The 452143-nt window shown below is 43.1% G+C and overlaps 4 protein-coding genes across 14 annotated transcripts; 3 read left to right on the forward strand and 1 right to left on the reverse strand.

The window, feature by feature from the left end:
• Positions 1-1237: 1237 nt before the first annotated feature.
• LOC132399969 (RNA-binding protein 39-like) lies at positions 1238-40583 on the forward strand. 7 transcript variants are annotated; one of them, XM_059980963.1, is made up of 19 exons: positions 1238-1569; positions 4770-4836; positions 8214-8283; positions 10946-10995; positions 13466-13660; positions 16786-16857; positions 18018-18071; positions 18543-18660; positions 22449-22601; positions 23708-23845; positions 24140-24205; positions 24860-25064; positions 27176-27262; positions 29111-29179; positions 32340-32372; positions 33321-33402; positions 36297-36402; positions 37299-37377; positions 38419-40583. In XM_059980963.1, exons 3-19 carry the CDS (start codon positions 8230-8232, stop codon positions 38517-38519), a joined length of 1662 nt encoding a protein of 553 aa, XP_059836946.1. In that variant the 5' UTR covers positions 1238-1569; positions 4770-4836; positions 8214-8229; the 3' UTR covers positions 38520-40583. The 7 variants fall into 7 exon arrangements, 5 of the variants coding, with proteins under 5 accessions (XP_059836946.1, XP_059836947.1, XP_059836945.1 ...); XM_059980964.1 differs by lacking the exon at positions 4770-4836 and adding an exon at positions 8553-8626 and having other exon boundaries at positions 10534-10995; XM_059980962.1 differs by lacking the exon at positions 4770-4836.
• Positions 40584-48302: 7719 nt separating this feature from the next.
• nfs1 (NFS1 cysteine desulfurase) lies at positions 48303-98590 on the forward strand. 2 transcript variants are annotated; one of them, XM_059980967.1, is made up of 14 exons: positions 48303-48314; positions 50797-50984; positions 53360-53433; positions 55504-55620; positions 73415-73498; positions 74702-74854; positions 76321-76414; positions 77607-77741; positions 85665-85822; positions 87165-87270; positions 89848-89929; positions 92582-92665; positions 95702-95791; positions 96960-98590. In XM_059980967.1, the coding sequence occupies exons 2-14, from the start codon at positions 50885-50887 to the stop codon at positions 97021-97023; spliced, it is 1341 nt and encodes a 446-aa protein (XP_059836950.1). In that variant the 5' UTR covers positions 48303-48314; positions 50797-50884; the 3' UTR covers positions 97024-98590. The 2 variants fall into 2 exon arrangements, with proteins under 2 accessions (XP_059836950.1, XP_059836949.1); XM_059980966.1 differs by lacking the exon at positions 48303-48314 and adding an exon at positions 50431-50502.
• A 6268-nt stretch (positions 98591-104858) lies between these two features.
• On the forward strand, positions 104859-436334 carry LOC132399972 (serine/threonine-protein kinase 3/4). 3 transcript variants are annotated; one of them, XM_059980968.1, is made up of 12 exons: positions 104859-105004; positions 154437-154517; positions 167486-167614; positions 169965-170079; positions 175807-175971; positions 180740-180907; positions 185637-185774; positions 193172-193300; positions 201512-201701; positions 255324-255478; positions 435782-435859; positions 435952-436334. In XM_059980968.1, exons 1-12 carry the CDS (start codon positions 104874-104876, stop codon positions 436060-436062), a joined length of 1590 nt encoding a protein of 529 aa, XP_059836951.1. In that variant the 5' UTR covers positions 104859-104873; the 3' UTR covers positions 436063-436334. The 3 variants fall into 3 exon arrangements, with proteins under 3 accessions (XP_059836951.1, XP_059836953.1, XP_059836952.1); XM_059980970.1 differs by lacking the exon at positions 435952-436334 and having other exon boundaries at positions 435782-435919; XM_059980969.1 differs by lacking the exons at positions 435782-435859; positions 435952-436334 and adding an exon at positions 321074-330453.
• Positions 353442-390972, reverse strand: si:dkey-43k4.5 (potassium voltage-gated channel subfamily S member 1). Of its 2 annotated transcripts, none has more exons than XM_059978792.1 (4): positions 390475-390972; positions 389606-390024; positions 362205-363199; positions 353442-354340 (listed from the first exon to the last, which is right to left on the reverse strand). In XM_059978792.1, exons 3-4 carry the CDS (start codon positions 363168-363170, stop codon positions 353897-353899), a joined length of 1410 nt encoding a protein of 469 aa, XP_059834775.1. In that variant the 5' UTR covers positions 363171-363199; positions 389606-390024; positions 390475-390972; the 3' UTR covers positions 353442-353896. The 2 variants fall into 2 exon arrangements, with proteins under 2 accessions (XP_059834775.1, XP_059834776.1); XM_059978793.1 differs by having other exon boundaries at positions 390321-390972.
• Positions 436335-452143: the final 15809 nt, after the last annotated feature.

Here is a 452143-nt window from a genome sequence, read left to right on the forward strand (position 1 = left end):
AACAATAAAAACATAATAAATATAGATAAGATAGCTTATATACAGAGATTGATTGCACGTAAGGCGACTGACGGGAAATAATAGTGTGTGTTGCTTGAATTTCTAGCATCTGCAGATTTCCTCGTGTTTGTGAGTCATGGAATTAGCGGGTGGAGGTGTTGATCAGTCTTCTCCTTGGGAAAAGTAGCTGATTTTAATCTGGTGGTCCTGGCATGGATGCTGTATGCTTCCTCCCTGATGAAAACTACCTCATTTTTTGCTCTCATTTTGCAACCCTTAATTACTTTCTAATTTCTTTTTGTAACTGATGGATTTTTATGCACTGCACCATACTGCTGCCACAAAACAACACATCCCATGACATGTGTCAGTGATAATAAACTTGATTCTGATTCTGATTGAGACTTTATACCACTGGCAGAGCACCAGGATTGAGAACTAGTAACTAACCAAAACTCTCAAGATATCTTTGCCACAACTCCATGTCTGGCTACTCCTGTGACTTCTGACTCCGTGTTGCCCATGTCCCAATAACTTCAGTTCACTGACTGGTTCTTAGTTTGGCTTTTCCCCCTCAGAAATTGCTTGGCCCGTTACTTCTCCCTGTCCGTCTGAAATCTGAACACAGCATGAACATCACTTCACTTTTTGCATAGCTTATTTTTTTTAAAAATGGTTTTTTTTGTATCTGTCCTTTTTGTAATTTAAAGTAATATTTTGGCTTGCACTGTACTGCTTGCCCTAAAACAATAAGTTTCGTGATATATGTCAGTGATAATAAAGCTGATTCTGAACTTTTCACACACACAGGGAAGCCGGTAACTGAATTCAGCCAGAGGCAGGACTAGTAACAACATTGAAAAGGTACCTGTACAGGTGTTTGAATGACATAGAGAGATAGGGGATTGAGATAGGCAAATGGACCCAATATAGATAGTTATGATGCTTGGCATAGACGTCTAAGAGCCTGTTTTTTGGGTTTTTTTTTTGTTATTTTTGAGTCTATAATTTGTATTGTTTCCAGTTGGAAGTGTAGAACTTGAGGGTCAACCCCAGTGTATCCTCTGGGTTCTGCTTGGGTACGTCACTGACGTTGCCAACGCAATCTCGTTGCCATGGAGGTGGCGCGTTGGTCCCGTCTGGCGCTGATACGGCGCCACGCCCCGCCCCGCCCCTGCATGGTGACGGTGGGAAACCCGTTTACTGCTGCCGCTGGCGGACTGGACGGAACCGGCGCCATTTTGTTGTCGCTTCTTGGTTGTCGAGGCCGCTTCATGTGTCTGTGACAGGGAGGGAAAAATCTATTTACACTCGCGCGCACAGCACAACATTTGTCTCATTTAAACAAGAAATATTTTCTCCGTCCTGTTAAACAGCTTCTTTGCCTCGCAGATTCGTTTTTATTACAAAATAATACATTTAAAAGTCGCGAGCGGGGCCTAAGGGCGGAAGACGATCCGGAGTAGCAAGGCCTGAAGTCGACATATTGAGTAAAGAATCGCAGTGAGGCCAAGGAGAGAGAGAAAGGACTTCTGGATTCGCCGTAGTCAATAACTTTTAAATTTTAAGGTAAATATCGTTCCTTTTCCTGCTCCCGCACGCATCTTTTTAAAATCGTTGACCTTCGCCTGAGGCCGCGTGTTGTGGTAACGGCGCTGAACAGGCCCAGCCTCGAGGAAATGACATGTTAATTATTTTTATTCTTTTAAAAGAAGAGGGCGTTAAATCTCCATCCTCTAGATTTAAACCACAAGCCCATGGAGTCTCACAGCGACGATTTTTCTTTTTAGCGAGTTTTTTTAAATTCTCTTTGCTACCGTCGAAGTTAAGCCCGGGGTGGGAGTTCGCTACGTTTCGCAATAAGCTGTTTATTACCCTTAAATGAGTTAAATCTTCAGTTTTCGGTTTCCCCAAGTTTAAAATCCCATGAGGTGTTCAACTCATTTTCCTAGCAGATTTAAGTACTGTGTTAATTCATACTCTTTTTAAAACTTATTGGCTAAATCCATTTTGGATGCCACATAAATACTTTAATGCACGAAATTATTGGGTTGTGTAACCTTGTTCGAAATAGAGGTGGAGTTGTAATTATTGTAAAATAAGGAAGTCGAACTTATTAAGAAGGGAAGTAGGCTCTATGCAGTGATAGGTTTATTTGTGTGATGGCACATGATTTGAAGATCTGATTATCAGTTTTGAGTGGAGAATTTTTAGCTTCCCCTTTCTTGAACAGGGTTCTTGGGGACATGGGTTGCAGTGGTGTAAAGGTTATTACTAAATAATGTTAAGGAAAATATGTAAGTTTTAAAAGATAATTTAAACAACTTCAAGTCTTCATGCGTGATAGTTGGTTGGAAAAGTTCTCACCTAATTTAAGTGTAGAGTTTAAAATAGTAAGTTCAGGTCTTCCTAACTATCCAACTATTGAAGATTGACTGCTGTTTGGTATGAGTTACTGATTTGAGGTTGCACATACTTTCATTATTCTATGTGGAGAGCAACAAGCAATTTCATATATCATTTGTATGTTCTCAAGTTACACATCAGTTCCAAGGTGCCTTAAAATAGACACGGTTCTACGTGTCTGCGTTCATGTTGTCACAATATTCAGTTAATTGTAGGTGTACACTGTAAGTTCTGAGCTTTTTTGGTTCCCTTAAATTTTAGCTGCCTTGTGTGAATGGTTTATTTTGACCATTGAAAGTATTTAAATGGGTATTGATTAACCATTCAAACCCTATTTGCTCTTAAACAGTAAAAATACTGGTTGAGGCATGAATATTTTGAAAACAGTTTACTATTTTTAGGTGATTAAATTTGAATAGCTTGTTTACTTTCAAACCTTCTGTAGGCTAAAGTAATATGAGAGAAGACAGTTCTATTTTGCTAACATCAACTTGTTATTAGTATTTTTCCCATCTCATGCCCTTTGACTCAGATGACTGTAGATGGGCCATTCCCACCTCTGAAGATCAGGTGTAGAAGCCATCCAAATCTGTCTTTCAACAGTTTATTTCAAGAGAACATAGATTCCCCACAAGAACAAAGCTGGAGCTTGTTTCTAATAAAGTTTCTTTCATGCACTTTTTGTCAAAGATACTGCATCAAGGGATAGTTCCTCAAGCCTGTTCTATCTTGCCCTCAGGTGAAGGAATTTAGCTCAGCTTTTGCCTCATTTCTCCTGACATGACTACTCAGTGTTTAATGGTGTTGAATCCTCATCACCATTCATATCAGTGCCCTTAAATCTGCATCTAGATTTAATCCTGATGTAACTAATTATGCCCTCTTGTTGCACATCCTTCCTCTGGGCATATTTTTCAAAAATCTTCACTATTAAATGCTTTTAAAAATCTAGGAAAATTCATTTATTTAAGTCAACAGGTTGCAATAAATGATAGAAGTATTTGATATTTACCATTTTAATTATGCTATTATTCTGATACTTCAGCAGTTTAGTTTCTTTTCAAAGGTTTGCTGCTGGTTAGATTCCTGGGGCTGGGTCTCACTATGAATCCACACCGATGCAGTCTGTCAACCCTTTTGAAAAGACACTGCATTCTTTTAAATTATTTTTCATTGAAAACTTGCTTTATCCTTCACTATGACACTTGCTATTATAAAATATAATTTGATCTTTTCTCCAATCCTTGTCTTTTCTGCATGTTATGCTTATTCACTTGCAGTGCTTACATTTCATTGCAGTTTTGCTGGTATCTCAGTTTATACAAAACTCAATTTCTGCATTGTACATTGATTCTAGACAACTGAAAGTTTTGCATGTTGCATTCCCATTATCTTACTCCTCCATCTCTTCCCTCTCAACCTGTTAAAAATGATTAGTGTTGCTCTCAATTCCATACCCTTCAATTTTGTCCTGTACTACTTTAAATACATACTAGAAGCTAATGAGAACACCTCCAGATCTAATATACATATCTTGGAAATAATTCCACTTTATACTGAATTCAAAGTTCTAAAAACTATTTGGATTCTCTTCAAGTCCCTTCTTAAAAAAATTAATGACACTTCTGAATTACTTTTATAAGCTTTAATAGATCATGACGACACACTTTACAATTTTGCTCCATTTTGGTACTACAGGATGAAAGCCATCAGATTTTGTAGTTTTTACTTGTCTTTTAATTTTTTCTTGTACCATGTGTGCTTTAACTTTTTTCTGTAATTAGATGATTATGTTTGCTCTTTCCTTTGGCTTGACTTTAAGACGGCTTTAATTTTGCTCTCTCTACCATGAAATATGTTGCATATGTCAGCTATTTCTATATTGTTGATTGCTAATGTTCATGTATCTCTCTTTAATGGCCCCATGTTCCTCTTTTCTATCAACACACACAAAATGCTGGTGGAACACAGCAGGCCAGAAGATGACAGAGGATGCTGCCTGGCCTGCTGTGTTCCACCAGCATTTTGTGTGTTGTTTGAATTTCCAGCATCTGCAGATTTCCTTGTGTTCCTCTTTTGTATACTCGACTAACAGTTTTTCTTTGAGATCATTTGCTAGTTTGGTTAAAAATTCCTCTTGGGCAACCCTCTACCCTAAAAATCCTCCCTGCTGGATTTTTGCTTTTTCTTAAATTGGAAATTAATTGAATACAGCTTCTAATCTCACTAGTTAACCCATTACTACACAATTGTCACCATAATCTTATGGGGATGTACTGGTTTTGAATCGTACCAAGAACAATGTTACCGTTGTTGCTCCTGCTAAATATGTGCTCATGCTAATAGGCTTTTCTTTTTGATAGATTTTGGGTAAATTAACAAACTTGTCAGATGGAAAAGCTAACCAAATAGATCCATTAAATTGGTCAGGTAAAATTTACTTTTATTTCTGTTTGTAATTTTTGACTGGATTGAGGCTGACTAATTCTGGACACAATTTTGAGAAACAGACCCAAAAAATCATTGTGTTTGAGGAAAATAATTTGTGAACTATAACTTTCCATTTTTCTGTCTTCAGAAATTAGTTGTCTCATCCGTGATGCGAACAGTCTGATGTCTTTGAAGAATATTTAACAAGGCACAAGTGCTTTATCAGCATATTTGGACAAATTCTAATAGTAGGATTGTCTCATTTCATATTGAAGTTTGAATGCTTGTAAGGTGTAGTTTATTTGTACAGTGCAACATGACGTTGAAGTTCCCTGGTGTCACTTTTTATCCATGATGTCTTAAATGAGTTGATTGTGCTAATTGGAACTTTTGTGGTGGGGATGAGGGAGGGAGTGGTTTTATTGCTGCATTCAGTATTTGAACTTTTCCAGAACAAGGAAGTTGTTGTGAGTTAGATCCATCACTCTTTGGGTTTAATGATCCAGTATTAATGACCAATGAGAGTGAAATGTCAGTATAATTTACTCTGAATGTCAGCACATGCATTGAAAGAAACACAATTGTATGATTTGGATTTTAAAAGACTGACAATGAACATTACATTGGGCAATATAAGCATATAAAAGTATAAATCACATAAATTAAATAGTCTAGGATGGAATTCAACTGCTGTCTCTAGGGAATGCACATAATAGATGATTGCTCCCAAAGTTGTGGAATTAGAATTTGAATAGATGGTACCTGCCTTGTTCAAAAGTCCTATGCAGTTTATAATGGAATTTAATTTAATGGAGAGTGGGTTTTCCAGTACCACTTGCCAAAGAAAGCTTAATTCGAAGAGTAGACTCTTAATACCATGAGTTACATTGGAAAATGTGATGGTATATATTTTGTTAAAATTTCATTAAGGATTGTTCATTATGCATGTAGACCCATCATTTATCTCAGGATATCATTATGAAACAGTTCCTTTTGTTTGAAAAGATCGGTGCTGTAAAGGTACCTGGTCCAGCATTGGTGATTTTGTTTTCCTGTTTTAGAAGGCAGAATTTTCAGTATTTAAATTTCACAGAGGACTATGTTTCCTTACTATTGTACATTGATCTCTTTTTGTGTTTTTTTTGGGAAAGTATCAAATGGCAAAGTAGAACAAGCATTCTACACATTAATCATTAAATGAAAGAATTGGAGGTTGAATAACCATTTAAAGGATTTCATGTTAATAAGATTGCGATTATTTTTATTTCAGGTTAAAGTCGGCCTGAGACAAATTACATGAAATGGGCATTTTCTCATTTAATTTTAATAATAAAAAGTAGCCACTAAAATTTCAGTGCAAATACAACTTTTGCCACAGTCCTTTAAACAGTGCTTGTTACCATCAGTGAAACATGAGTATACAACCAGGGTAAGTGGCCAATTCAACATCACATAACAAATGTAACATCTAACTTCATAACCTGAAGAAAGCTTGCGTATTAAATTTTCACTATGATTTATAGCTTCAATACATTTTTTCACGCTTGGTGAGGATATAATGCTGTTGGTCCTGACTTTACAGCAAAGCCTAAGCTTGCCTGAATGCATCACAATGCATTATGAAAAGAAATTTAAACAAAAAATAGTTAGATTTTTGCAGAAATTTTAGTCGCATTTAGTGTGGTGTTGAATGTGCTCTGGGAAACTTTGTTTTAGCGGATTTAAAATACTACTGTCCCTCAACTTAGAATTTAAAGCAAAACCAGCAGATGTCATAGAGGCATAGAAAAGTTACAGCACAGAAACGGCCCCTTCTAGTCCATGCCAAAAGCATTTAAACTGCCTACTCCTGTTGATCTGCCCTCCATACCCTTACCATCCATGTGTTCTGTCTAACCTTCTCTTAAACATTGAAGTCAAGCTTGCATGCACCACTTGCGCTGGCAGTTCAATTTGCACTCTCACGATCCTCTTGAGTGACGAAGTTTCCTCTCATGTTTGCCTTTACAAGGCTGTAAAAATAGATTTTTAAAAATTCTTTAGTAATCCACTGTTCTCAGTGAAAAGATCATTGTATCCATCTTAGGTTAATACAGTTCAATAAAAGTAGCTGCCATTGATATAATGCTTTACATGTCATTGTAGCAGCTAATTTCCACAGAGCAAGTTCCCACAAATGATAATTCCTACTAATAACTGGAGATATTTAGCAGCACACAGCATTTATTGCGAGAGGAAGTTTTAAAATTTTGGATGACTGGCACTTTGCCTTTTATTGGTAAAGTGTTTTAGTGATCATTGTATTATAAATGTTACCAGCATGGAGGGTTAGTTTCTTCAGATTTTAAAATTGTAGCATGGAATCCTACACTGTACTTCAGGGAGATGATGGAACCCTGTACAAAACTTGGTATCATTAACACAATATCACTCGTATCAATGTTCCATTGGAGTGTCAGCATAGATCTTTGTGTGCAAGTCCCTGGAGTGGTATTTGAGCCCCACACCTTCAACTCAGGTGAGGATGCTACCCACTGGGCCGCAGCTTACACGATGTAAATTCAATTATATTTACTTAAACTTTTCCTGACATTGTTTAAAAAGTAATTTAACTTAAAACTATATATGGCTTAGAATGTTCTCATATCACTGAACGTGCCTGCATTCTTGTGCCATGTGTGATGTTTTTATTTGTGACTTTTACAGTTATTATCTGAAAGCTGCTTCTCCTGAGATCCTAAGGACACCATTGGAATCATCTGTGTAGACTGGATACTTATTAAACCATTCATCTAAAGTTTTAATTACAATCTGTATTGAATTTGCATTTTATAAATAACTGTGGTGTTTTCAGTCTTTTTCCCCAAATTTAATTATCTCAGTTTACCATTTTGGGGGTGGGAGTGTGGGGAGGCATGTGGTGGAGGTAGTGTGCAGTATGTATTTGCAGAATCTTCAGATCAGTAAGTGCTGCTGCTAAGTTTGAAGTTCAGCCAATTGCTCATTTAATCATGTTCCAAGTTCAAAATAAATTTATTATCAAAAGTATAGCAAAACTTGAGATTCGTTTTATTAACAAAAAGTAAATTTGCTATTTATTCTGAGACAGATATATCCTCTTTTTTTAATACAATTGAATGGGAAAAGGGTTTGTAATTCATGCATCCCTTTTATCTCTTACCAACAATTATTCATAATTTTAGGGAAAAATTATGAGCAGTTAACAAAAATTGGTTAGAATTTGGAAATGAAGCAAAATGCACAAGTATTGTTTAGTAATTTCTACTATAGCCTTCCAGTGGTTGCCGTGATTTTATTTGGTTCAAAATTGCTTCCAAATTCTTAATTGTTTCTGCTTTTCTTTGTATGTTTTTCAGGTGGCAGTCAGGAAACATGGCAGATGACTTGGATATTGAAGCAATGTTGGAGGCACCATACAGAAAGGAGGTGAGGAACATTGGCACCCACACAGGTCATAACTACACAGCAACATAGCACCATTTATGAAACTACTGCTGTGCTATACTCATTGAATATCACAGTTCCATAACCCTTTCATTTTAATATTTACTGCATATAGAATACAGATGTTTCACTACATTTAAGTAAAGTTTTTCTTTACTGTTGAGCTGGTTCTGCAACTAGAAATGAGATCTTTTTTTTGCAGTAGTTTCGATTAGAGTGATGAATAAATGCCCATCTATCTCTTTTTGTAGACTTGCCTAGTGATATCACATCTCTACTACCATGAATACAGCTTTGATTCCAGTCTGAACTATCAAACAATAAGGTAGTAATTGCGTGAAGTATCGCTGTTCTGTGGTACCCTGGGTAAAAACCCAAAGCCCAAGAAAAGATGGCCTATTCTTTGGTATAGCAACAAGGTGAAAGTATGGTTTTAAACAGTAAACGTATTGCATTGTAGTATCAAAGAGTAGATGAATTGTAAACAACAACAAAAAATCCATTATTTAGAGCTTTTAGAAGACAAACTAATATTCTGCATGCAAAAGTTTCACAGAGCCTAAACGTAAACTATATTGATCTGTTAAATTTTACTTTCACTGTATGTAATGCATTTATACTATTGATAGAATAAAGTTCTACAAAGAAACAAGGCCCTGTTTACACAGAGAAATCAAGATTCATGATTGAAAGCTACAAGTGACTGGTTTTGCAGTCTCATGCAGGCTGGGCTTAGGATGTTCAAGTGGTGGGCCTCTGAGTAACTGCAGTTACTTGTTATTTGAAGTAGTTGATCTAGTATGTGAATTCAGTTAATTGTCCAGAAGACATACGCTTATGTGTTTGTTCCAAATTATTTTGGCGTTCCCGACATCTAATCACTCCATTTCTACATTGAAACTCTCTGGAGATCAGCTGTTGAGTTTTGAATAACATGCAGAGACATGGAGGATTTATCCCTAACGCAAACAAAGCAGAATGTAGTTAAACTACAATTTTACATCATTAATTTTAATTAAACCTTTAATAAATCAGTAAATTAATCGAATTGTTATGCAGTCTCTGCTCTGGTTATTAGGGCAGGGAACATAATGACAAAAATACACATTATGGCAGCCAGGCTCTTTGTTGCCTGTTCATTTTGTAGATTTTAAATTACAGCCTGTGAAAGTCTACAAAAATTAGCTCTAACTTGAGACTTGAAGGTAAATTTTAGGCATTCTTTGTGAGAAGGTAGTGCGTTTGTATCAACCGATTGGTATTTTGTTGAATGAAACAGGATAAATGTAGATGCACATGAGAAGTGTATCTGGAACAGACTCTACAAACTGCAGAACAATTCAAAACGTCTTTCATCTGTTCTAACACAACATTTTGTTTTGACTAGCTCAAGGCTTGACGGTCCTTCTGCAAATTGATAACTTTGCTATGTAGTATACTTTTTATGTTGCACGACACAGGCACAGTGGTGAGGGAGGAACCTTTCTAAATCTAAAATTAAAATGTTCTGCCCATTTACTTTGTTTTGCTGTAAGCATCTGAGTAAATTTTTTTTTAGTACAGTCATTAAAATACATGCTTCCAGTGGAGCATGTATTATTTTAGTGAACTATTCAATTTTGTGAATGTTTTTCAGGGGCTGGGGAGGTTGGCTTCTGAAAGTATATTTTGCATATGATCACACTATGCCAAATATTAATGTTACCTTTAAAAAAAGTGGCAGATTATATCGTAAGCATTCAATTAAAATTACTACAAAATTTACAGTTTTTACCTGGAGCAACTGATGCCTGAGGAACATGTATTGGGACTGCAGATAATTTAAAAAAAACACTTTCATATTGGTATTTATTGGGGAAAATTTGCTTTGTATTTATTAGTAAATCTTTATTGTGCACATGACTAAAAACATACATTTATACACCTCAAAGAGTTATGTTTCTGTTAATGCATGTGAACTTCGTGCTTTTATAGGAGCTTTTATATTTTAAAAAGCGCTAGTATTGGGGGGGGGGGGGAATAATGTGATACGTCAAGCTTTGCCGCTGCAAAATAGTTGGATTGTGTTTGAATAGTGTTTCTTTCACTTTACCTGGTTTAATATGAATAATATTCCCTGTGTAAACAGGACCACATTTAGGGAATGATTAGGCTGAACTGCTGGATTATTGAAGACTTCAGATTTCTTGGGAATCGACATTACTAAGAGGTGTGATTCCCTGTTTGCTTCAGGGCGAGATGTGTGAGAGAGGTGACTTCAAGCTCTTACAGTCGCACCCTTCCAGCACAAATGGGCGAAGACGTGAGGAACAGGATTGATCGCAGGAACTCAACTGTGGCTCTCTGCTAACACAGCCACACATGTCTTAGGCATACTTGTAGCACTGGTACTGATCGATGTGTCAGTAGCAGCAAGATTTTCTTGTCTTCCTACCTTCCTAAATTCCTAATTTGTAAATTATGTAATTAATAAAATCTAATGTCGATAGAAGGGTCCATTTCAAAGAAACTTTAGAGTTTCTTGGAAGTAATAATTTTTTAAATGATTATGTTCTATATTTTCTTATTCCCTCTTCCCATCCCCTCACGACTTGCAAAATGTTTCCCCTTCGTCATTCTGATGTTCTTCTGTCGACCTGCCTAGGACGAGAACAAATCGAGCAAAGCCAATGGACAAGAGGAACGTAGTAAAAAGTAAGTGAAGGAGTGCTATCAAAACATTTTAAAATATCAACTATGAAAGTTAGTGCTGTTGTTTTGAAATAGTGGATTTGGTTTAATTGGGCCATCGGTTAATCAGGGTAGCTGCTCATTTGGAACAGCTCTTAAAGAACAAAAACAAATTGAGAAAATAGCTAGGGTTCCATTTGTTTATTTGGGACACGATGCTACTTAATTGGGGCAGGAGATTTTGCCAAACAATTTTTAACCAGTGTCAGTTGCGTGTTTGTGTTTTTTAAAAAAGAAAGTGATTTTTGTCACTAATCGCTTGGGTGAAGTAAATAGTAAGACCATTCAGAACTGTTTTCAAACTGCAGTTTCAAGTATTCAGGCTTGGAGATGCCAGAGTTGATTGAGAGTGAAAGTAAAACTATTTCACTTCTTCCAGTTAGAAACTACGAAGCATTTGAAGGTATTGACAATCATATTGATGAAAATGAAGCTTTTGAGGATGCATCTCAAAAGCAGTGAAGGCAGTCCACTTTCTGTACTGACTTTGTTCGTTTACCGTCAATTAAAAGAACACAGCAACGTACACTGAGTGAATTCCTCTGTAGATAACTATTAAAGAACTAATACATTTTTATAGTACTGTGGTAGTACTCATATTTTCATTTTGATTTGTATTTGATTTAAATATATAATTTATTCAGTTAAGCAGTAGTTTCTTTTTATACATTTTTAACTATTTCCATGAAATTTCAGCTAATTGCGGAAGCTGCTTTAATTAAGCCAAAAAGAACTGTGACCCAATTAACTGGAATCCATTGTACTTTATTAGAGCGGGTGCTGATCAATTTGTATAATTCTGATCTTGTGCTTTAAAGAATTGATGATGTTTGTATTAGTTCCATCAGACCCTTGTAAAACCCTAAGCAAAGATAATGACTTCACCTTGCTGATCACGTAGTAGCAGAGAAATTCATTGATCAGTTTCCCAAGATCATCACTGATCAAATATATCTGGCTGAATGGCTACATAATTATATGTGTGATGAGCAAGTGTAAGGGAAAGACTGTTTACCAGTAGTTCATAAATTCAGAGTTGGTAATGACGGTGATCCATTTCATTATGTATTCCAGCCACAAGCATTTTGGATAATAGGTACTCAACCTGTATTTTGTGCCTGCATATCTGCCTTCCACTTCCTTAAAGCAAAAATCACAAATATTATGTGGAACCCAGTGACTCATTATCAGCACAGATCAGTAATGGGCACAAAAAACAATGTTAGAAATGATGAGCAGGTCAGGTAGCATGTGTAGAGAGAAAAGTGAGAGAATTTCTTCTTTAGGACTGAATTTATGTTGGGTAGATAGAAAAGAAGGGAATGTCTGCAATAGGGTGGGGTCCGTGATATGGTGAGGAGTGTCACTGGTCACGTTGGGGAGTTCTACATAGGTGTGAATGAAATCGGAAAGATCTGAAAGGGGGAAGAATATACCCCTGAATGATGGAATTGGAAGGTGCAAGATTAATGGCTAATTATTTCTGCAGCTATTCAGTTTCTAATATAGCGAGTCAGTTGATGACTCTTCCATGAGTTTTGTAGGAGACCAAAGGCAGAGGGCCAGATGGAATGAAAAGTAAAGGGTCAGTCAACAGTTTGATTAAGGTCAACTTTGCACAATGAATGTGGATATTTTGCAGAACTGCTTGCTTTCCCTGGACAATTCTTGAATGGAGGATTCCTGCTTCCACACCAGTAGCTAATGAGGCTGATGTGGGAAATGCTGACCTATCCACATTGCAAGGAGTGGCTGGATGGTATGGGTGATTGTCTTGTGGAAAAACCCTTCCCATTATAGGATTTCATATTCCCAGGAACTATGGGTTTGAGGTTTGTTAGATCACCCTGCTCTTCCCAGGAGTTTGGCATTTCAGGGAAGCTTTTCAGTATAGCTGAGTCTTTTACTTTGCTTGTCTGGTTATTTTCCATTACTGCTCATTAGAGGACTTGTTTCTGGACCCTACAGCATGTAAATGATGTAGCTGGCCCAGCGTAGTCAAATGATAACTTCTGGGAGGGCCCAGGCCATGGTTCACTTATCCTTTCTGTGAATTTGGACTATATTGTGGAAATTGGTCATTAAGTTTTTCCTTCACTTGACCAAGTGTACTGATCAGTTTCACTGCCTTCACTTCCTAGTTTAAAGAAGAGCATGTTGTGAGTTAGTGAATGCGGTACCGTGTGATGTTCTGTAGTACGTAATTTGTCATCGGTGAAAATTGACTTCCATGTGATATGCTATCTGAATTTGCTGTCTTATTCAGTTGTAGGAATATGGTATGCAGAAGTAAAAATTTGCTTTTCGTGTACACTTGTTTGGCTATGAAAACGCTTGATTAAACTTGCTGTCGACTTGTTTTTTATGGGGTTTTAAAAAACCTCCAAAGCATTCAAGACAACAGGTGCCAATTTTGATTGCAATTTAATTTCAGGAAAAAGAAGAGCAGAAGTCGCAGTCACAGCCGTGAAAGGAAGAGAAGTAGAAGCAGAGAGCGTAGACGCAGCAAAGATCGAGAAAGGAGGCGAAGCAGGAGCAGAGAGAGAAAAAGCAGCAAGAGCAGAGACCATCGTCGCAGCCGAAGCAAGGACCGCCGGAGGGTAGAAAGAGGCCGTTACAGGAGTCCTTTGTATGTTCACTTTTTATAATAACCTTGTTCTAAGTAAATGATTTGAAGTCTTGATACTGCATTTCAATCACTTTTCAATTACCAAGCAGAAAGTACTGCAACTTAATTACTAAATGATTTAATTTTAATAGAAATATGAATTTATATTTAGTATTTGATGTGGAAATTCTCCAGTACTTTAAAATAGTGGATTCTTATCCAACAATAGGGTGGGTGGAATTTTATAGATAATTTAGCATTTTGTATCATGGAAATTGCTATTTTAAATAATGAAAGCAAAACAAGAAGTTCATTCTACCTATACCCATATTCTTACAATGTACATTTAAAGTGTAATTTAACATATAATGGGGACTTGGATTTGTCCTACCATTGGCTCTCAAAATAATATTTCATACTATGGCATTATGTTTCGAGAAAATCAGATTTTTGTGCTATATTTTAATTGCTTTGGTCATTAACCACAAAGGAAGCAATGTTGTTAGCTTATTTAAAGAGGTTGTATTGCAATATACATAGAGGGATCCATTACTGGTGTGCTGTGTACCTGAAGCAAACTCTGCAAAAGTGGTTGGGTACTGCAGCAATGAAATGTTAGTGATCTCATTGCTACGTGGTTTGGAGGGATTGTGCAGTGCTGTCTATGGAGTCTGGGCTGAACAATGTAGCACCTCAATATAAAGATGTGTGACTCGGTCTAGCAGTGGTTGCTCTGTGCCTTGACAGAATTCCAGATGTAGTCTCTATCATCACTTCACTTTTAGCATTGTCTTCTTATTTGGCTACATTCCCCACAATAGCAAGTTCTACTGCCAGCAACCATTGTTAAGTTTTAGTTGGTACTATTACAGCATCTGAGATTGTGAGAGCTATGGGGACAAACAAACAGGAATAGGCCGCTTTTGATTTATCAGCCTATCACAAATGGAGCAGCTGTTGCACTCCATTTGCTGGTCAAATTGTCCCTTTGAACCATTAATGTCACTCAAAACCAGTTCTTCCAGATTGTCTTTATACCTCACTTCATTCTGAGGCTGTGCAGCATTAAGACTCATGAGTGCTAGTAGTGAGCAGAGATTCAGGCAGGTTCCTGATACAGAATGGTATGTAGCTGTTGGAGGTTGGAATCCAGTACCAAATGTGCTATAATGTGTTGGTGCTCAAAGGACTATCAGTTTAATTGCACTGGATTTTAACGAACGGGAACAATTTTGGAATCAAGGGTTCATTCCTAAGATTTCTAAACTAGCCTGCAAAACAGCACAGAAGGGATAGCTAATTGGGAACTTAGGACAAGTCAGATGGAGGTATGCATTTTAATCTTTCCCTGCCCTTCGTCCCAACTATTTTTAATATGGTACCAATAAGGGATACATTTTCAGTTTTGAGTAATTTTCTTAAAACTAAGATTATCTTGATTGTTTTTGGAACTGATTTCAGAGATGCCTTCCCTATTGAATTTACAAACAACTCTCCTCCATTCTGATTGATCTGCCCACCTAAAGTTCTGCTCAAGAGTTGACAGCACGTTCCTGTGTTAGCTGCAAGATTGGTATTATAGATAATGCTTGCACAAATAGTAATAGTTTAATCTGACCTCCGTCAAAACAGTAGAATTGCTGATGCTTTAGAAGTGTGTACTTATGTAAATTCTTTCTACCATCTTTACCTGCTTAGTTGGGAGAAGCGACTTATGTAAGTATGTGTAGTGTTTTTTTTCCAAAACCTAAGATTATACTCTGTTTAGACCTTTGGCTCTTTTAATCTTCAGTTTTTGAGAATGGGAAACATGGGATAGCAGCAGCATATTAACTTTGTAAACAGTTAACACATCTAACAAACCTTTCATGCAATAACTTCTATTGAAATCAATATGAAACTCCAAGAATAATATAGCTATAAACCTATAAAGTTCAAATATTAGGGTGCACACTGCATCCCATACTCACATTTTGATAGTAATTAAGGTTCTGTAATTTGTATTTTGCTGTTGTCCAAGAAAGTTTCAAGGATTAGACCCTAAAATGGTGAGGTGCATTTAGATTTTTTTTAAATTCTTCCCTTCCCAGACCAAACAATGGCATTTTGAAATCAACTTGATTCCTAGAAATAGCCCTTAGTTATTTAATCAGTTTCTGGAATGAAACTTATTTTGACATTTTTGCTTTTATTTAATGCCAAATATTTTTTACAAAAGTAGTTCATTTGGATAAATACTTCCAATGCTTGGTGCAGTGTAGATGTGAAGAATTTTAGGTTCATCGGGTAAAAATGAAATTGTTTATAATGTGATTTAAGATTTAATGCAATGGAGGTTATTATCCCAAAATTGCTTTCCCTTGAAGGAGTTTATAGCAATTTGCTATCTTCAAACTTTTAATAACTTCACTGCAAATAATCTCTAGGATACACAGTGATAGAAATAAAGTGAATTTTCATCAGGTTTTGCATCATTTATTTCAACAAACCTGTATCTATCCCATCATTAATTTCTTTTGAGAATGAGTAGGCTGTGGGCATCTTTACCTTTTACTAAATGCTTATCAGTGTTAAATCCCATTTTCAGACATTCAAAAATCTATTTCATAAATTTTTTTTTTGAATCAAGCTTTTTCAGTAAATTTCCTTTGCTCCATTGATTTTCATGCTTCCTTCCTCAAAATATTTGGATTGCATATCATACTTTGCATTTGCATTTCTATTGGTGGCCTTTGCATGTGTGTATGTATCTTACTGAAACGTAACTGCTTTTTGAATGATTTTCACTAGCATCTTTTTGAGTTTTTGTGGAGTTAATCCCAATAACCTATGTTGCTTTATTATTTAAATAAAACAGTTAATTGTATTAGTAATGATAACTATGGTTCTTAAAAACCAGGACTGAGATAGGATTGGGTGATCAGTCCTTGGTGCAAACAGTAGAAGGAAATAAAATCTTTCCACTGATAGCTAAAGTTAGAATTGCTGCATCCATTACAAAGATGATATAACTGTAATCAAACAAGCATTCAAGCTTGTCATTGGTAAACATGCAAGGCTTACTGATGCATCCCAGCCCTATTGAAAGCATTTTGGCTGATATATCTTGTAGCTATAATTGGCTTTGTCTCATTTTTTAATTCTAGTTCTGGTCCAAAATTCAGCAGTGGTAGCAGCAGCAGAGGGAAGATTGGCATGCAACCTGGTATCAAAATAAGGTGTGTTATTGAAGTAACTTGCATTTAACAGGAGCCCTACTTAAAATGAACAAAATGGTCCATTATTGTCTGTAATATAACACACAAAGATGCCCACCAATTTTTTATTTAAAAAAAAACTCCCATTGATGTCTTTAATCAGGCTTTAATGTATTGTCCAGTCAAATGAGTGCTAAAAGTCTTTTTGGGGTTTTTACCACAAAATGTCACAGAATTTGTAGCCACTCATGCTCACCACTGGGCCGCATGAAGAAATCAGTTTACTGATAAGAATTCAATTTAAAAATGAGATTAAATATGACTGAAACCTGACCTGACCACAGCTGCACTCCTGGTTTGAGTGCAAGAATTGTTTCCATACTGAAACCAAAGTGAAGAACTGTGCTGGGTCCAACATGGTGTAAGTTATTAAACAGGGTTCCCAAAGTAAGTGTGGGAAATCTGCGTCTTAGTACACCATCGTTGTCTGCATAAAGCATCCATTATTTGTATATACTCCGTTGAAAAAAAAAGCCGCTAACAGCATATTTTGGAATTCTATTTTTTTTGCGTAGGAATAGACCATGCTGAAAGTCTGTTGTCAACTAAAATAGCATACATACAATTAGAGGAATAACTACTGATTTTTTTAGGCTAAATGCGGACCAGTCATTAGGTAGTTTGTTAACCAAATGAACAATGGAATATATAGCAATGGCAGACGCTATTATTACCCAGCTTGTCCCATTGTCTGTAAAAAAAATAAGTGTTGAATTATCTTTGCACCTTTATCTTTTATCAATTAAATGCCAGTTTTATGTGTACAAATATTTTAATATAGAATTGAAATGCTGAAGCCTCTTACATAAGTGTAGTGTGTTACCTATAAAATTGACAATGAAAATTATTTCACATTGTGTAGCATGTAGCCCCAAGAAAATTTAATTTCAATGATCTAGTGATAAATTTTACATATACAAATGTGAATGTTAGTTGTACTATGTGATAGTGTAAAGTACACTGCAGTAATGTACCTGTGCTGAAATTGTCATTGTGTGTTTAAATCTAGTGGGCATTTCAATAGTTTTGTTTCCCAAAGCAATTAAACCAGTTTTTAAAGGATGGATCTGTTGCTTTCCAAAGATGCATATTAATTCTTGTATTCCTTTCCAATTTTGAAGTCGAAGGCGCTCTCGAAGCAGAAGCCCTCATAAGAAGGATAAAAGTCCAGTAAGGTAATGCTTCATTAATATAATTTGGATCAGTTGCAGTGTAAAAATAGAGAAGCGGGAATCTAGCAGACATTTCAACTTTTTTGTTTATCAAAGCAATTAAACCACATGCTCAGAATGCTCTGCATTCAGTGCTATCACAGTTGATCCACTGTTTCAAAAATTCTTTGCTCTAGTTAGGACATCTAACGTCCAATATAGGGATAATTAATAATGTGTAGTTTCTCCATTCTGATTTTCTTTTAAAAGAACAGTTATACGTCCCACAACTAAGCATCTGGAAGACTTGTAGATGTTGGTTTTCATTTGAGTTTTGTTCAGCTTGTCTTTGTTAGCAACAGATATGCCAACAGATAATTATTAAACAGTTGCTGTGAAAGTTAAGGTGCAAGATCTTGTATTTGATTAATTTTGCTTTTGTAGTGTTTATTAAGTATAAATTTAGTTTGTAATATTGTTAACTATTAATCACAGAGAGCCAATTGATAACATTTCACCTGAAGAACGAGATGCCCGCACAGTCTTTTGTATGCAGCTAGCAGCACGAATTCGACCCAGAGACTTGGAGGAATTCTTTTCTTCTGTAGGAAAGGTAGGAATGATTTCTTTTAATAGTTTTTCAGTTGATTTTTTTAATGTAATCTTACTAAAACCACATAGGCCTATGTCAGACATCAGTTTTCTTTTTAACTACAGCTGCTTTTTATTTGCAGTATATGGAATTTCGTTATTTGTGAAAATTATACATATGTATAGTTCTGTTACTCTGATTTATCTAAAAATGGGTTTTAAAAGTGTAAAATTAAAAATGATACATGAGTGCAGAACATAAAGGCAGAGGTGGATCATTATGTATTGCAATGCACTGCCTCAGCAAAACAACAAATTCCACGGCAAATGACAGTGATAGTAAACCTGATTCAGATTCTGGCTACAAAATAAGGATGTAGTTATTTAAAACTGAGATGTGCAGAAACCTGTTCAATGGACTGCATATCTTTGGAATTCTCAATTGCAAAGCCTGGTAGAAACTAACTCATTCTTCGAGTTTAGTTATTATTCAACCATACATGGATATAGCCAAATGAAACTGTTCCTTGGGGGCACATTAGCAACAGTGCATATGGCTATGGTTTCTGAAAAAACAGTCTCAAGAGAAAAGCAATAGCCCAAGTGTAAGTTCTCCTGGCACAGCTTGTTCTCCTACCAAGCAAATAACGGAGGGCAGCAGTGACGGGAGGGTCCAGCCCCCAACCCCACAGCCTCCTCCGGTGACGGTAACAGATGGGTCAGAGGCACAATAACTGAGGCAGTGGTCTTGCAAATGACCGGTATTCTAGGTTAATAACTTCTGATAGGGTCTTGCAATCAAAATAAAGATGTCATAGCCAGTCACTTGCACCTTTTTTTTTCTTGGACTGCACATCATCATTACACAAATCCAGGCAACAGCACAACAGTATGCATTATGTCCACTGTTATTGAGCATTTGGGTAAACCTGTAATGCTTGATGTTCTTAGTATCCAGCATTGTTGTATGATTGTAAAGAAAAGCAACAAAGGCACCTTTGATTGGACCTGGAATGGCTGCTACCTCCAAGCATGCAGCCATCTTAACAGAGGCTAACGTGGCAATAGGTGAATATGTGAAAGATTGAATAATTGAGACCCATGGGTAAAGTGCACAGAGCAGGAGTTAAAGCCAGTATAGATCAGTCAAGATCATATTGAATGGTTGAACTGACTTGATGGGCTTGGTTGCCTGCTCCTTTCTTGTGTTTTGAGAGAACCTGAACTGAGAGCTGGGCTCTTCTGCTTATTTACCTGACTTATTGACCTTCCTCAGATTGGTCAAGGATATCTTGAGGACTTAATAGAATGCATCTGTGATGGCTTTCTTGAGCAGCATGTTAGTGAACCTACAAGGGAAAATACTATCTTAGATCTAGACCTGTGCAATGAGACAGGTAAGATTAATAATCTTGTAGGCAGGGATCCTCTTGGAAGTCGCCAAGAGTAGTGGGAGACTGGAGGATTGGGAAAACTTTGAAAAGCAGCAGAGTACAACTAAACAAGAAATAAGGAAAGAGAAGATAAGAGTGTGGAAGTAAATTAGTGCAAAATATAAAAACAGATAGCAGAAGTTTTCATAAATACATAAAGCGGAAGAGGGTGGCTAAAGTCATCATGGGTCCCTTGGAAGATGAGAAGGGGAAATTGATAAGGAAATGGCTGAGGCATTGAACGACTATTTTGTGTTGGTCTTCATGGTGGAGGATGTGTCTAATGTGCCAAAGAAGGATGCTATGGACGAAATGGGAGGTGAGGACCTCGATAAAATCACTGTCACTAAAGATAGTGATGAGCAAACTAGAAGGCCTGAAGGTAAATAAGTCCCCTGGTTCTGATGGGATGCATCCCAGGGTGCTGAAGGAATCGGTGGAGGCTATAGTAGACGCATTGGTAATCATTTATCAAAACTCTCTAGACTCTGGGCAGGTTGGGGCAGATTTGAAGACAGCAAGTGTCACACCACTTTTTAAAAAAGGATGTAGGCAAAAGATAGGCAACTATAGGCTAGTTAGCTTAACATCTGCATTCGAGAAACTGTCATTAAAGAAGATATACCGAAACATTCAGAAAGGAGTGGTTCCATTAGACAGACGTAGCATGGATTCAGAATGGGCAGGTCCTGTTTGACAAACTTACTGGAGTTCTTTGAGGGCATAATGAGTGCAGTGGATAGAGGGGAATGTGGATTGAGGGCAGTGACAGGTGGAAGTCCTATACTTAAATTTTCCAGAAGGCGTTCGATATGCTGCCGCACGAGAGACTTATAAAAATACGATGCATGGATAGTGGATTGGTTAACTGATAGAAGGCAGGTATAATTTCTCCAGTTGGCAGTCAGTGGTGAGTGGGGTGCTGCAGGGGTCGGTGCTGGGCCTGCAGCTGTTTACCATTTACATTGATGATTTGGAAGAGGGACTGAGTGTGGTGTAGCAAAGTTTGCTGATGATGCTAAACTGAGTGGAAAAGCAAATTGTACAGAGGATATGGAGGGTCTGCAGAGGGATATAGATAGGTTAAGTGAGTGGGCAGAGGTCTGACAGATGGAACACAATGTTGGTAATTGCAAGATCATCCACTTTGGAAGGAATAATAGAAGAGCAGATTGTTATTTAAATGGTGAAAGATTGCTGCATGCTGTTGTGCAGAGGGACTTGGGAGTGCTTGTGCATGTATCACAAAAAGTTGGCTTGCGGGTACAACAGGTTATTAAGGAAAACAGAATGTTGGCCTTCATTGCTAGCGGGATTGAATTCAAGAGCAGGAAGGTCATGCTGCAACTATACAGTGTACTGCTGAGGCCGCATCTGGAATACTGTGTGCAGTTCTGGTCTATATTGGCTTTGGAGGTAGTGCAGAGGAGGTTCACTAGTTTGATTCCGGGGATGAAGGGGTTAACCTATGAGGCGAGATTGGGTTGCCTGGGACTATACTCTCTAGTATTCAGAAGAATGAGAGGGGACCTTATAGAAACATACAACATTTTGAAAGGGAAAGATAAGATAGAAGTAGGAAAGTTGTTTCCATTGGTAGGTGAGATTAGAACTAGGGGACATTGCCTCAAGATTCAGGGGAGAAGATTTAGGACGGAGATGAGGAGAAACTGTTCTTCCCAGAGAGTGTTGAATCTGTGGAATTCTCTGCCCAGGGAAGCAGTTGAGGCTTCTTCACTAAATAATATATGAAACATTTATGTAGGTTTTTACATAGTAAGGGAATTAGGTTTATGGGGGAAAGGCAGGTAGATGGAACTGAGTTTACAGACAGATCAGCCTTGATCTTATTGAATGGCAGGGCAGGCTCGATGGGCCGGATGGCCTACTCCTGCTCCTATTTCTTTTGTTTTTATTTTACGTAATGACAACTGCAACTGATAGATGAAAAGACCTTTTTTTATATTGAGTTTCTATTAGAAATCACACCTTCGATTTTTCAAGATGGCACAGAACAGACCTTTCAGCCCACTGAGTCTATACCAACTATCAACCCACCCAGCTACACTATCTGTATACAAAATGGCAGTTTACACTGGCCAATTAACCCAAAGAAACATTGGCTTGCAGAGGAAACCTGCGGAGTTACAGGGACAATGTGCAAACTCCACTTGAACACTACCTAGGACCAGGATTGAAACTGCTACTGTTTCACTCTGTAGTCATTGCACCTTAATCCTTGAGGATGAAATATGTTTGAGCCGTTGAGCTAAAGACCAGCTACCTGTTGTAGATGAAGATATTTTTAAAAGTTTTGTTGCTAGTTTAACACATGCCTTGGAATGTTGGCACTGATAAATTGAATTTTTTCCTGTAGGTTCGAGATGTAAGAATGATATCAGATAGGAACTCAAGGCGCTCAAAAGGAATTGCTTACGTGGAGTTTGTCGATGTGAGTTCTGTTCCATTGGCAATAGGTTTGACAGGACAGAAACTGCTTGGTGTGCCAATTATTGTGCAGGCTTCACAGGTGAGAGAAAATTATAGATATAATAAAATGCTCGATCAATATAATACATGCTGTAAGTTCCACTACATTAATTAAATGTGTCTGCACTAATAATTTAATGTCATCCTCTGTCCCAAAGCAATATCCTTAACTATTATACTTTAATCGCAAGCCTGCTGAAATCTACTTAATTGGATAAAATAAGCATGATTTAGTGGCATTCCAATTTGCAAATTGAGTTGAAACTGAAGAATTGGAGGAGTTAAAATGTGAGATCAGTCTTGAGATGTGGATCAAAAGATAATCCTGCGTCGATGTTGCATTCTGCAACCTCAATTAGTCATATTTACTGATCAGTGGTACTTTTGAGCTCTTAAGCTTTTGAGCTCTTAAGATTAGTGCTTAAAACATGAAAAGATCTTTACTCAATTTGTTCAACATCCTCAGCTTCCCCAAACCCTTTCAAAGTACATAAATCTCCTTTGCAGTTAAGGAATCAAAGAAGTAGATAGTACTGAAGAGTCAACCAGGCCTATTTTGTCCTTGCCGGTTACTTTCCTGAATAGCTGAATTGGTGTGCTTTTTATCAGAACCCCTGATACCTGATAATTTCATTATCCACAAAGGTCACATCATTTATGGTAACGTTCCAGTTGTCTCGGTGATTTTTTTATTAATAGAAGTACAATTCTGCAAATAAATGATTTTTATACATTCCTAGCAACACCCAACAAAATGTTGGAGGAACTTGGGTCAGGCTGCATCTATGGAAAAGAGCACAGTCGACATTTCGCTGTACTGTTTTTCCATAGATGCAGCCTGGTCTGAGTTCCTCCAGCATTTTGCGTGCTCCTTGAATTTCCAGCATCTGCAGTTTTTCTCTTGTTTATGCATTCCTATTTTGAGGCCAATTTTTCATTTTTGACAAATTGGATAAATGCAACAAAACAAATGCAAACTGGAAAAAGTGCCTGAACAAAAGCTTGCAGATCAGAAATGAGATTGGTACCTTGAATTTTGTTTCAAACTTCTATCATCTGTAGTGTTTTATTTCCATTTACCATTGGACAGTTTGAAGTCTCATTTCCTCAATTTGAGAGTTAATTCAGATCATTTATGCTTAACAGGCTGAGAAGAACCGAGCTGCAGCCCTTGCTAACAACCTCCAGAAAGGTACTGCAGGACCAATGAGGCTCTATGTAGGATCTTTGCACTTCAATATCACTGAAGAAATGTTGAGAGGAATTTTTGAACCCTTTGGTAGAGTAAGTTTTGCAAAATATTGAATGACTTTATTAAGATTTCAGTGAAATGTAGCTTCATGCTCATTGCTTTTTTTAAAAAAAAACTTGAGTTTCAGTGTTTTGATAATACTTCGTCATATATTCATGACTAAACATCAATTAGGGAAGGGAGAAATCCGGAAAGTATTCATGCAGAGCATAGGATAGGATAAAGGTGATTGAAACTTCCTTTATTCTGGCCTTATAGGAAACTAGATATTTCGAGTTAATTTGATTTATCCGTGGATCATGACTTCTTACTGTTTGAATCTTTAGATTGAAAATATACAACTGATGATGGATAGTGAAACTGGCCGGTCAAAAGGCTATGGATTCATTACGGTAGGTTGATATTTTGGGTGCAAACGTTTATGTTAAGGTTGCATGTAATTCAGCTTTTCTGATTGAGATGTCTCCTGGGTTGGGGGATTTCAGTCCTGGAGAGAGGTTGTATAGCCTGGGTTTGCATTTCCTGGCATGATAGAGGCGGAGAGATGATGTAACGTTTAGAGGTGAGTATAGGATAGTCTTAAGTACTTAAAGTTGTATTATCAAGTGTTTGTCATCAGTGGATTCTGAACCATTTACATAACTGAAAAATAAATTACAACCTTTATATAATGAGTTAAAGGCAATGGAATGAAAATAACCTACTCTGCACCCCTGTAGAAAGAAGTTTGAATTTTTTCCATCGTAGGAATATAAGAACAAAAAACAGGTTTAATGTAAGAGGAACGAGCTTTAAGTAGGTATTTAGAGGCAAATTTTCTTGAAAAAAGTTTTTAAATATTGGCAATATAGCCAGAGCAGGTGATAGCATTTGATAAGGTTGGCCAGTTTGAGACATTTAGACAGGCATTTGACTAGGTGAGGCATTGAAGAATATAGGCAAATAAGATTGGTATAGATAGGTGGAAGTGTTGACATTGGCATACAGTAATGCAAGGCACTTTGTTTTTACAATGATATGCTAACTGGTGTTTGTTTTCTGTCTAGTTTTCTGATGCTGAGTGTGCAAAGAAGGCTCTGGAACAATTGAATGGTTTTGAGCTTGCTGGTAGGCCAATGAAGGTCGGCCATGTTACAGAACGATCTGATTCTTCTAATGCCAGCTCATTTCTAGACAGTGATGAATTGGAAAGGACTGGTATTGACCTTGGAACGACAGGACGTCTACAGCTGATGGCTAGACTGGCAGAAGGTATTTCAGTGAGAACGAGTGGGAAAGACTTAAAGCTCATTCATAGTTTTCATATTGATACTTTATATTTAACTAAACAGGAATACAGTACTACTTATGGACTCAAGTTTGAAATCTCCAGCTTAATAGCATGGCTTTTGTGTTGTTTACTTCTTGCTATTCATTGGATAGTCATTTCTCAACTCAGTGTGTAGAATGGGCACCAGGCCGTGGTTGTAATGCCTAATCTCTTAGTAATCAATTAGTATGCAGCATTGAAAGCATTTTAGAATTTTGCCATGGTGTGGCATAGACCGTTAAGTGTAGTACTGTAAAACTCAGATGTTTCTTGCACACTGTCCCGCTGCTCTCCAGAGATTTCATGGGTTGACAGATATTTTTATTCCTGTATAGCACCTTATTTTGAAAAAGCTAATTAAGGAAGAACATATGGAAAATCTGAGAGACTTCAACCCTAATAGCCCTTTTACTGCAGTTTTATGTGAAACGTAATACAGGTTTACCCTGCTATCCGAAGGTAGAACGTTCCTATGAAACTCTTTGTAAGCCGAAATGTCGTAAAGCAAAGAAACAATTACCATTAATTTAAATGGGAAAATCAGCATTCCCAGACCCAAAAAATAACAAAGTTATACCAAGTAACACATAAAACTTAAAATAACACGAACATATAGTAAAAGCAGGAATGATATGATAAATATACAGCCTATATAAAGTAGAAATATTGTACTATGGTGTAGTTTCACTTATCAGAGTCGGGAGACAGCGAGCCAAAATCAATTTGGAGGGGAAAAAATCGACACATACATGCATGCACACGCAATTGCCCGCACAGGGTTTCACAGTCATGGTAGTGTTTCTCAGGGGTATATGAGGTGGCCGTCTTTTTTTCGTAAAAGCGAAAATCCTCTGGTTAGCGAAAACAGGTACTAATGTAGGTCTTTTGTAACAGCAAATTGTCGTAAAGCGAACGTTCGAAAAACAGGGGCGTCCTGTAGTTTGATTGTGATCTATGAGAAGATAATGGTATCAGAAGTGTTTTCAGCCTTTTGCGCCTGCGACGTCTCTCAGTAAGATCTTTAATTTTCACTGCAATTGCGATTGACCTCCTTAACTTTATTCAAGTGGTTCTGCCAATCTCAATGTTAATTTTTTTTTAAAAACTTCTCAGAGGTCATAACCCTCTGAGGCTGAGAATTCTAATGTTGATAATCAGGAAAAGAATTTATCCTTTGCTGCCACTTTAAATAGCTGTACTTGATAATTCTTGATCATTGTCAAGAAAATTTTTTGAAGTACCTGCCCAGTAAAGCTCCTCCAGAATCATGTGCCTCAGTGCCAATCTACAAAGGATGTAGGCCCATTTAGCACAGAGAACAGCTCATTGCAGGAATCAATATTGTAAAATTTTGAACGAATTGTCTCCTTGGATAAGGAGAGGAAATTGCACATTAGTCTGAATAGTAAGGTTGCAACAAGGCTTCCATCTTCCTTACATTGAAAGCCTTGCAATAATTGTTCCTTTGGTTGCTCTCAGAGCTTGCTGTATCCTCATTGATAATATTTTTTGTACAACTATACACTGATCTTCCCAAATTTCATTTTTGTTTACAGTTCTATCATTCCTACCAACCAGGAATTTTGTTTCCTCTCATATTCTCATCTGTTCCTTGTCATAATCAGCTGTGGCAACTTCAAGCTTGTCCATCTCTTAGGTTGCAAATTCGTAACTGTTTTTGTAGTAATATTTCACTTTAGTGATTGTGTTCTTGTTTTTGTTCTGTTACTGTTAAGAGACCCTAGCAAAGTTGTAGAGTAGCAGATCTTTAAGTAAGACCAAACCATCAATTTTAACCTGAATTGACCAACCTGAAACTGACCATTTTGGCTCTTGTCAATGCTGATGTTTAAACTCCATTCAGGTATCCTCCCTTTCAACGATTTTTGGTGGCTGGAGAATGGCCCGGCTTTTTTTTTTAACCTTAATGCCTGTGACTGTCTTCTCTTTGATCAGTATCTTGTTCTTGCTGAAGTTTCCATCTTTTTAGTATTGCATTGTTTATCTTCTCTCACCCATTGAGTCCAATATTTTGTTTATATGTTTGGTTCAGGTACAGGACTGCAAATTCCCCCAGCTGCACAGCAGGCTTTGCAGATGAGTGGCAACATTTCACTGGGCACAATGGCAGCAGTAACAGGTAACAATGCCATTCTTGTGTTACAAACAGGATTTGCATGATATTGTTTGAAAGTGCAGATACTGTATAAGATTAATTGCATAAAAATGGTGGTGAGGTGCCTCCTTCAGGACTTCTGTCATAAGAGGATTCCTATGCTGCTTTTGAATAAGGAAGTTCTAACTTTTTGGTTTGGTAGCAATTAAGGACCATTGTTAGATTTCCAAGTAAAGATATTTGACTTGAGATCAATTTCATGTATTAGTCATTCTAGGGACTAGAAATTACATATTTAGGGTGTTTTTTGTTGAAGAATCCTTGGTAAGACTGTAGTGGATCATGCAACTCCAGCCTCATTTTTTTGAAAGGAATATTAGTGGCAATAACGAGTGGGTACAGACTGCCTATGCTACCTACAACATTGCACTGTTTGAATGGCACTTTGCCTGACAAAAGAATATTATATAATGTTTCTGTCTTGTGCTGATTAGGCATGGGTGGTGTTTGGGTGAATCCCAACCTTTGACCTGCATTTTTAGGCATGGTATTTGTATGACTTAAACTGTTTAGGTTTTAGTCAAAGGTTGGTCTATGCCTTTGCACATCCTCTTTCCTTCTTCCAGGATAAATATCCTGGCAGTGGTCATTGTAGTGTAGTTATTACATACTGCTTATCTGCCCAAGTCTGAATTAATATCCGTCTTCCTGCTTGTAGAGATAAGAGATTTCATTTTCTGAAAAACTGCAGGTGGAACTAATACTGTACAGTTAACACCAAATGCAACTGCGCTGCTGTGCAAAAGTCTTAGGCACATGTATAGCTAGGGTGCATAAGGCATTTGCACAGTACTGTATTTGTCTATGTGGAGTGGGGAATAAGTTTGTAAATCTGGTGGGAGCAAAGGATTTTGGTAATAGGGTGGACCTCTGTGGGAGGAGCATGGCAGAGTGCCAGCGACAATGGGTGGCAAGGGTGCTTACCCGCCTAGCCATGAGACTACCAGGCAAGATTATTTGATTACAAGCAATTGCTTTAGTGATCATTACAGACCGTCTCTGGTGCATCCTCTCCTTCCCCAACCATGATTTCCCTCTCTGCCTCCTTCCCAAACTCAGTCTACAATGGAGACCCATATCAGAATCAGATTTATTGTCACTCACATGTGTCAAGAAATTTGTTTTTTTGTTTTCAGCAGTACAGTACTTAAAATTACTAAAGTACTGTGCTAAAGTAGGCACATGTGCTGAAGACTTTTGCATAATACTGTACTTATTGATAAGCTACTGGAGTTGGTTGATCTTAAAGAGCAAACACGAGGAAATCTGCAGATGCTGGAAATTCAAACAACACACAAAATGCTGGTGGAACACAGCAGGCCAGGCAGCATCTATAGGGAGAAGCGCTGTCGACGTTTTGGGTCGAGACCCTTCGTCAGGACTAACTGAAAGGAAAGATAGTAAGAGGACGTCCAGCATCATGTGCTCAGTTCTCTTACTAAATTTCCGTTCGGTTAGTCCTGACGAAGGGTCTCGGCCGGAAACGTCGACAGCGCTTCTCCCTATAGATGCTGCCTGGCCTGCTGTGTTCCACCAGCATTTTGTGTGTGGAGTTGGTTGATTGTTGTCTTGAGAAATACCTTCAATGAAGAACGATATCCTTGTGATTGAACTTAAGTAATTACAATCTTTTCTGCTAGGTGTAACTCAAACCAAAAGGTGGTGGTGTGGGGAGATTCCCCTGAGATTTCTGTTGACTTAAATTCTGCTCAAATTCTTTGATGCTATATTCTGATATATGCTGCCTTGAGGGGAAGGGCATTCATACAGCTCACCTCCACAATTCAGGTCTTTTTTTTTGTTCATGTTTAGAGCAAGGCGATGTCTGGAGCCGAGTAGTTCTGGGAGAACCCAAACTGAACATCAATGAACAAGTTATCGGTAAGTTAGAACAACCAAGTATTGCAACTATGACGACAGGGTCAGTGTATCTAGTTTGTGTGGCTTTTTATTGATATCATATGAAATGAGTCCAAATGCAAAATGTTTGTTTTGGTGATTATGGGGCCTTTGGAAAAGATCACCTACTTGACATTATTGGTTTTGTGTTTTACTGTTAGCACTGTCTTCATTAAGGACAGAGATTATTTTTTGCTATGAGTTTGACCATTTGCTGCAATTTTATGATCGGACCTCAGAGTTTTGTTCAGATTCCTTGTGGAGTCTCAACATCAGGTTATTGTTCTGCTGGATAGTGTAAATAGGCATTTAGAGGTTATGGGAGTAGGGTGGGAAAGTGGACCAAAGGTTGTATCAGACAAGATCATGTAGCATAGTGAAACACTTTCAAGACTATGTATGGCCTAGAGCTGTCCCAAATTCTTATGGTCTCAAGGTACAAATGTTGGATATCCATTAAATTGTTGATTCCAGCTAATCACACTGACTATCCACTCGACTTTGGATCACCTGGACAAGTACCCTCATTGGCTGCTGTTTATTGACTACATCTCAGTGTTCTACACAATCATATCCTCAGTTCTAATAACCAAGCTTCAAAATCTGGGACTCTACCTCCCTTAGCAACTAGATCATTGACTTCCTCACCTGGAGACCACAGTCTTGGTGGATCAGAAATGACTTCTCACTGATCGTCAACACTGGTGCACCTGAAGGATGTTTGCTTGTCCCATTGCTCTACTGTCTCTACATCCACAATTGTGTGGCTAGGCACAGCTCAAAAGCCAACTATAAATTTGCTTATGACACAACTATTGGCAAAATTTAAGATGGTAATGAGGGGGCATACAGGAGTGAGATAAATCAGCTGATTAAGTGGTGTCACAACAACAGCCTTGCACTCAAGGTCAGTAAGTCCAAGGAATTGATTGTGGACTTCAGGAAAGGGAAGTTGAGGCAACACACATCAGTCCTCGTCAAGGGATCAGAAGTGGAAAGTGTGAGCAGTGTCAAATTCCTGAGTGTCAATATCTTTGAAGATCTATCGTGGGCCCAACATATGCAATCAAAGGTATTCACAAATTTCTATAGATGTATAGTGAAGAACTGGCTGCATCACCAACTGGTAGGAAGGGACAGTTGCACAGGATCTGAAAAAAAAAATGCAGAAAGTTGCAAGCTCTGCCAGTTCCATCATGGAAACTAGCTTTTCCCAATTTTCAGGACATCTTCAAAAGGGGATGCTTCAAAAAGCAGCATACATCCAGGAGATGCCCGCTTCTCATTGATACCATCAGAGAAGACGGTACAAGAGCCTGAAGAATACATATTAGAATTTATAGTTTTCATTATGTGTTGCGTTTTACTGCTGCCGTAATACACACTTAACAGCATATGTTAATGATATTAATTATCAGTACTACTTTGAAATGATAGTCAAAGTGGATGAGTATTATTTTTTGTGCTGAAGAAAGGACAGTTGATGGAAATCAGCAAAAGGCTTCCTTGCCCAAGTTTAACCTTGTGCTATGAATCCTCAGAAGGTTCAGAGTCACTTGGGTACTCTGGTTCATTCCTTTGCATTTGTGTACCATTCCGCCACCCTCTCTGGGTTGTTCTCCTACTGTTGGGGCAGGACATAGACAAAAACATGATGTAAAAATCTTGAAGACAGCCTTTGATGGACGCTACCATCTTGTACATTGTACATCTGTAGAAATTTACACGAGTTTAGTGACATATCAAATCTCCTTGTTCCTAGTTATGGGTGGCACAGTAGGTAGTGGTTAGCACAGGCATGGGCAAACTACGGCCCGGGGGCCAAATGCGGCCCGTTAAGCTTTTCAATCCGGCCCACAGAACTTGATGAAATTATATTAATAAACCTTGTTAACGTTTTCTCCCCGCAATTCTGGCGTTTTCCCAATAGATGACGCACTCTATATACATTGACCTTTGCTGAGGTGCAGCGTATTACTCCACATTTGCGCTTTACTCTTTGTTCGGCTCAACCTATTTGTGTGAACAGGCGTTCAGCGTCATGAACATCAACAGAGCCAGCCACAGATCCAAGTTAACTGACCAACACCTCAGATCCATCCTGAGAATCGCCACAACAAAACTAAATCCAGACTTTGATGCGCTGGCTAAAAAGGGAGACCAACAACACTGTTCCCACTGAAATTAAAAATAAGTTTCTTCGTTGTGTTATGTAAAAAATGCATTTGAAAATATTTTTTTCAATAAGCCTTACATGTTACATGTCATTTCTGTTAAGTGATGGACATGAGTAGTGCGCAGGTGCACGTACGTTCTCAAAATAATAAATGCGCTCCAGATCAAATAACGTGTTCCGCATACTGGCGCACTGTCACTGTTCTGTCCTTGTGCTGGTTGTTGTTGAGTTTTGGCACAGGGGACAATTGAATAAGAAGGAGCAGGACAAGTAGACCTGCATCTCCTACCGTTTTTGAAATAAAGACAGTCAGGAGGAGAGTGATGATGATAATATCTTGAAGGATAACAGAATTTTCAGTGCTTTAAAATAATAACTGTTACTATTAAAAAAAGCTGTATTTTCATTTAATTTTCAGTGTTTTAAAAGTCATTTCAATAAGTAGCTAAATACCATGGGACTTCAAAGACAGATATTTTGTTGTAATGCATTTGTTCATTTTCAATTGAAATTAAAGCACATGTTTTCTACATATCCCATGATATTTTAGTTTCTCTTATGAGGTGCATTACCAAAACACTCCGTCCATCTGCTCCTGGTCCGACCCCCCTGTCAAATTTTAGAACCCTTTGTGGCCCACAAGTCAAAAAGTTTGCCCACCCCTGGGTTAGCATGACACTATTAAAGCGCCACCAACCCAGGTTAAATTCTGTTGTTCTCCCCGTGACTGAGAGTTGCCTCTGGATGGTCTTAGTTTCTTTCAAAGATGTAATTGTTAGTAGTTTAATTGGTCACATGGTTGTAATTGGATGGCGCAGGCTTGCTGGGCCAAGAAGGCCTGTTACTGTGTTGTATCTAAATAAATTTTGTACTGTGACAAATTTTATAGTTGGAAGGCTAATTAAGCAATGGTTTTTACGTTGTTTGAGAGAGAATTTAATAATTGTCTCTTCTGCTTTTTCATAGATTTGCAGACCAGAATTATCCAACAGACTGAAGGTAAGGGGGGTGGTTTTATCTGGTAATTTGGTGTCATCTCATTTGTTAAACAGAAGAATTACAATTTGGGTATAATTCCTCAGGATATCCCTAAGGACTGTCTAGATACTGAATTACATTTTTGGTGCTTGAAACATTGTTGGATAGGGCACGAGAGAAAAGCATAAAGCAACAAACTTTTTGGATTTTTTCCAAGCAACTGGGATCTCTTAAATCCATTTCTCAGCCTGTAAGTTAACTCTTTTTAATTTGTATTAAGATAGAACCCTAAATATCTGTACCATGTGACATGGTATGAACACTTGAAAGTGTTTAATATTTATAACAGATTTATTTGAATGCCATTCGGGACTTCACTGTATGTAGCGGGTGCTGTATTAACTGCAACACAGTAATGACCAACCTTCAGAAGGATGTGGCTGAGTCTCAGATTGGAGATGTCTGATGTAGTAATGGGCACTTAGTAAATTTGAAATTTTTCTTGTGTAATTTATTATTCTGGAACTTTTCTTGACCATTTGGAATGTGAGTTATTTCAGAAACTTTGTTCAAATTAAGCTGCAAGATTTTGCATGTGGGAGAAATAGGGTAGTTACTTTTAACTGTTACAATTTGATTATACACTAGAACTTGAGTTCTAAGGCTCTCAGTGGCAAAATATGATAGAGTTGTTACAGCTTTCTGTTGAACATGGTTTGGGAATATTGAGCTTTCAAGGAGGCTAAAGATTTAGTAATCATATCAATATTCGAGGTTCAGAGGACTGTGGGCATATCAAATGTTATGAAATATGTAACATTTTGTCACATCTCAAAATATATATCTCAGTACAAACATGCATTGTTGTGTCAGGGTTCATAATTTCAATGTGAAGTGATGCAAGCTGCATGTTATGGAATAAACATGCTTTACGATACATTTTTAAGGATTTTAATATTATTATTTCAGCGCTGAATCCTCCTGTGACGGTGAATGCCCCACCAATAGCAACACAGTGTTTCCAGCTGTCCAACATGTTTAACCCACAGTCGTAAGTTGCTGGTTTACTTTCCTGAAAATTTTCTCAAAAGATAAGACCAATATATATTACCAAGAGAGGTTCATGAAAATCATTCCAAAATGAAAGGCTTATTATGAGCAGCAGATTTTGCAGTGAGTGAGGGTTTCACTGAACTGCTATTGAAGGGAAGAGATAGGCATCCCTGGAAGAGACTTCACAGCAGTGTTCGAATCACAAACAAGAGGAAATCTGCAAATGCTGGAAATCTGTCCTGATGAATGGTCTCAACCTGCAACGTTGACAATTTTCTCTCCTCCATAGTTGCAGCCTGGTCCACTAAGTTCCTCCAGCATTTTGTGTGTATTACTTTGGTTTCCAGCATCTAAAGATTTTCTGTTATTTGTCATATTACATCATCAATGCCTATTGGATATTGAAATGCCTCAGTAGAGTGGATGTGGGGATTATGCTTCCTATGGTGGGGAAAGTCTAAGACTGGAGAGCATAGCCTCAGAATAGAAGGACATCCATTTAGAACGGAGATGAGGAATTTCTTTAGCTAGATTGGTGAATCTGTGGAATTCATTGCCACAGGCAGTTGTGGAGGCCAAGTTATTGAACATATTTAAGGCAGAGGTTGATAGATTTTTGATTAGTCAGGGCATGAAAGGATACAGGAAGAAGCCGGGAGATTGGAACAGGGAAATAGATCAGTCATGAAGGTCTTAGCATTGACATGCCTTCTACTTTTCAAGGGAGTTTTTTTTTTCTGTACTCACCATTGGAATGAAGTGTCAACTTGTACAGCCTGTAGGAAGAAAATGATTCCTAGTTCATGGTTGCATAGATCTATGTAATTAGATAAATTGTAATTACAGTATAGAAGTTTACAGCACATTACAGGCCCTTCGGCCTACAGTGCTTTGCCTACCATGTAACCTACTCTAGAGACTGCTTAGAATTTCCCTAGTTCATAGCCCTCTATTTTTCTAAGCTCTATGTACCTATCTAAGATGCTCTTAAAAGACCCCCCCCCCCCCCCCCCCCGGACATCCCCTTGGTACCCATTTCCAGGCACCTTAAAACTGCCCCCTAGTGTTAGCCATTTCAACCCTGGGAACAAGCTTCTGGCTATCCATGCAATCAATGACTTTCATCATCTTATGCATCTCTAGCAGGTCATCTCTCATCCTCTGTTGCTCCAAGGAGAAAAGGCAGAGTACAGTCTTTCTATAGTATCCACATCCTTCTTGTAATGAGGTGACTACTGAACACAGTACTCGCGAGTGGGGTCTGACCAAGGTCTTGTATAGCTATAACATTACCTCATACCTCATCCGACGGTTGATGAATGCCAACACACCATACGCTGCCTTAACACTATCAACTTGCACAGCAGCTTTGAGTATCCTATCAACACAGACCCCAAGATTTCTCATCCTCCAGATGGCCTTACTGCATATATAATAAAGATCTGAAGTAACACATTTACACCGGCTGATGAGGTTGAAATCCAGCTGTGAGGGTCTTTGCAGAAACCAGTTTATGTTAAATGCCTCGGAATTTAAAAAATATGACATGCGTATTTTAGTTAGAATGATGCCTCTCCTAAACACTGAATGTTTGAAATTATCCCCTCAACAGGATGCATTTGAAGCAAGCCAATTTCTAGATTGCTGACTGAATATTTACTTCACAGATAAAAATCAAAGCAGAGGTTGATAATTGGTGTGTTAATGGAATGGGTTAGTGATGCTGAAGTAAATGATCAGTGATGTTTTTGTTGAATGATGGAAAAGGCTTGCCTCTATGCATATTTTGATTTTCAGAAAGTAACAGATGTAGTGTCATAGAAACATAGAAATCTACAGCACATTACAGGCCCATTGTCCCACAATGTTGGGTTGACCATATAACTTACTCTTAAAAACTGCCTAGAATTTCCCTGCTGCACAGTTCTATTTTTCTAAGCTCCAGATATCTAAGTCTCAAAAGACCCGCCTCTACTACTGTCCCTGGCAGTGCACTCCACACACCCACCACCTGAAAAACTTACCTCTGACATCCCTCTTGTACCTACTTCCAAGCACCTTAAAACTGTCCAATAAGGTTGTTAAGTATAATTAGGTCTCTTGGAATTGGGAGATTGAATAAGAATTCAATCAAACCAGAAAATAAAAGTGGGGGGGAATAGAGATGGTCAAATTGTCTACTTTGTCTTGATTTGCTTGTGGGAGTGTTTGCAGTCTTTGTGAGGCTGAAATTGTATAGATCTATGGATGCAATCAGTATGGTTTCCTGGGTGATTTTTATTTCGTTGTATTGATAGACACCACTCTTTCTTCCATTCACCCAATGTTGGCAGTTCTAGCTAGTGGTCTTTAAAATTAATGGTCCTTTTCTAATGTGAGGGACAAGGAAGCAGAATCCTGTCACTTTTTTGTCTATCCCGTTACTGAATGCATAGTCATTAAACAGTATTGTTCTGCATACACCAGGCAACCTTTTGTTTGGCAAAGCTTTTAATTATGAAACTGCATGAGAAAACAGTCTAATACTACAACATAAGTGGAAATGATTGCTATCATAATCCTTAACTTTATTTTCCTTAACGTGTGGGTGTTGAGCTTAGTTCTGTTGACAACCACTTGATTAACTTCACTGTCAAAGACCCAAAGAAGCAGTTTTTCCTGACAACTGCTTGTGGTTTTATTTGCCAGTAGAGGCAAATAAAAGACAATTGAATTCCTGTATGTGTGATCTATACACCTATTCCAGTTGCAGTATTGTGACATGATTATGGAAATGTAAGACCAGAAACAACTGAGAATGTATTCTTTTAAATACAAAGATATTTGTAGGCTTTAATGCAGCTATTCATTGTGGAATTGCACAATTTAATAGGAATAATTTCTTTTATAAAGGGAAGATGATCCAGCTTGGGACCAAGAAATCAGAGATGATGTAATTGAAGAATGCAACAAGCATGGAGGAGTAATTCACATATTTGTGGATAAAAATTCACCCCAGGTAAGCAGTCTTTCCTTGTTGGGTTTCCTGTTGCAAAAACTTTCTGTATTTTGTTCTTTTGTGAAATTCCTGTAGGTGGTACCACTGAAGGACCAGGGGCTAACTGCAAGAAATGAAATGGGGATATTAGAAATCCATTGTGAAAGGAACATGCCACACCTTTTCTGCCAACACTTGACTGAGCAGATCCTTTTACACTACAGTGAACTAGAAGACCTTTTTCAGTTTGAAATTCCAGGATTTCATAGTGTACATCTAATCCCAATTTTGTACCTCCTACCTTCCAAAGTTGTTTTTTTTTTTGATACACAAGTCCTCTCCAGGTTATAACATGATTCCAGTTCTGAAAACTGGTCATAACCTGGATGATTTGCAGGTCAGAAATGTGGCCAGCTGGCAATATATTTAAATGAAAACTTCGGCTCCAGGGGCAATGTGTAGTTAAACCAAGGTACTCAGTTACAGCATAACAACTGGCTAATCCATCCCCCTAACTCCCATTCATTTGTGTGTATTGACTGTACTTACGTCAGACCTTCATAACCTTGGGTGCACTTGTAATATACCTAATCAAACCTGACTGCACATTCTGTCTGTGTGCGGTTTGTATTTTCCCGTTGTGTCTTTGGGGTTCCTCTGGGTACTCCAGTTTCCTCCACAATACAAAGATGTGAATTGCAGGGTAAATTAGTCAAAGTAGAATGCTCAGTGTGTAGGTGAATGGTCAAATCTGCAGTGAATTAGCATAATAAAGTGCTTGACAGCACAGATTTGGTGAGACAAAAGTCTTGTTTCTTTGCTGTATTACTGACCTAAAGCATATGCTTGTTAATGATTTAATTCAAATGTAGTTTGTCAAGGCTTTCAAACAGATTTTTTCCCCTTTCCATTTTTAGGGAAATGTCTACGTGAAATGTCCTACTATTGCTGCTGCTGCAGCAGCCGTTGGCGCCTTACACGGAAGGTGGTTTGCTGGTAGGTATTATTTAAATTATGCTAAAATTGAACATGTGTGCCTGTTTTTTTTTCAAGCAATTTTAGATCTTCACTAATTTTCAGGCATACGCTGAAATTCCACCAAATAGTTGAGAAATTTTAAATTTATTAAAGGCTAAAATTAGCAATGATGGTGGAATTGTTGTGAACTTTCATTTAGTTCACTGTTACCCTTTTGGGTGGGAGGTGGAGATGGGCCTCTACAAAAGGAGATGCAAGGTGCTCCTACCCTCCACTAGCTTACAGGTAATTCTTGGGCAAGGTGTACTACCTGCTTAGACCCCATTCAGGATCCGGTGAAGCCATGGGAACAGGTCATGGATGGTCGTATGAGCAGCTAGTGCATATCACAAGTTCTGGTTATGTGACCTTAGATGCCAGGCAGACAATCACTGAAGAGTATTGATAGTTTCTGAGGTCACCTGTCTGGTAAAGAAGTAGGTAATGGCAAATCACTTCTGTTGAAAAATGTGCCAAGAGCAATCATGGTTGTGGAAAGACTACAATTGTCCTTTGGTTGCTCTGACTTGTAACATGACTCTTGACCCATTGAAAGGTCATTGTTGGTTCAGTGCCATTTAAAATGAATGTTCAGCTGTGTAATTAAGGCTTTAAATAGCAAAGGTTGGTCTTGTTGGTAAGTCCGTGTGTGTGTGTTTGTTTTTGGGTGGGGGGGGAATCAGCCCTTCCATTTAATAATTTGGGTATTTTCACTGTTTCTGAAATAATTCAATGTTAATAGAAGGGGGCTGTTTGGCTTTGTAAGGAAATATTTGAGTTCCAGTAAGATAGCTGCTTATTATTTCTCTGCATATTGTGAAATGCTGACTTTTGGGAGCAGCCCTTTTCAATATGTCAGAGCTAAATTGAAACTTGAGTACAGAGGCCATTAGTGAAGTCAACCTAGTTTTTACCTTGAGGTGAAATTTGTTCCAGCTAGTATTTAAATCTGCATCTTCCTGATTTGATTTCTCTTAGTGGCTGCCAATCTAAGTCTGGAATGTAACTTTTCTTTCATAGGGAAAATGATCACTGCAGCGTATGTGCCACTTCCAACCTATCACAACCTCTTCCCAGACTCGATGACAACCACCCAGCTGCTGACTCCAGCAAGACGATAGGAGCTAGAAGGGAACTGAAATTCCAAGCAACTTGGAGAATGTGGACAATTACATAGTGGTTGCCTGTACAAACGACGCAAGTGGAAAGTATTGTGGGAAAACTCTTACAACTCCCAATGGACTTCAGACAAATGTTTTTTTTTTCAATCTTGCCAAGCCCTAGTGGAAGGAAAATAAAATGGCAGAAGTAGATTTACACAAATGCCCTAAGGCTGTTTTATTTTGATTTTGGTGCAGTGTACCACATTTTGACTACACCATAACAGTGATAATCGGATCAGGAGAAAAAAAGAAGAAAGCCTGCAATATTGAAAGATGGTGTGCATCTTTCCTGGGGTTTTGAACTTCTGTTGTTCCTGTGATAAGACTACTACAGTCAAGTAGACTATAGAGGTAGCACTGCACTCTTGTTACCCATTTTAAGTTACATATTTTGTTGGTTTTGGTGCTCTTCTGATGGAACTTCACAGATGAGCTTTTTTAAAATATCAGTTTATAAATTTTGTGAAGATACTTATTGCAGAAAAGTGAGTTATTGGAAAAGGTAATCTTTCAATAGGTAGGTTGCAGCTATTGTTGAATTAAAGACCACACAGTAAATACTCAGCCAACTGATCGTTCACCGCATTTGTTCTGATGTGTAGAATTCCAGTCAATTTCAATAAGGGTGAATGACCATGAAACCATCTGAAGGCAAGTTATGTGGAGTGTTATGACATGAGTTTACATACATTGGAGACTGGGGATCTAGAGAACGAGGGAGCGAAAGCCAGTTAGGCTTAAGAATAACTGGAAAAGTGGCCATATCAGATTTTTTCTTCAGTTGTTGCTGGTGATCTTATTACCAATGATTTTTAATTGAGGAATCCATAGCTGATGTTAAAAACAAAAGGGTTCATGCTAATGTGCAGAAAATTAAATTTGTAGCAATTGTGGATTTGGCTACTTACCATTCCAAAAGTTAATTGGAGTGGTGGTCTATATCAGTATCGGTCTAGGGCTAAAGATCACCGTGCCTAGTTCTGGAAAGTGTTAATACTAGGTTTGGCTAGTATTATGACCAAAGTTTGGATATTCATTAAATGGCAAACTGCAAAGGGTATGGAGTTCTAAATAATCTTTCTGTACAGTTGGCCTCAAGGTGACATTTTCAGATTAAAGCTTATTGTATATACAGTTTGCCTTATTTGGTCCATTCTCAATGCTAATCTTCACTTTCACCCACCCCACCCAGAATGAACGTTCCTTATGTAAATATAGTGATGTGCTATCCTTGTGCTTCCATAGGATCTAGGCCAGACAAACTTAATTTTACCATTTGAATAAAAGTCTGAACATTTGGCTGAATAAAGATGGGTGTAAGAGCAAAATATATTAAAGTGCACAATTATGCTGAGGAATGAAATATTCCTAACATCAAGCAAGTTGAAAGGAATCTGCTAACAGTTTCAAGCCTGAGTTTCGCCTCCTGGACTTAATTGAGATATTATGACCCAATGTTTTCTAATTGAAGGAATTGGGAGGTTCTTGTCACTTCATTAGTTGACTACATAATCTGTCTTAAATTTGAGGGTTTCTGAATAAATTGCATTTTCATTCTTATTTTTTTTTAAACAGTTGTCAAATAAGATGAAAGCCAATTATATTCACTTTCAGTGCATCTTCTATTGGATATTAATTACACGTAAGCAGAGTCTTTAATTATATGCGTTTAGAGCCCTAGGCCAGTTTAATAGTTGTTTCTTAATTGCCTTTGATATAGAAAGTGTTCTATCAGGAAGGAAAAACAACTCATTGGAAAGTTAATTAATAACTGTCTTTATAAATGCACACTAAAAAAATTGCATCAAGGGTAACAGTAATTTTGTCTGGCCGTGCGTGGTGTTTCTTGCTGTTTCTTTAAGCTCTGTGAGCTCCAGAGTGTAAACATTACCTAATTTTTTTCCCCTTCTGTAGTGTGATTCAACAGCAGCCTGGTATTTCTATTCAAAAGTAAGGATTTTGTAATTGGTACAAATTTTGTATAAAAAATGCAAAATCGTTCAATAAATAAAAGAAAAATCACTTGGGGAAATCTGAATTTTGTTTCTGATATTAGTGGGTATATTCAGGTTCCCTTGGGCATCTTAATTTTTTCATTTGCATGGGCATTCATACCTTTCAGGCTTTCGGCAATGTGATCAAGCTCAGCAGATCCAAGAGATAACAAAAATTGGATTCTATAGCAAAAAAAAAGTGCTGGTGGAACTTGGAGGATTAGGCAGCATCTGTGAAGGCAAAATGCTATCATCATAGGTGTAAGCAAGGCTGCATCCATTACAAAAGTAGTGGATTTGGCCCAGTGTATCATCGGTAAAGCCCCCTCCACCATTGAGCACATCCACATGGAACGCTGTCGCAAGAAAGCAGCATCCTTTATGAAGGACCTGCACCACCAGGTTCAGAACCAGTTATTACCCCTCAATCATTTGGCTCTTGAACCAGAGAGGATAATTTCACTGAACTTCTCTTGCCCCGTCACTGAACTGTTCCCACAACCTATGGATTCACTTTCAAGGATTCTTCACCTCATTCTTTATTGGTTATCATTTTTTTTTTTGCACATTGATTGTGATCTTGTATTCATTCTTTTATTTCTTGTATTGACTGATTGCCTGCAAGAAAATGAATCTCGGGGGTTTGATTATGGTGATGTAGGTGTGCTTTGATAACTTAATTTGAACTTGAACTCTGGCCTTTGAACAGAAATACTATCCATAGATGTTGCCTTACCTGCTGAGTGCCTCCAGCATTTTGAGTACGTTGCTCTGGATTTCTAGCATCTGCAGAATCTTCTTTGTGATCTTCTTCCAGTGGATTTTTTTTTGTTTGAGATCCAGGCTCTTGTATCTTGTGTTGGGATTACAAATAGAATTAATGCTTTTCGGAGTTTTGAGATTATGGGTGTCCTTGTTTTATCTCAAAATTTCTAAAGTAAGTAGGTTAATGCTTAACAAAAGCTGCTTTATATGATTAATCTTCGGATGCACAATAGTCAAAAGATGAAATACTGAATGCACACTCGTTAAAATTTGAATTGACCCATATTACCAGTCAGTTTTACAGCATTGAAAAATGAAATGCTCAATGGCTCAATTGTAAAGAGCTGTCATATTTGAAGGTTATAAAAATGGGAAGAAATGGCCGAAAGGCTTGTAACTTCTTAAATAGTCTCTGAGCTTCCAATGAACTACAAACCCCATTTCCAGAAAAATTGGGATATTTTCCAAAATGCAATAAAAACAAAAATCTGTGATGTTAATTCACGTGAACCTTTATTTAAGAGAAAAAAGTACAAAGAAAAGATTTTCAATAGTTTTACTGACCAACTTAATTGTATTTTGTAAATATACACAAATTTAGAATTTGATGGCTGCAACACACTCAACAAAAGTTGGGACAGAGGCATGTTTACCATTGTTTTACATCACCTTTCCTTTTAATAACACTTCTTAATCGTTTTGGAACTGAGTATACTAATTGTAGTAGACTTGCAATTGGAAATTTTGTCCATTCTTGCTTGATATAAGACTTCAGCTGCTCAACAGTCTGTGGTCTCCGTTGTCTGATTCTCCTCTTCGTGATGCGCCATACATTTTCAATAGGAGATAGATCTGGACTGGCAGCAGGCCAGTCAAGCACGCCATGCTGTTGTATCCCGTGCAGAATGTGGTCTGGCATTGTCCTGCTGAAATACGCATGGACGTCCCAGGAAGAGACGGTGCCTTGATGGCAACATATGTGTCTCTAAAATCCTAATATACACCTCAGAGTCAATGGTACCTTCACATACATGCAACTCACCCATGCTGTGGGCACTGATGCCACCCCCATACCATCACAGATGCTGGCTTTTGCACCTTTCGCTGTTAACAATCAGGGTGGTTGTTTTCATCTTTGGCACGGAGAACTCGACGCTCGTTTTTTCAGAAAACTAGCTGAAATGTGGACTCATTTGACCACAGCACATGGTTCCACAGTCTTTCAGTCCATCTGAGATGAGCTCGGGCCCAGAGAACTCGCCGGCGTTTCTGCATAGAGTTGATGTATGGCTTCCTCCTTGTGTAATACAGTTTCAAGTTGCATTTCTGGATGCAGTGACGGACTGTGTTAAGTGACAATGGTTTTCCAAAGTACTCCCAAGCCCAGGTGGCTATAATTGTCACAGTAGCATGACGGTTTCTTAGGCAGTGCCGCCAGGGCTCGAAGATCACGTGCATTCAACAGTGGTTTCTGACCTTGCCCTTTATGCACTGAGGTTTCTCTGAATCTTTTCACAATATTATGTACTGTAGATGTTGAAAGATCTAAATTCTCTGAATCTTGCGTTGGGAAATGTTCCTTTTGAACTAACAATTCTCTCACAAATCTTGGCACAAAGGGGTGAGCCATGACCCATCCTTGCTTTCAAAGACTGAACCTTTGATGGACGCTACTTTTATACCCAGTCATGATACCTCATCTGCTACCAATTAGCCTCTTAATGTGGAGTCTTCCAAACCAGTATTACTTGAATATTCTGTGCACTTTTCAATCTTATTTTAACTCTGTCCCAACTTTTGTTGAGTGTGTTGCAGCCACTAAATTCTAAATTTGTGTATATTTACAAAATACAATTAAGTTGGTCAGTAAAACTATTGAAAATCTTTTCTTTGTACTTTAGTCAGTTAAATAAAGGTTCACATGAATTAACATATCACAGATTTTTGTTTTTATTGCATTTTGGAAAATATCCCAACTTTTCTGGAAATGGGGTTTGTATAATTAATCTCTCTGCCATTCTGCCATATCAGTTCTCCCCATATCGGGTTCCCAATTTGGGGCCCATGGACCTCTTAATGGTCCATTGCATTAAAGAAGGGTTGGGAACACTTGTCCTATATGATCTTAATTTGCTAGCACCCACTCTTTAAACTTGACATTTTTTAGATTGTATTTCTATTTCAAGAATGCCAGAAAATCAGTAATATAAAATCTTTGATTCACAGCATTCCTTTCACAATCCATTGGTTGATTTGGATTCTTCTGCAATTAGAATATCCCTTAGTGTTCTGATACATGGTGTTAAGTGTTAAACAATTAGTGACTTTGAATGTTCAGGTGTCAGAGATTGGCTTGCTGTTTAATTGCCCATCACTAATTGCCTTTCAGGTAGTGGTGAAGTACCATCTTGAGTTACCTGCAGTCCCCTGTACTGGTATACCCGTGTAATGGTGAAAGAATGAACTTGAGATTCTGTAAATGCTGGAAATACAGTGTAGCTCAAATTCTGGGAGAACTCAGCAGGTGAGGCGGCATCTATGGAAAAGAACAGAGTCAACGTTTCAGTCCCAGGCCCTTACTTTCCAGTCCTGATAAAAGTTCTCCAACTAAAATGTCGACCCTTTATTCCTTTTCATAGATGCTACCTGACTGCTGAGTTCCTCGAGCATTTTGGTGAAAGAATGATTTACAAATTTGCATGGTGTATGGCTGGATGATATGCAGTCTGTTGATTCTTCATAGAATTAAACAGCATGGACACCATTTTCATGTCAAATTTAACACACATCTATACTGAATCAAATGTTCCTTAAGTAGAGTTATTGTTCTCTGTTATATTCCTGATAGAAATACCAGGTGGATAAAGTTTACCTTTCCTTTAAAGTTCTCCCTCCCATCTTGAACTGATGCCCTCTAGTTTAGACACCTCTACCATAGAAAGTAGATTGGCTCTCTACCTAACTGAATTTTATATAAAGTAGAAAAGACGTAGCACTGAGCAGTTGCACTCTCTTGACCTTGGAAGTCCAGCTCCAGTAGTATGAGTAGTCTTCAGTGAATGACCATGACTTCCTCTGCCCTGTCATCCCCTTTGCTCTCCATAACAGTTCCTGGCTGTTGGACCTCTCTGAGGGTTTCATCCACTGAGTCTGCTGGAGCTGACTCTGCATGCTAGGGCATGTATGTACCTTTATCACCAAGCTACCCATACCTGGCTTTGCCTGTCGAAGTGGTGTTCTGGGGTGAAGTCACTAGTAAAATTGTTTCATTTTCACTCCAGGCCATTTCTGGCATCTCCAAGCCTGAATACTTGAAACTGCAGTGAGCAAAAACAGTTCTAAATTTTCATACTGCCCTTCAACTATCAGTGACAAGAATCACCGCTGTGTGAATGCAAAAATATGCAACATGTTATTAAAAATTATGCTACAATGTAGTGTTAATGGCTTTGCAAGTGCATGTGACTAACACTAGTTCAGCATCAGTCTCCTGTCCCAATTAAGTGGCATAGTGGCCCAAATAAACAAAGGGTATTCCTGCTATTTTCTCAATAGTTTTTGTTCTTGGGTAAGAGTTGTCCCAAATAAGCAGCTGTCCCAAGTAACTGATGGCCCAATTAACTGGAATCCACTGTACCTGTTGTAGTCACCTCTAATCCTCCTGAGGGAAAGAGCCCCAAGTCTCTCCTTACAATTCATCATCCAGGGAATGTCCTTGCAAATCTTTGTGCTTTTAGCTTGATCATGCCTATCCACAATTGGGAAGTAGTGAATGTAAAACCCCTACTTAAAGAGTGAGAAAGTGGTGAACTAGTGACAAGTTTGCCTTGTATCAGTAGTGGCTTCTTGAGAGATACACCTCCCCACACTAGCAAATTGAGTATTCCATCCCACTCCTTGTAAATGGTAGACATCAGCATGTTAGGTGATGTGTGACACATGCAGGACACCCAGTTTCTTTCCTGTTCTATCTGCAGTACTTGTGGATGGTACAGTGAAATTTCAGGCCAGTTGTGACCCTCAGATTATTGATAGAAGGAGAGTGGGGGAAGCAGATATGATAGCAACATTGAAGAGCTATTTAGTCTGGCACACAAACAGGCAGGCAATGGAAGGATATGGACCTTGTGCATTTTAAGAAGACACCCTGGTTTACAGGTATCAAGGGCAGGTGTAGGGCTTCTAGAATCAAAATAAGATTCTGGTGTAGGTTATGAATTTATTGATGCAGAGTTACAGTGCAATACATGAAAAACATTAATACAATAAGATAAAATAGGTAGTGCAAAAAAGGAAAATTCATGGGCATTGCAGAGAAGTTGTTCCTCCTAAAATGTTAGTGTGTGTCTTCATACTGTGTCTCCTTCATGATGGTAGTAAGGAGAAGAGGCTGTATCCTGGATAGTGAGGATCTTTAATGTTGAATGCTGCCTTCTTGAAGCACCTCCTTTTGAAGGTGTCCATTAAGGAGCTGATGATGGATAGAGGTGTAAGTTCCACTTACCATTTCATATCTGTGTGAAGGCTAGGTTTTGCTGCATTCAGGCAAGGGAAGAATTCAATATTGTTACAGATGCTCACAATGGAAGGGAAGTAATTTTAGCAGCTGAACATAATCAGACCTAGGTCTCCAAAGACTGGAGGTTTTTTTCTTAATGTCTACTCACCAGGGAGTGTTAACATCAAGGAAATCACCTCACCTCACTCCTGGAATTCTGCTTGTTGACCTATGTTTGGACCAAGGTTGTGATTAGGTCTGGAGCAAATAGGCTGGGCAATACCCAAACTTGATATTGGTGAGTGGATCATCAATTAAGAAGCATTGCTTGGCTGCTCTGTTGCAGTCTGCCTCCATCATACATGCCCTATTAACAATACTTTCTGCACAACACCTATTTCCATTTTAAAATCTTTTATTAATTATTGAAGATTAACAAAAAAGGATACATTAAGTCAATATGTCCTTATGTACAATAAGGAATTAAATTAGCCAATAACTGATTAACAAAGCTAAGTAATATATCAATAATAAGAAAAAATTGTATTCAGAATATTTTTTGAAAAAGGAAAAAAAGAACCCCTACTAACTCTTATTCGATTTGTGCCAATCACTCTTTAATTCAATTTAAAATTGTATATCATTACTATTTGACAAAGGAGAGACTATCTAAAATGTTTCCGAATGTTGATAGTGACAGATGTAAAACCGAGACAGACACATTGACACATATGTTTTGGTTATGTTCTGTACTGAAACATTTTTGGAAGTCTATTTTCTTTACAATTTCTCAAGTTTTAAAAATTAATTTACAATCTAATAAATTGACAGTTTTATTTGGTATAATCCCTCAATATATTCATGGTATTTCTCCATCAGACCAACATGTAATTGCATTTGTTACATTATTGGCCAGAAGGGCTATTTTGTTGAAATGAAAAAATGTTTCTGCTCCTACTTTGATACAATGGTTTTCTCAGGTGATGTTATGGCTTAGTTTGGAGAAAATCAGAAAACAAACTTTTGATCCTCAATTTGATTTTGAGAAAAGGTGGGGTTCATTTGCCCACTATCATCTGATTTGAGTTAATTAATATGGTTTCCTTCCAATTTATCTTTAAGTGGATTTGAGTTGGCAGATTGACGTTTTTTTTTTATGGAAGCTTGTATGATGTGTAGCTCCGGGGTTGTGCTTCCAATGGTTTTTTTTTTTGTTTTTTTTTCACCTATTTCCCATACTGTACTTCTACCCCTCAGCCACTCTCCTATTGGATAGAGATCTGATCATCACCTTTCACTCACCAGACTCTGCATTCGTGGAATGGAACAGGACAGGAAAAGAACTTTGAGCCCATGATACCTGTAAACGAGGGTGTCTTCTTAAGATGCATAAGGTCCATATCCTTCCATTGCCTGCCTGTTTGTGTGCCAGACTAAATAGCTCTTCAATGTTGCTATCATATCTGCTTCCCCCACTCTCCACTCTCTTCTGACAGAGTATTTCAGGCACCTCCTGCACTCCAACCATGTTTTTTAAAAAAGTTACCTCAAATATCTCTTAAAATTTCCTCTCACACTAAAGCTATGTCCTTTTTCTTTAGCATGCCCACCCAGGGATAAGACTACCCTATCTGTATGAATCTCATAATTTAAGATGGCGGGGCATTGGATCGTATCAGCTTTTGTGGGAGCAACAAGTGCTACTATCCTATTTCAACCTATTTTAATGATCACGATCTTGCTATACATTAAGAACTTAAAGTCCTGCAGGTTTGCACCATTGGTGAGTTGTCCGCTGGCAGAGAAAGCAGCTGAGCAGCGTGCTGCGGCCTGAGTCGATGGAGGGTTACAGTCAAAGAGTGAGTGGCCATTGTGGTCGCTTTACTTGTGATCACAAGGCCCTTTCAGACATTGTTAATCTGGTATGCTGCAAGTTCTATTCACTGATTCATTGGCTGAGAGTGGGGGCATATGATGGGAGATCTGCATGGCCGCGGTTGTAGTGAGGAATGGGTCTCAAGCCATGGCGTTGTAACTGCCGGGACAGACGAGTCGAAGCTAGTGCACTCCACCGTGGGCAGATTCAGTGCTGCCCTCCCTGTGCTTTGCTCAGCAGACGACAAGGTCTGTTGTGGGCAACGGCAGTTTTTGCTGTCACTCAGTGGACTCGGGGCCTCGAGCCACGGGATCGCCTGTTTTACAATCGCCAATACAAAGTCTTCTGAGATGTTGTGCTCCACCATGGGCGGCATGGTGTAGCATCCAGGCTGGAGTCGGTGTACAAGCTCTATTGTGGTCAATTGGAGAGTTCAATGGACTAAAGTGTCTGGACTATATATCAGTCTTGTCACATGTACATACAACATACAGTGAAATGCATTGGTGTCAATGGCCAACAGCCTGGGTTTGTGCTGGGAGCAGTCCGCAAGTGTCGCCCCATTTCTGAATGTAGGTCTTTTGTACTGCGGGAGGAAATCAGAAGAACCACATACAGTGGTGAGAATTGAACCCCCAAATAGGACTGCAGAGTTCCACTAACTGTTGCTCTACTGTGTTGCCTTTTGTTATGCTAATAATTATTAATCAATGCAACATCCTGGTGAACCTCTTCTGCATCTTCTCAAAGACTCCACACATTCTGTAATATTGAGACCAGAAGTAGAAGACCATAAGATTCTGTACCCTCAAAATTTCTCTTTTAAACGACCTCCATTTCTCTATTACGTCCTTCCCATAAAATAAATTGTCCCAATCTACTCCTTCCAAATCCTTTTGCATCTCCTCAAAGTTAGCCTTTCTCCAAAATCAAAAATCTCAACCCTGGGTCCAGTCCTATCCTTCTCCATAATTATATTGAAACTAATGGCATTGTGATCACTGGACCCAAAGTGCTCCCCAACACATACCTCTGTCACCTGACCTATTTCATTCCCTAACAGACCATCCAACACTGCCCCTTCTCTAGTTGGTACCTCCATGTATTGCTGCAAAAAACTATCCTGCACACATTTTACAAACTCCAAGCCATCCAGCCCTTTTACAGTATGGGCTTCCCAGTCTATGTGTGGAAAATTAAAATCTCCCACAGTCACAACCTTGTGCTTATTACAAATATTTGCTATCTCCTTGCAAATTTGCTCCTCCAATTCTTGCTCCCCATTAGGTGGTCTATAATACACCCCTATAAGTGTTTCCCATTCCCAACGCCTTTCCCATTCCTCAATTCCACCCAAATAGTCTCCCTAGATGAGCCCTCTAATCTATCCTGCCAGAGCACCGCTGTAATATTTTCTCTGACAAGCAACACAACCCCTCCCCCTCTTGTCCCTCCAATTCTATCACACCTGAAGCAACAAAATCCGGGAATACTTAGTTGCCAATCACACCCCTCCTGCAACCATGTTTCACTAATAGCTACATCATCATATTTCCAGGTATAAATCCATGTTTTAAGCTCATCCACCTTTCTTACAATGCCCCTAGCATTAAAATAAATGCATTTAAGAAATTCTCCACCTCTTGCTCTCTGTTTATCTTTAACAGCACAAAGAACTTTACTGTCTTCTTTTTCTTCCTTCTTGCATACATCTGTTCCTATACTCTGGTTCCCCTCCCCCCTTGTATCTAGTTTAAATCCACTGGAGCCTCTCTAGCAAACCTACCTACAAGAATACTTGTCCCCCTCCAGTTCAGATGTAAACCGTCCCACCGGAACAGGTCCCACCTTCCCTGGAAAACTGCCCAATAATCTATAAATCTGAAGCCCTCCCTCCTGCTCCATGTCTTCAGCCATGTGTTGATCTGCACTATCTTACTATTTCTAAACCCACCTGCATGTGGCACTGGTAGAAATCCTGAGATTGCTATCCTGGAGGTCCTGTCCTTTAACTTGGCACCTAGCTCCCTAAACTCACCTTTCAGGACCTCCTCACTCTTCCTACCCATGTCATTGGTCCCTACATGGACCACGACATCCGGCTGCTCACCCTCCCTCTTGAGAATACTGAGAACTCGATCTGAGATATCTCGGACCGTGGCACCAGGGAGGCAACAGACCATTCGGGATTCTCAATTTCTTCCACAGAACCTCCTATCTGTCCCCCTAACTATTGAATCCCCTATCACTACTGCTCTCCTCTTTTTCCTCCTTCCCTTCTGAGCTGAGGGTCCAGTCTCAGTGCCAGAGACGCAACCACTGCAATTTGTCCCTGGTAGGTCGTCCCCACCAACAGTATCCAAAACGGTAGACTTATTGTTGATGGGAACTGCCACAGGGGTGCTCTGCTTTTCCTGTCTACTCTCCTTCCTTCTCGTGACAGTCACCCAGCTACCTGTCTCCTGACTCCTAGGGGTGGACTATCTCCCTGAAATTCCTGTTTGCAAACTTATTTATCAGACCACTTACATTTTTGTCATTGAGATTGTCACACGTCACAATAGTAGAACCAATTCCAATGTTAGCCAATACTTTCCCCCTCCACTGGAGCAGCGAGAGCGATTTAGCACTTTCCACTACACCTGTTAGCACCTCTAACACCCCAATTACCCACCCAGTCAACAATTTAATCCCCACACTACCTTGAGCTCACCCTTCCCGTGCTCTCATCTTCATCCTGGCCGTAGTTCCCCTCACCCGTAGAGTTGAAATGTCAGTTATCTATCTCTCTCCTGGAAATATTGATTGGTCAGTTTATCTCATGTTGCTAAATATTTATTGATTATTTATTTATTCTTAATTTATTGGTGTTTTTGTATTTGTATTTTGTCTTTTGGACATTGGTTGTCCGTCTTATGCGTGGATTTCATTGATGTTTCTTTGTATTTATTGTGAATAGCAAGCTCAGTGATGTATATGGTGAGATATATATGGACTATGATATGTTTACTTTAACGCCGAGTTTAAGACTTTCGTTTTCTCCCACAACAATCCGCCCCACGTGATCGTCGCCGCCCGTGGTGATGTCATTTCCGTTGTCAGGGTGAAGGGTCGTGGAGAGTTTCCGTTCGGGGCTGCGTGGTGGACGACCGAGTGTTTTGGGCTGCGGTTGTGTGGCGATCGGTCGGCGATGTTGTGTGGGCGCTCCGTTCGGGTGTGGTCCGCCGTCCGGGCCGCCGGGTGTCGGCGGTTCGGTGTAGCTGTCGGCCGCAGGGCGGCTGCTGAACAAGGTGCGCTGGGGTGGGGAAAGGGAGAGGGTTTGTGAAGAAGGGATGAGGGAAGGCTGTAGTGGTAGGGGTGAGGGTGGGAGCAGGTAGGGAAGGGAGGAGAAACATTTTTAAAACGCATCGGTTGTGCGTGCGTTCAAAAAGCAGTCTTTTTGTCACTGATAGTTGGTGAGAAATAAGTTACACAATTCAGAACTGCTTTGCTCACCGCGGTAGATGCCAGAAATTGAAAATGAAACAATTTCACTACTTTAACAAGTTAGGAACTGCGAAGAATTTGAAGATATCGACAATCATCTTGAATGTTAAAAGAAGATTTGGAGGCAAATAATTGTATGAAGGCAGTCCATCATCTGCACTAAGTTTCTGCACTGATTTTGTTCCTTTACAGTTGAGCAAGAGAGCACAGCAGCATATGTTGGATGAATTCCTCCACTGATAACTATTAGGAACTAATCAGTTTTATAGTACTGTTGTAGTACTGATAGTGTTATAATTTGTTCTGTATTTCATTTAGATGCATGATTTGTCACTCATTTAAACAGCAATTAGTCTTTTTATACAGTTTTAATTATTTTATGAAACTGCAGCTAATAGCATTTGCCAGGAATGTTTTCATTAATCAAAAACAAAAATTGAAAGTTTGAAGATGATCAGATACCATCATAGTTCAAAGTAATTTTTATATCAGAGTACATGCATGTCACCACATACAACCCTGAGATTTCTTTTCTCCAGGCATACTTAGCAAGTCTGTAGAACAGTAGCTGTAAACACGATCTGTAAACTGTAAACATAAGAAACTGTAAACAACCTGCAAATGCAGATAATAAATAGCAATATATAATGAGCATGAAATAACAAGATGAGAATCCTTAAATGAGTGTAGTTCTAGAGCCTGATGGCTGAGGGGTAGTAACTGTTCTTGAACCTGGTGGTGTGTGTCCTGAGCAGAAAAGAGCACAGCCTAGGTGGTGAGAATCTTCGATGCTGGATGTTGTTTTTCTCTGGCAACCGTAAATGATGCCGACCAACGATCTGGTGGTGTTATTCCCATGACTTGTCAGGGAGCTAGGCAGCCACTTAATTGGGTCAAATTGTACTGGTCCCGATGTGTCCTAATTAACCAGAATCCACTGCAATCCCATTTCCTTGCACTTAGCCCATAAACTCATGTCATCCATATACCTATCCATGTAGTACTTAAATGTAATAGCTGTCTCTAATAGCTCATCAGGCAGATGGGTCCACTTATCTGCAACCCACTGTAAAAAAAAAGTTGCTCTCAGATTCGTTTAAACCTTTCAGCTCTAACCTTAAAATGACATCCTTTATTTTTCAATTCCCAACCCTGGCAAAAAGCCTGCTCACCCTTCATGATTTTGTATATCTCTAACATCACGCCTCAGTCTCCTGGAAGTAAAGGCACGTTGTATTTAACCTTGCTTTACAACTCGGCCTTGGTGACTCTGAACCAGAGTAACTCAAAAGTACAGACAAATACCTGATTTACTTTCCAAACCTTGAACAGTGGAGAATAAAAATGGTTCACGTGCAGGAGGGAGATTTGGCTTGTTCTCTACATTTAATCGGTATATTATTATTACTGAAATTGCATTTGAGGCAATGCTGAAAATGAAAATGCAAGGTGTTTAAAGGATGTAAAAATAGAGATTAGCTTTATTTGCCACGTGTACTGCACATCAAAGCATACAGTGTAATGCAAATATGTGCTGGGGGCAGCTCACAGCTATCACCAAGCTTCTGGCAGCCACACAGCATGCCCACAGCTTACTAATGTGTACTAACCTGTACATATGTGGAGTGTTTGTAGACAGCCCAAACGACCCACAAGCTCATTAGACACTTACTGCCTGTTTCGTCACTGATGTTAGGGGGAGCAATGAAGGTCCTTTGTCTCCATCTGTATAGAAGAATTTGTCAAAAGTTCTTTTTGACCAATCAAGGTTGTTGGCCCTGAGCTGAGCCTGAAGGACCAGTCAACCACTCTTAGTCTGACCTCTTCGGCATGGCTGACCCTATCAAGAGCCGAAGTACAAAGCCCTGACTCCAGCCAACATCGCTGCCGAGGTGATTGAAGCAAACAAACCTCCAAGCATTCAAATCCTATGGCAAGGTCATGGTCCTCTTGGAGGTTAGAGACAGCCATGGGAATTGAACCCCAATGGCTGTCGCTGTAAACTGTTCAGCTAACTGCAATGCTACTGTGCTGCTGTTATGCTCCTGTGCCTGATTTTATGCTATTATGCTGCCCTTGTGTACAAAGATCTGTGCAAGCCCGAATAACCAGCTGTACTTCACTATTACCCCTGTGTCCTGAACTCTGTGTAATTATCAAACTCTTATTGCTTTTCCAGATGACAAGATTTCAAAATTTCAAGAAAATGCACTCCGCCCTCTGTACTTGGATTTCCAGGCAACAACACCAATGGTACAAGTTTTTAATTTGCTTTTTCATTTTTGAGATATGGGTGTCATTAACAATATTAATTCCCCATCCTTGATCCTATGGGAAGGGACGGTGAGCTGCTACTTGGATCTGTTAAATTCCTTCTCACGAAAGCATTGCCAAAGTGCTGTTAGCAGGGTGCTCCAGGGAAGTGATATATTTTTAACTCAGGATAGTGCGAATGGAAGGAAGGCAGGCTTGTTTTGCTGTTGTTATTGTTCTGATGAACATTGTGGATATGCTGTGTTGGCATCCGAATGTGTGGCAACACTTGCGGACTGCCCCCAGCACATCCTTGGTTTTTCACACAGGCAATACATTTCACTGCCCGTTTTAATAATGCGATAAATATATCTAAATGTGGGTGGTGTTCCATTATATTCCTAACTTGTGCCTCGTTTGTGGTGGAAAGTCTTTGTTGGTCTCAACAGGTGAGACAGTCACTGCAGGATACCTTGCCTCTGACTTGTAGCTGTGGCATTTGTGTTGTTCTGCACTGTGGTACCCTGAAAGTATTGAAAGGAGACTCAGTGAAGGGAGGGCAAATGAATGTCAAGCATTACAGTTGGAATCCTGTTGGGAGCTGCTCATTGTATCACATGTACATCCAAACATATTGAGAACTGTTGTTTGCAACCAACACAACCTTAGTATGTGCTGGGGGCAGTCTACTGTCACCACACATTCCAGTGCCAACATACGCCACAACAGCAACAATAAAACAATACAGCAAAACAAGCCCCTTCCCTACCCACTCGCATACATAGACAGGTCCCTTCCAGGACTCCAACCTCCAGACTTGCAGATATCGGTGTTCCAACCTCCAGTCTCCACCACTTAGATCTTGTATATGGAAATGGGGGAGGGACTGACCGGTCAGAAAGCCTAGATTTTGATATCGTGAAAGGAAAGTCACTGGTGAAACAGTTGCAGTTGGTTGGACCTAGTATACTGCCCTGAACTCTTGCCCTATCGCAGGGTTGGGATATTTAACCTCCATAAAGCACAGCCACCTTCCTTTATGTGAGGTATAATTTTGCTCATTGGAATGGTTTTCCTTGTATCTTGATAGACTTCAGTTTTACTAGGGCTACTTAGTGGTAAATTTGGTCTCTGGCTGATCTAAAGGGCAAAGTGGATGAGAGGTGACTTGATGGAGGTGTACAAGATGATACGAGACACAGATCGAATGGACACTCGGGAACATTTTCCCAGAAGAAATGGCTAATACAAGGAGGCATAATTTGAAAATAAATGGAGGATAGTGTTGGACAGGGTGTCAGTGGTAATTTGTTAATATATAGAAAGTGGTGGATGCATGGAACACTGTGCCGGGGTGTTGTTATAGGGGCAGATACAATAGGAATATTAAAAAGATTTTTGGATAGCGACATGGATGTTAGAAAAACGGAGGGCTATGTAGGAGCAAAGGGTTTGATTGGTCTTAGAATAGGTTAAAAGGTTGGCACAACATTGTGGGTCGAACTGTAACATTTTATATTCTAGCTTAATTAGGGGGTGCCACTTACGACAGCCAAGTTGTTACAGTTGCCCTTAAACCCAAAATTCATTTTCCTCCTCACGAGCTTTTCAGTCTGGATCCTAAACTCTTCCCGACCCTTTTGTCTAACATTTTTAAATTTAAGGTTATCCTTTACCTTTATTAACCACAGATCTTGCCTCTTTTTGATTGAATCCTTTTATTGTGATAACTCTTGTTGAGTGTTACAGTCCAATTGTTTTAAAGTCTACTGCAGTTCCTCTCCTGTCTCTTAGCTTGTTTCCCCTGCACATCATAGAGAACTCCTTTCTCTCAGACTGTTGTAATTCTTATTTTTGACAGCCTTTTTTATGAGTTCTTTTGAGGTTTCTTTGTTTTGTGGGTGCCTGTAAGGAAACAAATCTTAAATTTGTATAATATATACATACTTTGATAATGTACTTTGAACTTAGTACTATTTAAATTCAAGCTGGTTTTGGACCGATGATCTCAACCTGAAGTTATGGAAATGCAAAGTATTATTTGTATTATTACTTTTAATTAACCCTTAGGATCCAAGGGTGTTGGATGCAATGCTCCCTTATCAGGTCAACTACTACGGTAACCCTCATTCAAGAACACATGCATATGGCTGGGAGAGTGAAGCAGCCATGGAGAAAGCAAGAAAGGTAAGCTTTGGAGGTGAAGTCAATATGTAAATTTAACATAGAAATATAAAAAACCTACAGCACAATACAGGCCCTTCAGGGTTACCCATAGCCCTCTATTTTTCTAAGCTGCATGTACCTTTCCAGGAATCTCTTAAAAGACCCAATTGTATCTGCCTCCACCACTGTCGCCGACGGCCCATTCCATGTACTCACCACTCTGCATAAAAAAAGCTTACCCCTGACATCCCCTCTGTACCTATTTCCAAACACCTTAAAACTGTGCTTTAAGATGGAGTTTGATAGGCTCTTAATCAGTCAGGATGTCAAAGGTTCCAACGAGAGGGCAAGAGAATGGGGTTGAGAAGGATAATAAATCAGCCATGATGGAATGACGGAGCAGACTCGGTGGGTCAAATGACCTAATTCTGCTGCTATGTCTTATGGTATTGTGTTCCTCTCAACTCAGCGATGTCCATTCACCTGACAGTTGCTAATTCCACCAATTCAGTTTGTAATTGGAGCTGCTTCATACACCCAAGCTGAGCACATCAATTTCATCAACTTTGCATCCAGCTTCCAGCTCTTAACTCCACTTGGTCCATTTCTGGCACTTCTTTCCTTTGATTTCTGTCTCTACATAATTTATATATATTTCGTATAGTAATTTATAGTTTGTTATTATGTATTCCATTGTAATATTGTCACAAACCACAAAACAACAAAATTCACCACATTTGTTTGTGAAAATAAACTTGATTCTGAATGTTCATTTGACAGAAATGTTATCTGGGGGTGGGGGTATTGGCAGAGATAAGCAGAAGATTTGTAGGTATGAGAAAGGATAAAGGGACAAGAGGATAGATCTGCTGGAATTCTTCACCAGAATCATTGGAAACTCCATCATACACTCATCTTCCCCATACACACCCTGACTGTTCTCTGCCATTCCAATTACGTTTACGTTTCACGGAAGACAGTCCAATGTTCTCCAACACTGGGTCTCCTCTGTCAGTTCTGTCTGATCCCTTGCCTTTGCATTTCCTCTCCTATCGGATTCCTGCTTCTCCAGCCCTTTACCAATCCTAGCCAGCTGGCTTCACCTATCACCTTCCAGCAATCCTCCTTCCCCTCCCCCCACCTTTTTATTCTGGCATCTTCCTCCTTCCTTTGCAGTCCTGAAGAAGGCTCTCAACAGAAATGTCGACTGCTTGTTTATTTCCATAGATACTGCCTGACCTGCTGAGTTCCTCCCGCATGTTGTGTGCATTGCTCTCTAACTGTGATCTTGTTAAATGTTTGGCTGAAAGTCATTTACGTTTGGTACTTGGGCTTTGATTTGACTCTGTGAATAGTTTCTAAATCATTGGCCTGTAGAAGATTTTAAAAGGCTGGTGCAATTTGAGAAAAAAGACTAACTCCACCTAATACTAGCTGCTTTGTGTTTTCCCCAAACCACTTATGACTTCCTGACTTCCTTTGACCTTTTATTGTATGTGTTGTTAAACTCATCATTAAACTCAGTTGTTTTGGCCTGCTGAACACCCGCTTTGCCTTTCTTCACACTGACCTATTTGAGCGTCCATTTTCTATGTTTTGGGAGGATTTGTTAGTGCGTATCTTAAATTCTGGGCTTTTTTGTATATATTCATTTTCCTCCCCTAACACTATTTCCTGTTTTGCTGTGACCAGAACATGTTGCATTCTGTCACAGTTTCAAGTAAATTTCCTTTTCTAGCAACACAAACAATGTGCTGGAAAAACTCGGGCAGCACTTACAGAGGGGAATAACCAGTCGATGTTTTGGACAGAGATCGTAATGAAGGGCTTTGTACAGAAACGTTGATTGTTTATTCCCCTTCATTGACACTGCCATGCTTACTGAGTTCCTTCAGCACTTTGTATTGCTCAAGATTTGCAACATCTGCAGAATCTCCTATGTTTATAACTTCCTTCTCTATAAGTTAGCGCTGTTTAACTTAAATCCCATCTCTTAATAACTGGAATGGTTATTTTTTTTACTTGAGTTATTGTCAGTTTTTTTTAAGGCACAGACATTAGCGTTACTCTATTATTTTGTACTAATTTGCCTGCAAATGTTTGACCTTTTCATCACTTTGGTGTGAATCTCAGTATTCTGCCTTTATTCTCAAATTAAATCCAAGGCTATTTCAATAACTTTCAAAAGAAAATCATATACAAAGGGGAAATATTTGCAGGGTCCTAGCAAAGTAACAGGGGAGTGGAATAATTTGGCAGGTTGATCCAAGGATTACTTGGGATGGACGTTGGACCATCTCAAAGGGTCTTGTCTGAAGGAACTCAGCAGGTCAGGCAGAATCTGTGGAAATGAATAAATGTTTGATGTTTCAGGCTGAGACCCCTTTTCAGGTGACTGTAAGCACCCTGAGCCCTCCTCCACAGCTCCTTTTGCCCATTATTCCCCCCCCCATCCCCACCATCCTACAACCTTACCTATTTCCACATGTCACTTACCAGCCCCACTACTACCCATAGTGCTTTCCCCTTACATTCCTTCACCTCTCCGGCCTATCCCCTCCCCCACCCTCATCCCATCTTTCCTCTGATTGTTTTTTCACCTGCACCTTTCCCCTCCCCCCACCTTCTTTATAAGGCCCCTGCCCCCTCCTCCTTCAGTCCTGACGAAGAGTCTCAGCCCAAAACATTGATTGCTCCTTTCAACAGATGCTGCCCAACCTGCTGAGTTCATCCATCTTGTTTGTACGTGTTGATTTGACCACAGCATCTGCATTGTACTTCGTGTTTACTTACCAGCCCTTACCTCATTCCACCCTTTTCTATTTATACTGATGATCTTTTGTGGTGTTTTGTCTCAATACACCAACAACCAATCATCATTTGGGATTGATTAGTGAGAGCAAATTAAAGGAAGACGGGCAAACTCAGCAGCCATTGTCTGAGTGGGCAGTCAGAGCGGTGATCTTGAGGCTTTAGCTTTTGGAGGCTTCAAAAAAGAGGGGTTTCATTCAGAGAAAAAGAAAAGCTCAAGTTTATTTCCCCTTCCCTTTATATCTGCTCAGCTAAGACAGTGGAGATGTTAGGCAGGGTAGTGAAATTTTCCTCTTGCGGGGTTTGGGAAGACAGGGAGATCTCCTGTGTCCCAGATGACTATAACCGCAAGAAGTGCATCCAGCTGTAGCTTCTAACAATCCACTTTAAGGAGGAATGCTGATGGGTCTCGGCCCGAAATGTCAACTGTACTCTTTTTCATAGATGCTGTCTGGCCTGCTGAGTTCCTCCACCATTTTGTGTGTGTTGCTTGGATTTCCAGCATCTGCAGATGTTCTCTTGTTTGTGATTAGATTACAAACAGAGTCAATGTGTATTGAGGAGAGGCTGTTGATAGGGCAAAATTGCAGTATGCAGGATGAGTTACAGTATAAAAGGTGGACAGAATTGAAAAGGGTGAACACAGCATTGAAGGTGTTGGATCTGAATGCATACAGTATATGGAATAAGGGAAATGAACTTGCAGTACAGTTGCAGATTGGCAAATATGATGTTGTAGGCATCACTGAATCATGGCTGAAAGATTATAGCTGGGAGCTTAATATCCAAGGATATATATTGTATTGAAAGGAGAGGCAGGGAACAGAGAGGGAGGTGTTGCTCTGTTGGTAAAAATGCAATCAAGTTATTTGAAAGAGATGACATGGGGCCGGAAGGTATCTAATTGTTGTTGATGGAGATGAAGAACTGCAAGGGCAAAAAGATCCTGATGGTAGTTGTGTATGGACCCCCAAACAATACTAATGTTCTGGCCTATAAATTACAACAGGAGTTAGAAAATGCATGCCAAAAGGGCGATGTTTAGATAGTCAACGGGGACTTCAATATGCAGGTAGATTGGGAAAATCAGGTTGGTGTTGGATTATAGGAGATTCTGGAGTGCCTACGAGATAGCTTCTTAAAGCAGTTTGTGGTTGAGCCTCTAGATGATCAGCTATTCGGGATTGGTGCTGTGCAATGAATCAGAATTGATCAGAGAGCTTAAGATCAATGAATCCTTAGGGGCAAGTGATCATAATATGATTGAATTCACCCTGAAATTTGAGAATGAGAAGCTAAAGTCAGATGTATCAGTATTACAGTGGAGTAAAGTGGAGAGACAGGAGAGAGGAGTTGGCCAGAATTGATTGGAAAAGAACACTGGCAGGGATGATGGTAGAGCAGCAATGACTGGAATTTCTGGAAGCAACTCAGAAAGCACAGGATGTTTACATCCCAAAGAGGAAGAAGTATTCTAAAGGAAAGACGGCACAACTGTAGCTAACAAGAGAAGTCAAAGCCAACATAAAAGCCAAAGAGAGGGCATATAATAGAGCGAAAAAAATAATGGGAAGTTATAGAGGATTGGGAAGCTTTTAAAAACCAACAGAAGGTAACTAAAAAGCCATTAAGGTAAAGATGGAATACAAAAGTAAGCTAGCCAATAATATTAAAGGCAGTACCAAAAGTTTCTTCTGTTACGAACCCCATAACTGGGTCATTTACCAGCAAAGATAGAAAGGTCCGTTGAAGTCTGATACAATTTTTAACAGTATTTATTGGTAAAAAATACACAAAAATAATATCAATGCAAATATCCAGATAATATACGTCGTCAATACTAAATCTAAAAGTGCGGGTATAATAATAATCAATAAGAAATAAGCTGTATCGTTGTCTAGGGGATAATGTATTGTCCAATGGAAATATAAAGTTCACTCAGTTCATGCAGGCTGCAGCCTTTGGGGACCGCTTTGTTGCAATGGTTGGAGAGAGAGAGAGATTTGGAGAAAAACTTGCCGGCTTTCCTTCTATGATTTCGATCCGTTGGAGTCTCGTTGGTGTGGCTGTTCACTTGTGGCCTCTCCTTTAGCTAAACTGTTCTTCCGTGATGAGCCCGCCACCCTGGCAAGGGAGGATGCACACAAGCTCCCCACCGGCTGTCGCTATTAAACGCTGTCACGGGATCTCTAGCGTTTCTCCTGGTGCATCTAAAGGGGTTGTTCCCCAGACCCACTTTTATCCTTACTCACGGGGTCTCAGATGTCAATCAGGTTGGGATGATGCAGTCCCTCAACCAGCCCACTCTGGTTGTCCCCTGAGGGATTTCAATGAATAGTACAGTACTCAATACACAATTCTGTCTCTAAGAGACAATAGCCGTTATCAGTGGATTCGTTTCGCTGAGGCCAGGACACATTCCAAACCTTGTGGATTCTGCGTGTCTCTCTCTCTCATTTCCTGGGTCCCAGACCCAAATTAATAGCGATCTTGCGATTCTCAAAAAGGAGGCGACTTTGTACCCTTCGGCCCCTCAGATTTGCGTCACATTCATAACACCCCCTTCCTTCTAAGATTTTTACCACAGGTAAAAATTAATTAATACAGAGTCTTACAGGATTTCAGAATCTAACACAATACAAAAGAGTTTTTTTTTCATTACAGAGTAATACAGTTATACATTCAATTCGGCATCTAAACAGCGATTATATTGTCACTTCCTTTAATATCTTAACATCTTGTACCTTAATAAAATTCTTGTAGCATCAGACTCCAATTTAATAACCACCTATTTTTATTCCTTTTCTTCAGCAAACAAAAATTAAAGAGTTGTGATCTTAGCTTACGTGTATATTACAAAAGTTCATGCAAATACTAATCTTTATTTTACTTTCAAACTTAGCAGTCAATCTTCCATGGGGGTTATCGTTATTATTCATATGCTTTGTCAAAATCCCTTAAAACCGGATCCTGTTATTTAAAGTCGCATCCCGTCAACCCTCGCCCCTTTTCCTGTTAACTCCCATGTGGTTAGCTTGTGCACCAGTGTGGAATAGGCTTTTGCATGTTCTTTTCATAGGAGTTATTTTATCAACGAATGTTTTCCAAACGTACCCCATTGGCTGAATCTCCACACAATTCTTTATTTTTATGCAAGTCGTTAGTTTTATCTTCAGGACCCTTCATTTTATTAGTTTTCAGTTTAAAATCTGCAAGCGATTCCTCTTTGTTCAAACAGCATTTCAAATTCTGCCTCTTCACAGCACACTCTTGAATAACATTAGAGTGTGGGGCACCTTTACATTCCAAATCAGCCTGTAATTGATTCGCAGGCACAGTGTTACCAAGCCATTGTCCCTGTAGCCAGGTTGCTGCTTGTGACATCAATCCAGACTTTAAATTTTCTTCATTCAATTTAGGAACTACACTTTTCCCTTTCCCTTCAATAATAATATTCACCTCACCACCTTGTATCTCCTCACTAACTTTTAACACACCTTCGAACACAAACTACTGGGAATTCTCACTTCCCACTAGTACCACGGTTAACCCTTTCTTCACTGAACCAAGTCCATCTGACCCACAAGGACTGCATTCCTTTTCAACTGAATCAAATACCTCAGACTTTTTCTGAGTTCCATTACTAGGTTCAGTACCACGTGCATCCACATCTTGGACACACTCATACGGGACATCTGCCTCTTCCAGGCTTTCAATACCCATACCAAGTCCAAATTCTAATTTCCCCTGATTCTCCCAGCTACTCTCTGGACAACTCCCTTCCGGAGTAAACTCAACCCCGCGGGCTGAAACAACCTCCTCTGCCAACCCAGCAGATTTCTTCAAGGTAAGGGCACCCTTTTCATCTAGGACTGCCCTCATTTCATTATCGGGAACACCTCTAGCATTTTCAACTTCTTCAAACAGTTCTGCCAACCCAGACAGATCATCCATGTCTAATCCTGGACCTTTTAACAGCTCTATCTGTTTCTCATCTTTATCTTCTGCCTCTAGAACTTTTCTCCTCGCTAAGGGCAGGTCTACCTCCTCTCCCTTACCCTCTTTCACTTTACTACTCTTTGTTTTACCACCCTCTAGACCCTCGTGGTACAGGGTCGGTAAAAATGTCTCGGCCAAATTGAAACTGGCCGGATTTAAACTGTTCCCTTTCTCAGCTGCCTCTCTGGACATGCTGCGAGTGATCGCGCATGCGGGATAGATCTTGGAATCTAGGGGCGGGGCCGCAATACTCACCGGCTGGCTTGTCAGCGTCATTGCTGACCAAACCTTACCACCTGCTAAATCGTTACAAAGAAGGACGTCCGCGTCAGTTCTCGGGAATTCTGACCGCACCCCTATTTCAACTGGTCCCGACACCAGCTCACAATCCATAATGACCCTATATAAGGGCACCATTTCCGTCCCTTTGCTTATTCCTTTCACAGCTACCATTCCCGTTTTGCGACCAAAATCTAGTACCTTACTGCTGATCAACGATAGCTCAGCCCCCGTATCTCTCCAGATCCGTACTGGAACTGGTGTGTCTCCCTCCCTCTCAGACATGGTTCCGTTTGACAGACAAGTCTCAGACCCTTCTCGTACTCTGTCTACCCGGGGCTCTCTTGTCGATTTACTGATTACCACGGCACATCCGATAGGGACTGCTGCTTTCCCTTTTCCTGTCTCTTTCCTCGGAGCAAAGCACCTAGATGCAATATGCCCCCCCTTTCCACAATTAAAACAGGTCAAGCCCGGAAATCTCTGGCTGTCTGGCCTTTCCCCCTCAACCTTACCACTAGCTCCCGGCGGGACCTCTGCCTCAGCCGGCGGACTTTCTCGATCGTTCCCACGGTCTCTCTGGGAATTTTTATTCGAGGAAAACTGTCTTGTGGTTTAGGGCATATTCATCTGCGAACCTAGCAAATTCTGAGATGGACTTATTCAGCTTCTCATTCAAATACATCCGGATATCCTCCGAAACACAACCTTTAAATTCCTCAATCAGAATTAACTCCCTGAGACACCAATAATCCTCCTTCACTATCTCTGCTGTGCACCAACGGTCCAGGAACACACCCTTCTCATAGGCAAACTCGGTATACGTCTGATTCCACACTTTCTTTAAAGTTCTGAACTTTTGTCTATACACTTCAGGTACTAGCTCATAACTCTGGAGAATGGCCGCCTTTACTTTGTCATATCTCTCCTCCTCTTCCTCCTCCATGGCCAACGCCGTATATGCCCGCTGTGCCTTCCCTTTTAACACACTTTGTATCAGCGCCACCCACTGATCTCTGGGCCACTTCTGATTCACTGCCACCTTTTCAAAAAGCAAGAAATAACTATCAACATCCGTCTCCTCGAACGGAGGTACTAACCTCAACTCTCGACTAACATTAAACTGCTCCTCTCAGTCTGACCCTTGATCTCTTCGCCCTTGCCTTAACTTCTCCATCTCCAAGACATGTTTCCGTTGTTTCTCTGCCTCCCCATACTCTCTCTCCTTCTCAGCTCTCTCTTTCTCTTTCTCAGCTGCTTCCAGCTGTTTTAACTGAATTTCGTGCTCCCTTTGTTTCTCAGCTCTTTCCTGCTCCCGTTTCACCTCTAACTCCTTTAGCTGGAGCGCATGCTCCCTTTCTCTCTTGGCTCTTTCATTCTCCTTCTCAGCTGCTTCCAGCTGCTTTACCTTAATTGCATGTTCCAACCTTAATTTCTCCAACTCTAACTGAGCCGCCCCACTAGCTGGTACCTTTTCAGGGATATTTTCCAACACCTCAGCTGCAAACACATTCTTCCCAATATAATACTGAGTTATTGCCCTTCGCACCTCCCGCTTTTTCATTGACAACCTCACCTCTGTGAGGTTTAACCCCTTCGCCAAATTTATCAAGTCTGATTTGGTGGCCGCCTCTAGCGTCTCCAGAGTCGGGTTTTCTATAAATTCACGCACGTCCATCTTTGCTGGTTTCCCGTCTGGGAACCAGATCCAAGTTTGGACTTACAAGCCCGATTCACTGGCCCTCCAATTTGGTATCAAATCCCGAGACGAGAATCCCAAGTTGTTACGAACCCTGTAACTGGGTCACTTGAACTGGGTCACAAAGATAGAGAGGTCCGTTGAAGTCTGATGGTACTATTTTTAACAGTATTTATTGATAAAGATACACAAAAATAATATCAATGCAAACATACAGATAATATACATCGTCAATACTAAATCTAAAAGCGCGCGTATAATAATAATAAGAAATAGCTCTATCGTTGTCTAGGGGATAATGTATTGTCCGATGGAAATATAAAAGTCACTGTTAGTTCGTTCAAGCTGCAGAGTTTTGGTTTGAGAGAAAGACGGGTTAAAACTTGCCCATTCCTTTTATGATGTTAATCCTTTGAGAGTCGTTGGGAGTTGGTTTCCCCGTTGTTAGCTAAAAGCCAGTTTCCCGTGATAAAAGCCACCAGTTCCAGGGCAAATGGAACCGAGCGCACGTGGCCTCCTCCCACCGGCTTCCGCTATTATGGGATCGCTAGCGTTTCTTCTGGTGCGTCTGAGGGGCTGTTCCCCCAGACCCTCTTTTATCCTGACTCACAGGGTCTCAGATGTCAATCAGGTTGGGGTGATGCAATCCCTCCCTCAACCAGCCCACTTTGCCTGAGGGCTCCACGTAGCACAGTATTGTAATACACAAGTCCGTCTCCAAGAGACAATGGCCGTTTCCTGTAGCTTTATATCGCCGGGGGGAGGGGTCAAGACATTCCGCACGTCTCTCTCTCTCATTTCCTGGGTCTCCTGATCCAAATCAATAGCGATCCTGTGATTCTCAAAAAGGAGGGGGCTGCAGGCATAACACCATAAACTATAGAGAAGATTCTTGGGAAACTGAAAGGTCTGAAGATAGATAAGTCACCTGGACCAGATGGTGTACACCCCAGAGTTCTGAAAGTGTTAGCAGAAGAGATCGTGAAGCATTAGTAATGATCTTTCAAGAATGACTAGACTCTGGAATGATTCCAGAAAACTGAAAAATTGCAAATGTCACTGTACTCTTCAAGAAGGGAAAGAGGCAGAATAAAGAAAACTATAATCCAATTAGTCTGACAGAAATTGGGAAGATGTTGGAGTTGATTATTAAGAATGAGGTGTCAGGGTACTTGGAGGCACATGATAAAATAAGTTGTAGTCAGTATAGTTTCCTCACGGGAAAATCTTGCCTGACAAATCTGTTGGAATTCTTTGAAGAAATATCAAGCAGAATAGACAAAGGAGAATCAGTTGATATTGTGTACTTGGATTTTCAGAAGGCTTTTTCTTTCTTTTTCAATCTTTTTATTAGTTTTTTTTTACAAAACATAACATAATATTATATTAAATAGGTTATGAATACAATAGATTTGAAATTAAATTAGTAACAAGATAACAATATCTTATTAAACTATCAGTGAAAAAGGATCATACAATAATCAATCTAATCTATATTGATTATACATGAAAAGATTAAAAATAATCATCAAAAGAAAAAAAAGTATAAAATATAAGAAAAAATGTATATTTAAGGAAATAATAAAAAAAAACCTAAACTAACATGGGCAGTAATAATAGTTTATAGGTATATGATAGTGTCAAAAACTCCGGAACTCCATACCAGAACAAGAATAATAAGAGTAAAGGTCTGGAAGAAGTCAAATTAATTCATATGAAAGTGTCGAATGAACGGTCCCCAAGTTTCTTCAAATTTAATTGATGAATCAAAAATAGTACTTCTAATTTTTTCTAAACTTAAACAAGAAATAGTTTGGTAGGAGGGTTTACTTCTTTCCAATTTTGTAATATAGATCTCCTGGCCATCAATGTTACAAAGGCAATCATTCGTCTAATTGAAGGGGAGAATCGACTATCATCTTCATTTAGTATACCAAAAATTGCAGTGATACAATGAGGTTGTAAATCAATATTCCAAATTGAGGAAATAGTAGCAAATATGTCCTTCCAATAATTATGTAAAGTAGGACATGACCAAAACATGTGGGTCAATGAAGCCACATCTAAATGACATCTGTCACATTGAGGATTAACATGAGAATAAAACCGAGCAAGCTTATCTTTAGACATATGAGCTCTATGTACAACCTTAAATTGTATTAAAGCATGTTTAGCACATATAGAAGAAGAATTAACCATTTGTAAAATTTTTTCCCATTTTTCCATTGAAATATTGTATTGAAGTTCTTTTTCCCATTCCTGTTTAATTCTACCTGATATCTCTGGTTGTATCTTCATAATCATATTATAAATAAGAGCCACTAATCTCTTCTGACAGGGATTTAAAGTAAAAATCATATCTGAAAAATCTATCAAAGTTGAATTAGGAAAGGATGGTAAAACTTTATACAAAAAGTTTCTAATTTGTAAATATCTAAAAAAATTAGATTTAGGTAATTTAAATTTGTTAGAAAGTTGATCAAAAGACATCAAACTACCTTCAGAAAAAAGATCGCGAAAACATATTATACCTTTCCTTTTCCATATACTAAAAGCTTGATCTGTTAAAGAGGGTTTAAAGAAAAAATTAAGTAAGATAGGGCTATCAAGAGCGAAGTTTTTTAGAGTAAAAAATTTACGAAATTGAAACCAAATTCGTAGTGTATGTTTGACAATAGGGTTAGATATCTGTTTATTAAGTTTAACTAAATCAACAGGGAGAGAAGAACCAAGAACAGAAAATAGAGAATATCCTTGTGTATCATTACATTCTAAATTTACCCACTGTGGGCACAATGGTAAATCTAAATCTAATTTCCAGTATAATAAATTCCGAATATTATTCGCCCAATAGTAAAATCTAAAATTGGGTAAAGCTAAACCACCATCTTTTTTAGATTTCTGTAACTGTCTTTTACTTAATCTGGGGTTTTTATTTTGCCACACAAATGAGAAAATTTTTGAATCAATGCTATCAAAAAAAGACTTAGGAATAAAAGTTGGTAAGGCTTGAAATAAATATAAAAATTTCGGTAAAATCATCATTTTAACAGCATTGATCCGACCAACCAATGATAAGGATAAAGGAGACCATCTAGTAGTAAGTTGTTGAATTTGATGAAGCATAGGTAAGAAATTCAATCTGAATAAATCTTTATATTTCTTGGTAATTTTTATACCTAAATAAATAAAATTATCAGTAACAATTTTAAATGGTGTCCTGTCATTCAGTAAAGTTTGTGCATTTAAAGGGAAGAGTTCACTCTTATCCAAATTTAATTTGTAACCAGAAAAACTACCAAATTGAACCAACAAGGATAGAATAGCGGGAATAGAATTATCAGGATCAGAAATATATAACAACAAGTCATCAGCATAGAGCGATAACTTGTATAATTTCTCATTACAGGTAATACCAAAAATATTAGGGGATTCACGAATAGCAATGGCTAAAGGTTCTAATGCAATATTAAATAATAAAGGACTTAAGGGACAACCTTGTCTCGTACCACGAGATAATTGAAAAAAAGAGGATCTATAATTATTTGTAAGAACAGAAGCAACAGGTTTATAATATATTAATTTAATCCATGATATAAAATTAGAACTAAAATTAAAATTCTTCAAGGCATTAAATAAGTATGTCCATTCAACTCTTATCAAAAGCTTTTTCAGCATCTAATGAAATAACACATTCTGGGGTTGTGGGTGAGGAAGTGTAAATTATATTAATCAATTTTCTAACATTAAAAAAGGAGTATCGGTTCCTAATGAAACCAGTTTGATCTCCTGAAATAATCTGTGATAATACCTTTTCTAACCTAATAGCTAAAATTTTTGTAAGAATCTTAGAGTCTACATTTAGTAACGATATAGGGCGATAAGATGCACATAAAGTAGGATCTTTATCTTTTTTAAGAATTAAAGAAATAGTAGCTTCATAAAAAGACTGGGGTAGTCTCTTCTTAATAAATGCATCATTAAAGATTTCTCATAGCCAAGGGGAAAGCAAAGAAGAAAAAGTTTTTAAAAATTCTATAATATAACCATCAGGGTCAGGAGCTTTCCCTGAATTAATCGATGAAATAGCCTCTCCTATCTCAGCCATAGAAATAGGAGCATCAAATAAACTTCGATCTTCATCTGTCAGTTTGGGAATATTCAAATTGTTAAAAAAATTATCCATCATAGACAGATCACCATCAAATTCTGATTGATATAAAGATTTATAAAAATCTTGGAAAGTATTATTAATTTCTTTATGATCAGTAGTCAGATTACCGTCTTGTTTACGAATTTTAATAATTTGTCGCTTAGTCGAAATAGCTTTTAATTGATTAGCTAACAATTTACCAGTTCGATCACTATGAATATAAAATTGAGCCCTGGTCTTAATTAATTGATTCTCAATTGAAGAAGATAACAGTAAGCTATGTTCCATTTGCAGTTCAACTCTCTTCTTATAAAGTTCCTTGGTAGGAGTAACGGAATAAATCTTATCAATTTCTTTAATTTTATCCACCAATAAAGCTATATCTAAATATCTTTGTTTTCTTTTACTAGCAGAATATGAGATAATTTGTCCACGAATAAAAGCCTTAAAAGAGTCCCAAAGTATTCCTCTGTCAATCTCTTCGGTATAGTTTGTTGAAAAAAATAAGTCAATTTGCTGTTTTATGAAGGTAATAAATTCTGGATCTTGAAGCAAAGTAGCGTTGAGTCTCCAAGATCTAGTATTAATGAAAGAGTCCGAAATCTTGATAGATAACTTCAAAGGTGCATGATCCGAAATAGCAATAGAATCATATTTACAATCAATAACATCTGCTAATAAACGATGATCGATAAGAAAATAATCAATTCTAGAATAACTATGATATACATGTGAAAAAATGAAAATTCTTTATCTTTAGGGTTCAAAAACCGCCATAGTTCAGTAATTCCCGAATCAACCATAAAAGAGTTAATAAGTAAAGCTGATCTATTCGGAAGAGTTCGAATAGGTTTCGATCTATCCATCAAAGGATTCAAACTACAATTGAAATCTCCACCCATTATCAACATATATTCATTTAGATTAGGAAGGGCAGTAAATAAACGTTTAAAAAAGTCAGGGCAGTCAAAATTTGGAGCGTAAATATTAACTAAAGCCACTTTTCAGTTAAAAAGTGAACCAGTAATCAACAAAAATCTGCCCTGTGGATCAGATATAATTTCATGATGTATAAACGAAATTGAGGTGTCTATAAAAATAGACACACCCCTAATTTTAGCAGTACAATTCGAATGAAATTGTTGACCCTTCCAGAACCTAAAAAAGCGTTGATTATCCTCCCTTCAAATATGGGTCTCCTGTACAAAGATAATATTAGCATTTAGTCTATGGAATACTTTAAATATTTTTTTACGTTTAATCGGATGATTTAAACCATTAGTATTCCAAGAAATAAAATTAATAGACTTATCCATCATGCTAATATTAATTGTATATATCATGAAAGGTTAAAAAAAAACACATAACCCATAATTCAGGAAGAAGGAAAAATGATACAGGAGCAACCGGAGAACATGACACCTCACCAATATTAATAATTTGAAGTCGGCCCATGAACTAAACGCAAAAAAATAAAAAGCAAGAGCGTGAAAAAAGATCCCTACCCCCTCCCCCCCCACCCCTCGAAAGAAAGCCAAGCGGCAGGCGCATAAACTAACACTAATATTACCCCCATTTCAAGATGGCAGCTCCATAAAAAGATTAAAAAAAATCTATATAACACCCAGATTTAAATATAGGGTTGCAAAGAGAGAATATATATCAATCAGAATGAAAAAAATAATATAATAAAACAAACGATCATTAATAAAAAAAGTATAAACATTAAAATTTGAAAGTGTAATATACCTTTAAAAAAAATTCCATGTTCAAATACAAGAAAAATGACGTTTCAAAAGCAAAGACTTATGGGAAGAAAAAACAACATTTTGAAAAAGCCATATTACAAAATATAAATGTAAGTTCAGCAATCTATTAAAAAATTTAATAAAAAAAGTTATCAAAATAGGATTAAAAAAAGATTTAATAGACACTACAATATATAAAAAAAAGACCAAAAAATCCAAAACATTCATCCCATTTCCAAGTGCAGGCAAACAAATAAATGCTTACAGAAAGCAAAGTCTTATGGGAAGAAGAAACGACATCTTAAAAAAAGTAAATCCTTATACAAAATATAAACGTGTATATCCGAAACAGAAAAAAGAATAAAAAAAAGATATTATAAAAAATTAAAAGAGCATCTATAAACGATGATGATAGTAAAAAAAAGAAACCAGACCCGTAGATCAGGGTAAGAAGTTATAACCCAGTTTCATAGGTTAAAACTTAAAATGAAATGGCATCTTCTCTCCAAAAAATCTTCAGCATAACACATAGTTCAACTTGCACTAGAAGATCGATATTCTTCAACGAATTTCTTCGCTTCTTCCGGAGTGTTAAAAAATTGCTGACTGTTGTCGTTCAACGTAATTCTAAGATTCGCTGGATATCTTAAAGCTTGTTTAAGTCCAATCGAATGAATCTCTGCCATCACTGGTTTAAAAGCGATTCTCGCTCTCATTATTTCGAATGAATAATTTTCAACAATTCGAAATGTGTTGCTATTGTGAGAAATCATACCTTTTTTACGAGCTAATTCTCCCGAGGATAATGAAGGCGAACAATCACAGCTCGTGGTTTGCCACTCGCAGCCGAAAACCTCGCAACCCTGTGAGCGCAGTTGATAACAGGTTTAGTATGCAAACCTTCACCACCGAAAATTTCCCACAATAATTTAGAGAAAAATTCAGTTAAATCACCGGACTCAACTTTTTCGGGGAACCCGATGATTCGCAAATTCTGTCTGCGAGATCGGTTTTCGAGATAAGTAATTTTAAACTTATACTGATCTATTGTTTTAGCAGTCGAATGTACCTTCTTCTCCAGCGCTTCAATTGTACGTACTTTTTCACAAATTAATTTTTCAAGAGTCGTGATCTTATCTTCATGCTGCTGAATATCTGATGCCTGCGATTGAAGCTTAGTATCAAGCGATCTAACAACTCCTTCAAGTTCAGATATTTTCGTGGTAAGCTTATTTTCCAAACTTGCCAGTTTACTTTCCAATTTACTTTCTAGCCCACTTTCCAAACTTACAAGTTTAGCATCCAGAAGATGAGAAATTGCGTCGATGGATAAAGGATCCTTAGACGATTTCTTGCTTGTAGCCATTTTAAGTTTGACAAGATTAAATCAAGTATTGTTTTAGGAAAAAAAAAGTTAATCAAAAGTATCAACTCATATGACTAAGTTCGAAAAGATTTGATTAAAGGGTGATTATAGTTGAAAAAATGAAGAGCGCCTAAAAGGCAGATGTTTACGTCGCCATCTTGAAACTCCACCCCCAGAAGGCTTTTGACAAGGTGTCACACAAGGCTGCTTAACAGGCTATGAGCCCATGGTATTACAGAAAATATTCTAGCATAGATAAAGCAGTGGCTGATAGGTAGGAGGCAAAGAGTGGGAATAAAATGAGCCTTTTGTGGCTGGCTGCTGGTGACTAGTGATGTTCCATAGGGATCTGTGTTGGAACTGATTCTTTTATGTTATATGTAAGTGATTTGGATGATGGAATTGGTGGCTTTGTTGCGAAGTTTGCAGACTATATAAGTGGAGGGGCAGGTAGTTTTGAGGAAGTAGAGAGGCTACAGAAGGACTTAGTTTAAGAGAATGGGCAAAGAAATGGCAGATGGAATACTATTTTGGAAGACGTATGGTTATGCATTTTGGTACAAGAAATGAAAGGGTTGGCTATTTTCTAAATAGAGAGAAAATACAAAAAACTGAGGTTCAAAGGGACTTGGGAGTTCTTATGCAGGATTGCCTAAAGGATAATTTGCCGGTTGAGTCTGTGGTGAGGAAGGCAATGTTAGCATTCATTTGAAGAGGACTAGAATATAAAAGCAAGGATGTAATGTTGAAACTTTGTAAAGCTCTGGTGAGGTGAGGCCTCACTTGGAGTATTGTGAGCAGGTTTGGGCCCTTATTGTAGAAAGGACGTGCTGAAACTGGAGAGGGTTCAAAGTAAGTGTACGAAAATGATTCCATGACTGATTGACTTGTCAGATGAAGAAGGTTTGACGGCTGTGGGCCTGTATTTACTAGAATTCAGAAGATTGAGGGGTGACCTCATTAAAACTTACTGAATGGTGAAAAGCTTGATGGAGGTGATGTGGAGAAGATGTTTCCTATGGTGAGAGAGTCTAAGACCAGAGGACTCAGCCTCAGACTAGAGGAGTGTCCTATTAAAACGAAGATGAGGAATTTCTTTCACTAGAGAGTGGTGAATCTGTGGAATTTGTAGCCACAGACAGCTGTGGAGGCCAAGTCTTTCTATTTTGGGCAGAGGTTAATGGATTCTTGATTAGTCAGCATGAAGGAAGAGAAGGCAAGAGATTGGAGCTGAGAGGAAAATTGAATCAGCCTTGATGAAATGGTGAAGCAGACTTGATGGACCAAATGGCCTAATTCTGCTCCTATATCTTATGATCTGATGGTGTCAATGCTCCCTTTGTCCCCACTGAGTGCATCCTGCTGTGTTTTATTTTGCTTTTTTTGCTCTTATTGAATTTGCAGTTTCAAAGTCCTGACTAAGTTTCTTTTACTTAGTGGTGTTTAACTAACCTGAAACTCAGCTATGATCTACCAGTTAGTGTGATGCTGCCACATTGCTTATATACTGAGTAGGTCAGCTGGGGGCTGTTGATATTAACCATTTACTGATGTGTGTTGTCCACTTTCCCATCCACCCACTACCACACATTTCAGTTACTGAGATACCTTCCAGGATACAAGGATACTCTCCACCTACAAATTGTTTGGAGAAAGTGGATATAATTTTAGGCTGGTTTTCCATTTCAAAACCAGGGAAGTGCATGGGTTTTATCCTACATTAATTTTTTTTTTGTAAATTAAATCATTTGTTACTCCAGCAAACAGCTGCTGTGATAGGAGCAGATGAGCGAGAAATTATCTTCACCAGTGGTGCTACAGAGTCGAACAACATCGCCATCAAGGTAAGGTTTCGTTGACTTGATATTGTGCAAGTGCATGTGCCAGTGTGTCTTTTGTTAATTGTTAATCATTAATCTGCTTCATTAGTGTTCATTGATTGCAGGAGTTAACCTGTGTCTTTGGGACAGATGAGAGTCCATTCCTCACAGCGGAACGGTAGTAAATTTGCTACCGATGTGCATGTGTGTCACCATTTGCTACCCTGTGCTTCATTTTCTTCTGGGCATTCACAGTAGAGTCAAAGAAACACAGTAGAATCAATTTAAAACAAAAACTATGTACAAAGCCAGGCAAACAACCATTGTGCAAATACAAAAATAAAAAAAAATAAATATAAATAAATATAAATAATATTACAAAAATGAGTTGTAGTGTCCTTGAAAGTGAGTGCATAGGTTGTGGAATCAATTCAGTGTTGAGGTGGGTGAAGTTTTTCATGTTGGTTCAAGAGCCTGAAGGTTGAAGGGAAATAGCTGTTCCTGAGCCTGATGGTGTGGGATCTAAGGTTCGTGTTGGGAACATTAGAGACGTACCCAAGAAGAACTCAAAGAATATATTGGAATTACCACTCACACTCAATACCCATGGTGGTATCTGGAAACAATCTCAATTATAGAATTACACAGCATAAAAACAGGCACTGCTAAGCATCATAACTAACTGTACCGATCCCGCTTGCCCGTATTAATCCCCAAATAAGCCCTGTTCATTAGTACAACATTTTACAGAATCAACTATCACTGATTGGGGGTTCATTTCTGCTGCTGTCAGTAAGGAGTTTGTATGTTCTCCCTGTGGCCACACGGGTTTCCTCCAGGTACTCCAGTTTCCTGCTACATTCAAAAGACATACAGGTTAGGGTTTGTAAGTTGTGGGCATGCTATGATATCACCAGAAACATGGCAACACTTGCAGGCTGCCCCCAGCACATCCTTACATTGTTGGTCATTGATGCAAATAATACATTTCACTGTATGTTTCAATGTATATGTGACAAAGTTAAGTCATTTAAATCTTTAATATTAAAACTTTTCATCTGTAATATAATTCTGTAAAAACGGCAATTGCATTTGATATAAAGTTTTTTTCAAGAGAAACACCAACAAATTCCAGAGATTAAAACTAAGTTCGTCTCTTCACTTTTGATTTATTTTATAGTTAATAATTCAGTGCTCTAGATCGGTCTTGTTTGCTATTATTTCCAGGGTGTTGCAAGGTTTTACAAAGCTAAAAAGAAGCACCTCATCACAACTCAGACAGAGCACAAATGTGTACTCGACTCTTGTCGCACGCTCGAGACTGAGGGATTTGAAGTTACCTATCTGCCAGTGAAAACAAATGGACTGATTGACTTGGAGGTAAATTCTTAATTTTGTTATTTCCTCCCAAAGATTGTTTTTGGCTTTTTTTCCACTAGGCTTTAACTCTCTTTGTTTTGGGGATTTCTTCCGTCAAAGTCCCTGCATGCTTTGCTGTTTGTGAGCATTGCTGTTCTTTCTGTGGTGGGAGTGTGGTTAAGCATCCCAGACAGGGATAATTGACTATGCCTAGTTAACACTTAATATTTCACATAACTTGGAGAAGACTTATAATATCCCTATTTCCATTCCTGATCCAGAAGTTACAGCTATTCTTTTTAGAGGGGTTAACTGAGGAAAACATAGACCAATATTACGCTGGTCTGCAATCTGTATATATTAATTGATACACTTTGATTGTAAAGTTTGAAACTGGAGGTAAAGCCAAAAGCTGAGCTAAAACTTCTCTAGGCTTACAGCTCTCCTCAGTCATGTTATGGTGGATTTTTGACATTTTGGAACTTGTTGAACAACATTTAGAACATAGAACACTACAGCACAATCAAGGCCCTTTGGCCCATAATGTCATGTTGACCTTTTAACGTACTCCAAGAACAATATAGTTCTTCCCTCCCACATAGCCCTCCATTTTTCTTTCATTCGTATGCTATCTAAGGTCTCTTAAATGCCCCAAATATACTGTATCTGCCTCTGCCACCAACCCTTGGCAATGCATTCCACGCATCCATCACTGTTTGTGTTAAAACTTACCTCTTACATCGCCAGTTTATATTTCCTTTCAGTTACCTTAAAATTATGCCTTCTCGTATTAGCCATTTCTGCCCTGTTATAAAGGGCACTGGCTGTCCACTCAATCTATGCCTCTTTATCATCTTGTACACCTCTTTTTAGTCACGTTTCATCCTCCTTTGCTCCAAAGGAAAAACCCTAGTGCTCTCAGCCTATCCTCATAAGACATGCTCTCTAATCCAGGCAGCATCCTGGTCAATTTCCTCTGCACCCTCTCTGAAGCTTCCATATCCTTCCTATAATGGGGTGACCAGAACTGAATACAATATTCCAAGTGTGGTCTAACTAGACCTTTTAAGAGTTGCAACATTAGCATGTGGCTCTTGAACTCAATTCCTTGACTATGGGATATTTTTCAGCAACTGGAGGTAAGTCCACATTTCTTCAAAATGAAAGTAATTTTATTAATGTACATTTGAGTACAAAAATGATTTCTCCCATGCTGCAACATTGCTTGGTGCTGTATTGGTGTATCAATCTAGTTTTAACCAGTATCGATGAAAGGTCTCAACCCAAAAAGTTGACTGCCGCTGAATGCTTTCCACCTTCAGCATCTGCAGTCTCTGGTGTCTCTAGTTTCTGCACTGTTAATGTTCTGACTGTGTTAACAATGGGGACCTTGGGGATCACAGCCAACTGGGCCAGTCCCACTGTTTGCTAAACAGTTGGTTTTGAAAGTTAGCATGTTTTCTAACCATTCTATCTGTACTTCCTAGGAATTGGAGAAAGCAATTCGACCAGATACCAGTCTGGTGTCAGTAATGACAGTGAACAATGAAATTGGGGTAAAACAACCAATTGAAGATATAGGTACGTTAGCATTCACTCTCTGCTAGGATTTCTCCTGCTAGAGCTGCTATGGTGTCAGCATGCTGAGTGTAGTCTGATATGTAACTGGGTGTTCTTGTAGAAGAGGACATTAAATAGCAATGGAAACCACGAAGCAGTTTCATTAGCTGGGTCACTGGGATGGCTATTGTACTAAATCTAGATTGTGTGGTTCAAGGAGTCAAAGCCTTTAGTGGAGGGTGAGAGGTGTTGGATCCTGATGTTTTTGCAATCCAAAGGTTCTTCAGAAGTCAATAATGAGGGTTAAAAATTATTGCTAACAGTTTTATTAAGCATTGCATGAACCAAGAAAGACAAAGAAAATGAAGTCATGTTTGTCTTATATTCAGACTAGAAGGAACAAAACTTCAGTAAAAACAATTAATAAAATAGTCAGATGCAAGTGGTGTAACACCTAACAAAAAAAAAAACTAAGAAGTTGCTAGAAAAGTACAGAAGCAACTGAACTGTAAGTGCTGGAAAATTTACTGAACATTCACATGTAATGTAGGTGATGCACCATCAATAACTCTTTGAGATGTGAGGCGAGATATCAGCTTTTATTGACTAGAAGAAAGAACAAGCAGCAATTGACCACCATGCTACATCCTGGACACTGAGGGCTGGGCTCAGGCCTCAATCGCCTTTATACCGGGGTCTGTGGGAGGAGCCACAGGAGCAGTCAGCGGGGGGCGGGGGGGGGAGTGTCCAGACAGGTATATATAGTTCACCACAATAGGTGATTACATAAAAATACAAGGAAAATAATGAACAGTAGCAAAGTGGTTGACTGAATGCTATTACAGCTCAGGCATTCCAGAGTTTGGAGTTCAGTTTCAGTGCTGTTCTGTAAGGAGTCTCTGTACGTTCTCCCTTTGGAATGCATGAGGTTTCTCTGGGTGCTCCAGTTGTTTCCCACAGTCCAAAGATGTATTGGGTAGGATAATTGGTCATTGTAAATTCCCATGGATAGGTTAGTGTTAATCAGGTTTGTTGAGGGTTGCTGGGACAGTGTGGCACAAAGGACCAGAAGGGCCTGCAGTGTGCTGTATCATAAAATACATAAACTAATTAAATAATTCTACACAATGATGCAACAGAGTTTATTGCTGAGGGTAGATCCAGTTTGAGGTAATTGTATCCTTCCACCAGTTAATTATTTTTGTATCTGCAGGACACATTTGCAAATCCCACAAGGTGTTTTTCCACACGGATGCTGCTCAAGCTGTTGGGAAAATTCCCATTGATGTGAACAAAATGAAAATTGATCTGTTGTCTGTCAGTGGTCACAAGATCTACGGGCCAAAAGGTAAAACTATTTGAATCTGCTGCCTAAGTTACCTACAACTCATCGGTAGAAATTGTGTACAAAATAACTTCAAATTAATGTCACCTGAAGGATAGCATTTCTATAAATTAAAGTTAAAAGTAACTTTATTATCAAAGTGTATATATACTGTATTTATTAATTTGAGATTAATTTTCTTACAGGCATTTACAAGAATTTTTTTTAGTAGAATTTACAAAAATCTACATATAAGCAAACAACCATTGTGCAACAGTAGAGAAAATGTGTAAATTTAAAAAAAAGAAATACTGAGAACATGAGTTGAAACAAGTCCTTGAACATGAATCTGTAGTTTGTAGAATCAGTGAATGAAGTTCTCCACACTGGTCTGGACCCTGATGGTTGTTGTGTAATAACTGTACCTGAACTTGCTAGGCTTCTGTCTGATGATAGTAGTGAGAAGAGGGCATGGCCTGCATGGTGGAAGTCTTTGCTGATGGATGGTGCATTTTTGTGGCATCGCTCCCTTTAAATGTGCACAGCAGCAGGGAGGGCTTTGCCTGTGATGGACTGGACTGTATACACAACTTCCTGTAGTTGTCCATTCCTAGGCATTATTGTTTCCATACAGGACCATGATGCAACCAGTCAAAATACACTCCACTGTGCATTTATAAAAGCTGTCAGAATTTTTGGTGACAAGCCAAATTGATGCAAATCTCAAAGAAAGTGGAGGCACCGCCATGCCTTAGAACCATAGAACATTACAGCACAGAAACGGGCCTTCTGGGCCTTCTTGCCTGTGCCAAACCATTTTTCTGCCTAGTCCCACTGACCTTCACCTGGCCCATATCCATACACCTCTCATCCATGTACCTGTCCAAGTTTTTCTTAAATGTTAAAAGTGAGTCTGCATTTACCACTTCATCTGGCAGCTCATTCTACACTCCCACCACTCTCTCTGTGAAGAAGTTTCCCCCCCCCCCCCCCCCATCTTTTCTGTGAATACACTTGTGTGCTGGACCCAAAACATCTTCTGATATGACAAGCAGGCACAGCTTTTACTCTAGACCAGAGTTCCTAGCTTGGGGGTCCAGTGACCCCTTGGTTAATAGTAGATGTCCATGGCATAAAAAAGGTTGGAACACCTTCTCTCGACATAATTTCATCTGTCTGGAGGTAAAAGTAACAGGCTTATCACATTTGTTCAGTTGAATGTGGACAGTTCAGTTTTTAAACAAAATGCTGTTATCTGAATATTCTGCACCATAGGTGGCAGGTGGTGGAGGGTGGGGGGAGTTCACTGGTGCTACTCCCTGAGGTGCTTTTAGATTTGATGTATAGATCAAGGTATATCAAAACAAATTTGGATTCTTGAACTGTTGGAGCCTGTGATTTATAGTTTGGAGATCAGTTGGGAATTCCAGTGCTCTGCAGTCTTTGAGGGAGTTCTGGAAGATGGGTAGTGTGGTGAGAAGGCTGCGAGCTGGTGTTCGACTCCATTTTGCTGATTAAGGCTTCCATTGTTCGCCGATTAAAATAACGGAGATTGAAGCGCTGGCTGCCTGCCTTTTTACCACTGTTGAGATCACTCTGCTATGGAGAGGGGAGACTGCTTTTTTATCACTGGAGGATCACTCTGCACAGAGAGGGGAGACTGCTCTGCACGGAGCGGAGACACTGCCTTTTTATTGCTACTGAGATCACTCTGCTATGGAGAAGACGAATGTTGCCCAAGTTTTTGCACATTTTGAATGTGGACTTGGACTGTGGACTTTCTTCCCCCAGTCTTAAGGTTTTTTTTGCCCAATCTTTCTTGGGTTTTTTTGTGTGTGTGTGGGAGGGGAAATTTTGGAGTTGATGTGCCAGTTCTGTGTTTGTTCATTTTCTTTGTTTGGGGAGGAGGGATTTAGGGGTTAGTGTTCATGCTGCCTTTCTTTTCTTGGTTTCATGGCTATCTGGAGAAGAATTTCAGAGTTCTATACTTTAATAAATGAATCTTTTGGAACCTTTGAAACTGCAATAAATACTGTATACCGTTGTACTTTCAGGCTGTTCAAACAATTGACAATTGCTTGGTTGCAAGCATTCTTACTTCGAGATATAAATTTTTTGAATATAATTGAGAGTAATTCAGCTTCACTTGCTGTGCTTGTAGCTAGCTACTTTTATACCTTCGAGAATCTTACTGTAAATTGATTTTGTGTAATCCATATTCATATTTCCTGTCTTAAAAATCCCATTTGGCCCAGCTCACATAGCAATCCCATTCCCCATTGATATTCCTTGCAATTTATACTTCCCATCTTCCCACCAGCATTAGATTGTGCAGCCCATTTACACAAGCCATGAGCAACCTGCACATCTTTAGCACATGGGAGGAAACCAGCCTGTGGTTTTGTCCAGGTGCTTTTGCGAGTAAAAGATGCAAACTGCAACCATGTATAGCACCAGAGGTCAGGGTGAACTCTGGTCATTGGTGAAATGTGATGGCAGCTCTACTAGTCAGGAATAGTTTGCCTGGGTTATATTGTGAATGGCTACTTTGAGAGACTAGCAATGTGTGGTATGATTCCTTTTTCTGGAGGTTATGTTTGAGGCAAACAATCACTGTGAGGTATTCCCTGAGTTTATCAATGCAAGATAAATCAGAATCAGGTTTAATATCACTGGCATATATCATTAAGTTTGTTGTTTTGTGGCAGCAGTACATTGCAATCCACAATAATATTAAAAGTGAAGTACAATTTAAAATATATATAAATTAAGTAGTTCAAAAACAGAGCAACGAAAAAAATGAGGTAATGTACATTGGCTCATTGTCCATTCAGAAATCTAATGATGGAGGGGAAGAAGCTGTTCCTGAAACACTGAGTGTCTATCTTCAGGCTCCAGTACCACCTCCTTGATGGTAGCAATGAGAAGTGGGCATGTTCTGGGTAATTGGGCTCCTGAATACTGTGGCAGTACCTAGAATTTGCAATGGTCCATTATTTATTACCTTCCATTTGAGTGATAGACTGAATCTCAGGCTTCCTCTGTTATTAGATCTCTTGATTTTGTTTTAGACTGTAAGACCGTAAGACATAAAAGCAGAATTAGGCCATTCAGCCCATCAAGACTGCTGTGCCATTCCATCACAGCTGATCCCACATCCCACTCAAGGCCACACACCTGCCTCTTGCCATGTCCTTTGATGTCCTGTCTGATCAGGTAACTGTCAACTTCCACCTTAAATATACCCACGGCTTTTGGAGGCTGGCCTCCACCACAGTCTGTGGCAAAGCATTCCACAGATTCACTACTCTCTGGCTAAAAAAACTCCTTTTCTTTGTTCTAAAAGATCCTCTAGTTCTGGATGCCTCCACCATAGGAAACATCCACCCTGTTAGTCCTTTCAGCATTCGGTAGGTTTCAATGAGATCCCCTGCCCCCACATTTTTCTAGATTCTATTGAGTACAGGCCCAAAGCTGCCAAATGCTCCTCATATGTTAACCCCTTCATTTCTGGAATCATCCTGGAACCACCTCTGGACTCTCCAATGACAACACATCCTTTCTGAGATGTGGGGCCAAATCTGTTGAGGATACCCCAAATGCGGCCTGACTAGAGTCTTATAAAGGCTGAGCATTATCTCCTTGCTTTTATATTCTGTTGTCCTTGAAATAAATGCCAACATTGTATTTGCCTTCTTTACTACAGACTCAACCTGTAAATTCTGGGAGTCTTGCACTAGAACTCCTAAGTCCCTCTGCGCCTCTGATGTTTGAACCTTCTCCCCATTTAGACAATAGTCCGCACTATTGTTCCTTCTACCAAAATGCATTATCGTACATTTCCCAACACTGAATTCCATCTGCCACTTTTTTGCCCATTCTTTTAATTTGCTGCAATTGCATTGCTTCCTCACCACTACCTACCCCTTCACCTATCTTCGTATCAGCTACAAAGTTTGCCACAAAGCCATCTATTCCATTATCCAAATCATTGACAAACAGTGTGTAAAGTACTAGTCCAATACTGTCCCCTAAGGAACACCATTAGTCACTGGCAGCCAACCAGAAAAGACCCCCTTTATGCTCACTCAGTGCCTCCTGGCTGTCAGCCATTCCTCAATCTATGCCTGTAACACCATAGGATTTTATCTTGTTAAGCAGCCTCATGCGCCTGCTGCTCATCAAATGCCTTACACATTTTCTTTTGTAATAGCAATGGCACACACCCCTGCTCCCTGACACACATGGATCTCTGGCAAACTTCTAGTTCCACAGTGAAGATCGATGCAAAGTACTCATTTAAGATCATCTCCCACTTCTTTGTCCCCCCTTACCACCAATCAGCATCATTTTCCAGTGGTCCAAGATCAACTTTCATCTCCCTTATACTCTTCATATAACTGAAAAGACGTAGTATCCTGCTTTATATTATCAGTTAGTTTGCCCTCATTTCATCTTTTTCCTTCTTATAGCTTTTTTAGTTGCCTTTTGTTGGATTTTAAAAGCTTCCCAATCATCCAACTTCCCACTCACTTTGCTACCTTTTATACCCTTTCCTTGGCTTTTATACAGTCCTTAACTTCCCTTAACAGCCACAGTTGCCTACCCCTGTCATTTGAAAACAACTTCTGTGGAACTTAACTATCCTGCGTCTTGTGAACTAATCCCAGAAACTTCAGCCATCTCTTCTCTGTTGTCCTCTCCCCCAGTATCCTCCTCCAATCATCAGAGCAAGTTCCTCTCTCATGCCTCTGTAATTCCCTTTATTCCATTACAATACTGATACGTGTGACTTATGCTTCTCCCTCTCAAATTGCAGTATGAATACAATCATATTATGATCACTGCCTCCTAAGGGCTCATTTACATTAAGTTCCCTAATAAGATCTGGGTTATTACACAACACCCAATCTAAGATAACCTTTCCCTGAATAGGCTCAAGCACAAGCTGCACTAAAAAGCCATCTCGTAGGCATTCAACAAATTCCCTCTTGCAATTTGACATCAACCTGATTTTCCTTAAACCATTATGCTTTGTAAACTTTAGAAGTACAACTGCTAAAGGTGCAAATATTGTGTTACAAAATTTACAATATATACTAAGAAACAAAATCAGAACTGTATCAGAGCACATCTGTGGAGGGCAGCAATGGTTGATGCTTTCAGGTGTAGTTAGAGAACGTTGAAAAGTAATTCTAAGTAAGGGGATGAACATGAGATGCTGTCTGCAATAGGGTGAAAGCAGGCATTAAATAGCAAGACATGGAGCAAATCAAAATGAAGTGGAAGTGCTTTGGGGAGAACAATATGGCAACATCTGATATTAGCAAACTGGAGAATGTAGTATTTGTACATTGGCAAGGAACCTGACTGCAAGACTGTACAAAGGTTTGTGAAGACTGTTGAGAGGATCATTGGGGTATTTCTTCCACCCATCCAAGATATTTATCAGGAGCACTGTTGGGAAAGTTGTTGGAAAAGATTCTTAGAGATAGGATCTATGGGCATTTAGAGAATCATGGTCTGATCAGGGACAGTCAGCATGGCTTTGTGAAGGGCAGATCGTGCCTAACAAGCCTGATAAGAGTTCTTTGAGGAGGTGACCAGGCATATAGATGAGGGTAGTGCAGTGGATGTGATCTACATGGATTTTAGTAAGGCATTTGACAAAGTTCCACACGGTAGGCTTATTCAGAAAATCAGAAGGCATGGGATCCAGGGAAGTTTGGCCAGGTGGATTCAGAATTGGCTTGCTTGCAGAAGGCAGAGGGTTGTGGTGGAGGGAGTACATTCAGATTGGACGGTTGTGACTAGTGGTGTCCCACAAGGATCTGTTTTGTGACCTCTACCTTTTGTAATTTTTATTAACTACCTGGATGTGGGGGTAGAAGGGTAGGTTGGCAAGTTTGCAGACGACACAAAGGTTGGTGGTGTTGTAGATAGTGTAGAGGATTGTTGAAGATTGCAGAGAGACATTGATAGGATGCAGAAGTGGGCTGAGAAGTGGCAGATGGAGTTCAACCCAGAGAAGTGTGAGGTGGTACACTTTGGAAGGACAAACTCCAAAATGGAATACAAAGTAAATGGCAGGATACTTGGTAGTGTAAAGGAGCAGAGGGATCTGGGGGTACATGTCCACAGATCCCTGAAAGTTGCCTCACAGGTAGATAGGGTAGTTAAGAAAGCTTATGGGGTGTTAACTTTCATAAATTGAGGGGTAGAGTTTAAGAGTCGTGATGTAATGATGCAGCTCTGTAAAACTCTAGTTAGGCCACACTTGGAATACTGTGTCCAGTTCTGATCGCCTCAATATAGGAAGGATGTGGAAGCACTGGAAAGGGTACAGAGGAGATTTACCAGGATGCTGCCTGGTTTAGAGAGTATGGATTATGCTCAGAGATTAAGGGCTGTACTCTTTGGAGAGAAGGACGATGAGGGGAGGCATGATAGAGGTGTACAAGATATTAAGAGGAATAGACAGAGTGGACAACCAGCACCTCTTCCCCAGGGCACCACTGCTCAGTACATGAGGACGTGGCTTTAAGGTAAGGGGTGGAAAGTTCAAAGGGGATATTAGAGGAAGGTTTTTCACTCAGAGTGGTTGGTGCGTGGAATGCACTGCCTGAGTCAGTGGTGGAGGCAGATACACTAGTGAAGTTTAAGAGACTACTAAACGGGTATATGGAGGATTTTAAGGTGGGGGATTATATGGGAGGCAGGGTTTGAGGGTCGGCACAACATTGTGGGCCGAAGGGCCTGTAATGTGTTGTACTATTCTATGTTCTATGTTCTAGCACTGCGAATGCAAGGCCCTTATCATTGTCAAGGATCCCTCCCATCCATCTCACAATCAATTTGAACCCCTTCCAGCAAGTTGAAGGTACCATAGCATTAGGACAAGGACTGTTCGAATTGGAAACAGCTTCTTCCACCAGGTCGTGACAGTGCTGAACTCCCTGCCACCACTCATGTCTCATCAATTATGAAGTGCCAATAGTGTTGTACTGTTTACTTTTGAATTTGTGTAGTAAATGCACTGTATGCTAAATGTCAGTCTTCTGGAATATATTTTATTGTTTATTTGTGGTAATATTACTTTGTGTTGCGTGTGAGTTATATGTACTGTGTTGTGCTCCTTGGTCCAGAGGAACATTTGGCAGTATACATGTGTACGGTTGAATGATAAACTTGAACTTGTCACTGGTAAAGTCCTTTCCGTCATTGAGTGCATTTACAAGGAGCACTGCCACAAAAATGCAGGACCCACACCATCAAGGCCATGCTCTCCTTTTGCTACTACCATGGGGCAGGAGGTACAGAAGCCTCTGGTCCCACATCACTGGGTTCAGGAACAATTATCATCCTACAACCATGTGGATAATTTCACTCAGTACAGCTTTGAACTGATTCCACAATCGACAGGCTGACTTTCCAGGACTCTGCAACTCATGTTCTCAGTATTATTTATCTTTATTTGCAAGATTTTCATATCTTCTTTTGCACGTTTAGTCTAACTTATGTGTAGTTTTACATAAATTCTATGTCTTTATTTTCCTGTAAATGCTGGCATGAAAATGAATCTACAGGTAGTGTTTGGTGATGTGTCATAGGAGCAGAACTAGCTTTGTTGATGAATTTACTTTGACTTTGAATGTCATGGCAGCAAAGATTTGATGAGACTTGCAATTTTGGAAGTGCTAAATAACAAACTATGAAACCTCAAATTATTATAACTAGAGTTTCCCTAAAATGTTGCAACAAAACTTATTGGAGGTGAACAGGTATAAATGGAGGACATTGCTGAATTAATGGAGAATAGTTTTGGTCAAGGACTTCTAAGTCATTTCAAAGATTCAATATGTAGTAAGAATGTATTTTGGCATTGACTGTTAATAATGTTTAAATTGGTATATGATCCTTTTGACTTCTCTGTCCCCCACCTTTTAGGCGTTGGTGCACTGTATGTCCGGCGACGTCCACGGGTCCGATTAGAAGCCTTGCAAAGTGGTGGTGGGCAGGAGCGAGGCCTGCGTTCGGGTACAGTTCCCACCCCTCTGGTGGTTGGGCTTGGGGCAGCCTGTGAAATAGGACTGCAGGAGATGGAGGTGCGTGAACTGCCGGAGCTTCCTACTGTGATAGATAGTTTTAAAAAAAATTCTTCCCAACTTCCATGTCATCCAATAATTACAGTACCAATAATTACAGTACCTTGGTATCATATTAAGCAATCCTTATCCAAAAATATGGGGCAATATCAGATTTAAGGATATCTAAAATGAATCCTTGGAACTTGTAGCAATGCACACTAAGTGCTGGAGGTACTCAGCAAGTCAGGCAAAGGCCTTTCATCAGAACGGGGCAGAAGCTAGAGTAAGAAGGTACAGGGTGGGGGGGTGGGGGGGAGGGAGAAATGACAAGCTGCCAGGTGTTGGGTGTGGCTGGGGAGGGGAAATGATGTAAGATGCTTGGAGGGGATAGGTGGAAGAGTTAAAGGACTGGAGGAGGAGGAATTGGATCAGAGAGCGGACTATGGGAGAAGGGGGGATAAGGAGAAGAGAGAGTGAGAGGAGAGCTAGAAAGAGGAATAGATAAAGGGAGAAGGGAGAGATCGAAGGGTCTTGGCCGGAAACGTTGACTGCTTATTTCAACGGATGCTGCCCGACCTGCTGAGTTCATCCAGTTTGTTTCTGTGTGTTGAGGGGAGAGATTATTGGATGTTAGAGAAATTGATTTTCATACCATCAGTTTGGAGGCTACCCAGACAAAATTTGAATGGTTGAACCTCCAACCTGAGAACGGTATCATCATGTCAGTAGAGGAGGCCATGGATCGACATGTCAGAATGGTAAGTTGTATGTATTTACTCAGAACTTTTATACATTTTGAGATGCACCTTAAAATGGAATTGGTTTGGCATTTGACCAATGATAGAATGGAGACTACATTATAATCCTCATTGGACTCAACAGTGTTTTGCTTTAATGTAAAATAAATTATACATCACTACTGTTTTTCTTTCCTGCCTCTTTATCTAAAACCCAGCCTATTTTAATCTCTTCCTCTAATGCTAGAGCATTTCACTAATGGGCACTGTTTTACCTGGCGTAGTCTCAAATTTCTATCTAATCATGCGTAGCTTCAACAGAACTTGCCCAGCTTAGAAGATCGGACGAAGAGTATAATCAGTTGTTGTCAATTTGATTGCATGATGTCTGTACCTGAGTGGTCACTGGCTCTGTATTTATTTAAAATCTAGATTTTCCTGTGTAACTCATTCGTCCTCAGGCATCTGTGGTATTGTTCCTGACTGCTGGCTGGCATTAAATAAAGCAGAGCAACAGTTATCTCTACTCATGGCTGTAGCCTTTTACCATAGCGTGGATGTTATATTTTTTTAATCAGTCTGCACTTCTGTATTTTTTAACTTGACCACTTACATTTCTGCAGCTTGATCACAAGCACGTGTCCAAGATGGCCAAACGTTTGGTGACCAAGATAATGAATGCGATCCCGGATGTTACTCTAAATGGAGACCCTGAGAAGAGGTATCCAGGTACAGTGAGTGATCCTCTCATTGTGATTTGTGGAACTTGAGAGTTGCATTTCCCCTCACTACATCACTGGCTACATTTCAAAAAGATTGTATATGCTTTGGGCATTCATTGGTCAAGGATGGTTTAATTGTAAGTGTAACTTTCTGGATACTCTGGTATAGATAAAAAGGTTTATCATTGTAACATATAATGAGGAAGAGTTTAAAAACTTGCATGCTGTTCATACAGATCAATTCATTACAATACACTGAGGTAGTACAGTGAAAAACAGTAAAAGATATGAAATACTGTTCCAGTTACAGAGAAAGTACAGCGCAGGCAGACAATAATGAAGTACAGTGGTGCTAGAAAGTTTGTGAACCCTGTAGAATTTTCTTTATTTCTGCATAACTATGACCTAAAATGTGATCAGATCTTCACTGAAGTCCTAAAACTAGATAAAGAGAGCTCAATTATATAAATAACACAAACATTAAACTTCATTTATTTATTGAGAAATATGATCCAATATTATATGTATTTGTTGGAAAAACAATGTGAACCTTTGCTTTCAGTAACTGGTGTCACCTACACAATAAATTTAACCAAATGTTTCCGGTAACTGTTGATCAAACTTGCACATCGGCTTGGAGGAGTTTTAGGCTATCTCTCCTTACAAAACTACTTCAACTCTGTGATGTTGGTGGGCTTCCTTGCTTGCTTCAAGTCCTTCCACAACATTTCTATAGGATTACGGTCAGGACTTTAACTCGGTCATTCCAAAACACAAATTTTCTTCTTTTTAAGCCATTTTGTTTTTGATTTACTCTTGTCTCATTATCTAACTTCTAATAAGCTACAGGTGACAGACTGCTACCCTGACATTCTCTTGTAAAATGTCTTGATACAATTTTGAGTTAATTGTTTCCTCCACAATTGCAAGTTGTCCAGGCCCTGAGGCAGCAAAGCAGTCCCAAATCATGATGCTTCTTCCACCATGCTTCACAGTTAGGATTAGGTTTTTGGTGTGAGGTGCAGTGCCCTTTTGTCTTCAAAGATAGCAATGTGCATTTCTGCCAGAAAGTTCAACTTTGTCTAGTGTCCACAGAACATTGTCCCAGAAATGTTGTAGAGCATCCAGGTGGTCTTTTGCAAACTTCGGTAGCAATGTTTGTTTTTTTTTGGAGAGCAGTGTCCTTCCACGAATGCCATTCTTGTCAGTGTCTTTCTTAAAGCAGACACATGAAGTTCCAGAGATTTCTGCAGGTCTTTTGCTGTTACCTTTGGGATCTTTTTCTCCCCCTTCAGCATTGAATGTTGTGTTTTTGGTGTGATCTTTGCAGGAAGCCTACTCCTAGTGAGAGTCACAACAGTACTGAGTTTCCTCCATTTGTAGACAATTTCTCTTACTATGGACTGATGAAAACTCAGGTCTTTAGATATGCTTTTTTAGCCTTTTCCAGCTTCACGCATCTCTACAGTTCTTCTAAGGTCCCCTGAAAGTTGTTTTAATCAAGGCATGATGCATATAAGCAGTTCTTTCTCGAGAAGAGCAGGCTCTGTCAGTAACCTGACTTTGTGTCTCTTTTAGAGGGCAGGGCACCTCTGCAATTCACACCTCCAATCTCATCTTATTGATTGGAACACCTGACTCCCAGTTGCTTTAATAGAAGGCATTACCTCAGAGGTTCACATACTTTTTCCAACAAGTAAATGTAATATTGGATCATTTTTCTCAATAAATAATTAAATGTGCAAGTATAATTTTTTGTGCTATTTATTTAATTGGGTTCTCCTTATCTAGTTTTAGGACTTGCGTGAAGATCTGATCACATTTTAGGTCATACTTATGCAGAAATAGAGAAAATTCTACAGGGTTCACAATCTTTCTGGCACCACTGTGAGGTCAAGAATCCATCTTACTGTTCTACAGAGTCATTAACAGTGGGATAGAAGCTGTTCTTGAAATCATGAACCAGTATTTCAGGCTTCTTGTATCTTCTTCATGATGAGAGAGGGGAGAAGAGGGAATGGATGTTTGATTATGCTGGTTGCTTTACTGGGGCATCAAGAAGTATAGACAGAGTCCGTGGAGGGCAGGCTAGTTTCTATGATATGCTGAGTTGTGTCCATAACATGGTAGTTTTTTTTGCGTTCACGGACAGAGCAGTTACCTTACCCATTCCATGAAGCATTGGATAGGATCCTTTTTATGGTGTATTGATTAAATGAGCACGTTTCAAAGGGTACATGCCAAGCTTCTTTAGTTTTCTGAGGAAGTAGAGATGTTGATGAGTATTCTTAGCCATGGCATCTGTATGGTTGGACCAGGACATTATGTTGAAGCTATCAGCCCTCTCAACCTCAGCATTGTTCACAAAAACAGGAACATGTGCACTGCCTCACTTTCTGAAGGCAGTGACTAGTTGCATCTGATCCTACATCTGAAGGGCTAAAGGTTGCGGAGATCCTCCCCTTCTGTTTTGATTTGGATATTCATTATCTCCATCTTAGAGCAAATTGAAGGGTTTTTTGTTACCATCTGATTGATTTGCATTGGCAAGAATGACTATATGCATTTTACCGGATCCCTGCAGGTTGTATTAACCTCTCGTTTGCATACGTGGAAGGAGAGAGTCTTCTGATGGCTTTGAAGGACGTAGCTCTCTCATCTGGAAGGTAAGAGTATTACTTGACTATCGTGTTACTGAAAATTATGTGTGCATGTGCAAAGCTATTACACAAATGCTGTGTATTACACTAAGCTACATCCTATAAGTTAGTGTAACACACACAAAATGCTGGAGGAACTCAGCAGGCCAAGTAGCATCTAGGAAATGAGTACGTTTGGTATTTCAGGCTGAAACCGTTCAGCAGGACTATAACTTAGTAATTGGCTTGATAAAGTGTATATTTAAAATGGTTGCCTTGTAAAAATATACAATAAAAATCATTGTTCCACATTATTGTCCTTTCCCCTTGGAAGCTGACAGTTTTGCCAATGACACTATTCTCATTTGCCTGCATTAAGACCTTACCCATCTACGCCTTGCCTGCTTAAGTATCTGTCTAAGTGTCTCTTATCTGACTACACACTCCAGATTTCAATCGCACTCTGCTTTAAAACAAATTTGATTCTCAGAACACTTTCTTCTCACTTTAATACCCATGCCCTCTTGCATTTGATACCCTGGGGAAAAGGATTTTGATTATCCTTGCTTCTGATAAACTTTAATACTTCCATGCCATCCCTCCCCCACCCAAACCAGGCTCCTCATGGGAAAAGAAGTTCATCCAATCTCTCTGTATAAAGCATTGTTGCAGGAAGGCTGCATCCATCATCAGGGACCCCACCACCCATGTCATGCTTTCTTCTTGCTGCTGGCATTGGGGAGAATGTACAGGCGCCTCTGGACTCTGACCACCAGTTTCAGGAACAGTTATTGCCCCTCAACCATCAGTCTCTTGAACCAAAGGGGATAACTTCACTTGCCCCATCATTGAAATCTTCCCACAACCTAGGGACTCATTTTTGAGCATTCTTCATCTCATGTTCTCAATATTTATTGTTTATTTATTTATTATTATAATTTTTTCTTTCTTCTTATATTTTCACAGTTTGTTGTCTTTTGCCCATTGGTCTTTCATTGTCTTTCACCAAGTTGGGTGGTCTTTCATTGATTTTATTATGGTTATTATTCTATTATGGATTTATTGAGCATACCTGAAAGATAATGAATCTCAGAGCTGTATATGGTGACATGTTTGTACTTTGATAATAAATTTACTTTGAACTTTTGACTTTGAACCAACTAAATCCTGCAATCCAGGCAATATCCCGATGAATTCCCGTGAACTCTCTGGAGAAGTCTAATTGCAATCAGATCCAGACTGATCTAATTGCAATCTGAACTGTCTACCCCTAATGACTCACTAAAAATTCTGGCATGTCTGAGTAAAGAGGTTTCTCCTGAATTTTATTGTGTATTTGTGAACATAGATTTAGACTTTTCCAGAACTGAAATGCCTTAACTCACATTTAGCTTGTAAAGCATCTTCATCTTATGAAATCAGAACAGGATTCCTGAGTTATCTTCATTAAAGGATTGATGTTTTCATCATCAGAGGAAAGCTCTATGAAGTAGTTAAAATAGTACAGATAGAAAGAGACTTTACATTTGTTATCTTCTAATTTCCAACCATGAAAAAAGTGGACTTTTGACTGACAAGCATCATGAGACACTGATACCCAGATAATTAAATATAAGTTTTATGATGAGGGGCTTTTCACTTGACTGAATGGAATCTAATCTGAATGCAAGTAGGCTCTCTCTGGTGTTCCTGCTCCTCCCCTTTCTCCCATGCTCCTCTGTCTCCTATCAGATTACTCTTCATCCATTAACCTTTTCTACCTATCTCCTCCCAGCTTCTCAACTCTTCTCCCCATCTCACCTTTCGTATCTTCCCTCTCACCTGCTCTTGCCAGTCTTCTGCTAGTTTGTACCCTTACCTCACCCTCCATTTGTGGGATGCCTTACTTCCTTTCTTTCCAGTCCTGAAGAATCTTGACCCAAGCGTCAACTGTTTATTTTCCTCCATTGATGCTGCCTGACCTGAGTTCCTCCAGCATTTTGTGTGTGTGTTACTCTGTATTTCTAGCATCTGCAGAATCTCTTGTGTTTCAAATGTAAAGCTGACTAATGGTTAAAAGTGTGTTAAGGATGGTGCTGAAGCAACAAGGAATAAGAGCTCCCATGGCAGACTTGCATACACGTACTTTAATTAGAATGTTGGAATTACGTTAGTTGGAATTAAATCATTTTGACCCAGAGACTGAAACACTGACCTTCTTATGTCATCAGTGTTTTCCCAGTCAAGTTCAGTTTGCTATCTGAACTGAATTTTGTAAGCTGAGCAGAACATGCTGCTGTGATATTGAGCACTAGAATAAGCAATGGAAGACTTGCATCTTCTGCTCTTTCTCCCTGAGTGACCTTCTCACTAAATGTGTCAACATGAGATTCTGCAGATGCTGGAAACCTTGAGCAACACACCCAAAATGTTGGAGGAACTCAAAAGGGTTAGGCAGCATCCATGGAGTGAATAAACAATCAATGTTTCAGGCTGAGGCCCTTCATCAGGATTTAATGTGTGAAAGTCCATGGAAGTCGTCAAAGTTCTGTGCTGCTGTTTATTCCTGATTATTTGCACTACTAATGTTTGTTTACATCTGTATAACAATCATTTCAATGTATTATTCAAAAGTGAACATTTTATTGTAACTTGGTTGAGACTCTTTTTGACGCTGTGCATTGTGATGTATATTTTCAGTGCATGTACGTCAGCTTCTCTGGAGCCTTCCTATGTCTTGAGAGCTATTGGAGCTGATGAAGACCTGGCACACTCTTCAATCAGGTAGGAGGGTGGTCTCCGTCCTTCTGAGCTGTTGACTCAGTACAGTTAGAGTAGCAAAGACCCCAAGCAACGCAGAGAAACACACCCTCCCTCCACTGCCTTTTCTCAGCTCAACTTACAGTGTTCCTTTTAAGCACCTACGACTCCTCTGCTAGATCACTTAATCAGACCTGTAGGCTTTTTTTTTTCAAACTTTTACATAGTCTCATTATTTTTATCTCTTTTTGCACTCATTTAATTTATTTTTTATGAAGTTTTATTATTATAATTTGTAGTATTTTTGCCTTGCACTATACTGCTGCCACAAAACAACAAATTTCATGACATGCACTCAGTGTCCACTTTAGGTACACCTTGTTAATGCAGATATCTAATCAACCAATCACATGGCAGCAACTCAATGCCAAAATTCATGCAACATTGTCAAGATTCAGTTGTTTTTCTGACCAAACATGAGAACGGGGAAGAAAATTTATTTAAGTGACTTTGACTGTGGGTTAATTAATTGTTGGTGCCAGACAGGGTGGTTTGAGTATCTCAGAAACTGCTGATCTCTGGGAATTTTCATACACAACAGTCTCTAGAGTTTACAGAGAATGATGTAAAAAACAGAAAAAAAGTCCAGTGAGTGGCAGTTCTGTGGGTGAAAATGCCTTGTTAATGAGAGAGCTCAGAGAATGGCCAGACTGGTTCTAGCTGACAGGGCTCAAATAACCACATGTTACAACAGTGGTGTGCAAAAGAGCATCTCTGAACAGACAACATGTTGAACCTTGAAGTGGTTGAGCTGCAGCAGCAAAAGACCACACTGGTTTCCACTCCTGTGCCTAATATAGTGGCCACTCAGTGTGTATTTCTTATTGTAGTTAATAGTATATGTGCTTGCCCCAGCCCTGTTCAGCATCTTCTTCGCAGTCATGCTGAAGTACGCCTTTGGAACATCAACTGATGGAGTCTACCTCCACATCAGATTGGATGGGTGGCTGTTCAGTCTGTCCCGGCTGAGAATGAAAACTAAGCTTCTTGAAGTACTCATCAGGGACATGTTGTTTGCAGACGATGTGGCACTGGCAACACACTCTTAAGAGCAACTGCAACGGCTCATGGACAGCTTCTCACGAGCCTGTCAGGACTTCAGCTTGACCATCAGCCTGAAGAAGACCAACACGTTGGGCCAAGGCGTTGAGCATCCCCACTGACCATTACCATCAACAACTACAAGCTGGAGGTAGTTCACGAGTTTACATACCTTGGCTCCACTATCATGGACAGTCTCTCCCTAGACCCTGAGATCAACAGACAGATCGGACGAGAAGCCTCAGTGTTCACCAGGCTCACAAAGAGAGTCTGGGAGAACAGAAAGCTGATGATGCACACCAAGATTGCAGTCTACAGGGCCTGTGTCCTCAGCAGACTGCTTTACGGCAGCAAGACCTGGAGCCTCTACTTCAGACAAGAGTGGCGTCTCAACGTCTTCCACCTTCACAGCCTGAGACACATCCTGGACAAGTGGACTGGCCGAGTCACCAACAATGAGGTCCTGGCCTGCTCCAACAACGCCATCTTCGCTGGCTGAGCCACATGCACCGCATGTCAGACGGGAGGATCCCGAAAGACCTGCTGTATGGGGAACTGGCCTCTGGCAAGAGAGCACAAGGGCGGCCAAAGATGTCTGCAAGAGAGTCATGAAGTCACTGAAGATGAACATCGAGAGGTGGGGGGACATTGCAAGCGATCGCTCTCGCTGGAGGCTGGAACTACGCAGAGGTCTAAAAAGAGAAGAGAAGCTGAGGCTTGCTGCTGAAGAAAAGCGCACTTGCCAAGAAAACCGCACCAAGACAACACCGGAGGACAGCGCCTTCAAGTGTAGTCGCTGCAGCCCAGACTGTCACTCCCGTGTGGGCCTCTACAGCCACATCAGACGTTGCTGTACCAACACAGACTGAAGCAAGGCTTTCCAGGCGCAGATCCATGGTCTCACGAGACTAATGGATACCATCATTCATCACTGTTCTGTCAAAACCAACAAGTTTCATGACATATGACAATGATAATATGCCTGATTCTGATTGTTGCCCTCTTATTTTTAAATAAAAATGCAATTTCCGGTCCAACCTGTACCCTATCCATCCATTTCCTGAAGACAATAATCAACAAGGGGTGTTTTCTTGCTTCACAAACCTGGCAAGTGTGGAAGTTCAAATGTGTGAGTGTTGAATTAAACTATTATTAAGCATTCTGGGAGGAGGGGAGAGTACTTCCCATATAGCCACGTCTAATCTGGTCTTTGTGTTCATGTTGGGGTGACTTGGAAGCATTGAGCAATGGTTTACTCTGTTAAGGGTCACATAAAAAAAACAACCGTTTATTCTTTCTCTTCCGTTGGTCAATGGAAATGCCAAAGCCCTTGAAAAACATACAAAATGTGGTAGATGCAGCCCCGTCTTTTACAGGAAAAGCTCTGCCCACCTTTGAACTTAACTACCATGAGCACTGCCAGAAGAAAGCAGCATCTATCATTAGGAACCCCCCGAATCCAGGCCATACTCTCTTACTGCTGTCATCAGGCAGCAGGTCCAGGAACCCTGAGTCCCACACCACCAGGTTCGGGAATAGTTATTACCCAACAAACATCAGGCTCCTGAGCCAGTGTGGATAACTTCATTACCATCAACACTGAACTGGTTCCAAAATTTATGGACTTGCTTTCAAAGACTTTATAACTCATGTTCTCAATATCATTTATTTACTTAGTGATTTATTATTTGTTTATTTTTGTTATTCGCACAGTTTGTCTTATTTTGCAAGTAGGTTGTTTTTCAGTTTGTAGTTTTTCATAAATTCTATTGTATTTTTTTCTATAAATTCCTACGAGAAAATTTAATTTCAAGGTGGTGCATGGTGACATATACATAGTTTGATTATAAACTTACCTTGATTTACTTGGAGCCTCACTTCTGGACGTCCAGCAATTGTGCTTTTGGTCCTGGTGCTGCCTACATTGGCTACTGTCTGACTCACTTTTTATTCCTGCAGGTTTGGTATTGGACGTTTCACTACAGAGGAGGAAGTGGACTACACGGCAGAGAGATGCATCCAGCAAGTGCAGAAATTGAGGGAGATGAGGTGCGTATGGTATTGAGGGAGGTGAGGTGTGTATGGTGCAATGGGGGTGGTGCAGCACACGTGGCACTGAGGGAGAGTAACCTCTTTTGATAAATTTAAAACTATATTTGTCAAATATTAGACCCAATTGGCCACAGATTCTTAATGAGATTTTGAACTTTGGAATTGATGATCGAGGGCTTGGTCAATGCACCAGTTCTAATTAACTGTCTATTGGGAAGAGATCCAAGAACTTCCCAGAGTACACTGTAAATTTCTTGCACACAATCCTGAAATACAAAGCTAGAAGCACGAAATAGGAAATCTGAAGTAATTTCTTCAAATATTAAGTCTGATTTAGGATCAGACCAAACCAAAATGAATTAACATTCAAGGAAATGATGGGGGAAGAGTTTTAGTCATATATAGAACAGTGTTCAAATGGCGAAGCAGATTTATAGGCTGAATTACCTAATCCTGCTCCATTGTCTCATGACCTTACAGTACAGGAACAGGCCCTGCGGTCCATGATATGTGTGCTGAACACAGTGCTAACTTTAACTAATCCCTTATGCCTGCATGTGATTCATATCTCTGTATTTTCTGCAAATTCATGTGTCTCAAATGCCATTAATGTATCTGCTTCCCTCATCACCACTGACAGTCAATTGCAAAGCATTGACCAGTCTTTGTGTGTGTGGACTGGTGAAGTGCCTGGAATGGACTTGGCCTTGTCAGTAAGTCCAACAAAACACTTACTCTGCACATCTCGTTTAAACTTTGCCCCATGTATCTTAAAACTTGTGTCCTTTAGTATTTGACACTTCTACCCTGAGGATGAAGATTCTGATTATCCTATCTACGCCAAACATCATTTTATAAACCCGTCAGGTTCCCCCTCAGCTGCTGACGCTCCATAGTAAACAATCCAGGCTTGTCCACCCACTCCCCATACCTAACACTCTCTTATCTAGGCAGCTTCAAGGTGAACCTCTACAGTACCCTCTACAAAGCCTCCATATCCTGCTTAAACAGAGATGAGATGGGAACTGGGGAGAGGATGACAGCCCCCAATCTGAACCGTTAACCTTGATTTATTATCATGTCTGGAAAGAAAGTTGGCCTGTGATTTGCATCTTATTCCAGTTTTTTTTTTCTCTCTCTCCTTCCCCTTCCCTTTGATTTGTAGCCCTCTCTGGGAAATGGTGCAGGAGGGCATGGACCTGAAGAGCATTAAATGGTCTCAGCATTAGAACTTACTGGAAGAAACTGCTGCAAATCACTTTTATCATGGTCAGTGACTTGTAAGATGACCACCAGTGGGACTCGCTTGCTGTCATCTGTGGAATGGGTAGATTAAACCAAGTGCATTGGTACACCCCATGCTGAGTCATTGTTTTAACATAAATGTGAATTCTATCCTCTTGTCTCACTTATTGGTAAATTCAAACTTTTAAGCTATTGGCAAACTTGGTAAGTTCTGGCTATTGAAAGAATACAATCAGAAATGACTGATGTTTTAAGTGTTCATCAATACAGAATGAAAAACTTCTGCATGCTTGCTTCTGGTACCTTAATCTGGTGGCTATCAATTAGACTTAGAGACAGACCTGTACTATTTAATGCAGCACCTAGTGTGATATCAGATAAAAGAATCCTGTGATCTTGTAATCTTCATAGCTCCCTGGGAGAGCAGTTTCACATGATCGATGGTCTTGCATCAGCTTCACTATCCACCGGATGAGTGAGTTTAGTTGGTGCTCCAGTGCCACAGATGTGTATGGTTTCTATTGGATTCTTTCCTTTCCATTAAAAGTGATGGTTGGTCACACTTGTAGAGTGATCTGCTCAAACTTTGTCTAGCTGGACTCCCGAGCTGGGCTTGTTGGTGTGGCCTTAGAGGAATGCTGTGACACACTGTAAACTTACAACTGGAATCGGAGCGTGAGAGAGAAGAGAAACCACAAGGGAATGTCTCACAGTTTATGCAAATAAACTAACCAAGTACTCGGAATCTCCTGTAAGCAATGGTACATGCATGCAAGTAATTTCAGATTACAGTTGAAAGTTTTGAACTTTATTGACTTGAATGAATAGTTCTTGCGGTAGAACATGGTGACATATTCTACCTCAAGGTAGTATAATCCCTAGGTAGCATATGGTGACATATGCTAAAGGTAGTAAAATCCCAAAGCAATATATGGTGATATATACATATGTAAATTACTTAGAACTTGACTGCATTTACATCAAATTAGCATCAATTTTTTCCCAGTTCCAAACTGATTCAGGTGCTCGGTTTATGGTAAATCCTTCACTGAAGTTGGGGGTAGCGGGGGGAGGGGAACGATCACCAAACTCAGGAAACCTACAAAGGAAAAGTGACGACGTGTTGGGTCATGCTGCAGACTCACTGACAATCAGGAGGGAATGGGAATAGAATTAATCAAGCCAAGATGTTTCCTGTCTTCAGGTGGTAACTGTAAAGGATGTCAGGAAGTTGCACTGAAGTGTCTACTTTCTATGTAATGTATCATTAGTCCTAAATAATACGCACAATTTATGCTTTCTTTTGTGTCTAAACGTATTTTGTGTTCTCAAGGACCTTTCAATCTGCTGCTTTGTGCTTGTTAACATAATGTACGAGACCTCATATATTAGAGGATCATGTAGCCTTGTGCTATAGCCGTTGTTTCAAGCAGATGTTTATTAATACTGTTACTCCAATGTATGTGTTTGGTAAATAACAGTCATTGTTTCCTCTGTAAGTTCAGTGGTGTAGTTTTGTAATTACACAGAATAAAACCATTCTTATCACGACTCATAAGCCATTCACAGATTTTGTCGGTTAAGTCTTAAACTCTTCTGTCATTTTATTGTACCTCTCCAGTTGTTGATTTCTAATGAATCCTAAACACACAAAATTCTACAGATGCTAGAAATCCAGAGCAACACACTCAATATGCTGGAGGAACTCAGCAAGTCAGGCAGTATTGATTGAGGGGAGCAAACAGTTGACATCTTGGCCCAAAACGTTGACTGCTTATTCCTCTCCATGGTTGCTGCCTGGCCTGCAGTATTTTGCGTGTTTCCAATGGATCTTATTTGTTTATTGCATATAGCCCTGATTATTTTGTACAGGTTGGATGAATCTACTTTCTCAGGAGGAGTTACACAGCTACAGCCCAGAAACATGCCCTTTGGCCTATTTTGTCTGTGCCAAACTTACTCTGCCAAGTCTGGTTGACCAGCACTTGGTCCATAGCCTGCCATCCACGTACCTATCCAAACTTCCCATCCATCACTTCTGCTGGCAGCTCATTGCACACTTTCACCACTCTGTGAGTAAATATTTCACCCTTAACCTATGACTCTATTTCTAGTCTCACCCAACCTCAGTGGAAAATGCCTGCTTGTATTTACCCTATCCATACCTCTCATTTTGAATACCACTGCCACAGCTCCCTTCATTCTACATTCCAGAGAATAAACTTCTTGCCTATTCAACCTTTACATATGACTCAATTCCTGGCCACCTCCTTACAGACTGTATGTTCTTGGGCACAGGCTGTATGGTACAGCATCCTGAGTACAGGAAAAAACCAAGTCACAACAGGGTTGTGTTCCTGAGAACCATCCCTAAACCAAACAGAAAGGGTCACAGAAATAGCCGTGATGGAAAGCCAGCAGGTGTGGGAGGAGTGGCTACTAGCCGGCCACACTGACTTAGTGCGTGGGCTGGTGAATCTGCTCAGTGCACCTGGGTCTGCTCACCTCCACCTAACCCCTGGTTTTTGTGGCAGGGTGGGGAAGAGGGAGAAAACACATGGAACTGCACCATTGCCACCCAGCAGAAAACGACTCAATTTACTCCACGTAATAAAAAGAAGTAGAAGTAGGTGTTGGATACATTAACACTGAGCCCTGATATTCTAACAATGGTTTGGAAGCCTTGTGCTGCAGTCCTGTCACATTCATTTGAGAGCTGGTACAGTATATACGAGTTTGGTGTAATGCTGCTATTACAATGCCAGCCAAAGGGGGCTCATAACGCCACTACCTGTAAAGAGTTTGTACTGTGAGGGATTCCCTCCTACATTCCAGAGGCATAGACTAATTGATAGAATGGCTGTAAGTGGGCAGTGTGGGTTCATTGAGCCAGCAAGGGCTGTTATCATGTTGTATCTCTAAATAAAATTCAAAAAATTAAATATGCTGATAGTTGGCAAGTAACATTAACACCATGAGCGCTAGATCATGATAGCTGACTGGAGAAAATCCGGCCATCATCTCCTGCACCTCACCATACTCGTGCATTTGATAATAAACAAGATTTATAACGTTACATACTAGGGGCAATTTACAGCAGCAAATCACAGATATGAGAGGAAAGCCTGTGTCATCATGGAGGACATACAACCTCCATGCAGATTGCATGGTCGGGATTGAGCCCACATCACTGGCACTGAGAGTCTGAGGCTCCTTGAGTTGTGCCACAGTGAAAGTTTTGCACTTCCTGAATCTGAGGCCCTAACTTATCAACTGTGTGCCGATCTCATGTCAACTTTCTAAAGGAGTTATCCTCCAGTACCTTGACCTCCCTCACTCCTCGTTACCACTTGGAGGGAAGAGTTGGAGGAGCAACCTGTAGAAGGACACGGGGCCAGGGCAGAAAGCTAGGTGACATTAGTGAAATAAACACTCGATTCTGCAGATGCTGAAAGCACACACTAAATGCTGGAGGAACTTAGCAGGTCAGGCAGCATCTCTGACAGGTGGTAAGTGAGACTAGGTGGGGGATGGGGATGGGGGTTGAAGTAAGAAGCTGGATACAGCCCAGTCCATCACAGGTAAAGCAGTCCCAACCATTGAGTATATCTACATGAAATGCTGCCGGAAAGCAGGATCCATCATCCACCCAGGACATGCTGTCTTGGGGGGATGGAGCAGAGGTGCTCAACGAAGCGGTCCTCCAATCTACATTGGGTCTCACCGATGTAGAGGAGGCCATACTGGATGCAATAGATGACCCCAACAGACTCACAACTGAAGTGTTGCCTCACGAGGGTTGAGGAGAGGTTCCCTCCCCCCACCTTCTTTATAGGGCCCCTGCCCCCTCCCTCTTCAGTCCTGACCAAGGGTCTTGGCCCGAAACGTTGACTGCTCGTTTCCACAGATGCTGCCCGACCTGCTAAGTTCATCCAGCGTGTTGTACGTGTTGCACATGCTCTCTTCTCACTGCTGCCATCAGGAAGAAGATGCTAGAGCCTCAGGATTTACAGTTATTACTCCTCAACCATCAGGCTTTTGAACCAGCGGCGATAACTTCACATGCCTCATCATTAAAATGTTCCCACAACCAATGGACTGACATTCAAGGGAGGTAAAGATATGTTTAGTGGTAGGATCCATTCGGAGATGGTGGAAGTTGCGGAGAATAATCTGTTGGATGTGGAGGGTGATAGGTGAGGACAAGAAGGACTCACCCCTGTCACGGCGGTGAGACGACGTGAGTGTGGATGTCTGGGGGCTGGAGATGCTGAGGGCAGCATTAACAGTGGAGGAGGGGGGGAACAGCACGCTTTAAAGAAGGAGGACATCTCTGATGTCCTGGAATGGAAAGCCAAGCCCTGGGATCAGATGAGGTGGGGCAGAAAATCTGAGAAAAAGGAATAGCATTTTTTACAGGAGATAGTGTGGGAAGAGGTGCAGTCGAGATAACCATGGGAATCAGTAGATCTGTATAAGATGTTGGTAAACAGGCTGTCTCCAGAGATGAAGACAGATCAAGAAAGGAGGGAGGCGTTAGAGATGGACCAAGTGAATCTAAGGGCAGGATGGAAGTTAGAGGCTGGGGAATTGAAAGTTACCGAGAACATGGGATGGGTCTCAGATGTTGGTGGGAAGGAAATGAACCAAGGAGGATAGAATGGATTCAAGATATGAGGTACTTTGATAATAAAATTTACTTTGAACTTTACTTTGGAATGGGATAGGTGGATGAGGTAAGAGATAAAGTTCTCACCCGCCATCTTGTACTCCTTCCCCTTCCCCTTCCCCCAACTTCTTATTCAGGCTTCTGCCCCCTTCCTTTCCAGTCCTGTTGAGGGGTCTTGGCTCAGAAGAGTGACTTTTTATTCCCCTCCACAACTGGTGCCTGACCTGTTAAGTTTTGGAATATAAACTCACTTTTGTCCTCTACAGATGCTGCTAGATGTGCCGAGTAACTCCAGTGTTTTCTGTTGTGGGACATGGAATCAGACCCTTTGGCCCAACTGAATCAAGTCAACCAAGCTGTCTACCCAAAATAGTTCCATTTGCCTGCTTTTGGCCCATATCCCTCTCAACCTTTCCCAACCATGTACCCTTTAACTTTTGTCATTGTTCCTCCCTTTGCTTTTCTTTGTCTCATAAAAGCTGCAGGGATTGAAAAGTTATAAATGATGTGAAGCGTAAGTGTCCTTGCATAGCCAACATCCAGATTGAACAGGAAATTTGAAGGGCTAGTGGTAGATAGAACTTTACAGCACTGTACAGGCCCTTTTGCCCCTGACATTGTGCCGACCTTTTAACATACTTTAAAATCAAGCTAACTCTTCCCATCCTTACAGCCCTCCATTTTTCCAGCACTCATTCATGTGTCTATCCTAGAGTTGCTTGAATTCCTCTAATGTATCTGCCTCTACCATGACCCCTGGCATCACATTGCACGTACTCACCACTCTGTGTAAAAAACAAAACTACCTCTGACACTCCCCCCCCCCCCCATACTTTCCTCCAATCACCTGTAAAATTATACATGCCAAATGTTGGAGGAAATACTGGCTGAGATCCAAACGTCAACTTTTTATTCATTTCCACCAGTGTTGCCTGACCTGCTGAGTTTGTCCACAGTTTGTGAATGTTGCTTTGCATTTCCATCATCTGCAGACCTTCTCATGTTTAAAATGTCACTATTAGTAATTACCACTACCAGGACATCAATATGAAGTGGAATGTCACTTCAGTCACAGTTTACCTTGCCTTAAAATGATGCCCCCTTGGTATTAGCCATTTCACTCTGGGAAAAAGTTTCTGGTTATCCACTAGGTATATGCCTCTTATTGTCTTATACATCACTCCTTTATCAAGTCACCTCTCATCCTTCTTCACTTGAAAGAGAAAAGCCCTAGCTTGCTCAATCTGACATGCACTCATTCTCATCTTCTGCATCCTCTATAAAGCTTCCACATTCTTGTTATAATGAGGCAATCAGAACTGAACACACCATGCTCCATGTGTGGTCTAACCAGAATTTTATGGAGCTGCAACATTACCCATAGCTTTTGAACTCAGTCTCCAACTAATGAAGCCCAACATGATATGCGTTTGTAACACCCTCCATTAGCATTTAATGTTTCACTGCAATTGTTTTTGAAAGACAAGAGACAGCAGAACCTACCCGTTTTCTTGCACTATTTATTGTTGGAATTTCTTGATTTTATATTTGCACTGTGCTGCTGCTGCTGCAAAACAACGAGCTTCATGTCATGCATCAGTGATAATAAACCTGAATTCGGACCAACAGTCGAGACAAAGGGTCATGAACGTTGACTGACCATTCCCCTCCACTGGTGCTGCCTCACTGCTTACACTGAAGGGATTGGCAGAGTTGTTAATCAAGTTGTGCTCAGTTGCTCTAGTGTACGTGGGATGACAGAAGGTACAATAAGCTCAATATACTAATCTGAATGACTGCAAGTGGATGGAGTGAAAATCAAATACTGCCCGATGCTGGAAATTTGAAATAATATCAGTGAGTGCTGGCAACACTCAGCAGGCCAGGCAGCATTCGTGGCGAGAGAAACACAGTTAATGTTTCAGATTGAAGGACTCATCAGAACTGGAAGTACTGTTTGGTACCCCAGATGGCTGGAAGGCTACATATCTTGCTAACATTATCCCTGATCCAATTTTGTTAAAAGTTTATCATTTGTCTGGGTTATCATAATATCAAACCAGTCTCTGCCCCATGAACACAGTCTCCACTTCTCTCTGCCTTGGGAAAGCATCAGGATTATCAAAAGACCCTACCCACCCTGGACATTTTCTGCATTAGGCAGAAAATACTAAGGCTTGACAAGGAGACTATTGAATAGTCTCTTAGTATAATAAAATGGACTCTTGGCCTCACTAATTAATTTGAACCTTATTGTTTGCTTGCACTGTACTTTCTCTGTAGCTATAACACATTTGCAGGGTGGTGATACGTCTCTTCGAAAGGAAGTGCAAGGCACTCCTTCCCTCCAATAATCTGTAAGTCACTCTTGGGCAAGGAGGGACATCTATTTAGCCCCCAATCAGGGTCATGTGAAACTATGGGAGCAGCTGGTGCAAATCACAAGTCCTGGTTATGTGACCACTGACGCCAGGCAGACAATCTCTGAAGAGTATTGATAATGGCTGGAGTCACCCATCTTGTAAAGACACTGCCCAGAAGAAGGCAATAGCAAACCACCTGCCAAGAACTGTGACTATGTTTTAAAAGTCATCATTTGCTATGTTGCACTAGGGCTACACAAATGAAATCCTTTAAAGGCTTGTGGGGACTATTGAGTAGATCATCGGTGTCACTCTTACGCCCAATTGAAATATTGATCAGGAGCGCTGTGTATGCAGGGCCTTTAGCAAGTGACCCCTTCCATCCGTCCAACAACCTATTTGGCCCCCTACCATCAGGGAGAAGATACTGAAGGACTGTCGGGATGAGAAAACTTCCACCAGGCCGGGAGACTACTGAACTATCTGTCAACATCCAGATCTCATTACTTACAAAGAGCTACATTGTTTATTTTTTAGTTTGTGTTGCAAACGTTAATTTATTTGTAGTAAAATTATTTTGTCTTATGTGAACGTTGTTTCGTTCGACGACATACATATATACATCTGAAATGACAATAGACAACTCCACACTTCCACTATGCCCGACTAACCGACCAACTTCTTCCGCCCCGCAGGCTTCGGGCGTACACTTCCGTCAATGGGGTGATAACTTCCGTGAAAGGTACGTCATCCACGCTTGCTTCCGCCCCGACCAGCCAGAGTCCTTACTTCCGCCCCTTTAATGACGGCTGTCGGCGACGGACCCTCCAAAGGGCGTTTCCGGTGCGAGGCGGATGTGGCCGAGAGGAGCCGAAGGTTGAGAGCGGGAGTTACGCGAGCCATGGAGGAGGTTCAGCGGCGGCATCCGCGACGGTAGGAAGAGGGTCGGGGATGGCAGGGGAAGGGAGGAGGGACGCCCGTGGCAGAGGGGAGGGAAGGGAACAGAGTGAGAGACAAGGAACACAGAGGGTGAAGGGGATGGGAAGCGAGGGGGAGAGGGGGCAGGAGAGGGGAGGTTGGCAGGGGCTGGGTGGGTGTTCATGGCGGAAGAGATGAGCCATATCCTGGGGAGCGGGGTGCTGTGATCTCGAGAGAAGAGGGTGGATCCTGGGGAGCTGTGTGTATGCCGGTTGGGAAGGGACTGGGGGAAGTCCCGAGTACGGGGCCCAAGTAGTGTCACCTTCCCCAGGATCCACCCTCCTCTCCTGAGATCACAGCACCCTGATATCCCCCACCCCCATGATCACATCCATCTGTACTCAGATTGCCCTCCCCTCTCGGGTAATAACGTTCCCCCTCTTTCGCTCCTGTCATCACTCCCTTGCTGTCCCAGGATCGCTTCTCCTCCTCCCCAGGAATTTTCCCTGAATCCTCTCTTCCTGTGTTGTTTAATTCTTTGGTTTTGCATCTCTAATGTTTCTCAGTATCATTTTTTCCCAAATCGTTCCATTTTTTAATATTGCTGTATGCGCTTCAATCCAACCAGAAGTCGAGTCTTTCTCTATGATATTGAAAGTCCCCGGCTTTCCTGGTGGTTAGAACAACCTGGCTTAAAGCTCGATGACAGCCAGGAAAGTGAGAACACATTAGGCCGTAGGTTAGGAGCAACGTCGATGGAGCTACTTTTCGTTTTTATACTGTGCATAAAAAAGAAGTGTTTCCACTCTGCAACTTGAATTGAAACTTCCATGTTTAAATAGTCATGATAAGTGTTCTTAACTTCCTTCCTTGAAAAAGAGGAACTACCGTAGCTGTTGCTTCAGTGCCCATGTTTTAGGCTGCTGGTTCGGACACAGTTCAAAATCTTCATACTAAATTTATAATCAAACCACACACAAAGTGCTGGAGGAACTCAGGCAGCATCTGTGCAAATGGATAGACAGTTGACTTTTGGGCTGAGAACCTTCTTCAGGACTGGAAAGAAGAGGGGAGATGCCAGAATATAAAGGTGGAGGGAGGGGAGGGAGGATAGCTAGGTGAGGCCAGGTGCACGGGAAACGAAAAGGGCTGGAGAGAAAGGAAACTGACTGGAAGGGAAGGAATGGTCGGAGTGGAGTTGGAGGGGAAGCGAAGGAATCGAACAGAGGAGAGTGGGGTCAGAGGGGCAGGAATCGGACAGAGGATGGTGGGGTCGGAGGGGAAGGAATCGGACAGGAGAGGAGAATGGGGATGGAGGGGAAGGAATCGGAGAGGAGAGTGGAGTCAGAGGGGAAGGAATCGGAGAGGAGAGTGGAGTTGGAGAGGAAGGAATCGTAGGGGAAGGAATTGGACATAGGAGAGTAGGGCTGGAGGGGAAGGAATCGGACGGAGGAGAGTGGGGTCGGACTGGAAGGAATCGGATAGAGGAGAGTGGGGTAGTGGGGAAGGAATCGGACGGAGGAGAGAGGGGTAGTGGGGGGAGGAATCGAACAGAGGAGAGTGGGGTCAGAGGGGAAGGAATCGGAGAGGAGAGTGGGGTTGGAAGGGAAGGGATCGGATAGAGGAGAAGGAATCGGACAGAGGAGAGTGAGGTCGGAGGAGAAGGAATCGGACAGAGGAGAGTGGAATCGGAGGGGAAGGAATCGGAGAGGAGAGTGGGGTCTGAGGGGAAGGGATCGGACAGAGGAGAGTGGGGACAGAGGAGAGTGAGGACAGAGGAGAGTGGGGACAGAGGAGAGTGAGGTCGGAGGAGAAGGAACCGGACAGAGGAGAGTGGAGTAGGAGGGGAAGGAATCGGGGAGGAGAGTGGAGTCGGAGGGGAAGGAATCAGAGAGGAGAGTGGGGTCGGAGGAGAAGGAATCGGACAGAGGAGAGTGGGGTCGGAGGGGAAGGAATCGGACAGAGGAGAGTGGGGTCAGAGGGGAAGGAATCGGAGAAGAGAGTGGGATCAGAGGAGAAGGAATCGGACAGAGGAGAGTGGAGTCAGAGGGGAAGGAATCGGAGAGGAGAGTGGGGACGGAGGGGAAGGAATCAGAGAGGAGAGTGGGGTCGGAGGAGAAGGAATCGGACAGAGGAGAGTGGAGTCGGAGGGGAAGGAATCGAACAGAGGAGAGTGGGGTCAGAGGGGAAGGAATCGGAGAGGAGAGTGGGATCAGAGGAGAAGGAATCGGACAGAGGAGAGTGGAGTCGGAGGGGAAGGAATCGGAGAGGAGAGTGGGGACGGAGGGGAAGGAATCAGAGAGGAGAGTGGGGTCGGAGGAGAAGGAATCGGACAGAGGAGAGTGGAGTCGGAGGGGAAGGAATCGAACAGAGGAGAGTGGGGTCAGAGGGGAAGGAATCGGAGAGGAGAGTGGGGTCAGAGGAGAGTGGAGTTGGAGGGGAAGGAATCGGAGAGGAGAGTGGGGACGGAGGGGAAGGAATCAGAGAGGAGAGTGAGGTCGGAGGAGAAGGAATCGGACAGAGGAGAGTGGAGTCGGAGGGGAAGGAATCGGAGAGGAGAGTGGAGTCGGAGGGGAAGGAATCGGAGAGGAGAGTGGGGTCGGAGGGGAAGGAATCGGACAGAGGAGAGTGGGGTCGGAGAGGAAGGAATCGGAGAGGAGAGTGGAGTCGGAGGGGAAGGAATCAGAGAGGAGAGTGGGGTCGGAGGGGAAGGAATCGGACAGAGGAGAGTGGGGTCAGAGGGGAAGGAATCGGAGAGGAGAGTGGGGTCAGAGGAGAAGGAATCGGACAGAGGAGAGTGGGGTCGGAGGGGAAGGAATCGGACAGAGGAGAGTGGGGTCAGAGGGGAAGGAATCGGACAGAGGAGAGTGGGGTCAGAGGGGAAGGAATCGGAGAGGAGAGTGGGGTCAGAGGAGAAGGAATCGGACAGAGGAGAGTGGAGTCGGAGGGGAAGGAATCGGAGAGGAGAGTGGGGTCAGAGGAGAAGGAATCGGACAGAGGAGAGTGGGGTCGGAGGGGAAGGAATCGGACAGAGGAGAGTGGGGTCAGAGGGGAAGGAATCGGAGAGGAGAGTGGGGTCAGAGGAGAAGGAATCGGACAGAGGAGAGTGGAGTCGGAGGGGAAGGAATCGGAGAGGAGAGTGGGGACGGAGGGGAAGGAATCAGAGAGGAGAGTGGGGTCGGAGGAGAAGGAATCGGACAGAGGAGAGTGGAGTCGGAGGGGAAGGAATCGAACAGAGGAGAGTGGGGTCAGAGGGGAAGGAATCAGAGAGGAGAGTGGGCTCGAAGGGGAAGTAATCGGAGAGGAGAGTGGGGTTGTAAGAGGAAGGAATCGGACAGGAGAGGAGAGTGAGGCTGGAGGGGAAGGAATCGGACAGAGGAGAGTGGGATCGGAGAGGAGAGTGGGGTCGGAGGGGAAGTAATCAGACAGAGGAGAGTGGGGTCAGAGGGGAGGGAATCGGAAAGGAGAGTGGGGTCAGAGGGGAAGGAATCGGAGAGGAGAGTGGGGTTGAAGGGGAAGTAATCGGAGAGGAGAGTGGGGTTGTAAGAGGAAGGAATCGGACAGGAGAGGAGAGTGAGGTTGGAGGGGAAGGAATCGGAGAGGAGAGTGGGGTCGGAGGGAAAGGAATTGGACAGAGGAGAGTGAGCTCGGAGGGAGGGAATCGGAGAGGAGAGTGGGGTTGTAAGAGGAAAGAATTGGACGGGAGAGGAGAGTGGGGTTGGAGGGGAAGGAATCGGAGAGGAGAGTGGGGTCGGAGGGGAAGGAATTGGAAAGGAGAGTGGGGTCGGAGGGGAAGGAATTGGAGAGGAGAGTGGGGTCGGAGGGGAAGGAATTGGAAAGGAGAGTGGGGTCGGAGGGGAAGGAATTGGAAAGGAGAGTGGGGTCGGAGGGGAAGGAATTGGAGAGGAGAGTGGGGTCGGAGGGGAAGGAATTGGAAAGGAGAGTGGGGTCGGAGGGGAAGGAATTGGAAAGGAGAGTGGGGTTGGAGGGGAAGGAATTGGAGAGGAGAGTGGGGTCGGAGGGGAAGGAATCGAACAGAGGCGAGTGGGCCATAGGAAAATGGGAAGGAAGAGAGATTCCAGGATTAGGTGATAGGCAGGTGAGCAGAAGTAAGAGGCATAGTAGAAGAGGTGAGGGGGAGTTAAAAAATGTTGTTACCGGAAGGAGAATCCGAGTTTGATGCTGTCAGTTTGGAGACTACCCAGACGTATTGTAAGATGTGAATCTACCCTGAGATTCCTTTTCTCGCAGTCATTCACAGCAGTTATTATAAATGAAACACAACAGAATCAATGTAAAACTGCATACAACAAAGGCGGTCATAAAACTGATGTGTAAATAGAAAAAAACACAACATAGTAATTAATAAGCAATGAATATCAAAAACATGAGTTGTGGAGACGTTGAAAGTGAATCCGGAGGTGGTGAAATCAGTTCACTGTTGGGGTAAGTGAAGTTGTGCACTTTGGTTCTGGAGCTGATGATGGTTGAGGGGAAGTAACTGTTCCTAATCCTGCTGGTGTTGGGACCTGAGGCTCCTGAGAGCAGCATGAAGAGAGCATGTCCTGGCTGGTGGGGGATAGGAAAGTGAAGTGAGTGGACGAGGCACGTGCAGATGTAGCAGCTGTATAAAGTAGGTAGGGTGTAGTATCCCGCCAACATGTTAAATCTGAACCTCACTTTTCTGTTCTTTCTGACCATTGGAAGGCTCAAAGTGACTATGAGTACAACGACAGTAACAGCGTTTAAGAAGCAACCAGAGGGTTCTTTCATGAGCAAGACAGGGATATAGAATTAAGAGGCAAGTGGGATAGTATAGATTGCCACACATTGACTCTATAAAGGAATGGATGGGGCTTCTGTTTATTATCCTGACCCAATGAACTGTTGCTCTAACAATTTGGCGCGATTTTGCTCTTTAGTCGGTGTTTCAGCCAAGGTTTTCTGCTCAGATCTTTATTCTAGGACTCAAAGCTACAGCTTGTGATTTGGGTAAGACTGACGTAGTTTTAGTTATTTGTTTAGTTATTGAGATACAGCACAGAATAGGGCCTTCTGACCCTTTGCGATGCCCAGCAATCTCTAATTTAACCCTAGCCTAATCACAGGACAATGACCAGCTAACCTACCAACCAGTACATCTTTGGTGTGAGGAAGCTAGGCACCCGGAGGAAGCCCATACGGTCCAGGGAACGGTGGGAACTGAACCCAGATTGCTGGCGCTGTAAAGCGTTGTGCTTACCATTACATTACTGTGCTGGCCATAACCTTGCTTTGGAGGGTTTACTGTGTGCCTCCGGAGGGAAGTAAAAGAATATTGTCACATATACATCAAAACATGAATGCGTCTTTTACATCAAATCAAATCAAAATGTGCTGGGGGCAGCTAGTAAATGCCCCCACGCTTCCAACATAGCTCTGTTGTGCAGTGGCTCAACTTGTCATTTGTACAAATGTTGAATAACTACAAATGTGTAAATTTAGCACACTTATCAATTCCAGAATCTGTCTTCGACATAACACTTTGTAGACCGATAATTATAAATTGTTTATTGAAAATTCCCTTGCTGTTACCCATTGTTTGTTGATAATTATGGACGATTTATGCATCTGAGGGAGAAACTGCAGACACTCTCACAACAGAAACGAAGGACTGATAAAGATTTGATGAAGAGTCTCAGCTCGAAATACTGATTCTTTACTCCCCTCTGTAGATGCTGCCTGAACTGTTGAGTTCCTCTCATATTTTGTGTGTGTTACTCTGGATTTCCCACAGCTGCAGAATCTCCTGTTTAGAACAGACGGACGGGATGTTCTTTTAGAGCAAAGATGAGGAGGAATTTCTTCAGCCAAAGGATGGTGAATTTGTGGAATTCATTGTCGCAGGCGGCTTTGAAGGCCAAATCAATGGATGTATTTACAGTGGAAGTTTTTGATTCCTAAGGGCATCAAGGGTTATGGGGATAAGGCAAGAGTATGAGGTTAAGAAGGGTAGTAAATCAGCTGTGCTCGAATGGGGGGAGCCGACTCAATGGGCTGAATGGCCTAATTCTGCTCCTATGTCTGATGGTTGGTGTGGGAAATCTGTCACAGCAATTTACAGTAGTGACTATGAATATAAAAAAGGACAGATTGTGCCATTGGGTAGTGAAGATTGTGAGTAAGAAGTGCTGCTCAGTTTTCCTAGACTTTACAATATTAGATTATCATGGTTACCAGGAGCACTGCCTACGCAGAGCCCTTAGCATTGTCAGTGATCCCTCCCATACGTCCAACAATCTCTTTGACAGGCAAGAGATACCATCGTATTGGGAAGGACTGTCAGGATGGAAGAAGCTTCTTCCCCCGGACTGTGAGACGACTGAACTCCCTGCCACCATCTCGGTCTCACTACACATGAAGCTTCCCTGGTGTTATATGTTTGCTTTTTAACCTCTGATGTGAATGCTCATTATTTGTTAATTTGCTTGTGCTAATATTACTTTATGTGATGTGTGTGTGTGTGTGTGTTCTATGTGTGGTGTAGTTTGGGCTGGAGGAACTTTGTTTTGTTTGGCTGTATACATGTGATAAATGTGAACTATTGTACAATGACAATCTGCTGGAAATGACCAGAGCATTTACTGAAGGTAATACAGAGTATGGATTTGTAAATAAAGAGGAAGGGTTTCCAGTGATAGAGGCTCCACAATCAAATCCCATAGATTTAAGGTAATCGGTGAAAGAATCTTACCACTGCTTGTTATGCCTGCTGGTGTTTAGGGCAGCAATGAACATCATGGATTCTTCATTATTGTTTCTTTAACAGTTTGTTGGACCAGTTGGGGTTGTTATCCCTGAGTTGAACCCCTGAACCTGGAGGACCAGTGGGCCATTCTTAGTCTGGCCTCTACTCTTGGACCTGTTTGACATGGGTGACCCTACCCAGAGCCAAAGCACAAGACCCTGACTCCAGCCAAAGTAGTTCTCCGGGTCATTGAGGCACAAAGGCCTCCAAACCAGGTTGTGGTCCTCTTGGAGGGAAGAACCGTAGAGTGAAAATAAGTCCCATCAAAACATTGCACTCTGGTGTTCCCAGTATTAACAGGTTCTATTGGGGCAGTTAGCACAGCATTGGCGATCGGGCAGCAGGGTTCAATTGCCACTGCTGTCTGTAAGGAGTTTGTATGTTCTCCCCGGCTTCCTCCCACATTCCAAAGACGTGTGGCTTAGTAAGTGGTGGGCATACTTTGTTAGCACCGGAAGCATGGCAACACTGCGACTGCCCCGGACGTATCGGCCATCGAAACAAGTGATGTTCCTCCATGGACATAGGAGCAGAACTGTGCCATTCAGTGCATTGAGGCCGATCCACTTTCCCTCTCAACCTCATTCCTCTGGCTTCTCCTTTTAACCTTTCACACCTATCCAATTCCTCCTTAAGTACACCAAGTGACTTACTTCCACAGCCACCTGTGGCAAAGAATTCTGATTCACCAGCCTCTGGCTAAAGAAATTCCTCCTCATTGCTGTTCTAAATGAATGTCCCTCTAATCTGAGGCTGTGCCCTCTGGTCTTGGACTCTCCCACTGTAGGAAACATCCTTTCCACATCCATTCTATTGAGGCCTTTCAGCATTTGATAGGTTTCAGTAGGAGCCATCTCCCCCCTGGCCTCATGTTTCTAAGTTCCAGTGAGAACGAGTTCGGAGCCATCATACAATAAACCTTTCATTCCTGGAATCATTGTGTGAGCCTCGTCTGAATCCTCTCCAAATTTGCACGTCCCTTTTTTAGATCATCGACCCAGTACTCCAAGTGAGACCTCACCAGTGTGTTATAAAGCCTCAGCATTATATCCTTTGTCTGTATGTTTCGTAGTACCTATAGATGCCGAATAAAGCTGAACTTAGCTTTATAAATTTTAAAAAAAATTGAAGTTGGCAATTCTGTAGATCTGTGGGGAAGGATAGTGAGGTTAGTTAGATTAGATTTACAGAAGAGATTCTGCCGATGCTGCAAATCCAGAACACCACCACGCAAAGTTCAGGAGGACCTCAGCAGGTCAGGCAGCATCTGTGGAGAGGAACAAACATTTGATGTTTCGGGCTGCGACTCTTCATCAGGGCTGTTCTTGTGACAGATTCTCTGCCTGAAACACCAACTGTGTATGCCTCTCCAGAAATGCTGCCCGACCTGCTGAGTTCCTCCAGCATTTTGTGTGTGAGATTAACTAGATAACCTTTTCCAAAGCTCTCGCCATTATGGTGGATTCAAGTGCCCACTTATGATATTTTTTGATTGTTTACTGTTTGTCTTCTATAAAACCTGTGCACATTCTGTGCACTTGGTTTTGGTGGGGGTTATACTTGTACAAGGTAGATAGAATTTGAGGAGTTGCTCCTCCATCCTGAGTTTGGCCATCATCATGGCAGTAGAGGAGGCCACGGACTAACACGTCGATGGGAAGTTGAATTGAAATGGTAGCCTTCTGCGGCAGATGGGGAGAAGCGCCCCCCGTAATTTATGTCGGATCTCACTGGAGTCGAGGAGCCTGCTCAGGAGCACCAAATGCAATTGATGACCTCGACAGACCCAGGTGAAATGCTGCCTGACATAAAATTCTCAGACAGATTATTCTGAAGTTTCTCAAAGTTTTCCGAAAGAATTAGACAAACAAATTCCTGTGGTCTTACCCACCCCCCCCCCCCCACTCTTCCCACTCCACTCCTTTCCTCGGTTTGATTGATAGTGAGGAATTATAGTCTTCCATGTAGGAGACAAGCAACAGGTGGCACAGCCTGAAGATTAACAGTGCATTCCATGCGCCATCAGTCTTCAGTCCATGCGCTCAGGGATTTGTGCTAACATTATGATGTGTATGACAATGTACTCTGTTTTGCAACGTGGCCCAGAGGAATGCTGTTTCGTTTTGTAGTATACATGCATATGGTTGAATGACAATAAACTTGAATGAGTGAACTTGTACAGTTGTTGGCACAGCTTTGTTAGCAAAGTGGGGATTCCATCCAGTGATAAAAGAATGAACGGCAGGGAACATCTCAGCCATGATGGTAATGTTGCTTGGACTGAAGTCTGAAATAGTTTGCATTTCTTGATGGAGAGAGGGCCTGTCTGAGATACTAAAGTGCTGGGTTATGGACTGTAGAGTTCTGGATCAAAGTCTCTTTGGGGAGTTTTTGCTGTTACTTGCATGGTGGTGGGGGGGGGTGAGGCATTGGTGCTTCTGGCACAAGTGGGGGGTGGGGACTGATGCTTTTGTTGCTGCATATGTGGAGGAGGGGGACTCAAGGCTTTGACGTTCTATCATTCATTCAGTGGGGTCTTGTTTCAGGGATGTCTTTGAAGAGCACAAATTTCTGGTTGTATGTTGTATACATTCTCTGATATTAAAGGAACTGAAGTGTTGCATCATGGCAGCCTAGTGGTTAGTGTTAATGGAGATGAGAAGTGCTATTGTTGGTGATATGATAAATTGCTGCTGTACACTTCATGCTCGATGAGTTCTGTAGCCACTGTACTAATCAGTAATTGCTTTTTGTTACATGTACTGAGATGCGATATAAAGCTTTTGTGTGAGTACCATCAAACAGCATTCCGTTCATTTGAGGGAATGCAGAGTATAAATTGGCAGTAGAGGAATTGCAGTGACTCCACAGTGGATGGTCCGAGGAGGAGGTTTGGGCATGAGGCTAGCAACCCCACCTTATAAAAACCAGTGCAACAGAAACTCCAAAGGGAGGAAGAGGAAGGATACACCAAGAATGTGGGCTACATCTGGACAACCCCAGGGTACTGGACCAGGACAGGCAGCCAATGCCTCATTCGGGGTGATAGGCTTAAGGAGAATAAGAGAATGCAGTGCAGGTAGACAAAATGCATGGCCCACGACGAGATTCAAGAGTGCTGTCACAGTGGAGTAGAAGCTATCCTTGAGCCTGCTGGTATATGTACAGGCAAGTGAATGTTGAGGGTTGGGTATTGGGTGTCAGATAAGGACGAAACACTGCCTGGACGTTGTTTATCTTTGTGAGACCTGTAGAACTGACTTTCGTCCAGGACCAGTTCCTTGTAGACAGTATGAAGACTTTGGAGAAACAAATATAGAAGCAAGGATGTAACACTGAGGCTTTATGAGGCCTTGGCCAGACCGTACTTGGAGTATTGTGAGCAGTTTTGGGCCCCTTATCTAAGAAAGGATGTGCTGGAATTGGAAGCACAGGAGAATGATCCCGGGAACTGAAACAGTTAACTTATGCGAAGCGTTTGATGGCTCTGGGCCTATCCTTGCTGGAGTTTCAAAGAATGTGTCTTCAATCTCATTGAAACCTATCAAATATTGAAAGGTCTGGGTGGAGAGGATGTGGAGAGGATATTTTCTATTGTGGGGGAGTCCAGGACCTAACGGCGCCGCCTTAGAGTGTAGGGGTGCCTTTTCAGAATAGGGGTGAGGAGGAATTTCTGTAACCAGAGACTGCTGAATCTGGAACTTCTTTGTGCCACAGGTGGCTGTGGAGGCCAGGTCAGTGAGTATATTTAAAGCAGAGGTTGACAGGTTCTTGATTAGTCAGGACAACAAAGGTTATGGGGAGAGTGCAGGAGAATGGGATAAAAAAAAGCCATGATGGAATTACAGAGAAGACCCAATAGGGTGAATGGCCGAATCCCTCTCCTACATTTTGTAGACCAAGAGGTTGGTTAGTCATTGCTGAGTCAGTCTGGCACAATTTTATATTGTCGAATGATAGGATGGTTTTAACAGAAAAGGAGGCTACCTGACTTGTGTCAATAGCTTAGTACCAGAACCACTCATAGATATTTTCCCACACGGATGAAAATTGATTTCTGGGGTGCCACGGTAGCACAGTGGTAAGCCTGATGCTGGTACATTTCAGGATGTCGGAGTTCACTGTCCGTGAGGAGTTTTCCTGTCACTCCCTGTCGGAGTTCACTGTCCGTGAGGAGTTTTCCTGTCACTCCCTGTCGGAGTTCACTGTCCGTGAGGAGTTTTCCTGTCACTCCCTGTCGGAGTTCACTGTCCGTGAGGAGTTTTCCTGTCACTCCCTGTCGGAGTTCACTGTCCGTGAGGAGTTTTCCTGTCACTCCCTGTCGGAGTTCACTGTCCGTGAGGAGTTTTCCTGTCACTCCCTGTCGGAGTTCACTGTCCGTGAGGAGTTTTCCTGTCACTCCCTGTCGGAGTTCACTGTCCGTGAGGAGTTTTCCTGTCACTCCCTGTCGGAGTTCACTGTCCGTGAGGAGTTTTCCTGTCACTCCCTGTGAACACCTGGGATTCCTTTGGTGCTCTAGTTTCCTTCTACAGTCCAAAGATGCTCCGGTCAGCAGGTGAATTGGGTAATTGTAAATTGTCCTGTGATTAGGATAGGTTAAAGAAGTAGGTTGTTGGGTGTACTGGCTCGATGGGCTGGAAGTCCCAGTTCTGTGCTGTATCTCTGTATAAATAAATTGACTATTTTCCATGGGTACATCGAAAGATACAGTGAAATACATCATTTGCGTCAAATCATCAACAAGTATATTGCTGGGCAGTCCACAAGAATTGCTTCTGGAGCCAACGTCATATGGCCACAGCTCAGAAACCATGTCCCAAGGTCACATGACCAGAACATAGTAACCCTGTCCCAATGTCACAGGGCCACAGCTCAGTAACCGTGTCCCAATGTCGCATGACCAGAGCTCAGTAACCGTGTCCCAATGTCGCATGACCACAGCTCAGTAACCGTGTCCCAATGTCACATGACCACAGCTCAGTAACCATGTCCCAGAGTCACATGACCACAGCTCAGTAACCCTGTCCCAAGGTCACATGACCACAGCTCAGTAACCGTGTCCCAAGGTCACATGACCAGAACATAGTAACTCTGTCCCAATGTCACATGGCCACAGCTCAGTAACCCTGTCCCAATGTCACAGGGCCACAGCTCAGTAACCGTGTCCCAATGTCGCATGACCACAGCTCAGTAACCCAGTCCCAATGTCACATGACCACAGCTCAGTAACCATGTCCCAGTGTCACATGACCACAGCTCAGTAACCCTGTCCCAAGGTCACATGACCACAGCTCAGTAACCGTGTCCCAAGGTCACATGACCAGAACATAGTAACCCTGTCCCAATGTCACATGGCCACGGCTCAGTAACCCTGTCCCAAGGTCACATGACCACAGCTCAGTAACCCTGTCCCAATGTCACATGGCCACAGCTCAGTAACCCTGTCCCAAGGTCACATGACCAGAACATAGTAACCCTGACCCAATGTCACATGGCCACAGCTCAGTAACCCTGTCCAAATGTCACAGGGCCACAGCTCAGTAACCGTGTCCCAATGTCGCATGACCACAGCTCAGTAACCGTGTCCCAATGTCACATGACCACAGCTCAGTAACCCTGTCCCAAGGTCACATGGCCACAGCTCAGTAACCCTGTCCCAAGGTCACATGACCACAGCTCAGTAACCGTGTCCCAAGGTCACATGACCAGAACATAGTAACCCTGTCCCAATGTCACATGGCCACGGCTCAGTAACCCTGTCCCAAGGTCACATGACCACAGCTCAGTAACCGTGTCCCAAGGTCACATGACCAGAACATAGTAACCCTGTCCCAATGTCACATGGCCACGGCTCAGTAACCCTGTCCCAAGGTCACATGACCACAGCTCAGTAACCCAGTCCCAATGTCACATGGCCACAGCTCAGTAACCCTGTCCCAAGGTCACATGACCAGAACATAGTAACCCTGACCCAATGTCACATGGCCACAGCTCAGTAACCCTGTCCAAATGTCACAGGGCCACAGCTCAGTAACCGTGTCCCAATGTCGCATGACCACAGCTCAGTAACCGTGTCCCAATGTCACATGACCACAGCTCAGTAACCCTGTCCCAAGGTCACATGGCCACAGCTCAGTAACCCTGTCTCAATGTCACATGACCACAGCTCAGTAACCGTGTCCCAAGGTCACATGGCCACAGCTCAGTAACCCTGTCCCAAGGTCACATGACCACAGCTCAGTAACCCTGTCCCAAGGTCACATGGCCGCAGCTCAGTAACCCTGTCCCAAGGTCACATGGCCACTGCTCAGTAACCCTGTCCCAAGGTCACATGACCACAGCTCAGTAAACCTGTCCCAATCTCACATGGCCACAGCTGACCACAGCTCAGTAACCCTGTCCCAATCTCACATGGCCACAGCTCAGTAACCCTGTCCCAATCTCACATGGCCACAGCTCAGTAACCCTGTCCCAATGTCACATGGCCACAGCTCAGTAACCCTGTCTCAATGTCACATGGCCACAGCTCAGTAACCCTGTCCCAAGGTCACATGGCCACAGCTCAGTAACCCTATCCCAAGGTCACATGACCACAGCTCAGTTACCCTGTCCCAATGTCACATGGCCACAGCTCAGATACCCTGTCCCAAGGTCACATGGCCACAGCTCAGTAACCCTGTCCCAAGGTCACATGGCCACTGCTCAGTAACCCTGTCCCAAGGTCACATGACCACAGCTCAGTAACCCTGTCCCAATGTCACATGACCACTGCTCAGTAACCCTGTCCCATTGTCACATGGCCACAGCTCAGTAACCCTGTCCCAATGTCACATGGCCACAGCTCAGTAACCCTGTCTCAATGTCACATGACCACAGCTCAGTAACCCTGTCCCAAGGTCACATGGCCACAGCTCAGTAACCCTGTCCCAATGTCACATGGCCACAGCTCAGTAACCCTGTCCCAATGTCACATGACCACAGCTCAGTAACCCTGTCCCAATGTCACAGGGCCACAGCTCAGTAACCGTGTCCCAAAGTCACATGACCACAGCTCAGTAACCCTGTCCCAATGTCACATGGCCACGGCTCAGTAACCATGTCCCAACGTCACATGACCACAGCTCAGTAACCGTGTCCCAATGTCACATGGCCACAGCTCAGTAACCCTGTCCCAAGGTCACATGACAACAGCTCAGTAACCCAGTCTCAATGTCACATGACCACAGCTCAGTAACCCTGTCCCAAGGTCACATGACCACAGCTCAGTAACCCAGTCCCAATGTCACATGGCCACAGCTCAATAACCCTGTCCCAAGGGCACATGGCCACAGCTCAGTAACCGTGTCCCAATGTCACATGACCACAGCTCAGTAACCCAGTCCCAATGTCACATGACCACAGCTCAGTAACCATGTCCCAGTGTCACATGACCACAGCTCAGTAACCCTGTCCCAAGGTCACATGACCACAGCTCAGTAACCGTGTCCCAAGGTCACATGACCAGAACATAGTAACCCTGTCCCAATGTCACATGGCCACGGCTCAGTAACCCTGTCCCAAGGTCACATGACCACAGCTCAGTAACCCTGTCCCAATCTCACATGGCCACAGCTCAGTAACCCTGTCCCAATCTCACATGGCCACAGCTCAGTAACCCTGTCCCAATGTCACATGGCCACAGCTCAGTAACCCTGTCTCAATGTCACATGGCCACAGCTCAGTAACCCTGTCCCAAGGTCACATGGCCACAGCTCAGTAACCCTATCCCAAGGTCACATGACCACAGCTCAGTTACCCTGTCCCAATGTCACATGGCCACAGCTCAGATACCCTGTCCCAAGGTCACATGGCCACAGCTCAGTAACCCTGTCCCAAGGTCACATGGCCACTGCTCAGTAACCCTGTCCCAAGGTCACATGACCACAGCTCAGTAACCCTGTCCCAATGTCACATGACCACTGCTCAGTAACCCTGTCCCATTGTCACATGGCCACAGCTCAGTAACCCTGTCCCAATGTCACATGGCCACAGCTCAGTAACCCTGTCTCAATGTCACATGACCACAGCTCAGTAACCCTGTCCCAAGGTCACATGGCCACAGCTCAGTAACCCTGTCCCAATGTCACATGGCCACAGCTCAGTAACCCTGTCCCAATGTCACATGACCACAGCTCAGTAACCCTGTCCCAATGTCACAGGGCCACAGCTCAGTAACCGTGTCCCAAAGTCACATGACCACAGCTCAGTAACCCTGTCCCAATGTCACATGGCCACGGCTCAGTAACCATGTCCCAACGTCACATGACCACAGCTCAGTAACCGTGTCCCAATGTCACATGGCCACAGCTCAGTAACCCTGTCCCAAGGTCACATGACAACAGCTCAGTAACCCAGTCTCAATGTCACATGACCACAGCTCAGTAACCCTGTCCCAAGGTCACATGACCACAGCTCAGTAACCCAGTCCCAATGTCACATGGCCACAGCTCAATAACCCTGTCCCAAGGGCACATGGCCACAGCTCAGTAACCGTGTCCCAATGTCACATGACCACAGCTCAGTAACCCAGTCCCAATGTCACATGACCACAGCTCAGTAACCATGTCCCAGTGTCACATGACCACAGCTCAGTAACCCTGTCCCAAGGTCACATGACCACAGCTCAGTAACCGTGTCCCAAGGTCACATGACCAGAACATAGTAACCCTGTCCCAATGTCACATGGCCACGGCTCAGTAACCCTGTCCCAAGGTCACATGACCACAGCTCAGTAACCCTGTCCCAATGTCACATGGCCACAGCTCAGTAACCCTGTCCCAAGGTCACATGACCAGAACATAGTAACCCTGACCCAATGTCACATGGCCACAGCTCAGTAACCCTGTCCAAATGTCACAGGGCCACAGCTCAGTAACCGTGTCCCAATGTCGCATGACCACAGCTCAGTAACCGTGTCCCAATGTCACATGACCACAGCTCAGTAACCCTGTCCCAAGGTCACATGGCCACAGCTCAGTAACCCTGTCCCAAGGTCACATGACCACAGCTCAGTAACCGTGTCCCAAGGTCACATGACCAGAACATAGTAACCCTGTCCCAATGTCACATGGCCACGGCTCAGTAACCCTGTCCCAAGGTCACATGACCACAGCTCAGTAACCGTGTCCCAAGGTCACATGACCAGAACATAGTAACCCTGTCCCAATGTCACATGGCCACGGCTCAGTAACCCTGTCCCAAGGTCACATGACCACAGCTCAGTAACCCAGTCCCAATGTCACATGGCCACAGCTCAGTAACCCTGTCCCAAGGTCACATGACCAGAACATAGTAACCCTGACCCAATGTCACATGGCCACAGCTCAGTAACCCTGTCCAAATGTCACAGGGCCACAGCTCAGTAACCGTGTCCCAATGTCGCATGACCACAGCTCAGTAACCGTGTCCCAATGTCACATGACCACAGCTCAGTAACCCTGTCCCAAGGTCACATGGCCACAGCTCAGTAACCCTGTCTCAATGTCACATGACCACAGCTCAGTAACCGTGTCCCAAGGTCACATGGCCACAGCTCAGTAACCCTGTCCCAAGGTCACATGACCACAGCTCAGTAACCCTGTCCCAAGGTCACATGGCCGCAGCTCAGTAACCCTGTCCCAAGGTCACATGGCCACTGCTCAGTAACCCTGTCCCAAGGTCACATGACCACAGCTCAGTAAACCTGTCCCAATCTCACATGGCCACAGCTGACCACAGCTCAGTAACCCTGTCCCAATCTCACATGGCCACAGCTCAGTAACCCTGTCCCAATCTCACATGGCCACAGCTCAGTAACCCTGTCCCAATGTCACATGGCCACAGCTCAGTAACCCTGTCTCAATGTCACATGGCCACAGCTCAGTAACCCTGTCCCAAGGTCACATGGCCACAGCTCAGTAACCCTATCCCAAGGTCACATGACCACAGCTCAGTTACCCTGTCCCAATGTCACATGGCCACAGCTCAGATACCCTGTCCCAAGGTCACATGGCCACAGCTCAGTAACCCTGTCCCAAGGTCACATGGCCACTGCTCAGTAACCCTGTCCCAAGGTCACATGACCACAGCTCAGTAACCCTGTCCCAATGTCACATGACCACTGCTCAGTAACCCTGTCCCATTGTCACATGGCCACAGCTCAGTAACCCTGTCCCAATGTCACATGGCCACAGCTCAGTAACCCTGTCTCAATGTCACATGACCACAGCTCAGTAACCCTGTCCCAAGGTCACATGGCCACAGCTCAGTAACCCTGTCCCAATGTCACATGGCCACAGCTCAGTAACCCTGTCCCAATGTCACATGACCACAGCTCAGTAACCCTGTCCCAATGTCACAGGGCCACAGCTCAGTAACCGTGTCCCAAAGTCACATGACCACAGCTCAGTAACCCTGTCCCAATGTCACATGGCCACGGCTCAGTAACCATGTCCCAACGTCACATGACCACAGCTCAGTAACCGTGTCCCAATGTCACATGGCCACAGCTCAGTAACCCTGTCCCAAGGTCACATGACAACAGCTCAGTAACCCAGTCTCAATGTCACATGACCACAGCTCAGTAACCCTGTCCCAAGGTCACATGACCACAGCTCAGTAACCCAGTCCCAATGTCACATGGCCACAGCTCAATAACCCTGTCCCAAGGGCACATGGCCACAGCTCAGTAACCGTGTCCCAATGTCACATGACCACAGCTCAGTAACCCAGTCCCAATGTCACATGACCACAGCTCAGTAACCATGTCCCAGTGTCACATGACCACAGCTCAGTAACCCTGTCCCAAGGTCACATGACCACAGCTCAGTAACCGTGTCCCAAGGTCACATGACCAGAACATAGTAACCCTGTCCCAATGTCACATGGCCACGGCTCAGTAACCCTGTCCCAAGGTCACATGACCACAGCTCAGTAACCCTGTCCCAATGTCACATGGCCACAGCTCAGTAACCCTGTCCCAAGGTCACATGACCAGAACATAGTAACCCTGACCCAATGTCACATGGCCACAGCTCAGTAACCCTGTCCAAATGTCACAGGGCCACAGCTCAGTAACCGTGTCCCAATGTCGCATGACCACAGCTCAGTAACCGTGTCCCAATGTCACATGACCACAGCTCAGTAACCCTGTCCCAAGGTCACATGGCCACAGCTCAGTAACCCTGTCCCAAGGTCACATGACCACAGCTCAGTAACCGTGTCCCAAGGTCACATGACCAGAACATAGTAACCCTGTCCCAATGTCACATGGCCACGGCTCAGTAACCCTGTCCCAAGGTCACATGACCACAGCTCAGTAACCGTGTCCCAAGGTCACATGACCAGAACATAGTAACCCTGTCCCAATGTCACATGGCCACGGCTCAGTAACCCTGTCCCAAGGTCACATGACCACAGCTCAGTAACCCAGTCCCAATGTCACATGGCCACAGCTCAGTAACCCTGTCCCAAGGTCACATGACCAGAACATAGTAACCCTGACCCAATGTCACATGGCCACAGCTCAGTAACCCTGTCCAAATGTCACAGGGCCACAGCTCAGTAACCGTGTCCCAATGTCGCATGACCACAGCTCAGTAACCGTGTCCCAATGTCACATGACCACAGCTCAGTAACCCTGTCCCAAGGTCACATGGCCACAGCTCAGTAACCCTGTCTCAATGTCACATGACCACAGCTCAGTAACCGTGTCCCAAGGTCACATGGCCACAGCTCAGTAACCCTGTCCCAAGGTCACATGACCACAGCTCAGTAACCCTGTCCCAAGGTCACATGGCCGCAGCTCAGTAACCCTGTCCCAAGGTCACATGGCCACTGCTCAGTAACCCTGTCCCAAGGTCACATGACCACAGCTCAGTAAACCTGTCCCAATCTCACATGGCCACAGCTGACCACAGCTCAGTAACCCTGTCCCAATCTCACATGGCCACAGCTCAGTAACCCTGTCCCAATCTCACATGGCCACAGCTCAGTAACCCTGTCCCAATGTCACATGGCCACAGCTCAGTAACCCTGTCTCAATGTCACATGGCCACAGCTCAGTAACCCTGTCCCAAGGTCACATGGCCACAGCTCAGTAACCCTATCCCAAGGTCACATGACCACAGCTCAGTTACCCTGTCCCAATGTCACATGGCCACAGCTCAGATACCCTGTCCCAAGGTCACATGGCCACAGCTCAGTAACCCTGTCCCAAGGTCACATGGCCACTGCTCAGTAACCCTGTCCCAAGGTCACATGACCACAGCTCAGTAACCCTGTCCCAATGTCACATGACCACTGCTCAGTAACCCTGTCCCATTGTCACATGGCCACAGCTCAGTAACCCTGTCCCAATGTCACATGGCCACAGCTCAGTAACCCTGTCTCAATGTCACATGACCACAGCTCAGTAACCCTGTCCCAAGGTCACATGGCCACAGCTCAGTAACCCTGTCCCAATGTCACATGGCCACAGCTCAGTAACCCTGTCCCAATGTCACATGACCACAGCTCAGTAACCCTGTCCCAATGTCACAGGGCCACAGCTCAGTAACCGTGTCCCAAAGTCACATGACCACAGCTCAGTAACCCTGTCCCAATGTCACATGGCCACGGCTCAGTAACCATGTCCCAACGTCACATGACCACAGCTCAGTAACCGTGTCCCAATGTCACATGGCCACAGCTCAGTAACCCTGTCCCAAGGTCACATGACAACAGCTCAGTAACCCAGTCTCAATGTCACATGACCACAGCTCAGTAACCCTGTCCCAAGGTCACATGACCACAGCTCAGTAACCCAGTCCCAATGTCACATGGCCACAGCTCAATAACCCTGTCCCAAGGGCACATGGCCACAGCTCAGTAACCGTGTCCCAATGTCACATGACCACAGCTCAGTAACCCAGTCCCAATGTCACATGACCACAGCTCAGTAACCATGTCCCAGTGTCACATGACCACAGCTCAGTAACCCTGTCCCAAGGTCACATGACCACAGCTCAGTAACCGTGTCCCAAGGTCACATGACCAGAACATAGTAACCCTGTCCCAATGTCACATGGCCACGGCTCAGTAACCCTGTCCCAAGGTCACATGACCACAGCTCAGTAACCCTGTCCCAATGTCACATGGCCACAGCTCAGTAACCCTGTCCCAAGGTCACATGACCAGAACATAGTAACCCTGACCCAATGTCACATGGCCACAGCTCAGTAACCCTGTCCAAATGTCACAGGGCCACAGCTCAGTAACCGTGTCCCAATGTCGCATGACCACAGCTCAGTAACCGTGTCCCAATGTCACATGACCACAGCTCAGTAACCCTGTCCCAAGGTCACATGGCCACAGCTCAGTAACCCTGTCCCAAGGTCACATGACCACAGCTCAGTAACCGTGTCCCAAGGTCACATGACCAGAACATAGTAACCCTGTCCCAATGTCACATGGCCACGGCTCAGTAACCCTGTCCCAAGGTCACATGACCACAGCTCAGTAACCGTGTCCCAAGGTCACATGACCAGAACATAGTAACCCTGTCCCAATGTCACATGGCCACGGCTCAGTAACCCTGTCCCAAGGTCACATGACCACAGCTCAGTAACCCAGTCCCAATGTCACATGGCCACAGCTCAGTAACCCTGTCCCAAGGTCACATGACCAGAACATAGTAACCCTGACCCAATGTCACATGGCCACAGCTCAGTAACCCTGTCCAAATGTCACAGGGCCACAGCTCAGTAACCGTGTCCCAATGTCGCATGACCACAGCTCAGTAACCGTGTCCCAATGTCACATGACCACAGCTCAGTAACCCTGTCCCAAGGTCACATGGCCACAGCTCAGTAACCCTGTCTCAATGTCACATGACCACAGCTCAGTAACCGTGTCCCAAGGTCACATGGCCACAGCTCAGTAACCCTGTCCCAAGGTCACATGACCACAGCTCAGTAACCCTGTCCCAAGGTCACATGGCCGCAGCTCAGTAACCCTGTCCCAAGGTCACATGGCCACTGCTCAGTAACCCTGTCCCAAGGTCACATGACCACAGCTCAGTAAACCTGTCCCAATCTCACATGGCCACAGCTGACCACAGCTCAGTAACCCTGTCCCAATCTCACATGGCCACAGCTCAGTAACCCTGTCCCAATCTCACATGGCCACAGCTCAGTAACCCTGTCCCAATGTCACATGGCCACAGCTCAGTAACCCTGTCTCAATGTCACATGGCCACAGCTCAGTAACCCTGTCCCAAGGTCACATGGCCACAGCTCAGTAACCCTATCCCAAGGTCACATGACCACAGCTCAGTTACCCTGTCCCAATGTCACATGGCCACAGCTCAGATACCCTGTCCCAAGGTCACATGGCCACAGCTCAGTAACCCTGTCCCAAGGTCACATGGCCACTGCTCAGTAACCCTGTCCCAAGGTCACATGACCACAGCTCAGTAACCCTGTCCCAATGTCACATGACCACTGCTCAGTAACCCTGTCCCATTGTCACATGGCCACAGCTCAGTAACCCTGTCCCAATGTCACATGGCCACAGCTCAGTAACCCTGTCTCAATGTCACATGACCACAGCTCAGTAACCCTGTCCCAAGGTCACATGGCCACAGCTCAGTAACCCTGTCCCAATGTCACATGGCCACAGCTCAGTAACCCTGTCCCAATGTCACATGACCACAGCTCAGTAACCCTGTCCCAATGTCACAGGGCCACAGCTCAGTAACCGTGTCCCAAAGTCACATGACCACAGCTCAGTAACCCTGTCCCAATGTCACATGGCCACGGCTCAGTAACCATGTCCCAACGTCACATGACCACAGCTCAGTAACCGTGTCCCAATGTCACATGGCCACAGCTCAGTAACCCTGTCCCAAGGTCACATGACAACAGCTCAGTAACCCAGTCTCAATGTCACATGACCACAGCTCAGTAACCCTGTCCCAAGGTCACATGACCACAGCTCAGTAACCCAGTCCCAATGTCACATGGCCACAGCTCAATAACCCTGTCCCAAGGGCACATGGCCACAGCTCAGTAACCCAGTCCCAATGTCACATGACCACAGCTCAGTAACCCAGTCTCAATGTCACATGACCACAGCTCAGTAACCCTGTCCCAATGTCACATGGCCACAGCTCAGTAACCCTGTCCCAATGTCACATGGCCACAGCTCAGTAACCCTGTCCCAATGTCACATGGCCACAGCTCAGTAACCCTGTCCCAAGGTCACATGGCTGCAGCTCAGTAACCCTGGTGGGCTGAAGGACCTGTTTCCATACTGTATGACTCTATGATATAATGGGATTCCTGATTCCAATTATGCATTTTGTACAAAAGATTTCTCTTTGTTTAATGTGATATCTTGTCGTCTAGCTTCCACCAATGGAAACCACCTCCAACTATCCAGACCCGTCATTGATATACTTTATATACTTTATTGTCACCAAACAATTGATACTAGAGTGTACAATCATCACAGCGATATTTGATTCTGTGCTTCGTGCTCCCTGAGGTACAAATCAAAGTAAACATAATAAAAATTTAAATTATAAATCATAATTAGAAAATTGAAAAGGGAAAGTAAGGTAGTGCAAGTCAGGTCTGGATATTTGGAAGGTACGGCCCAGATCCGGGTCAGAATCTCTTCAGCAGTTTTATCACAGTTGGAAAGAAGCTGTTCCCAAATCTGGCCGTATGAATCTTCATGCTCCTGAACCTTCTCCCAGAGGGAAGAGGGACAAAAAGTGTGTTGGCTGGGTGGATCTTGTCCTTGATTATCCTGGCAGCACTGCTCCAACAGCGTGCGGTGTAAAGTGAGTCCAAGGATGGAAGATTGGTTTGTGTGAAGTGCTGGGCTAGGTTCACGATCTTCTGTAGTTTCTTCTGGTCTTGGACAGGACAACTTCCGTACCAGGTTGTGATGCGCCCTAGAAGGATGCTTTCTACGGTGCACCTATAAAAATTAGTGAGGGTTTTAGGGGACAGGCCAAATTTCTTCAGCTTTCTCAGGAAGTAAAGGCGCTGGTGGGCCTTCTTGACAGTGGACTTCTGTGGATCTTCTCTAAAGAAAACAGACCCAAACTCTCCCATCTACCGCTTGTTACTGCAGTCCTTCATTCCAGATGTCTTGGTCATAAATCTTTTCAGGGCCCACTCTAATGCCTTCACATCTTTCCGATAATGAGGCAAGCAGGTATATAGACAATAGCATGTTCTGAGGCCAGACCAGTCTGTTATAAAGGTGCAGCATGACATTTTGCTTTCAGAATACTGCATCTTTCAAAAAAAGAAAAAAAGACCTGAATGTTGATTTGTGGAGATCATTATTTACCTTTCTTCATTCGGACCACACTCTGCTGGTGTCTCATCCAACTTGTATCCCGCTTGAATTAGAAAGCGCTAGCTTTAAGACGACGTTGGACAAACTTGGATTGTACTCTCTGGACTAGAGACTGAGTGGAATTTGATCGAAGTTCATAAAATGTTGTGAGACATGTGTAGATAGAATAAATATGTCAAGTGCTAGAGGGCATAGCTTTAGGGTGAATGGAGATGAGGGTGGCTTGGCCTGGGAGTGTAGTGTTTAACGTAACACTGTTATAGCATCGATGATCAGGGTTTGATTCCCTCTGCTGACTGTAAGGAGTTTGTATGTTCTCCCCGTGGCCACATGGGAATTCCTCCAGGTGCTCCGGTTTCCTTCCACATTCCAAAAACCTACGGATTAAGGTTAGTAAATTGTGGGAAAGCTGTGTTGCTGCCAGAAGTGTGGCAATACTTGCAGGTCGCCCCTGGCATGTATTCACACTGTGTTGATTGTTGACACAACTGGCGCATTTCACGGTTACAGTGTTTCAATATACACGTGACACAAGTAAAGCTGATCTTTATCTGGTTTAGCTTTGAAGTTTATGTTTGATGTACATGGCCAGCTTTTTTATACACAGACTGGCAGGAATCTGGAAACCACTGCTGTGGGGGTGGTAGAAACAGACATGACTTAAACAGGCACATGAAAATGAAGAGAATGGAGGGATATGGATCACTTCCAGGCAGATGGGATTAGTTTTATTGTGCACTGTGGTTGGTCAGACATCAAAGTTTGAAGTAAATTTATTAACTGCGTGCAGTACTGTGCAAAAGTCTTTGGCACAAATAGCTAAGTTGCCCAAGACTTTTACACAGTACTGTATTTGTCAACTTGGAGCGGAGAGCAAATTTGTAAATCTGGCAGAAGCAAAGGATGTTGGGAATGGCAAGGGTGGAGTGTCGTGGGAGGGGTGGGGGACAGATGGCAGAGAAGGAGTGCTTCCACCCCTCTCCCTTCCTCTTTTTCTAACCATGATTTCGCCTCTCCCTGCTGCCTTCCCACTCTCAGTCCAAAATAGAGACCCATATCAGAATCAGATTTATCTCTCTCTTTCTCTCTCACACACACACACGCGCGTGCGCGTGCCCCCAAGACTTTAACACAGTACTGAATGTCTACCATATATGACCTTGAGATTGCAGGCAGCCATGATACAAAGAAAAACAATACAGTCCATGGAAAAACCCTATACAACAAAAACTGACTAACATCAATAGTGCACAAAAGGAACAAGTTTTGCAAACAATAAAAATCTATGCAACTAATACACAGAAGATTAACTGCAGAGTCCCTGAAATTGAGTCCGTGGTCACGGAGTCAGTTCAGTGCTGAGGTGAGTGAAGCCCGTCCCGTAGACCAACAATACAGCGCCAAGTAGGCCTTTCTGGCTGTGACGCTCCAGCTACCCTTGATTAACCCGTCTAATTGGGGCAATTTACAAAGACCTTTTAACCTACTCAGAATGTCTTTGGTCTGCGGGAGGAAACTGGAACACCTCGGGAAACCGCGCACATTCCACGTGGAGACTCTTGGCAGAACAATGCTGGAATTGAACTCCAAACTCTCCAACGCCCCATGCTGTAATAGCATTGTGCTAACCGTGGCACACACGGACTGTCTGTGTTCAATGTTTCTGAAAGCTTTCTCACCACCACGGTTACGTTGACGGACCCTTTGATTTAGGGTTTTGCTTGCTCCTTTGAAGTGGATCAAGGACTAACATTTGCCATTCTTAGTCCCGTGGGACCACCTCCTTGTCCAAAAAGCATCCAAAGATTATGATCATCACTCCCATCATTTCTTCCCACACTTCCCTCAGAATCTGAGGACCCATCCCTCATCCGATTCGTCCGTCCTGGTGAATTATCTTTGGTAAATTCAGTCAACCTTTCTAATCACTCCATGCTTTCAGTTTTTAACAATTGATGGGCTGTTTCATTGTTTACGCTGCTTTAAAAGCACCCTTTCTTCTTGTAAAGACTGAGGCAAGGTGCTTGTTAGTACTTGTTACTGGTGATGTGGTGGAGTAGAGATACGTCTCCGCCAAAGGAGGTGTAAGACACTCCTTCCTTCTGATAACCTGCTGCTGCTGGTCTGGTCACCCTTGGACAAGATGTAGCACCTGCTTGCCCCCCCCACCCCCCCGATCAGGGATCAGGGTCACGTGAAGCCATGGGAGCAGGTGGTGGATAGTCATAGGAGCAGCTGGTGCAGATCACAAGCCCTGGTTATGTGACCACTGACCCCAGGTAGACAACTGGGGGTCACCTGTCTTGTAAAGACACTGCCCAGGAGAAGGCAATGGCAAACCACTTTTTTTGAAAAATTTGCCCAGACAGTCACGGTGGTGTAATACGACAGCACATAATGATGATGATGAATACCACAGACGCCATACATGTCCATGTGCCTATTTTTTTGTCATTCATAGGTCCCTTCCTCCATGTTCTACACTTTCACCTTTGCTGATAAAACACATGTGCTTCAGGCCAGTGTTTCCCAACCTGGGGTCCACAGACTCCTTGGTTAATGATTGGGGTCTATGGCATAATAAAGATTGGGAAGCCCTGCTCTCAGCTGATCTTTGCTCAAATGTTCACTTTGCCTCTTATTTCAGTTTCACTTCCCCTCTGTTTGTTTTGTAACCAGCCTGGTTCTTTCTCATTGCTATTCACAAACCAGCTCTTGTTATGAACAATTGCTTTTCTCCCCATCTTATCTTCCTCTATCTCGTGGATGGTCTAAGGAGCTGTGAATTTGTGTGTTCTTCCCTTGTTCCTGAACCATCTCTTCCGTTAAGGTAGGGGTTCGCAGCCTGCTTTAAGGCTGCCCATTGGTATTGAAGCTTAGCTTTATTTGTCATGAGTACATTAAGTGTGATGACTCATTTGCATCCATGACCAACACAGTCTGAGGATATGCTGGGGGCAGCCTGCTAGTGTTGCCATGCTCCTGGCCCAGATACAGCATGCCCACAGCTCACTAACCCAAACCCGCCTCTGGGATTTGGGAGGAAACCCACATGATCACGGGGCGAATGTACAAACTTCTGTGGGATTGAACCCTGATCTTCCGATCGCTGACGTTGTGAAGCGTTACACTAACTGTGACACTACTGTGCTGCTCACATTGCCATTTTAAACTAAAAAGTTTTCCAGTCTGGAACAACTGACAGCAGCATCTGTTTTCCATATCGTAAGAGTGCAGAGGCTGATTGTCATCCCAACCATGTTCCTTGTTGAATAAGTTACGCATACCACAGCCTTCAGCTCATGGCTCTCAGATGGATCATTTTGAAAAAATAACGACAACTACACTTGTGGGGCATTAGGCATGACCAGATATTTCAAGGTTGTTTAATATCATTTCCAGTACACAAGTGTAAAGGAGAATTAAATAATTGTTACTCTGGACCTGATGTCGCACAACGAAAACACAATAAGATAAAGTAGTCAATAAATATACATTGATTGTGTGCCTATAAAGTGATGTTAGGCACAGGAGTATCTGTACATAAGGTGACTTTCACAGGAAGTAAGTAGTGGCGGTTGGAGATGTGGGGCGATCGGTTAGTGGGTGGAGGTGTTGATCAGCCTTACAGCTTGGGGAAAGTAACTTTCTGAGTCTGGTGGTTCTGACGTGGATGTTTCGTTGCCTCCTCTCTTTTGGGAGTGGGACGGACAGTCCATGAACAGGGTGGGTGGGATCCTTCAAGATGCTATTGGCCCCTTTCCAGCATCCGTCTGTATCTATGTCCGTGATGGTAGGTAGGCTGGCGATGTGTTGGGCACCTTTATGGAGTAGCCTATTACTTGTGTTAGACGTGACATTAGGCCTAGTCATTATCCTTGTGGTCAACACATTAGTGTGGCAGTTAGTGTAACATTTTGCAGTGATCAGGGTTCAATTCCTCCTGCTGTCTATTGTGACGTGACTGGTTTACTCCAGGTGCTCCAGCTTCCTCCCACAATCCAAGGATGTTAGAGTTGGGGTTATGTTGGTTGTTGATGCAAATGCTGCATTTTGCTGTATGTTGCAATGTACATATGGCAAATAAAGCTCATCTCTTTATCTTTAAGCTCGCATCCAGGTTTTTGAAACATTCGTGATGTTCTCCCAGAAATACCATTCCTCTGTTTCATCCTGACCTCTGTGGCTGATTCTGGGGAGTTTGCACACTGTGTGCGTTTCGTCTGTGTGCTCCTCTTTCCTTGCCACATCCCAGAGACGAGCAGGTTGATTGGTAAACTTGCTACCAAATTGCATGGCAACTGCTAGAATATTAGAACGAAGGGAATGTCTGATTGTGTGTTTGATGGTAGATGTGAACTTGGTGGGCCAGTGGACCTGTTCCCATATTGTACAGTTCTACAACTGTTCAATTTATCTAGTTCAGGTTCTGTTGTTATCTGACTGTACATGTATACACCCAAATGAAACAGCATTCCTCCAGATGTTGTGGTGCACCCACAAACGTGCATCACACACGGCACAAAAAAAATGAAATATTACCACGAGTAAGTTAATAGCATATAATTCAAAACGCACGCACAGGTTAACAGTGTTATGTCAGGTCTGGTGCCTGTTTCCTACAATGCAGCAATTCACATTTTCTTTTCTCTCAAAATTCTGCTTTTGGGTTGTAAATTAAATGGCTCATTGAATGTAGTAGAGGATCCCAAATTTAATATTCAAGATCCAAGTTATTTATCACGTGTACATCGAAACACTGAAATGTGTCGTTAGCATTAACGATCAGTGCGGTCCAGGGGTGCGTTGGCAAGTGTTGCCATACATTCTGGTGCTGACGTAGCATGCCCACAATGCTGGCGAGAAACGGCACGGAACAGGAACAGCAAAACAACAGCAGCTCCCACCCATGCACGGCATAGTCCATTAACCGCAGGAGAGGCCTCCAGCCTTGTGTGGACTCAGACCAGAACAACGATTGCTGGAAGTTTCGTATTAAAGCACAATATGACGGCATTGCTCAGCAGGTCAGGCAGCGTGTGTGGAGAGAACAGAATCGCACTCAGTGACCACATCTGCTCTTTAATGCGAATATCTTATCAACCAACCATGCGGCATCTCAACACATAAGCAGTTCTGGTAAGATGGTGGTGTGATCGGTCGCAGTGGCTTCTCTGGGTCAGTAATTGTTCCTCCTTTACATCTTTTTTTTACAATCGCTAGATGCAGCTGGATATCAAGTACTGCAGTTCTACCCCTCTAATGAGTTGCTCGATAGCTGTGGAGGCAAACATACGATGCAAATAGTTATTTTAGATGTTTTTTCTTGTGATCACAAGACCCTGTTGGACATCAGTAATTTAAAATAATGCAAGTCCGGTTCATTGGTGAGGCAGATGGCGGGGGTGCTGCATGGACCAGGACCTCATGCCGTCTGGTCACCTGTTGCAGCCGCCCAGGGGCGGGGCAAATGCTAGAGGCAGTGTGTGAGAGGGCAGAGGCGCGGTTGATGTGCCAGAGACCTTGAGGGTGAGTTGAGGGCTGGGCCCTCCATCGGTGCTGCCCTCCAGTGTTCGCTCAGAAGGCAAGCCTGATTGCACTTGTCTGCAGCTGCTCTAGCACATGATCAGGAAGTTCTGTGTGCTTTCCCTTCCAGAAATGTGGTTCCTGGAGAACATCCCATGCACCATCAATCAGGGACATTTTTTTTTGTGGCAGTTTTTTTTTTGCTATTGTAATTACAGTTAGCCCTCCTTATCCGTGAGTTCCGTATGTGCGAATTCAACCAACCGTGAACTGAGAAAACCCTGAAGTGCTCTTCCTGCACTTGTTGTTCGAACGTGTATAGACTTTTTTTCCTTATCATTATTCCCTAAACAATGCAGTATAACAACTATTTACATAGCATTTACATTGTATTAGGTATTATAAGTAATCTAGAGATGATTTAAAGTATACGGGGAGGATGTGCATAGGTTATCATGGATCAGGATCGAAAAAAAATGGAAGTTCTCTTACTAAGTAAGTCGGGACAGGTACATCCGGTAGTATTTAGCGTCAGTTAGTCAAACGTTTGTCTTAGTATATAGTATATATTTTACCTTTCTATGCATATAAATCACTTAAGAAATGCCTGTATTTAAATAATTAAACCACTGCGTTGCTTAGTAATAATTGTAGCTTTTATCGGAGCAGGGTCTTTCTCGCTTTATACTTTAAAATTGTTCCAATCGTTGACCGATTGTAGCCTAACGCTTTTCCAGTGACCGATGGCGTTTCACCTCTTTCCAATAGCTTTATTATTTCCACTTTATTTTCAATCATGATGATGATGATTTTCGTGAACAGAAACACTGGACTCAGAGCTCCCGCACTGAGACAGGTTAAATAAGGGGCTTGAGCATCTGGTTTTTTTTGTATCGCGAGGGGTCCCGGAACCAATCCCTCGTGCATAAGGAGGGCTGAATATGTATATGTTATATGTGCTTTGTGCTGTGTGTGAGTGTCGGTGATGTGTTTTGCACCTTGGCCTGGAGGAACACTGTTTTGTTTGGCTCTATTCATGTGTATGGCTGGATGACAATTAAGATGGAATGTGAAAAGCATGCAGACATGGTCAGGAGGTTCAGTTGTTGTTCAGACTGAACATCAGAATGGGGAAGAAATGTGATCTGAGTGACTTTGACCATGGAACGATTGTTGGTGCCAGATGGGGTGGTTTGAGTATCTCAGAAACTGCTGATCTCCTGGGATTTTCACAAACAATTGTCTCTAGAGTTTACAGAGAATGGTGTGAAAACAAAAACATCCAGTGGGCAGCAGTTCTGTGGGTGAAAATGCCTTGTTAATGAGAGAGATCAGAGGAGAGTGGCCAGACTGGTTCAAGCCAACAGAAAGGCACCACGCATTACAACAGTGGTGTGCTGAAGAACATCTCTGAATATACAACACGTCGATCCCGGAAGTGGATGGACCACAGCAGCAGAAGACCATGAACATAGACTGAGTGGCCACTTTATTAGGTACAGGAGGTATCTAACAAAGTGGTCAATGACTGTATGTTCCAGAACAATATCCTTTGACCAAAACTAGGATAAACTGTTTCTGCCTCCACTAATGCTGCCCTAGTATGTCCAGTATTTTCTGTCTTTATTTCGTTTTGTGTCTGGTTACTAAGTTCAAGTTCCAGTTTAATCATCCTTCAGCCGTGCACAAGTAGCCATGAATACAGGCAAAAGAAAAAGTGTTCCTGTTCTACGCTGTGGAAAAGGCTTAAAGGGGTGAAATGAGTTTTGTAATTTTTGGACACAGTTGCTTCCTCCTTCTGCAGGTTAAGTTCAGCTGGAGTACAAAAGTCCAGATTGGTGGGCACATTTTGTTCCTCTTTTCTCTTGACCACCATTTCCTGAAAATGCAAAATGAAAAGGGATTTACAGATCTCTTTAAAAAAAGATTTTTTTTGTGTGTATCAGTATCAAAGTTCTGTGTGGTCAGCTATCCCTTTAGTGAAAATGAATGTATGCATTTCTCCTTTTCAATTAAGGCAGGAGAATGGGGTTGGGGGGGGGGGGGAAATTAAAAGTCAGCCATGATGGAATGGCAGAGCAAACTCGATGGGCCAAATGACCTAATCTGCTACGGTCTTTTATAGTCTTTGGCATATAGTAAGATATAAATTATCTTTTGTTTACAAATGTGTACATGCTTTCTACATTGAGAACATTTTTTTTACTTTTGAGTAATTCTTGTAGGATAAATTTTATATGAATTGCCTATCTAGACCTTCATATCCAACAAGATCTCTCCCCTCTCTCTACTGCAGTTTCTTTAGAACCTACCAGTCTTTGGGATAACATTTATCTATTTATTTAGTGATACAACGTGGAACAGGCCCTTTCAGCCCAACAAGCTACGTTGCCCAGCAACCCACCTATTTAACTCGAGCCTAATCACAGGACAATTTACAATGACCAATTAGCCTACTAACCAATGCATCTTTGGAATGAGGGAGGAAAATGGCGCATCCGGAGGAAACCCACACATTTCACGGGTACAAACTTCTTACAGATTTGAACTCCGCCCTGAGCTACAATGCTAACTGCTGCACTACCCCGATGCCCAAATACTTGAATGTTTTGTTTAGTTGTGTTTTTAAATGAATTGTACTTTCAATGTACTTCCTTCCCTTTGGTGTTATCCAGAAGTCCTGTTTTTACCTGATCTTATTCCTGAAATATCTTAATTATAACCGTATAATCATATAACCGTATAACAATTACAGCACGGAAACAGGCCATCTCGGCCCTTCTAGTCCGTGCCGAACGCTTACTCTCACCTAGTCCCACCTACCCACACTCTTTTCTTTTTCAATCTTTTTATTGAGTTTCATATATATATATAAAAAAACATAACATAATAATGAATAGGTTATGAATACAATAGACTTGAAATTACATTAGTAATAAGATAACAATATCCTATTAAACATCAACAAAAAAAAGTACATTAATCAATCAAGTCTATATAATTATATATGAAAAAAAACAAAAATAATCATCAAAAGAAAAAAAAATAGAAAATATGTCAAAAAAATATATATTGAGAGAAAAAAACACTAAACTAAACTAACATGGGCAATAATAACAGTTTATAAGTATATGATAGTGTCAAAAAACTCCGGAACTCCAGACCTGAACAAGAATAAGCAGAAAGAAGGTCTGGAAAAGGCCAAATTAATTCATATGAAAATGTCGAATGAACGGTCCCCAAGTTTCTTCAAATTTAATTGATGAGTCAAAAATAGTGCTTCTAATTTTTTTCCAAGCTCAGATAAGAAATAGTTTGAGAAAACCACTAAAACGTGGTAGGAGGATTTACTTCTTTCCAGTTTTGTAATATAGACCTTCTGGCCATTAATGTTACAAAAGCAATCATTCGTCTGATTGAAGGGGAAAACTGATTACCATCCTCATTTGGTATACCAAAGAGCAAAGAGACCTAGGAGTCCTAGTTCACCAGTCAATGAAGGTGAATGAGCAAGTGCAACAGGCAGTGAAGAGGGCAAATGGAATGTTGGCCTTTGTTACAAGGGGAATAGAATACAAGAGCAAGGATGTCCTTTTGCATTTGTACATGGCCCTGGTGAGACCACACCTGGAATATTGTGTACAGTTTTGGTCTCCAGGTTTAAGGAAGGACATTCTGGCAGTTGAGGAACTGCAGCGTAGATTCACTAGGTTGATTCCTGGGATGGCAGGGCTGTCTTACGCAGAGAGATTAGAGAGATTGGGCTTGTACACGCTGGAATTGAGGAGATTGAGAGGGGATCTGATTGAAACGTTTAAGATAATTAAAGGATTTTATAGGATTGAGGCAGGAAATATGTTCCAGATGTTGGGAGAGTCCAGTACCAGAGGGCATGGATTAAGAATAAGAGGTCAGTTATTTAAAACAGAGTTGAGGAAGAGCTTCTTCTCCCAGAGAGTTGTGGAGGTGTGGAATGCACTACCTCGGAAGATGGTGGAGGCCAATTCTCTGGATGCTTTCAAGAAGGAGCTAGATAGATATCTGATGGATAGGGGAATCAAGGGATATGGGGACAAGGCAGGGACTGGGTATTGATAGTGAATGATCAGCCATGATCTCAGAATGGCGGTGCAGACTCGAGGGGCCGAATGGTCAACTTCTGCACCTATTGTCTATTGTCTATACCAAAAATTGCAGTAATAAAATGTTGTAAATCGATATTCCAAATTGAGGAAATGGTAGCAAATATGTCCTTCCAATAGTTATGTAAAGTGGGACATGACCAAAACATATGGGTCAATGAAGCCACTTCTGAATGACATCTGTCACATTGAGGGTTAATATGAGAATAGAATCGAGCAAGCTTATCTTTAGACATATGAGCTCTATGTACAATTTTAAATTGTATTAAAGCATGTTTAGCACATATAGAAGAGGAATTAACCATTTGTAAAATTTTTTCCCATTTATCTGTTGATATATTATATCGAAGTTCTTTTTCCCATTCTTGTTTAATTCTATCTGATATTTCTGGTTGTATCTTCATAATCATATTATAAATAAAAGCTACTAATCCCTTCTGACAAGGATTTAAGGTAAAAATCAAATCTGAGAAATCCATTGAAGTTGAATTGGGAAAAGATGGTAGAACTTTATATAAAAAAATTTCTGATTTGTAGATATCTGAAAAAATTAGATTTAGGTAATTTAAATTTGTTGGAGAGTTGGTTGAAAGACATCAAAGTACCTTCAAAAAAAAGATCACGAAAACATTTTATACCTTTCCTTTTCCATATGCTAAAAGCTTGATCTGTCAAGGAAGGTTTGGAAAAAAAATTAAGTAAAATAGGGCTATCAAGAACAAAGTTTTTCAGAGTAAAAAACTTACGAAATTGAAACCAAATTCGTAATGTATGTTTGATAACAGGATTAGATATCTGTTTATTGAATTTAACTAAATCAGCAGGAAGAAAAGAACCAAGAACGGAGAATAGAGAATATCCCTTTACCTCATCGCATTCCAAATTTACCCACTGTGGGCACAATGGTGAATCCAAATCTAATTTCCAATACATTAGGTTACGAATATTATTCGCCCAATAGTAAAATCTAAAGTTAGGTAAAGCTAAACCACCATCTTTTTTAGATTTTTGTAATTGCCTTTTACTTAACCTGGGGTTTTTATTTTGCCACACAAATGAGGAAATTTTTGAATCAATGCTGTCAAAAAAAGATTTAGGAATAAAAATTGGTAAGGCTTGAAATGAATATAAAAATTTCGGTAAAATCATCATTTTAACAGCATTAATCCGACCAAATAATGATAAGGATAAGGGAGACCATCTTGGAGTAAGTTGTTGAATTTGATGAAGCGTAGGTAAAAAATTCAGTCTAAATAAATCTTTATATTTCTTGGTAATTTTTATACCTAAATAGATAAAGTTATCAGTAACAACTTTAAATGGTATCCTGTCATTCAATAAAGTTTGCGCGTTTAAGGGGAATAATTCGCTCTTATCCAAGTTTAATTTATAACCAGAAAAACTACCAAATTGAGCCAACAAGGATAAAATAGCGAGAATAGACCTGTCAGGATCAGAAATATATAACAGCAAGTCATCAGCATAAAGTGATTAACTTGTATAACTTCTCATTACGGGTAATACCAAAAATATTAGGAGATTCACGAATAGCAATGGTTAAAGGTTCTAATGCGATATTAAATAATAAAGGACTTAAGGGACAACCTTGTCTCGTACCACGAGATAATTGAAAAAAAGAGGATCTATAATTATTTGTAAGAACAGAAGCAACAGGTTTATAATATATTAATTTAATCCATGATATAAAATTAGGGCTAAAATTAAAATTTCTCAATGCATTAAATAAGTATGTCCATTCAACTCTATCAAAAGCTTTTTCAGCATCTAATGAAATAACACATTCTGGGGTTGTGGGAGATGAAGTATAAATTATATTAATCAATTTTCTAACATTAAAAAAGGAATACTGATTCCTAATGAAACCAGTTTGGTCTTCTGAAATAAACCCACACTCAGCCCATAACCCTCCATTCCTTTCCTGTCCATATACCTATCCAATTTTACTTTAAATGACAATACCGAACCTGCCTCTGCCACTTCTACTGGAAGCTCATTCCACAAGAGATTCAACAGATGCTAGAAATCCAAATAGCACATACAAAATGCTGGATCTGGAATCCCGACAAAGATTCTCAGCCCAAAAAGTTGACTGTTTATTCCTCTCCATTGACGCTTCCTGACCCGCTGAGTTCCTCCAGCATTTTGTGTGTGTGACTTCAAGTGTCTTGGATGGCATTATATCTAATTTGCTGAGGTTGATATAGTTGTCAGTAAGTTACGGGAATAGGTTGGGGTCTCTGTGATATGAAGTGGTATAGAAAGAGGATCTCTCACAGATGTATTCATCATGGTGGATGTTTTAGACTTGTGAAGTGTGCACTGATTCTGAATTAGCTGTATAAGACTATAGGATATAGGAACAGAATGAGGCCATGTGGCCCATCGAGTCTGCTCCACCATTTCATCATGGCTGATCCAATTTTCCTCTCAGCCTCAATCCCCTGCTTTCTCCCTGTATCTGCTCATGCACCTGACCAATCAAGAATCTATCAATCATCCGCTTTAAGTATACAGCACTGCTAGAAAGTTTGTGAACCCTGTAAAATTTTCTCTATTTTTACGTAAAGTGTGATTAGATCTTTATTTAAGTCTTAAAACTAGATAAAGAGAACCCAATCAAATAACACAAAAACATACCTAGCTATTTTATTTATTGAGAAAAATAATCCAATATTACATGTATTTGCACCTCTGGGGTAATGCCTTGGACCTTTAGGGAATCCAGCACAAGGACTCACAACTCCCTTTGCTCCTCAGTTTTTTGTATTTTCTCTCCATTTAGAAAAGTTAGCCCTTTCATTTCTTCTGCCAAAGTGCATGACCGTACACTTCCCAACACTCTATCATCTGCCATTTATTTGCCCATTCTCCTAACCTGTCAAGCTACCTGCCTGCCCATCCATCTGTCTTCATATCATCTGCAAACTTTACAACAAAACCATCAATTAATTGCATCATCCAAATCATTGACGTAAAGCTTTGGTTAGGCCACATTTGGAATATTGTGTGCTTTTGGTCGCCGCAGTACAAGCACGTATGTGGAAGCTTAGGAGAGGCATCATGTTGCCTGGATTAGCGAAAGCTAGCTTAACAAGTGGTTGGTGAAACTTGGATTGTTTTCCCTGGAATGTTGGAGATGGATAGAAATCTATCACATATATCAAAGAGTTGATAATCTTTTTCCTTTTTTGTGGACATATTGGGCGAGGATTTGAGGTGCGAGGGAGAAAGTTTAAGGGAGATTTATGAGGCAAGCTTTTTTACATAGCAGAAGGTGCCTGGAACGTTCCATACTCCAGTCTTCCTCCAAAGCTCTCTAAATGTTCCTCTTCATAAACTAATATACAGTAAATATCAAATTACAGTGGTATTTCATGTGGCCATTCAACTCAGATTCTTTGAGCTTGTAATAGGGAAATAGTTCCAGTCACTTTCCCCCATTGCTTCTTCGTATCCCTGCAAGTTATTCTTTTATTCTTTTTCCACCACTCTTCAAGGCCAATCTTTATCTCAGATCTTGTAGCTTTTGTCGCAAAGTTTAATATTTTAACACCTGGTCCTGGAAAAAGCTGCTTGTGGGGAAGTTTCTCTCTATTTACCCTACCCAAAGCAGTCATGATATTGTATACCTCTACCAAACATCCTGTTAGTCTTTGCTCCACAGTAAATGTTTTCCAAATTGGCATTCACTACGTGCATTTCTGTAAATCTTTTCTGCACCCTCCAGAGCAGGTGTTCCCAACCCGAGGTCCATGGACCCCTCGTTAATGGTAAGGCTCCACGGCATAACAAAATGTTGGGAACAACCTTGCACTCAATATCAGTAAGACAGAAGAGCTGACTTCAGGAAGGGTAAGACGAGGGAACACGAACCAATGCTCATAGAGGGATCAGAAGTGGAGTGAGTGAGCAGTTTCAAGTTCCTGTGTGTCAGGATCTCTGAGGATCAAACCTGGTCCCAACATTTCAATGCAGATATAAAGAAAGTAAGACAGAGGCTGTATTTCATTAGGAGTTTGAAGAGATTTGGTTTGTCACCTAAGTTACCTGAAAACTTCTATAGATGTACCATGGAGAGCATTCTGACGGGCTGCATCACTGTCTGGTATGGAGGGCTAGTGCACAGGACCGAAAGAAGCTACAGAAAATTGTAAAATTAGCCAGTTCCATCTTGGGTTTTAGCCTCCTGAAGGCACGCACTAAGTGATTCAGGAACAGCCTCTTCCCCTTTGCCATATGATTCCTAAATGAACATTGAACCCATGAACACTCCCTCACTTTTTAGAAATACATATTATTTATGTTTTTGCACTATTTTAAATTTATTTAATATACACATTTATACTTATTGTGATTGATTTTTCTTTCTATGTTATCATTTATTGCATTGTACTGCTGCTGCCAAGTTATCAAATTTCATGACACATGCCAGTGATAATAAACCTGATTCTGATTCTCTACAGCTTCTTTATTTCTTCTAAAGTTAGCTGAACAGAATTGGAAGCAGATTGAGCATTACTTCTCTGCTTTCGTGTTTTGTTGAAATTGAAACTGCTACCATCATGAGAAATGATAGCTTGCTGGGTAAAATTAAAATCCCCCTATCATCTTCTCTAGTTCTTTGCTTATTAACATTTGGAAGCATTTCCTCACCTCCCACCCTTCCACCCCACATGGTGTCATAAAAATGCTTGGATATTGATGCGTTTGGTTCCCTCATCTAAATCCTTGAAATAAATTTGAACAGGTGGTGGGGGGGGGGGGGGGGAAGCATTTTTCCCTGTGTCACTTCTCTCTTTCAACCCCAAATTGACATGGTTCCTACATGTCATTCTGTTTTCTATTAATCTATCTTCTGCCATTGCCAGTATGTTATCCCTATCCCCTTGAGCTCCAGTTTAATAGCACCTTATTAAGTGCCTTTTGGAAGTGCAAATTTACTGCATCCAGATGTCTATTCAGTTAGTTCCAACCCTAAAAAATTCATAAATTTTCAAAATATGTATCACCTTGCATGAATCTGCATAGATTCCACTCAGTCTTATTATTATGTTTACCATATAATTATAAAATGATTTTCTAGATTGATTGTTGCCACTTTCTAGATGCTAGTGTTATCCTTGTGACTGAAATCAAGCTAACAGGTCTATAGTTCTTTTTAGTCTCACCCCTTTTCTTAATTAGTAGGGGCACATTGGCACCATACTGGTGCCAAGCTGTATCAGCCCTTGGACAACATCAGTGTTGTGGAGAGGGGAGACTTGCTGCATGGGCAACTGCTGGTCTTCCATACAACCATGCCCAGGCCTGCGCCCTGGAGAAGACTTTAAAGGTTTAGATCCATGGTCTCACAAGACTAACTGATGCCACCAATATTGGCTACCGTCCAATCTGTGAGAACCATACTGGCACCCAGGGAGATTTGGAAAATGCAGTCAAATTAAATCTATAATCAAAGTACACTATATGTCCCCATAAACTACCTTGGGATTCACTTTCTTACAGGAATTTACAAGAAAATAAAGAAATACGATAGAATTTATGAAAATGATATAGTAAGATAGCCAATATGTAAAGGAAGACAAATTGTGCAAATAAAAATGAAAAGTGCATTGGTTGTTGGGGCATCTACGTAATCACTATCGGCATAGCCACCTCTTGCTGAGAGTCCGCTGTGCCATCTTCCATGTAGCTAGGCAGAACATATGTTTAATTTATTTTCCATTTCCTTATTTCCCAATAATTTCTATAACAGACCCCCCCCCCCCCACCCCACCTGGAGCATGTTGTCCAAGTGGCACGGTAACGTAGTGATTAACACAGTGCTTTATAGTACCAGTGACTGGTTCAATTCCTGCTGTTGCCTGTAAGGAGCTTGTATACTCTCCCCGTGACCATGTGGGTTTCCTCCCACAGTCCAGGGACATATCGGTCGGTAGGTTAATTGGCCATTGAAACGGTCTCGAGATTGGGCTCGTGTTAAATCGGGGGATTTCTGGGCGGCGTGGCTCAAAGGGCTGGAAAGACAACAGCAAAGATCAAAGAGAGACAAAAACTAACTGTTCATATCCCGTAGTCTTGGTCTCTAACAAGGGAGAGACAGATATCCCTCTCCACAGCGAGAGAGGAGACAGTCGCTGTATATAGACATCTTTACAATTTGTACATGTACATTTTTGCTAAATTCTGCTTTCCTGTACTGAGCACTTTCTTTGTAGGAATCTGAAATGTTTCTAATTCTATCACAAACAAGAGAACATCTGCAGATGCTGGGAATCCAGAACAATGTACACAAAATGCTGGAGGAACTCAGCAGGCCAGGCAGCGCCTATGGAAAAGAGAACAGTTGACGTTTTGGGCTGAGATGCTGCTTGCCCTGCTGAGTTCCTCCAGCATTTTGTGTGTGTTGTTTCTAATTCTTAGGCTTTCTACAATTTTTGCTTATGGATCCATATCGCTGTGAGTGGAAAACACAGTTTAGATACAATTTAATTGTGACTTAATTATTAATCTAAAAATGAATTTGATTTGCACTCGTTACAATGTGTTGTGCTCCAGTTAAGGTAAAGACAAGTAAAACACTCTGCTTACGGTAACCTGTAATTGGGTCTCATTTGAAGTTCCTTGGGGATTGGGAGGGTTAAGGCAATATATTTGTGACCTTGCTGTGGCTTTGTGTCTGTGCTTTCGCCATGCAAGAGTGAGAAGGCACAGGAAGCACTCTGATGTCCATCCACTTGTACAGTATGCAGAATGGCTCATTTGGGAGTGTTTAATGTTGATAATGTTCTGCAAGTGCCAATTTCAGCTAGATTACAGGCGAGGATCCTAATTTATTGCTGTTAGAGGCTGGTTAATTCTAGTAGGTGGAGTGATAAGCAGTTGATTACATTTCCTTAACGTCTTTCCTGTGTCTCCAGAGGAGGCTGTGGTCATCACACTTGCCAGCTGCTTCTTCGGGTGGTTGATAAGATAAGCAGCACTACAGTGAAATTTACTCTCCCAGAGACTTGCTAAGCTCTGTCATGTCATTCTGCCGTTCTCAACAAGCACTTAGTGGTTTCTACATTGTGAGGCAAAGCCCTGAAACTAATCACAATGATTATTTCCCTTGAGATAGAAGGGAAAAGGTGTCTGGAGAGGACAGAGGAATTGCAAAGACTGCTTGAATCATTGCAATGCACACAAAGTGCTGGAAAAACTCAGCAGGTTGAGCAGCGTCTATGGAGAAGAATAAACAGTTTCCTTTCCTGACCAAGACCCTTCACCAGGCCGAAACATTGACTGTCTTTTTCTCTGCACCTGCTGAGTTCCTCCAATGTTTTGTGTGTGCTGCTCTGGATTTCCAGCATCTACAGGATCTCTGGTTTATATACCTGAGATCCACTTTATTGTTTACAGGAGTGAAATCAGTGGGGGTTTCCGCTACTGTAGCTCATCCACTTCAAGGTTCAACGTGTTGTGCATTCAGAGATGTTTTTCTGCCCACCACTGTTGTAACACATGATTATTTAAGTTACTGTAACCTCCCTGTCAGCTTGAAACACTGACCATTCTCTGCAATGTGCACAAAGTGCTGGAGGAACTCAGCGGGCCAGGCAGCATCTATGGAAAAGAGTACAGTTGATGTTTCGGGCCGAGCTGGCCATTCTGACCTCTCTCATTAATAAGGCATTTTTGCCCATAAAACTGCCTCTGAGTGGATGTTATTTTACACCATTCTCTGTAAACTCTAGAGACTGTTGTGTGTGAAAATCCCAGGAGCTCAACAGATTTTGAGATACTCAAGCCATCTTTGCTGGCACCGACAATCATTCCATAGTCAAAGTCACTTAGATCGTGTTTCTTCCCCATTCTGATGTTTGGTCTGAACAACTCCTGCATCTCTTGACCATGTCTGCATGCTTTTATGCATTGAGTTGCTGCCACATGATTGGCTGATTTAGATATTTGCGTTAACGAGCAGGTGTGCTGGTGTACCTAATGAAGTGGCCGTGAGCTGCTGCAGGTCACATTTGGGCAAGGTGTAGCACCTGCTTAGCCCCCCCCCCCCCCCACTATACCAGGCTCACCTGAAGCCATGGGATTAGGTGGTGGATGGTCGTATGAGCAGCTGGTACATACTGTAAGTTTCAAAGGTACATTTAATATCGGAGAAATGTATACAATATACATCCTGAAATTCTTCTTCTTCATAACCATCCACAAAATCAGAGAAGTGATCCAAAGAATGAGTGACAACCCCAAAGAACCACTCCAGCTGCTACCTCCCACACTTAAGCAGCAGCAAAGCAGTCATTCCCCTGTCAACAAAATAAGCATCGGCACCCCCCCCCCCCACCCCCAACGAGCACTCAAGCGTGCAGCAAAGCATCAATAGAGACATAGACCTGCAGTAGCCCAAATACCACTCTTTCAGCTGGTAATTTGACATACCGCAGGCTCCTCCCTCTCTCTCTCTCTCTCTCTTTCTCTCTCTCTCTCTCTCTCTCCCCCTCTCCCTCTCCCCTCTCCCTCTCCCCCTCTCCCTCTCCCCCTCTCCCTCTCCCCCTCTCCCTCTCCCCCTCTCCCTCTCCCCCCTCCCTCTCCCCCCTCCCTCTCCCCCCTCCCTCTCCCCCCTCCCTCTCCCTCTCCCCCTCCCTCTCTCCCTCTCTCCCCCTCTCCCCCTCTCCCCCTCTCCCCTCTCCCCCTCCCCCTCTCCCCTCCTCTCCCCCCTCTCCCCCTCTCTCCCTCCCCCCTCCTCTCTCTCTCTCTCTCTCTCTCTCTCCCCCCCCCAATAAGGGAAAAAGAGGTATCTTTGTTTTACAGCGAGAGGGGAGACATAACAAACAACTCGCTGATTTACAATGTTAAAGGGCCATTGCATCGCTTTTTCCAAGTTCTGTGTCCAAAGAACTCGGGTCTCTGAGCACACAGCCAGCAGCCAGCTTGCTGCTTACGATCTTCCGTCTCCCACGACACACTGATTTCCTGCAGAGGCACCGACCTAGATCCGGCCGCCTCCAGAGCCACGAAGTTCCGAAACTCCAAAGGCACTCTGATCTTCCAGGCCGCATCCTTGATGTATCAAATAGTGGTCAGTCTTGAGACCCCGAGAGCGGCTCCCATTCCTGTAAAGAACTGAAGTCAGCGTGTAACTCCAGGTCAGGGTCTTCAAAAGAGCCCCGAAAGTGTAAAATAGAGATATTAGAGAAAGGAATACAGTAGAGCTGTTTCCAAAGATGCAAACAAAGGAGTCGCTGTTAGCCACCATCGTCTCCTAAACTACACCCCCCAAGTCCTGGTTATTTGATAATCTCTCTCAAGTTTTGATAATAGCTGCGATCACCTGTCTTGTAAAAGCAGTAGCACACTACTTCTGTAGAAAAATTTGCCAAGAACAGTCATGGTCATGAAACCACGATCGCCCACATCATTCAACACGGCACATAGTGGTGATAATCAGACAGTGGCTGCACCTAGTTACAAAATGCAGTGTGAAAAGGGATTTCCTTTTTGCCTCCCCGATGTCTTTGGTAATCATCTTAAATCTGTGTCCTCTGTGTATTGAAAACTGAAAGTCATTGAAAATTGTTTCCCTTGTATTTACTTATTTCAAACCCGTAGCAATTTTAAACACCTCTATCCAATCTCAATTTGATTTTCTTTATTCTGAAGAGAACACATCAACTTCAGTCTGTCACCAAGACTGCATTCCCACCTCCCTCAAATCTCTGGAATCAATTCCTGAGGTTTCTTCCAAGTTTTCAATCTTTTGAAGATTTTTTGGATTTCTGAGGTCAACAATTAACTAATTAAAATATTTAAAAACGGAAAATAGTTTCAGTTGGTGTGAAGTATTACGAAGCATCTTAGAGGCACTTTCTAAGGATTAAAGATTAGCTTTAAAGTTCAAAGTAAATTTATTATCAAAGTACATATATGTCACCATATTACAACACCAAGATTCATTTTCTTGTGGGCATACTCGATATGAGTAAGGTGTCGGGGCGGCATGGTAGTGTAGTAGTTAGCACAGTGCTTTACTGTACTAACAACCGGGTTCAATTCCCATCACTGCCTGTGAGGAGTATGTACATTCTCCCTGTGACTGTCTGAGTTTCCTCTGAGTGCTCCGGCTTCCTCCCAAAAACATTGTCGTGGCTATCCCTTGAGGCCGAGGATGATGGTCTTTGTTCCGTTCCCACAGAGCGAAGACACTTGTGCGTGTATTTGTTTAACGTGTACTTGATGTTGCACTCCAAGAAGCACAGGATACTTCACAAATCAACCAACTGATTGCAGTGGCATGGAAACCATGACGATTGGAGCTGATGGATTTGTTGCAGCCTTCGTCTGCCTTCACAGCCATTGAGTTCAAAGTAACTTCGTCTGCCTGTTCCGCCGTTGAGGTCGTGGTTGGATTGTTCTTTGTCAGGGACCTCACCCTCAACCTTACCACCATGGATGACCCTATCAGGAGCATAGCTCCAGACAGCATCACTCTCGGGATCTCAGGACCACACAAGCCTCTCCACCACGACAAGGTGACAATCCACGGAGAAGCCAAAAAACATACTGCCTAGTAGGTTAATTGGTCATTGTAAAGTGTACAGTGATTAGGCTAGGGTTAAATTAGAGGCTGCTGGGCGGTGCGGTTTGAAGGGCCGGAAGGGCCTACTCCCAGCTGTATCTCAATAAACAAAAATAACTCAATCTGTCATAGAATCAGTGAAAGATTACACCAATTTTGGCGTTTAACCAGTGTCCAAAAGACAACTTCAAATACAAAAGGAAGGAAATAATAATAAAGGTCAAGAACATGAGATGAAGAGTCCTTGAAAGTGAACCTTTAGGTTGGGGAAACATTTCGGTGAGTGAAGTTATCCCCACTGATTCAAAAGCCTGATGGTTGAGGGATAATAACTGTTCCTAAACTTGGTGGTGTGAGGCTCCTCTATCACCTTCCTGATGGTAGCAGCAAGAAGAAAGCATAGCCTGGGTGGTGAGGGTCCCTGATGTTGCTTCCCTGTGACGGCTGAGTGGTTGGGAAGGCTTTACCTGTGATGTACTGGGCTTGATCCACTACTTGTTACATAGAAACATAGAAAACCTACAGCACAATATAGCTCCTTCGGCCAAAAGCTGTGCCGAACATGCCCGTACCTTAGAAATTACCTAAGGTTACCCATAGCCCTCTATTCTTCTGAGTACCATGTACCTGTCTAGGAATCTCTTAAAAGACCCTATCGTATCCGCCTCCACCACTGTTGCCGGCAGCCCATTTCACACACTCACCACTCTCTATATTTAAAAAAAACCTTACCCCTGACATGTCCTCTGTACCTACTCCCCAGCACCTTAAAACTGTGCCCTCTTCTGCTAGTCATTTCAGCCCTGGGAAAATGCTTCTGACTGTCCACACGATCAATGCTTCTCATCATCTTATACACCTCTATCAAGTCCCCTCTCATCTTCTGTTGCTCCAAGGAAAAAAAACCTATTCTCATAAGGCATGCTCCCAAATCCAGGCAACATCCTTGTAAATCTCCTCTGCACCCTTTCTATGGCTTCCACATCCTTCCTGTAGTGAGGCGACCAGAACTGAGCACAGTACTCCAAGTGGGGTCTGACCAAAGTCCTATATAGCTGCAGTATTACCTCTCGGCTCCTAAACTCAATCCTACAACTGATGAAGGTCAATGCATTGTATGCTTTTTTAACCACAGAGTCAGCAGCTTTGAGTGTCCTATGGACTCGGATCCCAAGATCTCTCTGATCTTCCACACTGCCAAGAATCTTACCATTAATGCGATATTCTGTTGTAGGATTTTGCACTCAAGGGCACTGATGTTTCCATATCAGGCTGAGATACTGCCAGTTAGTATACTCTCCAGACTTGTATAGATGTGTAGTGGAGAGCGTGTTTGTCACATGTACAATACAGTGAAATGCGTCAAATCATATCAGCCTGCACACTTCTGATGCCAGCACCGAATGCCCACAACTCAGTAACCATAACTCTGCGTATTTGGAACGTGAGAGGAGCTTGGAGCACCTGGAGAAAACTTGTGAGTCTTGGGGAGAACGTATAAACTCTTTACCGGAATTGAACACTGATGCTGAGCTATCTACTATACTACCATGACTGTTCTTGTGTTTCTAAACATGAAATATTGTTGCCGTCAAAGGCAGAATACATGGTGGGATTGTTAATTTAACGCTGTTGGTGAAGGGATGGATATAGTTCAGGACACCTCTGTCCCCTGCTGTTCTTTGAAAAGTACTGGATGCTTGTCTAAATGGGAGATCTCTACAATATTACTAAGTTCAAGGTCATTGTCATCTGACCGTACATATATACAACCAAATGAAAAAACGGACCACAGATTACTCACAATACCTGTATCACACACAGCACATGAATCAAAATATTGATTCTAGATAAGTTAATAAAATGTAATTCAAAATGTATATAAAAGCACAGCACAGGTAAACAGCTGACTGTCCTAGTAACAAGACCTCAGTGGTGGCAGGGTACACTGGTCTCACAGCCTGGGAGAAGAAGCCGTATCCCAGTCTGGCAGTCCTACTCCTGATGCTCCTGTACCTCCTTCCTGAGGCTAGTGGGTCAAAGAGGTGGTTGGATGGGTGGCTGGGATCCTCAACAATGCTTTGAGCCCTTTGTCTACAAAGCTTATGGTAAATGTCACATGGGAAGAGGGAGACCCTGGTGATCCTCTAGGCAGTTTGATATTATCCTCTGTCGAGTCTTGCGGTCTGATCCCTTGCAGCTTCTGTACCACACAACGATGCAGACAGACGGGACACTCAATGGCGCTCCTGTAGAAAGTGGTTAGAATCGAGGTGGGGTATTTCACACATTGAAATCCTTAGAAAGTGTAGATGTTGCTGTGCTTGCTTGACTTGTGAGGAGGTGTAACTTCTCTAAATTACTTTTAATAGCAATACTGTTTCCAGCTGTGTTGCTTCCCAAGCAGATAAACATTTTTCTTCTTGCCTGTATTTTTGTGTAAAATAACGTTAAACCCTTGGCGAGTATTTGTATTGCTGGAGATGGTTAGCGCACAGCGGATTCCCATAGATAGCAGTCACAGCTACTGGTTGTTTATTTACTTTGGAGGGGGATTAACCTGCATGGGTGTGGGAGTGGGAAGAAGGGACAGAAAACAGTTGGTCACAGGCAGTGCTGTTGCACGGTGGTGTAACACCGTTGTAGTGTCAGCAACCCGGTTTCAATTTCCACTGCTGCCTTTAGAGTTTTTGTGTTCCTCCCATGACCTCTTGGATTTCCTCCGTGTGCCCAGGTTTCCTCCCACGTTCCAAAGGCGTATGGGCTAGTAGGGTGTAATTGAGTTCAATGGGCTGGAAGGGCCTGTTACCGTGCTATATTGCTAAATAAATAAGCAATAAAATAAACGGGGTACGGCAGTGGAGTGAGTGGGGTGCCTGTGAGAAGGTGAGGAGATGAATGTGCATGTGAGAACCAGTGTTTGGGAAGCTAAAGTGGATAATCTGTCATCTATGAGAGTTGCCCATCATTTGGTGTGTACAGGGCCTCTCTCCGCTCTGCAAAACAGCTCCAGTTTTGGTTACAGAAACACGTCAGATGGCATCTCTATTCACACTCTCAATTTCTCAAGAGATGCCAGATGGTCCAGCGCCTGCTCATTGTGGATGATCAAAATAGAAGCCAGCCAGAAGCAGCCCAGTAGGCATATGGTCCATAACTCCGAAATGTGTTTGGTTCCTTTAGAGAAACCAGGGTGAAGGATGGGTCTATAAAAAATTAACACAAAATGGAACTGGTACCAGAAGGAAGCCAAGTATCAAACGGTCTAAAAACAGGGCTTCCAGTATAAGAGATCTGCACCAAACTTATAAACCAGAATCAAGTTTGATATAACTGGCATATACCATGAAATTTATTGTTTTGTGGCAGCAGTGCAGTGCATACATAAGGAAACAATAAATAATAAGAATAAGAAGAATAAATAATAATAATAAGAAGAAATGTAGATAAATAATTAAGGTTTACAGTTTTTATGTGTGTATCTATCTCTCTTATATATGTGTGTGTGTGTGTGTGTGTATATATATATATAAATAATATTATATATCATATATTTAGGCTGCCAAATACTTTTGCACAGTATTGTATTTGTCAATAGAGAGCGGAGAGTGAGTTTGCAAAAGGATGGCGAGGGTGGAGTACTACAGGAGGGGTGTGGGGTGTGGGACAGATGGCAGAGAAGGAGTGTAGTGTAGTAAAAAAAATCCCAAGTTAGTATTTGGAGATTTGTATATTCCACACAAATATTCCTTTGTGTCCTCCTTCCTCATCATATACTTTGTCCCTAGTTTAGCAGAATTCCTGGAGAAATGTATTCCTTTTGTTCACCTCATTTACTCTTCTGGTAGCTGCCTCAATTAGCCAAAGTTTCATGGAAAAAGTTAGAAAGATATAAAGAACACAAATTACCCATTTACCTGACTAACAAATAATGTATTTAAATAAAGTACAGAACAAATTAGCACACTGTGAATGCTACCTCAGTACTATAAAACTGTATTACTAAATAATTATTGACAGAAAAATTTGTGTTCTTTTGATTGACTGTAAATGAACAAAATTGCCGTGGACACCTAGGGTAGATAATAGATTGCCTACAACGCTGTCAATGATTACATCCTCTAACTCTGCATTTTCATTGGAACATTCAAGTTGATGATGTTGATTTCTTTAAGATTTTCCATAGCTCCTAACTTGTTGAGGTATCAGAATTGTTTCACTTTCACTCCTCGCCTTTTCTGGCATCTCAAAGCTTGAATGCTTGAAACTGCAGTGAGTAAAACAGTTCTGAATTGTCTTGCTTTTTGAACACAAGCACTCACAACTGAAACCACTCTAGCAGGGTTCAGTGTCTAACGGCCACACAAGTGCACGCAGCTGATGCTGGTTAGAAACTCTTGGGCGACAGTATCGTGCCCCAAGTAAGTGGCAGAGTGTCCCAAATAAACGAAGGAAATCCTGACTATTTTCTCAGGATTAGTTTTTTGTTCTTAAGAGTTGTCCCAAATAAGTGATTGCCCTGATTAACCAATGGCCCAATTAAATGGAATTCACAGTACTGACAAGCAACCAATGTGCAAAGGAAGATTAATCATGTGAATATTAAAGTAAATAAATAATACTGAGAATCCTTGAAAGTGAATCTAGGATGTGGAGTCTGGATCAGTTAACCATCATTCCATATAACCATATAACAATCACTGCACGGAAACAGGCCATCTCGGCCCTCCTAGTCCGTGCCGAACTCTTAATCTCACCTAGTCCCACCTACCTGCACTCAGCCCATAACCCTCCACTCCTTTCCTGTCCATATACCTATCCAATTTTACCTTAAATGACACAACTGAACTGGCCTCTACTACTTCTACAGGAAGCTCATTCCACACAGCTATCACTCTCTGAGTAAAGAAATACCCCCTCGTGTTTCCCTTAAACTTCTGCCCCCTAACTCTCAAATCATGTCCTCTCGTTTGAATCTCCCCTACTCTCAATGGAAACAGCCTATTCACGTCAACTCTATCTATCCCTCTCAAAATTTTAAATACCTCGATCAAATCCCCCCTCAACCTTCTACGCTCTAATGAATAGAGACCTAACTTGTTCAACCTTTCTCTGTAACTTAAGTGCTGAAACCCAGGTAACATCCTAGTAAATCGTCTCTGCACTCTCTCTAATTTATTGATATCTTTCCTATAATTTGGTGACCAGAACTGTATACAATATTCCAAATTTAGCCTTACCAATGCCTTGTACAATTTTAACATTACATCCCAACTTCTGTACTCAATGCTCTGATTTATAAAGGCCAGCATTCCAAAAGCCTTCTTCACCACCCTATCTACATGAGACTCCACCTTCAGGGAACTATGCACTGTTATTCCTAAATCTCTCTGTTCCACTGAATTCCTCAATGCCCTACCATTTACCCTGTATGTTCTATTTGGATTATTCCTGCCAAAATGTAGAACCTCACACTTCTCAGCATTAGACTCCATCTGCCAACGTTCAGCCCATTCTTCTAACCGGCATAAGTCTCCCTGCAAGCTTTGAAAACCCACCTCATTATCCACAACACCTCCAATCTTAGTATCATCGGCATACTTACTAATTCAATTTACCACCCCGTCATCCAGATCATTTATGTATATTACAAACAACATTGGGCCCAAAACAGATCCCTGAGGCACCCCGCTAGTCATTGGCCTCCATCCCGATAAACAATTATCCACCACTACTCTCTGGCATCTCCCATCTAGCCACTGTTGAATCCATTTTATTACTCCAGCATTAATCCTTCAAAGCTACATTAGAGATTGGGTTTAGAGTTTTAAATCAAGCTCTCTTGTACATATTGATTCAGAAACCTTCACCATAAATACTTTGATAGTGGGGGAGTTCAATGATGAACAGGCTGAACAGTTGTGGGAAATTTTGACTTTTATATCCTTTTAACTTTTATAAATTTAAACTTGTGCAATATTGTGACACATTTCTGATGCATTGTGTTTTTCCTTCACCCAATAACAGATCTCTGAAGAAACTAAGCGAGGACAGCCTGACCAAGCAGCCAGAGGAAGTCTTTGATGTGCTGGAGAAACTTGGTGAAGGGTGAGTGCTGAATGTCGCAAAAGAAACCAGTTGTGGGTTTGTTTGAAGTTTAAGCAATTAATATGATGCCTACATGCCTTGGCCTTTTCAGTTTCACTCACGCAAAACCCCGAATTCTGGCATCTTGGTCATCTCCAAATTAAAATTTCCTCTATTGGTTGTCATGTCTTATAATTTCCCCAATTCCCCTTCACCCTCCCAAAAATAAACTGGAACTTTACCAGCCTTTCCTCCTTTAAGGCACTTCATTAAAATCTTTGTGTCTTACGGTCATCCGATGGCTTGTGACTGAGGGAATTTTTGTTTAGTAACAATCTTGAGGTACGTTTGCTCTGGCACTATGATATCAATGATGTTGCAGGCAGCGAAGAGTTAATTCCATTCTGGTGACCTTGACCTTACTATACTGTTTCCACAGCTGTTTTTAAAACTTTTTAGTCATTGCATTCCTTGCTCTGGTATTTTTAGCATGTCTGAAGCACCTTCCTACCCTGTCCTTAATTAAAACATCTGGTCTCAGTAATGGGGCCAGTGAAACTGAGAGGCTGGTGGTTGGCTGTCAATTACATCATTCACAAGAAAGGATGACATGGACATCCAAATGTACTGGATACTTGACAAAATGCAAAAAATTAAAGTTCAAAATACATCTATTATCAAAGTATGCATATAGTGTACAACCTTGAGATTCATCTTTTAGCAGGCAGCTGCAAAACAAAGAAACACAATAGAATCCATTAAAAAAACCCCACACAACAGACACTGTCAGACACCCAATGTGTGATAAAACAAACCGTGCAGACAATAAGAAAGTAATCAAGCAGCACACAGAACGCAGAGTCCCTGGAATTGACTCTCCAGCCACTGAGTGCTGAGGTGGGTGAAGCCAGTCCAGTAGCCCGATGGCTGCAGGCCACAGCCACTGAACCAGTTCAGCGGCGAGTTGAGTAAACCTCGTGGAGTAGTGAGCTGAACACCGGTTTGTCCTTCGCCCTTGGCCTTGATGTTTTTAAACCGGCTCAGTGCTTAAGCTGGCCAAACACCAGTTCATTTTTCACTTTAGGCCTGGGCCGGGGTCCCACCACTTCAAACCGGCCGCAAGTCTATTTCAGCAATGGCCACCTCGCTGTACCTGCATTCATGATAGTGTGGTGACCCACTTCCTAGCACACTCACAAATAGCCAGCGCGCCGGCACAAAGGCAAGGTCCACAACAAAGGGAGAAAAGCCTAAGGGGGTTTGTGAGTACGTGTCTCTTGGAGCATCCGCGCCTGGGGAGGGCGGGATGAGGGAGGCTTTAAAGCAAGGCTGTGAAGTTCGAATAAAATTATCTTTGACTGCAGTTTACCGACTCCGTGTCGTTATTTTAGCGCTGCGTGTAGCACACCGCTACAATTGGTGACCCCGACGGTCCAAACGATTTTGGACTGGAGATGACCGACGCTGCATCTGTTCATGCAGTTTCATTGAAACTGCCAAGCTTCTGGACGCTACGACCTCACCTATGGTTCCAGCAAGCAGAAGCCCAATTCCATGTTCGGCAGGTAACCTCAGAGGACACTCGTTACTACTACGCGGTGAGCTCCCTCGACCAGGACACAGCGGCCCAGGTTGCGGAGTTCGTACAGTCTCCTCCGGCGGACGGCAAGTACACTGAATTCAAAGCCCTGTTCCTAAGGACTGTCGGACTCTCACGGCGTGAGCGGGCTGCCCGTTTACTGCACCTGGATGGCTTGGGAGATGGACCTCCATCGGCTTTAATGAATGAGATGTTGTCTCTGGCCGACGGACACACACCCTGCCTCATGTTTGAGCAGGCATTCCTAGAGCAGCTGCCCAAGGACATACGCCTGCTGCTGTCCGACGCGGATTTCAGCAACCCCCGGAAGGTGGCAGCCTGGGCAGACTTGCTGTGGAACGCCAAGAAGGTGAGTGGGGCGTCCATCGCACAGATCACCTGGCCACGCTCCCAGCAGCAAACCAGTCCAGGCCCGGCCGCAGAGCCCGCTAACCCCAGAGGCAGGGGTGGGGAGCCCAACGAACAATGGTGTTTCTACCACCAGCGGTGGGGCGCAGAAGCCCGCCGTTGTCGCCCACCCTGCCAGTTCCCGGGAAATGCCAGGGCCAGCTGCCGCTGATGGCTACGGCTGCTGGCCTTCGGGATAGCCTCCTGTATGTGTGGGACCAGCGGTCGGGACGCTGTTTTTTGGTCGACACCAGTGCCGAGATCAGCGTCTTACCTCCGACAAGTTACGACACCTGGAACAGGGCACCGGGTCCCCCCGAGGGCCGTGAACGGCAGCACAGTAAGGACCTATGGCACCCGTCAGGTGCAGCTACAGTTCGGCTCCAGCCAGTTCACGTGGGACTTCACACTGGCCGCCGTAGCCCAACCGCTTCTGGGTGCAGATTTTTTGCAGTCTCACAGCCTACTGGTCGACCTGCCCAGGAAGAGACTGGTACACGCCGAGACCTTTCAGACGTTCTCCCTGGGTGCAGCCCAGTTGCCACCCCCTTACCTCAACTCCATCACGCTGTCCGACAATGACTTCACCAGGGTTCTGGCTGATTTCCCATCGGTTCTGGTACCGCAGTTCATGGCAGCCATGCCCCGACACGGCGTACTGCACCACATCCCGACCCAGGGACCACCCCTCCACGCCCGCACTCGGCGGCTTCCCCCGGACAAGCTCCGACTGGCAAAGGAGGAGTTCAAGAGAATGGAGGAATTGGGGATCATCCGGCGGTCCGACAGCCCATGGGCCTCCTCCCTGCACATGGTGCCCAAAGCGACAGGGGGCTGGAGACCGTGCGGCGACTACCGCAGGCTGAACGAGGCTACCACGTCGGACCGCTACCCTGTGCCGCACATTCAGGACTTTGCCGCAAACCTGCACGGCGCACGGATCTCCTCCAAGGTAGACCTCGTCCGAGGGTACCATCAAATCCCGATGCATCCTGAGGACGTCCCCAAAACGGCTCTCATCACCCCATTTGGCCTTTTCGAGTTCCTCCGCATGCCGTTCGGCCTGAAGAATGCTGCACAGACGTTCCAGCGGTTAATGGACGCGGTGGGACGCGACCTGGACTTCGCATTCATCTATTTGGACGACATCCTCATAGCCAGCAGCAGTCGTCAGGAGCATCTGTCCCACCTCCGCCAACTCTATGCCCGACTGAGTGAATACGGTCTAACAATCAACCCGGCCAAATGCCAGTTTGGGCTCGACACCATCGACTTCCTGGGCCACAGGATTACTAAAGACGGGGCAACCCCTCTGCCCGCTAAGGTAGATGCAGTCCGCCATTTCCCCCGACCCACCACGATCAAAGGCCTTCAGGAATTCGTAGGTATGGTGAATTTCTACCACCGCTTCCTCCCTTCAGCTGCCTGGATCATGCGCCCCCTGTTCGCCCTGCTGTCGGGTCCGGGCAAGGACATTACCTGGGACGAGGAGTCCGCCGCCACTTTCATTCAAACGAAGGAAGCCTTGGCGAACGCTGCGATGCTAGTGCACCCCAGAATGGACATCCCTACCGCCCTCACAGTGGACGCATCTAACACGGCAGTCGGGAGTGCTGGAGCAACTCATTGCGGGTCGCTGGTAACTCCTGGCGTTTTTCAGCAAACACCTGCGGCCACCCGAGCTCAAATACAGTGCTTTCAACCAGGAACTGTTGGCGCTGTACCTGGCAATCGGGCATTTCAGGTACTTCTTAGAAGGTCGGCCCTTCACCGCGTTCACGGACCACAAACCGCTTACCTTTGCGTTCATGAAGGTGTCAGACCCCTGGTCGTCCCGCCAGCAGCGCCATCTGTCCTCCATCTCTGAATACACGATGGACGTCCGGCACGTCTCGGGTAAGGACAATGTCGTGGCGGATGCGCTCTCTCGCCCTAACATTCATGCCCTTTCCCAAGGGGTAGACTGTGAGGCGCTGGCAGAGGCACAGCAGGCAGATGAGGAGATCCCATGTTACAGAACCGTAGTCTCCGGTTTGCAGCTCCAGGACCTCCCCGTAGGCCCAGGTGAGAGGACCCTACTCTGTGACGTCGCCACCGGCTAGCCCCGTCCCGTCGTCCCGGCACCTTGGCGGCGACGTGTTTTCGACTCCATTCATAACTTGGCGCACCCCTCCATCCGGACGGTTGTCCGGATGGTCTTAGCAGGTTTGTTTGGCACGGACTCCGCAAGCAGGTCAGTGAATGGGCCAGAACGTGCATGCACTGCCAGACGGCCAAGGTGCAGCGACACACCAAAGCTCTGCCGCAGCAGTTCCACCCCACCCACCGGCGTTTCAACCACATTCATGTGGATGTCGTGGGCCCCCTGTCAGTGTCGCGCGGAGCGCGGATCCTCCTGACTATCGTGGACCGGTTCACAAGATGGCCAGAGGCGATCCCGCTCACAGACACCACCTCTGAATCTTGTGCCGGGCACTGATCGCCACCTGGGTGTCCCGCTTTGGTGTACCAACCCACATTACCTCCGACAGAGGCGCCCAGTTTACCTCCAGCCTGCGGTCAGCTATGACCAGCCTTTTGGGGACTCAGCTGCACCACACAACTGCCTACCACCCACAGACGAACGGACTAGTGGAGCGTTTCCACCGTCACCTAAGGTCAGCTCTTATGGCCTGCCTGCGAGGAGCTAACTGGGCGGACGAGCTTCCCTGGGTCCTACTCTGCATCCGCACGGCGCCCAAAGATGATTTGCTTGCCTCGTCGGCCGAGTTGGTGTACGGCGCACCCCTGGTCGTCCCCGCGGAGTTCATACCAGCCCCAAGAGGGCAAGAGGAAGAACCCGCAGCAGTCCTGGGCAGACTACGCGAGAGGCTCGGTGACCTGGCCCCCATACCCACTTCGCAGCATGGGCAGAACCTGACCTGCGTACCCAAAGACCTGCAGAACTGTAAGTTTGTGTTTGTACGAAGGGGCGGGCATCGGCCACCGCTGCAATGGCCCTACGAGAGGCCGCTTACGGTGCTCCGGAACAACGGGTCCACGTTTGTGCTGGACGTTGGGGGGGGGAGAGAGAAGGTTTTCATGGTGGACCGATTCAAACTGGCCCACGTGGACCTGGCGCAACCGGTTGAGTTTCCGGCGCCTCGGCGCAGAGGCCGACCTCCCAAACAGGGTCCGGCCCAGACTGTGGACATTGGGGGGGGGGTTTATGTGGCGACCCACTTCCTAGCGCACTCGAACCGGCTCACAAATAGCCAGCGCGCCGGCACAAAGGCCAGGTCCGCAACAAAGGGAGAAAAGCCTGCGGGGGTTTGTGAGTACGTGTCTCTTGGAGCATCCGCGCCTGGGGAGGGCGGGATGAGGGAGGCTTTAAAACAAGGCTGTGAAGTTTGAATAAAATTATCGTTGATTGCAGTTTACCGACTCCGTGTCGTTATTTTAGCGCTGCGTGTAGCACACCGCTACAGTAGTCCCGTTTGCTGATTCCTTCAGGAGACCACATAAACGCCAGGTCATGCAGATGGTTCAGAAGCACAGCTCCCAAAGGGAAATTGCAGGCTGTGGATTGCAGTGATCATAATCCACTAAAAGTGTTATTACTAGTAGTTTTGTTGCTGCCTGTAAAGCATTGCCGCGTCTCGCCAGCACTATTTTTGCACAGGTCTGTAGTCAAAAAATGCTGGAAATACTCATATGTCTGGACAGAGAAATTATTAATGTTTCAGATCTGTGGTTTGGGTCAGAAGTTATGAACGATTAGGAAGCCAAAATGTTGATTGTTCTTTCCTTCAGCGGAAGGTGCAGAAGTCTTGAGTCTCGGGCAAGGTTTGCTCAGCACATTTTGTGGATTGCACTCAGTTTAGAGGATTCTGCAGTTCATATTATGTGTGTTTTTGGTTACTACTTTGTTTTATTGCTGTTTTGTGCGATTTTGATCAGGGCAGACTGACAGCCTACAGTCAATGAATGACAGAGTGCGAACTGAACATTCCTAGACTGTTTCAAAGACTCCGCAGTTTAATGTTTAGTATTTTGGGTGTTACTTGCTTGATTTGTTATTTTGCACACTGGGTGTTCCTTTGTTTCATGGCTGTCTGCGAGAAGCCACGTCTGGGTTATATACTGCATACGTATATAAGATAATAAATCTACTTTGAATCTCTGAATCTTTTGAATTGTGAGAGATCCCATCCAATCTTTTGAGTGTTTCCAGCTTTTCTGTTAAAGTACACAGCCAACGTGCTTTCTCAGTTTCTTTTGGTTATTCAAGCTGATGCAGAGAGGACAACACAGCAAACTCGGTCTCTGGGCCTCACTCCTTAGTCCTCTTTCATTTCTCCAAAACAAAACGTCTTTCAACCAAGTTTAACGGAATTTCACGATGTATGTCAGTGACACTAAACCTCCTCCTGAAGGCACTGAGGCTTTACAAGACATTAGTCAATGCACACTTGGAGTATTGTGAGCAGTTTTGGGCTCGTTCTTTTGGAAAAGATGCGCTCATAATGGTGAGGATCCAGAGGAGGTTGACAGGAATGATCCTGGCAGTGAAAGGGTTATTGTATGAGGAGCGTTTTATGGCACTGGAGTTTAAAAGAATGAAGGGGGATCTCATTGGAACCTTTTGAATATTGAAAGGCCAAGATAGAGTGGACGTGGGGAGGATGTTTCCTATAGTGGGATGGTGTATGTCTAGGTGGTTTCTTAATGTCGTTATAGCTGGGGTGGTAGTGGGGAAAAGTTTCAACTATGTATTAAATGCTCCTGATTGTGTGTGTCTCAAATAGCCTTTGACAACTAAGTCCATTTTCTGGCTATCATGTGTGGCTTAGCCTGGTGGAGCCATTTCTTCTGGCAGGAGAAGGGGTAAAAGCAGCTTTAAAACCAGTTGCTTTGGGCAGATGGGGCTTGTTAGTGTGGTTGGCAGCTCATCATGGAGATGAAAAACTGATCTTAAACCTCTGCTGCTTTGTGGCTGTACTCACTCATGGGGAGGCTTTGGGAGTAAACCCTGAGGGGAGAAATCCAGAGCTGGACTCCCTAAGACCTTGATCGAGTTCAACACTGACTAGCCGCAGATGCCAAACTCTGCCGTTCCTTTGGGTTCATCAGCTGCATGGAGAGAGGGAGCCTGCTGCATGGTCAACAGCTTGCTCCTCATATCATACTTCCTTGACCAGTGGAGGGCCGTAAGGAAGTCTAGGACCAGAGGGCACAGCCTCGGAATAGAAGAACATCCCTTTAGAACAGAGATGAGCAAATTTTTTTTTAGCCGGAGGGTTGAGAGTCTGTTTATTAATTTCTGGGATGTTGTTATCACAGGGAAGGCTGCAATTTTGAGGCCCACCCCAATTGCTCTGAGATAGTTTAAGCATAAGACCATAAGATATAGGAGCAGACTAAGCCTATTTGGCCCGTCAAGCCTGCTCTGCCATTTCACCTTGGCTGATTCATTTTTCCTCTCAATCCCAATCTTCTGCCTTCTCTCCACAACCCTTCATGCCCTGACTAATCAAGAATCTATCAACCTCCGCCTTAAATATACGTAAAGACTTGGCTGCCACAGCTGCCTCTGGCAATGAATTCCACGGATTCACCACTCTCTGGCTAAAGAAATTCCTCCTCATCTTCATTCTACAAGGATGCCCCTCTATTCTGAGACTGTGTCCTCTAGTCTTAGACTCCCCACCATAGGAAACATCCTCTCCACCTCTGATCTATTGAGGCCTTTTACCATTCAATAGGCTTCAGTGAGGTCACCCTTTCTAGTACTCTGACTTGTGTGAGGCATAACACTCTGTGATGTAGTCACAGCACATACTGTACATACATTTCTGTTGTAGGTTTACTTGTAGACAAGTTGGGGCAGATCATGGAACATATTGTTTCTATTTTTGATGTACTGGAAACCCACAATAAATACAAACAGGAAGCCAGATGAACAATTTTCTGTATCACTGAGCCTTATTGAGCTCACTGACCCGATGGTATATGTGGCAATCCGTGTGACTGGAAACATTTTCTTCTAAACAGACAGGCCTCCTTATTTGCATAGAGAGAGGAGACAAACAGTATCTTTTTCCTGAGGTTGCAATCTCTGATGCCAAAGGACGTGTGTTTAAGGTGCGATGGCACCATCTCAAACGAGATGTGAGGGGCAAGATTTTTACACAGCGATAGGTGCCTGGAATGCACTGCCTTGGGTGGCAGTATAGGCAGGCATATTAGAGACTTCTAACAAATGTTTAGGTGAGCACGTGAGTGTGAGGAAAATGAAAGGATGTGGATGGACTTCATGTAGGTAGAAGAGATTAGTTTAGTTGGCCGTTCTATTTGTCTAGCACAAGATTGTGGACTGAAGGGTCTGCTCCTGTTCTTTTCTTGTTGAACTGTACTCTGCACTGATGAGATAAATCTTCTTCCTAATATTGTTGTGGGATCTCTTTGCAGCATACCAGGGGCCAGGCGGAGCCTCGGTTTAATGAGTTGTCTGGAAGGTGGTCAGTTAACGTGGCACTGCACTGGAATTGGCAGCCTGCATTTTATACTCAAGTCTTTGGAATCATTTTTAAAACCATAACTTTCTGACTCATAGCTGACCAACTAAAACTATAATAGAGAAGGAGACTGCCAATCTTTGTGCATGATTGAAGTAAAATGGGTTGGACGACCTTCCTCTTCCATGATTATCTTGCTTGGACATTACTCTAGCAACTGATTAGGCGGTCACTGAAAAGGGTGGGTGCCTCGTTAGTGCTTCTGAGATAAAGGGCGACGGGTGACCACAGCCGGTAGGTCAGAAGCTGGCAAGAATACCCACAAGAATTCTGTGTCTCTGCCCCATGAATTAACCTCTCACTGAAATCTCATATTTTGAAGTAAATTTATTATCAAAGTACATGGATGTTATCTTCTGATTCATCTTCTTGCAGGCATGTACAGAAAAAAACCTACAAAACACCAACGTGCAAAAGAAGATAAAATGTGTAAATAAAAATAATAAAATAATACAGAGAACATTAGGCCATTTGGCCTATCAAGTCTTCACCATTCCATCAAGGCTGATTCATTATCTCTCTCAGCCACGTTCTCCTGCCTTCTCCCTGTATTCTTTGACCTCCTTACCAATGACTTGGCCTCAACAGCCACCTGCGGCAACGACTTCCACAGATTTACCACCCTCTGGCTAAAGAAATCCCTCTGCATCTCTGTTCTTTACAACATCCTTCTGTTCTGAGGCTGAGCCTTTAGAGCTTTAATTCAGTAATCCTCTAGAGCTTTTGTTCTGAAAGGACTCAAGCTAGCCACTTCACTTAATTGAAACTCCAGAATTTAATATTGACGAGCACGTAATGAAATAGACCATGCTTATTGAACTTGTAGCCTTGGAGGCATTTTCCACAAATTTTAGAGGTTGTCTGTGCAGTGGGATGTTGAGATATCATGAAAGATGGGCATGTTCTTGTTTCTTTTCTGATGTGCGCTCACAGAAGGTGCAAGGTGCAGGCAGACTGCTTCCCCACAGCTAGTATCTGCTTGTGGGTTTCCTGTTATAAAGGAAACACTAGAGGCTGTGCAAGGACGCCTGTGCGCACATATCGGCAATGGACACCCGCACTTCTCAACGAGCACGTTTTGTAGCCGTCTTCTGACTTCAGCTTTTACGTTTGCATTGTGATCACCGCCCACAATTTCACAGTTTATTGCCGGAAAGATGTCTCCTCAAGTTTCAAATGCAATTTATTGTTACTCAACCATACACATCTATACAGCTAAACAAAACACTGTTCCTCTGGGGCCAAAGTGCAAAACGCAGTGCATATATCGCACATGAAGAGGAATTTCCTTAGCCAGAGAATGGTGAATCTGTGGGATGTGCTGCCACAGGCAGCTGTGGTGACCAAGCCTTTACATATGTTTAAAGCAAAGGTTGATTGATTCTTGATTAGTCAGGGCATGAAGGGAGATGGGGGGAAGGCTGAGAGGGACTGAGGGCTGAGAGGGAAATGGATCAGCCATGGTGAAGTGGCAAAGCAGACTCGATGGGCCAAATGGCCTAATTCTGCTCCTGGATCTAAAGGTCTTGTATACCTGTAGTTACGATCCAGCACATACAGTCACAAAATAATAAACTGAGCTTAATTAACATAAATTATGCAAAACTGCACAACAAAATAAAACAGCATCAGTGCAATCAAGAGAGGAAGGAATACAGACTGAGGTAGGGTTTTTCAGCTGGCTGCAAGATACTTGGGAAGAAGCTGTTGTTGAATCTTGACATGTTGTTCTTTAGGCTCCTGTACCTCCTGCTTGACTTGATTTGCCTCATCCAAATTGAGACTGTCAACATCCTTACCTCACTAACGCTAGGTGGTGAGCACTGTCCTTTATTGTAGACGGTGTACATTCCTCTGTTACCTCAGTGGTAAATACATCATGGCCACTTTCCTCCCCACCATTGGTAGTATCTGCAGGAGGCGCTGCAGATAGGCAGCTTCTGTCATCAAAGATCCCCCTCCATACAAGCCATGCCATTCTTTTCATAGCTACTATTGGACTGGTAAAGGAGGTCTGGCTTGTTATTGAACAGTCTAACAAACCTCTTCAAGTGACAATAAACAATAGGTGCAGGAGTAGGCCATTTGGCCCTTTGAGCCAGCACCGCCATTCAATGTGATCATGGCTGATCATCCACAATCATTACCCCGTTCCTGCCTTCTCCCCATAACCCTTGACTCCACTATCTTTAAGAATTCTATCTAACTCTTTCTTGAAAGCATCCAGAGAATTGGCCTCCACTGCCTTCTGAGGCAGAGCATTTCATAGATCCACAACTCTCTGGGTGAAAAAGTTTTTCCTCAACTCTGTTCTAAATGGCCTACCCCTTATTCTTAAACTGTGGTCTTTGGTTTTGGACTTGCCCAACATCGGGAACATGTTTCCTGCCTCTAGCATGTCCAATCCCTTAATAATCTTATATGTTTCAAGTGTACTGTTGAAAGAATGTGACTGGTTGCATCTGTCAGACTGCTGCCTCAAGAAGGCCGCATCCATCATCAAAGGTGCGACCATGGGCCATCCTGGCTTCTCACAGCTACCATCAGGCTGCAGATTCAGAAGCCTGAAGTCCTACAATGCCAGGTTCAAGAATAGCTTTCACCCTGCTCTCAAGTTTACCTGGTCTATTTCTGACACCTCCCTCCCCTTTCTTGATCTTTCTGCCTCCATCTCTGGAGACGGCCTATCTACTGATATCTACTATAAGCCTACAGACTCTCACAGCTACCTGGACTATTCCTCTTCCCATCCCGTCTCTTGCAAAAGGGCTATCCCCTTCTCACAATTCCTCTGTCTCTCAGGATGAGGCTTTTTGTTTCAGGACGAAGGAGATGTCTTCCTTTTTTTAAACAAAGGGGATTCCCTTCTTCCACGATCAACTCTGCTCTCAAACGCATCTCTTCTATTTCCCGCACATCTGCCCTCACCCCATCCGCCCACCACCTCACTCGGGATAGGGTTCCCCTTGTCCTCACCTACCACCCCACCAGCCTCCGGATCCAATGTATAATTCTCCGTAACTTCTGCCACCTCTAGCGGGATCCACCTCCAACTACCAAGCACATCTTTCCCTCCCCCCACTGTCTGCTTTCTGCAGGGATCGCTCCCTACGCGACTCCCTTGTCCATTCATCCCCCCCCCCCCCCCCCATCCTTTCCCACCGATCTCCCTCCTGGCACTTATCCTTGTAAGAAGAACAAGTGCTACACCTGCCCTTACACTTCCTCCCTCACCACCATTCAGGGCCCCAGACAGTCCTTCCAGGTGAGGCGACACTTCACCTGTGAGTCGGCTGGTGTGGTATACTGTGTCCGGTGCTCCCGGTGTGGCCTTTTATATATTGGTGAGACCCAACGCAGACTGGGAGACTGTTTCGCGGAACACCTACGCTCGGTCCGCCAGAGAAAGCAGGATCTCCCAGTGGCCACACGTTTTAATTCCACGTCCCATTCCCATTCTGATATGTCTATCCATGGCCTCCTCTACTTCAAGATGAAGCCACATTCGGGTTGGAGGAACAACACCTTATATACCGGCGGGTAGCCTCTAACCTGATGGCATGAACATTGACTTCTCTAACTTCTGTTAATGTCCCCCCCTCCCCTTCTTACCCCATCCCTGACATATTTAGTTGTTTGTTTTTTTTCTCTCTCTCTGCCCATCACTCTGCCTGTTTATTCTCCATCTCCCTCTGGTGCTCCCCTCCCTCTTTCTTTCTCCCTAGGCCTCCTGTCCCATGATCCTTTCCCTTTTCCAGCTCTGTATCACTTTCCAGCTCTTAGCTTCATCCCTCCCCCTCCTGTCTTCTCCTATCATTTCGCATTTCCCCCTCCCCCCACTACTTTCAAATCTTTTAGTATCTCTCTCCTTTCAGTTAGTCCTGACGAAGGGTCTCGGCCTGAAACGTCAACAGAGCTTCTCCTTATAGATGCTGCCTGGCCTGCTGTGTTCCACCAACATTTTGTGTGTGTTTTTTCAAGAATAGCTCCTTCTCTTCAACCATTTGATTCTTAATCACTACAGTTTAGCACCACTTTACACTAAAATGCACTTTATTAAAATTGTGTATAACTTGCACTTAAGTTATATTTTTCTCGTGAATACTGCTTTACTGATGCTCTGTGCCTGTGATGCTGTTGCAAGCCAGTTTTCATTGGACCTGTGCACAATAAATTTCACTGTGACTGAAGTGGTGTTTAGGACACTGTAAGGGGAAGGAAATGGAATGAACATTGCCTACGATATTGATCGAGATCTGTTATTAGTGTGTGTGCTCTGCTGGCAGAGAGGAAAAGGGGAAAGTGAGGGGGAGGAATAAGTAAAGATCAAGGTATGTTGTGTGATTCCCTCTCGAAGGGAAAATCTCTAATTTTGTTCTCCCCTCTGTAGCAGATTGCTTTAGTGTGTAATGTTTACTGAATTCTAATGATCTGTTTCCTCTTAGGTCCTATGGCAGTGTGTTCAAAGCAATCCACAAGGAGTCAGGCCAAGTGGTGGCAATCAAACAGGTCCCGGTAGAATCAGACTTGCAGGAGATTATCAAAGAGATCTCCATTATGCAGCAGTGTGATAGGTGAGGCAAAATGATTTTTTCTTAGTGGATACTTATTAGTTGTTTTTTTAAACAAATGAATATTGATGTTATTGTAGTATGGTGGAACTGTGGGGGTATAGAGGCCAGAGTTCCTGTTTGTCTGTGGTGACGTGGTAACTCAATGGTTTAAAAAAAACTTCAGACTCAGCTGTGAAAAGAAATATGATTCATCCCCACTCATGCTGTGAAACCTGCTGTTAGGCATGGCGCGTGAAGGAACCCATGGCAGGTGTCACAGTAGCGTAGTGGTGAGCTGATCACTGTTACACCAACATTCCAGATTCGATTCCCACCATTGTGAAGAGTTTTTGTGCACTCTCCCCTCCGCAGGAGCACGTGGGCTTCCACCAGGTGCTCTGGTGTCCTCTCGCATTCCAAAGAGGCATGGTTAGTAGGTTAATTGGGTAAAGAGTGCCTGTTACTGTGCTGTATCCCTAAATAAAAGGGGCTCTCCAGTAGTGTAGCAGTTAGTGTGACATGATTGCAGCTCGGGGCATTCGGCGTAGTTCTGTAACCTGTCTCTGTATCCTCCCCATGGAACGTGTGGGTTTTCCCTGGGTGCCTCGGCTTCCTCCCACACTCCAAAGGCATACCGGGTGGGTTAATTTGTCACTGTAAGTTCTCCTGTGATTAGGTTGTGGTTATTCGGGGTTCTGGAGTTGCTGGGGTAGCACTGCTCGAAGGGCCATAGAGGCCTAACCCACACTGTATCGCTTTACAAATAAACACTTTGAACTTGGATGTACATGGATGGGAGGGGTACTGAGGGTGATAGTCCAGATGCCCATCAATGCGACCAGGTAGAATAATAGTTCTACATAGACTAGACAAACAAAAGAGCGTGTTTCTGTCCTGTAGTGGTCTATGACTCTGCCTCCCCATTTATAAGAGTCACCAACTCCCTTTCTAAGAAATGCAAGCCTCTTTGTGTTCGTGCAGAGACGTTTGACTGGGCCTCGGACTTGATTCTTATTTTGATCATCTGATCTGTGCCATCAGAGTGAGGTTAATTAAGCTGGGGAAAATGGGAGTATGGGTGTATATCGACACAAATGTGTTAAACATCTGGATAAATTATCAGGGAAGGGACACAAAGCACAAACAAAACCGTTAATGAAAATAAATTTTAAATACCTGAGATGGCTCATGTGCAGTGATTCATTCTGTTGTTAAATATCCTGTGGCTTTCTTTAAAGAAGAACAGCTAACCTTGGGTTGAACCAGTTCTTCCGACGCCAGGTCATCTGCTCATTCACCTTGACTTCTCTTTTGTGCCAGGTCCCCATAGCTTTCTATTCCTTGATCTCTCAAGTTATTGTTCCCCGTGGCCCTCAGTTCCCCAATTTTTCAAATATTTAGCCATTCCCACATTGAATATATCTAATGATCTGTCTTATGACACTCTCTGGGCAGAGAATTCGAAAGGCTCACAATTCACCTTGTTTGTCCGCTAAGCCTGTACAATGAGCTTGGTCGTTAATTGTCCTGAACCTCATTGTTAATGGACTGAAGCCCTGGCCCTGACCAGGTTGTGTGGTAGCTGATGAACATTTACAATTTTCACCCGCAGGCGTCTTCACTCCTCAGAAGAATGGATGCTAGCCATCCTCGATCCTGGAGACCTGGTTCCTTACTGCCTTTCTTGTTTTCTTCCTGTGGTGCACACAAGAGTACATACACAGGACCAAACTTGCTCAATGACAAGTACATAATCTTGTCCAAACATTTCAGTCTCCTCCCTTTTGAGTGCCCTCTCCCTTTACCCAATGTCTTCCTTCAGTCCTTTGAGTCCTGAGGTCAGGGCCTGATGGTCGAAGCCCTGGAGTCCAGTAAGTCTGGAAGTGGAAGGCCCAATGTCCGCGGGTCCAATCCAGGGACTAGTGGTTGGAGATAAAGGGGCAGCCTAACCTCGGTGTTGGAGGCCTGTGTGTATGTGGCTTTACAGTTGTTGTTGCTGCTTGTGTTGTTCTTCTGAATGCTTTGTTGGCGCATGAATGTGTTGGCGACACCAATGGGCTGCCCCCTCACATCCTTAGGTTGTGTTGCTTGTTAATAGAAGTGATACTTTTCACTATATGTTTCAATGTACGTGTGATAAATTAATGAATCTGAAGCCTTTATAGCCCCCTTCTGCTCCAGTCTCCTGCTAAGAAGATGTAACCAGTACTTCAAATCTAACTGATAACACTAAATTATTTGTAATGCAACAGCATTGGGTAAATTGAGACCATTTCTAAGATTGTTTTAGTGGATGGGATAATGAACTTTGTTTTCAATCATTATTTTATTTCGAGAAAAACGTTTTAATTATCTTCCCCTTTCTCCACAGTCCTCATGTGGTAAAGTACTATGGAAGCTATTTCAAGAATACAGATCTGTGGATCGTCATGGAATACTGTGGAGCCGGTTCAGTGTCAGATCTTATTCGGATAAGGAATAAAACGGTAATTCAGTGCATTATCTAACCCAAGTATGTGAGTGCAGGTTCTTTTAAACCAGACCCTTAACTCAGCATTTCAAAAATGACTTTATATTTGGACTTCAGCTCTTTCTATTTTCAAATTAAATCTATTATCACAGTATGTGTATGTCACCATACATTACCGTGAGATTCAGAATTTCCTGCCCAGTCGGAATGGATATTGAGTAATTTTGGCTTTTGAACTGCTGTTGGACCTTAGTGAAGGAATGTGACTAATCGTGAAGTATAAGAGGTTAATGAACAGCACTTAGTGTCAGAGATACCATTCAGCTAGATAGTATCTAAGAAGCTAGATGTAGAGTGTCGAGTGGGTGGAGATCATAGGTCTGCAAATGGGGATTGCCCACTGATGAAGTTTACCAGTTTAATCCCTTCCTTCCAAGACTTTGTTATCACTTTGATTATGATCTAAGCCACTCCCGTTTGTAATTGTAAATTACTTATTATCAGTTCGAAAGCTGAACAAAGAACTATTCACTCCATTAATGTAATGAAAGACTGTCTCAACTCCGCGAGCAATGCCATAGTGTAAGAGTGGTGGCACATTTTTGTTCTGTGAATTCTTGGCTCCTAGCAAGGCAAGGTTATTTTGGTTATAACCTATAAGGTTATAAGCAACCCAGATTATTTTGCCATTGAATTAAAAAGAAAAAGGGCGTCTTGGTAGCTTAGAGGTTAGCACAATCGCTGTAAAGCACCAGGTTCCATTCTCACTGCTGTCTATAAGGAGTTCTTATGTTCTCCCCTTGACTGTGTGAGTTTCCTCTGATCTCTGATTTCCTCCCCACAGTCTGAAGATGTATGATTAGTGAGTTGTGGGCATACTATGTCCTGGCAATACCTATGGACTGCCCCAGCACATCACAAAAAATAATGGAAATGACACATTTCACCGTGTGTTTCAATGTACATGTGACAAATAAATGTAATCTTTATTCTTTAATCTATATGATTAATCCTGAATCCTGGGGGGACCAATATCCTAGCGGGGAGGTTTGCTAGGGCTACAGGGCAGACTTTAAACTAGTAAGATGGTGGGGGGGGGGGGCAGGAATCAATTTGAGGAAACTATGGGAGAGGAGGATAGTTCACCAGTAGAGCAAGTAAGTAGACTGTGTGTGAGGGAGGAAAGGCAGGTGATGGAGAAGGGATGCGCTCAGCCCGAAGATATAGGGGAGAAGAAAGAAAAGGATAATAAATTTGAATGCATTGTTAGGGATGAAAAGAGAGGAGGAGGTGGAGAGTATCTTAAATGTATCTGTTTTAATGCTAGGAGCATTGTAAGAAAGGTGGATGAGCTTAAAGCGTGGATTGCTACCTGGAATTATGATGTTATGATATTAGTGAAACATGGTTGCAGGAAGGGTGTGATTGGCAACTAAATATTCCTGGATTTAGTTGCTTCAGGTGTGATAGAGTAGGAGGGGCCAGAGGAGGAGGTGTTGCATTGCTTGTCCGAGAAAATCTTATGGCGGTGCTTTGGAAGGATAGATTAGAGATCTCCTCTAGGGAGGCTATTTGGGTGGAATTGAGGAATGGGAAAGGTGTAGTAACACTGATAGGAGTGTTTTATAGGCCATCTAATGGGGAACGTGAGTTGGAAGAGCAAATGGGTAAGGAGATAGCAGATATTTGTAGTAAACACAAGCTGGTGATTGTGGGAGATTTTAATTTTCCACACGTAGATTGGGAAGCTCATTCTGTAAAAGGGCTGGATGGTTTAGAGTTTGTGAAATGTGTGCAGGATAGTTTTTTGCAACAATACATAGAAGTACCGACTAGAGATGGGGCAGTGTTGGATCTCCTGTTAGGGAATGCGATAGGTCAGCTGACAGATGTATGTGTTGGGGAACACTTCGGGTCCAGTGATCACAATAGCATTAGCTTCAATATAATTATGGAGAAGGACAGGACTGGACCTAGAGTTGAGATTTTTGATTGGAGAAAGGCTAACTTTGAGGAGATGCGAAGGGATTTGGAGAGAGTGGATTGGGTCAAGTTGTTTTATGGGAAGGATGTAATAGAGAAATGGAGGTCATTTAAGGGTGAAATTATGAGGGTACAGAATCTTTATGTTAGGTTGAAAGGAAAGGTTAAAGGTTTGAAAGCACCATGGTTTTCAAAGGATATTAGAAACTTGGTTCAGAAAAAGAGGGATGTCTACAATAGATATAGGCAGCATGGAGTAAAGGAATTGCTCGAGGAGTATAAAGAATGTAAAAGGAATCTTAAGAAAGAGATTAGAAAAGCTAAAAGAAGATACGAGGTTGGTTTGGCAAATAAGGTGAAAGTAAATCCAAAAGATTTCTACAGTTATATTAAAAGCAAGAGGATAGTGAGGGATAAAATTGGTCCCTTAGAGAATCAGGGTGGTTAGCTATGTGTGGAGCCGAGGGAGATGGGAGATTTTGAACCATTTCTTCTCTTCGGTATTCACTAAGGAGAAGGATATTGAATTGTGTAAGGTGTGGGAAACAAGTTAGGAAGTTATGGAACCTATGACAATTAAAGAGGTGGAAGTACTGGCGCTTTTAAGAAATTTAAAAGTGGATAAATCTCCGGGTCCTGACAGGATATTCCCCAGGACCTTGAGAGAAGCTTGTGTAGAGATAGCAGGAGCTCTGACGGAGATCTTTCAGATGTCATTAGAAACGGGGATTGTGCCAGAGGATTGGCGTATTGCTCATATGGTTCCATTGTTTAAAAAGGGTTCTAGAAGTAAGCCTAGCAATTATAGACCTGTCAGTTTGACATCAGTGGTGGGTAAATTAATGGAAAGTATTCTTAGAGATAATATTTATAATTATCTGGATAGACGGGATCTGATTAGGAGTAGCCAGCATGGATTTGTGCATGGAAGGTCATGTTTGACAAACCTTATTGAATTTTTTGAAGAAGTTACGAGGAATGTTCACGAGGGTAAGGCAGTGGATGTAGTCTATATGGACTTCTGCAAGGCCTTTGACAAAGTTCCACATGGAAGGTTAGTTAAGAAGGTTCAGTCGTTAGGTATTAATGCTGGAGTAATAAAATGGATTCAACAGTGGCTAGATGGGAGATGCCAGAGAGTAGTGGTGGATAATTGTTTATCGGGTTGGAGGCCGGTGACTAACAGGGTGCCTCAGGGATCTGTTTTGGGCCCAATGTTGTTTGTAATATACATAAATGATCTGGATGATGGGGTGGTAAATTGGATTAGTAAGTATGCCGATGATACTAAGATAGGAGGTGTTGTGGATAGTGAGGTGGGTTTTCTAAGCTTGCAGGGAGATTTATGCCAGTTAGAAGAATGGGCTGAACGTTGGCAGATGGAGTTTAATGCTGAGAAGTGTGAGGTTCTACATTTTGGCAGGAATAATCCAAATAGAACATACAGGGTAAATGGTAGGGCATTGAGGAATGCAGAGGAACAGAGAGATCTAGGAATAACAGTACATAGTTCCCTGAAGGTGGAGTCTCATGTAGATAGGGTGGTGAAGAGGGCTTTTGGAACGCTGGCCTTTGTAAATCAGAGCATTGAGTACAGAAGTTGGGATGTAATGTTAAAATTGTACAAGGCATTGGTAAGGCCAAATTTGGAATATTGTGTACAGTTCTGGTCACCGAATTATAGGAAAGATATCAATAAATTAGAGAGAGTGCAGAGACGATTTACTAGGATGTTACCTGGGTTTCAGCACTTAAGTTACAGAGCAAGGTTGAACAAGTTAGATCTCTATTCATTGGAGCGTAGAAGGTTGAGGGGGGATTTGATCGAGGTATTTAAAATTTTGAGAGGGATAGATAGAGTTGACGTGAATAGGCTGTTTCCATTGAGAGTAGGGGAGATTCAAACGAGAGGACATGATTTGAGAGTTAGGGGGCAGAAGTTTAAGGGAAACACGAGGGGGTATTTCTTTACTTAGAGAGTGATAGCTGTGTGGAATGAGCTTCCTGTAGAAGTAGTAGAGGCCAGTTCAGTTGTGTCATTTAAGGTAAAATTGGATAAGTATATGGACAGGAAAGGAGTGGAGGGTTATGGGCTGAGGTGGGACTAGGTGAGATTAAGAGTTCGGCACGGACTAGGAGGGCCGCGATGGCCTGTTTCCGTGCTGTGATTGTTATATGGTTATATGGTTATGAAGTATTAGCCGGAATATCATGTATATTTTCCAGAGTGCCAGGAATCTTGGTGCATTATTGAAAAGTAAAGAACTATAGATGCAGGAAATCTGAGAAGCAGAAACTGCTGGAAGTGCTTTTCAGTCAAACAGATTCTGTGGAAAATAAATTATGGTTAACATTTGGATCGATGATTCTTCCCTAGAGCTCTTGTTCTCTTCCCGTAGCTTGTGATTGATTCTGCGTGTTTGTGACAATTAATGTTTTTATTTTGGTGCATTGTTGTAGCTGCCGTGTCGTATGACATCATGGTCTTTCCATGACTATGATTGTTCTTGGCAAATTTTTCTATAGAAGTGGTTTGCCATTGCCTTCTTCTGGGCAGTGACTTTACAAGACAGGTGACTGCAGCCATTATCAATACTCTTCAGTGGTCACAGAACCAGAACTTGTGAAATGCACCGGCTGCTCATACGACCATCCACCTCCTGCTGATTGGGGGGTGGGGGGGAAGCGCCAAACAGTTGCTACACCTCCTTTTGGTGGAGACATATCTCCACCCTACCACCCCCATAATTAATACCCTGACTGATAAAGTTCCTATTAGCAGTGGGTTTTAGAAGATTATATTGTAGGAAAAGGAAATGGAATAATTTTAGGTGGTTGCTGTTAGCTAAATTGAAGCATGATGAAACCTTTTTGACGGCATTAAACACACTTGCCTTTGGTTGTTCTAATTGAGGCAAAGCAAATTGCAAGATAATGTTTTGGCTGTTTTGTGCAGAAAACTGGTGTTTGTAAGCATTAACATTGCAAGTTCTGAAAGGAATTTATACAAACTGATTAGAACTAGCGCAAAGTGGCAGCTGTGCTTTTCCTTAACGATAACGATGGTGTTCCACAGAATGACAGTGAAATGCTCCAGCATGTCCAATGGTCATAATAGATGCTATTAAAATGCAAGATCTTTCCAGATTTGAGTACCAATTAGATATGAATGGAGAACACATCTTGAGAGAGCATGTAGTCATTTGGGTACATAGTTAATTCATCTCAAGTTTTTTTCATCATTCAACCAAATGCATGTATACAGCTAAATGAAACAACTTTCCTTAAGGACCAAGGTGCAACATACAGTACATACATCACGTATGGCACATAAAGTAATATTAACAGATAGACGCGTTCTGTAGATGTATAGTTAAATATACACAGTATTACTATTTCTGACTGAAAGTAGGAGGTCAAAGTGATTGTGGATGGATGGTGGAGGTGTTGCTGGGCTTACTTTTCTAAAGGTGCTGATGGAACCGGGTGAGAGCATCTGCAAGCCAGAAACCTGGTGCTCCTGACTATCCACAGAGGAGCCATTGATGTGTAGTAGGCAGTAGTCAGCCTGCTTCATCCTTAAATCCACAATCATCTATTAGACTCCAATTAATTGAGTTGGGGAATCTCGGTGAGGAAAAGTGGCTACCATTATATCAGACAGTGTGATATTTTCCCAGTGGCAGTTATTTAGAAATGCACTCTTCAAAATGTTTTTAAGAGACTACATTTTAACTCAGATTTGTTTCCTTTTCTTCAGCTAACAGAGGATGAGATTGCCACAATCTTACAATCCACGTTAAAAGGGTTGGAATATCTACACTTCATGAGAAAGATCCACAGGGACATCAAAGCTGGAAACATCTTGCTGAACAACGAGGGGCATGCTAAACTGGCGGATTTTGGAGTTGCGGGTCAGCTTACTGTAAGTTATCGCCAAAGACCAGTGGTCCCCCAGAAGCTGAATGACTCTTATAATGGATTACACTCAGTGGTCACTTTATTAGGTACACTTGTACACCTCTTTAATGCAGATATCTAATCAGCCAATCATGTGGCAGCAACTCAATGCAGAAAAGCATGCAGACATGGTCCAGAGGTTCAGTTGTTGTTCAGATCAAACATCAGAATTGGGAAGAAATGTGATCTGAGTGACTCTGACTGTGGAAGGATTGTTGGTGCCAGATGGGGGGGGGGTTTGAGTATCTCAGAAACTGCTGACCTCCTGGGATTTTCATGGACAGCAGTCTCTGGAATTTACAGAGGGTGGTGTGATAAACAAGAAATTTCCAGTGAGCAACATTTCTGTGGGCAAAAATGCCTAGTTAGTGAGAGAGGTCAGAGGAGAATGGCCAGCCTGGTTCAAGGTGACAAGAAGGTGACAGTAACTCAAATAACCACGTGTTACAATAGTGATGTAGTGTGGCACGTGGCCAAGTGGTTAAGGCGTTGGACTAGCTCAGTCCACTTCTGTTCGCTCTGCTGACCCACAACTGTGCTGCAACACACAGCTCGAACCATATCATCAAGTTCGCCGATGACACGACCGTGGTGGGTCTCATCAGCAAGAACGACGAGTCAGCTTACAGAGAGGAGGTTCAGCGGCTAACGGACTGGTGCAGAGCCAACAACCTGTCTCTTAATGTGAACAAAAGAGATGGTTGTTGACTTCAGGAGGGCACGGAGCGACCACTTCCTGCTGAACATCGACGGCTCCTCGGTAAAGATCGTAAAGAGCACCAAGTGCTCACCTGACGGAGAATCTCAACTGGTCCCTCAACACCAGCTCCATAGCAAAGAAAGCCCAGCAGCGTCTCTACTTTTTGCGAAGGCTGAGGAAAGTCCATCTCCCACCCCCCATCCTCATCACATTCTACAGGGGTTGTATTGAGAGCATCCTGAGCAGCTGCATCACTGCCTGGTTCGGAAATTGCACCATCTCGGATTGCAAGACCCTGCAGCGGATAGTGAGATCAGCTGAGAAGATCATCAGGGTCTCTCTTCCCGCCATCTTGGGCACTTAGACTACATGCTGCATCTGCAAAGGAAACAGCATTATGAATGACCCCATGCACCCCTCATACAAACTCTTCTCCCTCCTGCCGTCTGGGAAAAGGCTCCGAAGCATTCGGGCTCTCACGACCAGACTATGTAACAGTTTCTTCCCCCAAGCTATCAGACTCCTCAATACCCAGAGCCTGGACTGACACCTTACTGCCATATTGTCCTGTTTATTATTTATTGTAATGCCTGCACTGTTTTTGTGCACTTTATGCAGTCCAGTGTAGGTCTGTAGTCTAGTATAGCTTTCTCGGTGTTGTTTTTTTACATAGTTCAGTCTAGTTTTTGTACTGTTGCATGTAAACCATGGTCCTGAAAAACATTGTCTCATTTTTACTATGCACTGTACTAGCAGTTATGGTCGAAATGACAATAAAAGTTGACTTGACTTGACTTGAAGGTTGTGAGTTCGAGTCCCAGCCGAGGCAGCGTGTTGTTTCCTTGAGCAAGGCACTTAACCACACATTGTTCCAGGCCACCCAGCTGAAAATGGGTACCGGCAAAATGCTGGGGGTTAACCTCGTGATAGACTGGCGTCCTATCTGGGGGGGGGGGGGGTCTCGTCTCGCTTTACGCCACGGAAACGGGGATAAGCACTTGCCTGATGAGCCTATAAGGCTCGGGACAGACTTTACCAACAGTGATGTACAGAAGACGATCTCTGAACGCACAACATGTCGAATCTTGAAGTGAATGGGCTATAGCAGCAGAAGACCGTGGATATACACTCAGTGGGCACTTTATTAGCTACAGAAAGTAGCTTCTAAGTGAATATCTTCAGTTTTAGAGAATATCTTAACAAAAATCTATTGGCAAAATATAAAAGGAATATTTTAATATACTAAAATAAACTTTAAGTCTGAGATATAGTAGTAGAAACCATTTTTAGATGTATTGAGTGAGATGTTCAAGCAAGGAGACTGTCATTTTGAGCTAACCACACCATTCATTAAGCTGTTGTTCCATATTTAAATTCCACAGCTTTGTCCTGGAATAATTTACAGAAATCAATAATATTACCCCGAAGCTCACAATTGTCATTTGATTTAGCAGCGATTGCTGTTTGTGGAATCTATTTCCAGCACTTCATGAAGCTCAGCATGTGAAGTGCTTTCTAACTTCATGCCTGAAAGACATGGCTTTTTGCTTTTTTTAAGAATATACCCCCACCCCCCCATCTGAAAAAGTAGGATGTAACTGGAAGAGCCAGAGCAAGCACAGAATAAGTAATCTTTCTGTGTCCCTTTATCTAAGAAAGAATGTGCTGGCGTTGGAGAGGGTCCAGATGAAATTCGCGAGAATGATTCTGGGAATGAAAGGGTTAATGTTTGAGGAGTGGTTAAGAGCTCTGGGCCTGCGTGCAGTTGAGTTTAGACTAATGGGGGGAATCTCATTGAAACTTACTGAATATTGAAAGACTAAGAGTGGATGTGGAGAGGATGTTGCAATTCATTGGAGAGTCTAGGATCTGAGGGCACAGCCTCAAAATAAAAGGACATCTCTTTAGAACTGAGGTGAGGAGGAATTTCTTCTGCCAGAGGGAGGTGAATATCTGGAATTCATTGCCAGAGGCAACAGTGTAGGCAAAGACTTTGGGTAAATTTAAAACGGAGTGGATACGTTCTTGATTAGGCAGAGTGTCAAAGGTTATGGGGAGAAGGTAGAAGAATGGGGTTGAGCAGGAATAATAAATAATCCATGTTGAAATGGTGGAGCAGATTTGCTGGGCCGAATGGCCTGATTCTGTTCCTGTGTCTTTTGGGACACCATAACACCATGTTATCAGGACAGCGTATCTGGGGCTGATACCTCTGTTGAGTAATGGACAGTGAGCCCTGTGAGAAAACATTTGAGAGTATATTGTGCTTGAAGGAATAAATGTGGGTTTCCCAAAGCTTCCACAGTTACAATTTCCATGCTTCACACTGGGGACAAATGGAGAATAATAATTATTAGCCACAGTTTCTTCTGTCTTAATCATAGAGCACTGCCATTGAAGGCAAAGGTCCGATGTGTTTCCTTTACCTAGCTGTTGGCTCATAGTGTCGTGATGTAGGGAATAGAAGGTGACCTGTTGGAGCCATGGTCTTCGCTGACACATTTCATAGTAAAATGATATAGCCTGTGAATATTGTAAATCCACTAGCCTTCTGTTCTCTTTTTGGACATTTAGTTCTTTACCAGTTTACTCCATTTGGCCTTTATTAGAGTGTTGCTGAACTAGATTCTTTAAGTTAGCTGCATTCAATACCATCATAGAAAAGTACAGCACAGAAACAGGCCCTTTGGCCCACCTAGCCTGTGCTAAATCATGTAAACTGCCTTCTGTCGACCTGCACCTGGACCATAGTTCTCCATACCCCTCCCATCCATGTACCTGTCAAAACCTCCCTTAAATGTTGAAATCGAGTTCACATGCACTGTTGTGCTGGCAGCTCATTGCACACTCTCATGACCCTCTGAGTGAAGAAGTTTCCCGTCATGGTCACTTTAAAATTCTCACCTTTCACCCTTAACCCATGACCTCTAGTTGTAATCCCACTCAAGCTCAGTGGAAAAACCCTGTTCGCATTAGCCCCATCTATACCCCTCATAATTTTGTATACCTCTGTCAAATCTCCTCTCAGTCTTCTACGTTCCAAGGAATAAAGTCCCATCTATTCACTCCAGGTCCTGCAGTCCCAGCAACATCCTTCTAATTTTTTCTGTACTCTTACAACCTTATTTACATCATTAGAGAAGGGTTATTGACAGTATTGCCAACGTCAGTGTGTTGGAGGTGGGGCATTGGATGGAGAAAGCTGAAATAATACCCCACTATAAATAGCGATGAGCGTTTAAATGTGTTTAACGTGTGGTTGAAGATCTTAAGATAATTTGCACCTTGACCGCAATTCACCTTGCACCTTATTGCCTGCGCTTTCTCTGTAATTGTAACACTTTATTCTCCATTCTGTTTTTACTTTCCCTTGTTGTGCCTCAGTGCACTGCTGTAATGAATAGATATGTAGGAACAGTACGCAGGAGGAGCTTTTCACTGTACCTCAGTACGTGTAACAACGACAAACCAATTTACCATATTCCTCGTTGGTTCTAATTTTGAATTAGAATGTTGGTTATTTTTCCCAAATCACGATGTTGCTATGTCGCAGTTGTGTGTAATGCAGAGGTGTTGTGTACTGGCCTCTGGCTCCTGCTTAAACACTGCAATCTGAATGCAGTGCTTGGGGGATGGCGGTGGGATTGGAGTGAGAGGATTCAGTGGTATATTTCAAAAAGGAAATGGATTGAAAAGAACAGAGCAACACACACAAAATGCTGGAGAAACTCAGCAGGTCAGGCAGCATCTGTGGAAGGAACAAATGGAGAGGTCCTGATGAAGGGTTTTGGCTCGAAATCCTGGCTCTTTATTTCCCTCTGTAGGCACTGCCTGACTTGCTGAGTTCCTCCAGCATTATGTGTATGGTGAGTTGAAAAGAACAGGGAAAAGTATGATCTCAAATTGGATTTAAAGAAAAAATACACATCTCAGGGGCCTGCTGCATACTGATCTCAAATTTATGCATTGGACTGGTAAAGCACTGACAGCCCACTTGGAGGCTCCTTTGAATAACTTGTGTGTATGCTTTTAGGATACAATGGCCAAGAGGAACACAGTGATTGGGACTCCATTCTGGATGGCACCCGAAGTGATCCAGGAAATCGGTTACAATTGCGTGGCGGACATCTGGTCATTGGGGATTTCAGCGATAGAGATGGCTGAAGGGAAGCCCCCGTACGCGGACATTCATCCAATGAGGGTAAGGAGAAGAAAAGCTAGACATTTCAAAGGCATTCATGCCTCATTCTATGCACGAGTTCACATTACCACCTTAGCTTTTGGAAAGGATCATAGTATGTGTTTCTACATTTGGAAGAAAAATAACTGGTGGCTTTAGCGCTGAGAATGTTTAAAATGGGAAGGGAACACTCAGCATAAACACAGTAGATTCTGCTGATGTTTGGAAATCCAGAATAACACACACAAAATGCTGAAGGAACTCAGACCAGGCAGCACCTATGGAGAATAATAAACAGACGATGTTTCAGGCCAAGACCCTGCTTAAGGCCAGTTAAGCCGATTCTGCTGTTTAATTTAGCTCCAGTTGAACTTGGGACTTTGCACCTGACCTTGATTGTAACAGTTGGAAAGAACCAGCGAAGTTACAACTCCCATCCTGTACCAGTAAACAAATAGCTCTTCAAGAGGGCATCCACTTGCATATTACATTAAATAATCTAAAATGTAACTAATAAAATGAGGGATGTGTCTGTTGGAGAACTCTTTCAAAGCAAAAAGGGAAACTACAATGTAAGAATTCTGAGGTAGACACAGCACTGTCTACAAGTCCTGAAGAATGGTCTTGGCCTGAAATGTCGACTGCTCGTTCTTTTCCATAGACGCTGCCTGACCTGCTGAGTTCTTTCAGCATTTTGTGTGTTGTTTTAGACACAGCACCAGCTGGTGTTTGTCAGTTATTAGGGCATCACAGTAGTGTAGTGGTTAGTGCAGTGCTAACGTAGCTCAGGGTGGCAATGCCAGAGCTGGTCGATAAAGAGTCTCTGTATGTTCTCCCCGTGGAATGTGCGGGTTTACCCCAAGTGCTGCAGTTTTCTCCTACAGTCCAAAGATGTACTGGGTAAGTTAATTCATCATTTTGTGCCGTGTTGTGTATGACATGGGTGATCATGGTCTATGACCATGACGGTTCTTGGAAAATATTTCTTCAGAAGTGGTTTGCCATTGCCTTCTTCTGGGCAGTGTCTCTAAAATGACCCCAGCCATTATCAATACTCTTCAGGGATTCATATCTCCACCTCACCACCCAAGTAGGTTAATTGGTCATTTTAAATTGTCCCATGGTTAGGTTAGGGTTAATTGGGTTTGTCTAAGGTTGATGGGGTGGCAGGGTACAAAGGGCCAGAAGGGCCTACTCTGCAGTATATTGCTAAACATCTTGGCTGGAGGCCTGCCCTGCCTTTAACAGACTCAGTGTGCAAGGGTGAGAGGGAGGAATGGGCTTGCTTTCTGCTGTTGTTTTATGCTTATTGTTGTTCTGCCAAGCATTGTGGGCATGTTGTGTTAGCACTGGAGCGTGTGGCAATATCTGCAGGCTGTCCACAGCACATCCTCGGGTGTGGGTTGTTTACGCAAATGACACATTTCACTGTAATGGAATCTTGAATCTTGAGCTACAAGTTTGTGCCCTGGTTCTGTGCAGCATTTTAAATGTTGAATTATCAAATTTGCTGTCTTTTTGAAGAGAGTTTAAAGAGAAAACCAGTCTCTGCTCTCGGGGGCATATGATGAGATGGATCAGCTTATTCAAAGATGAGCCAAGGAGTTCTCCTGGTGATCTCCCATGACTTGGCTGTGTGCAAATTAACTACCAACTTCATTATATTACATTACTATACAGTAAATTTGGATGTTAATATTGCTTAGAAATAACAATTATTTGAGTTTTTCCTGTGTGCAGCACAAGCTTTTTCCTCTTAATAGTCTTAGCATTTCTTATTCTTCTTAAGCCCACAATATCCCAACTGGGGCTGTGTGAAACCTACCCTATATGGTCCTGCACTTGTCTGCATTAAATTCCATCTGGCATTTTTAGCCCATTTTTCCAGCTGGTTGAGATCCCACTGCAAGCTCGGATTGTCTTCCTTGCTGTCCACTACACCCCCAATCTTGGTGTCATCTGCAAATTTGCTGATCAGTTAACCACATTATCATCCTGATCGTTGATATCGATGACAACGGACCTAGTGCCAATCCCTGCTGCACACCGCTAGTCACAGGCCTCCAGTCAGAGAGGCAACTATCTACTACCACTCACTGGCTTCTCCCACAAAACTAACGTCTAATCCAATTAACCACCTTGTATTAAATGATGAGTGACTGAACCTTCTTGACCAACCTCTCATGTGGGACCTTGTCAAATGCCTTGCTAAAAGCCATCTAGCCAACATCCTCTACTTTGCCATTATCTAATTTCCTGGTAACCTCTTCGAAAAAGACCTACCATTCACAAAGCCATGCCGACTATCCCTAATCAGTGCGTGTCTATCCATATATTCATATATCTGATCCCTTAGTATACACTCCAATAATTTCTCACTACTGATGTCAGTCTCACTGGCCTATAATTTCCTGGTTTATTTTTAGAGCCTCTCTTAAATAGTGCAACAACATTGGCTATCCTCCAATCCTCTGGTACCTCAGAATCCTTTGCCTGGGCCGTTCTCATGGTGTCTTCAGATTGAATTGAATTGAATTTTGGTTGATTGTCATTTAGAAACCACAACTGCAATGTAGTTAAAAAAAAATGAAACAGCGTTCCTCCAGAATGGTATCACAGACTACACCAGAAAATCCACATAACGTGTGGCAATCCCCAAATCCAGAGTCCGGACAGGCTGCTGCGTATTAATATCGTGCTACCATCTTAGCGCGTTCCCCGGAAAGACGACTACCCAGACACACCATGTCAGGAGACCAACTCTACCACCCAACAAACCAAAAACTAAAGCTACAAGACCTACACAAAACCACATAGTTACAACAGTGCAAACAATAGCATAATTGATTAAAAAAAACAGACCATGGGCACATTAAAAATATAGGTAGTCCCCGAGTTATGAACATCCGACTTACGGACATCTCATACTTACGAACTGAGGAAGGAGGATGCCGTCCACCATTTTAAGTTGTTGCCGTTGATACTGTGTTGAGTGTTTAACTTTGTATTTGGCTTAAATTTTTCTTAGTAAGATTCACCCTGACCCCCCCTCACTGTTCCTGTTGGCTGGTGGCGCAGTGAGATCAATGCTGGGCTGGAGAATGGAGTTTCCCGAGTTTGATCCAGTGATAGACCTCTCCAGTGCCAGGTTGATGTTGATCCAGTGACTCCCGTACCATCCATGCTGCGTTGATGTCGAGCTTGCAACTCGATCTCGTTAAAAAAAAACACTGCCACCTCCAGTTTAAATTCCCACGCAGAATATTGTGGATGATCAAATACCCAAACCACCATTATAGACCACCTAATGGGGAGCAAGATTTGGAGGAGCAAATTTGTAAGGAGATAGCAGATATTTGTAGTAAGCACAAGGCTGTGATTGTGGGAGATTTTAATTTTCTACACATAGAGTGGGAAGCCCATTCTGTAAAAGGGCTGGATGGTTTGGAGTTTGTAAAATGTGTGCAGGGTAGTTTTTTTGCAGCAATACGTAGAGGTACCAACTAGATCTCCTGTTAGGGAATGAGATAGGTCAGGTGACGGACGTATGTGTTGGGGAGCATTTTGGGTCCAGTGATCACAATGCCATTAGTTTCTATATAATTATGGAGAAGGATAGGACTGGACCCAGGGTTGAGATTTTTGATTGGAAGTAGAAGTGGTGGAGGCAGGTTCGTTATTGTCATTTAAAAAAAAAGTTGGATAGGTATATGGACAGGAAAGGAATGGAGGGTTATGGGCTGAGTGCAGGTCAGTGGGACTAATGTCCCAGGTGAGAGTAAGTGTTTGGCATGGACTAGATGGGTCGAGGTGGCCTGTTTCCGTGCTGTAATTGTTATATGGTAATGGTATTGGTCCTTAACATAAAAAAGGTTGGGAACCTCTGTTTTCTGAAAATTCAGAAGCAACTGTATCATAATTACTGTAAAATTCACCAAATAATTACACATATATAGGTAATTATATAAAAATACAAACAAGCATAAGAAAGTTAAACTACTAGAAAAATAACACTTCGACAGCCCAATCTAACATTTTCCATCAAGTTGGAGTTTACTTCATATGGTGCCTAGCCTCAGTGTTCATTGGCTTTGAGTTTTCCTGCAGTTATGGTGCTATTAAGTGTACAGGAGGTTTTATTTTCTGGAATTAAGTTGCTATCTAGCAAACAGGGATCCTGTGCTGTAGAAAACTGCACCATGAATTCCCATAGTACCCAGAGCTTCAATTGACTTCATTAAATTGATTTTTCAATGTGTTAGTAATTGTAGAAGTGAAATTGATTACAAAATGGAAAGCTGATGCTTAGGTCTTCTGTAAGGCCTGAATAGAGTGGACATGGAGGGGATGTTTCCATTAGTAGGAAAGTCTAGGATCTGAGGGCACAGCCTCAAAATAAAGAGACATCTCTTTAAAATGGAGATGAGGAGGAAATTCTATAGTCAGCAGGAGGTGAAACTGTGGAATTCATTGCCACACAACAATGGAGGCCAAGTTATTGGGTATATTTAAAGTGGAAGTTGATGGGTTCTTGATTAACAAGGGCATCAGAGGTCATTGGGGGAGGGGAAGGAAGGAGAATATTTGAGGGGGAAATAACTTGGCTATGGTTGAACGGTGGAGCAGATTCCATGGGTCAAATAATCTAATTAAGCTTTGATGCCATATGATGGTGTTTATTTTTTATTCAAGGAAGATTTAACGATTTATCTAAAAGCGAGCTGAAACAATGTATTTCCCTTTTCTGCAGGCTATTTTCATGATTCCAACAAACCCACCACCAACATTCCGGAAACCAGAACTCTGGTCAGATGAATTTACAGATTTCGTGAAGCAGTGTTTAGTTAAAAACCCAGAGCAAAGAGCTGCTGCTACACAGCTCCTACAGGTACGTGCAAACTGAATGTGACCACGGCCACTAGAAAAGTTTAATCTGGGCAATGCATGTTCCACAAGCCAGTCAGTACCTGAGGGTTAATTTAACCAGTACTGCAAACATCACAGTCTGAAGCATGATATTCAGCCAAATCCTGGTGTTGTGCTAATGGAATATGATAATGCTAACAGGAATTATAATATTTATTGGATACTGTTGATGTTACAGCAGGAAATATGATACAGTAAACCTCAGATGACTCCAGTACACTGGTGACATTGGTGGTGATGGATGGCAGAGTTTAAAGACTATTGATTCTTGTTCTGTTAGTACTCAGCGCTTTTAATTCTCTTTTTAGTAGTATAATTTTCTTTTTCCCAGTTAACTCTGAAAAATCAAATCAAGTGAGATTCAAGAGTCCATGAAATGTATGCAAAAATCGTAAAGAACAATGACTAAACATGGAATGAGGGAGGGAGGGGAAACTGTGCTGTTCATAGGAACGAGGGCACAGTATTACACTTATGAATATAATAATATTATGGAGGCTTGTTGGTATGGAGGGATATCTGTAGGTCAGGCGCTTGTAACCCAGGGACGGGAGTGTCCCAGAGGTTTTTGCTAAAGGATCGCTGGGTGTAAGCAGGAGCTGCAGGAAGACATTAAAGTGAAGTTGTATAGGAATATGACTGAAGTACACTGGGTGACAGTAGAGGTAAGGGGTGATCTTAGACAGGACTGGACCGAATAAGGACATGTACGTTATGATCGATTATTATACTAGCTATATATTTTGTTCAGATAGTTTGTCATTTATCTTGGGATATGTTGGAGAGATACGTACCAGCTTACCCCTGCAAAGCTGCGTTTGAATTGTATACAAGTCCTTTCGGGAGCAATCTGTTACACTTCCTCAAGGTTTTTGTAGAAAAGGAATTCTTTGTTGTGTCTGCTGGATCCAAGAAGAAGAAAACATGGTGTGACTGGTGTGATTAGATGTTTCAGCATGGAGATTATACTCACTGTGGTTCTTAACGTAAGAAGCTTGGAATGCCACAGTATCTCCGCAACAGATTATTCACCTCACGTAGTGGTGACTGAAGTTTTATTTTGGAGAGGACAGGACCTGAGTTGAAGTGGAATATGAGGGAGTCATAGGTTGAAAACTCCTGGGTTGAAAAGGATCAATAGTGACATGACACTGGAAGAGGGGGGAGAGAGGGAGATGGTTGCCCTCGAGTTGGGGAAGGAGACAGATGGCATTCCCCATGAGGTGGGAGCTGATGTCCTGTCAGTTGGGAGAGGAGAGAGATAGCATTCTCTCTCCCATGGGAGAGCTGGAGGAGGATAGAGCCAAGATTCTCTGTGTGTCAGGAGAGGAGGGAGAGAGAGCGAGAGAGACAGTGGTCTCTCCTACAATCCCCACCGCCACCTGAGTTGGAGAAGGAAAGATTTAACAGTTTTTGTGCGTCAGGAGAAGAGAGAGGCAGTGATCTCTCCCACACCTTCCCCTCCTCCCACCAACCAGGGTGTAGGAGAAGGGAGATGACGGCCCTCTGAATTGGGAGGAAGAGAGTCTGTGGGTGTAACGTCTCTTTATACACTAGGTGCTGTGTGAGAGACTTGCACTACCCACAGGACGGGTCTGTCTCCATCAGACGGGAAATCAATCCATCCTAGTGCTCCAAAGATTTCCTGAGGGTCTCTGGAAGAATTCTGGGGTTCTGGGCGCACGTTTTGAGTTGGGGGTGGGATAGAGCTGCCAGGATTGGAAGTAGGGAGAGAGCAGCAAAAGGGTCTCATAGGAAGACCCTTTGAAGAGGGTGAATTGGAAGAGCAGAGGTGGGTGGGTGGGTTGCTTCGCTTGGGAGGAGAAGACAAGCACCTGCAGGCATGGAGGGTGGAGTTGGTGGGAGGTGGGGGGATGGAGAGATGCAGGAGAAGAGTGCACATGAATGGAGAGAGAAGCCACAAAGGGGTGGGAAGAAGGAGCTGAGAGGGAGGGGGAATCAAGGAAGAGCGGAAAAAGGATAGCTGGCACTCGATCTGTACGCAGTTTTATGTGGTAAATCAAATGACTAGAGGTTCTGCAGGTGCCGGAAATCCAGAGGAACACACGCAAAACGCGGGAGGAACAGCAGGTGAGGCAGCACCTGAGGAGAGGAATAAACAATCAACGTTTTGGCCCGAATTCCTTCATCAGGACTTTGGGGGGGGTGGGGGAGAGAAGCCAGAATAAGAAGGTGATAGGTGAGACCATGTGAGGGAAAGGTTTGTGGGGCAAGGGGGATGAAGTGAGATGGTGGAAGAAGTAAAGGGGTGAAGGAGGAGGAATTTAATAGGCAAGGACAGTGGACTGAAGAAAGGGAAGGAGAGAAAACAAAGGGAGGTGAGGAGAAGAGAAGGGTAACCAGAATGGGGAATGGAAGAGTAGAGGAGGGGGGAGAAATTACTGGAAATTAGAGAAATCGATATTCATGCAACCTAGACTGATTATGAGGTGTTGCTTCTCCAACCTGGGTTTATCCTCATCATGGGAGTAGAGGAGGACCATGGGCAAACGTTAGAATGGTAACAGGAAAGGAAGGGTGACTGAGAGCAAATTGAATGACACTGGGTGCCAAGGGTTAAGAATGTGGACAAAATTTAGTGCCTGTGTCCATGATCAGAATACACAAGTAAGGATTCTGTCCCGTTCTCTTGGATCTTCTTGCCTTTTCTGACCAGACTTTGAGGTCAGTTGAGAACTGCTGCTCCCTCTTTGCACTTGCATTGAAGAGAGGTGGAGTGAAAACAAGTCATCTTTGGCACCCCAGGGACTACCTGAGGAGGAGGAAGGAATGAAAATCACACTCCAAATCTCCGGCTCTTGCTGGAAACAATTTCCAGTGGTTAATTGCTTGACCCTTTTGGGATACATGGCATCCCCCGCTTTACGGATGTTTGCTTTATGCCACTTCGCTTTTACAAAAGACCTACATTAGTAGCCTGTTTTCACATTAGAAAGAGGATTTTCGCTTTAAGAAAATTTTTCCCATATAAATTGGAATAGTGGTTCTTCGCTTCACGCCATTTAGGCTTAAGAAAGGTTCATAGGAACGCTCTGTCTTTGAAAAGGGTGGGGGACACACTTGTATTGCAAACCAGTGTATGTGCCTTGCCAGACGTATTGTCTCGTCTTGCTGTTGAAAGTTTGCTCTGGTTACGTTATGTAACCAGTGGCTTGAATTCTAATCAAGTACTTGAGGAATCTGATATTACTGAGCAACATTTTGACCTCTAGAAGTGAATCATCTGGAATGAAATGGATAACAATGGATTAGACAAGCTTAACTGCGTTGTTATTGAACAACTTGCAGAAATGGCCACACCAGTATCGATCCAAAACAGAATGAAAGCAAATCTAACTTTGATCTGATCTAACACCCTGTACACCGTCAGAAATAATCAATCTGAATCGGAGAAAATAGGTTTTCTGATGGTATAAGGTGGTTTTCTTAGTTCTTCAGAAGCAGTTTCTTTAAATGAGTCCCTCTGTATACTTACTGCTGTGGGCTGAACTGCAAAATAAAATAAAAATCATAGTCATAAGGAGATAGTAGTGGTGTGATCACTTGAGTTGAGTATGATCTCCCACTGCCGAATGCACCTGAACTGGATGGAGAATGTGAGAGGCTTGCCGTGAACCTTCAAATATTACCACATTCTGCTGTCTGGCCACTGGCATCACTGCTAACAGAATCTCAGTTCAAGATGGTTGGTGTATCCTTGTGTCAAGATTTCAAATATACTTACCAGTAAAAATAGTTTAGGATACCCCAAGATCAGGAAAGGCTTCATATCTACTCAAATATAAAGGCTTCATTTAAAGTGGTTTGCAGACTAAAAGATTTTACTGTCACAGTACATGTGATGATAATAAACCAATTACCAGTTTTAAGATCTCTATCAAATCACCCTGGCTTCTCCAGCAAAAGGACCAACAAGCTGTTCAAAGATTCAAAGTACATTTATTTTCAAAGTATGTATAGAGAATACATCTCTGAGATTCGTCTTCCCACAGGCAGCCACAAAACAAAGAAACAACATGAAACCCGTTCAAGAAAACAACGAGCACCCAATGTATGAAAAAAGAACAAATTGCGCAAACAACGCACAGAATATCAAACATCAGAGTGGGAGTCCAGCAGTATTCAGTTTAGTTCAGTTTAAAGCCGCACTGCTAGCCGACTGCAGGCTGCACACAGAGCAATTCTTCACTGAAGTGCCCCAGTCTGTATTAATCGCCCTGATCAGACTGTTCAAAACTAGCAAAAAGTAACTAGAATCAAGAAATACCTGCACCATGAACCACAAAATACCCCACAGCTTCGCCGATCAATCCTTGCAGCATGGAACCCAAGGCTCCTGCACTTTCCTCTGACAGCAGCTAGAGAGAAGAAGAGGAAAGTTGGCCAAACGCGGGGAGATGATGCTTAAAAACCCGTACGTTCTTCACTCTCGTCCTCCTCAACTTCAACATTGCTCAACATCTCAGTCAGAAAAAAAACAATTGTCTAAACTAGAGTTTGTCATTGGCATAGGTGCAATAAAACCCAAGTTTGTCATTGGCATAGGTGCAATAAAAAACTTGCTTACAGCAGTATTATCAACATATACATAGCATTCACAAAAACACGTTAATGATGAACACCCTGATTTTTTATAAGAAAACAGTTAGATAGAAAAAATAAAGTCTGTTTTAATCCATAGTGGTCACGTTGCTGCTAAAGTGCTGTGATCAGGGTTTTACTGGTTGGTTCAAGGAATGAATGGTTGAAGGGAAGTAATAGGTCCTGAAGCTGATGTGGGACTTCGGGTTTCATACTGAATGGTATTTGAGAGAAGATGACGAAGCCTGGGTGGCGGGGAGCTTTGATAATAGATGTTGCCTTTTCAAGGCAACACCTTTAAATACGACCGATGATGGAGAGGGTTATATTGGGTTGAGAACACTACTCTCTTCAGCTTCTTGCTTTCCTGTGCATTCAAATTGCTCTACCAGATCACAATGTAACCAGTCAACTATATACCTGTAGAAATTTATTACTGTGTTCAGTGATAATCTTAACCTCTTAAGAAAGTAAAGACGTTGTCGTGCAATCCTTACGTTGCATCCACGTGCTGGGCCCAGGACATTGGTAGAAGAGGAGGTTGTGCGTTTACCAGTTCTTTAGTTACATAAGTCTAGTATTCATTTTGGATTGAAATGTCGGGCTGCAGTACAGGACATGGAGTCTCTGAACAGTTCAAGAAAGAGCACTGCTTAATTGAAGTAAGAAATACCAGAAATGGTCAAATAGTATTGTTCCACCCTCCAGTAATGAAACACTTTGCAGAAATTGATGTTCCGAATAATTTACCAATCAAGGACTGGGGGCTGGGTATGAAGGGAAATGGTTTTCGTTTCTGGGAGAAATTATTGAGAAAGAGGGGTAAGGCTGAGGAAGCAATGATACAGCACTTTACATTTGAAACCTTCTGTCGCTGGGAGCTGAAGTGTGTCAGTTCTCCGTCATCAGATTTCTGATTGTTTCAGGAACATTATCTCAGTAATTTTGCTCTCTTTTTGCCTTACTTATTTATGTACATACATATATGTATGCTTATACTCAGCATATGTATGTGCCAATCACACACAAGGCCAAGCTGACTATCCCTAATTAGTCCATGTCTATCCAAATACAGATAACTGGTCCCTTAGAATACTGTCCAATAACAGGCTCACCAGCCTGTAATTTCCTGGTTTAGTTTCAGAGCCTTAAACAGCGGAGCCACATTAGCTATCCTCCAATCCTCTGGTATGTAGGCCTCCGTTAGTCTTGCTAGACCATGGATTTGCGCCTTGGAAAGTTTCCAGGGCGCAAGCCTGGGCAAGGTTTTGTTTTATATGGAAGACCCGCAGTTGCCCAAGCTGCAAGTCTCCCCTCTCCACACCACCAATGTTGTCCAAGGGAAGGGCAATAGGACCCATATGGCTTGGCACCGGTGTCATTGCAGAGCAATGTGTGGTTAAGTGCCTTGCTGAAGGACACACACGCAGCCTCAGCCAATGCTCGAACTAGCGACCTTCAGATCACTAGACGAGCCCCTTAACCACTTGGCCATGTGCCAACACTAATACTTCTGGTACCTCACCTGTCGCTAAGGATGATTTAATTATCTCTGCTAGGGCCCCTGTGGTTTCTGCACTTGCCTCCCACAAGGTCCAGAGAACACTTTGTCAGACCCTGGGCATTTATTCACCCCAATTTGCCTCAAGACATACCATTATCAAAGTATGTATTTTATATGCAACCTTGAGATTCATCTCCTTCTAGGCAGCCACAAAACAAAGAACCTCAATTATACCCATTTAAAAAAAGACTGTCAAATACCCAGTGTGCTGAAAAAAATCAAATTATGCAAACAATAAAAGTAAGCAAGTAACACTCAGAACTGCAGCCAATCCAGGAGCTCATTAGCTGCAGGCCACAGCCTCAATTCAGCACCGAGATGATTAAACCTTGCAGAGCAGCGAACTGAACACTAGCCCGTGCCTCACCTTCAGGCCGACACCCTGACCTTTTGAATCTAATCCAGCGCTTAAATCAGCCAAACCTCAGGTCACTCCTTTTTTTTTTGGACCTGGGTCCCGCTCGCTCGATTCGGCCGGTATCTGACTTTTCCAATCTGGCCTGGTGCGTAAATTGGCTAAACAGCTGGTCATTCCTTCCCCTCAGGCCCAGGCCCCGCCACCTCGACCCTGTGGCATCTCTCGGGATTGTTGGCAAACAGAAGTTGGCACCAGGGCCCGAGTGTTGTTGAAGATGAGCTAAATGATACTTGGATAATATTTAATGGTATGGTAGTGTAGTGGCTTGTCTAATGTTTTACAGCACCACTGATCTGGGGTTCAAATCCCGCTGCTGTCTGCAAGGAGTTTATATGTTCTCCCCATGACTGCATGGATTCCTCTAAGTCAGAGGTCCCTAACCTTTTTTATGCCGTGGACCCCAAACATTAACCGAGAGGTCTGTGGTTGGGAACTCCTGCTCTAAGTGCTCTGGCTTCCTCCCATATCCCCAAAAAACCATGGGGTTAGTGTTTATAAGTTGTGGGCACTGGAATTGTGGTGATATTTGCAGGCATCACTCAGCATATCCTTTGGACTTCATTGGTTGATGTTGAAAAAAATGTTTTGATGTATAGGTGACGTTGTACGTTGGTGGGTAGGTAGTATCGAAGTGTGCTTGCTCTCCAACAATAGTCTGGTTTTGCATTGGAACAAAAGCAACCTGAGCCTCATCAACCAATCACACAGCAGATTGGTGGATATTATTTAGAGGTATTTCTTTTAAACATTTTTCATTTTCCTTATCATTTTTCAGCATCCATTCATTAAAAGTGCCAAACCTGTGTCAATCTTGCGGGACCTGATCAACGACATGATGGAAATTAAACTGAAGCACAAAGAGGCACAGCAGCGGGACATAGACCAGGATGATGACGAGAACTCGGTGAGTCTCTGCTTACATGTTTTGGTTCATCTTGGAGGCCGCTTTGACTCGGTACAGCATACTTGCCTCTGGGTTAGAAGAATTAGAGCTTTGGTTGTGTGGCCGGTCTTCAGACTGTCACTCTGAGGCTTGAGTTAGTTGGGGTTGCACCCACAATTAAAGAGACAATCTAAGCAGATGTGAATCCTTTAATTGATACTGATTTAATTTGAATTTGGATGAGTTGGAGTTTTGTCGTACAGATTAATGTAATTAATGTAATAATGTATTGCAATTTATTTGAAACAAAACATTACAACACAATACAGGCCTATGATCTGTCAAATTTTTAACCTACTCTTAAATTCAGTTCAACCCTTCCCTCCTACATAGCCCTCCATTTTTCTATCATCCATGTGCTTATCTAAGAGTCTCTGAAATGTCTTAAGTATCTGACTCTACCAGCAGCCCTGACACCACGTTCCATGAACCCACTACTCTTTGCGTTTTTAAAAAAGAAAACCCTGATATCACTCCTACTTTTTCCTTCAATCACCTTAAATTATGCTCCTCATGTTAGCCATTTCCACCTTGGAATAAAAGTCAGGCTGTTCACTCAGTCTATGCCTCTTATCACCTTGTTACATATCTATCACTTCACTTCTCATCCTCGTCCAGCCCGAGCTGGCTCAACCTACCATCTATCACGATAATTCTGGGAGCTCAAACCTTAGTGTTAGACTTGTACAGTGAGTGGTAGGGCTTGGGGAGTGTTAGGGATCAGAGGGAGCTCGGAATGCAAGTGTATAGTTCACAGAAAGTGGTATTACAGGTAGATAGGGCTTCATCAACCCTGGCACTAAACACCTACCACTCCACCACTTCCATGTCCAGCACATAATTCTCCAGAACTTCCACCTTCTCCAACGGGATCCCACCAGCAACCACATCTTTCCCTCCCCTCACTTTTCTGCAGGGATTGGTCCTTGCGTGACTCCCTTAGCCATTCATCCCTCCCCACTGATCTCCCTCCTGGCACTTATCCTTGCAAGTAGAAAAAGTGCTACACCTGCCCCTACACCTCCTCCCTCAACACCATTCAGGGCCCCAAACAGTCCTTCCAGGTGAGGTGACACTTTGTCTGTGAGTCTGGTGCTCCTGGTGTGGCCCGCCTTATATTGGTGAAACCGGATGTAGTTTGGGAGACCACTTCACTGAGTCCCTACGCTCTGTCCACCAGAAAAAGCAGGACCTACCAGTGGCCACCTATTTTAATTCCACCTCCTATTCCCAGATGTCGGTCCGTGGCCTCCTCCACTGTTGCAATGAGGCCACACACAGGTTGGAGAAACAGCATCTTACATTCTGTCTGGGGAGCCTCCAACCTGATGGCACGAACATCAACTTCTCAAACTTCCAGTAATGGCCCTCCCCCTCTCCTTCACCATTCCCCACCCCCTTTTCCCTCTCTCACCTTATCTCCTTACCTGCCCATCATCACCCTCTGGTGCTCCTCGCTCCTTTTCTTTCTTTCATGGCCTTCTGTTCTCTCCTCTCCTATCAAACTCCCCCTTCTCCAGCCCTGTATTTCTTTTACCAATTAACTTCCCGGCTCTTTACTTCAACCCTCACCCTCCCGGTTTCACCTATCACCTTGTGCTTCTCTCTTCTCTCCCTCCATCATTAAAATCTGCAGCTCATCTTTTTTTCTCCGGTTCTGCCAAAGGGTCTCGGCCTGAAATATCAACTGTACTTTTTTCCTCCAGCATTTTGTGCACATTTATAGGAGTTAGAATATGTTGCAGATATATAGGACGTTGGTGAGGCTGTACTTGGGAGTATTGTTTGGTTTTCATCACCCTGTTATTGGGAAGATATTATTAAACTAGGAAGGGTGCATAAAAGATTACCAAGATTTGCCTGGACCTGGGTTACTCAGTCCAAGACTTCATTCTGTGGAACAGGAAATAGAAGGGTGACTTGATGGAAGTAGATAAAATCATGAGGGGCATAGACAGGTGAAAGCACATCATCTTTTCCCAAGAGGGCATGGGTTTAAAATCAGAGGCAAGAGATTTAAGAGTGACATCAGGGGTTACTTCTTCATACAAAGGATGGTGTGTATTTGGAATGAGCTGTCAAAGATTGTGGTTGAGACATTTTAAGTTGACAAATTAACATTTTTAAAGTCACTTAGACAAGTACATTGATGGGAGGGGTTTAGAGGACTTTGGGCCAGTTGTGGGCAGATGGGACTGGGCTACATAGTCAGTGAGGACAAGGGCTGAGAGTCTGTTTCCAAATTCACTAATTTGATATTCTTTGTCTATCTTCCAAAAGCATACAATGGTTATAGTCTTGTTGCACAATTTACATGGAGAGAGTGAGTAACTACAATTTAATTTGGCAAACAGTCTGGGAGCTGAATGTCCTCTTCCTGTTCCAACATAATTATCGCTGATGTACTGTGAAACTTACAATCATCTACCATTGGCTCTGTTTCAGTTCGATATGGGTAACTGAATCTTCTCATACTCAATCTGCTGATGCGTTTCCAGTTTTGTCGAAGACTTTTTATTATGAATCTCAGTATGTTAAAATCATAGCCATTTATTTCAACTCTAAGGGATTTTCTTGGGGAGGCAAAGAGAGTGGGAAATAGAATTTCATCTTTGCAGTCCCTTTTATGACAGCAGGGTTTCTCAAAATGCTTTACAGATGGTGGTATATCTGTTATTATGTAATAAGCCTGGGGGCAGCATGGTGGTGTAGTGGTTAGCATAATGGTGTTATAGCAGCAGTTCAATTCCGGCACAATCTGTAGGAAGCTTGTGCGTTCTCCTTGTGACTGCATGGGTTTCCTCTGGGTGCTCTGGTTTCCTCCCATAGTCCAAAGGCATACCGGGTGGTAGGTTAATTGGTCGTTGTCAGTTGTCCTGTGATTAGGCTAGGGTTAGATTGTTGGATTGGTGGGTTGCTGGGCAGTGCGGGTCATTGGCCAGCAGGGCCTGTTCCATTGCTGTATCTCTAAATATAAAATAATCATATAACTTGTTTCAGTGATACTGATTTGGGGGAAAATTCAGGACAGGGTTCTAGGGAGAACTCGCTGATTTCTTCAAAGCTGTGATATCATAAACCTTTTCTATCCTACATAGTCTGACAGGGAATTTTTAGTTTTGTCTCAATCCGCAGTTAACTGCCAAGCTACAGAAATTTTTCTAAATAAATGTCATTACAAGAGCAAGTATATATGCACATTTTGTTCTGCACTGCTTTGTTTTGGCTTGGTAAATGAAACTGATCAGAAAGATATCCGGAACTTGTAGAAATGGTCTCCTGGTTTAGCTATCAGGAGGCTCAGATCTTTATTCCCTTCTGTTTCTTCCCCCACTTTTTTAAGCCGTGGCATCAAATGTCCTTCAGATGCCCTGTGGTAGTTCCAGTCGAACGTGGTCATATTGACCCTGGGTCCAGAATGAAGTACAGTCTTCTGCTGAAAAGCAAAGTGACTCCTGGGGTCTAGCTAACCTGTGAGCCCTGGACTTGGGAAATTTGGAGGGCTGTAGGGAGAGGAGGGTTTAAGATGTTGGTACTTCATGGAGGTTGGGGAAACAGAAATAAAAAACACAAGACTTTTTGCACATGCTGGAAATCCAGAGCAACGTGTGAAATGCTGGAGGAACTCAGCAAGTTAATCAGCGTCTATGGAGACGAATGAGCACTTGACATATCGGGACTAGAACCTTCATCAGAACTCATCGTGACCTGAAATGTCGACTGTTTATTTCCCTCCCTAGATGCTGCCTGACCTGCTGAGTTCCTCCAGTGTTTTGTGTGTGTTTCTCCAGAAATAAAAAATGCCAGAGATTAGAAACTAAAAGATAACTTTGAATACCAGGTTTAGGAGGGGTTATTCGAGTTGGGAGGAAAACAGTAACTGCAGAATAAAGTGATACAGTTACAGAGAGTGCGTTGCAGGCAGACAATAGGTGCAAAGTCAAAATGAGGTAGATTGTGAGGTTGAGTCCATTATCGTACTAGTGAACCATTTAATAGTTTTACAACTGCGGGATAGAAGCTGTCCTTGGGCCTAGTGGTATTTGCTTTCAGGTTTTTGTACCTTCTGTAGTTGGGAAGGGAGGGAGGAAAGAATGTCCAGAGTTATACCTGTACCTCCACTAGAGGAAATAGTTCATTTCCGTTAAGCTGTTGAATTAGATCACCTTTACCTCTGCTCTTTTCAAGGTAATGCAGACCCTCTGTGCAAACTGTTCTCACTTTAATTCTTCAGCATCTGGGGTTGTTCTGCTGCTTGTGTGCTGTATCCCTCCCAAGGCCAACGTGGGCTAACGTGGTGCTAAGTGTTCTCAGAACTGAAGCCATTTTCCTTTTCTTTCTTTTCTTTCTAAATCTTTTTATTAATATTAATAATATGGACAGAATACAGATGATATATTGATAAAGAAATTACCAACATACACATTCCATTACATATAAAAAAAACATACATAATAGTTACAATATAAATGAGTTTACCAAGACATAAGCCATAAGATATATGTATGGACATAGTAAATCTAAATATTTCATAATGTATAATATAAAAAAAACAGAAAAAAGAAAGAAAAAAAAACAAAAAAAAATTTATATAATGCAGAACTAACTAATCTGCCATTTTCCTGATATGGTCCTACCAAACCTTTATAGATTACCCCGGTTGTTTCTCTTGAACATCTGTCACTTTTGACTCTTCTGGTTTGCAGCTTCTTACTGGGTTGTAATCCTTTTTTTCATTTAGAAACCAATGTATAGAAAATTTGTGTTACTGAATAGAAATAGACATAAGATGGAGGTGAGGTGTGTGTGTGTGTGTGTGTGTGTGTGCTTGAAGTGTCCTTTTTGGGGTTTTGCAAAGAGCTTTGTTTTTAATAGAAAAATTGCATGCTTGTTTCTTTTTTTGAAGACAGGAAACTGCTTAAATCTTTGAATTTTTATAGTAATTTCTAATCAAAACATGGAACATTCCTAAAGTTAATTTCTTTTTACAGTAAAGGAACTGATACAGAGCTGAACACAGCTATTCAGCTGTCTGTTTTGGGCATAGTTGTCTGGTTTGCTTTGGCTATGTGTGTGTGACGTGTGTGCATGCATTCTCAGATGTGTATGCGGCATGTTTTTACTCATATTCACACGTGATGACTTAATTATGTGTAGATTTGTTTACTGCTGACATGCGTATGTGTGTTTTTACATGTGTGCACTCGCGTGCATGTGTGTGCCACATCGGCGCAAACAGTCTGAGTGTTTTCATGCACTTGTATGTCGGATTTTCTCAGTGATGTAGTATTGCTGAGGAGCAAGTGTCATTGTTGGGAAAGTAGCACAACCAAGCTGAACATTCAGTATTCCCTTACTGGTTATGGACGGTAAATAAAATCTCCAATCTACTCTGCCTCAGGCTCACTATATTTACCCCATCATCCTGATTCCGGTCTCGGCCTGAAATATCGACCAGCCCTTCACCTCCACAGATGCTGCCTGACCCGCTGAGTTTCTCCAGCAGTTTGTTTTCTCTCCATCTTCCAAAATTATAGCTATTTATCTGAGGACATGCACATTTTAGGAACAACTTCTTCCCCTCTACCGTCAAATTTCTGAGCAGACAATGAACTCACGAACAATACTTAACTTTTTTCACAATTTGTTGTACTTTATAGTAAACACTCAGTGGCCACTTTATTAGGTACACCTGTACGTTAATGTAAATATCTAATCAGCCAATCATGTGGCAGCAACTCAATGCATAGAAACATGCAGACATGGTCAACAGGTTCGGTCCAAACATCAGAATAGTGTAGGAATGTGATCTAAGTAACTTTGACAATGGAATGATAGTTGGTGCCAGATGGGGTGGTTTGAGTATCTCAGAACCTGCTGATCTCCTGGGATTTTCATGCACAACAGTCTCTAGAGCCGAGGCTCTGAACTTTCTTCATGCCATCGACCAGTGCAAGGGATCTGTGGACCCCAGTTAGGAACCTCAGCTCTGGGGTTTACAGAGAATGGTGTGGGAGAAAAAGTTTCCAGTGAGTGCCAGTTCTGTGAATGAGAATGCATTGTAAATGAGAGCGATCAGAGGAGACTGGGCAGACTGGTTGAGGCTGGTAAAATGAGATTAGCTGCATCAAAACATCCAGTGAAATTTCATCTGGAGGCATTATCTGAACAGACATGATTACTGGATTTAGTGTACTTACTGTAAATTTTTTCAGGTGTGGATGTTATTTATCTACTTTGACACTGCATAATGTCCTCATCCCTGTTATTGTTTTATACTATTAATAGCTCTCGTGCTATTATTGGTATTCACTACCTGCTGCCCGTCACACCACTGGGATTTAGGGCAGTGATAAATGTCAGCCATTACTATTTATTTAGAAGGGATTCTTCATTGTTGTTTCGGTGACAATCATTTGTCTTGACCAGTCAGGGTTGTTAGCCCTGAGCTGAACCCCAGAACGTGGATGAACGGTGGACCACTCTTAATCTGACCTCTACCCTTTGACCTCTTTGGCATGGGTGACCCTACCAAGAGCCAAAGCACAAGACCCTCACTCCAGCTAACATAGCTCTCTGGGTCACTGAGACATGAAGTCTCCAAATTCTAGAACAAGGTTGTGGTCCTCTTGGAGGATTGGTATTAACTGTTACATGATAAAAGGTGCTTTGGCATTGAATGTTCATGCTCAGTCAGAAACCCTTCAGCCATTGACTCCACACTGACTCTTTGAATAGAATGGATTGCCAGCCTCTTCTCCTTTTGCTTTAAATCGCTTGTTTAATTCCCTTTTCAAATTTCATTTAATATACTCCGTCTGCCCTTTCAGTCATTGTGTTCTAGATCAGGGCAACTCTCTGTTAAATCAATTCCTCTCATTCTGAGTTATTCACCACTGCTGCACCCTCTGGCTACCAAACTCCTGCCAGGAAGAACAGTTTATCTACCTACCTTCACCTGTTAAATCTTGCGCTAACAATATCTTCTGTAGATCTATCTACTCAGACTCTGCATCTCCTCACATCAAGGATCAGCTTTATTGTCCATATATATTTACACATATTAGGAACTTGCTGTGATGTATCGGTCTGCCTTACAGGCATGTTGCTCTGCCTCTGCACTCTGAGATTATATTCTGAGATTTTGATGGGAATGGGACTTCATTTGTATTCTACCACCTCTGTGCCCTAGTGGGAAACTTCAAATTTGTTTTTCATTGCCAGGAGCCCGTCTGTTCAACTATTTATATAGCACACACAAAATACTGGAGGAACTCAGCAGGTCAGGCAGCATCTATGGAAAGGAATAAAGAGTCAATGTTTCAGTCCAAGACCCTTCATCAGGACAGCTTGACCTGCTGAGTTCCTCCAGCATTTTGTGTGTGTCACACACACATTGTGATTTCCGGTACCTGCAGAATTTCCAAGTTCAAGGGTATTGTTATCAGACTGTACCATGGTCCACCCACAATACATTTAGCACACACAGCACATAAAACAAAATATTAACTCAGATAAGCTAGTAATATATAATTCAAAATGCACATGGAGTGTGTCACACAGGTAAACAGTAAACAGCTCGCTGTCCTAGTGACGAGACCTTGGTGGTGGCAGGGTATTCACTAGTCTCACAGACTGAGGAAAAAAGCTGATACCCAGTCTGGCAGACCTGGTCCTGATGCGGCATTTGTCATTAAAGACCCCCATCACCCAGGACAAACCCTCTTCTCTTTGCTGCCATCAGGGAGGAGCTACAGGAGCCTGAAGGCACACTTCACAATTCAGAAATGGCTTCTTCCCTCTGCCATATTTCTGAATGGACATTGAACCAATAAATACTACATGACCATTTTTTTCATAAACTCTACATCACACTCATGAACTTTAAATTAGATTTAAAAATTTTTTAAATTATGTATTGCAATGTATGGCTGCCACATAACAACAAATTTCATGACACATGCTGGTGATATTAAAGCTGATTTGGATTCCTTCCTGACGGTGCTGAGTCTGAGAGAATGTGGGATGGGTGGTAGGGATCCTCAACGATGGTTCTGGCCCTTCGTCTACAGTGAAGGTGACAAACAGCGGGGAGGGAGACTGTGATTAAATTCGAAGGTCAGAAGGTTGCTATCCTTCCACTGTTTAATTGTTAGTGAATAATTTTTGCAGGAAGAAGAAGACAGTGATTCGGGCACCATGGTGAGAGCAAGTGCCGACGACACAGGGACCATGAGAGCTGCCAGCACGATGAGTGACGGTGCCCGGACAATGATCGAGCACGAGAGCGACACTCTGGACTCTCAGATGGGGACCATGGTGATCAACAGTGAAGACAGTGAAGTAGACGGAACAATGAAACGTGAGACACCAAAATGTTTCTAATTGCGTTTATAGTCTGAATGCTGCTAATTTAAAACCTTATGAATCTTCTGCATCACCGGAGCACTTGCATGCTCTTTTAATGTCAAAGCAAAATACAGCCTACCTGGGTAGTGGCAAGCTACCGTAACAGTTAGTGTAACACTATTGCCTCTACTGTCTGTAAAGAGTTTGTATGTTCTCCTTGTAATCACGTAGCTATACTCCGGGCGCTCCTGTTTCCTTCCACGTTCCTAAGACGTACCGGATAATAGGTTAGTTGGTCACGTGGGTGTAATCAGACAGCACGGGCCCATTGGGCCATCAGGGCCTGCTATCATGTTGTATCTCCAAATACATAAAATACAAAGCATGGAAACGAGTCCTTTGCTGAACTGGACCATGACAACCAAACTGCCTATCTAAGCTAGTTTTCCTGTGTCTGGTCCATATTCCTCTAAACCTTATGTATCCATGTAGCTGACAAAGAACCTTTTAACTGTTGTCAGTGTACCCGCCCCAACAACTTCCTCTGGCAGCTCATTCTAAAAGACCACTCTCTAAGTGCCCCTCATATCCCTTTTAAATCAATCCCTGCTCGCCTCTGGTTTTTGACCCCACGACCCTGGGAAAACGTCACTGCAAATTCATCATTTTTTATACCTGTGTAAGGTCAGCCCTTATTCTCTTATGGCCTATGGAAAAAAAAGTTTCGATATTTCTCTGTACGTAATTCAGAACCTTGAATCCTGGCAACATCCTCGTAAATCTCTTCTGGACTCTTTCCGGCTCAGTGGCATCTTTCCCATTGCAGAGTGACCAAAACTGAATACAGTAGTTCAAAAGTGGCCTGACCATCATCTTGTCCAACTACTTTTGGACCATAATCTTTTCTTTTAAATTGTATTCTGCAATCATGAAACGGTATCAGTTGTGGCATGTTGACTGAACTTGAATTCTGGCTTCCTCTTTGGAAACTTGATCATGAAACCTCAACCGACGCGTAGAATTTTAGGACAGTGAGCTTCAAAGGACTTGGCTCCATTTGTTAAGTGCCCCTCTCCCTCAAACGTACTGTTGTGGCCCTGTACTCTGTAGTGCGGCTGGTGTTCCTTTAATGCCTTGATGCGGTTAACTTCCTAACATACTACACAAACTGGTTATGTCTTAAGGCAGGTGAATGTGGATCTATTGTCACATGCAACTCAAGGCCTGCCATCCAGACAGATCATTCCATACATAAGTTCATCAAAGTTCAAAGCAAATTTTATTATCAAAGTGCATATATATCACTATGTCCAACCCTGAGATTCATTTTCTTGTGGGCATACAGAATAAATCTATAGAATAATAACCTTAACAGAATCAATGAGTGACCAACTGGGGCGTTCAACCAGAGTATAGAAGATGTATAAATAAAAAAAAGAAATAATAATTATATTATAGATATTAAATTATATTATATTAAGAAATAATATTGAGAACATGAGATGCAGTGTCCTTGAAAGTGAGTCCATAGGTTGTGGGAAGATTTCAATGATGGGGCAAGTGAAGTTGAGTGAAGTTATCCTCTTTGCTTCAAGAGCCTGATGGTTGAGGGGTAATAACTGTGCCTGAACCTGGTGGTGTGAGACCTGAGGCTCCTGTACCACCTTTCTGATGGCAGCAGCGAGAAGAGGGGATGTCCTGAGGTGGTGGGGGTCCCAGATGATGGATGCAGCTTTCCTGCGATAGTGTTCCATGCATATGTGCTCAGTGGTGGGGAGGGCTCTACCCGTGATGATCAACTGGGCCACATCCACTACTTTTTGTAGGATTTTCTGTTGAAGGGCATTGGTGTTTCCATACCAGGCTGTGATGCAGCCAGACACTCTCCACTACGCGGAGTATGAGGAGATACAAAAGGAAACAGAATAATAGAATACAGATGATTGAGTTAGTGTTAGAGGAAGTGCAGTGCAGGCAGACAGTAATACACACGGCCGCAATGGGCTAGATTCATAAATCGAGTTCACCTTTATTGTACAAGATGTTCATTTAAAAGTGAGATTTGAAGCTGTCCTTCAGCCTGGTGGTACATGTTCTCCAGCTTTTATTTCTTCTGCCTGTTGGGAGAGGGGAGAAGTGAGAATGTGTGGGGTGGAAGGGCTCCTTTATTTTGCTTTCCTCTTTCCTGAGGTACCGAGAAGTGTAGACAGCGTCCCTGAAGAGAAGGCTGCATTCACAACTCTGTAATTACTTGTGCCCTACCAGCTGTGCTGCATTAGGATAGGATGCTATCTATAGTGCATCTGAAAAGATTGCCAAGGGTCATTGAAGACCTGATGAATTTCCTTAACCCCCTGAGCAGCTAGGGGCAATGTTATGCTTTCTTTGCCATAGCGTCTACATGGCTGCACTAGGTCGACTTTCTGGTGATATATACACCTGGGGCTTGTAGTTTTCAGCCATCTCCCCCTCAGCACCATTGATAAAGATGGGGTGGTGGTGGGAGGTGGAGTATACTCCTCCCTGTTTCAGTGATCAGCTCTTTTGTCTTGCTGACATTGAGAGTTTGTTCTCTTGACACCATGCAACCAAGCTCCCCCTTCCCCACCTACCTCTCACCTCGCCCTCCTCAAGAATTCCTTACTTGAAAGATCAATTGCCAATTGAAAGATTCAGAAAACAGGTGTGAAAAGTCGATAGGTGTGTGGAGGGGTGGGTTTGTGGCTGGAGGTGTTGATCAGCCTTGCTGCTTAGGGAACATAACTGCTTTTGTGTCTGGTGGTCCTGGTGTGGACACTGCGTAGCCTCTTCCCTGATGGGAGTGGAACAGACAGTCCATGAGCAGGGCGGGTGGGATCCTTCATGCTATCAGTGGCCTCTTTCTGGCAACTTGTAGCCTTGCCACAACTTGTACAGTATGTGAGCAATGCCAATCTTTGGACCTGTAACAATATAAGCCAGCAGTACAAAAGGGACAATTAGAGTGCTCGGCTTTCAAGATGAGAAAAAGAATTCATTCCTAAATGTCTTTTGCAGCCTCTGGGCATCCCAGAGCACTTTGCAGTCAAATCTCTGAAGAAAAGATGCTTTGTAGACAATACAGCAGAAAAGTTCCTACAATGACCACTTGCTTTCTTTAGGTCACATTAACTAAGTTATACTCACCAGCGTTCTGTGGCTAGTGCTTCAGTCAATCTGTTCATGTGCCGTGAAATTTTATATTCCTATCCAAAAAAGCAGATGAGAAGTAGCTTTCGTATTTACCAGCACCTCCGACAATGCAGCACTCTTTCAGTGCTGTAGTGGTATTTTTTTAATATAGGAACATGTGATGGGATCTCAACCCCATCTCTTTGGCTCACAACTGAAAATGTTGCCTTTGGATTGTGGCTGACGAGAATGAGTTAACGTATGAAATGTGGTTTGGGGGTGTGGCCAATCATTTTGTCATCCTAATCTAAAACTAATGAAATTCCACGGTGTCTGATTGGCAACCAATGTTCCCTCCAATTTGTAACGACTAGCAAGCACAAAACTCTTGCGCTGTGCAATTTTTTGCCCCTTTGACAACACTTTATATATAAGAGATATTCATTTTAACAGCTAGCAAAACACTGCCAGCAAGAACTTTGATCTCCTCTGGGTTTGATCATTTTCACTCGTTCATCTACACTCTCACAAAACATACTCAGCAGGCCTGTAGTGGGAAATGAGGGATTTTTTTCTCCAGAGCTTTTGCACATCATCTATATGTGATTTGCTTGCTAAATAACACTTTAAAAAGTCAATTTATTAAGTATCACTTCGTTTGCAAATTCTTCAGCAACTTTTGCATGACAATACATGCAGATAACACCAGTTTCTGTATTGTAGTCAATATTTCTTGTAGCTGCATGTTCCTGATCTCATGAGCTTTCAGTGTAGCAGTTTCTACTGTTTCATTAAGACATTCCACTTTAAATGAACCAGCAATTCTTCTGTGCTTCATGCCTTTAGAATTTGACATAGTGAATAAATAATTTCTTCAATAAAAACAGTGTAAGTAAGATATTTCAAAAATCTGCAGACAAATCATCGCAAACTCCACTTTGTCAACACCGTCCACATTAGAAACCAGAAAAGGAAATGTGATCGTGTATGATTGTGAAGTATACGTAACATGCCCACGAGGTAGAGGGTGACGACATTTGTGTGCAGTTTAAGTACCTTTGTGTGCTACCTTCAAAAGATGTGTGTGCATGCACTTGCGCACACCTTAGAGGGAACATTGCTGGCTACTGAAGATTGATCTTGACAACCAATTAAGGTTCTTTGATTTCATCGCATTATCTTCACTGGGGCCTGACATTATGTAGCATGAGTCATTACATTTTTGTCAGAAACTTTGAAGCAGGTGGTCAGGGTGGAACTGACAGTTGCTTGGGAAAACTGGATTGATGAGGCATTTGAGCATAAGAAAGCCAAGTACCAGGAGCTGGTAGAGCAGGGGTGGAGGGCACAGTGAGCGCCCCATTGATATGGGGTATAGTGTTGCTGGGTACTCGTTGTGCCTGACCTAGACTGGTCTTGGCTGCAAAGAAAAGAGCTATCGGGGCCATCCCAGAGGCCGTTGATTGAGCTTCCAGATGGTTATGGATCTGGAGGCGTGACCCATGGACCAATGCTGCTGGGACAGAAGCCAGGGGCTGATCAACCTTGGCTGGGTTGCTTCGGCGAGGGTGTCTGATGTTGAAACACCTGATGACCCAGGTTACATCACTGATGATGTGTCCCTGTGCATCCTAGGATGTATCTCAGCACCGTAGAGCATTACAGTACAGCACAGGCCCTTTGGCCCACAAAGTCATACATACAAGTCAAAAAGGCACTGGCTGTGTATCTGATATATTTATCTGATATTAGTGTAGACAGATCTATAAAGTCATACATCTATACTTTTTAGCATTCTCAGAGACCAATCTAACCCTTCCTTTTGACATAGCCCTCCATTTTTCTATCGTCCATGAGCCTATTTTATCTGTTAGTGTGGCATGGTAGTCTAGTCCTTAGCACAACGCCTTACAGTGCAGGTGACCTGGGTTCAATTCCCGTCACTGTCTGTAAGGAGTTTGCACGTTCTCCCCGTGACCACGTGGGTTTCCTCACACGGTCCAAAGACATGCTGGGCTTTGGTAGGTTAGTTGGTCATTGTCCCATGATTAGGCAAAGATTAAACTGGGTCAAACTTGGATCAAAGGGCCAGAAGGGCCTATTCCTACTCTGTCTTTCAATAAATAAATCTTCAGGAGTCCTGAAGAAGGATCTTGGCCTGAAATGTCGACCATCTCCATAGGTGTTGCATGATCTGCTGAGTTCCTCCACCATTTTGTCTTTGGATTTCCAGCATCTTTGGACTTTCTCGTGTTTATTAATAAAACAAAGGGTTTCTTTAATGTTCCCAATTTATCTGCCTCTGCCACCCCCCATACTTGCCACCAATCACCTTAAAATTATGTCCTTGCATATTATCCGATGCCTCCCTGGGAAAAAGGCACTGGCTGTGCACTGTATCTGATATATTTATCTGATATTAGCGTAAACAGATCTATAGAGGATTATTTATGTTCCTTTGTTATCAGATAAATATTTAATGAGTCTCCAATGTTGTATTCATCTAATAGGCTCTCTTTCACCTTGTTAAGTATCTATTTTATGTTGGAAGTTAGAACTTTTGTATGTGAAATTTGATATTGCTTTCATATTTCTTTAATATGAAGATGAACTGGGAAATGAAATTAATAAAACCTTTTAATCAAATAAAATCTCACAAGGCATTTTACCAGAGTAATTATCAATCGAGTTTTAAGTTAACTGAGTGATATTTAGTGTTTTCCTATTCCCACAGAATATAAATGTAGTGACTCATGCCACATAATAATGATTGATAACAGCATTTGGTGCTGCTGCTTATCACAAGGCAACAGCAAGGTTGGTGGTAGAAAGTTTTGTTAAGTTTGTAGGTTAAAAGGTCAGCACAACATCAGAGATGTTCGTTATAAGACTAACACACATAAAGTACTGGAGGAACTCAGCAGGTGAGGCAGTGTCTATGGAAAGGGATAAACAGTCAACATTTCAGGTTATAAGACCATAAGACATAGTAACAGAATTTGGCCATTCAGCCCATCAAATCTGCTGCACCATTCCATCATGGCCGATCTATAATCCCCCTCAACCTCTTTCCCCTGCCTTCTCGTAACTTTTGACACCCTGACTAATCAAGAACCATTCGCGTGGATATTCTGTGAAATTTGTTCTGTATCATCAGTAAGGTGTAAGACATAAAAACGTGGCAGTTACAATAAATAGTGCAGGAGAGGGACAGTGAGATAGTGTTTATGGGTTTATTGAGCATTCAGGAATCTGATGACTGAGGGAAAGAAGCTGTTCTTAAAATATCGTGTGAGTTTTCAGGTTCCTGTACCTACTCCCTGATGGCAGTAATGAGAAGAGGGTACATCCCATTGATGAGGTTCTTTAATGGTGCCACCTTGAGACAATGCCTTTTGAAGATGTCCTCGATGGTTCTGAGGGTTTTGCCCATGATGGAGGTAGCTCACAGCCCTCTGAGCCTTTTTTAATCCTGTGCCTTGGAACCTCCATATCAGACAGTGATGCAACCGGTTATTGTAAACTGTCCTGTGGTTAGGTGAGGGTTAAGTCGGGAGTTGCTGGGCAGTGCTGCTCGAAGGGCCAGAAGGACTCCATGAGGTCTCATTAAATAAATAAATAACCAGGTAACACTCAGAGCACAGGGTAGGCAAAGGAATATAAAGAGGAAGTAGAGTTCTGACTTCAGTGGAACTAGGGAAAGTTAAAGAATCTATCAGGTTTATTATCACTGACGTATGTTATGAAATTTGTTTTGTGTCAGCAGGACAGTGCAATAATGAATCTACTGAATTACAATCATAAATATGTATATAAAAATTAAATAAGTAGTGCAGAATACCGCAAAACTGGTGAAGTAGTGTTCATGGGTTCAGAAATCTGTTGGCGGAGTGAAAGAAGCTACTCCTAAAACGTTGCAAGCAAAAAATAAAACCAGAGAAAATGGGTAAAATAGTTTAATATTGTCAGCTGTACCAAGGTGTAGTGGAAAATATTGTCTTGCATGCTGTTCATGCAGATAATAAGGTAAAACGTTCAGAATAAGGCATTACGACAGAGAAAGTGCAGAGCAGGCAGTTTATAAGGTGTAAGGTCATACCAGAATCCATCGTGTCGTAGTAGAGAACCACTCCATAGTCTTAAAGCATTGGTATAGAAGTTGTCCTTTTGCCTGCTTTCAGGAAACAGGATCAGAGGGGCTGAATGTGATGATCCCAGACAGGAAAAAATGCTGGTGTGAGATGGATCCAGAATCTTTTTCAATAATGCTCTTACTTTGGAATTAAGCAAACAACTTTAAATAACTTCCTTCTCTGGTTTTCTTTCTTTAATTTTAACTTAAGCAAATTTCTTTGTCATTTCATGTGAATTGTGCCCTGATGAGGAGAAAGAAGCCTTTTTAGACCACAAGATGGCAGCAGATATCATTGCTAAATTTAAAAGATTTCAACGATCAGTTTTAAGTGTGGTACATTGAACCATACGGCTAAATGTGCTGTTTGTTTCAACAACCAACACAATCCAAGATGTCGGGAAAGCCTGCATATACTGTATAATTAATTTTATTTACCTCCTGATGCTGACTTTCGAACCTGTTGTATGTCAATGCTTCTCCGTTTCCCTCTTTTCATGATCACCTGTTTCATTTGTTGCTTCATTGTCCAAAGTGATGATCTTCACATGCCTTGCATCCAACTTCAGTATATTTCCTTCCCAGCCCCATCTTGTACAGTTCATCCAGATACAGCCGGAATCCTGCCCACTTCTCCAGTATATTTCCTCACTGGCCTGTCATGTACAGTTCATCCAGATCCTGCCCAGTAATAGAGCGCAGGTACATAGGGTCTTCTGCCGAAACAGCCCATGCTGACCATGGCGTCCACCCAGCTAATAGTCCCAGCTTCCGGTGAGATGACCACAAAAAAGCTCATCTTCAGTAAATTTTGTCTTTTGCACGTTGGTTGTTTGTCAGTCTTTGTGTATGGTGTTTCATCATTTTTACTGTTTTTCTTTATTTTTCTTGTAAGATCCTGCAAGAACATGAATCTCAGGATAGTGCTTTCCCACCAGCACGACAGTTGTATAATATTATATTACCTATCCTTGTGCCGATTTGCAAATATATGTTTCCAACATAATAGCTTGGCACAGATTAGAAGGGCCAAAGGGCCTGTTTCTGTGCTATACTGTTTCTATGACTCTCTTTGTATATTATGTGCTGTGATTTAGTTGAATTCCATCAGGAGGGCCTTCTCTATTATCAATGTAATTTTTTTTTGTTGTGGTCTAGTTTCTCTCTGTTCCTATTCAAATTCTTCAGCCTCCAAAGCACCCAAAGGCAACTTGTCCTTTGATATTCTGGAAAGCATCTGTGGAGGATGATCCCTGTATCCTAATCACAGAGTTCCCTGTTGCTACCTTTCCATAATCCTTGCACATGGCTTGGAGAAGTTTTTTTTTCAGCCATGGTATCTCAGTGTCTGATTAAATTGGGCATCATTTGCAAACTCCACCAGCTCCACCATAACCTCTAGCCTCCCCAACTTTGAGGGTATCTTTGAAAGTCTAAAATGCTGCATCCATCATCAAAGACCCCCATCAGGATGTGCTCTTCTCTCACTACTACTATCAGGGAAGAGTTACAGGGGCCTGTAGACATACTTAACATTTTAGGAATTGCTGCTTCCCCTCTACCATCAGATTTCTCAACACAGTGAGCTATTTTTTCTCTCCTTTGCACTTGTATTCAGTTTTTTTATATATGTGTGTGTGTGTGTGTGTGTGTGTGTGTGTGTGTGTGTGTGTGTGTATATATATATACGTATGTATATATTTGTGTGTGAATATACAGTATATATAATGTAATTTAATGTTATGTATTGCATTGTACTGCTGCCTCAAAACAGCACATTTCACAACATAAGCTGATGATATTAAACCTGATTCTGATTCCTAAGTGGCAGTTGGGTGGAGCTCCCTCTTCTGTCTGATATTAAATCCCAAGTATGTGTGTATATATTATCCCATAAAAAGTATTCACCCTCCCCTGGAAGTTTTCATGTTTTATTAAATCACAGTGGATTTAGTTTGGCTTTTTTTTGACACTGTTCAATGGAAAAAGACTTGTTGGAAAAAGAGAGAGAGAGAGATACCGCTTCTCCCTCTTCAACGATTCTGAGTGAGGCACAGAGAGATCTGGGTTTACTGACAATTACCTTTATTGTTCAAACTAACAAATATGTGAATTCATACACTAAATCCCTTGTGCGCACACCCGCTAATTATCCCTGACCCTCCTGAATAGTCAAAGAATAGCAAAAGTATTACCCGGGTGGAGGAATCTACGCTGGCCAGTTGTTCCTTGTTCCTCGTGGTCCCGATTCACTCTCCACGTGCTTCACGCAGAGTTCTTCTCCCTTGTATCTGCGATGGTTATTCTTCGAAGTTACCGCCCCCGGCACACACAAAGCAGCCACTTTTATATCCATTGCTTATCAATGCAAATGTCGTATTCCCGTGTCATTGGCCGCAGGTCATGTGTCTGGTCTTTAACACCTGGTCATTGGCTCTGGTCCAAAGCAGCATCCATCTATTATCCTCTTCCCATCAAGAGACAGTTGCTGACTCATGGCTGTTTGTTCTCAGTCAGCAACGAGCTTGAATCACCTCAGGCATTCACAATCATGCTTATTATAGCCAATCAAAGAACACCTCACAAATAACTCCTTATTTGGAAATGACCTCCAGTCCAGCAGATTACCCGAAGAGTCTTTGTGCCTTCTTTAAAACAGTCCAGCATGTCAAGCTCACAAAATGGAGAATCGAGTGTCTTCACAAAATGGCAGTCTCCATCCCCCAAGCACACAGCAAGAACAAAGACTGCTTCCACTGTTCTTGATTCATTTGAATTCACTGATTTGAAGACTGTCATTCTTTCTGGCCAACAGACTCTGTGAAATCAGATCTCTACAAAGTGAACATGAAGCAATTGATTGCATAGGTATTCACTTCCTTCGGGAGTATTTAATAGATGCATCTTTGGCAGCCAATTGCAGCCTTGACTCTGTGTGGATAGGTCTCTATCAGCTTTGCACATCTGGACACTGCAATTTTCCCCATTCTTCTTTACAAAACTGCTCAAGTTCTGTCAGATTGTATGGGGATTGTGAGTGAACAGCTCTTTTCAAGTCCTGTCACAAATTCTTAATTGGACTGAGGTCTGGACTCTGACTTGGTCACTCCAGGATATTAATTTTATTTTTAAGCTATTCCTGTGTAGCTTTGACTTTATACTGAGGTGATTGCTTTGCTCGAAAGCAGATTTTCTCCCAAATCATAGTTCTCTGCATAGGTTTTCCTATATCTTGCTGCATTCATTTTACCATCTATCTTCACAAGCTTTCCAGGGCCTGCTGCAGTGAAGCATCCCCACAGCGTGATGCCGCCACCATCATGGTAGGGATTGTTTTTGAGGGTGTGCAGTGTTTGGCTCCGCTAAATGTAGCGTTTAGTTGATGGCCAAAAAGCTCAATTTTGGTTTCATCAGAACCTTCTTCCAGCTTTCCTACATGCCTTCAGGCAGCTCTAGCCAAGATTTCTTGTGAGTTTTTTTTCAATAATGGCTTTCTCTTTACCACTCTCCCATAAAGCTCCGACTGGTGAAGCACCCGGGTAACAGTTGTACGTGCAGTCTCTCCCACCTCAACCACTGAAGCTTGTAACTCTTCCAGAGTTGTTACAGATCTCTTGACAGCCTCCTTCACTAGGCAGACTTACAGTTGTGCCATATTCTTTCCATTTCTTGATGATTGACTTAACTGTACTCCAAGAGATGGTCAGTGACTTGGAAATTCTCTTGTATCCATCTCCTGACTTGTTTTTTTCAAAAACCTTTTTCACGAAGTTTCTTGGAGTGTTCTTTTGTCTTCATGGTGTAGTTTTTGCCAGGATACTGACTCACCAGCAGTTGGACCTTCCTGATAAAGGTGTATTTTTACTACAATCAATTGAAACACCTTGACTGCACACAGGTCACCAAAAACAGATCTCCATTTAACTAATTATGTGACTTGTAAAACAAGTGATGATTTGGTGTGTCATATTAAATGGGATGATACTTGTGCAATCAATTATTTTGTGTATTTGTAAATAATTTAGATCACTTTGTAGAGATCTGTTTTCACTTTGACACAAAAGTCTTTTTCTGTCAATCAATGTAAAAAAAAAGCCAAATTAAATCCACTGTGATTCAATGTTGTAAAACAATTAAAACATGAACATTTCCATGGGGGTGTGGGGGAGGTGAATGCTTTTTATAGGCGGTGTGTATACACCCCCCCCCCCCCCCCCCCGCATCCACGGGTTCTGCATCCGTGGATTCAACCAACCGCAGATTGAAAATATTTGGAAAATAATATTCCACGAAGCTCCAAAAAACAAAACTTGAATTTGCCGCGCACCAAGCACTATGCTTAATCCATGCGAATGAAGTGATGTGTAGGTATACCCCGCTGTAGCCTCCGCCATTCCTGGAACCAATCCCCTGCGGATACCGAGGGATGACTGTATACACACACACTCACAGTTACGCTCACACTCATACACAAACACTCACACTCAAACAATCATATGCTTGAGTGGCGTGGCAGTGTAATGGTTTACTTTTGCCCTACTGTATTTGTCAAAGTGGAGCAGAGAACAGGTTTGTAAGTCTGATGGGAGCAAAGGACATTGGGAATGGCAAGGGTGGAGTGCTGCCGAGGCGTCTGGGACAGGTGTCAGAAAAGGAGTGCCGGGGACTGGAGGTGTTGTGGGTGCAGGCACACCCAGCCCTGAGACACGAGGCAAGGCCATTTGATTCCAAACAATTGATTTAGAGATCATTACACAATATCTCTCTGGTGCTTCCTGCTCTCTCCTCTCTCTCTTCCCCTTTTCCCAATCATGATTATCCTTCTCCTGTCCCTTCCCACAATAGAGACCCCTTGTTAGAACTGGGTTTATCATCACTCACATATGTCATGAAATTTGAATTTTCTTTTGCAGCAGCAGTACAGTGCAATACTTAAAATTACTACAGTACTGTGCAAAAGTCTTAGGCATTCTAGCCATAGGTATATATATTTAAGATTTTTGCATAGTATTGTAAATGCCACCATACCATTCTGATACTCGTTTTCTTGCAGGCACTCAGAGTAGAACAAGTACATACAATAGAATCAATGAAAAACTACTCAGTATACTGCCGTCTACCCTCCCACTCTGGATTTTCTTTTATACTGTTGCATACAAACTCTGTAGATCTGAAGGTTGTAATCCTGATGCATTAACTCTGTACCCCTCTCTGCAACTACAGTCTGTTCTGAGCTAATCCATTATCCCACTGACTGAAGGCTAAGATATTGGGCAAAGATGTCCACTCAGTGGCCAATTTATTCTGCACAGGAGTAGAACCTGGTGTGATCTTCTGCTGCAGCTTATCTACTTCAGGCTTCAACGTGTTGTGTGTTCAGAGATGCTCTTCTGCACACCACTGACGTTATTTGAGTTACTGTCGGCTTGAACCAATCTGACCATTCTCCTTTGACTTTTCTCACCAACAAGGCGTTTTCACCCACAGACCTGCCAAAGAAAAACCAGGTTTTTTTTTTGTTTTTCACACTATTCTCTGTAAACTCTAGAGACTTGTGTGTGACAGTCCCAGGAGATCAGCAGTTTCTGAGATTATCAAGCCACCCCATCTGGCACCAACAAAAACACATGGTCAAATATCACATTTTTTACCTATTCTTGATCTGAACAGCAGCTGAACCTCTTGACCATGTCTGCATGCTTCTACACATTGAGTTGCTGAGACATGATTGGCTGATTAGAAGTAGCATTAATGAGCAGGTGCACAGCTGTACCTAATGAAGTTGCCACTGAGTGTCTGCTGGCTACCACTGGAATAGCAGTGCACTCCCCTCCTCACTCCTTCTCCATTAAAGCTATCGGAATTGGCTGTCGGTAACCATCAAGGCAGAGCACGAGGATCAGCAAGTCTTAAACAGCACACAAAATGCTGGAGGAACTCAGCAGGTCAGGCAGCATCTACGGAGAGGAATAAATAGTTGACATTTCGGGCCAAGTCCCTTTATCAGTGCTGCAGTCCTGATTAAGGGTCTCGGTCCAAAACGTCATCTATTTATTCATTTCCATAGAAGCTGACTTTGTGCTTGTTTAATATTATTGGATTTATTCCCATGTATTCCCTTGACTGAAAGCTTAATTTCTTCAACTGATGGAGAGAATAAGTTTCTCACACTTTGCCTCAGGGAACTACATTTTTTTAATTGCAAACTGTTATTCAAGTACTACCTATCCTGGTGTATCTTGTTAATGGAACAAAACTTAGAGCAAATACTTTCAGAAATTATTGATTCACTCTGAGAGTTCCAGTTGCTTTCCAATACACTCTGGCTGATGGAAACTCAAACAGTCTAAATGTCAGAGAGCAGTTGATTATCACGGTTTTTGACTTCAAAACAAAACTTAAAAAAATCTATATGTGAAGGAACATATGGTGTTTTCCACCGTGTGACCCAGAGCAGGGATTCAGGCCTTAGGAGAAGCGACTGAAAGGTGTAGGTTTTACTGAGTTTTTATAAGAATCTGAAACATGGAGGGGTTTAAATAGGTAATTCCATAAATGGGTACATGAGAGATTAAGAGTGATAGGATATGAAAAAGGAGATTCAGAATAGGACATTTGCAAAAGTAGTGGGGGGTGCGTAGGGTCAGGATTGGAGATATGCAGAAGGGAGAGGGGACAGGTCTGGAGATTTGCAAAGGAGGGATAGGCTCAGAATTGGAGATTTGCAAAGGGGAGTGGGGTCCGAATGGATATTTGCAAAGGGGAGTGGGGTTGGAATGGATATTTGCAAAGGGGAGTGTGGTCGGAATGGATATTTGCAAAGGGGAGTGGATATTTGCAAAGGGGAGCGGGGTCGAAATGGATATTTGCAAAGGGGAGTGGGGTTGGAATGGATATTTGCAAAGGGGAGTGGGGTCGGAATGGATATTTGCAAAGGGGAGTGGGGTCGGAATGGATATTTGCAAAGGGGAGTGGGGTCGGAATGGATATTTGCAAAGGGGAGTGGATATTTGCAAAGGGGAGCGGGGTCGAAATGGATATTTGCAAAGGGGAGTGGGGTCGGAATGGATATTTGCAAAGGGGAGTGGGGTCGGAATGGATATTTGCAAAGGGGAGTGGGGTTGGAATGGATATTTGCAAAGGGGAGTGTGGTCGGAATGGATATTTGCAAAGGGGAGTGGATATTTGCAAAGGGGAGCGGGGTCGAAATGGATATTTGCAAAGGGGAGTGGGGTCGGAATGGATATTTGCAAAGGGGAGTGGGGTCGGAATGGATATTTGCAAAGGGGAGTGGGGTCGGAATGGATATTTGCAAAGGGGGTTGGGGTCAGAATTGGAGATTTGTAAAGGTGGTGGGGTCAATGTTGGAGATTTGCAAACCAGGGTGTTGGGTCAGTATTAGAGATTTGCGAAAGGAGGGGAGTGGGGTCAGATTTGGAGACTTGCACACTGGGAGGGTGGGGTCAGAATTAGAGATTTGCAAAACAGGAGGGGTCAGAATTAGAGATTTGCAAAACAGGAGGGGTCAGGATTGGAGATTTGCAGAAGGGGTCTCAGGATCGGAGATTGCAGCAAACTCAGAGGTTAGTTGCACTGGAGGAGATGAGAGATGGACAACAGCAGAGGAGGATTTGAAAACAAGCTGAATCTTTAAATCTTACCAGTCTGCTAGACAGATTCAGTCCTCATTTCCAGGGTATTTCATCCATGTTCCATCTATAATCTTTGGATTGTGTTCCCTTTTTTGAAAAACTAATTCTGGTGCAGTGTGCAATCTTTTACTTTGATCCTAATCCCATCTTTCAATTTGTTAAACTTGGCTGGGATTTGACTTCAAATTCAAGTTTATTGCCATTTGTCTGTACCACAAAAGGTTAATAAACTGTAATTCAAAATGCATGTGAATTGTGGAGCATACTGAAGCTTGAGTGCCAGCAGCACTCTAAGTGGGCTGTCCTACCATGGAATGGCTTCGCCAAGTCTGACCGTGTTCTTTGATAGAATATATTTGGTAGAGGGTTTAAGTGATGTGAAGAGTTGATCTTTCTTCCTCCATCCCTAATTTCCCCTCAACCCTGTTATCTAGTGCTGCCACGACCAAAGCACAGTATTCATTGATCTGGTGTTTACTGGAGGCTTCATTACCCAAGTCTGTCTACATAAAAACATTCACATTAATGACCAAAAGACATAGCAGCAGAATTAGGCCATTTGGCCCACTGAGTCTGCTCCGTCATTCCATCATGGCTGATTTATTATCCTTCTTAACCACATTCTCTTGCCTTGTCTCCACAACATTTGACAGCCTTACTAATCAAGAACCTATCAACCTCTGCTTTAAATATTTCCCAAATGACTTGGTCCCCACAGCTGTCTGCAACAATGAAGTCCACAGATTCATCACACTCTGGCTAGAGAAATGGACTTTTTTCGATTCTGAATCTGTGCCATCAGGTCCTAAACATCCCTACTATAGAAGACATCCTCCCCACATCCACTCTATCGAGGCCTTTCAATATTCAATAGGTTTCAATGAGATCCCCTGTCATGCTTCTAAACCCCAGCAAGAACAGGCCTAGAAACATCAAACGCACTTCATAGTTAACCCTTTCATTCTTGTGAACTTTCTCTGAACCCCCTCCAATGCCAGCACATTTCCTTCGGCAAGGAGCCCCAAGACTGCTCATAATATTCCAAATGCTGTCTGACCACTGTCTTATAAAGCCTCGGCATTGCTGAGTATTCATATGTAGTCCTGCTCCACTGAAAGTTCAGAAGTTTTGCCATCAATAATGCAGCAGGTTGAGACTGTAGTATCCTTTACAGAAGCAGTGGATTTCCTTTCCCGCTCACAGCCATTTTGGCAAAGAATGCAGTGAGAATCTGAAGCTGATGCCTAACGCACACTTGGATTCTTTTCTAGCTGTCACTAGCAGACTGTCTTGTATTCTTCTGATACCAGTAATTCCAGCATTTTTCTTTGACTTTGATACCTGTTGTGACTATTTTAACCACATCCCTCATCATCTGAATATCCTTCCTTTGTAAAGCTCATCCCACACGTTCATCTCCCTACCACTGCTCTTCAATTTCTTATGGCTTGAAAGCTTCAAGTGCTTTTGGCCTTCACTCGTCCTTCCTCTGGTATTCTAGATTTTCTAAAAGCAAATTTAGAACACAACGATCTGGAACGGTAGCGTACGGGATTAGACTCTTTGACCGTAACCTGCACATCAGCTTGCGTGTGGTCTCTCTCCCTCCATTTCCTGCATTCATGTGTCTGTCTGTTACTGAGATACATTGTGGAATAGACCCTACTGGCCCTTCAAGCATGCTGTTGCCCAGCAATCCCCCGATTCAACCACATGGTAATATCCAGTGACCAATTAACCTACCAACCTGTACCTCTTTGGACAGTGCAGAGGAAACCAGAATACCTGGGGGAAACACGCGTGGTCAGGGGGAGGACATATAGACTCCAATGCATGGATGGAGTCGGGATGCACATTAGCCCGTACCAAAGAATGGCAGAACTGGCTTGAGGGGTGAATGCTTGCATTGTGTTGATCGTTGATATGTTTCGATGTACATGTGACAAATAAAGCTAATCTTAATTCTAGAGTGATAGTAAGCCAGGGCACAAGAGGTATGAAAGTTGTGAGCTGTCCTGGCCAATATTTCTCACCATCGTGTTGTTGCTTCTCAGGGTCATGACTGTGCTTATGAGAATTATTCCATGCAGTACTGATGCTTCGATTGATGATGATTTAAAGTTTTGACAGGAATTAGTAGAAGGGCAGCACAATAGCTTAGAGGTTAGCGTAACACTTACAGTGCCGGCGATCCAGGTTCAATTCCACTGTTGTCTGTCAGGAGTTTGTACTTTCTCCTTGTAGACTGCATAGGTTTCCTCCTGGTGCTCCAATCTCCCCCCACAGTCCAAAGACAAGCGGGTTAGCAGGTTAATTGGTCACATGAGTGTAATTGAGTGGCGCAGGCTCGTTGAGCTGGAAGAGGCTTGTTATCATGCTGCATTTCTAAAAATAAATAGATAAAACTGTCTTTCCAGTGGTCAGCAAGTTTTAGCCGAGGATCAGAGGTGCAGAGGGACTTGGGAGTCCTCATGCAAGACTCCCTGAAGGTTAATTTACAGGTTGAGTCTGTGGTAAAGGCAAATGCAATGTTGGCATTTATTTCAAGGAGAATAGAATATAAAAGCAAGGAGATAATGCTGAGCCTTTGTAAGACACGAGTCAGGCCGCACTCGGTGTATTGTCAACAGTTTTAGGCTCCATATCTCAGAAAGGATGTGTTGGCATTGGAGAAAGTGGTGGTGTATGAGGATGATTCTGCGAATGAAGGGGTTAACGTAAGAGGAGCGTTTGGCAGCTTTGGGCCTGTACTCACTAGAATTCAGAAGAGTGCAGTGGGATCTGATTGAAACCTACCAAATGCTGAAAGGACTAGATAGGGTGGATGTGGAGAGGGTGTTTCCTATGGTGGGGGGTATCCAGAACCAGAGGGCACAGCCTCAAAATTGAGAGGTGGCCTTTTAGAACAGAAGTATGTGGAATTTTTTTTAGCCAGAGAGTAGTAAATGTGTGGAATGCTCTGCCACGGACTGTGGTGGAGCTCAAGTCTGTGGGTATATTTAAAGTGGAAGTTCATAGTTTCCTGTTTGGTCAGGGCACTGAAAGATATGGTGAGAAGGCAGGTGTGTGAGGTTGAGTGAGATCTGGGATCAGCCATGATGGAATGGCAGAGCAGAGTCAATGGGCTGAATGGCCTAATTCTGACCCTATGTCTTATGGTTTTATGGAACCATGTCATTACAATAGGGAACATTGGGAAGCATTTTTTTTAAATGTAAAAGTAGGTGTGGGGCTCACTCCCACTAATGGTACCGATTAGCAGGATGCTATTACAGCATGGGGTGTTGGAGGTCGGAGTTCAGTTCTGGTGTTCCCTGTCAGAAAGTTTTTACATTGTCCTCCAGGTGCTCCAGTTTCCTCCCATTGTCCAAAGACATAACAGTTAGTAAGGGTAACGGTCTTTGTAAGCTACCCTGTGGCTAGGCTGGGGTGGCAGGCTGGAAGGGTCTTTTCCATGTTGTATTTTTTAAACAAAATAAATATAATTAACTAGTGATGATAGCTCATCTGAAGAATTTACCGCTGAGGTCTATAGATTTTTGCTGACTCAAGGTAATTGAATAAAACATGGTGGGTGGGTAGAGCTGGGATGAAGATTTGCCCATGTCATTGAATGGCAGAACAGGCTGGGGAACTCCCACGTTCATCTTTGTTTTTATTAATTTTTAAAAATTAGTTCAGTTCAATGACAAATTTATGAGCCATTGAAGTGTGGTTAAGGTAAAGAACTGTATCCATTCATACCTTGCACCCCAATTTTCTTAGACCTTTGCGTGCATTGATGAAGCTGTAATAAAGATCCATTTTTTTTTGAAAATTAGCCAGTTCAGTGATTTGCTAATTTGTAGAAATGCAGAAATGCTACTTTTGTCTGTGCAAACTGTGATTCTTAATGAGCCTGTAATTAGTATTTCCAGATGTAGCAAGCACCAAGCACTTCACTTAATGAAGGTCATTAATGAGCCAGATGATCTTTCTGTCACAGTATTGTTACTATATAGATATTTGTGTTATTCCAGAGGCAGCCAGCTGGGACCAATTTTCAGCTTCACAAACTCCACACAAATTATTTATTGTCTAGCTTCTTAGAAAGAGCTGTTTATAGACCAATTATATTCTGCTTTGCCTGTACATTTCAGTGTAGCCACAACCTGAACTCATTCATCGGAAAGAAATCTAAGCCTGGTTAACGTGTGCAACTTTCTCGAGGAAATCCTGAGTGTTTAATATGAAGCTGCCTCCTTGCCCAAAGCAGCACTTTTGTCTTTCAGAGTGAATTATCCACATTGGAGAAGTGTAAACCTTTTCTAGTGTTAGCTACGTTGTGCCGGTATAATTGAGCTTAATGCAATGTACATTTCTTATCCATACAACACGGAGTCAGTGCGTTGTACAGCATAGAAATGGGAGCTCTGGCCCATCTCATCATTCTGACCCTCTTGTCCATTTACACTAGTTCTATTGGGCCACATTAAAATGAGTCCTTCCATGCCTTCAACACACACAAAATTCTTCAAAGGGCCTCTGGCCAAAATGTCGACTGTTCTTTTTTCCATAGATGCTGCTCGGCCTGCTGAGTTCCTCCAGCATTTTGTGTGTGTTGTTTGGATTTCCAGCATCTGCAGATTTTCTCCTGTTTGTGATTTTCCTTCTGTGCTTTTCCTATTTAATTGTCTGCTATATTTCTGTCTTGATTTTTCTGAGAAGGTCTATAATAGGGGTTCGCAACCTATTTTTCTGCCATGGACCAATCCCATTAAGCAAGGGGTCTGTGGGAACCCCTGGAAGGCTGCATCCTGAACGCCATCCTCAACAACAGCAGCTTGGCAGTTAACGTAACGCTAGTACAGCATCAACGACCCGGGTTCAGTTCCACCGCTAGCCCTAAGGAGTTATTATGCTCTCTCCATAATCACACGTGTTTCCTTTGGGTGTTCCAGTTTACTCTCACATACCCTCAGGGCTAGTAGGGTAATTGGTCACATGGGTGTAATTGGGCAGCGTGGGCTTGTTGGGCTGGAAGGGCTTGTTACTGCGCTATGTCTATGAAAGGAAATAAAAAGATATCTATATATAGTCTATAGACCATTCATTGATGCTCACCCCCAGCTCTTAACCAAAAGCTAATCAGATTGTGACTTAATATCCCGGATAAGGGGATTTGTTCACATCCCTAATTTCAGGCTCTTAACTTCTGTCATTCAGAAATATAGGTAATCTGAAACTGTGCTGGCCAGTTGAAACCCACGCCTCCATACCCCTCCCATACATGTACTTATCCAAACCTCTCAGTGAGCTTCCTGGCAGCTCTTTCCACACCTGCACCACCCTTTGAGTGAAGAAATTCTCCCTCAGGTTTTCCTTAAATATTTCACTTTTCACCCTTAACCTATGACCTTTAGTTCTAGTCTCACCCAACCTAAGGAAAATACCTGCTTGCATTTACCTTTTCTGTACCCCTCATAGTTTTGTATACCGCTATGAAATGATCCTGCATTCCTGCAAGTGAAGTCCTAACTTATTCAGCCTTTCCCATAACTACTGATGTCTTCCCACATTGGAAGGCCAACATGGCTTGCTAGGATCGGAGGCATTTTTCATGGTTAATTTCACAGCAGCATGTGAACTTTGGTGAATGTCCTACATTCTGTACCGAGCTATTGTTGAGGTTGCCATCTTTCTAAACCTTTGCTGGAAAACCCATATTCCAAAAGTACAGTGTAGCATACAGTTAAATAGACACAGCAGAGAAGGGTAGTTTCCTAAATTAATCAAAAGTTCAGCAGGGACATGGTGGGCCAGAAGTCGTGCTTCTATGCTGTGTTTGTGTATATGTGGTGCAGTATGTAAAGGGATTGAGCCTCTGGCTACACATGAGGATCTGACAGGGAGAGCTTTTCAGCCAACCAAGAGTTCAAAGCTTTGGTGATAAAGGAATCTAATAAGTAGCCTTAACGGTCTGCTCAGGAAGCCACCCAGCAGGATCCGCCATCTTCACTTCCTGCAGGGCTTGAGGGTCCTTCTGTGTCTGATTGACTTTCGCAAGGATTTTCTTCTGCTCAAACTTTTCAGTGAGAGGCAAATGGTCTGACATGGTCCTGCTGAAAGGTAGGTGAAAGGTCAAAGCTAACGATTGCAAAATGGAAGGAGAGGGAACGTCAGCACCTGGACATGTGTTCCCTGCCCAGAATTTATGCAAAGCCTGGTGCATGGAGAGATCACCAACTGAAGGAGAGCCACATTCAGTACATTTCCCTCTTTCTGGAGCTTTGTACATATCTCTGCAGGTGTTCTAGTGCTTTTATCCCCAGGTAAATTTGGAAATAGGAGCTCTTGCACCCTAGAATAATAGATCATAGAAAACTATGACACAGTGCAGGCCCATCAGCCTGACTTTTTAACCTATACTTGAATCAATCTAGACCTTCCCTCCTGCCTAACCCTCCATCTTTCCTTGCTTTTTATTTATTCTGCTGTCTCCTCCTCACTCTTCTCCTCTGAGGCTTGGTAAAATCTCTCTCCATAACCAAAACCCTAATATCTTGCTGTGGCTTTCTATCTATTTTAGTTTTCTGTCTCTTCTCCTCCCAAGCGCTTTGGGCTCTTTTATTCCTTTCGTTTTTTATTAGCATAGAGCAAGAGTTCCCAACCTTTTTTTATGCTATGGAGCCATTAACCGAAGGGTTTGTGGATCCCATGTTGGGGACCCTTGACATAGAGGCTGATTGTTTATGCAGAATCTGAATTTCTGTCTTATTTCCTCCAGTGCTGAAGTGAAATCCTGCAGTCCTTGCACAGAAAAAGAAATTTAATTAGTTGGTGATGCATCATAAAGGGAAAAAAAGTCAAAGGAGAATTCTATATCAAGCTTAATAACTCTAGTATGCAATGGCTTCTGTTAAGATTCTCACTATGTGACTGAATGAAAAGCCCATTTTGTCTCGACCATCGTAGTCACTTAAATTCGAATGGCATTTCTCCCAGAGTACTGTATCTCTGAAAACCTATCATCTTCAAAGCATTTTTCAATAGTGCTTTGTTGCCATTTATATTATAAAAGAGAAGCATGTTGTGATTCATTTCCAACATATTTTCTATGCAGAAGTTAATAGCTGGTCGCAGAAACAGAATCTGGTTTATTATCACTGACGCACGTTATGAAATTTGTTCTTTTGTGTCAGCAGTCCAGAAATATATATAAAGAAACAATGGTGCCACAATAGTTTAATGGTTAGTGTGACACTGTTACGGCCTGGGGCATTCCGGAGTTCAGAGTTCAATTCCAGTGCTGTCAGTAAGGAGTTTGTACGTTCTCCATGGGGGTTTCCTCCTGGTGTTCCGGTATCTTCCCACAGTCCAAAGATGTACCGGTTAATTGGTCACTCTAAATCATCCTGTGATTAGGCTGGGGTTAAATAGATGGGCTGCTGGGTTGGGTGGCTCGTTGGACTGGAAGGGCCAGTTCTGCACTGTATCTCTAAATGAAAACAAATTTGATATGCAGTACAGAAATGGTGAGGTCATTGTCTGTTCAGAAATCTGATACCAGATATTGAAGGGATAAAATCGAAATCCAAATTGAATAAATATCAGAAAGAATTCATAAAAATTGCATTGGCAGTTACTTGGAAATCGGATTCATACTTAAGTATAGATTGTTGGAAGAATGAAATTTTTAGTTGCATTCCACTTGAAAAAAAACCTTACAATTTAAGAGATAAATATGAAATATTTCTGAAAATTTGGCACCCTTATTTACAAAAAATAGGATTAAATATATAGGTGCTCCGAAGATAAAATTATTGGTTATCTGTGGAAAGAAATAAATATACATATTAAAGCTATTGTGAACTCCGTGGAGCATGTGGGGATCTTCCGATATCCAGGCGCTCTTTCTTTCTTTTTTCTTCTTTTTTTTCTATAGGGATATGTTAGGAGGGGAGGGGGGGAAGGGTTGATAATTTTTTTCTTTCTGTAACCTATTTGAAAATTCAATAAAAAAAATTTAAAAAAAGAAATCTGATACCAGAGGGGAAGAAGCCATTGCTAAAACACTGAGTGTGTACTTCAGGCTCCTGTACCACCACCTTAATGGTAGCACGTCCTGGGTGATGGGGTCATTGATTCTGTGTGCCCACTTTTGCAGGGCTATAGTGAAAATATCTTTGGAGCTTCTTAGCCCTTGGTGTTATTGTGTTCTGATGTTATCTGGAAGATGCATCATCTTTGGATTCCCGATGTTCACAGTGCGGATATAAAGGAGTCCTATAGGATCTCTTCTCCTGCTGCATTATAAATGAAACAGATGACGCAAGACCTAGTAATAAATCCTTTTCGAAGTACAAACCGTTCCCTCTGGACTTGCAAAAGTTTTACTTTAGAAGATACTGCGCGTCATAACAGCCGTCCACCAGTGCTTGCGCAGTACCAAGCAGAAGAAACAATCTCCAAGACTTAATTGTTCATAAAGATTTTAATTTTACGATAACCAAAGTAATATAGTTCATGTGAACTTCCTTTTTGATTTATTTTTCCTGCATAAAAAGCATTTGATATCTATACTGTGGTCATATTAAAAGGCAGGGCAGGCTTAAAGGGCCAAACGACTCATCTTCCTATTTCTTTGTTTAAACCTGGAGGACTGCATTGCACTAGAGTTATCACACAACTCGAGTAAAATGTTCTCTTAAGGGGTTGTCTATTGGTGGGTCATCGGGTGGCTCGAGAGACCGGTCCAGGATCTGCATTTTCTAGTGCAGTGTGGGCACAAGTCAGTGGTGGCTGTGGTCAGTGGTTGGCTGTCCAGTCTCCTTTCACAGCTGCCACTTGTTCTCTGTGGCACAGCGGAGGTCACTCTCATGTAGCGCAGCTCCCTCTTGAACAGATTGAGTGCAGTGTCTTCCCACATTGAATTTCTTCAGGCTGATTTGATAACTTTGAAGCATTTCCTTTTGCTCACCGAGGCTCACTGACCATCAGCTGGGAGCAAAGGATCTGATTGGGGAGACGCGAGTTAGATATCTGAATGACATGACCTATCCATCGGATAGGACAGCACAGTACAGGCCCTTCGGTCCATGATGTTGTGCTGACATTCTCTCTTATGTAGCCCTCAATAGTTCTATCATCCATGTGCCTGTCTTAAGATGTCTTAACTGCCGCTAATGTATCTGCCTCTAGCAGAACTCTTGCAGGTTGTTCCACACGCCCACTACTCTCAGTGTTTTAAAAAAAACCTGCCACAGACATGCCTCCATACTTTTCACCTGCTTTCTCCCCATAATCTTTCAAGCACTGACTAATGAAGAACCTGTGAGCCTCCAATGACGTGGCCTCCACAGCCATCTGTGTCAATGAATTCCACAGATTCACCTCCCTCTGAATAAAGAAATCTTTCCTCATTTCTGTTTTAAAGGGACGTCCTTCTACTCTGAGTCTATGCCCTCTGGTCCTGTACTCCTCCACTACAGGTAATATGCTCCTTCCACCCACTCTATACAGGCCTTTCAATAGTCAATAGGTTTCAGTGAGATCCACCCCCCACCCCCATTCTTCTGAGTAGAGGCCCAGGGAGGAAAGAATTGAGGTTTACTCTTTGCTCCCCCCCATGTCTGCATGCTTCATTTTCTACACTCTTCGCCTGCTGTGTCTCTGAGGAAGTCCGGCGTGATGCACACCAGTTGATAAGCTTGGCTGGTTAGTCTGAGTAAGCAAAGGGCCTGTTCACACTGGTCACACCGGTCTAGGTTCCATTGGTAAATGGTTAAACTAGATATACCAATCAAAAATGGCTGAACAGGCTTGCACAATTACCTCTGGGAACAAGGCAGCCAAAGTGCATTGTGAAAGAGTTTGAAGTCTTACACAGCAGCACGGTAATGTGACAGTTACCAATTCCCACTGCTGTCTGAAAGGAGTTTGTACGTTCTCCCTGTGACCACATGGATTTCCTCCCACTTTCCAAAGACAGGCGTACGGGTTAGGGTTAAGGGAGTCGGGGGCTTGCTATGTTGGTGCCGGAAGCGTGGTGACACTTGCGGGCTGCCCCCAGCGCATCCTTGGACTGTGTTGCTCATTGACACAAATGATACATTTTCGATGTACACGTGACAAATCAAATCACTGATTTTTTAAATCTTTTAGGTCATCTATTGACAAAATGCTTCCACTTATGGAGGTCCCAAAACTAAATATCACGGATCAAATAGAGTCACTGCTAAATATAAGGGTTTAATAAAAATTCCCTTTGTTTGCAGAATAAGCAAAGTGTTTATCATCAGCACTGCTTACTCATATCAGTGTCTTTGTGATCTTGCTGTGCGAGGAATAGGGAAGGAGAGTGTGGGAAACTGAAGAAAGTAGGGCTCTTTAAGGGACCAGAATCAGAGGAGTGCATGTTTTTCAGAGTTGGAGCCTGCGAGGAGGTTGCAGCACAGAAACTGGCCCTTTGGCCCAACCAGACCATGCTGACCAAGGTGCACATCCAGGCCCGTCCCATTTGCCAGTATTATAGGTCAGTGAATACTCAGTGTCCACTTTGCTAGGTACACCTGTGTCGTGTGGAGCATGCCTTATTCTGGTTGTCAAAAATCGCTTCTGTTGTGGTTGGTTAGTTTAGAAACTGCAGCTGCTTTTCCCATTGGAGAACTGCCTGGTGTCCAGTTTCAAATATCCGGGGTATATTAAATAGCACATGGAAGGGGGGGTGGGCTTTCTCTTCTTTCTTTGTTTAAGGCAAGGATGTACATGCTAATTGAAAAGGTATTCTCTATCTGCACTTTTAACTAAGTATGTTTGTTGAATATTAAAATTTGTAGTGTCTGTAACTTGGGGAGCATAAATGTTTGGCTAAATTTTTACTGTTTGTAAATAATTAATATGCCTATTCACAGAGAGTGCTTTCAAAACCCATGGACCTGATTCAACATTACAACCTGTACACTTGCTTGGTAATGCAAATATTTAATCAGCCATTTATGTGGCAGCAACTCAATGCTAAAAGTATGCAGACATGGTTAAGAGCTTCAGATGTTGTTCAGACCAATGTTCAGAATGAGGAAGAAATGTGATCTAAGAGACTTTGTGGAATGAATGTTGGTGCCAGATGGGGTGGTTTGAGTATCTCAGAAGCTGCTGATCTCTTGTAATTTTCATGCATAACAGTTTCTACAGTTTACAGAGAATGGTGTGAAAACAAAAAAAAATCTCGTGAGTGGCAGTTCTGTGGGTGAGAACACCTTGGTCAGAGAAGAATGACCAGGCTTGGTCAAGCTGGCAGGAAGGTGACAGTAACACAAGTAACCACATGTTACAACAGTGGTGTGCAGAAGAGCATCTCCGAACGTACAACACTTTGAACCTTGAGTTGGATGGGCTTCAACAGCAGAATACCATCAACATACGCTCAGTGGCCACTCTGTTAGGTACCTCTGGTACCTAATAAGTTAGCCACTGAATGCATAAGAAAGTGCAGATCAGGATATAGGGATATGTGCTTATGGACGCTAGAAGATAGGAGGTCCATCAGAATTCCATATACATTATCTAGTGTAACCCTCTCACTGGGGCTTGAGTACAAACTTGACTTGGTAGCTAACTCTGCTAACAGTCACGTGACTCAGCAGTGGGAAGGTCACCTTTCATAAACAATATATGTCTAGGGTTGCTTCAACCAAACAGGAAAGTTCCAAGTAAGGAACATAAATTGTAGTAAATGCCGTGTGAGTACTGCCCATACACAATTATCGGTGGCCGAGAAATGACAGATTGTACACCAGCATAAAATTACAAAGAAAGTGTATTTCCAAATTTCAATTTTAAGAGTTACAGAAAAAGAAAAGAAAAATAAAGGGGCCTATTTCAGCTAAACCAGTCCAATGTGCACATAAATGTTGGAGCTCGTTTCTGGAGTAGCCAGTGTACCACTTCACTCGCGCACTGGACTCACGGACTGCGTGAAAGCACCTGCCACATTCCAAACTTCCCTCGACAACCACCTCAAAAGAGCAGGCTCTGTCAGGAGTATTGCCCCTTCTTCCTCGGAGCCATTCATCTGTACAAAGCACTTCTTACAATGGGAACTTTAGTTCCAGTGGCATTCTGAGGCATCTTCCCTTGTGCCCACTCCACAGCTCCCACCAAAAAGGCAACAAATCACACTGCTGTCCTTCAGAAATCTGATCCCACCCATCTGTCTTAAATCTTCCACTGGGTAGAAAGTTACAATTGGCTGACACAACCCTCCTAAGTTGGACAACATGGCTCCTTATCTTTAGCTAAAGCCTAAACACACTTAACAGTACCATAACACCATAAAATATAGGAGCAGAAGTAGGCCATTCAGCCCCTCGAGTCTGCTCCACCATTCAATCATAGGTTGATCCAATTCTTCCAGTCATCCCCACATCCCTGCCTTTTTCCCATACCCTTTGATGCCCTGGCTAATCAAGAACCTTTTACAGAAAACTGCTAAAAGAAAGTACCTCACAGCATAGCAATAGAAATCTTAACAGGGCATTACACTAGGAAACAGTACTTATGAAGATTTCAGCTGCAGGTAAGGTGAGGCAAGATCTCGTTGAAGTACAGCATCCCAATGACAATACTGATATGTAGGCAGAATGGTATGAGATCAGAACTGTGAGCTAATCTCCTTCATCCTCAGACCATTGTTGTGTTTCTGACTCACCAGTGACATCTCTACGAACAGAGCCAAAGTCGACGAAGGATTGCGTGAGAAAGTAGTTTAGCTTGAAGTAAAAAGTGAAAAACAGCAGGTTAAGTTGAGCCTGTGGAGGGAGAGACTAAGTAGGTGATGATTGTTTTCATCAAAGGCCTTGGATATAAAGAATTAGACCTTTATCTGAGTGCAGGAGGGCTAAAATGAACATTGTATTTGCTCTGTTCAGCTGGGTATACTGTCAAAAAGAATAATTATTTTAGAATGCTAATGTCAAGGTCACAGAATGAAACAAGAGGACTTGTACAGCCCATTGGGCCTGAAGCTCAAATGGCTAAATGGCACTGAAATCTGTTTTAACAGGAAGAGAGACATGGAGCTTTATAACCAAAGGCTATTAAACTTAAACATTGGCAATGTTCAAGAAGGAAGGGGGATAGAAAGCAAGGAAGTGTCAGCCAGTTAGCTTAACGTCTGTTGATAGGTAGTTAATGTGCTATTGACACCCTATTTCCCTCTCATCATTTTCACCAAGGTGTGGATTTGCAGCACAAAGTTCAGAAAGTTCAAAGTAAATTTATTATCCATGTCCACCATATACTACCCTCAGATTCATTTTGTTGTAGGAATTCAGTAAATACAAAGAAGCACAATAAAATCAATGTAAAACCACACACAAGATGAGCAAACATCCAATGTGCAAAAGGCAACAAACTGCAAATACAAAAAAACCCAAAATAATAATAGAAATACCAAGAACATGAGATGAAGAGTCCTTGGAAAGTGTGTCTAAAGTTTGTTGGAACAGTTCAGTGTTGGAGAGCTCTCTGGTTCAAGAGCCTGATGGTTGAGGGATGATATGAACCTGGTGGTGTGGGTCATGTACCACCTCCCTGATGGAAACAGTGAGAAGAGAGTAGGACCTGGATGGTGGGGTCATTGATGATGGATACTCATGTATCAGTGCTCGTGGAGACACAAGAGACTAGATGCTGGAATCAGGAGCAACAAAGCAAACTGCTGGAAGATCTCAGCAGGTGAAGCACCATTTGTGGAGGCAGAGGGAAGGTTGATGTTTTAGGTCAAGACCCTGCATCAGGGGTGTGTGCAGAGGAAAGAAGGCCATTATGTGGAAATAAGAATGAGGGGTGAGGCAAGGTCTGGTAGTTGATCAGTGGAACCAGATAAAGGAAGGGTGGTGGGTAAACGGAACTGAGGGAGGCAGAGTTGGGAAAGGTGAAGCGAGGGAGAAACACCAAGGCAGATAGGTGTCTGGGTCGTGGGCAGGTGGAACCAGGTGGAGGGAGTGTAACTGGTTTTTAAGAGACTCTTAGGTAGGCACATGGATAATAGAAAAATGAGGAAAGAGGGAAGAGTATAGGAGGAAAGAGTTAAAGTAATCTTGGAGTAGGCTAAAGGATTGGCAGAACATTGTGGGTTGAAGGGCTTGTACTGTCTATGTTTCATGTTCCCTCTCCACCTGCATTCGTCTGCCTGTCATTTCCCCGCACCGCCACTGGTTCCACCTATTGCCCATCAGCCTGTTCCCCTCCCTCTCATTTTTATATAGTTCCACCTACACTCTCAATTCTGAAACATTGACCTCCACAGATGCTGCTTGACCTGCTAAATCCTCCCAGCATCTTTCTTGACGTTTTCTCTATCTGTCCCGCCAGAATTTGACATCTCACAGCTCTCCCTATTTTCTCTTGTTTGTGTTCATTCCTGCTCGGGAGTGACAGCGTATCATTAACAGTAAAAAGGCCTGGTAGGCATTTCTTTTTGGGTAATGTGTGGTTAGATTGCACCATTCTGAACATAGTGTGAGACAGAAATCAAGTTTTAATTTTAGATTTGCATAATTTAATGTACTTTGAGATTTCAGTATGGTTTTACGAAGATTTATTTTATGACTCATTTAGAATTTCATAAACATTATTTGTGATGTTTAATAGGCTCTACAGTCCTGGAATATAAAATTTCACAGTAAAGCACTTGTATCTTCTGTAAGAGGTCTATCTGTGGGGTACGTGAGTTTTCCCTGGGTGCTCTGGTTTTCTCCCACATTCCAAAGATGTACCGAGTGGATTAACTGGTCATTGTAAATTGTCCCATGATTGGGTTAGGGTTAATCAGTTTTGTTGGGGGTTGCTGGGACAACACGGCTTGAAAGGCTGGCAGGGAAAAAACTCCACTGTATCACCAAAACAGTAAATAATTAAATCTTAACTGGTCCGAATGCTCTTCAGAACTTCCAATCTGAATGTTATTTGCTTACTTTTATTATTTTCACACTTTTTTTCCTGAACATTGGGTATTTGACGGTCTTTTTTTAATGGGTTCTATTGAGTTTTTTTTGCTTTGGGGCTGCCTGTAAGGAGATGAATCTCAAGATTGTATAATGTATACACACTTTGCTGGAAAATCTGAGAGGTTAGATAACATGTTTGATGTCAAAAAAGGATCTAGTGCTTTCCTGACGAGTATGACGAATAAGCTCTTCTCAGGCTTCCAGCCAGGTACAGGTATCAATTATAACCAATGTTTTGATGACTAGCTCTGCCATCTTCATCAAGGATGATGCCCAGGCATGTCTAGTCTGATGGTATTTATACCTCTGTAGTCCATCCTTCCTGATTGGTTAGTCCTCATCTAATCAGAATTCCGCTGTCCCACCTTGTTTACAATCGAATTCCAGTTCTTACTTGGAGCAAGATACTTGTCTTTGTTAAAATTCTTTCCCCGTAGTTATATTTCATTAGCTTCCTTCACCAGGTGGTCCCAAAAGCCATTGGCGCATTACAGTATGCCATCAAAGTCAATCCTATGGATAATGCGAATGTAGTGTTCTGCTACTGCCGTTTCTCCCAGTAACACAAATGGATACACCTTCTGTGCTCCTTGATGTGGGTTTCCACCACACACCCTGCCCAGCTGCTCCACATTAACAGGAAATCCTGTAAATGCCAGCCGACCTGAGTCCCAGGTCATCTTTGACCCACATAAACTGATTTGAGCTTCCTTACGGGTTTGTGGATGGTATTAATCTGGTATTTCTTCAGGAACTTGGCAATCCTTCCAGAAACTCTGAAAGTACAGGGAAGACAAATGGTAGTGACGGGTTCCTCCTTGTTGTTAGATTTCCTGTTTTTTTCCGTTGGCCTTTTTAAGGGCCCGATTGATTTCCTTCACCTTGTTGCCATTCTGTAGGAACATCATGCATAGTCACCTTATTTCCCCAGGGAGACTCTTGGGTCCGAAATAATAATTTTTGCATGGTTAATCAAAGTAGAAAGAACTGCTCTGCATTGGGAAATGTGATGGTGGCTGTTATTGTTTGATGTATTATTCACTCTGAACTTGGCTGTCATCTTTTTTGTCCACCGTGAGTTGCCTGAGATCTCAGCGTGGACAAGATTATTGGACAATTGGAGACATCTGGGATAACAGGCATTTTAGAGGACAGTTAAAGATTAATAAGATAGAAACTCATACATTAATAACAGTTTTCACTGGCTTTGTTGATCAAATGCTGCTCTAATGCCAGTTGAGTTCTTCTAAAAAGGATATATAAATGTATTAGTTTATCATTGTTACATGTACCAAGATACAGTGAAAAGCTTGTCTTGCATACAGATCAGATCACTCCACAGGGCATTGAGGTGGAACAAGGTAAGACAATAACAATGCATAATAAAGTGTAACAGCTTCAGCGAAAGTTGACTGCCGGTAAACAAAGTGTGAGATCATAAAGATGTAGATTCCAGTGTCGAGTCTGAGTCTAGCTTATACAAGAAGTCTGTTCAAGAGTCTGTTGACAGTGGGATAGTAGCTGTGCTTGAGCCTTGGAGGTACATGTTCTCAGAGTATTGTGTCTTCTGCTTGATGCAAAGTGAAAGGGAATAGAGGATGTGGTGGGGGCGGTGGTTGATGCTGTCTGCTTGACTAAGTACAGGCAGAGTTCATGGAGGAGAGATTGGTTTCCATGGTGCACTGAGCTGTCATGAGCAGAGCAGTTGCAATACCTAATTGCAAACATTTGTATTATCTATCTAGATAGACTACTTTTTATGGTGCATTAATAAAAATTGGTTGGTTTTCACAGGGACATGCCTGATTTCTTTAGCATACTGATGAAGTGGAGTTGTTGGTAAGCTTTCTTGACCCTAATGTCTATGTGTTTGGACCAGGACAGTCTATTGATGATGTTCACTGCTAGGAATTTGAAGCAGTCAACCCTTCCAACAGTTAATGAAGACAGGAGCATGTGCACTACTTCTCTTCTGAAGTGAATTATAATATAGGAAACACACAAAATGCAGGAGGAACTCAGCGGGCCAGGCAGCATCTAAGGAAACGAGTACAGTCGATGTTTCAGGCGGAGACTCTTACTGCATCTGCAGATTTTCTCTTGTTTATTAAATAGGAAAGTTGGCCAAATTGTGTAGCTTGACTGTGAAGCTAGATAAAGCCAGCAGGTTTTCCTCTGTTAGAGATGACCTTTACAGATTTCAGATTTTTATTTCCCTCTAACACAAAGGTTCTCAGTCTTATTGCCATGGAGTTTTACCATTATCCAAGAGTTGATGCCCAAAGTCACCTGCCTCTTTAATTCCCTTTCCCATTCCCGTTGTGGCTCATCTGTGATCTCCCCCATTGTTACAAGCCCAGGCCCAGAAAGTAACAACCCATCTTGTATCCGGACATGTGCTCTTCTGCACTCAATATAAACCTTAAACCAACTTATTCTTTCATTCCGTCTGCATTGGAACTGCCTATTTCTTGCTGTTGTCACTTTACATGCCAATAATTGTTCCTCAAAGAAGATGAACGATAAATCATCTGGTTCCTCCTTTCAAGTGGATATTGCTGTGAGGAAATTGACCACTGTGATTCCTACATTACTGCAGTGACCCGAGTTCAGGCAAACAAGCTCAATTGATCAGAATACACGTGGGACATCACGAAGTAATAAATAATGTTGTACAAATTGATGTCCAGTTGTACCTTTTTATATATTGGAGATGTTTCTAGTTGGGCTATTATCTTATACACTATATGCCAAATGCTAGAACTTCTCTGCTCAATATAATTTTTGATTGTAAATATTTTTTTTCTAAATTGAGAGCTTGTAGAAGAAGTAAATTATTAAAGACGTACGTAAGCAGTCATTGCTGATGTTATGGAAGTAGGTCTGAAGAATGGATATTGCTCACCATTTGTCTGTGTATAGCCGAGTCTATGATTTCCTTCAGGCAAAAGCTTCAAGCAGATTGCTGATGAAGTCTGATTGTAATTTAAATTAGCCAGAATTTGGTTGGTGGATCTCTAAAACAGACTTTACTGGGGAGATGAGACCAAAGGCATTCATAAGAAGATGCCTATATACAACATAGTTCACATAGAGCACCTTTACATACAGTAAGATTGTTCTATAAACTATGTGTATTTCTCCTTGATATACAGTGTATAGTACACCAGTAAAATGATTATATGTTCAATAAACAGTAACATGTTTTATGTACAGAAAGATGTCCATAAGACACAAGAGCAGAATTGGGCCATTCTGCCCATTGAATCTATTCCTCCATTCGATCATGGCTGAGTTATTTTCTCTCTCTACCCCATTCTCTTGCCTTTTCCTCGTAACCTTTGATGCTCTTACTAATCAAGAACATATCAACCTCTGCTTTAAGTATACCCAATGACTTAGCCTCCACAGCCACCTGTTGCAATGAATTTCACAGATTCACCACCCTCCAGCTAAAGAAACTAATTACTCCTCATGTCTTTTTTCAAAGGACATCCTTCCACCCCGAGGCTGTGCTCCCTGGTCTTAGACTCTCCCACTGTTGGAAACCTTGATATGGTCATTCTATCCATACTTTGGTAGGTTTCAATGCAGTACCTCTTCATTCTGCTGAGCTCCAGCAAGTACAAGCCAAGAGACATAAACCACTCCTCATATGTTAACCCTTTCATTCTCAGAATGAACATTTATTATCATCATTATGTGCCGTGTTATATGACATGGGCAATCATGGTCTTCCCTCTATCCATGACCATTATAGTTCATGGCAAAATTTTCTGCAGAAGTGGTTTGCCACTGTTGTCTTCTGGGCAGTGTCTTTACAAGATGGGTGACCCCAGTCATTATCAATACTCTTCAGAGATTGTCTGCCTGTTGTCAGAGGTCACATAACCAGGACTTGTGATATGTACCAACTACTCATACGACCATCCATCACCTGAACCCATGGCTTCAGGTGACCCTGATCGGGGGTCTAGGCAGTTGCTGCACCTGTCCAAAGGTGACCTGCAGGCTAACGGAGGGAAGAAATGGTTTGTACCACCTCCGATAATCTCCACCCTCCACCCCATAAACATTTATACTGTAATAAAGTATCATTCATCTGAGAGGAAGTGTAGGACGGCAAATATATGGTCATCATGACTCGTAATGAGGTTAGGATGAGCTTAATTTTAAATGATCCATTCACATCCTCATTCCTCATAGATTCTTAATGAAGTCAGGGCATGAAGGGATACGGGGCGAAGGCAGGAGATTGGGGCTAAGAGGGAAATCAATTAGCCATGATGAAATGATGGAGCAGACTCGATGGACCAAATGGCCTAATTCTGCTCCTATATCTTATGGTCTAAACCAGGGGTTGGCTTTGAGTGCTATGAAATAGAGCTGAAAGCATTGGTCAACAATATAACAGAAGAATGGACAAAGATGGGTGAAGCCACTGGTAAAGGTTTTTGACAGTGGATCACAGACGTCAGAAGTGATATTCAGACCGCTAATTCTAGTTACACCTTGGATGGTTAGGATTGAGTAGATCTGAAACCCGCGTATCTTGGAAACTAAAAATTCTATCTGTAGAGCTATTAACAATCCCGTGGATTGCCTGGGTTTTCCCGGGTGCTCTGGTTTCCTCCCATAGTCCAAAGACACACCGGTAAGGTTAATTGGTCATTGTAAGTTGTCCTGTGATTAGGTTAGAGTTAATCGGGTTTGTTGGGGATTGCAGGCACAATCTGGCTTGAAATGCTGGAAGTGACCACTGCACACTGTATCACAAAATAAATAGATCGATAAATAATTAGATAGTTACATTTTTAAAAATAGCAAAACAAAATATCATGAAGGATCCCACCTACCCTGCTCACAGACTGTTTGTCCCACTCTCTTCAGGGAGGAGGCTGTGTATGATCCATGCCAGGAACATACCCCAAGCAGTATGGCTGATCAACACCTCCACCCACTAACTTGCCCCTTAACACCCCCAACCACCACTACTTTATCAATTTCTGTCAGTTACCTTATGTAGACACTCCTGTGCCTAGTGTCACTTTGTGTGTGTGCGCGCGTGCCCTTAACTCCTGGTGGAGTTGCTGGGGCGCCATCACGACAATCTCTGTCTGTAAGCTATCTTATGTATTTATTGTGTTTTTTATTATTTTGCTCTTTGTCTTATTGTGCTTTTTGTGCTGCATTGGATCTGGAGTAACAACTATTTCATTCTCCTTTATACTTGGGTACTGAAAATCACATTAAACAATCTTGAACATACTAGCAACGCACTTAAGGTGACCACTGTTCATAAAGGCAGTAAATGCGGGAAATCATCTTATCTGGCTTGTGCACTCCTCCTTTTCCAGCCCTGATGAAGGGTTTTGGTCTGAACCATCGATGCTACCTGATTGGCTGGGTGCCTCCCGCATTTTGTATATGTTGCTCAAGACTTGAGAAAGTCTTTAGCAGAATGTAAGAGAACTGAAATAAGCAGGTTATGCTTTTTCCTGATCAATTGGATTCCTTGTGGAGAAGAATAATGTTTCTTTTTAAAAAAAAGCCTGTATTCCAAAATCATGTGGCGACCCATTTCCTGGCGCATCCGAACCGACTCACTATTAGATAGCCTACGGGGGTTTGCGAGCTCAGAGCTTTGGAGCCTCTGCGCCATGGGGGGCCGGTTGAGGGAGGCTTAAAAGTGAGGCTGAAGTTTTCGAATAAAGTTTTTTCCTTCGACTGCAGTTACCGACTCCGTGTCGTAATTTTAGTGCTGTGTGTAGCACACCGCTACAATTGGTGACCCCGACGGTCCAAACGATTTTTGGACCAGAAATGGCCGACGCCGCCTCTGTTCATGCGGTTTCGTTGAAACTGCCGGGTTTCTGGACACAGCCCCCGGACCTATGGTTCCAGCAAGCCGAAGCCCAATTCCACGTTCGCCAGATCACCTCAGAAGACACCCGCTACTACTACGTGGTGAGCTCCCTCGACCAGGACACAGCGGCCCAGGTCGCGGAGTTCGTACAGTCGCCCCCGGCAGACGGCAAGTACACGGAATTCAAAACCCTGCTCCTCAGGACTTTCGGACTCTCACGGCGCGAGCGGGCTGCCCGTTTACTGCACCTGGTTGGCTTGGGCGACAGACCTCCATCGGCTTTAATGAATGAGATGTTGTCTCTGGCCGACGGACACACAAGCCTCATGTTTAAGCAGGCATTCCTGGAGCAGCTGCCCGAGGACATACGCCTGCTGCTATCCGACGCGGATTTCAGTGACCCCTGGAAGGTGGCAGCCCGGGCGGACTTGCTGTGGAACGCCAAAAAGGTGAGCGGGGCGTCCATCGCACAGATCTCCCAGCCACGCTCCTGGCAGCAAACCAGTCCAGGCCCGGCCGCAGAGCCCGCCAACCCCTGGCCCAATGAACACTGGTGCTTCTACCACCAGCGGTGGGGTGCAGAAGCCCGCCGTTGTCGCCCGCCCTGCAAGTTCCCGGGAAACGCCAGGGCCAGCCGCCGCTGATGGCTACGGCGGCTGGTTATCGGGATAGCCTCCTGTATGTGTGGGATAGAAGGTCGGGACGCCGGATTTTGGTCGATACTGGGGCTGAGATCAGCGTTTTACCTCCGACGAGTTACGACACCCGCAGCAGGGCACCGGGTCCCCCCTTGAGGGCCGTGAATGGCAGCACAGTAAGGACCTATGGCACCCGTCAGGTGCAGCTACAGTTCGGCTCCAGCCAGTTCACGTGGGACTTCACACTGGCCGCCGTAGCCCAACCGCTTCTGGGTGCGGATTTTTTGCGGGCTCACAGCCTACTGGTCGACCTGCCCAGGAAGAGACTGGTACACGCCGAGACCTTTCAGACGTTCTCCCTGGGTGCAGCCCAGTTGCCAGCCCCTCACCTCGGCTCCATCACGCTGTCCGACAACGACTTCACCAGGGTCCTGGTGGAGTTCCCATCGGTTCTGGCACCGCAGTTCACAGCCCAGGCACGGCGTACAGCACCACATCCCGACCCAGGGACCACCCCTCCACGCCTGCGCTCGGCGGCTTCCCCCGGACGAGCTCCGACTGGCGAAGGAGGAGTTCCAGAGGATGGAGGAATTGGGGATCATCCAGCGGTCCGACAGCCCATGGGCCTCCCCCCTGCACATGGTGCCCAAAGCCAAGGGGGGGCTGGAGACCATGCGGCGACTACCGCAGGCTGAACGAGGCTACCACACCGGACCGCTACCCTGTGCCGCACATTCAGGACTTTGCAGCAAACCTGCATGGCGCACGGATCTTCTCCAAGGTAGACCTCGTCCGAGGGTACCATCAAATCCCGATGCATCCTGACGACGTCCCCAAAACGGCTCTCATCACCCCTTTCGGCCTTTTCGAGTACCTCCGCATGCCGTTCGGCCTGAAGAATGCCGCACAGACGTTCCAGCGGTTAATGGACGCGGTGGGACGGGACCTGGACTTCGCGTTCATCTATTTGGATGACATCCTCATAGCCAGCGGCAGTCGTCAGGAGCATCTGTCCCACCTCCGTCAACTCTGCGCCCGACTGAGTGAGTACGGTCTTACAATCAACCCCGCCAAATGCCAGTTCGGACTCGATACCATTGACTTCCTAGGCCACAGGATTGCTAAAGACGGGGCAACCCCTCTGCCCGCTAAGGTAGATGCGGTCCGCCTCTTTCCCTGACCCACCACGATCAAAGGCCTTCAGGAATTCGTAGGTATGGTCAATTTCTACCACCGCTTCCTCCCTTCAGCTGCCTGGATCATGCGCCCCCTGTTCGCCCTGATGTGGAGTCCGAGCAAGGACATTACCTGGGATGAGGAGTCCGCCGCCGCTTTCGTTCAAACGAAGGAAGCTTTGGCGAACGCCGCGATGCTAGTACATCCCAGAATGGACGCCCCTACCGCCCTCACAGTGGACGCATCAAACACGGCAGTCGGTGGGGTGCTGGAGCAACTCATCGCAGGTCGCTGGCAACCCCTGGCGTTTTTCAGCAAACACCTGCGACCACCCGAGCTTAAGTACAGTGCTTTCGACCGGGAACTGTTGGCGCTCTACCTGGCAATCCGGCATTTCAGGTACTTCCTAGAAGGTCGGCCCTTCACCGCGTTCACGGACCACAAACCGCTTACCTTTGCGTTTACGAAAGCGTCCGACCCCCGGTCGTCCCGCCAGCAACGCCACCTGTCCTACATCTCTGAATACACGATGGATGTCCGGCACGTCTCGGGTAAGGACAATGTCGTGGCAGATGCACTCTCTCGCCCTACCGTTCATGCCCTTTCCCAAGGGGTAGACTTTGAGGCACTGGCAGAGGCACAGCAGGCAGATGAGGAGATTCCGAGATACAGAACCGCAGTCTCCGGTTTGCAGCTCCAGGACCTCCCCGTGGGCCCGGGTGAGAGGACCCTACTCTGTGACGTCGCCACCGGCCAGCCCCGTCCAGTCGTCCCGACAGCATGGCGGCGCCGTGTTTTCGACTCCATTCATAACTTGGCGCATCCCTCCATCCGGACAACTGTCCGGATGGTTTCCAGCAGGTTCGTTTGGCACGGACTCCGCAAACAGGTCAGTGAATGGGCCAAAACGTGCATGCACTGCCAGACGGCCAAGGTGCAGCGGCACACCAAAGCCCCACCGCAGCAGTTCCATCCCGCCCACCGGCGTTTCGACCACATTCATGTGGATATCGTGGGCCCTCTGCCAGTGTCGCGCGGAGCGCGGCACCTCCTGACTATCGTGGACCGGTTCACAAGATGGCCAGAGGCGGTCCCGCTCACCGACACCACCTCCGAATCTTGCGCCCGAGCCCTGATCGCCACCTGGATATCTCGCTTTGGTGTACCAGCCCACATTACCTCCGACAGAGGCGCCCAGTTCACCTCCAGCCTGTGGTCAGCTATGGCCAGCCTTTTGGGGACTCAGCTGCACCACACAACTGCCTACCACCCACAGTTGAACGGGCTAGTGGAGCGTTTCCACCGTCACCTGAAGTCGGCCCTCATGGCCCGCCTGCGAGGAGCCAACTGGGCGGACGAGCTTCCCTGGGTCCTACTCGGCATCCGCACAGCGCCCAAGGACCACCTGCACGCCTCGTCGGCCGAGTTGGTATACAGCGCGCCCCTGGTCGTCCCCGGGGAGTTCCTACCAGCCCCAAGGGGGCAAGAGGAAGAACCCGCAGCAGTCCTGGGCAGACTACGCGAGAAGCTCGGTAACCTGGCCCCCATACCCACTTCACAGCACGGGCGGCACCCGACCTGCGTACCCAAAGACCTACAGAACTGTAAGTTTGTGTTTGTACGAAGGGGCGGGCATCGGCCGCACGAGGGGCCGTTTAGGTGCTCCGGAACAACGGGTCCACGTTCGTGCTGGACGTTGGGGGGAAAGAGGAGGTTTTCACGGTGGACCGCCTCAAACCGGCCCATGTGGACCTGGCGCAACCGGCCGAGTTTCCGGCGCCTCGGCGCAGAGGCCGACCTCCCAAGTAGGTTCTGGCCCAGACTCTGGACATTGGGGGGTGTATCGCCGGTTCTGGGGGGGGGGGGGGGGGGGTTATGTGGCGACCCATTTCCTGGCGCATCCGAACCGACTCACAATTAGATAGCCTACGAGGGTTTGCGAGCACAGAGCTTTGGAGCCTCTGCGCCATGGGGGACCGGTTGAGGGAGGCTTAAAAGTGAGGCTGAAGATTTCGAATAAAGTTTTTTCCTTCGACTGCAGTTACCGACTCCGTGTCGTAATTTTAGCGCTGCGTGTAGCACACCGCTACAATCAGATAATGAAATGAAATGAAATTATTGGACGCCATGATAGTTAGTGATTAGCGTGATGCTATTACAGCTCGGGATGTTTCGTAGTGTGGACTTCTATTCTGGTGCCGTCTGCAAGGAGTTTGTATGTTGTCCCTGTTGAAGTGGGTGAGTTTCCTCCCACAGTCCAAAGGTGTACCACTTCGTAGGTTAATTGGTCAATGTAACTTGTCCTGTGATTAGGCTAGGGCGGGGGTCGGCAACCCGCGGCTCCGGAGCCACATGTGGCTCTTTTACGTCTGTGCTGCGGCTCCCTGTTGCTTTGGGAAATAATTGGTTGTGGCGACCCTTTTCCTGGCACATCCGAACCGATTCACAATTAGATAGCCTACGGGGGTTTGCGAGCACAGAGCTTTGGAGCCTCTGCGCCATGGGGGGCAGGTTGAGGGAGGCTTAAAAGTGAGGCTGAAGATTTCGAATAAAGTTTTTTCCTTCGACTGCAGTTACCGACTCCGTGTCGTAATTTTAGCGCTGCGTGTAGCACACCGCTACATGGTCAGTATTTAATTAAAATGTATTTTATGTTAGTTTGTTAGTTTTTGAAATGTAAATCTAAATTTGAAGATTATGGTGATCTTGTACAATCTAAATAAGACGTTGTGGCGACCCATTTCCTGGCACATTGGAACCGGCTCACAATTAGCCAGCGTTCAGGCTAAGGGAGATAGCCTACGGGGGTTTGTGAGTACGTGTCTTTTGCAGCATCCGCGCCCATGGGGGGCGGGTTGAGGGAGGCTTAAAAGGCTGTTTAGTTCGAATAAAGCTATCTTTGATTGCAGTTTACTGACTGCGTGTAGCAACTGCTACAACGTGTTTTTATCGCTGGCTGTCCAGAGGGGAGGTGCTGAAACGCTTTGTCGCGTGTCTGGAAGAAGTGAAAACTTTCCTGGGCAGCAAAGGGCTCAACTTTCCTGAGCTGGAACAGCCAGAGTGGCTGGAAAAGCTACACTTCATGGTAGACATGACAGCGCACCTGAACACGCTGAACACAGCTCTTCAACGGGGTAAGGACGTACAGCCCTGCACATGTTGGAGGATGTTTTGGCATTCGAGCGCAAGTTGACGTTGCTTGCCAGAGATTTACAGAAAGGCACATTGTCTCACTTCCCCAATTTGAGAGAGTTCAAACAATGTCACGACATGATAAATTCGGAGTATTTACATTCTGCAATCATCGCAATGCAAACATCGTTTGGGAAACGCTTCTGTGAGTTCAGAGAGGAAAAAAACACATCATCCTTCCCGGTCACTCCCCTAAGCATCGATCCATCCCTACTGAATACGACTGCATTGGCAGGTGAGAGTCAACCTGACCAAGTATGATAAATATTTTAATTGCCTATTATTTTACGTATATTCATATGTTTTCATTGTTCAGTGAAATAGTCCTTTTATTTTTCAGGTTGACAGCTGGCTGACGTTATTTTTGGTTTGCTGCTGGCGGCAAATTTAAGTTTGGCGTTTTTCATAAATACAAGAAGGACTCAAATAGACGTTGAGTATTTTACCTAAAAGTAACCTTCAACCCAACGTCTTTTTTTCGGAGTTCAAAATGTTTTTGTTGCATGCAGAAATGTAATTTCGTTTTCTCTGCAGGAGTTCATCAATTTCATAAATGCAACACATTATAGTTTGTTTATACATAGCATAAAGGCAAAACAAAAAGTTGTATGCTGTGTTATTTCATTTTAAATGTCAAACGGGTTTTGCGGCTCCCAGTGTTTTCTTTTCTGTGGGAAACGGGTCCAAGTGGCTCTTTCAGTGGTAAAGGTTGCTGACCCCTGGGCTAGGGTTAAATAGGTGGGTCGCTAGGCAGTGCAGCTCATTGGGCCAGAAGAGCCTGTTCTGCATTGTATCTCTAAATAAATAAATTGTGACCTCATTTCCATTAGGGTTTTATGTATGAATTGGAAATTTAAGTTTTTAATTGCAGCGAATTTTCATTTCTGAAGGCAGCAATGACCATGGCTAGTCATGGAGATTTATATACACATTTAAATCACTTACATTAAGATTCTTGCGATTAAGTATCATCACTTATCATATTGAGTATGTCAACCAATAGTTGCTATTAACATGGGATTGTTAAGGCATTTCTTGTTCTGTGAAGTATGGCTAGATTGTTCAGAACACATTTTCCTGTCATAGAAATCAAGATTTCATTAATTGGGTTTGCATAATGCAAGGTACTTTCAAATTTCATAGTCAGTTTGTGAGTAACGAGTGTGTGGCTTAAACATTTATAATCTCTTGAGTATTGTTAATATAACAAAGTCAGGATTTATTGTACTTAAATATAGTGAAACTGACATCTGTAGGGAGTTTGTACATTCTCCCTGTGACCGTGTGGGTTTCTTCTTGGTGCTCTGGTTTCCTCCCGCAGTCCGAAGATGGTTGGTAGGTTAATTGGCCGATATAAATTGTACTGTGATCATGTTGAGTGCCATCGAGTTGTCGTTGACTCATGACAACCCTAAGGATAGTGTAATTGTCCATCGAGCTTTTCTGGCAAGATGGAGAAGTAGATTGCCAGGCCTTAATTCTGTGTAGATACTGCTGCTGCCCAGGTTGAGAACTCGGGTCCATCCACCTCAAAGTCCAGTGCTGATGCCACTACACAGTCTAAGTTGAGGGACTGCTGGGAGGGGCGGCTCAGAGGGCTGGTGGACCTGTTCTGCGTTGTATCTCAATAAATAAGTAAATGAATAAAACTTTGTGAGCATAGTGAAACTTCATGCCATGGTTCTTACATACTAATTTCTCCAAATTCAGAGATTCAAAGTACATTTATTATCGAAGTATAACTCTTTGAGGTTCGTCCTCCTGCAGGCAGCCACAAAACAGAAACATCATGAAACCCGTACAAAGAAAACATCAAACACCCTACGCGCGAGAAAGGAACAAAATGCACAAACAGCAAAAAGCAGGCGTACAACACGTAGACATCAAACCAGGAGTCCAGTAGTATTCAGCTCAGGTCAGAACCGCACCACTAGTTGACTGCAGGCCGCAGAGCCAGTCTTCGTCAAAGCACCCTGATCAAACCGCTCAAAAACTGCAAGAAGGAGAGTAACCAGAACCCAGAACACATGCAACCTCAAACATGGTGACAATGCTAGGATAGCTGATTGTTTGTGGATGTGGGAAAGAGGTAGAGCCTGTTTTTTTTTAATGACCGGCTCTTTTGTTGACATATCAACTGAAACCTTTCATAGTTATCAGAGTTTGGAGAATCACATCTAATGTATAAAGCATTTCTGCTTGTATTGCTATGTCTTCGAATGTGCAAAGCTCGTTTCCTTCTGAAAGCATCTAAGCTAAGTGCCTTAACTATTCAGTGTTTACACATTCTAGGACCGAGCTACCTACTGCACAAGTAAAGGCAAGCAAGCAAGGACAGGATACACACACAAAACGCAGCAGGCCAGGCAGTGTCCATAGGGCTGAGACCCTTTGTCTGGAAGCAAGGACAGGATGTACTTTCATGTAACACCTTCATCGTAACCGTAGATCAAGAAAAAGACTGGTTTTAGAAGGGGTGCCCTCAGACAGGTAGTGTTCCAAGAGAAGAGGATGTTCAAAGTAAACGTACATGTATGTCACCATATACCAGCCTGAGGTTTATTTCTTAAGCACATTCTCAGTAGTTACAAAGAAATGTACTGTATCTTTGGAGATGGAGAATATCAACTCCTGCCTGAGAAGCTCCAATTTGCCTACCGTCACACCAGGTCCACAGCAGATGATATTTCATTTGGCTCTTCATTCAAACCTGGAACATTTGGACTGCAGAGATACATACACCAGGATGCTCTTTATTGACTACAGCTCCTCATTCAATACTATCATCCCCTCAAAACTAATCAATAAACTTCAAGACTGGCCTCAGTACCACCTTGTGCAATTGGATCCTCCATTTCATCACTTGCAGACCCCAGTTAGTTTGGAATTGGCAACAGCATCTCCTCCACAATCTCCAGCAGCATAGGTACACCTCAAGGCTGTGTGCATAGCCCCTACTCTACTGGTTTTACATTTATGACTGCATGGCTACGCTCAGCACCAACACCATATTTAAGTTTGCTCACGACACCACTGTTGTTGGCCGAATCAGAGGTGGTGATGAATCAGCATATAGGAGGGACATCGAAAGTCTGTCTGAGTGGTGCCACAGAAACAACCACTCACTCAATGTCAGCAAGATCGAAGAGCTGATTGATTTCAGGAGGAGGAAACCAGAGGTCCGTGAGCAGAGGTGGTGAGTGTCAGCAACTTTCACTTCCTCAGTATTATCATTGCAGAGGACTTGTCCTGGGCCCAGCGCGTAAGTGCAATTATGAAGAAAGCAAAGCAGCCTCAGGTCCAGGAACAGATATTACCCCTAAATCATCAGGCTCTTGAACCAGAGGGGATAACTTCACTCGCCTCATCACTGAAATGTTCCCACAACCTATGGACTCACTTTCCAGGACTCTTCATCTCACGTGCTGATTATTTATTGCTTGCTTGCTTATTTATTTATTTATGTACGTTGTGTTTGTTCATTTATTTCTTCTTCTTTTTCTTTTTGTATTTGCACAGTTTGTTGTCTTTACACACTCGTCGTCCACCCTGTTGGTGTGGTCTTTCATTGATTCTAATATGGTTATTATACTTATTGAGTATGGCTTCAAGAAAATGAATCTCAGGGTTGTATATGGTGACATATATGTATTTTAATAAATTTACTGTGAACTTTGAAACACAGTATAGTGAAAAACTACACAGGAAGATAGGTAAACAACCAGTGTGGAAATGATGACAAACTGTGCAAATACAAAAAGAAAAATAAATAATATTGAGAATGCAAGTTATAGGGTCCTTGAAATGGAAGGGAATATGGAGGAAATTCCTGAACGAGATCTCAGGAACTTTGTTGTCTGCTCAGGAGCAGTTGGATGTATATGTGTACAAAGTACAGGAGACTGGGCTGCGATCAGTGCAGAGAGCAAATCATGGAGAAGAGGAGATACTAAAAAAACAAGAATTTCTGAGCAATGAGCAATCTGCTGAAGCAAACTAGTGGGGTTGAGCATGATTGCTTGTTGTTCCAGAGTCCAGTACCTGCGGTCTCTTATCTGGCCGAGAATTTTAAATTTGGAGCTTTGGACCGCAGTGTAGATCAGCAACATTTCAGTGTGTCATTTGGCTGGAAGTTGGTTTTAATTGGACGTGAGTTACTTTTAGCCAGATGTCTGTAAACGACAATATCACATACGAACTTGCACTGCAAAATATAATGAAGCTGAAGAGAGTATGGGATTGGTGAACTCTTGGTAGTAATGCTCAGTTTTATTAGCTGGCTCATTACAAAATCGCAAATAAACTTCTAATGCACTATGTAATGAAGGCCGGGAAGGTATGGGGTTTACCATGATGTTGCCTGGATCAGAGGGCGTGTGCTATAACGAGAGGTTGGACAAACTTGGGGATTGTTTACTCTGGAGCTACAGAGGCTGAGGGAAGATCTGACAGAGGTTTATAAGATCATGAGAGGCGCAGCTACAAATAGACAGCATCTTTGAACCAGGGTTGAAACGTCTAAAACCAGAAGGCATGCACTTAAGGTGGGGGGGGGGGGGCGGTAATTTCAAAGGAGATGTGAGGGCAAGATTTATTTTACTAGAGTGGTGGGTGCTTGGTGGTTGAGAGGCAGAAACGTTAACGACTTAAGAGACATTTAGACAGGCGATAGGCACATGAATGTGAAGAAAATGGAAGGATATGGATTTTGTGTAAACAGAAGGGATTAGTTTAGTTAGTTACTTGATTACTAATTTAATTGATTCAGCACAACATTGTGGGCTGAAGGGCCTGTTCCTGTGCTGCACTGTGCTATTCTGTATAACTCTTAGTGGTGCTTACAGCAGGAGCTTATTCAGTAGTTAATGTGGCTGGTGTCTATCTCAACCTTGCTTAACAAAATGCAAGTCAAATTTAAAAACAGTAACATGTTATATCTGAAAGGGAAGAGACATTTAAGTTTGAGATATGAATTTGTCAAATGATTTTCGGTTCACTCTTCACCCTTCAGATGCTGAGGATTCTGAACGGTGTTCTGCAAGGTTTCTTTTGCAGGATTTTCTGCATGTTTTTATGCCTCGCCATAAATTCTGATCCACTGTATCCTAGTTGGATAGTTTAGACACAGCTCAAGATGATGAGGACAGAATCTGTAGTAGTTCTGCAGGGAATTCTTCCACTTTTCGAGTGGTATTGTAGGGAACATCACACTGCACTTCACTGAAACGTCAGTGAAAGACGCCTGTTGTGTCTCGCTACATTGATAATTCCATAAGAGACACTGGCTTTGATTCAAACCTCAGTAAAAATACTGTTGGATGTGCATTTGTTACTTATTTCAGGAAATGAAGCTGATTGTAGTTATCTGTGATGTGATTGTGTTGGATTGTGTTAGACGGTCTCCAAATGACTGCAGAGAAGCCGCTCTGTCAGATTTATTGCAGGCTTTGCTTTCACACTGGCCAGCAAATGTCAGTTCCGAAGCTGTTAAGCTGCTGATAAAGGAGACCTTTGCATTTATCTCCCCAAGCAGGATCAAGACAACTTTTCAAACTTCTTTATTTCTCTGAGAATATTTAATTCAACTGTTAAATTGATTTCTGTAATTGCTTCATCTGTCACTAATCCTGTATCTTTCCTCCTGCCACTGAGAAGATCAGGAAATGAAAGGCATAGATTTTTTAATGTATCTGCACGAAGCAGATTCATGAGGTACAAAAGCAAGTCATTTGACTCGGTGAGTGCAGGTAAACTCCAAGCAGAGTAAATCCTTTCATTCCCATTCACCGTACTTTATCCTTCCACCTGGCAGCTTATTTAACCGCAGTTAGCTATCGAGTTACAAAACCTTACGAAAGTCCTGATTGATCCAGTTTCCACTTCTACAGGCGCTTAGTGCCCAATCATCTCGATATAGGGTCCTAATACTGTGGCACTAACGGTAGGTGCTGCCACCTAATTGGTATACTCGTTGAATATTTCATAACGTAAGACATAGGAGTGAAACTAGGCCATTTGGCCCATCAAATTTACTCTGCCGTTCCATCACATCTGAATTATTATCCCTCTCAACCCTATTCTTCTGCTTTATTCCCCTAAACTTTGACGCCCTGACTAATCAGGAACCCGTCAACCTTCACTTTAAATATACCTAGTGACTTGGCCTCCACAGTCATCCACAGATTCACCACCTTCTGGCTGAAGAAATTCCTCCTCAGCTCTGTTCTAAAGGGGAGTCCTTATATTCTGAGGCTTTGCTCTCTGGTCCCAGACTGTCCCGCCATTGGTAGCATCCTCTGTATTAGGCCTTTTCAACATGTAATAGGTTTCAATGCGATTATCCCCCCCCCCCCCACCCACATTCTTCTAAACTCCAGCGAGTGAAGGCCTAGAGCCATCAAAACTCCTCATGTTAACCCTTCCATCCTTTCATTCCCGGGATCTTTCTCATGAACCTCTTCTGGACCCTCTCCAATGCCACATCCTTTCTCAGAGAAAGAGCCCAAAACTGCCCACAGTATTCCAAGTATGTTCTGATGAGCAGCGTTACATCCTCGCTTGCTGTTCCTAAGCTGACCCACTAAAGTTGCGGTTTACCATAATGCACAGCCTAAATGAGTGCACTGGCTTGAATGGCCTGCTTCTGTGATGTATCTATCACAATTTGTCAAAGCCCTGTTCCCATTCCTGCTGGGTGTCATTGTTGAGTGACCTGATTCTACAGTGGAAGCTTGCCAGGAATTCATTAGCTGATTCACACTCGAGCTGTAATTCTACAAGACCAATGCCAAACTTTGCACTCCTATTTCAGAATGCTTTTCAAAGCTATCGATATATTGAACTGCATGAGGACACATGCAGAAATAGTAAGGAAATTTATGCGCACAAAGCACTTTAGTGGCCCAGATCAACTTCAAGTTTAATTATCATTCAATCATGCACATTAGTGCAGCCACATGAAACTGCATTCCTCTGGGGCCAAGGTGCAAAACACAGAACCAACAGTCACATGCGACACGCAGAACATATAATTACGACAGCAGGGAAATGGTTACAAAAAATGTAATGATATAGCCCAAGCCTCTGAGTGTCAAGGCCAGTAGATTGAAAATAAATAATTCCATTCCCATTTTATGTGTCTCCAAATGTTTCTACATTTTTACTTACGGAGGATTGAAGTTTAAAACCTGAGCGCCCTGCTACCACTGATAGAGGCAATAGCATGATATGGTCGTATGTCTAACTATTTGTTGTATATGAACTTTATGTCAACTTGTACATCTTTTTTATGTGCCGTATGTGGTATATGTGCTGTGTTTTGCACCTTGGTCCCAGAGGAACATTGCTTCATTTTGTTGTATACACGTGTACAGTTGAATAACAATGAAATTGAACTTAAATATCTATAGTGAGATGAAGAAAGTATAGACTAGCAACAATGGATTACATCTCCTCTCATCTGGTTATCTATAAACTTGCAAATTATTAGTGCAAATGTCTGTCTATATTTTAACAGTTATCTTCTTCCTCTGTGTGAGTTTAGAGGGGAACATATATCCATAATGGAAATGATGGATCAAGATCATTAATTCAAACTACTTTCCACTCCCTTAATTTAAATTAATGGCTAACTCATCTTTCTTAAATTATCAGTGATAGTTCTCAAGTCATGGTAAAAAGAATTCATAAGTGGTAAGCTTCAAGTCAGAGAACATTGAGTCCAAGCCGAGCTATTAATCTACCTAGTCCCATCAACCATCCATACCCCTCCCATCTATGTACCTATCTAAATTACTCCCAAGTGTTGAAATCAAACTCATATCCACCACTTCTGCTGGCAGCTCGTTCCACACTCACCACCTTCTGAGTGAAAAAATTCCCCCTCGTGTTCCCCTTGATCATTTCACTTTTCACCCTTAACCCATGACCTCTCGTTGTAGTCTCACTGAACCTCAGTGGAAAAAATCCATTTGCATTTACCCCACCTATACTTATAATTTGACCTCTATCAAATCTCCCCTCAATCTCCTGTGCTCCAGAGAAAAAAAATCCTAACCTATTCAACCTTTCTCTGTAACTCAGGTCGCCCAGTCCCGGCAACATCCTTGTAAATTTTCTCTGCACTCTTTCAATCTTATTAATATCTTTCTGTAGGTAGGTGACCAGAACTGCACACAATATTCCAAATATGGCCTCACCAACATCTTATTCAATTTCACCGTAACATCCCAGCTCCTGTACTCAGTACCCTGATTTATGAAGACCAATGTGCCAGAAACTCTTTATAACCCGATCTATTTGGTACCTGTGACTACTAATTTTTAATATTGAAAAAGTGCTTGATATAAGCACTGCTGAAAAAGATAGGAATAATTGGGAGAGGAAAGATAGGGGGTGAGATTTAATAGGGACGTTTCTACCCAGAGGGTGGTCCGTATACGGAATGAGCTGACAGAAAACATGGTTGAGACAGGTAGAGTAACAACATTTGAAAAGCACTTGGACAGGTACGTGAAAAGGAAAGGTTTAGAGCAGGGGTGTGTGGCATAGGAGCCCCTGGTTCAGAGGGATATGGGCGTAATGCAGACAACTGGGACTAGTTCTGCCAGAGGGGTGGTTCCATGCTGTATGACTCCCTAAATTGGGAACCTCTATAAGTTAGCCTTTTAGTTAAGCATTAGAGACAGTTTGCTGCAATATCAAAAAAACATTTCAGTGTATATACACATGTCTTCCTTCCTACATAAACTTGAATTTATACAAAATTCTCCTTAACCACGTGCTCTCCTACCAACACTTCAGTTTTAAAGTCCTCATGCATGTTTCAAAGCCATTCATTGCCTCTTTCCTCCTGTCTGTAAACAGCAGGCAGCTGAAAATACTATGAAATCTTTCAGCTCCTTTAGATGTCATGTCACATCACATAACTCTTCTCTGCTGCAAACTGTGGTTTTAGCTGTTTTGATTTGAAGCCTTTGACTGAACCTCCAGCCTGCTTCGCTGACCACAGCCCCCTTTGAAATGTTATGGTATAGTGATTAATGTAACACTATTCCAGAGCCGGTGACCTGAGTTCAATCTCGACACTGTCTGTAAGGAGTTGGTAGGATTTCCTCCTGGTGCTCCAGTTCCCTTTCCACATCCCAGAGATGTGGGTTAGTAGGTTAGTTGATCATGTGGATGTTGTTGGACAGCATGAGCCCTTTGTAACCATAACCACACTGTATCTCTGAAATGAATATCAAAAACTAATCCTCTTGTAAAGCATTTTTATTGTGTTAAAAGCACTATGTGAATTTATTGTTGCCATCACTTGGTGTGTAATTAAAACTGGACCGTTAGATAAATTCTACCAATAAATCTGCCTCTCTGGACCAAGAAAGGGGAATAATCCAAAGAGACACAGACACAGTGGCGTTCCCTCGGACAATTTCTAACTTCAGGGATTCTGTAGGTGTGTGTTTCTCTCTCTGACAATTTTTCACCATCCTCAGCCAGTGAGTTCCAGATCTTATCCATGTTCTGTTTTTTTAAAAAAATGTAAGTATTCTTTATGCCCCTTGTATCTTTTGCTCATCAACTTGAATCTGGCTCATCTGTTCTGTCCGGAGACTAGGCAGCCCAACCCAACGTAATTCATCAGCCCACACATTTCATATCATCGTGCTCTGGAGGAGGTGCACTTTTCTGCATCGTAGTTAGAGCAACATTCGGGAAAAATCCAGGAATCCAGAAGCCTGATGCTGAAGACTTCAAGGGGGACGTTGCAAGATAGGGAGTGATGAAGAAAATCTCTACTCAACACTTTGTAACGCAGGGCTCATGGAATGCTGGTCAGTGTGAGGAGAGTTTGATGGCTTTCTATGTCTTATGGTGGTGTTATATTGAATAAACTGATGCATACGTCTGTGGTTCGGCTAGATCAGGGGTCAGCAACCTTTACCACTGAAAGAGCCATTTGGACCCGTTTCCCACAGAAAAGAAAACACTGGGAGCCGCAAAACCCGTTTGACATTTAAAATGAAATAACACTGCATACAACGTTTTGTTTTGCCTTTATGCTATGTATAAACAAACTATAATGTGTTGCATTTATGAAATTGATGAACTCCTGCAGAGAAAACGAAATTACATTTCTGCATGCAACAAAAACATTTTGAACTCCGAAAAAAAGACGTTGGGTTGAAGGTTACTTTTAAGTAAAACACTCAACGGCTATTTGAGTCCTTCTTTTATTTATGAAAAACGCCAAACTTAAATTTGCCGCCAGCAGCAAACCAAAAATAACGTCAGCCAGCTGTCAACCTGAAAAATAAAAGGACTATTTCACTGAACAATGAAAACATATGAATATACGTAAAATAATAGGCAATTAAAATATTTATCATACTTGTTCAGGTTGACTCACACCTGACAATGCAGTCGTATTCAGTAGGGATGGATCGATGCTTAGGGGAGTGACCGGGAAGGATAATGTGTTTTTTTCCTCTCTGAACTCACAGAAGCGTTTCCCAAACGATGTTTGCATTGCGATGATTGCAGAATGTAAATACCCCGAATTTATCATGTCGTGACCTTGTTTGAACTCTCTCAAATTGGGGAAGTGAGACAATGTGCCTTTCTGTAAATCTCTGGCAAGCAAAGTCAACTTGCGCTCGAATGCCAAAACATCCTCCAACATGTGCAGGGCTGTACGTCCTTACCCCGTTGAAGAGCTGTGTTCAGCGTGTTCAGGTGCGCTGTCATGTCTACCATGAAGTGTAGCTTTTCCAGCCACTCTGGCTGTTCCAGCTCAGGAAAGGTAAGCCCTTTGCTGCCCAGGAAAGTTTTCACTTCTTCCAGACACGCGACAAAGCGTTTCAGCACCTCCCATCTGGACAGCCAGCGATAAAAACACGTTGTAGCGGTGTGCTACACGCAGTCAGTAAACTGCAGTCAAAGATAGCTTTATTCGAACTAAACAGCCTTGCTTTTAAGCCTCCCTCAACCCGCCCCCCATGGGCGCGGATGCTGCAAAAGACACGTACTCACAAACCCCCGTAGGCTATCTCCCTTAGCCTGAACGCTGGCTAATTGTGAGCCGGTTCGGATGTGTCAGGAAATGGGTCGCCACGACGTCTTATTTAGATTGTACAAGATCACCATAATCTTCAAATTTAGATTTACATTTCAAAAACTAACAAACTAACATAAAATACATTTTAATTAAATACTGACCATGTAGCGGTGTGCTACACGCAGCGCTAAAATTACGACACGGAGTCGGTAACTGCAGTCGAAGGAGAAAACTTTATTCGAAATCTTCAGCCTCACTTTTAAGCCTCCCTCAACCTGCCCCCCCCCCCCCATGGCGCAGAGGCTCCAAAGCTCTGTGCTTGCAAAACCCCGTAGGCTATCTAATTGTGAGTCGGTTCGGATGCCAGGAAAAGGGTCGCCACAACCAATTATTTCCCAAAGCAACAGGGAGCCGCAGCACAGACGTAAAAGAGCCACATGAGGCTCCGGAGCCGCGGGTTGCCGACCCCCGGGCTAGATGATGGTCTGATTAAGCTTTGCTTGGAGTAAAGTGAGCAGTTCTGTTCACCACATCCCAGGTATTTATTAGAATGATATCTGAGTGCAGTAGAGTAGCAGTTTAAAGCAACCACTTTACAGTGCTAGCGATCACCAGTCAGGGTTTGATTCTTGATGCTGTCTGTAAGGAGTAAGTATGTTTGCCTTCCTCTGGGTGCTCTGGTATCCTCCCACATTCCAAAGGTGTACTGTTACAGTTATGGTTAGTAAGTTGTGGGCAGGCTATGTTGGCGCCAGAAGTGTGGCCACACTTGCGGGCTGCCCCAGCACATCCTCGCTGATTTGATTTGATTTGATGCAAATTTTGCATTTCACTATGTTTTGACATATCAATGTAGACGTGACTAATCATTAACTATTAGTGTAGAAAAGGAAACAAGCTTTTTAATTTGGTAAAGACTAGTAATGGAGGCAGAGTCTACAACCAGGCTTTTCAGAAGCTAAGTCAGCTAACAGTCCTGCATGTAGAGGAAGGAGAAATTAGGACACTTTTTTCTGCACATGACAATTGACATCAGATAAATTTGTTAATTTTGAATCAAATCGATCAACTTTTATTCTCCAGAGAGGTGTAGGGTGAAGTAGATATATAGAGTAATGTTGCAGTTCATTGTTTTTACCGAGTGATAGGACACGATGCTGCATAGCTTCCTCAGCGGCTGGTGTAAACTTTCTATTTTCTTACATCTAGAACGCTGCTTCACACTGAAAGGTTGTAGGGAACGACTCAGTCTTCACCACTTAGCAGCAAATTTCACAACATAAGTACTATGCAGAAGTCTTAGGCTCATACATGCAAGTTTTTTGCTCAGCTGGGAAAGGTGAGGGTGGACTGCTGCAGGAGGGGTGTGGGACAAGTGGCAGAGAAGGAGTGCTGGGGCAAAGGGTGGCGCATGTCCAAACACACCCAGCTTTGAGACATCAGGCAAGGTCATTTGATTCCAAGCAATTGGCTTATTGATCATTACAGAATGTCTCTCTGATGCTTCCCACTCCCTCCTCTCTTCCTTCCCCCTTCCCACTCTCAGTCCACAATAGAGACCCACATCAGAATCAGGTTCATCATCACTCACATGTTAGGAAATGTGTTTTTTTGCGGCAGCAGTACAGTGCGATACATAAAATTACTACGGTACTGTGCAAAAGTCATGGGCGCCCTTTCCATATATGTGACAGCACTATGCCGCTGATATTAAATTTGATTCTTTGAGCTGCCTTCCCAGAATGTAATTTATCTCACTGCATATTTTTCTTTAATTTCACAGAGAAAGATGAGACGATACAGCAGAGTAAACCGTCCTTCCTGGAGTACTTTGAGCAGAAGGAAAAAGAGAATCAAGCCAACAGCCACAGTAATCGAAACGCAGTTCAGGGCTCATCTGATAACTGGAAGGTGCCACAGGATGGTGACTTTGAATTTGTGAGTAATGTAGAGGCTCCTAATTATTTTCTGACAACTAGAAAATTTGTAATTGGTTTATTATTGTCATGTATTGAGATACAGTGGAGTTGATTTGTTTGTGTGCCATCCGGATAGATCATTACAAACACTTGTCCATCATGGCGCAGAGAGTGGATAGGGTGGTACAAAAGGCATGTTTGCCTTTTTTTAGTTGAGACATTGATTTCAAGATGCAGTTCGTTATGTTGCAGCTTTTTAAAGCTCTGTTTAGGCTACATCTATGAGAGGAAGGTGGATAACTTGGCTTGTTTTTTCTGGAGTGTCAGAGGATATCTGTAAGAAGTTGATAAAATTATCAGAAGCAGAGATAGACACCCGTCATTTATTTCCAAGAGTCAAAATTTGTGAAGTACATTGCCACAGACGGCCAAGTTTTTTTTATATATTCAAGGCAGTTTGCTAGTTCTTGATTATTAAGGATTCAAAGGTTAAGGGGAGAAGGCAGGAAAATGGGGTTGAGAGGGAAAATAAATCGGCCTTAATGGAATGGTGGAGCAGACTCAATGTGCTGAGTACAGATACAAAGCCAATGAAATGCAGTTAGCATCTAACCAGAAGTGCAAAAGAATAGTGTTATTTACAAAATAACGACAAATAAAAAGTAAGTGCTCCAGCATACAAATATAAAAGTACTGAGACAGTACAATATGGGTGCAGTACTGCATAGCGCTGTGATGTGAGGTTCAGCAGGCTCACAGCCTCAGGGAAGAAACTCTTCCTGAGCCTGCAGGGGCGGAGGATCCTTTAGCGCCTGCCAGATGGGAGGAGAGTAAAAGGTCCATGGTTAGGGTGAGATGCATCCTTGATAATGCTTTTCGCCCTGCCCAGGCAGCATTTATGGTAGTTATTCTCAGTGATGGGCAATTGGGTGCTGATAATCCACTGGGCAGTTTTCACCACACGCTGGAGTGCTTTGCATTCCGATATGGGACAATTGCCATACCACACTGAGATGCAGTTGGTGAGTATGCTCTCAGTGGTACAGCGGTAAAAGCCCGTCAGTATCCTGGGGCAGAGGTGAGCTTTCTTGATGCTTCTCAGGAAATCAGGAAATAAAGGCACGGTTGCGCCTTTTTGATCAGGAAGGAGAAGTTCAGGGACCAGGTGAGATCATCAGAAATGTGAACACCAAGGTTTTTGAAGCTTGATACATGCTTCACTATAGCTCCATTAATGTAGATGGGGGCGTGAGTGTGGCTCCTAGCATGCCTGAAGTCCACAATGATCTCCTTGGTCTTCTGTGTGTTAAGGGCCAGGTAGTTGTCAGCACACCATGCGGCCAGGTGCTGGACCTTGTCCCAGTGGGCTTCTCGTCATCCCCTCTGATCAGACCAACCACTGTGGTGTCGTCTGCGAACTTGATTATGGAATTAGAACCATGTACAGGAACGCAGTCATGGGTGAAAAGGGAGTACAGAAGAGGGCTCAGCACATAGCCTTGAGGCATGCTGGTGTGTTTATGGATTGGGCATATCAACTGTAGTTGGCTGTTTGTGTAGAAGAAAAACTGATGTCAAACCTCGTCTGCCATATGGGGATGGGGATGGGGATGGGGAAGGATTCGGGAGTAAATCCTGGGGAAAATTTTGGAGCTGGAGTCACTAAGACTACATTAGTTCAGTGCTGACTGGCAACTCCTGTGCTGCTGCTGGTGCCAAACTGTATCGGTCTCTGCTGTTCCTTTGGGTTCATCACGGGTGGAGAGGGGAAGCTTGCTACATGGGCAGCACCTTGCTCTTGATGTTGTATTGACCAGGCTTGCACATCTGGACAGCTAGGATGCAATATTCATGGTCAACCCTAACCGATGGAGGCCTCAGTCACTGTTACGGAAATTTTTAATACTAGAGGGCATGCACTAGAAGGTGCAGTTTGAAGATGAGTGGGATGGTCTCGTTTTATAGAGGGTGGTCGGTGCCAGGTGCAGTGGCAGGGGAGGATACAGTAGAGATGTTCAAGACACTGTTAGATAGGTGCATAAATATGCAGAGAATGTGGACCATGTGCAGGCAGATGGGATTAAGTGTCATTATCTTAATTAATCATGGGCTGAAGGACCTGCTCCTTTACTGTATTGTTGTATGTTCTATAAAAGGGACTGTAGGGGGGTGGGGGGGAAGAATAATGCAGAATAGCATGACAGGTCAGAGAAAGCTGCGGTAAAGATGAGGGAGATTGTGAATTCAGGAGCTCACCTGGCCCATTCAAGAGTCATGAAGAAGCCATCCTTGAGTCTGATGGTACGTGACTGCAAGCCTTTGTATCCTTTGTTCAAGAGGGAGGGAGCAGAGAGAATTCTGGGATGGGTGAGGGCTCCTTCATTACTGCCCACTTTCCTGAGGAAGCAGGAACTGTAGATGGAGTTAATGGAGGGGAGGTTGGTTTTTGTGATGGACGGGGCTGCAATTACAGCGCTGCAGTTTTAGGCAAAGCAGTTGCCAAGCCAAGCTGTGCTTCCAGATGGGATGCTTTCAATGGTGCAACTATCAATGTTCTAGACAATTCCTGTCATGTTTGGCTCAGTCAGTTGTAATGGTGCTGCTCAGAAGAGAGCTGGCTTTTAAGCCCTAGTGTGTTTAACAGTAGAAGTAGATGAACTTCTTGTCTCCGAAGTTAGTCAGGCTGTGGATTGGAATAGGGGAGACGATTGGAAGAGTTGGCATTAGATGGGATTGAGTGGTCCCACCAGAAGCTTATTGTCCGCTGGAGACCCAGAGACAGCCTTTTCTGAGGTTGGAGCACTGTGTGGGTGTGTCACTGGGAGGGAGGGGAGAAAGAGACTTGTTCTGTAGTTAGTTTGCTTGTGTTCTGATGCACTTTGTCGGCACCAGAATCTGTGGTGACACTTGTGGGCTGCCTTGTTCTCCCTGTTGTGTTCCGTGAGTCCAGCCTGGCACTCAGTAAATTCACCACATTTTCATTGAAGTGTAATGTAAAGTGTATCATTTGCATTAACAACCAGAATGGGTGCCACACCACACCACACCACCTCTGGCAACAGAAGTCACGTTCACACTTTACAAACAACTTTTAAGAATCTGAGTGTCCTAAGCAATGATGAGCAAAAAGCTGCTCTGCAGGAATAGCAAGTAATAAGGGAAACTACACCATATTGTTCGTTTGTTGCCAGGGGAAATTGAATGTAAAAGTGGGAAGATTTCAACAGAGCTCTGTAATCTGCAAGCCTCCTCCCACCATTCTTCGTCTTCTCTAACAACATAGACTTCTGCCTATATCTTCCTCACGCACATTTCTCATTTCCTTCTCAAGCCTTCGATTCCATTCGCCAACACCACTCTTCTCAGTAACAAATTCCACGTTCCTTTCTGCTTGCACGACTGACAGACATCTGACTTTTTCAAATGCCTTCAGATTTTATGGAATCCGCCCATAGTTTCATCTCATATGGAGAACGTAGATCCAACTTGGTCAACCTTTCCAGATAGTTTCAATCTTTCAGCTGTGTTATAATCCTTATAAATCTTTTTTTTTTAACTTCCGATGTCTATATTGCAAATTTTAAGTGTCATCATTTTTGGCTCATTTAGTGCTTAGTGACATCAGAGACCATTTAGAAAGTCTTTTGTCTCGGATTCCTGCACCACCTCTGAAGGCGATACACTCTCTGGATAACAGACGCCAAGCTGCATCCTTGTGCTAAACTTTGCAACCAGAACTGCTTGTGGCACAGTGCTTCTGATCACTCAGATAACTAGGCTCAGTTATTTATTTAGTAACACGATGCAGAGCGGGTCCTTCCAAATTTTCAAAGTGCGCCTCTGCAGCAACAACACAACCCCAATTTTACCCTAACCTAATCACGGAACAATTATCGGTGACCAGTGAACCTACCCAGTGTGTCTTTGAACTATGGGAGAAAACTGGAGCACCTGGAGAAACATGCACACATTCCATGGGGAGGATTCACAGAGACTCCTTCCAGAATGGCACCAGAATTGAACTCCGGAGAGCCCTGAACTGTAATAATGTCTAACCGTCACAACACAGTGGCAATGCAGAACACCAGAAAATTACAGTGGTAATGAAAGCTCTTCAAAATACTAATAAGATCATTAAATCACCTCTTTATAACTTTGTTCTTTCCAGGTCAGGAGCTACATTAAGTCTTTGATGAATAATGTCTGAATTCAGCTTCAGTAATATTGTAGAATAGTATTTTGCTCTCTTTATTGCCCATTTCCTGAAAGACTGGTGATCAATAATTTCCAAGCAGTTGAACAGTGCCCGCAGGTATAGTTAATGGAATGAGACAATTGAAAGATAAATCCAGAATTTAAGAGCAGTTAGTTTAGATATGGCTCAATAATCATCTGCTGAGGGGTTTCTTGGGTTGCCTTGGTTCTGGCTGGATCCGTTGTATTTCTGATGGCTCAGTCCAGATACCCACTGATGTTCTTAATTGGAATAATTGATCATGCATACATTTTCCAAATGGAATAGGAGCTGTCAACACACAGCTCTCTGCAATTTGACAGCTGATGTGGTGAGGGGTCAGATTACCTCCCTCTGTTCTTGAAACCAAGCACGTCCCCACCCCTACCTATTCCCTGTACAAAGGAGTAGTTGCCGGCTGGAGATAGTGCATGTGATTCGACCTCAAGTTCTCTTGTTCTCCATTTTAATACCTTGGTATGAACATAGGGTATAGGAGTGGATATTGACTTAATAGGCCACCAGAGAGCTCATCAAATTCTCCCTTTCTTAGCTGAAGTTTTGATCAGGATAACTTGACTTAAGTTATCTCATTCCCAGCATTTTGGCCAAACACCACTCAGCTTTGGCAAAAAAAAAGTTTAAATAGTTTGTTTAGGATAAAATCCAAATAAGGTTTATTATTGCTGTGAAATTATTGTGAAATTTGTTGTTTTATTTAGTAAGAAACTGTTTCGGTCCCGTGGTAATGTATGACACTATTATAGCTCAGGGCATTTCGGAGTTCAATTCCAGTGTCGTTCTTTAAGGAGTCTCTGTACATCCTCCCCGTGGAAGGCATGTTTGTGCTCTGCTTTCCTCCCATTGTCCAAAGACATACCGGCTGGATTAATTGACTATTGTAAATTGTCCCTTGATTAGATTAGGGTTGATTGGGGTTGTCGCTCGAAGGGCCTTGCTGTATCGCTAAAATAAAATAATTGAAGTCTCATGTCCCAAATAAGCGGCTGCCTCAATAACCAGATAGCCCAATTAACTGGAATCCACTGTGTGTGTATTTTTAATATATATATTTAAATAAGTAGCGCAAAAAGAGAGCAAAAGTTGTGAGGTTTTGCAGGTGAATTTTCTTCGTTCAGACGGGACACTAGGGCCAATAGCTTTTCAAATGCTGTCCCGGTCCAGAACTGGACATCAAACTTTAGGATCACCTGCTCAGGCCTATGCTGCAGGGTTTATAATCAACCTGTCCTGTCAACTGGATGGTCGGACCTCACTTGGAGGATCAAGTGCAGTTCTGGCCACCCACCTATCGGAAGGATGTCACTAATAATGGAGAGTTGGTTCACGAGGATGTTGTCAAGACGGGGCGTGAGCTATAAGGAGAGGCTGGATAGTGTCGGTGTAGATAAAGTAGTAATAGGATTCCTTAAGGTTGTCGTAACCAGGGGAGATTGTGGGGATAAGTTCCCACTGCCTATTAAATGGTCCCAATGGTGTGTATCTCAAATAGCTCTGACAACCAAGTCCAGCTCCTGCCTTCATGGCGGAATCAGTTCTACTAACAGGAGAAGGTGCAAAGACAAATTACTTGTGCCTTAAAACCAGTCACTTTGGATAGATGGGGCTATCTATCGATGACAGCTCACCTAAGAGATGGAAATCTCTGGATCTCAAACCTTTGCTACCTGTGGCTATCCTCACTCCTGGGGAAGGCTTCGGGAGTAAACCCCGAGGGGAAGTCCAGAGCTGGAGTCCCTAAGTCCCTAATGTTGAGTTCCACACTGACTTGCAACTCCTGCAACACTGCTGGAGCCAAACTGTACCGGTCTCTGCCATTCCTTTGGATTCATCAGCTGCGTGGAGAGGGGGAGCCTGCTGCATGGGCAACAGCTTGCTCTCCTTACCATACTGCCCTGGCTTGCGTATCACATAGATAGCTAGGACATAATAATCATGGTCGACCCTGACTGATGGGGGGCCTCTGACACCTTGGATGGTCACAGATGACCTGGAGAGGCATGGTAGCGTGCTGATTAGCCTAAGATTGGGATTCATTTCCCACCATTGTCTGTAAAGAGGATGTACATTCTCCACATGACCATTGACTTTTCTCTGGGTGCGCTGTTTTCATCTGTGTGGTCCAGTTTCCTTCTACATTCCAAACACGTACGGTTTAGGATTATTAAGTTTTGGGAAAGCTTATTTTTGATGCTGGGAACAGGCGACACAGGTGGGCTGACCCCAGAATATCCTTGGACTGTGTTGGTCATTGGCACAAAAGTGCATTTCACTGTGTGTTTCAATGTGCACGTGACATATAAAGCGAATCTCTTTAACCTATTGCACAGGTTAGGGGAGTCTAAAACTGCAGAGTATAGGTTTAATGTGCGAGGGGAAAGATCTCGAAGGGGATCTGCAGAGCAAGTTTCTCCACAGAAAGTGCTGGGTAGATGAAACAAGCTGCTGGAGGAAGCAGGAGATGATTTCATTCAGCTTCACTTGCAGGAAATGCTGGAGCCTTAGGACTCACCACCATTTTCAGGAACAGTTGTTACCCCTCAACTATCATGCTCTTGAACGTCACTCGCCCCGTCACTGAAATGCTACCACAACCTATGGGCTCATTATCAAGGACTCTTCATCCCATGTTCTCGGTATTTATTGTTTATTTATTATCATTACTTCTATTTTTCTTTCTTTTTGTATTTGCATTTTGTTGTCTTTTGCACACTGATTGTTTGCCCTGTTGGTGTGGTCTTTCATTGATTCTGTTATGCTTATTAGATTTATTTAGTATGTACACAAGAAAATGAATCAGGATTTCATAAAGTGGTATCTATGTACTTTGATAAATTTACTTTGAACTTTGAAGTTGTAGAGGCAGATCTCAATCACAAAATTAAAAAAAAAACATTTGGAGAGGTGCATGGATGGGAGGGATATTGGCCAAGTGGGAGTAGATCAGGCAGACAGTTTGGTCAGCATGAATGAACTGGGCCTAAGGTCCTGTTTCTGTGCTCTGTAACTCTGACTCCCAAGTTGAGAGTTTGTATTTCCCTTTGATGTTGTGATGTTATTGGGTTCCCTGTCTACAAAGCCCTAAACACAAAAGATTTTAAGCCCAGTCTGATAGATCTATGGGAGATTATCCAGCTGCTCTTCAAGGACTAGCTTTCTTCCCTGTATAGTCTCTGCAGCAACGTCTAGCTGCCAATATCCACCATTCGAGTGGCAGGTCCTCTCTCGCAGCCAAGTAGGAGACACTTACAGCTAACGAAGTAGTTTAAACTCAGTTTATTTTTAATGATACAGGCTTAAATTTAGACATAATTCTTAACACACATTTAACACTCACGGATGATTTCTGATTTATAAGAGATTTCCAAATTGCAAAAGTCTTACAGACTACAAAGTATTTCCAAACATGGGTACAATTCTTCTGAGCTAAAAGAACAAGCTGAGTTACACAAACTGAGGGCTGAGAAGTGAATTCTAGTTGTTCTTTGTCATTCCTAGCAACCCCCAATGCTTCCTGAAGTTTATTTATTGAGAGATACAGCATAGTGTGCCCTTCTGGTTCTTCAAGATGCATGTGGTGCCCATGTCTAGTTTTCTTCTAGATGACATCATCTGCATGTGATGTTTTCTAGATACCTTTGCTGGGCTGAAGTGGCTCACACAGATGGTCAAAATGCTTCTGAGAGTAAGGATGCAGATTACTTATCTGTAGTAGCCTGGTTTCTGTAGGCTAATTAACATAGCTGCATTGTCTTGCATTTGGCTAGTGCAGACAAGCAAATTCATGGTCACTTCGCTTTGCAAACCTTACCTCTTCGCAGCCAGTCCAGGTGTCCTTTTAATCTCAAACAAATTACTACTTGCAATTTACATTAAGAACTGAAGACTGGTTCTTCAGACTGCATTACAGTTTGATATGGAGAGGCCACTACACAGAATCAGAAAGTGCTGCAGGAAGTTCTGAATTCGGCCAGCTCTATCATGGGCACTAGCCTCCCCAGTATCCAGGCTGCCTTTGAAAGGCAATGCCTTTTTGAAATGTCAATGCCATCATTAAGGACCGTCCCTCACCCAGGACATCCCCTCTTCTCATTGCTATCCTGAAGGAGGAGGTACAGGAGCCTGAAGACACACTCAGTGTATCAGGAACAGCTTCTCCACTCTGACATCAGATTTCTGAATTGACAGTTCCTCAATACTTTTATCCTCTTTTTGCACAGCTTATTTAATTTAAATTTCTTTTTTGTATGTACTGATTGTAATTTGTAGTTTTATGTGTGTACTAGTGCAGCAAAACAACAAATTTTGTGATGTACGCCACTGATTCTAAACCTGATTCTGATTCTTGTTTACAATAAGAATCTGAGCAAGGAATATTTGTTGGAAGTTTTGCTTAGTCACAAACAACTCTAAGCCTCTTGAATCCTGGAAAGGGAATATCTACCACCATATTGATGAACCCAAGAGCCTGGAGACATGAAGGCTGGAAAAAATCTGCCCTCAAAGTGAAACTTTCAGATTAGTTTTAAGCAGCTTGTGCAAACATTGTGCAAAACAGGAAATGAAATTTTGCAAAATGAAGAGAACATACTGGAAGTGTTTGGCAGGTCAGACAACAACAGAAAAATACTTGTTTCAGGTCCACAAAGGTCATCAATCTGAAACACAAAATCAGTATTTTCCTATTACAGGTGCTGACTGTCCTGCTGAATATTCTTTCTTTTTTTCTTTTTCAATCTTTTTATTGAATTTCATATATATAAAAAAAACATAACATAATAATGAATAGGTTATAAATGCATAAGACTTGAAATTGAATTAATAATAGGATAACAATATCCTATTAAAATATCAACAGAAAAACATAGTACATTATCAATCAAGCCTATAATAATTATATGAAAAAAATAAGAATAATCGTCAAAAGAAAAAGAAAAAATTGTGAAAATACAAGCAAAAAATATATATTGAGAGAAAAAAAAATACTAAACTAAACTAACATGGGCAATAATAACAGTTTATTTGTATATGATAGTGCCAAAAACTCCGGAACTCCATACCAGAACAAGAATAGACAGAGAGAAGGTCTGGGAGAGGTCAAATTAATTCATATGAAAATGTCGAATGAACGGTCCCCAAGTTTCTTCAAATTTAACTGATGAGTCAAAAATAGTGCTTCTAATTTTTTCCAAGCTCAGATAAGAAATAGTTTGAGAGAACCACTGAAACGTGGTAGGAGGATTTACTTCTTTCCAATTTTGTAATATAGACCTTCTGGCCATTAATGTTACAAAAGCAATCATTCGTCTAATTGAAGGGGAAAACTGATTACCATCCTCATTTGGTATACCAAAAATTGCAGTAATAAAATGTGGTTGTAAATCGATATTCCAAATTGAGGAAATGGTAGCAAATATGTCCTTCCGGTAGTTATATAAGGTGGGACATGACCAAAACATATGGGTCAATGAAGCCACATCTGAATGACATCTGTCACATTGAGGGTTAATATGAGAGTAGAATCGAGCAAGTTTATCTTTAGACATATGAGCTCTATGTACAATTTTAAATTGTATTAAAGCATGTTTAGCACATATAGAAGAAGAATTAACCATTTGTAAAATTTTTTCCCATTTTTCTATTGATATATTATATTGAAGTTCTTTTTCCTATTCTTGTTTAATTCTACCTGATATTTCTGGTTGTATATTCATAATCATATTATAAATAAAAGCCACTAATCCCTTCTGATAGGGATTTAAGGTAAAAATCATACCTAAAAAGTCCATTGAAGTTGAATTGGGGAAGGATGGTAGAATTTTATGTAAAAAATTTCTGATTTGTAGATATCTAAAAAAGTTAGATTTAAGTAACTCAAATTTGTTGGAAAGTTGGTCGAAAGACATCAAACTACTTTCAAAGAAGAGATCACGAAAGCATTTTATACCTTTCCCTTTCCATATGCTAAAAGCTGGATCTGTCAAAGAAGGTTTGAAAAAAAAATTAAGTAAAATAGGGCTATCAAGAACAAAGTTTTTTAGAGTAAAAAATTTACGAAATTGAAACCAAATTCGTAATGTATGTTTGACAACAGGGTTGGATATCTGTTTATTGAATTTAACTAAATCGGCAGAAAGAGAAGAACCCAGAACGGAGAATAGAGAATATCCCTGTGCCTCATTGCATTCTAAATTTACCCACTGTGGGCACAATGGTGAATCCAAATCTGATTTCCAATAAATTAAGTTACGAATATTATTCGCCCAATAGTAAAATCTAAAGTTAGGTAGAGCTAAACCACCATCTTTTTTAGATTTTTGTAATTGCCTTTTACTTAACCTAGGATTTTTATTTTGCCACACAAATTAAGAAATTTTTGAGTCAATGTTATCAAAAAAAGATTTAGGAATAAAAATTGGTAAAGCTTGAAATAAATATAAAAATTTCGGTAGAATCATCATTTTAACAGCATTAATCCGACCAACTAATGATAAGGATAAGGGAGACCATCTTGTAGTAAGTTGTTGAATTTGATGAAGCATAGGTAAAAAATTCAATGTAAATAAATCTTTATATTTCTTGGTAATTTTTATACCTAAATAGATAAAGTTATCATCAACAACTTTAAATGGTATCCTTTCATTCAATAAAGTTTGTGTGTTTAAAGGGAATAAATCACTCTTATCCAAGTTTAGTTTATAACCAGAAAAACTACCAAATTGAGCCAACAAGGATAATATAGCAGGATTAGACCCGTCAGGATCAGAAATATATAACAACAAGTCATCAGCATAAAGTGATAACTTGTATAATTTCTCATTGCGGGTAATACCAAAAATATTAGGAGATTCACGAATAGCAATGGCTAAAGGTTCTAATGCAATATTAAACAATAAAGGACTTAAGGGACAACCTTGTCTCGTACTACGAGATAATTGAAAAAAAGATCTGTAATTATTTGTAAGAACAGAAGCAACAGGTTTATGATATATTAGTTTGATCCATGATATAAAATTAGGACTAAAATTAAAATATCTCAAAGTGTTAAATAAGTATACCCATTCAACTCTATCAAAAGCTTTTTCAGCATCTAGTGAAATAACACATTCTGGAATTGTGGGTGATGAAGTATAAATTATATTAATCAATTTTCTAATATTAAAAAAGGAATACCGATTCCTAATAAAACCAGTTTGGTCTTCTGAAATAATCTGTGATAGTACCTTTTCTAACCTAATAGCTAAAATTTTTGTAAGAATCAGTCTACATTTAATAGTGATATAGGGCGATAAGATGCACATAAAGTGGGATCCTTATCTTTTTTAAGAATTAGAGAGATAGTAGCTTCATAAAAAGACTGAGGTAATCTCTTCTTAACAAATACATCATTAAAAATTTCACATAACCAAGGGGAAAGCAAAGAAAAAAAAGTTTTTAAAAATTCTATAATATAACCATCAGGACCAGGAGCTTTCCCTGAATTCATTGATGAGATGGCCTCTCCTATTTCGGCCAAAGAGATAGGAACATCAAACAAGCTACCATCTTCATCTGTCAGTTTGGGAATATTCAAATTGTTAAAAAAGTTATCCATCATGGACAGATCGCCGTCAAATGCTGATTGATATAAAGATTTATAAAAATCTTGAAAAGTGTTATTGATTTCTTTATGATCAGTAGTCAGATTGCCGTCTTGTTTACGAATTTTAATAATTTGTCGCTTAGTCGAGATAGCTTTTAATTGGTTAGCTAACAATTTGCCAGTTCGATCACTATGGATATAAAATTGAGCCCTGGTCCTAATTAATTGATTCTCAATTGAAGAAGATAATAATAAGCTATGCTCCATTTGAAGCTCAACTCTCTTCTTATAAAGTTCTTTGGTAGGAGTCACGGAATAAATCTTAACAATTTCTTTAATTTTATCCACTAATAAAGCAATATCTAAATATCTTTGTTTTCTTTTACCGACGGAATATGAGATAATTTGTCCACGGATAAAAGCCTTAAAAGAGTCCCAAAGCATTCCTCTGTCAATCTCTTCTGTATAGTTTGTTGAGAAAAACAAGTCAATTTGCTGTTTTATGTAGGTGATGAATTCTGGATCTTGAAGCAAAGTAGCGTTAAGTCTCCAAGATCTAGTATTATTAGAAAAGTCCGAAATCTTGATAGATAACTTCAAAGGTGCATGATCCGAAATAGCAATAGAATCATATTTACAATCAATAACATCTGTTAATAAACGATGATCAATAAGGAAATAATCAATTCTAGAATAACTGTGATATACATGTGAAAAAACCGAAAATTCTTTATCTTTAGGGTTCAAAAACCGCCATATTTCAGTAATTCCCGAATCAACCATAAAAGAATTAATAAGTAAGGCTGATCTATTTGGAAGAATTCGAATAGGTTTAGATCTAGCCATTGAAGGATTCAAACAACAATTGAAATCTCCACCCATTATCAACATATATTCATTAAGATTAGGAAGGGAAGTAAATAAACGTTTAAAAAATTCAGGGCAGTCAAAGTTTGGAGCATAAATATTAACTAGAACCACTTTTCGATTAAAAAGTGAACCAGTTATCAACAAAAATCTGCCCTGTGGATCAGAAATAATTTCATAATGTGTAAACGAAATTGAGGGGTCTATAAAAATAGACACACCCCTAATTTTGGCGGTACAATTCGAGTGAAATTGTTGACCTTTCCAGAACCTAAAAAAGCATTGATTATCCTCCCTCCTAATATGGGTCTCCTGTGCAAAAATAATATTAGCATTTAGTCTATGGAATACTTTAAATATTTTTTTACGTTTAATCGGATGATTTAAACCATTAGTATTCCAGGAGATAAAGTTAATAGACTTATCCATCATGCCAATATTAGTTGTGTATATCATAAAAGGTTAAAAAGACACATAACCCATAATTCAGGAAGAAGGAAAAATGATTCAGGAGCAACCGGAGAACATGACACCTCAACAATATTAATAATTTAAAGTCGGCCCATAAACTAAAAGCAAAAAAAATAAAAAGCAAAAGCGTGAAAAAAGATCCCTACCCTCTCCCCCAACCCCACGAAAAAAAAGCCAAGCGGCAGGCGCACAAACTAACACTAATATTACCCCCATTTTCAAGATGGTGACTTCATGAAAAGAAAGAAAAGAGAAACTATATAACACCCAGATATAAATACAGGGTTGTAAACAGAAAGAATATATATCAATCAAAATGAAAAAATAATATAAAAAAGCAAAAAATCATTAATAAAAGAAAGGATATCCATTGAAGTTTAAAATAATGTAATATGCCTTTAAAAAAAGATTCCATATTCAAATATAAGAAAATGACGTTTCAAAAACAAAGACTTATGGGAAGAAGAAACGACATTTTGAAAGGACCATATTACAAAATATAGATGTAAATTCACCAATCTTTTTTTTAAAAAAAGGTTATCAAAATAAATTTTAAAAAGGGTTCAATAACCACTACAATATATATATAAAAAAAAGGTTCAAAAATTCAAAACATTCGTCCCATTCTCAAATACAGGCAAATAAACGCTTACGGAAAGCAAAGTCTTATGGGAAGAAGAAATGACATCTTAAAAAAAAACATTATTACAAAGTCTTAACATGTATATCTAATCCAGAGGGAAAAAAAATTAATTAAGAAAAAAGACATTATAGTAAAGTTAAAAAAGCATCTGTAAATCATGATAATAAAAAAAAAACCAGGTCTATAGACCAAAATAAAAAGCTATACCACAGCTTCATAAGTTAAAGCCTAAAACGGAATGGCGTCTTCTCTCCAAAAGTTCTTCCACATAACACATAGTTCAAGTTGGACTAGAAGAGCGATATTCTTCAACGAATTTCTTCGCTTCTTCCGGAGTATTAAAGAAACGCTGACTGTTGTCGCTCAACGTAATTCTGAGATTCGCTGGATATCTTAAAGCTTGTTTAAGTCCAATTGAATGAACCTCCGCCATCACCGGTTTAAAAGCAATTCTTGCCCTCATTACCTCGAATGAATAGTCCTCCACAATACGAAAGTTGTTGCTTCTGTGAGAAGTCATACCTTTCTGACGAGCTAATCGAATTAAAAGCTCTTTCTCCCGAGGATAATGGAGACGGACAATCACAGCTTGTGGCTTGTCTTTCGCAGCCGAAAATCTCGAAACTCTGTGGGCACGATCAATAGTAGGTTTAACCCGCAAAGCGTCCTCGCCAAAAATTTCCCACAATAAATTAGAGAAATATTCAGTTAAGTCACCAGACTCGAGATTTTCGGGAAATCCAATAACACGCAAATTCTGTCTGCGAGACCGGTTTTCAAGATCGGTGATTTTAAACTTATACTGCTCCACTATTTTAGCGGTCGACCGTACCTTCTCCTCCAAAGTTTCGATTGTACGTATTTTTTCACAAATTATCTTGTCAAGAGCCGCAAACTTTTCTTCATGGCGTTCAATAACTGCTGCCTGCGATTGAAGCTTGATATCAAATGATTTGATGACTTCTTCAAGCTCCGACATTTTCGCAGTAAGTTTGTTTTCCAGACTTGCAAGTTCATTATCCAGTTTAGTATCCAGAAGACTGGAGATTGCATCGTGAGTTATAGGGTCTTTAGACGATTTCTTAGGTACAGACATTTTAAGTTTGAAAAAATTAAATCCAGTGTTATTTTTAAAAAGAGAAATAAATCGTAAATATCAACCCATGTAATTAAGTACGAAAAGATTTGATTAAAGGGTGATTATAGCTTAAAAAATGAAGAGCGCCTAAAAGGCAGATGTCTACGTCGCCATCTTGAAACTCCACCCCCTGCTGAATATTTCAGAAACACAAGTGCTTCTGCGTCTGCTGGAAATCCAGAGTAACCCACACACAAAAATGCTTCTCACTTCATCTGCTTTGCATCACCCACCTGGTCTCACCTGTCACCTGCCAACATGTACTCCTTCCCCTTCCCCTCAGCTCCTCATTCTGGCTTTCCTCCTTCCTTTCCAGTCCTGAAGAAGGCCATCGGGCCAAAATGTCAGCAGTTTATTCCTTTCCACAGATGCTGCCTGATCTGCTGAGTATCTTCTGTTTCCATTACTGATACGCCAGTGTTTTGCTTTTGTGTTTTTGAAGCCTTATTTTTTTAATCAAAGCACTGAAAAGAAGAAATAAGAGCCCACGGACAAGGCAGAGTCAGTTTTGATAGCATTTGTGGTTCACTTTGTACAACAACTGGAATTGAATTAGTATGAAATTTTCTCTTCCATTTACACTCTTCAGAGGCTCTGTGTCTCTACTTTTGACAGTGTGCATGACTTAGCCGAACATCGATGCAAGCTGTGAGGAATTTTATTTGCTCACTGTTGCGGTCATCAGCACTGCTCGAGGGCATGCTTGCGCTGCCATGAGGTGGAGAGAGAAAAGGTTAGTGACTATGGCAAATTGGTCACTGTATTGAAACTTTATTGTATGCCTGTCCCCACCGCTCCATTAACCTCAATGTCACGTCCTCAGTTCCTTACTCCCTTGTGCTCATCTGGATTTCCCCGAAGCGATGCAGCAGTTAGTGTTGCTGCTTCACAGCTCTAGGATCCTAGCTTTGCTCCTGATCTTGGGTACACCAGCACCAGCTTGCCTGCCATCAAGAACATGCATATGGAAAGGTGCAGGAAAAGGGCCAGAAACATCATGAAGGATTTCATCCACTCTGCTCATGGACTGTTTAGCCCACACCCATCAGGGAGGAGGCTATGTATCATCTGCACTGGGACTACTAGACTCAAAAACAGTTACTTTCCCCAAGCAATAAGGCTGAATAACACCTCCACCCACTAACCCACCCCACCACAACTTTATCATTTCATCTCGTGTCAGAGCCACCTTATGTACAGACACTCCTGTGCCTAGTGTCACTCTGTGGACATACAATCTATAAACATATATGTGTGTGTATGTGTATACTGTGTATATGTGTGTATGTATGTGTGTGTGTATATATATATATATTTATATATACATACACACACACACACACTCACACTCATGTATGTATTTTTATTCTGGTTTTTATTATAATGGTGTTGTTTATCTTACTATGTTTATTTCATGCTACATCAGATCTGGAGTAACAGTTATTTTGTTCTTTGCACTTGTGTACTGGAAATGCCATTAAACAATCTGGAATACTTTACAGAGTTTGCACGTTCTCTCCCACATCTCAAAGTTGTGCTGACGGGCCAATTGGATATGATATTGCTTAAAGTGTAGATTAACAACAGACGCAATCAAATAAGAGATGCGGGATGTGCGAGAGAATAACTTGCAAAGATGTTAGAAATTAAGAGGAGAAGGAATGGGACACATGGGATTACTCATCAGTTCCATTCTGGTTCTCAGTAGAGCAATCCCATATGGATGACTCCACTGAGAACCAGAATTCAATTGATGGGCTAAAGATGAACAATAAAGGCTCGCTTTGTTTGTCACATGTACAGGAAATGCTTCTTCTTCACTATACTGCTGAATGGGACATTAGAGGACCGAATGGCCTTCATTATGTGTTGAGAAACAATTCATACTATTTGCCTCAGTTCCACTTCTGCACTGCTCTCTGAGTAAGGAAAGCTGCTCCCTTGTTTTCTGATTATTATCTTATATCTATGCCTCTTATTTTGAACTCTGTCATGTGACATACCTGCACTCAGTAGCCACTTTATCAGGTACCTCCTAATAAGTAGCTATTGAGTATCTGCTTGTGGTGTCTGCTGCTGAGCTATCCACTTCAAGGTTTAATGGGCTGTGCATTCAGAAATGCTCTTCTGCACACCACTATGTAATGCGTGGTTATTTGAGTTACTGTCACCTTCCTGTCAGTTTGAACCAGTCTGGCCATTCTCTGACCTCTCGCATTAACAAGACATTTTCACCCAAGGAAATGCCACTCAGTGGATTTCTTTTTTGTTTCTCACACCATTCTCAGTAAACTAGAGACTGTTGTGCATGAAAACCCCAGGAGATCAGCAATTTCTGAGATACTGAAACCACCCCATCTGCCACCAACAATCATTCCACAGTCAAATTCACTTAGATCACATTTCTTCCACATTCTGAACAACAACTGAGTCTCTTGACTACATCTGCATGCTTTTCGGCATTAAGTTGTTGCCTCATGATTGGCTGTTTAGATATTTGTATTAATGAGCCGGTGTACCACTGAGTGTATATATCAAATATTTCAATGATATGTCCATCAGGTGCCTCCCCCACTGACAGTGGGTTTTGGATTATTTGTGGATACCCAATTTCCATTTAAGACAGCACTGCTGAAGTTGGGTGACAGCTTACTGGTGGTTCATAAAGCAAGAAATTTAAATTTATGCATTCTTTGTACTTTGAACTTTTAACTTTAATATTGCTTGATTATGATTCTCTGTGTGTAGTTGTCTGCCATTTACCAAGGGCTTAAATTATGTGGAATCTAGATTTGAAATCTCCCATGTGTGGGAAATTAATGGGTTAATATAAGGAGTATAGGGAGAAACTATCCCTGGTTGGAGCATGAGGAAACATAACATTGTAGTTAGAGTACAGCAAGTCAAGCCTTAGGACCCACACCACTAGGTTCAACAACAGTTATTATTTCCCAACCATCAGGTTACTGAACCAGCATTAATAACTTCACTCACCACAACTGTGAACTGATTCCACATCTTATGGACTCACTTTCAAGAGCTGCTTATTTCACGTTCTCAATATTATTTCTTACTTATTTATCTATTGTTATTATTTTGTTTTTCTATTTGTAGTTGCACAATTTGTTGTCTTTTGCATGTTTTGTTTATCTTTGTGTGCAATTTTCCATTGATTCTATTGTGTTTCTCTGTACTTACTGTGAATGTCCACAAGAAAATAAATCTCAGGGTTGTATATGGTGACAGACGTACTTTGATAATAAATTTATTTTGAGCTTTGAGAGTCGAATGTTCCAAGATGAAAATAAGCAATTCTACACCTAGGCACAGGATAATTTGGAACTTTGGCTGCCTGTTCTTACCGCACCCTTGCCAACGCCACTCTTCGAAAAGATAAAGCTGTCTAGGCTGGAGCAGGGTGCATTTAAAATGTTGAAAGTGTGGGGTTGTTTTATTACATTTTGGTTATATTTTCCAGGTTTCTTCAAGCATAACATAATACAAGCCTTTCCCTGTGTCAGCATAACAGTCCTTATACAAAGGAGGATAACAACACAGTATTCAAATAGAAAAATTAATAGGAAGAAATTATTATCTGTGTGCAGCACAAAGAACAACATCCTTTTTATGTAACAGGGGTGATTAATATTATAATTGGACCATATTTATAATGGCTTAGTCACAATAGGGAGACCATTGGATAAAGTGAGCTGGAGGCAGTATCTAGCTCTATGAGCTGACACAAGCCAGCACTTCCAAATGATTAAAAGACCCAGAACAAAAATTGCCTAATCCATCTTCATGCTCTCCCTCATCCGTCTGAAGCAATTGAATCAGGGATGTTCACTGTGAAGGAATTGTCTGTTCTGGGGAGTGTGTTTTGCAAGCCCAGACTGAGAAAATATAGAAGTGTCATGAGGTAAATGTGGCGACAATGATTAATGCTTCTGTGAATTCCCTCAGGAAGGCTGAGCTTCTGTTAGTCTTTAGGTATTATAATTCTGAAACCATTGTTGCAAGGTTGTTTATAAATTCCTAGCAGTTTAATAAGTAAAATGCCAGTCAAGATGCAGTTTTATTTACTCTGTTCTTTTGTCACTTCCTTTTTATCTCTGAAGAGAACTCTTCCACAATCTTGTCTTTTCTTTGAGGTGTGGAAACCTCTCACAACAGGGCTAGCTGGTGTTCACTGGTGTAATATTTTGACCTTTAATGCCCACACATTCCCGTAAAGGTCATCCAGTACAGCTGGAGTAGGAGTTCTGGCCAATTTTCCCATTCTCTCGAACAGTAACTGAGTTAAAACCCATAGCAATACTACTCAAGGTTTAGAAATCATTATGACCAAAAGCTCACAATATTAATGGATACAATGTGAGAACTGCTTGTGTCTCTGCTTGATGCAGAGCATGGATTGCATTGGAAAGAGAACAGCACACACAAAATGCTGCCAGAACTCAGCAGGTCAGGTAACTTCTGTGGAGGAGAATAAATAGTCGATGTTTCTAGCTGAGACCCTTCATTAGTGTTCTAGGGTTGAATGAATATTGAATCGTGAGGAGAGATGGTTAGTCTGTCATTCAGCCCATTCATCCCCTCATTGAGAAAGATCTTCCCTGAGTGAAATTTTAAAATATTTGTTCTTTTCACCTTCAAAGTTAGCAAGGGTGTTACATTTCTTCAAGGAGGATTTGGGTATATTGATATTTTTTCCCCTCTGTCAGTTAGGTAATGCCCCCTGTGGTAGGGCTGGGAATAGATGAACAGAAATCTGTTGTCGGACATGAAGGTCAAGATATTAATCCTGGCACAAAATGAAGACTTGCTAGGATAGCTGACCATATAGAATTAAGGTTTCAGTCCTGGTATATTGCCTGGGGAAGGGACAAAAATGTTGGTTCACTTTCCAGTAAATTTTGGAGGATTTTGCAGAGGTACTTTTTCAATGCCTTGAGATGTCTGCTATAGTTAGTCCAGGAATCAGAAGCACAGAGGAGGGTAGCGATTAAAGACGGGCTTTATTTGTCAAATGTGCATCAAAACATACAGTGAAATGCTTTGCTTCCATTGGGTTTGTGCTGGGGGCATCCCAAAAATATTGTCATGCTTCCAGCATCAACATAGCTTGCCCGCAACTTATTAACACTGACCTGTATGTCTTAGGAATGTGGGAGGAAACTGGAACAAGCTGTACAAGCTCCGTACAGACAGCAGCAGAAATTGAACCCTGATCACTTGCACTGTCGAGTATTCCACTAACCAACACGCTACAGTGCTGCCCCTTGAAGTTCTGTAAATTAGATTAGCAGGAAAGCTTGTTGAAGATGACGTGCAACGTTGTGCTGAGAAAGGCTTGGGATGGTGGTGCAGGACCTGTTTTACTCCAGCTGTCACCGAGATTGGCTCTGCTGTAAGCCTGCTGCTTGATGTTATTGTTTGCATAGCATTCTTAGAAAAGTGTAGCTTGAAACGAATTTCTGTGTAAAACAGTCCACAGCTTACAATAGCTCTTCTACCAATTGCTTTACACCTTGATCTTCTGGCTACCAATTCTCCTGCAAGAGGCTCAGTTAATCATTGTTTACCAGAGGTTCCTCATAATTTTGAACACCTTTTAAATCTCCCCTTCATAAAGTGCATATACACTCAGTGACCACTTTATTAGATATAGTTGCTCATTAATGCAAATAACTCATCAGCCAATCATCTGGCAGCAACTCAATGCATAAAAGCATGCAGACATGGTCAAGAGGTTTAGTTGTTGTTCAGACCAAACATCAGATGGGAAAAAATGTGATCTAAATGACTTTGACCATGGAATGATCGTTGGTGCCAGATGGGATAGCTCATGTATCTCAGAAAGTACTGATCTCTTGGGATTTTCATGCAGGACAGCCTATAGAGTTACAGAGAATGCTGCAGAAAACAAAACATTCTGTCAGCCACAGTCCTGTGGGTGAAAACTCTTTGTTAATGAGAGAGTTCAGAGGAGAAGGGCCAGACTGGTTCAAAGTGACAAGATGGCGGCAGTAACTCAAATAACCATGCATTATAACAGAAGTGTAGAGAAGAGCATCTCTGAATGAAAGCACAACATATTCATCCTTGAAGTGGTTGGGCTAAACCAACTGAAGTCCACCTAGTGGCCACTCTCTAGGTATAGGAGGTACCCTTAAAGTGGTCACAGAATATAGTGAAGATGAAATAATTAGTGTTAGAAATGATAAGCAGAAGTGTTGAACAGAAGCTATTGGTACAAAGACAAAAGATCGATAAATGCAATGTGTATAATAAATGGGATTTTTAATTATCAACATAATGTGGTGTGTGTTGACTCCAATGTGACATTGTTTAGTCTCGAGTTAAGTTCTTGTCTCTTCATTTTCACATCCAAATTTTTAGTCATCCATTCAGATTCTGAATTATTTATCATATGTGCATAGAAACACATGGTGAAATGTGTCATTTCCATTAACACCCAACACACCCAAGGGTATGCTGGTGGCAGCCCGCAAGTGTCACCATACATTCTGGTGCCAACATAGCATGCCCACAACGTTCAGCAGACCAACCCAGAACACAACAAGCAACCCAAAGTAACACATACCCAAAGTAACTCCTACCTACCTGCCCACCCACCTACACACACGAACATCATTTCTAATATTCTTTGATCAGTGTCAGTTTTTGATTGATTATACCTTTGTGAAATAATGTGGACATTTAAAAATGTTAGGCTCACAATTAAAAAGTGCAAGTTGTTGTGGTTTATCAGTCAATATTAATTTACTGACCTTTTAGGTTCCCTCGGTTGCTTAATATTCCTCCTGTGAATGTTGAAGTTTTTTTTTTGTGAATTCCACAGTTGCCTCTAACCAAGTCCAGAGGGAAATGCAATGTTGTGTTCAAAATACTGAATGCTTCTTGGAATATTTTATTAAACTGTCACAGTAGATAATCGTGAGTCTCTTCATAGGAATATTCTTGTGGTTGGTTAATTGAGTGCAAGTCTTCTCTGACACTTGCTTTGTAGATTGATAGTTCATTTCACTTTTCCAGAGTTCTGCACTATGGGGGTGTTGTCTTTCAGCTAAGACTGTAAGACACAGGAGGAGAATTAAGCCCTTTGAGTCTGCACCACCATTCTATCATGGCCGATTTATTATCCTTCTCAACCCCGTTCTCCTGCCTTCTCCCTGTAACCTTTGACACACTGACACGTCAAGAACTTATCAGCCTTCCATTTTAAATATATCCAATGACTTGGCCTCCACTGGTTTACCACTCTCTCTGTGAAGAAATTCCTCCTCGTCTCTATTCTAAAGGGACATCCTTCTATTTTGAGGCTGGGCCCTCAGGTCCTAGACTCCCCTGCTACAGGAAACACCCTCTCCACGTCCACTCTGTCTAGGTCTTTTAATATTTGGTAGGGTTGCAATGAGAATTCCCCTCTCATTCTTTCCAGCAAATACAGGCCCAGAGCCATCAAATACTCCTCATACTTGAACTCGTTCATTCTTGTGAACCTCCTCTGGACCCTCTCCAATTCCAGCATGGACATAAGGCACTAAACTAAAGCTCTGGCTGCCAATTCATATAGAACATACACGATCAAATTGTACTTTTTTAAGGGGAGCAGAAGAATTCAGATGAACCATGCATGAAATAGCTAATTCTTTGCATAGATTTGAAACTTCATGACTTGATAGTCTTTAATTGTATATTTTTTTCTATGCAATATAAACATTAATATTGCAGGGTATACCCAGCCAGCAATGCTGCATCTACAGTGAGAGAAACCCAACTGTAACAACTTGGGGTGAGCTTTCAACAAAACCGAAAATGTCAGAGATAAATCAAGTTTTATAATGCAGAGAAGGTGGGAAAGGAAGGGGAGAAAATATATTAGAATAGGATGGATGGAGGGCTAAAGTTAAATGACAAAAGAGTTCAAGTTCAGGTTTATTGTCGTTCAACCATATACATATATACAGCTAAACGAATCGTCATTCCTCTTGGGCCAGGGTGTACATAGAGGCACACAGGGTACATATAGTTATCATCCAGCACATACAGGTACAAAATATCAGCACAGGTCCCTGAATGACATGGCGTGAAGATTGACAGGTTGACATAAAGTGCATCTTTATGTAAAACAGTATAATGTCACTGACACTATTATAATAACACAAACAGTCGTATAAATATGTGAAGCAGCAGCAATAGAGGATGAAAAGTGACCAGTGGGGACAAGAGTGTGTCGGTGAGTTGGGGAGTGGATGTAGGACAGCGGGGCATTCAGATGAGTGTTTTGGTGTGGTGGGCAGAACCCGTGTGATAACCACGGGGAAGAAGCTGTTACCCAGTGTGATAGTCCTGCTTCCTTTGCTGTGGAATCTCCTGCCTGATGGCAGGAAGCCAAAGAGATTGTGGGATTGGGAGGGGTCTTTAACAATGCTAGAGGCTGTGCGTATGCAGCATTTCTAATTTATGCCCCGAATGGGGGGGGGGGGGGAGAGGGAGAGAGACCCCAATGAGGTTTTCAGTAGTCATTGCTATCCATTGCAGATGACTTTTTAAGCGAAAGTGAGAATCAAAAAGTAGGTGTAAACAGCAATTGAATTGAATTTGAACTTCTTCCCTTCTGCCATCCAATTTCTGAATGGGCATTGAACCCATGAACACTACCTCACCACTTTTTTTTTGCACTACTTGTATAATTATTTAATGTGTACGTGTTTAGATATATATGTGTATATATATTTTACTGTAATTGTGTTTTCCTCTATTATTATGTATTGCATTGTACTGCTGCTGCAAAGTTAACAAATTTCACAACTTGTGCCAGTGATATTAAACCTGATTCTGATGAAAATGTAACACACTGAATGGCTACATCGGTACATATGTGTGATAAACAAGTTTAAGACACATACTACTTACCAGTAGCACATAAGTTCAGAGTCAGAAATGATAGCGATCCCAAGCTATCTCATTACATATTCCAAAATCTGAAATCTGAAACACTTCCAGCCCCAAGCATTTTGGATGGCAGATACCCAACCTGTACAGTTATCTTTAAGTCAGAACCCGGAGTGAAACTTTGTGCTATCAAAGAGCTATGTCTCTGATATAGAAATTAAGTGCATTCTGGTGTAATTTTAAGTGTGAAACAATGGCATTTATAGTGCACAGTACCCCAGCCGAGCATCATCGCTGTGTACCCTTGCCATTAAGTGACTCTGAGAACTCAAATATCTTGGAACGGTAGCAGTGGGCATGATTACCTTGGGCTGCAACCAGATCGCGAGCAGCCTAATCCTGAAAAATAACTGCTGCTCAAATAATTATTCCTAGCGCAGAACATAATGCATCTCAGGAATTCAATTCATTTTATCCAATAAAGTGCCATTGTCAGTAAATGCTGGTGCTTGAAGCTTGGCTTCATCAGTAAAACATTCTCACCAAGCTTCCTGCATTTACATAGAGCCTTTTGGGATGTCTCTGAACCGTATCAGATTGGTTGCGAGAATGTGGCAGGCACGCATGTGACCGATTGATCGCACTGTGAATCGATTGGGCCTCCTACTTGCGGAGAGCTCTCTGTTTACGCATGGCCTTTCAAGTGCACGAGCTTTCTGTCTCACTGAGTCTGGGTTGTAGCTCCTGCACTGTAGCATGCACACTGGAAAACATAGCTCAGTAAAAATGTTTAATCCTACTGCTCCGGTGTTGTTCTTGCTTCGCACATATTTAACAATCTCTATGAACCTTCTGAACATTTACCAGCTTTATGTAGTCTCTGCCACGATAACATAGCAGTTAGCGTGATGCTGTTACAACTCAGACTGTTCCAGAGCTTGCAGATCAATTCTGGCTCCATTCTGTAAGGAGTCTCTGTATTTTACTTTTAATTGCCCACTTTAGTGGCAAAGAAGTCCTTGGTTTAATATCTGAACTGAAAGATAGGAGATTCAGCTCTGCCGCAGTCCATCACTACATTGCTGAACAGACAGCGTCCTGGTGTTCATTTCTTGAGTGGGCGTTCAGGAAAGAACTGCAGAAAAAACAAGGAATGAACGAGAGGAGACGGATTTATAGGAACCTGAAGGGCAATTCTTTTACCCATAGGATGTACAATTTATGATTCATCTGTATTTACCTTGTTAAATGCTCAAAGGTTCAAAGTAAATTTATCAATATGCATATATGTCACCATATACAATCCTGAGATTCAGTTTCTTATGGGCAATTGTAGTAAATACAAGGAGGACAATAGAACAATGCAAGTGGGGAACCGTATGTTTTTGGAACTGGAGCATCCAAAGGAAATATGCAGCTACGGGGAGAATATGCAAACTCCTTACAGGAGCAGTTTGGCCATTAGCCCCATTTCCACACTATATGACTCTATAAATTAGTAAACTTGCAGAAAGGAGGCAATAATTGAAAATTGAGCTTCATCATCAGTAACTGTGAATTAGTTCATCCTGGAAGGAAGAAGTTAGCGCCGGAAGCATGATGACACTTGCAAGCTACCCTCGGCACTTCCTCGGGCTGTGTTAGTCGTTGACACATTTTTCTGTATGTTTCGATGTCTATGTGATAAGTAAGGCTAATCTTTATTTTTTAAAATGGTCTTGTTGATAATAAGTGAGTGACCAGGAGATGGGATCTAGACACAGATACAAGCAGGCTGATAAGACATGGAAGAAAGGAACTAACAAAAAGTAGTAAATTTGTTGAGGGGTGTAATTCAAAGCAGAAAAAGTGCATAAAGTATTAATTATGCTGCGTTTGGAATATTGTGGCCATAGTGATCTCCAGGTTTCAGGAAAAATTTATTTATTTCATTTAGTGGTACAGAATGGAGCAGGCCCTTCCAGCCCAATGAGCCACATTGCCCATCAACCCACCTATTTAACACTAGTCTAATCACAGGACAATTTACAATGACCAATTAACCTACTATTCACTACATCTTTGGAATGTGGGAGGAAACTGGAGCACCTGGAGGAAACCCACATGCCCTTGGGAAGGATGTACGAACTTTCTTACAGAAGTCGCTGGAATCGTACTCTGGATTCCGATGCCCCAAGCTGTAATATCATCTTGCTAACCGCCACACTACAATGGCGCTCTGTGGGAGATTGATCTCTCCGGTGTCGGACCAAACGGACTTATTAAAAAAAAAGGACAAACCTTATTAATAGTTGAACGTGTATAAAGGACACGTAAGCCCTTCTAATGCAAACATCATCCAGTCTCTCACCACTTCAGAAATACCAGAAGATGATTCACATTTTTCTGTGTTGTGTTCCATCTGCCATATCCTTGTGCACTTCCTTAATCCCTCTGAATCCTACTCATAGCACTGCCACCCACTATTATGTCATCTGCAAAACTTATAGATATTGCACTAGATCCCCTGATCTAAATTATTGATGGCTTAAGTCCAAAACCTCAGGTACAAGTCATAAATCATCTGGGGATCTGTCACCTTTCAGTTCAGAAGCCAAGGAAAAATGTTCCAACCAGAGTGTGATGGAATGTGGAATTCACTACATAAGTACTGTTAAGAGGAATAATTATAATGAACAGCTATAATTTTCATTATCATGAGCAATTATAATAATGACGCTGGAATGTGTGGCAACACTTGCGGGCTGCCCCCAGCACATCCTTTGTTAGTTGTTAACACAACTGAGACATTTCACAGGATATTTTGTGTATGTGTGATCAATAAATGAGTTAAATACATAAACCAGTGTGTGTGCACTTAACAGTGAAGCTGGAATGAGGGGAACATGTCTGAAGTGAAATGGTGGAGAAGGTTTAATTGGGCTTGCTGCTTCTGTGCTGCATTATGCAGCCCACTAACTGAAGATGAAAGAGTAGCTTTATTTGTCACTCGGAGTGTGCAGTTGAAATGCGTCATTTGTGACAAAGACAAGCACAGTCTGAATGGGGGCTGGGGGCAGCCCGCAAGTGTTGCCAAGCTTCCAGCTCCAGCATAGTGTGTCCACGACTTACTAACCCTAACGTACGTTTTTCAAATGTGGGTGGAAACTGGAACAGCTGGATAAACCCCATATAGTCACAGAGAGAATGTACAAACTCCTTATAGACGGCAACAGGAATTGAAACTGGATTGTTGGTGATGTGAAGCGTTATGGTACAGGAGCATCAGGGCTCACACCAGCTTCAGGAACAGTTATTACCCCTCAACCTGGGTTTTGAACCAGAGGGGATAACTAACCCATCTTCATTTGCCCCATCATTGAAATGTTCCCACAACCAATGGACTGACTTTAAAGGACTCTTCATCTCATGTTCTTTATTTATTGTTAATATTTCTTTCGTTTTGAATTCACACAGTTTGTTTTCTTTTGAACACCCAAGTTGGTGTGGTCTTTCATTGATTCTGTTATGGTTATTATTCTATGGATTTATTGAGAAGATGAATCTCAGGGTGTATATGCTGACATATATTTACTTTGATAATAAATTTACTTTGAAGTCTTGGGTAACCACTATTTAGTAATACTACTGTGTAACAAAGTCACCTTGAACCTTTGCTAAATCAACTTCAATGCTGCATTCCAAGATGAGGCCTTCCATCAGGGTGGACTACCTTATAGTCCTCCTGCGTAGCCTCCAACCTGATGGCATGTATATCAATTTCTCCTTCCGGTAATTTTTCCCTCCACTCTTCGATTCCCCACTCTGGTCTCTTAGCTCTTTTCACCTGCCTATCACTTCCCCCTGGCTCCTGTCCTCCTCCTCTTTCTCCTATGGTCCACTCTCCTCCCCTGTCAGATTCCTTCCTCTCCAGCCCTTTGCCTTTCTCACCCACATGATTTCACTTATCACCTTCTAGCTATCCTCCTTCCCCTCCCCCCAGCTTTTTATTCTGGCATCTTCCTGTTCAGTCCTAAAGAAGGGTCTTGGCCTGAAACATCGACTGTTTATTCTTTTCCACAGATGCTGCCCAGCCTGAGTTCCTCCAACATTTTGTGCGTGTAGCTTCATATTCTTCTCATTGCTGACTTACAGACTGCAGGTGGCAGCAGCGTAATAAAAACCACTCCAATATTTGAGGGCAGATCAGCGTAAAGATTAGGACTATGGTTTCTGGGGTCAGCCTGCCCTGACTTGGTTGTGCTGTGAGCAATGTTTGGGATAACCTGCCCTCAATCCTTCCTGGCTCCTTATGGCTGTTGATCTTGGCGCCTGGTGTTCAGGATTCCGAGAGATGTTGCCCCTTTTGGGGGGGGGGGCAATCAGATTTGTTGATAAATTCTGAAACAAGCATCATCGTGGTGTGATCACTCAAGTTGTATAAGATGTTCTCCTAAGGGGTTGTCTATTGGTGGGTCCTCAGGTGTCTGTAGGGGCCGATCCGGGATCCACATATTCCTGTGCAGTGTGGGCACAAGTAAGTGGTGGCTGTGGGTAGTGGCTGAGTCTTTTGGTTGTTCAAAAACAAACATAATATGTCAAAGCATGGGTAAAATATGTAAGAGGAACCTGAGGGTTAATGTAAGCAGGTTATTTTCACTGAGATGGCTGAGACTAGGATTGGAGATCATAGGTTAAGGATGAAAAAAGGCAATGGCAAACCACTTCTGTTGAAAAACTTGCCAAGAACAATCAAGAGGAACTGAAAGTCAATGTAGAATGAGCTGCCAGCAGATCTGGTAAATGCAGATTTATTTGCAACATTTAAGAGAAGTTAGGGTAAGTACGTGGTTGGGAGGGGTATGGAAGGCTACAGAACAGGTGTGGGTCATAAGACGAGGCAGAATGTGTTCAGCATTGATGAGATATGCTGAAGGGCGGTGGTACTCTATGACTCTGATTCATAGAGAATGGCAAGGCAGGGATCTCCCACTTAGAACTGATGTGTGGTGGCGTTCAGTAATGTGATGGAGATGAGGTGTTGTGGCAGGTGAGGGGAAGAGGAGGGGTGGCAGTGTAACTAGTATAAGGAATGGTGAGGAAGGGGAGGAGAAATTACTGGAGGCTTGAAAAATCGAATGTTTATCATTCCAGTTACCCTCTCACCCCTTCTCTTCTCCTCACATGCCATAAATGCGGCCTAACTCGCTGAGTTCCTCCGGTACTGTGTACGCGTTACCCTGTGAATGGGGTTGGTGGTGCTCAGATAGGAGCTTTTACTGACCAAGCTGGATTCTTTTGGGTGGCCAGGTGGAGAGACGTCTCTACCAAAGGAAGTGAAAGGCACTCCTTCCCTCCACTACCCTGTGGTCACCTTTGGATCAAGTGTAGCACCTGCTTAGTTTCTCCACCACACACACACACACAGACACACACACACCCCCCCCCCCCACCTGATTTGGGTCACATGAAGCCACAGGAGCAGGTGGTGAATGGTCTTAAAAAGCAGCCGGTGCATATCACAAATCCTGGTTATGTGACCACTGACACCAGACAATCTCTAAAAAGTATTGATAATGGCTGGGGTCACCCATCTTTTAAAGATACTGCCCAGAAGAACGCAAAGGCAAAGTACTTCTGTAGAAAAAGGATATAGGGCAGAATTAGGCCTGCTCCACATTTCATCATGTCTGATCTATTTGATAGGTTTCAATTGGGTCGGCCCTTATTCTTCTAAATTGCAGTGAATAGAGGCCCAGACCCCTCTTCATATAACAAGCCATTTAATCCTGGAATTATTTTCATGAACCTCTTTTGAACCGTCTCTGGTTTCAGCACATTCTTTCTAAGATAAAGGTCCCAAAATTGCATACACTACTCCAAGTGAGGCCTCACCAGTGCTTTATAAAGTCTCAACATTACATCCTTAAGTTTATATTCTAATCCTCTTGAAATGAATGCTAACATTGCATTTGCCTTCTTCACCACAGACTCAACCTGCAAGTTAACCTTTTGGAAATCCTGCACAAGGACTCCCAAATCCCTTGTGCCTCAGTATTTTGTATTTTCTCTCCATTTAGAAAATAGTCATCCCTTTCATTTCTTCTATCAATGTGCATGACCATACACTTTCTGACTTGTATTCCATCTGCCACTTCTTCGCTCATTCTCCTAATCTGTCTTAAGTCCTGTTATAGCCTCTCTACCACCTCAAAACTACCTGCCCCTCCACCTATCTTTGTATCATCAACAAACTTGGCCATAAAAGCATCAATTCCATCAGCCAAATCATTGACATATAACGTAAAAAGAAGCAGTCCCAACACAGACCCCTGTGGAACAACACTAGTCACTGGCGGCCAATCAGAAAAGGCTCCCTTTGTTCCCACTCTTTGCTTCCTGCCAATCAGCCACTGCTTTATCCATGCTAAAATCTTTTCTGTAATACCATGGGCTCATCATGTGTGCCACTTTGCCAAAGGCTTTCTGAAAATCCAAATAAACAATATCAACTGAATTCTCCTTTGTTTATCCTGCTTGTTATTTTTTCAAAGAATTCCAACAGATTTGCCAGACAAGATTTTCCCTTGAGGAAACCATGCTGACTACAGCCTATTTTATCATGTGCCTACAAGTACCCTGAGAACTCATCATTAATAATCGACTCCCAACATCTTCACAACTGCTGAGGTTAGACTAACTGGCCTATAGTTTCCTTTCTTCTGCCTCTCTCCCTTCTTGAAGTATGGAATGACATTTGCAATTTTCCAGTCTTCCAAAACCATTCCAGAATCTAGTGATTCTTGAAAGATCATTGCTAATGCTTCACGATCTTTTCAGCCACTGCTTTCAGAACCATGGGGTGTACACTATGGGGTGTAATTTATCTACCTTCAGACCTTTCAGTTTCCCTAGAACCTTCTCTCTAGTTATGGTAACTTCACACTTCATTACCCCAACACCTGGAACTTCCAGCATACTGCCAGTGTCCTCCACAGTAAAGACTAATGCAGAATACTTATTCAGTTCATCTGCCATTTCATAGTACCCCGTTTCCATAGTTTGCCAGCAGTCCAATATCCACTCTTGCCTTTCTTTTACACTTTATGTATCTGAAGAAACTTTTGATATTCTCTTTAATATTATTGGCCAGCTTACTTTCGTATTCCACCTTTGCTTTCTTAATGACTATTTAAGTTGCCTTGTTTTGTTTTTAAAAGCTTTCCAATCCTCTTAACTTCCCACTAATTTTGCTCTATCATATGCCCTTTCTTTTGGCTTTTATATTAGCTTTGACTTCCCTTGTTAGCCATGGTTGTGTCATTTTGCCCTTAGAATACTCCTTCCTCTTTGGGATGTGTATATCCTGTGCCTTCTGAATTGCTTCCAGAAATTCCAGCCATTGCTGCTCTACCATCATTCCTGCCAGTGTTCTTTTCCAATCAATTCTGACCAACTCCTCTCTCATGCCTCTGTAATTTCCTTTACTACACTGTAATACTGATACATCTGGCTTTAGCTTCTCCTTTTCAAACTCCAGGGTGAATTCAATCATATTATGTTCACTTGTCCCCAAGTGTTCTTTTACCTTAAGCTCTCTAATCAATTCCTTTTCATGGCACAACACCCAATACAGAATAGTTGATCCCTTAGTGGACTTAACCATGAGCTGCTCTAAAAAGCCATCTCACAGGCACTCTAGGAATTCCCCCTCTTGAAATCCTGCACCAACCTGATTTTCCCAATCTACCTGCATATTGGAATATATCATGACTATTGTAACATTGCCCTTTTGGCATGCATTTTCTGTCTACCAATGTAACTTGTAGACCATATCATTACTACTGTCTGGGGGTCTGTATACAACTTCCATCAAGTCTTCTTCCCCTTGCAATTCGTTAGCTCTGTCCACAAAGATTCAACACTGTCTGATCCTATGTCACCTTCTTTCTAATGATTTCAGTTTTTGCCCACAGAGCTGCACCACCCCCTCTGCCTTTCTGCCTATCCTTTCAATACAATGTGTATCCTTGGACTTTAAGCTCCCACCTATGATCTTCTTTCAGCCATGATTCAGTGATGCCAACATCATACTTGCCAATCTCTAACTGTGCTACAGGTTCATTTTTATTCCATACACAGCGCACATTCAGCTACAACAGCTTTAGTCCTGCATTCACCTTTTTCAATTTTACCCCGCTTTTATATTGCAACTCATCCTGTTGACGGCATCATCAGCCTCTCCTTGCTAGGAGTCTCACTACGTATTGTCTATGTTTGTAAACCAACGACCTCATCTTCTGCACTATTATTCTAGTTTCCATCCCCCTGCCAAATTAGTTCAATCCACCCAAACAACTCTAGCCAGCCTGCCTGCAAGAATACAGGACCCTCTTGGATTCAGGTATAACCCATTTTAGTACATGTCATACCTTTCCCAGAGGAGATCCCAATGATCCCAACATTTCAAAACCCCTGCCCTATTCTTACCTTCATTGGCATGTGGTACAGACAGCAATCCAGAGATTATCACCCTGGGGGGTTCCTGTTCCTCAGATTTCTATCTAACTCCCTAAAATCTCTCTTTAAGACCTCCTCACCTTGTCTACCTATATTAATGATGGATTCCTTATGAACACCATTCACATCCCCTGTCAGAGACTGAGACCAATATACAGCTTCCTTCTCAAATTCTAAGCTGCCCCACCATGTGCTGAAAGCAAAGCCTCCCCCATGCTAATGCTGGGATAGCATAGCAGTTAGAGCACATTGCTGTTACAGCTCAGGGTGCCAGAGTTCAAATCTAACGCCATCTGTAAGGAGTTTATACGTTTTTTCCCATGGAACACATATGTTTCCTCCAGGTGCTCTGGTATCCTCCCACAATCGAAAGACGTACTGGTCAGTAGGTTAATTGGTCACTTTAGGTTATCCCATGATTTAGACTAGGACTGAATGGGGCTGCTGGGCATTACAGCTCAAGGGTTGCAAAGGCCTATTCCATTCTGTATCTCAAGTCAAGTCAAGTCAAGTCAAGTCAAGTCACTCTTTATTGTCATTTCGACCGTAACTGCTGGTACAGTACACAGTAAAAATGAACAGAGGAAAAACTACAGTAGACTACAGACCTACCCAGGACTGCATAAAGTGCACAAAACAGTGCAGGCATTACAATAAATAATAAACAGGACAATATGGCAGTAAGGTGTCAGTCCAGGCTCTGGGTATTGAGGAGTCTGATGGCTTGGGGGAAGAAACTGTTACATAGTCTGGTCGTGAGAGCCCGAATGCTTCGGTGCCTTTTCCCAGATGGCAGGAGGGAGAGGAGTTTGTATGAGGGGTGTGTGGGGTCCTTCATAATGCTGTTTGCTTTGTGGATGCAGCGTGTAGTGTAAATGTCCATAATGGCGGGAAGAGAGACCTATTATTCTCTAAATAAATAAATAAACAGATTATCATAACAGCATTTACTTTTGTTCTATTCTCACCAATGCTTCACAAACCCACCAGTGTTTGCAGAATGAAGCCATATCACACTGCTATTGCCCTCCACGCGAGCTGATCTTACAAGCTGTGTATAATGGAGCTTCTGCCAGTAAGCTGATGCACTGAAGCACCTGGATGAGATCTATAGAGCTCAGCTAGACCCATCAATTAGAAGTTAAATTTAATGGATTTATAATGACTGCAGATGAGTACAGTAACCAGGAGGAGAAAACAATTCGCCAGGATCTAAAATTGTTGCTTGCTTTTTGTGGAGTTCAGCTCTGACTGGGTGGGCAGAACTGAATCAGCGGTTTGTTGATGCATGGACTTGGGAACAAAAAGAAAGCATTACTGCCAGAAGCATTATTGCAGCAAGATTTGTGCCCTCCAGTAACTTAAAAACAGTGCCCTGAGATCGTTTTGAAGAGGAATTCTGATGCCGTGGTTTGTATTTATTTAATCTGACTGATCTGAAAAAGCAAATTTGGTGCTGGTTTATTATTGTCACACGTACAAGCTGCAGTGAAAAGCTTGTCTTCATTCTGTTCCTACACTTCAAATCATTACACAGTGCACTGAGCTAGAATAACAAAGTTTAGCGAAAAAGTGCAGGGCAGGGAAGTAGTGAAGTGCCAAAGCAGATTAACGCAGATTGTGAGGACAAGAGGCCATCCCATTACAAGAGGTCCACTCAAGAATGTGGGGAAATGGGATAGAAGCTGTTCTTGATCCTGGTGGTATGTTATCTCGGGCTTTTTATATTCAGCCCAATGAGAGAGGGGAGAAGAGAGAATGTCTGGAGTGGTTGGGATCTTTGATTACGCTGTTTGCTTTACTGAGACAGTGAAGAGTAGACAGAATCCACAGAGAGGAGGCTGCTTTCCACGATATGCCGAGCCGTGTCCACAGCTCTCTCTGCAGTTTCTTCAGTCACGTGCAGGGTCCAATTATCCATTCATTATTTTTCAAAGATCGTTTGCCATCTGATACTCCGATTCAAAAATGCTAATGAGGTTCCCAGCAGAGGAGCAGAATTGGACCATTTGGCCCAATGAGCCTGCTCTGCCATTTCATCCTGGCGAATCCATTTCCCTCTCAGCCCCAGGCTCCTATCAGACCAGGCGTGGAGTGGGATGAAGGAAATAGTATGCAAAGTTGGATGCAGGGATAAATGGGATCATTCAGCACATTGATACTGTCACGTTTATTGCTGTTGCTATATCTCATTAGGAATTTTTGGAGATTTGTTATGTTACTCTAGTAAAGACTCCAGTAGGCTTCTACAGAAGTTCCATGGGGAGCATTCTGTCTGGTTGCAACACCTTCTGGTGTGGAGGTGCCACTGCACACTGTAAACTCTGCCAGCTCCATCATGGGCACTAGCCTCCCCAGCATGGAGAACATCTAAAGAAGTCAGTGTATGTCATAAAGGACTCCTGAAATCCAGGAAATGTCCTTTTCTCATTGCTACCATTAGAGAATGAGGTACAAGAGCCTGAACACACTCACTCAGTGTTTCAGGAACAGCTTCTTCTCACATACATATAATGAGAGATCACAATAATAAATGTACTTATAATTGTCATTCATAATTTTTTAATGTATTACATTGTACTGCTGCCACTAAACAATGAATTTCATGACATATGTCTGTGATAATTCTGATTCTGAGTAAAACAATCTTGTTGGGGTAGAGTTTCAGATGTCTACTGCCTTTTCTGCGAGGGTTATTTTCCCAGAGGCTCTGAATTTTAAGATTTAATATATCAACTTCAACAATCACCTTGAACATTGAAGAATATTTTACAAGAATAACAAGGTTTTAGACACTAACCCAGCACAGCACAGAGCAGGTCACATTGAAGTAAGCCTTTTGAAATCCTAGTAGTTCCGGTTTGTTCATGTGCTGTGCTGACTTGATGGGGTTACCATCTGCCGTAGTCAGAGTTTGTTTAAGATTAATTTCTCTCACTTTGTGAGCCTAACAGATTCGAGTAACTGGTGAATCCCAAAGTGCATATTCTTAATTAAGAACAGAGAATGATGGTAATACTCAGCAGGTCAGGCAGTATGTGTAGAGAGACAGTTACGTTTAAGATCAGTGATCTTCTTAATCTCCATAGCTTGAGTCAAATTTGAGGCTAGTTTAAAAATAATCTGTGTTTATATGTAATTGTATCAGGGAGCATTCAGCTTGCAGGCACTTTGATAGAACTATGCTACTTGTCCCTTTCTCAAGCCCAGCAATGTTTCTCTTAAAGTGTTCGTTCAATTTGCTTCTGCGACAATAATTGAATTGGCTTCCTCAAACCTTTGAGGCAGAGCTTCTCCACTTGCAGTGACATGAATTATATTGACCTCACCTCTCAATCTTTTACCAGCCTGTGTCTCTGATTACTGCCCCTTCCCCAGGAAAAATCTAAAGCCGTATGTAGAATAAATACACATGGACACGCAGAGCATATGCAGAAAGATGCACACAGAAACGTCACGTATATACGAACGCGCATGCACAGACACGCGGGAACACCCAAACATTGAGATCTATTTACACAGACACAGATGTGCACGGACACACTGACACACAGAGGCATACATGAACACGCACACATAAGACCATAAGATACAGGAGCCGAACTAGACCATCTGGCCCATTGAGTCTGCTGCACCATTTAATCATGGCCGAACCGTTTTTACTATTTCCTTCTCAACCCCAGTTCCTGGCTTTCTCCCTGTAACCTTTGATGCCATGTCCAAACAAGAACCTATCAATCTCTGCCTTAAATACACCCAATGACCCGGCCTCCACAGCTGCATGTGGTAACACATTCCACAAATTCACCATCCTTTAGCAAAATAAGTTTCTCCCCATCTCTTTTTTGAAAGGGCTCTATCCTGAGGCTGTACCCTATTGTTCTAGACCAGGGGTCAGCAACCTTTACCACTGAAAGAGCCACTTGGACCCGTTTCCCACAGAAAAGAAAACACTGGGAGCCACAAAACCCGTTTGACATTTAAAATGAAATAACACTGCATACAACGTTTTTTTTGCCTTTATGCTATGTATAAACAAACTATAATGTGTTGCATTTATGAAATTGATGAACTCCTGCAGAGAAAACGAAATTACATTTCTGCATGCAACAAAAACATTTTGAACTCCGAAAAAAAGACGTTGGGTTGAAAGTTACTTTTAAGTAAAATATTCAATGTCTATTTGAGTCCTTCTTGTATTTATGAAAAACGCCGAACTTAAATTTTCCGCCAGCAGCAAACCAAAAATAACGTCAGCCAGCTGTCATCCTGAAAAATGAAAGGACTATTTCACTGAACAATGAAAAAATATGAATATAAGTAAAATAATAGGCAATTAAAATATTTATCATACTTGGTTAATGGGATTTCTGCACCTGGACCTCAGCGCACAGCGTCTGCACATCAGGGCTGTATGACGTCACCTTCATCTTTACACAGGATCGCAAGCTGTCATCTGTGAGGTTTTCAATATCACTCCATTTGTGTTTCTGAGCAAGAACGGCCTTCTGACGGGCAACATCTTCAAGGTCTGCTGTCAAGCGTCTAAACTTGGACACCCATATGTCTTTGTCGGCTATGTCGGCCAGTTCCATCTCAAGATCAGGTTTACTCACACCTGCCAATGCAGTCGTATTCAGTAGGGAAGGATCGATGCTTAAGGGAGTGACCGGGAAGGATAATGTGTTTTTTTCCTCTCTGAACTCACAGAAGCGTTTCCCAAACGATGTTTGCATTGCGATGATTGCAGAATGTAAATACTCCGAAATTATCATGTCGTGACCTTGTTTGAACTCTCTCAAATTGGGGAAGTGAGACAAAGTGCCTTTCTGTAAATCTCTGGCAAGCACTGTCAACTTGCGCTCGAATGCCAAAACATCCTCCAACATGTGCAGGGCTGTACGTCCTTTCCCCTGAAGAGCTGTGTTCAGCGTGTTCAGGTGCGCTGTCATGTCTACCATGAAGTGTAGCTTTTCCAGCCACTCTGGCTGTTCCAGCTCAGGAAAGGTGAGCCCTTTGCTGCCCAGGAAAGTTTTCACTTCTTCCAGACACGCGACAAAGCGTTTCAGCACCTTCCGTCTGGACAGTCAGCGATAAAAACACGTTGTAGCGGTGTCAGTAAACTGCAGTCAAAGATAGCTTTATTCGAACTAAACAGCCTTGCTTTTAAGCCTCCCTCAACCCAGCCCCCATGGACGCAGATGCTGCAAAAGACGCGTACTCACAAACCCCCGTAGGCTATCTCCCTTAGCCGGAATGCTGGCTAATTGTGAGCCGTTTCGGATGTGGCAGGAAATGTGTCGCTACACTTAGGTTGTACAAGATCACCATAATTACATTTCAAAAGCTAACAAACTAACATAAAATACATTTTAATTAAATACTGACCAATTATTTCCCAAAGCCACAGGGAGCCGCAGCACAGAGGTGAAAGAGCCACAAATGGCTCGGGAGCCGCAGGTTGCCGACCCCCGTTCTAGACACTCTCACCATGGAAAACATCCTTTCCATATCTACTCTGACTAGTCCTTTCAACGTTTGAAAGGTTTCAATGAGATATCCCCTCATCCTTCTGAATTCCAGTGAGTACAGACCCAGAGTCATCAAACGTTCCTCGTATGATAACCCTTTCATTCCTGGAATCATCCTTGTGAACCTCCTCTGGAGCCTCTCTGATGCCAGCACATCTTTTCTAAGATGAGGGGCCCAAAACTGTTCACAATACTCAAGGTGAGACCTCACCAGTGCCTTATAAAGCCACAGCATTTGCCTTCCTCACCACTAACTCTACCTGCAAGTTAACCTTCAGGGTGTTCTGCACAGGTGCATCTGCATTTCGGATTCCTGGATTTTCTCACCGTTTAGAAAACAGTCCGCACATTTATCTCTACTATCGAAGTGCATGTTCATGCATTTTCCAATATTGTATTTCAACATGTGCGTACTCTTTTTATCGTTGGGGCTACAGTGAGGTAATACGTCAACTAGTATTTATCCTTAATTAGTGTATGTGCATATTTATGAAGCTTTACCAAACTACATCAGCAGAAAATGATGGGTTAATTGTCCTGATGACGCTGCATTTTTTGCTTGCTTTTGCTTAGTTGCCTTTCAAAAACATCTAGAATTAGGTATCAGCTCTGTGAAATTTTGTACATGATAAATCGATCTTACAGCAGCCCCAGCCTCTGCTGAGTTAAACTGTCTGGTAGAAATAAAAAATTGAGTTACTGTTAAATTGACCCCGGCAGTATTAAATAAATCACAATCTAGTCTCTCAGCATCTGCCGTGAAGTATATCCTCTGTTTTTTGTCTTTGACCTGAACGCACAGTTCAGTTCTCCGCTCAGCCCCCAAGACTAGCACTGCCCTATCAATTGGCCGTATGTCAAGCACCATTTTACTGGGGCATGGGAGGTCCTGAGGGTATAATTATAAGTAATTCAACTTGTTCAGAACTAATTTGACTCTTCCACTGTGCTGTGACCCATCAAGTACATCCATTCTTCTCGGGGATTAAAGGACTTTGGAGTTGTTAGTTATTAGCAAAATGCTGACTTGAGGACTAAGTCATAGAACACTACAACACAACAACAGGCCCTCCCCCCACCCCCATCTAGTCACGCCAGACTGTTACTCTGTCCAGTCCCGTATCCCTCCCATCCATTTATTTATCAAAGCTTCTCTTAAACGTTGCAATTAAACCCACATCCACCACTTCTGCTGGCAGCTCATTCCACACTTACACTTCTCTCTGGGTGAAGAAGTTCCCCTTAAACAATTCGTCTTTCACCCTTAACCTGTCATGCAATGCCCAATGCACAGGAACAGAAAATCCTACAAAAAGTAGTGGATACAGCCCACTCCATTGCAGGTAAAGCCCTCCCCACCACTGAGCACAGGAAAGCAGCATCCATCATCAGGGATCCCCACCACCCAGGCCACGTTCTCTTCTCGCTGCTGCCATCAGGAAGAAGGTACAGGAGGCTCAGGACTCACACCAGCAGGTTCAGGAACAGTTACTACCCCTCAACCATCAGGCTCCTGAACCAGTCTCCCTGGTGAGACCACCCCTGGAATATTGTGTTCAGTTTTGGTCTCCAAATTTGAGGAAGGACATTCTTACTATTGAGAGAGTGCAGCACAGGTTCATGAGGTTAAGTTCTGGGATGGCGGGACTGTCATATGTTGAAAGATTGGAGTGACTGGGCGTATATATACTGGAATTTAGGAGGATGAGAGGGGATCTGATTGAAATATATAAGATTATTAAGGGATTGGACACGCTAGAGGCAGGAAACATGTTCCCAATGTTGGGGGAGTCCAGAACCAGAGGTCACAGTTTAAGAATAAGGGGTAGGCCATTTAGAACGGAGTTCAGGAAAAACTTTTTCACCCAGAGAGTTGTGCCTTAGAAGGCAGTGGAGGCCAATTCTCTGGATGCTTTCAAGAAAGAGTTAAATAAAGCTCTTAAAGATAGCAGAGTCAAGGGATATGGGGAGAAGGCAGGAACGGGGTACCGATTTTGGGTGATCAGCCATGATCACAGTGAATGGCCTACTCCTGCACCTATTGTCTATTGTCTGTAACTTCACTTGCCCCGTTATTGAAATATTCCCACAATCTACAAAGTGACTTTCAAGGACTCTACATGTCATGTTCTCGTTATTTGTTGTTTTTTTATTCATTGTTATTATTTACTTCTTTGTGTACTTGCACAGTTTGTCTTTTGCACACTGGTTGAGCACTCAGGTCGGTGCATTGATTCTGTTGTGGTTATTATTCCACGGATTTATTGAATATGCCAGAAAGAAAATGAATCCGAGGGTTGTATATGTACTTTGATAAATTTACTTCGAACGCTTTGAACCTCTAGTTCTAATATCACCCAAGCTTAGTGGAGAAAGCCTGCTTGCATTTACCCTATCTATACCATCATTTTGTATAGCTCTATCAAATCTTCCCTCATTCTTCTGCTCTCTGGGGAAAAAGAAGTCATAATCTATTCAACCTTTTCCTATAACTCAGGTCCTCAAGTCATGTAACATCCTTTTAAATTTTCTCTGTACTCTTTCAGTCTTATATCTGACCAGAACCACACACAATACTTCAAATTTGGCCTCATCAACATCTTACACAACTTCAACATAACATGCCTACTCCTGCAATCAGTGTGCCGATTTATGAAGGCCAATGTGCCGAAAGCTCTTCTTACGATCCTATCTACCCACGTGCAAAAAGTCTCTTGTTGATTCAGTTGCTGCAGTCTGTTGATGTTCACTCATTTCTGCCTTACACAGGCATGGCAGCTTAAACCAAAGTACATGGAAATTTATCAATGACCTCTCAAATTAAAGTATTCACATGATGGAGTTTTCCGATTGTATACTAAAATCTAGTATACAGAGATTCCATTTAATTGGGCCATCGGTTAATCAGGGCAGCCACTTATTTGAAACAACTCTTTTTTTTAAAAAAAACTAATTGAGAAAATTGCCGGTGTTCCCTTTACTTATTCGGGACACAAAGATGCTTTATTGGGACAGGAGGCTGATGCCGAATGGCTTGCAACTGGCATCAGTCACATGCACTTGTGTGGCTGTTAGATGTTATACTATGCTTAGAGAGAATAGTTTTTAAATAGCATCAGTTGTGTGTGTTGTGTTCAAAAACCAGTGTACTTTGTCATTGATAGTTGGCAAAAATTAAGCAATAAGACAATTTGGAACTGTTTTATTCACTATGGTTTCAAGCATTCAGGCTTGGAGATGCCAGAAACAGCTGGGAGTGAAAATGAAACAATTTCACTGCTTCAGCAAGTCAGGATCTATGAGGAATTTGAAGGCATCAGCAATCATCTTGAACGGGGGGGGGTTCCTTGATGATGGATGCTGCTTTCTTGTAGCACCACTCCTGGTAGATGTGCTCAATGGTCAAGACCTGTAGCCAAAAATGCATTCACCCTTTTGATGTTTTTTAGGTCAGTGCAGTGTGCATTTTGTTTGTTCTGAGAGTCTGAAGAACTATTGCAGCACTTTTCATTGAAGTGCCTCTAGTACCAGGAGGTGATACACGATGAACAATATAAAATTTCAATTCCAGTTTTTTTCCCAATAAGAAAAATCCAGCTTATAGTCACAATAATGTTACTCTTCTGAGGGGACAAAAAAATCACATCACATGCCAGTGATAATAAACCTGATTCTGAAATTACTTAAATTAATTTATTGAAGTACATATACTGTATATCACCATGTACTACCCTGAGATTCATTTTCTTACAGGCACTCACGGTAAATACAAAGAAACACAATAGAATCAATGAAAAATTCACACAAAATGGACAAATAACCAAGGTGCAAAAGACAACAGACTGTACAAATACAAAAAGAAAAATAATCATAATCATAAATGAACAATAAACATCGGGAACATGAGATGAAGGACCCTTGAAAGCGAGTACATGGGTTGTGGGAACAGTTCACTGGTGGAGTGACTGAAGCTGAGTATCTAAGATCTTTCAGATTGCGGTCCAGTTCCTCAGACTCATTATTCTCATTTGCTGCTTCATCAGATATTGATCAAAGTTTGGAGTTCTTGGGGGCTTGGAACTATTTGTACGTTATGCTGATATTTCAAGATTGATTCATTTTCAAGACCCAGGATGCTTATGCATCAAAATGGACAGATGGTATTTGGAAACCCAGTCAGTCATGACCTTATTGAATATTTGAAAATGAACAACCTAATCTTGTTTCTATATTTCTAATACAAACCTGCCACAGCACCCTGTTTTAATAGTTTAATGATTTTAAGATCAATATCATCAAGTAACATGAATCCTATCAAATACTGAAAGACCCAAATAGAGTGGATGTGGAGAAGAAGTTTCCAGTAGTGGCTGGGTCTAGAACCAGAGGACACAGACTCAGTGTAGAGGGGCATTCCATGAGAACAGAGATGAGGAGGAGTTTCTTCAGCCAGAGGGTGGTGAATCTGTGTAATTCATTGTCACAGACAGCATTGCGGGCCAAGTCATTGGGTATAATTAAGCAGAGGTTGATAGGTTCTTTATATATAAGAATGTCAAAGGTTATAGGGAGAAGGCAGGAGAATGGGGTTATGAGGGATAATAAATCAGCTACCACGGGTCAGACTCGATGGGCTGAATAGCGTAATTCTGCTCATATGCTATATGGTCATCCACATGCAAAGGTGGTTTAAAAATAGTGCATTTCTAACAGACCATCCTATTTCAAGGCAGAAAGGTAGGAAACATCCTATCTGGGTGCACCATGGCTTCATACAGCAAGATTACAAAGAACTGCAGAGAGTTGAAGTCACAGCTCAGAACATCAGAGAAACCAACCTCCCCTGTCTACACCTCTTGCTGCTAGGGTCTCGGCCTGAAACGTCGACAGAGCTTCTCCCTATAGATGCTGCTTGGCCTGCTGTGTTCCACCAGCATTTTGTGTGTGTTGTTGTTTGAATTTCCAGCATTTGCAGATTTCCTCGTGTTTACCCCTCCTACCCAGGACATTCTCTCTCTGTCATTGCATTTCACTGTATGTTTTGATGTGCCTGTAATAAAGCTAATCTTTTATCATTTCTCTAACTGTATTCTGCACTCTGTTATCCTTTTCCCTTGTACTACTTCAGTGCAATTGTAATAAAACAATTTGGATGTTATAAGAAATGAGTTTTTCACACTACCTGGATGATAATAAACCAATCTGACAATTTACGCTGGGCAACAGTTCTCTTCAACTCCATACTGGGAAGATAAGCCATTATCTCCAACATGTAGATCATGGTAGGCTCCAGAATGTGTGGCAATACTTATGGGCTGCCCCTAACACATCCTCTGGCATGATATTTTTAATGCAAATGATGCATTTCACTGTATGTTTCCATGTATACGTGATAAATAAACTTGAAACTTGAATCTTTTGTCCTTCTTAGCAACTAAGCTTTCCAGCCATTGACTCCCATCTCTTCTTCACAATTTCCTGCACATAAATCAAATTATCTCGTCATCTTTGACCTTGATTTGTGCTTTGAGCAGCAAATACGTTCTTAAGAATTAATTCTCAATAACGGAAAGCTGTTGACATCATCAGCACTTACTCTTTGTCCTTGGGAAATGGTAGTGAGCCCTCTTCTTGGACCGACACACAAAATGCTGGAATAGCTCATTCTGAAGCAAGGCCCCAAAGTGTCAACTATTTATTTCCCTGCATAGCTGCTGCCTGACCCACTGAGATCCTCCACCTTCCTGCGTGTTGCTCCAAGTTCCAGGTTCCAGCAGGTGCCCTCTATTGTGCCCTGTGTCTTCTGGAACCACTACAGTACTTGCACTGAAGATGCTTCCACTTTGCTGTTGGTTGGGGTGCTCCAAGATTCAAATAAGGATTGATGAAGGACTGTTGATATGTTTCCAAGTCATGGCTTAGGGGAGTTCTTGCCAGCCATAGAGTTCCCATTGAAGTTCTGCTCTTGTCATCATTGGTGGTAGATGTTTCAGGTTCAGGAGATGCTGTTGGGATAACCTTTCATCATTAAGCACCCTCATGTTCCAGGCCGTGATCTGTTCTTGCTGCTGCATTCAGGAAGAAGGTTCAGGAGCCTCAGATCCCACACCACCAGGTTCAGGAACAGTTATTAGCCTGTGTGTGGGTGGATGTGTAGGAGGAAAGAAAGAGGCTTGCTTTACTGTTACCTTGTTGTGTTGTTCTGCTGAGCATGGTGGGTATGCTATGTTGGCGCCAGAATGTGTGTTGTGGGCTGCTCCCAGCACATTCTTAGGCTGTGTTGGTCATTAACGCAAATGACACATTTTACTGTATGTTTCAGTATACATGTAGTAAATAAATGAATCTGAATTTTACTTATTTATTTAGAAATACAGCATGGAACAGCCCAATGAGCTGCACTGTCCAGTTACCCACCTATTTAACCCTAGCCTAATCAAAAAACAGTTGAACTTACTGCTGGAGCTGTAAAACTTTCTGCTAACTGCTATGTTACCATGCCATCCCTGCTGAGTCCTTCCAGCATTTTGTGTTCCAGCATCTGCAAGCCTCTCTTATGTCTCCATACATGCCCTTGTGCTATGAGTCCCGTCCTGCTTCAGCTCACTGCCTGCCATTTGAGTGTTAATGAACACTCCATTATCTGTAATGCCAAACCATTTGATTGGGAGATAAGAATTATGCCATGCTTAAGCAGAACGCTTGGTTATCTACTTTGGAGGCAGAGTGTGCGTTTTCATTTTCTCCTAGGTGATTTTCACCCTGATTCTGTGTTTGCCTGAAGGAAACAAATTCTCTGTTGCAAGTACCAAGTTGGTTATTCTATCATAGTTCAGCTGGCATTCTTCGGATGGGGGTAGTAGGACAAGATGGGTGCAGCTCAGTCCTTCAGAGGCAAAGTCCCCCTCCACCATTGATAAGGAACACTGGTACAAGAAAGCAGCATCCATCATCAAGGACATCCACCATCCAGTCGCTGCTACCATCGGGCAGGAGGTACAGGAGCCTCAGGTCCCAGATGTGTGGGTTCAGGAACAGTTATTACCCTGCAACCATCAGGCTCCTGAACCAGCGTGGATAACTTCACTCACTTCAACTCTGAACTGATTCCACAGCCTACAGACTCTACGAAGGTCTCTACAATTCATGTTCTCAATATTATTCATTCTTTTATTTGCACAATTTGTCTTCTTTTGCACATTGATTGTTTGTCAGTCTTTATGTATAGCTTTTTTCATGAATTCTATTGTATTTCTTTGCTTTCCGGAAACTGCTTGCAAGAAAATGAATCTCAGTACAGTATATAGTAACATATATGTACTTTGATAATAAATTTACTTTGACATCGAGGAGCACAGCAAGGCGACATGTGAAATGTTGATTAATGAGATGCACAATATCCACGAGCAGTGAGAGATGAGAGCCTGGAGCTGAGTAAAAAGGAAGTGTCATTATCATATCAATCAAGTCTTGTTTGAAAATTGATGGACTTCTCTTTAGAACAGAGATGAGGAGGAATATTTTTCTTTAGAAAGGATGGTAAACCTGTGGAATTCATCTTCACAGACAGCTGTGGAGACTGAATCACTAGGTATATTTAAGGTGGAGGTTGATAGGTTCCTGGTAAGGGTGTCAAAGGTTACAGAGAGAAGGCAGGAAAATGGAGTTGAGGACGATAATAAATAAGCAATTATTGAATGATGGGGTAGACTCAATGGGCTAAATGGCCTTTGCCTTATGGATAATGATTTAAGAGCCAGTGCTTTATTTGAGTAGGAGGAGTTGTACGAGGAAGAAGCCGTATAATGTACAATAAGGTTTAACCCTGATGACTTGATGTTTGAAGGTTACCTTGTCATTTAAGTAGAAGGCTGGATTGATTGATTTCTGTTTTGATGTGCTTTGGACAATTTCTTAGTATTGTACTGCAGGAAGGCAAATTTTCAAATAGGAAATATATTTTATTAATGAGGCATCTGCACAGATGACAGTGATCTGAGTTCAGAGATAATGCCAAACAAAATGACTTTCTTTTGCACTTCAAGGAAATAGTTGAATGAATTCCACCCAAAGCATCTCTGCTGGAAAGGTCCAATATTTTAACCTTGTTCTACTTCCAAGATCATATTTTGAAGGACTCAGAGAGCATAGAACAGTGCAGCCCAAGAACACACCCTTTGGCCCATGATCTGTGGTGAACCAATCAAATGCCTAACTAAACTAATCTGTTCTACCTATTGCAATGCTCATATCCTTCCATTTTTCTCACCATTCAATGGTTAAATTGTTCCATTTAATTCCAGAGAATGTATACAATATACAACCTGAAATTCTTAGTCTTCACAAACATCCATGAAAACAGAGGGAACCCCAAAGAATGAATGTCAGTAAAATGTCAGAGGAGATCAGAACTGGAAGGGTAAAGAGATCTAGAAGGATTTTTGGCTCGGTGTTGGCCACAGAAATAGGGGTAGGGCTCTAAAGATGGATGGAGGAAGTGAGCTTAAAGCAGGGTTTTATTGTAAACTAACTTCATTCTGTTTTGTTTCCTGACTGGAATCTCATTTTCCACCTTAAAAACCTGAACTTTTTGAGAGGGTGGAAAGATGAGATCCCAGGTAGGAAACATAATGTAATTAAGTAAATTTATAACATCTCTAGCAAAATACTCAAGTGTTTCAGTTCTTTTCTATTCATTTATGAGAGATGGGTGTTATGGAAAGGTCAGCACTAAAAACTATTGCCCTCAGTAGGGTATTGGGTGAGCCACGTTCCTGAATTTCTGTGCTTCTGTTAAAGAAACTTCCACTGCAGTGTGGGTATGAAGTTCCAAGAGTTAGATCCAGCAGTGATGAAGGAATGGCTGGTATGTAAATTGGTGGTAGAACAGAAGGGAGTGATGCTCCCATCACTTACTGACCTTTTCGTTGGCAAGTTTGTAATGTGCTATTGAAGGCAAGGGGATGAAATGCAGAGGGCTTTACAGATCATCCACACTGCAGAGGGTGGAGAAAATGAAAGTTAATGAAGGTAAGATACTAGTTGTATTGCTTTGCTCCACGTCATGTTGAATTTCCTGGTCATTTTTGGAACTGCACAAAAGTGGAAAATCTTAGCAATATAACAAGTTTTAAAGCAGAGAAAATGAGAATTAGGGAGAGAGGGGCTGCGGGAGATCATATTGCAAAAAGGATGAATGTGCAAGACCAAGGTAGAGCTAAAGCAGGGAGTGAGTCTGTGCTTTCAGGATTGTTTTAAAGAAATCAGTGCAGTTCAGTCAGCATCTGTGGAGGGTCAAGCTTGAGGCCTGGAAGCTCGACTGTCCACGGATACGGCCTGGCCCCGTTGAGTTCATCCAGCAGTTTGTCTGTAGCTTCAGATTCCAGTGTCTGCAGTCTCTTGTGTCTCAGGGCCATTGCTCAGTGATCAATAGTGGAATACTTCTCTCCCAAAATATTCCTTTTAATTGACCTTCACAGTTGTGGCTAGAGTGGTTTGAGATAATATATGCTAATGTTGTAGTGTACCATACAATGTTTTAAGTGCATTACAAGGCCATATTTCAAATGACTGAGACAGATAATACACATCCAGCAGGTGCATTTAACTCATAAATATCTCTTGACACTTGGTACTGGTTGCTTAACAAGATAGGAATTAAAAATCCCTGTAGAAGTCATGAATAAGGTTTTAGAGAGTGTAGTGATTCCTCTTGGGTGACTGGATTCTGGGAAACTTGGAATGTGAGGAGTTTTGAGAGGTTGACCAGAAATGTGTGCAGGAATGGTTTGAGGGCGATTAGCATATGTTTTGGATGGGTTTCAAAAAGAAATGAGATTTGTATTGATTTACTGACATCAATTAGATTTTAAATTTTGCAATCAGTTTTCATAAAGAATACCTTGGTGCTGATAATATGCTTGTTGGGTATCAAGTGATCAAATTTGAAATATGGTATATTTTAGCAAAATTAACTTATAAAATCTTTTAACCCTATGTCTACTGTTTAGTAATGAATATTTAGAAACATTTGTTAATTTGCAAGAGGCTTGTCGACGTAGCATCATAGAAATTATCCTGCCCTTTGCAGTCTGTCTTCACTCTCCTCTGATTGGTTTTCCACCTGGCGCTTCTAGGCCCTACCCCCTCCCCTATCTCTATTACTGGGCTTAGGCCCTCTCTCCCCCCCCCCCCCCCCCATTCCTGATGAAGGGTCTCGGCCCGAAACGTCGGCTACTCTTTTCTCACGGATGCTGCCTGACCTGCTGAGTTCTTCCAACGTTGTGCACGTATTCTTTGATCCACAGCATCTGCAGTTGTATTTTTGTGTCTTTACTTCTCAGTGCCTCAATAAAGCAGTCAGTATTCACCCACCCCAGGTATCCATTTGGATTTGAGTTTGTTTAGTTATCTCATGCACATCGAAGCATACAGTGAAGTGTGTCATTTGTGTTAACAATGAACTCAACCCAAGGATGTGCTGGATGTCGCCACAGATTCCAAGGCCAACTTTGCACATTCACAATGTTCAGTAGAATGATACCAGCAACAACAACCACAAGAAAACAAGCCCCTACCCTCCCTCTCTCACATACACAGACAGCCCCAGGACAGGCGGCCTCACATTAGAGCTCCAGCTCCTCAGTGGACTGGTCCACCCCCGCACCAATCTGGAAGGAGACACAGGAGCCTGAAAGCACGTACCACCAGACTCAAGAACATCTTCTATCCCACTGTTATAAGACTATTGAATGGTCCCCTAGATAAGATGGGCTTCAGTCTATTTAGCACCTTATCGTCAGCCTGCACTGCACTTTCTCTGTAACTGTAACACCTTATTCTGCATTCTGTTATTATTTTTCCCCTTGGTACTACCTCAGTGCTCTGATCTGCAAGGCTTTTTCCCTGTACCTTGGTACATGTGACAGTAATAATTCTGGTGGTGTTATCTTAACTAGTACCATGTGTTCTTCATCCACTATTGGAGCTGGAAGCCTACAGCTCCCTGAACCAGTAAACAGAAAGCATCGGGCCCTCTGTCTGTGGTTCTCATTGCCCTTGGGTCCACCTTGTACTTCGTCGTCTTCTTCTTGAGCGCACCACCCCTACTGGGCATTGGCCACAGATAATAGCTCGCCACAGTCCTCTGTCCTGGGCCAGTCTTACAGGTTGTCACCGGGTATAGCCCAGGCATGAGGTCCTGCGATCTTCTATTGCCGTTTCTCTAGTTCTGTGTTTTTAACAGGATGGGGGTGCTAGTCCTGCATACATAAATATAAATACATTTAGACTCCATGATAAATGGTTTTATGACTGCCTGTGGAAACTGTACTCCAGTAATAGTATTTTTTCCAGGCCAATCAGCACTGAAGTTCTAAATATTGAACACCTTGGTCAAGTCTGGCTCTGATTTTCTTTTCATGTTACAGATAGGTAGGAAGCTTTATTCACTTTAAGATCAGCTTGTTCACCCTGCACTGGGTGGGAAGGGCCTGTTCCATGCTGTATCTCTCAGTAAATATGAAGTGATTAACTTGCAGGTAAGGAAGGCAAATGCAATGTTGGCATTCATTTTGAGAGGGCTAGAATACAAAAGCTAAGCTATACTGCTGAGGCTTTATGAGGTATAGGTTAGGCTGCACTTGGAGTATTGTGAACAGTTTTGGGCGCCTTATCTAAGAGAAGATATGCTGGCATTGGAGAGGGTCCGGGGAGGTTCACAAGAATGATGCCAGGAATGAAAGGGTTAACACACAGTATAAGGAGTGTCTGTTGGCTCTGATACTGTACTCGTTGGAGTTTAGCAGAATGAGAAGGAATCTCACTGAATCCTGAATATTGACAGGCTAGCAGAGTGGATATGGAGAGAATGTTTCCTGTAGTGGGGATTCTAGGACCAAAGGGCACAGCATCAGAATAGAGGGGCCTCCATTTAGTAGAGATGAGGAAATATTTCTTTAGCCAGAGGTGGTGAATCTGTGGAAATCACTGGCACCGATGTCTGTGCAGGCCAAGTCTTTGGGTATATTTAAGGCGGAGGTTTATAGGTTCTTGATTAATTGGGGAGAAGGCAGGAGGACGGTGTTGAGAGAGATAATAATTCAGCCTTGGTAGAATGATAACAGATTTGATGGAGTGAATGGCCTAATTCGACTCCTATGCCTCATTGCCTTATGGTCTAATAATTCAGTTTGAAGGGTAGTATTCTCAAATGTTTCCTTAAACTGCTGCTCAGGACTGTTTGTCAGCCGTAAAGGTCAGACTGTGTTGATAAAGGGAGGGCAGAAGTCAACAGTGTGTAAAATGTTCTGTTCGGGAAGTTTGATCCTGTTGCAATAAGCACATATTTGCACAGCAACTTGGAACAATCATTGATCGATTGTTGAAAAACATTGTTGAAACACTCCCGTATCTCCAACCCTGAGAGGTTTGTTTATAGGGAGCAGCATACATCATTTTGAAAAGCCTCTCCAGAGGGACATGGAGGTGAATATTGTCCAGGAGCCAGGAGACTCACAGAGCAATGTAGGAAAAGGATAATCCCTTCTCTTTGTAGGAACTGCCCAACTAGCCCCACTGTCGTAATGTTTCTTCGTATATTTTCCACTTTAATTCTTCAACTAATTCCATTTTGAAAATCACAAACGAGAGAAAATCTGCAGATGCAGGGAATCCGAGCAACACACACAAAATGCTGCAGGAACGCAGCAGGCCAGGCAGCATCTGTGGAAAAAAGTAGAGTCAACGTTTTGGGCCGAAACCCTTCGGCAGGACTGGAGTAAAAAAAGCTGAGGAATAGATTTAAAATTGGGGGGGTGGGGGGAGAGAGAACCACTAAGTGATAGGTGAAACCTAGAGGGGAGAGGCTGAAGTAAATAGCTGGGAAGTTGACTGGTGAAAGAGATAGATGTCCATGGAAGAAAGAAGAAAAGAAAATTCTTCCACAGCCTTCTGTAAGTGTTGATAATTGGGGAGGAAACTTCGAAGGCATGAGGTGGCAACTGTGGCATCGAATTCCACAGGCGCAGTGCCGTCTGGTCCTAGACTCCCTCGAAGGAAACATCCTCTTCGTGTCCACTCTTCCGGCCTTTCAGCATTCAATAGGTTTTGATACTTTGATAATAAATCTACTTTGAATTTGACCTACCTTAACCACAAAGTCATTGAAACAGACTAGGAGTGCTCAGTTTAGTTCAGTTCAGTTCAATGTAGTGCTGCGTCGTTCGTTGGCTGCAGGCCACAGAACCAGCCTGCCCGATCAAAATCACACAAATAGCAATAAAATAAGGAGCAACCAGAAACACACATAACATGAACTAGAGTCCGATCCACAAACCAGGTCAATTAAACCTTTCCCAAGACCCAAGAGTTCAACACAATATTCCAATAGCACTCAGCGAGAGGGAGGGAGACACCAGTCAAATACAGGCACCTTTGTCTGAGAGTGGTGAACGAGAAGCGAGAGAGACTGGTCAAACACAGGCAGTGGTGCTAAACACCCACTTGCCTTCCACTCTTGTGCAGGAGAGAGCATTCAGGGAATGACTGAATATTTCCAGTAGAAGTTCCAAAGTTCATCCACCCATTCATTTGCTTCCACTCACCATGTTAAACTTGTACCAAACTAGTTCAAGTTCAAGTTTCCTATCATTCAGGTGTACACAGTGAAATGAAACATCATTCCTGTGGGGCCAAGATGCAAAACACCGTACATAGGGTTACAATACAGCACTTATAGTTGTGATGCAGCTCATATAGATACGATGCAGCACAATCCTGTCACAACATATTATTAGCACAAGTCCCTGAGTGGCATGTTCCAAAGGTTGACGGTACGTGGGAGGTTGTCCTGGAGTCACGTTTCTTATTCCTTAAGAATAAGCACTCTGCAGTTCCTCACCTTGGGCTGGGTCAGTTGCAGACAAAGGTAATGCAAGGGAGCTTAGAGTACAGTGTACGGTTATTTAAAAAGGCAGGGCATTGAAAATGCTGCAAGAAAGAATGGCCTTTACTCTGTGCCTTAAAATTCTAATTACCTGGCTCGATGTAGGCTACAAAAAATAAAACCATGGTAACACAAAAAGTCAGATTTTGCACTGTTGCAAGGAAAGAAATAATGTTGCTGTCTGTCTGAATGCTGTAGACTTTATGTAATTGCCTTTACAGTTTAATAATAATCTGAATGAGCACACTTGGTTCTGATTTATAGAAAGGCAGTCCACATTAATTGCGTCTTCTACACAGAGCTTCGATGTGTAGTATCATGCCAGATTTACCTGAGGCTTGGTGGTTGGCATTGCTGCAGAAATCTATAAGCACTATAGTTAATTTCTTTGAGAAGCCCAGATCTTTTGCAGAGAGGTACTTGCGATTCTCAGCACTTAAGAATTAGGATTTACTGAGATTTAAATTCACAATTCGAAGTCAGATGACTTCACATTTAGAATGAATCCGTTCTTGAATAGTCTGAAATGTGGGAACTTTATAATAAGGACATGTTCAGAAGTAGTTTAATTTGTCTGTATGAAAAGCAAAAGATTTGCTTTGTCAGTTTGCAGGTATTGTCGCTGAATCTGTGACTGAGCATCAGGAAGATGAATCCTCATCCTCTTTAACCGGTTTCCCTTTTGGGAAAAGCATCTTGCCTCATGTTTTACTTTAAATATAATTGTCACGTCACCACAAATACCTTAGTTGGAGATATGTCTGTACCAAAAGAGGAGTAGGGCACCCCTTCCCTCCACTAGTCTGCAGGTCACTCTTAGGCAAGGTGTAGCACCTGCTTAGCCCCCTCGATTAGGGTCACATGAATCCACGGGAGCAGGTGATGGATGGTCGTACGGGCAACTGATCAATATCACAAAAGTCCTGGTTATGTGACCACTGACACCAGGCAGACAATCTCTGAAATGTATTGATAATGGTTGCAGTCATCCATCTTGTAAGGATGCTGCCCAGAAGAAGGCAGAGCAAACCAGTTTTGTAGAAAAATTTGCCAAGAATGACCATGGCCATGTAGACATGGTACATAATGGTAATGACATCGAAAAATACAATGTGATGTGTCATTTGCAGTAAGAACCAACACAGCTGAAGGTTGAACTGGGGCATCCCACAAGTGTTTGCAAAAATTCCCTCACCAACATAGCATGTGCACAATGCTCAGCAGAACCAGACAAAACTGAACACAAGCAACAAAACGACAGAAAAGCAGGCCCCTTTCCTCCCATTCAACCATTCAGGCCTTCACCCTTCAGTCTCCTGGCTTTGACCTCTGCACTACAATCGCCCTGTGGCCTCTGATCTTTGGAATTGACCCCCCCCCCCCCAATTAGCTGTCATTCATGGCATGCCCACATCAGGGGTGTCAGCTTTAGATAATGGCTGTAGACAAAGGATCCCACTATAAATTTCTTAGGTGAACAGCAGTCCAGGACACTAATCACAAAATAGTTTGATCCAAAGGAAATGGCAGAGATGACAGTCATCATTTTGTGCATTGTGTGGAGCGTTCAGGAACTGGCTGCACAATTAGTTCGGACCCCCAATGCTCTTATAGCAAAGGTTGGCACAATTCTTGGGCTTGTATGAAAGTTAGCTTTCATATGGAAAATAACCCAGCAAAATACATTCAATATCACCATGATGGAAGTCATTAGAATGTAAGCCAAGGGAGCTGACTTTTCTCTGCTTTGATCTGCAGTTTATTCTCTGAAACAGTCTTGTCATTGCTGCTTTGAAAGGGAGGACATTTAAACTGAGTTGACAGTTTTGTGGAGATCTGAGTCAGCTAGAATCAGAATCAGGTTTATTATAGAACACTACAGTGCAGGCCTTTCGGCCCAGAATATTGTGTCAACCTTTTAACCTAGTTCCAAGATCAATCTCACCTCTTATCGTTGACATATGTTGTGAAATTTGACGTTTTGTGGCAGTACTACAGTCATCGAAGTATAGACAGAGTCCGTGGAGGAGAAACTAGTTTCCATGATGTGCTGAGCTGCCTCCACCACTTTCTGCTTTTTCTTGTGGTCTCGGGCAGAGTCAGCTGTGATGCATCTATATCGGATCGATAAAAATCGGTGAGGGTCAACAGAGGCATCACAAGTGAAGGCAAGCATGCCACCTATACCAAGATATTTTTATTCCATCTAATAAAATTTGTTTTTAAAGAACATTTCTAATATTTATTTAGTGATACAGAGCGGAATAGGCCCTTCGAACCACACAACTCAGCAACCCCCCCCCCCCCCAAACAATCCCAATTTAACCCTAACCCAACCACGGGGCAACCAGACAACTTACAGTTAACCTACCTGTGTGTCTTTGGACTGTGGGGGTAAGCCAGAGCACCCAGGAAAACCCACACATTCCACAGGGAGGACATAGAGATTGTTACAGAGGATGCCAGGATTGAACTCTGAACTGTGAAATCTGACCCCCGAGCTATAACTGTGTCACTAACTGCAACACTGTCGTGGCACCCAAGGAACCCATGGTCTTCAGATGAAAAACTATAAAACAATTACTTTAATGGTGTTCACAGAGAAAAAGCAGTAGACTATTCAGCCATTGTGTTGTAACTAATTTGAGCACACCGACAGTGAAATCTGTCTTATTATTTTCTTGTAAGAGAGCAGTTAAGGGAAAGCATTAAGCACTCAGCCAAAACTGGCTCAACGTACAATTCGTTTGTATACAGTTTCTCCTTGTTAGTAACTTTCCATGACCTGTGCTAGGTCATATAGAGATCAGCTGCAGTCAAATAAAGACATGACTAGAAAACAGACTCAAAGAACCATAGAACACTACAGCACAGAAAATAGGCCATTTGGCCCTTCTAGTCTGTGCTGAAACTATTCTGCTAGTCCCATTGACCTGCACCCAGTCCATAACCCTCCAGACCTCTCCCATCCATGTATCTATCCAATTTATTCTTAAAACTTAAGAGAACCCACATTTACTACATCAGATGGCAGCTCGTTCCACGCTCCCTCCACTCTCTGAGTGAAGAAATTCCTCCTAAACCTTTCCCCTTTCACCCTAAGGCCATGTCCTCTCGTATTTACCTCTCCTATTCTAAGTGGAAAGAGCCTACTCACATTTTCTGTCTATACCCCTCATAATTTTGTAAACCTCCATCAATTCCCCCCTCATTCTTCTACACTCCAAGGAATAAAGTCCTAACCTGTTCAATCTTTCCATGTAACTCAACTCCTGAAGACCTGGCAACATCCTAGTATATCTCCTCTGCACTCTTTCAATCTCACTGACATCTTTCCTGTAGTTAGGTGACCAGAACAGTACACAATACTTCAAATTTGGCCTCACCAATGCCTTATACAACCTCACCATAACGTTCCAACTCCTGTACTCAATACCTTGATTTTTGAATGCCAGGATGCCAAAAGCCTTCTTTACAACCCTGTCTTCCTGTGACGCCACTATCAGGGAATTATGTATCTGAACTCCCAGATCCCTTTGTTCCTCCACACTCCTCAGTGCCCTACCATTTACTGTGTATGTCCTACCTTGATTTGTCCTTCCAAAATGCAACACCTCACACTTGTCTACATTAAATTCCATCTGCTACTTTCTGGCCCATTTTTCCAGTTGGTCCAGATCCCTCTGCAAGCTTTGAAACTTTCTTCACTGTCCACAACGCCTCCATCTTAGTGTCATCAGCAAACCTGCTGATCCAATTTACCACATTATCATCTAGATCATTGATATAGATAACAAACAACAATATCCCAGCACAGATCCCCGTCACACCATTAGTCACAGGCCTCCAGTCTGAGAAGCAATCATCCAATACCACTCTGTCTTCTCCCACACAGCCAATTTCAAATCCAGTTTACAACCTCTCCAAGGATACCTAGTGTCTGAACCTTCTGAACTAACCTCCCATGTGGGACCTTGTCAAAGGCCTTACTGAAGTCCATGTAGCCAACATCCACAGCCTTTCCTTCATCTACTTTCTTGGTAACCTCCTCAAAAAACTCTACAAGTTTCGTTAAACATGATCTACCGCACACAAAGCCATGCTGACTATCCTTAATCAGCCCTTGGCTGTCCAAATACTTGTATATCCGATCTCTCAGAACACCTTCCAATAACTTACCTACTACTGATGTCAGGCTCACCGGCCTATAATTACCTGGTTTACTTTTGGAGCCTTTTTTTAAACAATGGAACAACATGAGCTACCGGCCAATCCTCCAGCACTGCACCCGTGGCTAAGGGCATTTTAAATACTTCTGCCAGGGTCCCTGCAATTTCTACACTAGTCTCCCTCAAGGTCTGAGGAACTATCATGTCAGGCCTGGGGGATTTATCTACCTTTATTCGCTGTAAGGCAGAAATTACCTCCTCCTCTTTAATCTGTATATGTTCCACGACACTACTGCTTGTTTCCCCTTCCTTCCATATATGCTATGCCAGTTTCCTGAGTAAATACTGATGCAAGAAAACTGTTTACTATCTCCCTGTCTCGTGATGCTCCACACATAGACGACCACTCTGATCTTCTAGAGGGCCAATTCTTGTAGAATCCCTTCGGATTTACCTTCACATTATCTGCCAAAGCAACCTCATGTCTTCTTTTTGCCTTCCTGATTTCCTTCTTTAGTATTTTTTCACATTTTCTACACTCTTCAAGTACCTCATTTGTTCCTTGTTGCCTATACTTGCTATACACCTTTCTTTTTCTTAACCAGATCACTAATATCCCTTGAAAACCAAGGTTCCCTATGCCTGTTAACTTTGCCTTTAATCCTGGCTGGAACGTGTAAACTCTGCACTCTCAAAATTTTGCCTTTGAAGGCCTTCTACTTATTGAACACAACCTTGCTAGAAAACAACATCCCAATCCACTCTTCCTAGATCCTTTCTCATTTCCACAAAATTGGCCCTTCTCCAATTTAGAACCTCAGCTCGAGGACCAGACCTATCCTTATCCATATTTAACTTGAAACTAATGACATTATGGTCACTGGACCCAAAATGTTCAGCTACACATACTTCTGTCACCTGACCTGTCTGATCCCTAATAGGAGATCAAGTATTGCATCCTCTCTCGTAGGTACCTCTGTATATTGATTTAGAAAACTTTCCTGAACACATTTGACAAACTCCAAGCCATCTAGCCCTTTCACAGTGTGGGAGTCCTAGTCAAGTTAAAATCCCCTACTATTATAACTTTTTGTTTCTTACATCGGTCTGCTATCTCTCTGCAGATTTGCTCCGCCAATTCTCTGACTATTGGGTGGTCTATAATACACCCCTATTAGTGTGGTCACACCTTTCCCATTCCTCAGCTCCACTCATATGGCCTCTGTAGACAAGCCATCCAGGCTGTCCTGTCTACGCACAGCTGTGATATTTTCCCTGACTAGTAATGCCACTCCTCCCCCTCTATCACATCTGAAACAACGGAACCCCGGAACATTAAGCTGCCAGTCCTGCCCCTCCTGCAAGCAAGTCTCACTAATAGCAATAATGTCATAATCCCACATAACAATCCACGCCCTAAGCTCATCTGCCTTACCTACAATACTCCTTGCATTGAAATAGATGCACCTGAGAACATCTCTATCATTTACAAACCTATGATTTCTTTCTATACATGCAGTCCTCGCATGACCTTTATCCTCCAGCACATCACTATCTGCTCTAACACTCTGGTTCCCCTCCCCCGCAAATCTAGTTTAAAACCCCCGGAGCAGCACTAGCAAATCTACCCGCAAGGACGTTAGACCCCTTCCAGTTCAGGTGCAAACTGTCTGGTCAGAACAGGTCCCACCTCCCCTGGAACAAAGCCCAATTGTCCAGAAACATGAAGCCCTCCCTCCTGCACCTTCTCCTTAGCCATGTATTTAGCCGCATTATCTTCCCATTTCTAGCCTCACTAGCACGTGGCACGGGTAGCAATCCTGGAGGTCCTGTCCTTCAACTTTGCACCTAACACTTTTTGCAGGACCTCCTCCTCCTTCCTATTCACTTCATTGGTCCCTACATGGACCATGACATCTGGCTGCTCACCCTCCCTCTTGAGAATACCAAGAACTCGATCCGAGATATTGCAGACCCTGTCACCAGGGAGGCAAAAGACCATTCAGGATTCTTGATCTCTCCCACAGAACCTCTTATCTGTCCCCCTAAATATCAAATCCCCTATCACTACTGCTCTCCTCTTTTCCCTCCTTCCTTTCTGAGCTGAGGGTCCAGTCTCGGTGCCAGAGACACGACCACCACAACTTGTCCCTGGTAGGTTGTCCCCACCAACAGTATCCAAAACGGTAGACTTATTGTTGATGGGAATGGCCACAGGGGTGCCCTGCTCTTCCTGTCTACTCCCCTTCCCTCTCCTGACAGTCACCCAGCTACCTGCCTCCTGACCTTTAGGGGTGACTGTCTCCCTGAAACTCCTGTCCATTTCTGCCTCTGCTTCACAAATGATCCAAAGTTCATCCAGCTCCAGTTCCCTAACACAGTTTGTCAGGAGCTGCAGCTGGATGCACCTTTTACAGGCAAATTGTGCTGTCCCTGACTTGCCCCATCCTGCACACGGAGCACTCAACTGCCCAAACTGCTGCCTCCATTTACCTACTCCTAAGTTAATTAAATTAATTAAAGGAACTTACCTGGCCTTACCTCACTTGGAGCAAGCTCATCCTCAGCCTCTGCTCGCCAAAGCCTCAAAACTCCACTCCTACCCCGAGCCACTCACATACTGGCCGCTCCTCTTCCGTTACCCCTCCTTATTCTTGTCCCTGCCAATTATCTCAAGTACTCACTCCCTGTGATCAACTAATCAAGACTCTGTTTAACCCTTCAGTTGCCCTCCACACTCCTTTTAAAGCACACTCGCCTCTGCTCCTCAGCTGTTTCCCAGCACTCAGCGCTCTCCCGAGCCTCTCGCTCCTCCTGCTGCGACGGTCCCGCGGTCACACTGTCAACAGACTCAACGGAGAGCCGCTGCAGAATATTTTACAAGTATTTACATAGGCACATGAATGTGAGGGAATGGAAGGATATAGACACTGTGTAGGCAGAGGGGATTAGTTTTAGTTGGCCATTTGATTATTAATTTAACTGGTTGTCAGCCAGGGGACCTGTTCCTGAGCTGTACCGTTCAATTTTTTAAACATAACTCTACAAAGCTCAATTCATTCCAATGGTTAAAGATTCTTGATAGCAAAGAGGTATGAGTTAGTAAATTGTGGGCATGCTGCGTTGGTAACAGAAGTGTGGTGATACTTGAGGGCCGTCCCCAGGATATCCTCGGCAGTGTTTGCCTTTGACACATTTCACTGCATGTTTCGATGTGCGTATGATAAGTTAAGCTAATCTTTGTCTTTAGACTTGGGGGTGCTGCAGCAAGGATGTGCAGTTAATCACTAACCCTCTTGATCATGTTCTTCCACACCACCATTCAGTAATACCACAACAGACCTTTCTTCCTGGCATCACCTTCCTGCAGTAACGCTGCAATCAGAATTCTTCGAGAATATACTGAATCTCCAAAGCTCTCTTGAGTAGAGGTTTGCTTCCTCTTGTGGGGCGTGGGAAGTCTTAGCTGAGCTTGTGGCAACTGACCCTCATATTGAGAGAGTAAACCTTGGTTCTAGGTACCCTAGTTATATAGCCTCCCTGTTGATCGCTGTAAGTGTTTTGTAGACTAATTAGGGGAGAGATTTGATGAAAGAATTCAGTTCAAAGTTCAAAGTATATTATTTTTTAAAGTACTTACCGTATTGTCATGTGAAGTGCCTTAAGAAGCAATGAGGTTTTGAGGAAGGAAACTTCAAAGATGAGGCTATTACTGCTTTGGGCTTCATTTAGACCCAGTGAGCCATAGGTGTTAACTCAGGGCTTGGATGTGTAGTACCAGTAGGGGTTTAAGGTCAGTGAAGAGGCTTACTTTGTCATGTCAGAGTGTTTCATCCACTGACTCTCTATACTCCCTAAAGATTAGCACTCGGAGAGTAATTCAGCTGGGGGACTTTTCAGACATAAATCTTAACCCATATGGAAGCTGATAATGGTCTAGCTTAGATATTCTATCCCAGTAATTGATATATAGCTGTCAGAACTGTCATAAGGAAAATGTTAGTAGCTATTAAGCTATTATGAAAGACTTTGTAGCAGAACACTTAGGGAGAATCAAGGTCCTCAGGCAAAGTCAGTATAGCTTTGTGAAAGGAAAGCTGATGAATTTGTTGGAGTTTTTGTAGAAGTAACGTGCATTGTGGGTAAATAAGAACCGTTGGATGTACTAAGATACTGCAAATAATTGGGAGAGCTAACAGTGATATTGTTTATTGCTGGGGGTGGGGGTGGGGGGGGGGGGGAATGAAGCCAAAGTGGGGAGAAAATCAAAAAACTAGATGCTGGAAATCCAAAATAGAACAGAAAATGGTGGAAACACTCAGCAGGTCTGACGCAAGCTATACAGATAAAAAACGGGTGCTGATGAAGGGGCTTGGCCCAAAGTTGTCAGCTCTTTATTCCTGCCCACAGATGCTGCCTGACCTGCTAAGTTCCTGTGCGTGTTGCTCTGGTCTCCTTATGTAAAGAAGAATTTTCAATCATGGAAAGCAGTTTAAAGATTTGCTGGAATGATATTTAGGAAAGTCTGGAGTTTAGGATGAGGGAGGACGTGACTGAAAAGTATAAAATCCTGACAGATATTAACATAGTGTATGTGAAGAGGGTATTTCTTCTTGTGCAGTAGTTCAAATTGAAGTGAACACCCCTTTGGGAGAGATGAGGTGAATCTTTTCCTCTCCCAGCTTCAGGAGTCTTTGGATCTCTCTTTCTCAAAGAGCAGTGGAAGCTGATTGAATATTAAGGCAGATGAAACACTTTCTGCCTACTACACAATACAGGCCCTTCAGCCCACAAAGCAGTGCCGAACATGAAGTGAAGTATTTGTTGAGAAAAGGAATAAAAAAGTTCCCATGGATGGACCAGAATTCTGATAGGAGGAAGAATGCTATAAGGGTGTTAGGGTAGCGTAGCAGTTAGCGCAAGGCTGTTACAGAGTTCAGTTCTGGTGTCCTCTGTAAGAAAGTTTGTATGTTCTTCCTGTGTGTGTGGGATTCCCCCTGCTGCTCTGGTTCCTCCCGCAGTCCAGAAGATGTACCGGTTTGTAGGTAAATTGATCTTTGTAAGTTGATTAGCCTAGTGTTAAATGGTTGGACTGCTGGACAGCATGGCTTGATGGGCTAGAAAGCCCTGTTCTGTGCTGTGTGTCTAAATCAGTTAGATTTGCCACAGTCCTTTCAATTAAGGAGTAAACAAGGGCCAAATGGTCTAATCTATACATAGGGAATATTTTCTCTACATTTCCAGAGATAGACAACAGGGGAATCCAAATGTGCAGAGTTGCCTGTCAAAGGACTTTAAGTGCAAGTCTCCTCCAGTTAGTACAAAATAACTTAAAAGTTTTATTGGGGTGCCATGGTAACATAGCACCAAGCACAACATTATTACAGCCTGGGGTGCTGGAGTTCAGAGACCAATCCCAGCATCCTCTCAAGAATTTGTACTTCCTCCGGGTATTCCGGTTTCTTCCCACACTCCAAAGATGTACCAGGTAGGTTAATTGGTCATTGTAAATTGTCCCATGGTTGGGTTAGGGTTACATCAGGGCTATCGGGGGCTACTGGACGGTGTGGCTCAAAGGGCTGGAAGGGCCTATTCTGTGCTGTAAATTAAAAATTTCATTTCATTTAATTTGTCACTTAATTAAGGTTTAGTTCACTGCGATGAAAGGTAGGAATGCATTTGAAAATTATAATCTGGGTCTGTGAAAACCACTTACATTTAACAGTCTTTTCCACTTGGATACTTGGAAGGAGAGTGTGTGAAGTAAACAAGTTATTTAAGGTGGATAACCCCTCTGTTAAACACCTGCGTTCTTCCATCGAAGGGCTTGCACATGCAATCCACCTTGTTAAAGCAAGCAGCTTGCTTTTGATTGGTTTCATCCTCACTGGGAGGGGAATGACAAACGTCTGACTCGTGCTTCCATCCACAGAGATGATATCCTCTGTGCAACTAAGAATTTACTGCACCTCCTGCAGAAAAGAGTCTGAGACAGGTTTATTATCACCAACATACGCTCGGTGGCCACTTTATTGGGTACACCTGCACATCTTGTTAATGCAAATATCTAGTCAGCCAATCATGTGGCAACAACTCAATGCATAAAAGCATGCAGACGTGGTCAAGAGGTTCAGTTACGTGAGAACATCAGGGTCATTTGTTGTGACCAAACATCAGATTGGGAAAGAAGTGTGACCTAAATGACTTTGACTGTGGAATGATTGTTGTGCCAGACAGTGTGGTTTGTGTATCTCACAAACTGCTGATCTCCTGGGATTTCCATGCACACCAGTCTTTGGAGCTGTAGAGAATGGTGCGAAAAATGAAACAAAACCATGCAGTGAGCGGCAGTTCTGTGGGTGAAAACACCTCGTTAATGGGAGAGGTCAGAGGAGAACGGCCAGACTGGTTCAAGCTTACAGGAAGGTGACAGTAACTCAAATAACCACATGTTACAACAGTGGTGTGCAGAAGAGTGTTTCTGAATGCACAACACATCAGACATTGAAGTGGATGCCCTACAGCAGCAGAAAACCACACTATGCTCCAGTCCTTTGGCCTCTGTATTAGGTACACATCTATGGTTAATACAGTGGCCACTGATGCATGTTGTGAAATATTTTGTTTTGTGACAATGTAAAACATGAAAAGTTACTCTAAGTTACAATATTATTACGAGGGACCATCGTGCCATTCCCTTGTACAATAAACCGGGCTCTTGACCTCACAATTTACTTCACTATGGCCTAGCACTTTGGAATGCACTTTCTCTGTAACTCCTCAGCTTTATTCTGCATTCTATTATTGGTTTCTCTTGTACAACGTCAGTACACTGTTTTAATGAAACAATCTACATGGATGGCGTGCAAAACACTGTGCCTTGGTACAAGTGTCACTAATAAATCTATTCAGAATGTAAGGAGAAACTACTATGAGAATGACTGATTACTTGGTGTTTATTTTAAAGTGCTTTTTGGATTTATTCTTTGGAATCTAAGCATACTTATATTTTATGATTACTGTACTTTCCCATGACTCACTTCAATGTACGAGGAACACCAATTAGTCGTGCTGACAAAGCATTATTTTATGTGAACTGGTGCATCCCAGATGGCCATTGAAATACAGAGTTGTCCGTCAAAACAGCTCAATTTGTCCTTCAAAGCCTCAAAACAGCTCAATTTGTCCTTCAAAGCCATCATATTTCATTGAGTCCACATCAGATATGCTGACCCCACTGCCCATTGAGGGGGCTTTGACGTTGCTCAAACACCTGCCCATCTCTGCACCTGCCATTCACTATGCTTCACAGGCTCCTGCCCTTCAAGGGCTCAATACTCACCAAACCCAATAGAGTTCCACTTGAAAGTAGAAGAGCATTCTGACAGGCTGCATCACTGTCTGGTATGGAGGGGCTACTGCACAGGACTGAAAGAAACTGCAGAAGGTTGTAAATCTAGTCAGCTCCATCTTGAGTACTAGCCTACAAAGTACCCAGGACATTTTTAGGGAGCAGTGTCTCAGAAAGGCAGCGTCCATTATTAAGGACCTCCAGCACCCAGGGCATGCCCTTTCCTCACTCTCACATTCAGGTAGGAGGTACTGAAGCCTGAAGGCACACACTCAGTGATTTAGGAACAGCTTCTTCCTCTCTGCCATCCGATTCCTAAATGAACAATGAATCTTTGGACACTACCCCACTTTTTAAAAAATATAGGGTATTTTTTCTCGCAGTTTTAAAAAATCAATTCAATATACATAATTAATTTCCTTGTTTATTTATTATTATTATTTTACTTTTTTTTCTCTGCCAGATTATGTATTGCATTGAACTGCTGCTGCTAAGTTAACAAATTTCACATGCCGGTGATAATAAAATTGATTCTGATTGTGAAATAAGTTTTGATACAAGAGCAAGTTCATAGTTCTTTACTACAATGAGATTACAGTGTGAGTTAGCACAGGAATTTTTGTTCTCTGTCCTTCCTCAAAGGGTAGAGTCATAGCAAACTACAGCACAAAATGGGCCATTTGGCCCATCTAATCTGTGCTGAACCATTTAAACTGCCTACTTCCATTGACCTTCACCGGGACCATAGCCCTCCACACGCCTACCATCCATTTATCTATCCAAACTTCTCTTAAACAATGAAATCAAGCTCACAAGTCTCAGTTGTGCTGGCAGCTCATTCCACACTCTCACAACACTCATGAGTGAAGAGGTTTCCCCTCATGTTCCCCTTAAAGGGGGTTAGTTTAGGTGTCCATTATGAGAAGATGTTGAAGGCATGTTAGAACATAGCACAGCACAGTGCAGGTCCTGCAGTCCACGATGTTGTACCAACCTTTTAACTTATTCTAAGATCAATCTCATCCTTTCCTCCCCCAAAGCCCTCCATTTTTCCATTGTCCATGTGCAGTAATCTGTCTGGAGAAGATGTAAGTAGGAACAGAGTAGAATAGGGCAGAACGAAACCTGCTGGAACTGGTCTTTGGTTTATTATTGTCATACGTACAGAGGGGGTGAGAAATAGTTTGGCATGCCATCGATACAGATGGTTGCCTCACATCAGTGTTCAGAGGTAGAACAATAGGCAGGCAATGCTGGAGTGTGGAATAAAGTGTTACAGTTACAGAGACATTGCTGATAGACAACAAAGTGTGAGATAGTTTGTGAGGTCTAAAATCCAACTTATCATACAAGATGTCCATTCAGTTAATCTCACATCAGTAGGATGAAAGTTGCCCATGGTGGGGCATGCTTTCAGGCTTTTGTATCTTCTGCCTGATGGGGGTAGGGGAAAGGAAGAAGAGAGGATATCCGTTGTGGAGGGGGTGATGCCGGCTGCTTTACCCAGACAAGCAAGAGTAAACAGAGGCCATGGAGGTGAGGTTGTGCTCGAATGTGTCTGCAGTTTGTTGAGGTCATGGGTAGAACATTTGCTATACTAAGCAGTGGTGCCTTCGGATAGGTAGTTTCAAAGGTGCATGGATAAAGTTGGTAAGGGTTCTGTGAGGGAACTCAGCAGACAAGAGTTGTGTGAATTTGAAAATGAACAAGTAAAACCCAAGTTACAATACTTCTGACTTGGCTGGAGAAACTGGAGAAATGTGGGATAAAACGTTTAGGAGAAGAAACTTGGCAGAGAAATATTGAGCGGTACAGAGGGTCAATCTTATCCAATTGGAGAAAGTAATTTTCCTCTCCCCCTACTCATCATCATTATGTGCCATGTTGTATGATGTGGCCAGTCACTGACTCTTTGACCATGATTGTTCTTGGAAATTTTTTCTACAGAAGTGTTTTCCCATTGCCTTCTTCTGGGCAGTGTCTTTACAAGACGGGTGATCCCAGCCATTGTCAGTACTCTTCAGAGATTGGTTATTGATTAGTCAGGTCGTCAAATGTTATGTGGAGAGGACAGGAGAATGGGGTTGAGAGGGATAATAAATCAGCCATGATGGAATGGCAGAGCAGACTCAGTGGGCCAAATGGGCTAATTCTGCTCATGGGTCTTGTAATCTTATTGTCCTAAACATTGGAAATTGCTCTAATTAAAATCTATCCCCTTTTTTAAAATATAATTTGCAGTTAAAAAGCTGGACCGTTGAAGAATTGCAGAGGAGACTCGCATCACTGGACCCCACGATGGAGCAGGAGATCGAAGAGATTCGCCAGCGCTATCAGGCCAAGAGGCAGCCCATCCTGGATGCCATCGATGCCAAAAAACGACGGCAGCAGAACTTCTGAGACTCTCCCGGGAGTTCCCACCAGCGGGGCAATGGGTTGAACCCGCTCAAGGCTCTGTGAAGAAGCATTGTCTCCAAAGCACACATGCACACACATTCATACACACTTACACAGCATACATAGCACACGATCCTTACTGTTACTTTGCACATACAGGTACACACACACTTAGGGGGAGTATACAGATTTGCACTCATTCCCTGTCCCTCTCCCCCTCCCCCTCTTCCTCCACCCTCCATCCTTCTCTCTCTCTCCCCCTCCCTCCCTCCAGATATTCTTTTTATATGTCTCTGTATCTCTCTCTATATCTCCCCCCCCCCCCACTTCGTCTCTCTCTCAAACATAGACTCTCACACAGACACAACAAAACAGCTCTCTTACCATGGACTAATAGGCACGTTGCCCCCTCTAACCTCAGGAGTCTTGCTTATGGTTAAGTGGCTTTTAAGGAGCCACCACCAGGATGAACATTGTTTTTATTTTATTTTTTAAAAACTATTTTTCTAAGATTTTTTTTCCGGAAGCCATCATCATTCTGAGAAACCTTAAGCTGTCTATTTTAAACGAGAGGAGCTCCCCAGATTAACACTTCTCAACAAAGCTACTGTATATCAAGGCTTCGGGCCTATCCCCAGTCTCCGCTCACCCCTACCTAACCACTAAAGGTTGACTTTGAACTATGATGGAACATCTATCTCCAAGACATGAAATGACCTGGAACATAAGGAATTGCGTTCACAGAAATATTCTGCTCTGTTTCTCTCCAGTTTCCTCTCTTGAAGTACTGTACTTTACAGTGCCCTCCACAACCAGAAGGCCCAGTGATCTCTGCTATTGTAAATGCTCGAACTGAGACTAAGGCACCAACTAACTTTTGTTAACATTTTTATCTCTTAAAATTTTGTTTCTTACAGCTTTTGCAGCTTTGTAATTTGTTCTATCAAAATAACGAGGTGGTTTTGACAGGTGAACTTGCTGCATAACATTAGGATGAGCCAATGAAATGTTTCTGAGATTGCAGTTTCTTTACTCGTAGTACACCTTGCAGCCAGCTTGTTCCCTGCAACAAAAATATCTGTGGAGGTTTAAAAAACTCAGCGGGTTAATCAGCATATTTGGGGGTGAGGGAATTAACTATGCATCAGTCCCCAATCAGCTCCCACAACGATCAATGAAATAATATTCTAATGTCAGGTTCTTTTTAGAGAGAGAGAGGTTGATAAAGAAACAAGCATTGATCATGGCACCAGCGGAGATCTCACCTGCTCTGAGACCGTAGACTTAGGAGCAGAAATAGGCAATTCGGCCCATCGAATCTGCTCTGTCATTCCATCATGGCTGATTTAATATCACTCTCAGCCTTGTTCTCTTGCCATCTCCCCGTGACCTTTGACATGCTTACCTATCAACCTCTGCTTTAAGTATACCCAATGACTTGGCCTGCACAACCGTCTGTGGCAATGGAGGCGTGGAATGGCAGCATTACCCAGATTCAATTCCCACTGCTGCCTGTAAGATGTTTGTACTTTCTTCCCTGTGACCGCGTGGGTTTCCTGCAGGTACTTCAGTTTCCTCCCACAGTCCAAAGATGTACCAGTTGGTAGGTTAATTGGTCATTGTAAATTGCCCTATGATTAGGCTAGGGTTAAATCGGGGGTTGCTGGACAGCACGGCTCAAAGGGCCGGAAGGGCCTGTTCTGTGCTGTATCTCAATAAAATTCCTCAGGTTCGCCACCCTCTCGCTTTCTATTTCTCATTGTTGTCGTCTTTCAGATGAGTTTCATAGGACCTTTTATCTTTAGCTGACAGAGCAGATGGGGCCACAGCTTAATGCTGACCTGATAATGTGGCACACACGGAAGTTTTACCCTGGCTGTTATGCCTGCATTATGCATTAAGACTCGAACTTAAGACCATTTCATTCTGAATGAGACTGCTGGCACCTTTACAAAGTGGCATTTCTGGACTGGCATCCATGTCATGCCAAACCTTTCAGTTCAAATATTACACACACAGGAGCTCATCAGGTCATGGAGAGGAATAAACAGTCGACATTTCAGACCGAGGCCCTTCATCAGGACTGGAAAGGAAGCCAGAATAAGCAGGTGGGGGGAGGGGGAGTACAAGCTGGCAGGTGAGAGGTGATACCAAGAGAGGGAAAACACCATATTCTGCAGATTCTGGAAATCAAAGTTCAAAGTAAACTTACTTCGAAGTAAGCGTACATTTTCTTGAGCTACGCACAAAATGCTGGAGGAATTTAGTAGATCAGGTAGCATCTGTGGAGGGTGGGGACCAAACAGTAAATAATTTGAGCCAAGGATCTTCCTCAGGACGCCCCTCCTGAAATGCCTACTGTTTGTTCCTCTCCACGGGGGCTGTCCTGACCTCCTGAGTTCCTCCAGGATTTGTGTGTGTGTGTATGTTGCTCAAGATTTCCAGCATCTGCAAAAATCTCTTGTGTCCCAAATAATTGCAGCGTGTAAAATGCCCTCAGATCCTTTGGATGTTTAAGCAGTTGTTGTTGCTTTTGCTGATGGTGTTAAATGCTGCTGTGCTGGCCCTCACTAGGCATTGCTGTGGTGCCAGTATCATCTACTTGATATCCACAGCATTTTCCCTAGTATGCACTCTTTTACTTAGTCTGTTACTGCTTCGCTTTGGAGCCAGTTGCTCTTTGGTTCTGTAATTACTCATGATCAGACTGCCCTCTAAATATAAACTGGTGGAAATTCATAGTTTATTGAAAGTAATGCTCAGCAATTTAGATGGAGCGCATCATCAGAATTCATTCCTCCGTGAACTCTTGCTGACTAACTTTGTTTCATACCTTATTACAGTATTCACCCTTAAATGATCACCCTCCTTATTAGTGTGAAACTTCTCCAGGCAATAAGCTTTGAACATTGTAGAAATGATAATTCGCGCAGTATTTTGTTTTTTATTTTGCAGTGTTTAACCAGCAGACGTGGGATTTAGCACAAAGACAAGAAAATTTGCTGAAGCTGGGAATCCAAACAATGCACACTAAATGCTAGAGGAACTCAGTAGGTCAGGCAGCGAGTGTGGAGAGGAATGAACAGTTGACACTTCAGGCCGAGAGCCTTCATCAGGTTCTGTGAAGAAGCATTGCTTCCAAAACATACATGCATGCATACATTCGTGCACAAACACCACAGGTTCTCACACACAATTTGCACTGTAACTTTGCACATGCACTTGAGTGGAATATACAGATTTGCACTCATTGTGACGCACAGTTACACACATGCACACAAAGAGAGGAATATGCACACTTTCTCTCTCTATCTCTCACATAGACCCTCTGGCTCCCTCGGTGGCCCCCCCTTCACTTTCCTCCTCTTACCTCTCTCCCTCTCACTCTTCCTCTTTCTTGCTCTTTTGCCATCTCTCATACACGCATATACACTCTTTCACACCAGAGATACGCATCAAAATAAAACTGCTCCCATACCGTGGACTCTTATGCAGGTGCCTGTCTAACCTTATCCTTGTGTTCTGATGAAGGGTCTCTGCCGAGAGTTTATTCGTCTCTGTAGATGCTGCCTGCTGAGTTCCTGCAGCATTTTATGTGTGTCACTGGATTTCCAGTGTCAGCAGAATATCTTGTGTTGACAGGGTGTCTCTGGGTTGGTTCAGCTGTGTCTTTGCTTGATGATAGTGTGTATCACCTGGCTCACCCAGGGCAGGTGGACAATACACGACTTGCCTTTACCTCTTTGCAGATAAAATTTCACAACCAGAGTGCTTGCTGCTCCTGCATTTGCAAGATGCGTCAACGGGTCCATCCTGCACTTCTCATGAAGCAGATCTCAGATGGATTAGAACGGCTCTGGTTTCTGTTGCGAGTTGTGCATTGTGTCGACTCCCTGTGCCCAGATCCAATACCTCTCTCCCATCCATAAGATGTCGGAGCAGAGCTAGGTTATTTGAGCCGAGTCTGCTTCATGGCCGATTTGTTATCCTCTCAGCCCCATTCTCCTGCCCTCTCCAACAACTGCTGTGAAATCCACCTGTGGATGTAAGACCCGTGTACCTCCCACACAGTGTTTTACAGTGGCTGAGTAGCCACCGCAGCCTTGAACAGCACAGTGTATTAGCAATGTTGATAGAGATGTTTCGGCAGCAGACTGGGATATAATGATCTGTAAACTTGCCTTAGAAAATGTACACAAATTAGCTAATTGGGATCCACCCTGGAACATATCCACACTTGTTAAATGTACGGTGTAAAGAATTTACTCATCTTGTGAAGATCTACGCCGTTATATTTGAGGTGTGAAAAAGTAGATTTTCACTGGTGTTTTTCAGTAAACTGGATTGAAAGTGTTCAATTTTAAACTGTTTGAGAAATGCTCATGAGACAGAAATGGGCCCATGTTCCTCTGTTTGTGGCAACCCCATGCTTGCTTTCTGTAGCTTGTTACAATGAGAAACTTTGACATTTTTTCTACCTGAGTCTCTGCACCATTTTAAACACGAGATATTGCAGAGACTTAGATAAAGAGAAGTAGTTTTGCAGAGGGATCAAGAACTAGATGAAGGATTCCCACAGAGCCTTACCACTAACTGAGGGGTCTGTGGACCCCAGGCTGGGAATTCTTGAACTAGAGGGATCGAGGGCACATAGTGAAGTGACTGGCAAAAGGGGCCAAAAGTGACGCAAGGGTTGTATTTTATCTTACACAGCAAGTGGTTGGGTGCCAGGTACAATCACGGAGGCAACAGTGGTGCTGAATAATAGAGTTGTGTAAGAGAATCTGCAATACTTTGGGGATCAAGTGAGACTAGTTGTGATAATCTGCATGAGGTTTCATTGCAGCCACAGTTCTCACCCTCATTTGTCTATAAAGTCCTCTCCTGGAAGAAGAAGAAGCCATTTTGGTCTTGCAGGATGTATCTGAGAGAGGCAAGTCATTTTTGAATGGTCCCCCAACACTTGCTGCCTTATGTTGTCTCCTAACAAAATGACATGTCAGATTGTAATAAATATGCAAAATAGAGGATAGAAACAGGAGGAGGTTATTGTATATTCCACTCAGTCAGGGTTGGCCCATCCTTCACTCCCAATTACCACTTTCTGTAGTACAGTAACACCTTCGATCAAAGCAGATATTGCCATCCAAGCAGTTTCTGTGGGAAAATGCTCTGCATTCATGCTTCCTTACATGTGAAGAAACGTTCCCTGATTTCAGCATTCTTTGGAAGGCTCTAATATTAAGACTGTTCATTGTTTGGAATCCCCTATGCCACTAAACAACTCTGCTTGACTCCCTACCCAAGGTAGTGTGAGTTAACTCTGTTGTGGCACCATGTAGTAACACTGCCTGCTCTCGTTACCACCTGGAATTGTTTTCCCTTGACTAACGAACTTGAGACAGCAGACCTCAAAAGATATACGAGGATTGTAGCATGTTTGGGAACCGTGATAAATTAAGGAAATTGTTTTAACACCCCGAGTGTCTTGATGTTCTGTAGGTGGTCCTGTGGAATCTACTTTCATTACATTCTGGACTAGATTGCATGTTCCTGGCTGTAACACCGCAATAACGGAACTTGATCTCAGTTCTGACGAGCACTCTGACACTCAGGTACTGAAGCCCCCTTGACCTGTGTGAGTGATGTTGCAAGGACAATGAGATTAAAGAGTTTAATCATGCAGTATTTTATTCATCTTTCCCCCGGAGTTTTGAAATTAATTTCCAATCTACTGGTGACAGTGATCCCCAACTTGCACTGTTGTAAAATCATGTTTAATATAGTTTCTCTTTTAAAACCCAGACACTGTATATATTTGATCAGTGGTGCTGGGCATCTACGGAGAGGTATAAGCAGTCAACATTTGGGCCAAAACCCTTCATCTTGTGTTCAGGAAAATTAAATTTGCTTATTTTATTTTAAGTGAGTACTGCCTGTTTTACTCAGGGCAAAATAAAAATGTAAGCTAAGCTGTGAATTTAACCCAGAAGTCACTTTGGTCTCCACACTCCTCTTATGAGACATCAGCCAACAAGTATGAAAAAGAAAAGCTGTGACAGGCAAATGGAAAAGTCCACTTCCAACTTACACTAAAGAATGTGGGTGTTATTGAGCAGCATTATACAGTATGTGTGCAGATTTTATCTGACATCTTCCTCACGAAAGCCGTGAGCCATAAAGCAAGATTTATAGACAATAGACAATAGGTGCAGAAGTAGACCATTCGGCCCCTTGAGTCTGCACCACCATTCTAAGATCATGGCTGATCATTCACTATTAATACCCAGTCCCTGCCTTGTCCCCATATCCCTTGATTCCCCTATCCATCAGATATCTATCTAGCTCCTTCTTGAAAGCATCCAGAGAATTGGCCTCCACCGTCTTCCGAGGCAGTGCATTCCACACCTCCACAACTCTCTGGGAGAAGAAGCTCTTCCTCAACTCTGTTTTAAATAACTGACCTCTTATTCTCAATCCATGCCCTCTGGTACTGGACTCTCCCACCATCTGGAACATATTTCCTGCCTCAATCCTATCAAATCTAATTATCTTAAACATTTCAATCAGATCCCCTCTCAATCTCCTCAACTCCAGCGTGTACAAGCCCAATCTCTCCAATCTCTCTGCGTAAGACAGCCCTGCCATCCCAGGAATCAACCTAGAGAATCTACGCTGCACTTCCTCAATTGCCAGAATGTCCTTCCTTAAACCTGGAGACCAAAACTGTACACAATATTCCAGGTGTGGTCTCACCAGGGCCCTGTACAAATGCCAAAGGACATCCTTGCTCTTGTACTTAATTCCCCTTGTAATAAAGGCCAACATTCCATTTGCCCTCTTCACTGCCTGTTGCACTTGCTCATCCACCTTCATTGACTGATGAACTAGGACTCCTAGGTCTCTTTGCATTTCTCCCTTACCTAACTCTACACCATTCAGACAATACTCTGCCCTCTTGTTCCTGCTTCCAAAGTGGATAACTTCACATTGAAAGACATCTGCCAAGTATCTGCCCACTCACCCAGCCTATCCAAGTCTCCCTGTATTCTCCTAATGTCCTCTTCGCATGTCACACTGCCACCCAGTTTAGTATCATCAGCGAACTTGCTGATATAGTTTTCAATGCCCTCATCTAAATCGTTGATCGGTTTTCAACCGGTGTTAGAAGTGGACTTTCCCATTGCCTATTACGGCTTTCCTATCCAATGCTTGTATTCTCATAGAGTCACAGAACACAACAACTCAGAAACAGACCATTCAGCCCATCTAGTCTTGCTGAACTATTAATCTGCCTAGTCCCATTCTCCTATACCTGGACTATAGCCCGCCATAACCTCCCCATTCATTATTTCCACTGGGAGCTCTTTCCACACTCTCACCACCCTCTGAGTGAAGGAGTTTCCCCTCATTGTTCCCCTTAAACATTTCACCTTTCACCCCTAACCCATGACCTCTAGTTCTAGTCTCACCCAACCTCAGTAGTTCAGCCTGCTTGTGGTTATCCTCATAATTTTGTATACCTCTATCAGATCCTCTACGTTGACTCTAACCGGTCACCTGCAAGGAGTGTGGAGACCAGACTGACCTGATGTTGGGTTAGATTAGGTACCTCTGTGTTAGTTTTTTGTGGTTATGAGCATGTAAAGCCAAGTGCTTTCCTAACAGAGTTAGTTACCTATTAACTTGAATTCATCCTGCATAACAGAGGTTATTATTTGCAAATGTTTGAGTTACCAGACGATTTGGGAGAAAGGAGGAATGAGCCTTTGCTCAGTCTGCCCTTTCTTTAATCTGTGACCTCAGACTACAGCTACGGCCTCTTCCGCTCATGGTCATATTATATTGGTTTGCGACCACTTTTTAAGTGCTAATCAAAGACTGACTCGAACCTCTTGAGCTTTCTCACCAACACCAAGCATTGCCTCAACTCATGGTGGTAGAAGTAGCCCTCTCCCCACCAACGCAAGCACATACAGTCCCTCAGTGTCTGTCAAGAGTGTTGATGTGTATAAGGTAGAGCTGATTAAATAATTTCGTAAATTAATGAACGGAGCCTATATGTTCTGATGGGGTTTATCCAGAAAGTGACAGAACAACTTTAATATTAAAGCTGCTCTAATCATGGGTGGATTGAGGAAACATGACAAGATCTGTCCCTTCCCCTCAATTTGCTATCCAAATGTCATTAAATGTTTCCGGTATTTTGGGAGCTCAGGGCCTCAATCTCAGCCCAGGAAGCTCCTCTGTCTGTCTGATCTGTCCTGCAGCTCAGAAGGAGTTGCACCAATCTGTTCCTGACAGATCTCTCCAAGACCTAAATATTGATTTATTGTTGAAACTGTTTTGAATGGCCTTTCAGGTCATGGGCAGCCTCTCATGACCTGAAAACAGTAACTTCTGTCAGATTCTTGATCCAATTAACCTAAATCTCTGAGTTCTAGCCCTCCTGAGCCTCCCTGATGATTATGAGCACCTCTATTAAACCTCCCCTTAGCTTGCATGCTCTTAAAGGGATGATTGTCGCCTCATGCCTGTTGCATCACTTGTAAATTTTCTGTCCATTGTCTAAGCGACCTTGCTTGCATGGTACGTGAAGTTGACTGAGCGCCAAACCATGGGGAATAAAGACGTACAGGAGCCCTGTAGAGCTCTTCTCACATTCACTTGTTTAAAATACCACTAGTGATTCAAGTTTTGTTACAGGGACTGAAACCTGGAAGAATTGTGCTGTCATTCAAAGAGGTTATTGTGAATGCAAGTTCAAACTCCCTCAGTTTATAGGTAAATTTGGGGTGGGGGGGAGAAGAGAATGGTAAATTAATGTGGGGACCATTTGAAGATCGATTTTCTAAAACTAATGAGACTTCACTAATATTGCAGTCAACTTACAAAAGGCTAAGCTGATGTTTGAGTCCTTATCATGAAAGCACTGAGATGGAAAGACACAAATAATTGGACTTTCCAGTTTAAAGATTCAAACTGTTGCAAAGAGATGTATTGTCACAGCAGGTTCTGAACATTTGGATTGGAGATCAAATCAGTCTTTTTCCTGTGTGCATATTATATAAAATGTTCAATTTAGATGTGTATGTTTGTGGGTGAAGAAAAGTTTGTAAATTTTACTGTCTTTAAATTCTGATTTAATGTTGCAGCCACTTTGTTCTGTAAACTTTGTTTTACTATGTTTGACAACAATAATGTCAATTAAAGTAAATTGTTGGGAAGTGTTTGAAGGGCTCTTTCTTGATCTGATAAAATACAGCAAGGTTGCACAAAATGCATCTGAATTCTGAGTTATACTAGACAAGCTTGGTCAGGGTTCAATTCCCATTGTTTGTACGTTCTACCCATCACTGCATTTCCTTCATGCGCTCCTGTTTTCTCCCACATTCCAAAGGGCACTGGTTAGTTAGTAAGTTATAGATCTACGTTGGCACTGAAAGAAGCATGGCAACGTTTGTGTACTGTGCCTCAGTACATTCCCGGACCGTCCTGGTTATTGATGCAAACAACACATTTCACTGTACAGGTGACAAGTAAAGCCAGTCTTTGATGCCTAGATGCCCCTGACCCCAGAAGAACAATGTCAGTGGAGGCACAAAAGTCTGCAGGTGCTGGAATCCGGAGAAACTCAAACTCAGATGGCCAAAGTGAAGTTTATTGTCATGCACAGGTGCAATGAAAAGTTTACAATGGCATGGTGTAAGTTTAGTTTTATCTTTATCAACTTTAATTGTCATCTACACATCAAAATATACTGTGAAATGCTTAGTTCACCAGAAACACAAACTAAAGATAAATAATAGATAATTTTTGCGAGAAAGAACACAATTCAAATGAAAAAAAAAGCATTTCAGTGCAAAGTGGTGACCGTATTACTAAATTGCAGTGATTAAGGCTGTGCTGGTTGATTCAAGCCTGGTGAATCTCCTCTGCACTCTCTCCAGCGAAACCACATTCTTGGAATCATCAATGGAATACTCCCAAGAATGTACCTCATTCATGAGCCATCCAGTCTGAGACCAGAAAGGAAAGGGGAGGAAGCCAGATTAAAGAGGGGGCAGGCGGAGGAGTGGAGCGATGAAGTGAGAAGCTGGGAAGTGACAGGAGAAGGAATCTGATGGGAGAGAAGAGTAGACCATGGAAGAAAGGGAAGAGGAGAGGTGAGGAGAAGAGAAGAAGGGGAGCCAGAATGGGGAATGGAAAAAGACAGGGGTGGGGGAGAATTAACCAGAAGTTAGAGAAATTGATGTTCATGCCATCAGGTTGAAGGCTACCCAGATGGAATGTAAGGTGTTGCTCTTGAACCTGAATGTGGCCTCATTTATGCCAGTAGAGGAGGTCATGGGCCAGCATGTCAGAATGGAAATAAAAAGTTACATTGAATTGGGTAACTACCAGGAATTTCTAAAAATGTTCCCTTTGCTCATTTTGATGATTATGAAAGTAGGGAGTGATATCTTTGATGACATGTTTCCAAGGCAACCCTGCTGCCTCCGTTTTGTCTGTGAGGGAGACAATGTAGTGGGCTCCTTGTCACAGCTCCAGCACGAAGTGGTGGAGTTTTAGCCTGCGGCATTGCAGCCGATCAGGTGATTATCAGACGGCTCTTTGTGGGTGATTGTCATTCAGGATCACAACCCATGACTCAACGTCAAAACAATGGTTCATTGGATGCAAGGAGCACTGGGGCATCCTTAAAGGGGAATGAACAGTGTCACATACATGCACCTTGTTTATATCTGACAGCATCTGTGGTAGCTTTCTGGCTGACTTGGTTCCTGAAGAAAACAATGAAACCTAAGTTATCGGTAATGGACTATATTTAGCATCCTCCTGCCTCCTGGCTGCTGCTGTTACTGCTGCTTCACTGACTGCTGTGTATCCGAACCATCAGGACATGAAATAATATCAGCTATCAGCTATGCTTCTTGACATGAACATTCAGTGTAAATAAGATATCCGGGCGACATCAGCACCATCTTCAGTATGGCGACCAATAACTGTGCTCGGTCTTGTTGAAGGGCCTCGGCCTAAAACATTATCGGTTAATTACCATCCACAGATGCTGCCTGACCTGCTGAGCTCTTCCCGCACACTGTGTGTATTGCTCCAGATTTCCAGTATCTGCAGTACCACTTGTGTTTGTTGCGGTATAGCAGTTCTGATGAAGGTTCTCAGCTTGAAATGTGGCCTGTTTGCTCACTCCATGGATGCTGCCAGACTTGCTGAGTAGGATGGCATGGTAGTGCAGTGGTTAGCGCAATGCCTTAAGACTGGGGTTCAATTCCCGCTGCGCTTTGTAACGAGTTTGTGCATTCTTCCCCCCCCCCCCAACCCCCATGACTGCCTGAACTCCGGTATCTTCCCGTATTCCAAAGACCTACTGATTAGGATTAGTGAGTTGTGGGCATGCAGTGTTGGAGCCTGAAGAGTGGCCACACTTGTGGGCTGCCCCCGGCACATCCCTAGACTGCGTTGGTTGCTAATGCGGACGATGCATTCCACTGCATGTTCTGATGTACATGTGATAAATAGTTCTGAATCAGAATAATGGGCACTGCCTGCTCCATCACGGGCACAGCCCTCCCAACCATCAAAAGCTTGTACATGAGGCATTGTCTGAAGAAGGCGCATCTGCCATCAGGGATTCCCACAATCTGGGCCGTGCCACCTTCTCGTACCTACTGTCGGGCTGAAGATACAGAACCTTGATGTCCTACACCACCAGGTTCAAGAACAGCTACTGGACTTCCCCTCAACTATTAGGTTCTTCAACCAACCTGCCCAATCACATCACTACAGTGGCCCTTTACAGCAGGGGCTCCCAACCTGGGTTCCACGGTCCACTTGGTTAAAGGTAGGGGTCCAAGGCATAAAAAAGGTTAGGAAACCCTGATTTAGAGGAATATGGGCCAAACACAGGCAATTGGACTACCTCAATATATCACGACCACATCAGTGGGTCAACGCCTCAAGAAGACAACATCCATCATCAAAGTTCTTGACCCAGGGTTCCAATCTTTTTTATGCCATGGACCCCAACCAATAACTGAGGGTTCCGTGGACCCAACCCCAGGCTGGGAAATCCCTGCTGCTGAACATCCAGAACATGCTTTCTTCTCACTACTGCTGTCGGGCAGGAGATACAGAAGCCTGAAGTCCCACACCATCAGGTTCTTGAACTGACCTGCACAACTTACCTTAGCAACAGGAAACTACAGACCACACCTTGCGCTACTTTAAGTCGCAGCAAGAGGCGGAGAGGAGAGGGAAGAGGTAAAAGAAGCTCGGAGAGAAACTTTTTAACTGATGGCGGCCAAGAGGCCAGACTGCGCAGGTGCGCCGAAGGTTTGACAAGGAGCCGTGGTCGGAGTGGGTCAATCGGGCAGAGGCGAGGTTTGAACGGGGCACGACTGCGCAAGCGTGTGAAAGTCGGCCCCTGAGGCAGCGGGAGAATTTAAATAGCGAGCAGAGGCTGAGTCCGAGCTTCACTCCAGGTGAGGTAAGGCCGGGTAAACTCCTTTAATTAATCTAATGAGATTAGAAGTAGGTAATAGAGGTAGCAGTTAGGGCAGTTGAGTGCTCCGTTTGCAGTATGTGGGAAGTCAGGGCGAGCACAACTGTCCCTGATGACTACACCTGTAAAAAGGCGCATCCAGCTGCAGCTCCTGACAAACTTCGGATCATTCGGGAGGCAGAGGCAGAAATAGACAGGAGTTACAGGGAGGTAGTCACCCCTAAAAGTCAAGAGGCAGGTAGCTGGGTGACTGTCACGAGAAGGAAGGAGAGTAGACAGGAAAAGCAGAGCACCCCTGTGGCCGTTCCCATCAACAATAAGTCTACCGTTTTGGATACTGTTGGTGGGGACGACCTACCAGGGACAAGTTGCAGTGGTTGCGTCTCTGGCACTGAGACTGGACCCTCAGCTCAGAAGGGAAGGAGGAAAAAGAGGAGAGCAGTAGTGATAGGGGATTCGATAGTTAGAGGGACAGATGAGATTCTGTGGAAGAAATCGAGAATCCTGGATGGTCTGTTGCCTCCCTGGTGCCAGGGTCCACGATATCTCGGATCGGGTTCTCAGTATTCTCAAGAGGGAGGGTGAGCAGCCGGATGTCGTGGTCCATGTAGGGACCAATGACATGGGTAGGAAGAGTGAGGAGATCCTGAAAGGTGAGTTTAGGGAGCCAGGTGCCAAGTTAAAGGACAGGACCTCCAGGATAGCAATCTCAGGATTGCTACCAGTGCCACATGCAGGTGGGTTTAGAAATAGTAAGTTAGCACAGATCAACACATGACTGAACACCTGTTGTAGGAGGGAGGGCTTCAGATTTATAGATAATAGGGCAGCTTTCAGGGAAGGTGAGATCTGTTCCTGCGGGACAGTTTACATCTGAACTGGAGGGGGACAAATATTCTTGCAGGTAGGTTTGCTAGAGAGGCTCCAGTGGATTTAAACTAGATACAAGGAGGGAGGGGAACCAGCGTGTAGGAACGGATGTATGCAAGAAGGAAGAAAAAGAAGACAGTAAATTTCTTTGTGCTGTTAAAGATAAACAGAGAGCAAGAGGTGGAGAATTTCTTAAATGCATTTATTTTAATGCTAGGAGCATTGTAAGAAAGGTGGATGAGCTTAGAGCATGGATTGATACCTGGAAATATGATGATGTAGCTATTAGTGAAACATGGTTGCAGGAGGGGTGTGATTGGCAACTAAATATTCCTGGATTTTGTTGCTTCAGGTGTGATAGAATTGGAGGGACAAGAGGGGGAGGTGTTGTGTTGCTTGTCAGAGAAAATACTACAGCGGTGCTCTGGCAGGATAGATTAGAGGGCTCGTCTAGGGAGACTATTTGGGTGGAATTGAGGAATGAGAAAGGTGTAGTAACACTTATAGGGGTGTATTATAGACCACCTAATGGGGAGCGAGAATTGGAGAAGCAAATTTGCAAGGAGATAGCAGATATTTGTAGTAAGCACAGGGTTGTGATTATGGGAGATTTTAATTTTCCACACATAGACTGGGAAGCCCATACTGTAAAAGGGATGGATGGCTTGGAGTTTGCAAAATGTGTGCAGGATAGTTTTTTGCAGCAATACATAGAGGTATCAACTAGAGAAGGGGCAGTGTTGGATCTTCTGTTAGGGAATGAAATAGGTCAGGTGACAGAGGTATGTGTTGGGGAGAACTTCGGGTCCAGTGATCACAATGCCATTAGTCTCAATATAATTATGGAGAAGGATAGGACTGGACTCAGGGTTGAGATTTTTGATTGGAGAAAGGCTAACTTTGAGGAGATGCGAAAGGATTTAGAAGGAGTGGATTGGGACAATTTGTTTTATGGGAAGGATGTAATAAAGAAATGGCGGTCATTTAAAGGTGAAATTTTGAGGGTACAGAATCTTTATGTTCCTGTTAGGTTGAAAGGAAAGGTTAAAAGTTTGAGAGAGCCATGGTTTTCAAGGGATATTGGAAACTTGGTTAGGAAAAAGAGAGAGATCTACAATAAATATAGGCAGCATGGAGTAAATAAGGTGCTCGAGGATTATAAAGAATGTAAGAAGAATCTTAGGAAAGAAATTAGAAAAGCTAAAAGAAGATATGAGTTTGCTGTGGCAAGTAAGGTGAGCATAAATTCAAAGGGTTTCTACAGTTATATTAATAACAAAAGGATAGTGAGGGATAAAATTGGTCCCTTAGAGAATCAGAGTGGACAACTATGTTTGGAGTCAAAAGAGATGGGGGAGATTTTGAACAATTTATTTTCTTCAGTATTCACTAAGGAGAAGGATATTGAATTGTGTAAGGTAAGGGAAGCAAGTAGGGAAGTTATGGAAACTATGATGATTAAAGGGGAGGAAGTACTGGCTCTTTTAAGGAATATAAAAGTGGATAAATCTCCAGATCCTGACAGGATATTCCCTAGGACCTTGAGGGAAGTTAGTGTAGAAATAGCAGGGGCTCTGACAGAAATATTTCAAATGTCATTAGAGACGGGGATGGTGCCAGAGGATTGGTGTATTGCTCATGTGGTTCTATTGTTTAAAAAGGGTTCAAAGAGTAAACCTAGCAGTTATAGGTCTGTCAGTTTGACGTCGGTGGTGGGTAAATTAATGGAAAGTATTCTTAGAGACGGTATATATAATTATCTGGATAGACAGGGTCTGATTTGGAACAGTCAACATGGATTTGTGCATGGAAGGTCATGTTTGACAAATCTTATTGAATTTTTTGAAGAGATTACAAGGAAAGTTGACGAGGGTAAAGCAGTGGATGTTGTCTATATGGACTTCAGTAAGGCCTTTGACAAAGTTCCACACGGAAGGTTAGTTAGGAAGGTTGGATCGTTAGGTATTAATATTGAAGTAGTAAAATGGATTCAACAGTGGCTGGATGGGAGATGCCAGAGAGTAGTGGTGGATAGCTGTTTGTCGGGTTGGAGGCTGGTGACTAGTGATGTACCTCAGGGATCTGTACTGGGTCCAATATTGTTTGTCATATACACTAATGATCTGGATGATGGGGTGGTAAATTGGATTAGTAAGTATGTAGATGATACTAAGGTAGGTGGCGTTGTGGATAATGAAGTAGGTTTTCAAAGGTTGCAGAGAGATTTAGGCCAGTTAGAAGAGTGGTCTGAATGAAGACAGATGGAGTTTAATGCTGGTAAGTGTGAGGTGCTACATTTTGGTAGGAATAATCCAAATAGGACATATATGGTAAATGGTAGGGCATTGAAGAATGTAGTAGAACAGAGTGATCTAGGAATAATGGTGCATAGTTCCCTGAAGGTGGAATCTCATGTGGATAGGGTGGTGAAGAAAGCTTTTGGTATGCTGGCCTTTATAAATCAGAGCATTGAGTACAGAAGTTGGGATGTAATGTTAAAATTGTACAAGGCATTGGTAAGGCCGAATTTTGAGTATTGTGTTCTGTTCTGGTCACCGAATTATAGGAAAGATGTCAACAAAATAGAGAGAGTACAGAGAAGATTTCCTAGAATGTTACCTGGGTTTCAGCACCTAAGTTACAGGGAAAGGTTGAACAAGTTAGGTCTTTATTCTTTGGAGCGTAGAAGGTTGAGAGGGGGACTTGATAGAGGTGTTTAAAATTATGAGGGGGATAGATAGAGTTGATGTGGATAGGCTTTTTCCATTGAGAATAGGGGAGATTCAAACAAGAGGACATGAGTTGAGAGTTAGGGGGCAAAAGTTTAAGGGTAACATGAGGGGGAATTTCTTTACTCAGAGTGGTAGCTGTGTGGAACGAGCTTCCTGTAGAAGTGGTAGAGGCAGGTTCGGTATTGTCATTTAAAGTAAAATTGGATAGGTATATGGATAGGAAAGGAATGGAGGGTTATGGGCTGAGTGCGGGTCAGTGGGACTAGGTGAGAGTAAGCGTTTGGCACAGACTAGAAGGGCTGAGATGGCCTGTTTCCATGCTGTAATTGTTATATGGTTATTATACCATTGAACTGTTTCTATGTTTTTGTACTAATGTCGAGTTTAACACCATCTTTTTCTTCACTGTCTTGTATAATTTATGTTCTGTGTATTGTCTGAAACTTGGTGTCTGTGAGGCTGCTGCAAACAAGTTTTTCAATGTCACCTGTATTTGCAAACAGGACAACAAACTAGATTTACTGTACATAGAACAGAGAATATTACCATAAAACCATCAGATAAAGGAACAGAATTAGGCCATTCGGCCTATTGAGTCTGCTCTGCCATTCCATCATGGCTGATTTATTTTCCCTCTCAACCCCATTCTCGTACCTTCTCCCTGGATCCCTTCATGCCCTTACTAATCAGCAACCTATCAACCTCTGCCTTAAATATACCCAATGACTTGGTCTCCACAGCTGCCTGTGGCAGTGAATTCCACAGATTCACAACCCTTTGGCTCAGGAAATTCCTCCTCATCTGCATTCTAAGTGGATGTCCTGCTACCCTGAGGCTGTGTCCTCTGGTCTTAAAGACTATAGGAAACATCCACTCTATCGAGGCCTTTCAATATTCAATAGGTTTCAATGAGATTCCCCCCACCACCCCTCATCCTTCTGAATTCCAGTGAGTACAAACCCAGAGCCATCAAACACTCCTCATGTAATAAGCCTTTCAATCCCAGAATCAATTTCCTGAACCTCCTCTGGATGAGGCCCAAAACTGCTCACAATACTCCAGCCTCACACTTGTGCCTTATAAAGCCTTAACATTACATCCTTGCTTTTATATTTTAGTCCTCTTGAAATGAATGCTAACATCACATTTGCCTTCCTCACCACAGAGTCAACTTGCACCCTTTGGCCCATGATGTTGTGCTGATCTTTTAACCCATGTGCCATAAAATTAATCTGACCCTTCCCTCCTAGGTAGTACCTATTTTCCTACCCATATGCCTATCTAAGAGTTTCTTAAATACCCCTAATGTATCTGCCAGCCCTGGAAGGGCATTCCATGCACACACTGCTCTGTGCATGAAAAACCTACCACTGACATTTCCCCTGTGCATTCATCCAAACACCTTAAATGATGCCCCCTCATAATAACACACACAAAATGCTGGTGGAACACAGCAGACCAGGCAGCATCTATAGGGAGAAGCGCTGTCGACGTTTCATATTAGCCATTTCTGCCCTGGGAAAAAGTTCAAAGTCAAAGTAAATTTATTATCGAAGTACTTATACGTCACCCGATACAACCCTGAGATTCATTTGCTTGCAGGCATTCACAGTGGAACAAAGAAACACAATAGAATCAATGAAAAAGCATGCACACATTCTGACAAACAACCAATGTGCAAAAGAAGATCATCTGTGCAAATCAATAAAGTAAAAAATAATAAATAAATAAAACTGACAATATGAGTTGTAAAGTCTCTGAAAGTAAGTCCATTGGTTGTGGAATCAGTTCAGTGTTGACGTGGGTGAAATGGTCTACACTAGTTCAGGAGCCTGGTGGTTGAGGGATAACTGTTCCTGAATCTTGTGGTGTTGTACCTAGCGAACATGTACCTCCTTCCTGGTGGCAGTAGTAGGAAGAGAGCGTGGCCTGGGTAGTGGAGTCCTTGATGATGGACGCTGCTTTCTGTGGCAGTGCTCCCTGTAAATATGTTCAATGGTGGGGAGGGTTTTGCCTGTGATAAACTGAGGGCTGTATCCAGTACTTTTTGTATGATTTTCCATCCTTGGCCATTGGTGTTTTTATACCAGGCTGTGATGCAACGAGTCAATACAAACTCCACTGTACATCGAAGGAAGTTTGTCAAAGTTTTAGATGACATGCTGATCTACAGAAGTGTCTAAGAAAGTCTCTAGCCATCCACTCAATCTATGCTTCATCATCTTGTACACCTGTTTCAAGTCACCTCTCACCCTCTTTCATTCCAATGAGAAAAGCCCTAGCTGTCCTCATTGACTTGAAGGCTGGAAGTTCAAGCCCGGGTTCAGAAGCTCACGCAGAAACATCTGCACAGGGAGTTGCTGCTCAAGAAGATGTCACCTTCTGTGTGAACCCAACATCCTGACTGCCCTCTTCACCAAGATCCAGAGACACCACTTTGAAGAACATAGTACAGCACAGTACAGGCCCTTCGGCCCACAATGTTGTGTCAACCCTTAAATCCTGCCTCCCATATAACCCCTCACCTTAAATTCCTCCATATACCTGTCCGGTAGTCTCTTAAATTTCACTAGTGTATCTGCCTCCACCACTGACTCAGGCAGTGCATTCCACGCACCAACCACTCTCTGAGTAAAAAACCTTCCTCTAATATCCCCCTTGAACTTCCCTCCCCTTACCTTAAAGCCATGTCTTCTTGTACTGAGCAGTGGTGCCCTGGGGAAGAGGTGCTGGCTGTCCACTCTATCTATTCCTCTTAATATCTTGTACACTTCTATCATGTCTCCTCACATCCTCCTTCTCTCCAAAGAGTAAAGCCCTAGCTCCCTTAATCTCTGATCATAATCCATACTCTCTAAACCAGGCAGCGTCCTGGTAAATCTCCTCTGTACCCTTTCCAACGCTTCCACATCCTTCCTATAGTGAGGCGACTAGAACTGGACACAGTACTCCAAGTGTGGCCTAACTAGAGTTTTATAGAGCTGCATCATTACCTCGCAACTCTTAAACTCTATCCCTCGACTTATGAAAGCTAACACCCCATAAGCTTTCTTAACTACCCCATCTACCTGTGAGGCAACTTTCAGGGATCTGTGGACATATACCCCCAGACCCCTCTGCTTCTCCACACTCCCAAGTATCCTGCCAGAAGAGATGAAGAGTTCTCTCTCTAATTATCCCTCAGCCACAATCATTACCAGCTCTTCCAGTGCGATTACGGCAGCCAGAGGAGAACAGAAAGGAGGAACTGACTGTATGGGAGAACTTGTGAAGGGCACACTCTCTCAAAGCTGACAAATCACTTCACCGTGATGTAGCTGGTGACAGAATTAGCCCACTTAACAAAATTTCCTGTTCATTTGCATGCTAATGAATAATTTGAACCAATTTTGCTGCCTGATGTTCCTGTGTGAATGAGAGCTGAAGAAATATTTGAGACAGACGGATCAATTCATCAGAAGTGTTTTAGCAAGGTAACTAATCGTGTCCTCCTGAAACACAACTTGCCATTAATATCCAACCTTTCTCTGGATTATAGCACAAATTCCACATGGAACATTGCTACTCCTAACCAAAATGTCACTCAGCAGGGAAGAAGGCCCTTCAGCCCTGCTGGGCCATGCTAACCCACCTAAGCTAGACCCTCCCCCACCTTCTTGCTTATCTTTTTTTTTCCTGTCCTGTTAAAGGGTCTCACCCTGAAACATCAACTGTATATTCATCTCCATTGATGCTGCTTGACCTGCTGAGTTCCTCCAGCATTTTGTGTGTTTTGTCTTGGATTTCCAGCACCTGCGGATTTCCTCATGTTTGTAAGACAGACCCATCTTTTTTAACTTTTAGAAATACAGCGTGGATCAGACCCTTCCTGCCCAATGGGCCACTAGCAAACCACCTATTGAATCACAGGATATTGTGTATTTAATATTTCCGCAGCACATACGTCATCACACTACCAAGTGATAAGGGATCACCTCGCTTAATGTAAAGATAGAGTCAGACCCGCATTCCCGGGCTCCATGTTTCCCTTTGAATTAGTTTAATGTTTTGAAGTTACAAAACATAACCCAGGACAATTTACAATGACACATGAACCTACTAACTGTGGAGACTCTTACATTCGGGGCAAGAATTGAACCCCAATCTTACAGGGCAGGAATTGAACACCAATCTTACAGCATTGTGCTAACTGCTACCACACCCCTGAGCTGCCCACATCTCCCATATGTCTCCATATCCTTCCCAATCAGGCACCTGTCCAAGTAATTTTAAATGTTGTTAAGGTACCTGCCTCAACCACTTCCTCTGGCAGCTCATTCCATATACGGACCACCCTCTGGGTGAAGAAGTTGCTCCTCAGGTTCCTATTAAATCAGCTTAAACCTGTACCCTCTGGTTTTTAATCCTCCAACTGGGAGAAAGGCTGTGCACATTCACCCTGTCTGTGCCCTCATGATTTATACACCTCTCATTCTCCTACATTACAATAACAGTTCTAACCTGCTCATCCTCTCTCCCCTGAATCCAGGAAATATCTTTGTAAATCACTCTTTTCAGCTTAATGGCATCTTTCCCACAGCGGGGCTTACAAAAACCAAACATATATTCCGAACCATAAGCGCAGGTGACTCTGCAGATGCTGGAAACCATGAGCAAGACGCACAAAATGCCGGAGGAACTCAGCAGGTCAGACAGCATCTGTGGAAAACAGCCGACGTTTCGGGCCGAGACCCTTCATCAGGAACTTCCACTGTTTACTCTTTCCCAGAGATGCTGCCTGGCCTGCGGAGTCCCCCCAGCAGCTTGTGTGTGTTGCAGGTGATAGATGAAACCAGGTGAGGGGAGGAGGAATGAAGTAAAAAGCTGAGAAGTGATAGGTGGAAGAGATAAAGGGCTGAAGAAGAAAGAATCTGATATTCCAAATGTGGTCTCGTGCACATTGACCCTCATAATCGTATACACCTCATTCTCCAGGGGATGTGGGCAAGAAATCCCAACCTGTACAACCTCCTCCTGTAACAGGTAATATCCTTATAAATGTTTTCTGCACTCTTTCCACTTAATGACATCTTTCCTATCACAGGGTGACCAAAGCTGAGCACAATTTCCAAATGTGGCCTCACCAACGTCTTGTACAATTTCAAAGCAATGTCCCAGCTCGATGTCCAGCATGTCTGATGCCACCTTCCACGCCCTGTCTACCCGGGACTCCACTTTCAAGGAAATGTGTACTTGTCCTCCCAGGTCATTCTGTTCCGCAGTACTGCCTAGTTTTGGAGTCAGATGTGGAAATTCAGGTCCCTTCCTCTGCATAGTTTGTCGTCCCAGTTCTCTCCATGTTGGGTCTCCTGGGGTAGGTGTGTGTGCAAACATACTGAAATATTATCCTCAATTGTATCTCCACATCTGTGGGTGGGGGGAGGGAGAAGGCTGCTTGGGAGAATCTCCTGGTGGGTTTGCTTCAGGGCCTGGTAAAGGTGACCCTTCATGGCTTCAGACAGTAGGCAGTCAAAGGCTCTGCCCAAGCCAACTACCTGCGCCTCTTCCAGGGTTATGTCTGTACCCAGATGTCCTTGGAGAAGGACCTATGGGGAGATCCTTCTGAAAATGATGGGCCCCTCTGGAGCTTGAATGTGTTGTAGGTAGCAATAATTATATTTCAGTTAGAATTTCTAAATAGCTTATAAAACCCTGGTTACTGTATAATGAACTGATTGTGGACTTCAGAAAGGGTAAGATGAGGGGCACACTCCTGTTCTGATAGAGGGATCAGAAGTGGAAAGAGAGAGCAATTTCAAGTTCCTGGGTGTCAACATCTCTGAGTATCTAATCTGGATCCAACATATCGATGCAGCTACAAAGAAGGTTCATCAGCAGTTATATTTTATTAGGTGTTTGAGAAGATTTGCTATGTCATCAAGAGCACTTTAAAATTTTTACAGATGTACTGTGGAGGAGCATTCTAAGTGGCTGCATCACTGTTTGGTATGGTGGGGGGTGGGGTGAGGGGGCTACTGCAAAGGATCAAAGTAAACTGCAGAGTGTTGTAAACCCAGTCAGCTCCATCATGGGCACCAGACTCTATAGTATCTAGGACACCTTCAAGGAGCGGTGCCTCAAAAAGGAGTCCATCATTAAGGACCCCCAACACCCTGGACGTGCCTTGTTCTCATTGCTCCCATCGGAGTACAGGAGCCTGAAGAGACACACTCAGTGATTCAGAAAGACTTTTAACCCTCTGCCATCCAATTTCTGAATGGACACTGAACCCATGAACACATCCTCACTACTTTATTTCTATTCATGCACTATGTATTTAACTAGTTAATACACTTACTGTAATTCACAGTTTTTTCTCTATTATTATGTATTGCATTGTACTGCTGCTGCTGCAAAGTCTACAAATTTCACAACATAATCCAGTGCTATTAAACCTGATTCTGATTAGAATAAACATTTGTAAATGAAAGAATAGGAGAATGGTTTACTCAGGCTTCTTGGTGTCATTACTTTCTCTTATGAACATGATTGAGCATATTTTTCATTCATTAATAAACACGAATGAATCCACCATCTTTTTGATGAAGTTCTTTATTGAATTGAATAGTGCTTTACACGATCAGGTACAGCATGCATAGATAGTGTTTAACCGCATGTAATTCCACATGCAAATATTTATCAATACAGTGTAATCCTCAGTGTTATTGATAGATTATTCTGAATATTAGTTTATTCCTAGAATGCTGTTACTGAGACAGATCTTAGCAAATGTCTTCAAGTGAATATCCCAGGAGATTGTTTTTAATGGTGCCCCGATCTCATATTGGTATCTTTTATTTTAGTTTAAGTGTTTTTGCCTTTGGCCCGCCCTTGAGAATCTGAAACTTGAAAAATTGAATGATTCTCTTCATTTCTACTCGACTTTCTCGACGTCTGTGCACTGTCCTGTTGAGGTATAATGTCTTCACCTAGTCTGGAGGGTCTACATGTGGACCTTAGATTTCTCTAGATGCACCAATGGTCAAGTAGGAACATTGGGTAAATGTCCACATCCTGAGACTGATAAACCGTCCCATTCCTGAGCCATGTTTTCATCACTCCCCTCACCTTCAACAAAAGGTCAGATGGGTCTGAACCCAAGTGTTTTGTAGATATGCGTAACGTTTCATTAGGTTGCCAGAGTGGGCTGAGAGAAGCTGCAGGGAAAAGCCACCAAAACAAGGATTGAGCAATGACGGGAGGTTGCATAGATTAGGTAGACTGATATTCCCTTGACTATAAAGGTGTGTAACTGAGGTATTTAAGAGGATTAAAGAGGTTGATAGGAAAGATAAGGACCAGACCATTCAGGGCTGATCCTAGGAAGCACCAATTCACATAAAGAAATGAATAAATCTCGAGCTGTCTCCCTGGAAGAACTATTCAGACTGCAGGAGTCACTTAAGAATTTAAGAACCATAGAGGACAGATTTTTGTGAGGATTGTGATGGCCAGATGGAGCTAAGTTCCAAATTGCCAAGGGGCAGTGGAACATGCCTAATGGTCACTCCTGTTCCTAAATTTGTCCTTGGGTAATGCCGTTGACTCTGAAGTGCCCCTGTTGTTGGGGCGACTGGCGATGAACAGCAAAAGGTAGCCTTACTCACATCCTCTGGGGAAAAATACAAGAAAGGACAAGGCGGAACGTTCTGCACAAAGGATAAATTGTGAGGTTCTCGCCCTTGAGTTGGGAGGGAGTCAGGAGTCGTTCAGTATATGCCTCGGTGGGTGACAGCACAGTTTGCTCTGGGGATTCTGGCAGTATCCCACTCCAGGAGCAGAGGACACAGTCCGTTCCAACAATCCCAGGGGAACGCGACAAAAGGCTTGCACTGCCTCTGGTATCGTCCTTTGGATGAGAAGCTAATCTGCCTCATCGGGTGAACGCAGATCTCGCAACACGACTTTGAAAATTCTCCACGATCACTTGAACACCTTTGATCCGCATCTCAAAAGGAGATTGTATATTTGGGCACAACTGTCCATGCACACATTTCTATCAATGTATAGACATACCTTTCCAAGCATACATATTCCTTTTTACAATTTGTCCATGCACACATTTCTCCCCATATATAGACATGCCGTTCCAAGCATACACGTTCCTTTCCACATATCTGTCCATGAATACTTGTTTTTGTCTATGTATAGACATGCCCTGTGTCAGCTTACATTTGTCCTTGTGTCTGAGTACACATGTTTCTGTACTTGTGCCTCTCTATGTATTAATGTTCCTATCTACATCTCTCCATGCATACACGTTCTTGTTCATGTCTTCACATGCATATCCATGTTCTGGTCCATCTGTCTGTCCATGCATTTATGCCCCTGTCCACAAAAACACATGCCTGTCCCAACGAGGGGTCTCGTCCCGATTACTTGACTGCTCATTTCCCTCCATAGATGCTGCCTGACTTGCTGAACTCCAGCGTTTTGTGTGTGTCACACGTGTTGGGTGTTTGCGTGGGTGGTGCATTTCTGTGCCTACGATGATAATTTAACTCACTGCTCTTTGTGGGGTCTTGCTATGCCTAACGTGGCCATTGTGCTTCCAGTACTACAGGAGAGACTTGCCGGCTTTATTAGCTGCACACCGCTTTGGCACTTCCTGAAGCCCTGAAAGGTGCTACACGAATGTAGATTGCTGTCCAGATTGCACCTTTAAACCGTGTGTTGTATATGGTGAATGTGTTCCCCTGGGGGTGCAGAGCGAGCGTGCAGGAGAATGTAAAATGCGACAATGAGGAACGCGTTGTGTTGTGGGGGTGTGATTGGCGGGGTCAGTATTGAGGAGAGCTGTCCTCCTGCAGTGGAAGCAAGCCTCCTCTCTGTCAGCGGTAACACTCACAACGTGCTGAAGGAACTCAGCAGGTCGGGCAGCGTCTACGGAGGGGAGTGAACAGTTGGATAAACTGATGAAGGGTCTCTGCCTGAAACATCTGTGTATTCCCCCTCCACAGATGCTGCCTGACTTGCTGAATTCCTCCAGCATTTTGTGTGTGCTGCTCAAGATTTCCAGCATCCGTAGAATCTCTTGTGTTTATCAGCTGGATCAGTAACGCCTTTAGAAACAAATGCAATGGGGAAATCGTGACCTTCAGCCCCAGCACTCCTTCATAACCAGAGGGAGCTTCCTCCTGGTGCTCTGGGCGGCTTTCCGATTCGAGTCACAAACAGCTGCTGTTTGTCTTGCAGGTCAGTGCCCACAGGAGGCCAGGCTGAGACTGACGCCAGTCTCGTTTCATCAGACCCTGAATAATCTGACAGCTACATCATAATTTCCAATGATACTCTTGTGTGCTTTGCCTTGGATTTCCAGCATCTGCAGAACCCCTCATATTTCCAATGGCACCTTTGTATTACGGACCCTTTTACAACATGGATACCTCTACGTAAGCAAGCATACGAAGGCCAGTCTGTACCAGTGTCTACTTGTTGTATGGTATGTGCACATATACTTGTGTGTGTGTGACTCATAAAGTCAAACAACACAGAATAAGGCTATTCAGCCCAACTGGTCGATGCTGACCAAGAGTAATCCCATTTTCCCACTAACGTCAGGTCTCAGCCTGCAACATCAATTTATTCCCCTTCTGCAGATACTGCCTGACTTGTTGAGTGCCCCCTATGCTTTTTCCCAATTTACCCAAATCCCTCTAAACCTTTCCAACCATGTATCTGTCCAAGTACCTTATAATTGTTGTTCGTGCACCTGTCTCAGCCACTTTCTCTGGCACCTCATTCCACATACTGACCACCCTTCAGGCGAAAAGGTTGCCCCTCAGAACATAGAGCAGTACAGCCCAGGAACAGGCCCTTTAGCCCACGATATTGTGCTAAACCAGCTAAAACGTAAGTCAAAAAACCCCAAAATTATAATCCTTCCTACCATATGTCCATATCCCTCCATTTTCCTCGTATTCATATGCCTATCTAAATGCCTCGAATGTACTTGCCTCTACCACTTTACCAGACAGTGCATTTCAGACATCCACACTCTCTGAGTAGAAAGCTAAAACCTCACATCCCCTTTGAACCTAACCCCTCTCACCTCCAGTGCATGCCCTCTGGTGTTAGACCCTCCTACTCTGGGAAACAGATACTCCCTGTCAACTCTCAATGCCTCCCATAATCTTACAAATCTCTATCAGATCTCTCCTCAGCCTCTGGCGCTCTGAAGAGAACAAAGCCGATTTATCCAGCCTCTTATGATAGCACATGCAGGCAGCATCCTGGTAAACCTCCTCTGCACCCTTTCCAAAGCTTTGAAATCCTTCCTACAGCAACACTCTCCCCTCTCACACTCAACCTATGCACCCTAGTTCTTAGTGTGCCCATATACCTGTGCACGTGATGTACTTGTGTGTGTGTGAGGCCGATGCTGGAATCTGGAGCAACACACAAGGCACTGGAGGAACTGAATGGGTCAAGCAGTATCTGCAGAGGGAAATGGGCAGTTCATGTCTCAGGTCAAGATATCTCAATCAGCTAGAGGCAACCTTGACTCGAGGTGTCATCTCTCTATTCCCCTCCATAGATGCCTGACCTGCTGAGCTCCTCCAGGGTGTGTGCCTGTGCGGAGAAATGTCAGTGTTTCTCTTTGGTTGTGTCCTGGATCGAGGACAACGGCTGTGATTTCAGTCACTCGTATTACCTGGCAAGGACATTGTAGGGTTGGAGAGCTGGAAAAACTACTGCTGACACTACCTACCCTCGCAGTCACCTATTCACCAAAATGCCATCAGGGAGACTGCAAGTCCGTCACCACCAGGACTACACGTCATCTCCAAAGCTTCTTTCCTGTAACCATTCAGCTTCTCAACAAAACCCACTCAGGTGTAATACCCTAGTTGTCCCTGAACAACATCCATTAATTGGTCTTCCCTGCTCTCCTTGTTCTGTTGGGAATTATTGAGTCTGTTCATATGTTCACATTTATTTAAGTTTGATTATTGACGTGTGTACATGTAACTGTTCTGCTGATTATTGATTGCTCATGGCTGGTTGCACTATTGTAAATTGTTGGTTGCTATTGTGATGTCTGTTATAAGACCATAAGATATAGGAGCAGAATTAGGCCATTCAGCCCATTGAGTCTGCTCCACTATTTCAGCGTGGCTGATCCATTTTCCCTTTCGGCCCCAATCTCCTGCCTTCTCCGTATCCCTTCATGCCCTGACCTATCAAGAATCTGTCAACTCTGCCTTAAATGTGCATAAAAACTTGGCCTCCACAGCTGACTGTGGCACAGAATTCCACAGTTTCACCACTCTCTGGCTAAAGAAATTCCTCCTCATCTCCATTCTAAAAGAACATCCCTCTATTCAGAGGCTGTGTCCTCTGGTCTTAGACTCATCCACCATAGGAAACATCCTCTCCACATCCACCCTATCAAGACCTTTCACCGTTCGATAGTTTTCAATGAAATCACCCCGCATTCTCCTGAGATCCAGTGAATTCTTGCCCAGAGCCATTAAGTGCTCCTCATATCCTCATATGCTAGGGTATTGTCCTGTATTTATGCCTGGTACTGAACCAACCACAATCAATTCCGGTATGTCTTACATATTGGCAGTAAAGTGCTTGTGATTCGGATTGCCTGCTTCATTTGTTCCGTTCTGTATTGATGGGGAAGACTGATGAGAGGTTTTTGAAATGCAGAACCGGACCTCACTATGTCCTCCAATAAGAATAGCATGGAACAGGAGCTCTGAGGAGCGAGACACCATCAGTCATTTGACATCAATATCCATCTGATCTCTCGAGCTCATTGTTATTCCAGCTTTCATAGTCTTTCTTCTCCCAACGCTCTTTAATCATTTCTATTGATCAGCTCCTTCAGTAATAACTTTTGTAAAGAGTAAACTGTAAAGGTCATAGTGATGATTTCTTGATGCCTTTACTTGTGCCTCTTTCAAATGACTTGCCAACCCATCAGGAAACTGGATTCCTCTTGTCTTGGCAGTTAAGTTGAATGGTTCAGTTCTGTATTTAGGTTTCATAAGTCCACAGGGTGAGCAGCTGGAAGTCGAGGAGATCGTGCCCATGGGCACAGCTGGCCGACATGCCCACGCATGGGTTCATGGGACAGGTGAGGCCACTCACCCCACGGTTCCCCAGCTGGCTGTCGAAAGCAGTGTCCCACCAGCCCCAAACCCAAGCAATAAGCAACTTGTTGGAGGGAGGTCAGTCGGTCAAGCAACGTCTGTGTGAGGAAGGGGATTGTCCCTGTCTCGGTACTACTCCAAGCCCCCTTCACCTGCCTGCCCCTTTGTCTCTGTATTTACCCCTTTCTTATTACTCCTGTGTACACACGTAAATCATATGCAAGAGGCTCTGCAGACACCAAATCGAGAACAGCACCTACAAAATGCCGGAGGAACTCAGCAGGTCGGGCAGTATCTATGGAGAGGAATAAACAGTCGATGCATTGAGCCGAGAACCTTCTTCAGGACTGGAAAAGAAGGGAAAAGGAAGCAGAATAAAGAAAAGTGGGGGGAGGAATGGAGGACAAGCTAGAAGGTAATAGGCAAAGCCAGGCAGGTGTGAAAGGTAAAGGACTGGAAAGGGAGGACTCTGATTGGAGAGAAGAGAGTGGGCCATAGGACAAAGGGAAGAAAGAGGGACTCCAGAGGGAAGCGATAGGCAGGAGAGCAGAATAGGTAATATGCCAGAGTGGGGAATAGGAGGGGAAAGTTACTGGAACAGAAATGGGGAATAGGAATTAAATGGTTGGCCACTGAGAAATTCTGCTTTTGGCAGAGGGTCAACCCCACCTTGACTTCAATTATTCATGTAGTACATTTTAGAAAGACTGAGACACGCCATTCCTAATCACAAATCACTATACTAATTCATTTCACCTTTCACCTTGCTGACAATAAAAGTCAGATGCTGAAACCACGCTCAGTAACTGTGAAACCAATTTAGCCAATTTCCCTTTGGAAAGTTATTGGTTTCCATCATTCTCAAAGGCAGAGTATTCTGGTTCACTCCACATTTAATAAATGCTGTACTTCACCCTTCTAACACAAAATGCTGGAGGAAATCAGCAGGCCAGGCAGTATCTATAGAGAGGAATGGGGTTGAAAAGGCTAATAATTCAGCCATGATCAAATGGCAGAACAGACTCAATGGGCTGAATGGCCTAATTTTGCTCCTATGTCTTATGGTCTTAAATAGTCGATGCTTCAGGCCAAAACCCTTCATTACGACCTGATGAAGGGTCTTGGGCCCAAATGCTGACTGTTTATTCATTTCCATAGATGCTGCCTGACCTGCTGAGTTCCTCTGGCATTTTGTGTGTGTTACTCTGGATTTGCAGAATCTCTTGTTGTTATCAGTTCCCTTCTGAGTCTCTGCAATGACCTTCAGGCTATGGTTGGTTCTAGCCTCCAAGCTGATTACATGAACATTGATTCCTCCAACTTCCAGTAATTGCCCTCCTCCCCTTTCCCTCTTCTTCAATTCCCCACTCTGGCTCCTCACCTGCCTATCACCTCCCTTGATGCCTCTCCCCTCCTTTGGTGCTTCTCCTCCTTCCCTTTCTCCCTTACTCCACTCTCCTCTCCTATCTGATTCCCTCTTCTTCAGCCTTTTACCTTTTCCACCGATCACCTCTCATCTTTTTACCTTAACCCTCCCTCACACCCACCAAGTTTCACCTCTCACCTGCCAGCTTGTACTCCTTCCCCCCCTCCACCTTCTTATTCTGGCTTCTCCCCCCTTTCCTTTCCCATCCTGATGTCCTGATGAAGGGTTTCGGCCCCAAACCTTGACTGCTGCCTGACCTTCTGAGTTGCTCCGGCATTTCGTGTGTGTGTGTGTGTGTGTGTGTGTGTGTGTGTGTGTGTGTGTGTGTGTGTGTGTGTGTGTGTGTTGAGTGGGAAAGGTTTATCGCTGTTTACTCTTACACAACCCCCTTGGAGACGTTCAGATGAAGCCATGGTTCATGGGAAGCTGATGCCAACTTTTGGATTTGAAAGCTTGCATGTTGTGGAGATGGATTGGGGGAATGTGATGGAGGCAACGAATTAGGCATCTGGAAACCATGTCGCCAATGGCTGGGCTGTGGATAATGTGGCAGGCTGTTGGATGGCAGGCTTCCTGGTCCTGAATCCTGACCTCAGTTAACCCACTCATTCCGTATTCCACCCAGGAGAGGAGACACCAGAAGTGAGCAGAGGTCTCTGTGGGCTTGCTGAAAACCATACTGGGTTGGGCTGGCCCCTCCCATCAGTGCTGCCCTCCAGTGTTCACTCAGTGGAAGAACAAGCTGGAGCAGAACAACATCAATCTACAGACCATGCCATTCAGGGACTTGGGCTAGAGAGGTTTTTTGTGACCATATACTTTTGTGCAGTGGTATCTATATGTGCTGTGTGCTGTTGGCAATGTGTTTTGCCTCTTGGCCCCAGAAGGAACATTTCTTTGTTTGGCTGTATTTGTGTATGGCTGAATGACAATTAAACTTTTACTTGAATCATGGAATCATGGAGCAATACAGCTTGAATACAGCCCCTTTGGCCTGACAAGTCCATGCCAACCACTGTTCCTACCTAACCAGTCCCAATTTCCTGCATTCAGTCCATATCCCTCTAATTCCCATCCCTCCATGTACCTTCCCAAGTGTTTCTTAAGTACCTGTCTCAACCACATCCTCAGGCAACTCATTCCATACCCTCACCACCCTCTCCATGGAAACATTGCCCTTTGAGTCCCTTTTCACATTTTCCCCTCTCACCCTAACCCTATGCCCCTTAGTTTTGGACTTCCTATCCTGGGGAAAAGAAGGTGGCATCTCTCATCAAAGATTCTCACCATCTGGGCCATGCCATTTTCTCCCAGCTCCAAGGTCACTGACCTCCTGAACGTAATCGCTTCACCATTGGCAGCCAGACATTCAACTGTTAAAACCCTCAACACTGCAGTACCCGCCTTACCTTCTTCCCCACCCCTTCTCTTTCTCCTTCAATACCCCCCTTACCCTCTCCCCGAACCCTTCAATACCCTCCCTCATCCTCTTCACCACCTCTTCCCTTTCTCCTTCAGTAAGCTTTTTTATAACCTGTTCCTTTGACCAAGCTTCCACACCCTCTCCCCACTCCCTTCCCTCTGCCATTTGCTGATTTGGCATAGTGCCACAGTCAATTTGATGTTGTCCCTTCAGCCAGCTGCAGGAGTCTGGTAGGTCAAAAATGCAAATTCTAACAACTGTGCATCTAAATAGAGCTCGTTGCCATTGGAGCTGGAAAGTCCAACTGAGGATTGTGATCGGTCTTCCCCTTTGAGGATTGTGATCACTCTTCACCATTGAGGATTGTGATCGGTCTTCCCCATTGAGGATTGTGATCGCTCTTCCCCATTGAGGATTGTGATCACTCTTCCCTATTGAGGATTGTGATCACTCTTCCCTACTGAGGATTGTGATCACTCTTCCCCTTTGAGGATTGTGATCACTCTTCCCCATTGAGGATTGTGATTGCTCTTCCCCATTGAGGATTGTGATCGGTCTTCCCCATTGAGGATTGTGATCACTCTTCCCCATTGAGGATTGTGATCGGTCTTCCCCATTGAGGATTGTGATCACTCTTCCCCATTGAGGATTGTGATCACTCTTCCCCATTGAGGATTGTGATCACTCTTCCCCATTGAGGATTGTGATCGGTCTTCCCCATTGAGGATTGTGATCGCTCTTCCCCATTGAGGATTGTGATCACTCTTCCCCATTGAGGATTGTGATCACTCTTCCCCATTGAGGATTGTGATTGCTCTTCCCCATTGAGGATTGTGATCACTCTTCCCCATTGAAGATTGTGATCACTCTTCCCCATTGAGGATTGTGATCGCTCTTCCCCATTGAGGATTGTGATCACTCTTCACCATTGAAGATTGTGATCACTCTTCCCCTTTGATTGTGATTGCTCTTCCCCATTGAGGATTGTGATCACTCTTCCCCATTGAGGATTGTGATCACTCTTCCCCATTGAGGATTGTGATCACTCTTCCCCATTGAGGATTGTGATCACTCTTCACCATTGAAGATTGTGATCACTCTTCCCCATTGAGGATTGTGATCACTCTTCCCCATTGAGGATTGTGATCGGTCTTCCCCATTGAGGATTGTGATCGCTCTTCCCCATTGAAGATTGTGATCGGTCTTCCCCACTGAGGGTGTATTACAATTATTGCTGTGTGTAACAAGGTTAGGATGATGGTGGGGAATGGTAAAAATGAGGGATTTCCTGGGTCTCCAGTGGGGACATTAGCCCACTGGCAGAGTGTTGGAACAGGCAGCGTGCCCAACTGTCTGGCCAACAAACTGGGGAAGTGCACCACACCCTCCATATTGAGGTTGTCTTGAACTTCTCAAGGGTGAATGGAAGTGTGACAATGTTAAAGTTCTGACAACAGTCCTTATTTTTTCGGAATGTTCCTGGGTGAAGAAAGCCCTGTGATCTAATATAGATTCGGTAGGAGGGTCCTCTTGTGAGGCTGCCAGCCTTACTTTGTGGTGGGTTTGTGGTCCCCCACTCCAGCGGCATCTTGTGGCGCACTGTCATCCTGCTGCCCCGCCTCCTCGCCCTCGTCCTTCCCGTCGCTGCCCGCCTCTCTCCGCACCCTGCGGCTGCCCCGCACCGCCTCCTCCAGCGCCTTCTGCTGCCGGTAGAAGTGGGAGAACTTGTTGAAGATGATAGTGATGGGCAGGGCCACGACCAGGATGCCGCCCAAGATGCAGCCTGACGCGGCCAGCTTACCGGCCACTGTGATGGGCACCACATCCCCATAGCCCACCGTGGTCATGCTTACTGTGCCCCACCACCAGCAGGCTGGGATGGTGCCCAGTCCAACGTCCTCGTCCTTCTCTGCCGTGTACGCCATGCCGGAGAAGACACACACGCCCACGCCCAGGTACAGAAGGAGGATCCCGACTTCCCGGTAACTATGCTGTAATAGAAGAGACAGAGAGCTGTCAGGGATGCGGAACCAGGGCAGCAGGCACAGACTTGGGTCTCAGTAGCTGAACGTTCAGCCACCGGGGTGGGGGGGGGGGGAGCGATTATAGTGAGGGAGGGGCAGGCCATTTGGAAATGAGATAGAGAATCACAGAGACTGCTCCCACTAGGCTGCAGGGGTGCACAGCCATGCAGTAATGGAAATATTCCTGGGCATATAGCCAGCATTACTGCACAGCTCAAATTTTCTTTCATAAGGACAGGAGAGATGCTGGAAATCCAAAGCAACTCACACAAAGTGCTGGAGGAATTCAGCAGGCTGGGCAGCATCTATGGATCTATGGAAATGGATAAACAGTTGAAGTTTCAGACCGAGACCCTTCTACAGGACTGAGAAGGAAGGGGGAAGATGCCACAATAAAAAGATGGGGGGGTGTGGGAGAGGGAAAGAGGGTTAGCTGGGAGGTGACAGGTGAAGCTAGGTGGGTAGGGGCGATAAAGGGTTGGAGAGGAAGGAATCTGATAGGAGAGGGGAGTGGTCATGGGAGAAAGGGAAGTGGGAAGGGACCCGGGGGAAGTGATAGGCAGGAGAGAAAAGATAAAAGGCCAGAGAAGGTAATAGAAGAAGAGGGGAGGGGGAAAAATACTTAATTTTTTAAATTAAAGTGCCTTGCAGTTTTCAGGCTTTATAAAAATTTCCTGCTCAAAGCAATGCCCAAGCAGCTGAAAAAGAAAATTAGATGGAACGTTAGTCACGGAGCATAGAAACAGGCCCTTCGGCCCAATTGATCCATGCTGACCAAGTGCCTCGGGAGGCAAAAAAAAAGAGCATGTCCCTGTCAACTGTTGCCAATTTTTATCGATGCACCACAGAAGGTATTCTGTCTGGATGTTTGGCATGGCCACTGGCCTGACCGTGACCGCCCAAAGCTGCAGAGAGTTATGGACACATCTCAGCACATCACAGGAACCAGCCTCCCCTCCACAGACTGTCTGTACTTTTCGCTGCTTCAGTAATGCAGCCAGCATCATCAGATTCACCACTCACCCCACATTCTCACTTCTCCCCTCTACAACGCACCACTAAGCTCCAGGTCAGCTTCTATCCCCGTCACCAGATTCGACTGGGTCTCTAGTATGATAAGATGGAATCCTGACCTCACAATCTACCTCACTATGATCTTTGCTCCTTATCGTTTACCTGCACTGCAGTGTTTTTGGCAGCTTTATTGTTTGACCTTGTTCTAAATCTGTGTAATGACCTGATCTGTATAAACAAAATACCATCCAAGCTTTTCACCGTATCTCGGTACACATGACAATAATAAACCAATTCCAATACTGTCCAAGCTAGATGCATCTTTGCAAGCAATTATCCTGTCTCTTTCTAAACCTTTCCTATCCATGTACCTGCCCAAGTGTTGCTATTGTGCCTCCCTCAACCACGCCCTCTGGCAGCTCATTTCCTATAAGGAGCACTCTCTGGGTGAAAAGGTTGCCTCTCGGGATCCCGTTACATCTTTCCCCTTTCACCTTAAACCTCTGCACCCTATTTCTTGATTCTCTGGTCCTGGAGGAAAGACGGTGAACACTCACCCTATCTGTGCCCCTTACCATTTTATACACCTCGATAGAATCACTATCCTCGATAGTGATAGTCTCACTATCGCCTCGATAGTCTCCTATATTCCAAGTCTTAGTCCAGCCGGAACAGTTAGTGTAACACAATGACAGCACCAGTGACCCGGGTTCAGTTCCGCCACCCTCTGTAAGGGGTTCGTGTGTTCCTGACATGGCCGGGTGGGTTTCCTCTGGAAGACATATGGGTTAGGGTTAGCTAGTTGTTGTCGTTGGACACATGGTGATACTAACGAGCATGTAAATCAGACTATTATTTTTATTTAGTGATACAGAGCAGAGTGATACTTCCTGGCCCTTTGAGCCATGCCAGCTCGACCTAATCACGGGACAACGTACAATGACCAATTCACCCATCTGCAACCCAGGGAGGACACTCAAAGGCTCCCTAAGAATGGGGCAGGATTAGAACTCTGAACTCCAGAACCCTGCTACGCTATCATGGTGCCCAGAAGACTTTCCAGTGCATTTTTATTAAATTCTAGTAGAAAGTGAGAATTTATTCTTCATCGATGTCAGTGGTGGGACTTGAACCCGTGTCTCTGTGGAGACTGGAGCCTAAATCCAGCACTTTGGAGCACACAGCCACCCTACTACTATCTTGGTCACTAATGCAAATGGCGAATCTCACTGTACACTTGGACAGGCCATGGATAGGGAGGGTTGAGAGGGATAAGGGCCAAATGCAGGTAATTGGGACTAGCTCGGGTAGGCAACTTGTTTGGAATGGATATCTTGGGCTGAAAGGCCTGTTTCTGTGCTCTGTAACTCAATGACTAAAGATGGACAGGTTCAGCAGTGAGAGGAGAGGAGAGTTAATGTGACAGGTCCCTCTCGTAGACTGGATCAAGCTATTCTGCTTGATTTGTCTCTGATTTGAAGGAGTCTGCTAAATTGAAGAAAGTTCACATGAATTTTTGCTCTGTGCAAAGGTGTTTGTGTCCCTGGATAGCGAGGAGTGGGTGGTTGCATCTACTGCCATTGGAGGGGAAGGTCCCGTGTCAGGCGAGTGGGTACTGATGGAGGCAGAGGGACTTCCAGATAGTCAAAGTATGGCTCTCAAGGCTTGCCAACAATTTCTGATAGCCATTATCTCTCAGCATTGGCCGGTCCTGATGAAAAACCTGTATTGATACCCCTGCTTTCCCCTCTACAGCTGCTGCCAACCTGTCCAGAATTCCCTTTTACTTCAGTGCTCCATCCACTGAAATGTTTCATGTCACACAGATCAGACATCCTGTCTTTGCTCTCTCCTCTGTCCTCCTCTGTTTGCACTTCCGACAGCCTGATCTATTACATTAGACTGAGTTTTCGAGCTGGTGACAGACACTATTAGCGCTGTGGATGTTGTCCAGATGGATTTCAGTAGGGCGTTTGACAAGGTTCCTCACACGAAGCTCATCCAGCAGGTTAAGCTGCACTGGATCTGTGGTGAATTGGCTGTTTGGATTCAGAACTGGCTTGCCCATGGGGAACAGACAGTAGTGGTCAATGGGACCTGTTATGGCAGGAGATCAGAGACTTCTTGTGTTCCACAGAGATCTATTGTTTCCGATATATAAACAATTTGGACAAAAATGAGGGGGATCTCATTGACACCTATCAATAGAAAGGCCTCAATAGAGTGTCCTTCTCACTCGTAAGGCCAGTGATGTTGTGGGGGTGGAACTGGACTCTCTGACGGTGGTGTCTGAAAAGAGGATGCTGTCCAAGTTACATGCCATCTTGGACAATGTCTCCCATCCACTCCATAATGTACTGGTTAGGCACAGGAGTACATTTAGCCAGAGACTCATTCCACTGAGATGCAACACTGAGTGTTATAGGAAGTCATTCCTACCTGTGGCCATCAAACTTTACAACTCCTCCCTCGGAGTGTCAGACACCCTGAGCCAATAGGCTGGTCCTGGACTAATTTCCACTTGGCATGATTAACTTATTATTATTTAATTATTTATGGCTTTATATTGCTATATTTCTACACTATTCTTGGTTGGTGTGGCTGTAACGAAACCCAATTTCCCTCGGGATCAATAAAGTATGTCTGTCTGTGTGTCAAATAGTGGGGAGTCTAAGACTAGGGGACGCAGCCTCAGAATAGAGGGATGTCCATTGAGATAAGGAAGAACTCCTTTAGCCAGAGAGGAGTGAATCTGTGGAATTCATTGTCACAGACAGCTGTGGAAGTCAAATTATTGAGTGTATTTAAGGGAGAGGCTGATAGATTCTTGATTAGTCAGGGCATGAAGGGTTACAGAGAGAAGGCAGGAGACTGGGGCTGAGAGGAAAATTGGAACAGCCATGATGAAATGGGAGAACAGACTCAATGGGCCAAATGGCCTAATTCTGCTCCTATATATTATGTTCTTTTGGTAAATGAATGGGATAGTATATCACAAACAAAAGAAAGTCTGCAGATGCTGGAAATCCAGAGCAACACACACAAAATGATGGAGGAACTCAGCAGGTCAGGCAGCATCTATGGAGATTGGTAAACAGTCGATGTTTCGGGACAACAGCCTTCTTCAGGGCTGAGAAGGAAGGAAGTAGATGCCTGAATAAAAAGGTGGGGGAGGGGAAAGAGGCTAGCTGGAAGGTGACAGGTGACAGATGTTGCCTGACCTGCGGAGTTTCTCCACAGAACTCAGCAGGGCAGGCAACACCTATAGTGGGGGATAAACGGTCGACGTTTTGGGTTGAGACTCTTCATCAGGATAATACTTTCAACGTTCCTGAAGTGTGGTGGTTCACAGTGCCTGCAACCCAGGTTCAATTCCCACTGCTGCCTGTAAGGAGCCTGACTGTGTGGATTTCCTCCGGGTGCTCCAGTTTTCTCCCATAGTTCAAAGATGTACTGGTTGGTAGGTTAATTGGTCATTGTAAATATTGTCCTGTGATTAGGCCAGGGTTAAATCGGGGGAATGCCGGGCAGCCTGGCTCGAAAAGTGGGAAGGGCCTATTCCATGCTGTGTCTCAATAAATAAAGGAATTATCCAATCATTTCTGGCATCTCCCTCTGCTCCTCTGTCCTGAAGGTCTCCTCTTCCCTAATATATACGTTTTTTGACAGTTCCCACTGCATGCACAGTGTGTCCACTGCCCCTTTGAACAGCGAGTTCTACAACAACTTGCTGAAGATGCAGGAGAGGGAAGAACCTTGTTCTTTCTTTGCCATTTAGACACCACTAGGTTCAGGAACACGTCCAAGAGGTCCATAACCTTGCTTGCAAACCCTCAATGACTTGGAGAGCTATGCTGGCTGGAGTTGGGGCTTCATGTTTTGGCTCTTGATAGGGTCACCCATACCAAACAGGCCAAAAGTCAGACTAAGAATGGCCCACTGGTCTGCCGGGTTAGGGGGTTCAGCTCAGGGTTAACAACCCTGACTGGTAAAAGAAAACTGTTACGGAAACAGCAATGAAGAATCCTTCTACATCTAAAGTGGCCAAGTTCCGACAGAGATGGAGGACCTTCACTGCTGCCCTAAACACCAGTGGCATAACGGGCAGTAAATAAGTAACTAAGATTCAGGAACAGTTATTTCCCTTCAACCATCAGGCTCCTAAACCAGAGTGGATAACGTCACTCACCTCAACACTGAACTGATTCCACAACCTACAGATTCACTTTCAAGGACTCTTTACTACTCATGCTGTCAGTATTATTCTTCACAGATGTGCTGGGGTGATGAACAACCAGTGACGTACTTTGCAAGCCTTTGTCACTTCAGCAACATTCGCGGGAGTCTGTGCTCAGCAAGATGCTGCCAAACAGCAGCTGAAATGAGCAGGCGATGTAACTTTGGTGATGCTGATCTGGGAGTAAATAATGGCCAGGGAGAACTCTCCTGCTCCTCTTCAGGTAGATGGCTAAATACAAGCAGGCTTTTTCTATTGAGGTTGAGTGAGACTAGAACTAGAGGTCATAGGTTAAGAGGAACCTGAGGGAGAACTTCTTCACTGAGAGGGTGATGTGAGTGTGGAACGAGTTGCCCGCAGAAGTAGTGGATGCCACATTTAAGAAAAGTTTGGATAGGTACTTGGATGGGAGGGGTATGGAGGACAATGATCCAGGTGCAGGTCGATGGGAGTAGGAGGAACAACGTTTCAGCATGGACTAAATGGGCCAAAAGGCCTATTTTTGTGTTGTAGTGCTCTATGTCTCTAGGTTAGTACCATTGGAGTGCTCTTTGGATCTTTATTACACTGCAGTGACATCACAGGGAGTCTGTGCTCAGGTCAATTCCACCACAGAGCATCTGGCCATGAGCAGGTGTTCCTCCACCTCATCTTCTCAATATTTATTGCAAGTGTATTTATTATTATTTTGTTCATTGTCTTTTACATATTGGTTGTTTGTCTGTCTTGATGGGCACAGATTTTCACTGATTTCTTTTCTGTGAATGCCGGCAAGAAAATTAACCCTGGGGTTGCATATGGTGACATAAATGTACTTCGATAATAAATTTGCTTTGAACTTTGAACATTGAGCTAGTCCCATTTTCCCGTGTTATGCCCATATCCCTCTAAACCAGGGATTCCCAACTGTTTTTATACCATGGACCCCTACCATTAACCGAGGGGTTTGTGGACCCCAGGTTGGCAACCTCTGCTCTAAACCCTACTTGTCCGAATGTCTGTTAAGCCTTTAGATTCTTTCAGATTCATATTCATGAACTTATTTATCACATTCACATCAAAACATACACAACCAACACAAGCTAAGGATGTCATAAAAACATGAGATTATGCAGATGCTGGAAATCCAGAGCAACACAAACAAAATGCTGGAGGTACTCAGCAGGCCAGGCAGCATCTGTGGAGAGGAATAAATAGTTGACATTTCTGACCTAGACCTGCCTAGCCTGATGAGTACCTCCATCATTTTGTGTGTGATCTTACCCCTCTCACCTGAATTCTCTGCCCTTTAGTTTTAAACTCTTCCCCTGGGAGGCAGACAGTGACATTTCCCCCTAACTATCCCCCAGATGATATTATAAACCTCAAAAATCAGAGGTGCAGAGGGACGGAGTCCTCGTGCAGGACTCCCTAAAAGTTAACTTGCAGGTTGAGTCAGTGGTGAGAAAGGCAAAAGTTAGCATTGATTTTTAAAGGACTAAAATTATCATGACATCTATCAGTGATAATTGACCAGATTCTGATTTCAATGTCACACCCCCATCCTCTTTCACTCCAAGGAAAACAATCCCAGTTTGTCCAGCCTCTCCTCGCAGTCTCCAAGTTCAGTAACATTCTTGAGCAGAGTGTGAAGGCAGTATCGCACTCCCACAGAAACCTACTAGTGCTTTAGCCTCGGGCTTTAATGGTTAACCCTCCAGAGGTGGATTTGAACCAGCAACCTCCTGACTCGAGGGCCAGCCTGCTACAGAGTGAGCCTGGGCTGACGCTCTCTGTGTAAAACACTTCCTCTGGCATTCCTTCCCCCCTATACTTTCCTGGTTTTGAGAGGAATGATGGAGGGACAGAGTGACAGGTGAGGAAGTGTTGTGAGGGGCTGGAGTGGGAGGAGGGCCGGCATCATTGATCAGGAGATGGCAACTGGAATCTCTGGGACACATACTAAGGAAAGAGAAGCTCGAACAACTTGCAGTGACAGGAAAATCTGATGGAGGAAAAGGTCACAGTTGGCAGCTCATGATGTTCATGGGTTACGTCAAGGGATGGACATGCAAAAGTTTTGTAGAGCTTATTAGAACTTTTCATATTAAAGACAGATGGAAGACCATGATCACCTAGGTCATATGCCATGGGAATAATGATGATAATGATGAATCACCTTAAAATTATGCCCCTTGTATTAGCCATTTCTTCCCTGTGATAAAGTCTCTGGCTGTCCACTGGATCTACACTTCTTATCATCTGGTACACCTCTATCAAGTCACATCTCATCCTCCTTCACTCCAAAGAAAAACACTAGCTCTAGTTCACTCAATTTTTCCTCAAGACATGCTCTCTAATCCAGGCATCCTGGTAAATCTCCTCTGCACCCTCTCTAAAGCTTCCACATCCTTCCTATAATGAGGTGAATAGAAGTTGATATAATACTCCCAGGAAACAAACACAAAATCCTTGAAAAACTCAGCAGGTCTGGCAGCGTCTATGGGATGGAATTAACAGTCGAGGTTTTGAGCCGAGACCCTTCCGCAGGTGTTGCCTAATCAGGGTTTTATAAAGCAAACAGAAGAGATTCCCTCTAACCTTTAAGGTTGCCCCTAACGATCGCAGTCCCGTAGAGTGGCGTGCTAACTTGAGCACCCGGAAGATCCTCATCAGCCGGAGGATCTGGATAACTTTCCCCAAGTTCTCCAAGTCCATGGACCGTCCAAAGATCAGGTCCACCAGCAGGGTGATATAGAATGGGAGTACTGAGATGATGTCAATGATGTTGAGTGGGTGGAAGCAGAACCTCTTGACGTTGGGGGTCAGGAGCAGCCGTGAACACACCTCCATGGAGAACCAGGCAATGCAGAAGTACTCCACGATCTGTAGCCTGGGGTCATCGATCTCCACCCCAAATTCATCGAAGTGCTGATACTTGGACATGCTGTGAATGCACATGGTGGCGATGGAGCCCAGCACAACGCTGATGGACATGAAGCTGAAGAGCCTGCTGGGGATGGAATATCCAGGGTTCTCCAACGTCAACCAGAGCTGCTTCCGGCAGTTTCCGTACTTCATCCCTTCGAATCTCAGCAAGTCCTGGTTAAAATTGGAGATGTCATCCGGGGAGGTGTCAATGCTGCTGACGTCGCTCTCCTCATCCCAGTTCTTGCGTCTGCTCTCAGTCTTGCGCTCGTGGTATCGGTAGCTGCAGCAGGAGTCCAGGAAGAACTCGTTGATGCCCCAGTACTCGATCTCCTGTGAGAACGAGAAGACGCAGAGCTCCTCCATCAAGTGCAGCTTCCCAGTCCGGTAGAAGTTGAGGACGTACGGGAAGAGCCCCGGGTGCCTGTCGAAGTAGTACTCCCTCTTGGAGACGTCATAGTCATCGCAGATTCGGAGGATGGACTCCTCCGAGTCACAGGTGAGTAGCTGGCCAAGCCTGGTATTAGGGAACTTAGACAGCGTGCTGGAGCTCAGCTTCCTCTTCAGCCCTCCAACGTTCACATTAATAGCTTGATCCTCAAACTTAGGATCCCAGGTTCGAGATGTCTCATTCACCATGGTAACCAGGAGAACAGATGCGGAACCACCTGGGAATGGACAAAGGGATATGGTTACACCAAACCATGGAGTTTACTGGGAAACACACTGGGAACAGAAAGTGTCCTTTGCCCCTCACCTGCAAACAATCAATGGCCACTTCATTAGGTACTCCTCTACCTCAGCTCGTTAACGCAAATATCTAATCAGCCAATCACGAGGCAGCAACTCAATGCATAAAAACACGCAGACTTAGTGAAAAGGCTCAGTTGTTGTTCAGACCAAACTTTGGAATGGGGAATAAATGTGATCGAAGTAACTTCCACATTGGTGCCAGAAGGGGTGGTTTGAGTATCTCAGAAATTGTTGATCTGACATTTTCATGCACAACAGTCTCTTAGAGTTTACAGAGAATGGTGCAAAAAAAGCAAACAAAAACATTGAGGGTCAGTTCTGTGGGTGAAAACGACTTGTTAATGACAGAGGTCAGAGGAGAATGGCCAAATTGGTTTAAACTGACAGGAAGGTGACAGTAACTCAAATAACCACGCATTACAACAGTGGTGTGCAGAAGAGCATCTCTGAATGCACAACACATTGAACTTGAAGTGGATGGCCACAGCATCTAGAGACATGAAAATACATTTCCTGTACCTAATAAAGTGGCCACTGGCTGTAGAAGTGGATACGATAGCCTCATTGAAGAGATATTCAGACAGACACATGAATAGGCCGGAAATTGGGGATATTGACCATGTGCAGGCATATGAGGGTGATTTAATTTGGCACTTTAGTTGGCACAGACATGGTGAATGTGATGCCTACTAATGTTAATCCCACTCTGGAAGGTGGAATTTAAACCGAGATTGGCGTAGACTTAAGCTGAGAGGTGAAACATTTATTAACCTACAGCCATCAGAAAGTTCAAAGTAAATTTTCAAAATAACATATATGTCACTATACACAACCCTGAGATTCATTTTCTTGCAGACGTTCATAGTAGAACAAAGAATTTCTATAGAATCAATGTAAAACAACACACAAAGATTGACAATATCCAAAAGACAAACTATGCAAATACAACAGAACAACAAATAATAAATAAATAGCTAGATTGATTGTTTGATAGATACTTAGATACATACAATAGATAGATAGACAGATAGATAGATAGATAAACAATACTGAGGATGGTTCAGGCTCCTGGACCAGCATGGGCCTGTAGGGTGGATGTGGAGAGGATGCTTCCTATAGTGGGGGAGTCTACGACCAGAGGGCACAGCCTCAGAATAGGGAACATCGATTTAGAACAGAGATGAGGAGGAGGGTGATAAATCTGAGGAATTCTTTGCCACAGATGGCTGTGGAGACCAAGTTATTGGGTATATGTAAGGCGAGGGTTGATAAGTTCTTGATTAGTCAGGGTGTCAACAGTTATGGAGAGAAGGTAGGAGAATGGGTTTGAAAAGGATAACAAATCAGACATGATGGAATGTTGGAGCAGGCTTGATGGATTGGAGGACCTAACTCTGCTCCTAGGTCTAATGGCCTTATGGAGGATTTCCAGGACTGGTGGGAGCCACAGGGGCTTGAGTATATTCTGGATAGAAATGAATACATTATAATTTGGAACTGTTAACTATAAATCGAGCGAATGGTGGAAAACTTCAGGATTGTAAAGCTGTGATGCTGTAATCACTGAATAAACTTCCTTTGGAAAAGTGAAAAGTCAAAACAAGAAGGGTGAGACTCCCTCAGCGCAGCCCTGTACCATCAGTCCAGAATCTTATGTCCATCTCTCCTGGGTCCAAGATGATGAGGCAAAAACGTAGTGGACAACCAGACATCTTTCCAGGACAGAAATGGCTAATACGTGGGGCATTATTTTAAGTGATTGAAGGAAAGTAGAGGGAGGACATCGGAAGTAGATATTTTACACAGAGACTGCAGGGTGCATGGAATGCACATCCAGAGCTGATGGGAGGGGCAGATACATTAGGGACATTTAAGGGGTAGGACATGTTAGATAGGAAGACAGATGAAAGGAAAATGAAGGGCTATGTAGGAGGGCAGGGTTAGATTGGTCAGCACAACATTGTAAGCTGAGGGGCCTGTATTGTGCAACACTGATCTATAGTACAATGCAAAAGTCTTAGACACATGTAGGGTGCCTAAGACTTTTGCACAGTACTGTATTTGTCAACGTGGAGTGGAGAGTGAGTTTGTAAATCTGGCAGGGGCAGAGGATATTGGGAATGATGAGGGTGGAGTACTGCAGCAGAAGTGTGGGACAGATGCCAGAGAAGGAGTGCCAGGCTGAGGGTGGTGTGGGTGCAGACACACCCAGCCCTAAGACACCTGGCAAGGTCATTTGATTCCAAACAATTGGATTATTGATTGTTACAGAATGTCTCTCTGGTGCTTCCCACTCCCTCCCCTCTCACTTCCTCTTTTCCCAGTCATGATTCCCCTCTCCTTGCCCCTTTCCCCACTGTCAGTCCACAACAGATACCCCTATCAGAATCAGGTTTATCATCACTCACATGTCATGAATTTGTTTTTTTCTTTTGTGGCAGCTGTACAGTGCAATACATAAAATTACTTCAGTACTGTGACAAAGTGTTTAGGCATCCTAGCTATATATATGTGCCTAAGACTTCTGCATAGTTCTGTAAGATCTAAAAAAAACATTTATCATTCTACTTAAGTTCATGTGACAATAATAAATCAATTTACCAATTTAATTTTGGAAGAAGGTGCTGAAGGCTATAAAGAGATTGTGCAGATGCTGGAAATCCAGAGTAACACAGACAAATTGCTGAAGGAACTCAGCAGGTCAGGTAGCTGCTATGCTTACTCCTACATTACTCCACTAACTGCAAGGTGCTTTGAGCTGGTCTGAGGTCAAGAAAGTCATCAGCTGAGACAGCACTGAAGGAGGTGACTCAGCCCTTCCTGTCTGAGGAAAGTGCTGTTAGATCCGATGATATTGATCCAGAGATTCTTCAGAAGTCAGGAATGAGGCATAAATCTTGAAATTATAGCCTTGTTTTGTTAGGTGTTCATAACAGTGAAAATAATGGTAACCAACTCACTCTACTGTGAGGGAGAGGGAGAGAGAGAGAGAGAGAGAGAGAGAGAGAGTGAAGGAGGTGAATAACAAAAAGACAAAGAGAAAGAAACTGTGGTTGTCTTATAATAAAAACCAGCTGACGAGAGAGATAAAGAACAATCCAGTGATGAGAAGTAACCAATTAAATAGTCGGATTCTGTGGCATGATATCTGCTGTAGAAAATCTAAGAAGCCTCTAGAAGAACATATTCAGTTATAGCAGGTTCTGTATTTTTCCAGAAGCTTAGAAATTATTGGAAAATTCTCTGGACAATTACCCCCATATAGGTGATTATATAGGATTCACACCACCAGCTTCAAGAAAGGTTGCTACCTCACAACTATCAGGATCTTGAACAAAAGGGAACAACTACACTCACTTGCCCGTCCATTGAGATGTTTCTACAACCAATGATCTCACTTCAAGGACTCTTTATCTCATTATCTCATGTTCTTGTTATTTATTGCTATTTATTTCTATTTGCATTTGCACAGTTTGTTGTCTTCTGCACTCTGGTTGATCTTTCATTGATCCTGTTATAGTTACCATTCTATAGATTTATTGAGAATGACCACAAGAAAATGAATCTCAGGGTCGTACATGGTGACATATATGTACTTTGATGATAAAATTTACTTTGAACTTTTGATCTTTGATTATGTAAGATATGTCTTCTCTCTTAAGAGGGACTTGGCACGAAACATCAACTGTTTATTCAGTTCCATAGACGCTGCCAGACCTGCTGAGTTCTTACAGCATTTTGTGTGCATTGTGCTCTGGATTTCCAGCATCTGCAGAATCTCTTGTATAAAGGAAAATAACAATTTTACACTGCAATCCAACAGTGGCATCGATCTAATTCTGTAAAGAGATCTTCAGGCAAACGAACCCAGGCACAGAGTAAACTCAAGACTCGAAAGTAGAAAGTAATATTGAGGATTTATTTAAAGAATGTAACAGAGGAATAGACGCACTTACTCGAGAGGGGTAGCGTGCACAGAATGACAGATCACTCGGAACCCAAATTCAGGACTCAGTGATGAACACTAGTGGTGAAGAATGTGAACAGTGCATATAACATGGGAACTCCGTGTATATCAAAATCAAAACTGAATAAACTAAAAACAGAATGCATGAGGAACCCACATTCAAAAACACAAGCGGCACAAAGAACACAAGGAAAACCTAACAACTTAATCAAGATCTCCGGCACAGTAGCCTAGTGGTTAGCACAATGCTTTACAGTACCAGCAACTGGGGTTCAATTCCCACCACTGCCTGTAAGGAGTCTGTAAACTTTCCTTGTGAGTGTGTGGGTTTCCTCCAGGTGCTCCAGTTTCCTCTCACTGTTCAAAGACATACTGGTTGGTAGGTTAATTGGTCATTGTAAATTGTCCCTTGACTAGGCTAGGGTTAAATCAGGGGATTGCTGGGCGTAACTCAAAGGCTGGATCTCAATAAACAAACGTACAGATAGATAGGTAGATAGTTAAACAAATCAATTCTGCTCAGGTGTGCTGGAGCGCCAAGTCCAGGAGTTCTTCGTCCCCCTGCATTGGTCCGAAGAGTTCATGACAAGTGTCTGCTTTTCTCCTGTAATGTACTGCATATACCGGGTTCACAAGCCAAAGATGTTATTGGCAACTGAAAATAAGTACCAAAGAGATAAGGAGCAGGAGACTGTGTTAGGGCCTCTTCTTTTTACACTGTGTATCAATGAATCAGATTATGGATTAAATGGTTCTGTGGTTAAGTTTGCGGATGACACCGAGATAGATGGAGGAGCAGGAAGTGTTGAAGAAATGGAAAGGTTGCAGAGAGACTTGGTCAGTTTAGGAGAGTGGGCAAAGAAATGGCAGATGAGATACGATGTTGAGAAATGTATGGTTGTACATTTTGGAAGAAGAAACAATTGGACAGATTATTATTTAGATGGGGAGAATATTCAAAAATTGGAAGTGCAAAGGGACTTGGGGGTACTAGTGTAGGATACCTTAAAAGTTAACCACCAGGTTGGATCGGCAGTAAGGAAAGCGAATGCTATGTTGGCATTCATTTCAAGAGGAATAGTGTATAAGAGTAAGGAGGTGTTGATGAGGCTCTATGGGGCACTGGTGAGACCCCATTTGGAATACTGTGTGCAGTTCTGGGCCCCCTGTCTTAGAAAGGATGTGCTGATGTTGGAAAGAGTTCAGAGAAGATCCACGAGGATGATTCCTGGAATGCAGGGACTAACATATGAGGAGCGTTTGTCGGCTCTTGGACTGTATTCATTAGAGTATAGAAGAATGAGAGGGGATCCCATAGAAACATTTCGAATGTTGAAAGGGTTGGACAGAGTAGATGTGGAAAGGCTGTTTCCCTTGGTGGGTGAGTCCAGGACAAGAGGTCACAGTCTTAGAATTAGAGGGTACCCATTTAAAACGGAGACGAGGAGGAATTTTTTTAGCCAGAGGGTCGTGGATTTATGGAATTCGTTGCCACATACAGCTGTGGAGGCCCAGTCACTGAAGGTTTTTAAGGAGGAGATTGACAGGTATCTGATTGGTCAGGGTATCAAGGGATATGAGGAAAAAAGCCGGAAATTGGAACTAGACGGGAGAATAGTTTAGCTCATGGTGAAGTGGCGGAGCTGACTCGATGGGCCAAATGTCCTACTTCTGCTCCTTTGTCTTGTGATCTTGTGACCCTCTGGCCTGTCACACCTGCTCCGCCATTCAATAATATCATGGCTAATCTGGCTCCACCAGCCTGCCTTTTCCACATAACTCTTCATTTACCTATGATGCAAAAACTAGCGAGCTGTGTCTAATATGTTTAATGAGGTATCCTCTACTGCTTCCCTGGGCAGAGAATTCCACAGATATGCAGGAAATATTCAACAGGCCATCTGTCATGATGAATATCTTTGAGTTGAAGCCAATCTTTGTGGTTGATTCTGACTAAACTGCTGAGGGGTTCCAGGATTCCCTGTTTTGATTTCAGATTCCCAGCATCTTGGTACAGTAATTGTTTTTGTTACATATACCGGGATGCAAGAAAGATATCAATAAGGTTGAAAGAGTACAGAGAAAACTTACAAGGATGAGGCCAGGGCTACAAGGAAAGGTTGAATAGGTTAGGTCTTTATTTTCTGGAATGTAGGAGAAGGAGGCGAGGTTTGATAGAGGTATACAAAATTATGAGGGGCATAGAAAGGGTAAATGTAGGCTTTGTCCAGGAATGCCTGAACGCTGGAGAAGCTCAGCAGGTTACACCTATGGGAAGGAATAACGAGTCCACATTTCAGGCTGAAGCTTTTTCCATTGAGGTTAAATGAGATTGGAAGTAGAAGTCATTGGTGAAGGGTGAAAGGTGAAATATTTAAGGGGAAGATGAGGGGGAACTTCTTCACTCAGAGGGTGGTGAGAACGTGAAACAAACTGCTGGCGGAAGTGGTGGATGTGGGTTCTATTGTAACATTTAAGAGAAGTTTGGATAGATACATGGATGGGAGGGGTTAGGAGGGCTATGGTCCAGATGCAGATTGATGGGGCTAGGCAGTATACCAGTTCAGCACGGACTAGATGGGCCAAGTGGCCTGTTTCTGTGCTGTATGACTCAATGATGTGAAAAACTTTGTTTTGGATGCCATCCATACAGATCATTTCAAAACATCAGCGGCATCGAGGCAGTACGAGTGAAAGGCATTAACTGAGCGTTGTATACTGTGCTACGGTTACAAAGTGCAGTGTAGGCACACAGCATGGTACAAGTGCAAGGATGAGGTAGGTTGTGAGGTCAAGAGATGCCTTTGAACCTGCTTCCGCTGCCAGATCAGATCAGATTAACACAGCATGTTCTTACTTTCTCAATATGATCCTTGAGGCTACCGACGCCCGTTCCACCAGATTAAATTTCACATGGTCTAAACACTTCGGCATTGTGAATGCATTTTCTAAACCTCCCCTTATTTCACCTTTGATATGACCATTTGTCCTAATCTCACCCAACCTGAGTGGAAAAAGCCTGCCTGCAATTACCCTATCTATACCCTTCATATTACAACCCGATGGCATGGACATTAAATTCTCTAATTTCAAGTAAACTATCCTCCCTGTTCATTTTTTTCTCTCCACTTTCTCCTACGCTCACCACACACCCCACCTGCCTGCTTTGCTCCCCTCCTTCCATACAATTTCCCAATATTTCCATCTGCCCTCTCCAACTGGGTTCTGTGCTCCATCTTCCTGTCCTCTCAGAATCCACCATCTGCAGCTTCTGTTATCTCCCAGCCTCTGTCACTATTTCCACTCTCCACTCCTCTGTTTGCCTATCATCCCTCCTCCCCTAGATCCACCTATCAGCTTCTGCATCTTTCTCCACCCTTTCCCTCCATCTCCTTACTCTGGCTATCTCCCCTCTATCTTTCTAGTCCTGAGGAAGGGTCTCAACACAAAATATCGCCAGTCCGTTTCCCTCCTCAAATGCTACCTGACCTGTTTAATTCCTCCAGAGTTTTGTACTTTTGTCTCCTCTAGCAAACCAACCTCACTACAGATTACTATCACAACCTGTAACAGGCAGGATGGCATGCTTTAAGATAAGTCTATAAGACATAACAGCAGAATTAGGCCATTTGGCCCATCAAGTCTGATCCGCCATTCAATCATGGCTGATTCATTTCCCTCTTAATCTGATTCTCGTGACAACTCCCCATAACCTTTCATGCCCTGGCTAATCAAGAACCTATCAACCTCTGCTTTAAATGCACCCAGTGAATTTGCCTCCAAGCTGCCTATGGCAATGAATTCCATAGATTCACCACTCTCTGGCTAAAGAAATTCTTCCTCATTCCTGTGCTAAATGGATGTCCCTCTACTTTGAGTCTGTGCCCTCTGGTCCTAGACTCACCTGTCAAAGGAAACATCCTCTTCACATCTACTCTATCGAGGCCGTTCAACATTCAATAAGTTTCAATGAGATCAACACCCCGCTCCCGTTCTTCTAAATTCCAGTCAGTACAGGGAACAGAGCCTTCAACAGCTGCTCAGATGTTAACCCTTTCATTCCCAGAATCATTCTCATGAACCTCCTCTGAAACCTCTCCAATGTCAGCACATCCTTTCTTAAATAAGGGGCTCAAAGCTTCTCACAATACTCCAAGTGAGGCTTTTAAAGCCTCCTTGCTTTGATATTCTAGTCCTCATGAGATAACATTACATTACAAACTCCTTTGTTACCACCAACTCAACCTGCAAATTAATCTTTTGGGAATCTTGCACAGGGAGTCCCAAATCCCTTTGCACCTCATAATTTTGAAATTTCTCCCCATTTAGAAAATAGTCTATGCTTTTATTCCTTCTACCAGAGTGTAGGACCATGCACTTCCCGATGTTGTATTCCATCTGCCATCTCTGCCCATTTTTCTGATCTGCCTAAGACCTTCTGCAGCCTCTCTGCATCCTCAAAACTATCTACCCCTCCATCTACCTTTGTATCATCTGCAAACCTGGTCAGAAGGCCAGCAAAGGGAAGATGAGTGGAAGGTCATCCCAACTAGACACTCAGGGCACAAATCGCTAATACTGGTGGGGGGGGGGGACATTATTTTAAGGTAATTTCTCAGTTCTTACCTCACACAGAATGCTGAAGGAGCTCAGCAGGTCAGGCACATCTACGGACATGAATAGACAATCAGCATTTCAGGCTGAGAACCTTCTTCAGGATTGAAAAGGAAGGGGGGAGATGCCAGGATAAGAAGGGTGGAGGAGGGGGGTGTGCTGGGGGACAGATGGAGTACATGCTAGAAGGTAGTAGGTGAAGTCAGGTGGGTGAGGAGGGAAGAAGTTGGAAGTGATAAGCAGAAAAGGTAAAGGGCTGGAGAAGAAGGAATCTGATAGGAGAGGAGATTTGTCCATGGAAGAAAGGGAAGGAGGAGGGATACCAGAGGTGAAAGGCAGATGAAGAGAGAAGGTAAAAGGACAAAATGGGGTAGTAAGGAAGAGGGAAGGGGAGGGGGAAAAATATCAGGTCTTAAGATATTTTAAATATCCAGAGGATCTCGACCTAAAACGTTGACTGCCCATTGTAGAAAGTGTAGGGGAAATATCAGAGTCTGGTTTTTAACAGAGCGTGGTGGGTGTGTGGAATGTGCTGTTGTGGTGTACCAGATAGATTAGGGACAGAAAAGAAACTCTTAGACTTTTAAACTCTTATATCATTTCATGATATAAAATTGGAGGATTACATAGGAGGGTAGGGTCAGATTGGCCTTAGAGTAGCACCAAAGTTCAGACAGCATCATATGCCGTAGGGGCTGTACTGCACTGTATTGCTTTGTGTTCTATGTAAAAAATTATTGTTTTCAGGATTCTGCATGCTTGCTTTGCAAATTCAAAGTGACAGATGCAGAAATCTTCTTCAGTTAGAATTTATGTCAATAACCGCAGGGACCACAAGTTATTCTGTCAAGCAGTGTGGCTTGGGGCAGTGGTGAAGCTGCTGTGCAGATCTCGCTGGGGGCTTCATACCATGTGTTGTTCAGAGGAGAAGGGCAAGGAGAATGGAACAGGGGATGTCAACATAGTGTAGATCAGAAACAGGCTGTTCGCTCCTATTGGTCTAACGTCCAACCCAGAGAAGGCCAACGTGCCCAAAGCTCTTTTTATCAAGTTAAGTTTATTGTCATTTGACTATTTGCCTGTATATAACTTATATCACCATATAATTTATGTAAAAATGAGACAATGTTTCACCAAACCAGGATGTAAAGCACAGTAGTACACAAAACACACAATAACTTATGAAGGTAGGGATAACATCTACAGATGAATTACACATAAATAGCAAGCTAAAGTACAAATATTATGTATTGTAAGGTACGGAACTGGAGACACTCAAATACTATGCGGCAGGGAGTTCAGAAGCTGAGTGGCCTGAGGGAAGAAACTGTTTCCCATCCCGACCGTTCTTGTTTTTATGTATCATAGTCTCCTGCCTGATGGTAGAAAGTCAAAGAGGATGCTGGATGGATGGGTGGGATCCTTAATAATACTGAGGGCCCTGCGTAGGCAGCGCTCCTGATAATTGTCCCCGATGGAATTGTAGGGGGACGCCTATGATCCTCTCAGCTGTTCTCACAGTCCTTTGTAGGGATTTCCGGCCCAATACTCAGCTGCTCCCATACTAGATGGAAATGCAGCTTATCAGGATGCTCTCAATGGTACTCCTGTAAAACACCGTCAAGATGAGGGGTGGGGAGCCTTGCTTGCCTCAATCTACTTGGGAAGTGGAGGTGCTGCTGTGCTCTGGTTCAGGGATGAGGTGTGGTCCCTGGAACTTGGTGCACTTTACTTTCTCTATGGAGGAGCCACGTATTTTCAGAGAGGGGTGGTTCATCTGCACCTTCCTAAAGTCCGCAGTGATTTCCTTTGTCTTCTCCCCATTCGGACTTAGGTTGTTCCTCTCACACCAGTCCACTTCCTCTCTGTACTCCATCCCATCATTGTCCTTGATGGAGCCAACACTGTTGTGTCATCTGCAAACTTGATGACACAGTTTGCTGGATCCTGCAACATGGTCATGCAACAGCAAAGTGAGCAGCAGGGGGCTGAGCATACAGCCCTGGGGAGCACCAGCGCGTAACGTAATGGGACTAGAGATGTCGTAGCCCACACGGACTGACTATGGCCTTACTGTTAAAAAGTCCCAAGAATCAAGTCACAGAGGGAGGTGTTGAGACGCAGCGAGGACAGTCTCCATACTATTTTCTGTGGTATGACATACCTGCCTGTGATTGGTGGCAGGGTGGAGTTACATCTCTACCAAAGGAGGTGTAAGGTGCTCCTTCCCTCCGCTAGCCTTGAGGCCACCTTCAGACAAGGTGTAGCAACTGCTTTGCAGCACACCCCCCCACAATCAGGGTCACGTGAAGCCATGGGGGCAGGTGGTGGATGGTTGTTTGAGCAGCCGGTGCAGATCACAAGTCCTGGTTATGCGACCACTGACACCAGGCAGACAATCTCTGAAGAGTTTTGATAATGGCTGGGGTCACCCGTTTTGTAAAGACACTGCCCATAAGAAGGCAATGGCAAACCACTTCTGTAGAAAAATTTGGCAAGAACAATCATGGTCATGGATAGGACCATGATTGCTCACGTCATACAACACAGCACATAATGATGCTGGGGACTACCTGTGATGCCACTTTCAAGGAATTATGGACCTGTATTTTCAGTTCCCCCTGTTCTACCACACTCTCAGAGCCCTACCACTCACCATGTCCTCCCAAAGTGTAATTCCTCACACTTGCCTGGATTAAATTCCATCTGCTATTCTGTGGTCTAGAATACGTTGCTTGGTGCATTGATTCAAAAGTAGTTTTCAGAAGTGAGTTAAATAAATAGACAAAGGGAAAAATCAACAAGGCAAAGGAGGAATACGTAGAGAAGCAAAACTAATTGGATAGTTCCACCAAAGCACAATGGACCAAAGTGTGATTCCCTCATTAATTACATCGATTACAGATAGAATGAGTCTTTATTCATATATTACTTTTAGAGCTTAAACAATTAAAATAATGTCTCATCTTTGTAATTTCATCCAACAAATTATTACAGTTAATTAGTGATGGCTAATGGTATCATTTCACAGACTGACTGCTGTAAGTAGTGAAGAGAATTGTCTGAAGTGGGAACGTGATTAATTTAGGGATGGGTCTGTAACATTCAGCTTTCAAACGTCAATTCAGCCGACAATGATTTCACCCGGATGCCTTACTCACAACTCCCCAAACAGATCCTTCACTCCCAGTGGAAGGAAGGTCAGTGAGCCCCTGATGGGCAAAGGAAATCTTTAAAGATAACATCAAAATCAGTCTGAAGAAATCTAACATTGTTTCTGAAAACTGGGAAGACATTGCACTCAATAGATACACCGGGAGGAAATCTGTTCAAGAGGGAGCCTCACTACATGACAGCAACCTCCACTGTGCCACAGAGAACAAGCGGTGGCTGTGAAAGGAGAGACTGATTAACCAGAAGACCCAGCCATTGACCACAGCCACCACGTACTCTTGTCTGCACTGCACCACAATATGTAGATCCTGAATCAGCCTCTACAGACACTTGAGGACTCGCCAATAGACAACCCCTTAGGGGATCATCATACTCGGCTCAAGTGATCGCGCAACTGCGACTATTGGATTTCTTCAAGGCTACTTTAATGGTGTGGGTGGGGATAGATATAATAGGCTTGGGAGAATAGAAATACTCAACAAATAAATGAGAAAATAAAATTGCTTTAATTTATAGTCTTTGCCTTGTACATAATGCAGACCTCCACCAGTTCCTCATTGCCCATGCAGTCTTGATTCCATAAGACATAAGAGCAGAATTAGGCCACTTGCCCATCAACTTTTCTCCACCGTTCAGTCATAGCTGATCCTTTTTTTCCCCACCTCAGTTCCATTGCCTGGCCTTTTCCCTGTAACTTTTGATGTCACGTCAAATCAAGAATCTATCAAGTTCTGCCTTAAATACACCCAATGACCTGACCCCCACAGCTGCCTGTGGTAACAAATTCCATAAATTCACCTCCCTCTGGCTAAAGAAGTTTTTCCTCATCTGTTTTAAATGGATGCTCCTCTATCCTAAGGCTGTGCCCTCTTGTCCTAGACTCCCCCACCACGGGAAACATCCTTTCCACATCTACTCTGTCTAGGCTTTACAACATTTGAAAGGTTTCAATGAGATTCCCCCCCCCCCCCCAGCCTTCTGAATTCCAGTGAGTACAGACCCAAAGTTATCAAATGGTTACAGTATGATAGCCCTTTCATTTTTGGAATCACCTCAGTGAACCTCCTCTGGACCCTCTCCAATGCCGGCACATCTTTTCTTAGATGAGGAGCCCAAAACTGTTCACAGTACTCAGGGTGAGGCCTCACCAGTTCCTTATAAAGCCTCAGCATCACATACCCGCTCTTGTATTCTAGACCTCTTGAAATGAATGCCAACATTATCATTTCAGGTTCTTCAATGGTTTGTGCTTTGTTAGACCATAAGACATAGGAGCAGAATTAGACCATTCAGCCTTTCGAGTCTGCTCTGCCATTCCATCATGCCTGATCTCGGATCCCACTTAATCCCATACACCTCTCTTCTCGCCATATCCTTTGATGCCCTGACTGATCAGAAAACTATCAACCTGCCTTAAATATATCCATGGCCTCCACTGCCGTCTGTGGCAGAGCCTTCCACAAATCCACCACTCTCTGACTAAAAAAATTCCTCCTTATCTCTGTTCTAAAGGGTTGACCCTCACTTTTGAGGCTGTGCCCTCTAGTTCTGGATACCCCCACCAAAGGAAACATCCTCTCCATATCCACCCTACCTGGTTCTTTCAACATTTGGTAGGTTTCAATGAGATCCCTCTGCATTCTGCCAAAGTCCTGTGAGTACAGCCCAAAGCTGCCAAATACTCCTCATACATTAACCCCTTCATTTCCAGAATCATCCTTGTGAACCTCCTCTGGACTCTCTCCAATGACAACACATTCTTTCTGAGTTATGGGGCCCAAAATTGTTGACAATACTCCATGTGTGGCTTGACTAGTGTCTTAGAAAGGCTCAGCATTATCTCCTTGCTTTTATATTCTATTCCCCTTGAAATAAATACCAACATTGTATTTGCCTTTACCACAGAATCAACTTGTAAGTTAACCTTCTGGGAGTCTTGCACGAGGACTCCCAAGTCCCTCTGCACCTCTGATGTTTGAACCTTCTCCCCATTTAGATAATAGTCTGCACTATTGTTCCTTTTACTAAAATTCATTATCATATATTTCCCAACACTATATTTCATCTGCAACTTTGTTGCCCATTTCTTCCAAAGATTATGACCAATGCATCTGCAATCCCTTCAACAACCTCTCTCAGGACTCTGGGATGTAGTCCATCTGGTCCAGGTGACTTCTCCACCTTAAGAGCTTTGAGCTTGCATAGCACTTTTTCCTTTGTAATGGCAATGGCACTCGCCCCTGCTCCCCGACACTCATGGACTTCTGCTGGTGTCTTCCACAGTGCAGTTTGATGCAAAGCACCCATTAAGTTATCTGCCATTTCTTTGTCTCCCATTACTGCCTCAATAACAAATCTCACCTCCCTTTTACTCTTTGTATAACTGTAAAAACTTTTAGTATTCTGCTAGTTTGCCTTCATATTTCAGCTTTTCCCTTTTTATAGCTTTTTTTAGTTGCCTTTTGTTGGATTTTAAAAGCTTCCCAATCATCCAATTTCCCATTCACTTTTGCTATCTTATATGCCCTTTACCTGACTTTTATGCAGTCCTGAACTTCCCTTGTCAGCCACGGTTCCCTCATGCTCTTCCCTCATGCCTCTGTAATTCTCTTTATTCTGCTGCAATACTGATACATGTGATTTATGCTCCTCCCTCTCAAATTGCAGTATGAATTCAATCATATTATGATCACTGTCTCCTAAGGGTTCCTTAACATTAAGCTCCCTAATAAGATCTGAGTTACTACACAACACCCAAACTAAGATGGCTTTTCCTCGAGTAGGCTCAAACACAAGCTGCTCTAAAAAGCCATTTCGTTGGCATTCAACAAATTCCCTCTCTTGTGATCTGACACCAACCTGATTTCCCCAATCCCCTTGCATATTGAAGTACCCCATTACATTGTGTCATTACCCTTATAACGTGCCTTTTCCAGCTCCCTTTGCAATCTCAACCCCACATCTTGGCTACTATTTGGAGGCCTATATATGATTCCCATAATGGTTTCTTTACCCTTGCAGTTTCTTAACTCCACCCACAAAGATTCAAACATTCTCTGACCCTATGTAACCTCTTTCTAAAGACGTAATTCCATCTCTTACCAACAGAGCCACACCACCGCCTATGCCTTCCTGCCTGTCCTTTCAGTACAAAATATATTCTTTGATGTTAAGCTCCCAACTATGGCCAACATTGCATTTGCCTTCTTCACCACCTGCAAGCTAATCTTTAGGGTGTTCTGCACAAGGATTCCCAGGTCCCTTTGCATCTCAGATTCTTGGATTTTCTCCCTGTTTAGAAAATAGGCTGCACTTTTATTTCTACTATGGTGTGGTGGCATCCGTCGGTCTCGAGAGACCATGGACCTGCGCCTGGAGTTTCCAGGGCGCAAGCCTGGACAGGGTTGTATGGGAGACTGGCAGTTGCCCAAGCTGCAGGCCTTCCCCTCTCCACGCCACTGATGTTGTCCAAGGGAAGGGCCCATGCACTAGGACCCATGCAGCTTGGCACCGGTGTCGTTGCAGAGCAATGTGTTGTTAAGTGCCTCGCTCAAGGACACAAACATGCTGCCTCAGCTGAGGCTCGAACCAGTGACCTTCAGGTTACTAGTCTGATGCCTTGCCCACTAGGCCACATGCCAACATAATTACCATTTATGTATTGGCACAAGAGATTCTGCAGGCCAGGCAATATCTATGAGGGGCATAAACAGAGGTGAGGAGGAATTTCTTTACCAGAAGGTGGTGAATCTGTGGACTTAATTCCCACAAACAGCTGTGAAGGTAAGTCATCAGGTATTTTTTAAAGAGGAGATTGATAGGTTCTTGTCAAGGAAGAAGGCAGGAGAATGGGATTGAGAGGGAGAATAAATCATCCATGATGAAATGGTGGAGCACACTTGATGGGCCGAATGGCTTAATTCTGCTCCTATGTCTTATGGTTGAAACAGTCAATGTTTTGGGTCAAGACCCTTCATCAGGAGGAAGTAGGAAGGAGGGGGAGGGGAAGGAGTACAAGCTGCAGGTGACAGGTAAAGCCAAGTGAGGAGGAAGGTGAGTGGGTGGAGGAGGTGGGTGAAGTGAGAAGTTGGGAGGGTAAAAGGTGAAGGGCTGGAGAGGAAGGAATCTGATAGGAAAGGCTTCCCTTCCTAATAGACTGATTGCTTTCAATTCACAAATTGATGAATTGATTGACGTGACACTGAGGACAGCATGCCCTCTCTCCCAGAGGAATAGGCACCCTGACTGGCTTCAGCTGAGGTGAGGAGGACCTTAGCCAGGGTAAACCCACACCAAGCTGTGGAGCTGGACAACTTACCTGGTTGGGTGCGGGGGAATTGTGTGGTCCAGCTAACAGAGGTCTTAACGGACATCCTTAACATCTCTTTGAAACAATCCACTGTCCCTGCAGGCTTCTAGACAGCCACCATCAATCTGTTGCCCAAGAGAGCGATAGTAACTGGCCTAAGAGTTTTGAGCTATATTGAATCCTCTCCAGTTTGCCCACCACTCAAACTGGTCCACCAATGCTGCCCCCCTAGAAAATGATGATGCCTCATTTGCCAGTAGGTTGTTTGTCGACTTCAGATTGGCACTTCACATGATCATCCCTGAGAGGCTGCTCTCTTGAACTGGATCTTGGATGTCTTGAGGGAAAGACCCCAGTCAGTCCAAGTTGGTAGCAACATCTCAAGCTCCGTTACGCTGAGCACTGGTGCCCCCCACCCCAGGGCTCTGTGCTCAGTCCACTGCTGACTCACAAATGCACTGCCAGATCCCGCTCGAGCCGGATCATCAGCTTCACAATGGTTGGCCCAGTCAGCAGCCATGATGAGTCGGCGTACAGAGAGAAGGTAGAGAAGCTCGTCAATGGTGTGAGACCACAACATGGACAAGACAAAAGAGATGATTGTAGACTTCAGGAAGACACAGGTCGAACTCTTCTCCATTGCACATCAACGGCTCTGCCGTGGGGAGAGTACAGAGCATCAAGTTCCTTGGTGTACACATAATGAACGGTTTTACCCGGACCCACAACACCTCAAGAAGGCAGAGCAGCGTCTAAACTTTCTGAGAAAGCGTGCAAGGCTCCCTGCCCCCACTCTAACAACTTTCTACAGGAGCACCATCGAGAGAGCCCCGTCTGGCTGCAGCATTTTGTGGGATGGAAGTTGCAAGGCTTCAGATGACAGGACTTTACAGAGGACAGTAAAAACTGCCGAGAATCACGGGTCTCCCTCCCCTCTACCGGTGACTTTTCACTGGGACCACTTTATTCGACAGGTCTGAGCATTGGGAAGGACCCCCACCCATCCCACAATCTCTCTGATCCACTATCATCAGGAAGGAGGTACAGGAGCATCGGGAGTAGGACTGCCAGACTGGGTGACAGCTTCTTCCCTCAGGCTGTGAGACTGATGAATATCACCATCGAGATCTCGTCACTATGACAGCGAGCTGTTTACTGTCTACCTGTACTGCACGCTACATGCATTTTGAATTATATTTTATTTACTTATTTGTGGTAATATTTTGTTTTATGTGCTGTGAGTGCTTTGTGGGTGAACCGTGGTCCGGGGGAACATTGTTCCATTTGATTGTATATATGTACAGTCAGATGACAAAAAACTTGAACTTGGGGAAAAGAGATGGGTAACAGGGAAACCAGTATATTGAATGGAAAAAGAGAGAAGGAGGAAGGGGAGATAAATTGCCAGAAGGTGGAGAAATCACGCCATCAGGTTGGAAGCTGCCCAGAATGAATATGACGTGGTGCTCCTCCTACCTGAGAGCGGTCTCTTTGTGGCAGGAGAGGAGGCCGCGACAGTTAAAGATTGGACTTGGGTTCAGGCCAGAAGTGGAGGGGTGACAAACAGGGTTGAAAAAGGGGAGAGGGAGTATAAAGAAAGGGAAAATTAAGGACACAGAGCAGGAGGGAGGAGGGCGAGAGGGGGAGGATAAAGGAGAGCAGAATCCCATCTGATCGTCACTCCTCCCCACTGATCTAATGCACACCATGACAGAATGTATATGTGTTTCACAAGGAATTGGAGCCAATAATGCAAAACGGAATCGTGTTAGAATTAAATCTGCCCTTCAGGCAGCTAAAACTGTACAAATGCGGGGATGGAATCAATGATTAAGCCATTACTTGTTTTCCAGATTTTTAATTTTCTAAGCTCCTTGCACTGGAGAGAAATCTCTTAACCTCATCAAGGTTGCTGGGAGGAGACAGAGCGTCTCTACATCAAACACCTCAGAACCTGCAGCCTAATTAAATAAGAGCAGAGTTAGGCCATTCAGCCCATCGACTCTGCTCTGCCATTTCTTCCTGGCTGACTTAACCTCTCAACCCCATTCTCCTACATTCTCCCCGTTAGCTTTGATGCTTTGATTAATCAAGAACCTATCAACCTCCACTTCAAATGTACTCAATAACTTGGCCTCCACAGACACCTGTGACAATGAATTCCACAGATTCATCATCCCCTGGCTAAAGAAATTTCTCCTCTCCTCATTTCTGTTTTAAAGGGATGTCCCTCTAGTCAGAGGCTGTGCCTTCTGGTCCTAGACTCACCCACTATAGAAAACATCCTTCCCACATCCACTCTATCCAGGCTTTCAACAATCAATAGGTTTCAAAGAGAATCCCCCACCCTATTCTTCTAAACTCCAACAAGTACAGGCCCACAGCCATCAAATGCTCATCATACATTAACCCTTTCATTCTGGAAATCATTTTCATGGACCTCTCCAATGCCAGCACTACATTTATCAGATAACTGTTCACAATACTCCAAGGTACAAGAACAGTTGCTACCCCTCAACCATCGGGCTCTTAATGAAACAGGATGACTACGTACATTCACTTGTCCCATCACTGAGACGTTCCCACAACTACTGATCTCACTCTTTACCTTATTATCTCATTATTTATTGCCATTTATTTATATTTGCATTTGCACAGTTTGTTGTCTTTTGCACTCTAGTTGTTCTTTCACTGATCCTTTTATTGTTACTATTGTATGGGTTTGCTGAGTATTCCCGCGGGAAAATGAATCTCAGTGTTGTATATGGTGACATATATGTACTTTGAACTTTGAAATGTCATCTGACCAATGCCTGATAAAGCCTCAGCATTGGAGGTAACATAAAGGGCATGCTAATGTGCTGGGACATTGTGAGATTAAGACGGAGGTAATGCAGGGTTTTAAAATAGATAAATCCCTTGGGCCTGATGGCATATAGCCCAGAATTTTGACAGAAGCAAGTGAGGAGATTGCTGGGGCTTTGACAAAGATCTTTGTGTTCTCACTAGCAAAAGGCAAGGTCTCGGAGATTAGCAAATGTTGTGCCTTTGTTCGAAAAAGGGAGTAGGGACAATTACAGATTAGTGGCTTTGCAACAAGGGTAGGATAGTTATTAGACTGGATTCATAGGGAGAGGATTTACACCATGAAAATGAAGGAAAGGCTAGGGAATGCCAGCAAGGCTTTTCGGGCACGTCATGCCTTACACACTTGACTGAGTTTTTTTTTGAGGAGGTGACAAAGAAACTTGATAAGGGTAAGATAATGGACATCAGTAAGGCATTTGATAATGGTAGGTTGATTCAGAAGATAAAGATGTATAGGACCCAAGGTGAATTGCAAGGTTGGATTCAGAACTGGCTAGCCCATGGAAAAGACAGATAGTAGGATGGAAGGCTGTTATTCTGGCTAGAGCAAGGATCAGAATCAGGTTTAAAATTGTCGGTAACTACATGGTAACTATAAAAAAATACTGAATTACAGTATATGTATGTATATTAAACAGTTAAGTTATAATAAATAGTTCAAAAACAGTGTTGGGACCTCTACATGAAGATCAACACATTGTTGGCTGAATAGCCTGTCCAGCAAAGTACTGTTTAATATTCTATTTCCATCAAGAGGACCACAACCTTGTCGTAGGGTTTGGAGGCTTGCGTGCCTCAATGACCCAGACAGCTGTGCTGGCTGGAGTCAGGGTAGGGTCACCCAAACAAAATGGGTCAAAGGGTAGTGGCCCACCGAGCCTCCGGCTTTGGAGGTTCAGCTCAGGGCTGACAGCCCCCAACTGGTCAAAAAAATTGTAATGCAAACGGCGATGAAACCAACCTTCATTGCTGCCCTAAACACTAGTGGTGGAATGGGCAGTAAATAAATAAAGTACGTTCTATTCAAACTTTCCATGGAAGAGTAACTAAAGATCAAATTAGATTTAAAAAGGTTTATAAGATTGTTAAAAACTAGAGTTTGTGAGTATGTGGAAGCAGCAACAAACAACTGACATGAAAGTTGATTAAAGGGTGGAGAACACCCATGTAAATAAAGCAGGTTAAAGTTTATATAGTTAGTTAAATAGAGAAAACTAACCACCATTTGGACACTAAGGCAGGCAAAATTATAAGACCATAAGATATAGGAGCAGAATTAGGCCATTTGGCCCATCGAGTCTGCTCCACTAGTTCATCAAGGCTGATCCATTTTCCCTCTCTCCCTGCCTTCTCCCTATATCCACTCATGCCCTGACTGATCAAGAATCTATCAACTTCTATCTTAAATATACCCAATGACGGCCTCCACAGCCACCTGTGGCAACAAATTCCACAGATTCACCACTCTCTGGCTAAAGAATTCCTCATTTCTGTTTTATTTTGAGGCTGTGTGCTCTGTTCTTAGACTCCCCCATCACAGGAAACATCCTCTCCACATCCACCCTCGTGAGACCTTTCAATATTTGATAGGTTTCATTGAGATCCCTCCTCATTATTCTGAATTCCAGTGAGTACAGGCCCACAGCCATCAAACGCACGACATATGACAAACACTCCCCTCCTTTCAGTCCCAGAATCATTAATGTGAAACTCATTTGAACCCTCTTCAACATCAGCACATCATGTCTTAGATAAGCGGCCCGAAACTGCTCACAACACTCAAGTGAGACCTCACCAGTGTCTTATAAAGTTTCAATGTTGCTTTTATATTCGAGACCTCTCAAAATGAATGTTAACATCACGTTTGCCTTCCTCACTACTGACTCAACCAGTAAGCTAAACTTTAGGGAATCTTGCACAAGGACTCCCAAGTCTCTTTGCACTTTCTAATATGAAGAGAAGGAACTAGGGTTTCAGACGGTAAGACTGCTCCCATATGCACAAAGCCATAGCTCTACCTGCACGCCCAATCACTTGCCTACTGATCATAACATCATAGAACCTCAGAAGTAGGCCATTCAGCCCAACTCATCCATGCTTGTCTATGCTAATTCCATTTCCCTGTATCTCTATGTCTTTCCTATCCAGGTGTCTGTTCAAGTGCCTTTTAACTGTAATTGTATTTGACTCTACTGCCTCCCCACTGTCAGAAAATGGTTTCTCAGCACACAGTCCTGTGCAAAGGTCTTAGGCACATATACAGTATATAGCTAGGACTTTTGCACAGCACTGTATTTGTCAACATGGAGGGGAGAGGAAGTTTGTAAATCTGGCGGGAGGAAAGGATGTTTGGAATGGGGAGGGGTGTGGGACAGGTGACAGAGAAGGAGTGCCAGGAGTGGGGGAGCAGGTGCAGACACACCCAGCCCTGAGACTGGGGCTGAGAGGGAAAATGGATCAGCTGTAATGAAACAGTAGAGCAAACTCACTGGGCTAAATGGGCTAATCTTACGGTCTAAAATAATAATCACAAATCTAAGTAGGAGCACTAGACAGCAAAGCATCACAGGAGTAACATGTAGACTTGTGTTTCCTCTGAACGTGAGTGTGTGTCCAAGCTCGAAAGTGAGATGTTTGCAGCGCTGATGGCTTTAGCTGTTGACAGCTGGAAACAGGTTCTGTGTTTCTGAATGGAAAGCAGGAGAGACAAAGGGATGACATCAAATGGGCAATAGAGTAATTAATTTATAAAAGGGAATTATAGAGTACATGAATGGCCGAATACTATTCAGGGAACATGTCAGTTGACTTGTCAAATTGGCACCTATCAGGAGGCGAATAGGAGAAATAGATGTACGGTTTCTACACACAGTCCAAGGGTTTCAGGAGAGCTTGGCTATGCCGACAAGAGTGGCTGATTTCTCATACTCATTGAAGGGTGAACAGGTTCTCCAGAGAATGAAGGTGGTACCTGCAGGCATCCAGAGGGTGTACAGTGCCTGTTCCTGAAAGCTGCCTGTTTTCCTGTAATAACCCAACTTCCAAATGATCTCAAACCCAGGGAAGTCTGCAGATGCTGGAAATTCAAAGCAACACACACAAAAGGCTGCAGGAACTCATTAGTGTGAGTTGCTTCCAAACAATCTCCCAAATTTACTGTATATCAGGCATGAATAAAAATGGGGAAGGGAACGAAAGCCCTTACATCACCCACACCAGCTCTTCCCAGATTCCCATGTCTTCTTTTCTTCCCTTCTTTTCTCAAAATTCTGTCATTCCTCACTCTCTCTCTCCCATTTCCCCATGTCCCTCTCTATTTCCCTGAGTCTCTCTCTCTCTCCCATTTCCCCATGTCCCTCTCTATTTCCCTGAGTCTCTCTCTCTCCCATTCTTCCAGACTCTATCTCTCACACTCCCTCAGCCTCTCTCTCATTCCCCAAGACACTCTGTCACTCCCATTGCCCCAGACTCTCTCTCTCCCATTCCTCCAGACTCTGACTCTCACACTCCCTCAGCCTCTCTCTCATTCCCCAAGACACTCCCATTGCCCCAGATTCCTCCAGATTCTGTCTCTCACACTCCCTCAGCCTCTCTCTCATTCCCCAAGACACTGTCACTCCCATTGCCCCTGACTCTCTCTCTCTCATTCCTCCAGACTCTGTCTCTCACACTCCCTCAGCCTCTCTCTCATTCCCCAAGACACTCTGTCACTCCCATTGCCCCTGACTCTCTCTCTCTCTTGCATTCCCTCAGTCTTTCTCTCTTGCTCTCTCTCTCATTCCCTCATCCCCTCTCTCTCCCATTTCCCCAGACATGCTGTCTTTCCCATCCGTCTGCTCTCTCTCCCATTCACCCAGTCTCTCTTTTCCTCTTTCTCATTCTCCCAGACTTCCTCAATCTCTCTCCCATTTCCCCAGTCTCTCTCTCAGTCTTCTGATCGCCCCTCTTTCTTTCCTATTCATGTTTTCTCTCTTTCTCTTACAATCCCCTAATCTCTTTCCCTTTATCTCTCTCTCCCATCCCCCCATCTCTCTCTCCAAGTCATTCCCTCAATCTTTCTCTCTCCTATTCTCCCGTTCTTTTACTCGCTCTCATTCTCCCAGTCTCCCCCTCGCTCTCTCACATTACCCCAGCAACTCTCTTGATTTCTCTCTCACTTCCGACTTTCTCTCTTCTATTCCCTTACTCTTACTCTCCTCCTTATTCCTACTATCCCTCCTCTTCCCCTAGCCAATTTTCCACTTTCTCTACTCTCCAGTCTCCTTCCCTCCATTTCTTCCTTTCAGACCCCTCCCCAGTCTCTCCCTTGCCCTCGTCTTCCCCCTGCCCCCCTCCATTCCACCCACCACCAATTTCTGTCTCTTTCTCCCCCTCAGCCCGCAGCGTTCGGAAATCTGGGGTAAAGTGGACCGGGATAAACGTTCCTTCACTTTTAACCTTCTCTTTGCCGACTGATAGCTTATCGGCACTGGAGACACTGCTGATTTCACCGGGACATCGGTCCACAACTTCGCTTGCTTTCTGCCTGGTGGTTATTGCCACCAAGTGCCTCGATAACCTCAAGTTTACTGGTTACAGACCAAATCTTCCTTCGTTTGTCCCCAATGCCTTTCCTGTACTGGGTGAGTTTAGAACCAGACCCCAGAATACAAGGACGTGTCTTTAAAACAGATGAGGAGGAATTTCTTTAGGCTGGCGAATCTGTGGATTCATTAGCACAGACGCTGTAGAGGACAAGTCAGTGGGTATATTTGAAGTGGAGTTTGATAGCTTCTTGCTTAGTAAGGGCGTCAAAAGTTACGGGGAGAGGCAGGAGAATGCGACGGAGAATGGCCTGATTTCGCTTCTATGCCAGATAGGCATATGAAGAATTTGTTGTTCCTCTGCTCTCGCCCCCTCCTTCTCCTCAGCCGCCTTTCATCATTCCCTCCTCTGAAATCTTCCCGTCCTCACTCCTCTATGTACTTAAAATCAAACAGCCGCTCAACTGAAAAACAAATCGGCAGACAGGGGCTGCCACCCGCCACTGGTTCAATAGCTGTTAGGGGCTTTTAGCGGGGAAGGAGGGGGTGTGGAGAGCAAAGTTAATGTGCTTCTGGAAACTGTTTTAAAACAGACAGCGGCATCAGATAGAGAGATGTTTTGAACACGAGATGTTGCAGATGCTGGAAAGCCGGAGTAACACACACACACTCTCACACACACACACGCACATACACACACGCACACACACACGCACACTCACACACACACACTCACACACACACACAGACACACACACACACACTCACACACACACACTCACACACACACACAGACACACACTCTCACACACACACACACACACAGACACACACACACACAGACACACACACACACTCACACACACACACACTCACAGACACACACACACACACTCACACACACACACACACACTCACACACACACACTCACACACACACACAGACACTCACACACACACACACACACTCACACACACACACACACAGACACACACACACACACAGACACACACACACACACACTCACACTCACACACACACACACACACACTCACTCTCACACACACGCACATACACACACGCACACACACACGCACACTCACACACACACACTCACACACACACAGACACACACACACACACACTCACACACACACTCACACACACACACAGACACACACACACTCTCACACACACACACACACACACACAGACACACACACACACACAGACACACACACACACTCACACACACACACTCACAGACACACACACACACACTCACACACACACACACACACACTCACACACACACACTCACACACACACACACACAGACACTCACACACACACACACACACACTCACACACACACACACAGACACACACACACGCACATACACACACGCACACACACACGCACACTCACACACACACACTCTCACACACACACACACTCACACACACACACACAGACACACACACACACAGACACACACACACACACACTCACACTCACACACACACTCACACACACACACACACTCACACTCTCACACACACACACGCACATACACACACGCACACACACACGCACACTCACACACACACACTCACACACACACAGACACACACACACACACTCACACACACACACTCACACACACACACACAGACACACACACACTCTCACACACACACACACACACACACACAGACACACACACACACACACAGACACACACACACACACACTCACACACACACACACTCACAGACACACACACACACACACACTCACACACACACTCACACACACACACACTGACACTCACACACACACACACACACACACTCACACACACACACAGACACACACACACACACACACGCACATACACACACGCACACACACACGCACACTCACACACACACACACACTCACACACACACACACAGACACACACACACACAGACACACACACACACACACTCACACACACACAGACACACACACACACACACTCACACACACACACTCACACACACACACACAGACACACACACACTCTCACACACACACACACTCACAGACACACACACACACACACTCACACACACACACACACACACACTCACACACACGCGCACACCACACACACACCACACACACACACACTCACACACACACACACACACTCACACTCTCACACACACACACGCACATACACACACGCACACACACACGCACACTCACACACACAGACACACACACACACACACTCACACACACACACTCACACACACACACAGACACACACACACTCTCACACACACACACACACACAGACACACACACACACAGACACACACACACACACTCACACACACACACACTCACAGACACACACACACACACTCACACACACACACACTCACACACACACACTCACACACACACACACAGACACTCACACACACACACACACTCACACACACACAGACACACACACACACACACACACACTCACAGACACACACACACTCACAGACACACACACACACAGACACACACACACACACACACACACACACACACACACACACACACAAGATGTTGGAGGAACTCAGCAGGTCAGGCAGCATCTAGGGATATGAATAAAAGAGCCGGCGTTTCTGGCCGAGACCCTTCATTGCATTTCTTTGGGAGACGAGTCGTGACAGGTCTATTTAGACAAAGTCAATGGGCAGTTCTTTGCTGCAGTGCCGAACATAGAGAGCGAATGAGTTAATTAATATTGCAAGAAATGTTACAGAACCTACTCGAGGAAAGCCCGCTGAATTGTATAATTTAACTTAGTTTACCTTCTGAGCGAGATTTGCCCGCACTTCTTCGCCCCTGGTCTGGTTCAGACTCTTCGCTTTCTCTCTCGAACGGTTAGTCGCGGTCTTATCCTACTCCAACTCCACGAACACGGGGCTGCATTCTACCAACGTCCGTTCAAGTTCCCCGAAGCTCCAGAGCGGACCAGACGGCCTTTGATCTCCCCACCCTGACAGCTTCACCCCGCTTGCACAAAGTTCAGACGAGCCTCGGGGTTTGAACAGTCCGGTCTCTGCTCACTGAGATGTGCTGGCATTTACTACAGCGGTCCAGCTGACCTCTTCCCGGGCGTTGCTGGGTTCGGGATCACACGCCAGACTGGGTCGAGGGCTTCACTCCCCGGAGTCGGACCGCCGTGAATTTCCCACAAGTCATCGCACTCCACAAGGACCCGTGAGATCTAAACAGCAATAAAATAAACACATTTTAAACTGCATCCACTACACTCCCGTGGTCACGACTTACAATTCAAAGATTGTATCATATCATTTGTACATTCTTAACTTGCAAAATAGAATTGACATAAACCCACATATATTAAATTTAAATTAAAACTGATTTCAAATTAATAATGACATATATAAATAACAAATCTACAATACAAACCCAATTCAACCTGAATATATATCAAACTATGCAAATGTGCACGCATGATAATTCTACTCAAATTCAAGCACACAAATAAATAATTTATACCTTTGTTTTTCCTAAAGCAAATCATAGGCTCAGACTAGCGAGATATTCTAGACGAAACGGATGCGGATTAGTTACGGTAGATTTCTGAGTGGATTTGTACGCCGGGAATGACTGAGAGCGGGATCCGGGGCTGCGGACTCCTCCTTGCAGTTACCTTGAACTGATGCACCGCAGGACGAGCGGAATTAGCAGCGACTTCCCGCCACCCGACCCGTGGGACATCAGAGGCCGTTTACATATGGGTCAGGTCTCGAACCGGCGACATTGCGCTGAACTGTTTGCGACCTCGAGCAAGGTTGGAGGGGAGATGTCTTTAATCCAGGGTGCTGTCATCGCATCTCGTACTCCGGTCTGAGCGGATCAGACAGGAACATACAGAATATCCCCATCTGATCCCAGCGTTGGCAATGAACTCCGGAGGGACCGGGATTCCTTTTGTTATCTGTAGTGACTTATCTGGGAACTTTCCGCGGCGGTGTGCGGGGCTGGGCGTTGCGATGGGAGAGTGAGGGGTTTTCACAATGACACAGAAGTCTGGCCGAGGACGAGAGAGCAGGCTTGGCACATCAGTGAACAAATACGGACGAGGTCGCGTCTGCCGGAGCAATCCGTGCCTTCGGAAATAAAACCAATTGAGAAAGATTGCAGTCTTAGAGGGAGAGGGGTGGGTGGGGTATGCTGATCTCAAAAGAAGAGATAGATGGGCCGAATCGTCCTATGCGCTATGGCTACTGCCGGGCCCTCGGGATTTGAGATTTTTCTCTCGGAATTAGTGTTGGGGCGAAGGAGGGTCCAAGGGTGAGACCGGTCTTTGTGCGGGTCGAGTCTGACTACGACATCGGCGATCTTGAAAGAGAAAGTCGCGATTAACCTCGGTCGGCTTGTATCTCTAGATCTCGTTCAGTTTTAAATTGTGTTCTCCAGCATGTAATTTTACAGAAGGAAGGAGAGCGAGGGGTAGACGGAGAGGAGCGGAGGTGGTTGACAGAAGGGAAGATGGGAACAATGGGAGGAATAGAGAAAGAGGTAAAAAACAATAGCGGTAGGTAGAGAGAAGTAGAAGGAGAGAGAGGGGTAGATAAGGGGAGAGAGTGAAGAGAAATAAAGGTGGGTAGACGGAGGGAAGAGAGACAGGGAAAAGGTGGACAAAGGTTAGAGAGAGAGAGAGAGGGACGGAAAGGTTGAACAGTGAGAGAGCGGGGAGAAATAGAGAGGGAAAGAGGGGACAGAGGGGGAGAGAGGGTGTGAGAAAAAGGGAGAGGATGGAGGGGAGGCAGTGAGAGAGAGGCGGCAAAGGGGAGGGAGAGAGAGTGGGATAGAAAGGTTGACAACGACAGAGTTCGATACGTGAGAGTGAGACTAGGAAAAGAGGAAGGTAGAAGGAAAGAGGGACGGATGCAGGGACAAAGACAGAGGGAGAGACATGCAAACGGGAGTAAGAGGAAAGGACACAAATGCATCTGAGCGCGGGAGGGGGGCGGAGGTGTCAGACAGTTGACAGGAGACAAAGAGACAGATGGTCGAGAGACAAAACCTGAGAGAGAGAGAGAGAGAGAGAGAGAGAGAGAGAGAGAGAGAGAGAGAGAGAGAGAGAGAGAGAGAGAGAGAGAGAGAGAGAGAAGGAAAGAGAGAGTGAGAGAACGTGATTTCCACAGGAAGGATCAAGGATTCCCAGTGTAGGAATTATCAGAAAATCGTTTACATCTCGCTAACTGGAAAGCGGAGTTAATCTCCCGTATTTTTCTTCTCTAAGGCCGAGTGAAACCCTCCCTTTTGAGTCTGGGGAGTCTCTGCCGACGTCACGAGGAATGTGGCGCGGGGGGAATCCCCGGCGGGGAATCCCCTCCCTCTCCACACAATGATGCCACCTTTTCGTGCCTTCCCTTTTTTCCCGAAAGCATTGTTAACTCCCCAAAATCCGGAGATTTCACTATTCGAATCTCAGCATTCAAATTAACCATGTAACATGCGAAATGCGAAGATTAACAGGGGTTCGCGATGCAGGGGCCACGCCTGCATGGAAGTACTAATTCCCGTGGCGGATGTGGATCTGAAGCACGGGGTTTCTTTCAGTTTCAAAGGCTGGGTGTTTAATTATTCCTACTCGTGTCTCTCAGTTGCTAATGCCGGTTCGGATGGGACCGAACTGCAGGAGAAACTTGGTGTTTTATTTTTGGTGACAACAGCATTAGGCCACGAGATATAGGAGCAGAATGAGGCTATTCGGTCCGTCAAGTGTGCTCCGCCATTCCATCATAGCCGATGTATAGTCCTGCTCTTCCCACAGAGCTGGGACAGGAATGTTTCAGCATTCTGTTTCATAAGCACAAGAGATTCTGCAGATGCTGAAATATGCCCAAAGTTCTACACGAACTCAGCAAGTCAGGCAGCATCAATGGAGGGGAATCAGAACTAGAAAGGAAGGGGCAGAAGCCATTATGTTTGCCTACCATGTGTGTCCCTATCCAACCTAATCCCACCTGCCTGCGCATTGTCCATATCCCTCCATTCCCTGCCTGTTCACGCGCCGGTCTAATTGTCTCCGAATTATTGCTATCATATCTGCAATAATTGCAGTCCTATCACTGTACCTTTGAATGTTTTGATGTACATGTGACTAAGCCGATCTTAAATTTTCGGTGCCCCACAAACAGCGGAGTGATCATGACCAGGTAACCTAGTACGAGATAAATATTGTCCAATCTCTAGCGAGAATTCCTCTGACTTCATTTGAAATAACATCATGATATTTTCTGAGGGAACTGGAGGAATCCTGGTTTAACATCTCCTCTGAAAGGTGGTGTTGGATTTGACTGTATAATTTTGTTATTTCCTTTGCAGTTTAATAATTTATGTATTTTATAACTACCTACCTAGATGTAACTGTTCAATATGTTTCCTAGTGGTCACAGTATGTATATGCAATTGTTCAGTGTGTCCCCTAGTGGTTACAGTTCTGATTCTTTCTGGAAGATTCTTGGCATAACATTATTTGAATAGGAGCTATCTGATTAGTTAACTCTTATCTACAAATTTGAATGGAATGTTTCTTATCTATGGTATAAAAAGAGTTGAACTCATTGCCCACCATCTTTCTTCTTACCTACTAGACTTTTGCTACTCTACATCTCCAACTCTCTTCGTTCTATTAGTGCTTAATAAACTGATCACGAATCAACAAGTTTTACATCGCTTTCTTAACTTCCGAAAAAACCTTGGATTAAAAAATGTCAGAATCCAACGGTGGCTCCTCCCACAGTGTGGCAGTCCCTCAGTGAGACTGGTGAGTGAATGCTCAAGGACACCAACGAGACACTGTGGAGATGCCAAAGTCAAAGTGCATGTCAACGTAATTTATCGTCAGTGCATAAATGTCACCATATACTACCTTAAAATCCATTTCCTTGCCAGCATTCACAGGAAAATTCGATAAAATAATGAAAATCCACACATGAATCAATGAACAAAAGGAGAAAAACTGTGCAAGTAAACGAATAAGCAATACCTACAACGTGAGTTGTCGAGTTCTTCAAACTGAGGCTGTATGTCGCAGGATCAGCTCAGAGTTCTGCTGAGTGAAGTGATCCAGGCTGGTTCAGGAACCTCAATGTTATAGGGTAGTAACTCTTCCTGAACCTGGTGGGGTTTTTTTTCAGTTAGTAGGGTTTGTTTTAGTGAGTAGGGGTTCTATTTTCCTTCTTTTTCTTTCAAAAAAATTCTTAACACTTTATTTTTTCTTATTATTACTGATATATTGTTTAGCTTTGTTAATCAGTTATTTGCTAATTTAATTCCTTATTGTATATAATGATATATCAACTTAATGTATCTTTTTATGTCAATCTTCAATAATAATTAATAAAAAAAGATTTAAAAATAAATAAATAAACCTGGTGGTGTGGAACCCAAGGCTCCAGTACCTCCTGCCCAATGCTAGAAGCTAGAAGGGAGCATGGCCTGGATGCTGGGGGTCCTGCTTTCTTGAGACTGCCCTCCACATAAATGTGGTCAGTGGTGGGGAGAGCTTTTCCTGTTATGAACTGGGCTGCATTCAAATTTTCTTTCCTTTACTAATTTAAATCTGTGAAGACGCAGAACAACAAAGATTAATGCACCCTGACGGATTCTAATTGCAGAGGTCTGTTACCTGTTCTCCAGCTTATAACGGCTTTCTATTTAATCTTAGTGATAAATTAGTTGTGTGACAACTTCAGAGACACAAGAGACTGCAGATACTGGAATCTGGAGCAACACTCAATCTGTTGGAGGGACTTTCAGATTAGCTTTATTTCTCACATGTACAGCACATAAAAACATGGAAACTTGCAGTGAAATGTGTCGTTTGCATCAACGACCAACGCATCTGAGGATGCTCTGGGGACAGCCTGCAAGAGTTGCCAAATGTCCGGTGCCCACAACTCACTAACTGTAACCCATACATCTTTGGAATATGGGAGGAAACAGGAGCATCCTGAGGAAATTCACATGGTCACGGGGAGAAGGAACAAATTCCAGAGGGAGTTGAACCCCATTTGCTGATTGCTGGTGCTGTAAAGCGTTATGTTAATTACTGCGTTAGCATGTCTCAGGACTTCAACCGAACAGAGCCCTGAGGCAGGGCCTTGACCTGAAACGTCGAGAATTCCTTTTCCCCCACAGACGCTGTTTGACCCATTGTGTTTCTCTGGCATGTTTCTTGCTGGCAGTTTTGGGAACATTGTCAGATATGAAATGTTTGTTAACTGTACCGTGGGTATACCAGAACTCACCACACAGCCCATGGTTTTCCAAAAAAACATGAGGAATGGGGTACCGAAAACTCCAGCAAGAATACTGGAATCCATTATGCTAAAAGATATGTACCGTGGAGAGCATTCAAACTGGCTGCATCACCGTCTGGCATGGAGTGGCCACTGCACAGGATTGGGAAAAGCTATGACCACTGCCAGCCCCATCATGGGCACTAGAAAATATAGTGCCTCAAGAAGGCAGCATTTATCACTAACCACCCAGGACCTGCCCTCTTCTCGTTGCTTCCAACAGGGAGGAGGTACAGGAGCCCGAAGACACACACTCACCATTTCAGGAACAGCTTTTTCCCCTCTGCCATTGGATTTCTGAATGGACGATGAATCCATGAACACTTCCTCACTGATTTTGCTCTCTTTTTGAACAATTTATTTAAATTTATATATATATATATATATATATATATATATATATATATATATATATTTCTTATTGTAACTGAAAGTATTTTATATATCGCACTGAACAGCTGCTGCAAAACAGCAAACTTCACGACGTATGTCAGCGATGATAAACCTGATTCCGATTCTGATTCTAAAAACGGAAGTATACTCACTTTCCAAGTATAAATGTCCCAGATTATACAGCCATTTAATCAATGGTTTGTTGGAAATAGTTTCTTTGGGAATGACACAGCTGCATTGTTTGATAAGGGTATCATTAAGCAGGACACGTCACAATGCTTTTTATGGGGCCTTCCTGTGCATTCCTCTACTGGGTTTCCCAGAATACAAACAGTCCTTGCCAAATCACATCCTTGGTGATAAGTCATTTTAAGAGATTCCAATTAAATTAAAACTTATTTTATTTTATGGTATTTTATTTAGAGATACAACCTATGGACTCACTTTCAAGGATTCTACAAATCATGTTATCAATGTTATCTATCTACCCATCTATATATATCTGCCTATCTATGTATCTATCCATCTACCTATCTGTCTGTCTGTCTATCTATCTATCTATCCATCTATCTGTCTATTGATCTATATATGTATCTATCTATCTATCTATCTATCTATCTATCTATCTATCTATCTATCTATCTATCTATCTATCTATCTATCTATCTATCTATCTATCTATCTATCTATCTATCTATCTATCTATCTGTCCATTGATGGATCTACCTATCTATGTATCTGTATGTCTGTCTGGCTATGTATGTATTTATGCATGTATCCATCTGTCTATCTATTTGTCTGTCTATCTGTATATCTATCTATCTACCTCTCTTTTCAGTTGTCTGTCTGTTTAATTTTTTTGTATTTGTGTAATTTGTTGCTTTTTGCAGTCTTTGTGTGTAGCTTTTCATTGCTTCCATTGTATTTCTTTGTTTTAATGTGAATGCCCACTAGAAAATATATCTCAGAAAATATACACATAGTCTGATAATAAATGTACTTTGAACTTTGAAATATTGCTCTTGATATAGAATTACCTTAATTTTCTCTGCTAAGGATATTTCGTGTAGCTTTTTTATGCACCCCTCCACCACCATCTTCCTTAAGTTCTTCACTACACCCTCTGCGTTGTTCCCCTCTCTCTCTCTCTCTCTCACCCCAGTGATACGAGACTTGAAGATGCTGGAATCTGGAGCAACACACAATGTGCTGGAGGAACTCAGCAGGTCAAGCAGCATCGGTGGGGAGAGGAAGGAATTGTTGACATCTTGGATCAAAACCTTTGGCAGAAACCATCCTAGTTTTGTCTTGCTCCCTCGGAATCAAGTGACCTGATTTCATCCTGATAGTCTTGATGCAGGGATTTGACCTGAGATGTTGAAAATTCTTTTCCTCCACAGATCTGCCTGCCTGGCCTATTGAGTTCATTCAGCAGACTGTTGTTCCCCAATGCTGGATGCATATACCTGCCATAATCCTTCCCCCCCCCCCCCCGATAAAACCTTCAATATCATAAACAGTAAAGATTCTGCAGATGCTGGAAATTCAGTGTAATACACAGAATGCTGAAGGAACTCAGCAGGTCAGGCAGCATCTGTGCAGGGGAACAAACAGTAGCCATTTTGGGATGAGGCCCTTCATCAAGAAGGGGCTGAAGGCATAATAAGAAGCTGGGTGAAGGTATGGAATACAATTTGGCAGGTGTTAGATGAGACTAGCTGAGAAGGAAGGCAGTTGGGTTGGGAGGGGGTGGTTGGTGAGAGATGGAAAGGTCTGAAGAAGAAGGAGTGTGATAGGAGAGGAGAGTAGACTATAGGAGAACGGAAAGGAGGAGGGGAACCAACGGGAGGTGATGAGCAGGTGAGGAGAAGGGGTAAGAGAGGAGCAAGAATAGGGGAGTGGAAAAAGAGAGAAGGGAAGGGGAGGAGGATCCTTTGCCATCAAAGTTTCATAATCTTGCCATCTTTGCTTCTCACCCTCACGAGAACATACTGGCCTGAATTCTTACTAACTCCCTTTTAGAAGACTCCCACTTGTCAGCTGTTGCTTTACTCACAGGAATCTGCTCTCAAGAGAGTTCTGCCAGGTCCTCTCTCCGGCACTGTTGGAGTCAAGCCTTCCCATTATTCAAGAGTCATGTCTGGATTCAGATTATTTTATTTATCACAGGTACATTGAAACAAACGGCGAGCTGCGTCATTTTCATTAACAAACCAATACAACTGAAAGGTGAGCTGGGGGCAGTCCGCAAGTGTTAACTCAACTCCTGGTGTCAACATAGCATGTGCACCATGTTCAACAGGACAATGCAAGTAGCAACAACCAAACAGCAACAGCAACACAAGCTCCTTTCCTCCCAGCCACTTTCACACACAGGTAGGCCTCCAGTCCCAAGACTGGCCCCCTCCAGGCCTCCAGCCACCAATGTGCTGCTTCTTTCCTACAACAGACAATTCTACTTTGTCAGTTGCATTCAAATCTGATACATGGAACATAGAATAGTACAGCATAGTACAGGCCCTTTGGCCCACAATGTTGTGCCAACCCTTAAACCCCACCTCCCATATAACCCTCCACCTTAAATTCCTCCATGTACCTGTCTAGTAGTCTCTTAAACTTCACTAGTGTATCTGCCTCCACCACTGACTCAGGCAGTGCATTCCATGCACCAAGCACTCTCTGAGTAAAAAACCTTCCTCTAATATCCCCCTTGAACTTCCCTCCCCTTACCTTAAAACCGTGTCCTCTTGTACTGAGCAGTGGTGCCTTGGGGAAGAGGCTCTGGCTGTCCACTCTGTCTATTACTCTTAATATCTTGTACACCTCTATCATGTCTCCTCTCATCCTCCTCTCCAAAGAGTAAAGCCCTAGCTCCCTTAATCACTGATCATAATCCATACTCTCTAAACCAGACAGCATCCTGGTACATCTCCTCTGTACCCTTTCCAATACTTCCACATCTACAACTCCTTAAGCTGCAAAGTACTTTATACTCTGTATATCCTTTTTAATTTGAACCTTTTAATCAAACCACTGAATGGCAAGAATACTACAGCTCTGTAAAACTCTGGTTATAACACACTTGGCGTATCGTGTTCTGTTCTGCTCTCCTCATTATAGGCACAGGAAAGTCTGCAGATGCTGGAAATCCAAAGCAACACAAAGGGCTGGAGGAACTCAGCAGATCAGGCAGCCTCCATGGAAATGAATAAACAGAAGATGTTTTGGGCTAAGACCCTGCAAGACTGAGAAGGAAGTGGGTGGGGGGGGGGTGGAAGAGGAAGGAGGCTGGCTGGAAGGTGATAGGTGAAACTGGGTGGATGGGAAGGGTCAAGGGCTAGACAAAAAAGAATCTGGTAGGAGAAGAGAGTGGACCAAAGGGGGAAGGGAAGGAGGATGGGACCCAGGTGGAAGTAGTAGGCAGGTGTGAAGAGGTAAAAGGACAGAGTGGGGAATAGAGGAAGGTGGGGGTGGGAGGGGGGATAAATTTGTTAACCAGAAGGAGAAATTGATGTTCATGTCATCAGGTTGGAGACTGCACAGACGGAATATAAGGTGTTGCTCCTCCACCCTGGGGATGAACTCATCTTGCCACAAGAGGAGGCCGTGGACTGACGTGTCAGAATGGAATGGAAATTAAATTATTTGGCCACTGGGAAGCCTCACTTGTGGTGGATGGTGCAAAGGTGGAAGCTTCCGAGAGAGTGCACCAGAGATTTACCGGGATGTTGCCTGGATTAGACAGCATGTTTTATAAGGATAGGTTGGACGAACTAGGGCTTTTCTCTTTGAAACAACAGAGGAAGAGACGTGATTTGATAGAGATAGGATTTGGAGAGGCATAGATGAATTGGACAGCCAGAACTTTTTACCCGGGCAGCAATGCTCAATGCCTGAGGGCATCCATTTGAGGTGAGTGGAGGCAAGTTTAGAGGAACTGTCCAAGGAAAGATTTTCATACAGGAAGTGGTGGGTGCTGGGGTGATGGTACTGGATGATACTGTCACGATGTTCACTGGCAATGTTGGAACCCAAGTGCAGAGGAAAGACTGTCTGTCATATAGGGACTCCAAGAAGAGTCTATTCATAATAATTCCAACAAAACCATAGTGGTTCAGCTGAGTGACACTGCAAAAAGTAACATTCTCAAAACTAGGACCCCACAATTAGCAATAATCAGGCATCTACTTAAATACACAAATTACACAAAATCCCTGAGCCTATCAAAACAAACTTAACAGGTTTATACAGAAATCACCAGCTGAATGCTTTACAAAAAGAGATTCGCTCAAGAAGAACACAAGGAACTCTAAATGATTAATGACACTCGTTAAACAATAAGTAACCAATTCAGGTACGCTAAAATCCTCAGAGCCCAGTGCTCATCAGCACCCCACATAAGCCGGAAGAGCTCATTACAGATACGAGAGGGACATTTAAAAGACTCCTAGGGAGGTCCACTAATGGAAGATTTTGGGATGTGGGAAAGATGAGGAGGGTTAGATTAATTGTGGAGTAGGTTTATTTAGGTCAGCGCACCATTGTGGGTTGAAGAGCCTGTACTTTTCTATGAACACAGTGTTGCTTTTCATAACCTGTTGCTGTAGTTTAAGCTGTGTAATCTTGGTGTCTTCCTGCTACATCGCCACTGCAAGACCAATCCATGTTTCGTAAATTGCAGTGTCCAACCTGATCATTGTCATGGTCTAACCCGGACTCTGTATAGGTATAGTGTAACTTTACCTCATTTATACGGCATACCTGAGATGTATCAAGACCCATTATACAGCTTTAGAGTTGTAGCTATTCTTGTTGGGTGAGTACGTAGCAAATCTGACCCTTATTTCTAAGGCTAACAAACACCCAGTTCAGGAGTGAGGTGTTTCTTGGGTTTTGGAAAAGATTATCTGTGAAGTGGTTAGCATAATGCTATATAGTACGAGTGACATTGGTTCAATTCCTGCTGCTGCCTGTAGGGAGTTTATAGGTTCTTCCCATGATCGTAAAGGTTTCCTCTTGGTGTACTGGTTTCCTCCCACAGCCCAAAGATGTGCTGGTTGGTAGGTTAATTGATCACATGGGTTCAATTAGGTGCTGCATGCTCATCGGACAGTGGGCCTGTTACCATGCTATGTCTCTAAATATATATGTATATAGTATACAAGCACTGTGCAAAAGTCTTAGATATATACTATATATATTGCTAGGGTGCTTAAGAATTTTGCACTGTACTGTATTTGTCAACATGATGCAGAGAGCGAGTTTGTAAATCTGGCAGGAGGAAAGGATATTGGGAAAAGGGAGAGTGGAGCGCTGTGGGCGGGATGTTGAACTGGTAGCAGTGGAAGATTGCCAGTCAGGGGGTGGCTGGTGTGAGTGCAGCGACACCCAACCCTGAGACACCAGGCAAGGTCATTTGATTCCAAACAATTGGATTATTGATCATTACAGAATGGCTCTCTGGTGCTTCCCACTCCCTCCTTTCTCCCTTCCCTTTACCCCCAGCTGTGGTTCCCCTCTCCATGCCCTCTTCCCACTCTCAGACCACAGTGGAGACCCAGATCAGAATCAGGTTGCATGTGGACAGCACAGACACTTAGGTTAGGATGCTGTTCATAGACTATAGCTCAGCATTTAACACCATCATTCCCACAATCCTGATTGAGAAGTTGCAGAACCTGGGCCTCTGTACCTCCCTCTGCCATTGGATCCTCGACTTCCTAACCGGAAGACCACAATCTGCGTGGATTGGTGATAACATCTCCTCTTCATTGACAATCAACACTGGCACACTTCAGGGGTGTGTGCTTAGCCCGCTGCTCTACTCTCTCTATACCCAAGACTGTGTGTCTAGGCACAGCTCAAATACCATCTATAAATTTGCTGACAATACAACCATTGTTGGTAGAATCTCAGGTGGTGACGAGAGAGCATGCGGGAGCGAGATATGCCAGCTAGAGGAGTGGTGTTGCGCCAACAACCTGGCACTTGACGTCAGTAAGACGAAAGAGCTGATTGTGGACTTCAGGAAGGGTAAGACGAAGGAACACATACCAATCCTCATAGAGGGATCAGAAATGGAGAGAGTGAGCTGTTTCAAGTTCCTGGGTGTCAAGATCTCTGAGGATCTAACCAGGTCCCAATATATCAATGCAGTTATAAAGAAGGATTTAAAGAGATTTGATATATCAACAAAAATACTCAAAAACTTCTATAGATGTACCATGGAGAGCATTCTGACAGGCTGCATCACTGTCTGGTATGGAGGGGCTACTGCACAGGACCAAAAGAAACTGCAGAGAGTTGTAAATTTAGTCAGCTACATCTTGGGTACTAGACTACAAAGTACCCAGGACATCTTCAAGGAGTGGTGTCTCAGAAAGGCAGTGTCTATTGTCAAGGACCTCCAGCACCCAGGGCATGCCCTTTTCTCACTGTTACCATCAGGTAGGAGCTACAGAAGCCTGAAGGCACACACTCAGTGATTCAGGAACAGCTTCTTCCCCTCTGCCATCCGATTCCTAAATGGATATTGAACCCGTGAACACTGCCTCACTTTTTAAATATATATTATTTCTGCTTTTTGCAAGATTTTAATGTATTCAATGTACATATACCATAATTGATTTACTGATTTATTTATTATTATTTTTCTTCGATATTATGTACTGCATTGAACTGCTGCTGCTAAGTTAACAATTTTCACGACGCATACCGGTGATAATAAACCTGATTCTGATTCTGATATGCCATGAAATTAGTTTTATTTTGTGGCAGCAGTGCAGTGCCATCTATAAAATTACCAGAATGCTGTGCAAAGGTCTTAGGCACCCGAGCTATGTACTGTATATGTGCCTAAGACTTTTACACAGTACTGTAGTTTGCCTGGATCGTGACCCTTCTCTTCAGGAGGCACCAATAGATATAAATAGATAGATGGATGAATAGATAGAGAGGTAGGCAAATAAATAAATAGATAGATAGATAGATAAATAAATACAGATAGATAGATAGATATATACAGATAGATACATAGATAGATAGATAGATAGATAGATAGATAGATAGATAGATAGATAGAGGACACACTCATTGCATGTTTTCAGAGAGTGGTGTGAATTCTTGTCTCCCAACCTTGGTTGAAGATCATTCAGAGGATCGTGCCTGGGCTCAATTATCATAGATTCTCCTATGGTCTAAAAAGCTAATTACTCTGGTCTTGAATATATTCAACAACTTAGCCTCCAGAGCTCTCGAGCAGACCGGAATTTTCAGCACAGCATTGAAATTTTGGTGAGTTTGAGAGTGCCCTGATGAATTTTGTTTGTACTTTTTTCGCAACAGAAGGACTTTGTATTCTTAGGTCTCTGTTATGCAACACTTCCCACACTCTCTGGAGGGTACAAGATCACACTTCCCTCAGTTGTGCTCATCAGGACAGAGGTCACAATCACCTACTGAACAGGTGCCCATCTTCAAGCTCATTCCAGTGATTCATGCTGCAGTGTCTTCAGCTCAAATTTTGAACAGCAGAAGCCAACTGGCCCAGTTATCGGAGACACAAGAGACCGCTGATACGGAAGTAACCAGCAATCTGCTGGATGAACTCAATGGGTCGAGCAACATCAGTGAGGGGAGTGGGCGAAGAAAAAGAACAATATTTGAGGATGGGCCAAATGCAGGAAATGGGACCAGTTTAGATTGGAACCGTGGTTGGCATGGTCCAGTTGGGCCAAAAGGCCTGTTTCCATGCTGTATGACTCTATGACACTAATCAAATACAATACTGGCTACTTTGGAATTATCTACAGGAGGCTAAGTGTGCCGAGTTGGGTCTCTGTAGCAGGAGTGAATGTAAAATGGCTTACATTGAGGACTTTCAAGGACTCTTTACAACTCAGATTCTCAGTACTATTATTTTAATTGGCACTGTTTGTCTTCTTTTGCACATTGGTTGTTTGCTAGTCTTTGTAGATATTTTTAAATTCTGTTGTACTTTATTTTCCTGTAAATCCTGCTGAAGAATGAATCTTAAGGTAGTGTATGATAATGTTTAGTCTTCTTCACCCCTACAGGCTCAAAGGTCACCAACAGCAGTTTGCCAGTCTTCTGTCCTGGACCAAAGGTTCTCTGGCCCTGTGGCTTCTGCTTTCACTGTACGACTTCATATATCTTCTAGATCACAGACCCCTCAGTTAATGGTAGGGGCCTATAGCATAAATAAGGTTAGAAACCCCTGTTCTATATGAAGGTCCTTCCTTTCCTAGGGATGAGGTCTTTGGAGCTTTTGTTGTGGTTTCTGTAGCTCTAGGCTTTTACAGGATGGGGTTGCTAGTCCCATGCCCAACTCTTCTCCTAGGAGTTAACATATTTATCATCTCTTTGATGATAAATTTTACTTTGACTTAGAACATCGGAATTTGGTCTGGTGCATGGGATAATAAGTATAACAATAAGTATACCGTACTGGATACTGTTGATGGGGATGACCTACCAGGAATGAGTTGTAGTGGTCCTGCCTCTGGCACAGAGGTTGAACCCTCAACTAGAAAGGGGAGGAGGGAAGAGAACAGAGCGATAGTTTTAGGGGATTCTATAGTCAGGGGGGCAGATAGGAGATTTTGTGGGGCAGATCGGGAGTCTCGGATGGTATGTTGCCTCCCTGGTGCCAGAGTCCGAGACATCTCAGATCGGGTGCAGGCTATTCTTGAGAACGAGGGCATGAACCCAGATGTAGTGGTCCATGTAGGGACCAACGATGTAGGTAAGGTGAGTGAGGGGGTCCTGCTTAGAGAGTTCAGGGAGTTAGGAGTGAAGCTGAAAGGCAGGACCTCCAGGGTGACAATCTTGGGTTTGCTACCTGTGCCACGTGCGAGTGAGGCAAAGAATAGAATGATTATGCACATTAATACGAGGCTGAGAGCATGGTGCAGGAAGGAAGGGTTCAGGTTTTTGGATAATTGGTCTTTGTTCCAGGGACATTGGGATCTGTTTCGAAGGGACGGTCTACATCTGAACCGGAGGGGTACTAACATTCTTGCAGGAATGTTTGCCAGTGCTGCTCAGGGGGGTTTAAACTAGATGTGCAGGTGGCAGGGATCCAGATCCAGAGGGTTGGTCAGAAGGAGCATGGGGTTAAATCTGTAGAAGGTTTGGGTGATCTTGAGAAGGTCATCAAAATTCAAGGTGCAATTAGCCCGATGGAAGTTCAAGGAGCTGGGTTAGGTACAATAGACAGTGTTTTAAGCAAAGAGAGGAGGAATGGGCTAAGAATTCTATGCTTGAATGTGCGTAGTGTCAGAAATAAGACAGATGAGCTTGAAGCTCAGATGAAAATGGGGAACTACGACATTGTTGGGATAACGGAGACATGGCTGCAAGGGGATCAGGCCTGGGAATTGAGTGTACCAGGGTATACGTGCTATCATAGAGACAGAAATATGGGAAGAGGGGGTGGGGTGGCCCTGTTGGTGAGGAATGAGATTCAGTCCTTAGCAAGAGGTGACTTGGGAACAGGGGAAGTAGAGTCTGTGTGGATTGAGCTGAGGAACAGTAAGGGTAAAAAGACCCTAATGGGTGTTGTGTACAGGCCCCCAAACAGTAGCGTGGATATTGGGTACAAGTTGATTAGGGAGTTAACATTGGCATGTGCTAAAGGTAATGCAGTCGTTATGGGAGATTTCAACATGCATGGAAGAATCAGGTAGGTGCTTGACCCCAGGATAGGGTGTTTGTGGAGTGTCTAAGGGATGTATTTTTGGAACAGCTTGTGCTTGAGCCAACCAGGAACGAGGTTATTTTGGACTTGGTGATGTGTAATGAACAGGAATTGATAAGTGATCTTGAAGTAAAGGAGCCATTAGGAAGTAGTGATCGATCATAACATGATAAGTTTTTATCTACAATTTGAGAGGGATAAAGGCAGATCAGAGGTGTCAGTGTTGCAATTAAATAAAGGGGACTACGGAGCCATGAGGGAAGAGCTGGCCAAAGTTAAATGGGCGGATGCCCTGGCAGGAAAGACAGTGGATCAACAGTGGCAGATATTCTTGGGCATAATACAAAAGATGCAAAAGCAGTTCATTCCAATGAGAAGGAAGGATTCAAAGAGGGGGAAGGGGCCACAGTGGTTGACAAAGGAAGTCAGAGATTGTACAGCATTAAAGAAAAAGAAGTATGACAGGGCTAAGATGAGTGGGAATACAGATGATTGGGAAAGTTTTAAGGAACAGCAGATCTTAACTAAAAAAGCAATATGGAGAGAAAAAAATCAGGTATGAGCTCAGTCTAGCCAGGAATATAAAAGGGGATAGCAAAAGCTTTTTTAGCTATGTGAAGAGAAAGAAGATAGTTAAGAACAATGTTGGCCCCTTGAAGAATGAATTGGGAGAAATTGTTATGGGAAACAGGGAAATGGCAACAGAATTTAATGCGTACTTTAGATCTGTCTTCACCAGGGAGGACACAAGCAATCTCCCAGATGTATGGATGTGCCAGGGTCATAAGATATCAGAGGAATTGAGACAGATTGACATTAGGAAAGAAACTGTGATGAGTAGACTGGTAGGACTGAAGGCTAATAAATCCCCGGGTCCAGATTGTCTGCATCCGAGGGTTCTAAAAGAGGTGGCTCAGGAAATTGCGGATGCATTGGTAATCATTTTCCAATGTTCCTTAGATTCAGGATCAGTTCCTGAAGATTGGAGAGTGGCTAATGTTATCCCACTTTTCAAGAAGGGAGGGAAGGAGAAAACGGAGAACTATCGCCCTGTTAGCCTAACGTCAGTCGTGGGGAAGATGCTTGAGTCCATTATTAAGGACGAAATAGTGGCACATCTTGATGGCAGTAATAGGATTAGGCCGAGCCAGCATGGATTTACCAAGGGCAAATCATGCTTGACTAATCTGTTGGAGTTTTTTGAGGGTGTAACAAGGATGTTAGACGAGGGTAAGCCAGTAGATGTTGTGTACCTAGATTTTCAGAAGGCATTCGATAAGGTGCCACATAGGAGATTGGTGAGTAAAATCAGAGCTCATGGCATTGGGGGCAGGGTTTCAACATGGATAGAAAACTGGTTGGCAGATAGAAAGCAAAGGGTAGCAGTGAATGGGTGTTTCTCAGACTGGCTGGAGGTGACTAGTGGGGTACCACAGGGCTCTGTATTGGGACCACAGCTCTTTACGATTTATGTCAATGATTTAGATGAGGGCATTGAAAACTATATCAGCAAGTTTGCTGACGATGCTAAACTGGGTGGCAGTGTGACATGCGAAGAGGAAGTTAGGAGAATACAGGGAGACTTGGATAGGCTGGGTGAGTGGGCAGATGCTTGGCAGATGTCATTCAATGTGAAGTTATCCACTTTGGAAGCAGGAACAAGAGGGCAGAGTATTGTCTGAACGGTGTAGAGTTAGGTAAGGGAGAAATGCAAAGAGACCTAGGAGTCCTAGTTCATCAGTCAATGAAGGTGGATGAGCAAGTGCAACAGGCAGTGAAGAGGGCAAATGGTATGTTGGCCTTTATTACAAGGGGAATTGAGTACAAGAGCAAGGATGTCCTTTTGCATTTGTACAGGGCCCTGGTGAGACCACACCTGGAATATTGTGTACAGTTTTGGTCTCCAGGTTTAAGGAAGGACATTCTGGCAATTGAGGAAGTGCAGCATAGATTCACTAGGTTGATTCCTGGGATGGCAGGGCTGTCTTACGCAGAGAGATTGGAGAGATTGGGCTTGTACACGCTGGAGTTGAGGAGATTGAGAGGGGATCTGATTGAAACGTTTAAGATAATTAAAGGATTTGATAGGATTGAGGCAGGAAATATGTTCCAGATGTTGGGAGAGTCCAGTACCAGAGGGCATGGATTGAGAATAAGAGGTCAGTTATTTAAAACAGAGTTGAGGAAGAGCTTCTTCTCCCAGAGAGTTGTGGAGGTGTGGAATGCACTACCTTGGAAGACGGTGGAGGCCAATTCTCTGGATGCTTTCAAGAAGGAGCTAGATAGATATCTGATGGATAGGGGAATCAAGGGATATGGGGACAAGGCAGGGACTGGGTATTGATAGTGAATGATCACCCATGATCTCAGAATGGCGGTGTAGACTCGAGGGGCCGAATGGTCTTCTTCTGCACCTATTGTCTATTGTCTATAATAAGTGTTTTCCATGTTTTTTAATTGGAATGGAAATGAGAAGAAAGATTTGTTTCTATAACTTTCATGTGTTTATCTGGAGGGTGAAAGAGAATCACAGATGATGAATATAGACTCACCTGGAATGGTTCAGTTCAACTCCTTGTGAGTGTGGATCAATATTACCTAAGTGTTTTTTATTGCTCAGTCTCAGTTGATCTAATTTGATATTAATGGTTCATAGGATCACCATATATAATCATTTCCAAACTCAACGGATCTGCGGTTACTCTGACAACGATAACACACAATGAGCTTTGGGAGATTTGTTTCCAATAATGGGTTTTTAACATCTGTGACATTACCCCATGATTTTCTACAAATGATTAATACTGAAGGTTCATTTGGGCTGGCTGCGAATTACATGATTTCATCAATACACAAAGCAATTGGTTTAACTGCAATCTTATTCTGAACCTCTCCAGGCCCGGTCAGGGAAAAGACTTGGTCCATTTAACCTCAATCATCTAGAAAGAACATTGTCTTCTCATTTCCTTTGATGTGATTCCAGGACAGAGTTGATAATGAAAATGATGTCATTTTAACTATACACTTAGAGCTGGGGGGGTGGGGGGGGGAGTTCCCAAACATGCAACCCTACCATTAACAGAGGGGTCCCTGTTGCTCAGGTTGGGAACTCTGATTGAGTGTCATTTTTATTTAACACCTCAATTTATCTTTGAACTGAGTGGCCAACTGAGTCACTTCAGCAGATAGCCAGGAGTCAATCACTTTGCCATGGGTCCACGGTCACACTTGGCTAGTTGGGAGAGTGATGGCAAATTAGCATCGTATGAGGAGTGCTTGATGGTTCTGGGCCTGTACTCACTGGAGTTTAAAAGAATGAGGGGGAAATTTCATTGAAACCAATCGAATACTGAAAGGCCTAGATAGAGTGGTCTTGGAGAGGTTATTTCCTACAGTGGGGGAGCTTTGGACCACAGGGCCAGAGATCATAAGACTATAAGACATAGAAGCTGAATTAAGCCCTACAATCCAATCAGTCTGCACCACAATTCCACCCTGGCTGATTTATTATCCCTTTCAACCTCATTTCCCTGATCCTCCACATAACCATTGTTGTCTTTGCTAATCAAGAATGTAAAAATCTCCACTTTAAATATAACCAATGACTTGGCCCCTGCAGTTGTCATCAGCAATGAATTCCACAGATTCATTACCCTCTGGCTAAAGAAATTCCTCCTTATCCCTCTTCTAAAGGGATGTCCTTCTATTCTGGGGCTGTACCTTTTGGTCCTAGACTCTTCCACAAGAGGAGACGTCTTCTCCACATCAACTCCATCGAGGCTTTTCAATATTCGATAGGTTTCAATGAGATCCATCGTGCCCCCCCCCCCCCCCCACCATTCTTCTGAACTCCAGTGAGTACTGGCCCGGAGCCATCAAGCACTCCTTAAATATTAACCCTTTCATTCCCAGGATCCTTTCTTAGATAAGGGGCCCAAAATTCGAGCAAATTTCTGCAGATGTATCCCGGAGATCATTCTAGTTGGTTGCATCGTTATCTGGCATGGAGGCGGCAATACACAGGATCGGGGGAAATATCTACAGAGAGGTGTAAACTCAGTCAGCTCCATCATGGGCACAAACCTCCGCACCATTGAGGACATTTTCAGAAAGCAATGCCTCAAAATGCCTCATCAATTATTAAGAACCTCACCACCCAGAACATGCCCTCTTCTCATTGCTGCCAATAGGTACAGGAGCCAGAAGATGTACAGCATTTTAGGAAGAGCTTCTTCCCCTTCTCCATCAGATTCCTGAATGGACAATGAACCCATGAACTTTACCTCATTGTTTTTCTCTCTTTCTGCTCTATTCATTTAATCTTATATATGTACCAATGAATAATTATATATCAGTTAACGGAGTGGAGGTAAGTCTCTACCTAAGGAGGTGTAAGGTGCTCCTTCCCTCTGCTGGCCTGCAGGCCACCCTTGGGCAAGGTGTAGCACCAGCTTAGCCCCCGATCAGAGTTACGTGAAGCCATGGGAGCAGGTGGTGGATGGTCGTACGAGCAGCTGGTGCAGATCACAAATCCTGGTTACGTGACCACTGACACCAGGCAGACAATCTCTGAAGAGTATTGATAATGGCGCGGGTCACCTGTCTTGTAAAGACACTGCCCAGAAGACGGCAGTGGTAAACCACTTTCGTAGAATTGCGAAGAACAATCATAGTGATGGAAGGACCATGATTGCCCATGTCATATATATAAAAAACAGATTTTGCAACATTTGTTAGTGATATTAAACCTGACTCTAATTCCAATGGCTTTGATTTGCACTGTAAATTTGTTTGATTTTCCTCCTTTCATGAAGGATATTAGTTTATCAGATGAGCCTCAACAGCAACTCATTTGTTCCCTGTTAATCACAACTAATGCTAGACTTTTGTTTCAGATTTATCTAATTGAATTAGAGGTCCTTTGTTATCACGGCGGCTTTGAACTCTCATCTATGGATCTTTACTCAAGTCTTTTCGATTATTGAGCCAGTGATATGCATGCTATGTTACCCTGTCCCTGGATTGTCACTGGATTAGTAATCAGAGCAGATCTCTCTTTTCAGTATCTTAACCAAATTCCCCGTCCACTGGGAAAGGGAAGAGGATGCTGTGCCTGCAGAGGGGCATAGGCAGACGCATTGGGTGGGATGGAGTTTATCAGTGTGGATAGAGGAAGATCCGGCACATTGGATGGAAGAATTGGAAAAGTGAACATCTTTGAGACGGTGAGAAGCATGTATGTGTTACATTTGGACGGATTTAGAGCACTCAGTGTTGGCACACCAGTCATCAGTCCCTCTGTGGATTCAACTGCCTACGAACCCATGAATGCTACCTCACTATTTTGCTCTCTCTCTGTCTATCTATTTATCTATCTATCCATCTGTCTGTCTGTTTATCTGTCTACCTATCTAGCTGTCTATTTGCCTCTATCGGTTTATCTCTCTATTCATCATCTATCTATTTACCTATTCATCCATCTGTCTATCTAGCTGTGTATCTGTCTACATCTATCTCTATTTATTTCTTATTGCAACTTGTATTCTTTATGTATTACAATGTACTGCTACTACAAAACCAAGTTTCACTAAATCTGTTTGTGATATTGAACCTGATTCCAGTTCTGAAGATCATAGACAGCACTGCCAGAAACTGAGGGGCCACTCTGCACACTAGCTGCAGTGCTGACAATTTATGCAGCTTCTAGCCAAGCTGTTCCAGTACAGTTAACACATTGGCATCTACTCCAGAGAGCAGAGATTTGTCATAGAGTTATACAGATCCTTCGCCCTGAACAACTTGCTGATCTGAGCTGGTCCTATCTGCCTGCATCGTGCCCATATTCTTTTAAACCAGGAGTTCCCAACCTGGGGTCCATGGTCCACTTGCTTAATGGTAATGGTCCATGGGTTAAAAAAGGTTGGGAACCCTTGCCTTACACCTTTCTTATCTGTGAAAAGGTCTGAGTATCTTCTTCACTCAGAGGGTGGTAAGAGTGTGAAACGAGTTGCCAGGGGAAGTGGTGGATGCACAGTCGATTTCAACATTTAAGAGAAATTTTGATAAGTGCATGGATGGGAGGGGTGTGGTCCAGGTGCAAGTCAAAGGGTTAATAGTTTGTCACAGACTAGATGGGCTGAAGGGCCTGTTTCTGCGCTGTAGTGCTCCATGACTCTATGACTCTGCACGTTGTCTGACAGGTCATGTCTGAGGGACAGATCCAGCCTCGTTAATTATCATCTGGTCTTCCCTCTCTCATTTATCAGCTAAATATGGAAGACGTTATTGATAGTGCTGTCAAGTGGCACTTAACTACAAAGATCCTTTCTGCAGGATGCCTTGGCTTGTAACCACTTCACAGCCTTGATCGACAAGAATAAAAGTGCTGAATTCCATAGACTTCACAACTTTAATAAGATTGATCATAAATCCTGTTGAATTCTGATCATGGGTCGACAACTTGGAACATTAAAAAAGTAATCAGATGAAAGGTCACTCCATAGAGTCATAGACTACAGAAGAAAAGCAGGCTGAACTCTTATTCTGCCCAGTTCCATCAACCTGTACCTGGACTCCATACCCCTCCCAACCGTATACCTATCCAAATTTCCCACATTCCAAAGACGAACCAGTTGGTAGGTTAATTAGTCATTATGAATTGTCCTGTGATTAGGCTAGGATTAAATCGGGGGTTGCTGGGTGCTGCAGCTCAAAAGGCCAGAAGGACCCATTCCACACTGTATCTCAATAAATCAACTTCCACTGGTAGCTTGTTCCACTCTTGCACAGTCTCTGAGTGAAGAAGTTCCCTCTCAGGTTCCCCTTAAATATTTCACCTTCCCCCCTTACCCCATGCATGACCTCCAGTTGTAGTCTCACCCCACCTCAGTGAAAAAAAACTGCCTCCATTTACCCTATCTATACCACTCATCTCTCCCTTTATCTTACACCTAGCTCTCTCCCCGCAGATGCTGCCTGACCATTTGAATGTTTCCAAATTTTATTTCTAAGTTTTCAGCATCTCCCATCTTTTGTTTTCAGATTCTGCAGCAGTAATTCGCTTTCAAGACCCTTTGTCTGTGGAAGTTTCTTCTGTTACTTAAAGTGTAAAAGAGAGGTGAGAGTGGATGTTGGACCACTGGAAAATGATACTGGAGAGGCAGTAATGAGGGACAAACTGAATAAGCATTTTGTATCAGTCTTCACTGTGGAAGACACTAGCAGTATGGTGGAGTCAGGTGTCAGGGGGCATGAAGTGTGTGAAGTTACCATAACTAGAAAAAAGGTTCTTGGGAAACTGAAAGGTCTGAAGGTAGATAAGTCACCTGGACCAGATGATGTACACCCCAGAGTTCTGAAAAAGATCTCTCAAGAACCACTAGATTCTGGAATGGTTCTGGAAGACTGGAGAATTGCAAATGTTACTCCACTCTTCAAGAAGGGAGAGAGGTAGAAGAAAGGAAACTACAGGCCAGTTAGTCTGACCTCAGTGGTTGGGAAGATGTTGGGGTTGATGATTAAGGATGAGGTCTCATGGTTCTTGGAGGCACTTGATAAAACGGACTGTAGACAGCATGGTTTCCTGAAGGGAAAATCTTGCCTGACAAATCTGTTGGAATTCTTTGTAGAAGTAACAAGCAGGATAGACAAAGGAGACTTGATAGATGTTGTATACTTGGATTTTCAGAAGGCCTTTGACAAAGCTGCTTAACAAGCTACAAGCCCATGATATACAGGAAAGATTCTAGCATGGATAGAGCATTGGCTGATTGTCAGGAGGAAAAGAATGGGAATAAAGAGAGCCTTTTCTGATTGGCTGCTGGTGACTGGTGGTGTTCCACAGGGATCTGAGTTGGAACCGATTCTTTTTACGATATATGTCAATGATCCAGATGATGAAATTGATAGCTTTGATGCAAAATATACAGACGATATGAAGATAGCTGGAGAGGCAAGTAGTTTTGAGGAAGTAGAGAGGCTACAAAAGGAAGATTAGGAGAATGGGTAAATGAATGGCAGATGGAATACATTGTTGGGAAGTGTATGATCATGCACTTTGGTTGAAGAAATGAAAGGGTTGACTATTTTCCAAATAGAGAGAAAATACAAAAACACTGAGAAGCAAAGGATCTTGGGAGTCCTTGAGCAGAATTCCCTAAAGGTTAATTTGCTGGTTGAGTCTGTGGTGAGGTAGGAAAATGCAACGTTAGCATTAATTTCAAGAGGACTAGAATATAAAAGCAAAGATACAATGTTGAAATTTTATGAATCCCTGGAGAGGCCTCACTTGGAGTAGCATGAGCAGTTTTGGGCCCCTTATCTTAGAAAGGATGTGCTGAAACTGGAGAGGGTTCAACGGAGATTCACAGAAATGTTTCCAGGAATGAATGGCTTGTCACATGAAGAGCGTTTGATGGCTCTGGGCCTGTATTCACTAGAATTTCGAGGAATGCGGGGTGGCCTCATTGAAACCTATCAAATGGAGAAAGGCCTTGATAGAGTGGATGTGGAGAGGATGTTTACTATGGTGGGAGAGTTTAAGACCAGAGGACACAGCTTCAGAATAGAGAGGCATCCTTTTAGAACTGAGATGAGGAGGAATTTCTTTAGTCAGAGAATGGTGAATCTGTGGAATTCTTTGCCACAGACTGCTGTGAAGGTCAAGTCTTTGTGTATATTTAAGACAGAAGTTGATAGATTCTTGATTGGTCAGGCATGAAGGGATACGCGGAGAAGGCAGGAGATTGGGGCTAAAAAGAAAATTGGAACAGCCATGATGAAAAAATGGAGCAGACTCGAAGGGCCAAATTCTGCTCCTATATCTTGTGGTCTAATGGCCTAAGTGCTTCTCCTCATCATGCAGGTGGCCCAGTTCTTATTCTGCACCTTCTCTTATCCAGTAAGTGAGGGAGTTTCCTTTTTATATAGAATATAGAACATAGAACATAGGACATAGAATATAGGACAGTACAGCACAGTACAGGCATTTCAGCCTATGATGTTGTGCCAACCTTTTAACTTATTCCAAGATCAAACTAACTAAATCCTCCCCTATCACCTTCCATTTTTCTTTCCTCCATGGGTCTATGTAAGAATCTGCTAAATGTCCCTCATCTATTTGCCTCAACCACCTCAGCGCAAAGAAACTTCGGGATGAGATGTGAGCTGATGTTTGACTCCATTTCCTGACTAAAACATCCATTAATTGTTGATTTAAGATGGCGAGGAGGACTGAGACATCAAGGTGAGTGATGTTCAGCTCCGACCGCCTTCATTTCGGTTGCTTCCAAGAAGGAGTCTGTGAGCGGCTATTGCTGTGCGGCTCACTGCGGCGGGTGGGTAGGCCTTTCTGCAGTGTGTGGTGTCCCTGTCTTTTGATGAATATCGGTGATCTTGGAAGATGGTAACATGGTTCTGTGTTTATGGATTGAACTGTTGCATTTATGCATAGGACTATTGAATTTATAGATTGGTCTATTGTGTTTATGGAATGGACTATTGTGTTTATGGATTGGACTATTGTGTTTATGGATTGGTCTATTGTGTTTATGGATTGGACTATTGCATTTATGGATTGGACTATTGTGTTTATGGATTGGGCTATTGCATTTACAGATTGGTCTATTGTGTTTATGGATTGGACTATTGTGTTTATGGATTGGTCTATTGTGTTTATGGATTGGACTATTGTATTTATAGATTGGTGTATTATGTTTATGGATTGGACTATTGCATTTACAGATTGGTCTATTGTGTTTATAGATTGGTCTATTGTGTTTATGGATTGTACTATTGTATTTATGGATTGGTCTATTGCGTTTATGGATTGGTCTATTGTGTTTATGGATTGGACTATTGTGTTTATAGATTGGTGTATTGTGTTTATGGATTGGACTATTGCATTTACAGATTGGTCTATTGTGTTTATGGATTGGTCTATTGTGTTTATGGATTGGACTATTGCATTTATGGATTGGTCTATTGCGTTTATGGATTGGTCTATTGTGTTTATGGATTGGACTATTGTGTTTATAGATTGGTGTATTGTGTTTATGGATTGGACTATTGCATTTACAGATTGGTCTATTGTGTTTATGGATTGGACTATTGTGTTTATAGATTGGTCTATTGTGTTTATGGATTGGACTATTGCATTTATGGATTGGTGTATTGTGTTTATGGATTGGACTATTGCATTTACATTTGGCAGTGTGACATGCGAAGAGGATGTTAGGAGAATACAGGGAGACTTGGATAGGCTGAGTGAGTGGGCAGATACTTGGCAGATGTCATTCAATGTGAATAAATGTGAAGTTATCCACTTTGGAAGCTGGAACAAGAGAGCAGAGTATTGTCTGAACGGTGTCGAGTTAGGTAAGGGAGAAATGCAAAGAGACCTAGGAGTCCTAGTTCACCAGTCAATGAAGGTGAATGAGCAAGTGCAATAGGCAGTGAAGAGGGCAAATGGAATGTTGGCCTTTGTTATAAGGGGAATTGAATACAAGAGCAAGGATGTTCCTTTGCATTTGTACAGGGCCCTGGTGAGACCACACCTGGAATATTGTGTACAGTTTTGGTCTCCAGGTTTAAGGAAGAACATTCTGGCAATTGAGGAAGTGCAGCGTAGATTCACTAGGTTGATTCCTGGGATGGCAGGGCTGTCTTACGCAGAGAGATTGGAGAGATTGGGCTTGTACACGCTGGAATTGAGGAGATTGAGAGGGGATCTGATTGAAACATTTAAGATAATTAAAGGATTTGATAGGATTGAGGCAGGAAATATGTTCCAAATGTTGGGAGAGTCCAGTACCAGAGGGCATGGATTGAGAATAAGAGGTCAGTTATTTAAAACAGAGTTGAGGAAGAGCTTCTTCTCCCAGAGAGTTGTGGAGGTGTGGAATGCACTGCCTCGGAAGACGGTGGAGGCCAATTCTCTGGATGCTTTCAAGAAGAAGCTGGATAGATATCTGATGGATAGGGGAATCAAGGGATATGGGGACAAGGCAGGGACTGGGTATTGATAGTGAATGATCAGCCATGATCTCAGAATGGCGGTGCAGACTCGAGGGGCCGAATGGTCTACTTCTGCACCTATTGTCTATTGTCTATTGTCTATTTATGGATTGGACTATTGCATTTATGGATTGGTCTATTATGTTTATGGATTGGATTATTGCCTTTATGGATTGGACTATTGCATTTATGGATTGGACTATTGTGTATGGATCGGACTATTGTGTTTATAAATTAGTTTATTGTGTTTATGGATTGGACTATTGTGTTTATGGATTGGACTATTGCATTTATGGATTGGACTATTGTGTATGGATCGGACTATTGTGTTTATAAATTAGTTTATTGTGTTTATGGATTGGACTATTGTGTTTATGGATTGGACTATTGCATTTATGGATTGGTCTATTGTGTTTATGGATTGGACTATTATGTTTATGGATTGGACTATTGTGTTTATGGATTGGTCTATTGCGTTTATGGATCGGACTATTGTGTTTATAGATTAGTTTATTGTGTTTATGGATTGGACTATTGCATTTATAGATTGGTCTATTGTGTTTATGGATTGGACTATTGCATTTATGGATTGGTGTATTGTGTTTATGGATTGGACTGTTGCATTTATAGATTGGACTATTGTGTTTATGGATTGGTCTATTGTGTTTATGGATTGGTCTATTGCATTTATGGATTGGTCTATTGTGTTTATGGATTGGACTGTTGCGTTTATGGATTGGTCTATTGTGTTTATGGATTGGACTATTGCATTTATAGATTGGACTATTGCGTTTAAGGACTGGTTTTTTCAGACTTATGGTTTTTATATTCTCTTTATTATCATCAGATCCTTTTCCATTTTGTTGTGCAAGGGGAGGTTGTTTGGGGGTTGATGTTCTGTTAGTTTTTTGTGTGCAGAGGGGTTGTTTATTTGGGGGGTTGATGTTCCTGTTCCATTTTGTGTGGATGGGGGTGTGTTGGTGATCGAATGCCACTCTTTTTTGTATGATGGGGTTGGTTTGATGTTTCTCTCTGAATGACTTTCACGATCTTTCTTTGTTTCATGGCAATCTGGAGAAGACAAATTTCAGTGCTGTACATGGATGCATGCTTTGATAATAAATGAACCTTTGATAAAAATTAATAAATCTGAGAACAGATAGGCTCTTGAACTTGCATGGATAACTTCAATCACCACCACTCTGAACTGATTCTATACACAAAGACTGATAAAGAAGACAGTTCAGAAGCTCAAGCACAAAGTCTTTGGTGCGGTACTGAGAGAGTGCTGCACAATCAGAAGTGCTGCAGTTTGAAGGAAAGAGGTCTTGCATTCATATAACATTTTCCATGTATAAAGGATTTTACAGTTGATTGACTATTGTGCTAGCACAGGAGATGTAGCTGCCAAGGCCTCCAATGAAACTTGGCAGATCATTTGCACATAGTAAGGTCACATCAACACCGTTATAATTATGCACAGATAATCAGTCTTCTTGATCACAGCTGAAATCAAAGTAAATTTATTATCAAAGTGCATATTCCGTATGTTACCATTTATTACTTTGAGATTCATTTTCTTCAAGCATTTGTAGGAAAATAAAAAATCGAGTGTGGTGTTGTGGTGAGTGAAGTGATCCACACTGGTTCAGGAGCCTGAAGGTAGAGGGGTATTAACTGTTCATGAACCTGGTGGTGGTGGGACCCTTGGCTCCAGTACCTCCTGCCCAGTGGCGGTAATGAGAAGAGAGTATGGCATGGATGGTGGGGGATTTTGATGATGAATGCTGCTTTCTTGTGGCAGTGCACTTAGTAAATTTATTTATTAATTTATTGATTCAAAGCAAGGAATAGGCCCTCCTGACCCTTCGAGCTGTGCCACAAAGCAACGTCCCAATTTAATCCTTGCCTAGTCACTGGAAAATTTACAATGACCAATTAACCTACCTACCGGACTGTGGGAGGAAACTGATGTGGTGCTCAGTGGACTGGGCTGTGTCCATCACTGTTTATACGCTTTTCAATTCCTGGACCTTGCTGTTTCCACACTGGGCTGTGATACAACCACTCAAGATACTTTCCACAGCGTATCTATAGAAATTTGTCAAAGTTTTAGGTGACGTGCTGAACTCAGGCTCAAAGTTGATGGCCTGGAATCTGAGCTTCAAACACTGCGGTACAACAGGGAAGGGGAGAGTTACCTGGATTCTCTGCTTCAGGAGTTAGTTACACCCATCAGATTAGCTCCCTCAAATTCAGTCTGTGGTTGGGGACAAGAGGGTGTGACTGTGAGTGAGGTGGGCGGTGGGATCCAGGAGACAGTGCTGGAGGAGCCTCAGCCCCTGAGCTGTCCAACAGGTCTGAGATTTTTGCTCCCTGTGTGGATGAGAGTGGGGGCTGTAGGAAGGATTAACAACATAACTGTGGCACTGTGGTTCAGGGAGCCATTCAAGGGGGGGGGGTAAAGAAGAGAAATGTAGTGGTAATTGGGGATAGTATAGTCAGAGGAATAGACAGAGTTTTCTGTCACAATGATAGAACATCCTGAAGGCTGTGTTGTCTGCATGGTGCCCAGGTTTGGGACATCTTATCTGACCTGCAGAGGAATTTACAGTGGGAGGGGAAAGATCCAGCTGTTGTGGTACATGTAGGTATCAACAACATAGGTAGAATGAGGAAAGAGGTTCTGCTGAGGGAACTTGAGCAGCACGTGGTTCAGGTAGCAATCCAGAGATTGCCACCGTTTTTAATTTTTAATTTAGTCCCCAGCTGCTCAAATTCCCTCAGCAAAACCTCTTTCCTCGTTTTCCTATGTCATTGATTCCTACATTTTCCAGTGACTAGGCAAGGATTAAATTGGGACGTTGCTTTGTGGCACAGCTCGAAGAGCCAGAAGGGCCTACTCCTTGCTTTAAGCCAATAAATCAATAAATAAATTTACTAAGTGCAGCACCACAAGAATTGATATGAGGAATGAGGAAATGGCAGAGGCTTTGAATGACTATTTTGTGTCAGTATTCATGATGAGAACACATCTAACATGCCGAAGAGGGATGTTATGGATGCGACGGGAGGTGAGGACCTCAATCACTAAAGAGCATCCCAGGGTAGTGAAAGAAACAGCAGAAGTTATAGTAGAAGCTTTAGTGATGATTTACCAAAATTCTCTGGACTTTGGGCAGGTCCTGACAGATTGGAAGATGGTGAATGTCACGCCGCTGTTCGAAAAAGGATGTAGGCAAAAGACAGGTAACTATAGGCCAGTTGGTTTAACATCTGTAGTGGGGAAAATGCTTGAAGCTATCATTAAAAACTACAGGGCGTTAGGTAGGAAGTTGAGAAGCAGGACCGTAAAGGTAGTAACCTTGGGATTACTGCCCGTTCACGTGACAATGAGTATAGGAATAGGATGAGGTGCAGGATAAATGCATGGCTGTGGGATTGGAGCAGGGGGCAGGGATTCAGATTTCTGGATCATTGGGATCTCTTCTGGGGCAGGTGTGACCTGTAAAAAAAGGATGAGTTGCACTTGAATCTCAGGGGGCCCAATATCCTGGAGGGGAGATTTGCTAAGGCTACTGGGGAGAGTTTAAACTAGAATTGTTGGGGGGGGGGGAATCGAACTGAAGAGACTGGGGAAGGCGGTTGGCTCGCAAATAGAGAAAGCTTGGAGACAGTGTGTGAGGGAGGATAGGCAGGTAATAGACAAGGGATGTGCTCAGACCAATTGTTTGAGATGTGTCTATTTTAACGCAGGGAGTATTGTGAACAAAGTGGATAAGAGAGCATGGATCAGTACTTGGAGCTATGATGTGGTGGCCATTACAGAGACTTGGATGGCTCAGGGACAGGAATGGTTACTTCAAGTGCCGGGTTTTAGTTATTTCAGAAAGGACAGGGAGGGAGGCAAAAGAGGTGGGGGTGTGGCACTGTTGATCAGAGTGTCACGGCGCAGAAAAGGTGGACGCCATGGAGGGATTGTCAACAGAGTCTCTGTGGGTGGAGGTTAGGAACAGTAAGGGATCAATTACTCTATTGGGTGTTTTTTATAGCCCGCCCAATAGTAACAGTGATATCGAGGAGCAGATAGGGAAACAGATCCTGGAAAGGTGTAATAATAATAGAGCTGTCGTGGTGGGAGATTTTAATTTACCAAATATTGATTATTTGGGAAGGCCTTGGTGGGCAGGATTAAGGAAAATCCTAAGGCATTATATACCCAGTAAGGCATTATACAAGTATGTGAAGAGCAACAGTATAAGTTGTGAAAGAATAGGACCTATCAAGTGTGACAGTGGAAAAGTGTGTATGGAACTGGAGGAAATAGCAGAGGTACTTAATGAATACTTTACTTCAATATTCACTATAGAAAAGGATCTTGGTGATTGTAGTGATGACTTCCAGCAGACTGAAAAGCTTGAGCATGTAGATTTTAAGAAAGAGGATGTGCTGGAGCTTTTGGAAAGCATCAAGTTGGGTAAGTCGCTGGGACCAGATGAGATATACCCCAGGCTACTGTGGGAGGTGAGGGAGGAGGTTGCTGAGCCTCTGGTGATGATCTTTGCATCATCAATGGGGATGGGAGAGGTTCCGGAGGATTGGAGGGTTGCGGATGTTGTTCCCTTATCCAAGAAAGGGAGTAGAGATAGCCCAGGAAATTGTAGACCAGTGAGTCTTACTTCAGTGGTTGGTAAGTTGATGGAGAAGATCCTGAGAGGCAGGATTTATGAACATTTGGAGAGGTAGAAGATGATTACGAATAGTCAGCATGGCTTTGTCAAGGGCAGGTCCTGCCTTACAAGCCTGACTGAAATTTTTGACAATGTGACTAAACATATTGATGAAGGAAGAGCAGTAGATGTAGTGTATATGGATTTCAGCAAGGTGTTTGATAAGGTACCCCATGCTAGGCCTACTGAGAAAGTAAGGAGGCATAGGATCCAAGGGGACATTGCTTTGTGGATCCAGAACTGGATGCACAAAGAACCTATTCTTCATGGAGATCAGTGACCAGTGGTGTGCCTCAGGGATCTGTTCTGGGACCCTTACTCTTCATGATTTTTATAAATGACCTGGATGAGGAAGTGGAGGGGTGGGTTAGTAAGTTTGTTGATGACACAAAGGTTGAGGGTGTTATGGATAGTGTGGAGGGCTGTCAGAGGTTACAGTGGGACATCGATAGGATGCAAAACTGGGCTAAGAAGTGGCAGATGGAGTTCAACCCAGATAAGTGTGAAGTGGTCCATCTTGGTAGATCAAATATGATGGCAGAATATAGTATTAATGGTAAGACTCTTGGCAGTGTGGAGGATCAGAGGGATCTTGGGGTCCGAGACCATAGGATGGTCAAAGCAGCTGCGCAGTTTGACTCTGTGGTTAAGAAGGCGTACGGTGTATTGGTCTTTGTCATACGTGGAGTTGAATTTAGGAACCGAGAGGTAATGTTGCAGCTATATAGGACTCTGGTCAGAACCCACTTGGAGTACTGTGCTCAGTTCTGGTTGCCTCACTACAGGAAGGATATGGAAACAATAGAAAGGGTTTACAAGGATTTAAACACATTGATGAAGGAAGAGCAGTAGATGTAGTGTATATGGATTTCAGCAAGGCATTTGATAAGGTATCCCATGCAAGGCTTATTGAGAAAGTAAAAGCCATGGGATCCAAGGGGACATTGCTTCATGGATCCAGAACTGGCTTGCCCACAGAAGGCAAAGAGTAGTTGTAGACGGGTCAGATTCTGCATGGAGGTCGGTCACCAGTGGTGTGCCTCATGGATCTGTTCTGGGACCCTTACGCTTCGTGATTTTTATGAATTACCTGGATGGAGAAGTGGAGGGATGGGTTAGTAAATTTGCTGATGATACAAAGGTTGGGGGTGTTGTGGATAGTGTGGAGGGCTGTCAGAGGTTACAGCAGGACATCGATAGGATGCAAAACTGGGCTGAGAAGTGGCAGATGGAGTTCAACCCAGATAAGTGTGAAATGGTTCATTTTGGTAGATCAAATATGATGGCAGAATATAGTATTAATGGTAAGACTCTTGGCAATGTGGAGGATCAGAGGGATCTTGGGGTCCGAGACCATAGGATGGTCAAAGCAGCTACGCAGGTTGACTCTGTGGTTAAGAAGGCGTACGGTGTATTGGCCTTCATCAATCGTGGAATTGAATTTAGGAGCCGAGAGGTAATGTTGCAGCTATATAGGACCCTGGTCAGACCCCACTTGGAGTACTGTGCTCAGTTCTGGTCGCCTCACTACAGGAAGGATGTGGAAGCCATAGAAAGGGTGCAGAGGAAACTTACAAGGATGTTGCCTGGATTGGGGAGCGTGCCTTATGAGTGAACTCGGCTTTTTCTCCTTGGAGCGACGGAGGATGAGAGGTGACCTGATAGAGGTGTATAAGGTGATGAGAGACATTGATCATGTGGATAGTCAGAGGCTTTTTCCCAGAGCTGAAATGGCTGCCACAAGAGGGCACAGGTACTTGGGAGGAGGTACAGAGGAGACGTCAGGGGTAAGTTTTTTACTCTGAGAGTGGTGAGTGTGTGGAATGGGCTGCCGGCAACGGTGATGGAGGCTGATACGATAGGGTCTTTTAAGAAACTTTTGGATAGGTACATGGAGCTTAGAAAAATAGAGGGCTATGGGTAAGCCTAGTAATTTCTAAGGTAGGGACATGTTCAGCATAACTTTGTGGGTCAAAGGGCCTATATTGTGTTGTAGATTTTTCTATGTTTTTCTAAAGAAGAAATAGCGAGGCATCTGGAAAGGAATGGATCAATCAGGCAGACGCAACATGGATTCAGCAAAGGCAGTTCCTGTTTGACAAACTTACTGGAGTTCTTTGAGGATATAACAAGTACATTTGATAGAGTAGAACAGAAGGATGTTATTTACTTGGATTTCCAGAATATGTTGGATAAGGTGCCACATAAAAGACTTATCTATGAGATAAGGATGCATAGAGTTAGGGGTGATGTATTAGTATGGATAGAGGATTGGTTAACCAATAGAAAGTAGAGAGTTGGGAATCATGGGTGTTTCTCTGGTTGGCAATCAGTAGTGAGTGCTGTGCCACAGGGGTCGGTGCTGGGACTGCAACTATTCACGATATACATTAACAATCTGGAAGAGGGGACTGAGTGTGGTGTAACTAAGTTTTCTGATGATACTAAATTGAGTGGAAAAACAAATTGTGCAGAAGATACGGAGAGTCTGCAGAGGGATATAGATAGGTTAAGTGAGTGGGCAACGGTCTGGCAGATGGAGTACAATGTTGGTAAATGTGAGGTCATCCACTTTGGAAGGAAAAATGGAAGATCAGATTAGTATTTAAATGGTAAAAATATTGCAACATGCTGCTGTGCAGAGGGACTTGGAAGTGCTTGTGCATGAATCCCAAAACTTTGGTTTGCAGGTGCAGCAGGCTATCAAGAAGGCAAAAGGAATGTTGTCCTTCATTGCTAGAGGGATTGAATTCAAGAACAGGGAGGTCATGCTGCAACTATACAGGATACTGGTGAGGCCGCACCTGGAGTACTGTGTGCAGTTCTGGTCTCCATAATTGAGGAAGGATATACTGGCTTTGGAGACGATGCAGAGGAGGTTCACCAGGTTGATTCCAGAGATGAGGTGGTTAGACTATGAGGAGAGATTGAGTTGCCTGGGACTGTACTCGCTGGAATTCAGAAGAATGAGAGGAAATCTTATAAAAGCATATAAAATTATGAAAGGGATAGATAAAATAGAGGCAGGAAAATTGTTTCACTGATAGGTGAGACTAGAAGTAGGGGACAAGGCCTCAAGATTTGGGGGAGTAGATTTAGGATGGAGATGAAGAGGAACTGCTTTTCCCAGAGAATGGTGAATCTATTGAATTCTCTGCCCAGTGAAGCAGTAGAGGCCACCTCTGTAAATATATTTGAGACCAGGTTAGATAGATTTTTACATAGTAGGGGAATTTAGGGTTATGGGGAAAAGGCAGGTAGGTGGAGATGAGTCCATGGCCAGATCAGCCGTGATCTTATTGAATGGCAGAGCAGGCTTGATGGGCCAGGCCTCCTCCTGCTTCTATTTCTTATGAGTTTCTGTATCTATGCCAAGATTTAAGGAGGTAGAGGCATTTTTTGTGTCTTCTTTGTTTTGTGCTGGTCCCAGACAAATTCTCTGGTATTATAATGCCAAGAAATTTTAAGTTGCTGACCTTAACTACTTCATTGATGCTCAATTGGCTGGATGTTGCAAGAACTGTGAACATTTTATGCATTAAACTGCATCCAAGCAGTTTTTAACTGACTTCTACATATATTGAAAGATATATTAAATTATATTGAAAGATATAAAATCCAAAGGGACATGACAGGGTAGATGCCCAGATGTTTCCACTGGTGGGACAATCTCGAAGGATGGGGACTGGTTGCAAGATGGGACTCTGAGCATTGAAAGCTGAGGTTTGTAAAAATTCTTCACAGATACTGGTGCATCTGCTGTTCTCTGCCCCAGGGATTTGTTTAGATCAGGGGTTCCCAATCTGGGGTACATGGACCCCTCAGTTAATGATAGGGGTCCATGGCATGAAAAAGGTTAAGGTCAGAGGTTTCAGGAAAAAGGGGAACTTTTTCACTCTGAGGGTGATGCGAGTATGGAACGACTTGCCCGTGGAAGTAGTGGATGCAATATTTAAAGGAAGTTTAGAAGATTATACAGATGGAACGGGTATGGAGGGCTATAGTCTAGTTGCAGATCAATGGAACTGGACAGAATAACTGTTTGGCACAGACTAGATAGACCGAATGGCCTGCTTCTGTGATGTAGTGGTCTATGATTCTATCTCATCGACTGCAAAATCTGGAGGAAATTATGCAGAGAGAGAAAGAGAGAGTAAAAGAGAGAAAGAGAGAAGAGAGGGAGAGGGAGAAGGAGAGAGAGAAGCCTTGAATATTGACGGAGTACGTCAACCATCGAGAGACAAATACAGCAGCTCCAGATCTCTAAGCACTGATTTGGAGTCTGAGCGGAGAACAAATGCTAAGTGGAGAAAGGCAGGGAGATTAAGGACCAAATGTAGAGCCCACAAGGTAACACCAGACCCTTTGTGAATGTGGCAGCACTGAGCTGTCTTGGTGCAGGGCCAGTTGTTTGCCGTTCTAGATGTATCTGCTTGAATTACAGAATGCACCTCGGATATTCTACAGGGAAGGCGGGTGACGGGATGTGGGTCTTGTTTTTCTGGCAAACCGTGTCCTGCCCCAGTCATGAAGCTTTAGCAGGATGAAGGTAGTGGACAAGTGTGGAACGCTGATAGAGTTGATTCAGTCACACAGCACAGAAACCAGTCTACGCCGACCAAGATTCCGATCTGAGCTCGCCCCATTTCCCAATATTTGGTCCATATCCCTTTAAAGCAGAGGTTTCCAACTATTTTTATGCCATGGACCCCTATCATTAACTGAGGTGTCCATGGACGCCAGGTTTGGAACCCCTGCTTAAAACCTTTCCCATCCATGTATCTGTCCCAGTGCTGTTGAAATGTAATTGTACCTGTCTCTGTGGGGTAAACCATGTGACTAAGTAATTTCTCTGTACCTCCGTTCTAAATGGACGTCCTTCAATCCTGAAATCATGCCCTCTTGTCCTAGACTCCCCTACCATGGAAAATAACTTTGCCCTATCTAATCTGTTCAGGCCTTTTAACATTTGGAATGTTTCTATGAGACCCCTCCTCATTCTCCTGAACTCCAGGGAATACAGCCCAAGAGCTGCCAGACGTTCCTCATATGGTAACCCTTTCATTCCTGGAATCATTCTCATGAATCTTCTCTGAACCCTCTCCAACGTCAGTTTATTCTTTCTAAAATAAGGAGTACAAAACTGCACATAATACTCCAAGTGTGGTCTCATGAGTGCCTTATAGAGCCTCAACATCACATCCCTGCTCTTATATTCTACATCTCTAGAAATGAATGCCAAGATTGCATTTGCCTTCTTCACCACCGACTCAACCTGGAAGTTAACTTTTAGGGTATCCTGCACAAGGACTCCTAAGTCCCTTTGTATCTCTGCATTTTGAATTTTCTCCCCATCTAAATAATAGTCTGCCTGTTTACTTCTTCCACCAAAGTGCATGACCATACACTTTCCAACATTGTATTTCATTTGCCAATTCTTTGCTCATTCCCCTAAACTATCTGAGTCTCTCTGCAGACTCTTTGTTTCCTCAACACTACTCGTTCCTCCACCTATCCTTGTATCGTCAGCAAATTTAGCCACAAATCCATTAATCCCATAGTCCAAATCATTGACATACATCATAAAAAGCAGCGGTCCCAACACCACTGGTAACCAGCAGCCAGCCAGAATAGGATCCCTTTATTCCCACTCTCTGTTTTCTGCTGATCAGCCAATGTTCCACCCATGCTAGTAACTTCCCTGTGATTCCATGGGCTCTTATCTTGCTAAACAGCCTCAAGTGTGGCACCTTGTCAAAGGCCTTCTGAAAATCCAAGTACACCACATCTACTACATCTCCTTTGTCTACACTGCTTGTAATTTCCTCACAAAATTACAGTAGATTTGTCAGGCATGATTTTCCTTTCAGAAAACCATGCTGGCTTTGGCCTATCTTGTCATGTGCCTCCAGCTACTTTGTAATCTCATCCCTAACAATCAATTCCAACGACTTCCCAACCACTGATGTCAGGCTAACAGGTCTATAGTTTCCTTTCTGCTGCCTCCCACCCTTCTTAAATAGCGGAGTAATGTTTGCAATTTTTCAGTCATCTGGTAAAATGCCAGAATCTATCAATTCTTGAAAGATCATCGTTAATGCCTCCACAATCTCTCCAGCTACTTCCTTCAGAACCTGAGGGTGCATTCCATCAGGTCCAGGGGATTTATCCACCCTCAGACCATTAAGCTTCCTGAGCACCTTCTCAGTCGTAATTTTCACTGCACAAACCTCACTTCCCTGACACTGTTGAATGTCCGGTATACTGCAGATATCTTCCACCATGAAGACTGATGCAAAATACACATTCAGTTCCTCTGCCATCTCTGCGTTTCTCATTACGATATCTCCAGCATCATTTTCTGTCGGTCCTATATCTACCCTCAACTCTCTTTTACCCTTTATATACTTAAAAAAAGCTTTTAGTATCTTCTTTGATATTAGTCACCAGCTTTCTCTCATAATTCATCTTTTCCTTCCTAATGACCTTCTTAGTTTCCTTCTGCAAGTTTTTAAAAGCTTCCCAATCCTCCATCTTCCCACTAACTTTGGATTCATTGTATGCCCTCTCTTTTGCTTTTTCTTTGGCTCTGACTTCACTTGTCAGCCACAGAAGTGTCCGTCTTCCTTTCGAAAATTTCTTTTTATTTGGAATATACCTGTCTTCCCTCATTTTTCACAGAAACTTCAGCCAACCTGCTAGTGTCCTTTTCCAGTTCCCCTCTCATGCCATTGTAATTTCCTTTATTCCACTGAAATACCAACACATTGGCATTTAGTTTCTCCTTCACAAATTTAAAAGTGAACTTGATCATATTGAAGTATGATATGATATGATATATATGTATATATTATATCATATCATATCATATCACTGTTCCCTAAGGGTTCCTAAACCTTAAGCTCTCTTATCACCTCCGGATCATGGCACAACACCCTGTGTTGAATTACACAGCTGATCCCCTAGTGGGCTCAACAACAAGCTGTTCTAAAAAGCCATCCCTTAGACATTCTACAACTTCTCGCTTGAGGTCCAGTACTGCCTGGTTTTCCCAATCCACTTTCATGTTAAAATCTCCAATGATTATCATGCCATTGCCCTTCTGACACGCCTTTTCTATCTCCTGCTGTAATTTGTAATCCACATCCCAGCTGCTGTTTGGAGGCCTGTGTACAACTGCCATTAGGGTCCCTTTACCCTCGCCAGTTCTTAACTCAACCCATAGAGACTCTAAACCTTCCGATCCTGTGTCATCACTTTCTAATGGTTTAATAATATTTCTCATACACAGGGCCACACCACCCCTCTGCCTACTAACCTATCTTTCTGATACACTGTATATGCTTGGACATTCAACTCCCAATGGCAACCATCCTTTAGCCAAGTTTCAGAGATGACCACAACGTCATACTTGCCAATCTGTAGCTGAATTTCAAGATTGTCCATTTTATTTCTTATGCTGTGTGCATTCAAATACAACACTTTCAGTCCAGTATTTGTTGCTTTCTGTTTTAACTGCATCACACCTCTATTGCCCTGTATCTCACCCACAGGCTGTGATTGTGCTTCATCTCCTGCCTGTCCTTTCTATCATCTCTGTTGCACACTATCTTTGATTTATTTCTGTTTCCCCCAGCCTTATCACTCTTATACCCCTGCCAAATTAGTTTAAACCCTCCTTAACAGCTCTATTAAATTCTAGGATATTTGGACCCTTTTGGTTTCAGATGTAACCTGTCGGTACCTGAGGTCATACCTCCCCCTGGAGAAGCCCCAATGATCCAGGAACCTGAAGCCCTGCCCTCTACACCAGTCTCTCAGCCATGCATTAACATGCCTGATCATGCTATTCTTGCGCTCATTAGCACGTGGCGCAGGCAGCAACTCTGAGATGACTACCCTGGAGGTCCTGCTTTTCAGCTGAATTCTCTCTTCGGGATCTCCTCCCTTTTCTACCTATGTCATTAGTACCGACATGCACTAAGACTCCTGGCTGTTCACCCTCTCCTTACAGAATACTCTGCACCCAATCCGAGACATCCCGTTCCCTGGCACCTGGGAGGCAACGCACCATGTGGTCCTGCAATACCCTCCGGAATCTTTTCCACTTCCTCCTCCAGCTTACTGACGTTCCCTGTTCTGGACAATTTGAACTTAGCTAACACCCTTAACATTGCAAAGTTTCCCCATAGCACTTACTAAACAGGAAAGAGGCAAACTTTGCCATTGGGACATTGTAGGAAATATGTGGTGATTGAAAACTTGGTCAAATAATAGCTTTTCTGGAGCATGTTAAAGGGAGAAAGAAGTGGAAAGGAACAATAATATTTACAGAAAGAGGTGGACACGGATGGAAAAGTTTACAGAAAGTACTGGACACAGTCCAGTCCATCTCATTCAAAGCTCTGCACCAATGCATACGTTTACAAGAAAGCAACAACCATCATTAAGGCCTCCCGCCCTCCAGGCTATGCTCGCTTCTCACCACTACCACTGGGCAGGAGATTTGGTTTTTGCTAAGCTACAGGCTCTCCTGGCCCTTTGAGCTGCACTGCCCAGTGACCACGGTCTAACCCCAATCTAATCATGGGACAATTCACAATGACCAATTAACCTATCAGCCGGTACATCTTTGGACTCTGGGAGGAAACTGGAGCAGCTGGAAGAAAACCCATGTGGTTATGGGGAGAACGTCCAAACTCCTTACGGACAGCCATAGGTCCCACACCACAAGCCCAGGAACAGTTGTCACTCAACAACCATCAGGATCCTGAACCACTTAACTTCTCACCTCAACTCTGAACTGATGCTATAACCTCCAGACTCACCATCAAGGACTCTTTACAACTCACATTCTCAGCATTATTTTTATTTACACAGTTTGTCTTCTTTTGCTCATTGGACATTTGTCAGTCTTTTTAAAAAGATGTTAATACAATTCCATTATGTTTCTTTTAATCCCTGTAAATGCCGGCAGGGAAATGAATCTCAGAGTTGCGTATGGTGGCACAGAAGCACTCTGACAATGAACTTACTCCCAACTTCGAAGGTTGGAGGAAAGTAGGATGGACGTTGGAGAATGATCAGATGTTCAAAGTAAATTTATTATCAAAGTACTGTAGGCATACCATGTACAACCTTAGAACATAGAAATCTACAGCACATTACAGGCCCTTCAGCCCACAATGTTGTGCTGACCATGTAACCTACTCTAGAAACTGCCTAGAATTACCCTGCCCCATGGCCCTCTATTTTTCTAAGCTCCATGTACCTATCTAAGAGGCTCTTAAAAGACCCTATTGTATCCATGTCTACCATCATTGCTGGCAATGCGTTCCACACACCCCCCACTCTGTGAAAAACTTACCCCAACACCCCCTCTATACCCATTTCCAAGCACCTTAATACTATGCCCCCTCACATTAGCCATTTCAGCCCTGGGAAAAAGCCTCTGGCTACCCACACAATCGGTGTCTCTCATTTGCTTAATTGATGCCTGGATATCCATTTTCTTGCAGGCACCCACTGGAAAATGATGGAATCCAGGAAAATCCATACATAACACAGACTGGCAAACATCCAGTGTGCAAGGGCAAATTGTGCAAACAGTGGGCACCACAGTAACACAACACTATTACAGAGTAGGGTGTCAGAGTTTGAAGCTCAGTTCCAGTGTTATTTGCAAGGAGTTTGTACGTCTTCCCTGTGAACATGTAGGTTTCCTCTGTGTGGTCTGGTTTCCTCCCACATTCCAAAGACATACCGGTTGGTTGGTTAATCGGTCAGTTTAAATTGTCCTGTGATAAGGACAAGGTGTCAGGGCACTGGAGCAGGGATCCAATCGCAGACCCAGTACTGTGCACACGGTGATACTAATTGAGTCACAAATCCCGAGGTGCAAACAGAGTCAGCATCAAAGTTCATTCAGAGATCAAAACATCCAGAGAAATCCAGAAACCAGAATCAGGAAACAGGCAGAGTCAATATTCAGACGTACAGATACAAATGCTGGAAGGGCTCAGGAAAACTCACTGGCACAAACTGGTGAAAACACAGGACTGAAATACACTGAGCAATAAACAGAGACGCAGATGATAGGTGGAGCACCATGAGACACAGGTGGCAGCAATACAGGTAATAATTGAGAAACAGGTGAGAGATGGAGTACTCAGTGATACAGGGGCCGGAGTAGAACAGGAGCAGGAGCAGGGATGGGAGCACATGGCAATACAAAACCACAGACTGACAGCTAGGGGAAAACACACAAAGACAGAGTTCAACCAGAGGTACTGACATAAGGTTAAGGAGAAGAAAGTGGACTATGGGAGAAAGGGAAGGAGGGGAACCAAAAGGAGGTGATGGGCAGGTGAGGAGAAGCAAAGAGGTGAGAGGGGAGCCAGAAGGGGAAAGGAAAAAGAGAAGATGAAGGAAGTTGGAGGAACTGCAGATTTTGTCATCAGTTTGTAGACTACCCGGTCATAATATGAGAAGTTGCTCCTCTGGTCTGAGTGTGGCCTTATTGTGGCAGCAGAGGAGGACATGGACAGACAAGTTGGAAGGGGAATGGGAAGTTGAGTTGAAATGGTGGCCATTGGGAACCAATGTTTAAGCCATTTGCTTTCCCCTTCCCAGAAACAAATATTCTGAATATTGTGCAGCTCCTGTGATCTTTCAGAGGCTCATAGATACATGAATATGCAGAGAATAGAGGGATATGGACCGTGTACAGACAGAAGTGATTAGGTGACATTAGCTCAATTGAAAAGTGAGTAAGACATCTTATTATCCAATTGTATGTGTCTAGACAGTCCCTTGAATTGGTTTATAGTCCCATCTCTGACACTTCTGTAATGAACAAGCAGAAATGTTCAAGAAAATCATTTCTTTTTATTGCCTCAGTGATGTTTCTCCCCTGCTGTTACTCCGGCTGCTGTTCCTGAGGGAAGTGTGCAGAGCTGACAGCACCACTAACCAACAACTCCTCCAAGAACGTTATGGAGATTTGACAGGATCATTAAGTCTGGGATTTGACTGGATGGGGGTGTAGGTGAGGTGACAGCATGTAGATAATGTTGGGTCTGGTAGGGGAGGTGCAGCAATACAGAGAGGGAGAGAGGGGGGAGAGAGACTGAAATAGAGACAGGGAGAGAGAGGGGAAGAGATAGAGAGCGAGAGGAGAGGAGGAGAGAGGTAGAGATAGAAATAGAAAGACAGAGGGAGAGAAAGAGAGGGGGGAGAGAGAGGGATAGAAATAGAGAGAGAGAGAGAGAAGGGGGAGAGAGAGAAAGCAAGAGAGGGGAGGGATAGAGATAAAGAGAGGCAGAAGGAGAAAGAAAGGGGGAGAGAGAGAGTGAAAGAGACAGAGAGAGAAGTTGGGGGAGAGAGGGGAGAGGTAGAGACAGAGAAAGAGGGTGGAGAGAGGGAGGAGTGAGAGAATAGGTGGAGAGAGAGGAGAGAGACAGAGAGACAAAGAAGGGGGAGCGAGTGAGAAGGGTGGGAGAATGGGGGGAGAGAGAGGAGAAGAGAGGGGAGAGAAGGAAGGAGAGAGAAGAAAGAATGGAGAGAGACAGTGAGTGAGTGTGTGTGTGAGTGTGTGTATGTGTCTGTGAGTGAGTGTGTGTGTGAGAGTGTGTCTGAGTGAGTGAGTGAGTGTGTGTATGTGTCTGTGAGTGAGTGTGTAGGTGTGTGTGAGTGTGAGTGTGTGTCTGAGTGTGTGTGTGTGAGAGTGTGTCTGAGTGAGTGAGTGAGTGTGTGTGTCTGAGTGAGTGAGTGTGAGAGTGTGGCTGAGTGAGTGTGTAGGTGTGTGTGAGTGTGAGTGTGTATGTGTCTGAGTGAGTGAGTGAGTGTGTAGGTGTGTGTGAGAGTGTGTCTGAGTGAGTGAGTGTGAGAGTGTGTCTGAGTGAGTGAGTGTGTAGGTGTGTTTGAGTGTGTGTGTGTGTCTGAGTGAGTGTGTGTGTGTGAGAGTGTGTCTGAGTGAGTGAGTGTGTGTGTGTGTGTCTGAGTGAGTGAGTGTGTGTGTGTCTGAGTGAGTGAGTGTGTAGGTGAGTGTGTGTCTGAGTGAGTGTGTGTGAGTGTGTCTGAGTGAGTGAGTGTGTGTGTGTGTGTGTCTGAGTGAGTGAGTGTGTAGGTGTGTTTGAGTGTGTGTGTGTGTCTGAGTGAGTGTGTGTGTGTGAGAGTGTGTCTGAGTGAGTGAGTGTGTGTGTGTGTGTCTGAGTGTGTGTGTGTGAGTGTGTGTCTGAGTGAGTGAGTGTGTAGGTGTGTGTGAGTGTGTTCAAGGTCACTGATACAGAATATGAATCTGCCGGGTGCTTCCAGCTTGTTGGATTGAGTCCAGAACCAGCGGTCAGTATGGTGGAGGCTGCGAGGAGACCTGACAGGAGTTTATAAAATGATGTGACTCATAGACGGAGCAGACATCTGGTATTTTTTCCCAGGGTCAATATATCTAACAGAGGGCATGCATTTAAGGTGAGAGGGGAAGGTTTTTTTAACACCGAGAATGGTGGGTGCCTGGAATGCACTGCCCGGGTGAAGGCAGAGGCTGATATGATTGAGGCACTTAAGAGTTCTTAGACAAGCACCCGAGTGTGTAGAATATCATGGTCCTGAGCAATGACAGTGAAGTTCTATTCTATTCTAAAATGGACGGATATAAACCATGTGCAGGCCGAAGTGATTAGGTGTCATTAGTCACCATTGGCGATTACAAACATGTGCTGCCAGTTTCTCTGTGGGAGGCCACAAAAGAGAGTTGTACAGGAATCAGTGTCAGAATTGAGTTTATTACCACTGACTGAGATTATATGACTTTTGTTACTCATGGTAGCGGTATAGTGCGAAGACATAAAATTCGGTACAGGACGTTGTCATTCAGCACAGGAACAGGCGCTTCAGCCCACTATGTTGTGCAGAACTAATGAAATTAGTAATCAAATGGCTCACTAAATTAATCCCTGCCGCCTACGCAATGCCTGTGTCTCTCCGTTCTCTGCACATTCATCTGCCTGTCTAAGAGCCTCTTGAACACCTCTGTCATATTTTATCCGCCCCCACCCTCTGCATCACGTTCCAGGCATCCACCACTCTCTCTGCCCCGCACACCTCTTTTGAACTCCCCCCCACAACCTTATATATATGACCCCGGTATTAAGTATTTCAACCCTGTGAAAAAGATACTGTCTGTCTGCCTATCTATGCATCCCATAATCTTATAAACCTCTACCAGATCTCCTCTCAGCCTGCACTGCTCCAGAGAAAACAGCACAAGTTTGTCCAGCCTCTCATTATAACACACACCCTCCAATCCAGGCAGCATCCAGGTAAACCTCTTCTCCATAACCTCAACATATAGTAGGGATGACCAGAACCGTACACTATCCTCCAGATGCTGCCTAACTAGTTTAATAAATCTAGAACATAACGTCCTGACTTTTGAGCTCAATCCCTCAACAGGCCATATGCCTTCTTAACCACCATGTGTGGCCACTTTCAGGGATTATGTATTTGGGCCCCGAGATCCCTCTGCTCAAGATTAACTAGGTAATACTCTGCCTAACCTGACCAATATTACTTGGAGCTCATAATGGCTGAATGATAATCTTAATGCTTCTGTAATACAGTGGGGCCATGTGGTTGGGAGTGTGTTGTTTGGAATTCCTTGCATCCTGAGCAGATATATCCCATTCAGAAGTGCAGAAAGGGGTGCAGATGATCTCCTTTGAACTCAGCCCCTCACCTTAAAAATATGCGCCCTGGTATTGGATATTCCAACCTTGGGAGAACGATACTGTCTGCCTCTCATAATCTTATAAACCTCTACCAGATCTCCCCTCAGCCTCCGCTGCTCCAGAGAAAGGGCGATAAAGATGACAGAGGGTGGTAGGTGTGTGGGAGGCACGTCCCGGTGGCGGCAGATCCGCAAGGGACATTTTAGGGACTCTTAGACAGGCATGTGGATGAAGGAAAATTGGAAGGCCACGTGGGAAGGAAAAGTTAGTTTGATCTTGGTGAGGGTTAAAAGGTTGGCGCAGCATTGGGGGCTGAAGAGCCTGTACTGTGATGTAGTGCTCTATGTTCTGATCTAATTCAAGTTTGTCTAACCTGTCGTTATAGCACGTGCTGTCTAAACTGGGCTATGTCCTGGTAAGCCTCTCCAAAGTGTCCACGTCCTCCCTTTAACGGGGTAGCCAGAACTGAATGCAGTATTCCGTGCAGCATAACTAGCTTTGTGTTCAGCTCCTGGATCTCCTCTTAATAAATAATACAACTATGAATCAATATACTCCTAAGAACCTTCTACAGGGACGCAATTGAGAGCATCCTGACTGGCTGCATCACTGCCTGGTATGGGAACTGTACTTCCCTCAAGCGCAGGACTCTGCAGAGAGTGGTGCGGACAGCCCAGTGCATCTGTAGTTGTGAGCTTCCCACTATTCAGGACATTTACAAAGACAGGTGTGTCACTGGGGGCCCGAGTCACTCCAACCACAAACTGTTCCAGCTGCTATCATCCAGGAAACGGTACCGCAGCATAAAAGCCAGGACCAACAGGCTCCGGGACAGCTTCTCCCACCAGGCCATCAGACTGATTAACTCACGCTGATGCAACTGTATTTCTATGTTATATTGACTATCCTGTTGTACATAATATTTATTATAAATGACTATAAATTGCACATTTAGACAGATTTGTAACAAAGATTTTTACTCCTCATAGATATGAAAGATGTAAGCAATAAAGTCAATTCAAATCACTTGATTTGACCTTCATTCTTTTATACTCTGTAGGTGAATGTGGCAGGGTTGCCAGACATCGCCATCTACTGGAACCTTGAAGAAACACCATCAGTCAAACTTCTGGAATTGGTTATTATCATCACATGTAAAGTTCAAAGTAAAATTTATTATTAAATTGCATATATGTCACCAATACTACCCTGAGATTCATTTTCTTGCAGGTTTGTGGTGCATCTGTGCTGAGGGTGACAGTGAAAGACTTGTCTTTTACCGTATACAGTTCATTACACAGTACTGTATTTGTCAACTTGGAGCTGAAATCGAACTTGTAAATCTGCCATTCCCAAAGAATGTTGGAAATGGTGAGGGTGGAGTGCCGTGGAGGGAGCAGAGAAAGAATGCAAGTGTGAGGGGGAGGGTGTAGGTGCAGACATACCCAGTCCTGAGACACCAGGCAAGGTCATTTGATTCCAAACAGCTGGTTTATTTATCAATATATTTATTTATCTCTGGTACTTCCCTCTCTATTCCCCTTTCCCCAACCATGATTCCCTTCTCCCTGCCCCCTTCCCACTCTCAGTCCACAATAGAGACCCGTATCAGAAATGGGTTTATCATCACTCACATGATGATGAGTGATGAATGATGAATGATGAATGATCTTTATTGTCATTATACATAGATACAATGAAACTCTGTTTAGCTTCCTCTAAGGCAATTAAATAAAGCGGTAGATAAAAACAAGACAGTGATAGAAAAACAGTATTAAATGGTTAAGTAGCAGAAAATAAGTTGCAGCAGCACCAGAATGTCACAGTAATGCACAAAGTGCTGTTAGTGCAAGTATTTGAGTCCTTGTGTGTGCATGTGTGTCATGAAATTTGTATTTTTGCAGCAGCAGTACAGTGTAATACATAAAATTACTCCAGTACTGTGCAAAAGTCTTAGGCACAAGGTTATAACAAAGTAGACTGTGAGGTCAAGAATCTAAATTATTTATCATACCAGAAACAATTAAAGTGTCATGTAACAGCAGGGTAGAAGCTCTCCTCAAACCTGAAATCGGATATTACCTTCCCCTTCACCTGCACATTGATGCCCAGGAACTTGAAGCTGCTCTCCTTTTCCACATAGCAAAATTATTGACCAAACTGCAAGGGAGGAAGGGTTATGGCTCTGGACTGTCCACAAGGAGTTAATGATTCCTTCTCTCAATACAATACTTTAATGCAAAATGTTCACCCCCACCCCTTGAAAGCAGAACACTGCTGTTGACCAGTGCAGAGTGAAAAATCCCCCTCATTTACATACACAATGATTTTATGCATCAAATTCACATAATTACTACATTACTGAGTCAGAATCAGCCTTATTATCATGGACATATGTCATGAAACCTGCTGTTTTGTGTCAGCAGTAGAGTGCAATGTATGAAAAATTACTATAAGTTACGCAAGGAAGAGAAGTAGTGATGTAGTGTTCATGGGTTCATTGTCCATTCAGAAATCTGTCGGCAGGAAAGAAGAAGATGTTCCTAAAACTTTGAGTATGCGTCTTTAGGCTCCTGTACCTCCTCCTTGATGGTAGTAATAAGAAGGAGGCAAGTCCTGGGTGGTGAGAGTCCTTAATGACGGATGCTTTTGTACAACATAGCTGTATCATGTGTTATGTGGATTAAAGATGGTGGGATTAGTCTTTATGTTTTTGTAGATACAACTTCAAAGTGAATTGTAGCAAATATAGCTTAAAAATTATTTCCCAGCGTGGTTGTTGTAAAGCTGAATAATAAACTGCATTTGGTAATGGAAGACGAGAAACCTCATGTGAGATGTCATTAGAGCATGGAGTTTAATCTGGCTTCGGCCTTGTTTTCAAGCCAGGGCTCAGTGGAGACGGTGCACCTGCCTTTCAGCCCCCTGTGAATGTCAGCACAAAGCCCAGGACCCAGTATCAAACTTCAAAGCATGTATATGTCACCATATACAACCTGAAGATTCATTTCTTGTGGGCATACTTGACAAATCTATGGAATAATGAAAGACTGGCCAACTAGGAACGCTCAACCTTAACACAGAAGACAACAAGCTGTGCAAATGCAAAAAGAAAAAAGAACCATAATTTTAAAAAATTAAAAATTAATTATCGAGAACGTGAGATGAAGAGCCTTTGAAAGTGAGTCCATTAGCTGTGGGAACTCTTCAATGATGGGGCAAGTGAAGTTGAGTGAATGTATCCTCACGGCTTCAAGAACCTGATGGTTAATGGGCAGTAGCTGTTCCTGAACCTGGTGGTGTGAGTCCTGAGGTTCTTGTTCCTTCTTCCTGATTCCCAGGAGCCAAGCATTGCGGACACAGTACCGGTGCCGGAATTGAGGTGACACTTGTGGGTTGCCCCAGCACATCCTTAGGTGAATTCATTTCCGTAGGCGCTGCAGGTAGAGCAGGCAGTGAAGAAAGCTAATGGCATAAATAAAAAACACAAAATACTGGCAGAACTCAGCAGGCCAGACAGCATCTATGGGAGGAGGTAGTGACGACGTTTTGGGCTGAAACCCTTCATCAGGAGTCCACAAGCTAATGGCATGTTGGCCTTTATAACAAGAGGAATCGAGTATAGGAGTAAAGAGGTCCTTCTGCAGCTGTACAGGGCCCTGGAGAGACCACACCTGGAGTATTGCGTGCAGTTTTGGTCTCCAAATTTGAGGAAGGACATTCTTGCTGTTGAGGGAGTGCAGCGTAGGTTCACGAAGTTAATTCCCGGGATGGTGGGACTGTCATATGTTGAAAGATTGGAGCGACTGGGCTTGTATACACTGGAATTTAGAAAGATGAGAGGGGCTCTGATTGAAACATATAAGATTATTAAGGGATTGGACATGCTAGAGGTTGGAAACATATTCCCGATGTTGGGGGAGTCCAGAACCAGAGGCCATAGTTTAAGAATAAAGGGTAGGCCATTTAGAACGGAGTTCAGGAAAAACTTTTTCACCCAGAGAGTTGTGGATCTATGGAATGCTCTGCCTCGGAAGGTAAGTGGAGGCCAATTCTCTGAATGCTTTCAAGAAAGAGTTAGATAGAATTCTTAAAGATAGCGGAGTCAAGGGATATGGGGAGAAGGCAGGAACGGGATACTGATTGTGGATGATCAGCCATGATCACATTGAAAGGTGGTGCTGGCTCGAAGGGCCGAATGGCCTACTCCTGCACCTACTGTCTATTGTCTGACCTGCAGAGTTCCTCCAGTATGTTGTATGTGTTAAATCCTTTGGCTGTGTTGGCTGTTAACACAAACGTCACATTTCACCCAACAAGCGCACACAAAATGCTGGAGGGGCTCAGCAGGCCAGGCAGCACCTATGGAAAATAATAAACAGTTGACATTTCAGACCAAGACCCTTCATCAGGAAGTCTCAGCCTGAATGTTGACTGTTTATGCTTTTCCCGAAATTCTGCCTGGCCTGCTGAGCTCCTCTAACATTTCGCAAATATGAGGAAATCTGCAGATGCTGAGAATTCAAGCAACACACACAAAATGTTGGTGGAACGCAGCAGGCCAGGCAGCATCTATAGGAAGATGTACAGTCGACGTTTCGGGCCGAGACCCTTCATCAGGACTTGATGAAGTCCTGACCAGGGGTCTGGGCCCGAAATGTTGACTGTACATCTCCCTATAGATGCTGCCTGGCCTGTTGCGTTCCACCAGCATTTTGTGTTTTTTTTTGCTTTGGATTTTCTCGTGTTGATACATTTCACCGTACGTTTTGGTGCACATGTGATAAATAAATGGATCTGAATCTGAATACCGAGGAAACTACAATGAGGAATGTTTCAATATTCTGCAATTTTCGCTCTTGAAAAGTGAAAAGTGAAATGGTAGTTGCTGAACCCATAAACCGATTCAGTCAGCGGGAGGTAGAACATCATTGTCAATCCCTCAGGTAAGGAAGAGCAAAACAAAAATAAAAAAGAAGGCAATTCAGGGAGAATTATTTTGTCTTCAGGTTGATTTATACATGGAACAAATTCCCAGCGCAGAGGCTGGGAAGGAAACCCGCCAAGATTCATAAAGGATGCTGACATGATTCTAAAGGGATTTATATGATTATTAAAGTTTGTAAATGATAGCAATATATCACAGGAGAGTTCTGGGGTTTCTGTACAAGTCTTTTAAATGGAATGATTGATAAAGAACATTCTTGTGTTACCATACTCCTTTCTTACAGCAGCCAATACCACTGTCATTTCCTTACTGATGTTAGTATGTCCTCTATTACACTGCTACTGAATTACAATTGTACTAAATGATGATAACATTACTCAGCACATAGTGTAGTGGGGGAGACACAGTAGCCTAGCAGTTAGCGTAACACTTTACAGTGCCAGTAACCCAGGTTCTCTAAGTACGTTCTCGGCATGGTGGTCCTCCCACACTCTAAAAATGTACAGATCAGAGTTTAGTGAGTTGTAGCCATGCTACATTGGCACCAGAAGCTTGACAACGCTTGTGGGCTGCCCCCGGCACATCCTCAGACTGTGCTGATTGTTAATACAAACTCTGTAATTCACTGTACGTTTCGATGTTTTGATGTACATCTGACGAGTAAACCTAATCTGAATTTATTTAACTATGGAAGTATGGTACAAAATTTCTTTGTTGCTATAGCAAGGTCTGGTGAGTACTGTAAAAGAAAATTTACAAGGATGTTGCTGGGTCTGGAGGGTGTGAGCTATGGTTGTAGGGAAAGATTGAATAGTTTTGGACTTCATTTCTCTGAACGTTGAAGATTGAGAGTAAATTTGATAGCGATACGCAAAATTATGAGGGGTTCACGTGACCCTGATTGGGGGGGGGGGGTTGCTAAGCAGGTGCCCAAGGGTGAGCTGCAGGCTAGCAGAGGGACGGAACACCTTACACCTCCTTTGGTAGAGAGGTATCTCCACCCCGCCAATCCAGAGAAGGTGCAGAAGAGATTCACATGCCTGGTTGAGAGAGCTTGGGACATAAGAAGATATTGGATAGACTGAATCTGTTAGTTTATTTATTTTTGATTGATACAGTGTGGAATAGGCCCTTCCAGCCCTTCAAGCTGTGTTGCCCAGCCACTCCCAATTTAACCCCAGCCTAATCACAGGACAATTTACAATGACCAACTAACCTACCAACTGGTGTGTCTTCGGACTGTGGGAGGAAACCGGAGCACCCAGAGGAAATGTACACGGTCACGGGAAGAACGTACAAACTCCTTACAGGCAGCGGCAGGAATCGAACCCGGGTCACCTGTTCAGTGAAGCATTGTGCTAGCCATTACACTGCCGTGGTTTCCCTGAAACGATGGAGACAAGCAGGTAATTTGATCAAGGTACATAAAGTTATAAAATACCTAGGGTAGATTGCCAGGTCTTTCCCCCAGAGTCTAAGTCCAGAGGGCATAGGTTTAGGGTGAGAGGGAGGTGATTTAAAGGGATTTGAGGGGTGACATATTCACACAAAAAGTAGCTGGTGTCTGGAATCTGCTGCCCAAGCAGGTGGTGGCAGCAGTACAGCAAAAACATTTAAGAGGAATGAGCAGTGATAGGCGAATATAGGCTTAATGAAGGCGGGTGGGATCAGTGTAGGTAGACATAGACTTGATGGGCTGAATGGCCTTTTACGCATACAGCTCCAGGTCTCTACACTCAGTTGCCACTTTATTAAATTCCTCCTAAAAAGAGGTGTATGATCACCCTGTGATTAGACTAGGGTCTATGTTCCTGGTCTTCTGCCTCTGTAACCCATCCACATCAAGGTTTGATGTGCTGTCTGTTCAGAGATGCTCTTCTGCACACCACTGTTGTAACATGTGGTTATATGAGTTCCAGTCACCTTCCTGTCAGCTTGAACCAGTCTGTCCATTCTCCTCTGACCTCTCTCATCAACAAGGAATTTTCACCCACAGAACTGCCACTCACTGGATGTTTTTTGTTTCTCACACCATTCTCTGTAAACTCCAGAGTCTCTTGTATGTGGGAACCCCAGGAGATCAGCAGTTTCTGAGATACTCAAACCACCCCATCTGGCACCAACAATCATTCCAAGTCATTTTCCCCATTCTGATGTTCAGTCTGAACAACAACTGAACCTCCTGACCATGTCTGCCTGCTTTTATGCATTGAGTTGTTACCATGTGATTGGCTGATTAAATATTTACATTAACGTGCAGGTGTACCTAATAAAGAGGCCACTGAGTGTATATCAGTGATCGTCAGCCTGATTCTAATTTGGCTTCAGCTGCTCAAACCACACATAGCAGAACTATCATTGCAATATAAAGGTACAAGTGTTCAACCTCTGTTTACCCAGCCACATCCTGTATGGCCACAACATTTAATTACTGTTCATAAACATAAGTTCATACCAAAGTGTGCTAGATGGAATTGTGGATTGTGGGAAAGAATTAAAGCAACTTTGAACTACAGGACTGTGGTTTAAAGGTTTAGCATTATGGGATGATATTGGAATGTGATGATTGCTTGCCGGTCAACAGTTGGCTGCCAAAATCAATTGGATTTCACATCAGCAAATTGTTTCTGGGAATCTGACACTCAAAAATGGTAAATGGTAGGGCATTGAAGAATGCAGTAGAACAGAGTGATCTAGGAATAATGGTGCATAGTTCCCTGAAGGTGAAATCTCATGTGGATAGGGTGGTGAAGAAAGCGTTTGGTGTGCTGGTCTTTATAAATCAGAGCATTGAGTATAGGAGTTGGCATGTAATGTTAAAATTGTACAAGGCATTGGTAAGGCTGAATTTGGAGTATTGTGTACAATTCTGGTCACCGAATTATAGGAAAGATGTCAAAAAAATAGAGAGAGTACAGAGAAAATTTACTGGAGTGTTACCTGGGTTACAGCACCTAAGTTACAGGGAAAGGTTGAACAGTTAGGCCTTTATTCTTTGGAGTGTAGAAGGTTGAAGGGGGACTTGATAGAGGTATTTAAAATTATGAGGGGGATAGATAGAGTTGACGTGGATAGGCTTTTTCCATTGAGAGTAGGGGAGATTCAAACAAGAGGACATGAGTTGAGAGTTAGGGGGCAAAAGTTTAAGGGTAACACGAGGGGGAATTTCTTTATTCAGAGAGTGGTAGCTGTGTGGAATGAGCTTCCAGTAGAAGTGGTAGAGGCAGGTTCGGTATTGTCATTTAAAGTAAAATTGGATAGGTATATGGACAGGAAAGGAATGGAGGGTTATGGGCTGAGTGCAGGCTGGTGGGACTAGGTGAGAGTAAGCGTTTGGCACTGACTAGAAGGGCCGAGATGGCCTGTTTCCGTGCTGTAATTGTTCTATGGTTATAAAATAAATCAGTTCTCTTTCTTGGATTAGCTAAAAAAAACCCAAAAACTATAGATTCTAGAAATCTGAACTAGATACAGAATGTGATCACGAAATTCGACAGATGCGTTGTGGAGAGTATCCTGACTGGTCTCATCATGGGCTGGTATGGAAGCACCGATGCCCAGGGACAGAAGACCCTCCACAAAGCAGTGGATACAGCCCAGTGCATCATACGAAAAGCTCTCCCTGCTGTTGAACTCACGTACAAGGAGTGCTGCCATGAGAAAGCAGCGTCATTACCGAGGTGCCCCACCACTTGGCACATGCTCTCTTCTCACTGCTGCCATCGGGTAGGAGGTACAGGAGAGTGAGGTCCCACACCGCCAGGTTCGGGAACAGTTATTACCCTTCCACCATCAGGCACCTGAACCAGCATGGATAACTTCACTCACCTCAACTCTGAACTGAGGCCAGTCGAGATTACCCATGATCTTATTGAATGGTGGGGCAGATGTGAGCAATATACACTCAGCGGCCACTTTATTAGGTACACCTGTACGCCTGCTTGTTAATGTAAGTATCTAATCATAAAACCACGTGGCAGCAACTCAGTGCATAAAAACATACAGACATGGTTCAGAGGTTCAGTTGTTGTTCAGTCCATTCATCAGAATGGGGGAAGAAATGTGATCTGAGTGAACTGGTTGTTGGTGCCAGACAGGGTGGTTTGAGTATCTCAGAAACTGCAGAGCTCCTGGGATTTACGTGCACAACGGCCTCTCGCGTTTACAGAGAATGGTGAGTAAAACCAAAATAAGAAAAGCAGTGAGCGGCAGTTCTGTGGGTGAAAATGCCTTGTTAATGGGAGAGGTTGGGGGAGAGTGGCCAGACTGGTTCAGACTGACAGAAGGTGGCAGTAACTCAACTAACCAAGCATTACAACAGCGGTGTGAAGAGAAACATCTCTGAATGCACAACATGTCGAACCTTGAAGTGGATGGGCTACAACAGCAGAAGACCACCAGCAGACACTCAGTGGCCACTTTATTAGGTACAGGAGGTACTGAATAAAGCAGCCATTGAATGCGTTCCTTCTCTGATTTTCTTGTGTTCCTGCATAACCCGATGGCTGCCTTAGCATTTGGTACCTGTGGTCTGGGTCAGAATCCTGAGTAAATGCAGGCTGCAACCACGGGACGCAGAGGAGCACGCTCTTCTGTCAGCCCACAGGCAAACACAGGATTTATTTTTCGCTAGTGGAGGGCTTGTGGGCAAGAGATTTTCCTTGCCTTTGCTTTCAACCGAGTTGGAATTATCAGACAAATTGTGCTTTATTTATTGACGCAGTGGAACTCTGGGGTTGGATGGGTGAGAAAGGGAGTATTAGCTCGCCAGCTCTTACTCATCGTCTTTGAGCTGCCCTTCATTCAATGTATACAGAGAGAAGGTCACCTCAGCACTAATTCAATACTTCCACCTGAAATTGTGAGTCGACTTCTCTTATGGAGGCAAACTCGGAGTGTGTTGGTTTAACTGTTTCCAGGCATTCACACTGTAACCCTGTTGACCCGAGACGCTAGGAGAGCGCCGTACTCTGTAGGAACAGAAACACAGTCCATCCCGTCCCACCGCTGAGCACACTCACTTGGAGTGTTGCCTCAGCAACCATCATCAAAAAACCCACCCTCTAGGCCATGCTCTCTCCTCACTACCACTGGGCAGGGGGTACAAAGCCTCTGGTCCTGCACCTCCAGGTGCAGGAACAGTTATTACCCTCCACCCATCGGGCTCCTGAACCAGTGTGGAAAACGTCACTCACCTCAACCCTGAACTGACTCAGTAACCTATAACCTCACTATCAAGGACTCTACAGTTTGGGTTCTCAGTATTATTATTTTTTATTTGCAGTTTGTCTTTATTTCACATTCACGTAAGAAAATCGGCAGATGCTGGAAAAGCAAGCAACACACGCAAAATACTGGAGGAACTCAGCAGGTCAGTCTGTATCTATGGAAAAGAGTGAACAGTTGATGCTTCAGGTCTCGGTCAGAAATATCGACTCTTCATTCTTCTCCAGAGATGCTGCCTGACCCGCTGAGTTCCTCCAGCATTTCATGTGTGTTGTTTTTTCCCACATTGTTTGTCAGTCTTTGTTTATGTATAGTTTTTCATAAATTCTTTTATTTTGTTATTTTTCTGTGAGTGCTTACAAGAAAATTAATCTCAAGGGAGTATATGTAATTTGATAATAAATTTGAATTTGACACTAAATAGTATTGAACACACAGTCTTGGACAACACATTGATTTGAAAACTATGGAGATTTTAATTCATATTTATTTCACAGAAACTACAAGTGAAGCACACAGAAGCCCATGACAAGGATTGTCTTTACAAGGATTGTGTTTAAAGTTACACTGTGTACCTTCTTACAGCTACTGATGCCACAGAAATTGATCGCAGGTTTGAGTGTAGAAGATTAAGGAGTGATCTACATCAAGTGGATTAAAGCAGATGATATAGCCTTCATATGTGGCTTAGCTCCTAAGCCCAGTGGAATCATTTCTACTGACAGGAGAAGGGGCGAACGTGGGTTACTGGCACCTTAAAACCAGTCACTTCGGGTAGATGGGGCTCGTCAGCCATGGGTGGCAGCTCATCTAGGAGAAGGAAAACTCTGATCTCAAACCTCTGCTGCCTTGCAGTTATACCCACTCATGAGAAAGGCTTTGCGAGTAAGCCCCAGGAGAAAGAATCCAGAGCTGAAGTCCCTAAGGCAGCCCTACGCTGAGTTCAACACTAACTGGCAACTCCCAGAGCCAAACTGTACCATTCTCTGCCATTCCTTTGAATTCATCAACTGCGTGGAGAGGGCAGCCTGCTGCATGGGCAACAGCTTGGTCTTCATATCGTACCATCCTGGCTTGCATATCATGTAGACAGTTAGGGCAATAACATCCATGGTCAACCCTGACCAATGATGATGCTGCACCATACAGAATTTGTGGATATTCTGTCTGTCTCTCTTGCCTTGTTCACCTTCTGTGGTGTCTCCTCCCCCCTTGTATTTGCTAAAGTGTTAACCAAACCCACTTCTCTGGACACTTCACTTTTCTTAGTAAATATTTTTACTGCTATTTATTTTTATTTTGAGATACAGCACAGAACAGGCAGAACTGACTTCATGAGCTGCACTGTCTGGCAACCCTCCTACTTAACCCCAGCCTAATCACGGGCCAATTTACAATGACCAATTAACCTATGCTTTTGGACTGTGGGAGAAAACCAGAGCACTTGGGGAAGCCCACTTGGTCACAGGGAGAACGTACAACTTCCTTATGGAGGGTGGCAAAACTGAACTCCAAGCTCTGGAACACCCCAAGCTGTAACAACATTGCACTAACTTCTACACTATACCATGTCTCTGGTTCCAGATTGTGCCATGTGGACTCGAACGGAAATCCCTTCCTTCACGATTTGGACCCACCCAGGGTGACAGATGAGTCTACTCTATCCAATGTGTATCGAGCTATCCTCAGATGCACACTCAGTATCATGTGTTCTTGGAGCCTGATGGTTGGAGGGTAATAACTGTTCCTGCACCTGGAGGTGCGGGACCAGAGGCTTTGTACGCCCTGCCCAGTGGTAGTGAGGAGAGATACAGAAACCGGTCCTTTGGTTCAAATAGAGTAGACGATCAGTAAAGGACTCAATGCAGATATGGGCAGAGTAATGAAAGATGGAATTTAACCCAAGCCAAGTTTGCACTTTGGGAAATCAAACGTAAAGGAGCAGCATCTGTTAATGACAAGACCCTTAACAGTGTTAAGGTACAGTGGGATATTGGGGTGCAAAGACACTGCTCCCTGAAAGTGCTACACAGTTTGATCAGGTGGCCAAGAAGGTGTCCAGACTTCTTGCCTTTGTTAGTCAAGGAACTGAGTTCAAAAGTTGGGAAGCTATGTTGCATCTTTACAAAATTCTAGTTTTCCTGCATCTGGAGTATTGCTTTTAATTGCAGTCACTCCATTATAAGAAGGAAATGGAAGCTTTGGGGAGGGTGCGGAAGAGTTTTACTAAGGTGCTGTTGGTTTAGAGGGCATGTGAGATAACACAAAGTTGGACAAACTTGGGTTATTTCCTGTGGTGTGGCAGAGGCTGAGAGAACTGATAAAGGTTCGTAAGAGGCATTGATAGACAGCCAGCATTTTCCCAGCGTTGGAGTGTCTAATACCAGAGAGTATGTATTTAATATGAGAGGGGGTATGTCCAGAGGAGATGTACAAGACAAGTGTGTTTACACAGAGAGTGCCTGGGTTCGTCATGGTGGCAAATACAAAAGGCTCTTAGATAGGCCCAAGTATGTGCAGGAAAATGGAAGGGCATGGACATTGTGGAGGCAGAGAGATTAGCTTAGTTGAGCATTTGATTACTAAATAGAACATTGTGGGCTGAATGGCCTATTTCTGTGCTGTACTGGTCTATTGTTCACACTGGCCAAGATGCCCCATCCAAACAAGAGCCATTTGCCAGTGTTTGACTCATAACCTAACACTTCATGTACCTATCTGAGTGTCTTTTAAAAGTTGTTACAGATCCTGCCTCAGGCACCTCGTTCAACATGGACACAACCTGATGTTCCTCAAGTTTCACTTACATTGTTCGCCTCTCATTTTAAACCTCTACCCTTGAGGTCTTGGTTCTCCAACCCTCCCCCCCCCCCCCCCCACCCGGGAGAAAGACACCTACTCTTTACCCCACATGATGCTATACGCATCTATAAAATCACCCCTTAATCTCCTACACTCTAAGGAATGAAGTCCTAGCCTGTCCAACCTCTCTCAATGACTCAGTCCATCATGTCCTGTTAGCATCCTTGTAAGTCTTTTCTGTGCTCTTTCTAGCTTAATAACCTCTTTCATGCATCAGGGCAAACAAAAGTGAACATAATACACCAAGTACAGCCTCACCAGAGCCTTGTACAACAATACCATGACCTCCCACCTTTGATTCTCAGTGACCTGACTAGTGAAGGGCAGTGTGCCGAAATGCTGCTTCACCTCCCTGCCTACCCGTGACTCCTCTTGACCTCTCTCTGCAGCATCACCCCATCTCAAAGCAGTCATGGTCCACGGTTCCACTTTCTTCTTTGCTGTACTCACTGATACAGTGGAGGCCTTTTTACCCCCTGTTACGAACCCCGTAACTGGGTCACTTACCAGCAAAGATAGAGAGGTCTGTTGAAGCCTGATGATACGATTTTTAACAGTATTTATTAGTAACAATACACAAAAATAATATCAATGCAAACATACAGATAATATACGTCGTCAATATTAAATCTAAAAGTGCGGGTATAATAATAATCAATAAGAAATAAGCTCTTTTGATGTCTAGGGGATAATGTATTGTCTGATGGAAATATAAAGTTCACTCAGTTCATGCATGTTGCAGCCTTTGGGGACTGCTGGGTTTTCAATGGTTGGAGAGAGAGAGAGTTTTGGGAGAAAAACTTGCCGGCTTTCCTTTTATGATTTCGATCCGTTGGGAGTCCCATTGGTGTGGCCATTCACTCGTGGCTTCTCCTTTAGCTAAGCCATTCTTCCGTGGTGAGCCCGCCAATCCCAGGCAAGGGAAGGACACACGCAAGCCCTCCACCGGCTGTCGCTATTAAACGCTGTCACGGGATTTCTAGCGTTTCTCCTGGGGTGTCTGAAGGGGTTGTTCCCCTGACCCTCTTTTATCCTTACTTATGGGGTCTCAGATGTCAATCAGGTTGGGATGATGCAATCCCTCAACCAGCCCACTCTGGTTGTCCCCTGAGGGGCTTCAATGAATAGTACAGTACTCAATACACAATTCCATCTCCAAGAGACAATAGCCGTTATCAGGGGTTTTGTTTTCGCTGAGGCCAGGACACAGTCCAAACCTTGGGGATTCTCTCTCATTTCCTGGGTCCCAGACCCGAATTAATAGCAATCTTGCGATTCTCGAAAAGGAGGGGCGACTTTGTACCCTTCGGCCCCTCAGAGTTGTGGCACATTTGTAACACCCCCTTTCTTCTAAGGTTTTTACCATCGGTAAAAATGAATTAATACAGAGTCTTACAGGATTTTCAGAATCTAACACAATACAAAAGATTTTTTTTCACTACAGAGTAATACAGTTATACATTCAATTCAGCATCTAAACAGTTAGCGATTACATTGTCACTTCCTTTAATATCTTAACATCTTGTACCTTAATAAAATCTTGTAGCATCAGACTCCAATTTAATAACCACCCATTTTTATTCCTTTTCTTCAGCAAACAAAAACTAAGGAGTTGTGATCTTAGCTTACGTGTATATTACAAAAGTTCATGCAAATACTAATCTTTATTTTACTTTCAAACTTAACAGTCAATCTTCCATGGGGGTTGTCTTTATTATTCACATGCTTTGTCGAAATCCCTTAAAACCGGATCCTGTTATTTAAAGTGGCATCCCGTCAACTCTCGCCCCTTTTCCTGTTAACTCCCATGTGGTTAGCTTGTATACTAGTGTGGAACAGGCTTTCGCATGCTCCTTTCATAGGAGTTATTTTATCAACAATGTGTTCCAAACTTAGACCATTTTCCGAATTTCCACACAATTCTTTAATTTTAAGCAAGTTACTAGTTTTCTCTTCAGGACCCTTCATGCTATTAGTTTTCAGTTTAAACTCTTTGTCCAAACAGCATTTCAAATTCTGCTTTTTCACAGCACACTCTTGAATAACAATAGCATGTGGGGCACCTTTGCATTCCAAATCAACCTGTAATTGATTCGCAGGCACCTTGTTACCAAGCCATTGTCTCTGCAGCCTGGTGGCTGCTTCTGACACCAATCCAGACTTCAAATTTTCTTTATTCAATTTGGGAACTACACTTTTCCCTTTTCCTTCAACAATAATATTCACCTCACCACCTCTTATCTCCTCACTAACTTTTAACATATCTTCGAACACAACCAACTGGGAATTCTCACTTCCCACTATTACCAAGGTTAACCCTTTCTTCACTGAACCAAGTCCATCTGACCCACAAGGACTGCATTCCTTTTCAACTGAATCAAATACCTCAGACTTTTTCTGAGCTCCATTACTAGGTTCAGTACCACGTGCATCCACATCTTGAACACACTCAAATGGGATATTTGCCTCTTCCAGGCTTTCAATACCCGTACCCAGTCCAAATTCTAAATTCCCCTGATTCTCCCAGGTACTCTCTGGGCAACTCCCTTCCGGAGTAAACTCAACCCCGCGGGCTGAAACAACCTCATCTGCCAACCCAGCAGACTTCTTCAAGGTAATGGCATCCTTTTCATCTAGGACTGCCCTCATTTCATTATCGGGAACACCTTTAGAATTTTCAACTTCTTCAAACAGTTCTGCCAAACCAGACAGATCATCCATGTCCAACCCTGGACCTTTTAACAACCTTATCTGTTTCTCATCTTTACTTCGTGTCTCTATAAATTTCCTCCTGGCTAAGGGGAGGACTACCTCCTCGCCCTTACTCTCTTTCACTTTCCTATTCTCCATTTTACCACCCTCTAACTCCTCTTGGTACAGGGTCGGTAAAAAGGTCTCGGCCAAATCGATACTGGCCAGATTTAAACTGGTCTCTTTCTCAGCTGCCTTTCTCAACATGCTGCGAGTGGTCGCGCATGCGGGATAGATCTTGGAACCTAGGGGCGGGTCCTCAACACTTACAGACTGGCTCGGCAGCTCCATGGCCGACCAAACGTCACCACCAGCTAAATCATTACCCAGAAGGACGCCTATGTCAGTTCTCGGAAATTCGGAACGCACCCCTATTTCAACTGGTCCAGATACCAGCTCACAATTTATAAAGATCCTATGCAAAGGCACCGCTTCTGTCCCTTTTCTTATGCCTCTCCAGTCTCGGGACCAAAGTCTAGTACCTTACTACGAATCAATGACAGCTCAGCTCCAGTGTCTCTCCAGATCCGCACTGGAACTGGTGTGTCTCCCTCTTTCACAGACACGGTTCCTTCTGAAATACATTTCTCAGACCCTTCTCGTACTCTGTCTACCTGGGGCTCTCTCGTCGATTTACTGATCACCGCAATACGTCCTGTAGGGACTGCTGCTTTCCATTTTCCTGTCTCCTTCCTCGAAGCAAGGCACTTAGATGCAAAATGACCCACCATTCCATAATTCAAACAGGTCGAGCCAGGACCTCTCCTGCTGTCTTGCCTTTCCTCCTCCTTAATCTTACTACTAGCTCCCAGCTGAATCTCTGCCTCAGCCGGCGGGCTTTCTTTACCGTTCCCACGGTCTCTCTGGTAACTTTTATTCGAGGAAAACTTTGTCTTGTGGGTTAGGGCATATTCATCTGCGAACCTAGCAAATTCGGATATGGACTTATTCGTCTTCTCATTCAAATACATCCGGATATCATCCGAAACACAACCTTTAAATTCCTCAGTCAGAATTAACTCCCTGAGACGCCAAAAATCTTCTTCCACTATTTCTGCTGCACACCAATGATCCAAGAGCACACCCTTCTCATAGGCAAACTCTGCAAACATCTGATTCCACCCTTTCTTTAAATTTCTGAACTTTTGCCTACAGGCCTCCGGTATCAATTTGTAGGTCTGAAGAATGGCCTCCTTTACTTTCTCATAATTCTCAGACCCCTCCTCCTCCATGGACAACGCCGCATATGCCCGTTGTACCTTCCCTTTGAACACACTTTGTAACAACGCCACCCACTGCTCTTTGGGCCACTTCTGACTCACTGCCACTTTTTCAAAATGCAAGAAATAACTATCAACATCCGTCTCCTCAAACGGAGGTACTAACTTAAACTCCCGACCAACATTAAACCGCTCCTCTCGGTCTGACCCTTGAGCTCTTTGCTCTTGCCTTAACTTCTCCATATCCAAGTCATGTTGCTTCTGTTTCTCTTTCTTCTTATACTCCCTCTCCTTCTCGGCTCTCTCCTTCTCTTTCTTGGCCCTTTCCTTCTCCTTTACAGCTGCTTCCAGCTGTTTTAACTGAATTTCATGCTCCCTTTGTTTCTCAGCTCTTTCCTGCTCCCTCTTCACCTCT

Source organism: Hypanus sabinus, chromosome 9, assembly GCF_030144855.1.
Source record: "Hypanus sabinus isolate sHypSab1 chromosome 9, sHypSab1.hap1, whole genome shotgun sequence".
NCBI classification, from domain to species: Eukaryota; Metazoa; Chordata; class Chondrichthyes; order Myliobatiformes; family Dasyatidae; genus Hypanus; species Hypanus sabinus.

What these genes read in the sequence shown, in the direction of transcription:
- LOC132399972 (XM_059980968.1), top strand. Translation starts at nt 104,874, where the DNA reads ATGACGGCTGTCGGCGACGGACCCTCCAAAGGGCGTTTCCGGTGCGAG. An exon ending in TTCGGATAAGGAATAAAACG is followed by an intron (nt 170,080 to 175,806) that starts GTAATTCAGTGC and finishes CCTTTTCTTCAG; the next exon opens with CTAACAGAGGATGAGATTGC. An exon ending in GAGTTGCGGGTCAGCTTACT is followed by an intron (nt 175,972 to 180,739) that starts GTAAGTTATCGC and finishes GTATGCTTTTAG; the next exon opens with GATACAATGGCCAAGAGGAA.
- LOC132399969 (XM_059980961.1), top strand. An exon ending in GATGGCTAGACTGGCAGAAG is followed by an intron (nt 25,065 to 27,175) that starts GTATTTCAGTGA and finishes TGTTTGGTTCAG; the next exon opens with GTACAGGACTGCAAATTCCC. An exon ending in CACAATGGCAGCAGTAACAG is followed by an intron (nt 27,263 to 29,110) that starts GTAACAATGCCA and finishes GTTCATGTTTAG; the next exon opens with AGCAAGGCGATGTCTGGAGC.
- si:dkey-43k4.5 (XM_059978792.1), bottom strand. Translation starts at nt 363,170, where the DNA reads ATGGTGAATGAGACATCTCGAACCTGGGATCCTAAGTTTGAGGATCAA. An exon ending in CGTTAGGGGCAACCTTAAAG is followed by an intron (nt 354,341 to 362,204) that starts GTTAGAGGGAAT and finishes CTTCTATTACAG; the next exon opens with CATAGTTACCGGGAAGTCGG.
- nfs1 (XM_059980966.1), top strand. Translation starts at nt 50,465, where the DNA reads ATGTCAGTTATCTATCTCTCTCCTGGAAATATTGATTG. An exon ending in ACAACCAATTGAAGATATAG is followed by an intron (nt 76,415 to 77,606) that starts GTACGTTAGCAT and finishes TTGTATCTGCAG; the next exon opens with GACACATTTGCAAATCCCAC. An exon ending in CTGGCACACTCTTCAATCAG is followed by an intron (nt 92,666 to 95,701) that starts GTAGGAGGGTGG and finishes TTATTCCTGCAG; the next exon opens with GTTTGGTATTGGACGTTTCA.